Genomic DNA, 572,279 nt, shown 5'->3' on the forward strand with positions numbered 1-572,279 from the left:
CAACTTCGACCATCAATTTGAGCTCAAATTTTCACAGGTTTTATATTTTACTGCATATGCTGAGATACACCAAGTGAGTAGTTTGTTCTTTGCAGTTACCAATAGTGTCCAGTGTCTTTAAAAGTGGGTTTTAATATGATAAGCACATCAACAATAAATACAGTTTTGTTTAACTTTGTTTTTTGTTTTAAGAAGTTTATTTTTACATGATCAACCTCTCCAATAAACAATAAACATCACAAGAAACAATGTACAATGTTATTTTATATATTACGGAACTTGTTTTTTGTAAGTGTACGTCCACATGCCCATGACAAGTTTACTAAAATCTCACTCTCATTTGGCACAGTTTTTGAATCGTGCACAATTTTTTTTCTATTGGGCAACCCTTGGCTCTTGCTAAGCATGTTTTTTCTGGAATCCATCAAAATCAAACAGTGTAAAATCAACGCTAAAACCATATATAAATTTGTTGGTTTTTACCCAGACACTGATGTGTGTTAGCACTGTATACTCAGTACTTCCCCCGAGTCCTGTGAAAAAATATCACAGGCATGTTACTCGGGTGGGATTCGAACCCACGACCCTTGCAATTCTAGAGCTGTGTGTTAGCACTGTATACTCGTTGCGGTACCCGCTGCCAAAACATAGGATTCGAACTGCTTCCAGCTACCGGGCAACCTCGGTAGTATAGTTGGTAAGACACTACTCTAGAATTGCAAGGGTCGTGGGTTCGAACCGATTCGATGCCTGTGATATTTTTTCACAGGACTCGGGGGAAGTACTGAGGATACAGTGCGAACACACATCGGTGTATGGGTAAAAAAACAAAAAAATAATATTCTTTATCCCCGATGCAATATTAACATCTATTATAGCTAAAACCATAGTTTGATTTACATTCCAGGACTCCAGTTCACAAACCAAGGCATGATCAAATATTGATGTGAATCTAACAAATATCCGCCTACAAGTTAAATTTTGAAAACCTTAAAGGCAGTGGACAGTATTGGTAATTACTCAAAACAAATTATTATCATAAAACCTTTCTTGGTTACGAGTAATGGGGAGAGGTTGATGGTATAAAACATTGTGAGAATACGGCTCCCTCTGAAGTGCCATAGTTTTCGAGACAGAAGTAATTTTCCACGAATTTGATTTCAAGACCTCAGATTTAGAACTTGAGGTCTCGAAATCAACCATATAAACGCACACAACTTCGTGTGACAAGGTTTTTTTCTTCTTTCATTATCTCGCAAGTTTGATGACTGATTGAGCTCAAATTTTCACAGGTTTGTTATTTTGTGCATATGTTGACATACACCAACTGCGAAGGCTAGTCTTTGACAATTACCATCAGTGTCCAATGTCTTTAAACGATTTATCTTTCTTAAAGTGCCTTAAAGACTCTGGACACCTTTGGTAAATTGCCAAAGATCAGTATTCTCAATTGGTGCATCCCATGCGTAAAATAAACAACCTGTAAAATTTTGCACTCAATTGGTCATCGAAGTTGCAAGAGAATAATGGAAGAAAAAACTCCCATGTTGCACAAAACTTTGTGTGCTTTAAGATGAATAACAAAATTTCAAAAGACTTCGGGCCTGAACCCATTGATATTATGAGTGAGAAATTACCTCTTTCTTCAAAAACTATGTTACTTCAAAGGGAGCTGTTTCTCACAATGTTTTATACTATCAGCAGCTCTCCATTGCTCACTACTTAGCAAGTTTGTATGCTTATAGTTATTAGAGTAACTACCAATAGTGTCCAGTGCCTTTAATTTAAAAACAAACACAAATATTTTGTGCTAGAAGACATGACTCAGGTAATATCTGACCAACTTAAGTACAAACAAATTCTTGCACAATTTTCCAGCATCTTTTATAACTCTTTTTGTCAACTCAATACACACCCTGAATTACATAAAATGAATAAATTTAAATGAATTAACTTGAGATACCATACAGAGAAAAACAATGATTTAAAAATATTAAAATCACAATGAAATATTCATGAGGTACGGAGACAAAACTAACCAACCGCAAGAAAAATAACAACTGTAAACCGGTCACACTGCAGCAAAACGAAAACGATAACGATCACGACGCAAAAAGAACGCATTCTATTGGTTGAATTGCTCCACGCAGAATACGCACGTGCTCATTCATGTGCTCATTCATGAAGAAATCTGAGAAAGAATAATGCACTAACGGTTTTTTTCTTTTCCTAAAAAAAACTTTCAAAACCATATTCTTCAGAAAGAATCCTTTTTAACAGCTGCAGTACTTTTTACATGGTTTGTTTTTATGGGTTTTTTTAAAGCATATTTATTAATCTATGACCCAACCTTTCTAACAATTCCCAACTTACTCCAAACAATTCACCAACATTCTAGAAATATCTCTGGTCCAGTGAAAATTCTGAGTATTATCTTCTGTTTAATTAAATCTTCTTAAAACTCAGGCCCCGCCGTCACTTTATTGTGCTTTTGAGTATGACAGAAAAACCACTGCCATTTTGTTTTGACTTTTGCCCTATCTTCAAATCAAATATATCTGGAATATGAGTGAATCTTTTAAATACCTCAATATCTTTATTGGACTAAAATGTCACCTGCGAACAAAATAAATTGTGTAAACAAAACATTTTAACAAAATGAAGCGGTGTATAATCATGGTATATGCGCTGTGAAAATATTTGTAAAACTCCCTTAAACAAAAAACATGAAACAAACTGCCTGCAAAGGAGTGTGATTTAGACAAAAATGCCCCCAAATTGTATACGTTTCGGACATCTTATTTCATACTAAAAGGAACGTTACAGAATTGGTACGAAACAAAAATCGTGAAGATCACAGATTTACATCAAACTTACACAGTCAAAAGATGATGATAGTTGAAAACATCCCTTGAAATCTGTCTGAAATGACATATTTGGTGAGAAATAAATAATCAAATTTCGCATTTGGAGTTTATCGCTCAGTGAGCGTTTTATTAGTTTTTGTTTTGGCATCGATGCGATGCAAAATTTGTAATCTGTTTTTCACTATTCTTTCATGACCAAGATGTCCGACCGATCTCAAACTTCTACAGGTTTGTCAGTTTATGTATATGGTGGTTTACATTAAGTGCTTACACTGTCAGCAACCTTTTTGCTAGCAAAACCAATTCTGTAATGCTCCTTTAAACTTAATTATCTTGCTTACACATCAAAAAGTGGTGACAAAAATATGCTTGTGCGAATCTTTAGCTTTTCTTTGTGCATTTGAACACAAGTAATTTAAATGCTGTTTCGGTATCTATTAACCATGCAGTGTAATAGACCGTATCGAACATGACATTTCCATTCAAATACATGGCATCTTTAAAGGAACACGTTGCCTTGGATCGGTCGAGTTGGTTTTTGAAAATCGTTCTGTAACCGTTTGTTGTAAAATGTATATGGTTAGAAAGATATTGTAAAAGTAGAATACAATGATCTACACAAATGCGCCTCAAAATGGCGTGGTTTTCTTTTTACCCTGTCGACTAACACGGTCAGCCATTTATGGGAGTCAAAATTTTGACTCCCATAAATGGCCGACCGTGATGGTTCGCGACGTAAAAGGAAAACCGTGCAGTTTCGAGTGATACTTGTGTGGATCATTATATTCTACTTTTAAAACATCTTTCTAACCATATGCATTTCATAACAAACGGTTTCAAACGCTTTTAATAGACCAACTCGTCCGATCCAAGGCAACGTGTTCCTTTAAGCGTGTACGTATGCGCGCATGTTCCATAAAAATAACTTGGGAAAGCTGCATGCTTTATTGATGTACGCGTTTACACGCACAGACGGCCTGTCCTACAAGATGGCGACTTTCATAGTAACAAACATGTTATTCGATACGGTCTATTGATCAGGATATTTCAAAGCGTAGTATAATCTGTTACCAGCCAAATATAAATGTAAAGCTGTGTGTTTTAAACTGGTTCCCAGCAAAAAACTCTCCGCAGCAAATACACATTTTCTAAAGTGTAGACTTTTCTGAATACGGGGGCCCTTGTTAAATATGTACATAGAAATGCTATTCATCTGCTTTTGCATGGGCAGGTTCGGTTACCAGCCAAAATGTGAATTATAATGTCAGTTTGAACTAAAATGTTTATGTGCATGGTAAACTGGAACTTGTGTTCCGGATCATAAACCGCTAAGCCTGATAACAACGAATTACCAGCTAACTTGTGAAGCAGTACTATTTGCTTAAAGACAGTGGACACTATTGGTAATTGTCAAAGACCAGTCTTCTCACTTGATGTATCTAAACATATGCATAAAATAACAAACTTGTGAAAATTTGAGCCCAATCGGTCGTCGAAGTTGCGAGATAATAATGAAAGAAAAAACACCCTTGTCACACAAGGTTGTGTGCTTTCAGATTCTTGATTTCGAGACCTCAAATTCTAAATCCGAGGTCTCAATATCAAATTCGTGGAAAATTACTTCTTTCTTGAAAACTACGTCACTTCAGAGGGAGCTGTTTCTCACAATGTTTCATACTATCAACCTCTCCCCATTACACGTAACCAAGTAAAGTTTTATGCTAAAGATTATTTTGAGTAATTACCAATAGTATCCACTGCCTTTAACAGCTTTATAAGCTGGCACCCAGGGTCCTATTTCATGGCTCTATGCTCTCGCATTTACCATTCTCCGCAAGCGCCAGCATTGTAAGTTTTGAATGTGTAGTAACGTGGAGTACGCACGGGCACAAGCCAAAAATTCCCTTGAAAACCCATGAGATACACTTTAAGTCAAAGTCAGAATTCCCAGCTTCCGCAAGCACTTATTCTTTGTTTATGGCTTTAAGCAGAGCCATGAAATTCAACCCCTGGTCACCGAAGGTAAAACACACCCCCTTAAAAACTTTAAGAACAAGAGTTTTTAACCGGCTCAGTCCGAGTCATCACTCCCTCTTGATCTCTGTTGTTTGTTGCCGTTCCGCTCTCCGCTGCGACTTCGGGCGGAGCTGTTTGAGCGGCTTTCTGGGGTAGCGCTACGGCTGCGACGTGGTGTGCGACTACGCCTCGGTGATTTGCTGTTGTGCGGTGATCTGCTACGGCGTGGGCTGCGACTGCGTTTCAGGCTGTTTGAACGACTGCGACTCCTTCTGTAATTACAAAGTCATAAACAAATATTATAACAATGATTTCGAATAGCAAAGTGTTTGATATATTTGGTCGACGCCGCGCTTGTCATAATGTGTACTACATGAAGTTTACAGATTTTGGAAGACTTTAACTTTTGAAACAGAATGCTCTGGGGTCAACTTCTATGAAAACTGGGTTGTATTCAGTTCCAATTCCATCATTTACCGTTTTCCTTTGATGCTACGATCACGGCTACGGCTTCGTCGGCTCACGGGGCTACGGCTACGCCTCCGGGGCGGACTGCGGCTACGTCTCCGCGGGGGGCTGCGACTCCGCCTCCTGACTGGACTGCGACTTCTCGAGCGGTAGTTACTGCGGCGCCTATGAAACACAGCAAATAATAACAGACATGAAATAGCCGTGGCTTCCCCCTTCTTATATACAAAATTATCCTGCTGCTGTTCTATGTGCTGAAAAAAAAGGATGTAAACTCGTCATGTACATGTCGGGCTAATCCAGTTGAATTTTTCCAGCATTTTCAACTAAGGTGGAGGTGTTTTAGTTTGCCTAAGTGGTAATACTTCTCGGCTTGCAGTTCGATGGTTGTGGGTTCAATCCTGTGCCAGGAATGGAACTAATGTCTTGTTACTGGAATACATTTTCTTGTTGGTGATTTTTGTGGTAGTGGAAGCTCGCTCCCTACATGTAGATATTTGTAGGTTTGAAGCAAACTCAAACTATTGTCCGCAAACTGGACCTTTTCTCTGGCATCCGAGTATGTTTTCACACACCCTTCTTTATATTTCGTCTACATAAACCTCTTCTTGTAAATAAGCAGTTTCAGCTACGGACCAAACGTTTCTTCAAGTATCTAAAAACTTGTTACCTCCGATCTCTGGAACGAGAACGTGATCTCGAACGATATCTGCGGAAAAGAAAATTAAACAACCCGTGACACAGAATTCTTTAATGAAAATCATCTCTCCCCTTCCACCCTTTCATAAATAATAATAAAACAATACCAATAAGTGAAACTTAATTTGTCCAACTGCCTTTCAAAAAGCCCCCAAAACTCATTTAACTTTTCCTTAAAGACAGTGGACACTATTGGTAATTGTCAAAGACCAGTCTTCTCACTTGGTGTATCTCAACATATGCCTAAAATAACAAACCTGTGAAAATTTGTGCTCAATCGGTCATCAAAGTTGTCACACAGAGTTGTGTGCTTTCAGATGTATGATTTCGAGACCTCAAATTCTAAATCTGTGGTCTCAAAATCAAATTTGTGAAAAATTACTTCTTTCTCGAAAACTACGTCACTTCAGAGGGAGCAGTTTCTCACAATGTTTTATACCTCTCCCCATTACTTGTTACCAAGTAAGGTTTTGTGCTAATAATCATTTTGAGTAATTACCAATGACAAGTTTTAGATCAGAGTATTTTCTAGACTTCTTACCTTGAACGACCATATCCCCCAAATCCGCCACCTGGTGGGAAATAACAAACATAAAAGTTTAACTTTAGTGAATTTTCGAAAACAAAATCAAACCGAAGACCAAAAGGAAAGAGAGTCATACGCTATTTTACACAATGCCGTTTGAACATCACCCACTGTACTGTACGGCTGGCGTATTGCGTTTTTGCTAAAAACTACAGTAGACGATACTATTACATGTAGTAGGAGGGTTGACTGTGTACTGTGTAGATGCATTCACCCTATAAAATGTTCATGTTGCAGGCTGGTATAGTTTGTATATGGCAGACAGTAGGAGGGTTCAGGTTGACTGTGCTGAAGGTGCATTCGCCACATGATTGCATATTGCAGGCTGTCGTGGGTTATCATTGAAAGTCACTGTGGATATTGAATGGTCAGACAGTAGGAGGGTTGACTATGTCCATTCACCACATGATATCATGCTACAGGCAGCTGGACAAGTTCATAATTAAAAGTCACAGTGGGTGGTTGATATTGAATGGTCAGACAGTAGGAGGGTTAATTTCTGTTGGACTGTTTTGATGCATAATCAAGAAGATGGACACGACTTACGGTAACCTCTGGTGTCGCTGCGGCAAGCTCGGGCAAAGTGGCCTATCCCACCACACTTATAACACTCGTCATCGCTCTGTGTGGTCAAAAGCAACAACAAAATAAATAAACAAACAAACAAACAACTATTGCCATAGTGCTTTAAAATTATGGTGTTTTTTTGCTAATTTGCAGTAATTTCTAAAAGAGGGCAAAACTGTAATTTGTTTGTCGAACATGTTTACCGGTAGTCCTTTGAAAACATAGGAATAAGGCCGGACATACATATCGTCATTGTGACAAATGTGTCAAAGACATTAAAATTTATCGATAATGGATTTGTTTCAGAACCCAGTACGTAACATTGCGTAGTGAAATTACACTACTTTGAATAAACACAATATTTTTCTTTTGTTGTTACGAAGTGACAATTTAAATTTACCACTGATTGTGCATTGAAACTCATAGCACTAATGATACATGAACCATAGAGAAAGGACCACATGAACTTACCACGCCGCGTTTTGGTCCTCGTGCCCACTCAACCACGATGCTCTGCCCACAAATCTCCTGACGATCTTCAAACTTCTGGGCGTCCTGTCACATACGTCAAATACAAGAAATTGTATAAAACACACAAAAATGTTCTTAGAAATATGGAAAACAGACTAAGTTCTCTACCAATTATCCTTTAATAAACAACTTGTTTATGTATTGTTTACATAAAAAAAAATCGTAAATTAATTCATGATTCATTTGTTTGTTTACATGTATATTTTAAATTTTTGGTTTGTTTTGGGGGGCAGTCAAGTTGCAACATACTGAATAAACTCTGCCCCGTGCACAGTGACCAAGCACCCAAAAGCCTGTCACATTTTGAAGAATTTAAAAGTGGTTTAAGTTGAAATTCTTAAAGAAGACACTGATAAACCAAAGGAAACAAAAAATCTACCTAAGAAGGAGTTATTCCTCCAAAAACAAGAAAAATGTCACACACTAAACTATCGCCAAATCAAATAATAACCAAGATAAATTCTAACTTCAAATTTCCGTGGGAACTGGGGATGTCCTAAAAAGCAAGTCATAAAAAAAATCACTTAAAAATGTTCATCCTTTGTCTTAGGAACAGGCGGTATTTCATTTTTTTTTTTTTGGGGGGGGGGGGTCAGGGATGGTTTACCAGCCACACTGATGTGTATATAGACTATGTGACCTCTGACGTCACACAAAAACCATAACATGATTTGCGCACATACCGCCGGGCAAAATCTTTGTGTTTTGGCAGCCCTGTGAAACATGACGTTCTAAATCTGTGGTCTTGAAATCAAATTCGTGTAAAATTACTTCTTTCTTGAAAACTACGTCACTTCAGAGGGAGCCGTTTCTCACGATGTTTTATACTATCAACCTCTCCCAATTTCTCTTTACCAAGTAAGGTTTTATGCTTATAATTATTTTGAGTAATTACCAATAGTTTCCACTGCCTTTAAGTACACAGTTTAGCCTGTTGTTAATTTGTTTCTTTTTTTTCTGATAGGGGAGGGAAGGTGGTCGGGGGGTGGGGGCCGTTAGAAGTTATCTTGGCTATTGTATGTAAAGCATTCACTTCTCATTACGTACTCTAAAGAACAATATGTGCCGTCAATATGTGTTGAAAGGAGGTGGTCAGGTAGACATGAAAAGCCGCCCATGGTTGGACCCGGTTTCATTAGGCTCTGCAGCGGTCAGCGCTAGTGTTTCAATTCACACTAGCAAGTCACATGGCTTTATGACGGAGCTACTATATTTTGGTAGAGCGCCCTCTTGCAACCAGACATGTGGCTTGGTAGCTTGTCTTCGCCGCACGTCTGCTTTTGGTAGTGATTTGAGATCTTTGGTTTCAAAGTGTAAAGCGCCCTCTTGTGGCCCGGATATGGGGTATCTAGAACCTCCGAAAACTCGTCTAGCGCCCTCTTGTGGCCCGGATATGGGGTTTCTAGAGCCTCCGAGAACTCGTCTTTGAGTGGTCAGGAGGGGATTGTGGTTGACGGTAGGCTGAGGTGGGTTGGTAGCGACCCCCCGGCTAGGCTTCAATCTCTGGCGGTTATGGTAGTGTTTTAAGGCTCTAAGGTAGTGACAACCAACCAACGTCATTCATTCGGACTTGGCAGTGACCGAGAACTTTTTGGGTAGGCAAAGGAACTCTGTGTAAAATGCAATCATTCAAGAATTAAGTGTCAACAAGTAAATCAACAAAAAAGCATCCAAAAGTAAAAATTGAAAAATAAACTGAGAGCAGAAGTAAATTTGATTCAGGAATGAAGGTTCTGTTTTTCAAACTGCATAATAATCTAAATGCATTTTAAAGACACTGGACACTATTGGTAATTGTCAAAGACCAGTCTTCTCAACATATGCATGAAATATAAAACCTGTGAAAATTTGAGCTCAGTTGGTCATTGAAGTCGCGAGATAATAATGAAAGAAAAAACACCCTTGTAACACGAAGTTGTGTGCTGTCAGATGCTTGATTTCGAGACCTCAAATTCTAAATCTGAGGTCTCGAAATCAAACTCGTGGAAAATTACTTCTTTCTCAAACACAACGTCAGTTCAGAGGGAGATGTTCCACTATGCTTTATACTGTCTACCTCTCCCCATTACTCATTACCAAGTGAGGTTTTACCTTTAATAATTATTTTGATGAATTACCAATAGTGTCCACTGCCTTTAATCAATATTTACTTCAATTTGTCATAAGAAGTGAACACTCGCAAACCTAACTATGTAAAAACCCATGGCCCAATTTCATGGAGCTTCATAAGCACACAAATTAGCTAAGCTCCAAACAATTATGCTAACCAGACTAAGGTTACCGGTCATAGTACCATGTCACATGTAGAATTTATGACTGGTGTCTTGCTCCTTTTTGGTAAGCAGAAAATTGTTAAGCAATATTTCCTGCTTTAAAGCAGCTTGATGAAATTATATTCTTGCCAAGAATTTACATGTACTTTTTAAATCAATCACCCCCTTCAATCGAACTAATGTTTAAATTTGTTTTTGTTATCAGAATTATCATCGCAATTAAATTATGAAAATTATATCAAATGGTAAAGTACAGCATGTTAATTTGTTTAGTTTCTGCTGTATTTCTTGTGAAAAGAACAGGGGTCGATTTCACAAAGAGTTAAGACTAGTCTTATCTCGAGTTGGGAAGAGTTACTCGTCCTAACTTAGGACTAGCTATACGTTTTTGATATTAACTCATTGTGAAAATCGACCCCAGACTTTTTTTGCTGTTTTCTAAGCAAGTACATGTAGATACTGTTTTCAGACTTTCACAGGTAACTTTTCTTGGTATGACCCTACCTAAAAGAAGTGAGCCATTTTGAAGACCAATATTGCGTTAAATTTCAGATGAGTTACTCAAAGATGGTTCTCACTTGAATTGCAGAATTGGATCAAAATTACGGTATGTCTAATGCGTGTGAACCAATGCACTACTTGACCCGAATATATTTTTATCATTCATTATTTTATTATAAATATTTAGGGTCTTGGTCAATTTGCGCCTTTACTTACCTCCGCATCCCGGGGGTCTTCATAATCAATGAAGGCATAGGCTGTTGAGAAACATACAAATAAATTAATTAATGAAATAGTTGACAAAGGGAGATTTGTCAACACCTTTGGTACATGTAGTTGTCAAAGATCAGTATTCTCACTTGGTGTATCCCAAAATCGGTTAAAATTTTTACTCAATTGGTCATCGAATTTGCAAGAGATAGAAGAGAATAATTAAAGGCTTCAGAGCCTGAAGTCTTTTAATATTTGAGTGAGAAACTACCTCTTTCTCAAAAACTGCGTCACTTCTGAGGTTTTCTCACAATGTTTTATACAACAGCTCCCAATTTAACTTGTTACCAAGAAAGTTTTTATGCTAACAATTATTTTGAGTAATTACCAAAAGTGTCCAGTGCCTTTAAATTTGTCAGAACTTGGAGGTCTTTGAACTTTTTGCAACTATAATTTACTTTAAAGGTTAGCAAAGCAATGGAAGGGTCAAAATGAAAACCGCATTTGAAGAAATGGACAAATATTTATTATTACTCACCCATTCCAGTCCCTGAAGTTAAAACATCAGGATCCAAATCATTATTTCATCCAGGACCAAGAATCCAAGAGAGAAAAAGAAAAAGGACAAACAGGAAACACATATCGTATTATAAGATTGATTCTAATTATTGAATATTGTACCTTAAAAAATGAGCTATACATGTACCGTTTTGGGGGTGAAAATAATAAGGGAAAAAGTGGTGGAAAGGGAAAAATTTCTGTTAGTCTGTTAGTTCTTTAGTATGTCGATCAAAGTCAAATGTAAAATGTTGTGAATTTCACTGAAATTGAAGGGTGGCACTCACTGCCACTGGTGATAATGATACGCAATTCTTTCCCGTTTCATTTTGAAAGTACAAAGTGACATCGTAATAAACAGAGTATTATTTTTGATATTATAAATTGTAATTTAGTTACAAATTTACACCAACATTACAAATAAAATAGTTAATGTTTTAAATAATTATGTACTAGCAACTACTACTAGGCCTACTTAAAATAATATTTCCTTCAATTTTGATAGTTTTGTAAAATAATTTTGTAAAATAATTTTTGTAATAATTATAAAAATTAAAATCTTTATTTTTTATTATAGTTAAGCCTCATAGTCATGATATAGGCTATTATGAATATTAATAATATTGTTACTAATTTGTCCCTCCTCCTGCCTGTCATAATTCAAATTGTCAATAAAATTAAAATAGCAAATGGGACCATATATATAGGCCTTTTTAGATGGGAAGCCGGCCTTATTCTGGTGTGGTTAATAAACCGTGTAAACATTTTCGGAACAAAATTCAAGATCTCCCTTTTTAAAACCAATTGTATGAAGGTCGAGTAGTCTACAAATAGAAAACCAGAGGCTTTTTAAAAGGTCGACTCGTCTCAAAACACGAAAGAAACGCTTACCGTATTTCAGTTCGCATCTCTGCATCGGTCCGTACTTCATAAACACATCTTCGACATCTCTCTGTCGAGTCTGCTTACTCAACCTTCCAATGAAGAGCTGAGCAGACATTTTGGCAATCAACAAGAAATTAATTTGGTAATATTCTCTCGATTTTACTTCCCCGTTTGTCGTGTGGCGATCGTGTGTGACGTGTGTACAAAAAACAACAGTGTGCGTTGCTTCGTGTTCAAATTGTAATCTTTCGCTCGTCCCCTAATACGCTTTACTCACTGATGATAACCCTGCGGACGAGGTGATCAAAACTTAGTCAGTGTTCATTATTTCTCACCAAAACATGTATTGGCGCTTGGGTATCAGACTTTAATTTTCCCCAAAAATGTTTTTTCTTTCCCCGCAATTAATTTTATTAAAAGTAACTACTGGGTTGAATTTCAACAAAATTAACAATACTGCCTTGGAATTCGGTTCGCTAATACCCAAGCAACGATTTGTACCCAATATTTTTGGTTTAATGACTGTGTAAGACGGGTTTTAGTTTGCAAAGTTAATAAATAGTACAGGCACAGTAGTTGGTGTTGCCAGGCTGTTCTTTTACCAGATCTTATAATTTCGAGAAAAAAAAGTAGTGAAATAATTTTGTATTTTTGAAAGATGATAATTACAATAAAAACATAAATTCCCCAAGGTGAACTGTAATTTCTTAGAGCTTTTTTTATGGATCATTTCTGGTCGTTTTCACTTTTAGTTTTGTTTAATACTTACATTATTTGTAATTTTTTTATTTTAAAATAATACTTGTATTTGTAAAGTACTGTTTGTTATGTATTATATTCCGGTTATTTTAACTCATAGTTTTGTTTATGTATTTCATTCGAAATGTTACTTTTTATTTTTATGAAATTGTTCTAATTTGTTTGTTATTCGTCAACTTTTTTGTATGACTATTGTTTATTTTATCATGTATTGTATGTTTTAAATATTTGTGTTGTTACAGTGTGCGTACTTTATTTTTCTTGTCATCTCATGTATTTTATTTTATTTACATTTGGCTTTAATTTTTCTCCCAAAGATGTTTTACTTCAATATAATAGGGTAGGAGTGCTTTTCCAATAATATGTTTCATTTCCTAAAAATAACAAAGTAAATTAATATGTTAAATTTTTTTCTGGCCCAAATGGAAACAAGTTATTTTACTGATTTGGCTTACCCCGGGTAAATAAAGGAAATAATAATTATTAAATAAATAAATATGCAGTTTTCTCAGACCTTTTGGAAAAAGAACGGCAAAGCAATTCCCTTTGTCATGAAATACACGCTGGCAAAGAGTTATAGCCAGTGCATGACGTCATCGTTTAGCTGACACGTTGGATTTGAGCATAATGTATGTATTTCATGTATAGTATGAACATGAATGAGATGTACAGTGTGTACGGATTCTGTGTGTACATTGCACAAGAGTGACAACTTCTGCAACAACGAAAGGAACTTTTAGTTTTAACGTCAATGGCACGAAATTTACCTTAAAGTGTTGATATTTTGCTTATTTTTTTAGTAAATTGGGAAATTTGAAACCTGCTAGATCTGGTGTTTCCATCGAGACAGTATTTATTAAAAATGGGTAAGTTTTTCAGAGCAGACAGAGATTTTTGCAACTGTCCGTAAATTGGGCAAAACTCCAGTTTCGCCGGTGTCTGCTTCAAATAAACAAGTACCGTTTAGTAGTCCGCCCCAAACCAAATGCATAAACCAGGCATACAGCTGATCAGCTGATCAGCTGATTTCCTTGTACCTGTTGTCTCTGTTTTCTTATCTTTATCATGTTTATCGTAATTTAAATCATTCAATCAATCAATTTTCAATGTTGTATGTTATTATGATTGTATTGACTATAAATAGTATTGGAAAAGTTTCCGTATGGCGCCACCACTTTTTCATTCGAAATAAAATAATATAGTATCTATTTTACCTGATTGATATATCCCTTTTTGTAAAAATGAGTGAAAAAGTGGTGGCGCCATACGGAAAGTTATCCATAGTATTGATTGTAAATTTTAAAATTAAGTTTAATTGATTTAACTTTTTTTTTAAAGGCAGTGGGCACTATTGGTAATTGTCAAAGACTAGCCTTCACAATTGGTGTATCTCAACATACGCATAAAATAACTAACCTGTGAAAATTTGAGCTCAATCAGTCATCGAACTTGCGAGATAATAATGAAAGAAAAAAACACCCTTATCACACAAAGTTGTGTGCGTTTAGATGGTTGATTAATTCGTGGAAAATTACTTCTTTCTTGAAATCTACGTCACTTCAGAGGGAGCTGTTTCTCACAATGTTTTATACTATCAACCTCTCCCCATTACTCGTCACCAAGAAAGGTTTTATGTTAATAACTATTTTGAGTAATTACCAATAGTGTCCACTGCCTTTTATAAAATTAAAGTATCCATAAATTCTCAATTAATATTAATAAATAATAATATTATTAAAAAATTTATTATTAAAATATTATAAATGGTATATAGTTAAATATGTCATTGGAAATTGTACTAACAAACTGATAAAACATTATCTGATCATTCATTCATTACAAACATGACAAAAGTTTGATTCAGTGATTGGAAAGACCTTGCTCAAACAGATTTAGATAAAATAGCGATGTTATATTTATTTTCTTGTTTTTATTTTACTTGTATCCTAGCCAATCCCTTCACAAATATTAATTGTGTTTAATTAACTCCAAAACTCTTTAATTTTTTCAGGGGGATTTTTTACCAGAATGTTCTCCGGCCTGTTTGGCTCCAAAGAGCTAAGAATTCTAATCCTCGGCCTTGACGGTGCTGGCAAAACAACAATACTCTACCGCCTTCATGTTGGCGAAGTAGTTACCACAATACCAAGTAAGTAGATCGGAACAAGTACCTGGTTTTTGTTTTTCTTTTCATTTCACTGAAGTCTAATGGTTACATGACATTTTCCAACTTCTTTAAAGGCAGTGGACACTATTGGTAACTACTCAAAATAGTGGTTATCATAAAAACTTACTTGGTAACGAACAATATCAATGGAGAGCTGTTGATAGTATAAAACATTGTGAGAAACGGCTCCCTCTGAAGTAATGTAGTTTTCGAGAAAGTTTTCTCACTAAAATATTTGAATTTGATCTTGAGACCTCAGAATTTGATTTTGAGTTCTTCAAATCAAGCATCTGATGAAAACTGTTTTTCTTCCATTATTCTCTCGCAACTTTGACGACTAATTGAGCTCAAAAGTTCACAGGTTTGTCATTTTGTTCGTATTTTGAGATGCACCAAGTGGTCTTTTGACAATAACCAAAGGTGTCCAGTGTCTTTAAAGCCATTTATACACTTTCGGAACAGAAAAAAAAGAAAAAAATCACAGATTTACAAATAACTTACAGGGTTTACAGAAGGTAATGGTGAAAGTCTTCTTTTCACTTTTTGAGAAAACATTAAAACAATTATCAATTCTCGACATCAAGAATTACGGATTTATAGTAAACACATGTCATGACACGGCGAAACGTGCTGAAACAAGAGTGTGTTTTCTCGTTATTTTCTCCCGACTCCGATGACCGATTGATCCTAAATTTTCACAAGTTTGTTATTTTATATATAAGTTGTGATACACGAAGTCTGGGCCTTTGGACAATACTGTTTACAGAAATTGTCCAATGGCTTTAAGTCAAAAGTGAAGCTTTCTCAGCCATGTCCAGTCTAGATGAGAACAAGCTACAATCTCAGCACTGAGCTCTCAATAATAAGCCAGCTTGATATTAATTTTGTATCATATTATTTGTTTTCCTTCCTCTTCTTTTTCTCACAGCCATTGGTTTTAATGTAGAAACTGTCAAATACGGTAATATCAAATTTCAAGTATGGGATCTTGGAGGACAGACCAGCATAAGGTAATCATAACCCCCCCCCCCCTTAATAAAAGCCCATCCAATATTTGTTGACACATAAAGATAAATGCTATCCCTCAAACCTTCCCGAACTCATCAAAATGTGGCATCCTCTGTCTCTTGAAACAAATTACCACATACCATACGATCATCTCCAACAGTTGTTTCTTTCAAGCGCAACCTCAAAAGTTATGTATTCTAGTGTATTATAATTGCTATTGTTTTTGTGTGTGGAGCGCAATGATCATTTTTTGTTGTTGGAATTGCTATAGAAGAGCTAGCATTATTATTAACATCCTCCGTCCTCTCTACATGACCAAACCACCTGTGGCTCCTCAATCAGCCTGTCGATCCCCTCCACTTTGACTCTCCTCCTCGGCTCCTCGCTTGACAGTCTGTCGGCCAGAGACACCCCACACATCCACCTGATCATTCTAAATTTGTGATTGTTTACTCTTTCTGTTTTTGTTGACAGACCGTATTGGAGATGTTACTACTCCAACACTGATGCCATTATTTACGTTGTAGATAGCTCGGATAAAGAAAGGATGGGAATCTCAAAATCAGAACTTGTAGCAATGTTAGAAGTGAGTCAAAGTTTTTTCTTTTTAACAACAATAATAATAATATTGACCAGTTTTTATACAGCGCTTTTCACACCCCAGGGCTTCTAAAAGTGCTTCCGACATTATTACCCTGGTCATTGGGCCTTAAATCGTTCCTTAAAAACTATCTCAACTCCCTGGGGAATATACAGCCTGTGCCACTCGGCCAAACTAATCACAAGAACCATCTCTGCCCTCACTGGTACCCATTTACCCCGGGGTGGAGAGAAGTAATTATAGTTAAGTGTCTTGCTCAGGGACACAAGTGTCACGACCGGGATTCGAACCCACATTCTGCTGAACAGAAGCACCATACATTGTAGCTTGAGTTCAATGCTCTTATCCACTCGGCCACAACACCCTTTTTCAGCCAAAAACTCAACTAGCCTTCCCTGGTTTAGCCTGATTTTGATAGATTCAAAACTCCACAGCCAAACCAATCATTGAATAAGTCCAGGCGAACCTATCTTATCAGAGTCTGACAGCCCTGATACTTCCCGGAGGAACAAAGGCGATTGCCTCCATGCCCCCTTGCCATTGCCTTGGTGCCCTTGAAATGCTCCTGTAGAAACTTACAGTTTGCGTGGTGCCCTTTCCCTTTCAAAAACGAAGCATACAGGCGTGTAACCTTCCATTGTTTAGTCTGTGTTTGATGGATTCAGTACTGGACAAACAAACAAACCATGCTTAGCATAATTCCAGGCATACCAATCTTATCATAGTCTGAGTTTGATAGACCCAATGATGGACAGCCAAACCAACCATGCGTAGCATAATTCCAGGCACCCCAATCTTATCAGAGTCTGTGTTTGATGGATTCAGTACTGTGCAATGATTTATGACCTTTGACCTTTTCAGGAAGAGGAATTAAAGAATGCCATGTTACTTGTTATGGCCAACAAGCAAGACATGGAAAACGCTCTCACGAAAGCTCAAGTAGCGACGGAACTCGGCCTAGCCGCCCTGAGGCACCGAAAGTACCAAATCTTCAAGACATCCGCCATCAAAGGGGAGGGCCTCGAGGAGGCGATGCAATGGTAAGGACTGTCTAGTTCCCTGTATGTCATATCAGCCACGCACATTGATTCTTAGTAAGCAAAGGAGGGACCAGACTAAATAACCCTTCCGGCCTCAATATGATAATCATGTTCTGAGAAGGAGACCAGCAAAATGGCAGCACTGTAAAATAGAGCAGGCATTGAACATCGATCTTGAAGGGGCACAGCAACTTTTCTCTGGTAGGGGGGCACTTCTATGGGGGGGGGGGCACCGTAAGTTTGTATTGGAACCTTGAAGAGGGCACCACAGCAAAAGTGCAGGACATCAAAGCAATTGCTGTGAGTGTCGTGGGTTAACTCAAGGCCTACATGAATGCATTAAAAAGACATTGGACTAAGCTTGGGCGGTTCCAGAAATTTGGGGCTCGGTTCCGGTTCCGAAAAAAAGCTCGGTTCTGAGACATACCCGGTTCCAATTCAATATAAAACATAAGCCGCCCGTCCCGAGCTCACACACACACAATTGAGCCGATCTATTTTAACTGAAAATAACCAAGTTAATCAGACATCGGTTCCGAGCTCACACACACACAATTGGAGCCGATCTATTTTTAAAGAAAATACCAGAATACCCACCCCAATGATCAGACATCGTGCCACCGAGCACCTATTTTCCCTGCATTTAAACAAGTCTTTGATTTAGCCGGCAGTACGATCGTTGTGTAGCAGTACGTCCGTAGTGCAGTACATCCGTAGTACATGCCTGTACATACATACATACAGCACTGTGTGTTTTGTGCATGGGGCAAGCTTTTATGAATATGGATATATCGGCAGCCAATCACAACGTGCTGTCTATACATGTACATGTATATGCATGACATGTACATGCATACATGTGGTGGTTGTAGAAGATGCCTGTGTGTGCACTGTGTATGCAGCAGCCACATGTGATAGTTGATACTCATGTCGGCTTGAAGCCTTTGCACACTGTATCTGCGGTCACCGCTTTCAACATCAAGCCTCAATTTCTAGAGCCGGTTCGTCGCAGGATCGGCTTCACAGAGCCTTGTATAATTGGGACTCGGTCTTTTAAAATCGGAACCGACAAAAGCGGGTACCCGGTTCCACAGAAGAGTGGAACCGCAAGTCCGGTTTTCAATTTGGAACCGGGTAGAACCGGGTAACCGAAGGGACCGCCCAAGCTTACATTGGACACTATTGGTAATTGTCAAAGACCAGTCTTCTCACTTCGTGTATCTCAACATATGCATAAAATAAAAATCCTGTGAAAATTTGAGCTCAATTGGTCGTCTGAGTTGCGAGATAACTATGAAAGAAAAAACACCCTTGTCACACAAGGTTGTGTGCTTTCAGATGCTTGATTTCGAGACCTCAAATTCAAAACTTGAGGTCTCGAAATCAAGTTCGTGGAAAACTACTTCTTTCTCGAAAACTATGGCACTTCAGAGGGAGCTGTTTCTCACAATGTTTTATACCATCAACCTCTCCCTATTACTCGTCACCAAGAAAGGTTTTATACCAATAATTATTTCGAGTAATTACCAATAGTGTCCACTGCCTTTAAAGACATTGGACACTATTGGTAATTGTCAAAGACCAGTCTTCTCACTTCGTGTATCTCAACATATGCATAAAATAACAAACCTGTGAAAATTTGAGCTCGATTGGTCGTTGATTTCGAGACCTCAAATTCAAAACTTGATGTCTCGAAATCAAATTCGTGGAAAATTACTTCTTTCTCGAAAACTATGGCACTTCAGAGGGAGCTGTTTCTCACAATGTTTTGTACCATCAATCTCTCCCCATTACTCGTCACCAAGTAAGGTTTTATGTTAATTCAATTATTTTGAGTAATTACCAGTAGTGTCCACTGCCTTTAAACTGAACTTGATTTTTTTTCATGTTTCTTTCTTTCTCATTAGGCTGGTGAGTGAACTCAAAACGTCGCAGTAACGGAGAGACATTTGTAAATTCTTCCTTCATATTTCGTACAAAATCAATCGATATCATCAAACTGTTGGGGCCAATTGATTTTTCTGACAACAGAGGGCGCTACATACGCATTGCCGCTTTGGGACTGCATGCATCGTTGATCGTCATCGGGTTAGTTGGTAATCCAATAGGTTTTTGGACCCCCGTAAAAATGATGAGAAGTTGGGATTGCTTTGAAGGTGTTGCTTTGAGAGAAATACCACAGGCTTTGAAGAGATAGTCCACACTCTTGCAAAAGGTCATGAATGGTGAAGGGGGCGATGCTTTTGGAGGGGGCGGGGCATAGCAGCCCCTAAGGGAGGCTGCAGGTGGTAGTCATTAAATGATTGATCCATTAAAACCCACCCGCTTTTAATAATGTTTCTTGCATTGGTTGACAGATGTGCCACCATTCCTAGAATATCAAGCAACCCACAAAAAAACATGACGTGGCACTTTGAATTTAATTGATAGGGTGATTCTTTTTACTTGTTAAATTTGTACGCACAGTGATATGATAGGTCATTGAGGAGATTGGAATTCTTAAAAGTTTGTGACAGTAAAACATTTGTAAAACTATTGTATCAGACTTCTGTGACATTCCACATTATTTTGGACAGGAGTCAGGTTGATGAAGCTGTTAAAGACACTGGACACTATTGGTAATTGTCAAAGACTAGCCTTCACAGTTGTTGTATCTCAACATATGCATAAAATAACAAACCTGTGAACATTTGAGCTCAATCGGTCATCAAACTTGCGAGATAATAATGAAAGAAAAAACACCCTTGACACACGAAGTTGTGTACGTTAAGATGGTTGATTTTGAGACCTCAAGTTCTAAATCTGAGGTCTCTAAATCAAATTCGTGGAAAATTTCTTCTTTCTCGAAAACTATGGCACTTCAGAGGGAGCCGTTTATCACAATGTTTTATACCATCAACCTCTCCACATTACTCGTCACCAAGAAAGGTTTTATGCTAATAATTTGTTTGAGCAATTACCAATAGTGTCCACTGCCTTTAAGAAATACAAAATCTTGCTTGAAAAAAATATAACTGGGTACCAGTCACAAGGCCTTGAACTTTGTTCTTGTGAGGGTGCAGCAATGTTCCTGTGGTGCAAGAGGGTCTTTTTGAGGACAATTTTGGCACAAAGGGCACCTTTAGCAAAAGCACAGACCCCACGGCAGTTACTGTGGGTGCCTCATGGTATTTAGAGGCCTTAGTAAAAGAAAAAAATGAACGACATGGCAGACCTGTATGCTTCCTTAGGAAAGGGCATCAATGCATTTTCTCCTTGGTTAAAAGCAACCGTATAAGGAAATAGTAAATATCTACTGGAGCATTTTATGGGCACCAAGGCAATGACCGAGGGGGCATGGAGGCTGGAGGCAATCTCCTTCATTGCTTCCACGAAGTATCAGTCCTGGAGTGGATTTTACACGGAGTTTTAAAGGCAGTGGACACTATTGGTAATTACACGGAGTTTTAAAGGCAGTGGACACTATTGGTAATTACTCAAAATAATTATTATCATAAAACCTCATTTGGTAACGAGCAATGGGGAAATGTTGATAGTATAAAACATTGTGAGAAACGGTTCCCTCTGAAGTGACGTAGTTTTCAAAAAAGAAGTAATTTTCCACGAATTTGATTTCAAGACCTCAAGTTTAGAATTTGAGGTCTCGAAAGCGAGCATCTGATGCCACACAACTCCATATGACAAGGGTGTTTTTTTCTTTCATAGTTATCTCGCAACTCCGACGACCAATCAAGCTCAACCAAACTTTCACAGGTTTGTTATTTTATGCATATGTTGAGATACACCAAGTGAGAAGACTGGTCTTTGACAATTACCAATAGTGTCCACTGTCTTTATGACTAGTCTTATCTTGATTTAGGACAATAGGACTAGCCATGCATTTTCAATAACTCCTAGCCTAACTCTTTGTGAAATCGACCCAAGACTTGTTTTTTTGGCTTGTGTCATTGTTTTATAAAGCAAGGGTGTTTTTAGTGGTAGCCCTTAACCAGCTTGATGAAGTTGCTGTGTGGTTACAACGATCTCGGATTTCTATCGTTCTCCACCGTGATGACCTACAGAACAAAATATTTAATAAAATTTAATGTCCTTGTTTCTATTCCTTGTTCTGTCTGCCGTCACAACTGAATTCTACAACTCACATGGCTTTACTTCCCAAAGAGCCAATATTATCTTCTGAGGTAGACTTGACTCAAGTCCCATTCTCGTGAGAGTGGTCCCTATTTATAAAACGACACGTAGCATACAGTACAGTGCACGCTCGCCGTCAAAAGACGAGGTCGTTTCTTACTCTGGACGTTGTTATTGGAAAATCTCCCCAAATGGGGAGATGTACAAAACCAATGGGAGCATTATATTCATTATACTCTGTGACATCACAGTAGAAGACATTGTAAGGCACGCGTCTACACGTGTGAGAGGTCCCTAAGCTATTACCTCAACTTACTACATGAAACAACCCGTAGCATACAGTACAGTGCGCGCTCGCTGTCAAAATGTGGTCCAGAGAATGGGACTTGACGAGGTCGTTTCTTACTCTGCACGTTGTTATTGGAAAATCTCCCCAAATGGGGAGATGTACAAAACCAATGGGAGAGTTGAAGCGCTGCCCCGCCGGTAAAATATTCGTTATACTCTCAGGAATGATGCAGAGTAGTTTGCTGGGGATGACACAGGATTGGGACTTGAGTCAAGTCTACATCTGACGCTATTGGCATAGCTCTCAACCATAAAATTACGGGGGTTTTCTTTGGTGGAGTCTAAAAACCAATTGTTGAATAATTGTTTGTCGGTGCTTAGTGGTTGTGGGAGGGAGAAGTGTACATAAAATTAGGTGTTTGGGGATCTTAAGAAAGAGTTGTTTCATTTTTTCAAAGGCGATGTAGTCCACGGGGTTCGTTTGTATCAAATATGAAATTCTGGGCTTGTAATTCTTAACAAAGGTTTATTATAACTTATAATATGAAACAGGATTCTATGCTAATCGTTCAGTTTTCCCAAATCAAAAGTGGTGTCCAATGTACAATTAAAACGAAAAGAGGAAAAAAAATAGTTTTTTTAATGGGAAGGAGCTACTTTTTAGCCTTTTTTGTGACGAATTGGCTCAAGGGCTCAATTTAAAACAATTTGCCCAATTTAAAAAACAATTGCACAATTTATGAGCACATTTGTGCCAATTGTCGTTCTTTTGCCCATTTGAGAACCAACTGCCCAATTGACACTATTCTATTTTATGTTCAGAAGCAACTGTTGCTTTGGTCCATTTTAGAATTAGCTGCCCAAATGATGCTGTACTTTGTGGATTTTTTGTTCCTTTTGCATGTAAGTATTCTGTTGAGTAGGGAGTAGGAAAATGCCAGTGCGTTGGCTTTATTGACTAAACTTTAACTCCTTAAGAATATAACTGAGAAATGAACCCCTAATAATTATTATTAATGTAAATTTGTTACTACACTTCATTGAGAAAGAATGATTGCTTAAAAGTGGATAAATAATTTTGTTTAATTTCTTTGTATTTTGATTCATCTTTTTATTTATGTATTATAGGCTTACATAATAGACATGGATGAGAGGGGGGAAAAGTAAAGAAGTTTTGTAGTTTGATTCCAGAGTCAGTTTGTCAATTTATTGTGTTTGTAGTCATGTTTATATGGGAGGGGAGAACACTGCCATTTTGCAACCAAACCTTAAAGATGCTATGTCCGATTTTTGGCCCCAAACATTAAAAAATAGATTTTTTTGAGTGAATGGTATTTCAAAGAGTATCGCCCACTCTAACGAAAAAAAGTCCACCCCATACAAGATAGAAATACTGCACCAAATTATTGTATGGTTAGCCCAAAGCCAATTACTTAGACTTATTTCCATTTGGGGCCTTTTTTGAACACCTAGGCCCTACCTTACTCTATGGCCCTACCTAGAAATATTGAAGACCTAAGTCAAAAGCAAAAATAATTATTCATGGGAAACAAAGCAAGAGAACACACACAACAAATAGATAAATAAATAATTATATTATTAATTAAATTAAACCAATATTATAGTAAATGTTAAAAGAGCCCCCCCCCCCCTTTGTTGTCGCATTTCGGTGCCCCCCCCCCCCCACGTGGTAGGTAAAGTTTGGATGCGCGCGCTCACACAACCAACTCTTGCCACTTGGTGGCGCTATGTGTTATTTATTTATCTTTTTTCATAAACACAACGAGCGAGGTTATTTATTTTCTTCACATGCAGAAGTGATTTTCTTTCGTCCTTTTTTTTGAGGAAATTATTCAGCTTTATGGACACACGTCTCACGAAATGTCCACCCAAGGTAACTTAAATGTCCAGTCCTCTTTGGAATTATTATTTGTGTACTCCGGCGGCTGTTTTAAAGCATCTCTATTTGTAGATAATGTCTTGATTGAATGTAATGTGTTGCTGTTGTTCTTTTCTTTATAGTGGCCTGGCCCAGTTTCCGGACATTTAAATTGAAAAAGCAAAACAAGCTAACAATAAGTGGCGACGCCTTATAGACATTCCTGTTAGATGTAGAACACAATTAAACTACATTTCCAAGTCATCTTCAACAGTCTGTTGAAAATTAAAATGTATTTTCTTTTGTTTTTTTGTTGTTGTTTTTTTGTTTTTTTTTATAATTAATTATAATTGATTGTTGTTGAAAGTGGAATGTTTTAATGCCTGTAACAACCTTAAAATTGTCCTCTTGTTTTGGAGGTCATGACCCAGATGGCCAATCGATCTCAAACTTCTAATTCTATTATAATATAGGTTTGTCAGTTTATGTATGTATGGTGGATTATACATAAAAAGGCTTACATTACAGTACACGGAAAAAATTTACGACCTCGCCACCAACTTCCGGCCTTTTTTTTTCTCTCTTTTTTTTCTGGATGTATAATGCGGTAACCCTTCTTCTCAGGTAAGAAAAAAATTCAGTGGCTTTGGAGTTAATTAGCGGTGGATAAATTGGTGGCGACGTGCAGAAGATTATCCCAGTACACTCTGCCAGCAACTGTTTTGCTAGCAAGACCAATTCTGTAATGTTCCTTTAACAAAAAGTTGATGTGTTATTTTCGCTGTCTATATTTCACATTCAGATTTTAATTTTACAATAAAAATAACCAATAGTTGCTATGAAAATGTCTTTGTTTACATTCCACCAGATCGTAATCCTTCGCCTCCAGCGGATGACATAGATGAAGAAATCTTACACGCAGACAGCATCGGAGATACTCTATTCAGCAAACGATGGGTGTTCTCGACACTCATGAAACTACTCAAGGTAATTACTCTTCTCTAATCCACATACAAATGTACACCCGACAGGCGCTCCAAAATCTGATTTAAAGGCAGTGGACACTATTGGTAATTGTCAAAGACAAGTTTTCTTACATGCTGTATCTCAACAATGCATAAAATAACAAACCTGTGAAAATTTGAGATCATAATGAAAGAAAAAACACCCTTGTCACTCAAAGTTGTGTGCTTTAAGATGCTTGATTTCGAGACCTCAATTTCTTTAATCTGAGGTCTCGAAGTCAAATTTGTGGAAAGACGTTTTTATTAATTTCTCATTTGCTTGATTTTGTTTTCCCCATGAAGGAAGTCGAACAGGAGGCTGCTGGTAAAACAGCAGAGGAGCTTATAGCTGCAAAGGCTCATGGGATTGATATCGACGAGGAGCTAGAAACTGATATTTGTAAACTGTGGGACATGACTGCCAACCAGGTACGGGCCTAATGGGTCAATTGTAAGAGTGTCCATAAAAACTGTCTTGGATAGTTGCACAAATTATAAAGTTGACAATTAAAAACACATTACAATTAGTTTTAATCAATGTTTTTTTTTTATGGAAGGTTAAAAGATTTTATTCTTAAAGACAGTGGACACTAGTGGTAATTGTCAAAGACCAGTTTTTTTATCATTTGGTGTATATCAACATATGCATAAAATAACAAACCTGTGAAAATTTGAGCTTGATTGGTCGTCGGAGTTGCGAGATAACTATGAAAGAAGAAGAAAAAAAAAATCACACAAAGTTGTGTGCTTTTGGATGCTTGATTTCAAGACCTCAAATTCTAAACTTGAGGTCTCGAAATCAAATTCTTGGAAAAGTACTTTTTTCGCGAAAAACTACGTCACTTCAGAGGGAGCTGTTTCTCACAATGTTTTATACTATCAACCTCTCCCCATTACTCGTTACCAAGTGAGGTTTTATGCTGATAATTATTTTGAGTAATTACCAATAGTGTCCACTGCCTTTAAATCCTTGTACATCATTTCTTGTGCAATATTTGTGTTGCCTGTATGTAACTATTTTAACCTTTTTTGTGGTGCTTTTAAAACTTGTACGAGCAATTTGATATCTTATTTTTGTTGAGTAATAAAGTTTCTTATTTCTTCCAGGATGTCTCAAACTTCCTGCATGAGTGGAAATCTCTTGACATACTCATCAGCGTCGTTGAGCAAACAACTGCTCCGAGATTAACAGTGAGTTTGTTTACTCCTACCGTTAGAGTCCAATTAAAGGTTTTTGATGTATGTTTTTACCCGTTAATTGTTTATTTCTATTTTCTTAACTAATGCTTTTGTTTGTGTGTATTTGATGTGTGCTTTTACCCATTGATAATTAAGTTCCATTTTTTAACTATACTTTTGTGTGTATTTTATGCATGCTTTTATCCTTAATTGATAATTTCTATTTTATTAACTTTGCTTTTGTGTGTGTTTGTATTTGATATTTTCTTAACCATGCTTTTGTTTGTGTTCATTTGATGTATGCTTTTAACCTTTTATTATCAACTTATATTTTCTTAACTATGCATTTGATGTATGTGCATTTGATATATGCTTTTTCCCTGTAAATTGTTTATTTCTATTTTATTAACTTACGCTTTTGTTAGGCTTTTACCCATTGATTACTAATTTCCATTTTCTTAACTACGCTTTTTGTGTGTATTTTATGCACGCTTTACCCTTTAATTGTTAATTTCTATTTTTTAAGTACGCTTTTGTTTGTGTGCATTTAATGAAAGATTTTACCCTTTAGATTTCAAATTTTTACTTTTTTTACTATGCTTTTGTTTGTGTGTATTTGATGTATGCTTTTACCCATTGATTATTTATTTCCATTTTCTTAACTATGCTTTTGTGTATGTGTATTTTTTGCATGCTTTTATCCCCTTATCTTTGTACAAACGATTTATTATAAATATTGCCTTTGATAATTTCGCAGGAGATTTGCATGGGAATCGTAGCTAACATGGCGTGCAGTAAAGACATCACGGCGCACATCAGCAACAATCAGAGAATCAGGTGGGTCTAAAGAACCAATCAGAGAACAGTGACTGACTCAGGGACCAATCAGAAAATTCAAATTCTGGTGTTTCTGATCAGCAGAGTGTTGGTTCGAATCCCCAGCCATGACACTTGTGTCCAATGGTTGATCTTGTGTGTTCTATAAGGCATGTAAAAAAACAATTCAATGACTTAGTGATGCCTGTCCAATATTTTGACTCTGACTCAAGGATTTTATTATCAAACAACTGTTTTTTTCCTTCAGACTGTTAACGTTAGAATTACTCGGCAGCAGTGACACGCAAACGCTGATCCAGACTACAAGGCTGTTATCTACCTGTCTGTCGTCTAAGAAAGACGAAGTCACAACGGCGTGGCTTCAACAAATCAACACAGACTTCTGCCAGAAGGTTGCATTCATCCTACAAAGCTCAACAAATCGTAAGTTTATGTTTGGCATTGGGCGTTATGTTGTGGAAGGGGGGCATGGTTGGCTTGTGCGTAAAGTGCTTGCCTCTCACCACATTGACGCTGGTTCGATGCCCGGCCAGGGCCATATGTGAGTTGAGTTGTGCGTTGGTTCTCTTTTGGATTTTCCAGACCATCCGGTTTTCCTCCCTCGGGAAAAATCAAACACTTTCAATCTCTGGCTGTGCTCCGTTGTAATAATGGGTTGATGTGGCTGGCTGCCAAAGGCGCCCTTGCATGCCTGCTTCTCGAACACGTTGTAGCCGCGTCCTTCGCAATTCAGCTCTTAGCTGCGAGTAAGGATGATTAGCCCCCCAAATTATTACTATTTTAAGTGTTGGGCCGAGCGGTTAAGAGCACCAAATTCAAACTCTGGTGTTATTGATCAGCAAAATGTGGGTTTGAGTCCCAGTCATGACACTTGTGTCCTTAAACAAGACACTGACCATTGCTCTGGTATTCGGATGGGACTTAAGACCGTTGGTCCCGTGTGTCTTATAATGCGTTAAAAGAACTCAGTGCACTAATCGAAAAGAGAAGGGGCTCACCCCCGTGTTCCTGGTTTGATTGGCGGCATGTTGCGCCACAGCACCTTGTAAACCATTACAACGTAGTCCCACATTCTTGATGGAAAGTGCCTTGTAAAAGCGTCTCGAACATTGCCGAGTGCGCACTGATACAAGAAGCCACTACTACTACTATGTTTGTTAAAAGGGAATTTATACATTTGGTAATTACTCTTAAAGACACTGGACACTATTGGTAATTGTCAAAGACCAGTCTTCTCACTTGGTGTACCTCAACATATGCATAAAATAACAGACCTGTGAAAATTTGAGCTTGATTGGGCGTCGGAGTTGCGAGATAACTATGAAAGAAAAAAACACCCTTGTCACATGGAGTTGTGTGCTTTCAGATGCTTGATTTGAAGACCACAAATTCTAAACTTGAGGTCTTGAAGTCAAATTCGTGGAAAATTACTTCTTTCTAGAAAACTTTGTCACTTCAGAGGGAGACGTTTCGCACAATGTTTTATACTATCAACCTCTCCCCATTACTCGTTACCAAGTGAGGTTTTATGCTGATAATTATTTTGAGTAATTACCAATAGTGTCCACTGCCTTTAAAACAAATAAGAGATGTCAGAATTCATCCGACTGTCGTTACTGTTTTCTACAGATGAGCTTCTATACAACATGGGGTTCATTATACGAGCTTTGCTGGGATTGGACGAGGCATTGGTTCAAGACTGGACGGACACAGAGCAGATAGTCAGCCTCATTGAGGCACTCAAGCAAGTCAGGTATTGGTCTTATATGTATTCACATGTACATCTGATTTAACTGCGAATCTCCAGAACCATAAAGGCCATGTTAAAAGATGCGAGGTCAACGGTGATTAGGCATGTGGGCTCACGACAGATCTCTCAGATCACAAGTAAATAATGTTAGTGTCAAGGTAATGGTGTTATATGTATACACATGTAAGAAGGATTTAACTGCAAATCTCAAGAACCATGATGGACATGTTAAAAGATGCGAGGTCAAAGGTGATAAATGCGCAGTTTCAATGCACGGTGACGCATTGATCCTGCCATAGCTTTATCTGTAGTCAAGGTAGACTGGTCCCCATAAGGATTAGGTATTGGTGTTATATGTATACACATGTACACCAGATTTAACTGTGAATCTCCAGAACCATAAAGGCCATGTGAAATTATGCTAGGCCTAGGCCTGGGCGACTAGTGTTGTAGACAGGGTTATTGATTGCTTAGTCGAGTCGTGACTACTAAAAAAAATGGTGAACAAATTGTGTCGCTCAAGACTATTCTCGACAACATGGTTTACTTACGAAACACAATCAGACATCAGTGACACAATCCATCAATCCTTTCAGCTTGAATTTTAACTACATTGCGCCAGCGGCGAACACTATGGGATTTACATCTTGGGATTTGAAAATAAGACTAGCCTAGCCCTACCCACCATGCAATGCCTCAAATCTCATGCAAGAGTCTGTTTTAATCTTTCCTTATCAGCTCCGGAGGTAAATCAACGAGGGAACAGTCTCGGACGATCTCGTTGCTGTTGAGTTGTCTTGAAATCATCATCGCCGATGACGACGGAATGGAAAACCTCGGTAACTATGCTATAAATTATTTTCAGACAATGGCCCCTCATTATGGCATGTCACCCTATCAGTTAAGAGCACCAGACTCAAGCTCTGGTGTTTCTGATCAGCAGAGTGTGGGTTCAAGTCCCGGTCTTGACATGGTGTGTTGTGGCTGAGTGGTTTAGCACACGGGACTCAAGCTCTGGTGTTTTTGATCAGCAGAGTGTGGGTTCAAGTCCCGGTCTTGATATGGTGTGTTGTGGCTGAGTGGTTTAGCACACTGGACTCATGCTCTGGTGTTTCTGATCAGCAGAGTGTGGGTTTGAGTTCCGGTATTGACATGGTGTGTTGTGGCCAAGGGGTTTAGCACACTGGACTCAAGCTCTGGTGTTTCTGATCAGCAGAGTGTGGGTTTGAGTTCCGGTATTGACATGGTGTGTCATGGCCAAGGGGTTTAGCACACTGGACTCAAGCTCTGGTGTTTCTGATCAGCAGAGTGTGGGTTTGAGTTCCGGTATTGACATGGTGTGTCGTGGCCAAGGGGTTTAGCACACTGGACTCAAGCTCGTGTCCTTAAAAAAGGCACTGGACACCTTTTGTCCAAGACTAGTCAAGACTAGTCTTCTCACTTGGTGTATCCCATAAAATAACAAACCTGTGAAAATTTTGTTGGCTCAATTGGTCATCGAGGTTGCCAGAAAATAATGGAAGAATAAATGTCCGGGTTGCATTACTTTGTGTGCTTTCAGGTACATATAAAAGTCTTCAGCTGAAATCTTTTATTAATATTTGAGTGAGGAATTACCTCTTTTTAAAAAACTACGTTACTTCAGAGGGAGCCGTTTGTCACGATGTTTTAAACTATCAACAGCTCTCCATTGCTTGGCAAGTTAGTTTTTATGCTAACAATTATTTTGAGCATTTACCAATAGTGTCCAGTGCATTGACCAAATCGACAAACTGAAATTATCCTTTTTTTTTTAGTGTCGGCAAGTGACACCGTCTTGCCGCTGTTGGCGGATTTCCTCTGGAGTTTTTGCGTTGACGAGGTTGTGACAGTCTACGGCAGTGAGGGCAGTCTTGCATCTGCGATCTACATCATCGAGGTTGCCATGGCAAATATGGAAGGAGCCAATGACATCGTCGATACACTTTTGAAATGTAAGATTCTCGATAAATGACGACATCGTCGGGTAAAATGTAACAAGGTCGTGCGTTCGAATCCAACCCGAGTAACATGGCTGTGATTATTTTCACAGAGCTCAGGAAAGTATCGAGTATACAGTGCTAACAAACATCGATGTATATGGGTAAAAACCAAAGTTAATCAAATGTATCTGGTGGGATACACAAGGTAGTTTCATCGATTGGTGTTGTCTACGGACACCAACAATCAGATACCCCACTCATTTCTTGCTTAGCAAAGGAATTTGCTAAGCGTAATTTTCTGCTTATCAGCTGTGCAGGCCTGTGGCTTAACTTGAACTTTTGAACTGTCGTCCAGTTACTGCACTTGCTTGCCACGGAAAAATGATATTTTCTCTGCTTCTCTTTGTTAAACCAGATCCTAAGCTCCTGAAAGGTGCCGTTGAAATATTCATCTCTCTATACACTGAGAAAGCATCGACAAAGAACAACGACCCCGCCCCTAAACCCCAGGACCCTCCTGTAGAACAAAGCACCTCAACGAACAATGTAGCATCCTCATCCTTAACGTCGATATCCTCCATGACTACTGAAAACTTGAAATCAGCGTCAACAGTCAGCGATAACCAAACTCTCACGGAATCCAATTCCGATAGCAAGATCAAACACTCGGACAATGTCCCTTCGTCGTCGTCGTCATCATCGTCCAGTTCCCATAATGCATCTGATGGGAGGCAAGATAAAGGGGGCGGGGATGAGGAGGAGGTGGAGGACCGGGAGGAGGAGTGTAAAGAACTCTCCGAGAATCTCTCATCGTTTTTTATTTTCTTACTTCGAGAGGCAGGGGTAAGTTCTTTTAAATTTGTAACCCCAAACCCCTCCCCTTACGTTTTCTCAAAGGTATTTTTCAACTGACAGCAGATCTCAATGTAAACCCACAAGTCCTTGAACCTGCCACCAACAAGTTTCTCATTTCAAATTTCATGAACAATATTAATAATAATAACCAGTTTTTATATAGCGCTTTTTACATCTAAAGGCATCTCAAAGCGCTTCCAACATTAACCCTGGTCACTAGGCCTTAAATCATTCCTTAAACCATCTCAGCTCCCTGGGGAGTATACAACCTATGCAACAAATATGCCCTACTCGGCTAAATCAATCACAAGAACCACCTCTGCCCTCACTGGTACCCATTTACCCCTGGGTGGTGAGAAGCAATTATAGTTAAGTGTCTTGCTCAGGGGCACAAGTGTCATGAATGGGATTCACTCTGCTGATCAGAATCACAAGAGCTTGAGTTGGTGCTCTTATCCGCTCGGCCACAACACGTCATTAAATTCTTATAGATGCTTTAAAAGTTAAAATTCTTGAAAGTTTCACAGATGCTAGAAATTCTGTACTAATCATATTTTGTTTTTTTCCTCCTACCTTGATTTGCAGGGCAACGAGTCACAGTCTCATGTAGCCAGTTTACTGATGACAGCGTGCGGAGAGAAGAACCTCGCCATCCTCCATGACGGGATGGCCAAAGCCAAAGCCAGTCCTGAAATACTGCAACTACTTCAACAAGAGCTCATCGATAAATAACCGAGTAGCGAGTCGAGTTTTACTACTCAGACTCCACTAAAAGATGACACGACTCGCAGCATCGCATTGTGTTTATTTACCACACAGAGTCTGGACTTTTCTGCAGGCACAAAGTGTATACAAGTCAGCGAAAGAAAACGCCAAATCTGAATCTTTTTAAAAGATTTGGGGTTGAGCTAAGACAAATTGACTAGAACAGGATTTGAACCCACCAACTCCGGAATAATGTACCAGTGCTCTACCAACTGAGCTATCTGGCGATCTCCTTATTTTGCCAATATCTTTGTACCGAGTATGCCAGTCAGAAGTTGTACAACCGTTAACTGCGGTGTAGCCAGGGATCACGCCCTGAGTTTGTGTAATACTCTTTGGTTTATTAATCTTTTTAAGAGGGCAGAGATAAAATTGTCACAAACTTTTATAAATTCTGGTGTCATTTTTACAACACTTGACTTTTAGCGAACATTAAAGTCGAAATAATACTTCAATTTTAAACAACAATTAAATATCTTTACCTGCCAGTAAATGCTTTGAGGACGTAACTCTGTGTTAAAAACAGGATGAACCATCTCTGCCCTTACAGGTACCCTTTTACTCCTGGGTGGAGAGAAGCAATTATGGATATGTGTCTCACTCAAGGAAAGAAGTATCTTTATCGCTATTTAAATCTACAAATTTTTGCACCTCACTCGTCCCTGAAACACCAAGGTCAGCTTTAAGAGTCCAAATTATTCCTAAATTTGCCTTGCGATAATAACAAAAATACACAGTTTGTATATAGCGCCCTCTGGTGCTTTAGAATGTTTACTGTGTTTTTTTAGCACAGGGCTCAATTTCATGAAGCTGCTGAAGCACAGCGTAGCTAAGCACAACAAAATGAAAGCTACCAGCCCAATTCTACCCTGCTGCAAATTTAACATCCAGAAAATATTGCTTAAAGGCAGTGGACACTATTGGTGATTACTCAAAATAATTATTAGCATAAAACCTTTCTTGGTAACGAGTAATGGGGAGAGGTTGGTGGTATAAAACATTGTGAGAAACAGCTCCCTCTGAAGTGCCATATAGTATTCGAGAAAGAAGTAATTTTCCACGAATTTGATTTCGAGACCTCAAGTTTAGAATCTTAGGTCTCAAAATCAACCATCTATTCACACACAACTGCGTGTGACAAGGGTGTTTTTGCTTTTCATTATTATCTCGCAAGTCCGATGACCGATTGAGCTCAAATTTCACAGGTTAGTTATTTTATGCATATGTTGAGATACACCATACTGGTCTTTGACAATTACCAATAGTGTCCACTGCATTTTAGCTAAAAGAGAGCTTGGCAGAGCTAGGTAGTGATTATCAAATTTGTTGAGCGAATAACAAGGGAATCATTTTTGAAGTATGATTGTCATTTAACTGTGGCTGGTAACTTGGTTATAATTCTCTTCATATGCTTATTTTCAAGAAAATGTTTGGTTCATTTTTAATCATTGTGGTCGATTACTTAATGTTGATTCTGGAGGACTAGATTTAAATGCTACTCCTTTTTGTAATGAACTATTTTATTCAAAATTTGTAATAAATTACAATATTTAATATGAGTCAATTGATATTTTGGTTTAAAACTGTTTTCATTATGTGTCATTATACTCCAAGAAAGTTACAATATTTTCATAAAGCAACCGACTTAACCCACACCCCTCTTTCTTAATTAAAAAAGAAAATTGTTGTCACCATCATAATCACCATTATAATCTTGGAAACTTCGTCCAAGACCCCTCTCTAGTTAAAAATAAAAATTTGCAATTTCATAACACCCCAGGGTTTTTTTTTTGTGGGGGGGACTCTTTAGGTGTGCTTTTCACTCTTTGTAACCAACTCCTAATTATTGTTTTATTTTCTCGTTAGGACAGTTTACTGAAATGCATCTTGTTTATGTGATTTGTCTAGAAACAAAACCTCGAAATTGAGGCGTAAAAGTTGATCTTTTTAACAGAAAATATTCCTAAATTAATCGTCTTTTAACTTTTTTTCAACAACGAGGGCGCTGTCTTCAATTTATCTAATTATTTTTTTCAACCAAGAGGGCGCTGTCGTTAATTTATCGTATTAATTATTTTCTCCCCTAGAGGGCGCTATACTCAACAATAATTTTCCAACAAAGAGGGCGCTGTGTTCATTTAATGTGCTTTTTGTGTACAATCGGTGTTCCTCGCTCGCAATGTCGTCTGCTCACGATGGGATTATAAATCAACAACTTCGTCATAAAAAAATGGTAAGCAAGGATTTCTTTGCTTGGTTTGTCGATTAGTTAGTTTAAACATAGGTTGTAGACCACTTAGGTGTTGATCTAGATCTCGTGGGCACAGTTTTAGTACTTGTATTTTACATTTAAAATCTCCCTGTTTTGTTGTTATTGGACTGGTTGTTGCCGTTTGCGTTGATCATGATTGTTTATTGATTGAATTTTCAATCTCATGACTTTTTGGGTCGATTGGATTGTATGAAGTTCATCTTATATTCACCCTAAGAAGTGCAGACACACACTAGGTGCGGATCAGATGCATTGCCAGCTAAACCAGGGCAAACCCTTGTCCTTACAATACAATACTCATCATAGTGCTACTGCCAAGGCTAGCTAGAGTCAAGACAGTTAAATGCTGCAGGCTCCTGGGGTCCTTTAGTAGAGTTAGACTTTACCCAGTTACTGGGTCTAGCACAACTGTAACTCCACAGCTCCTCAGTGACAGTCTCACTACTCAGGTTGTATTCAAATTGGTGGCTATGGCGTACTCCTAGAGAACTATTTCGGTTTCGTCCGCTATCGTGTTATGGGAGACGATAGCAGACGAAACTGAAATAGTTCTAGCTGTGGCTAATGGCTAAAGCTGTTAATTAAACTAAGGGTGTTGCTTAGGTCAGGATGTCCTTGTAATCAGTCAGTAGACGATTAATAACAACACTAGGCCTACCTACAATGTCCTAGACTCCTAGAACTATGGAGTATGAGGTTTGTTCTGCTATCATCTCTGAGTCCATGTAGAGACAATAGCGGAACGAACCTCATACTTCTAGGAGTAGCAACACCCATGAACAACTCTCACTCTATGGGTCGGATGTATCCGAATTGGCGGCTATACGACTACAGCTGTATCACATGTTCATGATTGTTACTGAATTCAAAAGGTGTTGCTAAGTAAAGAATGTCTATACTCCAATGCTCGATGAGGCGGGTCCAGCCATGTCCGCCAATGTGGACATGGCCTAACTCTCAGCCAATGCTGACCTCAGCGAGGGCGCTGTTTTACCTTATAAAGTCACATGTATGCCCGGATATGATAAAGTGCAAAAGTGGAACTGTGTACAACATGCTTTCTTAGAATGTAATTTTCTTGTAAGAATTGGCGGCTACAACTAGGGCTACGAGTGTCGCTAAGGGTATTGAGAACATCAACGCACGATGATGCGCAAATCCAGATGTACTGTAGCCGCTTATTCAGAGAATTGTCTTAATTCAATAAAATTTATATTTTGAAAAGCTAGATGTTTAGAAAAAAAAGGTAACTTAAGATCAGAGGCTGACAAACAATTTCACGCTTTTTGGCGAAAGACATCTTCCTAATTTTTCACCTTTTTTTGTTTCTCTCTGTAGGACTCCTGGACATCATTTTTCTGAAATGAACTCAAAAGTAAAAGTTCAGACATCACTGAAGTCAGGACTACATGTAGGACAGTTTCAACCTTTTATTTTATACTGGTGAGTTCCAACTCAAGATATTTTGTCTGATTTTTTTCTTGCAATGTTGCTCATTGTCCCGTACCCCTCCCCTGCCAACCTCCCCTTCAACTGTATAAGCCTTTGCGTACAATGCATCCCAGCCTCCCCCTTTTCTATTTGACTTGAACCGCCCCCAAGATGTTAGGCTTGTACTTCCATCCCAACCTCCCCCTTTATTTTTCAATCTGGAACAGCCCCCAAGATGTTCCCGTGCTATTAGCCTCGTACAACCCATCCCATTCTCCCCTTTTCTTTCCATCTTGAACCGCCCCCAAGATACCTCTTCTACTATTAGCCTTGTACTTCCATCCCAACCTCCCCCTTTTCTTTCCATCTTGAACCGCCCCAAGATATACCCCATCAACTACTACTGTATAAGGCCAAATAAAAAATAAAACATGTTTTGCGTCCTGCCTTTTAAAAAAAAAGGAAGGACCTTCTTTTTTTAATAAATGGCCCCCCTGCACCTTTTAAAAGACAAACAACTTGGATCATAAAATGCATTACTTTTTTTCCTTAAAAAACCCTCAAACAAAACCAAAAAAGGACGCAGCCTCTAAAAAAGTAAATGGGTAGGGATGCTTTTCTAAACATGTTTTTTTTTTTTACTTAGCCTTGTACAATCCATCCCAACCTCCCCCTTTTCTTTCCATCTTGAACCGCCCCAAGATATACCCCTTCTACTATTAGCCTTGTACTTCCATCCCAACCTCCCCCTTTTTTTTCCATCTTGAACCGCCCCCAAGTATACCCCATCAACTACTTCTGTATAAGGCTAAATAAAAAATAAAACATGTTTTGCGTCCTGCCTTTTTGAAAAAAGGAAGGACCTTCTTTTTTAATAAATGCCCCCCTGCACCTTTTAAAAGACAAACAACTTGGATCATAAAATGCATTACTTTTTTTCCTTAAAAAACCCTCAAACAAAACCAAAAAAGGACGCAGCCTCTAAAAAAGTAAATGGGTAGGGATGCTTTTCTAAACATGTTTTTTTTTTTACTTAGCCTTGTACAATCCATCCCAACCTCCCCCTTTTCTTTCCATCTTGAACCGCCCCAAGATATACCCCTTCGACTATTAGCCTTGTACTTCCATCCCAACCTCCCCCTTTTTTTCCCATCTTGAACTGCCCCCAAGTATACCCCATCAACTACTTCTGTATAAGGCTAAATAAAAAATAAAACATGTTTTGCGTCCTGCCTTTTTGAAAAAAGGAAGGACCTTCTTTTTTAATAAATGCCCCCCTGCACCTTTTAAAAGACAAACAACTTGGATCATAAAATGCATTACTTTTTTTCCTTAAAAAAACCCTCAAACAAAACCAAAAAAGGACGCAGCCTCTAAAAAAGTAAATGGGTAGGGATGCTTTTCTAAACATGTTTTTTTTTTTTACTTAGCCTTGTACAATCCATCCCAACCTCCCCCTTTTCTTTCCATCTTGAACCGCCCCAAGATATACCCCTTCTACTATTAGCCTTGTACTTCCATCCCAACCTCCCCTTTTCTTTCCATCTTGAATCGCTCCCAAGAAGATGTACCCCATTCAATTACCAGCCTGGATGCCTATCAGTTCCACTAATTAATTGACAAAAGAAACAAATGAATATAATGTAACTCAGTTAGGTTTCTTCATAAATTCCATTTGAGTTTTATTTATTTACTTCAATAATCAAAAGTGCAACTGTCACAAAAGCAAAAACTTTAATCAAACAAATTTAAAAAGTACAAAAGTAAACACTTTACTTCAAGGGCATGGACACTATTGGTCATTTTTCAAAATGTTGTTTATAAATACTTACTTGGTAACGAGCAACAGAGAGCTATAACTTGGTAACGAGCAACAGAGAGCTATTGCATAGCTCTGCATTGCTTGTTACCAAGTAAGTATATTGATAATATAAAACATTGTGAGAAATGGCGCCCTCTGAAGTATACATAGTTTGATCCAAAATTTTCACAGGTTTGTTAATTTATGCATTATGTTGAGATACACCAAGTGAGAATACTGGCCTTTAAGAGACATTGAAAATTTTAAACAATTCTACTACAGAGACTATTGGTTGAAATTCAACTGCTCACTAATGGGATAGGAAATTGTTTATAAAATTGCTGACTTTTGATAGTTTAAATAGGCACACTATTGTTTGATACTAAGGTTAAAATTAAATACAGACTGTCACATTTGATCAATGGCTCTTTTAATTCAAACAATTCTTTATTCTTTGATTTCTGATCTGTTTACAGGTTCATTAAGATGATGAGGAGCAACAGTTTCCTCACAAGAGATGCATCAGGGCTTTGATGAGAACACTTGGCTTGTAGCTTCATCGTGACTTCAAACACTTTATCATCTCTCTACTACCTCAACTCTGTAAACTATTCAATACTAGGATATTAAGGTAGGTTTTTTTGTTTTGTTTCAAGAGTTGTAAAAAGGTCTGTTTACAAATAAACACTTTGACAAAGCTGCACTTTGACTTCATCATCAAGATACTTAAAGGGCCTGTCAGTCACACTAAATCAATTTATTGGCAACTTTGAGCAACTGCTGCAGTACACACAAACAAAAACACTTTGATATCAAAGTGCTTTTTCAAACATGGTCTCACTATTCCCCCAATAAGTAAACATTCAGAAAGCAATGTTTCTTCTTCTTGGGTATTTTATTTTAAAGTGGTTGGCAATAAATTGCCTCGTGGGACATGGACCTTTTGCACTTATTGTAGTCCAGTCCCCGGGGAAAGCCAGGGATGTACAAAAAACAAGTCCCCTTGCCCGGCATGGCAGTAGGGGGGCATGGCAGTAGGGGGGCATGGCTTGGACTATCACCCAGGGCCAGTTTTACTTTTTCCGATCCCTGGCCATGTTCTCTGCTAGTCCCGAGTCCCCCTACAAGACTCAAACACACTTCCTCTGAAATTTTTTTACAATCAAATAAAGTGTGCAAAAAAGCAATGCAGTTATATTGATGAAGTCTTACATTTTGTAAACAGACCTTTACTAATAATCAGTCCTTTGTTGCGACTGTTGATGTAATAAGGTACATATCGATTGGTGCTGGCAGAAGAATATTTAAAGTTACTTTTAAATGCCATTTTGCTGGCAAAGCTTATAGTACAACAATCAACTCATCAGCAGAAAGCACACAATGAATTGCAATGGCCACATTTGTTAAAGGCTACTAATGCTAAGCTGCAATATAAATGTGTTGATGGAATTACACTACCTCAGTCATGTGTCTTTTAATAATCCATTCTCTTGGAGAGTGTAACTTTCCTACAAGGACCAATCAATATTTGGGTTCGTCAAACTCTCCAGCTCAGCTTTTTCATAGCGGTGCCAAGTAAAGTTAATTGCCGAGGAGTTTCTGCCTGGAGTACTTCTCCTGAAGTCCTTCTGCCAGCACACATCTATAAAATAATAGAAAGACAATTAATCAGTACTTGCATACAATCATGAATCTATGTGATGCTTAAGTGGCTCACAGGTATGGGTGTGTGAAGTAGCTTTGTCAAAGATCACATCAAGTTTGTCTAGTTTAGATTAACACACCAACCCAGCTCAATCATTAAAATGTTCAACAAATTAAATTCAGTTCTAAGATTTTGTACTATTCATCATACTTTCATTTCAACGGCACTTCTAGGAAGAAAAGGTTGAATGTGAGGAACAATGGTATCAATTGGTGGTATTAAAATTGTGATTTTAGATTCTATCAAGTAGTAAACCACAAGGTGGACGGGCAGTGTAAATAATTGTAAATAATTTTGGGTTGAGCAAAAAGACGAACTGACTAGAGCAGGGTTTGAACCAAGTACCTACGGATTGAATTATGCCTGCGCACAACTGAGCTATGCAGGCCTATTTTGGTGGTCTCCCTATTTTGTCAATAAATATGTTTGCTTGGGGTGTCAGTTCTTGTTTCAACCCGAAATTATTTCAAATTATCACCAGTAAGCATACGGGATATCCTATCTGCATTGCCTATTCTGTAACTTAGTATAAGCAGAGACTGTGAATGTATTACTTAGTAATCGTATTTTAACTTTTAAACTGATTGATCACCAATGTCAAGTTGTTGTAACAACACTGGTTCTTTCCAGAACAAACTTGTTTTGGGCAATTCATTCACATCCTCCTGTTTCAGTAAACACATCAAACAACCGTGCTTGAATTTGAATGACCTAAAAATGCTTTAATATCGAGCTTATATTGATTGCGACAATCAATACACAAGCAAGAATGATCTACATGTATAACACGTGAACTTTCAAATTAAAATGCATCAGTTTTTGTTGTACGGTGTTGACACATTGTATCCGAGCGGATAAGAACACCGGACTCAAGCTCTGTCGCTGTTTCTGTTCAGCAGAGTGTGGGTTCGAGTCCCGGTGGAGACACTTGTGTTCTAAAGCAAGACACTTAACCAATATTGATCTGTAGCCAAATGGATAAGAACACCGAACTCAAGCTTTGTTGCTATTTCTATTTAGCAGTATGTGGTTCGAGTCCCGGTCAAGACACTTGTGTTCTAAAGCAAGACACTTAACCATTATTGATACGTATCCAAATGGATAAGAACACCGGACTCGAGCTCTGTCGCTGTTTCTATTGCCCCAAGATGGTGTAACTATAAAATGATATCTTTGACCCCACTTGCCACCCCCCCCCCTCCCTCCCCCATCTCTGGTTACTCCACAAACGTTGTAAACAACTTGGCTGCTTAATATTGTTATGAATCTTGTAAATTACTCACAGATAGAAATCCTTTGGTAGAGGTTTAGATGCTCAAAGATCGTGTAAAATGATGTCTTTGCCCCAAGATGGTGTAACTGTAAAATGATATCTTTGACCCCACTTGCCACCCTCCCCCCCTCCCTCCCCAATCTCTGGTTACTCCACAAACGTTGTAAACAACTTGGCTACTTAATATTGTTATGAATCTTGTAGATTACTCACAGTTAGAGATCCTTTGGTAGAGTTTTAGATGCTCAAAGATCGTGTACTTATTGTATCTCAATTGCTTAGGACATGTTGTTTATATGGCAACCGTCAATGTCTAGTTCCCAGTCTCTGAGAAGTGGTAATACAAGTAGTGATGGGTGTCTGACTATTTTTTCATTCAATATTTATTGGGAAAATGTACGTGAATAAGTGTTCATTTCCAGAGTTTTTTCGTTGAAAATGAGTTGTTTTTGAATCGCAATGTATGTAAACTGTTTTAATTGTCTTAGAATTGGTAAAAAAAGGTACAAGAATTGGAAATGATGTACGAAAAAAATGCGTTAGGTGTAGTAAATATATGTATTGTTATTGTAAGTTGAACTGTAAGCCTATACTATACACATTGTTAAAGCCAATTAAGATGCATTTAAAGGCCGTCTTTTGAGTTAAGTTGTACATTTTGGATGAATTTTGAAGAGGAAAAGGTTTGGATTGCTGTAATAGAACTGTGTAAGCAGTGTGAAGGTGTTTAAAAGTATTTTGGGGACGTTTTAGTGAGGTAAATCGTACAAAAATTATGAGTTTCACGACTTTTGCACTTAGAATTTTTTTTTTTTTCACCGATTTTCACCAAAATTAACGAGCGTACGTTTCAAGCGATTTTAAGAAAATGATTTTCCAAAAATGCGTAAAAAATGTAAGTTTTTGGTAAAAAAATATTTTCTAACAACTTTTTTCACCAAAATTAACGAGCGTGCGTTTCAGGCGATTTTAAAATTTCAATTCACCGTTAAAAAAAAAATTAACGGTGATTTTTTTTTTTTTTTTTCCAAAAAATGAAATTTTATTGAAAAAATCTTGCCTCCCTCTCCCCCTCTCTTCCCGGTGCCGCCTCCCCCTCTCTCTCTGGTCCCGGTGTCGTCCCCTCCTCGTGGTGCCGCCTCCGTGTTGCCTCCTGCTGCTGCTGCGTCTCCTGTCCGGGCGTCGGGTACCTATCATGTTCCTGTGGAAGAAACGTGGGTTATTTTCTTTATTTCGCTTACCTCATGGTCCGTGCCGGGGCTCGAACCTCTCATCTTGTCCTCGCGAAACTGTAACCTTAACCACTAGGCCACAACGATGACTGTACAGATCATACATTTTTTGGAGCGATGAATATTACACAACCACGTATGTATAGCATTGCGTTATATATTTACGGGAATAAATAATTAAATAGCCCCCTCTGTTGGTCAAAAATGTCCAGGTGTAATAAAATTGACTTTGTGTAATAAAAAAACTTGTTGCTGTTTTTAATGAAAAAAAAAAAAAAAAACGTTTGTGTCAATCAGTTATTTAGTGAGTCCAATTTAGTAATAATTTTTACCCTTTTATAGCCCAGCTATTTTAACCCACTATTTTAATATAATATTATTTAAAAACAAAGACGATTATTAAAAAAGAACACATGGCACACTTTTTTTATTAAATTCATTTCTCCACATTCTTTTATTGGAACATATATAAATAATTATATCTCTTTTTATAATAATAATAGACAAATTTTAACACAAGTTATTGGTCAAATTAACACTCATTGACAAATAAATTCAGAGTTAAAAACTCACAAATAAGTAGTACAGTAAGACAATATATTAAAGGGACACGTTGCCTTGGATGGGGCGAGTTGGTCTGTAAAAAGTTTTTTTAAGCGTTTGTTATGAAATGCATATATATGGTTAGAAAGATGATTTGAAGCAAAGGACAACGACCCACAAAAATATGCCGCGAAATTGCAAGGTTTTCCTTATAGGTCATAAACTAACAGAGCACGCCATTTTGTGGAGTCAAATTTTGACTTAAAATGGCCGACCGTGTTGGTTTACATAGTAAAAGGAAAACCATGCAATTTATTCTACTTTTAAATCATCTTTCTATCATGCATTTCATAACAAACGGTTGAAAACACTTTTTACATAGCAACACAACCTGTCCCTTTAAAAACACATCATTTCCCTTTAAACAAGGATGATAGCTCTATATAGAGGCCAGAGAGTTTTTTCATACATGGGTGATGAAAACTCACAATAAAGGTGAAATAAATAAAAGACCATCAATTTAGACAGATTGTTGATAATAATATTATCTATCCTCTCGGTAGAGTGTCTGCCTTTGAATCACAAGAACTTAAAAGATGCTATATCAGATTTTTGGCCGATTTGACCCAAAATTTTGGATTTAAAATTAAATAGGTATTTTGATGGGGGTCGAGAAATTTACAAGCTTTCATTTGAGCCATTGCTCGAAAAAGTCCGCCAATTATTAGTAGCAGTGAAATAAAGTGCTCAAAATTAGTTATCACGTGTGCCCAATTCTCATGTGTTTAATAAGAAACGTTTTCAATTTTTGTCATGGTTGCTGACCATTAAAAGTAAAAGTTGAACTTTCTTTCGTTAGAGCGGGTGATACTCATTGAAATACCATTCACTCAAAAAAAAATCTATTTTTTTATGTTTGGGGCCAAAAATCTGACATAGCATCTTTAAATACTCAGAATTTCTAATTACAATATTACATAAGTTTGGGTATTAAACATGATTGGTACCGGTAGAGCTAATAAAATAGTCCAAAACAGTTTTAACATTTAATGTGATCAGCCATTTGTTGGTTCTGGTGAAAATTTTGGCTAAATCTGCCTTGTGAGTCCTGAAAAAAACAGTTTCCAAACAAGTATAATTTATTTGGTTGTAACAACCAAAATCAGCTATGCAGACTTTTTCCAGATACTTTTCTGATAGATTTCTTCGAAATCAGTAAGCTTTCAAACAAAATTTTAAAATATATTTTTTTATCCTGCAACCCTGTATCATACATTCAAAGGCACTGGACACTATTGGTAATTGTCTCAAAGACCAGCCTTCTCACTTGGTGTATCTCAACATAATTATGCACAAATTAATAACAAACCTGAGAAAATTTGAACTCAATTAACTCATGGAAGTTGTGAGAGAATAATACAAGAAAAACACCCTTGTCGCCCAAGTTGTGTGCTTTCAGAGGCTTAATTGTGAGACCTCAGCTGAGGTCTCAAAATCAAATCAAATTTTTGAGTTGGAAATTACTTCTTTCTTAATTCCTGACTTCAGTTGGAGCCGTTTCTCATTATGTTTTATACTATCAACAGCTCTCCATTGCTCATAACCAAGTTTTTGTGTTCAAAATTATTTGAGGAATTACCAATAGGGTCCAGTGCCTTTAACGTTCAGCTTATTAAAAGATTAACAAGTTTTATAATACAATTTGTTTTTGGAGTAAAGTAATAACCATCATCCAGTTTTAAACAACCTCTAGGTTTTCAACACATAATTGGTGGTCACACTCGGGCCAAACAAAACCTAAGTCTTGTTTCTGTTAGTATGTACATTGAAATGAATGGGTAGGCAAAATGTTTTTATTTTTGAGAGTTTAAAATAAAGTTTCCCATTAGGACAAAATGGCTTAAAGATGCTATGTCAGATTTTTGGCCGATTTGACCCAAATATTTTGATTTAAAACTCAATAGGTATTTTGATTGGGGTCGAGAAAGTTACAAGCTTTTATTGGAGCCATTGCTCGAAAAAGTCCGCCAATTATTAGTACCAGTGAAATAAAGTGCTCAAAATTAGTTTTTGGTCGGGATCGTGACAATATATCACGTGACCAATTCTTATGTGTTTTATAAGAAATTTTTCAAATTTTTGTCATGGTTCCTGACCATTAAAAGTAAAGTTAAACTTTTTATGTTAGAGCGGGTGATACTCTTTGAAACACCATTCACTAAAAAAAAATCTGTTTTTTAATGTTTGGGGCCAAAAATTTGACATTGCATCTTCAATAGGTGGAATTTTTCCATCATTCTGAAAATGGGTAGGTAAGTGGATGGGCAGCATGTTTTTGGGGCCGAAAATCGGCACCAATGTTTCCTATCTATTACATTAATTGGTAGGTAGGCAATATTTTTTACTCTTTTGAAGGCCAAACAAAAAGATAGCCATGTTTCCTGTTCGCTGAAAAGCAAAAAGAGGGCCACTTAATTTTTGTTTATTTTCAGGTGGGGCATACCAAAATATAACCATGTTTCTTGTACCACTGAATTGGGTAACAGGTGGGCAACATTTGTCTGCGTAAATAGTATGGCCAAACTAAAGTTATGTTTCCCATTACACTACAAAGGGGCAAGTACACAGATGGACAACATCTGTTTAACCTTTTTTCTTCTTCAAAGTTTGGCCAAATAAAAAGATAGGAGTTGTCCATTCCTCTGACAAATAGGTTGGTAGTGGATGGGCAGCATTCATTTTTTCACAGTTGGACCAAACAATAAGAGGTAGCCTACGTCCCACATTACACTAATTTGATATCTGGGCAAAACAAAGAAAAAGTAATGTTTCCCATTACACCAAAGAAAAAAAAGGTCTGTGCCCACTTTTTTTTTAAGTTTGGCAAAAAAAAAAAAAAAATTCCTTTTGCTGAAAAAAGGAGGTAGGTAGGTGGTTGGCATCATGTTTTTTCCACAAAAACTTAATGGTACACCGAGTTCGGGTAAAATGTGGCCAATGTTTTTTTGATAAATGGGACATACAAAAATAAAGTTAGGTTTCCAATTACACTAAAAAAAGGTAATAATTGAAAAAAATAAACAGTAATTTTTTCCATTTTTCTGATAGTTACCCATACTGAAAACATGATTTTATTTTTGTTTGGCCGATAAATTCTTACTTAAAAATAGTATTCTTTTCCAAATTAGAAAGCAGGTTTCTTGTACTCAGCCTTAATTTCCACACCCTTGACAGCATCAGCAAAACCTGCACGGGTTGTCCACTCGATCAAACTTGGAGTAGTATTTCCCAAAGAAGATGTCACCGAGGATCCAAAGAGCGCACAGGGGTTTAGGGAAGTCCATTCTGATGAATCCACTCAGGCAAAGTGTCTCTCCCATCTCGGTTTCCTAAAATGTAAGAAGAGAAGAAGATTATAATACATTGTTATACTCCAGAAAATGGCCGAAGAGTTAAGGTCAAAGTACAAACTATCTCTATCTGTAGGATTTGAAACTTTGCATGGTGGAAATACGATATGGAAAGGTTTGCATTAACACCATGTAATGACTGTCTCTAATGAGTTGGGGTGGTTCTGAAAAGAACCGTTAGTTTCAACTCAGCGTTTCGATCAGTATGCTCTGATCGTCTTCTGGCCAAACAAAAATAAAGTCAGTCTTAGTGCCTCCAAAGTTAGAAAAAAAACATTTCTGTAATGTTCCTTTAATAATTCGGCCATACAAAAATAAAGTTATGTTTCCGATTACACTGGAAAAAAAAATAGGAAAGAGCTCAGGCGGGCAATATCTTCTTTCCAACTCTTTGGCCAAAAATAAAGTCATGTTTCCAATTACACTGAAAAATTGGTGGATGGGCGACATTCTTATTTGTTCCCCAGTTGGGCCGAGGTAGCCACTTATCCTATTTTATTAAATATTATTACAAAAGTAGTTGAATAGTACAGCAAAAAAAAAAAAAAGTATTGTGACATTCAATTTCCACCAAGGACGAGACCAGGGTAAACAGCAGGGGTCAATTTCATCTGCTAAGCACAAAAAATTTAGCTTACATTAAATTTCTTCTTTGATTAAAACAGGATTACCAACCAAATTTCCACGTGATTTTCAGGCTTATAAGCAAACAACAGCTGAATACCAGTATAAGGCAAAATGCAACAATTGGACGTTTTGGTTGGTAATCTTGTTTTTATCAGGGAAGAAATTTCATGCAGAGCTCCTTTTAGTGCTTAGCAGATAAAGCCTGTAAGCACAAAAATTTGCATACCATAAACCAAGATTACCAACCAAACTTTAATTTGTTCCCTGTTACTTGTTACTGGCATTCAGCTGTTGTTTGCTTATCCTGGAAATCACATGAATATTTGGTTGGAAATCCTATTTTTATTAAGGAAGAAATTTCATGCTAAGCAATTTTTTGTGCTAACAGGCTTTATGACATTGGGCCCTGCTGGCCTCTACGGCCATTGTGTTATTTCACTTTCTAGGCCTATACTAAAATATCTCATGCTTACCAGGTCCATCTTTCCCAAGTTTGGGTTTGGTGAGTCCATTGTATTCTCTCTGTCTTAGTCTCTCTGAAGCATTTCAAGTCAGATAAGCTCTGGATGGATCTGTAGATGCTCTCTCCATGGTCTTGTTAAAAGTTGGAGCAACCCCTTTAAATACAATTACATTATAAAACTGATTATATAATGAGTTGGGTAATAAAGTTTGAAAATTAATGAAATAAGTCAGTGTCCCATCATGTTCATGCCTCAAAACTTGTTCACAAAATGGGCCGAACAGAAATATAAATCCTTTTACACTGAATTGGGGTTAAAAAAAGATGGGCAACAAAAAACACTTCAGTATTAAATGTTCCTTTAATAATTGGGCCAAACAAAAATAAAGTTATGGGTCCCATTACACTGAAAAATAGGAAAGAGCTTAGGCAGGCAACATCTTCTTTCAAACTCTTTGACCAAATAAAACAAAAGTCATGTTTCCAATTACACTAAAAAAATAGGTGGATGGGCAACATGTTTTTTTTCCACAGTTGGGTCAAATAAAGAGGCAGCCACGTTTCCTACTTTTATTAAATATTGTTACAAAAGTAGTTGAAAAGTCCCCCCCCAAAAAAAAAAAAATAAAAAAATAAAAAAAATAAAAAAAAATAAAAAAGTGGGTGGCCTTTGTGTTATTTCACTTTCCAGGCCTATAAAAATGATCTCAAGCTTACCAGGTCCATCTTTCACAAGTTTAGGTTTGGTGAGTCCATTGTACTCTGTCAGTCTTAGACTCTCTGAAGCATTACAAGTCAGATAAGCTCTGGATGGATCTGTGCATAGATGCTCTCCTTGATCTTGTTGAAGGCCGGCGTAGCAACCCCTTTAAATTATAAAACACAACAAAATTATAAAAAATTTGATCAAACATTATTTTAATAATGTGCCACCTGCTGTGGAGCAGACCTGGTTCTTCAAGAATTTGTGGCTCTGTAAATCTTTACAAAGGAAAATAAAGAATTTTTTGTTAAAGGCCTGGACACTATTGGCAATTACTCAAAATAAATGTTCACATAGAAACTAACTTGGTAACGAGCAGTGGAGAGCTGCTGATGGTATAAAACTTTGAGAGAAACGGCTGCCTCTGAGTCTGAAGTAACATAGTTTTTGAGAAAGAGGTCATTTCTCACAAATGAATTGAATTAGAGACCTCAGCTGAGGTTTCAAATTCAAGCATCTGAAAGCACACAACTGGTGCAACACAAGGGTGTTATTTCTTCCATGATTCTCTCGCAACTTCGACGACCTAATTGAGTTCAAATTTTCACAGATTTTTTTTTTATGCAAATCTTAAGATACACCAAGTGAGAAGACTAGTCTTTTGACAATTACCAAAAGGTGTCAGGTGCCTTTAATGGGATATGTGACATGTCACTGTCATAGTTGCATAGAGCAAGATTCCTTGCTCTAAAGTCAAGCCAAAACAGTCATCGTGCATTGCGACAGACATTTTGACAGACATGGGCATGGCAGAAGACTAGTGCTAGTGTTGTTTTAACTTGCACTTGTTTTCTAAGCACAACTTTCCACTTGTTTCACGCACACCTATGTCTTCTCACCTCAGCTTTTACATCCAGAAGTAGACTTTGCTGAGTTATGTACCAGCGTAGATGTAGATTTAGATGTGTCTATCACTCAGTATCATTCAATTCAATTATTATAGTTAAATCAATCAGGACTAATCTCTTTGCGTAATGCGTTGGCGTTCATTTCAATTCATTCAAACAAAACTTACTCAAAATGCTGCATCCTGCCTCAAATTTGCACTCATCCTCCGGCTGGCTGTTCACTGTTATTTGATGTGAATTCCCATGGTGACATTCGCAATCGCAGACGACGATCGCCAAACGGAATACTTTAATAAGATCCCAATACATAACAACAACACAACAACAACAACAACAATGCAGCTTTTTCGTTGCAGAAGTCAATTTTCTTAGCAGTAGTCTAGTCCCCATTTCGAACTTGCTGCTCCCTGCTCATCTCTTAACACTAATTTCTTCGTAGTTTAGGGACCATACTAATTATGTAACTTTTCAAATGAGGGCGCTTTTTACATTATTTTTATTAATTTGTCGAAGGTTTTGGTCGGAAACCCACAATTCTGATAAACGATTGACTTTTTTAAAGAATTTTTTTTCTGGGTTGTTTTTTCTAGACCCACTCCGATAAAAAAGATTTCTTAAAAGAAGCGTTTTATCTGCGTTTTTAAATAATAAACAACACGCAAAAATCGGTGCGGCGTCCAAAATCAGAGCGGGCGAGGACGAGTAACATCTTATTTATTTTACTTGGCTACTATTGGAAACTTTGGTACGGAGCTCTGGAAGTGCCATCCGACATATGAAGATCCCGATATAATTATTATCAACGGGTGACGACACCCTAAACGCAAAAAAGGTCGACATCCCGAGATTGTGTCGGGTATGAACCCACTGTTTGTTTAAATTTATAATAATGGTAGGGGATAATACCATAATTATTTGTAACATGTGGACATTGCCCCTCAGTGTCCCAGTGATTAGACCGGTGCAGTTATCTTGAATTTCTCCCATTGTTATTAATGTTACCGCCAAAAAATAGTCTGGTTCCGATTTGCAAAGTGATTTTTAGCATCCATGTTTTTCGATACGAGAGGAACACCACTTCTGATTGAGACAGCATGATCATGATAACGGTCTATTCTGGCCGCCAAAGAGATCGGTCCCCCAATGGGAAATTAACATGGGTGGGAAGTTGGATAAGTTCGGAAGAAGTTTGTGCACAGTTTGCCCCCGGGGGCGGCACCGAATCCTGGGGGGGGGGTCGGCAGAATCTCATGCCACCTCCACTAGTTATAAGGAAGGAATTTCATGCTAAGCAAATTTTTGTGCTTACAAGTTTTATGAAATTGGGCCCAGACAATAAACAAAACCAACAACAGATTTGAACGGCACATCTGTTTTGGGTTTATCTTACATCTTTATAATACTATAAGACAATATCAATACATTTTGAGATAGCACCAACTTGAATAAAATTGCGGAAAATTCACGCGTCAAAAAAACAAGAGAAAAGTCTAGAGAATCAAGCTCATACCAAAATCTTCTATTTCAAAGTTGGGTCAAAGTTTTGGGATTTGCAAAACCAAGTCCGTTCAATTATTATTTTGTTGTGATGTGTGCGATAGAAAATAAAATACACCAAAAGTAACACAGACAGTTCCATTATTGCGTCAAATTTCAGGCTTAGAACCACTATCCATAATACCGAGAAAATTAAACTCCGATCAAAGATTTTGTGTAAAATGGTGGTGGTTTGCGGTTAAACACCATGTGTGTGTCTTCTTGCCTGGTTTTTTATTGGGTTCTTAAGAGAACTGTCATCCTATTAGTATTCTACTGGAGTAGATTTACGGGAGACTTCTCAGTTCTGAAATGAACTGTTTTGCTTTTAACGGTTAATTACTAGCTAGGCCTACCTGGGCGGAAAGTAGAAAATCGACTAGGACCACGCTTAAAGGGAATATACTTCACTCACGGTGTGAGTTGTTAATATTGGTCCAAACGTTTGTACTAGCTTGTTCTAGTCAGTCATCGTCAGAAGACTGAAGAGATACGAGAGAAGTTAGCTCAGAGATTTCAGTGAAGAGACAGTCAACGCTCTGATTGGTTCTCCTGAAAGGAGACGGGCTGTGGTTGGTTGGCTCAGGGCTATTGTGTGTGGGTTGCCCATTGTGCGAGAAAGCCCTTGTGTAGTGAGGCGTGTCATTGGACTATATGGGATGTCAGAGGATCGAGGAGGTGTAGTGCACTTAAAGACACGGGACAGTATGACTAATTGTCAAACACCAGTCTTCCCACTTGGTGTATTTCAACATATGCATAAAATAACCAACTTGTGAAAATTTGAGCTCAATTGGTTGTCGAAGTTGCGAGATATGAATGAAATAAAAACACCCTTGTCATAAGTGTGCTTTCAGATGCTTGATTTCGATACCTCAAATTCTAAGTCCTAGGTCTTGAAATCAAATCGTTACTTCGTTACTTCAGAGGGAGCCGTTTCTAACAATGTTTTATACTATCAACCTCTCCCCATTACCAAGTGAGGTTTTATGCTATAACAATTATTTCGAGTAGTCACCAGTAGTGTCTAGTACCTTTAATGCCATAAAGCGAAACTAAATTAGTAGTCCCGGCCGATTTTCAGCCCTTCACCTAGGTAGTAGTTAAAAGAAGTATTCATTCTTGGTGTATCCTAACCAAAAAGCATCAAATAACAAATCTATGGAAATTTTGGCTCTGTTTGTCATCGAAGTTTAAAGGCAGTGGATACTATTGGTAATTACTCAAAATATTTGTTAGCATAAAAACTTACTTGGTAACAAGCAATGGAGAGTTGTTGATAATATAACAAATTGTGACAAACGGCTCCCTCTGAAGTGCCATAGTTTTCGAGAAAGAAGTAATTTTCCACAAATTTGATTTCGAGACCTCAGATTTAGAACTTGAGGTCTCGAAACCAAACATCTAAACGCACACAACTTCGTGTGACAAGGGTGGTTTTTTTTTCTCTCATTATTATCTCGCAACTTCGATGACCGATTGAGCTCAAAGTTTCACAGGTTTGTTATTTTATGCATATGTTGAGATACACCAAGAGAGAAGACTGGTCTTTGACAATTACTAATAGTGTCCACTGTCTTTAAAGAGAATAATGAAAGAAAAATCACCCTTTAAAAGAAATAACAAGTAGGCTTTTGGATACAAATTTCTTTTTTCTGGGTCATTACCAAAGTATGACCGTACTTTTAATATCAATTGTAAATAAGAAAAACATTAGCAACAGCAAAGTATATTTTTCTCAAAATTAAAAAATAATCCACAACTAATTATTTACATACATTAGCGCGTCATTAAAATGAAATTAACCTTGTTCAGCAGCAGAACTTTAAAAAAAACTTCCCTGGAATCGAAGAAATAAATAAAGCATAACTTAAGTGAAAATAAATAATGACCGCCATAAAGTTGTACAAACAGTGTAACAAAATCGGCAGTGTGGCATGCGCCCTTCCTTATTTGAGAGTCCGTTTTTCCTTAAAAAAAAAAAAAATAAATAAAAAAAATAAAAAATTCTTTATTTTAGTCTAAAAGCTTGGCTAGTTAAATATTGACTATACATTTTGTGTAGTTATAATTTCTGTGAAATATTTCTCTCTGAAATGAAGTTATATTTTCTGAGAAAGCTATAAATGAAAACCTAAAAAACTTGTTGTTACAACCCAAATTAAAGGACATTATCTTGATTCCTGAGTTACATAACTTTTTTTAATTTATGATTTTGCGATTTTGAAAAATAGAACATTTTATAGATAGGTAGATTGTTCATAATGTGACATGGGTTATACACTTTTGGTAATTGTCAAAGAACGGTCTTCTCACTTGGTGTATCTCAACATATGCATGAAATAACAAACCTGTGAAAACTTGAGCACAATTGGTCGTCGAAGTTGCGAGATAATAATAAAAGTAAAAACACCCTGGTCACACAAAGTTGTGTGCTTTCAGATGCTTGATTTCGAGACCTAAAATTCTAAATCTGAGGTCTCGAAATCAAATTCGTGGAAAATTACTTCTTTCTCGAAAACTACGCCACTTCAGATGGAGCCGTTTCTCACAATGTTTTATACTATCAACCTCTCCCCATTACTCGTTACCAAGAAAGGTTTTATGCTAATAATTGTTTTGAGTAATTACCATTAGTGTCCACTGCCTTTAATCTTGTAAGTATCGTATTGTTGGGTTAGCTACTTGTTGTGCTTTATAAGCATCCCTCTGATTGAAATTGGGCCTTAGTATAGTACTGTTTCACCGTAACATAGAAAATCTTGTTTCTCATAAACAAACTCATCATTTATAAATAAAAAAGACTGTTAAAAGCATTCAAACTACATTAATTTCTACATCTCCGACTTCAATTTGGCTAACAGTATTAGATTGTAAGTAAAGAAAAACAGTTAAAATGTTATCCACTTTTTAAAATTTCAGTAAAATGGTTTATAGGGAGTTGCATCAGTGTAAAACCTTTAGTTAGTCAACCCTCCTACTATCTGACCATTTAATACCAATATTGTCCATTGTGTTGTTCGATGATATAAACTAAACCTTACAAGTCTGTATTATGATATTATGTAGTGAATGCATCTACCGGTACATAGTACACAGTCAACCCTCCTACTTTTTGACCATTCAATATCATCCACTGTGGTTTTGAATGATAAACAAACCATGCCAGCCTGCACTATGATATCATGTGGTGAATGCATCAACACAGTAAACAGTCAACCCTCCTACTATTTGACCACTCAATATCATCCACTGTGGTTTTGAATGATAAACAAACCATGCCAGCCTGCACTATGATATCATGTGGTGAATGCATCAACACAATATACAGTCAACCCTCCTACTATTTGACCATTCAATATCATCCATTGTGGTTTTGACTGATAGATTAGCCAGCCTGGAATGTGGTGAATGCCTTCCACAGTCTACAGTGTGCCTCCACACACAACCCATGAGGTTAAAGGATGCTAGATTGTTGGTTAACTTTACTGGCATATACCATGGAATGTATGAGGGGCAAGTTGGTTGGGCTGGGGGGGGGACTTCAGGCAGGCCTGGAATTTCACTGAGGCCACAGCTTCTGTTGCCCTGCTCTTGACCTTGGTGCCCCTAGTTTCCCATTGACTTTAAGATATCCCAATGGAAGTGCCCTTTGCATTAATGGCCTTGCCCTCTCAAAGATGAAAATCCAAGTCTATTCCAAGGTGATAAAATCAGTTTTTAGGGGGCAGGGTTGGCCAGGGTTGGCCAGGGTGGGCCAGGGTTGGGCAGGGTGGGCCAGGGTTGGGGCAAGGCGGGGGCAGGTTAGGTTAGGTGAGTAGGGGGGACACCGGGATTCTTTCCAGTACTCTTTTCCCAGCAGGTCAAATGAAGTTTACACTCCATCAAAATCTTCCACAACCAATCAATCAATTACCAACAACTGTTTAGATTGTCTTGACTGGCGAACTCGTACTTGAGTTTGGAAGTCTACCTCACCAATCCCTAGTCCATTAAAACAAGAACCACGGAGTCCGAAGTGTTGAGGAAATGTGGAAGTCCTCCATGTCATTTCTTGAGTTTATAAAGTCCGATGGCCATGGTCGCCATTGAAATAAGCACTAGTGTAGCCCAAGCAGGGGTCGATGATCCAAAGTATTCTGTTATAGCAGTCTGAAAAAAAAATGTAAGAATGAAGATTTTAAGTACTGCAGTAAGATTTGCGTCTTAAAAAAGGCTGATCTAACCTAAAGCTTTCTCAAAAGTAAATATCTAACCAACATTATCTTGATTCAAAGACAGTAAGCATACAAATGGCAGCAGTATTGCCAATGTTACCAATGCTGTACCTTATCTTGATTCAAAGACGGTACGGTAAGCATACCAGTAGCAGCATTTCTCTATAACACGGCAACGCTGGACCCTATCTTGACTCAATAGCAGTAAGCAAACAAAGGGACACAGCCAGGGGCCTATTATAGCGCTGCTTAAGGGTAAGCAAATTTTTTGTGCTAACTATAGCGGACAAATTTACTTATAATAGGCACTGTACACATTTGGTAATATTGTCAAAGACAAGTGTTCTCACCTGGTGTATCCCAACATATTTAAGTGAAAATTTGGGCTCAATCGGTCATCGAATTTGCAAGCAAATGATGAAAGAAAAACACCCTTGTTGGACGAATTTGTGTGCTTTCAGATGGGAATAAAAGACTTTCAACTGGAAGTCTTTTAATATTTTAGTGAGAAATGACCTCTTTCTCAAAAACTACGTTACTTCAGAGGAAGTCGTTTCCCACAATGTTTTATACTATCAACAACTCCCCAATGCTCATTACCAAGTCAGTTTTCAAGTTTATATTTGTTTGAGTAATTACCAAACGTCTACTACCTGTCCTTTAAGTGAAGCATATTTCACAAGTTAGTAAGACAATAAGCAGCTAGCTTACGCGTTCACCAAGAATTTACATTGATACATCATTCAATTTTATTCAGTAAGCAACGGAAGGTTACCATAAACTTTCGTGTGCTTCTGGTAGGCAGTGCTATGAACTGGAAATTGCAAAGTAAGCACAAAATCGGCCGCTAAGCAGCTCTATGAAATTGGGCCAAGATATCAAGAGTAAAAAAACTTACCCAGCCTCCGCGCCGAATTATCCAATCTGCGAAGCGTCTAACGAGAAATTTCACAATCTCACGTACTAGTTGGTTCACCCAACCAGGAAAGTTTGTACGTAAAATATTGTCCATGGCCTAAAGAAAAACAAAACCCCAAAATTTATTCACAAGTTTTCAAAAGCAGATAACAATTAGAGACATGGTGGCCTCTTCTACATGTATGTATGTTTAACATTTGGGGATGGAATTGTGGCCGAGTGGTTTAGCACACTGGACTCAAGCTCTGGTGTTTCTGATCAGCAGAGTGTGGGTTCAAGTCCTGGTCTTGACATGGTGTGTTGTGGCTGCGAGCGGTCAAGCACACTGGAATCAAGCTCTGGTGGTTTGTTTAGCAGAGTGTGGGTTCGAGTCCTGATCTTGACATGGTGTGTTGTGGCTGAGTGGTTTAGCACACCTGACTCAAGCTCTGGTGTTTTCGTTTAGCAGAGTGTGGGTTTGAATCACGGTCATGACACTTGTGTCCTTGAGCAAGACACTTAACCATTATTGCTGCATCCTTCGGGTGGGACGTATATAAGCTTGTCTCCACACAACTTAATGTTTTGCTAACATTCAGCTGTCTTTGCCAACCAGCATGGTTTGTTAATATTATCAATGGAAAGGTCTACAAGTTTAAATCAACATTACGTTGACCTATGACCCTATGACCTCAACTTACCCTGACACACATCCTGTAGGCAAAGTAGAAAAGTCCAATGATACGACCCCAGTGGATTTCCCCATCTCCAAAGATGACATGAGCTACTGCTATAATCGCCTCAATTGGCGAATCTGTCGGTACGGAGTTTATCATTCTGCAGAACAAGGACATTTTTAAGGAGAATTTATTTTCTAATCAGGAAATACTAAACTAAAAAGAAAAATAGTAGTAATAAAAAATCTTTAAAGGCACTGGACATCTTTGGTAATAGACCGATCCACTAAGCTCCGCCCCATTGCGTATTGACCAATCACAATGCAATGAAGGTCCGACAAATAAGGTCCGACATGCGTGCACATATCTTGGCGCGTGCGGCAGAGTTGTGCAGAAAGGCATTGAAGAGCCCCACGTGTTCTTGCTCACACATGCTTGGTAGGCGAAGCCTACTGGATCGGTCTATTGTCAAAGACCAATAGTCACACTTTTTGTATCCCAACATACATGACATTATGCATAAAAAAACAAACCTGTAAATAATTAGGCTCAGTTGCTAGAGAATGAAAGAAAATCACGCTTTTTGCACATATTTGTGTGCTTTCAGATAATAAAAGGCTTCAGGCCTGAAGTATTTTATTACTTGAGTGAGAAGTTACCTCTTTCTCAAAAACTGCACTACTTCAGAGGGAGCAGTTTCTCTTAATGTTTTATACTATCAACAGCTCTCCATTGCTTTTAGTGCGAACAATTATTTTGAGTAATTACCAACAGTCTCCAGTGCCTTTAAACTTATAAACTGTTGTAAACTTTACCTTTGAAGTTCTCGGTCTTGATCCAAGATGTCTCCAATCTCACGGAGGGTGGAGCCGACTTGTTGCCACACCTCCTCCTGTCCGGGCGTAGCCACGCCCAAGTCCTCCTGCCTCGGGGCATTCTCGATAGAGTCCCTCTCGAAGCGATCGATGATAAAATGACGGAGGAGAACGGCTGCTTGGTCTCCGACTTCTTGATGACTGAGCTGGCGTTGGAACTGTGGGATGCCTTCATCGACATCTGACGATAGAAGCAAACAACAACAAAATCTATATAATTTAGGAGGGCTCTACAAAAACTGTCTTAACGGGTGAAGAAAATCGAGTGCGGAGAGAAAACAATCTTACCATCTATTGGTGAATCCTCTCCACCTTCAGCCATATCGTTTTATCCCCGTAGTATTTTCCTTTGGTTCACTCTTTATTATTCGGTCGCTAGCTAGCAGGTACTGCATGAAACAAATAAATAATGAAATTTAGATCTTTTTCAAGGCAATCTTTTACTAAATATTGTTACCAAAAGTAATAACTACATAGAACTAATTACATATACAAACATTTGTCAACTATAAGTTTGAGGAAATAAGAATTAAAAAAATAAACTAGGCCTACATTATTTTCTTTCGTTACAACAAAACTAAAATCTGGTGGGCGGATTTTGAAACTTTTTCAATAAAAAAAAGTACAGAACAACCAATCCCCTCAGTAAAACTCAAAAGTAAATTACTGTTTAGCGTTGCGCGCAAACTTCAATCCAGTACAAACTTCAGCCTTCGCTGAGCGCAAACTTCTGGCACGATTTAAATTGTGCATCCACTCCAGGGAGCTGAGACTGAGAATGATTATTTATTGTTTTATATTATAATTTTTTATAAAGGATGTTTGAGTTATTTTTGGCCAATGATGACTCAGGGCACTAAAGCAGTTATTGTGAAATGCACCACAAGGATTTGTTTGTTGTTGTTGTGTCAAGTGTCAGACATAGTTTCATATTTCCATTATTTTATGCACTGCAGTTTTAATAAATTAATTAATCATTAATGTTGGTATTTTTTAGGAAATCCATTTTTTACCCTCAAAATCCTTACCTGTAAAAACGCCAAACTTGAAATAGCAGGGTAGAAGATATTCTGGGTTTCACGAGAAATTCCACCAAAACAAAGACAAATCTGTGGTATGGTTGTTGACACAATTATTTGGAAAACACCGAATGACTAATGTTTTGTGCAATAACTCTAGCAAATGTGTGGTCAAGAGCGCCCTCCATTGGCGATAAGAGTGAAGTATTCATAAACTTCCACTAGTCGTCAAAGCGCTCCCACCCGAAAACTTGGATGGCCTTGTCCTCAAGGCATATGTTGCCCCTTAAAAAAGACAATATTAATGAATAAGGGGCACGATACGATAATGCTGATGGAAACGAGGTTGACAAAGTGAAAAATTAACCCAAGGGAATGTATGAACATTCCTGAAACTTTTTAATTCAGATTTCATCTCATTTTTAATCACAGTAATTCACATACAAAAAATTATTTTCAACATTCACAACATTTTAAATAACACACTTTAAATACAAACTCTTCCTATCCTACACCACAGAAGTTACTTTATCAAAGAACATGGGAAGGGACGTAAAGCCGTTGGTCCCATGTGTTGTGTAACGCATGTAAAAGAACCTAGTGCACTTATCGAAAAGAGAAGGGGTTCGCCCCGGTGTTCCTAGTTATGGCTGCTTAATGCGCCGTAGCACCTTGTAAAACCTTTATAAGTGCTACATAATTGGTTCTCAGAATCCATCACTGCAATAACCTATCTTTCTGAAAAGTTGTATATTATACTCAGCGCCTTGAGTACCTTGTTTGGTAGATACGTGCGCTAAATAATATTACTATTATTACATAATAACAAACTGAAAAACTTCGGGCACACTTAATTTAAACACAACAATTAAATACAAACTTCTTCCTACCACAAATTTACCTAAAGTATCAAAGTACACTGTTACAAAAATTCTTTAGTACACACTTTATTTTTAAACTGTAAAACGTGTCAAATCTACAAACATCTTGCACATAGAGTGCCCCAATTGACACTTGACAATCAAACATTCTGTGCGGGTGGACAGCCTTGAACGCAGCAAAGCCAAATATCAGTTATCAAAAACGTTGACTTTGGAAACAATTTTCTTCTTTACTAACATTTAAATTTGTCAAAAGTGCCTCACTGGCAAAATGCAAACAAACATAGTTTTTTATTTACTTGTATAAAAACTTTGTTCAGCCTCTTCATTTGTGACAATATTTAACTCAAATGCCTTTATTTACGGCCCTGGGGCGAATTTCACAAGGAGTTAGGACTAGTCTTATCTCGAGTTAGGACTAGTTACTCGTCCTAACTTAGGACTATCCATGCAATTTGTATATCTCCTAGGACTAGTCCTAAATTAGGACTAGTCCTAACTCTTTGTGAAATCGACCCCTGGGTCCTCATATACCAGGAAAAAAAATCGTTATCAGAGGTGATCGAGACATTGTCCCAAACAACTTTTTTTAAGAAGTGATATTTGCAGATCCTCAAACTAAAAAGCAACAAAAAGATGTAAGCGCGTTTTTAGACTGTCGGCAACAGCTTCCCCTTAAAATGTAATTATCTTTCAGGTCTTAGGGATTGCAACATTAGGAATACCTATTGTACACAATTCATTATTAAAGTTGGACCACACACTCCGACAAAATTCACCCTTATAGACACTGGACACTATTGGTAACTGTCAAAGACCAGTCTTCTCACGTAGTGTATCCCAACATATGCATAAAATAACAAACCTGTGAAAATTTGAGCTCACTCGGTCGTCGAAATTGCGAGATAATAATGAAAGAAAAAAACACCCTTGTCACACGAAGTTGTGTGCTTTCAGATGCTTGATTTCGAGACCTTAAATTCTAAACCTGAGGTCTCGAAATCAAAGTCGTCAAATTACTTCTTCCTCGAAAATTACTCCACTTCAGAGGGAGCCGTTTCTCACAATGTTTTATACCATCAACCTCTCCCCATTACTCGTAACCAAGTAAGGTTTTATGCTAATAAATATTTTGAGTAATTACTAATAGTGTCCACTGCCTTCAAGACTCATTCATGATGTTATGCTAATGAGCTAAGTGTGTTCATGAGGACTGCTGTTGATTTGCCTAATGGCATCTTCAGTTACTTGACGTCCTTCGTCCAGAACTTCTTGGGGTATCAGAGAAGTTGCCGCCATCACCTGCAGAACACACACAAAGAAATAATGAACTCGAGATCAAGTATATACATGTAAGAGATGTTAAATTTGCATCTTTTTTTACCCATACACCGATGTGTGTTAAGCACTGTATACTCAGTACTTTCCCGAGTCCACTGAAAAAAACCCATAGGATTCGAACTGCCTCTAGCTACCGGGCAACCTTGGTAGTCTAGTTGGTAAGACACTGCTCTAGAATTGCAAGGGTCATGGGTTCGAATCCCAAGTGACCCATTCCATGAGCAGGGCACTGGGAGCTGACCCAAGTGAGCCCTTGGAATGCTGTCAAAGCTATTAGAACGTACCGGGGGCAGACCAGGGTCTGACCCAGGAAAGCAATATCGAACGCACCCATTATAAGCTTGCCTCAAACTATTTGACATAGCAACTGTCTCGATAGTCTGATGAATTCAAATTTAAGTGGTAAATTGTGATCAAGCATGTCATTGTACCAGACATTATTCAAATTGAATGATTGCATAGTTGGAGTGATGGGTTCATGTTTTACCTGCTCTTTTGGGGTCAGGATCTCAAAGTCTTTGGGCAACATTTCTTTTGTCACACTCCCTGCCTTCAGAATCTCCTCCAGCACATTCCTGCAAGATGACAAAGTAATTATCACATAAATAAATAATGACGATTTCAGGCTTTGAATAAGGGAATCAATGTGTGGTGAAGAGGTTTTCAACTAGTGGTTTAAAGCCATTATACACTTTCGGTAAACAGTTTTGTCCAAGTCCCATACTTCGTGTATCACAACTTATATATAAAATAACAAACCTGTGGAAATTTAGGCTCAATCGGACATCGGAGTCGGGAGAAAATAACGGGAAAACCCACTCCTGTTTTCGCGCGTTTCGCCGTGTCATGACATGTGTTTATAACAAATCCGTAATTCTCGCTAACGAGAATTTATATTGTTATACCGTTTTCTCAAAAAGTAAAGCATTTCATGGACTAATATTTCAAGAGAAGTCTTTCACCATTACCTTCTGTAAACCCTGTAAATTATTTGTAAATCTGTGAACTTTTTTTTTTTTTCTGTACCGAAAGGGTCCAATGGCTTTAATCCCAGCGAGGCCTGGTTTATGGTCAAAAAGTAAAATAAACGCAAAAATTATAATTTTTCAATGATTTCTTTCAACACAACACCCTACCAGCTATGAAATGGTAAGGCCCAGTCAAGGCCCTCGGGTAAACAACTCCTTATAAGGGAATGCTGTGCGTGTCGCGCATATTGCGTGATGTGGGACAACTGTCTCGGCCGTTACTCTTGACCAATAGGAATGAAGAAACTGCCTTATAAGCACAGGTGCAAACTCGGGTGTCACGCCCATGTTTCAACACTTTTTACTGGTCATAAACAAAGGTTTATACACACCCACGTGACGTGCTCTCCACCAATAGGGATAGCGAAACTGTCTGAGGTATTTATGAATTTCGTTTTTTGAAGGGGCACAGCAATTTTCACCTGGTAAGAGGACCTTTTTTGAGGAAAATGAAAGTTTGTATTGGAACTTTGCAGAGGGCACCACAGCAAAGAGGGGGGGGGGGCTACCCACCTATAGTTAGCCGTGTTCATAACTTGGCTGCTGACTGCTATTGTTTCCATGTCGTTGTACGCTTGGTGGAACCACCCGGTTGGTATTATGAGGAGCTCCCCGGGGTGCTGGGTGAAGGTGATGGCCCTCGCTTGGGCAAACATTGGGTAGGTCTGGAGATCCGGATCAAAGGCATCTATGGGGCTAAAAAAGGGAAACAGGATTAGAATTTGAAATAATATTATTCTCTCTATTTTTTTTGTATTTTTGTTATGCAAGTGGAAGTGTCGTGACCGAGCGGTTGAGAGCACCGAATTCAAACTCTGGTGTTTCTGATTGTGATTTCGAATCCCAAGCCGTGACACTTGTGTCCTTAAGCAAGACACTTAACCATTGCTTCGTCCTTCAGATGGGACGTAAAGCCGTTGGTCCCATGTGTTGTGTAACGCATGTAAAAGAACCCAGTGCACTTATCGAAAAGAAAAAGGGTTCACCCCGGTGTTCCTGGCTGTGAATGCTGTATGCGCAATAGCACGTTGTATACCCTTATAAGGTGCTACATAATTAGGTCTCATCGCTGCAGTAACCTATCTTTTTCAGAAAGTTTGTATATATATACTCAGCGCCTTGAGTACCTTTGTTGGTAGATATGTGTGCTATATAAGACTTTTGATATTATTAAAGACACTAGACACTATTCGTAACTGTCAAAGACCAGTCTTCTCACTTGGTGTATCTCAACATATGGATAAAATAAAGAACCCGTGAAAGTTTTAGCTTAATTGGTCGTCGAGGTTGCGAGATAATAATGAAAGAAAAAATACTCTTGTCACACGAAGTTGTGTGCATTTAGATGGTTGATTTCGAGACCTCAAATTCTAAATCTAAGGTCTGGAAATCAAAATCGTGGAAAATTACTCCTTTCTCGAAAACTATGGCACTTCAGAGGGAGCCGTTTCTCACAATGTTTTATACCATCAACCTCTCCCTACTACTAGTTACCAAGTAAGGTTTTATGCCAATAATTATTTTGAGTAATTACCAACAGTGTCCACTGCCTTTAAGTGTAGCTCCATGAAATTTGACTCGAGTCTGGCGCTCCAAACCACCAAACTACGACAGGCCATCCCTCTTACCTGTTGTATTTAAAACTTTTCAGTGGAAAACCAGAGAGGCGGTTGGGTAAGACGTACAGGAAGTCATCTTGGCCGGGTGGGTAGAGCTTCCATTTCTTCAGCCCTTTGAACACGGCGTTGGTCCCGGTCCAATTATATGGATCTGTAAAGATGAAAAAAGATGAAATACAGAAATACAGAAATGATGATTAAAAAAAGAAGAAAAAAAAAGAAAAAGGGAAATAAACCGAAACTTAACTAGAGATTGAGTGTGTGTGAAAACAAAACTAGCCCACTTATTGCAAGTACTGATTTGCTTGCGAAGATAACAAGGTTTTTTTGTATGGCTTTTATATTCATTAAAACAGATGTAAACAATTAAATGGAGAGCTAGTCATAGGAAAGGCTGGGGAGAGAAACAATAAAAAAAAAAGATTAAAAAAATTCTGACGTTAGTCAAGTTGGTCAAATCTAGTCATACGAGGGCGTGCCATAGACCTTATGCATTGACTTTATCCAGCCGCCATCTTAAAGGTAAAACGGTGACGAAACAAGGTGAGGGCGCCCTAATGAAATGACGTCATGTGCATAAGGTCTATTACGAATTACTACTGAGCGCACTGTATTATTATTATTATTATTATTTATTTGACCTCAACAAATACAAGTACATCAGTAAGCACAGCAAAAATTTAAAAAAACGAAAAGCAACGAACCAATCAAAACAATAACGAATACAATAAATAAACCAGCAATATATATACACAATCTGCTAACCACAACAAGCGTCTTGAGCAAAGACTACCATGCAGTAAGGAATGCTGTAGAACACTCACTTCATCTCAACACTACAACCATGCACACAAATACAACATCCAGCCAAAACAGAAAGCTTAGTGTACGCGTCGGTTTTTGTCAACTGTAACATTCCGAATAATAGGCGGAGCAAAGCCTATAAAGGCGATAGCTGAAACAATGGGGGACTGTTAAGGACACTAGGTGGCAGCAGAGCACTGGGTGAATCCATTGTTCCTGGAGGGGTGCACATGCTAAGACCTAAAACCTTTCAAGTGCAGGAATAACACAAATGCAGGAAGGTTGGCCACTCTTTGGGTGCATTCGATTAGCTTGACACTGCGTCGACCCCCCCGGTGCTCATTCGGGTGAGCCCCTGACAAGAGCTTATCGAACGATCACTCACCCTCTCGTGGTGAGCCCCTGGAATGACATTGAAGCTATTCGAACGAACCGGAGGCAGATCGGGGTAGACCCGGGGAAGCTACTCGAACTCTCCCTACACTAGCCTCCAAGCTCAGTTTTAGAGCTACATGTACATGCCTTGCAGGCCTTGTACCGGCCCTGTAGCCACAAAAAACACAGCAAAACACCAACTAATGTACATGTAGTTTACAGATACATGCAGCCGGGAGTATCTAGTTCTTAAACTAACCAATATGAAGGCTTGACCGTGAATACCTGATTCCCCAAAGGAACATGGCATTCCACAGTTGAATCTTCTTGGGGAATAACTTCAAGAAGTCCCCAGCCCTGTTACAATATAGCTACAGAAAACACAACAAAACACCAACTACAAAGCTTGATATAAAAACCATGCAACTTGGAGGAAAAGATTTTGGTTCTTAATAACTAACCAATATGAAGGCTTGACCGTGAATACCTGGTTCCCCAAAGGAACATGGCATTCCACGGTTGAATCTCCTTAGGGGATAACTTAAAGAAGTCCCCAGCCCTGTTACAGAAAACACAACTAAACACAAACTACAAAGCTTGATATTAAAACCATGCAATTTGGAGGAATAGTGTTTGTTTCTTAATAACTAACCAATATGAAGGCTTGACCGTGAAAACCTAGTTCCCCAAAGGAACATGGCATTCCACGGTTGAATCTCCTTGGGGAATAACTTAAAGAAGTCCTCTTCTAAGTATATCTGTTTGCGATCATGGAGGAACCGGGAACAGGATGGTAGCATGAATTAACTATTATTTATCAAAATAATTATAATGAATTTGTAGTTTCATTTATGAATTTACAGTATAAATTAATAACCAAGTTTTGTAGAGAAGATCAGGGGCCAATTTTATAGAGTCGCTTAAGCAGAAAGTATTGCTTAAGCAGAAATAAGCAGGATACCAGTCACAAATTGTATTTGTGATATGGTAGTTTGGCTGGTAACCTTATTCTGTTAAGTATATTTGCTTATGGTTAGCTCCTTTTTGTGCTTAAGCAGCTGTATGATATAGGGCCCTGGCCTAGAGTTTCATCTTTGAGAGGGCAAGGCCATTTTCATTTTGCAAAGGGCACTTCCATTAGAAACTCTTAGAGTTTATACGTGAAACGTTTGAAGGGGCACCAAGGCCAGAAGCAGAGCCTACAAATCTCCATGGCTGTTTTACACTCACTACACTCACTGAAAGTTAAATACATTTTGGTTACTTATTCAGTTTTAATCTAAATGATCTCTTTTATACTCACTACACCCACTGACATTTGAACATACTTCAGTTACTTATTCAATCCAACCTACAGGATCTCTTTCATATACTCACTACACTCACTGAAATTTGAACATACATGTACTTCAGTTACTTATTCAGTTCCAACACTCTCTTTTATACTAACTTCACTCACTGACATTTGAACCCAGTTACTTATTCAGTTTCCACCTACAAGAAGATCTCTTTGATCAGTCACTGACATTTGAACCCAGTTACTTATTCAGTTTCCAAGTACAAGATCTCTTTGATCAGTCACTGACATTTGAACCCAGTTACTTATTCAGTTTCCACGAACAAGATCTCTTTGATCAGTCACTGACATTTGAACCCAGTTACTGATTCAGTTCCAACCTACAGGATCTCTTTTATGATCAATACATTAATGGAATACTGTTTTTATACAGCGCTTTTCACACCCGGAGGGCTACTGAGTATACTTCAGTTCAACTCTATACAAAAAGAACAGGATGCATCCTGTCAATAAAAAAACCGAAGAAGGAATTCAAAACTTACCGAAGAACCGATATCATTCTGAAGGTCAGGTCTTTGCGGAATAAAAAGTTCATCTTCGACGTAGGTCCAGCTGCGAGGATTTCTTTCTTTAAGATGTTCAATGAAAGTTTTGAGGGGAATTGAATAACTCTCCGCCTGGTCCAATCTGCCCTGTTGTTAAAAAACAAATTATGTGAACAGGACACTATTGGTAATTGTCAAAGACTAGTCTTCTCACTGGCTGTATCTCAACATGCATACTGTGAAAATTTGAGCTCAATCGGTCATTAAAGTTGCAAGATAATAATGAAAGAAAAAACACCCTCGTCACGCGAAGTTGTGTGCTTTTAGGTGCTTGATTTCGAGACCTCAAATTCTAAATCTGAGGTCTCAAAAATCAAACTTGTGGAAAATTACTTCTTTCTCAAAAACTACATCACTTCAGAGGGAGCTGTTTCTCACAATGTTTTATACTATCAACCTCTCCCCATTACTTGTTACCAAGTAAGGTTTTATGCTAATAATTATTTTGAGAAATTACCAATAGTGTCCACTGCCTTTAAATCATTATCACAAGCAGGGAGCCGATCCTTACCTCAACGGCTTTCATAGCGACTCGTTCGTTGGGGTAGCTAGTTGCAAAGAAGTTCTTGTCCCATCCCATGGCTCCCCAGTGCTGAAGGACATCTTGTATGATTACAGGTCTTCGAAAAGAAAAAGTGAATGGAAACTATTTCATTACTTATAATAATTTGGGGGGCCAATCATCCTTACTTGCAGCTAAGAGCTGAATTGCGAAGGACGCAGCTACAACGTGTTCGAGAAGCAGGCATCCAAGGGCGCCTTTGGCTGCCAGCCATATCAACCCATTATGACCACACGGACCACCGCCAAGATCAAAATTGTTTGATTTTTCCCAAGGGAGGAGAACCAGATGGTCGTGAAAACCCTCGCGGCACAGCAGAGAACCAACGCACAACTTAACTCACATAATGGCCCTGGCCAGGAATCAAACCGCGGTTACCTTGGTGAGAGGCGAGCGCTTTAGGCACACGCCAACCATGTCACCCACTAATTTTACTTACTTACTTAGCTGTTTAGGACAGGGTTTTCCTTGGCCTCCTTGAGAAGACTGGTCTTTGACAATTACCGAAGGTGTCCAGTGACTTTTATCCTTTAGTAAGGAAGAGACTGGTGAAAGCGATGGCTGGTCTTTGACAATTACCAAATGTTTCCAGTGCTTTATAAAGGAGCACGTCACGTGGGGGTGTTAAACGGTTGATAACGACCAGCTGGAGCTGTTTATAACCGGCTGGCTTCCGCGTGTTGGGCGCGCAAGAATATCACGCAGAACGCAATTCATAGCTATTAGTAACAGCGCGTAATCTAAGCGCGCGCGCGTACACACAACCAACGCGCATCAAACAGATTCTTCACAAAGTTTTTGAAAAAAATATTTAAAACCATAAATTTTCAATTGTTAAAGTGTCTATATCTGTATTTTTTTAAATGTTTTTTAACAAAAGGGCATCTATAAATGGGAATAAAAGAGTAGTGACTCGTTACGTTTAAAACATTGCAGGGTCGTTGCCATTCGATAAAGGCCCTCACCTTCAGCTCGAGCCTTTCTCTCACGGCAACGACCCTGGCGGGTTTAAAGAGCCGTTTAAGAACTCGTTGCTACCCTTTTATTCCCTTATTTAAGTTTCAGTAAATGTCCCTTGTCTTGTTTACCTTTTACCATCATACAGTTGTCGGAATTCTTCCAGACTTAGATTACTCCGTCGCTCGATGACATCGTCAAAATACCACCCACTGGACCAAGAATGCTGAAACTGCAAAGGATGTATCATCTTGACATAATCATAGAACACTTGTACATCCCCATGCTTTAAGCCGGCGATCGTCAGAACAGCAACCAGGCCGATGAAAATCCAGTGGGGGTAGTACTGAGGTTGGAATGCATTGTTTATCCTTCTGGCGCGGGAATGGCTTGCTCTAGGTGGCGTTGGGTTGTCAGAGTTCGGTGTGTTGCTGGTGGCTCTGACTTGTTGGTAGGTAGAGGTTGGCGGCGGGGTTGTTGTTGTGACACCTGCTGCATTTGAGTTTTTATTTTTGCGTCTCTTTCCAGATGGCATGGTGGTTTTGATTTTGTTCATGAACTTAAGTGAACCATTAGTGTTCGGTAACTAGAAAGAAAAAACAAAAATAATTTCATATTGAAAGTTGAAACCTTCCAACATGACTAATAAATACAGTAGAATGATGGAATAAACTGCTGGCATTACTGTGATAAGACAGATGACGATGTGTAAAGAGAGAGAGCCATAACACTAACAGCCAAACAAGGTGGGATACACTGTAGTTGGGTGCATGGGTTTGTTTGTACTGGTATTACATGGAAACTAAAGACACTGGACACTATTGGTAATTGTCAAAGACCAGTCTTCTCACTTGGTGTATCTCAACTCAACATATGCATAAAATAATCCAACCTGTGAAAATTTGAGCTCAATTGGTCGTCAAAGTTGCGAGATAATAATGAAAGAAAAAAACACCCTTGTCACACGAAGTCGTGTGCATTTAGATGGTTGAGACCTCAAATTCTAAATTTGAGGTCTCGAAATCAAATTCGTGGAAAATTACTTCTTTCTCGAAAACTGCGTCACTTCAGAGGGAGCTGTTTCTGACAATGTTTTATACAAGGTTGTAGCTACCACGGTCGGAGCCGGTCGGCTATCACCGGCCCCAGCTTTTGCCGACCGGGATCCAACAAAAAATATCAAACTCCGACCGGCATAAATTTATGTAAAACTGTTTTAAATGCCATTGAAATAAGAGAAAAATAAAGAAAACAATCATGTAAAACTCCTAATTAGATGTGTATTTTATTTCTGTAAAAACAATCAAAACAATTTTCTCTCCAAAACCGCGATCTTCTCCGTGATTGTTGTTTAAAAATAAGCCGCTTGAATGCTGCGAGTTCATGAAGTACTAAAAAAAGCACGCACAATCTCCGGCGTGCGTGTAGTCCATGATGCACAAAACCACATGGTAATACTCACACGGTCACCCACTGGTTCATGCAGCATGCACAGCACATAACACACAGTCTTAACCAAGATTCCGCACGCTGTGATTGGCCATTGATGGCTGTTAATAAATCCATATTCATGATCTTCTTGGCTAGCCTTCTTCACAACACACGCTCACGAACGGAGAATTTGCGAAGAATTGGCGAACGTTGTGCATCACGCCTGCAGACTGTATGCACAATGCACAGCCTTGGAGGAATTCTAGTAACATGGAAAACTTCTGCCAACAGAGGGCGTTGCAGGCCAAAGTTCATTGAATTATTTCTCAATGTGTGTTGTTGACCGATCGTTGATTCACGAAGATTTTGTTGCAAACGGAGATCAGAACATGTTCAAAACAAACAATTCTCAAACAACAAGTTCATTCAAATGGTTGTTGATAATTTAGGGCATAAATTAAGAGATAAAGTCGTCCAATTTTAGGGACTTCACTTCCGTGTTTTTTTTAATATTTTTTTTTAGTTTCAATTTTTTTGTGGTACCATGCAGCAGGCTAGTGAAAAAACCTGCGGGCGATCAAGAATTTTGGTTGACTCGCCCGGCGGGCGGTTGAAAACAAAGTTATTCTGATGGGCGGACAATGTTGGTGGAGTCGTCGAAGTTGCATTAAATTTTTATTTAGAATTTTATTTAGGTGATTTTCCTGTCTATTAATACTTGTTGAAAAAAAAAAAAAATGAAATGACAAGAATCAATTTTTGAGTTTATTGAATGCACTTCGTTGAGAAATTGTCAATGAATACAGTGTTTCTCAGTGAAACATGGCTTGTCTATTTTACTAATGTGCTCCTTTTTGAAATGGAATAGTCTAGATTTTGCGGCAGTGATCGGACATGTGTCCCGTCATCCTGTGTTTCTCTCCACTCTGCATTGCCTTCTGATGAATATATGCAACTGCAAGCTTTTCAATTGATAAATTCAACACTCAAAAATTCTGCCTAGTAGTCTACCTACCCTATTTTGAGATGGGATTTAAATCGTAAACAGAATATTAATTTTATTTATTTTACCTTAACATTTTACTTTAAAACTTAATAAGTATTTATTTTCTATGGCTCCCTGAACATGTTTTTTCCTTTGACAATGGCTATGTCAAGGCACAAATAGGCAAGAGAGAGCCTGGAGAACCCATCAAAGCTTAAACAAAACCTAAAAATCTTCAGCTTCCAAAGACGCTGCCCCTGTTGATCCCACCGGGTTGTGAGGCGCTACGCTGCCCCTACATGTACACCCACCTTCTCGACCATGCTCTCGACAAAATTAGCCGGCATCCAATTTGCCCTAGCTACAACCTTGGTTTTATATATATATCAACCTCTCCCCATTACTGGTTAACAAGTGAAGTTTTCTGCTAATAATTATTTTGAGTAATTACCAATAGTGTCCACTGCCTTTAAGGCTACTGACATTGCAAACATCAATTGTTTTAAAATGTCATGAGTCTGTCATGAGATGAGTACAGAACCTTAGTTAATGTGTCTAATTTTCTTCCTCGTGGTCTAACTACATGATGTAGGCAGGCAATTACAAAAATCAGAGTCAGACTGCAAAGTACAGACAGACCATGGCCATGGAGGAACAAATTAGGAATAAATTTATTCCTCCATGGACAGACAGACATGATATGCTTAGTTTTATAATTTAGGGGCCTTTGTTTTTACTATTTAATAATAGAGTGATCAGGCTGGGAGTAGAGAGACATTCTTTATTAGGCCTACTCCTAAAATCCTATTAACAGAGGGAAGAGCATGAATGAAGAGACTGACTGAGAGTGCCGAGTGGAATTTCTCTGTTGTTAGTCAACTCAAAATCAAATACGGTATTTTATGTTCTCTATTTAAAATATTCCTTGGCCAAGGTCTAGCAATTCATGTAACACCAACATAAACTAAAAACTGTTTTTATATTACCTTTTTCCACCGTCAATCGGCAGAAAACATCTATCGAAACAGACGCACACCAACCCGAAATTCACATAATTACAGCGCCACCATTTGGTGAATCATGTCCAACTTTGACAACAATTTATTTTTTATCAACACTCATTGTTTTTTTAAAAACTAAATCAGCCTTGGTTTTACAAAATTACCGCCAAAAGTACATTGCTCCGAACGAAGTTTGATAAGATATAAAACTTTACATGGCTAGAAAAAAGAAGGATGAGTTTGCAAAATTTGTGAATAACATTATTGTTTGTTGAGCACTGATAAGCAAGTCTAATGTTATCATTTATAGGTCAACGTTTGAGAGCTGTGCGTGTTTAAAGAGGGTGCGGGACCCTAAAAATAATGTTGGTTCTCGAATTTTTTTTTTCTCTCGTCACGCGTCAACAACGGAAATGAGTGAGGCATATAATTGTTATTATGGATGGAGGAAAGGGGGGGGGTCAGCTTTCAAGACAACAATATTTACAGATCAAAGCACATGATGCATTCTAGTGGTTTTTTTTGCAGGAAATATAAATTGTAAATAAGTAACTGGGTTCAATTGTCAATGAGTGAAGTTTTGAACTATAATTATGATTCTGGAAGTTGGACAAACTTTTCACAGACAGAATGGAAGAGGAGAGGAGTACCCCTTTGAAAACCAATCAACGCATTGTTATATCATGGAGGATAAATATGGGGCGCCGTTTGTCCATTAATTGTTTGACACTTTTAAGGCATGTTTTTACCATGGTTTACAGCAATTAGATGTAAACCATAGAAACTGTTGCCAAATCCTGTTATGGTTTACATACCAGTAAAGTATTTGTTGTGTATAAGTTTATGGTTTACAAACCATGAACATACAAAAAACATTTACAAATCATGGTTCATAAACCAAGAAAATTTACGCATCTTAAAAACATGGTTTATAAACCATAAAAAATGAAGCATCAAATTCATGGTTTACAAACCATGAAAATTGAGACATCTAAAAAACATGGTTTATAAACCATGCAAATTGAAGAATAAAAATCGTGGTTTACAAATCATGGTTTATAAACCATAACAAATGAACCATAAAATCATGGTTTGTGACAATGGTTTATAAACCATGAAAATCGAGACTTCTTAAAAAACATGGTTTATAAACCATGAAAATCGAGACTTCTTAATAAACATGGTTTATAAACCATGAAAATTTACACATCTCAAAAACGTTGTTTGTAAACCATAAAAAAAAAGTGCACTTACAAATCATGGTTTACAAACCATAAAAATGTGCACTCAGAAATCATGGTTTACAAACCATAAAAAATGTGCACTCAGAAATCATGGTTTACAAACCATAAAAAATGTGCACTCAGAAATCATGGTTTACAAACCATAAAAACCTATATGATCGTCACAACTAAACCTCCTTCCCAATTCTGATCGGTCCCCATTTCCCCCATGCCACGTGCGAGCCAGCAATGATGCAATGCACCATCACGCTGTGATCAATGCACCTCGTGTGTTATGCTGCCAGCCATAGCAAGCATTCATAGAGCTATTATTGCAACAGCATTACACAACAGGTGCATTGATCACAGCTTGACACACATGGTGCATTGCATCATTGCTGGCTCGCACGTGGCCTGGGGGAAATGGGAACCGATCAGAATTGGGAAGGAGGTTTAATTGAGACGATCATATAGGTTTTTATGGTTTGTAAACCATGATTTCTGAGTGCACATTTTTTATGTTTTGTAAACCATGATTTCTGAATGCACATTTTTTATGGTTTGTAAACCATGATTTGAGAGTGCATATTTTTTATGGTTTGTAAACCATGATTTCTGAGGGCCCGTTTTTATGGTTTATAAACCATGATTTGTGAGTGCACATATTTATGGTTTATAAACCATGATTTCTGACTGCACATTTTTTATGGTTTGTAAACCATGATTTCTGAGCGCACATTTTTATGGTTTGTAAACCATGATTTGTAAGTGCACTTTTTTTATGGTTTACAAACAACGTTTTTGAGATGTGTAAATTTTCATTGTTTATAAACCATGTTTATTAAGAAGTCTCGATTTTCATGGTTTATAAACCATGTTTTTAAGAAGTCTCGATTTTCATGGTTTATAAACCATGTTTTTTAAGAAGTCTCGATTTTCATGGTTTATAAACCATTGTCACAAACCATGATTTTATGGTTCATTTGTTATGGTTTATAAACCATGATTTGTAAACCACGATCTTGACTCTTCAATTTTCATGGTTTATAAACCATGTTTTTAAGATGTCTCAATTTTCATGGTTTGTAAACCATGATTTGTAAACCATGAATTTGATGCTTCATTTTTTATGGTTTATAAACCATGTTTTTAAGATGCGTAAATTTTCTTGGTTTATGAACCATGATTTGTAAATGTTTTTTGTATGTTCATGGTTTATAAACCATAAACTTATACACAACAAATACTTTACTGGTATGTAAGGATTTGGCAACAGTTTCTATGGTTTACATCTAATTGCTGTAAACCATGGTAAAAACATGCCTTAAAAGTGTCAAACAATTAATGGACAAACGGCGCCCCATAGATAAAGGGGACAATGGAGGAGGTGCCCTTTTCAAACCACAGTCCACTTTGATAAGGGGAGAATCTGGGAGGGCCAATGCCTCTTTAAAACCATAGTCCACGTTGTTATATACGAGGATCTCACTAAAATTGACAATTTATTCTTGATAAAACTGAGCAGCCTACCACATGCGGATTCGATCAGTTCTCTGCTGTGCCGTAAATTCATTCCTCAAAATGCCGACCACCAAAGGAAAGAAATGGGTGCTGAAGCAACACTTCCAGGGCATGCCGAAGCGAAGCGACATGGACCTGGTGGAGTTCCATCTTCCAGCAGTCACAGACGGGAGTAAGTGCATGCTCTTTTCGCTGTGTGATTTTGGCATAGAGCAATGGTTTTGATAACGTGTGTGTGTGGTGGCCATTTGTACTCGTTTGTTATTTTTTCCTTCGTGGTTTTCTTCCATTGTTTTATAAAGTGTATGGCCCATGGTTGGGTGGGTGTGTGACCATGGATGGGTGACCATGGGTGTAGATCATGGAGGTAGAACCTCTGTTCGTAATTTTAGCAGGCTAGGTACCATGGCTAGTGGGCCCAGTCGATTCGATCGGTTGCACCCCTTCGTTGCACAATGGTTGCACCACCATTACATGAAGAAAGAATGTTTGCACGTTGCACCCGGACCCAATGACTGCCGAGAAGGGGGGGGGGGGCACAGTTAAAATTATAGGCCCAATGACTCTATCAAAACCATGACTATGCTCGAAGCGAAGGCGAAGCGAAGGCGAAACTGAGGGCATGGCCATGGTTTTCCATCAATATTTCTTTTTAAGCAGTCAAATATTTCCGTTTTATACCGCATAAAGATTCGTCTATATCATTCAACAACTACGGTGAAAGGTCGTCTGCGAACGAAGAGGTCGCGCCGTGACACGGGACGCTAGTTAATGATCCATTCGATCGTGTGTTAGTCTTTAGTCGAGGCGCTGTGCCTAACCATTGCCTAACCAAGAGCTTGTTCATCGTGCTGTACCAGTTGGCAGACGTCTGTAGCTAAGCCCCCTACTATTACTTATTATGTTTGGATAAATCTGACTGTTTACATCCAAACCAAACAGTACACTCCTATAATAAGGTCGATAGCCCTTTTCTGATTTTAACACAACTTAGTTGCCTGCTCATGACGTTTCTATCCCAGCTAAGTCTTGCCCGGAGGCCTTGAAAAGGCATGGGTGTATGAACACTCCATGGCGTGACTGACTTCTGCCTTGTCGAGAGGCTATGGGCTCGGGTCATCGTTTTATAAGCAGATTAACTTTTAAAGTATTTTTGTCAATATTATTTGTGTTACTCTTGTGTAGCTGGGATCACGCCCCCCAAAAATAACTTTTGTCATCGATATTTAAATACCCCCAAAATGCGTTCAAGGCACTGGACACGTTTGGTAATTGCCAAAAAGACCATGAATTATTGTATTTCACTTGGTGTATCCTAACATTATACAAACCTTTGGAAATTTGTGGTCAATTTGGTCATCGCAGTTGCAAAAAAAATAATGAAAGAAAAATTACCTTTGTGGTATGCCTTACAGTCAATTTCAGATGCATAAAATAGTTGGGTGAGAAATTACTTCTTTCTAAAAAAAAAATCTAACGTTACTTCAGAGGGAGCCGAAGTTCTCATGATACTATCAACAGCTCTCCATTGCTCGTTACCAACTAAGTTTTTATGCTAACAATTGTTTTGAGTAATTACAAATACATGTAGTGCCCATGCCTTTAATTAAGGCCTTTGTAAAACCACAGCCAAGTCTTGGCCCAGGCTTTAACGTTGCTTTTTCTGCGCACGTCCCAGTAAAAGCCAACACCGTGGACTCGAAAGAACCCAAACACAATCCCTTTATTTCGCCGCCATGCCACTGTGTGTGGCTTTTGTTCCCAGTCAATGCCCGTAAGTTTAAAGGAACTGTACCGCTCTACAAAATTGCTGGTTCTTATTAAATTATATTGCAATTGTTTAAAGAAAGTTTTTTTGCAGTCTATTCTTTAGTTGGTCATGCCATTTTCAGTGGTAAGTTAAAACTATTAAAATGTTGTGTTTTGAATAAAACAAAACTTACAAAATAATGATTTGACTCACAACACAGTGGTGGATCGTAAATTTTGCTGATATCCGTGTGACGTCAGTATGGGGGTGGGACTATATTTAACATTTGGTGTTTCTTAAATTGTGATTTTTTTATTTCACAGCCGTTTTGTTGGAAGCTGTGTACCTCAGTGTGGACCCTTATATGAGGTAAATAACACAAATATTTTCCTTCTGTGTTGGTTCAACGTAATAATATGCTACTAACTCAATTATTCAGTATGTCAATAGCTTAGTAACTCAGTTACTCAGTAACATTATAGTATAAACTCAGTAGCTCTGGTAACTCTGTAAATTAACCTTGTATACTCAGTAACTTGGTATTCAGTGTACTTCAGAGACTCATAACTCAGTCTCAGTAACTTTGTAACTCTTCCTATAAGTAAACTTAATTACTCAGGAATATACCACGGCAACTTGTTGTTCTGTAACTCAGTAACTCAATAACCTTATTTACTCAGTAACTCATTTACTCAGTTACTCAATAACCTTATTTACTCAGTAACTCATTTACTCAGTACTCAATAACCTTATTTACTCAGTAACTCATTTACTCAGTACTCAATAACCTTATTTACTCAGTAACTCAATAACCTTATTTACCCAGTAACTCATTTACTCAGTAACTCATTTACTCAGTACTCAATAACCTTATTAACTCAGTAATTCATTTACTCAGTACTCAATAACCTTATTTACTCAGTAACTCAATAACCTTATTTACTCAGTAACTCATTTACTCAGTACTCAATAACCTTATTTACACAGTAACTCATTTACTCAGTACTCAATAACCTTATTTACCCAGTAACTCATTTACTCAGTACTCAATAACCTTATTTACTCAGTACTCAATAACCTTATTTACTCAGTAACTCATTTACTCAGTACTCAATAACCTTATTTACTCAGGAACTCATTTACTCAGTAACTCAATAACCTGATTTACTCAGTAACTCATTTACTCAGTACTCAATAACCTTATTTACCCAGTAACTCATTTACTCAGTACTCAATTAACCTTATTTACTCAGTAACTCGTTTACTCAGTACTCAATAACTAAAGTAACTTAGTAACTTAGTATTTACTTAACAACTCAGTAACTCAGCAATTCAGCCACTCTGCAGATAAGAGTTACTCGGTATAAGTCAGTGGCCTAAAGTAACTCAGTAACACAGTAACACTGCAGTACTCAGTAGCTCATTAACATAGTAACTCAGTAACATGGTAACATAACAAGAGTTACTCAGTAATCCAATAACGTTTTTCCTCAACTGTTTTCCTTAGACCGTACACCGCAAGATTCCCAGTTGGAATTACCATGATCGGAGAGCAGATTGCAAGGTAAACAAAAACAACCAAATTATTTAGGTGTTGTTTTGTTCAGGTAAGATTTCCTTTAAAAACAGAATAAGAAGCCAGACGGAGAAGGGGAGGCGAGGGAACAGTTGACTCTATACCAATCGTCCCTTCGGAAGAGAGAGAAACAAAAAACTTTCTTAAGTTTGACAAAAAATGTATTTTATTCCTCGAACAAAAGATATTGAGAAAATAGGGACATCGCCAACATAGGGCTATATAGCTCAGTTGGTGGAGCGCCGGCACTTATGTATATGAGCTTTCAATTTTTGTTTAAAATAATACGTATAAATAGTCATTACAAAAATTTGTTAATCTGATTTGCCGCAGATCATTGTGATAACTTCCCCTTAGTTTATTGTTGTCATTATTACTGTTTTGTAAAGATTAGGCTAATAAGACTTTCTATTTGATAAAATTGTGTGTTCTGCTTCGTCTATTCAGGGTTATTGAAAGCAAGAATGACAAGTTCCCCGTTGGGACCAATGTTTGCACCCGTGCTGGCTGGGTTACACACTCTGTATCAGACGGGGAGGGGCTGATAAAGATCCCGCCCTACCCAGCCGGTGTCCCGCTCTCCCTCGCATTGGGTACCATCGGAATGCCTGGGTAAGTACTCAGCACCCCACACACCCCACCCCGATCCACCACACCCAACCCCACCCCATCTCCCGTTGGGACCAATGTTTGCACCCGTGCTGGCTGGGTTACACACTCTGTATCAGACGGGGAGGGGCTGATAAAGATCTCGCCCTATCCAGCAGGTGTCCACTCTCTGTCGCATTGGGTACCATCGGGTTAGTACTCGGCACCACACAACACCCCAGCCCATCCCACCTCACCCAACCACATCCCACACAACCCAACTCGAGTTGCTGGTACACATCAGATCTAGACGTGTTCCGTTGCGCGAGCGTTTAGGCGAACGAGTTGCCGGTGGGTGGTTTCAAATAGGCGGACAACTTAACTTAGGTAGACGATTTTCTTGTTATGAAAATAGTGTTTTCGGCGGTTTTTGGCATTTTGTAGGTGGAGTTGAAACATTAACTCATTAAGTCATTTCGTGATGTACAAACGAGAACTGAATTAAACCTCAACACAGCAAAAAACGTGCACAATTACGTCATTCCGTTTTTGTTTTTTATGTTTTACTTCTTTTTGTTTAATGTGAACCGAAAAGTTGTAAAAAAATCGTCTTCAAAATTTTGTTTCGAATACCATTTACAGCATTTTAATTATTGTTGTTGTTTATTTCTTCTTCAGGTTTACAGCTAATTATGGCCTTGTGGATATTTGCAATCCCAAGGCGGGTGAGGTTGTTGTAGTCAGCGGTGCGGCCGGCGCAGTCGGTTCCGTAGTCGGACAAATCGCTAAAATACTGGTAAGATTTTTGTTCTTCTTCAATGTGTTAAACTGAGAGGCGCTGTACGCTATTGTTTAATTGCCAAAGACCAGTATTTTCACTTGATGTATCCCAACATAAATAACAAATCTATGAATATCTGGGCTCAATTGGTCAATGATGTTGACAAAAAACGAAAGAAAAAATACCCTTCGCTGCCAAACTAATTCATGCCTGATGAAGTCTTTCTTGGATTAAAATATTTTTAAGCTATCAACAGATGCCAATATTTTGAGTAATTATACCAAACGTGTCCAGTGCCCTTAATACAAAATTCAAACCACATAAATTTAATTGGTTTATTTATGAACAATTCTCTCCGAATAGGGCTGCAAAGTGATTGGTTATGCCGGTTCTGACGCGAAGGTAGCTTGGCTGAAGGAACTTGGTTTCGATGAAGCATTTAACTACAAGACGGTGGACCTTGACGCAACATTAAAGTCGGCTGCACCAAATGGTGTGGACTGCTACTTCGATAACGTGAGTTTTAAATGCTTTAAAATCCCTTTTCAAATCTATTTATAGATTGGTGTTAGTATAGTACAATTTGAATGCACGAAGACTAGAGCAAGCTTCTGTTTTCCTCAACGCGTTTCTTGTGACAAGGAACAGCACGACAACAATAATCGTTAGTCGTGGTCTTGATTACAGCCGTTCATCTTGGTACTTGCTTCACATAACATGACCTCTATCTGGCTTACACCAAAAGGCACACCCGAGCTTTAATTTGAGAGTCTTGAGGACAAGGCTATCTAACTCATTTTCGTTTACATCTTATTGAGACAGGTCGGTGGGCAGTTTGCGACCACCGTTCTGAACAACATGGCTCGTTTTGGACGCATCGCATGCTGTGGCGCTATTTCCAGCTACAACGATACAGCTCCTGTGAAATGTACGTACATGTATATTAATAGATCATGTATATAATAGACCATGGCACTGCAGCCGATTTCACGAAACGCTATAAATATAGGAGTAATCCTATCTCGAGTTAAATACCTCTTTCTCAAAACTACGTTATTTCAGAGGTAGCCATTTCTCACAATGTTTACAATATCAACAGCTCTCCAATGCTCTTAACAACTAAGTTTTTATACTAAATAAAAGTTATGTTGAGTATTAATTACCAATTAAATTCCAGTTTGTGATAATTTGACTCAAAACTACGTTATTTCAGAGGTAGCCATTTCTCATAATGTTTATAACATCAACAGCTCTTCAATGCTCTTAACAAGTAAGTTTTTATACTAAATAAAAGTTATGTTGAGTATTAATTACCAATTAAATTCCAGTTTGTGATAATTTGACTCAAAACTACGTTATTTCAGAGGTAGCCATTTCTCATAATGTTTATAACATCAACAGCTCTTCAATGCTCTTAACAAGTAAGTTTTTATACTAAATAAAAGTTATGTTGAGTATTAATTACCAATTAAATTCCAGTTTGTGATAATTTGACTCAAAACTACGTTATTTCAGAGGTAGCCATTTCTCATAATGTTTATAACATCAACAGCTCTCCAATGCTCTTAACAAGTAAGTTTTTATACTAAATAAAAGTTATTTTGAGTATTAATTACCAATTAAGTTCCAGTTTGTGATAATTTGACTATTTTTTTCTTTCCAAAGTTCCGGCCGTCCATGGCACTATTGTATTTAAGGAACTGAAGCTGCAAGGCTTCATCATATCAACGTACGCAAACCGCTGGCCGGAGTGGATGAAGCAACATATCGGATGGGTTAAAGAGGTGAAAGACTGATGCAACTCTAGTACCTTTTTATACCATTATTTTGTGTTGTATAGAAATGCCATAGAAGGGGAACAAAACCCCATTGAAAAACACTAAACGGGCCAGTGGCAAAATTGATCTAGGGCTACATGTAGAGAAACCACAATTGCTTCCAGTGTATAATGATAATATAGACTGGTCCCCTGACCTTCCGTTATGATAAAAACAGTGCAGAAAATATTGCTTAAACATTTCTGCTGAGCAGAAATGAGCAGGATACCAATCACATGGTAGGCCTACATGGAGACTGCATGGTAGTTTGGCTTGTAACTTTATTCCGGTAAACATAACATTGTATTTTGATTAGCATCTGGGCCCAATTTCATAGAGCTGCTATGCACAACAATTTGCTTAGCATGAAACCTCTTCCTTGACATCACAAGGATTACCAACCAAATTTCCGATTTTTGCATAATTATTGCTTGGTACTGGTATTCAGCTGTCGTTTAGTTATCCTGAAAATCACAGTGAAATTTGGTTGGTAATCCTGTTTTTATCAAGGAAGAAATTTCATGCCAAGCAAGATTTTGTGCTTAGCAGCTCTTTGAAATTTGGCCCAGTTTATTACAAATCTTGCTTGAGAAGTTCTTTACCTTTTTGGTGTTCTATGAAATAAAATTTGTATCTTCATACTTTATTCTTTTATTTTAGGGGAAGCTGAAGTACAGTGAGCACGTGACTGATGGATTTGAGAACATGTTTGATGCCTTTATGGGTCTTTTTACTGGAGCAAACACCGGAAAAGCCGTCGTTAAAGTTTAATCTATTCTCGTGTGTTACTTTGAGAGTCCGTTGTAGTTTAAAAACACCGCCATGTTTGTGTTTGTAGCGCCCTCTGCTGGTGAAAGGTGTCAAGAATCATGCTTGTAGGTTTGACTATTGTCATTCAGATAATTAAGTAATCTCATTTTTCGATAAAAACAAAGTGTACTTTATCGATCAACTTTCATTAAAAACAACTTTAAAATGCTGCACTCTTTGGAACTTGGTAGTTCATTAACACTAAATTTAAATCTTATATTACGGCTCGAAAAGAGACGAAAGAATCTGGACGCTTGGTGACAACAGATTGCTGGGCGCTATCAACAGGATAAATCAGTTATAATATGCAAACTGTGCATTTCGGCTTTTTAGCCGCTGTATTGCAGTGTTTTCATAAACAAACCAAGAATAATAATCACAGACATGCTGCATGTGGTTATAATATATCTTTTAGAAAATACACATTGCGCAAGCGTTAACTGTTTTTGAGAAAGAGGTAACATCTCACTCAAAAAAGTCTTCAGACCTAAATTATTTTAAAGACAGTGGACACTATTGGTAATTGTCAAAGACTAGTCTTCTCACTTAGTGTATCTCAACATACAATAACAAACCCGATGTTGTTCGGTGAAAATTTGAGCTCAATTGGTCGGGAGTGGGAGAGAGTCATTCATTGTGCTGTGCCGTGGTGTGCTTTGTTCGTCTTGTGGGTATGGTGGGTTGTCCTAAAGAATGCTAGTCATCTCGCCACCTGACAAGCTCGCCACCAACAAAGTCGCCCCCTAGCAAAGTGGCCCCCAGACGTTGTTCGGAAAATAATTAAGGCTACAATAATTATGGTAAAAAATATAGTTAAAACATTTTCATAAATCCATCTAAAGTAATGTGCTTGTGGAAGATCTAACCCTAACCCTAACCCTAAGCCCTAACCCTAACCCTTCATTATTTTCTGGGGGCGACTTTGCTAGGGGGGCGACATTGTTTGGGGGCAACATTGTCAGGGGGCGACTTTGTAACAACTCGGGGCGAGCCGATTAGGGGGCGACTTTGCAGGGGGCGACTTTGTTGGTGGCGAGCTTGCTAGGTGGCGAAATGACCAGCCCCCGTCACCCCGTCCTAAAACTGCTATCAAAAAGTATCATCAATCAATATCAATTAAAAAATATCATGATCCCTTTTATTTTAAAATCTCTCTTAGATATACCTAAAACTTATATTATTATAAAAACCTTGTGGTGGGGGCTAAGCCCTAGCCCAAAATGTAATGTTTTTCATTACCAAACAAAATGCACGCATTAATGTAGCTCTTCCTCCCCTTCTTTAACGCCCAGACAGACGACAGACAGAGAGATGAGAGACACGTACATAGAACAGAGGAGAGCTCAGAGCTGAGTGAGTGAATTTCCCTGTTCTGCTGTTAGTGTCAGTAAACTCAAAATCAAAAACGGTATTATGTTCTCCAAGTTTTAAAATGTTCCTTGGCCAAGATCTAGCAATTCTTCTAACACCAACATAAACTAAAAACTGTTTTTATATTACCTTTTTCCACCGTAAATCAGCAGAAAACATCTATCGACAACGGCAACGCACACCAACCCGAAATTCACAGAGTGTGGGATTTTTAATAGCGCCACCGTTTGGTGAATCATGTCCAACTTTGACTTTGAAGAAAACAATTTTTGTCAACACTCATTATTTAAAAAAAAACTAAATCAGCCTCATTATCAAATCGCCAAAGAAAATTCTTTCTCGTGATTATTTTAAATGTTTTGGTTTTACAAAATCACCGCCAAAAGTACATTGCTCCGAAGTTTGATAAGATATAAAACTTTACATGACTAGAAAAAAGAAGAGGAATGAGTTTGCAAAATTTGTGAATAACATTTTTGTTTGTTGAGCACTGTTTTTTAGGTCAAGGTTTGAGCGCTGTGCGTGTTTAAAGAGGGTGCGGGGCACCCTAAAAATAATTTTGGTCCTCAAATCTTTTTTTTTCTCTCGTCACGCGTCACCAACGGAAATGGGTGAGGCATTGTTATTATGGGTGGAGGGAAGGGGGGGGTCAGCTTTCAAGACAACAATATTATTTTCAGATCAAAGCACATTATGATGCATTCTAGTGTTTTTTTGCAGGACCTATAAATTGTAATTTTTTGGTTGGACTATATGATTCTGGAAGTTGGACGACAGACTGGAAGAGGGGAGGAGTGCCCCTTTTAAAACCAATCAACGCATTGTTATATCATGGAGGATAAAGGGGACAAATTTGGAGGGGGTGCCCCGTTGAAACCACAGTCCAGTTTGTTAAGGGGAGATCGGAGAATCTGGGTGGGCAAATACCTCTTTAAACCATAGTCCACATTGGTATATAAGAGGATCTCACTAAAATTGTCAATTCATTCTGGATAAAGTTGAGCAGCCTACCACTTGCGGATTCGATCAGTTCTCTGCTGTGCCGTAAATTGATTCCTCAAAATGCCGACCACCAAAGGAAAGAAATGGGTGCTGAAGCAACACTTCCAGGGCATGCCGAAGCGAAGCGACATGGACCTGGTGGAGTTCGATCTTCCAGCAGTCACAGACGGGAGTAAGTGCATGCTTCTTGCTGTGTGATTTTAGCATAGAGAGCAATGGTTTTGGTAACGTGTGTACGTGTTGGGTCATGGAGGTAATTCTATGTGGACATTAATGTACTCATTTGTTATTTTTTCCTCCATGGTTTTCTTCCATGGTTTTATAAAGTGTATGCCCTACTGTCGTGGTGGTTGGGTGGGTGTGGACCATGGATGGGTGACCATGGGCCGGGTGAGACCCTCCATGGGTAGACCTCTGTTCGTAATTTTAGCAGGCTAGGTTCCATGGCTAGTGGGCCCAGCCGATTCGATTGGTTGCACCCCTTCGTTGCACAATGGTTGCACCACCAGTACATGGAGGAAGAATGTTTGCACGTTGCACCCGGACCCAATGACTGCCGAGAGGGGGGCGCAGTTAAAATTATAGGCACAATGACTCTATCAAAACCATGACTATGCTCGAAGCGAAACCATGGAGTAAGGATGTCCTTACTCTGTGGCGGAACTGAGGGCATGGCCATGGTTTTCCATCGACATTTATTTTTAAGCAGTCAAATATTTCCGTTATATACCGAATAAAGATTCTTCTATATCATTCAACAACTACGGTGAAAGGTCGTCTGCGAACAAAGAAAGGTCGCAACCAGACAGACTGATCTGAGACTTTGACAATATGGCACGCTAGCTCTGCCGTACATAGCCTTGTGTCAAGGCTTTCGGTTTGGACAGCTTTGTAGAGCCGCTATCCTAAGCGACTGGAGGAGGTTTAGCTTCAAGCTTCGTGTTGACGACCGACCCCGCGGTTTATGCTCGTATGTTAGTCTTTAGTCAAGGCGCTGTGCCTAACCCAGAGCTTACTCATTGGTTGTACTAGTTGGCAAACGTCTGCAGCTAAACCTAATCTGTATTTATTCATCAAACCAAACAGTAGGCCCACACTCCTATAGTAACCGCATATATAGGTCATAGCCTTTTATTCTAAAGCAAACACAACGTAAAGTTAGTTGTCTGCTCATGACGTTTCTATACCCGGTCCCAGCAAAAGTCTTTCTCTGAGGCTTTGAAAAGGCATGAATATATGAACACTCCATGGCGTGACTAACTTGCGCCTTGTCGAGAGGCTATGGGCTCGGGCCATCGTTTTATAAGCAGCTTAACTTTTATAGTATTTTTGTCTATATTATTTGTGTTATTCTTGTGTATAGCTGGGATCACAGCTAATTTAATAAAAATTACCTTTGTTGTATGTCTTACAGTCAATTTCAGATGCATAAAATAGTTGGGTGAGAAACTACTTCTTTCTAAAAAAGCCGAAGTTTTCATGATGTATTATACTATCAACAGCTCTCCATTGCTTGTTACCAACTAAGTTTTTATGTTAACAATTGTTTTTAGTAATTACAAATAGTGTTCAGTGCCTTTAATGCCTTTGTGAAACCAAAGCCAAGTATTGGCCCAGGCTTCAACGTTGTTTTTTCTGCGCACGTCCCAGCAAAAGCCAACACCGTGGACTCGAAAGAACCCAAACACAATCCCTTTATTTCGCCGCCATGCCGCTGGGTGTGGCTTTTGTTCCCAGTCAATGCCCGTAAGTTTGAAGGAACTGTACCGCTCTAAAAAACTGCTGGTTCTTAAATAATATTGCAATTGTTTAAAGAAAGGTTTTTTTGCAGTCTATTCTTTAGTTGGTCATGCCATGTTCTGTGGTAAGTTAAAATTATTAAAATATTGTGGTTTGAATAAAAAAAAACTTACAAAATAATGATTCGACTCACAACACAGTGGTGGATCGTAAATTTTGCTGATATCTGTTTGACGTCAGTATAGGGGTGGGGCTATATTTAACATTGGTGTTTTTTAAATTGTGATTTTTTATTTCACAGCCGTTTTGTTGGAAGCTGTGTACCTCAGCGTGGATCCTTATATGAGGTAATTAATCAACAAATTGTTTTCCTGCTGTGTTAGTTCAACGTAACATGTTATAATAACTTACGAGAACATAGAATTAGCTGTTACAAACAACTTACCAACCAAATGGACCAAATGAACCCTCTAGCCCTCGATAAAGACTCTGCTAGGGTCGAAACGTCAGACCATTAAAGGAACACGTTGCCTTGGATCGGTCGAGTTGGTATTTGAAAAGCGTGTGTAACCGTTTGTTATGCGCATGGGTAAACAGATGTTGTAAAAGTAGAATACAATGATCCACACAAACATGCCTCGAAATTGCACGGTTTTCCTTTTACCTCGTCGACTAACACGGTCGGCCATTTCCGACCGTGTTGGTTCGCACAGTAAAAGGCAAACCTCGCAATTTCGAGGCAAACTTGTGTGGATCATTGTATTCTACTTTTAAAACATCTTTCTAACCATATGATTTCATAAAAAATGGTTACAAACGCTTTTATTATAGACCAACTCGTCCGATCCAAGGCAACGTGTTCCTTTAACTATTTTTTGCAATAAGCTAGTAGCTCAGTAACCCAGTTACTCAGTAACATTAGTAACAACTAAGTTATTAATAACTCTGAATTGGTAACTCTGTAAATTAACCTTGTATAATCAGTAATTCAGTACCTCAGTAACTTGGTATTCCGCGTACTTCAGAGACTCTAAGCAATTCGGTAACTAGGTAACTCTTCCTCGGTAAACTTAATTACTCGGTAATTCAGTATACCTTAAAGACACTGGACACTATTGGTAATTGTCAAAGACCAGTCTTCTCACTTCCTGAATCTCAACATATGCATAAAATGACAAACCTGTGAAAATTTGAGCTCGACTGGTCGTTGGAGTTGCTAGATAACTATGAAAGAAAAAACACCCTTGTCACACGAAGCTTTCAGATGCTTGATTTCGAGACCTCAAGTTCTAAACTTGAGGTCTCGAAATCAATTTCGTGGAAAATTACTTCTTTCTCGAAAAGTACTCCACTTCAGAGGGAGCCGTTTCCCCACAATGTTTTATACTATCAACCTCTCCCCATAACTCGTTACCAAGTAAGGATTTATAATAGTAATTATTTTGAGTAAATACCAATAGTGTCCAACTCAGCAATTCAGCCACGCAGTAGAAGAGTTACTCAGTAGTAGTCAGTGGCCTAAAGTAACACTACAGTAACACTACAGTAACACTACAGTAACACTACAGTAACACTACAGTAACACTACAGTAACACTACAGTAACACTACAGTAACACTACAGTCACACTACCGTAACAGAGTAACTCAGGAACATAGTAACACAGTAAAAGAACAGTTACTCATCAGTAATTCAATAACTGTTTCCCCAACTATTTTTCTCAGACCGTACACCGCAAGACTCCCAGTTGGAATTACCATGATCGGAGAGCAGATTGCAAGGTAACAAAAAACCAAAACTATAATAAGATGTTATTTTATTCAGGTAAGATCCTTTAAAAACAGAATAAGAAGCCAGACGGAAAGGGGGGGGGGGGCAGTTGACTTTATACCAATCGTCCCGCCGCAGAGAGAGAAGACAGACTTTCTTTCGTTCGACAAAAATGTATTTTTTTATTTCCAGAACAAAAGATATTGACAAAATAGGGACATCGCCAACATATGGCTAGATAGCTCAGTTGGTAGAGCGCCGGCACGTTATGTATTAAGAGCTTTCAATTTTTGTTTGAAATAATACGTAGTCAATACAAAATATTGTTAACCTGATTTGCCGCAGATCATTGTGATAACTTCCCCCTAGTTTATTGTTGCCATTATTACTATTTTGTAAAGATTAGGCTAATAAGACCTTCCATTTGACAATTGTGTGTTCTGCTTCGTCTATTCAGGGTTATTGAAAGCAAGAATGACAAATTCCCCGTTGGGACCAATGTTTGCACCCGTGCTGGCTGGGTGACACACTCCGTCTCAGACGGGGAGGGGCTGATAAAGATCCCGTCTTACCCAGCCGGTGTCCCGCTCTCTCTTGCATTGGGTACCATCGGAATGCCTGGGTAAGTACTCAGCACCCCACCACACCACACCACACCACGATCCACCACACCACACCCCACAACCTACGTTTCTGAATGGCAGATATAGACTGGTTGCACTGGTCTTTACATGCCCAATGATTTCATTGGATAATCGTGTGGTGACGTAAGCTTTGAGTATCTGCATTATGATTGATCCGATGTGATGTAGTTTGTCAGCTTGCAGTTTTATTTACTATGTAATTTAATATGTTTCTTTTACGCGTGAATTGACTGCGAATATCCGTGTGAAATGTGTACTAAGGTCAAATGTACATCTGTCAGAATCCGGCCATGTGCTCAAGGCGTTATTAAAGAGCCTCGAAGTGTGACGTCAGATGTCCACCAGACAACGTCAGATCTTAACGTTAATATGATTTTCAAACAATATTGTATACGTGTAAGTTTTGAAGGAAAAGAAATCGTCTACAAGTTAAAACCAATATACGTTCTTTATCCCCAATTAACAAGTAGTGAGTAATATTAACAGCATTTTAATTATTGTTGTTGTTGCTCCTTCTTCAGGTTTTCAGCTAACTACGGCCTTGTGGATATTTGCAACCCCAAGGCGGGCGAGGTGGTTGTAGTCAGCGGTGCGGCCGGCGCAGTCGGTTCCGTAGTCGGACAAATCGCTAAAATACTGGTAAGATTTGTGTTCTTCTTCAATGGGTTAAACTTAATAGAGGCGCTGTACGCTTTTGTTTAATTGCCAAAGACCAGTATTCTCATTTGATGTCGTCGTCGTCGTCCTGTGAGTGGTGGCTGACCCTTTGTGACCCTGTTTATGACGTAGTTCCACTTCTGTCTATATCCAGTGTAGATGTATGCCAACAAAAATAACAAATCTATGAATATCTGGGCTCACTTGGTCAATGATGTTGACAAAAAACGAAAGAAAAAATACCCTTCGTTGCCAAACTAATTCATGCCTGATGAAGTCTTTCTTGGATAAAAATATTTTGAATGAGAAATTACTTCTTTTTTTTTTTTTAACTGCGTTACTTCAGAGGGAGATGTTTCTTACAATTTTTAAGCTATCAACTGATGCCAATATTTTGAGTAATTATACTAAACGTGTCCAGTGCCCTGAAAGCCATTGGACCCTTTCGGTACAGAAAAAAAAAAAAGTTCACAGATTTACAAACAATTTACAGGGTTTACAGAAGGTAATGGTGAAAGACTTCTCTTGAAATATTAGTCCATGAAATGTTTTACTTTTTGAGAAAACGGTTAAAACAATATAAATTCTCGTTAGCGAGAATTACGGATTTGTTATCAACACATGTCATGACACGGCGAAACGCGCGAAAACAGGAGTGGGTTTTCCCGTTATTTTCTCCTGACTCCGATGTCCGATTGAGCCTAAATTTCCACAGGATTGTTATTTTATACATAAGTTGTGATACACGAAGTGTGGGACTTGGACAATACTGTTTACCGAAAGTGTATAATGGCTTTAAAACAAAATTCAAACCACATAAATTTAGTTGGTCTATTTATGAACAATTCTCTCCGAATAGGGCTGCAAAGTGATTGGTTATGCCGGTTCTGACGCGAAAGTAGCTTGGCTGAAGGAAATTGGTTTCGATGAAGCATTTAACTACAAGACGGTGGACCTTGACGCAACATTAAAGTCGGCTGCACCAAATGGTGTGGACTGCTACTTCGATAACGTGAGTTTTAAATGCTTTAATATCCCTTTTCAAATCTATTTATAGATTGGTGTTAGTATAGTTCAATTTGAATGCACGAAGACTAGAGCAAGCTTCTGTTTTCCTCAACGCGTTTCTTGTGACAAGGAACAGCACGACAACAATAATCGTTAGTCGTGGTCTTGATTACAGCCGTTCATCTTGGTACTTGCTTCACATAACATGACCTCTATCTGGCTACACCAAAAGGCACACCCGAGCTTTATTTTGAGAGTCTTGAGGACAAGGCTATCTAACTCATTTTCGTTTACATTTAATTGAGACAGGTCGGTGGGCAGTTTGCGACCACCGTTCTGAACAACATGGCTCGTTTTGGACGCATCGCATGCTGTGGCGCTATTTCCAGCTACAACGATACAGCTCCTGTGAAATGTACGTACATGTATAGTAACGATCATGTATATTAATAGACCATGGCACTGCAGCCGATTTCACGGAACGCTAGGATTAATCCTATCTCGAATTAAATACCTCTTTCTCAAAACTACGTTTTTTCAGAGGTAGCCGTTTCTCACAATGTTTATAATATCAACAGCTCTCCAATGCTCTTAACGGAACACGTTGCCTTGGATCGGACGAGTTGGTCTATAAAAAGGGTTTGTAACCGGTTTTTTATACAATGCATATGGTTGGAAAGATGTTTTAAAAGTAGAATATAATGATCCACACAAGTTTGCCTCGAAATTGCGTGGTTTTCCTTTTACTGTGCGAACTAACACGGTCGGCCATTTATGGGAGTCAAATATTTGACTCCCATAAATGGCCGACCGTGTTAGTCGACGAGGTAAAAGGAAAACCACGCAATTTTGAGGCATGTTTGTGTGGATCACTGTATTCTACTTTTACAATATCTTTCTACCCATGTGCATTTTATACAAAACGGTTACAAACGCTTTTCAAAGACCAACTCGACCGATCCAAGGCAACGTGTTCCTTTAACAACTAAGTTTTTATACTAAATAAAAGTTATGTTGAGTATTAATTACCAATTAAATTCCAGTTTGTGATAACTTGACTCATAACTACGTTATTTCAGAGGTAGCCATTTCTCACAATGTTTATAATATCAACAGCTCTTCAATGCTCTTAACAAGTAAGTTTTTATACTAAATAAAAGTTATGTTGAGTATTAATTACCAATTAAGTTCCAGTTTGTGATAATTTGACTATTTTTTTCTGTCCAAAGTTCCGGCTGTCCATGGCACAATTGTATCCCAGGAACTGAAGATGCAAGGATTCACCGTACTTACGCACGCAAACCGCTGGCCGGAGTGGATGAAGCAACATATCGGATGGGTTGAAGAGGTGAAAGACTGATGCAACTCTAGTACCTTCTCATACCATTATTTTTTGTAGTATAGAAATGCCATTCTCAAAAGAATTCCGGATTCTTTTTTAAAGATTCCCTTTCATATCGATTTAGAAGGGGAACAAAACCCCATTGAAAAACACTATACGATAGTGGCAAAATTGATCTAGGGCTACATGTAGAGAAACCACAATTGCTTCCAGTGCATAATGATAATAATAGACTGGTCCCCTGACCATCCATTATGATAAAAACAGTGCAGAAAAATATTGCTTAAACATTTCTGCTGAGCAGAAATGAGCAGGATACCAATCACATGGTAGGCCTACATGGAGACTGCATGGTAGTTTGGCTCTTAACCTTATTCCGGTATTAAAACACAACATTGTATTGTGATTAGCATCTGGGCCCAATTTCATAGAGCTGCTAAGCACAACAATTTGCTTAGCATGAAACATCTTCCTTGATAACACAAGGATTACCAACCAAATTTCCGATATTTGCATATTGCTTCGTACTGGTATTCAGCTGTCGTTTGATTATCCTGAAAATCACGTTGAAATTTGGTTGGTAATCCTGTTTTTATCAAGGAAGAAATTTCATGCCAAGCAAGTTTTTGTGCTTAGCAGCTCTATGAAATTTGGCCCAGTTCATTACAAATCTTGCTTGAGAAGTTCTTTACCTTTTTAGTGTTCTATGAAATAAAAATTGTATCTTCATACTTTATTCTTTTATTTTAGGGGAAGCTGAAGTACAGTGAGCACGTGACTGATGGATTTGAGAACATGTTTGATGCCTTCATGGGTCTTTTTACCGGAGCAAACATCGGAAAAGCCGTCGTTAAAGTTTAATCTATTCTCGTGTGTTACTTTGAGAGTCCATTTTAGTTTAAAAACACCGCCATGTTTGTGTTTGTAGCGCCCTCTGCTGGTGAAAGGTGTCAAGAATCATGCTTGTAGTTTTGACTATTGTCATTCAGATAATTAAGTAATCTCATTTTTCGATAAAAACAAAGTGTACTTTATCGATCAACTTTCATTAAAAACAACTTAAAAATGCTGCACTCTTTGGAACTTGGTAATTCAATTAAAACTAAATTTAAATCCGATATTACGACTCGTAAAAGACGAAAGAATCTGGACGCTAGGTGACAACTGGGCGCTACCAACAGACTAAATCAATTATAATCACAGACATACTGCATGTGGTTATAATATTATATCTTTTAGAAAATACACATTGCGCAAGCGTTAACTGTTTTTGAGAAAGAGGTAACATCTCACTCAATTATTAAAAGGCTTCAGGCCTGAATTCTTTTAAAGACAGTGGACACTATTGGTAATTGTCAAAGACTAGTCTTCTCACTTAGTGGATCTCAACATATGTATAAAATAACAAACCGGTGAAAATTTGAGCTCAATATTGGTCGTCGAAGTTGTGAGATAACAATGAAAGAAAAAGCACCCTTGTCACATGAAGTTGTGTGCGTTTAGATGGTTGATTTGAGACCTCAAATTCTAAAATTGAGGTCTCGAAAACAAATTCGTGTAAAATAACTTCTTTCTCGAAAACTACGCCACTTGAGAAGGGCTGCCGTTTCTCACAATGTTTTATACTATCAACCTCTCCCCATTACTCATTACCAACTGAGGTTTTATGGTGATAATTATTTTGAGTAATTAACAATAGTGTCCACTGCCTTTAAATATTTTCTTTAGAACAAATATTTTTCTTTAGAACAAAGACCGAAGTATCTGTTCAGGTAACCATAATGTAACTAAAACTTCATCTATAGGTGTTTATCGTTGTGTGTAATATTGTAAAAGTATATCTGACGATGACTAGAGCAAGCCCTAGTCGAAACGTTGAGACCAATTCAGAACTGACTCTGCGGCAGTACAGTTATTACGATCCTATAAGCTAAAGTAGTAGTCCAGTCTAATTTCTATACCATCCGCCCTGGTAATAGTTATAAAAGCAGGACATTCTTTTCAGAACTGAGAAGTCTCCCGAACCTCCGATTATCTACTCCACGGCAGTAGAATAAAGCAAGACAGTTCCCTAAGAACAACTCTACCTGGCAAGTAGATACACACATGGTGTTACCGCAAACCAAATATTATATATATCGGATGAATAAAATGAAACACTGAAATTCTGTAAGACTTGCCCCCGAAACTTTTTAATAACAGAAATGAAATTATTTTATACCACTTAAACAGAAATGGTGGAGCTAATAAAATAGTCGCATACATCGTTAATTTTTGTGTGTCATCACCATACCTACTTGAATGACAATTTTTTTTATAAAGATTTAGGATTAATCCGTTGTGTGACTCGGGAGAAAATAGTGGAAACCACGCACAACTTTTAGCAAGTAAAATAATGGGTGCGTTCGTTTAGCTTCCCTGGGTCTACCCCGCGGTGCTCACTCGGGTGAGCCCCTGACAAGAGCTAAACGGACGATCATACTCGCCCTCTCGTGATCGTGGTGACGGCATGCACCTCAGGTCACCCCAAAGTGACCCACTCCACAAGCAGCTGACCAGGTGAGCCCCGTCAAAGCTATTCGAACGTACTGGGGCAGACTGGGGTCGACCCAGGGAAGCTAAACGAACGCACCCAACACAGGCCTATAAAGTCCTTGATTTTGCTTGACTACAGCCGAACACTGTGACCTCAATCCTCTTTTTTATATACCGAAATTGCTCGGCACTGTTACTGTTAGTAGATAGCCCTTAAAGGCACCTGGAAATAGGATTTTTTTTCTTTTAAACATAAGAGTATATGTTTATTAACAATAAAACAATTTTTTGAGTAATTGTTTGTCACGATTTATATGTTTAAAAAATTAATTAAGTGCTGGGGGGTTGACTCCGCCTACCCCTTTTGTGACGTAGGAAAAGGAAGACTTTGCCTCGATCAAACATAGACCCCCCTCGATGCGTAGATAAACACACGTGCAAAAGTACATGTAATTCTAAGACGTGAGTTTGTACGCTGCGAAAAAGTTTTTTTCTGGCATTTTTCCGGCAATGCCGACCAGGTGTATTGCTGCTGGATGCAGCAAAACAACTAAAGATGGGGTCAGTCTTCATCTGTTTCCTGCAGATCCCAAGTATAGGCGGTTGTAGGCTGCGAAAGTCAGATTAACTAGAGCAAAGTGGTCCGGTCCGACGTCTTTTTCAGCGCTGCAGCGAACACTTAGAGCCGTCGTGCTTCGAATCCGGGATACACAACTCATTTGACATGACGAGAAGAGCCATTCTTAAACACGACGCCGTCCCATAAATTTTTCTAGCTAGTGGGACGTCGAAGAAGGTATCTGAAAGACGTGACGAACTCAGAGGAGCATTTGCTAAACGTGAAAAAATTCGGGTAAGTTTGAACTTTGAGGGTATGTTTTTAGCTTTTGCCAAGTGACACGATTTTTTGTTGGTACCGCATGCGATTCACCGTGCGTGCAGGTCCTATGTGACCGTCCGCCCATTATACAGCAGCCATAGTGCGTGCGTGCAGTCTGCTCCGTGGCCGTATTTCTATAATAATACGTAGGCAGACCCACATCTTACAACCCATTTGGTCACTAAAAAGTCGCATAGTTAAATAAAAATAGCAGCAATAGCTTTTGTAAAAACCACTAGGCGTTCAACATGTTCAAGTTTCAATGCAATGTACGTATGTGTGTAAAATCGTGTCTAAATTTGTTTTGATGTGCCATGTTCCCAGACGTATTATGTACGGGGGCCCGACTACAAATTTTCTCTCCAAATATCGCGCCTTGAAATACGTCACGAACAGCGCCCTCTCGGGTCGGGGCCTACTCGTAAATTTGTAAATACAATCAAAACTAAGATTTTTAAACCTTAGTTAACTTTTTATTCACATTCCTCTCATAAAAACACACATTTTAGTGACAAAAGCTTTATTTAAAAAAAATACCACTTTCAGGTGACTTTAACTTGTGGACAAGTCGTTAAATCGGTCCCACGCGGTGAGAATCGGGGAGCCAGCAGTTCGCGCGAGAGCAGTGATCTCGCGAGAGCACCGCCACGACTCGACTGTCTCACCGCGTGTGACCGATTTAACGACTTGTCCACAAGTCTAAGATAGCCCCAGCGTAAACACTTTGCTTCTTCATGAGAAATGGTAGGTGTAGTGGTTCGAAAAAACAATCGCACACTATGGAGACAAAACATGAAAAGTGCGACTCGAAACAAGCCTATGGGTGTCTTCAATTAGTGCACAGTCTGGTGAGAAGAACGTATGGATAGGTTAAAACTAGACTTGATGACAAGTCGCTATAGGCGCTGCCTATTTGTCTGCTGTTCATGCATTTACAGTCACAGTGCGATTATACACATGCAACTCACACACCCATACTGAGATCGAGGGTGAGTGTACCGTCCCCGTAGCTGCACCGCGCTTAACAATTACCGTCTTGACTTCAAGACTAGTTAAAAACACGTGTACCGCACTAACACATCGTTTAAAAGGCTGGACATTAATTTTGTATTTACTCAACATAATATTGTTAGCATTGAAACTTTTCTTGGTAACGAGCAATATTGTGAGAAACGGCTCCCATCTGAAGTAGGTTTTGATAAGACTTTATGAAGCCTTATAAATGCATCCATGGAAGTGCACACTAACTTGTGCAACAAGGGTGTTCTTTCTTTAGTACTCTCTTGCAACTTTGATGCCCAATTGAGCCCACAGATTTAGTATTGTATGCATGTTGAGATACACCAATTGAGAATACTGCTGGTCTTTGACAATTACCAAATGTGGCCAGTTCCTTTAAGATCCTTTTCCGGGGACCTTGGGGGTCACTGTCAGCACACACACAGACGACACGTCAGCACTCTTCGGTACCAACTCGACCCAAAGTACTATACACACTGACAACAGGATGTTCAGCTGAGTGAATGTGATCGGAAGTCAAGGTCGTATTCATCGAGACAATTTTGTGCCTCAGTCAGACAATCAGACATAACCAAAACCTGCACAATCAAATTTGTAACAGAACATCAATCCATAATTGGTTTATTCGTCATAAAGATGCAGTTTAAACAGCTGCAGAAATTCACCAGTGGACGATCCAGTGATGTAAAAACCACAAGCATAGGTTCCTGCATAGAGGTATAGAAATACTGCGAGACTACTGTAAGAGAAAGTGACATAACACCAATTCATAACTTGTAGTAGTTTCCAGTGTGGACTAGCCCGTTCGTAAGCGTTTATGTCTACTAAATTTCACCATGTACAGTTTCTCAACGGAATGAGTAATAGTTTTAATAGCTGCAAAACTTCACCAGTGGACGATCGAGTGATGTAAAAACCAAGATGGCTTCGAGCATCGAGGTAGAAATGCTATGAGACTACATTGTGCACTGAACACTTGTAGAGGTTTCCCTTCGTTAACTACTAAAATTCACAAACTTCAGTTTGCTTGACGAAATAAGGGAACTTCATAGTAGCTCAAAAATGTTTTACGTCATCAGCAAAAAGAGTTCGGTCATCTTTACTGTTTTGATAACTTGCTTTCTTCTGTTGGGTGAGTGAATGTTTATATTATTAATAAATTATACAAAAAAGGAGAGAAGAACAAAAGCAAAAAAAAAAAGGGAATAAAAAGGGATATAGCGCCCTATCTTGTTAAAAATAATTTCAGATGTGATGCACTAAGACAACTCTAGCCTAAACATCTGACGTCACACTTCGAGGCTCGCAGTGAATTTGGCTTACACCACAGTACTGCCTCGAGCCTACGTCCGTAATCACCTTTGACCTCTTATTCATTCATAATGGCCTTCATGGTCCTGGAGATTCGCAGTGAAATCCGACGTACACTCGCTGACCAAATCAAAACACTGATGTGGAAACCGAAAACCGACGTCACTGCACGTTTATCCAATGACACCATTGTATCCAATGCAATGTACATGTGCATGCAGACGACCGAAAAAAGCTTAGTCAGCCTGCACCCACATCACATCGGACCAATCGAAACAGAGATAAAGCTTACGTCACTGCACGTTTATCCAATGGTATCCAATGAAATCACTGGTTCTGTAAAACCATTACCTGTCTTTATATCCATGCGGCCAAAGGCAGGGGACCAGTCTAGAACACTCCTTGTACTTTATTAGTTTGATTTGATGACGTATAGTCTGGTTCCCAGACCCAAAAATCTCCGACTAGGCTCTGTCGAATTTAGGGTCCGGTATCACCCAAAATCACGTGACCAAAAAGGAGGAATTCCTCCTCTTTCGAAGTTATCCGAAATGTTCCGAACGTGTTGTCGTTAACATTCGGACAGTATCGTTGATGTTCGGTACGCACTCGTAATGTCAGTCCTCTGTCGGCCGTAGATCCAGGAGTTTTTATGCCAGTTTATTGCCAATGCAGGCGTTGTGCCTAAATAAAGCGTTTCCAAAGCGATGCGACAAGTTCAAAATATATAAACCTGGGAGATCGCTCCGGGATCTGGTAAGTTTTTGTCCTTTTTCTTCAAAAATATTTTTTCAAAGGTGTTTTGACGTGTTCATTAGACATTGATTGAGGATTAAGTTTCATGATTTTTAAAAGTGGTAAAAATGGGGCAAAATCTGGTGACTAGCTGTCGAAATTATACGTGTTGAACCAGATTGTAATTAATTGACGATCAAAATAATCTCGTAACCCTCCTGCCTGGCGGCCTCTGGGAGGAGGGTTACGTTATCGCAACTAGTAGTACGTGCAGACATGGTTTCCCTGGAGATGACCCCCGACCCTGACAAGTTGCGTCATGCTCTATTTTTAACCGTGGGTGATACCTGACCTAAGATTTTTTTAACAAGAGACGTCAAGGAATCTTTGGTCAGGGAACCATACTAGATGACGTAGTGATTTGTTTTGACAGGTTACTTGACGTCTCAACATGACGTCAACGTGGATGACAGTAGGAGGAACCCTGGGATACATGGCGATGTAAAGAACTACCAAAAAGGTACATTCAAATTATGTTAACAAAAAAATTCTCTAAAAGGTAAATAATTAGAAGTCACAAGCGATTTTCTATACCTCTTTACCCCAAGATAAGCAGGACAGTTCTTTTCAGAACTGGGAAGTCTCCCGAAAAATCCGATAAATCTACTCCGCGGTAGTAGAATATTATATAGCAAGACAGTTCTATAAAGAACAAACTCTACCTGGCAAGTAGATACACACATGGCGTTACCCACACCATATTGATCTCCTCACCGCATGCAATACATCAAATCAAATTTGATATTCTAACATTATGAACAATGTGGCAATGTTCAAAATTGTACACTTAAAAATTGCAGTACACTACTCCTATATAGAACATTTTGTAATCATTAACTCAAAGTATTTATTGTGAGCTGAACTACAATCTGTTCCAATGACATAAGGGAACGTTGCAAAATTAGTGTCATTTTAAAAATGGCGGCGTCCAGGGTGGGCTACGTGACGTCACAACCAAAATAGACTTGTGCAGTTCTAACATCAATTACAAACATCTTTTAAAAAACCCACTTATTTTCCTCATACATGTTAAAAATTTATTTGTGTGTGTAGGGGTTTTAGCAAGGACGCCCACACCGCGTAGTGGGACCAGCGAAGAGCACCGTCAACCAGCCATTACGGCCGGTCCAGTGTCATACATTGCACCCGTGTTTGAATGCACCCGACCAGGGACTAACAAAAGCTGTGACACTATGGTCCTAACCACAACAAACGCCGGGTTCCTGGACATCACCGAAAATATGCTGGAGAGTATTAAGAGAATGGTGGTCTCTCCAAACATCACGATCATTGCTGAAGATGACAAATCCTACAAGATACTATCTCAAAGAGCAAAAACCCAACCCGGACTAAGCATCAAGAAAACCAACTCCGGAAAAACTACTTCAAGCCACTTGGAATTAAACTCCGAACCTTTTAATAATTTCGTCAACAAACGTCCCGATTACATACTCAAGTTTTTAGAGATGGGTTACAGAGTTCTTTTTGTCGACGCAGACTCATTCTGGATTCGGGATCCCTTTGTTGATTTAAGCGGGAAATATTTCGATGTTGCGTTCCGCAATGAGTTAAACCCACCCAAAGCCGAGTTCTGTGCCGGTTTTGCTTTGTATAGACCAACAGAGGGCGCCCTGCAGCTCGTCCGGTCGTGGGTGTTCTCACTTACAGTGAACGGGGGTAGAACCTCAGACCAGAGGCTTTTGAATCGCCTGATTGCAACCTCGGATATCCCCGGGTTGAGGGTGAGGACTTTGGACCCTCTTAAATACCCGGACGGGAAGAGATATAGTCAGGAGAAATGGAGGAGAAGGCATAGGGAGTCAGTGAATGTCTTACATTTGAGTTTTATCATAGGACATGAGAAAAAAGTAGCAGCATTGAAGAAGTTTGGTTTGTGGATAATATGACTTTTGATTCGCCTGATTGCAACCTCGGATATCCTCGGGTTGAGGGTGAGGACTTTGGACCCTCTTAAATACCCAGACGGGCAGAGATTCAGTCAGGAGGAATGGAGGAGAAGGCATAGGGAGTCAGTGAATGTCTTACATTTGAGTTTTATCATAGGACATGAGAAAAAAGTAGCAGCATTGAAGAAGTTTGGTTTGTGGATAATATGACTTTTGAATCGCCTGATTGCAACCTCTGCTATCCCCGGGCTGAGGGTGAGGACTTTGGACCCTCTTAAATACCCGACGGGAAGAGGGTTTCTCAGGATGAATGGAGAAGACAACATAGTCAGTAAATGTCCTACATTTCAGTTTTATCATTGGACATGAGAAAAAAGTAGAAGCATTGAAGAAGTTTGGTTTGTGGATAATATGAAGAGTGTTAAAACAAAATGGCTTCTTATTATTTTAGATGTCCGACATTGCTGTAATCTTTAAAGGCAGTGGCCTGTTGGTAATTACTCAAAATAATTATTAGCATAAAACCTTTCTTGGTGACGAGTAATGGGGAGAGGTTGATGGTACAAAACATTGTGAAAAACGGCTCCCTCTGAAGTGACGCAGTTTTCGAGAAAGAAGTAATTTTCCACGAATTTGATTTCGAGACCTCAAGTTTAGAATTTGAGGTCTCGATATCAAGCATCTGAAAGCACACAACTTCGTGTGACAAGGGTGTTTTTTCTTTCATTATTATCTCGCAACTTCGACGACCGATTGAGCCCAAATTTTCACAGGTTTGTTATTTTATTGACATGTTGAGATGCACCAACTGTGAAGGCTAGTCTTTGACAATTACCAATAGTGTCCACTGGCTTTAAGGAACATTACGTAATAATATTGGTCAGAAAAAAAACTCGTGTAAGATTACAGATTTACATAAAACTTACACGGCCTATAATGGTGATGCTGATAGTATAATACATCCCTCAAAATATTTATTTGGTCATTTTCTTTTGAATCGATGTCATGCAAAATGTGTCATACACTATTTTTACGTGACCCATCAGATGGCCGATCGATCTCAAACTTCTACATGTATAAACATATTGGTGGAATACATTATAAGCTGCAAATGTTTTGTGAGCGAAAATCAATTCTGTATAGTGTTCCTTTAACAGGTTTAACTGTTAAAGGCACTGGACACTATTTGTATTAATGTTTATTTAAAATAATTTTTAGCATAAAAACGTATTTGGTAACGAGCAATGGAGAGCTGTTGATAGTATTATAAAACATTGTGAGAAACGGCTCCCTCTGAATTAACGTAGTTTTTGAGAAAGAAGTAATTTCTCACTAAAATACTTGATTTGAATTTGAGACCTCAGCAGAGGTCTCTAATTCAAGCTTCCGAGCTCGAGAGCTGAAAGCACACAACTTCGTACGACAAGGACTTTTTTCTTTCATTAATATCTCGCAACTTCGACGACCAATTGAGCTCAAATTTTCACAGGTTTGTTATTTTATGAATTTTTTGAGATACACAAAGAGAGACTGATCTTTGAGAGTTGCCAATAGTGTCTGTGTCTTTAAAGGAACATTACAGAATTGGTTAGAAAAAAAAAATCGTCTAAAATCAAAGATTTACATTAAACTTATACGGTCTAATGATGATGGTAGTAGAAAACATCCCTCAAATTATGTCTGTCTGAAGTGTCATGTTAATTAATAAAATAACTCATATTCTTTTGAATCGATGCCATGCAAAATGTGTCATCGATTTTTCACTATTTTCTCGTGACCCAGAGGGCCGATCGTTCTCAAACTTCTACAGGTTTGTCAGTTGGTGTGTAAAAGAATGGTGGATAACATAAGTGCGTACACTGCCAGCAACTGTGCTGTTAGCAAAAATCAATTCTGTAATCATTATACACAAAATTTGTGATGATTTTTTTCTATTTACTGTTGATGTCGATTTACTGTTGATGGCGGTTACTGTATATTGGAGGTACTTTTGTGTCGAGTTGTTAACAGGTAAGGTACACCAGCTTTGAGTTTTTGCTTGTTTTTATCCTTATTAAAGCCATTGGACACTTTCGGTAAACAGTGTTGTCCAAGGCCCACACTTCGTGTATCACAACTTATAAATAAAATAACAAACCTGTGAAAATTTAGGCTCAAATTGGTCATCGAGACGGGAGAAAATTACGGGGAAACCCACCCTTGTTTCCGCACGTTTCGCCGTGTCATGACATGTGTTTAAAATAAATCCGTAACTCCCGAGAATTGATATTGGTTTAATGTTTTCTCAAAAAGTAAAGCATTTCGTTGAATAATATTTCAAGACAATTCTTTCACCACTATCTTCTGTAAACCCTGTATTTGTAAATCTGTGAACTTTTTTTTTTTCTGTTCAGAAAGTGTCCAATAAATGTAGATGTACACAGCAAAGCTTACATCTAAAAGTTTTACTTCAAGAGTGGTCGCATGTTTGAGAAATCGCCGAACATCTGGAGCGATTATTATATTCGTCGTCGTCGTCGTCGTCCTATGATGAGTCATGGCTGACCCTTTGTGACCCTGGTTATGATGTAGTTAAAGGAACACGTTGCCTTGGATCGGACGAGTTGGTCAAAACAAAAGCGTTTGTAACCGTTTTGTATATAATGCATATGGTTGGAAAGATGTTTTAAAAGTAGAATACAATGATCCACACAAGTTTGCCTCGAAATTGCGTGGTTTTCCTTCTACTGTGCGAACTAACACGGTCGGCCATTTACGGGAGTCAAAATTTTGACCCCCATAAATGGCCGACGTGTTAGTCGACGAGGTAAAAGGAAAACCACGCAATTTCAAGGCATGTTTGTGTGGATCATTGTATTTTACTTTTACAACATCTTTCTACCCATATGCATTTTATAAAAAACGGTTACAAACGCTTTTCAAAGACCAACTCGACCGATCCAAGGCAACGTGTTCCTTTAAGCAACGTTTATTGATAAGCCCGTGCGTTCTTTGATTCCGTCTGTCCAACGAAGTTTTTGACGGCCACTTCGGCGACTACCTGCATAAAGATCTTCTCAAGGTTGTCCCCCCCCCCCCCGTTGTTCACGCAGTGGGAAAATCCCATATAGGAATTACGCACTGAGAAGCGTTACGCGTCAGCGCTTATTACGTCACGATGACGTCAACAGGTTTTAAATTACAAGGCATTAAAGGTCAAAAAGTGACCATATAATGTGCCAATGACGGTATGTCTTTGAATTTCAAGCTATGGTATAAGGGCTGAATTTAATAGAGCAGGGGTGGATTTCACAAAGAGTTAGGACGTTATTAGTCTTATCTCGAGTTAGGGCCAGTTACTCGTCCTAAACTTACGACTATCCATGCAATTTGTATATCTCGTCCTAAGTTGGGACTAGTCCTAAGTTAGGACTAGTCCTAAATCTTTGTGAAATCCACCCCTGCTTACGCAACTTCGACGACTATTTGAGTTCAAATTTTTACAGGTTTGTTATTTTGTGCATATTTATATGTTGTGATACACCGATTGAGAAGACTATAGTCTTTGACAATGTGCCGATTTGCCGCAATAATTTTGCTGGAAAAAAAAATTGCGCATGTTTTTTGTTGTTGCTATTTTCTTCCGACTCGCACAACAGATTTAAAGGGAAGGTACACGTTTGGTAATTACTCATAACAAAATATTAACTTAAAAACTGACTAGGTAACAAGCATTGGAGAGCTGTTGATAGTAACTATAAAATAATATTGTGAGAAACGGCTTCCTCTGTTGTAGCATAGATTTTGAGAAAGATATATTTTCTCACTAAAATAATAAAAGACTTCTGGCCAGAAGTCTTTTATTCCTATCTGAAAGCACACAAGTTCTTCCAACAAGGGTAGTTTTTCTCTCATCATTTTCTCGCAACTTTGATGACCAAAATTGAGCCCCTTTAAGCCCCTAATGCATGGATGATTAAACAAAACATGCGCCGATTTGCCGATGCACACCGCAATATTTTTGCTGCATAAAATACAGTGTAAGTTGTTTTTTTGTGCTATTTCCTCCTGACTCGATCGCACAATAGAGCCGTTTTTTTTCGCAATATTTGACCCCAAACTATAGTATATAGGTATTGTTGGACACGTCATGCGGTTAGGGTATTCATGGGGTATTGTAAACGTCACGCCGGAATGGCTTTGCAACATACAGAAGATGAAAAAAATGGCTGCATGGATTTCATGAAGGTTTTTATAATTTAGTTTTTCATGCAGGCCGTACAAGCCAACAACGCACTGTCGTCATTCACAAGCACTTACAAGGTAGGAGCATATTTCATGTAATTCAGTAAGATAATTATAATCAGTCTCCTGACGATGACTAGAGCAAGCTATAGTCGAAACGTTGAGACCAATTTCAGAACTGACTCCGCGTTAGTACAGTTATTACGATCCTATAAGCTAAAGTAGTAGTCCAGTCTAATTTCTATACCATCCGCCCTGGTAAAAAAAAATTGCGCATGTTTTTTGTTGTTGCTATTTTCTTCCGACTCGCACAACAGATTTAAAGGGAAGGTACACGTTTGGTAATTACTCATAACAAAATATTAACTTAAAAACTGACTAGGTAACAAGCATTGGAGAGCTGTTGATAGTAACTATAAAATAATATTGTGAGAAACGGCTTCCTCTGTTGTAGCATAGATTTTGAGAAAGATATATTTTCTCACTAAAATAATAAAAGACTTCACGCCAGAAGTCTTTTATTCCTATCTGAAAGCACACAAGTTCTTCCAACAAGGGTAGTTTTTCTCTCATCATTTTCTCGCAACTTTGATGACCAAAATTGAGCCCCTTTAAGCCCCTAATGCATGGATGATTAAACAAAACATGCGCCGATTTGCCGATGCACACCGCAATATTTTTGCTGCATAAAATACAGTGTAAGTTTTTTTTTTTTTGCTATTTCCTCCTGACTCGATCGCACAATAGAGCCGTTTTTTTTCGCAATATTTGACCCCAAACTATAGTATATAGGTATTGTTGGACACGTCATGCGGTTAGGGTATTCATGGGGTATTGTAAACGTCACGCCGGAATGGCTTTGCAACATACAGAAGATGAAAAAAATGGCTGGATTTCATGAAGGTTTTTATAATTTAGTTTTTCATGCAGGCCGTACAAGCCAACAACGCACTGTCGTCATTCACAAGCACTTACAAGGTAGGAGCATATTTCATGTAATTCAGTAAGATAATTATAATCAGTCTCCTGACGATGACTAGAGCAAGCTATAGTCGAAACGTTGAGACCAATTTCAGAACTGACTCCGCGTTAGTACAGTTATTACGATCCTATAAGCTAAAGTAGTAGTCCAGTCTAATTTCTATACCATCCGCCCTGGTAATAGTTATAAAGCAGGACAGTTCTTTTCAGAACTGAGAAGTCTCCCGAACCTCTGATTATCTACTCCACGGCAGTAGAATAAAGACAGACAGTTCCCTATAAGAACAACTCTACCTGGCAAGTAGATACACACATGGTGTTACCGCAAACCATATACATAACTATAATCATTGACAAGATTTAATAATTATACAATTTTTTCAAAATTCTTGTGCCCGTATGGCTGACTGTATTATATTATTTCATTTAAAGGCACTGGACAATATTTGGTTATTATTACTCAAAATGATTGTTAGCATACATATTTACTTGGTAACGAGCAATGTGAGCTGTTGATAAAGCACTGTGAGAATGGCTCCCACAGATGTTAACTTGTAGTTTTTGAGAAAGAAGTAATTTCTCACTAAATATTCAAGGCAGTGGACACTATTGGTAATTACTCAACATAATTATTATCATAAAACCTCACTTGGTAACGAGTAATGGGGAGAGGTTGATAGTATAAAACGTTGTGAGAAACAGCTCCCTCTGAAGTAACGTAGTTTTCGAGAAAGAAGTATTTTCCCACGGGTTTGATTTCGAGACCTCAGATTTAGATATTGAGGTCTCGAAATCAAGCATCTGAAAGCACACAACTTCATGTGACAAGGGGTTTTTTTTTTATTAAACTTTGACGACCAATTGAGCTCAAATTTTCACAGGTTTGTTATTTTATGCATATGTTGAGATACACCACATGAGAAGACTGGTCTTTGACAATTACCAATAGTGTCCACTGTCTTTAAAGACTGCAAGTCTGAAGCATGTTATTAGGCATTTCTGAAAGCACACAAATAAATAATGTGCAACATAATGTGTTTTCCTTCTATATTCTCTTGCAACTTCGATTACCAATTGAGTCCAATTTCACAGAATTGTTGTTTCATGCATTTGTTGGGATACACCAAGTGAGAATACTGGTCTTTGACAATTACCAAAGGTGTCCAGTGCCTTTAAAATTGCAATTAAAGACCTTACTATTCCTACCACGACGACCGACGTTTTTTCATTTTTATAGGAGGATTGCCTTTTTATGTGTGTGCATAATTTCCAACAGCAAAACCATTAATTTTGGGTTAGCTTTTTACGTTGTTATTGGTCTAAACGCAGATGTTTACAAAAAGTACCCAAGGCCAAAGTTTGTAGAAGACCAGGGGCCAATTTCATAGAGCTGCTTAAGCAAAAAAATTGCTTAAGCACGAAAATAGCTCGCTTATTTTACACGTTACTGGCCAAAATGTCATGCCATATACATTGCTTATGACTAGTATTTAGCTTTTGTTTACTTAGCATAACAGTTGAGTGGAGTCTTGGCCGGTAATCTGATTTTACTAAGCAATTAATTTTTTGCTTAAGCAAAATTTTTTGCTTAAGGCTTAAGCAGCTCTATGAAATTGGGCCCAGTCTTCTCACTTGGTGTATCTCACAAATTCATTTGCGAGAGGATATTGTGTGCTTTCAGATGCTTGAATTCGATACCTCAGCTGAATTTGGACTCAATTGGTCGTCGAAGTTGCGAGAGAATAATGGAAGAAAAAACACCCTTGTCGCACAAGTTGTGTGCTTCAAGATGCCTTGAATTCGAGACCTCAGCTGAGGTCTCTTATTAAATTCAAATATTTTCCTTCTCGAAAATTACGTTACTTCAGAGGGAGCCGTTTCTCACAAAGTTTTATACTTTCAACAACTCTCCATCGGCTTGCTCCGTACCAAGTAAGTTGTTATGCTACAAATAATTTGAGTAATTACCAAACGTGTCCAGACAGTCTGTGAGAATTTTATTTTTTATATTCCATGAAAAATTTTTTTTCTTAAAGGCAGTGGACACTATTGGTAAATACTCAAAATTAGCATAAAACCTTTCTTGGTGACGAGTAATGGGGAGAGGTTGATGGTATAAAACAATGTGAGAAACGGCTCCCTCTAGAGTGCCATAGTTTTCGAGAAAGAAGTAATTTTCCACGAATTTGATTTCGAGACCTTGTATCACCCATAAATGTAATAAAAACATAAATGTAACTAGATATAGTGTTTGTAAAAACAAACACTAGGTGTTCGGCTATTGTTGGGTCAGTGTTTGAATCAATGAATAAACTGTTGTTGATAGCTCGTCAAATTGCAAAGAAATCAAAACCAAACAGTTTTCTCGATGTGAAATAGTTTAAAGGTAAAGCATCAAAAAGTGTCGTTTCAACCTAAAAGCCTTTGAATAATGCCTCTTCAAAGCATTTTACAGGCACTTCCGGTTTAAAAAGGTCAAAAGGTCAAGAGAAGGTCACCAACATACCCATTTTGTGAAGTACGTGAGGGCCTTTCATATGATGTAAAGATTGTCAAAGTAGCTTATGTGGTCGAGGAAATGTGAACTGATGAATAATGACGACTGGAGAAGAGACTAACTAACCGGAAGGGAAATGTTTGTTGAAAACGCCTTGAAAACAGACTACGTACGTACTTAAAGCCCTTTCATATGATGTATAGATTGTCAAAACAGCTTATGTGGTTGGAGCCTTATGCATAATGACGACTGAAGAAGAGACTAACTAACCGGAAAAGAAGTGTTGGTTGAAAACGCCTTGAAAATAGACTAAAAACGAAGCTATTTATAGGAGAAAAAAAATAATATACAATAAAATTGGTTTGAACCAGAAGACAAGGTCAAAAGGTTATCGCCTTGAACGAAGACTCAGAGGGGATTATGATCCGGCGAGATAATTCTCGTATCATGATTTTGCGAACATTGTCACTAAATATGAAGTGCAAACGCCTTTAACTATTAAGTAGGGTTGAAATGTAGTATTAGATGCCTTTAGGGGTTTTTGACGACGACGTTTTTTTGGAAGCTTTTTCGCGCTCCATAGATGATCACTGGAGCGTGACTCTCCCGCACAGCTAATACATTGCACGTTGTGTGTATGCCCAAGTGTAATGTTTATGCACATACCAACGGGGGATGTACATTGTTCTTTAGACGTGAATTTTAAAATTTTCAACCTCTCTTTTGAGCCAGAAGACAAGATCAAAATTGGGTCATGTCTGTGAGGCGTTTACAGAGTTTTTAATGCCCTTTCCGATGATGTATTGATTGTAAAAATCCCTCATGAATTTTAGAATTTTCAACCTCGATTTTGAACCAGAAGACAAGATCAAAAAGGGGTCATGTCTGCGAGGCGTTTACGGAGCTTTTGTTGACCTTTCCGATGTTGTATTGATTGTAAGAATCACTCATGTAGATCAAAAGTTATGATTTTTTGAAATAATAAACTTTGAGTTAGTGTATCTCGTCAACTGATGACGTCATCGTGACGTAACAACTTTTGCATCATCTACTGGTTATTGTCTACAGGTGTGCAAAGTTTCAACTTAATAATGCAAGCTTCGCATCTATGCTTTTTCTTGCGGACAATCGACAGCGAGAGGAAGAAGAAAAAACCCCAAAAAGAAAAAACCGAACAATAACAAAGAGTTGTTCAGGCTGTTACCCGAACACCTAAAAACTAAAAATCAATGCAAAACACATGTAGGGGATGGAGGGGCCCATAAAAAGCAAACCTTAACGAGTACGGACCCCCCTTTTTTTCTAACGAATAAAGCAATGTAAACAATCCTTTTTAGTGGGTGTAATCTTATGTAGCGGCAAAACAGTTCAAAATTACAGGAAGAACAAACACAAAAACAGTTAGCGTAAAATAAAACTTAACCATATATAACAGATAAACAAAATAGGCAAAATAAATACTAGAGAAATTGGGCCCCACAACTCTTGCTGGAAAAAACCCATGTCGAAATATACCATTGTTATCCATTAGAGACGTTTTGTAGTCACTTTGGTTGGGGAGCGAGGAATCTAGCACTAAACACACGAAAATCCCATGGCTGAGACATCAGCTAGTTTAAATACACCAGAAGATTTTAAAGTATAAAGGCTTATAGTTTGATGAATAATATGACGAAAACAAAGTTTTATTCTTTTGAACTGAATTCATGATTTATTGTCTCATTTTTCTCACGTAGCCGTTTAGTAGGGTGTAGTTGGAAGCAGTTTGCTAGCAGCCATTAACCCTTTTTTAATAAAATCAGTAAATTAATAGTTTTGCTTGTTACATAAAATAAAATTGAAGAGGATGCCTGAATTGACTAATACAATCGGAGTTGGATGAGGTGTAGACTTGATTCAAGTCTTAGATTATGGTTATTCTTCTTCATCCCAGGCACGAAAAACGCCCCCACATTATTAGCGATCACGCGGGCCCTAACTCGCAATCTCAATACGCACACGTTGCAACGTGTGCAGGCTGTGTATAAGTAAACTTCTTAATTAGTTACTGTAAGTCGACTTGGTGAGATAAATTATGTCAGTAAGTCGACTTACCATTTTATCTAAGTCGACTTGGTGAGATAAATTATGTTGTTAAGTCAACTGATTGTTTTGAGTAAGTCGACTTAGCAAAATAATATGTCGGCAAGTAACTGATTCCACGAAATAAGTCGTCTTGATGAGATATGTCGGATGGCACTCCTGGAGCTCCGTACCTTTTGCCAGTCAATGGAAAATCACGCCATGTGAAAATCACCTATGGAAAATCACGCACATATGGCACTGGCGTATAATGTGTAAACAAGTTTGAACAAGCTATAGACACGAGGGGTATGCTGCGTTAGGCATAAACTCTTAGGCCAAGAAAATATACAAATGCTTACTTTTGAACCGTAAGACAAGGTCAAAATGGGATTATGTCTGCGAGGCGTTTACGGAGTTTCGAATGATGATTCCGATGATGTATTGATTATAAGAATCCCCTGTGTAGATCAGAAGTAATGATTTTATATTAATAAACAACTTTGAATGACCATCATTCAAGAACGGTTGACGTCATCATGACGTAACTTAAACGGTTTCCTCTCCTTATGAATATCTAACTTTGTGTGAAGTTTCAAGTTCATACGAGTTTGGAAAAGGTGCTTTTGTTAGCGGACAAGGTATTGTTGAGTTGGCCGAACAAACTTAAAAATACACTAGACTCAAGTTTTTGTCATAACAAAAACAAGGTGTTCGGCTTCCGGGAGTACAAAAATACACCCTGGTGGACAATTATCAAAGGAAAAACCCATGAAAATAGGCCTTTTCAAAGCATTTTACATGCACTTCCGGTTTAGAAAGGTCAAAAGGTCAAGAGAAGGTCACCAACATATCCATTTTTGTGAAGTACGTAAACCCCTTTCATATGATGTATAGATTGTCAAAATAGCTTTTGTGGTTGAGGACATAGGAACTTATGAATGATGACGACTGGAGAAGAGACTAACTAAACGAAAGGGAAATGTTTATTGAAAACGCCTTGAAAACAGACTATAAACGAAGCTGATATAATATTTTAAAAAAGAAGTAAAAAAACAAACAAAAAAAACAAAAACAAACAAACAACAACATCAACAACTGGTTTAGCAGGTTTCCCATCAACGTACTGACCGGGCCCGATGTTGCTTAACTTCACTGATCGGACGAGAACCGGTGTGATCAACGCAGTACGGTAGTAGTCAAAACAAAAAATGTATTTTTGACGAAAATACACAAAAAATCTGATTTGAACCAGAAGACAAGGTAAAAATGGGGTCATGTCTGCGAGGCCTTTACGGAGTTTTTAACGACCTTTCCGATTATGTATCGATTGTAAGAATCCATCACGTGGATCAAAAATAATGATTTTTTGAAATAATAAACTTTGAATTTTTAAAACTCAAGAATGGAAGCCGTCATCATGACCTAACTAACACATTATTCCACTCCTAATGCATATCTAACTATGTGCGAAGTTTCAAGTTCATACGAGTTTGGGAAGTGTGCTTTTGTTCGAGGACAAGGGACGAAGAGAAGAAGAAGATGAAAATCTGGATTGTTTTATTTATTTGTTTGTACTAAAGTTTTCTTTAATCCGGCAGTTTATTTTAGCAAGACCACTCCTAATTGCTTGGGCCCCATACTTTAACCATTCTGTTTTCTTTGAATGTTTTGTATTGTAACATCCATGTCTGTGCATGGAGGTAGAAATAGATTAGTTTACGTAACGTCCTTTCCTACTAGAGAAAGTTTAAAAGGGCTTATGTTATTCCAGAGATTTTTTTTCTTCAAACTATTTAACTCAGAATAACTTGGATAGTTGTTTTAACAAATAATCAAAACAATTGATGATTATGCTAAGTTCAAAAAGTAATAGATATTGTAATACTGACGTGAATTCCGTGGGCCCAAAACGCCCTTCACCTGGGGGGAGTGGTCGATCGATGTAACGTCTCTATTCTTCTCGGTGTTTAACCAAAACATGACCAATGTTCGTCATTTTGTACTGTTGTTTTCTCACATAATTAAAAGTCCCATGAATCACTGAAGTAGGTGGCCATCTCAGCGAAACTTCGTCTTCAATTCCACATTGACCACTAAGCCATCAGAGGGGTAACATTTGAACAATTTGACGCCGAAGATTGAGAGGAAATCGTTTTCGCAGCGTTCTGCATAAATAGAGCTATACAGCTCTAAATAATAGAGCTATATAGCTCTATGCATATCACGCTATGGCACAGAGTACGATAAACTTGGCAGCATGCCACCAAATAAATGATGCCTAATACACTACACGTGTACGACACACGTGTTACGCACAACCAATGGGGAAATTTCGTAGTTCTTTATACATGAAATTATGAATTTTCAAACTCGATTTTGAACCAGAAGACGAGATCAAAATGGGATCATGTCTGCGAGGCATTTACGGAGTTTTTAACGAACTTTCCGATGATGTGTCGATTGTAATAACCCATCATGTAGATCAAAAGTTATGATTTTTTGAAATAATAAACTTTGAAAATTCATAACTCAAGAATTGATGACGTCATCGTGACGTAACTCAAACGGTTTCTTCTCCTGATAAATATATAACTATGTGTGAAGTTAGAAGTTCATACAGGTTTGGAAAGTGTGCTTTTGTTAGAGGGCAAGGGACGGAGATGTATTTTTGAAGAAAAATATACAATTGCAAACTTTGACCTTCCGGTACGAACGGAAGGAGGGGTCAGACGATTTTGACGTTAACTTTTCAAATGTAGTCCCAGTCTTGATCTATCAGATGCGTAATTATGAATATCATAACTGTAAAATTCGAAGACATATAGCAAAAAGCAAATGGTCACTTTTTGAACCTAAAAACCTTGTAATTCGACACCTGATGACGTCATCATGACGAAACTAAAACGGTTTCATCTACTAATAAATATCTAACTATGTGTGAAGCTTCAAGTTTATGTGAGTTTAGCAAGTATGTCTTTGTTAGCGGACAAAAACCACGGAGAAGAAGACGAAGTAAAAAAAAAAACAAAGAAAAAAAAAAAAAAAAAAATAGAAATTGAGAGTTTGTGTACAAACTCAGGGTGTTCGGGTGAATGGTCAAATGAGGTCACGTTGTGTACAACATTTGTAGAACATTACAAGAGGTTTCATGTAGTGAAAGAATCTTGTACGTAGCGTTTGTGGTTCTCAAGATATGAATTTTTCAATTATTTACCGTTTATTTAACGTAATGACGTCATCAATGACGTCATCATTCCAAAAAAGTTGCGGGTTCATCTACTCATGAAGGTTCATGTTTATGATAAGTTTCAAGTTCATAGTAGTTTAACATTTTGTTCAAAATCGCACGAAGAAAGATGAGGCGAATCCCAGCGTAGTGGAATTTGAATTACGCGCGCCTTCAACGGAGTCTGCATGTGTGTACACAACCCGTAATGCCCACAGCCACGCAGTGCTGTTTTGTCGTAGAGCATGGATACAATGTAGGCCTACATGAACTACACGCACACACACCCACACACCCACACACCCACAATACAATAGTAGCATTCACATACATGAATGGCGATACTATCTGGTTTCTACGCGTAATGAATGGAGGTCAACACAAACGCGCGCTTTTACGACCAGAAGGCAAAATTCAACTGACATTATGTTTGTGCAAAAGTTTGAGCAGGATAACTGATCTTCAAACTGATATTCAAATTTTGCGAATATGATATATAGTTCTTGAGATATGAACTTTTGAAATTTTGAACTTCCGGTTTCAACCGGAAGTAAAAGTCACATGAGGTCACGTTGTGCACGACTTTTGTAGCTAATTACAAGACCTTTTATATGCAACAAATATCTTGTGTGTGGCATTTGTAGTTCTCAAGATATGAACTCTCCAATTTTTAGCGTTTTTTTGAACGTAATGACGTCATCAATGACGTCATCATTCCAAAAATGTTGCTGTTTCGTCTACTCATTAAGATCAATATATATGGTAAGTTTCAGGTTCATACAAGCTTTAGTTTTTGCGAAAATCGCGCGAGAACGTTCGAGGAGAAGAACACGCAGAAACTAGATATAGTGTTTGTAGAAACAAACACTAGGTGTTCGGCTTTTGTTGGGTCATTGTTTGAATCAATGAAAAAAGTGTTGTTGATAGCTCGTCAAATTGCAAAGTAATCAAAATAATTTTATGGTAAAGCATCAAAAAGTGTACATTTCAACCTAAAAGCTTCGAAATAGTGCATTTTCAAAGCATTTACAGTCACATCCGGTTTTAAAAAGTCAAAAGGTCATGAGAAGGTCACTAACATACCCATTTTTGTGAAGTACGTAAGGCCCTTTCATATGATGTATAGATTGTCAAAATAGCTTTTGTGGTTGAGGATATGTGAACTGATGAATAATGACGACTGGAGGAAAGACTAACTAACCGGAAGGGAAATTTTTGTTGAAAACGCCTTGAAACAGACTACGCACTTAAAACCCTTTCATATGATGTATAGATTGTCAAAATAGCTTTTGTGTTTGAGGACCTTATGCATAATGACGACTGAAGAAGAGACTAACTAAACGGAAAGAAATGTTGGTTGAAAACGCCTTGAAAACAGACTAAAAACGAAGCTATTTAAAGGAGAAGAAAAAAAATAATGAAAAGAGTATTGTTACTATATCGTTAAATTGTAAAGAAATCAAAATTAAAACGTTTTCTCAATGTGTAATAAAGCATCAAAAAGTGTACATTTCAAACTAAAAGCCTTTGCAAAACATTTTAACTAATAGTTGCTAGCTCCTAACTGACAACAACAAAACATCCACACCGGCTGTTGGAACCCTTGATTACTTAATTATGCTCCAAACATGAATAATTCACCAGTACAAACTAAAGTGCACATTTTACCGTGTGACCTTTACTGATGTGGACTCCAGTTAAAATCTAGGGACGAAGCCTTGCATCGTGTAGATTGGTTGTTCAGACCCTACGTGATTGTTTTGGGGTTTCCCTCTACCAGGGTTGCGCACCACATCTTAAACTCATATTCATTTACTCTTTTTCTACAAAGGTATCTTCGGGTTTATGGTTCTTTCGACAAAAGACGAATAAAGAACAACAAACATGTTGCGTTTCTAAGCGACCATTGTATAATATTGACAAGCTGTATAGGGGACATGTCATCAGCGCAAAAAACTTATTTGATTTCTTGTTTTAAGTGCTGCTCAAACCTTGTATGAAGCGGCCGGTGTCAGATGCAATTGTGTCCGCCATGCAATACTGTCCGCTCAGGACACTTTTGCATATGCAATCGTGTCCGGGGCTATGCAAAAACTACCCGGTGGACATGTACATGACTAATGTGCGCGCGTAAGCGTGCGTGCATGCACTGAACCTACATACGAATAATATGCAGCAGAATCACGTATTTTATTATTGCAGCGAATACTCAACGGCCGAACATTTCCATTGTCATTCATGAGATGCACTTAGCTTTAAAAAAATGGCAAACGTGTTCCGTCGACCAAGGGCGTTTAATTTACTGAAGGAGGCGGACACAACTGCATATGCAAATGTGTCCGGGCGGACACAATTCCATTATGCAGCAGCGTCCGGGCGGACACGATTGCATTATGCAAAACCGTCCGGCTTACATTATTCTCCGGATATATTGCATTATAGAGGACACAATTGCATGCGACACCGGCGCATATTTCCAGCGATTTTCAACACTGAATAACAAAGTGGATGCATATCAGAAAACTGTTTCCAGAAATGTTCGAGGCATTGTTAGTAAGCATGGATAAGCTATAGTGCGTGCTTATCCCAAACGCTTTCAAAAAGCTGCTAAGTATGGACAACGGTGGGCGCTTTTCCGAGCCGATTCCAAAAGCTGTATGTATGAGAAATGATGGGTACATTCAAAGCCGTTTTCATGCGTTTTAAGTGAGGAAATAGCATGCAGTGGTGCACAATTCAGACCGTTTCGGGACTCCTTAGGTTTGAATTCGGTTGGTGTAATTAGGCTTGTCGAAATTTTCTTTGAACAAGATGTCGGCAAAACGTAAGGGATAAAGAAATAGCTTAGCTCTTGGCCCATATCGTAGGAATTTGTTTTTACTGAAACAGCAACTTTTGCACATGCAGGGAAAGTGTCCGACCAAAGAGCTACAAGAAAGAGCAAACATTACGACTCGATGACACATGGTGCAGGAGATAATCTTTGGTTACCTATAAGCATTGAATTCGCTTGACCTGACATCTAATGATGTCATGATGAAAATTATGAACGAAAATTATAATTAGGTCTCCGTTCTACAAACTGGAGTCAATTCAAATTTCATCTTGCACTGCTGTTTGACATAATTATTCCACTTACTGCAAGTAATGATTTGTACTTTTCAGATTGATATGCTTGCGAAGATAATATTAAAATTTTCACCTTAGTTTATATTTGTGAATTATTCATGTTGTGAGCATTATTAAGGTTCCAACAGCCGGTGTGGACGTTTTTTATTGTCATTTATGAGCTAGCAACTATTAGTGCAACTTTTGACATTGCAACAATGTTAGCTCACCATTTAACTGTTTACATCTGTTTTCATAAATATAAAAGTCATAAAAAAACTGATAAGTTTTTTTTAATGACTTTTATATTTAGGAAAACAGATGTAAACAGTATAATGGGGAGCTAACATTGTTTGTTATGTTAAAAGTTGCACTAATAGTTGCTAGCTAATAAATGACAAAAAACAATAATTCACGTGAACATTCTAGCATGTGAACTTTTAGTGCACCCCAGTTAAAATCTAGGGACAAAGGCTTGAATCGTGTAGATTGATTGTTGATTTTGGGGTTTCCCTCTTTAATGGTTGCCTATATCACATCTAAAACTGAAATTTCTTAACCACTACACGAGTATCTTCAGGTATATGGTTCTTTCGAAAAAGATTTATAAAGAAAAACTTTACATGTAGTGGTTGTATATTTACCATCACTAATTGTTCGGTGTACACATCTATTTTTTTCAATCAGAACTTAACCCCTTTAATCCTAACCCAATGTGTTTTATAAAATGGGTGGGATTCGAACCTACAAGGTTTGCACTGCTGGAGCAGATCTCCGGAATTACAAAGAATCAAAACCAAACAGTTTTCTTGATGTGTAATAATTTTATGGTAAAGCATCAAAAAGTGTACATTTCAACCTTAAAGCCTTTTAATAATGCCCTTTCAAAGCATTTTACAGGCACTTCCGGTTTAAAAAGGTCAAAAGGTCAAGAGAAAGTCACCAAAATACCCATTTTTGTGAAGTACGTGAGGCCCATTCATATGATGTATAGATTGTCAAAATAGCTTTTGTGGTTAAGGAAATGTGAACTGATGAATAATGACGACTGGAGAAGAGACTAACTAACCGGAAGGGAATTTTTTGTTGAAACGCCTTGAAAACAGACAACGTACGTAAAGCCCTTTCATAAGATGTATAGATTGTCAAAATAGCTTTTGTGGTTGAGGACATAGGAGCTTATGCATAATGACGACTGGAGAAGAGACTAACTAACCGGAAGAGAAATGTTGGTTGAAAACGCCTTGAAAACAGACTAAAAACGAAGCAATTTATAGGAAAAAAAAAAAATAATAATAATAATAATAATAAAACATTTAATCGCCAAATGGTCTCCCATCCAAGTACTGACCGGGCCCGACTTTGCTTAACTTCAGTGATCGGACGGGAACCGGTGTTATCAACGCAGTACGGTCGTAGATAAACCAACCATTTACTTTTGAAGAAAATATACAATAAATTCGATTTGAACCAGAAGACGAGGTCAATAAGGGGTCATGTCTGCGAGGCGTTTACGGAGTTTTTATTGACCTTTCCGATGTTGTATTGATTGTAAGAATCCCTCATGTAGATCAAAAGTTATGATTTTTTGAAATAATAAACTTTTAATTAGTGTATCTCGTCAACTGGTGACGTCATCGTGACGTAACAACTTTTGCATCATCTACTGGTTATTGTCTACCCGTGTGCAAAGTTTCAACTTAATGCAAGCTTCGCATCTATGCTTTTTCTTGCGGACAATCGACTCTGAGAGGAAGAAGAAAAACTAAAAAAAAAACTAGATATAGTGTTTGTAGAAACAAACACTAGGTGTTCGGCTATTGTTGGGTCAGTGTTTGAATCAATGAAAAAAGTGTTGTTGATAGCTCGTCAAATTGCAAAGAAATTAAACCAAACAGTTTTCTCGATGTGAAATAATTTTATGGTAAAGCATCAAAAAGTGTACATTTCAACCTAAAAGCCTTTAAATGATGCCTTTTGAAAGCATTTTACAGGCACTTCCGGTTTAGAAAGGTCAAAGGTCAAAAGAAGGTCACCAACATACCCATTTTTGTGAAGTACGTGAGGCCCTTTCATATGATGTATAGGTTGTCAAAATAGCTTTTGTGGTCAAGGAAATGTGAACTGATGATTAATGACGACTGGAGAAGAGACTTACTAACCGGAAGGGATTTTTTTGTGAAAACGCCTTGAAAACAGATTACGTACGTAAAGCCCTTTCGTAAGATGTATAAATAATTGTCAAAATAGCTTTTGTGGTTGAGGACATAGGAGCTTATGCATAATGACGACTGGAGAAGAGACTAACTAACCGGAAGAGAAATGTTTGCTTAAAGCGCCTTGAAAACAGACTAAAAACGAGGCAATTTATAGGAGAAGAAAAAAAAAATATATAATAATAATAAAACATTTGGCCGCTAAATGGTCTCCCATCCAAGTACTGACCGGGCCCGATTTTGCTTAACTTCAGTGATCGGACGGCAACCGGTATTATCAACGCAGTACGGTCGTAGATAAAGCAACAATTTACTTTTGAAAAAAATATACAGTAAATTCGATTTGAACCAGAAGACGAGGTCAATAAGGGGTCATGTCTGCGAGGCGTTTACGGAGTTTTTATTGACCTTTCCGATGTTGTATTGATTGTAAGAATCCCTTATGTAGATCAAAAGTTATGATTTTTTTTAAATAATAAACTTTTAATTAGTGTATCTCGTCAACTGATGACGTCATCGTGACGTAACAACTTTTGCATCATCTACTGGTTATTGTCTACCTGGGTGCAAAGTTTCAACTTAATGCAAGCTTCGCATCTATGCTTTATCTTGCGGACAATCGACTCTGAGAGGAAGAAGAAAAACTATAAAAAAAAAAAAACCGAACAATAACAAAGAGTTGTTCGGGCTGTTGCCCGAACACCTAAAAAACCGAACAATAACAAAGAGTTGTTCGGGCTGTTACCCGAACACCTAAAAAAAAAAACCGAACAAAACTAGAAATTGAGAGTTTGTGTACAAACTCAGGGTGTTCGGGTGAATGGTCAAATGAGGTCACGTTGTGTACAACATTTGTAGAACATTACAAGAGGTTTCATGTAGTGAAAGAATCTTGTACGTAGCATTTGTGGTTCTCAAGATATGAATTTTTCAATTATTTACCGTTTATTTAACGTAATGACGTCATCAATGACGTCATCATTCCAAAAAAGTTGCGGGTTCATCTACTCATGAAGGTTCATGCTTATGATAAGTTTCAAGTTCATAGTAGTTTAACTTTTTGTTCAAAATCGCACGAAGAAAGATGAGGCGAATCCCAGCGTAGTGGAATTTGAATTACGCGCGCCTTCAACGGAGTCTGCATGTGTATACACAACCCGTAATGCCCACAGCCACGCAGTGCTGTTTTGTCGTAGAGCATGGATACAATGTAGGCCTACATGAACTACACGCACACACACCCACACACCCACAATACAATAGTAGCATTCTCATACATGAATGGCGATACTTTTTGTTCAAAATCGCACGAAGAAAGATGAGGCGAATCCCAGCGTAGTGGAATTTGAATTACGCGCGCCTTCAACGGAGTCTGCATGTGTATACACAACCCGTAATGCCCACAGCCACGCAGTGCTGTTTTGTCGTAGAGCATGGATACAATGTAGGCCTACATGAACTACACGCACACACACCCACACACCCACAATACAATAGTAGCATTCTCATACATGAATGGTGATACTATCTGGTTTCTACGCGTAATGAATGGAGGTCAACACAAACGCGCGCTTTTACGACCAGAAGGCAAAATTCAACTGGCATTATGTTTGTGCAAAAGTTTGAGCAGGATAACTGATCTTCAAACTGATATTCAAATTTTGCGAATATGATATATAGTTCTTGAGATATGAACTTTTGAAATTTTGAACTTCCGGTTTCAACCGGAAGTAAAAGTCACATGAGGTCACGTTGTGCACGACTTTTGTAGCTAATTACAAGACCTTTTATATGCACCAAATATCTTGTTTGTGGCATTTGTAGTTCTCAAGATATGAACTCTCCAATTTTTAGCGTTTTTTTGAACGTAATGACGTCATCAATGACGTCATCATTCCAAAAATGTTGCTGTTTCGTCTACTCATTAAGATCAATATATATGGTAAGTTTCAGGTTCATACAAGCTTTAGTTTTTGCGAAAATCGCGCGAGAACGTTCGAGGAGAAGAACACGCAGAAAAAAAAAAAAAAAAAAAAAAACTAGAAATTGAGAGTTTGTGTACAAACTCAGGGTGTTCGGGTGAATGGTCAAATGAGGTCACGTTGTGTACAACATTTGTAGAACATTACAAGAGGTTTCATGTAGTGAAAGAATCTTGTACGTAGCGTTTGTGGTTCTCAAGATATGAATTTTTCAATTATTTACCGTTTATTTAACGTAATGACGTCATCGATGACGTCATCATTCCAAAGAAGTTGCGGGTTCATCTACTCATGAAGGTTCATGTTTATGATAAGTTTCAAGTTCATAGTAGTTTAACATTTTGTTCAAAATCGCACGAAGAAAGATGAGGCGAATCCCAGCGTAGTGGAATTTGAATTACGCGCGCCTTCAACGGAGTCTGCATGTGTATACACAACCCGTAATGCCCACAGCCACGCAGTGCTGTTTTGTCGTAGAGCATGGATACAATGTAGGCCTACATGAACTACACGCACACACACCCACCAATACTGACCATCCGTGTGCCTTTCAGCCCGTTTTAAAGCAAGCATGAGTGGTTTTTTTTGGCGCGGGTGATTAAAGCAATGACGTAACGACTCCCCAAACACCAAGTTATGCGTTGCTCCTCTTTCTAATAACATCATGTCTTACCAAAATGTTACCGACATTCCGAAAGAATACCTTGAACTAGTTACAACCGAGAAAATGCGTTTTGCCCCCTAGTAAATTTGTCGACATTATTTATGTCAGATATCAATGTCACCGGAATAATACGCATACATTATATTAAAAGGGTTCGCTGGGTGTGGGCGGTGTTCAGAGCGGTTAACAGGGGGCAGGGCGAGATTTACCCCTCATAATTTCACATGAGTACATCCATTTTAAAGAATGCGTATCGTTACACAATGTTATTACCACGTCATAAATACATTAAGTTAAACATAATGTACGTTATGCTGCCATAAGTTAGTGTTCTCTTTGTTTCATTCATCGATTAACCACAAGTCTAAGTAGAAGATATAATAATATATTTCTATTTACTAGTCGGGGTTAATCGTTCACGATTTATGATATTTACGAACGCTCTCAGTGAAGACTAAAAAATATAACCATTGTATTTGTTCTAGAGCATGGTGTCAGTTTCTCAACTGAAAAGTTGTAAAATAGTAGCGACACGCACATTTGCACAATAACATCATTTTATACACTGTTAACCGTCCGTGGTTTAGGTGGACTAGACCATGATTTGGTACGCGTTGGCAGTTAGCCAACTATTAAAACACGTGACAACATCACCAGGTGAGAAACACTGGTGGTAAGATGGGAGTTAACAGACATAACTAATTACCACAGGTGCACTTTCAATAGGCTACTGTACTTGCGCCTATATAACTAATAGTGAACGTGACGCTCATCGGGCATTTGCAGAACGGGCACCGGAGCACCACCATGGAAAGGACGATTTTACAGGGTTTGGGGGACCGTCAAGTCCGACAGGTATATTTAATAACCTACAGCCAGGCAGACGAGACGATCGTCCCGGACCGTCGGGCCTTTGCGGAGATGGTTCTTATCGCATTCAGTGCGCTGGGCAGCCCCGTGCCGGTGTGCTGGTCCTGTTGTCAGGAAAGTCACATAAATGGTGGAATTCACTATCACATGGCTATTAAACTTCAAGTTGTCAGGCGATGGTTACAAGTGAGAAATCGAATAGCCAATTTACACGGTGTGAGAGTGAACTTTTCGTCCAATCACACGAACTACTTCAGTGCATGGCAGTATGTAATGAAGGAGGATCGACTCGCAATAGAGTCACCTGGCCATCCCGATTTAGCTACCCCGCCTGCCACAGCCAAAGCTTCAAGTGTACGCCATACTCCCGCTACTCAGACGGCTGCCGAACGACCTGGTAAGAAAAGGCGACGTGTCCGCCTGTCGGCCTACCAAGTCAGCGAACTTATCATATCCAAAGGTATGAAGTCCCATTTGGAGGTGTTAGCCTTTGCTAAACAACAGAAAAGCATGGGGAAAACCGATCTAGCCGAGTTTATCATCAACAGAGGCGATAAAGTCGTCCGACAAGTACTAAAGGTATGTTTTTCATAATAATTGCCTGCTTTTTGTACTGTGCTCACCATTTCCAGCCATTTGTCTATGAACCTGAAGTTTCACAAACTTAACTGTAGTATGAGTGAAACATGTTTCTCTATAACATACGCACATAACAATGTGCTTAATATGAGACAATTGCTTTGTCCACAATTCGTCCTATTCATGCTCCTCTGCTCCGATGATAAGGTCACCAATGAAAATGTTATATATGTTTAAATTATCCAAAGGTCATTGAATGCAAACTGCATATAAGTGTACAAAAAGATATCCCAATCCTCAAACTAATGTATCTTTGGCAAACGAGTACTTTGAACATAACTTTGGATCAATAGACCCCAAATTACCAGGAGCTCCTCAATATGCAAATCAAACCCATAAAAATTGCACTAATGACCTTATAGTTCTGAGGAGACGATAACTCACAACTTATCCAGTGGTCATAAAAATGGGTCCATTTACTAAAACTCCAATTGACAACTGTTAGATGTTTCTCATTGAGACTGTTTTATTGTATTGTTCTTCTATAGGATGCATGGGAATTGGAAGATTCAGAAAAGCGTCTACAGAGAGCAGGACTTAGTCGCCTGGAGATACTAGAGAAGTCACATTTGGATGAATGCATCTGCAAGGGTGAATGGCTTGCATGTGCTGAAAATGTATTACTTAACAATGATTTGTGCAATAAGAGTTTTTCTAAAGCAGTAACAACTCTCCTGGACGAGGGTAGGGGAAAATATCGTAACATCATGATTACTGGGCCAGCAAATTGTGGGAAAACATTCCTTTTAAATCCATTAAATAAAATATACAATGTATTCACCAACCCAGCAACAACAACATTTGCTTGGGTTGGTGCTGAGCAATCTGAAATCATATTCCTGAATGACTTTCGGTGGACCTCGCAAATAATACCTTGGCAAGACTTGCTATTATTACTAGAAGGTCAACTCGTCCACCTCCCCGCCCCAAAATCGCATTTTGCACAAGATTTAATTTTAAATAAGGACACCCCCATTTTTTGCACTAGCAAAAATCCAATAGTTCTTGTCAAGGGTGGGTCTGTTGATGAAAGGGAAACAGAAATGATGGCCGTGCGCTGGAAAATATTGCCGTTTCACCACCAGATTCCTGAAGATGAACAGAAGTGTGTACCACCTTGTACGCGATGCTTTGCATCACTAATCTTAAATAAGGAATAGTTTGAAACAGTCTCATATAGGTCTATATAAAGGATTTTTGTATAAATCATTTTCATGGTGGTGTGAAATTTGATGCCCATTCTGCATTTGCCCCCCCCCCCCCCCCCTCAATCCATGAATCACAGCCTAAATTGTTCTAAGTGGCCATTTTTTAAGTAGGTTAAAGGAACACGTTGCCTTGGATCGGTCGAGTTGGTCTTTGAAAAGCGTTTGTTATAAAATGTATATAGGTAGAAAGATGCTGTCAAAGTAGAATACAATGATCCACACAAACATGCCTCGAAATTGAACGGTTTTCCTTTTACCTCGTCGACTAAAACAGTCGGCCATTTATGGGAGTCCAATTGTGGACTCCCATAAATGGCCGACCGTGTTAGTTCGCACAGTACAAGGAAAACCACGCAATTTCGAGGCAAACTTGTGTGGATCATTGTATGCTACTTTTCAAACATCTTTCCAACCATATGCTTTTTATAACAAACGGTTAAAAACGCTTTGTTATAGACCAACTCGTCCGATCCAAGGCAACGGGTTCCTTTAAAACCAACGTGTGAAATGTTCCTAAGACTTGGTGCTTTATAGAGAGTACAGCACAATGAAGTGGTTTATATAATATAATTCGGCACATAATTGTCAGAAATACACAAAATTGAAGTTCTCACTACCTGTTTATTATTATTCTTCTGATTATTAATAAATTATTTGGCAATTCTCAGAAAAATACAAAAATACCAATAATTTATACGTAAAGGATAAAACTTATGCTATCTATGTAGGCCGAACGACAGGTGTGCCCTGTACACACATTATAAATACATTAGAAATACATTAGGAACTACCTGGGAAGTTAACTGTAATAAAGTTTCACAAGTATGCAGACTTATTTTGACCATTTCATTTTTGTACCATTCCAAAGTAGAAATAATAGTCTGGTTGCTTTTTATGGTGAGTGATTTTGTATCATCAATGTCATTGGGTATACTGGGAACCACACCAAGATAGCCACAGTGTCATAATCATAGGTCTATAGTTTTGTATTATATCAACATGTTAACAGACAATTAATGATGATTTAGGACTTGTATACAAGTGATTGTCATTGTGGGCTTAAATTAAAAAAGGGTTGTAACTTTATGAACGAGTACCAGTGTGAAATTGTCACTCTTTTTTTAATGTTAACTATGTAGGCTCAACAATAGGTGTGCCCTGTCAATGTAAATCCATCACTATAAATACCTTCAGAACTACAGGGCAAGTTTACTTTTAGTCGGTGTCACAAGTATGCAGACTTGTTTGATTGGCTCTGTATCCCCTGCGTCCCGCCCCCCCCCCCCGGCCCCCCCTTTACAATGTTGTGGCTCCCGCGCAGTCTCACTTTTGCGCACTCGGCCCTCTACAACATTGAACAGGGGGGGCCGGGGGGGGGCCGGGGGGGGGCCGGGGGGGGCGGGGGGGGGGGCCGGGGGGGGCCGGGGGGGGGGGGGGGGTATCGGTTTTTGCATAATGTCTTAGAAAAACTTCGGGTCGCATCCTCCCACCTACCCACCAATACATGTGTACACTGCAGATTGAGGACATACTTTTCATACTATCCAATGGAGGACATTGCCAAAAGTCGAATGGTACCTATCGATGTGAGGACATAACACATGAATCCTTGTTCTTTCGGTTCACTAATGTCAATGTGTATACTGGCCTTCTAGGAAATGTTGTTGGGGGTGGTACATGTATTTTCTTGTTCCTGGGGGGGGGGGGGGGGGGGGGGCAGGCCAAAGGTCTAGACTAATAATTTGGCTGTGCCTACAGAGTCACTCTAGGTTATGACTGTACTTTGGTGGTGCATGAGACCTTAAATTTGTTGAAGTGTCATCGTGTTTCTACAAAAGTCCTTAATGTTTCTCCAAGTTCTGGTCTGCAATGCCACAGGACAGGACGATTCAATGTCACGTTTCCCTGGCATCTTCTTCAGCAAAAAGAATCTCTGCAAGCCCTCGGTGACGTCTTTCTTTTCCTGGGCAGTCCAGGGGCGTCGCTTGAATTGTCGACGCTTGACTTGTCGATCTTTTGGAGCTGGATCCGTTTGGGTTGGTGGCCTTCCTACAACACACAGGAAAGAAGAGGTAAATTAGTCAACATAATCAAATGGGGCGTATACATAACCTAAATATGTTCATGTTACCGATGTGACATTTACTCCTCGAGTAAATCAATACGCAACTGAGCACAAAAGAATGCGATAAAGGTACCTGCAGAAAATGCCTGACAAGAAGCAGCCATCTTGTTTCATGCTACCGTACAAAATGAGTTGCCGAGATGGGCTAATCACTCGGCTGTGCCTACAGAGTGACTTTAGGTTATGACTGTACTTTGGTGGTGCATGACACCTTAAATTTGTTGACAGCAAACGGAGTCTGGCATCTTATCGCATTTGGGTCTAGGGGGGTCGGTCAACAGGGAATAGGACCAGCATATGCAAGAGACCTACAAGAGATATAGGCAGTCACAAATATTACAAACTTACTGTCATCAACACTGTCCTCCAAAGCTGGGTCACACGAGTCACCGGAATCACTGCTGTCCTCATCGCTGCTGAAGCCTTCTGCAATAAAAAGAAAGAAAACTTCTACAGTTAGCTTTGATTGCTTTCTGGCACACAAATAAAAATGTGGGCCAATCCGTTGGGTTGGGTGTGTGGGGTTTGGGGTGTACAGTGAATGATGTTCAAAATGGGGGGGGGGGGGGGGGGGTTAGGTGATGACGGCCACAGGCCGAGTTATCATGCCCCAAAAACAAAGAGCAATTGTAACATTTAGGTATGCTTGCTTTTTGGCGCACACACCTAAACATGTTGGCCAATCCATTGGGGGGGGGGGGGGGATGGGGGGGGGGATGGGGGGGGGGAGGTTGTACAGTGAATGAATGTTATGGGGGGGGGGGGGGTAGTTACCACAGTTTGAATTAATTTGGAAAGACAAGTTAAAAACGGGTTTGTTTACCTCCAGTAACATGCAACTCCTCCAAAGATTTGCCATGTTGCGAAACCAAGTTGCCTCTCTCCAAGCTGAGGAAGAGTCTAGACAGTTTGGTAACCCTCTGGACAGTGTCTGGCAACCGGTAGTACTCACGATGGACCCGCAAATCATGACCCATGAAGTCTGCAAGTGTTTCAAGCTGATGTTCATTCAAGGCCAGAATTTGCGAAACAGTCGCTACATGTTTACGAAGCTTTGTAGACCGCATGCTATCAGCATTCTCAAGGCCCGCCTGATTTGCATATGCTCGTAGACAGTCGCTTCCTCGTATATGACCTGAGCCTCCGTAACAACTTCGTGCGAATAAGAATATATTGTCTTGTGCCACTCCAGCTGCATTTCTATTTGCGACCAGAGCCTTCAACCACGCCATCACATCAGTACCAAGAAGCACAGGAACAGTTCTGCCCCTCTTACCAACTATTTCAATGACTTTGAACATTTTACAGAGGTGCCGTTCAAGATCAGTCATCACGCAATCACCATTCACAATGGCTGCACTACTTCGCTTCTGAAAATCTTCAAGTTTCATTTTGGATACTTCCCCCTGTCGTCTGCGGTTGAAGATAATGAGATGGCACAGTGTGACTTCATTCAATTTCTTCCAAGCTGGTGTAATTTCATGGCCCTTAGCAGAGTGTAGGAGCTGCACTTCCCGGTTGCCAGTTTCATGAAGGAATGATGAGATTTTCACCACATCTGCATTTGTGGGGAGATCAGCAGGTTTGTTGCGCTTTCCTTGGTACAGTGTTCTGTGGGCGTGCGTTGACACAAGTTCTGGCCACTTTATTTCACATAACTGCCTAAACTGTTCGGCCTGTTCCGCTTTTTGCCTAAGATTAAACTCTAAAGCACTTGCTTGCAGTATGAGTGCACATCTCTTGATGGAATGTCCAATCTTGAGTGCTAGAGATGGAACGTGATACATCTGTTTTCCTTCACTGAAGCCGGCGACATCATGAACAGCCTTGACGATATCATTCAGATGGCGGGGATGCACGAATACTTCCAGTGATGCATTTGGTTGGTGGGTGTTTTGTCTCAGTTGTATAACAAGACGACCAAGTTCTCGTAGTTTGTTCCGAATGTAGCCATGTTGGGTAACATCGTGGCCAAGTCTAAGGTATTCACGTTTGGCAACTTCCAGAATCAAAGAATCATTCTTGACAATCAGACCAACATTGTCTCTCCTCATAGAACTAAGAACCTTGTTCAACTGGAAAGATACACCAGCAGGGGGTGGTTTTAACAAATCACTCTTGTTAGCTACTCGCCCCCTAACACGACCTCTCCTACTGCTACCATCAGTCTGTGCAGGGAGCGCAGGCTTAAGTGGGCACTGATGACGCCAAAGATCAAGACGCACGTAATAGCCATAACAATGTATGCATGGTCCATATGCGTGTGGAGATGCCTCATGATTTGGTCTGTATACTATAATAAGGACACCCTTTCCCTCTCTAAGGACTTGGCAATTGTGTCTGTGATTACCAATATTGCGGATGTATAACAGAAGTTTCTTGCGGGCACTAACGTCGGTCTCCGATGCTATCTCTACAACTTCCCTCTCCTCTTTGTGACGCGACTGAAGATGACGGGGTAACTTGGCCTGAGGCTCATCACAGTAAAAGCAATAGTGTTTTTTGTCCCATTTCCTTTGTCTACCGACATTATCGGTCTGCATGACTGTTACGGCACACTTCTCACTCGAATCATTTGTTTCACATCCTACAGCTTCATTGCTTTGGTGAAGCTCGCCAGTTTCTAACATAGCTTGTGGGTCATCGTCATCGCAGGCACTGGTGTTGGGGTTGACACAACTTGAAGGATCAGACTGAAAAATAGCTTGTGGGTCATCGTCATCCCAGGAACTGGTGTTGGGGTTGACAGACCTTGAAGGATCAGACTGAAAAATAGCTTGTGGGTCATCGTCATCCCTGCAATTGGTGTTGGGGTTGACACACCTTGAAGTATCAGACTGAAAACCTGATGTTTGATGGGCCAGCTAGCAAGGAAAAGATAAATGACATAATTAACACCACTGAGATATTATTAGGATTGTGACACAAATTAAATATATACGGTTGAGTGGATCAGCGTGCCCTTAAATTGATAGGCAAATAATACATAAGCACTAAGCTAGTCAGAACTTAAAGGAACACGTTGCCTTGGATCGGTCGAGTTGGTCTATGAACAGCGTTTGAAACCGTTTCTTATGAAATGCATGTGGTTAGAAAGATGTTTTACAAGTAGAATATAATGATCCACACAAGTATCACTCCAAATTGCACGGTTTTCATGTGACGTCGCGAACGAACACGGTCGGCCATTTATGGGAGTCCAAGTTTGGACTCCCATAAATGGCCGACCGTGTTTGTGGACGAGGTAAAACGAATACCACGCAATTGTGAGCCATATTTGTGTTGATCATTGTACTCAATGTGGCACGGATTGGTTATTATCCAGCTTTTACTATAAAGCGAGCCGGTTGCCGTAAACAGCAAGTGTTTTTGCACTCTGTTACATTTAGAGAGGACATTTGTTTGCCTCAACACGTCAACCTTGGAAAAACGTCTCAATTGTACAGAACATAAAATATTATGAAGACACATAGCATGTTATTAAATTAAGATCGATGGAATTAATACATGACATCATCATTTACTCACCTGGTGCTCAAATAAGGAGCGTGTGATGCCATCATCAGTGTAACGCACGCAGTACTTGATTAGTGACTTCCCTGAAAAATGAAAGGCAAACGGTTGATTAATTTTCATTTCATTTTGGGGGGTGGGGGGGGGGGTGGGGGAAACATACAACTTAGTGCCATCTTTAAAACGTGCTCTTCACGTAATGTGGATCACAATAAGGGTGTGGAACTGTCATTTCGTGTGTCCACAGTACAAAAGTAATGATACTTGTTTAAAGCCATTGTTTCGGTAAACAGTATTGTCCAAGTCCCACACTTCGTGTATCACAACGTATATCTAAAATAACAATCCTGTGGAAATTTAGGCTCAATCGAACGTCGGAGTCGGGAGAAAATAACGGGAAAACCCACTCCTGTTTTCGCGCGTTTCGCCGTGTCATGACATGTGTTTATAACAAATCCGTAATTCTCGTTAACGAGAATTTATATAGTTTTACCGTTGTCTCAAAAAGTTAAGCATTTCATGGACTCATATTTCAAGAGAAGTCTTTCACCATTACCTTCTGTAAACCCTGTAAATTATTTGTAAATCTGTGAACTGTTCCTTTTTTTTATGTACCGAAAGGGTGCAATGGCTTTAAATACCTTTGGTTATGGAGGTGATTACAGCTGGATACCATGACGAGTTTGGAGGCCACAGTGCCATGATGCTGTCCCCTTCTTCATACTAGAAAGAAGACATAAAAATGATGTCACATATACGTTATTCATCGAACAAAAGTCGATCGGTTTAGTGGAACATGTCATAAGGGTCGCACTAAATACCGACAACTCACGACCCCTCACGACAACAATATTTCAGTGCACTTTCACAGAACATTTTAACATAAGTCAAACATTCAATATATGCACAAGAGTCATATGCACCCAAATCACTTTAAAACTGTGGAAACAATTGTATTTGTAACTGTAGAAAAGGTGTTTGTGACCCAGAATTTAGTAACGAACGGCAATATCCGCCATGTTGTCTTTCAACGCACTTGGACGATTCTATGATACCGCAGGGGTGATACAATATGCAACATGAGTATTTACTCTTGTGAAAAATGTCTTTCATGGAGTTTAAAACTATATTATGTTTTAGTTTCCCCTTTTAACTCCGAATTCCAGAGTGGCGGCTTAGTTACTAACAAGAAAGAAACAATCATAAACATAAATTGGTCATGTCCTAAATCATTTAACTATGTGTTTGTTGACAAGTCTAAGGAATTGTTAACTGGTCAAACGACTGTATATAGTATAGTGATGTAGTCAGTACAGTAAGGATTTATTTAGGCCTACATCACATGGAAATTTATTTACACTCAGATCACTCACCATTTCTTGTCTTCTCTCGAGAGCTGCCATAGGTCGAATGGTTGACTCTAGGGTCCTGGTGGATGCAATGCACTCCATGTTTATGATGCGTCCCCATGACAGCAGCAACCGGCCACGCTACCCGACTCAAATCGAATAAGCTAACCGTCATGCATAAATGAGTTCAGATTTAGAAATGGCCGCCTCTACTACCTACAAGAAGGATACTTCATATCAACAGAGGGCGATGTAACCATCCAAGAGTGCTAACCCACCGCTCCGGCAACAGAATTGTGTTAACTCACACATGCTCCTCTCGTAAATGACGTAAACCGAGGATTAGTCCCAAAAGCTTAGATATCCCAGTGGCGTCCAAACTGGCTATAATGCTGCATTTATCACAATTTTTCAAAGCGAGGACGTCCTCGCTGTGCTAAAAGTCCTCGATTCGCGAGTGTGTATTCACACCGAAGAGCTCGGTTTGCAGCGATGACAAGTACACACACCCACAATACAATAGTAGCATTCACATACATGAATGGCGATACTATCTGGTTTCTACGCGTAATGAATGGAGGTCAACACAAACGCGCGCTTTTACGACCAGAAGGCAAAATTCAACTGGCATTATGTTTGTGCAAAAGTTTGAGCAGGATAACTGATCTTCAAACTGATATTCAAATTTTGCGAATATGATATATAGTTCTTGAGATATGAACTTTTGAAATTTTGAACTTCCGGTTTCAACCGGAAGTAAAACTCACATGAGGTCACGTTGTGCACGACTTTTGTAGCTAATTACAAGACCTTTTATATGCACCAAATATCTTGTGTGTGGCATTTGTAGTTCTCAAGATATGAACTCTCCAATTTTTAGCGTTTTTTTGAACGTAATGACGTCATCAATGACGTCATCATTCCAAAAATGTTGCTGTTTCGTCTACTCATTAAGATCAATATATATGGTAAGTTTCAGGTTCATACAAGCTTTAGTTTTTGCGAAAATCGCGCGAGAACGTTCGAGGAGAAGAACACGCAGAAAAAAAAAAAAAACTAGAAATTGAGAGTTTGTGTACAAACTCAGGGTGTTCGGGTGAATGGTCAAATGAGGTCACGTTGTGTACAACATTTGTAGAACATTACAAGAGGTTTCATGTAGTGAAAGAATCTTGTACGTAGCGTTTGTGGTTCTCAAGATATGAATTTTTCAATTATTTACCGTTTATTTAACTTAATGACGTCATCGATGATGTCATCATTCCAAAACAAGTTTTTGTTTCGTCTGCACACTAAGGTTTATGTTCATGGTAAGTTTCAAGTTCATACAAGCGTTAGTTTTGTTCAACAAGTTCATAGTAGTTTAACATTTTGTTCAAAATCGCACGAAGAAAGATGAGGCGAATCCCAGCGTAGTGGAATTTGAATTACGCGCGCCTTCAACGGAGTCTGCATATGTATACACAACCCGTAATGCCCACAGCCACGCAGTGCTGTTTTGTCGTAGAGCATGGATACAATGTAGGCCTACATGAACTACACGCACACACACCCACACACCCACAATACAATAGTAGCATTCACATACATGAATGGCGATACTATCTGGTTTCTACGCGTAATGAATGGAGGTCAACACAAACGCGCGCTTTTACGACCAGAAGGCAAAATTCAACTGGCATTATGTTTGTGCAAAAGTTTGAGCAGGATAACTGATCTTCAAACTGATATTCAAATTTTGCGAATATGATATATAGTTCTTGAGATATGAACTTTTGAAATTTTGAACTTCCTGTTTCAACCGGAAGTAAAAGTCACATGAGGTCACGTTGTGCACGACTTTTGTAGCTAATTACAAGACCTTTTATATGCACCAAATATCTTGTGTGTGGCATTTGTAGTTCTCAAGATATGAACTCTCCAATTTTTAGCGTTTTTTTGAACGTAATGACGTCATCAATGACGTCATCATTCCAAAAATGTTGCTGTTTCGTCTACTCATTAAGATCAATATATATGGTAAGTTTCAGGTTCATACAAGCTTTAGTTTTTGCGAAAATCGCGCGAGAACGTTCGAGGAGAAGAACACGCAGAAAAAAAAAAAAAAAAAAAAAAAAAAAAAAAAAAAAAAAAAACAGAACAATAACAATAGTTGTTCGGCTGGTGGCCGAACACCTAAAAAAAAAAAAAAAAACAGAACAATAACAATAGTTGTTCGGCTGGTGGCCGAACACCTAAAAAAAAAACAGAACAATAACAATAGTTGTTCGGCTGGTGGCCGAACACCTAAAAAAAAAAAAACAAAAAAAAAACAGAACAATAACAATAGTTGTTCGGCTGGTGGCCGAACACCTAAAAAACAGAACAATAACAATAGTTGTTCGGCTGGTGGCCGAACACCTAAAAAAAAAAAACTAGAAATTGAGAGTTTGTGTACAAACTCAGGGTGTTCGGGTGAATGGTCAAATGAGGTCACGTTGTGTACAACATTTGTAGAACATTACAAGAGGTTTCATGTAGTGAAAGAATCTTGTACGTAGCGTTTGTGGTTCTCAAGATATGAATTTTTCAATTATTTACCGTTTATTTAACGTAATAACGTCATCGATGACGTTATCATTCCAAAAAAGTTGCGAGTTCATCTACTCATGAAGGTTCATGTTTATGATAAGTTTCAAGTTCATAGTAGTTTAACATTTTGTTCAAAATCGCACGAAGAAAGATGAGGCGAATCCCAGCGTAGTGGAATTTGAATTACGCGCGCCTTCAACGGAGTCTGCATGTGTATACACAACCCGTAATGCCCACAGCCACGCAGTGCTGTTTTGTCGTAGAGCATGGATACAATGTAGGCCTACATGAACTACACGCACACACACCCACACACCCACAATACAATAGTAGCATTCACATACATGAATGGCGATACTATCTGGTTTCTACGCGTAATGAATGGAGGTCAACACAAACGCGCGCTTTTACGACCAGAAGGCAAAATTCAACTGACATTATGTTTGTGCAAAAGTTTGAGCAGGATAACTGATCTTCAAACTGATATTCAAATTTTGCGAATATGATATATAGTTCTTGAGATATGAACTTTTGAAATTTTGAACTTCCGGTTTCAACCGGAAGTAAAAGTCACATGAGGTCACGTTGTGCACGACTTTTGTAGCTACTTACAAGACCTTTTATATGCACCAAATATCTTGTGTGTGGCATTTGTAGTTCTCAAGATATGAACTCTCCAATTTTTAACGTTTTTTTGAACGTAATGACGTCATCAATGACGTCATCATTCCAAAAATGTTGCTGTTTCGTCTACTCATTAAGATCAATATATATGGTAAGTTTCAGGTTCATACAAGCTTTAGTTTTTGCGAAAATCGCGCGAGAACGTTCGAGGAGAAGAACACGCAGAAACTAGAAATTGAGAGTTTGTGTACAAACTCAGGGTGTTCGGGTGAATGGTCAAATGAGGTCACGTTGTGTACAACATTTGTAGAACATTACAAGAGGTTTCATGTAGTGAAAGAATCTTGTACGTAGCGTTTGTGGTTCTCAAGATATGAATTTTTCAATTATTTACCGTTTATTTAACTTAATGACGTCATCGATGATGTCATCATTCCAAAAAAAGTTTTGGTTTCGTCTGCACACTAAGGTTTATGTTCATGGTAAGTTTCAAGTTCATACAAGCGTTAGTTTTGTTCAACAAGTTCATAGTAGTTTAACATTTTGTTCAAAATCGCACGAAGAAAGATGAGGCGAATCCCAGCGTAGTGGAATTTGAATTACGCGCGCCTTCAACGGAGTCTGCATGTGTATACACAACCCGTAATGCCCACAGCCACGCAGTGCTGTTTTGTCGTAGAGCATGGATACAATGTAGGCCTACATGAACTACACGCACACACACCCACACACCCACAATACAATAGTAGCATTCACATACATGAATGGCGATACTATCTGGTTTCTACGCGTAATGAATGGAGGTCAACACAAACGCGCGCTTTTACGACCAGAAGGCAAAATTCAACTGGCATTATGTTAGTGCAAAAGTTTGAGCAGGATAACTGATCTTCAAACTGATATTCAAATTTTGCGAATATGATATATAGTTCTTGAGATATGAACTTTTGAAATTTTGAACTTCCTGTTTCAACCGGAAGTAAAAGTCACATGAGGTCACGTTGTGCACGACTTTTGTAGCTAATTACAAGACCTTTTATATGCACCAAATATCTTGTGTGTGGCATTTGTAGTTCTCAAGATATGAACTCTCCAATTTTTAGCGTTTTTTTGAACGTAATGACGTCATCAATGACGTCATCATTCCAAAAATGTTGCTGTTTCGTCTACTCATTAAGATCAATATATATGGTAAGTTTCAGGTTCATACAAGCTTTAGTTTTTGCGAAAATCGCGCGAGAACGTTCGAGGAGAAGAACACGCAGAAAAAAAAAAAAAAACTAGAAATTGAGAGTTTGTGTACAAACTCAGGGTGTTCGGGTGAATGGTCAAATGAGGTCACGTTGTGTACAACATTTGTAGAACATTACATGAGGTTTCATGTAGTGAAAGAATCTTGTACGTAGCGTTTGTGGTTCTCAAGATATGAATTTTTCAATTATTTACCGTTTATTTAACTTAATGACGTCATCGATGATGTCATCATTCCAAAAAAAGTTTTGGTTTCGTCTGCACACTAAGGTTTATGTTCATGGTAAGTTTCAAGTTCATACAAGCGTTAGTTTTGTTCAACAAGTTCATAGTAGTTTAACATTTTGTTCAAAATCGCACGAAGAAAGATGAGGCGAATCCCAGCGTAGTGGAATTTGAATTACGCGCGCCTTCAACGGAGTCTGCATGTGTATACACAACCCGTAATGCCCACAGCCACGCAGTGCTGTTTTGTCGTAGAGCATGGATACAATGTAGGCCTACATGAACTACACGCACACACACCCACCAATACATGTGTACACTGCAGATTGAGGACATACTTTTCATACTATCCAATGGAGGACATTGCCAAAAGTCGAATGGTACCTATCGATGTGAGGACATAACACATGAATCCTTGTTCTTGCGGTTCACTAATGTCAATGTGTATACTGGCCTTCTAGGAAATGTTGTTGGGGGTGGTACATGTATTTTCTTGTTCCTGGGGGGGGGGGGGGGGGCAGGCCAAAGGTCTAGACTAATAATTTGGCTGTGCCTACAGAGTCACTCTAGGTTATGACTGTACTTTGGTGGTGCATGAGACCTTAAATTTGTTGAAGTGTCATCGTGTTTCTACAAAAGTCCTTAATGTTTCTCCAAGTTCTGGTCTGCAATGCCACAGGACAGGACGATTCAATGTCACGTTTCCCTGGCATCTTCTTCAGCAAAAAGAATCTCTGCAAGCCCTCGGTGACGTCTTTCTTTTCCTGGGCAGTCCAGGGGCGTCGCTTGAATTGTCGACGCTTGACTTGTCGATCTTTTGGAGCTGGATCCGTTTGGGTTGGTGGCCTTCCTACAACACACAGGAAAGAAGAGGTAAATTAGTCAACATAATCAAATGGGGCGTATACATAACCTAAATATGTTCATGTTACCGATGTGACATTTACTCCTCGAGTAAATCAATACGCAACTGAGCACAAAAGAATGCGATAAAGGTACCTGCAGAAAATGCCTGACAAGAAGCAGCCATCTTGTTTCATGCTACCGTACAAAATGAGTTGCCGAGATGGGCTAATCACTCGGCTGTGCCTACAGAGTGACTTTAGGTTATGACTGTACTTTGGTGGTGCATGACACCTTAAATTTGTTGACAGCAAACGGAGTCTGGCATCTTATCGCATTTGGGTCTAGGGGGGTCGGTCAACAGGGAATAGGACCAGCATATGCAAGAGACCTACAAGAGATATAGGCAGTCACAAATATTACAAACTTACTGTCATCAACACTGTCCTCCAAAGCTGGGTCACACGAGTCACCGGAATCACTGCTGTCCTCATCGCTGCTGAAGCCTTCTGCAATAAAAAGAAAGAAAACTTCTACAGTTAGCTTTGATTGCTTTCTGGCACACAAATAAAAATGTGGGCCAATCCGTTGGGTTGGGTGTGTGGGGTTTGGGGTGTACAGTGAATGATGTTCAAAATGGGGGGGGGGGGGGGGGGGTTAGGTGATGACGGCCACAGGCCGAGTTATCATGCCCCAAAAACAAAGAGCAATTGTAACATTTAGGTATGCTTGCTTTTTGGCGCACACACCTAAACATGTTGGCCAATCCATTGGGGGGGGGGGGGGGGATGGGGGGGGGGATGGGGGGGGGGGAGGTTGTACAGTGAATGAATGTTATGGGGGGGGGGGGAGTTACCACAGTTTGAATTAATTTGGAAAGACAAGTTAAAAACGGGTTTGTTTACCTCCAGTAACATGCAACTCCTCCAAAGATTTGCCATGTTGCGAAACCAAGTTGCCTCTCTCCAAGCTGAGGAAGAGTCTAGACAGTTTGGTAACCCTCTGGACAGTGTCTGGCAACCGGTAGTACTCACGATGGACCCGCAAATCATGACCCATGAAGTCTGCAAGTGTTTCAAGCTGATGTTCATTCAAGGCCAGAATTTGCGAAACAGTCGCTACATGTTTACGAAGCTTTGTAGACCGCATGCTATCAGCATTCTCAAGGCCCGCCTGATTTGCATATGCTCGTAGACAGTCGCTTCCTCGTATATGACCTGAGCCTCCGTAACAACTTCGTGCGAATAAGAATATATTGTCTTGTGCCACTCCAGCTGCATTTCTATTTGCGACCAGAGCCTTCAACCACGCCATCACATCAGTACCAAGAAGCACAGGAACAGTTCTGCCCCTCTTACCAACTATTTCAATGACTTTGAACATTTTACAGAGGTGCCGTTCAAGATCAGTCATCACGCAATCACCATTCACAATGGCTGCACTACTTCGCTTCTGAAAATCTTCAAGTTTCATTTTGGATACTTCCCCCTGTCGTCTGCGGTTGAAGATAATGAGATGGCACAGTGTGACTTCATTCAATTTCTTCCAAGCTGGTGTAATTTCATGGCCCTTAGCAGAGTGTAGGAGCTGCACTTCCCGGTTGCCAGTTTCATGAAGGAATGATGAGATTTTCACCACATCTGCATTTGTGGGGAGATCAGCAGGTTTGTTGCGCTTTCCTTGGTACAGTGTTCTGTGGGCGTGCGTTGACACAAGTTCTGGCCACTTTATTTCACATAACTGCCTAAACTGTTCGGCCTGTTCCGCTTTTTGCCTAAGATTAAACTCTAAAGCACTTGCTTGCAGTATGAGTGCACATCTCTTGATGGAATGTCCAATCTTGAGTGCTAGAGATGGAACGTGATACATCTGTTTTCCTTCACTGAAGCCGGCGACATCATGAACAGCCTTGACGATATCATTCAGATGGCGGGGATGCACGAATACTTCCAGTGATGCATTTGGTTGGTGGGTGTTTTGTCTCAGTTGTATAACAAGACGACCAAGTTCTCGTAGTTTGTTCCGAATGTAGCCATGTTGGGTAACATCGTGGCCAAGTCTAAGGTATTCACGTTTGGCAACTTCCAGAATCAAAGAATCATTCTTGACAATCAGACCAACATTGTCTCTCCTCATAGAACTAAGAACCTTGTTCAACTGGAAAGATACACCAGCAGGGGGTGGTTTTAACAAATCACTCTTGTTAGCTACTCGCCCCCTAACACGACCTCTCCTACTGCTACCATCAGTCTGTGCAGGGAGCGCAGGCTTAAGTGGGCACTGATGACGCCAAAGATCAAGACGCACGTAATAGCCATAACAATGTATGCATGGTCCATATGCGTGTGGAGATGCCTCATGATTTGGTCTGTATACTATAATAAGGACACCCTTTCCCTCTCTAAGGACTTGGCAATTGTGTCTGTGATTACCAATATTGCGGATGTATAACAGAAGTTTCTTGCGGGCACTAACGTCGGTCTCCGATGCTATCTCTACAACTTCCCTCTCCTCTTTGTGACGCGACTGAAGATGACGGGGTAACTTGGCCTGAGGCTCATCACAGTAAAAGCAATAGTGTTTTTTGTCCCATTTCCTTTGTCTACCGACATTATCGGTCTGCATGACTGTTACGGCACACTTCTCACTCGAATCATTTGTTTCACATCCTACAGCTTCATTGCTTTGGTGAAGCTCGCCAGTTTCTAACATAGCTTGTGGGTCATCGTCATCGCAGGCACTGGTGTTGGGGTTGACACAACTTGAAGGATCAGACTGAAAAATAGCTTGTGGGTCATCGTCATCCCAGGAACTGGTGTTGGGGTTGACAGACCTTGAAGGATCAGACTGAAAAATAGCTTGTGGGTCATCGTCATCCCTGCAATTGGTGTTGGGGTTGACACACCTTGAAGTATCAGACTGAAAACCTGATGTTTGATGGGCCAGCTAGCAAGGAAAAGATAAATGACATAATTAACACCACTGAGATATTATTAGGATTGTGACACAAATTAAATATATACGGTTGAGTGGATCAGCGTGCCCTTAAATTGATAGGCAAATAATACATAAGCACTAAGCTAGTCAGAACTTAAAGGAACACGTTGCCTTGGATCGGTCGAGTTGGTCTATGAACAGCGTTTGAAACCGTTTCTTATGAAATGCATGTGGTTAGAAAGATGTTTTACAAGTAGAATATAATGATCCACACAAGTATCACTCCAAATTGCACGGTTTTCATGTGACGTCGCGAACGAACACGGTCGGCCATTTATGGGAGTCCAAGTTTTGACTCCCATAAATGGCCGACCGTGTTTGTGGACGAGGTAAAACGAATACCACGCAATTGTGAGCCATATTTGTGTTGATCATTGTACTCAATGTGGCACGGATTGGTTATTATCCAGCTTTTACTATAAAGCGAGCCGGTTGCCGTAAACAGCAAGTGTTTTTGCACTCTGTTACATTTAGAGAGGACATTTGTTTGCCTCAACACGTCAACCTTGGAAAAACGTCTCAATTGTACAGAACATAAAATATTATGAAGACACATAGCATGTTATTAAATTAAGATCGATGGAATTAATACATGACATCATCATTTACTCACCTGGTGCTCAAATAAGGAGCGTGTGATGCCATCATCAGTGTAACGCACGCAGTACTTGATTAGTGACTTCCCTGAAAAATGAAAGGCAAACGGTTGATTAATTTTCATTTCATTTTGGGGGGTGGGGGGGGGGGGGGTGGGGGAAACATACAACTTAGTGCCATCTTTAAAACGTGCTCTTCACGTAATGTGGATCACAATAAGGGTGTGGAACTGTCATTTCGTGTGTCCACAGTACAAAAGTAATGATACTTGTTTAAAGCCATTGTTTCGGTAAACAGTATTGTCCAAGTCCCACACTTCGTGTATCACAACGTATATCTAAAATAACAATCCTGTGGAAATTTAGGCTCAATCGAACGTCGGAGTCGGGAGAAAATAACGGGAAAACCCACTCCTGTTTTCGCGCGTTTCGCCGTGTCATGACATGTGTTTATAACAAATCCGTAGTTCTCGTTAACGAGAATTTATATAGTTTTACCGTTGTCTCAAAAAGTTAAGCATTTCATGGACTCATATTTCAAGAGAAGTCTTTCACCATTACCTTCTGTAAACCCTGTAAATTATTTGTAAATCTGTGAACTGTTCCTTTTTTTTATGTACCGAAAGGGTGCAATGGCTTTAAATACCTTTGGTTATGGAGGTGATTACAGCTGGATACCATGACGAGTTTGGAGGCCACAGTGCCATGACGCTGTCCCCTTCTTCATACTAGAAAGAAGACATAAAAATGATGTCACATATACGTTATTCATCGAACAAAAGTCGATCGGTTTAGTGGAACATGTCATAAGGGTCGCACTAAATACCGACAACTCACGACCCCTCACGACAACAATATTTCAGTGCACTTTCACAGAACATTTTAACATAAGTCAAACATTCAATATATGCACAAGAGTCATATGCACCCAAATCACTTTAAAACTGTGGAAACAATTGTATTTGTAACTGTAGAAAAGGTGTTTGTGACCCAGAATTTAGTAACGAACGGCAATATCCGCCATGTTGTCTTTCAACGCACTTGGACGATTCTATGATACCGCAGGGGTGATACAATATGCAACATGAGTATTTACTCTTGTGAAAAATGTCTTTCATGGAGTTTAAAACTATATTATGTTTTAGTTTCCCCTTTTAACTCCGAATTCCAGAGTGGCGGCTTAGTTACTAACAAGAAAGAAACAATCATAAACATAAATTGGTCATGTCCTAAATCATTTAACTATGTGTTTGTTGACAAGTGTAAGGAATTGTTAACTGGTCAAACGACTGTATATAGTATAGTGATGTAGTCAGTACAGTAAGGATTTATTTAGGCCTACATCACATGGAAATTTATTTACACTCAGATCACTCACCATTTCTTGTCTTCTCTCGAGAGCTGCCATGGGTCGAATGGTTGACTCTAGGGTCCTGGTGGATGCAATGCACTCCATGTTTATGATGCGTCCCCATGACAGCAGCAACCGGCCACGCTACCCGACTCAAATCGAATAAGCTAACCGTCATGCATAAATGAGTTCAGATTTAGAAATGGCCGCCTCTACTACCTACAAGAAGGATACTTCATATCAACAGAGGGCGATGTAACCATCCAAGAGTGCTAACCCACCGCTCCGGCAACAGAATTGTGTTAACTCACACATGCTCCTCTCGTAAATGACGTAAACCGAGGATTAGTCCCAAAAGCTTAGATATCCCAGTGGCGTCCAAACTGGCTATAATGCTGCATTTATCACAATTTTTCAAAGCGAGGACGTCCTCGCTGTGCTAAAAGTCCTCGATTCGCGAGTGTGTATTCACACCGAAGAGCTCGGTTTGCAGCGATGACAAGTACACCAATACTGACCATCCGTGAGCCTTTCAGCCCGTTTTAAAGCAAGCATGAGTGGTTTTTTTTGGCGCGGGTGATTAAAGCAATGACGTAACGACTCCCCAAACACCAAGTTATGCGTTGCTCCTCTTTCTAATAACATCATGTCTTACCAAAATGTTACCGACATTCCGAAAGAATACCTTGAACTAGTTACAACCGAGAAAATGCGTTTTGCCCCCTAGTAAATTTTTCGACATTATTTATGTCAGATATCAATGTCACCGGAATAATACGCATACATTATATTAAAAGGGTTCGCTGGGTGTGGGCGGTGTTCAGAGCGGTTAACAGGGGGCAGGGCGACATTTACCCCTCATAATTTCACATGAGTACATCCATTTTAAAGAATGCGTATCGTTACACAATGTTATTACCACGTCATAAATACATTAAGTTAAACATAATGTACGTTATGCTGCCATAAGTTAGTGTTCTCTTTGTTTCATTCATCGATTAACCACAAGTCTAAGTAGAAGATATAATAATATATTTCTATTTACTAGTCGGGGTTAATCGTTCACGATTTATGATATTTACGAACGCTCTCAGTGAAGACTAAAAAATATAACCATTGTATTTGTTCTAGAGCATGGTGTCAGTTTCTCAACTGAAAAGTTGTAAAATAGTAGCGACACGCACATTTGCTCAATAACATCATTTTATACACTGTTAACCGTCCGTGGTTTAGGTGGACTAGACCATGATTTGAAAATAAGGTACGCGTTGGCAGTTAGCCAACTATTAAAACACGTGACAACATCACCAGGTGAGAAACACTGGTGGTAAGATGGGAGTTAACAGACATAACTAATTACCACAGGTGCACTTTCAATAGGCTACTGTACTTGCGCCTATATAACTAATAGTGAACGTGACGCTCATCGGGCATTTGCAGAACGGGCACCGGAGCACCACCATGGAAAGGACGATTTTACAGGGTTTGGGGGACCGTCAAGTCCGACAGGTATATTTAATAACCTACAGCCAGGCAGACGAGACGATCGTCCCGGACCGTCGGGCCTTTGCGGAGATGGTTCTTATCGCATTCAGTGCGCTGGGCAGCCCCGTGCCGGTGTGCTGGTCCTGTTGTCAGGAAAGTCACATAAATGGTGGAATTCACTATCACATGGCTATTAAACTTCAAGTTGTCAGGCGATGGTTACAAGTGAGAAATCGAATAGCCAATTTACACGGTGTGAGAGTGAACTTTTCGTCCAATCACACGAACTACTTCAGTGCATGGCAGTATGTAATGAAGGAGGATCGACTCGCAATAGAGTCACCTGGCCATCCCGATTTAGCTACCCCGCCTGCCACAGCCAAAGCTTCAAGTGTACGCCATACTCCCGCTACTCAGACGGCTGCCGAACGACCTGGTAAGAAAAGGCGACGTGTCCGCCTGTCGGCCTACCAAGTCAGCGAACTTATCATATCCAAAGGTATGAAGTCCCATTTGGAGGTGTTAGCCTTTGCTAAACAACAGAAAAGCATGGGGAAAACCGATCTAGCCGAGTTTATCATCAACAGAGGCGATAAAGTCGTCCGACAAGTACTAAAGGTATGTTTTTCATAATAATTGCCTGCTTTTTGTACTGTGCTCACCATTTCCAGCCATTTGTCTATGAACCTGAAGTTTCACAAACTTAACTGTAGTATGAGTGAAACATGTTTCTCTATAACATACGCACATAACAATGTGCTTAATATGAGACAACTGCTTTGTCCACAATTCGTCCTATTCATGCTCCTCTGCTCCGATGATAAGGTCACCAATGAAAATGTTATATATTTTGAAATTATCCAAAGGTCATTGAATGCAAACTGCATATAAGTGTACAAAAAGATATCCCAATCCTCAAACTAATGTATCTTTGGCAAACGAGTACTTTGAACATAACTTTGGATCAATAGACCCCAAATTACCAGGAGCTCCTCAATATGCAAATCAAACCCATAAAAATTGCACTAATGACCTTATAGTTCTGAGGAGACGATAACTCACAACTTATCCAGTGGTCATAAAAATGGGTCCATTTACTAAAACTCCAATTGACAACTGTTATATGTTTCTCATTGAGACTGTTTTATTGTATTGTTCTTCTATAGGATGCATGGGAATTGGAAGATTCAGAAAAGCGTCTACAGAGAGCAGGACTTAGTCGCCTGGAGATACTAGAGAAGTCACATTTGGATGAATGCATCTGCAAGGGTGAATGGCTTGCATGTGCTGAAAATGTATTACTTAACAATGATTTGTGCAATAAGAGTTTTTCTAAAGCAGTAACAACTCTCCTGGACGAGGGTAGGGGAAAATATCGTAACATCATGATTACTGGGCCAGCAAATTGTGGGAAAACATTCCTTTTAAATCCATTAAATAAAATATACAATGTATTCACCAACCCAGCAACAACAACATTTGCTTGGGTTGGTGCTGAGCAATCTGAAATCATATTCCTGAATGACTTTCGGTGGACCTCGCAAATAATACCTTGGCAAGACTTGCTATTATTACTAGAAGGTCAACTCGTCCACCTCCCCGCCCCAAAATCGCATTTTGCACAAGATTTAATTTTAAATAAGGACACCCCCATTTTTTGCACTAGCAAAAATCCAATAGTTCTTGTCAAGGGTGGGTCTGTTGATGAAAGGGAAACAGAAATGATGGCCGTGCGCTGGAAAATATTGCCGTTTCACCACCAGATTCCTGAAGATGAACAGAAGTGTGTACCACCTTGTACGCGATGCTTTGCATCACTAATCTTAAATAAGGAATAGTTTGAAACAGTCTCATATAGGTCTATATAAAGGATTTTTGTATAAATCATTTTCATGGTGGTGTGAAATTTGATGCCCATTCTGCATTTGCCCCCCCCCCCCCCCCTCAATCCATGAATCACAGCCTAAATTGTTCTAAGTGGCCATTTTTTAAGTAGGTTAAAGGAACCCGTTGCCTTGGATCGGTCGAGTTGGTCTTTGAAAAGCGTTTGTTATAAAATGTATATAGGTAGAAAGATGCTGTCAAAGTAGAATACAATGATCCACACAAACATGCCTCGAAATTGAACGTTTTTCCTTTTACCTCGTCGACTAAAACAGTCGGCCATTTATGGGAGTCCAATTGTGGACTCCCATAAATGGCCGACCGTGTTAGTTCGCACAGTACAAGGAAAACCACGCAATTTCGAGGCAAACTTGTGTGGATCATTGTATGCTACTTTTCAAACATCTTTCCAACCATATGCTTTTTATAACAAACGGTTAAAAACGCTTTGTTATAGACCAACTCGTCCGATCCAAGGCAACGGGTTCCTTTAAAACCAACGTGTGAAATGTTCCTAAGACTTGGTGCTTTATAGAGAGTACAGCACAATGAAGTGGTTTATATAATATAATTCGGCACATAATTGTCAGAAATACACAAAATTGAAGTTCTCACTACCTGTTTATTATTATTCTTCTGATTATTAATAAATTATTTGGCAATTCTCAGAAAAATACAAAAATACCAATAATTTATACGTAAAGGATAAAACTTATGCTATCTATGTAGGCCGAACGACAGGTGTGCCCTGTACACACATTATAAATACATTAGAAATACATTAGGAACTACCTGGGAAGTTAACTGTAATAAAGTTTCACAAGTATGCAGACTTATTTTGACCATTTCATTTTTGTACCATTCCAAAGTAGAAATAATAGTCTGGTTGCTTTTTATGGTGAGTGATTTTGTATCATCAATGTCATTGGGTATACTGGGAACCACACCAAGATAGCCACAGTGTCATAATCATAGGTCTATAGTTTTGTATTATATCAACATGTTAACAGACAATTAATGATGATTTAGGACTTGTATACAAGTGATTGTCATTGTGGGCTTAAATTAAAAAAGGGTTGTAACTTTATGAACGAGTACCAGTGTGAAATTGTCACTCTTTTTTTAATGTTAACTATGTAGGCTCAACAATAGGTGTGCCCTGTCAATGTAAATCCATCACTATAAATACCTTCAGAACTACAGGGCAAGTTGACTTTTAGTCGGTGTCACAAGTATGCAGACTTGTTTGATTGGCTCTGTATCCCCTGCGTCCCGCCCCCCCCCCCCCCCCCCCCCCGGCCCCCCCTTTACAATGTTGTGGCTCCCGCGCAGTCTCACTTTTGCGCACTCGGCCCTCTACAACATTGAACAGGGGGGGCCGGGGGGGGGGGGGGGGGGGGGGGTATCGGTTTTTGCATAATGTCTTAGAAAAACTTCGGGTCGCATCCACCCACCTACCCACCAATACATGTGTACACTGCAGATTGAGGACATACTTTTCATACTATCCAATGGAGGACATTGCCAAAAGTCGAATGGTACCTATCGATGTGAGGACATAACACATGAATCCTTGTTCTTGCGGTTCACTAATGTCAATGTGTATACTGGCCTTCTAGGAAATGTTGTTGGGGGTGGTACATGTATTTTCTTGTTCCTGGGGGGGGGGGGGGGGGCAGGCCAAAGGTCTAGACTAATAATTTGGCTGTGCCTACAGAGTCACTCTAGGTTATGACTGTACTTTGGTGGTGCATGAGACCTTAAATTTGTTGAAGTGTCATCGTGTTTCTACAAAAGTCCTTAATGTTTCTCCAAGTTCTGGTCTGCAATGCCACAGGACAGGACGATTCAATGTCACGTTTCCCTGGCATCTTCTTCAGCAAAAAGAATCTCTGCAAGCCCTCGGTGACGTCTTTCTTTTCCTGGGCAGTCCAGGGGCGTCGCTTGAATTGTCGACGCTTGACTTGTCGATCTTTTGGAGCTGGATCCGTTTGGGTTGGTGGCCTTCCTACAACACACAGGAAAGAAGAGGTAAATTAGTCAACATAATCAAATGGGGCGTATACATAACCTAAATATGTTCATGTTACCGATGTGACATTTACTCCTCGAGTAAATCAATACGCAACTGAGCACAAAAGAATGCGATAAAGGTACCTGCAGAAAATGCCTGACAAGAAGCAGCCATCTTGTTTCATGCTACCGTACAAAATGAGTTGCCGAGATGGGCTAATCACTCGGCTGTGCCTACAGAGTGACTTTAGGTTATGACTGTACTTTGGTGGTGCATGACACCTTAAATTTGTTGACAGCAAACGGAGTCTGGCATCTTATCGCATTTGGGTCTAGGGGGGTCGGTCAACAGGGAATAGGACCAGCATATGCAAGAGACCTACAAGAGATATAGGCAGTCACAAATATTACAAACTTACTGTCATCAACACTGTCCTCCAAAGCTGGGTCACACGAGTCACCGGAATCACTGCTGTCCTCATCGCTGCTGAAGCCTTCTGCAATAAAAAGAAAGAAAACTTCTACAGTTAGCTTTGATTGCTTTCTGGCACACAAATAAAAATGTGGGCCAATCCGTTGGGTTGGGTGTGTGGGGTTTGGGGTGTACAGTGAATGATGTTCAAAATGGGGGGGGGGGGGGGGGGGTTAGGTGATGACGGCCACAGGCCGAGTTATCATGCCCCAAAAACAAAGAGCAATTGTAACATTTAGGTATGCTTGCTTTTTGGCGCACACACCTAAACATGTTGGCCAATCCATTGGGGGGGGGGGGGGGGATGGGGGGGGGGATGGGGGGGGGGGGAGGTTGTACAGTGAATGAATGTTATGGGGGGGGGGGGAGTTACCACAGTTTGAATTAATTTGGAAAGACAAGTTAAAAACGGGTTTGTTTACCTCCAGTAACATGCAACTCCTCCAAAGATTTGCCATGTTGCGAAACCAAGTTGCCTCTCTCCAAGCTGAGGAAGAGTCTAGACAGTTTGGTAACCCTCTGGACAGTGTCTGGCAACCGGTAGTACTCACGATGGACCCGCAAATCATGACCCATGAAGTCTGCAAGTGTTTCAAGCTGATGTTCATTCAAGGCCAGAATTTGCGAAACAGTCGCTACATGTTTACGAAGCTTTGTAGACCGCATGCTATCAGCATTCTCAAGGCCCGCCTGATTTGCATATGCTCGTAGACAGTCGCTTCCTCGTATATGACCTGAGCCTCCGTAACAACTTCGTGCGAATAAGAATATATTGTCTTGTGCCACTCCAGCTGCATTTCTATTTGCGACCAGAGCCTTCAACCACGCCATCACATCAGTACCAAGAAGCACAGGAACAGTTCTGCCCCTCTTACCAACTATTTCAATGACTTTGAACATTTTACAGAGGTGCCGTTCAAGATCAGTCATCACGCAATCACCATTCACAATGGCTGCACTACTTCGCTTCTGAAAATCTTCAAGTTTCATTTTGGATACTTCCCCCTGTCGTCTGCGGTTGAAGATAATGAGATGGCACAGTGTGACTTCATTCAATTTCTTCCAAGCTGGTGTAATTTCATGGCCCTTAGCAGAGTGTAGGAGCTGCACTTCCCGGTTGCCAGTTTCATGAAGGAATGATGAGATTTTCACCACATCTGCATTTGTGGGGAGATCAGCAGGTTTGTTGCGCTTTCCTTGGTACAGTGTTCTGTGGGCGTGCGTTGACACAAGTTCTGGCCACTTTATTTCACATAACTGCCTAAACTGTTCGGCCTGTTCCGCTTTTTGCCTAAGATTAAACTCTAAAGCACTTGCTTGCAGTATGAGTGCACATCTCTTGATGGAATGTCCAATCTTGAGTGCTAGAGATGGAACGTGATACATCTGTTTTCCTTCACTGAAGCCGGCGACATCATGAACAGCCTTGACGATATCATTCAGATGGCGGGGATGCACGAATACTTCCAGTGATGCATTTGGTTGGTGGGTGTTTTGTCTCAGTTGTATAACAAGACGACCAAGTTCTCGTAGTTTGTTCCGAATGTAGCCATGTTGGGTAACATCGTGGCCAAGTCTAAGGTATTCACGTTTGGCAACTTCCAGAATCAAAGAATCATTCTTGACAATCAGACCAACATTGTCTCTCCTCATAGAACTAAGAACCTTGTTCAACTGGAAAGATACACCAGCAGGGGGTGGTTTTAACAAATCACTCTTGTTAGCTACTCGCCCCCTAACACGACCTCTCCTACTGCTACCATCAGTCTGTGCAGGGAGCGCAGGCTTAAGTGGGCACTGATGACGCCAAAGATCAAGACGCACGTAATAGCCATAACAATGTATGCATGGTCCATATGCGTGTGGAGATGCCTCATGATTTGGTCTGTATACTATAATAAGGACACCCTTTCCCTCTCTAAGGACTTGGCAATTGTGTCTGTGATTACCAATATTGCGGATGTATAACAGAAGTTTCTTGCGGGCACTAACGTCGGTCTCCGATGCTATCTCTACAACTTCCCTCTCCTCTTTGTGACGCGACTGAAGATGACGGGGTAACTTGGCCTGAGGCTCATCACAGTAAAAGCAATAGTGTTTTTTGTCCCATTTCCTTTGTCTACCGACATTATCGGTCTGCATGACTGTTACGGCACACTTCTCACTCGAATCATTTGTTTCACATCCTACAGCTTCATTGCTTTGGTGAAGCTCGCCAGTTTCTAACATAGCTTGTGGGTCATCGTCATCGCAGGCACTGGTGTTGGGGTTGACACAACTTGAAGGATCAGACTGAAAAATAGCTTGTGGGTCATCGTCATCCCAGGAACTGGTGTTGGGGTTGACAGACCTTGAAGGATCAGACTGAAAAATAGCTTGTGGGTCATCGTCATCCCTGCAATTGGTGTTGGGGTTGACACACCTTGAAGTATCAGACTGAAAACCTGATGTTTGATGGGCCAGCTAGCAAGGAAAAGATAAATGACATAATTAACACCACTGAGATATTATTAGGATTGTGACACAAATTAAATATATACGGTTGAGTGGATCAGCGTGCCCTTAAATTGATAGGCAAATAATACATAAGCACTAAGCTAGTCAGAACTTAAAGGAACACGTTGCCTTGGATCGGTCGAGTTGGTCTATGAACAGCGTTTGAAACCGTTTCTTATGAAATGCATGTGGTTAGAAAGATGTTTTACAAGTAGAATATAATGATCCACACAAGTATCACTCCAAATTGCACGGTTTTCATGTGACGTCGCGAACGAACACGGTCGGCCATTTATGGGAGTCCAAGTTTTGACTCCCATAAATGGCCGACCGTGTTTGTGGACGAGGTAAAACGAATACCACGCAATTGTGAGCCATATTTGTGTTGATCATTGTACTCAATGTGGCACGGATTGGTTATTATCCAGCTTTTACTATAAAGCGAGCCGGTTGCCGTAAACAGCAAGTGTTTTTGCACTCTGTTACATTTAGAGAGGACATTTGTTTGCCTCAACACGTCAACCTTGGAAAAACGTCTCAATTGTACAGAACATAAAATATTATGAAGACACATAGCATGTTATTAAATTAAGATCGATGGAATTAATACATGACATCATCATTTACTCACCTGGTGCTCAAATAAGGAGCGTGTGATGCCATCATCAGTGTAACGCACGCAGTACTTGATTAGTGACTTCCCTGAAAAATGAAAGGCAAACGGTTGATTAATTTTCATTTCATTTTGGGGGGTGGGGGGGGGGGGGGGTGGGGGAAACATACAACTTAGTGCCATCTTTAAAACGTGCTCTTCACGTAATGTGGATCACAATAAGGGTGTGGAACTGTCATTTCGTGTGTCCACAGTACAAAAGTAATGATACTTGTTTAAAGCCATTGTTTCGGTAAACAGTATTGTCCAAGTCCCACACTTCGTGTATCACAACGTATATCTAAAATAACAATCCTGTGGAAATTTAGGCTCAATCGAACGTCGGAGTCGGGAGAAAATAACGGGAAAACCCACTCCTGTTTTCGCGCGTTTCGCCGTGTCATGACATGTGTTTATAACAAATCCGTAGTTCTCGTTAACGAGAATTTATATAGTTTTACCGTTGTCTCAAAAAGTTAAGCATTTCATGGACTCATATTTCAAGAGAAGTCTTTCACCATTACCTTCTGTAAACCCTGTAAATTATTTGTAAATCTGTGAACTGTTCCTTTTTTTTATGTACCGAAAGGGTGCAATGGCTTTAAATACCTTTGGTTATGGAGGTGATTACAGCTGGATACCATGACGAGTTTGGAGGCCACAGTGCCATGACGCTGTCCCCTTCTTCATACTAGAAAGAAGACATAAAAATGATGTCACATATACGTTATTCATCGAACAAAAGTCGATCGGTTTAGTGGAACATGTCATAAGGGTCGCACTAAATACCGACAACTCACGACCCCTCACGACAACAATATTTCAGTGCACTTTCACAGAACATTTTAACATAAGTCAAACATTCAATATATGCACAAGAGTCATATGCACCCAAATCACTTTAAAACTGTGGAAACAATTGTATTTGTAACTGTAGAAAAGGTGTTTGTGACCCAGAATTTAGTAACGAACGGCAATATCCGCCATGTTGTCTTTCAACGCACTTGGACGATTCTATGATACCGCAGGGGTGATACAATATGCAACATGAGTATTTACTCTTGTGAAAAATGTCTTTCATGGAGTTTAAAACTATATTATGTTTTAGTTTCCCCTTTTAACTCCGAATTCCAGAGTGGCGGCTTAGTTACTAACAAGAAAGAAACAATCATAAACATAAATTGGTCATGTCCTAAATCATTTAACTATGTGTTTGTTGACAAGTGTAAGGAATTGTTAACTGGTCAAACGACTGTATATAGTATAGTGATGTAGTCAGTACAGTAAGGATTTATTTAGGCCTACATCACATGGAAATTTATTTACACTCAGATCACTCACCATTTCTTGTCTTCTCTCGAGAGCTGCCATGGGTCGAATGGTTGACTCTAGGGTCCTGGTGGATGCAATGCACTCCATGTTTATGATGCGTCCCCATGACAGCAGCAACCGGCCACGCTACCCGACTCAAATCGAATAAGCTAACCGTCATGCATAAATGAGTTCAGATTTAGAAATGGCCGCCTCTACTACCTACAAGAAGGATACTTCATATCAACAGAGGGCGATGTAACCATCCAAGAGTGCTAACCCACCGCTCCGGCAACAGAATTGTGTTAACTCACACATGCTCCTCTCGTAAATGACGTAAACCGAGGATTAGTCCCAAAAGCTTAGATATCCCAGTGGCGTCCAAACTGGCTATAATGCTGCATTTATCACAATTTTTCAAAGCGAGGACGTCCTCGCTGTGCTAAAAGTCCTCGATTCGCGAGTGTGTATTCACACCGAAGAGCTCGGTTTGCAGCGATGACAAGTACACACACCCACAATACAATAGTAGCATTCACATACATGAATGGCGATACTATCTGGTTTCTACGCGTAATGAATGGAGGTCAACACAAACGCGCGCTTTTACGACCAGAAGGCAAAATTCAACTGGCATTATGTTTGTGCAAAAGTTTGAGCAGGATAACTGATCTTCAAACTGATATTCAAATTTTGCGAATATGATATATAGTTCTTGAGATATGAACTTTTGAAATTTTGAACTTCCTGTTTCAACCGGAAGTAAAAGTCACATGAGGTTACGTTGTGCACGACTTTTGTAGCTAATTACAAGACCTTTTATATGCACCAAATATCTTGTGTGTGGCATTTGTAGTTCTCAAGATATGAACTCTCCAATTTTTAGCGTTTTTTTGAACGTAATGACGTCATCAATGACGTCATCATTCCAAAAATGTTGCTGTTTCGTCTACTCATTAAGATCAATATATATGGTAAGTTTCAGGTTCATACAAGCTTTAGTTTTTGCGAAAATCGCGCGAGAACGTTCGAGGAGAAGAACACGCAGAAAAAAAAAAAACAACTAGAAATTGAGAGTTTGTGTACAAACTCAGGGTGTTCGGGTGAATGGTCAAATGAGGTCACATTGTGTACAACATTTGTAGAACATTACAAGAGGTTTCATGTAGTGAAAGAATCTTGTACGTAGCGTTTGTGGTTCTCAAGATATGAATTTTTCAATTATTTACCGTTTTTTTAACGTAATGACGTCATCAATGACGTCATCATTCCAAAAAAGTTGCGGGTTCATCTACTCATGAAGGTTCATGTTTATGATAAGTTTCAAGTTCATAGTAGTTTAACATTTTGTTCAAAATCGCACGAAGAAAGATGAGGCGAATCCCAGCGTAGTGGAATTTGAATTACGCGCGCCTTCAACGGAGTCTGCATGTGTATACACAACCCGTAATGCCCACAGCCACGCAGTGCTGTATTGTCGTAGAGCATGGATACAATGTAGGCCTACGTGAACTACACGCACACACACCCACACACCCACAATACAATAGTAGCATTCACATACATGAATGGCGATACTATCTGGTTTCTACGCGTAATGAATGGAGGTCAACACAAACGCGCGCTTTTACGACCAGAAGGCAAAATTCAACTGGCATTATGTTTGTGCAAAAGTTTGAGCAGGATAACTGATCTTCAAACTGATATTCAAATTTTGCGAATATGATATATAGTTCTTGAGATATGAACTTTTGAAATTTTTTACTTCCGGTTTCAACCGGAAGTAAAAGTCACATGAGGTCACGTTGTGCACGACTTTTGTAGCTAATTACAAGACCTTTTATATGCACCAAATATCTTGTGTGTGGCATTTGTAGTTCTCAAGATATGAACTCTCCAATTTTTAGCGTTTTTTTGAACGTAATGACGTCATCAATGACGTCATCATTCCAAAATGTTGCTGTTTCGTCTACTCATTAAGATCAATATATATGGTAAGTTTCAGGTTCATACAAGCTTTAGTTTTTGCGAAAATCGCGCGAGAACGTTCGAGGAGAAGAACACGCAGAAAAAAAAAAAAAAAAAAAAAAACAGAACAATAACAATAGTTGTTCGGCTTGTGGCCGAACACCTAAAAAAAAAAAACAGAACAAGAACAATAGTTGTTCGGCTGGTGGCCGAACACCTAAAAAAAAAAAAAAAAACAGAACAATAACTAGAAATTGAGAGTTTGTGTACAAACTCAGGGTGTTCGGGTGAATGGTCAAATGAGGTCACGTTGTGTACAACATTTGTAGAACATTACAAGAGGTTTCATGTAGTGAAAGAATCTTGTACGTAGCGTTTGTGGTTCTCAAGATATGAATTTTTCAATTATTTACCGTTTATTTAACTTAATGACGTCATCGATGATGTCATCATTCCAAAAAAAGTTTTGGTTTCGTCTGCACACTAAGGTTTATGTTCATGGTAAGTTTCAAGTTCATACAAGCGTTAGTTTTGTTCAACAAGTTCATAGTAGTTTAACATTTTGTTCAAAATCGCACGAAGAAAGATGAGGCGAATCCCAGCGTAGTGGAATTTGAATTACGCGCGCCTTCAACGGAGTCTGCATGGGTATACACAACCCGTAATGCCCACAGCCACGCAGTGCTAGTTTTGTCGTAGAGCATGGATACAATGTAGGCCTACATGAACTACACGCACACACACCCACACACCCACAATACAATAGTAGCATTCACATACATGAATGGCGATACTATCTGGTTTCTACGCGTAATGAATGGAGGTCAACACAAACGCGCGCTTTTACGACCAGAAGGCAAAATTCAACTGGCATTATGTTTGTGCAAAAGTTTGAGCAGGATAACTGATCTTCAAACTGATATTCAAATTTTGCGAATATGATATATAGTTCTTGAGATATGAACTTTTGAAATTTTGAACTTCCTGTTTCAACCGGAAGTAAAAGTCACATGAGGTCACGTTGTGCACGACTTTTGTAGCTAATTACAAGACCTTTTATATGCACCAAATATCTTGTGTGTGGCATTTGTAGTTCTCAAGATATGAACTCTCCAATTTTTAGCGTTTTTTTGAACGTAATGACGTCATCAATGACGTCATCATTCCAAAAATGTTGCTGTTTCGTCTACTCATTAAGATCAATATATATGGTAAGTTTCAGGTTCATACAAGCTTTAGTTTTTGCGAAAATCGCGCGAGAACGTTCGAGGAGAAGAACACGCAGAAAAAAAAAAAAAAAAACTAGAAATTGAGAGTTTGTGTACAAACTCAGGGTGTTCGGGTGAATGGTCAAATGAGGTCACGTTGTGTACAACATTTGTAGAACATTACAAGAGGTTTCATGTAGTGAAAGAATCTTGTACGTAGCGTTTGTGGTTCTCAAGATATGAATTTTTCAATTATTTACCGTTTATTTAACGTAATGACGTCATCGATGATGTCATCATTCCAAAAAAGTTGCGGGTTCATCTACTCATGAAGGTTCATGTTTATGATAAGTTTCAAGTTCATAGTAGTTTAACATTTTGTTCAAAATCGCACGAAGAAAGATGAGGCGAATCCCAGCGTAGTGGAATTTGAATTACGCGCGCCTTCAACGGAGTCTGCATGTGTGTACACAACCCGTAATGCCCACAGCCACGCAGTGCTGTTTTGTCGTAGAGCATGGATACAATGTAGGCCTACATGAACTACACGCACACACACCCACACACCCACAATACAAAAGTAGCATTCACATACATGAAAGGCGATACTATCTGGTTTCTACGCGTAATGAATGGAGGTCAACACAAACGCGCGCTTTTACGACCAGAAGGCAAAATTCAACTGGCATTATGTTTGTGCAAAAGTTTGAGCAGGATAACTGATCTTCAAACTGATATTCAAATTTTGCAAATATGGTATATAGTTCTTGAGATATGAACTTTTGAAATTTTGAACTTCCTGTTTCAACCGGAAGTAAAAGTCACATGAGGTCACGTTGTGCACAACTTTTGTAGCTAATTACAAGACCTTTTATATGCACCAAATATCTTGTGTGTGGCATTTGTAGTTCTCAAGATATGAACTCTCCAATTTTTAGCGTTTTTTTTGAACGTAATGACGTCATCAATGACGTCATCATTCCAAAAATGTTGCTGTTTCGTCTACTCATTAAGATCAATATATATGGTAAGTTTCAGATTCATACAAGCTTTAGTTTTTGCGAAAATCGCGCGAGAACGTTCGAGGAGAAGAACACGCAGAAAACTAGAAATTGAGTTTGTGTACAAACTCAGGGTGTTCGGGTGAATGGTCAAATGAGGTCACGTTGTGTACAACATTTGTAGAACATTACAAGAGGTTTCATGTAGTGAAAGAATCTTGTATGTAGCATTTGAGGTTCTCAAGATATGAATTTTCTAGTGTTTAACGTGTTTCTGAGCATAATGACGTCATCAATGACGTCATCATTCCAAAAAAGTTGCGGGTTCATCTACTCATGAAGGTTCATGTTTATGATAAGTTTCAAGTTCATAGTAGTTTAACATTTTGTTCAAAATCGCACGAAGAAAGATGAGGCGAATCCCAGCGTAGTGGAATTTGAATTACGCGCGCCTTCAACGGAGTCTGCATGTGTATACACAACCCGTAATGCCCACAGCCACGCAGTGCTGTTTTGTCGTAGAGCATGGATACAATGTAGGCCTACATGAACTACACGCACACAAACCCACACACCCACAATACAATAGTAGCATTCACATACATGAATGGCGATACTATCTGGTTTCTACGCGTAATGAATGGAGGTCAACACAAACGCGCGCTTTTACGACCAGAAGGCAAAATTCAACTGGCATTATGTTTGTGCAAAAGTTTGAGCAGGATAACTGATCTTCAAAGTGATATTCAAATTTTGCGAATATGATATATAGTTCTTGAGATATGAACTTTTGAAATTTTGAACTTCCGGTTTCAACCGGAAGTAAAAGTCACATGAGGTCAAGTTGTGCACGACATTTGTAGCTAATTACAAGACCTTTTATATGCACCAAATATCTTGTGTGTGGCATTTGTAGTTCTCAAGATATGAACTCTCCAATTTTTAGCGTTTTTTTGAACGTAATGACGTCATCAATGACGTCATCATTCTAAAAATGTTGCTGTTTCGTCTACTCATTAAGATCAATATATATGGTAAGTTTCAGGTTCATACAAGCTTTAGTTTTTGCGAAAATCGCGCGAGAACGTTCGAGGAGAAGAACACGCAGAAAAAAAAAAAAAAACTAGAAATTGAGAGTTTGTGTACAAACTCAGGGTGTTCGGGTGAATGGTCAAATGAGGTCACGTTGTGTACAACATTTGTAGAACATTACAAGAGGTTTCATGTAGTGAAAGAATCTTGTACGTAGCGTTTGTGGTTCTCAAGATATGAATTTTTCAATTATTTACCGTTTATTTAACTTAATGACGTCATCGATGATGTCATCATTCCAAAAAAAAATTTGGTTTCGTCTGCACACTAAGGTTTATGTTCATGGTAAGTTTCAAGTTCATACAAGCGTTAGTTTTGTTCAACAAGTTCATAGTAGTTTAACATTTTGTTCAAAATCGCACGAAGAAAGATGAGGCGAATCCCAGCGTAGTGGAATTTGAATTACGCGCGCCTTCAACGGAGTCTGCATGTGTATACACAACCCGTAATGCCCACAGCCACGCAGTGCTGTTTTGTCGTAGAGCATGGATACAATGTAGGCCTACATGAACTACACGCACACACACCCACACACCCACAATACAATAGTAGCATTCACATACATGAATGGCGATACTATCTGGTTTCTACGCGTAATGAATGGAGGTCAACACAAACGCGCGCTTTTACGACCAGAAGGCAAAATTCAACTGGCATTATGTTTGTGCAAAAGTTTGAGCAGGATAACTGATCTTCAAACTGATATTCAAATTTTGCGAATATGATATATAGTTCTTGAGATATGAACTTTTGAAATTTTTAACTTCCGGTTTCAACCGGAAGTAAAAGTCACATGAGGTCACGTTGTGCACGACTTTTGTAGCTAATTACAAGACCTTTTATATGCACCAAATATCTTGTGTGTGGCATTTGTAGTTCTCAAGATATGAACTCTCCAATTTTTAGCGTTTTTTTGAACGTAATGACGTCATCAATGACGTCATCATTCCAAAAATGTTGCTGTTTCGTCTACTCATTAAGATCAATATATATGGTAAGTTTCAGGTTCATACAAGCTTTAGTTTTTGCGAAAATCGCGCGAGAACGTTCGAGGAGAAGAACACGCAGAAAAAAAAAAAAAAAAAAAAAAACAGAACAATAACAATAGTTGTTCGGCTTGTGGCCGAACACCTAAAAAAAAAAACAGAACAATAACAATAGTTGTTCGGCTTGTGGCCGAACACCTAAAAAAAAAAAAACAGAACAATAACAATAGTTGTTCGGCTGGTGGCCGAACACCTAACAATAGTTGTTCGGCTGGTGGCCGAACACCTAAAAAACAAAAAACTAGAAATTGAGAGTTTGTGTACAAACTCAGGGTGTTCGGGTGAATGGTCAAATGAGGTCACGTTGTGTACAACATTTGTAGAACATTACAAGAGGTTTCATGTAGTGAAAGAATCTTGTACGTAGCGTTTGTGGTTCTCAAGATATGAATTTTTCAATTATTTACCGTTTATTTAACGTAATGACGTCATCAATGACGTCATCATTCCAAAAAAGTTGCGGGTTCATCTACTCATGAAGGTTCATGTTTATGATAAGTTTCAAGTTCATAGTAGTTTAACATTTTGTTCAAAATCGCACGAAGAAAGATGAGGCGAATCCCAGCGTAGTGGAATTTGAATTACGCGCGCCTTCAACGGAGTCTGCATGTGTATACACAACCCGTAATGCCCACAGCCACGCAGTGCTGTATTGTCGTAGAGCATGGATACAATGTAGGCCTACATGAACTACACGCACACACACCCACACACCCACAATACAATAGTAGCATTCACATACATGAATGGCGATACTATCTGGTTTCTACGCGTAATGAATGGAGGTCAACACAAACGCGCGCTTTTACGACCAGAAGGCAAAATTCAACTGGCATTATGTTTGTGCAAAAGTTTGAGCAGGATAACTGATCTTCAAACTGATATTCAAATTTTGCGAATATGATATATAGTTCTTGAGATATGAACTTTTGAAATTTTGAACTTCCGGTTTCAACCGGAAGTAAAACTCACATGAGGTCACGTTGTGCACGACTTTTGTAGCTAATTACAAGACCTTTTATATGCACCAAATATCTTGTGTGTGGCATTTGTAGTTCTCAAGATATGAACTCTCCAATTTTTAGCGTTTTTTTGAACGTAATGACGTCATCAATGACGTCATCATTCCAAAAATGTTGCTGTTTCGTCTACTCATTAAGATCAATATATATGGTAAGTTTCAGGTTCATACAAGCTTTAGTTTTTGCGAAAATCGCGCGAGAACGTTCGAGGAGAAGAACACGCAGAAAAAAAAAAAAAAAAAAAAAAACAAAAAAAACTAGAAATTGAGAGTTTGTGTACAAACTCAGGGTGTTCGGGTGAATGGTCAAATGAGGTCACGTTGTGTACAACATTTGTAGAACATTACAAGAGGTTTCATGTAGTGAAAGAATCTTGTACGTAGCGTTTGTGGTTCTCAAGATGTGAATTTTTCAATTATTTACCGTTTATTTAACGTAATGACGTCATCAATGACGTCATCATTCCAAAAAAGTTGCGGGTTCATCTACTCATGAAGGTTCATGTTTATGATAAGTTTCAAGTTCATAGTAGTTTAACATTTTGTTCAAAATCGCACGAAGAAAGATGAGGCGAATCCCAGCGTAGTGGAATTTGAATTACGCGCGCCTTCAACGGAGTCTGCATGTGTATACACAACCCGTAATGCCCACAGCCACGCAGTGCTGCTTTGTCGTAGAGCATGGATACAATGTAGGCCTATATGAACTACACGTACACACACCCACACACCCACAATACAATAGTAGCATTCACATACATGAATGGCGATACTATCTGGTTTCTACGCGTAATGAATGGAGGTCAACACAAACGCGCGCTTTTACGACCAGAAGGCAAAATTCAACTGGCATTATGTTTGTGCAAAAGTTTGAGCAGGATAACTGATCTTCAAACTGATATTCAAATTTTGCGAATATGATATATAGTTCTTGAGATATGAACTTTTGAAATTTTGAACTTCCGGTTTCAACCGGAAGTAAAAGTCACATGAGGTCACGTTGTGCACGACTTTTGTAGCTAATTACAAGACCTTTTATATGCACCAAATATCTTGTGTGTGGCATTTGTAGTTCTCAAGATATGAACTCTCCAATTTTTAGCGTTTTTTTTGAACGTAATGACGTCATCAATGACGTCATCATTCCAAAAATGTTGCTGTTTCGTCTACTCATTAAGATCAATATATATGGTAAGTTTCAGGTTCATACAAGCTTTAGTTTTTGCGAAAATCGCGCGAGAACGTTCGAGGAGAAGAACACGCAGAAATGAGAGTTTGTGTACAAACTCAGGGTGTTCGGGTGAATGGTCAAATGAGGTCACGTTGTGTACAACATTTGTAGAACATTACAAGAGGTTTCATGTAGTGAAAGAATCTTGTACGTAGCGTTTGTGGTTCTCAAGATATGAATTTTTCAATTATTTACCGTTTATTTAACGTAATGACGTCATCAATGACGTCATCATTCCAAAAAAGTTGCGGGTTCATCTACTCATGAAGGTTCATGTTTATGATAAGTTTCAAGTTCATAGTAGTTTAACATTTTGTTCAAAATCGCACGAAGAAAGATGAGGCGAATCCCAGCGTAGTGGAATTTGAATTACGCGCGCCTTCAACGGAGTCTGCATGTGTATACACAACCCGTAATGCCCACAGCCACGCAGTGCTGTTTTGTCGTAGAGCATGGATACAATGTAGGCCTACATGAACTACACGCACACACACCCACACACCCACAATACAATAGTAGCATTCACATACATGAATGGCGATACTATCTGGTTTCTACGCGTAATGAATGGAGGTCAACACAAACGCGCGCTTTTACGACCAGAAGGCAAAATTCAACTGGCATTATGTTTGTGCAAAAGTTTGAGCAGGATAACTGATCTTCAAACTGATATTCAAATTTTGCGAATATGATATATAGTTCTTGAGATATGAACTTTTGAAATTTTGAACTTCCTGTTTCAACCGGAAGTAAAAGTCACATGAGGTCACGTTGTGCACGACTTTTGTAGCTAATTACAAGACCTTTTATATGCACCAAATATCTTGTGTGTGGCATTTGTAGTTCTCAAGATATGAACTCTCCAATTTTTAGCGTTTTTTTGAACGTAATGACGTCATCAATGACGTCATCATTCCAAAAATGTTGCTGTTTCGTCTACTCATTAAGATCAATATATATGGTAAGTTTCAGGTTCATACAAGCTTTAGTTTTTGCGAAAATCGCGCGAGAACGTTCGAGGAGAAGAACACGCAGAAAAAAAAAAAAAACTAGAAATTGAGAGTTTGTGTACAAACTCAGGGTGTTCGGGTGAAAGGTCAAATGAGGTCACGTTGTGTACAACATTTGTAGAACATTACAAGAGGTTTCATGTAGTGAAAGAATCTTGTACGTAGCGTTTGTGGTTCTCAAGATATGAATTTTTCAATTGTTTACCGTTTATTTAACGTAATGACGTCATCGATGACGTCATCATTCCAAAAAAGTTGCGGGTTCATCTACTCATGAAGGTTCATGTTTATGATAAGTTTCAAGTTCATAGTAGTTTAACATTTTGTTCAAAATCGCACGAAGAAAGATGAGGCGAATCCTAGCGTAGTGGAATTTGAATTACGCGCGCCTTCAACGGAGTTTGCATGTGTATACACAACCCGTAATGCCCACAGCCACGCAGTGCTGTTTTGTCATAGAGCATGGATACAATGTAGGCCTACATGAACTACACGCACACACACCCACACACCCACAATACAATAGTAGCATTCACATACATGAATGGCGATACTATCTGGTTTCTACGCGTAATGAATGGAGGTCAACACAAACGCGCGCTTTTACGACCAGAAGGCAAAATTCAACTGGCATTATGTTTGTGCAACAGTTTGAGCAGGATAACTGATCTTCAAACTGATATTCAAATTTTGCGAATATGATATATAGTTCTTGAGATATGAACTTTTGAAATTTTGAACTTCCGATTTCAACCGGAAGTAAAAGTCACATGAGGTCACGTTGTGCACGACTTTTGTAGCTAATTACAAGACCTTTTATATGCACCAAATATCTTGTATGTGGCATTTGTAGTTCTCAAGATATGAACTCTCCAATTTTTAGCGTTTTTTTGAACGTAATGACGTCATCAATGACGTCATCATTCCAAAAATGTTGCTGTTTCGTCTACTCATTAAGATCAATATATATGGTAAGTTTCAGGTTCATACAAGCTTTAGTTTTTGCGAAAATCGCGCGAGAACGTTCGAGGAGAAGAACACGCAGAAAAAAAAAAAAAAAAAAAAACAGAACAATAACTAGAAATTGAGAGTTTGTGTACAAACTCAGGGTGTTCGGGTGAATGGTCAAATGAGGTCACGTTGTGTACAACATTTGTAGAACATTACAAGAGGTTTCATGTAGTGAAAGAATCTTGTACGTAGCGTTTGTGGTTCTCAAGATATGAATTTTTCAATTATTTACCGTTTATTTAACGTAATGACGTCATCGATGACGTCATCATTCCAAAAAAGTTGCGGGTTCATCTACTCATGAAGGTTCATGTTTATGATAAGTTTCAAGTTCATAGTAGTTTAACATTTTGTTCAAAATCGCACGAAGAAAGATGAGGCGAATCCCAGCGTAGTGGAATTTGAATTACGCGCGCCTTCAACGGAGTCTGCATGTGTATACACAACCCGTAATGCCCACAGCCACGCAGTGCTGTTTTGTCGTAGAGCATGGATACAATGTAGGCCTACATGAACTACACGCACACACACCCACACACCCACAATACAATAGTAGCATTCACATACATGAATGGCGATACTATCTGGTTTCTACGCGTAATGAATGGAGGTCAACACAAACGCGCGCTTTTACGACCAGAAGGCAAAATTCAACTGGCATTATGTTTGTGCAAAAGTTTGAGCAGGATAACTGATCTTCAAACTGATATTCAAATTTTGCGAATATGATATATAGTTCTTGAGATATGAACTTTTGAAATTTTGAACTTCCGGTTTCAACCGGAAGTAAAAGTCACATGAGGTCACGTTGTGCACGACTTTTGTAGCTAATTACAAGACCTTTTATATGCACCAAATATCTTGTGTGTGGCATTTGTAGTTCTCAAGATATGGACTCTCCAATTTCTAGCGTTTTTTTGAACGTAATGACGTCATCAATGACGTCATCATTCCAAAAATGTTGCTGTTTCGTCTACTCATTAAGATCAATATATATGGTAAGTTTCAGGTTCATACAAGCTTTAGTTTTTGCGAAAATCGCGCGAGAACGTTCGAGGAGAAGAACACGCAGAAAAAAAAAAAAAAACTAGAAATTGAGAGTTTGTGTACAAACTCAGGGTGTTCGGGTGAATGGTCAAATGAGGTCACGTTGTGTACAACATTTGTAGAACATTACAAGAGGTTTCATGTAGTGAAAGAATCTTGTACGTAGCGTTTGTGGTTCTCAAGATATGAATGTTTCAATTATTTACCGTTTATTTAACGTAATGACGTCATCAATGACGTCATCATTCCAAAAAAGTTGCGGGTTCATCTACTCATGAAGGTTCATGTTTATGATAAGTTTCAAGTTCATAGTAGTTTAACATTTTGTTCAAAATCGCACGAAGAAAGATGAGGCGAATCCCAGCGTAGTGGAATTTGAATTACGCGCGCCTTCAACGGAGTCTGCATGTGTATACACAACCCGTAATGCCCACAGCCACGCAGTGCTGTTTTGTCGTAGAGCATGGATACAATGTAGGCCTACATGAACTACACGCACACACACCCACACACCCACAATACAATAGTAGCATTCACATACATGAATGGCGATACTATCTGGTTTCTACGCGTAATGAATGGAGGTCAACACAAACGCGCGCTTTTACGACCAGAAGGCAAAATTCAACTGGCATTATGTTTGTGCAAAAGTTTGAGCAGGATAACTGATCTTCAAACTGATATTCAAATTTTGCGAATATGATATATAGTTCTTGAGATATGAACTTTTGAAATTTTGAACTTCCGGTTTCAACCGGAAGTAAAAGTCACATGAGGTCACGTTGTGCACGACTTTTGTAGCTAATTACAAGACCTTTTATATGCACCAAATATCTTGTGTGTGGCATTTGTAGTTCTCAAGATATGAACTCTCCAATTTTTAGCGTTTTTTTGAACGTAATGACGTCATCAATGACGTCATCATTCCAAAAATGTTGCTGTTTCGTCTACTCATTAAGATCAATATATATGGTAAGTTTCAGGTTCATACAAGCTTTAGTTTTTGCGAAAATCGCGCGAGAACGTTCGAGGAGAAGAACACGCAGAAAAAAAAAAAAAAAAAACAGAACAATAACAATAGTTGTTCGGCTTGTGGCCGAACACCTAACTAGAAATTGAGAGTTTGTGTACAAACTCAGGGTGTTCGGGTGAATGGTCAAATGAGGTCACGTTGTGTACAACATTTGTAGAACATTACAAGAGGTTTCATGTAGTGAAAGAATCTTGTACGTAGCGTTTGTGGTTCTCAAGATATGAATTTTTCAATTATTTACCGTTTATTTAACTTAATGACGTCATCGATGATGTCATCATTCCAAAAAAAGTTTTGGTTTCGTCTGCACACTAAGGTTTATGTTCATGGTAAGTTTCAAGTTCATACAAGCGTTAGTTTTGTTCAACAAGTTCATAGTAGTTTAACATTTTGTTTAAAATCGCACGAAGAAAGATGAGGCGAATCCCAGCGTAGTGGAATTTGAATTACGCGCGCCTTCAACGGAGTCTGCATGTGTATACACAACCCGTAATGCCCACAGCCACGCAGTGCTGTTTTGTCGTAGAGCATGGATACAATGTAGGCCTACATGAACTACACGCACACACACCCACACACCCACAATACAATAGTAGCATTCACATACATGAATGGCGATACTATCTGGTTTCTACGCGTAATGAATGGAGGTCAACACAAACGCGCGCTTTTACGACCAGAAGGCAAAATTCAACTGGCATTATGTTTGTGCAAAAGTTTGAGCAGGATAACTGATCTTCAAACTGATATTCAAATTTTGCGAATATGATATATAGTTCTTGAGATATGAACTTTTGAAATTTTGAACTTCCTGTTTCAACCGGAAGTAAAAGTCACATGAGGTCACGTTGTGCACGACTTTTGTAGCTAATTACAAGACCTTTTATATGCACCAAATATCTTGTGTGTGGCATTTGTAGTTCTCAAGATATGAACTCTCCAATTTTTAGCGTTTTTTTGAACGTAATGACGTCATCAATGACGTCATCATTCCAAAAATGTTGCTGTTTCGTCTACTCATTAAGATCAATATATATGGTAAGTTTCAGGTTCATACAAGCTTTAGTTTTTGCGAAAATCGCGCGAGAACGTTCGAGGAGAAGAACACGCAGAAAAAAAAAAAAAAAAAAAAAAAAAAAAAAAAAAAAAAAAAACAGAACAATAACAATAGTTGTTCGGCTGGTTGCCGAACACCTAACTAGAAATTGAGAGTTTGTGTACAAACTCAGGGTGTTCGGGTGAATGGTCAAATGAGGTCACGTTGTGTACAACATTTGTAGAACATTACAAGAGGTTTCATGTAGTGAAAGAATCTTGTACGTAGCGTTTGTGGTTCTCAAGATATGAATTTTTCAATTATTTACCGTTTATTTAACTTAATGACGTCATCGATGATGTCATCATTCCAAAAAAAGTTTTGGTTTCGTCTGCACACTAAGGTTTATGTTCATGGTAAGTTTCAAGTTCATACAAGCGTTAGTTTTGTTCAACAAGTTCATAGTAGTTTAACATTTTGTTCAAAATCGCACGAAGAAAGATGAGGCGAATCCCAGCGTAGTGGAATTTGAATTACGCGCGCCTTCAACGGAGTCTGCATGTGTATACACAACCCGTAATGCCCACAGCCACGCAGTGCTGTTTTGTCGTAGAGCGTGGATACAATGTAGGCCTACATGAACTACACGCACACACACCCACACACCCACAATACAATAGTAGCATTCACATACATGAATGGCGATACTATCTGGTTTCTACGCGTAATGAATGGAGGTCAACACAAACGCGCGCTTTTACGACCAGAAGGCAAAATTCAACTGGCATTATGTTTGTGCAAAAGTTTGAGCAGGATAACTGATCTTCAAACTGATATTCAAATTTTGCGAATATGATATATAGTTCTTGAGATATGAACTTTTGAAATTTTGAACTTCCTGTTTCAACCGGAAGTAAAAGTCACATGAGGTCACGTTGTGCACGACTTTTGTAGCTAATTACAAGACCTTTTATATGCACCAAATATCTTGTGTGTGGCATTTGTAGTTCTCAAGATATGAACTCTCCAATTTTTAGCGTTTTTATGAACGTAATGACGTCATCAATGACGTCATCATTCCAAAAATGTTGCTGTTTCGTCTACTCATTAAGATCAATATATATGGTAAGTTTCAGGTTCATACAAGCTTTAGTTTTTGCGAAAATCGCGCGAGAACGTTCGAGGAGAAGAACACGCAGAAAAAAAAAAAAAAAAAAAAAAAAACTAGAAATTGAGAGTTTGTGTACAAACTCAGGGTGTTCGGGTGAATGGTCAAATGAGGTCACGTTGTGTACAAAATTTGTAGAACATTACAAGAGGTTTCATGTAGTGAAAGAATCTTGTACGTAGCGTTTGTGGTTCTCAAGATATGAATTTTTCAATTATTTACCGTTTATTTAACGTAATGACGTCATCAATGACGTCATCATTCCAAAAAAGTTGCGGGTTCATCTACTCATGAAGGTTCATGTTTATGATAAGTTCCAAGTTCATAGTAGTTTAACATTTTGTTCAAAATCGCACGAAGAAAGATGAGGCGAATCCCAGCGTAGTGGAATTTGAATTACGCGCGCCTTCAACGGAGTCTGCATGTGTATACACAACCCGTAATGCCCACAGCCACGCAGTGCTGTTTTGTCGTAGAGCATGGATACAATGTAGGCCTACATGAACTACACGCACACACACCCACACACCCACAATACAATAGTAGCATTCACATACATGAATGGCGATACTATCTGGTTTCTACGCGTAATGAATGGAGGTCAACACAAACGCGCGCTTTTACGACCAGAAGGCAAGATTCAACTGCCATAATGTTTGTGCAAAAGTTTGAGCAGGATAACTGATCTTCAAACTGATATTCAAATTTTGCGAATATGATATATAGTTCTTGAGATATGAACTTTTGAAATTTTGTACTTCCGGTTTCAACCGGAAGTAAAAGTCACATGAGGTCACGTTGTGCACGACTTTTGTAGCTAATTACAAGACCTTTTATATGCACCAAATATCTTGTGTGTGGCATTTGTAGTTCTCAAGATATGAACTCTCCAATTTTTAGCGTTTTTTTGAACGTAATGACGTCATCAATGACGTCATCATTCCAAAAATGTTGCTGTTTCGTCTACTCATTAAGATCAATATATATGGTAAGTTTCAGGTTCATACAAGCTTTAGTTTTTGCGAAAATCGCGCGAGAACGTTCGAGGAGAAGAACACGCAGAAAAAAAAAAAAAAAAAAAAACAGAACAATAACAATAGTTGTTCGGCTTGTGGCCGAACACCTAAAAAAAAAAAAAAAAAAACAGAACAATAACAATAGTTGTTCGGCTGGTGGCCGAACACCTAACAATAGTTGTTCGGCTGGTGGCCGAACACCTAACAAAAACTAGAAATTGAGAGTTTGTGTACAAACTCAGGGTGTTCGGGTGAATGGTCAAATGAGGTCACGTTGTGTACAACATTTGTAGAACATTACAAGAGGTTTCATGTAGTGAAAGAATCTTGTACGTAGCGTTTGTGGTTCTCAAGATATGAATTTTTCAATTATTTACCGTTTATTTAACGTAATGACGTCATCAATGACGTCATCATTCCAAAAAAGTTGCGGGTTCATCTACTCATGAAGGTTCATGTTTATGATAAGTTTCAAGTTCATAGTAGTTTAACATTTTGTTCAAAATCGCACGAAGAAAGATGAGGCGAATCCCAGCGTAGTGGAATTTGAATTACGCGCGCCTTCAACGGAGTCTGCATGTGTATACACAACCCGTAATGCCCACAGCCACGCAGTGCTGTTTTGTCGTAGAGCATGGATACAATGTAGGCCTACATGAACTACACGCACACACACCCACACACCCACAATACAATAGTAGCATTCACATACATGAATGGCTATACTATCTGGTTTCTACGCGTAATGAATGGAGGTCAACACAAACGCGCGCTTTTACGACCAGAAGGCAAAATTCAACTGGCATTATGTTTGTGCAAAAGTTTGAGCAGGATGACTGATCTTCAAACTGATATTCAAATTTTGCGAATATGATATATAGTTCTTGAGATATGAACTTTTGAAATTTTGAACTTCCGGTTTCAACCGGAAGTAAAAGTCACATGAGGTCACGTTGTGCACGACTTTTGTAGCTAATTACAAGACCTTTTATATGCACCAAATATCTTGTGTGTGGCATTTGTAGTTCTCAAGATATGAACTCTCCAATTTTTAGCGGTTTTTTGAACGTAATGACGTCATCAATGACGTCATCATTCCAAAAATGTTGCTGTTTCGTCTACTCATTAAGATCAATATATATGGTAAGTTTCAGGTTCATACAAGCTTTAGTTTTTGCGAAAATCGCGCGAGAACGTTCGAGGAGAAGAACACGCAGAAAAAAAAAAAAAAAAAAAAAAAAACAGAACAATAACAATAGTTGTTCGGCTGGTGGCCGAACACCTAAAAAAACAGAACAATAACAATAGTTGTTCGGCTGGTGGCCGAACACCTAAAAAACAGAACAATAACAATAGTTGTTCGGCTGGTGGCCGAACACCTAAAAAAAAAAGAAAAACAGAACAATAACAATAGTTGTTCGGCTGGTGGCCGAACACCTAAAAAAAACAGAACAATAACAATAGTTGTTCGGCTTGTGGCCGAACACCTAAAAAAAAAAAAAAACAGAACAATAACAATAGTTGTTCGGCTGGTGGCCGAACACCTAAAAAAAAAACCGAACAAAAACAAGAGGTCTTCGGACTCGAGTCCGAACACCTAAAAAAAAAAAAAACAGAACAATAACAATAGTTGTTCGGCTGGTGGCCGAACACCTAAAAAAAAAACCGAACAAAAACAAGAGGTCTTCGGACTCGAGTCCGAACACCTAATAACAACCATAAATGTAGTAAAAATCAACCATAAATGTAAAAACCCATCAACCATAAATGTTATTAAAATCAACCATAAATGTAATAACCCAATCAACCATAAATGTAATAAAAATCAACCATAAATGTAATAAAAACCGTGACTCAAGTGAAACGAGTAAGACATTCCCTTCCTTAGCAAAACAATTTTTTTAATTTTTTTTATTGTACCAAAAGATAGGTATATGACCATAGCCTATGGACACCCCAATTCCCACACAGAGGTCTTGTAATCTCATTATAAAATAATTATAAGTGGTCCAGGCATGGTTAAATACCCTATGCCCGTTGGCCATCGATTACATACACTTGTTTGCTCCCCAGCCTCCTTTTGGCCGCCGCCAGAAATACTTTCAAATTTCCCGCACATGACAAGTTTACACAACAATAATTGGCCGGAGACTAAGAGCAACTATAAATATAAATATTAATAGTAAACTTGCGGGTACAACCATGGCCGGAGACTGTTTGAGCAAACCTGTGGCTTGGCAATAATTTACGCTATATGTACCCCCCCCCAGCTCCATTAAAACCCAACCATCCGACCTCCCAAGTCATAAAACAGATCGTTGCGTAAGAACTAATATAACGCCTTGCACTCCTCATACATATAACATACCGGCATTTAATTTTACGTAGTAATTACTATTACAGATATGACATCTCACACGTTATGAGAAAGTACAACAGCTTACTTGGAAGCACGTCATGGAAGACGTATGCTGTTCCTCACCACACTAAACGCATCTAAACGCATCGAAAACCATCTAAACGCACACAACTTCGTGTGACAAGGGTGTTTTTTCTTTCATTACTATCTCGCAAGTTCGATGACCGATTGAGCTCAAATTTTCACAGGTTTGTTATTTTATGGATATGTTGAGATACACCAACTGTGAAGGCTGGTCTTTGACAATTACCAATAGTGTCCAGTGTCTTAAAATTCCGTTTTCATTGTCTTATTATTAGGTTTGTTTACTACATTAAACTTATTTATGCAATGAGACAAGTTTGTATGCTTGAGAAGCCTACACCCAAGAGGTAAGATCGAAAAAAGGCGCATTAATCTCAAAAATGTTGTTGATGTAAAAAGTACATCCCGGGCGTGGCAGGACTACTTTGGTTTCTCTTTCCTGTTTGATATTTGGTGGAAGAGTTGTACTTCTGAAGTTACAATTACCAATAGTGTCCACTGCCCTAAAAACATATTTTTTTGTTATGTTCTAAACTTACTTGTGGTAGGTACACATTTCGAAGCCTTTATGGTGAGTGGCAATTAACATAGCCTTACTATTTCCGTGTTTTTATCTATTATTTCCTGTAGGTACTTAGTTTCAAGATGTCATCAAGGGTTACACTTATCTTCTTTCTCTTTGTAGCAGTTGCTTTTACAAGTAAGTTTCTTATAATATTATTAAAGGAACTAAATTATTTAATTTATTTATGGATCGGTCGAGTTGGTCTGTGAAAAGCGTTTTGTGACCGTTTATTATAAAATGCATATGGTTAGAAAGATGATGTAAAAGTAGAATACCATGATCTACACAAATCTGCCTCGAAGTTGCGTGGTTTTCTTTTTACCTCGTCCAATAACACGGTCGGCCATTTATGGGAGTCAAAATTTTGACTCCCATAAATGGCCGACCGTGATAGTTCGCGACGTAAAAAGAAAACCGTGCAATTTTGAGAGATACTTGTGTGGATCATTACATTCTACTTTTAAAACATCTTTCTAACCATATACATTTCATAACAAACGGTTTCAAACGCTTTTTATAGACCAACTCGTCCGATCCAAGGCAACGTGTTCCTTTAAGTATTGTAATTTCACTGTTTGCTCCTACACTGTTTATTATTGAGTGGAATATTTTGATGGATGTTCTGCTGACCCACCCCCCCCCCCCCAACCACCTATTTGATGGATTAGGTATCTGTACTCCACACTATACCTAGGCCCAAAGTTAAAAGAAAGTTTACAAAAACAAAGAAGTATCTGATAGAAATTTACTTGTTTTTGCAGGTTTGTTCTACTACTATTTCAAAATATCTCCAAATTTAGTCCTAGTTAACGAATGGGACATAACTGATCGTCAAATACTGAATAACACACGCAGTTCCACTATCGTCCGGACCACCGCATTCATCAAACACCGTCATCCACCCATCTACCCAGTGTCATACATTGCACCAGTGTTTGACAGTACCAAACCAGGGACTAACAAAAACTGTGACACTGTCGTCCTGACCACTACTAACGCTGGGTTCCTGGACATCGCAGAAAACATGCTGGAGAGCGCCCGGAGAGTTGGGGCGCAACCCAACATCACAATCATCACAGAAGATGACAAGTCTTACGAGGTATTATCTGAAAGAGCAAAAACCCAACCAGGGCTTCGCATCCAGAAAACCGACTCCGGCAAATCCGGCAGCGAGGCGATGAGACTCAACTCAGAAGTGTACAACCACCTCGTCAACAAACGTCCAGCGTACGTTCTTTCGTTCTTAGAGAACGGGAACCGAGTTCTGTTTATGGATGTTGATACTTTTTGGTTCCGTGATCCATTGAGGGACATGGATTGGGATTTTGATATTGCTTTGCATAATGAGTTTACCGCACCACGTGAGTGGTTCTGTGACGGGATCGTGTACTACAGTCCAACAAACAACACTATTAATTTAGTCAAAGAATGGGCTCACTTGTTGGCAACGACAGACAAGAACACGCCAGATCAACACGTCTTAAACAGGTTAATTGCAAAGAAGATCATCCCGGGGTTAAAAGTGAAAACCTTAAAGAACGAGCAGTTTCCTGATGGCTTACAGTACTTTAACAACAGTTGGAGAAAAAAGAACAATGACACAATTGTTTTGCATTTGAGTTACATTATTGGACATGATGTGAAGGTTGACAAACTCAAGAAATATAGTCTTTGGGTAATTTGAGGTCAGCTGATTGGCTATCCAATGGGGGACTTTTGGGGACGCTAGGTGGCAGCAGACTTTAAACAAGGTAACTCCATTGTTCTTGGTTATGTGTAGACTGGGCCCCTGAAAGGTACCTGCTACTCAGATCCAGTGATTCCATTGGATACAGTAATATCATTGGATAAACGTGCAGTAACGTAAGCTTTCCATAGATGCCCAAACAGTACACTGCTGTCACGTCCGCAATAGAAGTTGTCAGCGTATCTTTGGGTGCGTTCGTTTAGCTTCCCTGGGTCGACCCCGCCCCCGGTGTGTGACGGTTTTTTTTCCCAGGACGAACGTGTGCAGATAATTACCTACGTTCGTCCTGGAAGAAAAAAACCGCCACACACCGGGGTCGACCCAGGGAAGCTAAACGAAAACACCCACATGTGTATGATTGAGTGATAAATTACCTCTCTCGCTAGAGGGAGCCGTTTCTCCCAGGCTGTTTTGTACATAACTATTAACAACTTTTCATTTTTGTTTTTATGTATGGTAATGGGCTAATTATTTTGAGTAATTACCAACAGGGTCAAGTACCTTTAAACATGCATGGTGTTTCACCAAGGGCCATTAAAGGTTTTACACTTTCATCAATGGTGTGACGTCACAAAAAATTAATATCAGTGATGTTTGTTTTTTGTATACATTATACACAAAACGAGACACTGCCAAACACTTCAAAGTTTATTGCAGGTTTTCCTCTTTTTTTAAATAATTGTTCCAAGTCTAAACCGACTCGTAAAATTCAAACATTCTTTTTATTTTACATAATCAGTTGAAAGAATATTATAATTATTAAACTGGGTTGTTGTTATTTATTAAAAATTGATTACAATACAATTGATCATGGTATTTCATCACATTGTGGAAATTTACTAAATATTGTTATTGTTTATTATTTGTTTGTGAGTGAGGCTGAATGAAACATAAATCCTGACTCAAGACAAAAACAAATTGTTAAAATAATTTAAAAACAATTAAATGTCCGCTTTTAAAGGAAAATATACTTGGTACTTTGGAAGTTGTTATTTTTATAAGTTAATTTCAACATACTTAGGGAAATAAAAAAAATTCAGACGGGATTTTTTTGTATTCCCGTTTTCTGCAGTCTTTGAGTAGCTGTAGGAATACCAAATATCTGTTTTTAAAGTTGAATTCTTGGCTTAACAGTTCTAGGGCCGGTGTAAGGACATGTTGAAAATCAGTCCATGACATTTTATTTTACATTTTTACAATTTTGGAGCATCTCAACCAGATACTTATTAAGTACTCTACACCTTGTCTGATACCCTGACTACAATGGCAATACAGAATACTGATATTGAACACACCAAGATGGGACCAGACTAATTCCCCTCTCAGCCTCGGTGTGGTAGCATTGGTCTGAATGGGAGGGAAAATCAAAATGGCCGACAAACACCCAAAGTAACGATGCTTCGAGTGACTAATATTAACCAAAACAAAATCCGACTCTACTCTCCCAAAAGAGCATCACACCTTAAAGGCACTGGGGTGGATTTCACAAAGAGTTAAAGGGAAGGTACATGTTTGGTAATTGTCAAAGACCAGTCTTCTCACTCGGTACATCCCAACATTTAGCATTATATAACAAGGCTGTGAAAATTTGAGCTAATGATGAGAGAAAAAACACCCTTGTTGGACGAATTTGTGTGCTTTCAGATAGAAATAAAAGACTTCTAGCTAGAAGTCTTTTATTATTTTAGTGAGAAATTACTTCAATTCCAAAATTTATGCTACTTCAGAGGGATGCTACTTCAGAGGGAGCCATTTCTCACAATGTTTTATACTATCAACAGCTCTCAAATGCTCGTTACCAAGTCAGTTTTAAAGTTCATATTTGTTTTGAGTAATTACCAAATGTGTACCTTCCCTTTAAAGGAACTGGGTTGGATTTCATAAAGAATTAAGACTAGTCTTATCTCGAGTTAGGACGAGTTAAGGACGAGTTACTCGTCCTACCTTAGGACTAGCCATGTGCTTTTGATATCTCCTAGGACTAGCCATGTGCGGACTAGTCCTAACTCTTTGTGAAATCGACCCATGGACATAGTTTGGTAGTTGTCAAATAACAGAATCTCACTTGGTGTATCCAAACATATGCATACAATAAAAAAAAAAATCGGTGAAAATTTTGACTCAATTGGTCATCAAAAGTTGCGAGGGAATATTGAAATTTGTGTGCCTTTAGATGACTATCAAATCAATGCTATCAGAATTAAAGGAACACGTTGCCTTGGATCGGACGAGTTGGTCTATAAAAAGCGTTTGTAACCGTTTTTTATTAAATGCATATGGTTGGAAAGATGGTTTGAAAGTAGAATATAATTATCCACACAAGTATCATTCAAAATTGCACGGTTTTCATTATACGTCGCGAACTAACACGGTCGGCCATTTATGGGAGTCAAAAATTTGACTCCCATAAATGGCCGACCGTGTTAGTCGACGAGGTAAAAAGAAAACCACGCAATTTCGAGGCATATTTGTGTAGATCATGGTATTCTACTTTTTCAGTATCTTTCCAACCATGCCGATTGTATAACAAACTGTTGCAGATCGCTTTTCAAGTACCAAATCGACCGATCCAAGGCAACGTGTTCCTTTAAGCTGCAACAGTAGTCAGATCCCCTTTCTTGGTTATGACGAAGTGAACTATAGAGCCATTGCATATACAGGGGACTAGACAAAGGTGGCTACCATACAGTTTTACACATAGCGTGTTTGGTAAAAAATATTACGCAAGTTATGTACACATTAGTATTTTTTACCCAATAAAAAAAAAAAATCGAAATAAAACAGAAAAAAGAACAAAAAAACAAACAAAATAATATTGTGAAAGCTCTATATACTGTTGATGACGCCTTCGGACATATCTTTTGGAAACCAACATTCTTTAAACTTCAAAATAACAAAATTAATACAAAATTTAAATGGCCGTGCGAGGTCAAAGTTTATTAAATGAATGATTGTCAGGCCTTTTGCAGTTTTCAGTGTCAGCTGTTTCCCAACTAATTTTTTGAAAAATAGCAAATTTAGTTCTGATTTGTTGGATTTGTATTTGTTTATTTAGGGGGGGGGGGGGGTCATTGCATGCCAATTTCGAACTTCAGATATCCAAGTGCTAAACAAAAAGGCAAGTTATATGCGTAGATAATTTTGATATTCTCTTATCTAGGTGTTGGATATCGACACAAAGCCTTTTTGAAACCTCGAGTGTTGGATACCGTTGGAAAGCTCTTTCCGAACTGAATCCAGAAATGCCGACTTCCATTTAAAAAAAAAAAAAAAAAAAAATGACAAACATTATTTGTTGGGATGGTGTAAGGATGATATTTGCAACCCCAAGTGTTGGATACCGTTGGAAAGCTCTTTTCCTACTTTATCCAGAAACGCTGATTTTTATTTTGGGCGTGATGTCGGGATGATGTTTGAAACCCCAAGTGTATGATACCGTTTAAAAGCTCCTTTTCTACTGAATCTTAAACTGATGACCCCCATTTTGAACAAATATTAATGAAAATTACTTTTATTTGTTGGGAGGGGTGTCAGGGTGTAACTTGCAACCCAAAGTGTTGGACACCGTTGGAAAGCTCATTTCCTACTGAATCCAGAAATGCCAGCCTCTATTTTGAAATAAAACCACAAATATCAAAAAAAAAATATAACAAATTACTTGCACTTGTAAGGAGTTATGTCGGGACATTTGCCACCCAAAGTGTTGCATACCGCAAAGCTCATTCCTACTAAATCCAGACTATGCTTGTGCGACTTAGTTCGCATCTAACCAGCGATTAACGCCTGATTGGTTCCATTGCAACAAATAAAACAAAAAATTTAAAACAAAGTTGTGTATCCACAAGCAGTAAAGTAGAATAGGGCAAAAAGCAATGACAATTTTGTACAATTTATTTTCAATTTCCAAAAGCAGAATGAAAATTTTACAAGTTGTAGGCCTTCCCACCCCTCAAGAAACGACAAAAACATCAGCTGTAACTACCCCAGATCCTTACAAAGTTACCCTCGACTTTGATAAAGTTTAAACTGTACAGCGAATCAAACCATGCTTAAAACAGCAGCCAGACAAATTCATTTCCCTAAAAAAGCTTTTAACCCCCTAACTTTCCGCAACATTTTCCACCGAGTTTGTCAATCGAAACCACACAACTGCATGGGTTGGTGCACTGTGTACTGAGCTATCAGTACATGTTCTGTGTATTATGCATTCACCACTTATATCATATTGCAGGCTGGCAGACTTTATCTATCATTCAAAACCACAGTGGATGGTATTGAATGGTCAGACAGTAGGAGGGTTGACCGTGTACTGCAAATTGCAGGCTAGCATAGTTTATCTATCATTCAAAACCAAAGTTGATGATTTTGGATGGTCAGACATAAGAGGGTTGACTGTTCACCACATGATATCATAATGCAGGCTAGCATTGTTTATCTATCATTCAAAATAATGGTGGATGATATTGAATGGTCAGACAGTAGGAAGGTTGACCGTGTACTGCAAATTGCAGGTTGACATAGTTTATCTACAGTGTCTCATTCAAAACCCAAGGGGTGATATTGAATGGTGAGACAGTAGGAGGATTGACCGTGTACTGCAAGTTGCAGGTTGGCATAGTTTATCTACAGTGTATCATTCAAAACCCAGTGGGTAATATTGAATGGTGAGACAGTAGGAGGATTGACCATGTACTGCAAGTTGCAGGTTGGCATAGTTCATCTACAGTGTATCATTCAAAACCCAATGGGTGATATTGAATGGTGAGACAGTAGGAGGGTTGACCGTGTACTGCAAATTGCAGGTTGGCATAGTTCATCTACAGTGTATCATTCAAAACCCAGTGGGTGATATTGAATGGTGAGACAGTAGGATTGACCGTGTACTGCAAATTGCAGGTTGGCATAGTTCATCTACAGTGTATCATTCAAAACCCAGTGGGTGATATTGAATGGTCAGACTGTAGGAGGGTTGACCGTGTACTGCAAATTGCAGGTTGGCATAGTTTATCTATAGTGTATCATTCAAAACCCAATGGGTGATATTGAATGGTGAGACAGTAGGAGGGTTGACCGTGTACTGCAACTTGCAGGTTGGCATAGTTCATCTACAGTGTCTCATTCAAAACCCAAGGGGTGATATTGAATGGTCCGACAGTAGGAGGGTTGACTGAACTGTGTAGATGCATTCGCCACATGCATATTGCAGGTTGGCATAGTTTATCTATCATTCAAACCCAAGATATTAAACGGTCAGACAGTAGGAGGGCTAGAGCATCACTTGATTGGTTCTGAGAGGTTAAAGATGGCATAAGGCAAGCGGGTGACTGTTTTTCGAGTGGGGTTACTCCATTTTTTTTCTGAGGGGGGTGGGAAATAATGATGAGACGCCAAGTAATACTTTATACACCGACCTTGACATAATGTTAATTATTTTCTATCTATGATTATGACATTCCGCCAAAGTTGAAACTTGATGGGACGCTTGGAGCTTGGAATTTGTAACCGCCTTGCTTTTCGATTCTTCGGGATTCTAGAAAATAAAAAAATAAAAAATAATTAGTTAATACTATTCAGGTCTGGAATTTCATCTTTGAACATGTTGAAAGGGCAAGGCCATTTTCATTTTCCTTAGGGCACTGGAAAATCTTAAATTCAATGAGAAACATTGAAGGCGCACTTAGGCCAAGACCAGGGGCCAATTTCATAGAGCTGCTTAAGCAAAAAATTTGCTTAAGCAAGAAAATAGCTCGCTTATTTTACACATGTTACTGGCCAAAATTTCATGCCATATACATTGCTTGTGACTAGTATTTAGCTGTTGTTTACTTAGCATAACAATTAAGTGGAGTCTTGGCCGGTAATCTGATTTTACTTAGCAATGAATTTTTTGATTAAGCAAAATTTTCTGCTTAAGCAGCTCTATGAAATTGGGCCCAGGGGTAACGAAGACCATGGCCTTTGTGGCCTGTATGTAATTCCAGAGTCCAGCAGTCTCCTGAAGAGGATCAGAGCATACTGATCGAAATGCTGAGTAGTTAACCACTGGGTCTTTTCAGAACCAACACTGCTCAAAAAGAGACATCCAAACAGTGTTACTCCAAACCTCTCTTGGTTAAACTCCGTTTGTTCTTCCTGCAAATGCGAATGGGATTTGAATTTTGAGGTCACAAGACCGTTTTCGCAGCGAATGTTTCGCAACAGTTGAGCACAAATTGCGAATTATTCATTGATAAATTTGTGTCATCAACATTCGTATCGCATTCACATATGAACCGGGCTTTATACTTCCACCATGAAAAGTTTTTAAACCCTACAGATTACATATTGTTTGAGACCGGTTCCCAGCTAAATCTGCTAAGCATATAAAATCTTGCTTACCTGCGGCTGCATTCCTCTGGTCGGCCATCTTGGCAATCTCTTGCATGTCATTCTGTTGATCTGGAGAGAGATGCGCGGTGAGGGCGCTGTACCAAGACGGGTCATGAGCTTGAATATCTGCGGGAAATAAAAAAGGATAATTCTTATCATTCAAAACCAAAACAATAATAATAATATCATTTTTAATAGATAACAAATAGAATTGTAGCTTAGCTTTAAGCCTACATCAACTTAAAAAAAAAAATACTAAATGATAAATATTAATTGTTGAATATCTCGAGGGAAAAAAGGACCATCCTACTGTTAAAGACAGTGGACACTATTGGTAATTGCCAAAAAACCAGTCTTCTCACTTGGTGTGTCTCAACATATGCATAAAATAACAAAAACCTAAGAAAATTTGAACTCAATAGGTCACAGAAGTTGTGAGATAATAATGAAAGAAAAAACACCCTTGTCACACAAAGTTGTGTGCTTTCAAGTGCTTGATTTCGAGACCTTAAATTCTAAATCTGAGGTCTCGAAATTAAATTTGTGGAAAATTACTTCTTTCTCGAAAACTACTTTACTTCAGAGGGAGCCGTTTTTCACAATGTTTTATACTATTAACCTCTCCCCGTTATTTGTTACCAAGTGAGGTTTTATGCTAACAATTATTTTGAGTAATTACCAATAGTGTCCACTGCCTTTAAGAATTGAATAGCTTTAAGCCTACATAAAACGGAAACTCAAAATTAGATGATAAATAATAATTATTGATATTAATTTAATAATTAAAAAGGACAATCCTAAAGTTAGTGAGCAATTTTGCATAAGCCTGCTGAATAACCATTAATGTTTCATAATATTTTGTATTTTATGACCAAATTGCAATATTACTGTTCAGTTTTTAATCCTACAGGTAGAGTGTTTTTAAGAATTGTTTTAATTATTCAGTGTCTTTTTTTTTTATTTGTCCATACAGTTGTACCTACTTGGTGTCTGACTAGTGTCATTTGTTCAAGCGCTGTTTAAGTTTTGTTACTATTATTTTGTATTAAAGGAACACATTGCCTTGGATCGGACGAGTTGGTCTATGAAAAGCATTTGAAACCGTTTCTTATGAAATGCATATGGTTGGAAAGATGTTATAAAAGTAGAATATAATGATCCACACAAGTATCACTAAAAATTGCACAGTTTTCATTTTACGTCGCGAACTAACAGGATCGGCCATTTATGGGAGTCAAAAATGGCCGACCGTGATAGTCGACGAGGTAAAAAGAAAACCACACATTTTCAAGGCATATTTGTGTAGATCATTGTATTCTAGTTTTACAACATCTTTCTAACCATATTGATTTAATAACAAACGGTTACAGAAGGCTTTTCAAAGACCAACTCGACCGATCCAAGGCAACGTGTTCCTTTAACTCAAAACCAAATCAACAACAACAATAATAGCATATCTTTTTTTTAATAGATACTAATACATTGAGGATGAGAAACAAAATTGTAGCTTTAGCCTTATGCCTACATAGAACAAACAATCTAAATAAAATGATAAATAATAACCATTTTGAGTAAAAAGGTGAACACCACAGTAATATTACTTTAAACATTCAGTTGTAATAATCAAATCACTGATGAGTAAACGTCGGGCGTGGTACAAATAAAAGAACCAAACACAAGGTTGGAAAATAATCAGTGAGCAAAACAATTAAAGCAAGAACTGGACCAGCCAGTAATTAAAATTTAACACCACGTTTTGTTAAAGGGGTCTTAAATGGGAGGAAATAGTCAATAAAAATCAGGTATACAAAGCAGTTTCCTGAAAGATTTCATTTCATTTATTTAAAGTCAAGAACTCTCAGAAAAGTGAACTCAATCACTGTTCCAGCCAAGAACCATAATATGGAGAGAAGACAAGGAAAGAAGTTACAGTTTTGCATGAGGGAGAAAAACCCCAGAGAATTATTCCAGGGGAAAATATGACCAGTCAGTGTGAAACAAAGAACAAGGAAAGCAGCTGGTCAGCTGAAAAGTTAATTGTCTGTTAAATCCAACAAGAAAACAACAATAACACACATACATACAATGTAGGTATATCAATTTCATTTGATCACAATAACAATAGGATACAAAAATTTGCAACTATTGGTTTGCAACTTTGCAACTTTGTCTTGTAGCGACTGCCGCTTTTCAATTACTTGCTTAATCGCACCACCTTGACTACTGAAAATAGTTGCGTCTGAATACCCAGTACCTCCGGAGTTCTGTAAACAAAATCACAGTCATATCACTTGGGTGGGATTCAAACCCATGACCTTTTCAATTCTAGAGCCCCTCAACCCAGGCAGGCTAGGGCCCCGCCAGCCTTCTCGGTCCCGCCTCAACACAGGACGGCATTTGTCGTCCAGTCTCGTGGGAGACGGAGCTCCGCTGGCCCCCATGATGTTTTACAAACAAGACCAACGAGATTAGAAGTTATTGACTCACTTGTGAGGATATTTTTGAACAGCATGTACTCGTCGTCAAATGGTCCGTCCTCGTCGTCGAGGGGGGTGTTGTATCCCTCGAGGGCGGTCTCCTCATACATCTCTTCATCATCACTATCGTCATCTCGATCATTAGCCTGATGATAACATCATAATGACATCATAGGAATAAGAAAATATTTAGTTTTATATTTAAAATTTTAACACGGTCAGCCATTTTGTGGGGTCAAGTTTTCTACTCATTTCTCAAAAACTACGGCAATTTACTACAACATTCTAAAAGAAGCTTTCTACCATCTTCAAATTGTGTAAGGTAAATCTGTGGACATTGTGTTTTGTGTCCTACAACAAGTACCCAGATCCTTGTACGATATACTTTGTTTTGTTTGTTTGTTTGTTTGTTTGTTTGTTTGTTTGTTTGTTTTTTCCATTCATCTTTCATACATACAGATAAAAAATTATTAATGGTCAATACAAACGAGCTACTTCACTAAAAATTCAGGAGCTAAACTTACGATTCTTTCTAATCTCTCCAAGTATTCTGCTCCATCTTCGTCTATTTCATCTTCGTCACTCTCTAAGGCTGCCTCTTCATAATCGCTGTCTTCCTCTTCTTCATCTGAATCTTCCTCCTCCGCCGTAGCTCGACCTGAGGGGTGGCAAAAATTTGGCTTGACGTTAGATTAATCCCTGCAGGGCTATTTCAACCCACAAAGTTATGGGCACAGCCACAGTTTGTAGTAGGAGGTTGCTTTTTTTTGTTTAATTACACCGACCAATGAATGTCACCACAAATCAGTATTTGGCATGTTTAGGGGTCAACAAACACACTGCAAAAACCCATTACAAATTCAGCAGCTAAATTTGTTTAATCCTTAGAGGGCTATTTTTGTTAAAAAAAAAAAAAAAATCCATTTTGGCCAGTATGCTTAAAGCCATTGGACCCTTTCGGTACAGAAAAAAAAATAAAAGTTCACAGATTTACAAATAATTTACAGGGTTTATAGAAGGTACAGAAAACAAAATAAAAGTTCACAGATTTACAAATAATTTACAGGGTTTATAGAAGGTAATGGTGAAAGACTTCTCTTGAAATATTAGTCCATGAAATGCTTTACTTTTTGAGAAAACGGTAAAACAATATAAATTCTCGTTAACGAGAATTACGGATTTATTTTAAACACATGTCATGACACGGCGAAACGCGCGGAAACATGGGTGGGTTTTTCCGTTGTTTTCTCCCAACTCCGATGACCGATTGAGCCTAAACTTTCACAGGTTTGTTATTTGATATAGAAGTTGTGGTACACAAAGTGTGGGCCTTGGACAACACTGTTTACCGAAAGGGTCCAATGGCTTTAAGTGCTGTACACTGCCGATGGCTGCACCGATTTTGCTGGGTAACGACAGTGCGTTGTTTTTAACACCAATACATGGGAAAATCATTGTCTTTTTTAATCTTTATGTGAATTAGGTGTCCTGTCACAATTTCTGTGACAGGACCGCATGACTTAACACTGCAGTATAGAACACTGACTTGCTTATTTACTACTCGGGGATGCGACAGGCTGTTGAGAAGAAACTTGAAAACTCTGAGCGCAAAAGCAGGCGAGCTTGAAAAGTTGCAAGCATGAGCTTATTAACATTTATCTTTGGTTCTAAAAGCCCTACTCTGCTATCCGAGGCTTTATTATATGGGTTTATTTTCACAGGTTTGTTATTTGATGCATTTGTTGGGATACACCAAGTGGGAAGACTGGTCTTTGACAATTACCAAAGGTGTACAGTTCCTTTAAAACAAACTTACACTCGTACGCCCTCTTTAGTCCTCTGAACAGCATGATCAATGCGGGTATAAACTGCTGGGCGCACTCCAAGACAACGGGTGGCTTGCTGGGGATTGAGAGTAGGGTACAGATACCCAAGACACAGACCTTTCTGTCGTGTAACCTGAAATCAAAAAGGTAGCCATTAGCGAAAAGAAAGTTTTTGTTTAGCCATTTCCCCTTTGAACTTCTTCTTCCGCTACTACGCGGAAAGTTACTGGGTGCGTTCGTTTAGCTTCCCTGGGTCGACCCTGCAGTGCTTACTCGGGTGAGCCCCTGACAAGAGCTAATCGAACGATCACACTCGCCCTCTCGTGGTGACGGCATGCACCTCAGTTCACCCCCAAGTGACCCACTCCACAAGCAGGGCACTGGGGGCTGACCCGGGTGAGCCCCGTCAAAGCTATTCGAATGAACCGGGGCAGACCGGGGGTCGACCTAGGGAAGCTAAATGAACACACCCAGTATGACTGGCTTAGGTGTAATTCTACTGTGCGTTCCCAACTTCTGATTAAGAATAATTGAAATTAAATTGAGGAAACTGTTCCCAACAGATTGGGCCTGCTACTTCACAAAGGATTGCCCCGTTTCCCCTAATCTGGGCACTACTTGACCTAAAAAACTCTGGGGTTCTCCTCCCACATCTAAAACTGAAATTTCCGAGGGAGGTGCTGGGCAGGCCCTGCCCAGGACTCACAATTTCTGCCCAGCACTCCGAGCAAAACACGTTGTGCCGCCCAGCAATAAGGAGAGTATCATACCCCATACATATACGGTTTGGAAACCTGGCCCCAATTTTGTTAACCCACTCGCCCTTTGTGGACTTGGAGAAAAATGTCATAGACGATGTGAACTGTGACATCACATGTTTACAAAAGAACCACAGAGCCCGGACTTCCTGCAGGCATGATTTGTACACAGCTCAATTGAAGAAAATATAAAATCTTATATTTTATGGAGATTGCACTGTCTAATTTTTATCAACTTTTGATATGATGAAAGGCGAGCACATCTCAAAACTTGTCCAGCTTTTACTTTCATAACTCTTGGTTTTATGTGGAAATTATGACACAAAATGTCAACTTTCCCATAGGACCAATGCAGTATCTTGCCTGCCAAAATACTTAAAGAATGTACAAGGTCACACTTATTGTAAACAAAGGTCACATAGTCTATAAGCAAAAGACATAACCCTTACCCTAAGAAGCAGTCGGTGTCATGCAGCCACTGTTTAACAAACTGCGCCGTGACAGCCTCGTTGGTATTAGGTATCGTCATCTTCTCTAGTGTTTCCATCAGTAGCATGGGGTTATAGTACAAGGCGGCGACGACGACCTGAAGACACATCTGCCTTAACTCCGTCGTCTTAACCTCCCTCGTCAATCTGTTGAGGACGACCTCCACGAAAAGTGGCACACACTAAAAAAATATAACAAAATAACAATAATAAACAATTACAGTTTTAGTTTTAGTAGGGATGAGAAATATTGAAACAAGTGCCTAATTTCATAAGGCTGTTAAAGGCAGTGGACACTATTGGTAATTACTCAAAATAATTATTAGCATAAAACCTTACTTGGTAACGAGTAATGGGGAGCTGTTCATAGAATAAAACTGTGAGAAACGACTCCCTCTGAAGTAACACAGTTATCGAGAAAGAAGTATTTTTCCACGAATTTGATTTCGAGACCTCAAGTTTAGAATTTGAGGTCTCGAAATCAAGCATCTGAAAGCACACAACTTCGTGTGACCGATTGAGCTGGAAATTTTCACAGGCTTGTTACTTTACGAATATGTTGAGATACAGCAAGTGAGAACACTGGTCTTTGACAATTGCCAATAGTGTCCAGAGTCTTTAAGTAGAGATGAGAAATTTCAGAATATTATCTGAAATCAAATAATAAACCACAAGGGAAACTGACTGGGTAAGTTTTAATGATTTGGAGTTGAAAAAACAAATTGTTTTCTTTAAAAAAAAAATTAATATTCAATAATAATAATTTAGTAGGCCACGACATACCATAAATAATAATAATAGTAATAATATTGAAGTCTTATATAGCGCACGTAACTACCAAACAAGGTACTCAAGGCGCCGAGTATATACAAACTTTTAAAAAGATGGGTTATTGCAGTGATGAATTCTGAGACCCAATTATGTAGCACTTATAAGGGTTTACAAGGTGCTACGGCGCATTAAGCAGCCACAACCAGGAACACCGGGGCGAACCCCTTCTCTTTTTGATAAGTGCACTGGGTTCTTTTACATGCATTACACAACACATGGGACCAACTGCTTTACGAACCCACACTCTGCTGATCAGAAACACCAGAGTTTGAATTCTGTGCTCCAAACCGCTCGGCCACAACACTTCCACATAAATATCTTTACCTGATTGATTTCTCCTTTATATTGAAGGAGTATGACCTCAAGAAGTTTGGCTGCGTGGCTCTCGGGGTCATCACCAGCCTCTTCATCAAGTATCTACATGTAAACAACAACAACAACATCAACATCAACCAAAAATTTCACCAAAAACGTCAACAAAAATATAAAAAAATCTATCTACAAAAACATAACCAAATCCTACTTATCTTGGCTCTACGGGGAGCATAACCAATAACCAATAACATCAAACAAATATATGAAACGAAAAACATCGCTTGTCAACCCAGGTCATTTCTATCAATTTTTTTTATTAAAGGTTGAAAGTTTATTTGTTTCCAGAATAACAAATCCAATACAAGCAATAATATATACAATACATGTACCAAATAATATAGTTTAGCCAGGTAGAAATTTATACACTTTTATGATACTGCAGGGAGCTCACTAAGAAGCAAAGCTTATAAGCTTAAACCCCAAACACGAACGCTCATTGAGCCCTAACCAAAACCTCATGAAACTTACAAATTTTAAAGAAACTTCTATGCTGTTTAAAACCATATGTTGATTAGGCCTGGGCGAATTATTCGAATATCCGGTTAATGGCGAATAGGTTTTCCTATCCGTAACCGCGAATGCCTTTTTTTTCTTAACCGGATATCCGCATAGGGCGCGAATACCTATTTATAAACCGGATAGTCCTGTAATTACAACCGAGTAACCGGATATTCTTTAATATCCGAATATCCGCGGACGTCGGGCGACAACTGATATGAATTTTTTGTCTGAATCCTTATGAAACTTCTATTAAGACAGCATAAAACAGCATAAATTTAGTATTTAACTATGCTCACCTCCGTGAAGAGTTAAAACAATGACATTTCTGACGTAATTTGTTCAAAGATTACAAAAGTTTTCCTTCACGTAGAGTCAATCACGATCAAAAGAAAAAGCAAATCGCCATCTTTAAATTAGATCCGGTCATTTTTATGAATGAACCGAGTGACACTGTCTAAAACTAATATCAATCCGCCCATAAGATCTCATTCACAAACGAACAGCGCCCTCTAGTGGCCCCCCAAAAAATATTTTTAAAATATTTTTTTAATATTTTTTTTTTAAATAGCGCCCTCTAGCGGCGAAAAAACTATTCGAATATCCGGTTAATTTCGGATAGTTGGCCAGCGGTATCCGAATAACAAAATTTCACTATTCGCCCAGCACTAATGTTGATACCTTCTTTGGTTCACCAGTTGTAAAAGTAGAACGTCAAAAGATGCAAGAAAATAAAACAAGATGATCTCGGTAGTCTAGTTGGCAAGACACTGCTCTAGAACTGCACGGATCGTGGGTTCGAATCCTACCCGAGTATTTTTGTCTGTGATATTTTTTCACAGGACTCGGGTAAGCACCGAGTATACATTAATAACCCACATCGGTGTATGGGTAAAAACCAAAATTAATAAGATGTGTTGGAAAACGACTTCAGCGAGATATGAAAAATAGAAAAATTGACGAACCTTCTTGCACATGTTATAGATGATTTCAAGATGTCTAGGATTGGACAAGAAGGCTTGGGGATCAGTGGTGACGTAATTATGTAAGGCTGGCATCATTTCTGAAAAACATAACAAAATCAATAAGCAAAACATTTTTACACATTACTTTAATCGCCCAGTAGGAGTGGACCCGAGTCTGCATGAGGATAAGGTGTCAATCTGCCGTATTTTCAACTCCAAATTGCGTGGTTTTCATTTTACTTTGCGATCTAAGACAGTTGGCCATTTATCCATAAATGGCCGACCGTGTTCGTCATCAAGGTAAAAGGAAAACCGTGCAATTTCGAGGCGTGTTTGTGTGGATCATTGTATTCTACTTTTAAAACATCTTTCCAACCATACGTATTTTGCAACAAATGGTTACAAACGCATTTCAAAGACCAACTCGAATGATCCAAGGCAACGTGTTCCTTTATAGGGACGGACACCAAGGCATTTCCTAAAGGGCACCCAGTGATGAAATTGTAAATTTCTACTGGAGCATTTCAAAGGCACCAAGGCAATGACCAGTGTGCACGGATATCGCCTTGAAGTAACAGGCCTGGAATATACCCCCGGAAGTGATAACAATATTTGTTAGGGCGCCCTCAAAGAAGGATTTGAACTTACCAACGAAGTAGTCGTACCCGTCCTGCTCGAACGTGGCGTAGAGCATCTCAAAGACTTGCCATAGAGGGGGTGATATATGCGTACAGGTCATACTGAAGATTAACGACATCACCTCCTCATAAAAATCTAAAATATGCAAAAAATCAAGGAAACAAAAATTACACTCAAGTTTTTTCGACCACAAACCCACAACCAAAAGATGTCATGGTGTATAGGGCTCCTTAGCCAGGCATGATGTTTGATCCTCGGGGGGGTAAAAGGAGGAAAATTTCATCGAGTACAAGGCCGGACCTCATGTACATGTACACAAGCCGTAGGCCCCCACAAGATGTAGGCTCCAATAGACTTTTTAGGCCTCGTTAACAAAAACAGTTTTCCAGATTTTTCCAGAGGGCAAACAAATCGGAAAACACTACTATATCATGCCTACTCATCCCATTAGCAAATACACATAAGTTCATCGAACTGAACAGGGCAGGGAGATTCACCGATTTAACAAAATATTTGGTGAGATTATAGTTGTATGTATTTTTGAGCACTGAATTCAAGTTCTGGGGGTTTAGTTGGGTTAGGTTGGTCAAAACCCGGTCACGACACTTGAGCCATTGAGCGAGACACTTCACTTAAATTGCTTCTCTTCACCAAGGAGTATTTTTTAGCACTGAATTCAAGTTCTGGGGGTTTAGTCGGGTTAGGTTGGTCAAAACCCGGTCACGACACTCGAGCCATTGAGCGAGACACTTCACTTTAATTGCTTCTCTTCACCAAGGAGTATTTTTTAGCACTGAATTCAAGTTCTGGGGGTTTAGTCGGGTTAGGTTGGTCAAAACCCGGTCACGACACTCGAGCCATTGAGCGAGACACTTCACTTTAATTGCTTCTCTTCACCAAGGAGTATTTTTTAGCACTGAATTCAAGTTCTGGGGGTTTAGTTGGGTTAGGTTGGTCAAAACCCGGTCACGACACTTGAGACATTGAGAGAGACACTTCACTTTAATTGCTTCTCTGCACCAAGGAGTATAAATGGGTACATGGCATTGTGACTCACCTAGTACACTATTTTGTAAGACTACTGCAACCACATTCAACACGATGCCCTCAAGTTGTACAACTATCTGTTGATTTAAAAATAATCATTGAATGTAAAGATTTTTTTTTATGAGCTTGGGACATCTCTGCTGGGCCCAATTTCATGCAGGGCCGTATGTTGCGTTTTTGAAACGGCGGGGGCACCAAGGCATTTTTTCCTTGGTAAGGAATCATTGTGTTAAGGGCACCCTTTGTAAATTTCTACTGGAGCATTTTAAGGGCACCAAGGCAACGACCAGGGGCCATGGAGGCGGTCGCCTTCACTGCCTCTGTGAAGTATCAGGCATGTTCATGGCTTTGCTTACGCCTACAATCACCATTCTTCGCCTACTTTGCAAGTGCAAAATTTCTGTGCTAGCTTTGTGAGCTTAGAATTCCACGTAAGCAAAAATCACTCCTGTTTTGGTAAGTGCTGAATCTTTGCCCTTACGGTAAGCAGAGCCATGAATTAGGCCCTGGGCCCAATTTCATAGAGCTGCTTGGCACAAAAATTTGCTTAGCATGAAGTTTCTTCCTTGATAAAAATAGGATTACCAACCAAATTTCCATTTGTTGCATATTGCTTGTTACTGGTATTCAACTGTTGTTTGCTTATCCTGAAAATCACGTGGAAATTTGGTTGGTAATCCTGTTTTTATCAAGGAAGCAATTTCATGCTAAGCAAATTTTTATGCTAAGCAGCTCTATGAAATTGGGCCCTGATGGTGTCCACTGTTCAATCCACTACACTGTTGAAATTAATTTTGAGGAAACGGCAAATCGAAGTTTCTTGTTTAAAAATCAAATTCTTTGCGGACGTACCTCTTGCTTTTCTTCCACAACATTTAAGATGGTTTCTATTGTATTAAGAATACCCATGGCAGTCGCTGCTCGGTCGTCCATACTCTCCTCAGCGTCAATCACCTGAGAGAATGTGGTTGCCTAGACAACGAAAACAAACAAAGAATGATCATGTCAACATCATAAAAACATAGGGATAAAGGGAAGGTTTTGTAATCACTCTTATACTAAAATACGTGGCAGTGTCATGGCCGAGCGGTTAAGAGCACCGGATTCAAGCACTGGTGTTTGATCAGCAGGGTGTGGGTTCGGATCACAGTCGTGACACCTAAAATACAATGAAATTGGGGAGGTAGTGCCTTTAACTCTACTAGAGCGAATTCATGAAGGGGCGGTAACAGAAATCATCAAGCTAACCTCATCCAAAATTTATCGCTCTGAACTCACCAAGTGTTGAGTGATTTCCACAGCTATTGGGATGATCTCATTGCCGTAGGTAGTGATCAATCTCTGCATCACCTCCGTTAGATCATCGTTCTCCGTTTCTCTGATCACGATCAGTAGCGCTGGAGGGGAGAACAAAAAACACCAAGCACACATTGTTAACCCCGGACGCTTTGTTGTCACACAAGAATTTCCCAGTGAAATATCCAGGAAATAGACCCCTTGAATTACGAGGGCCAATTTCATAAAAACCTGCAAGCACACAAACTTTCTAAGCACAGGAAACAGAAACAGTTAACCAGCCAAAATAGCATTTACGCCATTATACACTTTCGGTACATAAAAAAAAAAGGTTCACAGATTTACAAATAACTTACATGGTTTAAAGACTTCTCTTGAAATATTATTCCATGAAATGCTTTACTTCTTGAGAAAACATTTATATAAAATCAATTCTTGATAGCGAGAATTACGAATTTATTTTAAACACATGTCATCACACGAGGAAACGTGCGGAGACCGATTGAGCTTAAATTTTCACAGGTTTGTTATTTTAAATAAAAGTTGTGATACCTGAAGTGTGGGCCTTGGACAATACTGTTTACCGAAGGTGTCCAATGGCTTTAAGTTTACACTGTTGTGGCTGGTGCCTGACTCAGTTTTAGCTTAGTAAAGAAATTTGTCAAGCAGTATTTTCTGCTTAACGGCTTTAAGAAATTTGGGCCTGATTTATGGTTTGTACCTTGTAAGATGTCTTTGACGAATGGTTGGATGTAGAGCTTGGCTTTCTCTTCGTGGCTGGTGATGAGTTCTTGGAGTGCTATGGCCGCCTCCACCTGCAAAGGTTTCAAAACAAAACAGGTTTGTTAAAAGGATGAATACAATGCCGTTAGAGGGAATGATCTAAAAATATGCCCGATGAACAGAGAAAATTTTGCAAAGCGCGTTCATCTATTTGTGACCCGCTACGTGAAAATGAGTCAGATGTCGCCCAATGCATTGTTAAGTTATGGACAGTTTACTTTTTAAGATCTTTATTTGCATGGTTAACCTTGAGAACACTTACCTTTAGGCTATAAAGCTATGAATACAACAATTTTGTGATCATGCTTATGTCTAACTTGTATCCTTACGCGCGAAATGGTAGTTTAAAACACCACTTTTCTTGTGATGTTTTGGCTAATTTTAAACGGGAGTAACTCAGCAACGCGACACACCCCAAAGCTTAGACATATACCAAATTACTGCTGCTGGTGTGTTCTTTCCAGCCACGCATACAGCTCAATTCTTGAAATTGTCAACATCTGACTCATTTTCACGTAGCGGGTCACATTTATAGATGTTAAATTTGAATCGGGAATAAAGAATATTCACATTGGTCACAGAACTTGGGAACGTACCGAGTGTACAGTGCCAGCACACATTGGTGTAAATAGGTAAAACCAATATTAAAATTCTTCATCCCGATGCAAATTTGACATCTATTAAGTCGATGTATTACCCACTGCTAAAACAAAGGATTCAAACTGCCTCTGTATGAAGCTACCGGGCAATCTCGGTAGTCCAGGGTTAGGGTTGTACACCTATGACACTGCTCTAGAATTGCAAAAAGTCGTTGGTTCCCAATCCCGCCCGATTCATATGCCTGAGCATACAGTGCTAACGCTTATCGGTGTATTATGGTTACAACCAAAATGAGTATGACTTGATCTAGCTTCAAGTGTGCTTTACACGGATTTTTAAAGACACTGGACACTATTGGTAATTGTCAAAGAATAGCCTTCACAGTTGGTGTATCTCAAAATATGAATAAAATAACTAACCTGTGAAAATTTGAGCTCGATCGGTCATCAAAGTTGCGAGATAATAATGAAAGAAGAAAACGCCCCTGTCACACGAAGTTGGGTGCGTTTAGATGGTTGATTTCCAGACCTCAAGTTCTAAACCTGAGGTCTCGAAATCAAATTCATGGAAAATTACTTCTTTCTCGAAAAAATATGGCACTTCAGAGGGAGCTGTTTCTCACAATGTTTTATACCACCAACCTCTCCCCATTACTCGTCACCAAGAAAGGTTTTATGCTAATAATTATTTCGAGTAGTTACCAATAGTGTCCACTGCCTTTAATGTCGTAAAATTACAGAAAACGGGCTGAACTATGGAATAAAACTGATAGATTTTGAAAGATTCAGACAGGAAAGATGACGTACCTTAACGGGCATTTCCTTATCGTGTATTAGACTGTTACGAGTGAGGTCTAAGGCCGTCTGTAAGTTCCGTTCATTCTTGAAAGGAGCTTCGCAGAAAGCGTGGACGACATAGTTGGCCTGTGGGGAATAACAGTTTATACAGCAAGATAAAATAACAGTTATTTATTACCAAAAAAGCCTGCCCTGTGCTGTATTGCACGGGGATAAGAGATGGAGTGAGAAATGGGTCCCCAATGGTTTGGGAGTGAGCAGTTTCAACGAGATCTTTCTTTTATTTTTATCAAAAGTTACTGAGGAATGAGTAGAAGGTTTATGGTGCCACTTCCTTGGAGCCCACTGACACAAACATCTAGAAAAACCCTCGCAGGTTTGTGCTTATACCATGAAGTATTAGAAAAAAGTGTTAAATGATTTTAAGAAGGTAATTTTTAATTATAATAATCGAGGGGGGGGGGGTTAATGGGAGAGTAAGGGGGGGGCGCTTACCCTTGCTCTCATGTAACCCATCTCACTGTTGAATTCTGGGAAGATATTATTAACGAGGACTTGTTCCATGCGCTCTTTGTACATTTTTTTCTGCAGAAAAAGGGTTAAAAAACAAAGAGTCAAACTTGAGAAATGTTATATTCGTTTAAACTAAGTTGAATTATTATTACAATGATTATTTAAAATATGAAGAAACTATGAATAAAAAATAAACTGCACCCCTTGTGACATGACCCCCATACCTTGAGTAGGATATCTGCCATGGTGCCGACCATGTGCATGACGCCATCTTTCTTCCTCGGCTCCATGCCTGGCTCGGTCATAACCTGCATACAGAACCCCATTGTCTTCTGTAGGACCTCCTTCCTCTTACCAGCGCAGGATCGGAGAACAGTCTGCGCGGCCGCAACAGGAGAGATGAAATCCTCAAACGCATCTGAAACAGTTTCAACAGATCGATTGGACGAGTATAATATAACTGTCATTAAAGGCAGTGGACACTATTGGTAATTACTCAAAATAATTGTTAGCATAAAACCTTACTTGGTAACGAGTAATGGGTAGAGGTTGATAGTATAAAACATTGTGAGAATTGGCTCCCTCTGAAGTGATGTAGTTTTTCGAGAAAGGAGTAATTTTCCGCGAATTTGATTTTGAGACCTCAGATTTAGAATTTGAGGTCTCGAAATCAAGCATCTGAAAGCACACAACTTCCTGTGACAAGGGTGTTTTTTTCTTTCATAGTTGTCTCGCAACTCCGACGACCAATGAAGCTCAAATTTTCACAGGTTTGTTATTTTATGCATATGTTGAAGTACCAGAGTAAAAAGACTGGTCTTTGACAATTACCAATAGTGTCCAGTGTCTTTAAGGTATACTAACCAAACTTGATGCGAATATACTCGTAGGGATCCTCGTTCCATAGTTCTTCATTCTCGTCTGTGTAGCACATCAGCGGGAAAAGAACTTCTTGAATGATGGGCTGCCGTAAAAAGAAAACACAAAAAAAGAGAGGTAAAGCCCGGTTCATACTTCCTGCGAACGCAATCGCATTCGCAGGAAGTATGAACTGGGCTGTAGTGAGGATTCAAAATGGTAAAAAAAAACGCCAGAGAAGACCGAAAAAAAAAAGCGCCAGAGAAGACCGGGGGAAAAATAAACAATGAATGCAGATAAAATATACATATCTAGAGTAATAAATGTGATATAAATGCAGTGGCAATTGATAAATATCAGAGGAATTGAAATGTCAATCACGACAATTCAAGAGAAACATGGAAATATATGCAAATTGAAGAGAGATGTAATACAGGAAAAAAGGTGTTGTCCACTCCTAAAGGAATAAAAAAACAAGTTGTATAGTGCAAGAGTAAAAAGGACATGTCTTGAAATTGTCAGCGAATGACAGAAAAAGAAGGTGCCACAAGGAAGTGGAAGTTAAAGAAAATAAGAAATACAAGTAGGCCTATTTTAAGGAATGCTATACACGAAAATACGTCTAGGCCTATATCAATGCATGCTACACAAGAAAATATATCGATGCATGTTACACAAGAAAATATATTGCAGTGGAAATATATTTTAAATAAAAAAAATAAAAAGTATATGGCAGTGGAAATTATTAATGAATGCTACACTAGAAGGTATATCGCAGTGGAAATATATTGATGAATAAAAAATTTTAAAAAGTATATTGCTGTGGAAATTATTAACGAATGCTGTTTAGAAAGTATATGGCAGTGGAAATTAATAATGAATTCTATACTAGGAGATATATTGCAGTGGAAATATGTCAATGAATGCTACGCAAGAAAAACCAACTAGGCCTATGTTAAGGAATGCTACAAAAGAAAATATATTGCAGTGGGATTATATCAATGAATGCAACACAAGAAAAAATATCGCACAAGAAATATCAATGTATGCCACAAAAGAAAGTATGTAGCACAAATAATATATCAATGTTGTATGCAACAAGAAAATATAATGCAGAAAAACACACATGTATATCAATGTCACACAAATATAATGCACAAAAAATATATTTCAATGTCACACAAATATAATGCACAAAAAATATATTTCAATGTCACACAAATATAATGCACAAAAAATATATATCAATGCAACACAAATATAATGCACAAAAAATATATATCAATGTCACACAAATATAATGCACAAAAAATATATATCAATGTCACACAAATATAATGCACAAAAAATATATCAATGTCACACAAATATAATGCACAAAAATAGATCAATGTCACAAAAATGTAATGCACAAAAAAATGTTTAAATGTATGTCACCAGAGAAGACAAAAAAAAGACAAAAAAGCCCCAAAGTTCCATTTCATACACTCACCTGAATATGTGGCTTGATAAATTTCCAGGCGAAGGCGTGGCTGACTCTGAAATGATATAAGAAAAGTAGAACTTAAAGGGTCTATGTAACTTTGGTAGGACAAAAAACACAATGTCCACAGATTTACACTAAACTTACACAGTTTGAAGATAATGATAGTAGAAAGCTTCCCTGAAAATATTACATGGTGAGGTGCTGTAGTTTTTGGGAAGTGAGTAAAACAATGTCATGAAAATAATTTTCGTCTCATGAGACAAAAATTATTTTAACCATTTACAAACGTACTTTCATGACATTGTTTTACCCATTTTTCAAAAACTACAGCACCTCAGTAAGTAATATTTGAAGGGAAGCTTTCCACTATCATTATCTTCAAACCCTGTAAGTTTAATGTAAAACTAACGGACATTTTGAAAAGGTACCCAAATCCTTTAAAGCCAGTGGACACTTTCGGTAAACAGTATTGTCCAAGGCCCACACTTCGAGTATCACAACTTATATATATAAAAAATAACAAACCTGTGAAAGTTTAGGCTCAATCTGTCATCGGAGTAGGGAAAACCCACCCTTGCTTCCACACGTTTCGCCGTGTCATGGTATGTGTTTACTATAAATCCGTAATTCTCAATGTCGAGAATTTACAATCGTTTTAATGTTTTCTCAAAAAGTAAAGCATTTCATGGACTAATATTTCAAGATAAGTCTTTTACCATTACTTTCTGTAAACCCGGTAAGTTATTTGTAAATCTGTGATTCTTTTTTCTTTTTTTCTGTTCTGAAAGTGTTTAATGGCTTTAAAGGTGGACACTATTGGTAATTACTCAAAATAATTATCATCAAAAAACCTTTCTTGATTACGAGTAATGGGGAGAGGTTGATGGTATAAAACACTGTGAGAAACAGCTCTCTCTCTGAAGTGATGTAGTTTTCAAGACAGAAGTAATTTTCCACGAATTTGATTTGAGACCTTAGAATTTGATTTTAAGGTCTCAAAATTAAGCATCTGAAAGCACACAACCTAGTGTGACAAGGATGTTTTTTCTTTCATTATTTTCTCGCAGCTTCAATGCAAATTTTCACAGGTTTGTTGCTTCATGCATATGTTGGGATACGCCAAGTGCTGGTCTTTGACAATTACTAAAGGTGTCCAGTGTCTTTTCATAGAGCTGCTAAGCACAAAAATTTGCTTAGCATGAAATTTCTTCCTTGATTAAAAACAGGGTTACCAACCAAGAAATTTCCATTTGTTGCATATTGCTTGTTACTGGTATTCAGCTGTTGTTCGCTCATCCCGAAAATCATGTGGAAATTTGGTTGGTAATCCTGTTTTTATAGAGGTAATTCCAAGCTAAGCAAGACTTTGTGCTTAGCAGCTCTATGAAATTGGGCCATTGTAATAGGAAGACCTAAATACCGACCCCGTGTTGACGTAGTTGAGAGCCTGTTGCAGAACCCTTGGTGCCACGTACCACTTCTGACGATACTGGTCTAGGACGACTAGAAGTACCCTCAGGGTTGATGCTGTAAAGGAGGAAAAAAAATCACAAAGTTTCAATATATTATTATTTTTTATTTATTCAGCGTAACAAGAACAATACAAAACACAGGAATAAAATAACAAAACAGCAAGGGAAATTGGCGCATGCCTGGAATTGGTGTTTGGAATAAAAATTTGCATCCCTGAGGTTGATCCTCTGGCTGCCACATCCGAGGTTGTTTGGTAAACTAAGGTGTGATCCCTGGCTATACAGCAGTGATACTCGCTGGTTGAACGGTTTCAGATTGGCACCCCTGACCAAAAACATTTAGGGGGACCAAAGAAATAGATCTGGGCCCAATTTCATGGCTCTGCTTACCGCCGAATTCTGCGCTTACGATTCCCCGCTTACGTGCAAGCGCCAAATTTCTGCGCTAGCCTTGTAACCCTAGAATGCCTAGTATCGTGGAGTACGCACGCGCAGAAGCCAAAATTCGCCGCTAACCCGTGAAATACGCTTGCCGTAAGCACAGAATTCCCTGCTTCCGTAAGCGCCGATTCTGTGCTTTTGGTAAGCAGAGCCATGAAATTGGGCCCTGGATAGTTCAATCAACAGAGAGCAGGGCAAGTTCAGAGTTCGACTTTCAGGAAAAATCCACAAAAGCAAAGACTGGGCCTGTGCTCAAAATACTTACTGGACCAATATTGTTCTAGTTACACCAGAAAAGTTTAACATGCATACTGTACTTCCTCTTTTGAAAAAGCACTAAGTAAGACATATGTTTGAAGAGAAGATTGTCCCGCAAACATTTCGCAAGAGCTCAACTCGTCTGAACCGTTCATTGTGAATTTTAAATGTCAATATTTCCTTCGCATTTTCTAGAATTGTGAAGAGGGCTTTACTCGGCCAAACACGCTAAAACATTTTTAGATGTACTCACCCGAAAACGTCTTCAAGAACCAGTCCGAGAATTTGACATACTCTTTGACGACATTTCCTGGGCTTCCATATCTGTATAATTTCAATTCAAAAATCAGGTCAGAAATATTTGATTAACAACTCATCAATGTCTACTTGTCAAAGTGGAACAGCCAAGACCTATGGGGGAACTAAAGTGCTAAACTGGGCCCTATAACATAGAGCTGCTAAGCACAGACAAATTTGCTTAGCATGAAACATTCTCTTGCAACCTTCAATAACCAATTGATCCCAAATGTCACTGAACTTCGACAATAACCAAAAGCATATGCCTTTAACATGGGGGCAATCCCACAGAAAATGATCAGATAAAAATGAACTTTGTATAAAAGGTTAGTTTTTAATTTAAACTGGAATACAGTCTATATTTGATGATCAAGTGAAGAAAGAAATTGCATCATTTCAACACTTTTTTCAGCTACTGAAAGAAAACAGTGGTCAAAAGTTGTAATGTCCAAAATGCTTCATATGTAATGTCCGCAACGTCATGTTTTGTGCTCTCGAGACTAAAATTGCAACAAATTCGGTCAAATGTACCTCTACATCTTTTACACAATAACTAATTGACTATTTGGTACCAAAACATGGATGGGAACCCAAAACTCACAAACTTTTGTACAAATGTAAAGGGTAGTCAACTATTATGTCCAAAAAAAATGTGATGGCCGTAACAGCAGCATTAATGAGTGATATCTAATAAATGATGAAGAGATACAGACTGAAATTCAAAGTGTATGCTGTCCATACGGACTTCTATGTTGTGGTAATGAAAGATTTTAGATAAACATTTGGAAGATGTGTTTGCTGAGCTGTTCTGAAAACTGTCTGAAATGTAATGGCCGTAACGCTGGAATTGCCCATGTGTGAAAAGCTTTTAAAAGCTCACCGTTCGAAGACTCTGGCTAGAATATGCAGCGCCCACTTCTTGACTTTCCAACATGGCAGCTCCGGTCTGTCATCAATATCCACTTGGAGGGAAGACTACAAAAATACAAAGAGTAAACAAAATATGATCAAGTCCTGCACCAGCAAAAAAAACAAAAAAAACAACTCTGAGCTCAAAATGCGAGCTTGAAAACTTGCTAACATGAAACCCAATTATTAACGTTTAGTTTTAAATCACTACTCTGCAATCTATTAATGGTTAAATCTATTTCCTTTAGAAATTGACCTAAAAAATAAAAATAAAAATAGAACGGCCCAAACCAGTATTAGAAAAGAAGGAAAGGATGTTGGCTGGCTGGGCGACGGCAATACCGCATTAAACTTCGAAGGCTTTGGCATACAAATTGTATGCCAACTGATGCTCAAATCTGCCCAAGGAACATGCACTGGTTGCTGGCTGGAGCAGAACCTCACACGTCCTCTTGCTCTCAGGTCTTGAGCTCAACTGACTTCACACAGCATTTGCACATGCTTTTATTTCTCGCTCACTTTCTTTGTCTTCAACCACACCCTTACAAGTCATTCCTGTTATTCTTCTACTATTTTATCCACCACTAAGCTGAAGATAAAGACACTTACAATCAGTTTTGTAGCTTGATTGCTTGCGCTACAAATTCATTGTGGCTTCTAAGATTTGTAGCCAATTGTTTGTGCTACAAATTCATTATGGCTTCTATGTGCTACATTAAGCCTAATTGAAATCTAGTAAGAGGCTTAAAGAAACATTCCACCATATGAACAAAGTAACAAATGGCACACCAAAAAGTACTATGTGTGTGCAACAAAGGCTGGTTTCAACAAAAGGAACTAGTTAAAAGGTTTAAAGAAACATTCCACCAATGAACAAAGTAGCAAATGGTACACCAAAAAATTCTGCATGTGCAACAAAGGTTGCTTCCAACAAAAGGAACATACCAGGGGCTCAACAGTGCACGCCCAAAACCACGGCCTGAGTACCTGGTGATCTAAACTAGTTGGAGTTATGCTAATAAGACTGTTCCATTAAGTTTGTAAAAAGGGTAAGTTAAAATAAGGACTGATCCATTTTCTCCGCAGGTAAGTAACAAAAATAAAGGTACCTGCAGCCGATTTCACGAAACGCTAGGATTAATCCTAACTCGACTTAGGACGAGTAACCCGTCCTAACTTAGGATGGGTTCAATGCGTCCTACAGATTTGGATACGGAACTGAACCCATCCTAAGTCATAAGATGAATCCTAAGTTAGGAAGAGTTTGGTGAAATCGACGGCTGGTGATCTAAACTAGTTTGAGTTATGCTAATAGGACTGTGCCAAGTTTGTAAAAAGGGTAAGTTAAAATAAGGACTGATCCATTTTCTCCACAGGTAAGTACAAAAATAATGGTACAATTTAATCTACATTGTGACAAACATTGAAGAACCATATATGTGATGGGCTATGTAAAAATGGGTCACAGGGGGGGGGGGATTAACTTACTGTTTTTTTTATACATGACTGAAAAGAACACAACAAGCTTCATTTTGACATATCTTACACACTTGTGTGATGTGTGGTTCAAAGAGTGAAGACATTTTGAAAAATAGATTGCGTCATAATCTGAAAATAACCCATAATGGGGAAACAGCCCGTTTAATAAAAACATCAACTATTGATGTCTAAGGATAGAACATAAAAGAACATGTTTTATTCATCTTTAGCGATCAAAAACAAAGTTTGTATTTCAGATGTAAAACAAAGACCCTAAGGACGCATAAAACCACATGAAAAAACCCCCAGCCCTGTACTGGAAAGTGGGTTGTGCGACACGCGACTCATTTTTAGAGAGCCCGTCACATACATGTGTGACGGTCAGAGAAATGGTACCCCAAATTTTATTTTGATTGCATTTATTTATTATGTAGCATTTCCTTACCCCTGTGTAAATTATTCAATTATTCAAGAGAAGCGCCCTCTTTTGACAAGCATTGTAAATTCGCGCGCTTCCCCCACCCTCATACTGAAAGTCGACCAATCAATCTTCACAGCTTGTTATCAAAGAATAACAAGAAAATGTGTTATAAGACCGGAATCAAAATGAGAAGAACACTTTCTACAGTTTCACATTGAAGCTTCTTTTGGAACGAGCACTTATCCTATCGGCATTCAACAGACGTGTGTATCAAGTACCAAAGTGAAATGGTTAAAATCAAAGTTCAAACTACATACCTCGGGAACGGGCCTGCCGACAATGGTCTGTAATATCTCCATCCATTGATCAAACTTGAACACTTCCTTGTTGACTAAATCTAACGGAAGATGGTACTACACAAACAGAAAGGACAAACAAATATAAAGAATTAAAACAAATAACTTTGCTGCCATGGTTTTAACCTGGATTTGAAATAATTTGCATGGCCTTTCGACTGTGTTCTTACTCTGTGACATTTGATACTCATTATCAATAGCTGTGTCTCAGATCAATGCACAGCCCCACAGTATCTTTGTGAACTCATCTTCACTAAGCACAGCAGTCGTGCTCTACGGTCTGCTGGATCTCACTTGCTGGTAGAGCCAAGGTCTAGAACAATTCGTTACGGAGACCGTGCTTTCGCCAAAGCTGCTCCTGCCCTTTGGAATAAGCTCCCAGTCTCACTTCACCAAACAACATCTCTCAACAACTTTAAGAGGGAACTGAAAACACACTTGTTCACTTAGACTTTCATTGGGTTTCATTATGTTTTGTTTATTCTTCATTTTCTATTGTGTAATGTTTTCATTTTGTGTAGGCGCCTTGATCGGTTTTCTGGAAAAGTGCGCATTATAAATCCATATTATTATTATTATTATTATTATATTTAGAAATATGTATTTTGCTGGGCATTGAGTCTTGGTAAGACCCCCCCCCCCCCACGCACTGCCAACTGGGCTACACCACTGGTCAATTGTCGATTAGAAAAGGGCACAAGTGTTACAGCTGGGATTCAAACCCACACTCTGCTAGTGGAAGTGTTCAAACACTGGTGTTTCGGATCAGCAGAGTGTAGGTTCGACTCCCCAGTCGTAACACTTAAGCAAGACACTTCACCACTGCTTCGTCCTTCGGATGAGACTTAAACCTGTTGGTCCAGTGTGTTGTGTAATGCATGTAAAAGAACACAGTGGGGTTTGCCTCGGTGTTCTTGGCTGGATTGGCAGCATGTTGCGCCACATCACCTTGTAAACCATTACATGGTGCTAAGGATTAGGTCTAAAAATTCAGACGTCGTCCCACTCACCTTGCAGTAAAAACTCAGCATTTTGTAACCTTTGGAAAAAGGCGCATTAAAAATTGTTTTGTTTTTTAATATTATTTACCACTAATACAAGAGCTTGCAAAACAATTTTCCTTTTTAGAGTACCTGAACCATTGCTTCGTCTTTCGGATGGGACATAAACCTGTTGGTCCTGTGTGTTGTGTAATGCATGTAAAAGAACCAAGTGGGGTTTGCCTCGGTGTTCTTGGCTGGATTGGCAGCATATTATGTCTAAAAATTCAGACTTTGTCCCAATCACCTCGCAGTAAATACTCGGCGTTTTGTAACTTAACAAAAAAAGGGCCTTATAAATAGTTTTCAATATTATTTATCAAAAAAGCTTGCATAAAGATGTTTTTTTAATTACCTGAATCATGGCGTAGACTATTTTCAGAATCTGCTTCTGCATGAGGAGGGACAAGTCCGAAGCGTCTGGGAGAAGCTGGACGCATCGGTGATGCATTATGGGTAATAGACGCATCATGGCTATGTTCAGAGGCTCACGGTCATCCGGTTTCTTGTACCTGAGAATTAAATGAAGACAGACAAATAGACATCAAGTTCATTTTGCTAACTCCACCTAACTGCATTCTGGTCCTTTATTTGCACTCTGTTTCAAGACGATTGCTAAAAAAAGATTGCGTTGGCGAAATGCATGCAATTGTGCATGTGTGTGTTGTGTTGTGTTGTATTTTACATGTAGCACTTGACAATTCACACTTAATGTAATTCTGGCTGGTAACCTAGTTCTGCTAAGCAATAATTTCTTTGCTGAGCTAGTTTTTGTGCTTATAGGCTTTGTGAAATTGGGCCCTGGGCTAAATGACAACACAACACAACACTATATGAATAGGTTTAAAGGCAGTGGACACTATTGGTAATTGTCAAAGACCAGTCTTCTCACTTAGTGTATCTCAACACATGCATAAAATAACAAACCTGTGAAAATTTGAGCTCAATCGGTCATCAAAATTGCGAGATAAAAATGAAAGAAGAAAACACCCTTGTCACACGAAGTTGTGTGCGTTTAGATGGTTGGTTTCCAGACCTCAAATTCTAAACTTGAGGTCTCGAAACCAAATTCGTGGAAAACTATGGCACTTCAGAGGGAGCCGTTTCTCACAATGTTCTCAACAACCTCTACCCATTACTCGTCACCAAGTAAGGTTTTATGCTAATAATTATTATTTTGAGTAATTACCAGTAGTGTCCACTGCCTTTAAGTGTAACATGAGCAGTCAAGTGGAAATACATGTACGTGAATAGAGAGAGAGAGAGTCAGAAAGCACACCGAAAAAAGCAAGGGGTAAACAGTGAATAGGGAGACAACGTAAGGGGGTGGTCAGAGGGGGGGGGGGTAGTGGTCAGAAGAGGCTGGTAACCAAAAACTTACTCGTAGTTTTTGACCAGTTGATACACAGAGATGAGAGCTCCGTGCAGGGTACCAGGATTATCCACCGTTAGGTAGTTAGACAGTGTGTCTAAGACGGTGTCCCATCGACCTGGATAGTCGTACTTCAGAACTACACTCAGACAAACGGCCAGTTGCACCCTGTGGAAGTAACGGAAGAAAACTATCGGTTTAGGTACGACTAAAAAGTTAAAGGTAGAGGTTAGGCCTATAGATTGGTCTTTATCAACATAATGGCTCTGCTTACTACGGAATTCTGAGCTTATGATCAGTGTTGAAGCCACGGTGGGCGGTGCCGGGCGGGCTTGCCCAGGACTCACAAATTTTGCCCAGCACTCTTAGCAAAATACACTGTGCTGCCCAGCACAGATTTCCCTCAGATTGCACTTCAGCAATGATGGCCCCCCATATCTAAACATGAACAATTTTGTTGAACCGCTAGCCGTTGGATTTTGAGCCCACCACAAAAGTTGGTCTAGCTACAACACTGCTTATGATCAAGATTCCCCGCTTATACGTGCAAGCGCCAACTTTCTGGGCACTAAATATTGTCATCTCTGCTTGGTTAAAGGAACACGTTGCCTTGGATCGGACGAGTTGGTCTATAAAAAGCGTTTGTAACCTTTTTTTATAAAATGCATATGGTTAGAAAGATGTTTTAAAAGTAGAATATAATAATCCACACAAGTTTGCCTCGAAATTGCATGGTTTTCCTTTTACTGTGCGAACTAATACGGTCGACCATTTATGGGAGTCAAAAATTTGACTCCCATAAATGGCCGCCCGTGTTAGTCGACGAGGTAAAAGGAAAACCGTGCAATTTCGAGGCATGTTTGTGTGGATCATTGTATTCTACTTTTACAACATCTTTCTACCCATATGCATTTTATAAAAAACGGTTACAAACGCTTTTCAAAGACCAACTCGACCGATCCAAGGCAACGTGTTCTTTTAAGTCACAGGTTACTGTGACAACAATGAATCCTTTAAAATACCACAAACTTCACCACCTTTTACCTGATGAGGTCTGGGCTGGTTATGATAGCTTCAATGATGTTACTCCTCACAACAACCTTGTCATCTTCATGAATGCTAAACGGGATGGGCTCTAGGGGGCTGTCCGGCTCCCGTAGATTCCAGAACTGGGTGACCATGTTCTTGAGGTAGATGACGCCCGCTTGACGGACAGGGAATGGGATAGTTTCGTCCATCAACACTCGTAAAAGTGTCGGGGAGAAACCGATGATCTTGTGTACCTGTTTGAAAAAAAAGAGGAATATTATCCACAATTTTAATTGTAAAAACTTTTTTATATTAAAAAGGAGTAGGCTATTCTGAATTCTTAGATTTATGGATTAACTTTTGTGAATATTTAATAACGAAAGTAGTATTATTGAAATAAAATAAAATAAATAGGCTTTTGTAAATGGGCCTATGTGTGGTTGTGCCAAATGAATTTAAAGAGTTTCTGTCACCAGTGGAGCTTGCAGTTTCGCTTGCGGTAAATGGAAATCAAAATTTGGGGTCGAACATATGTGAGAGTCAATAACAGAATATGATCCTGTCAAACATGATCATCTTGCCGTCGGACAACCACATCGTTCGGAAAACTCGACGGTTGAGACAGCTCGACCGTTTGGACAACTCAACGGTTGAGACAGCTCGACCGTTTGGACAACTCAACGGTTGAGACAGCTCGACCGTTTGGACAACTCGACGGTTCAGACAACTCGACTTTGTCCTTTGAGACAACTCAATGGATGGCCAAGACAAGTTTAAATCCTAACCCTACCCTAAGCCCCCTCCCCTTCCCGGCCCTGTGCACGACCCGTTCTGAGGCCCCCCCTCACGGCCATCCGTCAATTGTCATGTCGAGTTGTCTGACGTTGAAAAAAACGTCTGTTGAGTTGTCTGAACAGTTGAGCTGTCTCAACTGTCGAGTAGTCCGAACGATCGAGTTGTATGTAATCCTTCATTTTTGTTGAATGTGAGAATTTTTCTATTTACTCACTCACTCCAACTTAATTTTATGGAAAGTCAATAATCATGCAATTAATAAAACTAAAAGGTAAAAAAGGTTACTCTTCAAATCCAAATTCTTCTTTATTTTAAAATTTAATTTTCGAGTTCACTTTTAATTTTTATTTTAAATAAAAATTTTTTGATTTAACATTTATATTTTAGTTTTGATAATAAAAAAAATAAAAAATAAATAAAAAAGAATTGAAAAAAAAAAACTCAACACAGTACACAATCCCTTTCCTTTTTTTCATAATGTTACATACATTTTTCTACAAATAAATATATCTGACCTAATTAGTTTTCACTAATTAATTAAACATAACTTTGAAACGAATTGCAGATTGCGCAATACCGTCTACACAGCCCATGTATGCAGACAAGATAGAAAGATGCCATGCATACCGCCATGACGATGCCTCGAGAAAAAAACACATGTGTCAAATTTATCAGAAATTTCACCCAGCAATAATTACCTCATTTAACTGTTTCTCTGCTTCTTCCCGGGTATCAGGGTGTATCGAACCCTGTAAAATCTGCACCAGATTCTGCTGTTCCATGTTGGACACTCCTTCTTGGGTTATTTCGTTGATATTTTGCCGCAGTAAACTGTCGAAAAATCAACCTTTTCGTAGAACGTGTATTTATTGTGAATTGCGGCGCGCCACATGAATTGGTAATGCGCATGTGTGGAAGTTTTTTTGATTGATTGGCGGCACATGGTTGATAGAGGGCGTGCTCCATAGAGAACCGGGCTTTTCAACTTGAAAAAAAAAATAAGCGGCGGCGGGCCTACCTCAGCTTGGCTTTCTCTCACCAGGCGGCTCTAAGTCAGCTTACAAATTATCATACAAGAAACCTGGACTAGGGTCAATGCTTGAAACGGCTAAATAAAAAAAAGCTAAATGGGTATAGGGAACCAATCAATCAATCAATCAATCAAAAATAAAATCAAAAGTTTGCTAAAAAGGCTCTGAGGCATGACACAGAACAAATAAAAAGTGGTTGATGGTGGGCTTTCAGAAGTGCCTTGAATGTGTTGAATGATGTTGTGTACCTGATGTGATTATCAGAGTTTGGGTCCATAATTGATGTGAAACAGTCAGCAACAGTGATGTGACTTTGTTCTTGGCACTACAAAGTATATACCTTTAAAGTCACCTGGAAATAGAATTTGTTTTCTTTCAAACATAAGAGTATAATATGCTTACGAACAATAAAACAATTTTTTTGGTAATTGTTTGTCACGATTTATATGTTTAAAAAATATATAAAGTTGTTTGGGGGCTGACTCCGCCTACCCCTTTTGTGACGTCAATCGAGGCAGACTTTGTCTGCAATGCGTATAGTAAACACACGTGCAAAGTACATGTACGTCCAAGTCGTGAGTTGGTACATTTCAAAAAGTGTTTTTTTGCATTCAGCACCAAAACACCTGGTCGGCATTGCCGGAAAAAAAAGAATGTTTTTTTTTCAACTTATAAACTCACGACTTGGCCCGTACATGTACTTTGCAAGTGTGTTTACTTTACGCATTACAGGCAAAGTCTGCCTCGATTGAAGTCACAAACAGCGCCCTCTCGGGTCGGGGTCTACTCTTAAATTTGTAAATAACATAAGAACTGATTTTTTAAAACCTTAGTTAACTGTTTATTCACATTCCACTCATCAAAACACATATATTAGTGACAAAAGCATGATTTTGAAAAAAATAATACCACTTCCAGCTGACTTTAAAGGTATTGGTAATTACTCAAAATAATTGTTAGCATGAAACCTTACTTCGTAATGAGTAATGGCGCGCGGTGATAGTACACGACGTATCAAGAAAGCCGTGCATTTTTGGGCCATTGTGTGGGTCATTATATTCTACTTTTGAAACAACTTTCTAACCATTTCCTTTTTGTAGCAAACGGTTTTAAACGCTTTTCATAGACCAACTCGTTTGATCCAAGGCAACGTGTACCTTTAAGTCGTTGCGGTAGCTAGCCGCTGCTGACACGTCGGGCTGTTGAACTGCCTGTCTGGGCTAGCTCGGTGGATTATGTGGTAAGACATCTACTCTAGCAATGCAAAGGTAGTGGGTTCGAATCCCACCTCGCTGGTTGGGGAAACACCATTGCCATACCATGGGTCTTTGGTTATTATTTTACAAGGATAGCTTTCACACGACTGAAATGAATGGAAGCACCTTAGCAAGAGTCCTTGGTGATGGCACACAGTGATAATTAACACTATACTTAGCGTGGTGATTTTAACATTGCCATTTTGTTTACGAGGACTATCTGTTTCTCTGTTCAAGTTACCGAGGTTCCTTTGTTATTATTTAACAAGGATAGCTTTTACACGACTGAAATAATGGGAAACATGCCATTGTCATAGCAAGAGTCCTTGGTTATGGCACACAGTGATTAATGACACATTGTGGTGATTTTAATATTTCAGGCCATTTTTTTTACGAGGACTATCTGTTTCTCTGTTTAAAGGCAGTGGACATTATTGGTAATTACTCAAAATAATTATTAGCATAAAACCTTACTTGGTGACAAGTTATGGGGAGAGGTTGATGGTATAAAACAGTGTGAGAAACGGCTCCCTCTGAAGTGACATAGTTTTTGAGTAATTTTCCACGAATTTGATTTCGAGACCTCAAATTTAGAATTTGAGGTCTCGAAATCAAGCATCAGAAAGCACACAACTTCGTGCGACAAGGGTGTTTTTTTTCTTTCATTATTATCTCGCAAGTTCGACGATCAGTTGAGCTTAAATTTTCACAGGTTTGTTATTTTATGCATATGTTGAGATACACCAACTGTGAAGACTAGTCTTTGACAATTACCAATAGTGTCCACTGCCTTTAAGTTACCATGGGTCCTTGGTCGTTATTTAACGAGGATAGCTTTCACACGACTGAAATTTGCTATTTATTTTAAATCGATGTGGTTTTTAGTAACAGTCTCTAGTTAAAAGTTATCTTAGTGGAAAGAGGCCTTAGAACAAAGGAAATTATTCTTATAAAATTTTTTATGCTAAACGTATTGTTTTTTCTTTTATTATTTCAAACAAATTTTCAAATAAAGAGATATATTCCATTTTAAGTCCAATTTAAGTAATTAATTTTTTCAAAAGAAGTTGTGAGTGTAATTTAAAAACATCAAATATTTAAGAGGTGCATACCCACATGTTTTTTTTAGAGATACCCTGAGAAGTAACACCGTAAACAAATTACCCATCAAACACCTTTTTGTAAACGAAACAAAATCTGATATTTTATTATAGTTATAAAAAATATAAAGGTCAACTATCCATAATGTATCATAAAACCATAGTAAACCTTCAAATGTATTATTCAATCTGAGTTGTTTATATTTTGAAATATACTTTGTAAATTTAAAGACAAAATAAAACCATAGTAAACCTTCAAATGTATTATTCAATCTGAGTTGTTTATATTTTTGAAATATTATACTTTGTAAATTTAAAGACAAATGCACATCATTTAGGTTTCTCAAACTGCTACTCACTACATTAACTGTACAACAAAACACTAAACCCTAACCAATAAAATAAGAAACAGTTTTACTGAATAAAAAGAAACACTTTATCAAAATCTTGACAAAATTCTAAACAAAATTAACATGATATGGGTATAGTATTAATTCCAAACAAAATATGTCTTTTAATAGTATGTTGATTCACTGGCAGGGTAAAACAAGGAAAGCTAGGAGAAGGGTTTTCAGACAAAAAGACAAACAAAATGATACGGGAATAAAGTGTCTACAGTAATAGCTATAGACGACGTGACCTATGTTTACATTCAAACCGCCCTCTGTTGACAAAACATATACGTCATGTTTCGCCGGGCACTGAGTTGCGCAGTCATAGTAAGATTGCGTACACTTTCTAGCTGGCTGCCAAAACACCAAGGTTTTGCCCGACGGTATGCGCGCGAATCATGTTATGGTTTTCGTGTGAGGTCAGAGGTCACATCGTCTATAGAACACCATGTGTGTGTCTACTTGCAGGTAGAGTTTGCTCTTTAGAGAACTGTCTTTCTATTGTTACACTACCGCGTAGTAGATTTGTCGGATTGTTCGGGAGACTTCTCAATCCTAAAAAAAAGTTTTTAAACTATTAAATACCCGGGCGGAAGGTTTAGAAAATTGGCTGGGACTACTACTTTAGCTTTAATAACGATAAGCTAAAGTGGTAGTCTTAGCCAATTTCTTTTACCTTCAGCCCGGTAGCAGTTAAAACGCAGGCTGTTCATTGCAGAACTGAGAAGTCTTCCGAATTCCGAAAATCTACTCCGCGGTAGTAGAATAATAGAAAGACAGTTCGGTAAAGAACAAACTCTACCTGGCAAGTAGATACACACATGGCGTTACCGCAATACTAAAGTATGGGAGCTTAAAGCCATTGGACCCTTTCGGTACAGAAACAAAACGTTCACAGATTTATAAATAACTTACAGGGTTTACAGATGGTAATGGTGAAAGACTTCTCTTTAAATATTATTTCATGAAATGCTTTAGTTTTTGAGAAAAAAAAAACCAATATCAATTCTCGATATCGATAATTACGGATCACGGCGAAACGTGCGGATACAAGGGTGGTGTTTCCCGTTATTTTCTCCCGACTCCGATGACCGACTGAGCCTACATTTTCACAGGTTTGTTATTTTTATATATAAGTTGTGAAACACGAAGTGTGGGCCTTGGACAATTCTGTTTACCAAAGGGTACAATGGCTTTAAGGCACATTGCGAAAGCTATATCCAATGATAATCGCAATGGGAGACTTTTGGGACGCTTGGTGGCAGCAGACTTACCAGGTAAAATCCAATGTTTTCGGTCATGTGCGCACGCTCAGAACTACGTAAACAATGGAAATTTATCTGGTAAGTCTGCTGCCACCTAGCGTCTCAAAGTCTCCCATTACGGATCTTTGACAGTGTTACCGAACCTGTCCAGTGCCTTTAAAGGTGGCCTCATAGAATAAATGAGACTAAAGAGTGTCTTTGAGCAATAAAATCAGACTCAACGTTAAGATAGTCAAGGGCACTGAGATTTTGCCAACAGATGTGTGTTTGTCCCAAATACGGTAAACTAACATCTGAGAGAGGTTGAGTCAAAAGAGGGCGCTACCAGAGTGAGGAAACTGCGACACAACAAGCAGTATGGGTGGTGGTGTTGGGGGGGGGATTTCTGCAACACCGGCTAGAAGTCACCTTTCGACTACATTATTGTGTTCTCTTCATCAGGTTCGGTGGGAGGGTCAGACACAACACTTCCTTCGTCAGACCTGGAGGGGTAACTGGTCTTCTCCTCAGTGGTGTCTGGGTCAACCTCATCCCCAACCGGTTCCTCCAGAGCCCACGGAGACTTGCTAACCCAGTCTCCAGGAGGCGGTGGGAAGGTAACCTCCTCGTCCACAGAGTCAGCGTCATCCTCTGCAGGTCGAGTTGTCTCAGAGGGTCGAGTTGACCTATCAACGGAGGCATATTGCGGTGGGATCTCTTCTTCGTCACTGTCTGGTATTGGGCGTTTCTCCTGTAGGGACTCCGCCTCGTCGTCTTCTCCGCTGTCATGCAGATCAGGTTTGTGGTGGATCTCTGTGCTGAGGACAACAGCAGCTGGTGCCCGCATGTTCTCGTACACTCCTTCTTGGGGGCCAGACTTATTTACAGAATTGACGTGGTTTTTGATAGTGAGCTCGTAGTCGTTTTGAGGTGCGGTTCCCTTCTCAACACTCACTTCGGTCTTCTGATCTGGATTTCCCCTTTTGGATTTAAACTTATACCCCAAGGCAGCTCCAAAAACCATGACGATGACGCATAGCAAACCCACGCTTACAAAGATCATCGTACCGATTAAGGACTCAGCCTGAGCGGGGCTTAAGTCTAATCCGAGAGATTTACCTATGACGAGTTTCTCACCACACATCCCAGTTGGAGTTGGGTCCTTTTCATCGGTCGGTTCTGGGGTCCACTCGGCAGAGCTCGGGATTCTCTCCGTCGGTTCTTCGGTCGGGCAGAATTCTTTCGCTGCCTCGTTGAGCTCCGGTAGGTACTCGTTCCAGAAGAGGGCCTCCTCGCCTCGGTAGTCGCTGCCGATCTCCTCGGAGCTTAGTCGGACCTGAAGGTACTCCTTGGTTGTGCCGTATTCGGGCCAGATTGGTCCGCCGATAAGATTGGACGGTGGGTCGGTGGTGTCAGAGTTGGGGTTCCTGGAAAGAGTTGAAGAGAAGAAGTCATCCGATGAGCAAATGCATAATAAAGAAGACGTATCATTACTTGTAAAAAATGAACGGGTGGAATTTTATCACACATCCAGGGATGAACATTTTCCTGCAAGATGTGGAGTCAAACGTACGTTTTGAAGTATGAACAGTACAGCACCATGCAATGGTTTAAATTTATCACTTTTGGTTCAAATTTGTGTTCTGTGTATGTTTTCCTGTAACTCGACCCCCGGTCGCCATTTGAAAAAACTTGTTTAAAGAACAAACCATTAATGAATGAATGAAAGTAAGAGATTCATTATTAAATCAACACCGTTCGCCATTTTATTGAACCACAAAAAAAAAATGCGGACATGGTTAATATTCACGAAATAAAGACAAAGAAAATTAACCACACAAATTTTTGATATTTGCGTGGTTCAACATTATTATACTTTGAAAAACATCATTAATGATCTTTTCAATCAAATCAACGAACGCTTTACAGCCCATCGCCCAATCTAGCCCTTTCCCATATAAACGCATTTTACACCCCAAAGCGGCAACAAGTCCCCTGCAACCAGCTAATGCGATTCTCACCTTTTGGCAACTTGTGGAAAGAATGAATCACAAACTGTAAAGTATTGCTCGATCTTGCGTGAAAATTCACCGTGGGTTAACCATTATTCTTTGAATACCTTTGCAAAACCTATCGGGTGATTGATCACGCATTGTGGAGCCCAAATAATGCTGGAACTGAAATTTTGTCTATAAAATAGTTAGTAGCCGCACGTGAAAATATGTCAGCATTGAGGCGAACAAACAACAACAAATTATTTTTGTATGGAACCGGGGAATGACAGTGTGGTTTCCGTGTGCAAATAAGGAATTGTTTTGTGGATATTTCTACACCCCCCCCCCCCACACACTATAATGTTTTATATTTTTTTTTACTTAAAGGGTGTGGACACTATTGGTAATTACTCAAAATAATTATTAGCATAAAACCTCACTTGGTAACGAGTAATGGGGAGAGGTTGGTAGTATAAAACATTGTGAGAAACAGCTACCTCTGAAGTGACGTAGTTTTCGAGAAAGAAGTAATTTTCCACGAATTTGATTTCGAGACCTCAAGTTTAGAACTTGAGGTCTCGAAATCAAGCATCTGAAAGCACACAAGTTCGTGTGACAAGGGTGTTTTTTCTTTCATAGTAAGTTATCTCACAACTCCAACGACCAATCAAGCTCAAATTTTCACAGGTTTGTCATTTTATGCATATGTTGGAGATACAGCAAGTGGTAAGACTTGTCTTTGACAACTACCAATAGTGTCCAGTGTCTTTAAAGGCACTGGACAATACTGATAACTCAAGTTAATTGTTAACCTAAAAACTTACATTGAAGCGAGCTGATAAAACATGGTGAGAGAAAACACTCCCTTTGAAGTAACGTATATTTTTTGGAGGAGAGGTAATTTCTCACTCAAGTATAATACATCTGAAAGCACACAATTAATTTGTGCAAACAGGGTGTTTTTCCGGTCATTGTTCTCTTGCAAATTCGATGACCAATTGTGCAGGGTTGTTATTTTGTGCATGGGGTACACCAAGCGAGAAGACTGGTCTTTGACAATTACCAAAATGTGTCCAGTGTCTTTAAGCATTTTTATGGCAATGCTCCTCATAAGGGAATAGAGCAGCAACTAAAATGTTTCTCACGAGGCTTTTTTATCAAAAAATCTCTATTGCTCGTAATACCTAGTACGTTTCATGCTAACAATTATTTTAAGTAATGACAGTGTCCAGTACCTTTAACTGGAGACATTTTAAAGTAGAGTTTCAACACCCTCTATAACACTAAAATTGAAAATAAAAATTATGTGCTCACCCAGTTTTGGCGAAATTTGACCAGAACTCAATCATGCGTTGACTCAGAGCTTGCTCCTCGGAGGTGAATGGCATCCCGTTACCAGGCGCGATGAACGGCAGCCCCAAGATGTACGACATCTCCCCACCATGCGGTACGAGATCAATTTCTGGGTACTCCCAATCAACGGACGAACGATGATCAAAAACCATCATGAAGATCGAGGAGAGCATTTTATCCAGATCGTCAAGACGTTCTGAATTGTACCGGATGCTAGTCGTATCTAAGTGGATGTCGACGAGGGCTTGCATACGAGCAAAGTTCTCATCCGCGAAGTCGTTGGAGATGTATTGTTCTTCAATCGCAAGTTTAGACACCCCGGAGTCGTCTGTGTATGAACGCAACCATTCTCCGAATTGTTCCTTAGTGACCCCGGAGGTGAGGTTATAGTCTTCCCCGTCTGAATGGAGACTCTTCTTGAGTAGATCGAGACCAATAGAACCATCCCCGGTGTTGAAGACCGAGAGAAAATCATGCGTGATGCCGTCCTTTGACTTCGCACCGAAGAAATCATCGTTTAAGACGGGGCGCCAGACGTCGTAGCCACCCATCCCTGCGTCTAGAACCTCCTCCATGGATTTACTTCGGAGGCAGTCCAACAAGAGGCTAGTGTTATCACTTGAACAGCTAAGATAACCCGCAAGCCCTTCTACATTCGGCTCGTCACCCAATTCCGTATTCCAGTTAGGGCTATGAACAGCCATCCGACGAAACAGGGAGCGACTGTCATCCGCCATTAGATGCAATGGTATAGATTCAAGCACGTCCGATTGGCCAAAGAGTGTGACCTTCTCAGGGTCACCACCGAACGCCATGATGTTCTCCTTGACCCATTCTAAAGCCAGTCGCTGGTCCTTCAACCCGTAGTTCCCCTTAGCGCCGTCGTCCCCGGTGAACAGGAAACCAAACGGGCCAAGCCGGTAGTTTATTGTGACGACGACCACGCCCCCTTTTGTGGTGAGTACGGATACATCATAGGCGCTACCCTGGCCATGTTGGTAGCCCCCTCCATGTAGCCATACCATAACTGCTAACCCAGACTGAGTCATATTCCCCAGAGGAGTGTAAACGTTCAGAGTCAAGCAGTCTTCACCAATCTCCCATCCCCCGTCTGGAATCGTCACGACGTACTCCGGGTTAAAGCCATCCACGGCAGGCCTGGACTGCGGGCATGATGGCCCGAACGAGGTAGCGTTAAACACTTCTTCCCATGACGATTTGGGAACCGGGTCGCTGAATCGAAGCGGTCCAACGGGCGGCTCGGCGTACGGTATCCCCTTAAACACTCGATAAGCTTCCCCGTCTATCGCTCCTTCAGCCCCAACGACGTCTCCTGCAATCGTAGACACAGGTTCCGTATGACCGTTGTAGAATGCTGCTACGCAAAGCTGGACAAAACCAAGGAGGAAGTAAAAAACGGCAGCCATCTTGGACTGAACAGCACAACTTTTTGTACACGCAACACTCCCAACTCGGGGACAACACGAAAGTGGTTTTGACTAACCAAAAACTGCAAAATGAGGCCCCTTTTTGAAGCGGTTCAATGACGAACAATAATAGATATCCGTTGTGATTGAAATTGACCGCATGCATGACGACACATGAAGTGGGGGTTGCTTTACCTTTTCAACTGTGCTGAACCATATAAGGTGCCATTTGGGCTTCGAGAAATAGAAGTGCAGGGTTGTCTTCAAATATGTATACATTTCCAAACCTTCATAATTTACGAAAATTATACCATGGACATCCATATTGCTCAATACATAGGGATATACTCCACTGCGCATTACAAAAAGTAGCAAAAGAACAGGGGGAAACCCAGACTGTACTGTTGATAAACGTTAAAGAACTAATAGTAACAAAAGTTTTGTTGTATATTTGGTTTGCGGTAACACCATGTGTGTATCTACTTGCCAGGTAGAGTTGTTCTTAGGGAACTGTCTTGCTGAAAAGTTTTGTTGTTTAATTATTGTTCCGTAGTTTGGGAGCCGCTAACACAAAATTCCACAGCACCTTTGATAGCCTTTGATTAAAGAAACTGGACACTATTGGTAATTGTCAAAGGCCAGTCTTCTCACTTGGTGTATCTCAACATATGCATACAATAACAAACCTATGACAATTTGAGCTCAATTGGTCGTCGGAGTTGCGAGATAACTATGAACGGAAAAAACACCCTCGTCACACGAAGTTGTGGGCTTTCAGATGCTTGATTTCGAGACCTCAAATTCTAAACTTGAAGTCTCGAAGTCTCGTGGAAAATTACTTCCTACTTGATTCAGAGGGCGCCGTTACAATGTTTTTACCATCAACCTCTCCCCATTACTAGTTGCCAATTGAGGTTTTATGCTGATAATTGTTTTGAGTAATTATCAATAGTGTCCACTGCCTTTAAGTCAACAATGTGCAAAAACCGCTACATAGGACTTCAATATTGTTACTATTATTATTTTGAACTCCTAAAGACAGCGAGATGTTTGAGAGAGTGACGTCATGTGCTCATCGTTGAAGAACGAGGACAATACACAGAAAAGTGAAAGCAAAAGGTATTCGTTACGGAACTCTTAAGACTGGGAAGCTTCTCAAGAAAGTTTGGAATGGGTACAAAGTATGAACAGATAATTTAAGTAAAGGGACAAAGCAAAGAAGGCCTTGTGTCTTCACACGGGGATGCATTTTTCAGAATGAGTTTGTGTGGGCTCCATGATTTCGAAAAGACTCATGGACGAGATCGCTTCGAGTGTGCAAGGTTTTTGTATGATTGGAAAAAATAGAATAAGCAGTTGCAAACTTCTTATACCAACCAAAAAGACCTAGTATAAATGCAAACAAATTAATGGCCTGGCGTTTCGAAGGCTAACGACAACACAACAAACATGAACATGTTGTGTAAGATTGTTATAGCACCAACTTATCAAACACAAACTTCATACCAGCGACTACCACGTGTACTTTTTTGTGTTCGGAAAAACATGAACTGTTGACTGGTGTTCTGTCGAGCGGAAAACTCATGCAACAAATCCGTCAATCCAACACGAAAAACCACGATGTGCTAAGTATACGCATACGGCGCTATATTGGGTGCATTCGTTTAGCTTCCCTGGGTCTACCCCGGTGTGTGGCGGGTTTTTTTCCAGGACGAACGTGGGTAATTATCTGCACACGTTCGTCATGGAAAAAAAAAACCGCCACACACCGGGGTCGACCCAGGGAAGCTAAACGAACGCACCCATTGAATGTGCCATTTTAATTGTAGCCTGTGCATCTGACGTCACACTTCGAGGCTCGTGAATATTATTACACCAGGGAGTGGCAACCCCCGTCTGTTATACCTTTCACCTATAAAACTCATTGTACATGGGAAATTGAAAGTGTTGCTGCCAAATCACTTCGAACCAATCAAAACACATGGAAAGCTTACGTCATTCGGCGGACAATGGAGGTAGAAATTTCTACTTCCATGTTCGACATCCTTTTCTTCCTTCCTTCATGGTACAACCATGTGTAAATCTCTCTTTTTTGGGGGGCGGTGGCTCTGAAAACAGCCGGTGTGGTATCCCAACGTCTGAACAGTATACTCCACTCGTTATCAGGGGTTGAAATGGTTGAATGATTCGATTGGCGGAGGAGGGGGGGGGGGTAGTACTGTCCTCGGGAAACATCATCAAATATTCAGTATCGCAGAACCTTTGGGCCCGAAAACGAGGACCATTTCACGGCCATTGATTTCATTCACGCTCATGTGCGTTCCTAAAGCAACCCCGTCAATACTACAAGCAAAACGATGGTGTCCTTGCAGTTTGTTTGTAAAATTTATATCAAGCATGATTGACCCTTGATGATGTCATCATTGGGCAAAGACTTGCATGCGTGGCCGCCTTGTCCTCGAATGTGATGGGGTGCACTACTTAAAGGCAGTGGACACTATTGGTAATTACTCAAAATAATTATCATCATAAAACCTTACTTGGTAATGAGTAATGGGGAGAGATTGGTAGTTTAAAACATTGTGAGAAACGGCTCCCTCTGAAGTGACTCAGTTTTCGAGAAAGAAGTAATTTTCCACGATTTTGATTTCGAGACCTCAAGTTTAGAACTTGAGGTCTCGAAATCAACCATCTAAACGCACACAACTTCGTGTGATAAGGGTGTTTTTTCTTTCATTCTTATCTCGCAAGTTCGACGACCGATTGAGCTCAAATTTTCACAGGTTTGTTATTTTATGTATATGTTGAGATACACCAACTGTGAAGGCTAGTCTTTGACAATTACCAATAGTGTCCACTGCCTTTAAGGACCCCAAAGGAAATAAGCCTAAGATAATTGGCTTTATTGGGTTATCCATGGATATTTTTGTGCCGTATTTTGATCTTCTAATCTGTTCTGAATTTGGTTTTTGTTATCCCCATCGTCCTTTCTCCCGATGTTGTGCATGTAATTTTTTTTGACATGTTTTTATCCGAATCAATTCAAATCAAATCAAATCAAATCAATAAACTAAAATCTGTTAATTTCATGTCAGAAAGGCTTCATGTCTGAAGCCTTGCTCAGACTCGAAATTACCCCTTTCTCTAAAACTCCGTTACTTCATCAAAGGGTGTCCTTTCTAACAAAGTTTTGTGATGTCAACAGCTCTCCAGTGCTAGTTACCAAGTCAGTTTTTTAGTTAATATTTGTTTCGAGTAATTACCAAACGTGTACCTTCCCTTTAACAAGAATGAACAACGGAAAATTATCTTCTTACTTCACTTATTTTTCAGTTTATTTTTTAAATGTCCTTAGCCCGACAAGGTCATATTATTTTCCCCTTTTAAAAGTATTTAAAATATCTGGATATTTACGACCTTGCTTTGCGAAGGTATTTACAAAAAGTACACACTTCCAAACCTATATATCATAACTGCACGTTGTGAGCATTGTATGTTTTCATCGAAACCTAACATTTAATACATGACCTTGTTGGAATTATATTATTAATTTAATTGGCGAGTTGGGAACGCTAGGTGGCAGCAGATACCCAGACCTTTCTATAGTTTAAATAAAACTGAGCTTCTGTATACATCCAAGAACAAACATGTGTAAACAGGGGACACCTCTCTGATCTTCCATTGTTTTGACTCTTTTTTTCTTAGCAATATCCCTATGGATTTCTAGAATGAAAGTAAACTGAGGACTGCTCCCGTTAAGAAATTTTCCTTGATCTCTTTTGTTAAAGCACTCGTTTTGAAAAGGTAGAAATGTTATAACTGGATTTTTAACATCCAGAGTAATGGTAAATGTACAGTGTTTTGGCTGGTGACCTTTTTCGCTAAGCAAGATTTGCCTGTGCTTAGTAAGCTTTTGTACTCGCATGTTTAATGAAACTGGACCTTGGTTGGAGACGGTTAGACTAGACAGTGAATGAGAATGGTGAGTGCCTACACCGTTGCCCAAGGGACAACTCATTCCCAAATGAAACTCAATATTGTTCCCCGAGCAACTTTTCTTGTCAAAGTTTTCAGAATGCTCTTCAAGAACACAAAGCTCTCCCAAGACTGCCTTTTAACGTGTCATGACCTTTGACCTGCCCTCTTGGCCTGCCAGGCATTGAACTTAGAGTAAGCTGTGCTGAGCAACTCTTCCATGTGGATTGTTACCTAGAGAAGGAATAAGAAACAGAATGGTATTTTTGAAGAAAAAAATCTTAATAAATTTGTTGAAGACATTACTGAGATAGATCATTAGATATTTAAAAATGATTTGTTCAATTACTTTTATTTCATTTTGCAAACATTTAGAATTTGTCTATAATTTCAATTGTTTCAGCCTCAGGAACTTTTTAAAATTCTTGAATAGGTGTATGAAAAGACTTCTACCCAGTTACTGTGGTCAAGTGGTTTGAATGCATGGCTTGCTATCATAAGGTTGTGCGTTGGAATCCTACCAAGCTAACTGAAGCCAATTTCATAAAGCTGCTAAGCAGAAAATACTGCTTTTGTGCTATAGCAAAAACTCAGTGGGCACCAGTCGCAATCATGTAAAATCTTCAACCAGTTTTTAAAATTACAGGCTTTATGAAAATAGGCCCTGTTGATTATAACAGAGAGCTGCCTTTAACTAGCCCACGTCCAAAATCACCTTTGACCTTCCATTCATTTCACATGGCCTTCATGGTCCTGGGAATTTGCAGTTAAATCCGATGTGCATGTGTATACAAATCATAGAGTTATATATAAGAACTAGAGGGCGCACGAGTGAGATGACAAGCTTGTCATTCTGCAGGCGCGTTGAATATGAAATACACGTTTGAGTTTTTTTTATTGAACGCTCACGCGATGCTGTTTGTTCAACTTACAAAATGGCCGCACAAACACATGCTGTGAGATGCCAGTTTTGTCAACTTAGAAAATGGCCGCCTGTGCGCATGCCGGAGCGCGTATATAGGCCAGTGCGCCCTCTAGTTCTTATATATAACTCTATGATACAAATGAATCAATACATGTCCAAAGGGGACCAGTCTAGGCTATCAAAACAGACAGACACACAAACAACTCACATTTGCACCGATATGCTGCTTGGCCAGGGAGTCTTTGAACGGCTGGAGCTTCTTCGCCTGAAACTGCTCCAGCGTTCCCTTCATGCGGACCAACTTCTCCTCAATTGATTTATTAGCTACCGGGAAACACGACCAGAAATGGCGCAGGACCTCAGAGAGGGCGGCATACAGGTGTTTCAATTCCTCGTGGATTTCTTTGGTGTACAGAGCTATTTTAGGGGAGGGGTAAGGGGAGAGAGGAGATTTGGGGGGATTTCAAGAAGAAAGAAAGCATGAAGCAACTTATGCAAGCTGTTTGGGCCTACAACTAATAAAAATGATTGAAAATTGATTAAAGTAGAAAGAATATTTAAAAAGTCAAACTTACTGTGTAGAGGTTGTGCGGTGTTCCTTCCCATTAGAGCGCCCCCTGGTGTCAGCTCATTCGTAACTACACCCGCTGTCGTACTAGCCAACACCTGTCGTTCAAAAGTATGCTCAATTAAGTCAATTCTTAGCGCCTGCTTTGAGGAAGTACTTCAAACACATCAAACCAAATATGTATTGATGCCTCACCATGCAATGCCTCAAATCTTATATTGACCCCTTGCATGCGCGTCACACGCTGCGACTAGTGCCACGCTCACCATGTTGGTGGACAGGTTAGGTTTACGTGTATTAATGCAGTGCGCCTAAAATGCGCACTTCACTGCATAACGCACAGTTATATAGAGTTATATATAAAAACGCACAGTGAAATTGCCCACCAGTATGGCATTCAAGATTTTTCTGATGATGATGTCAGGTGAAATAACTACACTGGCTCTCTATCTCTTCAAGCTGATGCTCATTGTCCACAAAGCACTTAATGGCAAGTCTTTATTTCTGAACTTCTCCAAGTTTACACTCCATCAAGAAATCTTCGATCAAGTTCCATGCTTCTTCTCATTGAACCCAAGTCTCAACACTCATGGGGAGACAGGTCTTTTTCTTCAGCTGCGCCACGCATCTGGAACTCTCTACCACTTAATCTTAGATCTTGTCTTTGTACCACAACATTCAAATCTCTTCTCAAAACTTATCTTATGTCACAGGTTTTCAAGGACTAATTTTTGTTGTGTCTGTTTTTCTTTGTTGTTGGTTTTACTGCGCCTTGAACACCCAGCAGGGTGGATACGTGCGCATTACAAGTCTTATTATTATTATTATTATTAATACACTTCGTCGATAGTCGTACGATAGGCAAGGTTCTACACTACCTTTGTTAGGTTCGTCTGTGGCCCTGATAATTGTTGTTTAACGTGTTGCACTGCTTGCCGAACCTCACTGGAGGAGCTGTATTGTGATTGGTTGACTGGAGTTGGCCCATGGTAATATCTAAACAACAACAACAATGTTCAAAATTTGAATATTCCTATTTATCATGCCCTGACTGTACACAGTAAAAACAAATAACATTAATGAAAAATTATAAAGTGCACAGATTTCTTTCAATATTATCTTGCAACTTCGATGACTGATTGAGCTCAAATTTTCACAGGTTTGTTATTTTATGCATATGTTGAGATACACTAAGTAAGAAGACTGGTCTTTGACAATTACCAATAGTGTCTAGTGTCTTTAAAGGCTAAAATTAACACCCAATTCTTTATCTGATTATGCGCTCTGGGAAATGCATTCTGGGGCTACCTAGTCTCTAGCCTACCTGTCTGTTCTCTCCAGCTTCAGTACGACAGGCGTGGTACTCGTCGTTGGGATCAAGTCGTCAATCTCAATGGCCTCTTTTAGACGCTTCCTCTTAGTAGGGGGCGCTGTTTGACCGCTGGTGTCTTGATGGTTTTGTGCGTTTGCGGCAGCTGCAATGCTTGGTGGGAGACCGTTACTCGTTGTGGGGGCGCTGTTCGGGGGAGATCACATAAATGCAAGTTTAAGATCATACTCAGCTCTATTCATAATTAACATCCATGGGGGCCCACTTTCATAAAGCCTGTAAGTAACACAAAAACTAGCTAAGCACAGAATAGTTTTGCTTAGCAGAAAAAGGTTGCCAGCCGAAACAACATAAGGTTTACATTGTTGTGGCTGGTGCCCGACTCAATTTTTGCTTAGCAAAGAAATTTGTTAAGCAGTATCTTATGACACTTAGTTACCTGTTCACGTACATTGTTTTGTCATTTAGCCTTTGAGAAAGATTCTGCAATGGCCAAAACATCAGGTATTTAAGGTCCTTCTGGAAAAGCAGTTTGCAAAACTACTTTTATTTTCTCATTTATAATAATAGTAACTACTCACCCTTTTTGTTGTGACATGCTTAAGACTCTTGCGTTGTGGTGATTAAACCTCTTGATTATCGATGCGTTGATAAGATGGTTGGTGGCCTGAGACCTCGGCCCCTCTTTCTTAGACCCGTATCCCTAGAGTAGAAAAAACAAAAATGCCATACAGCGTCACAGGAACACATCTCAGGCCTGGAATTTCATCTTTGAGAGGGCAAAGCCATTTTCATTCACAACATTATAATAATAATAAGAATAACAGTAACCAGTTTTTACACAGCACTTTTCAAACCGGAAAGAAGTTTAAAGGCGCTTCCAACATTATTTCCCCTGGTCTCTGGGCCTTAATTCATTCCTTAAACCATCTCAGCTCCCTGAGGAGTATACAGCCTATGCAACAAAGATGTGCTACAAAGCTAAATCAATCACAAGGACTATCTCTGCCCTCACAGGTACCCATTTACCCCTGTGTGGAGAGAAGCAATTATAGTTAAGTGTATTTCTCAGGGACACAACCGGGACTCGAACCCACACTCTACTGAACAGAAACACCAGAGCTTGAGTTTGGTGCTCTTACCCACTCGGCCACGACACCCCACAATAACCCACCTGAATGTTTTGCTATTATTCGTCCGTCCATAACAATCAGCGCGTTGTTTACCAACAATGGAAAGGTCTATACAATAGTAGGCTGCCAATAATTCAGGGTACCAGTCTACTTACGTCATCTATTAAGGTATTGTCGGACAAACCCTCGATATTTAGCAGTGGGTCGCTTCTTGTCAAGTTGGCTTCTTCCTTCATCTCTGAAAGCACAAATAAAGAAAGAAAAATTTAATACGAAAATTAAATGACCAACCAAGTGAGACTGACTAACTTTAAATGATTCAGGACTGTATAGCCACTTTGTTGCAGCATGAAGCAAATTTCCACACATGACGTGAAAGTATTGTCATTGTGATGCACAACGGCAAATGTATTTCAAGTTTTTCAAAACCTTGAGGTTGGGGCCTAATTGTTGTATTGATAATTACGAAACATTTAGAAGTGTACAAATATCAAAATTACATTTAAATGATAAACAAACATATTAAAAACAACTTTAAATAGCATTCCCCCAAAACAAACTTTTACCAAGTACATGTAGCTGTCTAAAGATAGATTCTTCAAGCTCACAAAGAAAGCTTAGTGAGCAGTATTTCAACAAACCTTTTTCATCGTCGTTGGCACACTCGGTGAAGATGTCCTTCTGACTCCCGTGGATTCTGTCTCGATGGAAATACTGTGACTGGAAAAAGCGCGTCCAGAATTCCTTCTCGGCCATGTTCTGTGGGACATTCTCAGCGTGCTTCTTGCGCACTGCGAGAACAAGTAAGAAACAAAATAGTCTCAGTATTGTTTGAAGCTTTACATGGTGTGGATAAATAGGAAGAAACTATAAATAAATAGTAAACTTGCTGGTACAACCATGTGTAAATCTCTTAGGGTGAGTGTTGGCTCTGAAAAGAGCCGGTTGGGTCTCGACGTTTCGAACAGTATACTCTGCTCGGTCTCCGGGGAAACATTCACTGGCTCTTTTCAGAGCCAACACTCCCACAAAAGAGATTTTCACATGGTTGTACACGCAAGTTTCCTATTGATTTCTAGTTTCTTCTTAAATCAGTCTAAATTAAAATGAAGTATTTGTTACATGACGTGAATCACCAATGAAAAGCACATCCGAGTTTGCCTGTGAAAAACTTGGGGCGGTAGTCAGCAGTTTCGGAATGAGCAGTTTTAAACAGGATCTTACTTATCTGATCAAAAGATTTTGATACGCAATTAAATGGTTGACAAAAAAATTAGTTGAGACATTGTCATTGAGACATTACTCAATACTCAAAAACCAACAGCACCTCTGCTGGTAATATTTTAAGGAAAGCTTTCTACCATCATTACCTTCAAACCGTGTAAGTTTAATGTTAATCTGTGGACATGGTGTTTTGTGTCGTACAAAAAGTACCCAAACTTTTTAAGAGAAAATTCTACACCCAGTACCTGTTGGATATATTCTGAAGATTGCTTCAATAATATCTGCTGTTAGGTTATACTTGACACCATTGCAGCCATCGGTCTGTGGTTTAATATCGGATAAAAATGCTGCTGATACGCCTACGCCCTGCGGGACTGTTGAAGTATTGCTGCTTCCACTCGGCTCTTTTGGTGTGACCTAGGCAAAAGGGAAAGAAAAACACAATTTGCTTTTGGAGATAGACAAATCTAGAGCTAGCTGCTTTTCCCTTTAATGCTGTGGAAACCCATCGATGGAGCATGTTTGTTAAGATGATCTTCCCGTCAATCTAAGAAATTGTGATTCAGTATTACTAGGTGACAATACTTCTTCTCGGTATGATTCGAACCAACAACCTTGTGATTGCAAGTTTTGCAGTCTAACCACTGCACCACGGTGACTTCTGGAAGCTTGGAGCAGGGGCAGGAGGAGACTACCCTACCTCTATTAGTTGAAGAAGGTTGCAGCCCAACAAGACACTGCAGACCTACAATCTCATCTTTGAGAATGCAAGGCTATTTTCATTTGACAAAGGTCACTCTATGGGAAACCTTTGAAGGGGCAACTGAGGCCATCTTTTGTAGGGATTTTCTACTTGTGCAAGCATTGTAGTTTCTTCTTTTTAAAGAGGGAGATTAAAGTTGGTTTGTCTCATGTCCTTACTGAGGAATTGGAGAACACCTCTTACCATAGACTTGCGGTTGGCCCAAAACTCATCTGCCGTCATCACCTTGCTGATGACGAGATCTTTGTACAGCTGGAACAACTCGGGGTCATCCTGCAAGATCCGATTCTTCTCCTCCAGCTCCTTGTTGACCATGTGCCTGAACTTTGGCAGGAGCTGCTGAAGAAGCTCTTTGACCACAGCCCGGTCCCGCGTCTGAGCGGGAGGGCCTTCTCGGTTTGCGAAGTGGAACTTGCTGCTCTTGCCGTCGTGTAGAACGATCTGGAGCTGGACTTTAATGCTGGTTTCTTGGCTGATTTTTTGTTCTTCATGGAGGAAACAAAAGAAATCCAAAATAGTCTCACAGAAGGCAAACTTTACTTGGAACTTGGCATGCTTAAGACCAGGAATTTCATCTTTTAGGGGATGTCCTTTATCCAAACATATAATTGCTTGAATTTCCTTGAATCATGTACTCCCTTTGTACCATATCTATGGTACAACCATACAACCAAGCAGTAAACGGGTTAAAGTTTCATACTGTCAGCCTCATGCCTGCTTTGATAATGACCAGGGTTAAGTTTGTAGCTAGACCAATTTGCGTGGTGGGCAATAAATCAAGTATTTTAAAAGTCCAGGCATTTCAGGTTTCCAAACTGTTCATGTTATGGGGCCATGCAATAAGTTGAATGACCTTTCGACTGTGTTCTTTCTCTGTGACATTTGATACTCCTTATCATTAGCTCAGGCCTGATACTTCACGGAGGCAACGAATGCGATTGCCTCCGTTGCCCCATGTCATTGCCTTGGTGCCCTAGAAATGCTCCAGTAGAAATTTACAATTTCCTCATAGGGTGCCCTTTGCCAAAGAAAAATGCCTCGGTGCCCTTGCCCTTTCAAAAACGAAGCATACAGCCCTGTTAGCTATGTCTCAGACTAACCCACAGTGGATACCATTTTGAAATCTGTGCAGGGCAGCTCAATGTATACTGCTCAGTCAGAGTGCTGGGCAAAAATTGTGAGTCTTGGGTAGGGCCACCCAGCACCGACCACCGTTGCTTACAACACTGTTCATGACATGACAACTCCATTGTTTATAACTTACGTTTGACGTCTCTGTAGTGGTGACTCACAGCAAAGTAGTCTTTGTTGTCATCCTGCCAAGCAAGACGCTCGGCCATGAGATACAACGACCCATCACTCTTATGGAGACGAACCTGGTTGATGATGAGAAGCACCTCCTCTGAAGACGTCGCCATTTTACTACTTTGATAAAAAAAAGAAGGGGAAAAAGGTCACAAGTCAGTACTGCCATAGTTACATGTACAGTACTTAAAGGCAGTGAACACTATCGGTAATCACTCAAAAAAATTATTAGCACAAAACCTTACTTGGTAACGAGTAATGGGGAGAGGTTGATGGTATAAAACATTGTGAGAAACGGCTTCCTCTGAAGTGCCATAGTTTTCGAGAAAGAAGTAATTTTCCACGAATTTGATTTGGAGACCCTCAAGTGTAGAGTCTCGAAATCAATCATCTAAACGCACAAAACTTTGTGTTGCAAGGGTTGTTTTTCTTTCATTATTATCTCGCAAATTCGATGACCGATTGAGCTCAAATTTTCACAGGTTTGTTATTTTATGCATATGTTGAGATACAACAACTGTGAAGGCTAGTCTTTGACAATTACCAATAGTGTCCACTGTCTTTAAGTAGTACATAGTTTCATGGATCCCCTTTCTACTCTCTATAAATTCATTTAATTGGCACTGTATGGAGTGGACCTACTCCTGGAACGACCAAGGTCCGTTCCGCTAATATAGCGGAACGAACCTCATAGTTCTAGGAGAAGAGTGGACCAACGCTGCACATGCACATTATTTTGTTTCCTTGGCATTGTATTCTGCCTTACGGACATTGCCGAGTACCACATATGCCATGGAACAGATGAGAAGTAGAACTTAGAAGTGTCAAACGGGGCTTGAATTTGAATTTGATGGTGAAATCCATTTTATTTTTTTTTAGAGTTTAGCATGCATTTTTTGAACATGTTTTCATTCACATTGCGAAGTTATTTAGCTGACGATGTTTCCGACAGAAGATGCAAAAATAATAAAAAACATGCGTGTGTCACGAATTGACTAGCGCCCTCTCTTGGTAAGTATTGCTTAATGCACCAATGTTTAAGGAGGGGCGTGTCTGGGAGAGGCTTTGAGGGGGTGTTACCGACGGATTATTATTCACCAACCCACAACGAAACGAACTGAGGGGGACTAAAGGTTTTTTATTAGTAGTAATAATATAACATAGACCATATTTCGTATGATTAATTTAACATAACAAGCGTAATAACCACCGTAGACTTGTGGACAAGTCGTTAATATGGTCGCAAGGGTTGTTTTTCTTTCATTATTATCTCGCAAATTCGATGACCGATTGAGCTCAAATTTTCACAGGTTTGTTATTTTATGCATATGTTGAGATACAACAACTGTGAAGGCTAGTCTTTGACAATTACCAATAGTGTCCACTGTCTTTAAGTAGTACATAGTTTCATGGATCCCCTTTCTACTCTCTATAAATTCATTTAATTGGCACTGTATGGAGTGGACCTACTCCTGGAACGACCAAGGTCCGTTCCGCTAATATAGCGGAACGAACCTCATAGTTCTAGGAGAAGAGTGGACCAACGCTGCACATGCACATTATTTTGTTTCCTTGGCATTGTATTCTGCCTTACGGACATTGCCGAGTATTACATATGCCATGGAACAGATGAGAAGTAGAACTTAGAAGTGTCAAACGGGGCTTGAATTTGAATTTGATGGTGAAATCCATTTTATTTATTTTTAGAGTTTAGCATGCATTTTTTGTTTTACCTTTTGTATTTGAACAAGCACAATAATTAATAATAAAAACATCAGTCCTATTTATAACTATTTAAGGTCTATTGTCAATCGTTTGATTTCAAAAGGTGGCGCCCTACGCTAGGGCATGCTGGGATAGGCGCCACCTGTTGAAATTAAACGATCGACAATAGACCTTATTCCCTTTTTACAAAGACACTTTCGCCAATCCGCGTGGATGATTTTGCTGTTAGTTATGAAAATGAAGTGAATTCTGAATGAAGTGAATGGCCATCAAATTATAAAAAAGCGATTGTTGTTGGAATTGGATATAATACTAATAGGAAAATGGTACTTCTCCCCATGTCATATGTAAGGCCAAGTAAAATGAGTTCTTCCCGTTACCCTATTTTTGCATACTTCAGCTATATAGTAATAGTTATTAATTTTATTTATTAAACTTAGACTTACTTAGAGAGTTAATCATGGTATTTTGCCCAGTTTACGGACAATTAAAACTTCAGTGAATTTTTCCATACCCCGATTATCTTCATTATCTTTCGAGAATTGACCAAAACCAGCCATACAATATTACCTTCAGTGACCTATCTTTGTGACAGCAACCTTAGAACTCCCATAGAACATGTTTTCGTTCACATTGCGAAGTTATTTAGCTGACGATGTTTCCGACAGAAGATGCAAAAATAATAAAAAACATGCGTGTGTCATGAAATGACTAGCGCCCTCTCTTGGTAAGTATTGCTTAATGCACCAATGTTTAAGGAGGGGCGTGTCTGGGCGAGGCTTTGAGGGGGTGTTACCGACAGATTATTATTCACCAAACCCATCACGGAACGAATTCAAACTGAGGGGGACTAAAGGTTTTTTATTAGTAGTAATAATATAACATAGACGATATTATTTCGTATGATTAATTTAAAGGAACACGTTGCCTTGGATCGGACGAGTTGGTCAAAACAAAAGCGTTTGTAACCGTTTTTTATAAAATGCATATGGTTGAAAAGATGTTTTAAAAGTAGAATACAATGATCCACACAAGTTTGCCTCGAAATTGCGTGATTTTCCTTCTACTGTGCGAACTAACATGGTCGGCCATTTATGGGAGTCAAAATTTTGACCCCCATAAATGGCCGACGTGTTAGTCGATGAGGTAAAAGGAAAACCACGCAATTTCGAGGCATGTTTGTGTGGATCATTGTATTCTACTTTTACAACATCTTTCTACCCATATGCATTTTATAAAAAACGGTTACAAACGCTTTTCAAAGACCAACTCGACCGATCCAAGGCAACGTGTTCCTTTAATATTGCAAGCGTAATAACCACCGTAGACTCGTGGTAGTCGAGTTGCGGCGGTGCTATGGCAAGATCACTGCTCTCGCGCGGACTGCTGGTTGCCGACTTCTACTCCCCATTATTCCGTAGTCGTGACAGCAGTAGTAAAATACCGCGGGAATCGCGGGGAAAGTCGGAACGCTATCACCGCGACAGACATTTAACGACTTGTCCGCAAGTCTATAAGCACCGTGGCCCCTAATCCACCCCATCATTTTAAAACAAATCATCAATGGAAATGATTATTTCATTATTTTAAGAGTAATGTTTCGGTACATTTGAATTGTCCAAATTATATACCTTTACCCCAGAGTGCCGGCCAGTGCAAAATGACTGAGATGGCACTCAGAACCGAGTTGGGGGGGGGGGGAGGGTGTTCTACAGACAAACGCTCTGCGCAAACTGGAAACATTTCCAAGGCCTGGAGCTACTCACCACAAACAATAATTGCGGTAGGATTTGAAACTATGTACCAAATAATCTTTCCTTTTGCCAGAACCACCAGATATTTTCAGAACCATCACTTACTAAGAGAGATTTTCACATAGTGTTACCATTGTGAATTTTTTCTCTGTGGTAATGAAATTGATTTAGGACTTGTTTGAAACAAACAACCGTGTTTTTTGCAAAGACCATAAAACTTTCCGTCAAATGTGGTTCATGTTTCAATGGCAGACTATGAGTTATTGTTGACTGGTCGTTAGAAATGTGTTGTTCAGACATACACAAAACCCGATCCAGGCACTGCACACTAGTGGTAAAGACTCAAAATAGTTGTTAGCATAAGAACTGACTTGGTAACGAGTAATGGAGAGCTGTTGATAATAATATAACGTTGTGTCAGAAACGGCTCAATCTGAAGTAACGTAGTTTTCGAGAAAGAAGTTATTTTCCATGAATTTGATTTCGGGACCACTGAATGAGATTTTGAGGTCTCGTATTCAAGCATCTTAAAGCATACAACTTCGTGTAACAAGGGTGTTTTCTTCCATTTTCATCTCGCAACTTCGACGACCAATTTGAGCTCAAATTTTCACAGGTTTGTTATTTTTGTGCATCTTATGTTGAGATACACAAAGTGAGAAGACTTGTCTTTGACAATCACCAAAGGTGTCCAGTGTCTTTAAAGATCGTGATTGGTAGGATAACAAATAGTTTGACCATAGCAAAATTTCAGAATACAAATTTCTCCAAAGAAGGGGCTGGGACACAAACAGTATAAAGGAAAGTAGGATTTGAAACTTTGCATGGTGGAAATACCAATACGATATAGAAAGGTTTGCGGTAACACCATGTAATGACTTTCTCTAATGAGTTGGGGTGGTTCTGAAAAGAACCGTTGGTTTCAACTCGACGTTTCAATCAGTATGCTCTGATCGTCTTCTGGAAAAAGTATTAAGGGATATCAATATTTTTCCCCCATTTTGTTTTCTTTCCTTTTTACCCGTTTTCATTGCTTGGTTGTCTCCAATCAGCAGATGGGCCGAACATAATATGATTTAAACGACACAGCATGTTGTCTGTCGTTAACAGTACCTGATAGTTTAAAGGCAGTGGACACTATTGGTAATTATCAAAGACTAGCCTTGCATAAAATAACAAACCTGTGAAAATTTGAGCTCAATCGGTCATCGAAGTTGCGAGATAATAATGAAAGAAAAATAACCCCGTCACACGAAGTTGTGTTCGTTTAGATGGTTGATTTCGAGACCTCAAGTTCTAAACTTGAGGTCTCGAAATCAAATTCGTGGAAAATTACTTCTTTCTCGAAAACTATGGCACTTCAGAGGGAGCCGTTTCTCACAATGTTGTATACCATCAACCTCTCTCCATTACTCGTCACCAAGAAAGGTTTTATGGCAATAATTATTTAGAGTAATTACCAATAGTGTCCACTGCCTTTAAAGTATAAAGTATTATTTAATATAATTTATATTTCTGGCATGTTATACTCAACTGCTGTCGTCGTGATTTACGGCTCGAGTCCAAGTCTATCTTTTAATAGGGGAGACCTCAGCCACACTAGGGTGAGATTTAACGACAAAAGCTGTAATTTCAAACCTTTGTTTTAAAAATGTATAATAAACTACCAAAAATATTTATAGCGCGTCGACGTTTTAATGACGACAGCACCGTGCCATCATTGCCCTTTAAAACAATTGAACTCACAAACAATGTGTGTCATTAATGTCACCGATAACATTATTACCCGTTTTTAATTGGTGGAAAGCCATCATTGCGTCATTATCATTTGCATATGAGCGCGTAGCAGGACTCCACAATGTTGTGTGTCAATATAGCAAGCTGTCATTTTGTATCCGTTTCTATTGGTGGAAAGTCATTTTGTTATCACCTCATTTGCATACGAGCGCGTGGGAGGACCATCTGTTCTTCTATTGAACAGCCAATCACAAGAAGGAAGTGTTGAACAGTACACAAACAAAAGGTATAAATAGCAAGACTTCATGGTTTGAAATTATTTCATCTGCCGAAGTTACCAGTCGTGAATTGATAAGTTGTCTCAGCTCTGACATCGAGAAAAATGTAAGTAACATCTCTATTAGTTCATCCACTAAACCTCAGACTAGTAGTTAGTGAACACTTTCTCCAGCTTCAAAACTAACTTGAAATTTCCTTTGCTCAGTTTATGTTTTAAGTGTCATCGTTAGCTGAGTTTTGTTCTATGTAGGAATTCTTTCACCAATTATGGCAATGTAAAAAAAAATCATAATCATTATCATTGTTTGATTATTTATAAATTTGTATAGGCCTAATACCCACTAATTTTTCGTTTTTGTGTAATGATTTTACCAAAAATCACCCAAATTTTATCATCGTTCAAAATCATAACTAACGACAAAAACTTTAATTCTAAGCAAGACGATATGAGTCTTTGAGGAACGTGCGTAAAAGCCAAGTTCAATGCCTGAACCCTTGCATTTAATCTTTATAGGCATTTAATCTTTATTTTTCTCGATGTCAGAGCTGGACACGTTTGATTGTCAAAGCCCGAGTATCCAAACATTTTGCATACAATAACAAACCTGTGCAAATTGTTTGATCAATATTGGTCATAAGTTGCAAGAGAATAATGAAAGGGAAAACACTACCGCGTTACTTCAGAGGGAGTCGTTTCTCACAATGTTTTATCCTGTCACCAACTCTCCATTCATTGTTACCAAGTAAGTTGTTATGCTAACATTAATATTCGTAAAGCTTTGACGTCATTACAGTGGCTCACCCGGGTCAGTGGCTGGCCCGAGGTGCATGACGTCACCACGAGAGGGTGACGTGACTGATCGTTTAAAGGCAGGGACACTATTGGTAATAATTACTCAAAATATTTATTAGCATAAAAACTATCTTGGTGACGAGTAATGGGGAGAGGTTGATGGTATAAAACGTTGTGAGAAACGGCTCCTTCTGAAGTGCCATAGTTTTCGAGAAAGAAGTAATTTTCCACTAATTTGATTTCAAGACCTCAGGTTTAGAACTTGAGGTCTCGAAATCAACCATCTAAACGCACACACCTTCATGTGACAATGATGTTTTTTTCTTTCATTATTATCTCGCAAGTTTGAAGACCGATTGAGCTCAAATTTTCACAGGTTTGTTATTTTATACATAGTGTTGAGATACACCAACTGTGAAGGCTAGTTTTTTTTAAACTTACCAAAAGTGTCCACTGCCTTTAATAACTCTTGTCTCAGGGGCTCTCACCCGAATGAGCACCGCGTGGTCGACACGGGGAAGCTTGTCGAACGCACACAAAGTAATATTTCTCAATAAATTCACTTCCAGATCACCTCCATCATGAAAGTCTTTTGTGCCACCGCTACTCTACTCTTGCTTGTTGGTCTGTTTGCTGAAACCATCATGGAATCTGAAGCTTCAAGTAAGTATTGAAAGAGGGCGCCCTATACTGAAATTACATCGTATGCAAAGACCTTTTTCGCAAAATTAACTGTGGAATGAGGTGCATGTTGGTGGTCTCTACCAGCATGCACCTCATATCAGAGGGAGCCGTTTCTCACAATGTTTTCATAGCTCACAATGTTTTCATATTATTATCAACAGCTCTCCACTGCTAGCTAGAAAGTTAGTTTTTATGGTAACAAAACATTAATGAGCAATAACCAATAATTATAGACGATGTGACCTCTGACGTCACACGAAAACCATAACATGTTTCGCGCGCATACCGCCGGGCAAAACCTTTGTGTTTTGGCAGCCAGCTAGACAGTACCAGCTAGTACGCAATCTTACTGTGACTGCGCAACTCAGTGCCCGGCGAAACATGACGTATAGAGTGTTTTGTCAACAGAGGGCGGTTTGAATGTAAACATAGGTCACATCGTCTAAAGTGTCCATGCAGTGCCTTTAAAAATAATATGGGTACATTTTTCTTTGCAGATGTTTGCAGCCAAAAAATCGAAACAGGACCTTGCAGAGCGCGGGTTCCTAGCTGGGGATTCGCGCGTGGTACATGCGTGGAGTTTATCTACGGTGGCTGCGACGGTACGGAGAACCGATTCGACACCCAGGCCGATTGCGAAGCCGAGTGTGTCCACTAGGCGGCACAGCCATGATCTGAACACCACCTAGTCTTGGCCCAAGACGTCAGTGATCGATAGTGGATAGTTATTCGTTGTAAATCGCTACAGGGCACCTTTTTACGACGGGATTTAACCAACAAGCCAGTCAAAGTGGTTAGAGTCATACCATCAAGATTCCTTTATTCCTTTTATTATGCTCTCTTAACTTTTGACTTGCAATTGTCGTTAAAATAAAAGCACACAACCTTGTGTGCGAGGCTTGTGGGGTCCTACTATTAAATTGTTGTTTTATTGTCCCTTTTCTAGAACTTCTCTGGCTGTGGTTTAAGTTGAACAACGACAAACTTTATTTGGGTCTAGTGTTGCATTGTGCAAAAGACCAGACAAGAGTAATTCCTTAAGTCCACTAAGGTTTGTGGGGTACTGCTATTAAATGTTGTTTAATTATTTCCCTTTTCTGTAGAATTCCTCGGTGTGGGGCCAATGTAACTTTCCTGCAATGACTTATGAATGGCAGATAAAACAACCAAACTTTAAAATGATCAGTTTTCTTATGATTTGATTTGATTTAATTCACATAGTATTGCTATTACTTGATTGATTGGCAACTGACACAAAGACTTTGCCAATTTCTTTAGCTCCGACCTTTGCAACGAGGTATTCATAGTTTCTTTTCGTTCCTGTCGTTTTAAGATGCCTTTGGGTCTTTCAAAGAAGAAATGTTATTCCTCATTATAAGCAAAAAATCATGTTTGCCAATGAATTATTAGCAGTAAATTTTGACCACGAGAGGGCGTGTGTAAAACAAATTTTACGTGATGTCCAACACTAGTAAATCGAACTGTTTTGTTACAATTGTTGTTATTGTTGTATACTTTTTTTCTTTTTCTGGTCATCGATACCCCTAAAACAACATTATAAGCAGTCAAAACGAGACTAAACTGCAATATTGGGTGCGTTCGATAAGCTTCCCTGGGTCGACCCCGGTCTGCCCCCGATGTGTTCGACTTGCTTTGACGTCATTCCATGGCTTACCCAGGTCAGCCCCACGTGCCCTGCATGTGGAGTGGGTCATTTGGGGGCTGGCCCCATGTGCATGACGTCACTGCTATAGCGGTGAGTGATCATTCGTTTAATTCTTGTCAGGGGCTCACCCGAGTGAGCACCGCGGGGTAGACCCAGGGAAGCTAATCGAACGCAACCGTTGTTGTGTTGAAAACGCCCTCACGCGGTCAGAGTACTGAAGTCACTTCTGTCATGATTTTCTTTAAATAATTGTATTAATTAGCACTTCGCATGAAATTATGCTAATTACATTCACGCATGCCAACAGACACTATGGTTTGCAAACTACATAGACCATTATTTTTGTCAATAGTTATGTTTGACCAGGTATGAACAATAAATTAAAACAATTACTGTCTCTAATCATCATTATGCTTTTACCTTGTCGCTATTCAATAATTTGAGTTTGTTTGTTTGTTTGTTTGTTTGTTTCCAAATATCACAATCATAAAGTCTTAAAACATACCTGCATTAGGTACAAAGGGTGATGAAGTGGATGGCACCATGAATAAGCCTAGGCATACACCGAGTCAAAGGGTGAATTCCGCAAAGAGTTTACTCTCCACTGCCTTCAAAAAGGCAGTGGACACTATTGGTAATTGCCAAAGACCAGTTTTCCCGCTGTATCATGCATGAAATAACAAACCTGTGAAAATTTGAGCTCGATTGGTCGTCAAAGTTGCGAGATAACTATGAAAGAAAAGAAAAAACACCCTCTGTCACACGAAGTTGTGTGCTTTCAGATGCTTGATTTCGGGACCTTAATTCTAAATCTGAGGTCTCGAAATCAAACTCGTGGAAAATTACTTCTTTCTCGAAAACTACGTCACTTCAAAGGGAGCTGTTTTATACTATCAACCTCTCCCCATTACTCGTAATCAAGAAAGGTTTTATGTTAATAATTATTTTGAGTTATTACCAATAGTGTCCACTGTCTTTTAGACTGTTATAATAATATAGTCTAATTTCGACTTAGGACGAGTTACTCGTCCTAACTTAGGACTAGCTTTAAGTTTATAATAATCTAATAAGTTAGGACTAGTCCTAACTTTTTTTGAAATTGACCCTCACTTAAGTCTATACATTAACGGTTTTTAAGTTTATACCAATTTTAGTATTAATTGATTAATAATGAAAGTTCAATGAAAGGTATTATGTATATACAGCAAACATAGCACAATAAATTGTTTGTTTTAAAGACTCTGGACACTATTGGTAATTGTCAAAGACCAGTCTTCTCACTAGGTGTATCTCAACATATGCATAAAATAACAACCTGTGAAAATTTGGGCTCGATTGGTCGTCGGAGTTGCGAGATAACTATGAAAGAAAAAACACCCTTGTCACACGAAGTTTTGTGCTTTAGATGTTTGATTTCGAGACCTCAAATTCTAAACTTGAGGTCTCGAAATCAAATTCGTCGAAAATAACTTCTTTCTCGAAAACTACGTCACTTCAGAGGGAGCCGTTTCTCACAATGTTTTATACTATCAACCTCTCCCCATTACTCGTAGCCAAGAAAGGTTTTATGATAATAATTATTTTGAGTAATTACCAATAGTGTCCACTGCCTTTAATAAATGGGAATAAAACTCAGGCATCGGGCTGTTATTTGCAAAAAATAGTCGTGGTGCAGTTGACAACTTTGACCGAACAATTTTATAATTGACCCCTGGTTTTGTCCAAAAAGTTAAAGCCATTGGACACTTTCGGTAAACAGTATTGTCCAAAGGCCCACACTTCGTGTATCACAACTAATATATAAAATAACAAACCTGTGAAAATTTAGGCTCAATCGGTCATCAGAGTCGGGAGAAAATAACGGGAAAACCCACCCAATTTCCGCACGTATCGCCGTGTCATGACATGTGTTTAAAATAAATCCGTAATTCTCGATAACGAGAATTGATAATTGTTTTAATGTTTTCTCAAAAAGTAAAGCATTTCATGGAATAATATTTCAAGAGAAGTCTTTCACCATCACCTTGTGTAAACCCTGTAAATTATTTGTAAATCTGTGAACTTTTTTCTGTCCCGAAAGTGTATAACGGCTTTAACGAAACATGCACAACTATTAAAAAGGGCTGACAATTTCCTCTTTCCGTTCACCCGAGTTTGTACGATGTTCTGTTTAGAAAACAGAGTTAAAAAACAACATTTCGTAAAGAAGATCATTATTTTAATCTCACCTGTAACTACTTTATGTGATATCCATAAAAACCATCTGTGATGCAGAAACTAACACAATGAATCAATAATAATTCCCGAGTGAAACCTTTTATATACGGGTCGATTTTGTCACATCAGTTTAACCAACATGATTTATGTTTATATTGGTATCAATGCTTGTTTTTTTTTTTTTACACCAAGTTAGGTAAGTTGAAACCTTATTGGCCCAGAAAACACGTCATTTCTTGTGCCTTTCGTTTACATGTATAAACACTAGTAGTATTCTTATTTGATGTAGGGCCTATCCCAACATTATGTATAATACAAAATAAATCTGTGAACATTTTGCATGAAGTAACAAAATCTGTGAAAATGTTGACTCAATATTGACCATTTGCATAAGATTGGGTGGCAGGCCCACACTTTACACATGTAACTATCACTGATATCATTTACATACAAGCTTCTTATTGGTGGAAAGCCACATTACTGCGTCATATTATTTGCATAAGATCGTGTGAAAGTCCCACACTTAACACATGCCACTATCACTATAGAAAACACACTTCTATTTGGTGGAAAGCAACATGACTGCGTCATATAATTTACATAAGATCATGTGACAGGCCCGACACTATTAACACATGTCACTGATAACAAACACGCTTCTGATTGGTCGAATGAGTCATTACTGCGTCAAACTACTTGCATAAGATCGGGTGGCAGGCCCATGCTTTTAACAGTGTCACTGTCATTTATATCATTCACACGCTTTTGATTGGTTGAAGGGGCAATTTCTGCGTCAAATCATTTGCATACGAGCGCGTGACAGGACCACCTGTTCTGTTAATTGAGTCGGCAAAGTGGTGCTTACTTTGAAATGCAACCCGTCAACGAAAAGTATATAATAGTCATCTAAACTCTGGCTTGAAACAATTTCATCCAACGAAGCTGTCAATTGTATCGAGAAGTTTGCTCCGACATCGAGAAAAAGGTACAGTAAAATTTGTTTTTACGGTGTGGTGCACACTGTGCGGTGTGGCTGTCACGAGTACGGTCTAGTGCACGGGACTCGAGTTCTAGACCTGATTTCATAAAGCTTGTAAGCACATACACTTGCTAAGCACAAAACACTTTTGCTTAGCACTTGGTTATCAGCCAGAGCACCATACAACTACCGTTGCTACGACTGGTACCCACTTGCTTAGCCAATAAACTGTCTGGAACCAAGTGGCATGTCAGACAACACGACAATACATGGTCGTTCTTGACATTCATTCAAATGATTTACCAGAATAATCTCACGGACCCTGGAAATAGAGTCAACATGGCACATAGTTCATTTTAAAACATTACTAAATTTACCGCCAATTAATACGTAATGGCCCTCTTCAGAAATGGTCTGATTTTTGTATAGGCCCTTAGTGGAACAAATGAAAGTCCGCATGCTCAAAAAGATACAATTTTATTATCAATGATAAGCAATGAAAGTCTGCCACGCTCAACAAGTTGTTCAATATAAAGCCATGCAAGTCTGCACGCTCAACAAGTTGTACAATATAAAGCCATGCAAGTCTGCACGCTCAACAAGTTGTATATTTATTAAAACAATTAAATCAAGTAATAAGCAATTGCCATTATTTAAAAGTAATAATTATTGCAACTTACTGGAACGCCAATGAAATGATGCTAGGTGGTTTCGTCGGGCTGTGGCATAGGTGTCATAAGATTCATTAACGGTACATGAACATAAGTCAACTCAAAATTGCTAACCAAAATAACAGAAAGAACGAAGGACTCAAAACGCGTCTTGCCGCTGTCGCTTCTTGTGCAGGAATGATTTGAGTCAAGCGCTGCCAATGCAGGATAGCGATCTGCGCCACACCCTTAACGCCTCAGCGAACTGCAAGTATTCTTTATAGATTGAAGTTACTCTGAAAGTATGGGTAGTTAAGGACAGGAATTCGATGAATTAAAATAACTACCGAATCAAATGACTGGGTACTTCAAAGTCTGTTGGTTACACTGTCTATGCAGAATTTACAGCTGTATGAAATTGGACCAATTATTTTGGTTAAAACATCAGAGTGTGTGTTTGAATCCTGATCACGACACTTTCTGCTCTTGAGCAAGGCATAATGAACCACAATTGATTCTGTTAAACACAGGTTTATCAAAGCCTTTCACAACAGAGGGGGCTGCTGAGACAGTATTGTGTTGACAAAGTAAACAACATTTGATTACAAACACCCTGTTGACATTAGTCCGGTGTCTTCATATCTATGGGTGCGTTCGTTAACTTCCCTGGGTCGACCCCGCGGTGCTCACTCGGGTGAGCCCCTGACAAGAGCTAATCGAACGATCACTCACCCTCTCGTGGTGACGTCATGCACCTCGGGCCAGCCCCAATTGATCCGTTCCACAAGCAGGGCACTTGGGTACTGACCCGGGTGAGCCCCTGGAGTGACGTCAACGCTACCCGAACGAATCGGGGGCAGGACCGGGGTCAACCCAGGGAAGCTAATCGAACGCACCCATTGAAGGCAATACGAGGTTTTTAAATAGCGCTTTATCACACCCCGTTATGGGTGTATCAAAGCACTCGGTATTATTTCCTTGAAGGTATGTGGAGCTATGCCATGAAGTATGATAACTATTCCTTTATGGCATCAGTATTAGTGGTTTACAAGGTGCTGTGGCGCAATATGTTGCCACAACAGGAACACCGGGCGAACCCCTTTTCTTTTCGATATTTGCCTTTGCCTATACGTGCTTTATACAACACACGGGACCAACGGCTTTATGTCCCATCCGAAGGGTGCGGATGTTTGACAAAGACTTCTTGAAAATCTGCATGTTTGACATTAATTTAATTTTGTTTTACCATTAACTGCAGGAAAGGATAGCAAACAACATGAATACCTTATGTGCAACCCTTGCTATGTTCTTGGCCGTGGCTCTAGTCTCCGATGCAACGGAAACTGGTAAGTTCATACCAAAAAAAATAGTCAAACTGGTTAAAGGAACACGTTGCCTTGGATCGGACGAGTTGGTCTTTGAAAAGCGTTTGTAACCGTTTGTTATAAAATGCATATGATTAGAAAGATATTTTAAAAGTAGAATATAATGATCCACACAAGTATCACTCAAAATGGCGTGGTTTTCCTTTTACTTCGTCGACTAACACGGTCGGCCATTTATGGGCGTCACATTTTTGACTCCCATTTAATGGCCGACCGTGTTAGTTCGTTAGTTCGCAAAGTAAAAGGAAAACCACGCAATTTCGAGGCAAATTTGTATGGATCATTGTATTCTACTTTTAAGACATCTTTCTAACCATAAAAAAAAAAATGCATTTTAAAACAAACGGTTACAAACGCTTTTCAAAGACCAACTCGATCGATTAAAGGCAACGTGTTCATTTAAATACGCAACTAAATCAAAAGCTAAATGTAGACTGAATGCACAACTTTTATCATTAGTACTTTCCAGTCGAGTGCCAGTCGAAAAACATAAAAAACTATGTGCGGCCCAACGGCTGAGGTCCCAAACGAATTGACCTGGTTCGAGTCCCGTTGAGCATGACATAATTATTTCCGGGTCATGTGACCCAGATAATACTAGGAAAGTGATTTTGCCTCAGATTTGTTCATGTCAGTTTGAACCATTTATGGGTCATTTTGAAACAGATTCCCGGGTAAACTTGCCCCAAAATGGGCCAGGCCCAACTATTCCGGATCAGTTTTGACCCTGGAGTTTTTAAAGTGTACGTCACAGACCGTTTATACCTAACCTTTCTCGTTATGGGTTTTAGGAACTTGCGATCTGGAGTTAAAACAAGGGCCGTGCAGAGCTGGTTTTAAACGTTGGGGCTTCGCTGGCGGTAGATGCATCATGTTCACCTATGGTGGTTGCCAGGGAAACGCAAACAACTTTGCAACTGAACAGGATTGCCAGAATACATGTAAGGTTATTTAACTATATCCACAATATAATAATATAATTATACACAGATGAAGCGCCAAAATGCAGCTACATGAAACAAAATCGTCTGCTCAGATCTATGGGACACTATTACTCAAAATAATTATTAGCGTAAAACCTTTCTTGGTGATGAGTAATGGGGAGAGGTTGATGGTATAAAACATTGTGAGAAACGGCTCCCTCTGAAGTGCCATAGTTTTCGAGAAAGAAGTAATTTTCCACCAATTTGATTTCGAGACCTCAGATTTAGAACTTGAGGTCTCGAAATCAACCATCTAAACGCACACAACTTCGTGTAACGAGGGTGTTTTTTCTTTCATTATTATCTCGCAAGTTCGATGACCGATTGAGCTCAAATTTTCACAGGTTTGTTATTTTATGCGTATGTTGAGATACACTAACTGTGAAGGCTATTACCAATACTGCCACTACCTTTAATAACACATACGTAATGTTCAAAAGGTCCTTATGTTTAATTCGTTTACAGTTCAGAAAAAAATGTTCTACAAAAATGTGAATTGTGTCCGCCGGAGATTCAGTTCCCAAAATGGGAAACTAACATGGGCGGGAGAAAAATGATTCGAAAGAGGGCGCCATCAGAAGTAGTTAGCACACAGGGTGCGTTCGTTTTGCTTCCCTGGGTCAACCCGGTGTGTGACGGTTTTTTTTTTCTAGGACGAACGTGGGTTATTATCTGCACACGTTCGTCCTGGAGAAAAAACCCGCCACTCTCCGGAGTCGACCTTGGGAAGCTTAAAGGAACACGTTGCCTTGGATCGGTCGAGTTGGTCTTTGAAAAGCGTTTGTAACCGTTTTTTATAAAATGCATATGGGTAGAAAGATGTTGTAAAAGTAGAATACAATGATCCACACAAACATGCTTTAAAATTGCGTGGTTTTCCTTTTACCTCGTCGACTAACACGCCGGCCATTTATGGGGGTCAAAATTTTGACTCCCATAAATTGCCGACGGTGTTAGTTCGCACAGTAGAACGAAAACCAAGCAATTTCGAGGCAAACTTGTGTGGATCATTGTATTCTACTTTTAAAAGATCTTACCATATGCATTATATAAAAAACGGTTACAAACGCTTTTGTTTTGACCAACTCGTCCGATCCAAGGCAACGTGTTCCTTTAACTAACGCACCCATTGTTTGCCGTGTGGGGGACCGAATTTTCGGGGGGGGGGGGGGGGAGTTCGGGGGGCACCAGAATCTCCTGCATGCCAGACCGGCGTTGTCCTGGCAATAATAATTATGTGCATTATTTTATCAAACTACGTAAACAATGGAAACACCTTTTAAGAAGTCTACTGCCACCATTGATCTTTTTTTTAAATAGAATGGCTGCCACGTTGTAAGTTTGCTGCCACCTAGTCCTATATAGGACTCCTACTCTGTACACTTAGTAGCTTCCCTGGGTCGACCCGGTGTGTGGCGGTTTTTTTTCCCAGGACGAACGTGGGTAATTATCTGCACACGTTTGTCCTGGGAAAAAAAGCACGCCACACACCGGGGTCGACCCAGGGAAGCTAAACGAACGCACCCACTGTAGAACAATACGAAAGTGTAAGGCCGCCAGGGCTAGCTGCCACCTAGCGTTTCAAAGTCTCCTATTAATATTATTGTAACTTTCCTCCCATCTTTGGCAGGCGTCTGTGCTCAACCCAAAGATGAAGGTCCGTGCCGCATGGCCGAGGAACGATGGTATTTTGCTGATGGCGAATGCAGCACGTTCATATACGGTGGCTGTCAAGGCAACGCAAACAACTTTCATTCATTGAAAGACTGCCAGGGTACCTGCTACGGTAAGCAGATTGTGAAGTTTTATTGGTCCGTATTCCAATCACGTGATGTTATCGACGCATGTTCAGGCCTGTTTATTATGCTTCGTTTTTGAAAGGGCAAGGGCACCAAGGCATGTTCTCTTTGGTATAAAGGGCACCCTTTTGGAAAAATTTAAGGGCACGGCAATGACCAGGGCACAATGACCTTCGTTGCTTCCGTCGAGTATGACCTGCATAATAATAATATTACATGGCAAAGGCGGGATTCCATGTGTGCGTTGGAAAAATGCAAACACAACTTGTGTATACTGCTTTCCGTAAAAAGGGTAGACTTGTGGGCGGGAAAAGTCGTTAGTGGTCTGACGCACAGCGCACAATGAATTATGGGAAATACCAACAGACATAAATCACTTTAGATTAAAGGCACTGCGCTCTTTATGTCTGCGTGAGTATCTTGTAAGTCTGCTGCCACCTAGTGTTTGAAAGTCTCACATTAATTGTACTTTTCTTCCCATCTTTAACAGACACGTGCGACCAACCCGCCAAAGATGCAGGACCATGCCGCATGTCTAAGAAACGATGGTCTTTCTCAGAGGGCGTGTGCACCGAGTTCATATACGGCGGTTGCGGTGGCAACTCAAACAACTTTGAGAGTTTGGAAGATTGCCAGGATACCTGCTCTTAGCTTGAACATCTGACGTCACACTTCAAGGCTCGCGAATCATACGGCAGAGAGTGTGGCCTCCTCTATATAGCCTAAGTCAATTCCCCTTCATCTTCACCTTTCACCTAGATTCATATGCAGACGACCGCAAGTGCAGCTGCCAAACGCCTCGGACCAATCAAAACACAGATTTAGAAAGCTTACGTCACTTCTCGTTTATCCATGTTAAAATGATTATCCAATGAAATCACTGGTTCTGAAAAGCAAGTACCTGTCTTTAGGGGACCAGTCTATAACCTGCTCTTACAAACCAAAATGTGCTCTAATGACTTTACCGTCTCGTCCAGACAGTGCGGCGGGGACCAGACATCTTTCCAAGAAGCAGTCTAATAGTATACGACAAAACTCTGCTTAGTATGGTTTAAAAGTATACGTAGTTAATAGTCTCGACACGGTTTAAAGACTTGTTCTCCATCCTTCAACTGTGATAACTTGTAATGAATAGGCCTAAGTTTGTCCTGATGCGAAAATAAAAATAATAATGAGATTTCGAAATCACGGCTTGACTTCCTTGGGCTCCCCCCCCCCCCCCCCCGTTAAAAACTTCCAGAGGAGCCTTAAGATGGACCAAGCCCAAGCCGTGGTTTCGAAGGGATATTCCTGGGCCCTGACCCCCACCCCCACCTCTATAATGGAATGGTCCAGTTTGGGAAATCAATGACTCCCGTCTTCCTTGGAGTTCAGCCAAAATCCTTTTGGCTTTGATCATGCGCATTGGGACAAGCAATAGGCTTCCGATGACGTAATGACGGCTTCGGCATTACTACTTTGGCCAGATCATCAGTAGGACCCATATTGTTATTAGTGTGGCAGTCAACGGCCTTTTAGCCGTGTAGCGATCAAGTCATTCTTTATCAGACACATATAAGCTTTCACCCCACTACCAGAAGTAAGTCACCCTGTGACCCAGAAATGCATGAGTCCGGCCCCCTGAATCCACCGGGTAAATTCTGACCCAAAAGTTTTCCAGAGAGACGATAAATCGCCAACTGCTGTTTATGTCTTTTAGTTCTTATGTTAGTTTTATTCCTTTAGATATTTAGTTATTTAGTTATCTCACCCTTTCACAATGCAGCTTTAGTTGTCTATTTAGTCGAATAAATTTTAAGCAATCAAAACCAGAAGAATCTGTTGTCTGCTCTGTTGTTGTTGACTACTCAATATTATTTTTGCCTTTTACTTCAACTTTGTTTACCCAAACCCCTGCGGCAGTCTACCCGCTCAGTACTTTGATGTTTGGAGTGGGTACATCCGTTGGTGAGGTATTATGGTTTCTGGTAACACGTACCCTGATTCGCTGTGTAGATTTTGTTCTTTGATGAGAGCTAGTCTTGCTATTAAATTGTATGACAAACCCCCGCCTTAAAGTTTGTTTCAAGTTTTGTTATCTTTTTCGTCGCCAGCTACCTCCCCCCCCCCCCCCATCCCGATCCCCTCGAAAATATTGCGGTATTTTACAAGCCAACGCATGTACGTCGGATTTAACTTTGAATATCCAGGCCATGGAGGCCGTGTAATGATGTGAGGCCACATGTGATTATGGACGTGGGCTCAATCAACGGCAGCACGATGTGAGCCGTCAGATGTTCTGGCCCCTCGCCCCGCCCCCTTCCCCCCCCAAAAAAAAAAAAAAATTAAAAAAAATTAATCAACAGCGCCCTCTCTTAGATGCTTGAAAAGCCCTCTGTTGTTGAGGCATGTTAATTGACTGTTTTTGTTGTATTGTTTAATTAAAAAGAATACAAATTTCCTTGTTTAGTGTATACTTTCGTGTATACTTTAAACTTAAAGATACTAACATTTATAACACCAACAATAAAACCACATAAAAAGAGCCATGTCAGTGAGTTTTTGATGATATAACGGGCCCGGAATAAATGTTGTTGTTATGACAACCAGTCAACAGTGGACATCCAGCAGCAGGAGGCGCGCACAGTCAGTGCATTGTTTACGCTGTGGATTTTGTATGCAGAGCATGCATACAACGTCGTGTGAGTGTTTTTACGTGTGAGACAGATACAATCGTAAGTTCGTTTTTTGAAGGGGGTAGGTGCTTGCTGCTAATTAAACCACAAACAGATTTAGTTTACTGTTAAGTGATCAAGAAGACAGGAACATAATCAACATTGAGATATTACAGGTTCGACAATGACGACAACTCTGCCATCGTTGGACGGTAAGTTGAGATTTTTTAGAAGAGTAAAATTAGGTCAGGTTCAGTCAGGTCTTTCAACCGCTCAAAAAAAGGAGACCACTCAAATCAAAAAGGAGTTGAAAAACCTGAAGTTGATAAAGATATGGCCTCCTATTCCTAAAATAATTCACAATAAAAACCAGATAGCTGGACAGTCGTGAGTCGATCAATATTAGAATTTTAGAGATATATTGAAGACTTTCTCACTCTAATTCTCAATCAGTCAGACTCAGTCAAGAGACTCGAGTCAGTTCAGAATCGGATTCAAATTTTTTATTGACATCGTTACTAAAATAGTCTTCCTCTTTTCATGCTTTTTACTAATTTTATAAACTTAATTCATTTTATCATGGATGTTGGGGGCCTAAATTAAACTTTTATTTTAAGTTTAATAAGTCTAAAACCTACATTGTGAACTTCAATCAATTCAAAGGCTGGTGTCGTTTCTAGAAGAAAATTAACAAGTAAGCGAGTAATTACTAACTAAATGTATCCATGCTTCAAATTCGAAAGAAGAGCAGTTTATCCGCTAGTTTTGCAATGATCGTAATCCTACATTACAAATCGTCGGGAGGATGAAGGGAATACAGTCGTCGCAACTTATTTATATCCGCTTGTTTGAGCATGTATTTGTACTTCATTATTAATTTATGTCTTTGATTTGTTTTTTTAGCCCTCCTTGGAAAGGAGAAGAAGAGTAACGTCTCCTTCGGTACGACGAGAGACCGCCCTCTATTCCCAGGCAAGATTCCACAGAATCGCATGGGAGCAGGAATTGGTCTGGAGAGCGCCCCCCACAGAGCACCATGCAGCTACGATAATGATGAGGTATAAACGCAAACTGCCTAACACCCGTTTTAGACAGAAGAGCCAGAATCGCCCTCCACCAATTAGATTAGGAAGAGACTCTAGGTAGATTCAAATAAATTTTGGTTTCACACAGGCGAACTTAACATACCATTTAGGTTCGGCTCATGACAAGATCGCCATCAGAAACCAAGGCGCTCCAGAGTCAATCTTTTGACTTCTAACACATCCAGTTGTTCCTTACTGTTTTAGCCGTCAAACTTTTCATGTACTTCATTCAGAATTTGGTGTGCCTGTTGTTTGGATTTATTTCACCAGACTATTGAAGGAATCATCCTTAGTTTTGTTCCTGTACAACAAGATTAACCTAGTCTTGGTTGCAAGGCATTTGCATAGATTAGTTTCCAGCCTTACTACCATGAGCTGTATAGCCGGCTAGCTTTGCGTAGGTCTATTTTCACGACTATGGGCAGCACGCCGTTCTCACTACCATCATGGGCAGCGAACATATTGGCCGCTAGCTTTGCAGAAGTCTACTCTTGGTTTGATTATCAGCCTCTGTACTACAGCCAGTCATCAACCGAAATAAAATCAAGAAGAAAAGCCCGCCCTTCGTCGGGTTACGTATTAGACAGTGACGTCTTGGATCAAGACTACGATTAACCCAGTGTTTCTTTCCTTTATTTTGATTACAGAAAACCACCTTCCTTTACAACATAGACCGTCAAGTAACAAGCAAGAAGGGTTACACGATGGGAGCTCGGACAGGACCGAGATTCCGGAAAGAATTTGCTGTAAGTGTTGTTAGGAGGTTGTCAGTTGTGTGGTTACAGGCCCAGTGTTAAAGGAATACGTTACCTTGGATCGGACGAGTTGGTCTATAAAAGGCATTTGAAACTGTTTGTTATAAAATGCCTTATGCTTGGAATTTCAAAAAATTTGACTCCCACCCCCAATGACCGACCGTGTTAGTCGACGAGGTAAAAGGAAAACCGTGCAATTTCGAGGCATGTTTGTGTGGATCATTGTATTCTACTTTACCAACATCTTTCTAACCTTATGTATTTTATAACAAATGGTTACAAACGCTTTTCAAAGACGAACTCGACCGATCCAAGGCGACTTGTTCCTTTAAATTACAAGACTCTAGCCAGTAGTTAAATGGGTATTTTCAGCCTTGGTGTTTTATAATTGTATCTTTGATAGTAATTAAGTCAAGGGGCCCTCAAAAGTCCCCAGAACTGTGGCCTGGGCCCAATTTCTTGGCTAAGCTTATCGTCAAATTCTGGGCTTACGATCTAAATTCTCTGCTTACTGTGCAAGACACAAATTTCTGCGCTAGCTGTGTAAGCGAAGAATTCAGCGTCCAGTATGTAGACGCAGAAGCAAAAATTGCCTGCTTACCTGTGATATACGCTTGACATAAGCACGTAATTCCCTGTAAGCGACGATTCTTTGCTTACTAAGCCATAGCACCGGTACGAGATTCAAACCCGTTAAAAGAGGTGAAAGGCAGGCAAGAAACATAAACCCCAATGTACCTAGTTATCACAAAGTTAAAACTATGTATTTGTTTTCTATTTTAGACTGTCACACCATGCCCTTCCACCTACCAGACAAAACACACCGATGCCAAGACGTTTGTTCCGTCCAACAAGCCATTCCATGTTGGTGCTAACAGGTTCTACAGAAATACAGTTGATCCTGAACTCACACCAGGGTAGGTATACTAATCTTTTACAGGTCCTAGTAGGTGCTTTGACAGACTCTCAGTGTAAAGTTCCAACTAACTGGCACCCAAGGCCTTTAATTTGGTTCTTGAAGGGGCACAAACAACAAAATTCTAGTAAGGGGCACCTCTGTGAGGAAAATGTTAACTTGAGTTTGAACTTTACAAAGAGCACCACAGCAAAAGTGCAGGGCATCAAGGCGATTGCTGTGGGTGTTGTGGGTTTGTAATTCTAGGCCTGGCACCCAAGGCTTCTCCGTTCTTCCAGATCCATACACATGTACTTTAGCTATCCCCAAAGCCAATACTGTTTCTGATTCGCACAGCATGCACCCTTGTTTACAGGTTTCCTCAGGGTTCGGGGCAATGGTGGTTAATGCGCCAAAGCAAATAGATTAGGAGCGACTCAAGGTCAACCGAAGTAAATTTTTGCTTCAGACAGGCAAACTTAACCTAAGATGTACAATTGCTCGGCTCATGACAAGATCTAAAACCAAGAACCAGAGAAAGTCCAACCGACTGCAACAGTCGATCTTTCAACTTCTAGCACGTCCAGTCGCTCCTAAATGTTTCAGACATCAAACTTTTCATTGTACTTTTTTTCAGAAATTGGTTCGGCGTGACTCTGGAGCGCCTGTCTGATACAGGCGTTAGTTTCATAACCAGATGTTGCTCTGCATAATTATAATTCCTGTTGTCACTTTCTCTGATTGCAGGGCTGGAACCTATGAGCACAACGTCCCGCGGGATCGTAAAGTCGCCTTCCATGGGACCTTCGGAGGACCCCAGCTTCTTAAGGTCCAACCAGACGACTCGGTCCTCATGCCCGAAGACTGTAAAGGCACAACTACAAAGAGTCGTATGATGACATATAAGGACAAGAGGAAGTTTGCCATCCGTGAAGCGTATTTATCTCTTTACTATTAAACACGGATTTTGACTTTTCTTTAAAATATTATGGATTACTCCATTCTGCTCTCATTATAAAAAGTAAGCCTGTGCGACTAGTGAAATTAACTACTCGAAGTCGCGCCTCAAATAGTTGCGACTTCGACACTAGTCATGACAAATTTTTATTTCCAAGAAGCATTGGGCAGCATATTGTTTGCCGCAATATATTAGTTTGTGCTGAAAGAATTGAAGGATTGTGTCACTGATATCCGATTGTGAGTATATGTTATGGTGTCAAGAATAGTCATGAATGACACAATTGGTTCACAAAGCAGGAAGTCAAGACTATTTTTGTAGTAGTTGTGTTGGTAAGATTAACCGAGTAGCTGAATATGGTAGTCGCGACTCAACTAAAGCAATCAATAGTCGCGGCTTCAACACTGGTCACACTACTAGTCGCCCAGGCTTAATAAAAAGCACCGTTATAGAGAGGTTCTGCTTACTAAGAGTACATTCTGAAGTCCAAAATCTCATTTTCTACTTCAGGTTTCTTTGTTTTGCTGTCCTCTTATAACAACGATCCTGTTATAAAGAGGTATTAGTTATTTTTATTTCATATTTTGTACATAATGGATGGTTTAATGATTTCCTTTGCATTTTTGTTTATTAATAAAATGATGTAATATACCTACTGTAAATAGTATTGGAAACAATAAAACAATGACAAAGTTACATTTCTTGGTTTAAGTGTTTATTTGTTGACAATAGACTGTTTTTTCAACTTCATTTTACAGATGGGGGGTAGACCAAAGGAAAACAAAAATTACTCAATTTCACGGGCTCCAATGTTCGAATACGCGCTAGACTTGCGACAGTCTATACACTTCTCTCTTGTGATACCACAATACTTGACAATAGTATTGGGGGGGGGGGGGTCATTAACGTACAATAGTACTTTCAGTTTATTTCAAATATCGCTTATGATTCAATTGAAATATCCAGCAGAACATAAACACAAAATATAGATGTTTTGTTAAAAACAGGGTTTTGCCCAACTAAGCAATGTGATACTCGAGAATGGCAATTACATTTAGAGTATAACCAAAGAAGGGTCTAAAGCAGTACCATACCTGGAACTTTCGAGAGGGCAAGGCCATTTTCATATTGCAAAGGGTACTTTCATTGGAAAACATTACAGTGTTTTCTCCCAGGGAAATTATTAAAGGGGCACAAAGGCCAAGACCAGGGGCAACCGGCCATGGGGCAACAGAAGCTGTGGCCTCTGTGATGGGGGATATTTCTACAAATTAAAACAAACATTAAGTCTATGGGGCACCAAGGCCTGAGTCAAGCAGAGGCTGTGCCCTCAGTTTTGACCAAAGTCTACTTCTGTGTGTTTGTGACGAAAAACACAAAGGGGTCATTCACAAATACTGCCCTCTATTGACTATTTTTGACCAGTCATGCTTAGTCAGTGCAACAATGTCTACTCCAATCTGGGCCCAATTTCATAAAGCCTGTAAGCACAGTATTGCTTAACAAAACACCAGCCGAAATTACAATAGGTTAATATTGTTTGACTGGTGCCCCACTCAGTTTTAACTAAGCACAGAAAAGTATTGCTTAACAAAAACAGGTTACCACCAAATTGATAAAAAAATTTGCTTAGCAAAGAAATTTGTCAAGCAGTATTTGCTGCTATAACAGCTTTATGAAGTTGGGCCCTGAAATCCAAACAAGAAATAGGGGGAGGGGCTATATTTTTTCAAGGGAGGGGCGCAGGAACAATCTTCTCCATCCGTGATTGGACGAGGCTCAGGTTTTGTTGCCAGTTGGTCAGGTGTTCCCTCAACTGCTGCCATTGCTGTTTGCCGAAGGTGCGTAACAACACGTAGCTGTGGATGGAGGAAAAAAAAAAACGGAAATCTCTTAAAAAGAAAATTTAATCTTTAAAAATAATAATAATTAATAATGATGTATATTGCGCCTATTCCATAAAATGACAAAATTACGCTTACCAGAACAAGGTTACCAGCCAAACTACCATGTAACAAGTACAATTTGTGACTGGTATCCTTCTCATTTCTGCTTGGCAGAACAATGTTAAGCAATAAGCAATATGCCATGCTTTTTGACACGTAACTTACTTGATTGTGATCTTCTTCTGTAGCTGGTCAATGCGAGCTCGCACCATTTTGGTTTTTACAACTGCAAATACAAAACGTGAGGAAAAAAAAAAAAATTAGAAACACTATATCAGGGGTGCGTTTTGGCGGTAGTAACCAACAACAGTTTCGTTCACTCGCCAGTGGTTAACCAATGGCAAATTCAACCGAAACAGCTATTGGTTACGACCACCAAAACGCACCCAAGATAAACAAATTACAAACGTCCAATGACATGAAAGTGTCAGTCTCAATAGACATGAAACAGGCACATTGACAAACTTATAATCAGAGCGAATTATACACCTTCGGAACAGAAAGAAAAAAATACAGTTCACAGATTTACAAATAACTTACAGGTTTTACAGAAGGTAATGGTGAAAGAAGTTTTTTGAAATATTGTTCCATGTAATGCTTTACCTTTTGAGAAAACATTACCACAATAACAATTCTCGAACGCGAGAATTACGGATTTATTTTAAACACATGCTAAACGTGCGGAAACAAGGTATGGGTTTACCCGTATTTTCTCCCGATGACCGATTGAGCCTAAATTTTCACATGTTTGTTATTTTATATATATGTTGTGATACACGAAGTGTGGGCCTTTGGACAATACTGTTTACCGAAAGTGTACAATGGCTTTAAAGAAAAATCCATTGGAAAAAAAATTGCTTTAAAAAGGAAGAAATTAGCTTCGATATAATAAACAACACGCAACACTCACCCTCAATGATGAATCCCTCGACCTGCTCCGTCTCTATCTTGAGTTCGTTCTCGATCGTTGAGAATGGAATCTCCTTCTGATCGATGGCCATGCTCACAAACGATAAGATGCGCATTTTCTGCAAGTTCTGCTCGTGTGATAAACCTACATTCGCAAACCAACCACAACATTTTAAACGCAAACTACAATAAGTTATCGACCCAATTAATTTACATTTATGTTTACTGTTACTTGATGATACTTTTGGTTTACTCCACATAATACATCTACGTAATTGTTAATACTTTTAATGGAAGTATGAAAATAAATGTGTGTTTGAAAAAATAAAAAATAAAAACTTGTACAGTTTGTCATATGCAACGTGCTGTGTACATAACAAGTCACCGCTGGTATGCGTTGTTTCTTGCACTACGATTCACACAAATCATCCGATACGAGATACATTTTTAGTTATAGGCGCTATGAAAATAAAGAAGGCCAAAGTTGTCATGAATGTCTTACCCAGTGTCATGATGAAATCCTGGTTGTTCTTGAAGAAGGTCATGTAGTCCTCAAGTTTGCCCGAAACAAAAATGTTCAGAAGCTGTGTTTGGGAACAAAAATCGGAACAAACAAAATAAAGACTTAGGGCTGTTCAGAGTAATCAATGTTTAAAATCTTGAAACATCTTTCAATTGTGTTGAGTGTTGAAAAAATTAATGAGATAGTATTTAATTGCTGTACCCCTGCCAAGGATTCCAACTGCCTCTACCACAATAATAATAATAATAATAATAATAATAATAATAAAAATAATAATAATAATAATAATAATAATAATAATAATAATAATAAGACTTGTAATGCGCACATATCCACCCTGCTGGGTGTTCAAGGTAAAACCAAAAACAAAACAAAAACAAAACACAACACAAAGAAAAACAGACACAATAAAATTAGTCATTGAAAACCTGTGACATAAGATAAGTTTTGAGAAGAGACTTGAATTTTGAGGTACAAACACAAGAACGAAGATTAAGTGGTAGAGAGTTCCAGATGCGTGGCGCGGCTGAAGAAAAAGACCTGTCACCCCATGAGTGTTCAATGAGGAGAAGCATGGGTTCAATGAGGAGAAGCATGGAACTTGATCCAAGATTCCTTGATGGAGTGTAAACTTGAAGCAGTTCAGAAATATAGTGGGGAGCCTTGCCATTTAGAGCTTTGTGGACAATGAGCATCAGCTTGAAGATGATTCGTTGAGAGATAGGGAGCCAGTGTAGTTGTTTCAGAACAGGGGTGATAGAACAGGATTTTCTAGACAGTGTCACAATGCGGGCTAGCTCGATGGTCTAGTTGGTACGACATCTGCTCTTAATTTGAAAAAGGTCTTGGGTTCGATTCTAAGTTATGTCCTTTATAATTATAGTCATCTTACCTCATGGATCAGCTCGCCCTCCAGGAACTTGACCGGTCTGAGCGTGAGGAGGTGATCGAAGAGGAAGATCTTGGGGTCGGACAGGGAGTTAACGATGCACCTATGAGCTTCTTCCCGAGCCTGAGACGCGTTGTCCTCAGTATAGGTCCCCAACAGTTCCACCATAACCTTGTTGGACGATTCGCTACAAACAAAACCAAGTTATTATTATTACATTTATCATTTATTTGACCGAAGAAAAAAACAAACAAACAGAGTTACAACAAAAAAAAAACCAAGATTATAAACTGGATAAAAGGTTTGCCTGAGAGGCGTTATCCTCAGTATAGGTACCCAACAGGTCCACCATAACATTGATGGACAATTCGCTACAAACAAAACCAAGTTATTACTATTACATTTATCATTTATTTGACCGAAGAAAAAAACAAACAAACAGAGTTACAAAAAAAAAAAAACAAGAATATAAACTGGATAAAAGGTTTGCCTGAGAGGCGTTATCCTCAATGTAGGTACCCAACAGGTCAACCATTGCTTTGTTGGACAATTCGCTACAAACAAAACCAAGTTATTATTATTACATTTATCATTTATTTGACCGAAGAAAAAAACAAACAAACAGAGTTACAACAAAAAAAAACCAAGATTATAAACTGGATAAAAGGTTTGCCTGAGAGGCGTTATCCTCAGTATAGGTACCCAACAGGTCCACCATAACATTGATGGACAATTCGCTACAAACAAAACCAAGTTATTATTATTACATTATTATTTGATTACAAAATGTTACAAGTAATTTTCTCTTGGTTTATAAACAACCCCAAAGTAGTAGACATGGTAATGTAAGTCTCCCCTTTTGATTTGTTACTTGATATTTGCAATAAAAAGTCGCATCCGCTTCAGGTGATTCCTCTGTGGCCCCTTCCCAGGTAGTATCATAATTAAGCTTGGGCGATATCACGATATTATCGAATATCGCGATATTAATTTGGACACGATTTCGATGTCGGATGGATTTGGTTTCAATCGAAGTATCGATATATCGCGATAATCGCGATAATCGCGATAATTGCGATATATCGATTAAATATCGCGATGTATTTGCTAGCTGATACCCCATAGATTTGGAGTAAAACCAGAAGAATAGGTCATTAGAACACCTCTCTTATACTAGGACTGTCTCTTCTACAACTTTCACTTGGAGTTTTAAGACTGATGATGTCAAATTTCATTAATAGCGATTATATCGAATATGGCGATATATTGTCGGCGATATATCGTGAATAAAATAAGTCGATATCGCCCAAGCTTAATCATAATACCGAAGGATTTTACTGCTTTAATCCCTACTCTTGAGTGGTTATTCCCCGAGGTATGGCCACTTGCCGAGGCAAACAGCTGAGAGAGGACCGAGTAAAAGCGCTCATAGTGTGAAAAGGCTGGCTGTCAGTCCATGGGGGCAACCCTGGGAAATGGAGTAGTGTGAAAAGAGCTTATGTGTGAGTGATAAAACGAATACTGAATGCATTTCGCTCGTACATTGTCGCAGAATCTAACCATGAATAATAAAGTGGGTGGAGGGGTTGGGGGGAGTTTATAGGCAACTTACGTCTGTTTGCCTTCTTTAAGAGCTTCGTACAGCAGCCGTAAGATGGTCGTCGTCTGGTCACGGTTTAAGTCCCACTTCTTAATCCATTTCTTTACCTGAGAAGTAAAACAGAGAAGGAAAGTAATGGGCTATCTTGATAATTTTAGTGAGAAATTCTTTCTTTCTCAAAGCCTACATTACTTCAGCGGGAGCCCTTCCTCACAATGTTTTATACTATCAACAACTCTCCACTGCTCGTTACCATGTAAGTTTTTACGCTAACAACTATTTTGAGTAATTACCAATAGTGTTCAGTGCCTTTAAAGAACTGTATGATGTCTACAAAGATGGAGGTGTTCTTACCACTTCCAGCTCCGTCTCGACGTGATCTGCGTTTTTCCCTCGGGCGGCAACCTTCAACATACAGCAGTAGATGTGATGGCAAAGTAAGTTCTCTACTCCGACGCCGTAAAATAAGTTACTGAGTCTGCAGGGCGTGATCATAACATTTGATATTATAAATATTTCATTGAAGTAAACTTAATATGAACAGGCATGATATTTGGTTCAAGGAAAAGAAGTAGAACCATCTGATTTAGTACAAGGACTAACTTACATGTACTTGTTGACATGGTGTAGGCTTTAAAGGAACATGTTGCCTTGGATCGGACGAGTTGGTCTATTAAAAGCGTTTGAAACCGTTTGTTATGAAATGCTTATGGTTAGAAAGATGTTTTAAAAGTAGAATACAATGATCCACACAAACACGCCTCGAAATTGCACGGTTTTCCCTTTACCTTGTCGACGAACACGGTCGGCCATTTATGGGAGTCAAATTTTTGACTCCCATAAATGGCCGACCGTGTTAGTTCGCAAAGTTAAATGAAAACCACGCAATTTCGAGGCAAATTTGTGTGGATCATTGTATTCTACTTTTAAAACATCTTTCCAACCATATACAATTTATAACAAACGGTTATAAACGCTTTTTATAGACCAAGTCGTCCGATCCAAAGCAAGGTGTTCCTTTAACATTAACAGGCATGATATTTGGTTCATGGAAAAGAAGAAGGAACATCTGATTTAGTAAAAGGACAGACTTACATGTACGAGTTCACATGGTGCAGGCTTTAGTATGTTTTACAATACAATACAATAATTACATCTATAGAGCGCTCTTACTCATCAAAGATAGATACACAGAGTCTAGAAAACACTAACCAAAATAACACAGTTAAACATGAGGTAAATGTTCAAATAAATGAGTTTACACAGCCTTCTTAATAGAATCCGAGAAAGAGGAGCACTGGATGCATTGTGTATGAAAGTCCATTCCAGAGTCAGGGTGCATGGAGTAGTCTTTAACAGCTCTCCAATGCTCGTTACCAAGCAAGTTTTTATGCTAACAATTATTTTGAGTAATTACAAGCAAAATTATAATTACATTCTTAATTTAGCCTCTGCATATTCCTCTCCGGCCGAGACTAAATGGTCGCTGAGAAGTTTCCCGAGCTGGTTGAGACACTCCGGGGGTTGGTAGATCAGTAACGATAAGATACTGTTGAAGACGCCTTCAATCTCTGACAACAGCAAAAGAAAAAAAGTTAAAAAAATTAAGAAACCTTTTTTCTCTCCATATTTCACATTATTGAAACCTTATTCTGTTTAAAGGTCAAAATGGGGGGCAAATATTTACCTGCGGAATCGGTCAATTTCCAGATGACATCAGCGGATTGGATGATCTTTTCTAAATCATCTTCAATCGTTTGTTCTGTTGGGTCTTCTGATATATCGGCGCCTTGAGACTTCAGGAAGGACCTCAGCTCCATTGCCTGAGTTAATGAAAATTAGGGCGGAGTTTAAAGGATTCTGGTACTTTTTCAAAATGTCCATAGATTTACATTCAACTTACAGGGTTTGAAGATAATGATAGTGGAAAGCTTCCCTTCAAATATTACTTACTGAGGTGCTGTAGTTCTTGAGAAATGAGTAAAACAGTGTCATGAAAGTACTTTGTAAATGCCTAAAATAACTTTGATCTCATGAGACGAAAATTATTTTCATGACATTGTTTACCCATTTCCCCAAAACTACAGCACCTCAGCACGTAATATTTTCAGGGAAGCTTTCTACTATCATTATCTTCAAACTGTGTAAGTTTAGTGTAAATCTATGGACATTGTGTTTTTTTGTCCTACAAAAAGTACATACACCCTTTAAAAACAATGGAAGAAAACAAAAGATAACGAAAAACAAAGCCACTCAATTTTAAGTTTTATCTATTTTCTATAATCTAGCGTAGGGCTCTCTCAGGATTTTTCAAAACTGTTGCCTGGTGGGTGGGCATTCATATGGAACCATAACTTGAGAAAACAAAAATGATTATTTGAAATTATTGAAAATTTTCCGTATCCTGCCACCACACTTTTTCACTAATTTAAAAAAAAAGTAATTTATCATTAATGGTTAGATAGGCTAATATTTTATTTCACCATAACATATTAATATAAATGAAAAAAAATAGATCTACGATATACAGACATTTTTTTCTGAAATAAAAAGTGGAGTAAAAACAGGATAACTTTCCGTATCACGTCACCACTTTTTCACTCATTTTTACAAAAAGGGATCTCTATAATAAGACTAAGAGGTAAATTAGATATTGTAGTTGTACTATATTGTTTCATATCAAATGAAAAAGTGGTGGCGTGACACGGACACTTTTCCAAAAAATAAATAATAAATGGGATGGGAATGGGATGATGATGATGATGCAGCATGCAGCCGTTCCAGAATGTTGAATCAGCAGCCAGCGCTCGACTCATGATCAGCTAATTGCGATCAAAGCGACCGCATACAGATACATTACAATATACATGTAAAAATTCATTGCATCAATTACGTGAGAATTTTTTTTTCCAATAAATTAAACCGGATTTTCTCAATCATACAGAAAGGTTGGGGTTATTTTGATTACACAATTTGATTCAATTCACATTAAATACCGACCTGTTCCTGTTCAGCGACATCGATAAAAGCCGGGAGACTCATTTTTAAGCCACAATCTTGGACGAAAATGTAATGAAACAAAAACCCACACACGAGGATTTCGACACATGAAGCGCGCCCTCTCGCAAAACTAGCCGCTAACGGAGTCTGGCGCCCTCGTTGGATCAAAAGAAGTAATAAATCGCGCGCAGTTGGCGCACGCGTCAGGCAGGAACAGTGATGTCATAGAAGACTTTTTGAAATCTATGACAACTTAAAAACAAAACATTATCAAACAAACAAAACAACCGCTCAACAGTTTTGTATACAAACATAGGGAGTTATGATCATTCCATTCAACAGCATAGAGAGAAGAAGGACACCAACTCTTAAAAACGTGAGTAGACCCATACAACTCTTTGATGATTATGCTAAAATTGTATAGGTGTGCTTTATTTATTCACATCATCTACTTCGATACCATGCATGACATAGTCCTTCAGTCAGGATGTAAACACCAAGGATAGTTGCTAATATGCGGTGCCAAGTGTTGCAGGTGCTTTTTTTTGTACAAGGTGCAAGTACAAGGTTGGGAGGTAGCTAAACAGTGTTTGCTCCAACCAACCGCCCCCTTCAAGACCCGATGGATGAGAGCTTGAGGATCTGGCTTGGGAGGGCATTCCAACATGCTTGGCATTACACGGCCAGAGAGGCTTACTAGCTCTGGGGTGGATTTCACAAAGGTAGTCCTAACTTAGGACTAGTCCTAGGCAATGCTAAGAGATAGGACCAGTCCTAAGTTAGGATAAGTTACTGGTCCTACCTTAGGACCAGTCTTATCTCTTAGCATTGCTTCATAGGACTGGTCCCAAGTTAGGACTACCTTTGTGAAATCCAGCCCCGGTTTTCCTTATTTCCCTTGTCACAAAGTACCATAAACGGTGTCGTGCCAAGTGTGGTTAAAACAAAAGAACATCGGGGCCTTAAGTTTCCGATTTGCGTTTGGATTAAATTTTGCAAAAATGATGGTAAACAGTGTGAATGATTGAAGAAAGCACATTAACTCTGCTGCCACTTTTTGCTCTTTCTAATATTTGTTTATACTATAGACGATGTGACCTCTGACGTCACTCGAAAACCATAACATGATTCGCGCGCATACCGCCGGGCAAAACCTTTGTGTTTTGGCAGCCAGCTAGAAAGTGTATGCAATCTTACCATGACTACGTGTCTTTTTGCCCGGCGAAACATGACGTATACAGAGTTTTTCAACAGAGGGCGGTTTAAATGTAAACATAGGTCACATTGTCTATACAGAGGAAAGGCAGAGCTATCGAACAAACAAAATAACTTGAAGACTTTCCTGAAGACGAGCTGAGTATAGGCTTATACTGTTCGAAACGTCGAGACCAAACCGGCTCTTCTCAGAGCCAACACAAAATATATTTTACACATGGTTGGTTATACCCGGAAGTTGACTATTTATTTAGTTTTCTTCACAAAAAAACTTTTACCCGTTTTTATTGAACTTCCATCAGACGGCCAACAATGCCCAACAGTTCTGCAAACTACAATCTTGTTGCCATTGGAGACGATGGAGTCTGGATGAAACTTGGACGTGAAATCTCAAAGATTGATAGATGCCGTCTGCTCAGAGTAAGGACATAGATCAACATCCTTAGCGTCCATTGTGTGCGTTCGAGGTGCTCAGCAGAGCGGCAACGGACAGAAGAAGTATTTTTAGATGTGCAAGTCTCGCGCCATTGTTCGGCATTAGCCTTTTCGAAGGATGGCGGACACTACATGAATGCACTCTTTGGTTTGGGTGTATACAATACCCAAACCAAAAAAATAGTGTCAAAATTATGTATGGCCGGGTTCACTCATGGAGAATGGTTCAGCATACCTCAAAATAGCTTGTTCCAAACGTCCATCGCTTTTTTATAAGGCGTTGCGTAGAAAACAAACTGGGCCAGTCTAAAGTAACGGGACTCACGATCTGAATACGCTCGTATTCTTTTGTCAAGACCTTGGTAGCTTGGAGAGCCCGCGATCAAAAGTGAGAGACGTTCTAGTCTATATGGATCGCGCCTCTCTCAAGCCGCAAAGGTCTTGACAAAAGGCTAACAAGCTCAAGACTTATGTCTACTATATTTTGCGTACATGGATGGGACATCAGACTGGAACTACTTTCATGAGTGCACAATGGACTCTGAAATGTTATTGTATTCGGAGAATGCCACGTGCGACAAAGCCCTATTAAGCTGTGTTTGTGGTGTCTTGAAATGTTTCAGATACCCAACTCTTTAAACCCATACTCCATTTGCGACAAGTACCAGTCTAGAGCCATCTTTCTCTTGCCGGACGCCATTAAAGTATACCAAGGAGCGTGCAGCACTTGGGTTCAAAGGCTCAGGTAAAGTTACTGTCTCTTGTTCACAGGAGAATGAGAATATTATTGGGATAGGTCCCCCATCTCAGCAAGTTAAAAAAAAAAAAAAAAAAAAAAAAAAAAAACTCTAACGACGACGCAACGACGACAGCGGCGGCGACGACGACAACAACAACAACAACAACCAGCACAATAAAATCAAACTATTAAATGATGTTTACATAATAAGAAAACTATCAATAAACAATCATGATGTAGCCTCTACCCTTAAAAAGGACATGTAGAAAGGACATAAAGTTTTTCACAAAAATTACGTTATTTTAAAATAAAATTAAAAAAACAAGATTGATAACACACTAACTATCATTGATTTGATTGAATACCTGACCAGATTTGGACCCAATGTGAACACACCTATTATAGCCATCGTGGACGATTCTACAAGGAATAACGGTGAATAATAAGCAAGACTTTTTATGTTTACTCTAAATTGGACGCAAGCCCAAAATCGGCATTGGCGACCAATGTAGCCGAAAGTAGCTTGAATCCAAACAACAATATTTAGCAGTCACAAATGGTACCACAAGACTAATATTGATCATTCTTGCGGGATATTTTGACCTTTGGACATGTTCCATCGAGGAATGTACTTTTTGCTAGCCTTTTGTCAAGGCTTTTGTGGCTTGGAGATCCGCGGGGACGGGAGACCACGAATCGAGTGGCGAATCCTCGTGCAATGCTTCGCCACTCGCGTGCGTGATCTCCCGTTCCATTCTCTTGGGACCGTAGACTTGATTCAAGTCCCGTTCTCGTGCTAGAGGTCCCTAAGCATGCCCACAGTCAAAATGCAGTTACCGTGCACCCTAGAATGCGTGCGGAACAGGTTGGGGAATGCAGAGCATCACAAAACAATAGTTTTCTGGCGATGGCACGGGATTGGGACTTGAGTCAAGTCTATTGGGATCGCGGCTCTCCAAGCCACGCTTGGCATTGGCAAAAGGCTAACCTTTTGCATAATGACGCCCCCTTAGTCCAAAATGTTAATGAAAATCGTATACCATTGGCTGGGAACCGTGTGTGCAGCGTGTTTCCCATGTGGACGTTTCCATTGTTTGACGTCAAAATGGCGGCCAATGAACGACCCATCATGTTACAAAACTATTGGGTGCGTTCGTTTAGCTTCCCTGGGTCATCCTAGCCTTGCTCAAGGCAGTCGAATTGTTCACTCCGAAAAAAGACCGCCGCTGTTTAAAAACCCACCCGTATTCACTGTGCGTAAAACCCACCCGTATTCACTGTGCGTAACATCGCACGACACGATGCCCCCGTACACTATCCGCATGCGGAGGCCGTCAGGCCGACAGCCTTGTAGGATCTGTGTTGAAGCCACTGACCTCATTACTATAATAAGCGAAGAGTTCCCACGGTCAGCTCATTACCATAATGCCCGCGAAAGACGAGACATGTTTACCTCACACACCACCACCACGGACGCATGATAGGGTCCAAAGGTCGTGATAAGGGAAGTGCGTGATTGGACGTCAAAATGAATAATTCATTTGCCTCGCATCCTGTGTTGTCTGATAGGTCTGACGAACGATATACATATTCATGAGCTGCATACTAGCATATCCTCGAGCCCCCCCAATTTCGTCCACTATTGGAATTTTTTCAATACAACACATTAAAACGGGAAGATACAGATCCGACAAGGCTGTCGGCCTGACGGCCTCCGCATGCGGTTAGTGGTGTACGAGTGCGATGACTTGTGTGAACAGTATTCGTGCGATGTGACAGTGTGTATACGGGTTGGTCATTCGGTGTGATCGCACACACCATGCACAGGGTATACGGCGGGTGGGTTTACAGCTGCGTCTTTTCGGAGCGAATAATGCGACTGCCTTGAGCAAGGCTAGGGTCATCCCCGGTCTGCCCCGGTGCATTCGAATAGCTTTTGACGTTATTCCAGGGGCTCACCCAGGTCAGCCCCCAGTGCCCTGCTTGTGGAGGCTGGCCCCAGGTAAACGACGTCACTACGAGAGCGGGGAGTGGTCGTTCGTTTAGCTCTTGCCAGGGGCTCACCCGAGTGAGCACCGCGGGGTAGACCCAGGGAAGCTAAACGGACGCACCCAAAGTTTGCCATAGTTATAAACCTAGTTTTCTGTTCACCTTCCATTGTGCTTCAACTCTTACTCATCATCTGCCGTATTTTTTTATTTTTTTTATTTCGTCAACACCCGGACCGTAAAACAGAGGAGGAAATAAAACAATTGATGCAACTCAACGTCATCAACTGGATCATGACGTCACAGGAGCTACAAGCCGTGCGCATCGTACGGGTTTTGTACCGATGTGAGACAGTGATCCGGCGGTGTCTTGAGACTTCGGCCGGAATGATCGTTCGGCACGGAACCCGAAGGATTGCTTATCTCCGGAACGCCGGAAGAACCAGCAATACTGGCACTTCGTATCCGATGGTAGAGCAGTCAGAAGGTATGGCTGAATAGAAAACAGGGCCCAATTTCAATGTCTCTGCTTTTTACCGTAGGCAAAGATTCAGGGCATTTTTTGAGGAGACAGATTAATTTAACAACGTCAAAAAAAGATTTTTTTTACATAGCCTTATTAAACACACTGGACACTAATGGTAATTGTCAAAGACCAGTCTTCTCACTTGTTGTATCTCAACATAATAATGCGTAAAATAACAAACCTGTGAAAATTTGAGCTCGATTGGTCGTCGGAGATGCGATATAATAATGAAAAAAAAAACGAAGTTTAGTGCTTTCAGATGCTTGATTTAGAGACCTAAAAAAAAATTAATTCTAAATGTATGAGGTCTCGAAATCAAATTCTTGAAAAATTACCTCTTTCTCGAAAACTATGGCACTTCAGAGGGAGCCGTTTCTTACAATGTTTTACATTTTTTACCAACCTCTCCCCATTACGGAGAGTTGGGACTGGTCCTATCTTAGGACTAGTCCTAGGAGATATACAAATTGCATGGATAGTCCCGAGGTGGGACTAGTATCTCGTCCTAACTCGAGATAGGACTTGTCCCAGCTCTTTGTGAAATCCACCCCAGCATTTCTAACTTAGTTAGTCTTGTAACAGTGGCATTGATTGTTGTATAGATATTTATTGTACTTTATTCTGTTTTGTATTTGTATAGTGAGGGCACTATTATTATTATTGTTATTTATTATTACTCGTTGCCAAGTAAGGTTTTATGATGATAATTATTTTGAGTAATTACCAATAGTGTCCACTGCCTTTAATTGATTCTGCCATCGCACACAGAGGAAAGGCTGAGTGCAAAATGGCGCAATTGTGTGTTAATAGTGTTATAGGCAAAAACAAAATGAACGATAATAATGATGGTTAGTGGTTGTTTTTTTGACAGCAGAACAAACGGGAGAATTATTCCGTGGCAAACGAAGCCATCATGTAACTGATCAGACTGAACATCATCCGAAGAGAAGCAAACTTGAAGGTATGATTACTGGAATCTCAACATTATTATTTTACTGTTGTCTATTTTTTAACCTATTACAAAAGTTGTACGAAGTAAGAAAATATACTCTATGGTAGAAAATGACACATTGTTAAATTAATTCGCAAGATTTGGTTTTCAAAAGAAAGGCACAAAGGTGCATGCAATTATTTTTTTTATGGACTTCTATAGCTTGATCTGATGTAGTGATGCATAGTGATGACGACGTCACTATAAAGCCTGCTTTCTCACTGACATTGGCCTTTTTCGAAACCACGGCTTCGGCTTTTGATTCGGCTTCAGGCTTCGTTCTCTCGTCTGAAGCCTCGAGCATGTAAAGCACACGCAGTTAAAACAACCGCAGGGGCCTTACCTAGCTAGACTTGATTCAAGTCCCATTCTCGTGTGAGAGGCCCCTAAGCATTGTACACCCAAACTTACTATAAAACAACCCGTAGCATACACAGTACGTGCTGCGCGCTCGCCGTCAAAATGCAGAACAGGTTTTAGAATGCAGAGCATCACAAAACAGTATTTTCCTGGGGATGGCACGGAATTGGGACTTAAAGACACTGGACACTATTGGTAATTGTCAAAGACCAGTCTACCCACTTGCTGTATCTCAACATATGCATAAAATACCAAACCTGTGAAAATTTGAGCTCAATTGTGCGTCAAGGTTGCGAGATAAAACACCATTGTCACACGTGTGCTTTCAGATGCTTGATTTCGAGACCTCAAGTTCTAAATCTGAGGTCTCGAAAACAAACTCGTGGAAAATTACTTCTTTCTCGAAAATTACTCCACTTCAGAGGGAGCCGTTTCCCACAATGTTTAACCTATACCCATTACCCGTTACCAAGTAGGTTTTGTGCTAATAATTATTTTGAGTAATTACCAATAGTGTCCACTGCCTTTTAGTCAAGTCTAGGGCCTAGCTAGCCTGAGGGGCCGAATCTGGAGCCGACGCCGGATTCGAATATGGCCAATGAGCAACACCTTGCAGTATTTTCATGTTTAGCTATTAATTGTTGTACTTTTTGTTATTATCTGCTGCATAGGCGAAACCGATGAACAACATTCATCAATGGCGCCGTCGGAAACAAGTTCACTCCAGTCGACACTGGAACCATTGTCGACACTAGAACCAAACTCGACACTGACACCAATCTCGACATCGGAACAAGAGTATACTAAGTCGACTTCAACACTAAACTCATCGAAGTCGACGGTGGGACGCAGCTCGACATTCTCGATACCGGAACTAGTTTCATCACTGTCGACATCATCAAATGAATCACGTGCTCAAGTGACGTCATTTCCGACTGTCGGTCATACTGCGCATGTGCAAAGAGGTCCCAGCGACAAAATGCTGAAGAACCGTCAGCACAATTTTATCAATACCGTTACTGAGCAGGCGCAGTCGGAAAATGCCGGAACAAATCTCACGTATGTATTATTGTCTCAATGTACTAGACACTATTGGTAATAACTCAAAATAGTTGTTAGCAAAAAACTTACTTGGTAACGAGCAATGGAGAGCAGTTGATATGAGGAATGGCTCCCTCTGAAGTAATAATTATATTTTTATTTGAAAGAAATAAATTCTCAGTCAAATAATATTGAAAGACTTCAGACCTGAAGCATTTTTTCGGCATCTCCCGAAAGCACACACAATGGTGTGCAAAGTGGGTGTTTTTTCTTAGATTATTCGCAGTCATGCAATTTCAACAACCAATTGAGTCAGCATTTTCACAGATTTGTTAGGATACACCAATTGCTTTGAACTAGTCTGACTATTTTTCGCTCTTTTAGATATTATTGTCCGACCTTCAATAAACACTGATTTTTGTTTTTTCATCCACTATTATAGGAACACACCTTTATCGGGACGATCAAAGAGAGCTAGTCTCCAGAGGAGAACCGACGAGCTTAATAACAAACTAGACACCGCAGTGATGTATCTATCACGTAGAGAAAGGGAGGAAAAACAGCAAACGTTTGAAGACACAATGTGCCTATATAGTTATAGGCTAGGTTGGATTTAGTGTTTCAAAAAAATTGTTTCGTGCATTAAAGCCATTATACACTTTCGGTACAGAAAAGAAGAAAACAAAAGTTCACAGGATTTACAAATAATTTACAGGGTTTACAGAAGGTAATGGTGAAAGACTTCTCTTGAAATTTTATTCAATGAAATGCTTTGCTTTTTGAGAAAACATTAAAACAATATCAAATCTCGATAGCGAGAATTACGGGAAACACACGTCACGACACCGGGGAAACGTGCGGAAACAAGAGTGGGTTTTCCCGTTGTTTTCTCCCGACTCCAATGACCGATTGAGCCTAAAATAATTTTCACAGGTTTGTTCTTTTATAAGTTGTGATACACGAAGTGTGGGACTTGGACAATACTGATTACCGAAAGTGTATAATGGCTTTAAAAAAATACTCCCAGACCTGTGAATTAATTATCGCACCATCTTATTTCAACCTCCAGGACACGTGTCTTTAGACATGCATAATATTATACGTAACTTTTACACTGGTTTTGGCCATTATGCTGCTGAGAGGCTGGGGTCTCCTGCAAATGTAGTTTTGTTTTGTACAAAAAGGACTTAAATTCCTACGTTACAAAACCTTTTCTACGTGTCGCTCCTATTTGTAACGCTTGAATCACCACGGTATAAGCACGCCCTCTGCTGGCCAACGCCCTTCATTTCAGGCTCATATGCACAACACTGATGCTGTTTCGCTGTTCACACTCGTGTTGCTCGTATACTATAATAACCGAAATTTTCAAAACTATGTCAACCGATGAGACCAGACACATTGATACTGCTTGAGTATAAGAAAAATTTAAACATTACTATGATGATCGCTTCGACGCTATTTCCATCCCGAAACCGGAATCGACCTCCATTAAAGAACTCAGAAACAAACTAGAGGCCAAGGAGTTTGAGAAGCCAGGCAATATTGAACAGTTTGAGTTCTGCGGGAAGATAGAAATAACCTTGGAGAAGGCTAAGCTGGCCGTGATCAACAAGGCTGAGGAACTTGAGGACAAGCGCTTCTGGATGCCGAGGAGCTAGTCGCCGAGGAGCCGGAGAACAGAAAACGAAAGAGACGCAATCCAAATGTTTATACTGAGACTACTCCTGCTGACCGGCGTCTTTTTCGAGGTACACGTATCTTTGGCATTCAGCTTGCATCCCCGTGCATGCAAGCCTACACCCCATGCTGTCTGAATAAATAAATAATTAATCGATTTAATATATCAGAATATTATTGTACCTTGTGTCATTAATTTCGTGTCTTTTGCGTATTAAACCAAACTGTTTTTCATGCGTATGAGCGCAGCGAAGTAGCATGAAAAAGCAAGTCTACTCTCGACGACCATTAATTTGAAATAGCGCCCTCAGTTGCCACTGGTGAGCCACTTTCTGACGTCATCCCTTTTCATCGTTTTAGGCTCAAATACAGAGAAAGGGCGACATTGGATAATAAAAACGGAAACTTTTGCTGTGATAAATATTACATGCCTACAGATTAGAATCATAATTGACCCATAGAACTAATTGATAGATCTATAAAAGTATCATTCTTATTTTGTATGCACATTGGGATGGTCACTTTTTAGCAGACGATAATTCCGCCATATTTATTGCCACATCACACAGGCATTGGTTAGTATTCTTCCGCTTCAAAGAAAATACATTTACTTTAAATAAACGTGAAAGTAATACACAACTTTAAAATTATGAGAATAAACGATAAAATAAACTGGTGTGTCTGAAAAAAGGGGGTTCGTTTCGTTCTTTTGGTTCAAAATAAGTTAAAATTCTATACGCGGATTGATATTAAAGTTTTGAATGACCCCGGTTGACCTTTTTTATTTTTCACTCGGCGGCCGTCAGTGATTATTTTTCTTGAGAGAGTGTCACGTCAACTTGTGTTTCCGTTCGTTCCTTCCGTCGTGTAACGTTGGTGAGTTGAATTCCATTAATTTGTTAACTAATACATAGGATTTTGGATAAGGTCGTACTGTGTTTGGGTGTTTTGTGGACATTATTTTGTATCCATTTTGGTGACATTTTACGAGCTTATCGTTTGTTGCATGCCGTACCGTTCAACTAGCATGACTACTCGGGCGAGTTGGTCGAGTGAGTTGAGTTGGGAGACAACTCGCCCCAACCATGCCAACGAACTTTTTGGATAACTTTCCGTATGGCGCCACCACCTTTTCACTCATTTTTACAAAAAGGGATATCTCATTGAGGTAAATTAGATACTATAATATTATTACACATCGAATGAAAAAGTGGTGGCGCCATACGGAAACTTTTCCGGGTGGGCCTTTTTTTAAACAATATTTTCGGGGAATATTCCATAGCATAGGCTTAGGTAATTCATTTCATTTTAAAAAAACTTATTTGGAACTTTTTGTTTAAGTCTTTATAACGTATGGACAAGAGTTTATTCAAGCCAGATTTCAAAGGAAGAGATTTAATTGTGGTACAAAACTAGTGCACATATAGAAAACAGAGATACTACTCTTGTTAATTTCAATCCAACCCTGGACCTTTTTTCATGATTGAAGGTAGGTCTACTAACTCCCCTAATATTAATAAAGACATTTGAAACAAACGGGAAAAACTGTTTTCAATAATTTTTTTTTTTTTAGAAATTAGAATTTATAGAAAGGCCTAAAAAGGCTAAGGTATAATAATAAATAATAATAACAGATAAGAACAGATTAATTTAAGGTCTACGTACAAAATGTAGTCGTCTAAAAACTAGTCATAATTATAGTACAACTAAAACTAAAAGAGAAGGGAATCGCTTGTTTTAATGTAGGTTCTTAAAACAGGGTGATATAGGACTAAAAATTAGCTAGGCATACCTAATTATTTCATTTAAAATGTTACATTTTCATAATCAATTAGACCTAAGCCTACTTAATTAAATTGGTTAACCTGCAACCCTACTCTAACATTTTTCTCCAACCTTGCATTTAGTCGTGAAATCGACCTAACAATAATAGTTTACGCAAGTGTCACATATTTGTTTCTTCTAACTAAGTATAACAAATGTTACTTCTATTTATAAATAAGACTTAATGACAAGTCGTTAAATGTCTGTTGCGGTGATAGCGTTCCAACTCTCCTCGTGATTCCCGCGACAATGGCGATGTTCTCGCCATACTGCTGTCCCCTGCAAGTCTACTGCTCTTGCACTGTGCAGTCTCATAGTCGAGAGCAGTATTCGATCGCGGAGACCTGAATCATTACGCCAACACCACGGCTCAACTATCACTGCAACAAACATTACGACTTGACCACAAGTCTACTTAAATAAAAATGCCTTTTAAATCTTCAAAAACTGTTTATCTCAAAGCTTTGAGTAGCCCTCACCCACAGCACAATGCCGAGAGCTTCCACATCAGCCAAGAAAAAGCCAGCCGCTCCAACAACTCAAAAGGAAAGGATCAACCAAGTCTTAGACAAGTTTGATTTTGACGATAATGACGATGACGAAACAAATGAAGACATAGCTGGAAGCAGTAGAGGTAATACCAGGGTCCAGTTAAGCAAGAGCAGTCTTCTGTATAAAGTTGTTCATAATTTGGCCCCAGTATATCTCCAAGACCTTGTAGCCCTTTGTTCATCTTCACTATTATAAGCTACTGGACGCCTTCACTCTTCTTCCATCCCTCATTTCCAGCTTTCCCTGGGAACCTCGCATTATGAATCGCTATATGGCGATCATGCTTTTTCAGTCATAACTCCAGCACTTTGGAAGATCCATGTCGGTAGCTTGTTCCAAATTGGAACAAGTTACCCACATATGTATTTAGCGCTCTATAAATGCTGTAATTATCAGTATCATTAATGACCAGTGGCAGGCGTGAAGTATCAAGCCCCAATCAGTCACTATCTGTTCCTATAATTGTAATTGTAGAAGATGAAACTCCAGCCGTATCTAAAACCAAGACTGGTAAGAAACGCTTCTACCCGGAAGATGATGATATGGGAGAAGTACCTCAAACCAACACAAACTTTGAGTAAGTCAAAGAAACATTAAAGACACTGGACACTTTTGGTAATTGTCAAAGACCAGTCTTCTCACTTGGTGTATCTCAACATATGCATCAAATAACAAACCTGTGAAAATTTGAGCTAAATCGATCGTCGAGTTTGCGAGATAATAATGAAAGAAAAAACACCCTTGTCACATGAAGTTGTGTGCTTTCTGATGCTTGATTTTGAGACCTCAAAATTCTAAATTTGAGGTCTCGAAATCAAATTCGTGAAAAGTTACTTTTTTCTCGAAAACTACGTCACTTCAGAGGGAGCCGTTTCTCACATTGTGTTATACCATCAAAAACCTCTCCCCATTACTCGTAATCAAGAAAGGTTTTATGATGATAATTATTTTGAGTAATTACCAATAGTGTCCACTGCCTTTAATTACCAGCCGATCAATTCAGGTTTCCATTTATTGAGAACAGTAGTAATAGTAAGAAAAACTAATAATTAACAGTAAACTGGCGGGGGTGAAACAACCATATTATATCTCTTTTGAGGGAGTGTTGGCTCTGTAAAAAAAACGATTTGGTCTCAAAGTTTCGAACAGTTTACTCTGCTCGTCTTTAGGAGAAATAACAGTAGTATTTATGTACACACAAATTTTTGTCATTTGAGTGGTAAACAATGCGTCATGTGTCATCCTTTATTTAAAGAAAAATATAGAAGTCAATTTTATGGATGATTATAGAACCATTTTGCGGTAATGACGCTACAAAGATTTTGTCGTATAGGTGAGGATGTTTCTGAACTTTTGGTAAATTTGTTAAATTTTTATCTTATTTTTTTTTGCAGTGGCGAGATGCAGACTATGCTGGAATCATTTGGAGGTAAATTTAATCAGGTTCAATTTCTAGGAAAATCTACTCAGTGGTAATAGAATATAAAGCAAGAAAAATTTTCCCAAAAGAACATAATCTACCTGGCAAGTAGATGGTGTTATCGCAAACCATATATATATCTTATCACATTTACTTTTAAAGGAACATTACAGAATTGGTTTTGCTACCAAAAAAGTTGCTGGCAGTGTAAGCACTTTATGTAATCCACCATATACATAAACTGACACACAGTAGAAGTTTGAGATCGATCGGCCATCAGAGTCACGAGAGAACAGTGAAAAAACGATTACAAGTTTTGCATTGCATCAACGCCAACACAAAAATGAATAAAATGCTCTCTGAGCGATAAACTCCAAACACGAAATTAGATTATATATTTCTCATCAAATATGAAATTTCAGACAGAAATATTTCAAGGGATGTTTTCCACTATCATCATCATCAGACTGTGTAAGTTTTATGTAAATCTGTGATCTTCATGATTTTTGTTTCTTACCAATTCTGTAACGTTCCTTTAACAATATTAACTACCTTTCTGAAACAAACAGCCGATATGAGGAAGTCGCTCGTATCTAAGAAGAAGCGGTTAGAGACATTCACTCAGCAGAGCTTGAAGTCCGCTAACTGTAAGGTGGACAAAATCTGGAAGATGCAGCAGACAGAAAGGTAAAAATCTGATTTTATTATTAACCAAAGCAGCATACTGATCATGCTAATTAATTCAGCCCAATTTGCCGACTGTTTTGTTTTGTTTTCAGTTTTTTTATGAGAAATTGACAAACATCTAACATCACAAAGCGAAGGACGGCCACTTTAAGATGAGGGCTACACACAAATTAACCTGCTGCCAGGGGGCACAATTCCTTCTAATCCTGGGGCTGAAACAGGGTTACCCTCTTCGCAGTCTGTAAAAAGGATGTACATTTAGGCATGGGTATCATCTACAAGGAGCCTGTGGAGAGAAAAATGCACTACCTCCCAAAACTTTAGTGAAGCTCAACGGCACACAAGTGTCTAGACCGGGATTCGAACCCACACTCTGCTACTGACAACATCGAGCCATGGATCTGGTGAATTAGACCACTCTGCGATAACACGCCACCAGTGTTAATGGATTGATGTACTTGCCAAGAAAAGAAGTATGAAATCTGAAGTAGAAATTTTAGCACATAATTTTAATTAATTTTGATTCACAGGAATCGTTTGCAAGATGAGTACACCAAACAACTTGCCAATGTTCTCGACCAGTGGGAAACCGATGTCAATAAAGTGAAAGAACAAGAAGAAAAAATGCAGGTAAAACTTCTGAATCACTGGTGAAGTAAACCAAAAAAGTCATTGGGTTTTTGTATTTTGTTGAATCGAAAGCAGAATATTCATCAGTTTTCAATTCAACCAACCTGTTGAAATTTCTTTGATTCTGAACAAAGGAAAAATTGACTATAGTGGGAGTTGCGACTCCAGATTATTATGCCTAGATGCTGTGCTAACTAAATAACAATTCTATATGCAGAAACTCATTCACAATAATGTACAAATAATCGCAAGACTTCTATTGTTGTTTGACCACTAAAGATTTCTCTAATTTTGAACCAACTTTAATACCTCACTGTGTGCAAATATCTCCTCTCGCTGATTTATAGGTAGTCTTTCGTCAACAGCAGAAACTGTTCCAGCAATCACGAATCACAATGTCACAACGGCTCAAAACCATCAGGCAGCTGTTTGACCAGTACTCCAAGGTAATAAGACCTAACCAAATTGGCGTATACACATACGGCTATGGCTACGGCTGTTGTGAAGGGTGTAAGGACGTCTTATACCTAAATGCATGATGATGCTGCAATTAAATTGTAGCCCTAGCTGTAGTGCCAATATAAATCCCCACAAGTAGCCCAGAACAATATTTTTTTATTTGTTCACAAGATTGAAATTTTTCCTTTTCTATGTTTTTCTTTGAGTTGAACAAAGGAGAATGTGACTAGAACCTGTGTCCTGCAGATGAGCGTGCCAGCGCTCTTGCCCTATTTTGGTGGTCTCCCTATTATATCAGAATCTTTGTTTGCGTGTATAGTCAGATCAAGCCATTAACCTTTATTTTTGAACATGTAGAAAGGGCAAGGCCATTATCATTATGCAAAAGGGCACTTCCATTGGAAAATTCAAAAGTCAATGAAACTTATGAAGGGCACCAACACCAAGGCCCAGACCAGTAGGGCAACGTAGGCCGACGATGTAATCTAAACATTTGGTTACCGATGCCAAAACATTATGATTCGAACTGCCTCTAGCTACGGTAGTCTAGTTGGTTAGACACTGCTCTAGAATTGCAAGGGTCATTGGTTCGAATCCCACCCGAGTAACATACCTGTGATATTTTTTTCACAGGACTCGGGAAATTATAGTATACAGTGCTAACTGCTAACACACATCGGTGTATGGGTAACGAACCAAAATTAATATTTGTTTCCACATTGACTCCACAGACAATGACCGATTTGGACCAGTGTCATACTGACCAGCAGACTCATGTCCAGGGGGAGCTGCGTAAAGAGATGAGCATGTTACAGAAGAAGATACTCATGGATACGGTAAGACATTCATCACGTGTAACTATTTAGTGAAGATTGTTGTTCAATGATGGCAGCAGACTATAGACTTTTAACATGGTGCAGTCATCTTGATTTTACTCCATTTCAACTCAAACTCACTCAGTCGACCCAAGTTGTCGCCTTGCTGCATGTTTGAGTTGGGCGCTATCTCTGACATGCCACACAACTCTATCCTGCATACACCTGATTAGCTCCTCCTTGTTGTTTACTCCTGCGTCTTCAACTCATTGTAACCAAACTGAGGCTGGACAAAATAATAGTCTGGTGCCATGTGAAATGAATGAATGTTAGCATTCATTACTGTTATTGAAAATAGGGAACATGACCTATATCGAGGAGAATTCCAATATCTTTCCAATACAAAATTGCACTGGAACTTTTTAAAGGACATCATCATGACAATGCCCATTTAAAAAAGTATGGATGCCTAACTGGGACCCCACTCACTGTCATCTTATTATTCAGAGACCTACCAAATCAGGTATTCCAACTGTAGTTGGGCAAATTGTCTTGATGCCCTTTGGGAAACTTTTGAAGGAGCACCAAACGCCAATACGAGGGGCAATAAATGCGTTGACCTTTGGGCACCTGTCTGATTCCAGGCCTGCACTCAATTTGGGACAGATCCCCACTAAAATTTGGACATTTGTGAAGTCAGGAGAAAACATGTACCTAAATCTAATGCTGCATAAACTTTACCTAGCAGTTTTCAAGTCCCACTCAACTCCAACTGTAAAGCTGATGTAGCGCCCTCTATGGTGTAGAAAACTTGCCTTTTTTGACTGTGTCCTTTTATTTGTTTATTTTTTTAGAGACTATAGAACAACCCCGGCTCTTCAGACATTCAACAAAGTCCTCTTACTAGGCCTTTTTTTTTGGGGGGGGGGGAGATTGGTGTTGCACCAAAATGCACAACTTGGTGCAATTTTTGATTGCAAAATAATTTTCATCTAAAATTTTCCCGTTTAAAATAAAACAAAAGAGGGGAATTAATGTTGAAGACATGGCAAAGATTATTTTGTTCCTTTTCCTTTGTGTGTGTGTGTAAAAGTTGTTTACTGATTGAATGTCTGATTGAGTGAAATTGTAAAGTTGTTTGTAACTTCTCTCCATTTTTGAATTTAGCAAGCCCATGAAATGGCCAATGTTCGAAAATCCCTCCAAAAGATGTTATTCTAGACAACCATCTCCTTCAACAACTAGAAGGTAAACGATTAATCCTTTCTGTCTTTCTCTAATAACTTATCTTTGATGATTTAAATTTTTGCCATTTAAAACAAAAATGCAGTTTAGTTGTTTGAGTCTTGTTTGCATTGTCTCATTTGCTGACAACTTTGACAAGAAAAGAGCAGGGTATTTATGCTTCATTCTTGAGGGTAAGGGCACCAAGGCATTTTCTTTTCTTTCAGGAAAAGGCGCCTTTGAGAGTTGTTTAAATGTCTATCGGAACATTACAAGCGGCACTATAGGAGAAATACACAACCTGAGAATCGTTATTCTGTTAATTAAAGCCATTGAACCCTTTCGGTAAACAGTGTTCTTCAAGGCCCACACTTTGTGTACTACAACTTCTATATCAAATAACAAACCTTTGAAAATTTAGGCTCAATCGGTCATCGGAGTCGAGAGAAAATAACTGAAAAACCCACCCTTGTTTTTGCGCGTTTCGCCGTGTCATGACGTGTGTTTAAAAGAAATCTGTAATTCTCGTTAACGAGAATTTCTGTTGTTTTGCTGTTTTCTCAAAAAGTAAAGCATTTCATGGAAAAATATTTCAAGAGAAGTCTTTCACCATTGCCTTCTGTAAACCCTTTAAGTTATTTGTAAATCTGTGAACTTTTATTTTTTTTTCTGAACCGAAAGGGTCCAATGGCTTTAAACTGAGGGATAATTAAAAAGTGATTTTCTTTTTACCGTAATCGAAGCTTAGAAGTGCAATATTTTTTAATGCATTATATTATAAGCTGCTGGACTTGTTACCACAAAAGGTTTTTTTTTCCAAATTTTCATTACCAACCGACAGACTAAGCTTGGACGATATCAATTTATTTTATTCACGATACATCGCCGACAATATATCGCAATATTCGATATAATCGCAATTAATGAAATTTGACATCATCAGTCTTCAAACTCCAAGTGAAAGTTGTAGAAGAGAAAGTCATAGCATAAGAGAGGTGTTCTTATGACCTATTCTTCTGGTTTTACTCCAAACACATGGGGTGCAAGATGTCTCAGCTAGCAAATACATCGCGATATATCGGTATTTCGATTAAAACCAAATCCATCAGATATCGAAATCTTTTCCAAATTAATATCGCGATATTCGATAATATCGTGATATCGCCCAAGCTTACGACAGACCCTTTTACACATGACTCTTTACTTTTACCTCCTCTGTGTCATATATCACTTCCAAACTCTGACACTGAGTTTGTTTACTACTCGAGTCATCAAAATCTGCCGATCATGTTTATCTCCTTGGTGAAAACAACAACAACAAAACATTTGATGATGTAATTTGGCGCATATTTCACCTACTTCGGGACAACAACAACAACAAACCTTATGATGTAATTAGACGCATCTTTAAATTTACACCAGTGATCTGTGAACTGTTTTGACTTTTCTGTCCTGTTGTCATCCTCAAACCACTTCCTACATCCGTCCAATTGCAAACAAACTTGTCCAAGTTTTACTTGCCATTGTACGTTACGGTCATTGTTTTGATCGAAATGAAAGTAGTTAATAGTTTAATGAATTGCAGATTAAGAATTCTGACTTAAAAAAGTCGCAGATAAGGTTACATTCGTAGTATCCCGCTTCCACCCACCCAACCCACTCACCATAAAAACAGCAGTAATTGTTCAATGTAATTTTAAAAATAAACAGAGAATGACATCATGAAAAACAAATTTAGCTGAGTAATAAGAAAGAATACAATTGACGAAAAATACATTATTAGATTTAAATCAAAGCAGTTAGGCATATTGGGGAAAGTCCCCTTTTTTGTTCCTTTGTTATAATTTAGCTGATTCATGGAACTGGTGGGATCTTTGATGGCCTCCTAATCTGCTCATTGAACCAATATTGCATTGGGTAATAGTCTATGACTAATAATGATAATCACAATGTCAGTTCTTATTTTATCGCCCATACCCGATCCTATAGTAGCATGGTTCTGCCCAGGATTTCTTTAGTGCCGGAAAATGTTTTCCATAAATCATAATTTAAAAATAAACTCAAACAAAAGGAGTACTCACAAATTTATGGCTTTGGATACTTTTTTTCTATTGGTAAATTATTAAATTTTACATTTTTGTTTAAAACCTTTGAAAAGAAATTTCAAATTCAATGTATAACTTTGGAAAATGTGTGGTGATCGAAAACGGGGAAAATTATTTAAGTGCTGGTTGGGGAATCCTGAGTGCAGTAGTACTCTACTACAAGTACTACACTACTATTGTGGCCTCAGGGTTGTTTTTGTCGACAATGCTGAGCACATTTTGCTACTGTGGTTTCCTGTTCTGGATATTATGACCTGTTTCTACAACTGACTAAAGAAGTTTTGACATTTTAAGCATATTGGGGAAAGTCCCCTTTTTAGTTCCTTTGTTATAATTAAGCTGATTCATGGAACTGGTGGGATCTTTGATGGCCTCCTTAAATCTGCTCATTGAACAATACTGCATTGGGTAATAGTCAATGACTAATAATGATAATCGCAATGTCAGTTCTTATTTCATCGCCCATACCCGATCCTATCGTAGCATGGTTGAAATTTATGGCTTTGGACACTTTTTTCTATTGGTAAATTATTAAATTTTACATTTTTGTTTGAAACCTTTGAAAAGAAATTTCAAATTCAATTTGTAACTTTGGAAAATGTGTGGTGGTCGAAAAAGGGGAAAATTATTTAAGTGTTGGTTGGGGAATCCTGAGTGCAGGGCAGGGTACCTTGAGATCAAGGTGCTTTATCCCCTAATCATCAGACAGTCTTAAAACATTCCTTAAAGCCATTGGACACTTTCGGTAAACAGAATTGTCCAAAGGCCCACACTTCTTGTATCACAACTAATATAAAAACAAACCTGTAAAAATTTAGGCTCAATCGGTTATCGGAGTCGGGAGAAAATAACGAGGAAAACCCACCCTTGTTTCCGCACGTTTCGCCGTGTCATGACATGTGTTTAAAATAAAACCGTAATTCTCGACAACGAGAATTGATAGTTGTTTTAATGTTTTCTGGAAATGTAAAGCATTTTATGGAATAATGTTTCAAGAGAAGTCTTTCACCATTACCTTCTGTAAACCCTGTCACTTAATTGTAAATCTGTGAACTATTTTTTTTTTTTGTGCCGAAAGTGTAATGGCTTTAAACTTGTCAATTCCCATGAACCTAAAGCGGCTTGTTACAGCTAAGTCTTATATGGCAGTAGACTGGGCCCCTGTCTTTATCCGCAAGGATATAGACGGATCCCTGCTCCTTAGATTCAGTGATTCCATTGGATACAATGATGAATATACACGCCGGTCTTGAGGCAGGTCTCTGGCGTTATTCACAAGCCTCGAGGTGTGACGTCAGATGTTCGGGCTTATATTGCAGCTGAAACAAGGTTTATCCGACGACGCCTTCAAAGTTATATATTTTCCCTCACTCCCCCCCCCCTCCCCAATGTCTGGTTACACCACTGATAATAACAATAGTGGCCTCTTATAGAGCGCTCAGGTCCATCAACCATGACGCTCATGGCGCCGTACAAGCAAAATTTATACAAATCCAAAACAAAATTGATTATCTGACTCAGGTTCTGGCTTTGTGGAGTGTGGGTTCGAGTCTAATCCTTTGGGTGGGACATACTTTTATAATTATTTATAGAAATTACCTGGGGCACATATTGATTTCACATTCATGTAGCCAGTACAATTCTGACTTTGCTTTTATATTGTATTCATATGACTAATGCTTAAATGGAGTGTAAGTAAAGTTATTTTGACAGAAAGCTATTGTGTCTACCAAATTTCCAGGGCCGCATATTCCTAAGGAAAACTTAGTATAAATGTCTTTGAGAATTATTTCAAACAAGAGAAAATAATATACAGACTTTTTTTCCGAACACAGTTAAATTGGGCCAAAGTGTTTACAGTAGATACTATAGCTTTGAAAATCAGTTTTAAAAAAATGGTTATTACACTAACAAAGGACAAGAAATTTAGTTAACAATTCTTGCTTCTGCTTTTTGTTTTTATTATCAATACATATTTATTAAATAAATAATCTGTTTTTTAATTTACAACGATAAAAAAAGAGTTACTACATTTAGAAATATATAAAACACTAAAAATCATATAAATTAGCACTTGGTTTCATGTATAAATCATTAGAAATTTTCTTACCAATCAAAGTAAAAATCAAAAACAAATGCTAGCTAGATGAATGGCACTTTTGCTTTAAACAAAATAAGCAGGTTCAATTATAATTGTGTCTATTGCAAAAAACACCATTGATAGTCATGCTTATTTACAGGCTATATTATATGCTAATATTAACCAAAACATACAATTAAGTTATTACTTAATAACTGAAAATTAAGTAATAACTTAAAAATGGTAAAAAAAATAAATTTAAAGTACAAATAATGAAAAACGTTAATGAAACAGAAGATTATATTTCATAGTATCAAAACAAATCTCCCAGGTTTCGTTTGTGTAAAGAGGATGAAATGTAGAGGGAGAAAACCTTGTTTACAAATGGATGTTGACCTGCTTTATAGACCATGTGACCTTTGTTTACAATAAGTGTGACCTTGTACATTCTTTGGTATTTCTGGCAGGCAAGATACTGCACTGGTCATATGGGAAAGTTGACATTTTGTGTCATAACTTATTCCACATAAGTCCAAGAGTTATGAAAGTAAAAGCTGGAAATGTTTTGAGATGTGCCCCCTTTTTCTTATCAAAAGATGATAAGAATTAGACAGAGTAATCTCCATAAAATATAATTTTTTAATTTTTGTTTTATTGAGCTGTGTACAAAAAGGCTCTGTGGCTCTTTTGCTACTATGTGATGTCACAGGTCACATCATCTAGATAAGATAGTCAATAGTAATAGTAATACATAGTTCTTGTTACCGCAAACATTAACAAAATATGGGTTACTCAGATGGGATTTGAACCCACAAACTTCCTCACTATTACAGGTAATTACAATATACTTAAGAAAAATCTAAGTGGTCTGTGTTTGCTGTAATACCATCTTGTCTTTTTATACAAATTACTCTGTGACAACCTACTGATTCTAAACACTCCAACAATCAAAATGTCAAGCAATGGAAAACGTTGCAAAATTATTAATTAGTTTCATAACAAAACGATCTCAAACCTAGGACACACTATTTGGCAGTACCGTAAGAGACAGTTAAAGCAACTTACTGTTGCAATATGGTGTTCATAGAACATACACCGATGACGCAACTTACTGTTGCAATATGGTGAAACACTTGTTTCCAGTTTTTGGTTTTCAAGAATGCTTCATAGCTTCGCTGATGACCTTTTTAAATAAATTATTTTCTTATTTTATATACACGTAGAAAAAAGTTTTCCAAAAAATTGCCTATTATACTAAGCACACTTTGTCCATAAAAATACTGTTAACAGTGTTAATTTCTGTAACATGGATAGTGTGGTGTACATGTAAAGCAAATTGTTCAGCTAACTGGTCGTTATTTTGATATAAAAAGATAATTTAAATTTTGAAAAATAAATAGCTTATAAATTATGTAAGGTGTAAGGCAAAAGTGTCAGCTCGTGAAGCGATTCCAACTTGGGTTTAAATTCTAACATGGGTGGACAAACTGGTAAACTAGTCGTTGTGCGATTTCTGTTTTCTTCATGATACCTTTCTTGTAGTACTGCCTAATAGAGCGACTCAATTTGTCGTAGTTCATTGCTGGTCGGTTCTTACGGAGCCCCCAAAGGCGGGCAACTTCGACTGAATCTTCAATCTTGAAAATACCTGAAGAAAAATGAATAAGAAAAGAAAATTTCATTAGCATACAGCCTAGTATGAAAAATTGGTACAATACGAATACCGTCCATTTGTAAATGGTAACTTATGTAAAACCAATGTTCTTCTGGAATCCTTGAAGGTTATAGGCCTATGGGCTTCAGTAGTGTATTCACTTTATTTTGAAATACAAGGTCACACTTTTGTGTTCTTTGTGTTTTGCCTGTGATCCTCTGCTTCTGTGATTCTACTTCTGTGTTGTACAATAATAGTTTTCTGTGCTACGTTTTGTTACAGATTGACTGTGTAAGTCCAGTCTGTATTCAAATACTGGTCCCAAATGTTTGAAATATGCAGGAGACTTGCACAGTATCGGTCGAAAGTATTTTGTAAGGGCAGCTGTGTGCATTATAGGGCATCTTTAGATCTTTGCTTTGGTGGGATCCAACAAAGAAAGTTATTGCTTTGGTGAGATCCAACAAATAAAGTTATTTGCTTTGGGATCCAAAACATCAAGTTCTTTGCTTTGGTTGGATTTAACAAAGTTCTTGTTTTGGTGGGATCCAACAAATCATGTTTTGTGGGATCAAACAAATAACGTTCTTTGCTTTGGGAGTCAACAAATCTTTTTTTTGTGGGATCCAACAAATGAGTAATCATACCTTGGGGTCTGTCCAACCACCTGATGCAGTAGCCGTAAGAATCTGGCTGTACAAGTAAATCCTTCAAGAACTGCCACAAGTGAATTCCGCCGGTGTGGTTAGGGGTCATGAAAGTGTTGGGGCCTGATGTTGGACCAGGAGAAGGGATAGATGCCTCATCTGTTGGGATAGAACAAAATAGCAAGAAAATAAATGGTTTGAAAACGTTTTTCGTTGGAACATCATGTTTGCTTGTTCATTTTGATACAGTTTGACTGTGCAAGTTTGGTGTGTATTTTAACACTGGGGCTTGTTAAAGTGCAGGAGTTTGTTTCCTTCATTTGCAAAGATGTTTGATAAGCTTAAATAAGATGCTTACCGTCACTGTTTGACATTGAGCTTGATGTCTCATACCCTCCCAATGAACTGAGATCCATATAACTACACTGTTCATTGCCAACAAACACTTGAGGGGCTGGAAGATGTGGGGAGAAGATGTCATCAGCTACATTAATTCTGCCAGCAGCTGTTAAAGATGAAACAAGAAAGAAGTTGTTATTTATTGTATACAGAAACAAGATGCTCGGTCAACAATCGATAGGAGATCAGGGTCTAGGAATGTGAAAATATCAAACTTTTAGAGAGAGTTTTTTTATTTTGTTTCTGAAAACCTCATGGCCAGTGTGAAGCTAGACCAATTTTATTGGTGGGCTCCAACTCCTGAATTTAGTCCACCAGGGGCGAAGGTTCAACTAAGTTAATCATGCTTAGATATGGGACCATCATTGTTGAAGCCGATCGGGGGAAATCTATACAGTGTATTTTGCTCAGGGTGCTGGGCTAAATTTGTTTATTCTGGGCAGGCCCCGCCCGGCATTGCCCACTGTGGCTTTAACCCTGCTTATGGCAACATGATTGGTTAACAAAAAGATAAATTCTTATCCATCCTTACCATTCTTCCAGATATCGAGATGAGCGTATAAGATATCGCCGGACTTGGGTGAGAGTTGACGGAACTGCTCGTCTGTAAGATTGCACAAGCTCAAACCATCCATTGAGAAGAAGCCAACTTCAATCTCAGGTAGGCGATATTGATGTCTCGTCCACTCCACCCACTTCTTAACTTGTTCTGAGTTCCATCTGCAAGGATCTGTAGGAAGAAACAAAAAAGAAGGATCCAGTTAAACAATTGACTTTTATACACAGGTGGGAACACAGCGTGGTTATTTTCTGTGACCGCGAAGAAGCAGCTCGAGATATGAGGATATTTTGTATTTGATAAACTTTCTTTCAATTTAGATGACATTTTTTTGTGGAGTTCCAGAATGTTTATCTACAAAAAGAATTGATTTACTGTTTCAAAAGTTGACATTTAGTGTTAATTTGTTCATATTATAGTCTCTAATTATGTACATATTATTTGTTCAATTGACTTATCTTTGATGTATATTAAGGTCAGGTATTTAGTATTATGCAATGCGAACAATGCAATGTTTCTGTACATACTTTAATATAAGGTTAATGCCCCATTTTGTTTGTTGGCATAATATTGTGCAGTGTTGGTTAATTATACCAGAGAATGTTGTGTTTGCTTAAGTTGGATGTTTGTTTGTTTGTTTGTTTGTTTGTTTGTTTGTTTGTTTGTTTTTTTGTAGGGGTGTTTGTTTGTTTGTTTGTTTGTTTGTTTCTTATGGGTACTCATACTTCTGCACATAATGCAGAAACTTGTGTGGAATTGTACTATTGTAATGTATACTATTGTAATGTATACTATTGTAATGTATACTATTGTAATGTATACTATTACAATAATCAGAAATGTGCTCATTGTCTATCTAAATAGACACTCCTGTAACATGCATGGTAAACAACATAATACAGTACTGTAGAAAATATAGTATAGTACTACTGTAACATGTAGAAAGTATAGTACAGTACTGTAAATGCATCAAGAAAATATAGTACTGTACAGTACTTGGATCCCAATCAACTCAAGTGACTCTTGAGTGACCTCGAGATTGATGACCTTCTCATTTTACGATTGTAAATTAAGTAGATTGACACCATTCCATTTCCAGGATATCGATAAACTTTGCGGTCCTTTCACAACATCCTTCCTGTTTTGTGATGTCATATCCTTCGCGATTTCTTGTGAAATTTATTGGTCATGGTCAAAAAGTTTGACACTGATTTAAGTGGACTTGAATACTTTGCAATCTGCCCCAAATTCGTGGTGAATTATCCAAGTAGTTGATTCGAGGACCATGAATAACCTTTTTAAGTTGTATCTTGTCAACTGTGAACATTGGTGGAAATGAAAACAGTGACATAGAATTTCCTTGTTATTTTATATGTTGCTTGTAACATGTGTTTAAGATTGGATTTGAGATTAAAGTGCGTATTTAGGAAACGCAATGTTATTATCATGTTTTCTTTTTTGTTCCTTACAAAAACTTCAGACTTATTTACTTTCTTTTTTCATTGTCCTTGACTGTAAGCATTTGTCTTGAGGTCAATGTTAGAGGCTTATTTTGTTGAGTTCCCTGTATGCTGGTATGAAATTATGAACACATTCAAGAAAGGGTATCTGTCTAATTGTCTGTCAGCCGCTGCGGAGCCTCAGTTTTGTAATGTGATTGGTCAATCCAATTGTAGGGAGCCCAAGTGCGCCCTCAGTGTTCAAGTTTCGTAATGTGATTGGTCAATCCCAATGTACCTTATCGCAAATACTCAGTACATGCGCCTTAGGTTTTGAATGAAGTGCATGCTGGTCCAGCTAGCATTTAAGTTTGATCTCTAGCTAGACCAGCATGCAGGGCAGGCCTCATACAACAGTGAGCACTTGCGCAATGGGTATTGGCGAAAAAGGTCTATGGAGGAAGTGCCCCCTCAGTGTTCAAGTTTACACACCTGTTGGGATGTTGATGAGCTCGCAGGCTGTAACGATATCACCCATGACTTCTCGTACAATCAACTGTTGCACCTGATCCATATCGGCATCATACTGGCTCTGATGATGAAGGGGCGCAACATTCACTGACCCCAACTCCTCAATCTTAATGGGTGACTGGGTGGGCAACATCTCGTTGAATGACCCCTCCATCGACTCGACCGGTTGGAGGAGACCCCCTTGTGTGTCTGTCGGGGCTGTGTCGAAGAAGCCATCGATTTGAGCTTGGGTGATGAAATCAAAGTTGATGAAGTCACCTGATAGGTTCAAGTCGAAGGCCTTCACTTCCTGAAAAAAATTAGAACAAAAAAAAACATTGACCCTTAACTTGTTTACTTGATATTTTACAACAACATCCTAAAGGCAATACTTCTTCAAAAGACATATTTCCTTAGAAACCAGAAAGTATACTGCAAGTCCTCCAAGTGGAGATTGGATTGTGGTTTTGGTGTTTGTTGATGATGTGGTTTCAAATGACCTTATCATCCCACGGTTATTAGCAACTCGCACCACTGTACCTCAAACATGGAGGGAACAATAATAATCAGGCTTATATAGCATGCAACCTATCAGCTGATTTCCCCTTTTTTTCAAAACAGAGCAATAGAAAACTGAAAAACAGTATACAAAAGTTAAGTGTGATCGGACATTCCTCTTTTTGTTCAATAAGAAAGTTGCATGTCTGAATAATATTATACAACAGCATGCTTTAATATTGGTTGGAGTTCCATAGGGTTTTATTGAAAGAGGACTTTGGACCATCGATGTTGTAATTATGACAGGTTTATGTTGCAATGCCTCCGATTCTAAACGTGACCAAATATGGCTCCATTCTTGTGTGATATCTTAATTTTGGACCATGTTTCTACAGTTCATCAACTTATATAGGGCAAGACCTAGATCTGATAAATTCTAAACTCTTTCGAAACATCCGACTTTCGTGGAACCCTTCCTTCCTAACGACTTAATTCGTGTTCCAGTCATCCGGTACCTCCCCGCATCAAGAACTCTCCTCTGTCACCCGAGGATATATTATTCGCTAGCTCTAATGAAACACGTGTTATTTAATACACCTGGATGTTACACACAATAGTAACCAGGCGAAGAACTGGCTCGAACCGCACGTAGCTGGAATGCCAAAGCATTCCTGTCAACATGTCTGAACTGGGACTTCGTAATAATATTGGCAACAGGCCAGATTTAAAGTAACCATGGAGGATTCCTCCATGAAGTAACATAACTCTCACGTGGCAAATCATTAAGTCTCAACAACCTTGCCCTTGACACTGCACCCTCGAGAATGTTCCCCAAACCCCGTTTATTGCCGCGTAGCACTTCTCAGAACCCCTTGCGGTTGACGTCTGTAAACCGACTATCGTTGTATGTTTACTATGAAAACAACTTAAAACAGCCGTAGGTGTTTTTCTCATCCTACTAGACTCGCACGTGCATCAATTTACATAATGATTTCTTTCCATAGAGGTGACGTTGAATTCAATTCAATGCACATTTTTTCCATACTGTCTAAAACCATGGAGGAATAAATTTATTCCTCCATGCTAAAACACAGCATTAAAGAATGCATACAATGTAAAAAGCGAACAGATATCGGGTTTATACAGTCAAAGAGAAGGAACAATATTATAGTCCGTTAAATAGTGATTTCAAGTTTGGGGTTTTATGAAAACTCAATACTTGTGTACTATATGGAGCCATGTGACTACAGTAACTTTTCGAGTGTTTTTATTTTTAAAGTATTATGTCATTCCAGTGTATTGAACTTCAACCAGTTGGTTGTGCTTGACACGAGCGGCGGATACTGGATAATAGTCTCAAAGTCCGTGTGTTGAATCGCTTAGCCAAAAGAAAAGAAAATGACGTCAGTGACATATCAACCAATGTGGGTCATCGATTCAAAATCCGCTTGACAATGGACCAATAATAATTGCTGTACCATAAGTGCGCCTGCCCATTTCCGTTCTGGGTGTTCAATTGTTACGACATCCTCATTGACTGGGGGTCAGTGTGTGGCTTATCAGCCAGCGATGACGTATCCAGCTGTGGTGAACAGCCCGGGAAGAAAAGGGGAAACCCCGACTGCCAGGTTTCTACGAAGCTACACACTCGTATCAGTCGGAGGGGTGACCTTTAGGGTGCATGGAACCGCGTAACCGCCCCAGCTGGTTACTGCGTTGTCATTGGAGTCAACTACCTTTTTGAATTCAACTTGTTACTTCAACCATGCTTCAACCATAAAGCAGGGACTATTGCTCCATGCTTGAACCACTTAATCTCATATGGAGGATTGGTTTTAGAGTTTAAACACACAAACAAATGTTGTACCTTTTTAAACACGTTTAAATGATTAACATATTTATCATCATTGTAGCATTTAAACCCACACAAGAATCTAAACAAAACATGTTTAAGGTTTAAATCATATGAAAAAAGTGGGTATACAAAACTTGTGCTTAGAAATGTGTTGACAAAATAAACACTGTTTTCAGAGTGTAGATTGTGAAAATTAAAATCTAAAATGTTCACCCACTAGATCTTCCGGAAAACCTACATACAAAAATCAGTTGTATCGTGACTGGGTGACATAAAAAAAACTACGGGCCGTCAGCAGCGAATGCACACGGGGTTTACTGAGCCAAAGTCGGTACATTACTGCGTCGTGATGTTGGGAAAGCCTAGCGCTAAGCCCGATGATTTCATTGCCGTTTTTGTATGCAGCCTAATTCTTACCGCAACCAATTATTTCCAGACGTTTATTTGTATACAATGGACGATTTTCTTTTTTAATTATTGTGATGAGTTTCCTCATGCACAGCCTACCAATCCCGGCTTCATTTCTTTTTACAGTTTTGTTTTTCAATTGTGATTTTTTTTATTTTTTTTATTATTATTATTCAAGAACATTTTGATGACTTATTTTGTAATTAATAAGTAGCCTATTCGATTTTGGATGTGGGTATACTACATTATTAATCATAGTGGTACATCAGACACAGCATTTAATTACTGTTACCGCTAGAACTCGTGCGTGTCGCTCTACATACGACGTAAAAACATTTATTTAATAACAAGTGACTGAATTCATTAATTGGTTCTGTAAGGAAATGCTCGTGCGCTAAATTAATGCACATTATATTATTTCACATTTTCACGCCCACTTAATTCAGTTAATATTCTATTCCTCCATGGTTGAACGGTAAACGAGAGTTTGCAGATACCATAATTTGAAAAATAAATAATAATAATCTGGCCACGTGTGCTATTATGAGGTAGATCCAATTTCCCTGTAAAACTTGTTCATTCATAAAAAGTGTTTACAATAGACATTACCTACACTAACTTTTCCCATATGTTTTCCCTGTAAATAATATCACTCATCGTACTTCCTTGTTCTTATTGTCTAGTTTAACAGGTGTTTTAACTCAATTAACGGAGGACAACTTCCTCAAAAGAGTTGCCACTGTTTAACCAGTGGGAGGAAGTCGCTGGTTCAAGTCCGACTCTAGTCAATATGAATATTTGTTTAATGTTCATCCTCCTACACATGTACTTACACAATAGTACGCAATTCGGATTTTGCTTATTGCAAAACTTAAAAGGTTAATTTACCAAAACTTGATATAGTGTCATATGAATGTGTTCATCATATCTCAAAATGGCTTATCGCAGTACCACAAGTTAATTTAAAAATTAATTATTATTTATGCTAATTACCTGTCCGAACCCGCTAAATGGAGTTGGGTTGATAGTGCACGTTTCTGCCATTGTGTACATGCTTTTAGTTTCTGCAGTAACTAAGACTTGAGTATTGGTATCTGTGGTGAAGAGACAGAATAAATAAATAAGTATACATGACAGCTTTATCAAATTTCAGTTGAAAATCGAAATGCTTTCCGGACCATCCGAAAGGTCCAGCTCATAAAAGCTGTGTTTCAGCTCACCCGTCCAACTGAATATAAACACCCATGTGAAGTGTCATGCCCAGTTTGCACTTTCTTTCGCTGTATTTCAATTTGTGAATAACATGTCAGCCAGCATAGTGAAAGAATACTACACGGTAAATCGGAAACTATTGACCCAATATCATTGGTTTCAATTGACAATCAGTCGTGACTTTCATTCTCAAAATCCTGACACAGTTTACATGGGATACCATGCAAGCATGTCTTTAGAGCAACAAAATAATACAATGGTAGTACTGCACACTTCGGTTACGGCCTCGCACATCCCTTGGTGTCGGGGGAGAGTACACAAAATACATTTGAACAATCAATATTTTCAAATCAAAAGTATTAATTTTAAGAGACAGTAACAGTAAAACGAACTCGCACATTTGAAAATCAATATTTTGTTGGCCTGGTGTACAAAATATAGAAAATCTATGCATGTTTGAAATTGTAATCTGAAATTGTTACACACTGTTAAACGAACAGATGACAATATTTTGCTTATTTCATAAAATATACAATTGACAATGACATAAAAACTAATTCTGCATCACCTGTAAAAGAAAAATAGTTATATTGGTTAGATAGACCATTATAATAATAATAATGACAGTAAAGAGATCAGCTTATTTCCAAACAAGCACGTATTAAAACAATACAGCTGAATAATTTAGTTTGAAACTTACTTATTGTTGTTTTTATTAACTGAATTCTGTAGATGTGATATAGAACTGCAGGGTAGATGGGCAAACTGTACTATTGAACATCAGACGCGTGTTGCTCTCAGTCTTGTCAAAACGATTATGAATTTTACCCTTTATACTGTGTTTATATACCACATACGAAATCCCCCATAACCACGTGTGGTAAAGCCCTACAGCATAACCCTTGCACTGTTTACTACCAACATTGCATCGTCACCGCCTGTGAGAACAGTAAATGTACCATGACGTAGTGTAGGAGCGATTTGATTGGCTGGTAGACTAAAGTCACTGTTGCGTGGACGTGTGTGCCGTGCCCATCGTGTACGTACGGCGGACGCATGAGTTGGGTTTACCATGATATGGACTGATACATGGGGGTACTTTTGTAATGTGTGCATGTGGGTACACCGTGTACCAGACGGTGTACTTGTACATGTACATACATAATATGAATTTGTATGTATACATGTGAAATGCACGTGCGTGTGTACGTACATGAAAATGTCTTGTCGGTGTTCTTCCTCCATGGTGTTGGTGACCATGACCACGCACGCAATCGATCTTTAGTGGGAATTGCCGCAGTTAATTACCAGACATGCTAACACATTTTTCTGTGGGTTGCTTTACCAAATGGTTTTAACTATGCCAGGCCCATTCCTTCCTCCGTAACGTTGAGTAGATTACGAAACTTCGGTTACTCTGTTAACTGTGGGGTCAATTTGTGGCCCGCGCCTTATGACGTATTTTGTGATGGGCTAATCGTTTGAGTGCAATCTCCAATTATATATTTCTATCGTTGGCAGGGGTTTGATTCCCTTTTTATAGCTCCATGGTTTTACACACCTCTATAGATGACAGTGCTTTTTATACTTTTTGTCTTGACAGCCCCTGTCCAACTTTTTAAGTTATTGTGTATGTCTAAAGATTAATCATAAAAAAATAATAGGTATTTAATTATTATACATTATTATGAGGCGAAAGACGCACGTACAACTTAAATCTGCGTTTCCTTGTTTTCGTCATGGGTTAACCCATTGAGCAACTCTCTATCTAAGATGGCGGCTTGATGACGACGTCAATGCCTATAAGGGCTACACAACGCTAATAATATATTTTAACTATTTACTCAATTTCTTTACTCCAGTGTGCAAAACACTTTCGAAATGTTCGGGTTAATACCAAAAGTAATTGTTTTATAATACATGAAACCTCAGTGGAGTATTACTAAAGGCTACAACAATTTGGAAGATCTCGTGTGTTTTTTCCCTCGTAAATTATGCGGAAACAAAATCGCGTTCTTGAACGGGTTTAGATTGAAATACGCGCAAGTTTGTACGCTTTGGATGGTCTAGCCTGAAGTCTTTTAGTTGCGAGATGTAATGATGAAAGAAAGAAACACCATTGACACGCGAAGTTGTGTGCTTTCAGATGGTTGTTTTTAAAACCTCACGCGTGAGGTCTCGAAATCAGTTCAAATATTTTACTAAGAAACTAAAATTTACGTTACTCCAGAAGGAGCCGTTTCTCCCAATGTTTTATATTATCAACAGCTATCAATTACACGTTACCAAGTAGGTTTTTACGCTAACACTTACTTTGAGTAATTACCAAAAGTGTCCAGTGCCTTTAAAGGAGGTACGCGTTTCGGGTAATTGTCAAAGACCAGTCTTCTCACTTGGTGACTCCCATCATAAGCATACAAAAACGAGCCTGTGAAAATTTGGGCTCAATCGGTCATCGAAGTTGCGAGAAAATGATGACAGAAAAAACATCCTTTTGGGACGAATTTTGTGTGTTTTCAGATAGGAATAAAAGACTTCTGGCTAGAAGTGTTTATTATTTTAGTGAGAAATTACCTCTTTCTCAAAAACTACGTTGCTTCAGAGGGAGTTGTTTCACACAATGTTTTATACTATCAACAACTCTCCAATGCTCGTTACCAAGTCAGTGTTTAAGTTAATATTTGTTTTGAGTAATTACCAAACGTGTACCTTCCCTTTAAGCAATTTAGCAAGAAGTGAAACTTTTTGAGAGAAAGAATGGAGTTGTAATGCATTGTTGTATACTTGACTGTAGACTCGTGCACAAGTCCTTTGTTTGTCACGGTGATAGCGAAACCGTGACGACCATTTATTTAATTGAATGTTGGCAATACCATTGCTATTGCACGGACTGTATAAAGTGATTTCGGTTTTACTTTTCTTTTCGTTTGAAACGAAAACGTCTTGAGTATTCCTTGTGTGATGCTATAAGCGAACCGAAATGCCATTAAACATTTATTTGTTTATCTGTTTGAGGAAAGGTATGGCATTCTGTTAACTTGTAATTTGTTAACTTTTATATTATGGACTAACAGGCATGGACGTTCATTTTTGAGATGGAATTTGTGAAAGGATGCCTACCCTCATATTATGATTTGAGGCGTTGCATGGTGGTATCAATATATATTTAGCCTTTTTTCTTTCCAAATTATAATGAGAAACTGAATTTTCCCAAAGTGGATTTTCCCCCAAAAACTTATTTCTAGTCCTGTGCCGATTTCACACAGATAGCTCAGATCGATCTTAACTGTGTATCAATCTTAATTGCTAAGCCAAGTGTGATGTCGTCACAAATAAAAAAAAAACACCATACTAGAAACATTGACATTTCTTCTAAAATCTCTCAGTGCTCGTGAAATCATGTCCTGCGTACTCCCAAAATGAGTAACTCTGAGTCGTTGAATTGGGTCAAACAAACTTCACAGCATAGGCGTTGCCACTGTGTAAGTTTTTTGGTAGGAGAATTGTGTGCATGTTCTTTTACAGAGCTTCAATCGAACAAAAAAGTGGCAATTTGGGGGTCTGAAAAAAATACACTTATAAGAACAACCCAAGATATTGTTACTCGCCGAAAATAGAACATTTAAGTTACACAGATATAGGAACACTGCCCAACAAAACGTGAAATTCCTGCGTAATGTTGTTTCACATATTGTACCCTCATTAAAATTCCTCAGCCATTGTCCCGTCCTGCTATATACAAAAGTTTTAAGTTTTTACACACTCTCTTATTTTCAGGTAAGTTTTAGGGGGTTTCAACCGCCAACGCTTCAATCGAACAAAAAAGCATTGTGGTAATTTGGGGGTCTGAAAAAGTACACTTATAAGAAAAACCCAAGCTATTGTTACTCGCCGAAAATAGAACATTTAAGTTCCACAGATATAGGAACACTGCCCAACAGAATATTGTACCTTCATTATTAAACATTCCTCAGCCATTGTGCCGTCCTGCTATATACAAAAGGTGCACAAAAGTGTTTTTACACACACTCTTATTTTCAGGTAAATTTTAGGGGGTTTCCCCACCAATGCTTCCCTATTCAAATGCTTTCAGCATTCCAAGAATAACCGGCGGTGCTGAGATTTGTAAACTTTCATTTCATTTCTAGAAGGTGCTTTTTACCGACCGAACAAAAGGAAATAAATAAAAAAATAAGCAAACGGTTAAACACCGCAAAAGATAGGAACAATTTTTCTGTAATTGGGTTATGCTGTTTTGTCATAGTTTTTTTTGTCATTTTTTTTTTGTTAAGCGCATTGGTATTTCTTTCAGTTATGAAATGCGCTATATAAGTATTAGCTATTATTATTATTAGCTATTATAGTAAGGGCCTACCTTTTTTTCATTTCATTTCAAGTTGCTTTTTACCGACCAGACAAAAGGAAGTAAAAAAAAAAAAAAAAAGAAGGAAAACGAACAAACAAACAAACAACTAAACAAAAGAACAGCGATTGTTTTCTGAAATTTTGTTACTGTTTTGTCATAGTATAAACATGGAGGTATAAACGGGCTACACAGATGTCGCATGTTGCAAAATCACTGATGTATGAAAAGTGTAAATTTTCATAATACCCGGCACTTGCCAAAGTTCCGGGAAACAACAAACCCACAAGCTCTCTCTGTGGGATTCGAACCCACGACCCTAGTATTCCAGAGCTGCAAAACGCTCCCTAGTTTTGCAGAGTGTTCTCTGAAAATGTTCAACATCCTTTTCTAGTTTGTGGACCGATTTGAAAATCCCCCTGACTGTATGATAACTTTTCCCACACTCGGGCATATGTTCCTTGATTGTTGTACAACATCTGATAATACTGGTCTTTAACAATTATTATACATAATATTATACATAAAATCATAAACAGCCAGACAATCATTGTAGGAACATGTGTGGTTTCAGATGCTTCTTGAAATTATGAAGTGAATCAACAGAGCGTAGATGGGGAGACTATTCCAAAGTTTAGGGGCGGCAACGGAATTACCAAAGGTCATAGTGCCCATACAGTGCATTTAAATGCAGTGGACACTAGTTGTAACTACCCAAAATAATTATTAGCACAAAACCTTACTTGGCAACGAGTAATTGGGAGAGGTTGATAGTATAAAACATTGTGAGAAACGGCTCCCTCTGAAATAATGTAACTTTCGGGAAAGAAGTAATTTTCCACGAATTTGATATCGAGACCTCAGATTTAAGGTCCCGAAATCAAGCATCGGAAAGCACACAATTTCGTGTGACAGGGGTGGTTTTTTTGTCATTATCTCGCAACTTCGACGACCGATTGAGCTCAAATTTTCACAGGTTTGTTATTTTATGCATATTATGTTGAGATACACCAACTGTGAAGACAAGTCTTTGACAAATACCAATAGTATCAAGTGTCTTTGTAGTTAAAGGTGTACACTTATACCTTTAAATGCTTTAACAACGTAAGTTAGCTCTTGAAGGTTAGATCACCTCCATGGTTTTATAGAGCATGAGCTTTTATTGCATTATTGCCCATAATCTGACTAGAAATAATCCTAGCACAAAGTCCACTACTTAAACATATCACCACAAAGGGCTAAACATATCACCACATTGATAAGGGTGACTTTAGACTCATGGGAATTTCCCTTCTTGCAAAAATAATTGGAGGTCACCTCATCACCCATGGCCATTTCTTCAACGGTATGGGCATTCAGTGTCCAACGTTATACTCCGTAGATTATTAAAATAGTACCTCTGATCGGAAAACAAATATTGCAAAAGTGGTCACATTCCGATGTATTATTTGGGGCCCGCCAAACCATCTTTTGTTTTTAAAGTGTAGTGCGAGTGCGGGGAGTATTGCTCCAAAAAAATAATAACCATAGAAACTCGCTTGGTAACGAGCACTGGAGATATATTGATAGTATTCATCATTGTCAAGCGACACCATCAGTAATATAATTTGAATATGAGAATGTCTTCTGGCATGAAGCCTTTTTCAGGCATCTGTGTAAGGCGGGGGGGGGGGGGGGGGTCTCGTCGAAAAAATGAGATAGACAAAGGTTGTTGTTAAGTGGGGGGGGGGTAGACAGAAAAAAAAGGTAAAACATAAAAACGATTAACAAGAACACGACTTAAAGGAACACGTTGCCTTGGATCGGACGAGTTGGTCTTTGAAAAGCATTTGTAACTGCTTTTTATAAAATGCACATGGGTAGAAAGATGTTGTAAAAGTAGAATACAATGATCCACACAAACATGCCTCGAAATTGCACGGTTTTCCTTTTACCTCGTCGACTAACACGGGCGGCCATTTATGGGAGTCAAATTTTTGACCCCCATGAATGGCCGACCGTGTAAGTTCGCGCTGTAAAAGGAAAACCACGCAATTTCGAGACAAACTTGTGTGGATAATTGTATTCTACTTTTAAAACATCTATCCAACCATATGCATTTTATAAAAAACGGTTACAAACGCTCAGTTATCGACCAACTCGTCCGATTCAAGGCAACGTGTTCCTTTAATTATGATTAACACACAGACGGAAAACAAACAAACGAACACAACAACGGTGCTTTTTTCTGTAATGACCAAGTGTGCAAACATTTTCACATGACTTGTTATTTGTTGCACTAAATAACAAACCTGTAAATTTTAACTCAACTGGTCGTCGAAGTTGCGAGATAATAATGGAAGAAGAAACGCCCTTGCAATTGTCACACGAAGTTGTGTGCTTTCAGATGCTTGATTCAGAGACCTCATCCAGCGCGAGGTTTCGAAATCAATTCAAAGATTTTATTAAGAAATTACTTCTTTCTCAAAAACTATACGTTACTTCAGAGTGAGCCGTTTTCACAATGTTGTATATACTGTCAACAGCTCTCCATTGCTCGTTACTATTACCAAGTAAGTTTTTATTCTAAAAAATATTTTGAGTTATTACAAATAGGGTGCAGTGCCTGGACCTGGTTTTGTGTGTGTCTGAAGAACACATTTCTAACGACCAGTCAACAATAACTCATAGTCTGCCAAGTTCGAGTACATACTGTAAACTGGATGTGGTCTTCTACAGTTAAAAACCCCTCTCCCCTTTCTGACCAAGAGTTCCCCTTCCTCTGCAAAGGTCAACGTGATCAACAGAGGGACAGACAGGGAATTCCCCCTTGTTCTTATGAATAATTATGTCATCCAACGTTGTAGTTAATCCAACGGTTCTTTTCAGAACCACCCCAACTCATTTAGAGATTGTTATTACACGGTGTTACCACAAACTCTTCTATATCTCATTTCCACCATGCAAAGTTTCAAATCCTACTTTGGGAGACTTTTTGAAAGTTCTGCCACTAGAGGGCCACTAGAGGGTAGCAGACCTACCAGGTAAGGGTGCACAACTCCTTTAGCAAACAATGGTAAATGCTAAAAATTCAAAAATACTCAAAAAATATTTAGAAGTCTCTCAGCCTCTTGAAAATTAAATCAGATACATTGTCATACAACTAAACTTCAGATTTCTTCTCAATTTTTGGTAGGTCAGCATTTTGGAATTTTTGCTAATTACCCTAGAAGAAACACTCCCAAAAACTCATGCACACCGCTTGTTATCCTTGGGGAACTCGTGTCCAGTACGTCCTGTTCCAGAACAGTTTGGTTTATGCTGGCAATGTGTTATGAAAAACAAAATACAGTTTGGCTAAATCTAAAATACAAAATCAAAAACACGCAAAACACAAGGTATTTGCTGTCAGTGACCGTCACTCATGCTTACCTGGTGAAGATCGCCCTCTCTTGGTGATTGGCAGATAGTCTAAAGTTTCCCATTATGTCATTGCTTGACTATCTAGACTTTGTAATTGGATGAGGTTGTAATCAGTGTTTGTACAAGGGCGAGCAGATCAACGCAAATATTCATGGGATATGGGCCATCATTGCTGAAGTGCGCAATCCGGGGGGGGGGAACTGTGCTGCGAAATATGTGCTGGGCAGTACAGACTTCAGAATACTTGGCGAAAATGGGCTGGCCCGCCCGGCACCGCCCACCGTGGCTCTGACGCTGGTATACCTATTGTCCCCGGCCCCCTTTTCACATTATACTCTTATCCACCGACATTGCCCCGGGAACGGTCGGCCTTTTCACGCTTTGATCGTTTTACCCCTGGTCTGCCCCCGGTCTGCTCCGGCAAATGGGAATACCCCAGGGAAAAGCCACCCCTGTTAGGGGTAAACGGTAAAACCCCGGGGTACTTGAATACGTGCATTAACGGACGCCCCCTGTAATATGGGACGTGGTGTGAAAGTGCACCGTGGTGTTACAAAAGCCTCCCCCCGGATCCCCTGGTCTGTATTTCAGGGGGATAAGAGGAACACGTTTTTGCATGCACGGGGGATCGGAGAGATAGTGTGAAAGGTCTTTCCCTGCCTGGAACGGTTTCTGAAGGTCATTATACAATGACCAGAACAGGGACCGAGAGGGAATTTCCCTGTTCATTACGTAATGGTCTGAGCATGTTGGCCATCGCCAGTCCAATGACCATGCACAACAGGTATGGGGCGCCGTCTGGACGGTGAGGAACTTCCCCCTTGCATTATGGTCTGAGCTAATTGACCATCACAAATGACCATGCAGAAGAGGGGAACATAAGGAATTGCATCTTGCATTGCGATGGTCTGAGCAATTATTGACCACCATCAATGACCAAGCAGAACGGGAAAAATTCCCCATTGATTGTTGATGCTCCTTTCTATTGTGTATTAATTGTGTCCTTTGAATGTATAGGAAGTTGAATGGTGGTGTTACCTACCTCAGTACAAAGCAAAACAAGTAGGCCGGTAGTAGGTATACACATTTAAAAGAGGACAATGAAGTCCTCAGTATGGGAAAGGTCCACAGTTTTAAAACGTGTACACAACCAATGGGAATAGAGGGAAAATAGAAAGTCCAGGTTGCAAGCGTGTGTGTCTGTGTGTGGGTTGTTAAAGTTCAATATTGTCAAAGTAAAAGTAACACACGAACACGGTATTTTATCGAAAAGTGCTAACATAATAATAGAAAACATCCGTAACAGGATAGTAATGTATATATGTAAACCACGAGGGAAACTGACTGGGTACATTTAAAAGTTTTTTTTTTTTTGAGGATGAACAAAGAATTGACTATAGTGGGATTCGAACCAACAACTTCCGGATTAACGTTCCGGCGCTCTACCAACTGAGCTATCTTGCCCTGTGTTTGCGGTGTATACCTTTTTTGTCAATATTTTTGTTCGGGTGCAGGTACAACCGTCCACGTAACAAACGATGAGGATATTAATGTACCAAGCGATGAGGCTAAAAACCAAACCCTCAAACTATTATATAAAGAGCTCTAAAAACAAAAGAAGAGGCAGATTGGAAACTGGCTGCAAACTGGGCTTATTCCTCTCTTTTTTTTTTGGGGGGGGGGGGTTGGGGGCGGGGGTAGCTTTGTAACCTGAAAGTTTAAACTTCAGAAGGGGAAACCCCTCAGCAACCCTTATAATTTTAGAGGGCATAGAAACAATGACCCCCATAACACACACACGTGATGCACCGTACCCTGGCAGACTATTTAAAGACACTGGACACTATTGGTAATTGTCAAAGACTAGTCTTCACAGTTGGTGTATCTCAACATATACATAAAATAACAAACCTGTGAAAATTTGAGCTCAATCGGTCATCAAACTTGCGAGATAATAATGAAAGAAAAAACACCCTTGTCACACGAAGTTGTGTGCGTTTAGATGGTTGATTTCGAGACCTCAAGTTCTAAACTTGAGGTCTCGAAATCAAATTCGTGGAAAATTACTTCTTTCTCGAAAACTACGTCACTTCAGAGGGAGCCGTTTCTTACAATGTTTTATACTATCAACCTCTCCCCATTACTCGTTACCAAGTGAGGTTTTATACTGATCATTATTTTGAGTAATTACCAATATTGTCCACTGCCTTTAAGTGTTGGTGGATTTCTTGTAGACGTTTTATAAAGGCAGTGGACACTATTGGTAATTACTCAAAATAATGTTTAGCATAAAAACTTACTTGATAACGAGTAATGGGGAGAGGTTGGTAGTAGTAAAACATTACGACACATAATGGCATGGTTTCTATACGTAATGCTTTCAGTGTTTCCGCGTGATGAAACCTATTGATATCCGCTCAATTGTTTTACTTCATTTCGAACATTGTCTTTTATTATAAAGCTTTATTTTCGGTACACTTCAGGGTTTTTTGGGAACATTGATTTCACCATAATGCCATGAATGCGTACGTCACACGACTCCTTTATGCTACGTCAGAATAAAGCCGTTTGTGAGTTACATTTGAATAAAGTCTGGTATACAATGACGTGCTTAGTCACAAGCTCCCACTTAAATTTAAATTCCTAAACTAGACATGCTTATCACATGATTCGGGCAAGCTTTTGCGCACAACACTTTGGCCTGTCCCAGTGATGTTGTTATTTGCCAAAACTGCGCCCGCCCCCTCCTCCTAGTGTACAAATATCTGCCATGCCATGGTCTCTGACTACCCAAGAACAAAAGTGCAACTGAATTCAGGCATGTAAGCTTCGTTTTTGAGAGGGCAAGGGCACTACGGCATGTTCTCCTTGATAAATGGCACCATATGAGGACATATTTCTACTAGAGCATTTCAAGGGCACCAAGGCAGGCCCGTATGCTTCATCGTTGAGAGGGCAGGGGTACCAATGCATTTTCTCCTTGGTAAAGGGCACCATATGAGGAAAGATTTCTACTAGAGCATTTTAAGGGCACCAAGGCAGGCCTGTATGCTTCGTTTATGAGAGGGCAGGGGCACTAAGGCATTTTCTCCTTTGTTAAGGGTAAATTGCTAATATTTACTGGACCATTATAGGGCATTGAGGCATTGACGGGGGGGGGGGGGGCATGACATTTCTTTTCTTTTTTTTTGGTCCCTTGCCAAGACACTTTAGAAAACCGTCTTTTCGATCTTCTGGAAATAACGGATACATCTGTTTGTAATACACTTATCATTCATTGAAGGGCACCAAGGCAGGCCTGTATGCTTCGTTTATGAGTGGGCAGGGGCACTAAGGCATTTTCTTCTTGGTAAAGGGCACCATATGAGGAAAGATTTCTACTGGAGCATTTCAAGGGCACCAAGGCAGGCCTGTATGCTTCGTTTATGAGAGGGCAGGGGCACTAAGGCATTTTCTCCTTTGTTAAGGGCACCATATGAGGAAAGATTTCTACTGGAGCATTTCAAGGGCACCAAGGCAGGCCTGTATGCTCCGTTTTTGAGAGGGCAGGGGCACTAAGGCATTTTCTCCTTGGTAAAGGGCACCATATGAGGAAAGATTTCTACTGGAGCATTTCAAGGGCACCAAGGCAGGCCCGTATGCTTCATCGTTTAGAGGACAGGGGTACCAAGGCATTTTCTCCTTGTGGCACCATATGAGGACAGATTTGTACTATAAGAGCATTTCAAGGGTACCAAGGCAAGCCCGTATGCTTCATCGTTGAGAGGGCAGGGGTACCAAGGCATTTTCTCCTTGGTAAAGGGCACCATATGAAGAAAGATTTCTACTAGAGCATTTCAAGGGCACCAAGGCAGGCCTGTTTGCTTCGTTTATGAGAGGGCAGGGGCACTAAGGCATTTTCTCCTTTGTTAAGGGGAAATTGCTAATATTTACTGGACCTTTCTAGGGCATCAAGGCACTGACAGGGGGGGGGGGCATGACATTTCTTTTCTTTTTTTGGTCCCTTGCCAAGACACTTTAGAGAACCGTCTTTTCGCTCTTCTGGAAATAACGGATGCATTTGTTTGTAATACACTTATCATTCATTGAAGTGGAAATCTGTTTATTTTAATTGTTATGAAACTGTTTTCTCTGGTTGGTACGCAGCTCAAATCGTAAACAAACTTGATCAATTGTTGCTCTTTTCTTATTAACTTTTTCTCGGAATATTACATTCGCATCACAAAACAGAACATGTTTTGACTGGCAAGCCATATATTGTTCAATACAAAAGTTTTGACCCAAAATTTTTTACCTTTCAGAAACTGACACGCCTGTTTGGTTTATAAACGTTTGTACGCACCAACTTCACAAAGCTTTACTCCTAAAGGGGTTTTCCCTTTTCTGTCCCGTTTATTAATCGCTCGCGTGATCAATGCGCCGTGTGCTTGGGAATGTATGTTGCATTCACACAATTCCGTGCGTTGTGTGCCTACAGTGTTTAAGTGTGTGGACACCTTTGTTGTCTAAAATATCAGTACTCACACTTGGTGTATTGTGTATTCCATGATAGTTATACATAAAATAACAAACCTGTGGAAATTTGAGCTCAACCCAAATGACAACAGTGTGCGCTTTCATTTGCATAATAAAAGGCTTCAGTTCTGAAGTCTTGTAAAACTATTGAGTGAGAAATTACCTCTTTTTCAAAAAAAAAACTTCAGAGGGAGCCGTTTCTCACAATGTTTTATACTATCAGCAGCTCTTCATTGCTTTATAACTAAGTAAGTTTCTATGCTAACAATTATTTTGAGTAATTACCATTTGAGTGTCTCCATGCCTTTACTAGTTACGTCATAAAGTTTGCAGCGCCACATTGAGCTGAGTGGTTATATCTAATGTGTGGTTTTGTCTAACACGTTGCGTGTTAAACGATATTTTACCACTTCCAGGAAATGGGCAATGCTGTGGGGGGGACGTTGACCTGATAAACGGTCGGTCCAAAGTCAAGTGTTGCGCAATCTGTCTTTCAAAAAAAAAAATCGGTTTGTATAGCGTTTTATACACCATGTCTCAAAGCGCTTCCAACATTATTTCCCCTGATCACTGGCCTTAAACCATTTCAGCTCCCCAGCGAGTTTACATCCTGTGATATGTAGCGCATTTAAGCTAAATCAATCATAAGAACCATCTCTGCCCTCACATGTACCCCAAAACCAGGTGGAGAGAAGGGTCTCGCTCAGGGACACAAGATTGTCCAACACTTACATGAGTTCTGTGAGTGACTACACTTTGAAAATTTTGAATCCAGCATTTTTTATGTTAAATCAAGTATTTTAAAGTATTATGTCAACAGTATTATGCCAGTTTAAAGTTTAAAAGGCTCATCCAACAATTCAAAGGAATTTTGTTGAGAAATGTTGAAATAACACTTAAATTGTTGAATTAACCCTTTTTGCTTTGGATCAAAATTTTTAAATGCTAGATTTAACAAACAAAACGCTGGATTCAACACTTTCAACTCACCGAACTCATGCAAGTGTTGGATTCAACTCTTTTTAGTTTTTAAAGTGTATGAACTTTAGAATCGGTGGGCTTAAGGGTGAGTTTTTGAATTTGACTCATGGAAAGTAAATGTCAGTAGTGCTGAGTAATTAATTTCTTAAAACACATTTGTGTATAATGGTAGCAATCAAATAATATTCTTTAAATTATCCCAGATTCAAACTTTATAGCATCTTTTAAAAGTTTTATACTGGTATGAACTTTATAATCAGTGATCTTGAGGTTCGGTTGCAACGTATCCCGTCGTGATAGATGTCTTTAAAAATTGGCAAACTGCCTAAAAAGAATTGTCAAGACCAAGACCAACGCCGGGAAAATGTGGCGAACGTATGAAGGAAGAAGTGGTTTGAATTCCAAGGTTGCGTCAACAATTGGAACGACAAGTTGAACCACATCGGAAACTATCACAACCAATTCCCAAGCACACGTTATAATGTTGTGCAGCTATAACACATGTGACCGGATTCAAACTCTGGTGTTTCTGATGAGCAGAATATGGGTTCGAATTCCCAGTCTTGACACTTGTATTCTTAAGCAAGACTTGACCATTGCATGGTCCGTCCTTTGGATGGAACGTAAAGCCGTTGGTCCCGTGTGCTGTGTAAAGGCCCTGTCAAACCATGGCGTATCGCCTGAACGTATGCCAACGTATGCACCAAGTAGTTCGAAAATTGTCAAAGTCCAAGAACGTCGAACTTCCCAACGAATTGCATCGAATAAGTCGACATCGGTGTTGGAAAGGACGTATCCATAGCGTATCCATAGCGTATTGAACGTATACATAGCGTATGACTAACGCATTGATAGCGTTTCACTAACTAATAACAAAGTTATGACAGCGTATCGCAGCGTATGGAAGCGTATGAGTAACGTCACGCCTAACGCCAAAGCAGTGAGATATAATCGAAATATTGTTTGTGGATTTTGTAAGTGGTAATACCTTACAGTAGAAATAGTCACCGACGTACATTAACGTATACCAACCTACGAGTAACGTTCTTCTAACGTATGCCAGCGTATGTCAACGTATGTTAACGTATGTCTAACGTACCATGAACTTACGGGGAACTTATGCAGAACGTATAAAGCACACGTTCAGTACGCCGAGAAATTTTGAACATGCTCAAAAGAAATTCGCGGGCTCGACGTGTTCAAAATTTGACCAGCGTATCACAGCGTGCTCTTAACGTAAACGACGTATCCCCAACTTACCCCAAACTTATATCAGCGTACACCAACGTATTTTCGATATTTCGCATACGTTGGCGTACGTTCAGGCGATACGCCATGGTGTGACAGGGCCTTAACGCACGTAATTGAACCCAGTGCACTTGTCAAAAAGAGAAGGAGTTCACCCACTGTTCCTGGCCGCCTTTTAGGTGCGCCTGGAAAGCGAAATCTAGGTGTCAATTGTAGATACGAAATGTAGGTGCGCCAACGGGAGCGAAATCCAAAACACCATGTTTTGATCAGCTTTCATTGAAGAAAGTGCATTAAGTTCGCCCGTATAGATTATAAAACCGTCAAGCGAAATTATAATCGCGGTATGGACATTTATTGTTTTGTGTTTTTTTAACATTTCGAGAAAACAAGTACGATTATACCTCTCACCATCGAAGGTAAACCACAACAAAAAGCCGTCGAGATTAACTAATTTTCTAGACAAGTAGACCAACGATCTGAAAATGTTATTTGGCAAGTTGCCTATACAAGGGATATCTGACTCCCATATTTGGAGGTACGCCCAACGATATGCAAATTAGCTTTGAATCCGCTTTTCCTCGAATAAATATTGTACACATCATAGGTCCATTAACTAATGAGCATTGATGCCGATAATGTACAACGCCCTCTATAGCTTGAAGATGACTCAGTGAGAACCAACGGAACTTAATGGGCGGGGGTCGAACTAGCCTGAACGTCTGACGTCATTCTTCGAGGCTCGTGAATAACGCCAAAGACCGGCGTGTAGATTCACCTTTGACCTCAGTCATTTCACATAGAGATACGCAGTCAAATTTTATTGCGGACTTGACATTAGTGTACTGTTTGGGCATAATATTAGGTTCACGTTTATCCAATATCATTGTATCTAATGGAATCACTGGATCTAGCGGCAGGGACCTGTCTTCATCCTTGCGGATAAAGAGAAGGGACCAATATCAAGTATAGGCCCTTCTTCCAAAAGCAACAATTCGTCCAATTTAAAGGGAACAACGTACATTTAAAAAAAAAAATAATATACACAAAAACAAACCCGAACATACAAAGCGAATAATTTAATTCTCAATGCAATATATAAAATTTTAGAAACACAAAATTATAAGGAATTGAAAAACTTAGACCATATGGTAAAATGTTCTTTACTAAAGGCATATAGAGTAAGAACATATAGACTCTAGGCTAAAAGTGAAAGGTCGTGTATGATGCTCGAGTTCAACCCGCTTTGATTTGTTTCCCTTTTTGTTTTTCCAAACACAACGCTTCGTTGGAGAAAATCATTCTATTATTCTTTCATTTAGGCATATTGTTGTTGGGTTTTGAGTTTGTTTGATATACACATTTAAAGGCAGTGGACACTATTGGTAATTGTCAAGACTAGCCTTCGCAGTTGGTGTATCTCAACATATGCATAAAATAACAAACCTGTGAAAATTTGAGCTCAATCGGTCATCGAAGTTGCAAGATAATAATGAAAGAAAAAACACCTTGTAACACGAAGTTGTGTGCGTTTGGTTGATTTCGAGACCTCAAGTTCTAAATCTGAGGTCTCGAAATCAAATTCGTGGAAAATTACTTCTTTCTCGAAAACTATGGCACTTCAGAGGGAGCCGTTTCTCACAATGTTTTATACTCTCAACCTCTCCCGATTACTTGTTACCAATTAAGGTTTTATTGTAATAATTATTTTGAGTAATTACCAATAGTGTCCACTGCCTTTAAAACTACTTATTTAGTAATTATTTTTATAAAAACCTCGTTGTTATCTTAGAGCAGGATTTGACCAGTTGGGCTGTGCGCTCGAATACATCACAAAGCACGAATGACGTAGGTGCATACTTTGTGAACAATAATAATATTATTATAAATTGTGACCTTACTATTATAAAAAGGGGCCATTCCGACCACTGTTGACCATGACGGAGGTGTACGTAAATGGACAAGACCAAAATGCATACCAATCATTAAAGGCAGTGGACACTATTGGTAATTGTCAAAGACTAATCTTCTCACTTGGCGTTTATCAACATATGCATAAAATAACAAACCTGTGACAATTTTAACTCAATCGGTCATCGAACTTGCGAGATAATAATGAAAGAAAAAACATCCTTGTCACACGAAGTTGTGTGCGTTTAGATGTTTGATTTCGAGACCTCTAGTTCTAAATCATTCTGAGGTCTCGAAATAAAATTCGTGGAAAATTACTTCTTTCTCGAAAACTACGTCACTTTAGAGGGAGCCGTTTCTCTCAATGTTTTATACTATCAACCTCTCCCGATTACTTGTTACCAATTAAAGGAACACGTTGCCTTGGGTTGGTCGAGTTGGTCTTTGAAAAGCGTTTGTAACCGTTTTTTTATAAAATGCATATGATTAGAAAGATGTTATAAAAGTAGAATACAATGATCCACACAAACATAGGTACGTAGGTGCCGTAGGTGACGTAGGTGACGTAGGTGCATACTTTGTGAACAATGATAATATTATTATAAATTGTGACCTTACTATTATAAAAAGGGGCCATTCCGACCACTATTGACCATGACGGAGGTGTACGTAAATGGACAAGACCAAAATGCATACCAATCATTAAACAATAAAGTTAAAGGCACTGAACACTATTGGTAATTACTCAAAATAATTATTATCATAAAACCTTTCTTGATTACAAGTAATGGGGAGAGGTTGATAGTATAAAACATTGTGAGAAACGGCTCCCTCTGAAGTAATGTATTTTTCGAGAAAGGAGTAATTTTCCACGAATTTGATTTAAAGACCTCATGTTTAGAATTTGAGGTCTCGAAATTAACCATCCAAAAGCACACAACTTCGTGTGACAAGGGTGTTTTTTTCTTTCACATTTAATCTCGCAACTCCGACGACCAATCGAGCTCAAATTTTCACAGGTTTGTTACAGGTTTATTATTTTATGCATATGCTGAGATACACCAAGTGAGAAGACTGGTCTTTGACAATTACCAAAAGTGTCCTCTGCCTTTAAAGGCACTGAACACTATTGGTAATTTCTCAATTTAGCATAAAAAACTAATTTTGTAACGAGCAATAAAAAGCTGATGATTGTTTAAAACATTGTCTGAAACGGCTCCCTCTGGAGTAGCGTGGTTTTTTAACAAGTAGTTTTGATTGAATTTGAATTTCTTTCGAGACCCCAGAATAACAATTTGGTCCCGAAATCAAGCATCTGAAAGCACACAACGTCGTGCGAGGGCGTTTGTTCTTCCATTATTCTCTAGCAACTTCGACGACAAATTGAGCTCAAATTTTCACACAGGTTTTGTATTTTATGCATATATGTTGAGATGCAACTTGACCGATACCAAGCATGTGTTACTATTTCCCCAGGATTGTAGCAATTTAAGTGTAAGGTCAATGCAGCATTCCAAATGGGAATGACGTCTAGAAAGATATTGGGTTCGAGAGGGGGGGGGGGAGGGGGGGTTAGTCATAATGTTTGTGTTTGTATTTTTCCCACCCTGGCCTTACAAAATAACCATAGAGCAAGGACCAACCAATTCTCAACAGATTGTCTACTACAAATTTCAGGTATTATATGCATTAAATAAGGCCATGTTAAAGGAACACGTTGCCTTGGATCGGTCGAGTTGGTCTTTGAAAAGCGTTCTGTAACCGTTTCTTATAAAATCGGTATGGTTAGAAAGATGTTGTAAAAGTAGAATACAATAATCTACACAAATATGCCTTGAAATTGCGTGGTTTTCGTTTTACCCTGTCGACTAACACGGTCGGCCATTTATGGGAGTCAAACATTTGACTCCCATAAATGGCCGACCGTGTTAGTTCGCGACGTATAATGAAAACCGTACAATTTTGAGTGATAATTGTGTGGATCATTATATTCTACTTTTAAAACATCTTTCTAACCATATGCATTTTATAACAAACGGTTTCAAACGCTTTTCATAGACCAACTCGTCCGATCCAAGGCAACGTGTTCCTTTAAGTGATATCGGCAGGGTCGAATACACATTTCCGCGAAACGTTCATTCACTGCATTCGCGTAATCCCCTGTGTGATTTCCGGAGTGAAAAGACCTTTTTTGACCCGCGCTGCAGTGTGGCGGCCGGACGGACTGGGTAATCTCGAGTTAGGACGAGTAGCTAACTGTTATTACTAATCTTAGGATGGGTTCAGTGCGTGCTAACGTCTGAATACGGAACTTAACTCGTCTTAAGTCATAATATCATAAGTTGGGACGACACTTATTACTATCTTAGGATGGGTGTAGTGCGTCCTAACGTCTGAATACGGAACTTAACTCGTCTTAAGTCATAATATCCTAAGTTGGGACGACACTTATTACTATCTTAGGATGGGTTCAGTGCGTCAGATCCCAAGTTGGGAAGAGTTTGGTGAAATCGTTAGCACTGGACTCTTTAGGTAATTATTGTCATATACCAGTATACTCAATTTGTGTATCCCAACATGCAAATAATAATGTGACAATTTGGGCATAAATTGACCATCGAAGTTGCAAGAAAACGATGCAAGAAAAGGGACCCTTGTGCACGAATAAGTAGAAGGTGCATGCCACGAACGGGACTCGAACCCACCCTCCCGCTAGAACTGACACACAAGAGCTTAACCCGGCTCGAAGCGACACGTCACAACTTCTTCTTCGGATGCTTCCGGTTTTGCGAAATACTTCCCGTTTTAAACCCACAATTTAATTTGGTTGACGAGCTTGTATTACAGACTGATCCTAAATGTATTTACCAATGATTCCGAATAAAAATAAAAATGGAAATTGAAATGATCAATTAGTTCCTTTATGAAAACGAATCACCTGAAGAGGAAAATTGCTTGATCTGAAACGAAACCTTCTATGCCGTGCGTTCATTCCAGACTGCCGAACTATATACCTAACTAAACCCCAAGGGTCCGTGTTGTTCTCAACAGCATACGTAAACAATCAACAAGTGAAGTAGTCACCACTACTTGTTTGGCTATACAAAGGAGCTAACCGCAACAACTCACAACATAATTCTAAGCAAAAATATGATTTTATAAGTTCAGGGTTGGTAAAGACGTCACATTGACGTCACTGCTGCCTTATGTGGGCGTTAAGCCAATACCAATATAATTACTCATTTTAGGGTCGTGTTTTTCTACCAACACCAATATATTATAGTTAGGCCTACTCTAGGGTTTTGTTTTTCTACCAACACGTAGTGAACTAATTATAGAGCATGCCCCGCACACACTGTTGTCATAATGGTCCCTTTAAAAACTACCCGATAGAAATTAGTGGTCCCTAGAATTTAGGCTTAAAGGCAGTGGACACTAATGGTAATTACTCAAATAATTGTCAGCATATCTCACTTGGTAACGAGTAATGGGGAGAGGTTGATAGAATAAAACATTGTGAGAAACGGCTCCCTCTGAAGTGACATAGTTTTCGAGAAAGAAGTAATTTTCCACGAATTTGATTTCGAGACCTCAAGTTTAGAACTTGAGGTTTCGAAATCAACCATCTAAACGCACACAACTTCGTGAGACAAGGGTGTTTTTTCTTTCATTATTATCTCGCAACTTCGACGACCAAATGAGCTCAAATTTTCACAGGTTTGTTATTTCATGCATATGTTGAGATACACCGAGTGAGAAGACTGGTCTTTGACAATTACCAATAGTGTCCACTGTCTTTAAGCATGAGTTGTTGCTTGAAACTTTCTGCTAAGCAACACTAGCAGAATACATCTTACAATTGTATAACGTGAAGTTGTATGTTGGCTAGTAACCTGAAAGGATTTTGTTTTAGGGGTGGGTGTGTCAAGTATTTAGCGCTTACATGCAAGCCTTGTGATCCTGGAGCCGATTTCACGAAACGCTACGACTAATCCTATCTCGAGTTAGGACGAGTGACCCGTCCTAACTTAGGATGGGTTCAATGCGTCCCACACCTTTGGAGACAGAACTTAACTCGTACTTAGGTCCCAAGATTATTCTAAGTTAGGAAGAGTTTAGTGAAATCGATGGCTGGGCAAATCATGCTAAGAAGTTATTTTAGCAAATCATGCTAAGAAGTTAACTATGACAATAATAACAACTCATTTGAGTCTTAAGGCCTTTTCACACGAAGAAAATAAGCAGGGGGTCCTTGGTCTTAAGAACACAACGTTGTTTAATCCACAACGTGTGAAAGGTACCTTGTGAAATCGGCTCCTGCTTTACTTTGGCAAATAACGAGCCCCATTATTGCTGGATGACGAATTTGTTCCAAAATACCTTCGTCGTATCAATGATGGTGTCGCTCTTAAGTTTTGTGTGCGTCTGTAAACCTCTCTCGGAATTTCCAACACAAAAAGTTAAATTATAAGTAGTTTTGTAATTTGGTCATCTGTCAACGGTCGATGGTTTTTATTAACGTACTGCTGACGCAAAGCTATCCAGGAAGGTAAAGTGAAAGTCACCAATGGAAACTTTTATTGTTGAGAAAGAAACAAAAACTGTCACTGTATTTTAACCCCCCCCCCACGTGTTTTAGCAGGTAACTGCGTCTGCAGTCGTCGTATATGAGGGCAGCATTCGAACAAAATAAAAAAACACCATTGCTTCTGAAGTGTGTCCCTTAAAGATGCTTTGAAAAGCTTCAGGCGTGACTACCTCTTTCTCAAAAACTACGTTACTTTTATGGGGAGCCGTTTCTCACAATGTTCCTATCAACAGTTCTCCAAAAAGTCTTCCAAGTCAGTTTTTGATGATATGCAAAGTTAAAGTGAAAGCACCAATGTAATATTTAGTTTAATACCGTGTCTACACAAACAAAAACCTGTAACGATATTTTGAATCCTCCCAAGGTTTTTTTTTACCGGAGGGGGACGGTGCTCATTCCTGGCAGGTACCAACTACCTCCATGCAGGTACCAACCGCATCAGATTCTCCGGTCGTTAAGGTCAGCACTTCAAACCACAACCAAAAGTGACCTTCTAAAGTGATTGAAATCTTTCCACAAACTTTTGTTGATTTCTTTCATAACGGGCACTTCAGAAGAAATGATTGTGGAGGGTGCTTACTAGATGGGCTTTCTGATTATAAATTACACCATTTCTTTTCGGGTCATTGCCAAAAAGTATGACCTTAATACCAATAAGCTTTCAGAACAAAAGTGTGTTCGATTATCACTATTTAGTGGTCAGAATCCTTCACAAAAAAAAAATAGCCTTGTCAGACCACCATGGAGGTAGAATTATTCCTTCATGGTCAGACACTCATATTGTCGAGTATGCAGTTGGAGCTATTTTGCTATTTTGCAGCACTTACGTAAAAAAGGCCAACAAGCTTGTATACCACATAATTATTGTCAAACCAGTATTCTCAATCTCTCTCAAATACTACGTTACTTCAGAGAGAGCCGTTTCTCACAATGCGTTATACTATCAACAGCTCTCCATTGCTCGTTACCAAGTACTAAGTTTGTGTGCTAACAAATATTTGAGTAATTACCAATAGTGGCCAGTGCTTTTAGCTATATCACTTTTTTAGGAAACCGAGTTTAGAGTTTTAGTTTCGTTTTGTCATGTTAAGGAAATCTATACTTTCTAGTCCGTGGAACTGGACTAGGCGTTTATCAACGATAATACAAATCCAATTTGGGGTTTTCGGAGTGGGTGTGAGGTGGTACCGCGGTTGAACTGATGACAAGAGGGCGCTCTTTACAATTGACGTACAATTGGCTGATTCGTAATTATAGTCGATGTTAAGACTTTGCTGCCGTGAAAAGAAAACGATTTCTTGTGGAAGCTATAGCAAAAGATTGTCCTTATTTTTCTTCTTCTTTATGTGGTCTTTCATTTAGTATGCACAAATACCCCAGTTGCTATTGTTGTTTCTGTATGTTGCTGTTGTTGTTGTTATTGCTGTTGTTGTTTCTTTTTTTCTTTACTCGCTTGTCACGGTTTTGTTTATTGTTGTTTGCAAAGTCTTATTAAGGGATCTGTTGGAAGAATGGCTCGCAATGCGCATGGGTCGATTTCACAAAGATAGTCATAAATTTAGTAAGACCCAGGACTCTTTAGGGGAGTTATGAAAGGAATATTACAGAATTGATTCTGCTAGCAAACAAATTGCTGGCAGTGTAAGCACTTTATGTAATCCACCATATACATAAACTGACAAACTTGTAAAAGTTTGAGATCGATCGGCCATCTGGGTCACAAGAGAATAGTGAAAAACCGATTACAAATTTTGCATTGCATCGATGCCAAAACAAAAGCGAAATTAGATTATTTATTTCTCATAAAATATGAAATTTCAGAAAGAAATATTTCAAGGGATGTTTTCTACTATCATCATCATAGACTGGTGTAAGTTTTATGTAAATCTGTGATCTTCACGATTTTTGTTTCTCACCAATTCTGTAACGTTCCTTAAAAAAAAAAGCTGGACTAATTGAGATAAGACTAGTCTTAACTCTTGATGGGTGCGTTCGATAAGCTTCCCTGGGTCGACCCCGCAGTGCTCACTCGGGTGAGCCCCTGACAAGAGCTAAACGAACGACCACTCACCGCTCTCGTACTGACGTCGTTTACCTAGGGCCAGCTCCCAAGTGACCCACTCCACAAGCAGGGCACTGGGGGCTGACCCGGGCGAGCCCCGTCAAAGCTATTCGAACGTACCGGGGCAGACCGGGGTCGACCCAGGGAAGCTAAACTAACGCACCCATTGAAATACACCACTGGACTCCCTCCATACAAGTGTTGTATGTATTATTTAGCTTTCACTCGAAGTCTATTGTCAACAGAGGGCGTTTTTGTTTGCCACACTAGCGCTCACAGATGAATGGTTTCCTGAAGTTTGGGCGTGCGCCGGGTGCGACATCCATGCTGTGAATGCACTTTAATTGCAGGGGCTGTGTTTACAATAAATGTTGGTTTGACCATGGAGGTATTCTACCTCGTCGATGGTTTGACTCGTGTCGTTCTGGCTTCAAACTGTCAGTTCCTATTAGCGTCATCGTAAACACTCATTAGAAAAGAAAAGTCGCTGGCATTATTTACTTTTTTGTTATAATAGGAGCCTCGCGGACCAAAATACCGATTGGGTGTGCGGTGGTGGAACCGGTAATAACAGTTGAGGGCGCACTTCATAATTGACGGACTGCTCCGTGTGTGTGTGTGTGTGTGTACACATTCAAACCATGGACCTATAAAACAAATTAAAAAGGGCAATACACCCAGTACACTTTATCGAAAAGAGAAGGGGTTCCCCCAGGTGTTCCTGGTGTGATTGGCTGCATATTGTGCCACAGCACCTTGTAAACCATTACATGATGCTATGTAAAAAGGAGTAGCCTGGTATCGTAATTCCAACGTATATAGTCCCACGTGGGAAAACACAGCATTGAAAACACAGCACCGAGAGACAGAAGCGCTATATAAGAAGCCACTTTTATTATTATAAATAATTACAAGTTATTAACAATACTAGAAGGCACACGTACCTGAATCACTGGTGTGCACAAATCTCGGGCATCGTATGTTGCCCAATGCTTGCAAATGGTGACGGGCGCGGCCATGTCCTTGGCCCACCGATGACGTAGCAGCTCTGGCAGATGACGTCATTTGCTGAGATGCAACGAGGTTTGCGCTGCGACTCGAGGGATACCGTGGTACCGAAGACTGGATCCTGGGATACGAAACTGCAACCGAATAAAACCGAAATCGGATTACAATTTCAAAATAAGAATAATTTAGGTTTGATTTTTATTTAATGGCAATGGAGAGCTAACAATGGAGAGCTGTTGATGGTAAAACATTGTGAGAAACGGCTCCCTCTGAAGTAATACAGTTTTTGAGAAAGCGGTAATGTCTCACTCAAATAATAAAACACTTCAACTGCACCTTTAGATATATGTATAGAAGCACACAAACTACCTGTGCAACAAGGGTGTTTTTTCTTTCATTATTCTCTTGCAACTTCGGTGGCCATTGAGTCCAAAACATTCAATCGTGTGAACATACGTTTTGACAGAAAGCAACTTGTTTTGCAAACTTTCAATTAAATGAAAATATCTCTCTCATGATTTGTTGCTTTTGTTTCAAGCAAATTCAACACTTTTTTTAGTAGTTGTGTGACATTACAAATTGTGACCATCTGGTTTTTGTTTTGCATTTATGGTTTTCCATAGTTTTTCCAACCGCGGTTGGCAACAACTCGAGCTGTGACATTGCGATATATAGGTCTATTATTATTTATTTTATGATGACGTGGATCATTTGGCACACAGCCCTCAGTAGTCTTGTGGACAAGTCGTTAAATGGTCTGTTGTGGTAAAAGTCGAGTCGTAGTGGTGGTGTAATGATTCAGGTTTCCGCGATCGAATATAGCTCTCGCGAGATCACTGATCTCGCGCGAAGCTGCTTGCTGCCGAGTACTACTCCCCTTAAACTGGGACCGTAGTCGTCAGAGCAGTCTCGCGGAGGTCATCAGCAGTCTCGCGATATCGCCGGTGTGGCGGTTTCAGTCTTCCGCCGTGTTCAGTTTTCTGGGACTCAGTACGGCACTAACATTTGACTACTTTCGCTTGATGTGCGCAGGTGTCGCTTGACGTAATCTTACCGTATTTGGTCGTTCGGAAAACTGAACACGGCGGAAAGTTGAAACCGCAACACCAGTTTGTGGCAGGAGTTCAGAACACGGTTCTGTCCCCCGGAGATTCGGTCCCCCGATAGGGCGAGCTGTGTGCAAACTTCTTCTGATAGCGCCCTCTTTTGATTCATCCTCATAACCCACGTTAATTTCCCCCGAGTGGGCAGAAGCTCCTGAGGACAAAATTCCCTGGGGCTGGGACACCGGAATCACGGAGAGAGTTAGAACGCTATCACCGCGACAGACATTAATTAACGACTTGTCCACGCGTCTACACCCACGGCCGACAAAAGATACTTCCTGTAAGAGTCAATCGGGGAAATCCCGGGGATCCCCGAGCAGGTCAACCAGTGCGTGTGGGCGGCTTGTGACCCCGCCATGCGTGCCGGCTTTTAAGGTCACCGTAGTCCCAACGCTGAATGTTGGGAATGGGGGAGGAGGCGGCTTGTTTACTTAAAACATTGGTCTAAAAAGTCATATTTCGCCTGAGAATTGCTTGTGTGTGGGTGTGAGTATAGATACACATTATTTTTTTGTTTCCAAATATCACAATAAATAATCATAAAACATACAAGAAAAAAAGAACAAAGGGTGATAAGAGGAGGGCACCAGGAAAAAGCCTATGCTTATACAGAGCCTGGACCCTTTAAAATATAAATTAATTGGTTTTAGTTTATAACAATAACAATGTTGATTGATGAAATGAAAGTACAGTGAAAGGCTTAATGCATACAGCAAAAATAGCACAAAACAATGTTTGTTTGTAATTAAACTGTTTTTAACAATTTGTTTGCTATGCAACCGGGGACCTAACAAAAGAGGACAACCAACCATAAGGGTGGACACAATACTACGACACGATTACTATTAGGTTTGTGTAAGTCTTAATATAAATATGACAAGATTTTGAAAGGAATTTAGTAGTCAGCAAACATTACAAGAGGTAATTTTTTTCACAGCACAACGCCGGGCGTTTTTATTAGGGCAATGTTCAACACCATTGTATTGAGGCTATTTTGTTTATTTAAAGTGCGCAGCTTTTCGCGGAATTTGACGTTTTGTTTGTTTGAACACTTCTCCGCTGTATGGAATTATAGTCTTTGGAATACAACAACCATTAAAGGAACACGTTGCCTTGGATCGGTCGAGTTGGTCTTTGAAAACCGTTTGTTGTAAAATGTATATGGTTAGAAAGATATTGTAAAAGTAGAATACAATGATCTACACAAATATGCCTCGAAATTGCGTGGTTTTCTTTTTACCCTGTCGACGAACACGATCGGCCATTTATGGGAGTCAAAATTTTTGACTCCCATAAATGGCCGACCGTGATAGTTCGCGACGTAAAAGGAAAACCGTGCAGTTTCGAGTGATACTTGTGTGGATCATTATATTCTACTTTTAAAACATCTTTCTAACCATATGCATTTCATAACAAACGGTTTCAAACGCTTTTAATAGACCAACTCGTCCGATCCAAGGCAACGTGTTCCTTTAACTTAAAGCCATTGGACCCTTTCGGAAAAAGAGCACCAAATTCAAGCCATGTGATTCTGTTGAGCAGAGTGTGGGTTCAAATCCCGGTCGTGACACTTGTGTCCCTGAGCAAGACTTCACTATAATTGCTTCTCTCCACCCAGGGGTAAATGGGTACCTGTGAGGGCAGAGATGGTTCTTGTGATTGATATTGCCGAGTAGCGCTTTTGTTGCACAAGGCTGTATACTCCCCAGGGAGCTGAGATGGTTTAAGGAATGATTTAAGGCCCAGTGACCAGGGGTAATAATGTTGGAAGCGCCATGAGCGCCACTGCGTGACGGACCTGAGTGCTATATAAGCCATTTGTATTGGTTTTCTCGGTCAAATTCGGCAAATGAGCAGTCAATTTCATTTTCATGCGTTCGAATTAAAGCTGTTTTGCCTCACCAGTTGTTTAGAGTCGAGTCAAATTCCTTTAGCACTCTGTTCAATTTAGCGTACCATCATTCTTTTTCGTGACACACACGCCTCAAGAAGCGTCTGCGAATTTGAATGCTGCTTTGATGAATTTTAAATAGAATGATTATTTTGTTAAATCGAATGACGCAACATTACATTTGACTAATCATAAAACGAAATCGAATGACCATTTTCAGTAGCATTCGAATTCGCGCGAAGTAGAATAGCTTGGTGGTTAAATTGGCTGCTCATTTGCCGAAATTGACCGAGAAAACCTATATTATTAATATTATTATAATTAAGCAAAAGTAGTATACTCCCCAGAAATTTACAATAATAAGCAAAAAGCAATAAACATTCCTTTTTGCAGAACTGAGAAGTCTCCCGCATTCCAAACTCAACTTCGAGGCATTAGAATACATAGCAAGACATGTTCTCAAAGAACAAAACATACACAGAAAAGTAAATACACATGTTATTACCGCAAAATCCATAAACAAATAATAATAATAATCAAAATAGACAAATCAGTGACTAGACTTGGCAACAAGTCGTCAGGCGCTGCCTATTTGTTACTAACACACACATTCTGCCATTCGTGCAACAGTCACAGTGCTATTACACACATGGAACGGTCGTAGGTAGCGTGTGGCAGCTATAACTGCCACTGACTCACACACACATACTGGGATCGAGGATGAGTGTACACTGTACCGTCCCCTTGACCACACCACGCTTAACAATTACCGACTTGAGTTCAAGACTAATCAGTGACACTCGGACGTCTCTCACTGGTCAGCCTTTCTTTTTTTGGTGTCCAAAATTAAAAGTACATAATAAGTTACCCTTTTTTGCTCGTTTAAAAGTGCACGCGTACACCCATACAAACATGAAAAAGATAATATAATATCATGACTTCCTGACTCGAACATTTTCACCAACGCGACCGGCCTTGAAGAGCTGAGTGCGTGGGGGTAGAACGGGGGTTTTGCCCGGGTGCAATTTGCCCGGGGGGGCCACACGTGCACGGCGTACGACCAACTTAAGCGTGGGTAGTGGCAATTTTTACAGAAACTGACACACGTACATGTGCTGTTGTTGATGTTGTTGTTGTTAAAATAATTCTCAGAATGGAAGCTCAAGGGTGGATTTTTTTCTTTACAAAGGTGTTTTATATTTTCTTTGTCAAGCCGCGAAACAAATCCTTGGAATCTTAAACTCTATCGGTTACCATCACTTCAACGTACTTTAAGACGTAGTCATAACTTAGCACTAGTCCTTGGAGATATTAAAAACTTGTCTTAAGTTAGGACGAGTATACTCGTCCTAACTCGAGATAATAAGACTATATCTTTACTTTGTGTTACTCGTAATGACATCCACCCCTGGATCCCAACCATTGTTAACACATAAACAGGCTCTTTTTGTTTGGGTATGAGCATAATTCAAACTCTGGTGTTTCTGATCAGCAGAGTGTGGGTTCGAATCCCCAGCCGTGACACTTGTGTCCTTAAGCAAGACACTTCACCATTGCTTCGTCCTTCGGATGGGACGTAAAGCCGTTGGTCCCATGTGATGTGTAACGCATGTAAAAGAACCCAGTGCACTTTTCGAAAAGAAAAGGGATTCGCCCCGGTGTTCCCGGCTGTGGCTGCTGTATGCGCCGTAGCACCTTATAAACCCTTAGGTGCTAAATAATTGGGTCTCAAAATGCATCACTGCAATAACCTATCTTTCTGAAAGTTTGTATATTATACTCAGCGCCTTGAGTACCTTGTTTGGTAGATACGTGCGCTATATAAGACTTCGACATTATTATTTATAATACAAGTCCTATGTTGACCGATTAACCGATCAGAGCCCAATTTCCTATAGCTGCTTATTAACAGAAAATATCGCTTAAGTAATTTGCTGCTTAGCAAATATTAGCAGGGTACCAGTCACAGTTGGTATAGTTGTATTTTGGCTGGTAACCTTTATTACTGTATTGCTAGCCTTATTCTGGTTGTGCTTAGCTACCTTTTCTCTAGGAGCAGCTCTTTTACCCCCAGCAATTTCTACGTATAAAATACTGCGCAAGTCTAAAGCGTATACTCAAACATGTTTCCTCCACTTTAGTCCCACGTATACATTGTGAAAGAGATCCACTCGCGCACTTAAAGGAACACGTTGCCCTGGATTGGACGAGTTGGTCTATAAAAAGTGTTTGTAACCGTTTGTTATAAAATGTATATGATTGGAAAGAGTTTTCAAAAGTAGAATACAATGATCCACACAAATTTGCTTCGAAATTGCGTAGTTTTCCTTTTACTGTGCGAACTAACACGGTCGGCCATTTATGTGACTCAAATATTTGACTCCCATAAATGGCCGCCCGTGTACGTCGACGAGGTAAAAGGAAAACCGTGCAATTTCGAGGCATGTTTGTGTGGATCATTGTATTCGACTTACAAAATCTTTCTAACCATATGCATTTTATAACAAACGGTTTCAAACGCTTGTTATGGACCAACTCGTCCGATCCAAGGCAACGTGTTCCTTTAACTACACTCGCTATGTTTCAAAACGCGCGAGACTTGCTTAGTATACCCCTACGGCGTATAGTGAACAGACTAAAATTTGGTAATTACTCAAAATATTTACTAGATCAGCATAAACCTTACTTGGTAACGAGTAATGGGGGGGGGGGGGGGGTTGATTGTATAAAACATTGTGAGAAACGGCTCCCTCTGAAGTGGAGTAGTCCTCGAGAAAGAAGAAATTGTCCACGAATTTAATTTCGAGACCTCAGATTTAGAATTTGAGGTCTCGAAATCGAGCATCTGAAAGCACACAGCTTCGTGTGACAAGGGTGCTTTTTTCTTTCATTGTTATCTCGCAACTTCGACGACCAATTGAACTCAAATTTTCACAGGTTTGTTATTTTGTGCATATGTTGAGATACACCAAGTGAGAAGACTGGTCTTTGACAATTACCAATAGTGTCAACTGGCTTTAACTGTGCTTGTGTCCTCAGCTTACTAGATTACATTTTTCATTCCACTTTCCCTGCGTACCAGAAACATGAATTTGAAATGTGAAACCTTCTTGGCGACCTGCCGATTAACAAGAACATACGACCCCGTGATTTTGTTATGTAAAAGTATCATGTACCGCAAGGAATACGCCAGGGTGCTGGGACGAGTCTGTGTGTTTGCGAGATGGGGGATTCCCCCTGCTGTCGTACGACGACACACAATCCCCCCTCGCAATGTGAACATTTCCTTTTCATGACTATGTTAAAGGCAGTGGACACTATTGGTGATTGTCAAAGACCAGTCTTCTCACTTGTTGTATCTCACCATATGCATAAAATAACAAACCTGTGAAAATTTGAGCTCAATCGGTCATCTAACTTCTGAGATAATAATGAGTGTATTTTCTCTTTCGAAAAGAAGACGTTCGAAATACTTTTTGGAAAAAAAAAGTAAAGAAAAAAAACGGTTTTTCGAAAAGAAGACGTATTATTTGAAAAACAACACTTTCAATAGTCGTTTTTCGAAAACAAGACTTTCGAAAACAGTATTTGTTTCGAAAAACAATATCGGCTAATAAATGTGTCTTGTTAAACCCAAAGACGTGTGCCTTTAAGGTTTGTTGAATACAATGAAATTGGCGACTAACCAAACACTTCCGATATGGTACCAAGTTCTCCTCCCCTTTTCAGTTGAACTTTCAAATGGTGTCAATGTTCTTGTTAGAAAGTTGGAACCTTTCCAGACACAATAAATAGGCAATACAAAACTGACGATAATTTTTACCGCACGTCTTCCAATAACAGCTTTTGATCAATAAACATGCGGTTGTTCTTTACGCAAGCACCGGCGCGCCCGCTCTCCCGACCCCCCAGCGTTGGACCACGAACTGGCACGGTATGGGTATTTTGATTTAACGTACTTGATACCGTGGGGGTCGAAGTGTGGTATTTCGATTTCGGCTTTTTTTGTACGAGGTTGAAAAACCTCGGAAAACCATGCTTCGGCCCACAGTATCAAGTACTGTATATGATATACCGAGTACCGTGCTAGTTCATGTATCTGTGCAGTTCGTCGTCCAACACAGAGCAGGCCGGTGCTTGCGTAAAGAGACTTGGACAAGGTTTCAATCCCGGCCAAAATGCTTGGGCCACCCATTCCTAACGTTATATAAAACCATTCCCTATTGTAATGATGAGTCACGTGATGGTGTTTAAAGGCAGTGGACACTATTGGTAAATGTCAAAGACTAGTCTTCACAGTTGGTGTATCTCAACATATGCATAAAATAACAAGCCTCTGAAAATTTGAGCTCAATCGGTCATCAAAGTTGCGAGATAATAATGAAAGAAAAAAACACCCTTGTCACACGAAGTTGTGTGCGTTTAGATGGTTGATTTCGAGACCTCAAGTTCTAAATCTGAGGTCTCGAAATCAAATTCGTGGAAAATTACTTCTTTCTCGAAAACTATGGCACTTCAGAGGGAGCCGTTTCTCACGATGTTTTATACCATCAACCTCTCCCCATTACTCGTCACCAAGAAAGGTTTTTTGCTAATAATTATTTTGAGTAATTACCAATAGTGTCCACTGCCTTTGATACGTTGTGGGAATTCAAAATGGACGCCGTATCCGGCGGTAAACTATGATTTGTTTATTCTTTCTTTTTCAGCCCGTATATTGAAGGTGTGTTAATTTGTTTTATGATTTCGGCGAAAAGGGGATTTACTTCCCTGTGCAGTAAATCATTATGAACATTATTTTCGCACTCTTTGTTATCTCGATTCAGATGTGCCGTACTATGAAACAATGTCATATCCGGTTTCGCTTCGAGATTCCAATATCTCCAGAAATTACTTTGTTCCTCTCTTTCCGTGAACATTGGCAAAACCTCCCTTCGGAAAACAGTCAAGTAACATGCAACACTCTAAAGCCACTGGACACCGGTAATTGTCAAAGACCTGTATTCTCACTTGGTGTATCTCAACATTATGCACAAAATAACGAACCTGTGAAAATTTTAGCTCAATATTGGTCGTCGAAGTTGCATGAGAATAGTGGAAGAAAAAACACCCTTGTCACGCAAGTTGTGTAATCTGATGCTTGAATTCGAGACCTCAGCTGATGTCTCGAATTCAATCCAAATATTTTAGTGAGAAATATTATACTTCATTCTCAAAAACTACTCTACTTCAAACAGAGCCGTTTCTCACAATTTTGTATACTATCAAAGCTCTCTATTGCTCATTACCAAGTAAGTTTGTATACTAACAATTATTTTGAATAATTAACAGTAGTGTCCAGTGTCCAAAAAAAAATACCGGTCATTTCATTGTGTGTGTTCACTTCCAATGGTGGTCAACAGGACCTCAGTTTAATACCCCATCCGAACAGGGTCCAATTTCATAGAGCTGCTTAAGCAAAACATGTGCTTAAGCACGAATATAGCTCGTATATTTTACACATGTTACTGGCCAAAATCTCATGCCATATACATTGCTTGTGACTGGTACTTAGCTATTGTTTACTAAGCATAACAATTGAGTGTAGTCTTGGCCGGTAATCTGATTTTACTAAGCAAGGATTTTTTCGCTTAAGCAAAATTTTGTGCTTAAGCAGCTCTATGAAATTGGGCCCAGGACTAGAACCCACACTATGCTTATCAGAAACACCATGGCCAAATAAATCATGTGAACACAAAACACCTTGCTAAGCACAATAACAACAAGTGCTAAAAAGAAACGAGTGACCAGCCAAAATTCATTAAGTTGACATAGTTGTGACTGGTGTCCCACTAGTTTTTTTGCTTATATCAAAGAAATTTGTCAAGCAATATTTTCTGCTTTTTAAGGCAGTGGACACTATTGGTAATTACTCAACTTGATTACGAGTAATGGGGAGAGGTTGATAGTATAAAACATTGTGAGAAACAGCTCCCTCTGAAGTGAAGTAGTTTTCGAGAAAGAAGTAATTTTCCACGAATTTGATTTCGCGAATTCAGATTTAGAATTTGAGGTCTCGAAATCAAGCATCTGAAAGCACACAACTTCGTGTGACCATGGTGCGACAAGGGTGTTTTTTCTTTCATTTATATCTCGCAACTTCGACGACAGATTGAGCTCAAATTTTCACAGGTTTGTTATGTTATGCATAATGTTGAGATACACCAACTGTGAAGACTAATCTTTGACAATTACCAATAGTGTCCGTGTCTTTAAGCTTTTCCTTTAATAAGGTCACTGCTGGATACTGTTGATAATTACTCAAAATGAATATTAGCATACAAACTTTTATAACGAGCAATGGTGAGCTGTTGATAGTATAAACATTGTGAGAAACAGCTCCCTCTGAAGTAACGTAGTTTTTAAGAAAGAGGTAATTTTTCACTCAAAATATTAAAAGGCCTGGAGTCTATTATTGGCATCTGAAAGCACACAACATTGTGCAACAATGGTGTTTTTTTCTTTCATTGGTCCAAATATTCACAGATTCGTTATTTTATGCATGTGTTGGGATACACCAAGATCATGACAAAAATAATACTAACGAATTTTCAAGAGAATGACAGAAAAACACCCTTGTTTCATTACTTTGTGTGCTTTCAGATGCCTAATAAAAGGCTTTAGCTGAAGTATTATATTATTTGGGTGAGAATTTACTTCGCTCTCAAAAACTACGTTACTTCAGAGGGAGCCGTTTCTCAATGTATTATACCATCAACATCTCTCATTGCTTCGGACAAAGTAACTTTTTATGCTAACAATTATTTTGAGTAGTTACCAATAGTGTCACGTACCTATAAACATGGGTTGAGTTTGATGGGAAATAAATAGTAAAACCTACCATGGTACGCACGGTCGCCTTGTTGCCTTGGTCGATGTGGCTGGTGCCCGCCTGCCATCACACCTTGCCCAAATCTCGGCCGTACCCCGGGCACGCGAGACCCGGGTTGCCAGTTGCCCGTAGGCGTCCGCTCGGTCGCCTGATGATGGTCCAACCTCGGGGGTTCTTCGTCGTGGGGCATGTTCAGCGAGTTCTCCTCACCACTTTCCTTGTTCATCGTTTCTACTTGAATGTTGCCTCTGTGACGTGAATTTGTTTGATCCAGATGCGGAAATGGAGCACCAGGCAGCGCGCCAGAAGAGTGCTGATTAAAGTACTGGCTTTGCATAGCGTTGCATGTGCGTGGTGGTGGATTTAATAATGACATCATCGCTGTGTCCTGGCTTGGGGAATCCCCTTCTTCATAACCGTCGCTCCTATTCGCTGGGTCATGATGTGGGTGCTGTCCCTTTTTGAAGCCTTGAAACGCAGAGTCACTTCCGGAGGTTTTCCAAACGCATGACGTGGGTGCTCCGAAGATGGAACTTGGGTGCCCTGATGTCTGAGCTTCGTTTGTCGTGTAAGAAATTGTATCCATGTCACAAGTTGTTATAGTGTGACAGTTAATGTCTTCAAGGAGTCCTAGGTAAGATTGGGAAAGTGGTTTGGTTTCACTGAACAATGGGATCGCGGTCTTTGTAGAGATTTGGAAGAGCGTGTTTTGCGGTTGTGGGCCGCCGGGTCTGCACTGCGTGGCCAGGGGGGTCGGTAGCGGGGCGCGGTCGGTAGCGTCTGGCGGGTCTGTGTGAGCTTGGTGCCCCATGGACGTGAAGTGCGACCGTGGCAATTCATCGTGTCGGCGTGAGTTAGATAAGTCTGACCGGGGGTTGTGCCGTGGGTGTTGCTTTTGGTTTGGTTCTGGCCCTTCCGTATCCAACACCCATTCGTTCCGTTCGCCCGTGTTAGTTTGGGAAGTTTCCAACGTTGTTCCGTGGAGAAGCACACATGGCCGAAGGGAGGCATACCGGCAATCGCTTCGTTGAACCGGGCCCTTCTGGCTCTGTGGGCTGGTGGTCAAATTACAGTTCGGATTAAAATAGGATTTGTAGGGATTAGCCAATGTCTGATGGAAAGAGGGTTGTTCTTGATGTTGTCTTGTGTCAAGATTCCGTATTGGATTAAGATTGGGATTAGTTATAAGATGATCTGGATGAATCTGATTTGATAAAGGCTGGTGGAGAAATTCTTGGTTGTAATACGGATGTAACTCCGGACGTTCAATCTGGTTTGGCGGAGGGCTCGCGTGAACGTCGCCGTCTGAGGTTGTTATTCTCGGGCGGCCTAGACACTCCTGATGCCCTTGTCGCTTGGACTGCAAGAAACAAAGCATTTCTCCTGTTCCCAATTTGATGGTCAAAGATGAATCAATCAGTCAGAGGTCATAAAGCGCCAAAATCAACAGTTTGCTCTAAGACGATGGGGCACCGTCCCAATTTTGTGCTGCAAAGAGACCACCTTACTCAAGACTGAATGCACAGTTGATTGGTCAGAAAGCCTGCTGTATGAGTGAACTTTAAGGAGTGTCTTGAAGGAAATGAATGAGCTAGCGAGTCCTCCTCATTTGAATGAAGCGAGCAACGATTCGTAAAAACTCTTGAAACCACGACGAACCAAAAGTGGCTACTTTGTCCCAAAATGTTGCCCTGCAAACTGACGCCCGATGTCGGCCTGGCGTAGGAGGGCTGCGATTGTCGAAAAGCTCCCGGAAAAAAAGGTGAAGATTTTAAACTCGCAGCTGAATGAAGTTGGAGTTATCTCTTTTTTAAAAACTCCTTAAACTACAAGAAGCAAAGCATTTCTCTTGTTCCCAGTTTGATGGCGGTCCAAGATCAGACTAAAACACCTAAAGATGCGGGCAATAGTTTTGTCGAAAACCACGACGAACAAAATGTGGCTACGTTGGCAAACTGACGCCTAATGTCGGCCTGGCGTAGAAGGAGGGCTGCGGTGGAAGAAAAGCTCCTGGAAAAAAAAATGAAGACTTCTAACTCGCATCTCTAGAATATTGGGGTATTTTTCTTTTCGAAGTTGTGGTTCTGTAGAGTTGAACGTTTGCTTTATATACCGCACACCCTCTCTTTGTTGAAGAAGACGCGGCTAAATTGTACTTCTGTGGGGGGTTTTTCGCGCCTAAATTTATGCGGGTTAACATCGGTCATGTTAAAATTTAACTTATATGAAGATGATCCAACAATGAATACGAAGCTTGTTTTGCGTCTGTTCTTCTCTTTTGATGCCTTTGGGACGGCCTTCATAAAGAAACCTCTTTGGTTTTATTCAGAAATTCTCCAATCGCAGGTGCTTGTTATTCGCTGTTGTGCGTGATTTTTTGTTGTTGTTTAGATCTACCTCGAAACAACACTTGGCACTGATTGTTCGTTTTTTTTCCTTTCTTCAAAACAATATATACATATATATCAATGTATATTTAAGTTCCAGCTGTCAATTTGCCATCTTGATTGGTGTGTGAACATTGGTTCTTCTGAATTTCCTGTGGGCGTCGTACATTATTTACTTCTCCCGCTGAAGTAAAATCCCAAATGTCATGACCAGCATGCTTGCCCGTTTGATCTTTAAACAAACGACCTCTCCTATTGTTCACAGAGTCCACATCCGCCTTTTAGAAACCGGGAAAAAAAAAAAAAAAACAAGAACGCAGCAGCCAATTAGCGCCTTTCCCGCCTTCGCATAACCAACGAGTCCGTTGGTTAGCCAATCAGAAGCTCGTGAGAGGCACGTTAGCCAATCAGAAGCTCGGGACATGTAGGTGGGTTAGCCAATGAGAAGCTTTGAAACGGCACGTGGGTATGTTGTGCTCTGAAATCTTGTTCATAGTAACCTGGAGGGCTGAGGGTAAACTCAGAAACAAAGACAACACTATAATCGGGGTTTGGGGGGTTCTTTTTTCATGAACTTTCTTTTAAGTTGCCGGCTTTTCGACTGGCTTGAAAAGTTTTGCAGCTGCAGCCATAATCACTTAAAGTCACTGGACACTATTGGTAATTACCCAAAAAATTGTTCGCATAAAAACTCACTTGGTAACGAGCAATGGAGAGCTGTTGATGGTTATAAACAATTGTAAGAAACGGCTCCCTCTGAGACAACGTGTTTTTTAGAAAGAGGTAATTCGTCACTCAAATAATTTGAAACTGAGAAAGACTTCAGGTCTGACGCCTTTTTAGGTACTTAAAAGCAAACAAATTTGTCGAACAACGGTGTTTTTTCTTTCATTATTCTCTAGCAACTTCGATGACAAATTGAGCCCAAATTTTCACAGGTTTGTTATCGTATGCATGTGTTGAGATACACCAAGTGAGAATACTGGTCTTTGATATTTACCAAAGGTGTCCAGTGCCTTTACTGTGTTACTGAAAACGCTGGGCGTGTGTTAAGATGATAAAGTGAATGCGTTGTAGGAGAAGAACTTTAGGAAAGATAACAATCAGTAAAAGGATTAAAAACAACTTCAGTTTGTTTAGGGTATCAATCAGAGTTATAAAACATTGTTCAAAACGACACACTTTATTAAAGGCAGTGGACACTTTTGCTAATTGTCAAAGACTAGCCTTCACAGTTGGTGTATCACAACATATGCATAAAATAACAAACCTGTGAAAATTTGAGCTCAATCGGTCATCGAAAGCAAAAGACACCCTTGTCACACAAAGTTGTGTGCGTTTAGATGGTTGATTTCGAGACCTCAAGTTCTAAATCTGAGGTCTCGAAATCAAATTCATGGAAAATTACTTCTTTCTCGCAAACTATGGCACTTCAGAGGGAGCCGTTTCTCACAATGTTTTATACCATCAACCTCTCCCCAATACTCGTCACCAAGAAAGGTTTCATGCTAATAATTATTTTGAGTAATTACCAATAGCGTACACTGCCTTTAATGTAGTTTTAGAGAAAGGGGTAATTTTTTAAAACCCCTAAATGTGAATCTGTGAAAGGCTTTAGACATGAAACCTATTCGGGCATCTGCTGAAAGAACACAAAAAGAAGGCCTTAAAAAATGAGAATGTGTTCAATGAACATTTGTTGCTTTCAGAGTAGGGCAAAAAAATGTATAAATATATAAACGAAAAGGGGGAGGGGTGGCGGGGGGGGGGCACAGCGAGATATTTTTTTATTGACCACAATTCCACCGGTCTTCTGTTGTTTCACCGGTCTTTTTTGGTAATTATCAAAGACCAGTCTTCTCACTAGGTGTATCTCAACATATGCACAACATAACAAACCTGTGAAAATATGAGTAAGTTTTTATGCTAACAATTATTTGAGTAATCACCAATAACGTACAGTGCCTATTAGCCCTATATAGGACTCTTTCTCTGTAATACAACACCAAAGTGTAAGGCCGCCAGGGCTAAGTGCCTATAAAAGAGCATTTGACCAGCCGACCACTGTTTAGTATTGCGAGAGTGGCGTTAATACAGCGAAATTTGGTCACGTGCAGAAACTTTACAGCAGGTAACTTGGTCCAAAATGTCAACAACAAATTCTTTCGGTAGCTTCCAATATTTACATTTTACATCCTGATCCGTAACGGACTCCTTTTGACGTAAGAGCAAGCTAGTCGAAACGTTGATACGAAATAAGAACTCAATCCGCGTAATGAAGGTAATAATGGTCCACTAAAAAGCTACTAATTATAGTAGTTAAAAAGCAGGACAGTTCTTTTCAGAAATGAGAAGTCTCCCTAATTCCGAAAGTCTACTATGCTGTAGTAAACAAAACAATCTCTCTATTAAATGCACTAATTGGTTATTACTCCAAATAATTGTTAGCATAAAAACTTACTTGGTAACGAGCAATGGAGAGCTGTTGATAGTATAAAACATTGCGAGAAGCGGCTCCCTCTGAAGTAACGTAGTTTTTGAGAAAGTAGTAATTTCTCACTAAAATATTTGAATTCAATTCGAGATCTCAGCTGAGGTGTCGAATTCAGGGCATCTGTAAGCATATAACTTATGCGACAAGGGTGTTCTTTCTTCCATTATTCTCTCGAACGACGACCAGTTGAGCCCAAATTTTCACAGGTTTGTTATTAAAATGCATTATGTTGAGATGCATAAGGTGAAAAGACTGGTCTTTGACAGCTACGGAAAGTGTCTAGGGGTGGATTTCACAAAGGTAGTCCTAACTTAGGACTAGTCCTAGGCAATGCTAAGAGATAGAACCAGTCCTAAGTTAGGATCAGTCCTAGGCAATGCTAAGAGATAGAACCAGTCCTAAGTTAGGACCAACTGGTCCTAACTTAGGACTGTCTCTTAGCATTGCCTAGGACTAGTCCTAAGTTAGGACTACCTTTGTGAAATCCACCCCAGTGTCTTTAAGCGAGAACGGTGTCAATAGTTAACACAGCGACAATGGGTCGTATTGATTCCTCAATATAAGAACAAGTGTGTACCAATCGTTTGCAGTTTTTAGGGAGAGGGGGGAGGGGGTAATGGGTAATGTTAGTACCCCCTCCAAATTCCTTGAAGGGGGGGGGGGGCAGGTGTCGTCATAATGACACCACGTAGCTATTTTTGGTTGGCCATCAGCCGTTTCTGTTTCTAAAAGAAAACTGTTCCTGCCTGGTCTGCACCTGCTCTGAGGAACACCAGAGCTTTTCCATATCCGGACTTTTAAAGGTTACGTTTTATTCTCAAGTAGGTGGAGAAGACAAAACCAGCCTTCAAAAATAAAGCACCGAAAAGTGTGATTAGTGTAATCTTACTTTTTGTTCAATCAACCTACCGTGTATAGGCGTGGGCGTTGTGTACCAAGATAACAACGCATCTATACCAGCGCACAATAAACCGCAGTCTTTATATCCAATTGATGTTGTGGTGTTGTGTTCTCTATTAATTTTTTGTTCCCCTCTCTTTTTGGGAGACAAAGGTTTGTCAAAAATTAGACGAAGGCAAGCAACAAGCGTAACCACCTCGAACCTCGAAAGTGTAAAATTTAATATCGACGTAACAAAAACTGCATTTTTTTGAGACGTTTTTTTCTGATTTCGAACTACAAGAACCCATGACTTATAGAAGCCTTTTAGAAAATTTGGCTTCCAGTTGGTATCGCAGTTGCAGGTACTAAAAAAAAAACACCCTTGTTGCATGTGGGCTTTCAGATGCATAACAAAAGGCTTCAGCTGAAGTCTTTTACTATTTGAGTGTACACCTAATCTATTTTGATTCATTGTCTCTTTATGTATCGTCTTGTATATTTATATTTGTATGCCAGTGGAAAGTCTAATAAAACTAAAACAGAAACTACATTACTTCAGAGGAGGGCGCTATTTCTTACAATGTATTATACTACTATTACACAATAACCAGTTTTTTATATAAATTATAGCGCTTTTTACACCGAGGGCTATTCAAAGTGCTTTCAACATTATTACGTGGGTGGATTTCACAAAGAGTTAGGACTAGTCTTATCTCGAGTTAGGACCAGTTACTCGTCCTAACTTAGGACTATCCATGCAATCTGTATATCTCCTAGGACTAGTCCTAAGTTAGGACTGGTCCTAACTCTTTGTGAAGTCGACCCCTGGTCACTGGGCCTTAAATCATTCCTTAAACTATCTTAGCTCCCTGGGGAGTACACAGCCTGTGCAACAAATATGCGCTACTCGGCTAAACCAATCACAAGAACCATCTCTGCCCTCTCAGGTACCCATTTACCCCTGGGTGGAGAGAAGCAATTATAGTTAAGTGTCTTGTTGCTAAAGGACACAAGTGTCATGACTGGGATTCGAACCCACACTCTGATGAACAGAAGCACTAGAGCTTGAGTTCGGTGCTCGTTTAGGGTAAGTTCGTTTAGCTTCCCTGGGTTGACCCCGGTCAGCCCCGGTGCGTTCGAATAGCTTTGACGTCATTCCAGGGGCTCACCCGGGTCAGCCCCCAGTGCCCTGCTTGTGGAGTGGGTCTTGGGGGTGACCCGAGGTGCATGACGTTACCACGAGAGGGCGAGTGTGATCGTTCGATTAGCTCTTGTCAGGGGCTCACACGAGTGAGCACCGCGGGGTCGACCCAAGGAAGCTAATCGAACGCACCCATAATATCAACAGCTCTCCGTTGTTCTTTGCCATATCACTTTTACCAAACGTGTCAAGTGTCTTTAAGATAGACTTCAATGTGTAGTTTCCGGGTAGAGATGTCACGGTGAGGCCACCGTACTTCCACCTCTACCGACCGGCCAACGCTAGATTGTGACGGGAGGAAATTAGGGGAATCCCCGCTGCTGGAAAGTTGTGCATCCAAATATTTAACTTCATAACTCCATGATGTTATTATTGGCAAAAGGGGATTGGGTCTGGAATGACATCACAATACATTCATTATTGACAAAAGGAAATACTTCTATAATATGACGTGAAAACCAGCTGTTCATGTTTTTTTTTCTATCGAAATAACGTCAGAAAGTGTTGTTTTTGTGTTTGTGGAGGGGGGGGTGACAGCTCTTTTGTTAGTTTGTTCATGTACGAAATATGGGTACTGTCTCTCTAGATTTAGTTTGCAAAACGAAAGTGAAAGGCTGCTCGAGTGCTAATCGTGACTACATGGATTGTAGCTCAGATTTGTTCCTGGTGGACCAGTACTTCGTTTACATGACCAGTGGCTGATTTCATAGAGCTGTTAAAAGACACTGGGGTGCATTTCACAAAGGTAGTCCTAACTTGGGACTAGTCCTAGGCAATGCTAAGAGATAGGACTGGTCCTAAGTTAGGATGAGTTACTGGTCCTAACTTAGGACTGGTCCTATCTCTTAGCATTGCCTAGGACTAGTCCTAAGTTAGGACTACCTTTGTGAAATCCACCCCTGGACACTATTGGTAATTGTCAAAGACAATAGTCTTCACAGTTGGTGTATCTCAACATATACATAAAACAACAAACCTGTGAAAATTTGAAATCAATCGGTCATCGAAGTTGCGAGACATTATAATCAAAGAAAAAGTATCCTATGTCGCACCATGGTCACACGAAGTTGTGTGCTTTCAGATGCTTGATTTCGAGGCCTCAAATCTAAGGTCTCGAAATCAAATTCGTGCGAAATTGCTTCTTTCTTGAAAACTACTCCACTTCAGAGGGAGCCGTTACCCATTCGTACATTATACTATCAACCTTTCCCCTTTACTCGTTACCGGCCAAGTAAGGGTTTTTGCTAATAATTGAGTAATTACTAAAAGTGTCCACTGCCTTAAGCAGAAAATATTGCTAAACACTTTTCTGCTTAGAATCAGAATACCAGTCTTTGTACACATGGCATTGTAGTTTAGCTGGTAACCTTATTATGTGAGCAAACTTTTGTGCTTAGTTACTTCCTCTGCTTAGGCAGGCAGCTCTAGCTCTAAAATTGGGCCCAGAATCAAATTAAGAAAACACATGAGAAGATGCAGTTTAAACATTCGAACCTTTTTCTTGTTCATGGGAAAGATAATGATAGAAAGCCTCCCTTAAAATATTACTTGCTGAGGGTTCTTCTGTCGTCTTGAAACAAGACTAGAGCCGAGAAAACGCTTCGCGCGCTCTACGAAACGCGCCACCAAAAATCCTGAGCGCAGACAAAATTAGCATATAAGATGCATGTGCGCGCTACCGATCATTGCGCGCTTTTGTTAATGCGCGCATCGAAGTTTTTGTTGATGTACATGGTTCGAAAAAAATCCTTCTGTCTTTTTGTCGGTGTGATAATTTACCATACAAATCAAGATTCGTTTTTAAGGGAAAAAGGGATGAAAATGCGATTTTAAAATGGCCGACGGAAGAGAAGGAGCCTCGTTCTGGGATATCGGCGAACCAAGGAAGGTTTTGGAGCGGATAGAGAATGGGAACAGGTCAGTAAAACTTTTAGTTTTAGATAAGTTTACAATTTTAATAATGTGTTAAAGGCAGTGGACACTATTGTATTGGTAATTACTCAAAATAATTATCAGCATAAAACCTCACTTGGTAACGAGTAATGGGGAGAGGTTGATAGTATAAAACACTGTGAGAAACGGCTCCCTCTGAAGTGACGTAGTTTTCGAGAAAGAGGTAAATTTCCACGAATTTGATTTCGAGACCTCAAGTTTAGAATTTGTGGTCTCGAAATCAAGCATCTGAAAGCACAAAACTTCGTGTGACAAGGGTGTTTTTTATTTCGTTCATATCTCGCAACTTCGACGACCGATTGAGCTCAAATTTTCACAGGTTTGTTATTTTATGCATTATGTTTATATAGATACACCAAGTGAGAAGACTGTCCACTGTCTTTAAAGGGAAGGTACACGTTTGGTAAATTACTCCAAAAAATATTAATTTTAAAACTGACTTGGTATACGAGCATTGGAGAGCTGTTGATATAAAACATTGTGGTAAACGACTCCCTCTGAAGTAACACAATTGTTTAGAAAGGTAATTGCATGCTCACTAAAATAATAAAAGACTTCTTTTATTCCTATCTGAAAGCACACAAATTTGTCCAATAAGGGTGTTTTTCTCATCATTTTCTCGCAACTTCGATGACCGATTGAGCCCAAATGTTCACAGGCTTGTTATTTTGTGCTTATGATGGGATACACCAAGTGAGAAGACTGGTCTTTGACAATAATCAATAGTGTCCAGTGTCTTTAATGGGGCATTTCATTTGCTTTAGATCACTGAACATGGGCCTAGAATTTCGTAGAGCTACATAAAAGTAGCTAAACACAGCAAACTTATGCTTACCAGAATAACGTAACCAGGCAAACTGTACCATGCCAAAATGTACAATTTGTAACTGGTAATGGTATCCTGTTCATTTATAATTTCTGCTAAAGCTGGCAATCTATTAATTAGACCTCTTATCTGTGTCGGAAGCTACGCTGGACTCTGGAACTTGATCAAATAATACTGTATTAAATAGCGCATTTTCCTTAAAGGATTCAGGTACTTTTTCAAATGTCCACAGATTTACATTAACCTTACAGGGTTTGAAGATAATGATAGTGGAAAGCTTCCCTTCAAATATTACTTACTGAGGTGCTGTATAGTTTTTGAGAAATGAGTAAAACAATGTCATGAAAATACGTTTGTAAACGATTAAAATAATGTTCGTCTCATGAGACGAAAATTATTTTCATGACATTGTTTTGATCATTTCCCCCAAACCACAGCACCTCAGCACGTAATATTTTCAGGGAAGCTTTCTACTATCATTATCTTCAAACTGTGTAAGTTTAGTGTAGATCTGTGGACATTGTGTTTTTTGTCCTACAAAAGTTACATAGACCCTTTAAATAGCGTATTTTCCATAATACAATGTTCAAAATTTGAACATTGTATTATTTAATGTGCTTGACAGTGCATTGTGAACAAAACATGTGCGTTTTGAGCAGTGTTTTGAACATTGACAGATGTTGATTGCGAAGAGATATTGGTAGTTTATCCCACAGTTTGGGAGCGGCAGTATTGAATGCTCACTTATCACAGTGTGGGGGAGCATCTTGGGAGATCTTGGGTGGTTCAGCGTGATGCCTTGAGAGAAGCGAGTAGCGGGATGGTTGCATGATAACTCTAAGTTAGCGATTTCCCATAGCAATCTCCCATATAGGTTGCAGGTGTGTGGTGTTGGGGACTCAAATTAAAGGACCCTCTTCATTGACCTCAGTAATAAGGGGACTGTTTTGTCACTTTGTGCTTATGGGACGTCTATATAACGCACGTACCAATCCAACCTAGACATTTTAACTACTCATAAAAACTGATTATAAAACCCATTGTGATGAAGTTACTAAATACGAATGCAAAACACTTTTCTAAAGCAATTAAACATTTCCCCAGAATCACTTGCACCTGCCTGACTTCCTCGTATGATTTTCACAGCTTTTTTTATGACAAACAAAAAAATGTCAATATTTACAATTATTCACTACTACTAATCTACAATTATTTAAAGGGAAGGTACACTATTGGTAATTGTCAAAGACCATTGTTCTCACTTGGTGTATCTCAATATAGGCATAAAATAACAAACCTCTGAAAAATTGGGCTCGATTGGTCATCGTAGTTGGGAGAAAACTATGAAAGAAATAACACCCCTGTTGGAAGAATTTGTGTGCTTTAAAAGACTTCTATAGCTAAAGCAGTCTTTTATTTTTTGTGTGAGAAATTACCTCTTTCTCAAAATCTATGCTACTTTAGAGGGTGCTGTTTCTCACAATGTTTTATACCATCAACAGCTCTGCAATGCTCCTTACATAGTCAGTTTTCAAGTTAGTATTTGTTTTGAGTAATTACCAAACGTGTACCTTCCCTTTAAAAGTGTTCACAACGCGAAGGGCGCGCAAACAGTGTAATAAAACATTCACAATCTATGGTAGGCCTACCCCGTATTTTCATTTGAAATTGGTTTATTTTATTGCTTTTTAAAGTTCCATTCAATAAGTGCTTAATGTTAAGTTTATTACCATAGTAGTTTTCAAACTTGATGCCTCAAAAACTAATACGTTGTGACACTTCACTCTATACACACTCGCCAGGGCAAGTGCCGAATTTCTGCGCTAGATGTGTTAGCAAAGAATGCCTATTAAAGTTGGACTACCCATGCACACAAAGCAAACATTCCCTGCTAAGTTGTGAAATAAGCTTGACGTAAGCACCGATGCTCATGGTAAGCAAAGCAATGAAAAGCTGTTGAGCGGAAAAAATACTTCCTAAATTTCTTTGCTAAGCGAACATTGTATCGGGAACCTGTCACAACAATGTCAACTATTGGAGTGTTGGCTGGTAAATGTTTTTGCTAGGAAAGGGAAGATTTTCCTGCGCTTAGCAAGTTTTTGTGTTTCTGGCTTTATACAATATAATTTGGGCCCTGGTTAACCGGGAAATTCGCTTAACGTACAAGCACAGAACTCTATCTGTAAGTGCCGATTCTTTGCTTACGGTATGTAACGTAGATCCATGAAATTTGGCCGAGGGTGTGTGGTTTTTCCCCGCTGAATATTGTATGGGTTTCGGGTATCTAAACAGGGATGAGATTGTTCAGACTTTTGGCTGAATTCAGACTTACTATGTCGGCATGGTGAAGAAAATCAGACAATGTTTGTTTCCACAAAATAAAGAAATCCTGCTCATTGGTCTACTTCTCTAGTGCTTTGGATACTGTTACCAAAAGCTCCTTGGAATCTATAACCCCCAGGGGTTACCAAACAGTAGAAATGGCATCATTTCAACATACCTTTGAATTTGTATCCAAGTTTCAGACTTTTTTGTTAGTAATGATTTCCACCCCTGATCTAAGTGATTGAGTTCGCTTCTCTGAATGTCTTTTGCTTCCCAACCTGATGGTGCAATTTCATAGAAAGCTTCTTAAGCAAAAAAAAGTTGCTTAATAATTGTTTGCTTAGCAGAAATGAGCAGGATACCAGTCACTAATTTTACATGTGACATAGTAGTTTGGCTGGTAACCTTATTCTTAGGGTGGTTGGAATAATTTTGTTGTTGTGCTTAGCTACTTCTTGCAAAGCATGCAGCTCTTGAACCCAGAATGTATAAATTAATTGGTATTAGAATAAACATGACTTTTTACTTTAAGATCGTGTGAAGATTTGATGAGCATGATCCAGGAGCGTGCTGATGTGGAGTTCAGATACGCGAAGAACTTAAGACAGTGGGCTCAGAGATGGGACGAGGCGCTGATGAAAGGTAAAGTCTCAATCGGAAGCTAAATCTGAATTTCGCTCGTCCCCAGCGCCTTGCTTTAACCAAAGGCGCTGGGATGGGCAAACGCATCATGCAACGCTCATTGGTTTAATAATGCGCAGGCCCATCATGCATCACACTCACACTGCACCATATTTCTATACACTGCATACGTGACGTACTTCCTGAACAAGAATCTGTTCAAGCGATTAGCCCATCCCAGCGGTCCTGGATAGATTGGCCGCTGGGGCCGAGCGAAAATCTGAATGGGAGACTTTTTGGACGCTTGGTGGCAGCAGACTTACCAGGTAAAATCCATTGTTCTCGGTAATGTGCGCATGCTCAGAACTACGTAAACAATGGAAATTTACTTGGTAAGTCTGATGCCTCATGCAATCACAAGGTCGTGGGTTTGAATCCTCCCAAGCTAACCACTGATTTCACAATGACTAAAGTATGAGCCTATGTCGTTTATACTGAATCGAAATGTATTTGTTTTTGCAATTCGTGACCATACGAAGTTCTCTTCCTTCCTCCATGGTTAAACCAATGAGACTTAACTTCTGTCGTATGCCCTGACGTCTTTTAGGATCCGATTATGGGTCCGTGCTGACTGTCTGGCGTGCCGTGCTGCACGAGGCTTCGGCAGTGGCGAAGATTCACGAAAACTGCCGAATACGCCTGACGGGTGATGAAGGGCCGTTTTACAACATGTACAAGTAAGTCACCCCCCCGCAATACCCACCTCCGCAGCCCCCCCCCCCCCCTTAACACACCACCTCCGACTTCTCCCCCACCCCTACACATATTCAGATGAAATTTCGTGAGGAGGGACAGAGCTTTTGTACTCATTGAAAGTGCATTCTTGGTTTTATGACATCATCGGAGTACAAATTTAGCCCTTTTTACAAATTGCAATTTGTGTGATTTAAGGACATCAATGTTTTTGGACTGTCTAAAGGTCCCTAGCGAAATCTTTTCAAATTTTCTGTCCCTCATGGACAGTAATAAACAGTGTTGCTCTTTCACACGAGAGTGTTAGTTAGCAACCATGCGAAAAATAAGCAAGGGACCCTAGTTATTATTGCTGTTGTCTGAAATGGACTCTCTACGTCACTGTGCTGTTAAAGGCACTGGACACTATTGATAATTGTCAAAGACCAGTCCTCTCACTTGGTGTATCTCAACATATGCATAAAATAACAAACCTGTGAAAACTGGAGCTCAATTGGCCGTCGAAGTTGCGAGATAATAATTAAAGAAAAAACACCCTTTGCGCACCATGGTCACACGAAATTGTGTGCTTTCAGATGCTTGACTTCGAGACCTCAAATTCTAAATCTGAGGTCTCGAAATCAAATACGATCTGAGGTCTCGAAATCAAATTCGTGAAAAATTACATCTTTCTCGAAAACTACGACACTTCAGAGGGAGCTGTTTCTCACAATGTTTTATACTATCAACCTCATTACTCGTAATCAAGAAAGGTTTTATGATAATACTTATTTTGAGTAATTACCAATAGTGTCCACTGCCTTTAATTCACGCCTACTGCAAGTTAGTCTTACCACAATTGACCAGAAACATTATCAGAGTGTAGGCCAAAACTTATACACTCAGTATTCTACCGCCATGGTTACCACAAGAAGATTTTGACACAATTTTACAATGTTAATAACTAAATAATGAGCTGAATTACATTACCAATTTTATGATTTCAACTTTAAAACTGTTTGATTTTGATTTGTGTTTAAGATGGAAGAACGATCATTTTCATCGGGGAAGTTTTGGCGGGCTTCGGGAGACGAGAGAAGCCGTTGAGCAGTTTGCGGCTGCGCAGAAGGAATACGCAAAGCTGCTGATGAAAGTTCAAAGGGCCAAAAAAGTAAATATTAACTAAATGTCATTATTTTAGATTTTTTTTTTTGTAATTTTAAATGCATAAGTTTTTCTGCTTTGGTGAAAAGCAAGTGTTTAAAAGGAAAAAATCTGTGCATCGGCCGGGAATCGAACCCGGGCCTCCCGCGTGGCAGGCGAGAATTCTACCACTGAACCACCGATGCGTGTTGAATTATGTTGAATATTTATCATATTGTAAACTATTTGATACTTTTCACAAACAGAGTAACGGTTAGACACCCATACGTTATATATCAATGTCGCTATTTTACCATAGATAAGATTACTTTTATCTGTCTTTATTAAAGTTTTTGTTCTTTCACCAAAAGGGCAGTATGAGACCTTAGTTTATAAAACTATTGGAATTTAACTTGTTATTGGCCGTTTGGCATTTAGGTTTAATAATCATCCAATAAAAGACTTTAGCTGAAGTCTTTTATTATGCATCTGAAAGCACACAAAATTGTGGAACAATGGTTTCCTTTCTTTATTTTCTAAATAATAATAATGATAACCTATTTTCTGGCACTCCTTCAATGCCCATTTGGTCTTACTCACAGGTTTGTTATTTTGTACATAAACACCAAATGGGAACACTGGTCTTTGATAATTACCAAACGTGTCCGATGCCTTTAATCTTGTGTCACATCTGTTCATTCCCATGGTTTTTTTTTTAATCTATGAAACTTTGATCTGATAAAAGAAAATCGACAAAACAAATAATGTTTCATTGTTTTTCATACCCTTCACTTATTTTAATTAAAAGAAGAGAACAATCGCAATTAATTATGGTACCTTTATCTCACATCCTAAAAGTTTGCCGTTAATAATTGTAATGACAAAACGGTGTTTTTGTTTTCAAAATTCTTGCATCGGCCGGGAATTGAACCCGGGTCTCCCGCGTGGCAGGCGAGAATTCTACCACTGAACCACCGATGCTTACATGTAAATATTTGCCCAGGGCAGTATTTTGTTGATAATAGTTGACCCACATAACAGGTGACGGCGCCACATGGTGCAAAATTGCTGACCGGGCATTTTTGGTTTCATGTTGTAGCTCTATGCTGGTGTGTATATCATTCCACACTGAACCAAGTTTCACGCACTTGTATAAAAAAAAAAACACAGAAGCCCTAACGAAGCTTTAAAAAGCACAAAAGTAGCTAACACAGAAGCAAAAACTACCAACGTAAGTTAAACAGAAAATACCAGTCCGATGAGGTACCATTATTGATCCACATTTAAAGGGATTCGGCAAATTGGGGTATTTTGTTAGGGAAATAAAACTTAAACTATATGATCCAACATTTGTTCCATATACTTTTATGTTTTAGTGGGGGGGGGGGGGCGGGGGGGGGTAGTTTTTACACCTTTCTTCTAAAGTAAGAAAAATGTGAAAAAAAAGAAAAACAATATGCATCGGCCGGGAATCGAACCCGGGCCTCCCGCGTGGCAGGCGAGAATTCTACCACTGAACCACCGATGCGTGTTGATTACCTTTGAATATCCATGAATTCATCAGTTAACATGCTAGGTAAAAACTACCTGGACAAAGTTACCAGTAAATACCATATCACATTGATGGACAAGTTGCATTGGATTGGGCGATTTTGGTTAATTTAAAAGGAAAGAGGTTAGTCCAAACATCAAAATGTTAAAATTTAAGAATCATATAAATTTTGTCCGTATTTCTTTTTTCTTTTTTTACCCAGGCGTACTTTACAGCGAGCGTGGATGCCTACAGATCGCGGCGTTTTGCCGACGACGAAGCCTCGAATGAGGCTGTCAGTCCCGAAGCGAGATGGAGGCTCAGAGAGCGCGCAGACGGGCTGGTGTTTGAGAGAGAAAGGCTCAAGCAGGTTTATTTACGGAGAGTCTTGCTGTGCAACGCTGCAGCAAAAGAGAGATATGTCGAGGTAATATAAAAATCGTCACCAATTTCACGAAGGGCCGAAAAGTCCATTTCAGCCAAAACTGTTCAGAGAAAACTGCGTCTGAAGTGATGCTAATTTTGAAATTACTATTCGCTATTTATTGTATCCTACCAGGGCCCATATAAAAGCTTGTAAGCATAAGAACTTCTTAAGCACAAAAACTTCGTAAGCACAAGCACATGTTAAGCAAGGAAAAGCATGCTTCACAGAAACACGTTAGCAGCTAAAATCACAATAAGTTCGCATTGTTGTGACCGTCCGGTGCCCCTCAATTTTTGCTTAGCAAAGACATGTTTTTAAGCAGTAATTTCCGCTAAGCAGCTTTATTAAACTGGCCCCATGTCAGCAAATGTTAACCGTTGCGTTAAAGTTTACAATTTTTCTATTTTTAGAACATGACTTCAGCCTTTGGGAGATGGCAGGGGTTTGAGAGGTCACGTGTGGAACACCTCAAGTCGCAGCTTCTGCTGTTCGTCCGAAATATCAGCATCCACTCGACCACCGGGTAAATAAAGTCAAAATGAGATAATTGAGTATTATGGCAAATGTAAATATACCCCTTGTATTGGCCGCCATCTTTGACGAAACGTGCACGCGTCAGAAGAGCTACCATTGGTTGAGAGTTGTGCGCAGCGCGTACACGAGTAAGTTCCGTTGTCTGTCATCAAAGATGGCAGTCAATGACGTCATATGCCATCCATCTATAATTAAAGGCACTGGTCATTATGGTACTCAAAATAATTGTTAGCATAAAATCTACTTGGTAACGAACAATGGAGAGCTGTTGATGTATTGTGAGAAATAGCTCCATCTGAGGTAACACATTTTGAGAAAGGGATCGGGACTAGCTTCTCACTAAAATATTCAGACTTCGGGCCAGAAGCCTTTAAGTAGGCCTCTGAAAGGCTAGCTCATACTTTATGCAACAAGGGATTTTTCTTTCATTATTCTCTTGCATGCAACTTCGATGACCAATTGAGCTCAAATGTTCAGCGATGTGTTCTTCCTCCATGGTTTATGTGAGAATACTGGTCTTTGACAATTGCCAAAGGTGTCCAGTGTCTTTGAAGTAGCTGTATGAATTTTCTACCTCCATGATGAAACATAGGCCAAGCTGTGTTTGACTTATAATTATATACACGCTTCAGCAGTTTGCATGTATGCTTCACTGATTTGCGGAATGCAATGGTTCGATTGGTCTCAATATGGTTAACACCTTAACAAACGCTGCAGACACCTCGAGAAGCCATTTTGAATTTGTTTTTATTTGTTTTACTATTGGTTTATTAAAACACATTCAAACATCGCAGCTACAAGCTAAATTGAGTTTTAAAATACAGAGATTCCTTAAAAAATTGAACTAATTATTTAAAAATTACAAAAAACATTAAGAATTACAATTTGTTTTTATACATTAAAAGGGCAAACTGGCTAGTGCCAGTAATAAATTAGATAAAACAAAACAATTGCACAGCAAGTCACATTAAAGGAACAAGGCGAAGGTTTGGGGACAAAAGGCAAGCCAGCTGAGTGAACAAAAAGCAAGAGCTATTGTTGAGTGCTTGGACAAGGGATGGAATGCAACTATTTTTGTAACGACCAGTCCTACATTTTGGGGGGCACATTTTGTTGGCATTCCGCAAGTTGTTGTTTTTGTTTGGTGGAAGCCAGTGCTTGTAGTTTTCAGATTCAAGCAAGGTCTTACCAAAATTGACAAACAAATGTCTCAGTCTATCAGTGATTGTAGGTAAACTGAACTATTGGCATATTTCCACATATGATGTTCTATAACCATGCTATAACACTATTTGGTTTGTGTAAGATGTCTGTTTACACCCAAACCAAACAGCGCACACCTATAGTGGTCACCATACCTCAAAAAGGTGATGGTTCTTTCACTTTTAGGCTGTGTTCGAAACGGCGACTTCGGCTAAAGCTACGGCTAGATCAGTGCGTCTTTCAGTGTTGAAGAAATATGCAGAATCTAGCCGTAGCTGTAGCCGAAGTCGCAGTTTCGAACACGGTCACTACAAATTTGGCCTGAATCTTTTGGTCCACAGATTGGGTGCAGTGTACCAGCACATCACCGAGCAGATACGCGGTGCAGAGCCGGTTGCCGACGTGGAGGAATGGGGCCGGAAACACGGCACGGGATGTCAAGCAGCCTGGCCCAAGTACGAGGTAAGATTTCGTTCTCTGAGGATGTTGTTGGAAATTGGGTTATGTGGTTTGGACTTTGAACGACCCCTTTTCTGTGTACACTTTGCAATTACTGTTAGTGGCAAGCGAAATATTTATAAACACCAACTATAAGACCTTTGGTCGTGCACTTTTAAAGGCAGTAGACACTATTGGTAATATTACTCAAAATAATTATCAGCACAAAACCTTACTTGGTGATGAGTAATGGGGAGAGGTTGATGGTATAAAACATTGTGAGAAACGGCACCCTCTGAAATGCCATAGTTTTCGAGATAGAAGTAATTTTCCACGAGTTTGATTTCGAGACCTCAGATTTAGAACTTGAGGTCTCGAAGTCAACCATCTAAACGCACACAACTTCGTGTGACAAGGGTGTTTTCTTCTTTCATTATTATCTCGCAAGTTCGATGACCGATTGAGCTCAAGTTTTCACAGGTTTGTTATTTTATGCATATGTTGAGATACACCAACTGTGAAGCCTAGTCTTTGACAATTACCAATAGTGTCCACTGCCTTTAACGAGTGTCAGCATTCAAAGGCGGTGTTTGTTTCTTTGCTTGTTTTGTTGGTTGATTTCTCTTTTCGTTTTATTTGTCGATAGAAAACTCCAAAAAATTTGATCAAAATAATGTTTAAAAAATTGCGTAGTTATAGATTAAATTAAAGGAAGTCAAAGGTAGACTCTCCGTATCTTACTGTCACTTTTTCATTCATTATAAAAACAAAATTAATAAATATCTTATTTCAATTGGTAACATTAATGATTGAAAAAACAGTCGTCCGATTAAAAAATTCGCCAATTTGTGTATCCTTCATCCCAGGAGATCGACCCCCGCACGTACCGGGAACCGGCAGAGGAGTTTCTCCATCACCAACACCGGGGGATGGTACAACCTGGCCACACTACGGACGATTTTACAGATGAGTAAGTTGAAATTAAAGTTTCCTCTTTTTCTAAGCCATGCCGATATAAAGGTTCAAAGTTCAAAGTTCAAAGTTTATTTTAAAGGAACACGTTGCCTTGGATCGGTCGAGTTGGTCTTTGAAAATCGTTCTGTAACCGTTTGTTGTAAAATGTATATGGTTAGAAAGATACTGTAAAAGTAGAATACAATGATCTACACAAATATGCCTCGAAATTGCGTGGTTTTCTTTTTACCCTGTCGACTAACACGGTCGGCCATTTATGGGAGTCAAAATTTTGACTCCCATAAATGGCCGACCGTGATGGTTCGCGACGTAAAAGGAAAACCGTGCAGTTTCGAGTGATACTTGTGTGGATCATTATATTCTACCTACTTTTAAAACATCTTTCTAACCATATGCATTTCATAACAAACGGTTTCAAACGCTTTTAATAGACCAACTCGTCCGATCCAAGACAATGGTTCCTTTAACACAGTACCCCAAAAAACCATTATCAATCACTCTAAAGAGATTAGGGCTTAATTCCGTGAAGTTGAATATACGGCGTTGCAAATTTCGTTGCTTAAGCAAAACATGAGTGAGACACTATAGTTGCAACATTGTAACCTTTACGGAGTTTTGATTGTTAACCAAGGTCCAATTTCATACAGCTGCTAAGCACAAAAATTTGCTTAGCATGAAATTTCTTCCTTGTAAAAACAGGATTACCAACCAAATTTCAACGTGATTTTCAGGATAAGCAAACAACAGCTGAATACCAGTAACAAGGAATATGCAACAAATTAAAATTTGGTTGGTAATCCTGTTTTTACCAAGGAAGAAATTTCATGCTTAGCAAATTTTTGTGCTTAGCAGCTCTATGAAATTGGCCATAGTTTCAAAAAATGTCTGTGCTTAGCAAATTTATTTTTCTCACAGGCTTTATGTATTGGGCCCTGTGTTCAGTTGCATGACTCTGCTTACAACCGAACTCTACACCTACGATCAACATTCTCCGCATGCTGTGCCAAATGCGCTGGGCCCAATTTCATAGAGCTGCTTAAGCACAAAATTTTGCTTAAGCGAAAAAATCCTTGCTTAGTAAAATCAGATTACCGGCCAAGACTCCACTTAATTGTTATACTAAGTAAACAACAGCTAAATACCAGTCACAAGCATTGTATATGGCATGAAATTTTGGCCAGTAACATGTGTAAAATAAGCGAGCTATATTCGCGCTTAAGCAAATTTTTTGCTTAAGCAGCTCTATGAAAATGGCCCCTGGCTGTGTGAATATGTGTGTAACATTTCTACATGTTTTATGTTTTTGATTTGTATTGATGGCTTTCCATAGTTTTCCAACCTTGCCTGCCAAAAACTCGGGGCTGTGACGTTGAAATAGAAGTCCTTTTAGTAGAGTTCAATGGGATTGACGAACGTGTATGAACAAGGGTGTTTTCACTTGTAACTTGCCGCACCGTTTATCGTCAAACGTGTGCAGTGCTCCCGACGTTTCCTAATCCCAACGCAAGTCCACACAATGTTCCCATACGCACTGTCTCTAACGACACAGCTATAATTTTAGATAAGTATGTTTTCAATTCAGTCGACCGTGAAATAAATTCAGCGTTATATCTACAAAAAAAATATATAAAAAAATAAAAACATAAGACAGCGACAAAAATCAACCGTGGGCCGGGTAGGTCAAAACACAACGCCCTGACGCCGATGTGTGTGAACTATAATTCTTTGTGACATGATTAGACAATAGTAAACCATACTTAACAAAATAATAATGCTGTGGTTTTTTAATGCTTTATGACATTGATCCTTTGAGGGTGGGTCTGCGCGAAGCGGGTTTTTTTTTTCTTCAGAAAATATTAATCCCTTTGGTTTTCGGTTGTGATTGCTACTTTTGTTCCCCTCATAAAGACCGCGCCTTTAGAAGTCCGTTACGAGTCATTAGGTTTTCGTAAACATCATGCTGAGAATGGCCGTTTTTCAAAAAACCCGGTACTAGGGCGTGAATGTGGAGTTACTGCGACTCTAAAACGGACAGTGGCCTAATTTTGTAATAAAAAGGTGCTATCCCCCCAGTCCCCAACACACCAACAACAAAAACCACACACACAAAACAACACCTCCCCATTATTATACTTCATCAAGTTCGTTTCCGAGTCATTGGTTTCTCGTAAACATCATGCTGAGATTTGTGTATCGTTGTTCAATTTCTAAAACCCGGTACTAAACTAGCTAGGGCCGTGAAAGTGGAGTTTCTGGGACTCTCAAACGGACGGTGGCCTATTTTTGGAATCCGAAAGTTCTAACCCCCCCCCCAAACACCGCGCCCCTAATTTTCATAAAGTTCGTTTTCGAGTCATTAGGTTTTCCTTAACATCATGCTGTGGTTTGTGTATGGTTGGTCGTTTTTTTTCTAAAACGTACTGGCCTATTTTTGGAATCCGAAAGTTCTACTGCGCCCGTAACACCGCGCTCCTAAACTTCACAAAGTCCGTTTTCAAACCATTAGGTTTTCATAAACATCATGCTGAGATTTGTGTATGGTTGGTCGTTTTTTTCTAAAAACCCGGTACTAGGGCCGTGAATGTAACGTTACAAATGCATGGCCTATTTTGGAATCACAACGTGTCGACGGCACAAGCCAAACTAATTATACCCAGTCATGCATTTTCAGCTACATATTCAGAAACATATTTTCTTTTTAGGCTTCGAGAACATTTTGCTATGGTCGAAAAGTTAGGGCATTTACTACTTTTTGCACATTATTTCCATACTTTTATGAAATAATAACAACAAGTAGAGCCTAAGCAAAAAGGCGAAAATAACAATAACCAGGTGTTAGCAGGTTAAAATAACGGATAAAATTAATAACAAACTTGTGAGAATTTGGTCATCGTAGTTGCGAGATAATAATGGAAGGAAAAAAACACCCTCGTCACTCGAAGTTGTATGTTTTCAGATGCTTGTTTTCGGGACCTCAAAATTTAATTCTGGGGTCTCGAAATCAAATTCGTGAAAAATTACTTCTTTCTCTTAAACTACGTTACTTCAGAGGGAGCCGTTTCTCACAAAGTTTTATACTATCAACAGCTCTCCATTGCTTGTTACCAAGTTAATAAGTATTTATTCGAACAATTATTTTGAGTGGTATGAACAATAGTGCCATGTGCCTCTAAATGACATAAAGAGAGTATGAGTCTGTTCATGGGCAGATCCATGGGGGGGCCTACGGGGTCACGCCCCCCCCCCCCCCAAAAGAAAAACAAGTTTATGCTAACAATTAATTTAAAGGCAGTGGACACTATTGATAATTACTCAAAACAATTATTAGCATAAAACCTATCTTGGTGACGAGTAATGGGGAGACGTTGATGGTATAAAACAATGTGAGAAACGGCTCCCTCTGAAGTGCCATAGTTTTCGAGAAAGAAGCAATTTTCCACGAATTTGATTTCGAGACCTCAAGTTTAAAACTTGAGGTTTCGAAATCAACCATCTAAACGTGTGACAAGTGTGATTTTTTTCTTTCATTATTATTTCGCATCTTTGATGACCGATTGAGCTCAAATTTTCACAGGTTAGTTATTTTATGCATATGTTGAGATACACCAACTGTGAAGACTAGTCTTTGACAATTACCAATAGTGTCCACTGCCTTTAAGTAATAACCAATAGTTTCCATTGCTCTATATAACTATACAATGTGTTTATTATGGATTTCAAATAAGTAGACAAGTCAAAGGGATGCTATTATAGACGTACTTGGCGCCGTCTCAAAACCGCAACCTCAACATTGGTCCATCTCTCCTCATCTTTTCAAAAAAAACAGCCCCACATTTTTAAGAGCCAGGGTTTTTTCAGCTGCATGCAGCGTCCACCAAAAAATCGGAAGCGCAGTGTCCTTGAAAATTCCATGCAACCGTTTCATCAATTACTCAAAACTAGGCCGAAGAAATTTAATTTCCATATCTCCATAGATATTAATTAATTCTGCCCTCAGTACTGTGGAATTATGGTTTTAGAAAGTCGTTTTGCGCTTTTAATGTTGTATTATTATAACCTCATTTCTATTTCTGTCATCTGTAATTACGCAAAATTGACTAATCATCTTTGTGTGGCCATCTTGACTGTCAAGACTGGCAGGAGAAATAATAGCCGAGTTCCTTTTTACATAATGAATGTTTGGGATACAAGGAACATCGTGATCGCATGATAACGTTTTAAAGATGCATTTAACAATTTGGTATAAACATGTTTGTGGCTAAGTTCGAAGTTTGTGGCCAAATGTGTTTTATAAAGGTTTTAGTCAAGCAAATGTTTTAGATATAAAGGTGCACAAAGTTAGCCCGGTTTTATAGACGATAGAGATTTTGCTAAGGAAAAGTTGCGGAAATTAACACAGGTGTAATCATCGTTAATCTATTGTCAGTAGAAATATTCGGGGTCATTGGAAAATACATTGATTAATTGTAATTATCTAAGACCAGTATTTTCACTTGCTGTATCTCAACGTCGAAGTTGTCAGATAATAGTGAAAGAAAAAAACACCATTGTCCCTCGAAGTTGTGTGCTTTCAGATGCTTGATTTCCAGACCTCAAGTTCTAAACCTGAGGTCTCGAAATCAATTCGTGGAAAATTACTTCTCTCTCGAAAACTACGTCACTTCAGAGGGAGCCGTTTCTCACAATGTTGTATACCATGAACCTCTCCCCATTACTTGTTACCAAGTAAGGTTTTATGCTTCAAGCTTGCCTGGTGGTAAAGCAGAAGGGTTGTTTTTTCCTGAAACGCAATAAGTCATGTTGTTGATATACATGCTCCTACAAGCTCCAGCTATACAGGGTTATACAAAATATGGAAATTTCATCATTTCATTGTGTCAAAATGTTATCATCATCCAAAGATCTAGATCCCAGTTTCATATTTTTTTTGTCAGCAAAACTCTCTCTCACCTTGTACAATAATTTATTACAGAACGAAAGTTTGTACTTATAGCCGCTCCCCAATGCACGTGCACTTGTAAAAAAGTTTCACTAGAGGGCGGCATTTAACTTTTATTGTGTCATCAACTGCAGTGATTTTGTTAACTTTTCGAGTGTGGGCTGAATAATTACGATCAGTCTGACCTACTTTTGCGGGTGTTTATCGGGGCCGTGTGAATGCTGGGAAAGCACAGTGTTGTTGTTTCCCAACGAATTAATTAATATCTGGGTTCCTTTAAACGTGAGCAGCTGAACTACAGACGCTGCTACCTACCAGTTTTTTTTTTGGTTGCTTGCTGTTTAGAAGTTGCAGCAAAAGGCATGAGGCGTGCTTTCGCGCGTCTACCAAGCCAGACAAGCTGGTCGGTATTTTCAAAGCTACAATTGCTTATGAATAAAGGATGTTTTGTTTTCCTAAAAACCCAGACGCTTTTATTCCGTCTACAGCAGGAGAAAGACCCACAGAAAAAAAGCAGATGTTGTTTGGAGTTCAAGCTACTTTGCATTCAGCACACGGGAAACTTTGGCGAAAACAGTTTTTACGGGAGTTGTTCTCTCAGCGCTAACATTAATAGTAAACAATATCATACTGTTTTTATAACATGCATAAATCCTTGTCAAAAGGTATTGAATTATTTTAAATGGACCCACGCCCTGCCGATTATGAGTCACACCTGGCAAGATTGTTAGCCGAGAAAGTTTGAACATGAACAATAAAATTAATGATGATTCTATGTTATGTTTTGAAGCTAGCTATAATGTGTCTAATCACCCCCATGATCATGTTTTGAGTTCACTGAAAGGGTACAGAGAAATTATCCAAAATAATTTTATGATATTGCACTTTTGAATTGTGCTCCACCCTCTAAATGTAAAGGAGTGAAAGAGCACTCTTTGAAGAGCCATAAACGGACAACTCTTTTTCGAGAGGTCTTCCACTCTTTAAGATTGAAGTTTGCATCTTTTTGAGTGATTTTTCACTCTGTCCTGGAGTGAAACCCCTCTAAAAGAGTGAAATGACCAACACTCTTTTTAAAGAGCTATTAATTAAGGGACAACTCGAAATGTAGTGTTTTTTTTCACTCTTTTACATTTAGAGAGCAGACCTGTATAAAAATTATTTTAAAGTTTTGTAGATATACATTTGCTGGTTGGCTTGTGTGGCGACCTTCATAGTAATTTTTTTCTAGGTTTCAGGCTTGGAAAATTCATGCGACGAAAAAGACGACAACTTATGACACTAGCGACACCTACCATTTCCACAGCCTAAATAATAAAACTTTGTTGCTAGAGAAATAGTTGAGTTTTTATGTTTTGCTCAAAACTAAAACAGAATCCCCTTATCCACAGAGAACCCTAGTCGTGGTCCGAGACGTAACGTAACCAACGTAACTTAAAGCTAGCGGGCGATACAGCGCGCTGCCCATGGTAGCGAGGTTGGGAAACAATCCGGCCATGCAAAGGTCTTGAAACAAAGACTACACAGAACCCATTCCCCTCTCCTCACCTATAGTATTGGTGCTTTTCATGGTTTTAAACTTCACCCTTTTCAGATTCACAACCACTGATGATTTCGACTCAGAACTGGACAGCACAAAGCACCACGCCCAGCACCATGCCCCAGCACACAAACCCCATCGCCTCCACCAGTACCAAGCCCAACAATATCGTCACCACCACCATCGACCCCCTGGTCTCCGCTACTCACAAAACGAAGATCTGAGTGAGAGGTGGCTGAAAGATCACCACAGACAGGACGGTTGGCAAGGTCATGACGTTGGGGGCGTTGAGCGAGGTTGGTATGATGAGGATAATAAGAGGCATCCTCAACATCATAACGAGGATGACCTCCAAGGTCACAACGCACGCGCTGTACACGATGTCTACGATGACCACATAGATGATTTGCATAAAGGTCAAAGGTCACATCACATGACAGGGCCTCGCTCCCCGCATACTCATGATGAAAAACCTCATCACTACGAAGAGCGTATTGACTCCTCATATCCAGGTCATGTCCTCAGTCATGACCCAGGTCATGACCCGAGTTACAACCAAGGCCGTGAACTCAGTAACGACCTTTCTCGCGGCCAAACAAACAGCTTTTCTGAAACACTCGCTGTGATGCCACCAAGTCAGGAGTTCCGTAACCATGGTAATCACACGTCATCTGCACACTTGAAGAATACGCTGCATGATGTCGGTTGCTATGGTAGCTATGATTCCCGTGACGTCAGCAGTGAGGAGAACATTGCAACTGGCAAGTCTTCTGCTACAAATGAAGGTAAATAATAACTCGACAATTTTAATCTCAATGGGAGACTTTTGGACGCTAGGTGGCAGCAGACCTACCAGGTAAATTTCAATTGTTTACGTAGTTCTGAGCGTGCGCACATGACCGAGAACAATGGATTTTACCTGGTAGGTCTGCTGCCACCAAGCGTCCCAAAAGTCTCCCATTCAAGTCAACTTTTATTTCATACACTCTTAAGGAAATAATAAGCACAGAAGATGGAGCGGGGCTGTAATTGGACCAAAATAGCGTACGAAGCTTTCATAAGCCAAAACTACCAAAATGGAGACGAGACAGACATTTAGCTCACAACAAAACAATAAACAGTGTGAGGATGATGTTGATTGGCTAGAAGAGAGCATGGGGGCGCCAAGAATACATGCACTTTGACTGAAAACACAAACCATGGCTTTATTGTAGCAATATTTATGATACAAAAACATATTTTTTTATTTCATGTTATTCTTATTTTCATCACAATAGAAAAAAATAACAAACAGCAAGCAGAGGACAAACACACGGACGACAAACCAGGACAGCCCATCCCACAGACAGCCAATCAACCCACAGACAAACAACATGAAAACAACTTGGCCCATCATGAAGCTCCCGGTGGCAAAACGCAGCATACCCCGGCACCCCAGGCGCAACAGCATCAGGCACCTACGGGGAAAACCCCTACCAGAGCCCCGGTGGTAGACACACCCACCACGGTGACCGCTAAGGTGCGGACATACAAAGACAGGCTGGACGCTCCCGAGGGAAAAAGGGCGGCCCGTTTAGAACACGCACGTCAGACGCTGAAACCAAAAGAAGGGGAGCGACTCGTGAGGGCGCTTTACGATTTCAAACCGGCCACGCGGGATGAGATGGCACTGAAACAAGGTAAGGGATTATGTTGGCCTCATGTTTTACCCTGAAAATCTGACGTCATATTTCAAAGCTCGCGATACGTCAGAGATCCCCGCGTCAAAGCTTATTTTAACATGGAGATTTGCAGTAAAATCCTACGTATGTACTCAAATGAAAAAAAAAAAAAAAAAAAAAAGTGTACGCTGATGCCAGAGGACCGAAAGTGAAGCTTGCCAAACATCGCATCAGACCACTCAAAACACAGATAAATCCGTAATTCTCGCTATCGAGAATTGATATTGCTTTACCGTTTTCTCAAAAAGTAAAGTATTTCATGGACTAATATTTCAAGAGAAGTCTTTCGATCACCATTACCTTCTGTAAACCCTGTAAATTATTTGTAAATCTGTGATTTTTTTTTTCTGAACCGAAAGAGTATAATGGCTTTAAATCACGGGTTCTGTTAAACCAGTGCCTGTCGGCTAAAGACACTGGGGACCACTGTAACTTAGTGTATGGTTGGATATGCCTTTATTTCCCCCGCTCTCTGCGGACTTGAAATTAAAGAAATGAGGCTTGAAGCTTGGAAGAAAGGAAAACTCAGTCTAGACTATTAAAAAACATCCTAACACCCGTCACCTGTTTTGGGTGCGACTGTTATGATGGAAACGGGGAAGGCTTTAAAAACGCCCCTGGCGTTCCCGGATGCTGATTGCCGATGGTGGCGTGACATCTTCTGTTGTGTTTTGATGGGGTGTGTTTTTATGTCAATCCGTCATTCTGTTTTGGTTTGTTTGCGTTTTTGAAATTGTGCTAAGCGGCAGTGACGCAGCTGTATATAGTTATGTACCGACCAAACAGTAACCGGGTTTAGAGTCGGGTTTTAGAGGCTTGGACACGTTTGGTAAATAATGATCAAAGACCCGTATTCTCACTTAAAAGTGTATCCCAACGACTAACGAACCTGTCACCTGTGAAAATTTGGACTCAATATTAGTCATCGAAGTTGCGAGAAAATATTGTAAGAAAGAACACCCTTGTTGTACAAACTGTGTGTGCTTTCAGCAGATCTGCGAAAGGCTTCAGGCCCGGAAGTCATATAGATTCAAAAATTGAATTACCTCTCTCTCAAAAAAGTACGTTACTCTGAGGGAGCCGTTTCTCACAATGTTTTATACTATTAACAACTCTCCATTGCTCGTTACCAAGTAAGTTAATGCTATGCGTACCAACCCATTCCATGAATGTGGATACAAGAATATCAAGGCATGTACTTTCTTTCGGGTAATTAAAATGGTTCGGTTGTTTTAATTTCATACAATCAAACTTACCTGCGACAATTTCATTTCAAAAAGTGGTAACGTTTTTGAGACATCGCAGAAAAAAAATATTAACTTCAAATCAAGTTTGTGCTTCTTCTTTTGGGACAGGTGAAATTGTCGTGCAGATCGGGCACCACCTTAGCAACGGATGGGCGTACGGTCGAAATAAGGCAAATGTCAGAGGTCACTTTCCCGCGAGCTACGTCCAGTGATGGTACCGTTAGAAAGTCAACCTAGACCGTACGGGGGATTGGGGGTTGGGACGGTGGTCGTCGGCAGAGCTTGGCTACATTGCAACCCAAGTTCAACGAGCTTTTTAAAAGTTGTGGGTGGGTTTAGGTTGAAAAGAAGGGCATAGGGGTTGGTACTGTATTAAGGTTGTAAATAGTTTAAACCAAGTTGGACCAGCTCTGGAATGGAGGGAAAGCGTGATGAGAGGATTGGGTGTAGGGATGGTATGACGTAGGGTTATGATTATGGTTAGCACTAGGACTAGTTCACACTTCCTGCGAATGCGATTGCGATACTTATTTTAACGTCACGGCTCCGTTTTCGCTGACAATATTTCGCAACTCTTCCGATTTTTTTTTTTTTTACAGAAGTTTGCATTTGCAGGAAGAATGAACAGGCTTTATAGGGTGAGGGTTGGGATCCGGTATTTTCTCGTCTGTTTATTTTTAAAGTGAGTTTCAGAAAAGCTTGTATAAAAAGTGTATAAATAAAGACACTGGACACTATTGGTAATTGTCAAAGACAAGTCTTCTCACTTGGTGTCTTCTCACTTGGTGTATCTCAACATATGCATCAAATAACAAACCTGTGAAAATTTGAGCTCAATATTGGTCGTTGAAGTTGCGAGAATAATAATGAAAGAAAAACACCCTTGTCACAACAAATTGTGTGCTTTCAGATGCTTGATTTCGATACCTCAAATTCTAAATCTGAGGTCTCGAAATCAAAGTCGAAAATTACTTCTTTCTCGAAAACCACAATACTTCAGAGGGAGCCGTTTCTCATGTTTTATACTATCAACCTCTCCCCGTCACTCGTTACCAAGAAATGTTTTATGCCAATAATTATTTTGAGTAATTACCATTAGTGTCCACTGCCTTTAATCCTATGTAGATGTGGAAGAAAATAAAACAAAAATTCCGTTTTGAATCCGATATACGACGAAACAATCTGAGAGGCGTTACCGCCGTAATGCTTCTCAGATTCAAATTTGTGTGCATGAAAACTGATATCTACAAAACCACATTACACTACCGAATACTGCTGTAGGCTTCCGACCAATCGTTTTTAGTGCCATTAATGTTTAAAGCCAGTTTCGGTAAATTATTAAAGACATTGGACACTATTGGTAATTGTCAAAGACCAGTCTTCACACTTGCTGTATGTCAACATATGCATAAAATAACAAACCTGTGAAAATTTGAGCTCGATTGGTCGTCAAAGTTGCGAGATAATATTGAAAGAAAAAAAAACACTCGTTACACGAAGTTGTGTGCGTTCAGATGCTTGATTTCGAGACCTCAAATTCTAAACTTGAGGTTTTGAAATCAAAATCGTGGAAAACTACTTCTTTCTCGAAAACTACTCCACTTCAGAGGGAGCCGTTTCTCACAATGTTTTATACTATCATCCTCTCCCCATTACTCGTTACAAAGTAAGGTTTTATGCTGATAAATATTTTGATTAATTACCAATAGTGTCCACTGCCTTTAAAAGTGATTACCAAATGTATACCTTCCGTTAACTAAAGATCAAAAGGATAGATACTCACAAAATGGACAACAAAACTGCACATTTTTCTGAGAAACATTTATTTTATTTATACATGGCTTTCCAGCATGGTAGCACTGGGGTCGATTTCACAAAGAGTTAGGACTAGTCCTAACTTAGGACTAGTCCTAGGAGATATACAAATTGCATGGATAGTCCTAAATTAGGACGAGTAACTGGTCCTAACTCGAGATAAGACTAGTCCAAACTCTTGTGAAATCCACCCCTGGTTACTGACAAGTCAAGGTGTGTCTGTTTGAAATCTACCAGGGTTGATACTTTAATTTTATTTTATTCATTCTAAATGAAGTAATAAACGGACAGGGGAATCTGAATTGGAAATCTCAAAATATACTTGGGTTCAAATTAATTGTTTGCTTCAACCCGAGAAGACAGACATTTCTTATGTCTGTTTTTTGTTGTGTTTTTTTTTTGAGATGCAAAGGCGATTTAATCAAAACGGTGTCTTTTGTTTTCACTTGTTTTTTTACAGGGCCCAATTTCAGTAAGCAAATTTTGTGCCTACTGTAGCAGGAAAATTTGCCTGAGCTTTGTAATTAACCTATGCAATACAAATAAGAGTATTTAATTTGTTTTTGTTTATTTATTTGATTCCTTAATAGGAATGTTTATTTATATTATGATGACTTCATAATTTTATAAACTCGTCTGAAAAGAGGCAAACAAAATATCTGACAATGCATCTTCACTTTCTGAACAATTTGTGAGTACAAAGTAACCTTGACTGTTAATCAAACCTGTTCATCTTTCAAAATCACTGGCATACTTTACAGTGTGCTTGGAAGGACATATCGAAAAGTTACCAAAGAGAGCAATTATTGCGTAGAAATGCGTTTCAAGAAGACTGAGTGTGAAAAAGAATAAAAATTTACACCATATGTGGTGTTAAAATAACAAAAAATTCAGCCAACATAATTACATTGGTGTTACTTTATCACGATGTTAATTTTTAATCTGTCATGGGTATCTATACATGACAGACAATAGACCGATCCATTAAGCTCCGCCGCATTGCGTACTGACCAATCACAGCGCAACGAAGGTCCGACAAATAAGGTCCGACATGCGTGCGCGTATCTTGGCGCGCGCGACAGAATTGTGCAGAAAGGCATTGGAGAGCCCCACGTGCTCTTGCTCACACGTGCGTTGTGGGCGGAGCCTACTGGATTGGTCTATTATAACACCCAAATTTTTGAAGTGTTACACAGTTCTGTTTCATTGCTTCGACTTTCTGTAACTGCAAAAGAAATACACCCTTCTACCTGGCACAGGACTTAACTTTTCTTTTTGGAAAAATTCTGCAGGATATTATGACATGGCATTGAGTTTTAGTACGAGCACACTGTTATTGCTTAACGAGTTGAACATGTTTTGTAATCTGCCATAAACATTGCGCACTTGGTAAAAACCCAATTTTACAAAGCTGCTTAAGCACAAACAAATTCTGCTGAGAAAGATGAGCCGGACACCAGTCACAAGTTGTACACGTGACATGGTATTTCGGCTGGTTACCTAAATCTGGTGTGCATAAGCAGCTTTGTAAAATTAGGCTCTGGTTTTAAACAGTAAAGTTGAGTACTGCATCAAGGAGAAATGCAAAATTTAACGTGTGGCATTAACTTGAAGTTGAACCCGGAGTTACCATATGTTTAAATTTGCATTCCTTATTCAATCAATAATTAAACAAATAATTATGTACAATATTGTGTTTTGATGTTTGATTTCCAACTCGTATAAATTTCTTGCTGATAAATTTCCCAACATGGGATAAACACAGAGAGAATTTCAGTGAGCTGAAAAGCACTCAAATTTGTTAAGCATAGACAAATTTGCTTAGCAGAAGTTGCAGGTTACCAGCCAAAACACCATGTATTTCAATATTGCTTGAAAGTGGTTCCCACAAAGGAACAAATGTAATTTTTAACTAAAACACGCATGTTATGAAACTGGCGTGCAAACATTTGGTTTTGCTTTACGCATTGTGCAAGAAGATACCCATACCAAAGTATGCATTTAAAGGAACACGTTGCCTAGGATCGGACGAGTTGGTCAAAACAAAAGCGTTTGTAACCGTTTTTTATATAATGCATATGGTTGGAAAGATGTTTTAAAAGTAGCATACAATGATCCACACAAGTTTGCCTCGAAATTGCGTGGTTTTCCTTCTACTGTGCGAGCTAACACCGTCGGCCATTTATGGGAGTCAAAATTTTGACCCCCATAAATGGCCGACGTGTTAGTCAACGAGGTAAAAGGAAAACCACGCAATTTCGAGGCAAGTTTGTGTGGATCATTGTATTCTACTTTTACAACATCTTTCTACCCATATGCATTTTATAAAAAAACGGTTACAAACGCTTTTCAAAGACCAACTCGACCGATCCAAGGCAACGTGTTCCTTTAACCTACAAATGACTTTAACCTAACCTGTGCCAATCATTTTGTTAAGCAAATAGCTGAGAACCAGTGAAATTCAATATACATGTGACCATAGAGACTTACATGACATACATGACCAGGTATTTTGGTTGGCGACCTACTTCTGCTTAGCAAAACTTGTCGGATTAAGCAGAAGCTTTAAGAACATCGCCATTGGTTTTCAAAAAGAATTGTACAAAAATTACCTGAATGCGCTTTTCTGCAGAGCATTAGACGTCGTTACTAACCTGGCATCTACTGTACGCAGTAAACCACAACGCAAATAAACAAAAACAGTTACAAAAAAATATTTTTACTTTAAGAGCTGGCGTTTGATTTCCTCTTGAGCCTTTCTCTCCAGTCACCTTGAATCATCTCAAAATTGGCGTTCTTCGTCGACAACCCTCTGAAAGTAAAGAAACAATAAGCGCGAACAGAAATGAGTACGAGCACAAATCCAGAAATAACACACAATTGCTTCGTCCTTCGGATGGGACGTAAAGCCATAGGTTCTGTGTGTTGGGTAATACACATAAAAGAACCCAGTGCTCTTACCAAAGGCATCTCGGACAACAGATTTGAAGCAAGTTGGTGTACAAAAGGTGAGTATATCACAAATTGATCTTAGTCTACTGTAACAACCCAAAAGATGAACGATTGACATTAATGGTTGTTACACTCAATTTCTGTGTAGAGTTCTAAACATCCATTGGCGGGACCATATTACAAAGAAGGGGGTATATGGCAATCGCCCGCTATCAAAAACGTCTACAGTTTGCTGATCACTGTTTGCGTACAGCTGGTCAAGCCGTATCGTACCTGTTCTCTGGAATCCTCCTGGCGGACATCCAAACCGCAGCAGGAGGAAAATGAGCTACCCAGACACCATCACCAAAGGCACAAATCTCAATCCAAACAAGACCCAACAACTCACGAGGGATAAAGCAACCTTGCACCATTTCATCAAAGCTGCTTCTACTATTCCGTCGAAGGAATCTGCCCGCGGCCAGGCCAGGTTTCTCAGTAATGTGCCAGTGTTTTCACATATTTGTATTCTTTTTACAACCATTGTATTGCTTTTACTTGTGCAATTTTTTAATACGTGTATACATGTGTTTTTTTCATGTTTGCTGGCAAAATAAAAGGAAATGAAATGAAAAAGGACGAAGGATGATGATGATGACTGTCACGGTGATAAAATTATACGAGACATGCAAGGCAAGATGGAGCCCAAAATAGGGAACAATTTTCAAATTTGTTCATCCGCAAATGGAAAGATTAGTTTATTTTCATAAAACTTTCGGGAGACTCAGGGAGAGTTGGCAACTTTACTTACACAGCCATCTGCTCTTTCTTCCACTGGGCGATCCTCTTCTGTGCGACGACATTTGGGTCGTCTTCTTCATCCTCCTCCTCATCGTTGGCCTTCTCTTCTCGCTCAACCTCCTCCTTGATCTGCTGCCACTTCTGCACTAACACCAGGGGTAGCTTGTTCTTTTTACTTGTGGACTTCTTGGTCTTTGGGATGGAGGAAAAACAAGAAAAAAGGGATTCCATAAAAGAGTATGTCAAGTCAAAAAGTTGAGAATTTTGAGTTTTGATATTTTTTTCGTAGATCCAAGTTTTTGGCCATGACATGAATCCTTACTCACTGTGAATGAAGATGTATGTAATATATAAAAATCACAGAGCAATTGTTTTAAGATAGTCGCAGAAATCCGTTTTACATGCTAAAGTAATTTTTGTGAAAGTGTTCCAATTTGTCATAGTTATATTTTTAGGGAATAGAACAGTTTGTGTCTGTGAACATTCCTGACAGGGGCCCAATTTCATAAAGCCTGTAAGCACACAAATTTGCTTAGCATGAAATGTCTTCCTTGATAAAAAAAGGATAACCAACCAAATTTCCATGTAATTTTCAGGATGAGCAAACAACAGCTGAATGCCAGTATCAAGCAATATGCAACAAATAGAAATTTGATGGGTAATCTTTTTATCAAGGAAGAAATTTCATGCTAAGCATTTTTTTGTGCTTACAGGCGTTATGAAATTGGGCCAAGGTCTTGCGACCATTCGACTCCTCGGATTCACAACCAGAACCAAAAGATGAGAATGAAATAATTGAAATATCTTCAATACCTTTTCTTTCTTCTTTTTTGTCTTGCCCGTCACCGGCTGTGCACCTGCTGTTGGCAATCCTGATAACGAGACGCCCTGGGGAGGGGCAGCAACTGATGGAAGAGCACTGTACAACACTGGGGCTGAGTAGTTCGAATCTGCCATGGTAGCACTTCCACTGTACAGGAGCTGAGGTTTACCGATGACGGTTGAGCTGGAGGGCGTGGCGGAAGAGGATGGAATGTCCATTCCTTCGTTGATCATCTCGGGGTGGTGTATGGGTACGGGCGGAGGAGTCATCGTCCTGGTGCTATCGCAGGCGCCCTCGTCATCTTCCTCAGGGGGAGGCGGAGGGGGCGGGCTGGGTGGAAGAGGGGGCAACTCTGGTCCCGAGCCGGAGGGAAGGGGCGGGGGCGGGGAGTCGGGTAAGGGTGGGAACAACTCGGTACCAGGGGGTGGCGGAGGGGGTTTATGGTAAGAAGACGGGAGGGGAGGGTTGGGAAGGGATGGGGCGGGTAGGGATGGAGGGGGCACTGGGTCGGGAAGGGGTGGGGCGGGTAGGGGCGGGGCAGGGGTCTTTGGTGGAGCTGGTGCTGGAGTTGGAGGGATGTATGGAGTGGTGTACTCCATAGCTTGGGGTTCGGGGATTGAGGATGAGGCGATATAGGTACTATAGGCTGTGAAATAATACCAATAATTGATAAAAACTATTTAATGACAGTTCGACACTAGCAGAGCCTTTCTCAAAGAATTTAGCCTTCGTGAAAGACTCTGCCCGGGTCGAACTTGTCAGGCCATTTACCTTTCTGGCATTACACCATGTTGGTTCTTTTTGTTGGTAAGCAGTTTGCAACAAGTCTATTTTCTAATAATAATTGACAATCAGCTTTGCAATAAACTCCTAGCTCACTGTTTACCAACATTGTATTTTCACAGGTTTGCAAGAAACATTTGTCTGTGTGTGTGCCTCACAATACTTTAAAAGCTTTATTTGCTAACAGAGCTAATAGAAGTGCTGCTAACTCAAGCCAAGAATGGTGACCGTAAACAAGATTCCGTGCTATTAAAGGTAAGAATTGGTTCTTGGCTCAAAACTGATCAACAACTCCGCAATAACAAAAGATGCAAAGGTACTCGGTTCTTATTTAGCCATTTAGTAAGCCCCGAGGGTGTCTTAACTAAAGCATTGATTATATGCATCATGTTTACTTTATCCTACAGGTATGCGAAGCTTTATCTTCAAGTACGCGCTAATCCTCCAATCAGATTGGCAGAATGGAGTGGTGATAAAAACCTATATTGCACGGCTAATATCACTACCATGCGTATTGTGTGTTCTATGTCACGCGCCAAGTTTGCTTGAAGATAAATACGTTATCACACGCGCCCTGTGGAAATACGGAAAATATAGCGCGTCTGTGTCCCATATCCAACTCTGCCTTCGGCCTCCTTGGATATGGGACGCAGAAGCGCTATATTTTTCCGTATTCCACTCGCGCTTGTGTGATAACTTATAATGTTCAAATTATGAGAATGTTTATTAACATGGCACCATGCAGCGGTTTAGTAGGTGCTGTGGTGCAATCTACAGCCATCCAACACAGGCAGTACCAGAACGAACCCCTTCTCTCTAACGGTAAGTTAATTGTTTTATGCATTTTACATCCCACTCCAAACTATATAGACCCCCACCCCCCTCCCAACAACGAATCTAAAACCATTACCCCAAATCTCGTACCTTGGCTTTGACTGGTATCCTGCACCACAGGGACCAGTGGTGCCGACTGCACGTACTGCCCATGCTCCGTTCCTTGTGTCAGCGACGCTTGGTTGAACAACGACTGGGACGCCGTCTGGGCAGAGTTGGTCGATACCGGTGTCTCCTCTCCCTTGTTCTCACTTAGCGTCACGGCATCCATCGGAAAGTCCCACTGCGATGTTCCTGTCTGGTTGTCCGTGTAGTAATATTGCTTGTGCTCTCTGTATCGAATCAGGAGAAGGAAATCCAAAGCGTTAACGCCTAAAAAACACAGAGATGCTTCTTTGATCGAAAAATACCTTGCAAATTTTTTTTTTTCAATCAAAAAACATCTTGCAATTTTTTTTTCATTGATCAAAAAACACTGTGCAAGTTTTTTGTTTTCATCGATCAAGAAATACATTGCAATTTTTTTTTTGTCTGACCTGCTTACTCTTACGCAATAGGGAGAGAGAAAAACAATTACTGAATTTATTAATAACATTATTTGAATGAATTGAAGAGAGACTTTTGAAAATTAAAGTCAAGACTCAAGAGTATAGGGTTCTTGTGAATTGAGTCCAAGTCACTCACTTTGGCCGTCAACTCTTAAACCAAATTTTGTTTAAAGCCACCAGGCATAATTGGATAGTTCAGGGAGGCACCAAAGGCGATTGCCTCCATGCTCCCTGGTCATTGCCTCGGTGCCCTTAAAATGCTTAATTAAAATTTACAATTTCCTCATGGTGTGCTCTTTACTGAGGAGAAAATGCCTTGGTGCCCTTGCCCTTTCAAAAACTAAGCATACAAGCCTGAGCGACAACTGTAAAATGCTTATGTTCGTAACACTTTGTATTTGTACAGAAAACATTTTATTGACCCGATTCCTCTGCAGTTGATCACCACAATAAAATCTTGGTTGCCCCATTTTGGGGAGTCAATGGCACTTGTGTGTCATACCAGATACTGCGCATTTGAAGTGTTGAACCCTACAATGGCCAGCATGACAGCAGTAGCAGCTTGTGACACTGGCGCACAGGGTTGCCGGTAATACATGAAAGGCCAAATACATGCACAGTGTATGTATACACCATACAAAACCATTTAGCAAAACTTCTATTCTGGCATTGGATGAAATCAAAACGACACATTGAATTCCTTCATTTTTGGATTGAACCAACGTCCTCAGCTTAACATGCGGGCGCTCTACCAACTGAGCTATCCAGCCAAACGTTTGTGGTTTCCCTTTTTTGTCAATATCTTTGTTCAGGGGTTGCGGAAACCACTGTAATGCTAATTTATAGGCAACATTATTGAGAAAGATGAAAATTCCAGTTGAATACAATCGCTATAAAACTTTCATAGACGATATTTTCCAAATGAATGTAGAAGGTTATTTCGTTTGCAAGAATTAAAATGAAATTTTTCTCGCTCTTGATTTGTGCTCAGTTCTGTCTGATTTAACAAAAACTGGCCACACCAACCAAGAAAGAAAAAAAGAAGGAAAAAAAATCAACACCAAATTTACATCCACAATGAATACAAAATGAAAAGATCTTACTCAAAATGAAGTTTAAAGAGATTTCACTGACCGGTACCGAATCCACTTGGCATCCGAAGGCGTGGCGTCAAAGGCTTTCCGTTCCGTTGGCTGGCTCCTTACGACGCTCCATTGAACTTCATTCTCACAGAGGGGGGCTAATTTTCTTTTTTCAGTTTTTTTTTTTCAATTATTGGATTTTTGTTTGCCTATTCTCTTGGTCATTTTTGATTATTAACAAGCATTCCCAGGTCCAAATGTGCTTACAAATTTGTGCAAAAACCTACGAGATAAAACAAAATAAACATTCTTTGTTTCTCCAACCAACCCAACCCGAAAATTTCCACATAAAATTGAAATAAAAACACTGTTTATCATTGCCTCAATGTCCCTATACTTAAAAATTATTTCTTTGGGAATTTTCTGCGTGATAATATGACCATGTTTCGTAACTAATTCCTTAGATTAAAAGGTTCACAAGTTTTTAGAGTTCGTAATAGTGAGAGTGGGGGCGTCGTCGTTTGACTCCAGTCAAAATTCGTCCACCGGTGAAAAGTTCAAGCCAAGCGGTCGTCGCAGCAAATTCGTAGCTCCTCGTTGTTTTCACTGTTGGTAAGACTTCACTGTTCACAGTACACACACACATATCCACACCAAATATATCTTTCAGGTTTTGTTTAAGTGCGACAGTGGGGTCGGATTTTAGTCTGACCCCAAATCGTTGCCATCTCGACCGTGACATCATGTCAAGAAGTAGGTGCAAAGTTTTGTTTGGCAATTACTTTTTGTGATTTTGTTTTTGGTTTTTGGAGGAAAGTAGAAGAGAGTTGCTTCGTACCTGTCCCACGTGCAGGACCAACCGGAGGGTGTCGCTTCCATCTCGTAACGTTGGAGCTCCCAGTCGGACGACTTGAGGTGACGTAGAAGGTGCTTGGAATCCAAGAGACCCTCCCGCCAATCACGCACTCGCACCTAGCGACAAAATGGACGAAAACAAATTATGTTAAGTCGTCGCAAAAGTAAGTGGAAGCACTGTCAATTTCTTATTCAAGAAAATGTGGTATATCATTTTGAATCCTGTATAATTATTCATTTAATATTCATTTAGTTTTTGCTTTGTACACATCCCCCTAGTGTTGAAGTTGCGACTTTTGATTCCTTAGTCGAGTCACGACAATCATTATTTAACTAAACGGTTAATCCTGTCGCCCAACTACTACAAAATAGTCGCGACTTTCTGCTTGGTAAACTAATTGTGTCGCTCACATCTATTCACAAAAGCATAATTTACTTACGAAACTTACAATCTGACATAAGTGACACGAACCTTCAATCCTTCAGCCTGAATTTTACTATTTTATGCATGCGGCAAACAATTTGCTGCAATGCATCTTGGGAATTAAAAATTGGCTCGCAACTAAGTGCTGAAGTCGCAACTATTTGAGGAGTGACTGGTCGGTTGGTAAATTTCACTAGTCGCCCAGGCTTAGGTCATAGGTTAGATTGTAATCAGTACAAACAATTGATGGGAAGTCCCTTTTTTCGCTTAATCGTTTAGGAAAACATAAACAGTAGATGCACAACCACAAAAAATACAAACAAAATTGAACTTCTTGCAAAATCATACATAATTCTTACCTCTTTTTCCACCAGCATTATCTGAAACTTGGTCAACTCTGCCGTTGTGATCCCCAGAAAAGCCAACTTGTTGCTAAGATCCAACGACAGTTCAGCAATCTCTTTCTGAAAGTTGAACATCGACGAAATATTAAAAAGGTATCAATTTCATAGGAGATAAGAGTAACTATGAATATAAATATGAATAGTAGACCATGTGTGAAATCTATTTTGAGGGAGTGTTGGCTCTGAAAAGAGCCGCCTTGGTATTGACGTTTTGAACAGTATACTCTGCTCGGCGTCAGGAGAAGATAAACAATATTTTTAAACTGGGCACAGAGCTGGAGTCCAGTGCACTTGACCACTCTCAGGCCTGTATGCTTCGTTTTTGTAAGGGCAAGGGCACCAAGGCATTTTCTCCTTTGTAAAGGGCATTGTATGAGGAAATTTTTCTACTGTCAGCATTTCAAGGGCATGAAGCATTGACCAGGGGGCATGGAGGCAATCGCCTTCATTGCCTCCGTGAAGTATCAGGCCTAAGTTAAGTCAAACACTACTAATGAGTGAAACTTTTAAAAGTTTTGTTATTCACGGGACTCTGTTTTTAATAACCCACAGATTTTACATCCAGTTGCCATGGGGACGCAATCTGTACCTTCATCTCCGCTTCCTCTTTGATCTTCTGCTTAGCAGCGAGGTCATCTAGCTCGGCGTCGCACTGAGTTCCGATGTCGTTTGTCTCCACTGTTGACTTGCTTTTGAGATTCTCGATTCGTTTCTTCTTGATGGCGAGAAGATTCACTTCTCCCTTTTCATCTGTTGGCGATCACAACAAAGGTAGGGTCAACATAGGCATAAAATAACAAGCTTGTGAACATTTGGGCTGGCTTTTCTTTCGACTGAAAACTTGGTCTCAACAAAATTATCAAGAAAGATAAAGATGCAATTCACATGTGAAAGTTTAAGCTGAAAACAGCGTCTGCTTGCTGAGTAAACAGAAGAATCCCACCCGAGTAACATGCCTGTGATATTTTTTCACAGGACTCGGGAAAGTACTGAGTATACAGTGCTAACACACATCGGTGTATGGGTAAAAACCAAAATTAATATTCTTTATCCCCGATGCAAATTTAACATCTGATAGATCGTTGCGGTACCCGCTGCCAAAACATAGGATTCGAACTGCCTCTAGCTGCCGGGCAACCTCGGTAGTCTAGTTGGTAAGACACTGCTCTAGAATTGCAAGGGTCGTGGGTTCGAATCCCACCCGAGTAACATGCCTGTGATATTTTTTCACAGGACTCGGGAAAGTACTGAGTATACAGTGCTAACACACATCGGTGTATGGGTAAAAACCAAAATTAATAAACAGAAGAAAAAAAACCTGTCGTGGTAAATTATACAGGCCTTGAAATAACCATAAGAACACGCAGCAATTGCTGTGGTGCCCTCCGTAAGGTTCCAAAGATAATTTTTTTCCATAGAAGTGCCCCCTTACCAGAGAAAAATTGCTGTGCCATTTTATGCAGCTCAATTTTTTTAACGTGGATTTTTTTACGGTGGATTTCGATTTTATGAAAAGCGGACAAATAGATCCACGGAAGAGTTGCATGCCTAATATCCACTGTGGAAGAAGTTAAATCGCTTCACACCTACTTAGCAAACTCAAATCAACATGTATGAAACTTAATTACCGTATAACTCTAGAGTTTCCGACGCTTTGCGTTTCTTGTCCACTGAGCACGGACTAGAGGCTCCGTCATCGAACTCCAACTCCTTCAACTCGGCCTGCACAGAAAAACAATTATGTTATCAATAAGAATAATAATAGTGGCTTCTTATAGCGCTTAATATATCTGTCACTTAGTGACGTTCAAGGCACTTCAACATTCAGAATTGTCCTGCAAGATATGTGGGACTCGTTTGAATTATGTACAAGATGCTGTGTTGCAATATGCTGCCAATCACAACAGAAATACCGCGGCGAACCCCTTCTCTTTTCGCTAAGTGCACTGGGTTATTTCACATGTGTTACACAACACGCTGGACCAACGGCTTTACATCCTATCCGAAGGATGAACCATCATGGTTAAGCGTCTTGTTTTAGAAAACATGTGTCAGAACTGGGGCTCGAACCCACTGACCAGAAACACCGAAGTTTCAGCTACGACATGCCACAAATTTTCATTCTTATTCAAAGTTATGGTCTCATTCAACAAACATACCTTCCGCTTCTCAAGGGCCATTTCCAACTGCTCGTCAATATCCATATCATCGTCCTCCGGTCTGCTTTCCCCATTCCCATTGGTCGGTTCTGCCTCCTCCTCCATAAGCACTGGTTTAATCTGACCAATCGTGGAGCTGCTCTCATCTGAAACAGCCTCCGCCTCTTTGATATCTGCTACGATGCTTTCAGTTCCTGGAAGACTGTCCCCTTTCACAAACATCGGGTATTTTTTCGCTTCTGGCTTTTGCAGCTCGAACTCCTCCTCTTCAATTTCGGGCTCCGGCGAAACGTCGTACGCTACCGCGCCCAGTCCATAAACAGGCAGTTTCTTCACTTCTTTCTCAATGATTCGGTCATTAATCTCAGGTAACTTCTCCATTATTGTGTCCTCCTTTGTTAACTCCTCCTCTTGTTGCTTAGCAACGCTTTCGGTTAGCACAACAGGTTCAACGACCTCTGGTTCCTGTGCTGTTGTCCCATTGGCTAATGGGTGGTCATATGACTGTCCTGCTAGCTGCTGATTGGCTGCTTGAAGGGCAGCCGGTATCTCCCAAGTGACTTCACTGGTAACCGTGTTCCAGTAGTAGACACAGTTTGTTGCTTCGTCTAGGAGTTCTTGCCATTCGCCCAATTCCCCTGCCATATAAAAAAAAAGAAAACTTTCAATTTTGCTTCACAAATTATCTCCTAAGCCAAAAATAGGCAGGATTGTCTGCCGAGCCAAAAACATTTTGTCTGCCTTTGTCTGCCAAGCCAAAACCAGGCAGGAAACCAATCACAGATGGACGGCAAACATTCGTTGGGCTCTGGAACTCTTTGCACTTACGAAGTTCTTTGTTATCGAGCCCTTGGCTTAATTTTATAAACTGAAGCAAAAAGAAATCTGCTTGACAAATGTCTTCGCAAAGCAATTTCTGTAATTGAGTGGGGCACCAGTCATAACTATGCAAACTTAAAGTAAGTTTCTGTTAAGCAATACTTTTCTGTGCTTAGCAAGTTTTTTGTGCTTAATATCTTTATGTAATTGGGCCCAAACCTCCGTGGCTGCCTCTTAGTTTCAGAACCGGCGCTTACCTGCTTCATTATTTGTTGAATCTGCCACGCCTTGTTCTGGATCTGCATATTCACTAGGCGTTGATGTCACATCGCTGGTAGTTGACTCCACAGCTTGGCTGAGCGCTGAATCGAGGTGCGTGTTGTTCTGAGGCGGGGCATCTGACGTTTGTTTGGGCAGGGCTTCGGAAGTCTCCCCCGAGGGCACCGGGGAATCAATACCATCAAGGGCATCGATCTCCTAGAAGTAGAGACAAAAAACTTATAGCAATTAGTGGCGTCTTACAAAGCGCTCATATCCGTCACTCAGTGAAGCTCAAGGTGCTTCAACATTTTGTATTTTTACAAGCAAGGTATGTGGGGGCTATGTTTGAAGCATGAGACCAACTCCTTTAAAGGCAGTGGACACTATTGGCAATTACTCAAAATAATTATTAGCATGAAACCTTACTTGGTGACGAGTAATGGGGAGAGGTTGATAGTAAAAAACCATTGTGAGAAACGGCTCCCTCTGAAGTACCATAGTTTTCGAGAAAGAAGTAATTTTCCACAAATTTGATTTCAAGACCTCAGATGTAGAATTTGAGGTCTGAAAATCAACTATCTACACACACACACCTGTTCGTGTGACAAGGGTGTTTTTTTCTTTCATTGTTATCTCGCAACTTCGACGACCAATTGAGCTCAAATTTTCAAAAGTTTGTAATTTTATGCATATGTTGAGATACACCAGAAGAGAAGACTGGTCTTTGACAATTACCAATAGTGTCCATTGTCTTTAACATTACACCATCAGAATCAAGGATTCAAGCCTATTTACAGATAAAGACAGATATTTTTGAGCACCTGACTGACGGTCAGCATTAGACCATTAGAAGTGGTTTGATAGATTGAAAGACTTATTTTGGTTCGACTTACCGCCAGAAAGTCAGCTACTTTTGCATCGATCTCATTCTTTGGTTTAATGGCTTCTTCTATAAAAGAAAAATATTTTACAATCTATAAATCCTCTTCAAAAATCTAAAACAAATCATTTGTATTTATTTGCAAAAAGGCACTTGAGTGGCCATCTTGATTTCTTCCATTCAAATCAATGTAATCAAACTGAGACTGAAAAAAATAGACTGGTTCCCTTTTTTATGCTGAATATTAGCATCCATTAATATTTGTTAGATACAGGAAACATGACCAAAGTGGCAGCAGCATGATGAAAAGATGGATGCAATTGTTATCAATGTAACCAAACTGAGGCTGGAAAGAAAAATAATCTGGTTCCCTTTTTTTATGCTGTATATTAGCATCGTATAATGTTATTGGATACAGGGAACATGACCAAGATGGCGGAGCTGTACCTGTGTCTCTTTGAGGGTTATCTTGACTATCTTCGTCGTCGCTGTCGCCATACTGGGCAAGAAGGCCACTCAGAGGGTTGTGATCTGAAAGGAAATTAGAAAATAGTATAAGCCGTTGCAAACTGCTTACCAACCAAACAGTGCTGAGTATAGACCATGTGAACTTTGTTTACAATAAGTGTGACCTTGTACATTATTTGGGTATTCTGGCAGGCAAGATACTGCACTGGTCATATGGAAAAGTTGACATTTTGTGTCATAACTTCCACATAAATCCAAGAGTTATAAAAGTAAAAGCTGGACAAGTGTTGAGATGTGCCCCCTTTCATCATATCAAAAGTTGATAAGAATTAGACAGTGCAATCTCCATAAAATATAAGATTTTATGTTTTCTTCCATTAGGCTGTGTACAAATCGTGCCAGCAGGAAGTCCATGCTCTATAGCTCTTTAGTAAACATGTGATGTCACAGGCCCAATAGATTTGGGCCCAGTTTCATAGAGCTGCTTAATGGCCGATTCTGTGGTTACTGCGAGATTTCTATTTATGTATTTCATACTGCTGCTCTTTGTAAGCACAAAAAAGGTGTGCTTACTGCAAATCAATAACATCACAATGCAAATCCATGGTGAAAACTGCTGACCTGTGAAATACGCTTGCACCTTAGCAAATTTTGTTGCTACAGTAAAAAATAAACAAGAAAATTTGTTTTTCAAGCAGCGCTATGAAATCGAGTACGTACCACTTTGAGATCTAGATGCTTCTTGGAAAGTTGCTCCAAACACTCCTAGAGGAAACAACAACCAGGGTAAGATAAGATGCTTTATGTTGATGTAATATGTAGTTTCAATAGCAGAAAGGAAATTTTATGAGAGTCAGTGATGACATTAAAATGTGAAACTGGGATTCAGATCTTAGGAGGTACATTGAAACGATGACATTTCCACCTTTTGATCCTGACATGCTTTATTGGGGGAAAAACAGAATTTTCTTAACTTAACTAAACAAAGTTAACTGTTACAAAGCCTGCTTCTGGAGGAGGGTTTGTTTGGGTTTTTTGTGGTTCTAGAAACCAAATGGTCAGCCATTTTGAAAGTGACTTTCTGTCACTATTGGCTTTTTCTTTTGCTTCTATTCTAATGGTTTTAGTGTACCGACCCCACTGGAGGTTTTTTCCTTCATGTGTCTGACCGCCTAGCCGGGTACCTCAGTACTTTGCTGGGCGCTTGTTTATTGTTGTATTCTGCTTTAAACTATTGTATTGTTTGTTTTTTGTAGATCCTATGATTTGTAATTGTTCAATGTTTTTTATTAATGTTTTCAGCCCTCCAAACCAAACAATAAAACACCCCAAATATAAATAAAAGTATAAAGTGACCCGTCTCCTTGGGTGCAGGGTGCAACTTACCTGCCCCTCCTCCATCTTTCTTTGTCGACGACGACGCGGCACCAATCTGAAGCTTAGTGCGTCTTTTGGGGCCACTTTCAAAGGGCCGCTCTCGTTTCTTTCCCATGCTGTACCTTTGCAGCAAACCTTCGATTGTCCGCTCAGAACTTGTTGTAGCCGTTTGCTATTCCGTTAACTTTGTTGTGAACATCAATTTTCTTGTGTTAATAGGCCTAACGAATGTGTTGTCCTGAAAATAAACACAAATACGAATTTTGTAACAATTTTAAAGATTACATTTTACTGGTGACCGTAAAATAATCCAACCGCTGTTTTGCCATACCGCATATTCAGAATTGATTACCCTTTAAAATAATCCTCCAAAGTCACACTTCAGAAAAATAACTGTCAGTGTTTATTTACTTAGACAAAAGGAGATAAAGTCTAAAATCGTGTTTAAAAAAATCATTATTTCAGTAAAACCTTTTTTCAGAAAAATATCCGTAACCTGCCACCACTTTATTTACTATTTACTAATAAAATACTAGGGCCTAGTAAGTATAAACTCTAATTTAGTTAATTAGGCCCCCTATCTATTCTACCCTAAATAATATTATAAATGACATAGTCTTAGTAGTAATAATTAAATTGTTAATAAATTAGTGGCAGTGCAACTGCAGGCAACAACAACTTATTATTTACAAGATTCAAGAACTTAAGAAGGGAAATAAAACAGGGCCATGACTTTAGAAGGGTCAAGCATTGCACATGATACTATACAAAATTAATTTCCAATGTAAGAAGAAAAGATTTGACTGCAGCAGCATTTAGCTTGCAATGCATATTACACAAGTGGAGGTTTCGGAATGGTGTAGCCCATCACACCCGACAGGCACAGTTTGAGTTTGTTCAGATTTACACACATGAAACCTCAGCCAAAATGGTGCGTACGGACTGATTAACTACTAAAAATACTACGACCAATAAACGCATATTAAAAGGGATTATAAACTAACAAATCTTAACGTTAGATCTTTCTTACATCAAATATCAGACACATTTTACTTACGTTTCAATTACGACTTTATTTTCGCTGCCATTCCGCAGCCGCCATTGTTCAATATGAAGTAATGAAGTAACTGTGTTAATAATCCAACCACTCTTATAACGAGTCGTTTCATTGGATCAACTGGCCTTCCGTCCGATTATTTGCCCAATCAGACTTGTCGTACTGCTATGCTTATCAATCAGCAAAGCTTCCAGGTAAACGTCTTACCATTGGTCAGAATATCATACCCAGGTCCCTTTAGTCCAATCAGCGACGCGTTGTTATAGTTTGCCGCACCACCGCAGTGTGGGATGGGGAGCAGCAGTGTTTTGACTCATTTTTGTTGAGAGGAGTAAAATTGATGAAGTCCAGAGACGAACAATGCATTTGTGTTTGTAAAATCGTAAGTAATATTCAGAATATATATTTAATTGCAGGGTAGTTGCAGGATTATCTTAACCTTTTCTTAACTTCTAAAGAAATAGAACAATCTGGGGCTGGAAACGACTTGCTCTGTCGTCTGTAGCTCAATCAATTCAAGAAAAACTCAATCAATCAACACACTCACAAGGTGGGCTACACACTCTCACCTCTCACCATCCATGCTCACAAACTCAGAACTGACTAGCCCACCTTGTTGAGCTGTTAATGGCTCTGCTTTTAACATCGGTCTCATCACTGTGGCCATTACATGAGACAGTGATGAGACCGATGTTAAAAGCCGAGCCATTAACAGCTCAACAAGGTGGGCTAAGAACTGACGTTGAGTTTTGTTTGGGAATGACACTCACACTGACACTACACTGTGACAGTGACTTTGACACTGACAGTAAATGAATCCTCTGACACTGACAGTGACACAGACACAACTGCACAGTGATGACGATAACCTTTTGTAATTAACGTCACCATAGCTTGTAAAAAGATACGTAAAGTGTAAATTGAACTGAAATTTATGTCGTTAAACTCATAGTCATAAAAAAAATCAAAATAATGAAAATGTCATGATTTATTAGGCATGTTTATATTATATTGTTAGGCAATATGTAATTTTTACATTTAATAATGTGCTCTCTGTCTCTCTAGTTTCCGTCATTTTTCCAAGCGTTACAATTATTGTAACTAGTGATAACCGTTGTTACCCTCCATCCTCCCGACTTAATGAGATTTTTAATTTCTTCACTTTATTTTGTTCTTGGATTGCAGGTATCTGGCAGAGCTGACAATTACATTAAACTGTTGTTCTTCAGGGAAAAAACCTTAACTTCAATCACAGTAACACCGTAAAGTCTCTTTGACGTTGTGCGTTTTCTCTCCAGTGCATGTGAATTTTCATGCGACTTGAATTGGAAGACAGAACGCAATGGAGGCTCTTATAGTTTCAATGATTCCTGCATTCGATGCCAGAAATGAAGCTGACATTTGCAATAAACTGCAAGAATTTAACAAAGAGGTAAGTCCAGGTTGGGGATTTCGAAACTTTATTGATCAGACTCAACTTCTGGGGCAAATTTCATGGCACTAACACCGAAGAATAATGCACTACAATACCCAGTTACAGGCCTGAAATTTAACCTCTGATGTTAAGATGTTGAAAGGGCAAGGCCACTTTCTTTTTGCAAAGGGCATTTCCTTTGGAAAATCTTAAAGTCATTAGGAAACTCTTGAAGAGCACCATGGCCAAGACCAGGGGCAAATGAGGTTAAGGCTTCCGTGGTCTGCTTGTAACTTCTACTGTTTGACATTCAACATTATCCACAGTTGTGGTTACATGAATGACAGATGCAAATATTCCATCCTGCATTATGATATTATGTGGTGCATGCATTACATGTGTTTAGTTACTTAACCTTCCTACTGTCGGACCGTTCAATATCATTCACTGTGGTTTTATGATGTGATAATTAAATCTGTTTCGTCATTTTCAGAACGCTCAGACTTTTACTTTTCCGGAACTTGGAAGTGAAACTAAAAAGGTAATTTGAGCAACATTCAAGTTTGCCCTATGTTTTCAGGAACTGGTTAAAGACACTGGACACTATTGGTAAATGTCAAAGACTGGTCTTCACAGTTGGTGTATCTCAACATATGATAATAATTATTTTGAGTAATTACCAATAGTGTCCACTGCCTTTAAGAGCACTGAATTCAAGTTTTACGGTTGCCAAAATTTTATACTCCCCAGGGAGCTGAGAAAGATTTAAAAAAGGAATGTTATTTGCCCAATGACCAGCCGTCCATTAAACCAAACTCTAGGACTTAGGGTGAGGTAAGTTCCGCAACCATAGACGCAAGGAGGCATTGAACCCATCCTAGTTGGGACGATTTGTACTCTTAGCGTTTTGTGGACTCCGCTGCAGGGCACTAAATTTAAAGCGCATGAAGACGTTCTCGTGAAATGGGCTTTATAAAAACTATAATTATAATAATTTGGGGGGCTAATCATCCTTACTCGCAGCTAAGAGCTGAATTGCGACAGGCGCGGCTATAACGTGTTCGAGAAGCAGGCATGCAAGGGCGCCTCTGGCTGCCAGCCACATCAACCCATTATGACCACGGAGCACAGCCAAGATCGAATGTGTTTGATTTTTCCCGAGGGAGGAAAACCGGATGGTCTGGAAAACCCTTGTGGCACAGCAGAGAACCAACGCACAACTCAACTCACATATGGCCTCGGCCGGGAATCGAACCGGGGTCACCTTGGTGAGAGGCGAGCGCTTTACGCACAAGCCAACCGTGCCAACTAGTTATTATGATTACTATTATTATTATTTCATCAGACTTTTTCCAGGATCCTTGCTGTTCCAAAAAGTGCCACCTTCTGCAAAAGACTTATCCTCACATCTGTCCCTATTTCGTCTAGATGTTTCCCCAGTGCTTATCCAGTTACAAAACTTACTTTCCTGTTCTAGAAATTCATTGGAGACGTCCTGCAATCCTTGGAGGCTGCCTATAACACAGAATGTTACTGTCTCTGCCTAGAAGCCTTAAGGATCATGAGTAGAGAGAAGCACCATTTATATCAGCTAGCCCAGAAAGAAGGCATACTCCTCTTACTCAAGCTGGCTGGGCTGGAGGAAAAACCCAACGCCAATCAGAATGATCAAGGTAGAAGCACAGGCATTATATTTTCCTATCTTACAGGCTGTGTACACTATTGGTAATTGTCAAAGACCAGTCTTCTCACTTGGTGTATCTCAACATATATGCATAACATAACAAACCTGTGAAAATTTGAGCTCAATTGGTCGTCGAAGTTGCGAGATAATAAAAAAGAAAAAACACCCTTGTCACAAGAAGTTTTGTGCGTTTAGATGGTTGATTTCGAGACCTCAAATTTTAAACTTGAGGTCTCGAAATCAAATTCTCTGAAAATTACTTCTTTCACAAAAACTATGTCACTTCAGAGGGAGCAGTTTCTCACAATGTTTTATACTATCAACCTCTCCCCATTACTTGTCACCAAGTAAGGTTTTATGCTAATAATTATTTTGAGTAATTACCAATAGTGTCCACTGCCTTTAGGGCACTGGGGTCGATTTCAAAAAGTGTTCCTGAGAGATATTATAAACGTATGGCTAGTCCTAAGTAAGGACGAGACTCGTCAACTCGAGATAAGACTAGTCTTAACTCTTTGTGGATTTCACAAAGAGTTAAGACTAGGATCTCGAGCTACAAAAAGTAGGACTAGTCCTAACTCTTTGTGAAATCGACCCCTGGACACCTTTGGTAATTTTCAAAGACCAATCTTCTCACTTGGTGTATCCCAACACATGCATAAATTATCAAATCTGTGAACATTTGTACTCAATTGGTCATCGAAGTTGCAAGGGAATAATGAAAGAAAGAAACAACCTTGTTGCACAATGTAATAAAAGGCAGTCTTTTAAAGCCATTGGACCCTTTTGGTAAACAGTGTTGTCCATTACAAGGCCCACACTTTGTGTACCACAACTTCTATATCAAACAACAAACCTGTGAAAATTTAGGCTCAATCGGTCATCGGAGTCGGGAGAAAACAAAGGAAAAACCCACCCTTGTTTCTGCGCGTTTCGCCGTGTCATGACATGTGTTTAAAATGAATCCATAATTCTTGTTAACGAGAATTTATATTGTTTTGCTGTTTTCTAAAAAAGTAAAGCATTTCATGGAATAATATTTCAAGAGAAGTCTTTCACCATTGCCTTCTGTAAACCCTGTAAGTTATTTGTAAATCTGTGAACTTTTAGGTTTTTTTTTTAACCGAAAGGGTCCAATGGCTTTAATATTTGAGTAAGAATTTACCTCTTTCTCAAAACTATGTTACTTCAGAGGGAGCTTTTTCTCACAATGTTTTATACTATCAACAGCTCTCCATTGCCTGTTACCAAGTAAGTTTTTTTTTTCAACAATAAATCTGTCACAGGGACTGCAGTATAAGAGGGGGGGGGCAGATGCTTTGCCTTGCCAGTATTTTTTCCCATTGTGCATTCGTCTACTGCAATGCTCCAGGTGATGTTGCATTGTTCAGAACCTGATATTTAGAGTGTTGCGGCCGAGTGGTTAAAGGAACACGTTGCCTTGGATCGGACGAGTTGGTCAAAACAAAAGCGTTTGTAACCGTTTTTTATAAAGGCAAATGGTAAGAAAGATGTTTTAAAAGTAGAATACAATGATCCACACAAGTTTGCCTCGAAATTGCGTGGTTTTCCTTCTACTAAGCGAACTAACATGGTCGGCCATTTATGGGAGTCAAAATTTTGACCCCCATAAATGGCCGACGTGTTAGTTGAAAGTTAAAAGGAAAACCACGCAATTTCGAGGCATGTTTGTGTGGATCATTGTATTCTACTTTTACAACATCTTTCTACCCATATGCATTTTATAAAAAACGGTTACAAACGCTTTTCAAAGACCAACTCGACCGATCCAAGGCAACGTGTTCCTTTAAGAGCATCAAATTCAAGTTCTGGTGCTAATTCACCGGAGTGTGGGTTCGAATCCCGGTCGTGACGCTTGTGTCCTTGAGCAAGATACTTTACTATAATTGCTTCTCTTCACCCAGGGGTATAAATGGGTACCTGCGAGGGTAGAGGTTGATATTGTGAATGAAAAGCTTTCGGAGCGCCACGGCAGCTCGGGGCTGTATACTCCCTAATGGGAGCTGAGAAAGATTAAAGGGATGTTTATTGGCCCAATGAGCAGGGGACTAATGTAAAGCGCATTGATACGGTTTATTGTGAAATGCGCTATATAAGAATTTGTTATTATTATATTATTATTATATTTGGTACCTGATTGCACAAATTATTTGTCAACATCTTGTTTTTTTTTAATGTTGACAGTTATCATAGAAGCGGAGAAGTGCTTGTGCAATTTAGTGTTCAACAGTACGGCAGTCCAACAAATATGTTTGTAAGTACCTGAGTTCTTTCTAGCCTTCATTTCACTGTACTTCAGGATGAAAGCCTCTTCACCAAATTCCCTTTTTGACACTACACAAGGAGTTAAAGGGACACATTGTTGGTTAATGGGTGGAGGGGTTGATGTGTCAAAAATTGTAACAGATAAAATGAAAAATAATTTGGGTTTGATCAAAGAAAAATTGACTTGAACCAAAGACCTCTGGTTTAAGTACCGACCTGCGTTGTTGGCAATCTCCCTGTTTGTCAATATCTTTTTAGGGGGTGCCAGTCTGAAGCCATACAACTTCCGTCTGGCTAGGGATCATACCCAAGTTTATGATACAACCTGGGAAGTGGCAGCCAGGGGATCACCTAATAAGGGAAGCAATTTTTTAATATTAAATATCAAGCAGCAACCACAAGGGAAGCTTACGTGGTAATTTTTACAAATAGTTTGGCTTTGTTAAAAGCCAAAATAGTTTAACAACTTACACATTCAGTTTACCTTCTTTTCTTTTTTTTGCTAGATAGGTAACAATGTTCTCCAGTTCTTTGATTTAATGGTTTTAAAAAAAAAATAACCTGCACTCTTGATTTCTTTCTTAAATCATCATTTGTTACCCTGAGCCTATAATGTTACCCCTACCATTCATCTCTTTTTTTTAATTGGCCACAAATTTAATATTACTTATTCAATATTTATTTTCTTGCTACAGAGAATGTGACTGCGTTCGATTTGTCATGGACAGGGTAAAGTTGTACACCACTAGAGATCCACAAATACCTATGGAAATAAAGGTAAAAATGTTGAACACGTTGCTTTGGATCGTACGATTTGAAAAGCATTTGGAACCGTTCGTACTGAAATGCATATGGTTAGATAGAACATTCAAAAATAGAATTTAATGATCCACACAAATTTGCCTCGAAATTGCATGGTTTTCCTTTTACTTTGCAAAATAACATGGTCAGGCATTTATGGGAGTCTAAAATTTGACTCCCATAAATGGCCGACCACGCAATATAAAGGAAAACCACGCAATTTCGTGGCATATTTGTGTAGTTCATTGTATTCTACTTTTACAACATCTTTCTAACCATATACATTTTACATCAAATGGTTACAAGCACTTTTTATAGACCAACTCATCCGATCCAAGGCAACGTGTTCCTTTAAGTTTGTCGGAGCATGTTAGCCACAACTTTCATTTATGAACGATTGAAGGTTAGGCCATATATCTGTATTGGCATTTACAGCTACGGCTACAGTTGTTACAAAGGGTGTTGCTGAGGACGTCCTATACCTCAGCGCATGATGACAGTCTAGCCATAGCCGTAGCTGTAGCTGCAATTTCGGACACGGCCTACATGTAATTCTCTTGGAGTTAGAAAATATACATGTGTTTCTACAAATCAATCTTTCCTTAACAGACCTTTTTGTCTCTTTTTCTTTCCTCCAGTTCTTTGATATGAGATTACTGTTTTTGATGACTGCACTCTGTTCGAGCACAAGGTGAGTTCCATTATATCAGGTCTCAAATTTTCTAATTGGAGTATGGCATTTGAGCTGTCTGGTGTGTACGATGTGGTTAAGACAATTTGAGGGTTTTATGAGATGGCCTTCAAATTAAAAAGTCATGACTTTGACACTAGTCGGGACTAATTTTTAATCCCCAAGATGCATTGCGGCATAATGTTTCAAGACACTTTTAACCTTGCAATTATTTTGAGTAATTACCAATAGTGTCCACTGTTTTTAAGAAGGCCAAACAGTCAAGTTCACACTGAAAGGATTGACAAGAGGTAGATTGTAGGCACTCTGCCGTAATCGGCAATTTCATCTACCTTTTTACTGCCTACTGATCAGATCACAGGTTAGAAATGATCACAATGGCATTGAGCTGCTGACGGGAATCCTCGAGCGCGACGTCCTTGCCAACGCCACGCCCATACCACACCCACCAACGGAACCCTCTTCGAATGGAACTACAGACCTAGGAGCCACAGGGGGAGCAACGGGCGGAGAAGAAACAGCAATGGAGGGGTTGATAGCGGCGATGAATGCCGTGTCAACGGCTGACACGATCAAGATCACAGAAGAGGAGGCCAATCTTGCATGCGAGGTGTACAAAGCCTTATTCAATACAGTCATACACAGTAAACTCAAGGAAATCGAACAGGTGAGGTTTTACAGAAAAAGTTGCTAAGCACAATAAAATTATTCTTACCAGAAAAAAATACCGTCTGTCATATACCATCTGTGACGGGTCTCCTGCTAATATTTGCTGAGAAGCAAATTAAAAGCAAGGTTTTCATCTTTAAAAGCGGCTGTATGATGGCCCAATTTGATAGAGCTGCTTAAGATTAAAAAGTAGCCAAGCATAGTAAAATTACGCTTACTAAAATTTGATAGAGCTGCTTAAGATTAAAAAGTAGCCAAGCATAGTAAAATTACGCTTACTAAAATAAGGTTATTATTATAAGACTATTATTATTACTAAGGTTATTATTATAAGACTATTATTATTACAAGTACAATTTGTGACTGTTATCCTGCTCATTTCTGCTTAGCAGCTCTATGAAGCGTCCTCACTTGCCCAGAAATCAGCGGTAAGCAGAGCGATGAAATCGGAATGGTAATCCTGCGCCGTGGTTATTCTATGCTGTTCTTACGAGTATTAGTTGTAAACCTGTAACCAATGCTGAACTTTTATTGTGCGTTACAAAGGAAGAAGAATCCGGAGTGTTGAAGCGTCTGGGTCAAGCTTGCTACAAGATGCTACTGACTGAAACAACATCTCCAGCTAAGACGGAGGAATGCCACAGGTAAGCTGAAGACATTTCCCTAAATACAACTCTTACTTTAGTATTCTTTATCCCTGATGCAAATTTGACATCTATTATATCGATGCGGTACCCGCTGCCAAAACATAGGATTCGAACTGCCTCTAGCTACTGGGTAATCTCGATAGTCTAGTTGTTAAGACACTGCTCTAGAATTGAGTTCGAATACCTCCCGAGTAATATGCCTGTGATATTTTTTCACTGGACTTGGGGAAAGTACTGAGTATACAGTGCTAACACACATCGGTGTATGGGTAAAAACCAAAATTAATATAAAACTCTTACTTTCTACTTATGATTGATGGGAGAATTTATTCAGGCTTCCGCCTTTGCGACCCCATATCCGATCATGTTCTTCTTCAAGCTCTTTTTTTAAACTTTGACACTGTCGTGGCATTTACTATTTGTTGTGGGAGGCTGTGGGAAAAGAAGTTACATCTCCTCCCTCTGTTCTTGTTAAGAGTAGGTTTATACAGCTTAAAGGAATGTCCCCTCATCCTGGTATTCCTGTCCATTTTGAAGAATATTTATGCTATCGACTTTTTCTCGCCCCTTGACCAGTTTAAAGGTTTCAGTCAGGTCACCTCTTAGTCGTCTTTGTTCTAGTGTGTATAAGTTCAGGGCTTGAAGTCTTTCTGTGTAGGGGAGGCTTTTTAACTGTGGCACCAACGTGGTAGCACTCCTCAGTACTTTTTCGAAATGAGAATGGCCCGAAATTGGACTGGTGTAAGCTTGTTTGGTACCCGTGCTTTATCCTTCACTTTATTATTGGTTGTTTCCCCCTGCAGCCAGACTATTAATCTCTTGACCTGTGCCCTCCCGTTGTCCTGCGTCGAAGAGCTGACCCCTGAACCCGGCGTTGGAAGCGTTGCAAGGGCCGGGTTAGTGTACCGTGGGCGCAACATGGAAGCAGTCTCGAGCATCATGAGGTTCTTGGAGATGCGAGTTGACAGGGTGAGTTTTCTTTTTGTCAGACAAATTTTGCCATCTGAGGTCTTGGTTTCTTATCATCCTAAAATTTGTTTTATGATGAGTTTTAATGAATCAATAACTTCACTCGTACTAAGTCCTAAGATTAATTCTTAGTTAGGAAGAGTTTGGGCCTTTGGATGGAATGGTTCCTCTAGGTTCCGCATGTTGTAAAGAACCCAAAACACTTATCGCTAAAGGCAGGGGACACTATTGGTAGTTACTCAAAATAATTGTTAGCATAAAACCTTACTTGGTAACGAGCGATGGAGACTGTTGATAGTATAAAACAGTGTGAGAAACAGCTCCCTCTGAAGTAACGTAGTTTTTGAGGAAGAAGTAATTTTCCATGAATTTGATTTTGAGAACTCAGAATTAGATTTTGAGGTCTCAAAGTCAAGATCTGAGAGCACACAACTTCGTGTGATTGAGCTCAAATTTTCACAGGTTTGTTATTTTATGCATATGTTGAGATACACCAAGTGAGAACACTGGTCTTTGACATTAATTAGTAAAAAGTATGACCACATCCCATTTTAAACCCTTACACGGTGCTTAATAAATAGTACTCATTTATTTTAACATAGCTCTGCATACCTGCAATGTGCATGTCATTAAAATGACAAGCACTTTAATTTTTTTTTTCTTTTTTATCAGGCTGCAGCCGCTAAGAAGTTACGTGTCGTCGAGCAGCTTAACCCTGTTCTGAGCGCCCTCTGTGTCCTATGCAGACGAAGCACGCACATACGCAGATTGTTAAAAGACACGGTAAGTATTAGTCTGACGCCTTTCTCCCCCTTTAGCCCAAAACTCTGAATTCTACACACCAGTTTCATCCTTACTCTTGAAAACTGTTACCAGTAAAGTATTTGTTAGAAAAGCACTGCACCCTGTCACCAAGGCCCTTCTCTCTTCTCCAAGGCCTGGGTTCAAGTCCCTGTCGTGACACCTGTGTCCTTAAGCAAGACACTTAACCATGAATGCTCCCTCCTTTGCATGGGACGTAAAGCAGTTGGTCCTGTGTGTTGTGTACCGCATGTTAAAGAACCCAGTGCACTTGTCCAAAAGAGAAGGGTTTTGCCCCAGTGTTCCTGGTTTGATTGGCTGCATAATGCGCCACAGCACTTTGTAAACCATTACATGATGCTATTTAAAAGGAGTAGGTCTCATACTTCAACTGTAGTCCCACTTATATACCTTGCAGAAAAATACAGAATGTTGAAGTGCCTTGAGCGTCACTGAGTGACGGATACGAGCGCTATCTAAGAAGCCACTATAACTTCTCTTTTTTTGTAACGGTTTCAAATTCTTTATATAACAGGTCCTGCCGCCTCTTAAGAAAGACGAAGCCTGCCACTTGCCAGAAGAAGGATGCAGAATCCGTAATAAGTTGGTTCGACTCATGACCAACCACTCCACCGATATAAAAGAAGTTGTCGCCGATTTCCTCTTCATACTGTGCAAAGAGTCAGGTAAGAACAATTGTTGTTAATCAAAGCAATGGTTGGTGCTCGCACGACCCCCACCGGTGTTACAAGACTGCTGGGATTGGCTGATGAGCTTGTTAGCTCAATCCCCTTGGCAAAATTTCATGGCTCTGCTTACCGTAAGCAAAGAATCCAGCAGTAAGCAGAACCATGAAACTCGGCCGTGATCTCGGCCATGATCTCATCCAAGACTGCTGGGATGGGTTATTTTAAGTACCATGAGAAAGAATGACCGTACAACCTCCTTTCTTCAATTGCAGTGACAAAGCTCATCAAGTACACAGGTTATGGTAACGCGGCAGGGATGTTGGCAAGGCGTGGTCTACTGGCTGGTGGTCATGGCAACACGGACTACAGCCCCGATGAAGAGGATAGCGATACAGAAGAGTATAAGGACGTCAGGAATGAGTAAGTGTGACTAGAGCCCAATTTCAAAGCGCTGCTTAACGATAAGCATTTTTCCGTGCTTACTGAGACAGACAAATTTGAGTACTAGAGAGGAGCGAGAGCATGAGGCTGTTAGAGTAAAGCCGGGTTCGTACTTTCTGCAAAATGTGTAAATCTCTTGCGAAACATTCACAGCACAAACAGGGCTGTGACGTTGAAATTCGTATCGCATTTGCAGGAAGTATGAACACACAAAATGTATGCACACAAAATGGGCCAATTTAACCCTGACCTTTTTTTTGTTCTGTGTGTGTAGAGTGAATCCAGTGACTGGCCGTGTCGAGTCTGAACGACCCAACCCAATGGAAGGCATGACGGACGAGCAGAAGGAGGTAGCCGCTGTGGAGCTGGCTAATATGATCCATAGAATCACAAGGTAACATAATACTAACATAGCATCTAGTAGTCTGGGACCCAGACTAGAAGGTCAAAGGTCATATCTTGGTAATATGATCCACAGAATAGACTGTTCCATTAGGCTCCGCCCACGACGCACATGTTAACAACAACACGTGAGCCTCTCCAATGCCTTTCTGTACAACTCTGCCGCGCGCGCAAAGCAAACGCGCACGCATGTCGGACCTTCGATGCGTTGTGATTGGTCAATACGTATAGGGGCGGAGCTTAATGGATCGGTCTTTTACCAGGTAACATCACTGAGTGAGGGATATGAGCGCTAATAAAAAGCTACTACTATTATTGTACTATCATAATACCTAGTAGGTCTTGGAACATTTAAGACCGACAAGTCCAAACGACACGTAAAATGCCCTCTATGACCACCAAGAGAGGATACAAAAGCAGTTGGGCATTGGCCATGGCCCCGGGCCTAATATCACAAAGCCTGTAAGCACACAAAATTGCTGAGCACAGAAAAGTATTGCTTAGAAGAAAGAGGTAACCAGCCAAATTTACATTAAGTTTATACTGTCATGACTGGTGCTCCACTTAATTTTTGCTTAGCACAACAATTCGTCAAGCAGTATTTTCTGCTTTATAACAGTTTTATGAAATTAATTGGTCATGATCACTAGTCTGAAGAAGCTTCTAGCTTAGGAGTGCAATGTTAGTAAAATGTTACGTAGGTAACATCAACATTATTTTTGTATTAAAAATCGCAAACATCAAATTTGAAACTCATATTTTTGTCTTCTTGGGTTTTTTTTTCTCGTTTTTTTTTTCCCGGAGCAGGGAAGGCGTGATTCAACCAATGTCAGTGTCTGATGATGGCAAACTTATTCCGATGATGGACATCGTTCAGAAGGCTGCGATGCAACCCTTGAGAGAAGAGGCTTCAGATGATGATGACGCTATTGCTTAAAGGAGCACTCCGAAAGGATTAATAAATAATGCAGTAGACTCTTGTTATATCAATATCGCTGGGACTGGCCAAATTAATACCTCTTTATAACAGGAACGTTGTTATAAGAGGACAGTAAAACAAAGAAACACAAATCAGAAATTAGAGTCAAGAATTCAAAATGTACCCTTTACAAGCAGAACCTCTTGATAACAGTGCTCTGTTTTACTAGGGTTGACAGCCTTTAGACTCTTGATATAACAAGGTCATGGGGCTGGTCAATTAGTTACCTCTTTATAACAGGAATGTTAAAGGAACACGTTGCCTTGGATCGGTCGAGTTGGTCTTTGAAAAGCGTTTGTAACCGTTTTTTATAAAATGCATATGGGTAGAAAGATGTTGTAAAAGTAGAATACAATGATCCACACAAACATGCCTCGAAATTGCGTGGTTTTCCTTTTACCTCGTCGACTAACACGTCGGCCATTTATGGGGGTCAAAATTTTGACTCCCATAAATGGCCGACCATGTTAGTTCGCACAGTAGAAGGAAAACCACGCAATTTCGAGACAAACTTGTGTGGATCATTGTATTCTACTTTTAAAACATCTTTCCAACCATATGCATTTTATAAAAAACGGTTACAAACGCTTTTGTTTTGACCAACTCGTCCGATCCAAGGCAACGTGTTCCTTTAAAGACAGTGGACACCATTGGTAATTGTCTAAGACCAGTCTTCTCACTCGGTGTATCCCAACATATGCATAAAATAACAAACCTGTGAAAATTTTAACTCAATCAGTCGTCGAAGTTGCACAAGAAAAGTGGAAGAACAGATACCCTTGTCGCACAAGTTGTGTGCTTTCAGTCGCTTGAATTTCGAGACCTCGGCTTCGGCTAGAAATGTGGTTTGTACCCGCTAAATGCTCATAAAAACCCTATGAGAAAACTGTAAATTTCTACTGGAGCATTTTAAGGGCAACAAGGCAATGACCAGGGCCCAATTTCATAGAGGTGCTTAAGCAAAAAATTCTGCTTAAGCAAAAAATTTCCTTGCTTAGTAAAATCAGATTATCGGCAAAGACCCCACTTAATTGTTATGCTAAGTAAACAACAGCTAAATACCAGTCACAAGCAATGTTCATGGCATGAAATTTTTGCCAGTAACATGTGTAAAATAAGCCAGCTATTTTCGTGCTTAAGCAAATTTTGTGCTTAAGCAGCTCTATGAAATTGGGCCCAGGGGGCATGGGGGCAATTGCGTCTGTTGCCTCCGTGAGGTGTTGCCATGGAGTACCCTGTCATGTGTTTTTGTGATCATGAAAACTAACACTGAGCGCTAGGGAAACAACTCTCTTGCCCACTTTTCAAAAAGAAAGCATTCAGAAAAGATATAATTCAATTACATTATTTTTATTGATTGCAATCAATTACACATGTAAAAGCACCTGTTGAATGCTTTGAAAATGCTTAATCAAAATCATGTACACACCACACATTCTATCATCAGTACATTTTGTAAAGTTCATGTAATATTTTTTGCACTTGAGAAAAAAAGATAATTCATTGTACTACATGTAAGTGATGTTTGAAGCTTTGAGTTCATCGTTTATTTTTTAATTATCAGCTAGGTCTTTTATAAGAAGTTCAACTCATTACCGTTCCTACTGTCTATTCGGTTCAATACCATCGATTATTTGTGAAAGATATTTTGCAAGTCATGACATGTCTTGAATGCATCTGGACAGTACATAGTCAACCCTCCTACTGTCTGACCGTTCACTGCAATACACTGGTTTTGAATGATATTTTGCAACATGTCTTGTGTTTAATGCATCTACACAGTACACAGTTAACCCTCCTACTGTCTGACCATTTATGAGCATCCTCTAGCTTATTAAAGATAAACTATGCTAGCCTGCAATTATAAATAGTTATTTTGTGTGTCTATTAGTTGGTGAATGCATACACAGTACGCATAAACACAATACACAGTTTACTTCTGGGTGAAGTTGTGCCACCATACAATTTACTGGAAATTGTGTCCGGAGGGCTGTTTTGAGCTTTAACCTTCATGTGGCAGCTCTTTTTCAGTTTGTTTTCGTGACTATTTATTTATTCTTTTATCTGTAAAAGTAAGATATAATACATGTGTGTACATGTAATGCAATGTGACCGTTGAACAATAAATGTATACAAACCATCATCTTTGTTGTATTAATTTGGTTTAAAGTTTTGTGTATTTCATTATCCCAGCTTGCTGCAAATGTCAGTTAAAATATAAAATCTTACAAAATGTTGTGGGTTTGTTTTTGTCTGTTTGCCGATTTCAGTAGGGCCTACATTTAAAAAAATATTGATTTTGATTTTAAACCTTCGAGAAAGACTGCTAGGGTCGAAACGTCGGGCCATTATCTATTTTTTGCGTTTATCCAATCGTATGTCCTTTTGGTTGCTAAGCAGTTTACAACAGCTAATTATATTTGTTTCAAATACTATTGGCGAATCATGAGCCAAAGGCATGCTTTTGAAAAAAATGAGCGCAAAAACCTCCTGCATATGACGTCACCAGCTAAAAATATTGCACTCGCTGGGGTTGAGAGGCCCAGCCAGCCACTGGATTGGCGTTTAGCTACTATTTCCACCTCCATGGCTAGACTTATTGGTCTCTATCGTTATCCGCAAGGCTTTCATGTTTATGGAGATTCACAGTCAAATCCGACGTACATAAAAAAAAACAATGCCTGTCGTTCCAATGTAAGAATCTAAGGGATCTCGTGTTGGTTTGCAGTCTAGAACATTCACTCGGCCCCAGCGGCCATCAAGGACCGCGGGGATGGGCTAATCGTTGCACAGATTCTTGTTCAGGAAGTACGTCATGCGTACAGTGCATATGAATATGGTGCTGTGTGAGTGTGATGCATGATGGGTTGCGCACTATAAAGCAATGACAGTGCATAATACGTTTGCCCATCCCAGCGCCTTTGGCAAGGCGCTGGGGACGAGCGAATCTAGAACACTGCGTAATAGAAATGCGCCCTCAAGTGTTGACATGTTGAGCCACGTTTCCTCCTGGCGTTTTTTCAAAGACCGCGCTCTGATCGACCTCAAAGTTTTGCCAGAAAGTGACAGTAGCAAATTGGTGTTCAGTTTGTGGATGTGAAAAGTAAGTAACCTTTCCATGTTTCCATGTTTTATTGCTGAAGATTACCCGTGTTACAGAACTTTAGTGTGTAAAATCGTTGCTTTTTGCCACCACGTGTTCTTGGCCTTCAACCAGTCTGGTGCCTTGTGCGTGCACGTTTAGCTAAACCCGTGCGCATTCAGGTTACCGCTCGTGTACGTTATAGGTCGAGTTGAATTTTGTTCTGTTCTAGATCGGACACAGTCAAGTATTGTATTTCATCTGTTTGTAATAATACGGCCAGTGTTCTAGGACCGTATTCTAACTTGGTGTGTTTGCACACACAAAAAATAACCAATCTGTGAAAATTTTGACTCATGGACGTCGAAGTTGCAAGAGAATAATGAAAGAAAAACAGCCTTAGTTGCACATTAATTTGTGTGCTTTCAGATGCATATTTGAAGTTTTTAGACCAGAAGTTGAGATTACCTTATTCAAATACTTTAGAGGGTGCCGTTTCTCACAGTTTTATAATACCAACAGCTCTTCATTGCTCGTTACCAGAAGTGATGCAAATAATATTCATTTTTAGTAATTACCAACAGTGTCCATCGTCAGTGCTTAGTACAAGGTTGAATACGCAAGGAGCATTAATTTCTCAATGCAATAGTAACCATCTTAAAGGAACACGTTGCCTTGGATTGGACGAGTTGGTCTTTGAAAGGCGTTTGTAACCGTTTTTTATGAACTGCATATGGGTATAGAAAGATGTTGTAAAAGTAGAATACAATAATCCACACAAACATGCCTCGAAATTGCACGGTTTTCCTTTTACCTCGTCGACTAACACGGTCGGCCATTTATGCGAGTCAAAATTTTGACTCCCATAAATGGCCAACCGTGTTAGTTCACACAGTAACAGGAAAACCAGGCAATTTCGAGGCAAACTTGTGTGGATTATTGTATTCTACTTTTAAAACATCTTTCCAACCATAATATATGCAATTGATAAAAAACGGTTACAAACGCTTTTTATCGACCAACTTGTCCGATCCAAGGCAGCGTGTTCCTTTAAACACAATTTAAAATCGATACCTCCTACACTGAAGGTTCCACTAATTTTGTATTGACGGTTGTTGGGTAAAAGGCATTGGACATAAGACTTTTATAATTAGACATCTGAAAGCACACAAATTAATTTGTGCAACAAGGTGTTTTTCTTAATTATTCTCACTATTTTGAATAACACATCTTATGCGTTGCAAAAATCATACATGATCCAGGACGCTGGCGGGAAAAACGATGAAATGCCGACGTAATTGACGGTCACATTGAGGTGTTCATCACGCCATTCCATTATCGGGGAAATCTCTCCCCATTTGCCCACCTGTATGTCACCCAAGTTGTAGCTCAGCCAGAACCGACGGTACTCAAACTCGCTCAGTATGCCATATGAAGGAACCGAGTTGTAGATGGGGCTGCGGCCTTCGCAGCTTCCACAACTGATAGTTGTTGCATTGTTACTCCATGCCCCAATAACTGATTGTGGGATAAAACAATATAAAAACACATCATAATTAACCAAATACAAATTATTTTGTACTTATCAAACAGACAAATGTTTACCTCTATGGTGTGATCAACTTATCCTAGAAATCACACCGAAAATGAAAAACACTTCGCACGGCAACCAATTCAAAAATGTTAACACTAGTCTTGGTCCAAGACGTTGCTGGTAGCGAGGCTGGGAATCAGACCTGTGTGAAGGTCTTGAAACCAAGACTACGTTGACACTTAAACCATCTTATTTAACAATGGTTATTGTTATAATGTCGTAATGTCTTGGCAGAAGAGTTATGCAGAAGGTTGTTGCCAAAGTGTCCGGACAGAGGGCCTTTGGGTGTTTTTTTATAGACCTTTTTGCAAATACTGGGGCGCGCGCGTAAAGCTTGGAATTAGATGCATTGTGGTCTAGCTGGTATCCAAGTTTGATCCATATGTATCCCACAGTGCACCTCATTCAACAGTCTGCGCTTGCGCATTGGTATTTGCGAAAAGGTCTTTGACATGAGACAATGCGACACTTCCTGGTATGGACTTACCGAGAATAAAATCAATTTGAGAAATGTGTATAATACTCACTTATCAGATGGAAATTATCCTCGTTGACTGACTCAGAAAGAGACATCATTGCAGCATGTTTTCCTTTAATGGCGAAGTCGATTCTGAATGTGTCACTAGACTTCATTGGATAATACTTGAAGTTGAGAACTCTTGAAACAGATCGCGTGACTGCAACACACTCTGCTGTAAAACACAAACAGAACTGATCATTTGAAACTAACTTGTCAGATTAAGTTGTGCGAATTTAGTTTGCAACTGTGGGCAAACATGTGCGTTCGGAAAAGGTTTTGGGGAAAGTGTGTCTTTTCAATTTGGAAGTTGAGGATACAACTATGATTGCTTGAAATCTGGAGATAGACCATCTAAAGTAAGGGGGCTTCGAAATTACATCCACATCATTTATAAGCGTGCTTGTTGTGTGATACTTAAGTATACACATCTTAAGATTTTTTTACTTTGTGTAAATTGAGGGGTTCAACTATAAGGCGAAAATACCCAGATTGTTTTATAAAACGTTCACATTGGGTTTTGTTCGTAGGTCCGTTTCATTACCTTTGTGATATTCTTCGTCAAAATAAAGGCAGCCACTGGAAGGCTGCAGATCAGACTTGTCAGTGGCGAACACATCGGAGTTCAACTCGCAGAGCTTGACACCCGGGCAGTAGTTGAACGACCGACAACCTACGTCTTGCAGACAGAAGGTCGCACAGGTCACGTGCGACCGACGCGTTGCGTTGCGGTACGCTCTCCCATGCAGAATGTGATCGCGTATCGGGCCAGAATAAAATGTATGTGCTTCTCGAGCTCGTAGTTTCGGTGTGGTGAAACTTGGGTTACATTGTGAATGAAATGTCGCCCAAGCGATGGCTACAATGGCGACCTTGAAGATGATAACTGCTTGTAGACGAGCCATGCTAGTTCCTCTGTGGATTTTTGAAACCAATAGGTAAAAAAATGAGACAAATTTTTATTTTTAATTGATAAGTCCCTTTCAACATGTGTTGTGCCGCCAAGTTGTGCCGACGAATTGTGCCGTCGAATTGTGCCGCTGAGTTGTGCCCTTGTACTGTGCCGTCGAGTTGTGCCATCGAGTTGTGCCGTCGGGTTGTGACGTCGGGTTGTGCCGTCGAGTTGTGCCGTCGGGTTGTGCCGTCAGGTTGTGCCGTCGGGTTGTGCCGTCAGGTTGTGCCGTCGGGTTGTGCCGTCGGGTTGTGACGTCGGGTTGTGCCGTCGGGTTGTGCCGTCGGGTTGTGCCGTCGGGTTGTGCCGTCAGGTTGTGCCGTCAAGTTGTGCCGTCGGGTTGTGCCGTCGAGTTGTGCCGTCGAGTTGTGCCGTCGAGTTGTGCTGGCGAGAGTTGCCGTCGAGTTGTGCCTTCGGAATGTGCCGTCGAGTTGTGCCGTCGGATTGTGCCGTCGATTATTTATTTAAAGTAATAAGCATAACAATGTACAATGCCTTCAGATAATAACATTGTAGATTTAAAATTTGACTGTTGATTTGTAGCTTATCCATGAAACAAATATATACGTACCTTTATGAAGATTATTATCGAAGAGCTAAAGAGACTTTCAGTGTGGACCGTTGTATGCTTTGAAGAATAATACAATTAGTCAGTGTTTCTTCTAACCAACAACATCAAAACCAATTAGTGGAACCTTCAATCGATTTTAATTTAACAAAAGAGGTTGCCCTTAAGTGGTCACGACGAATACTATTGAATTGAAAAATCAATGTTCCTTGTCTTCAACCTTGTAATAAAGGAACTGGGATCGGTTTCACAAAGAGTTAGGACTAGTCCTAACCTAGGAGATATGAAAAACGTATTGCTAGTCCTAAAGTTAGGAATAGTAACTCGTCCTAACTCGAGATAAGACTAGTCTTAACTCATTGTGAAATCCACCCCTGGACACTTTTGGTAATTACTCAAAGTAATTGTTAGCATAGAAGCTTACTTGGTAACGCGCAATGGGGAGCTGTTAGTTAAAATATTGAGAAAAGGCTCCCCTTGAAGTAAGCATTTGAGAAGAGGGCGTTTCTCGCTCATAGAACATAGACTTTTTCGCAAATACTGGGGCGTGCGCGTAAAGGTTGACATTAGGTGCATTGTGGTCTAGCTGGTATCAAAATTTGATTCATATCTATCCCACAATGCACCTCATTCAACTGTCTGCGCTTGCGCATTGGTATTTGCGATAAGGTCTATAAACTTGCCATGCGCCAGATCCACCCTACTGGGTGTTCAAGGCGCAGTAACATTTACACATCACCCAAATATTGGGGTGTTTGTGCTACTCTTGGAAACAGTTGTAAATAAAGTACATGTAAGTGAAGAAAGAACTTTTTTAGAAAACTGTACAATAAACTTGTGTTTTCAATTTTTTTTTTAATAGATGTATTTACATACAAGTTACAGTTCAACATAAAACGGCAGTGCTGAATATTTTCTCTGCAAAGAATAATGTGGAACAACAAATCTATACTAAAAAATTAACATTGAAACTTTTCGCTGTTTCATGTGTTTCTTTTAAAACCAGATGTTCTTCATAAACAAGTTACAGTCAAACATTAAACGGCAGTACAGAATATTTTTCTCAAACAAATGTATGGGACAAGAAATCTTAACTAACAATTTAACATTAAAAGTTGTCGCTGTTTCATGTTTTGCTTTTAAAAAACATATGTTCTTCAGAAAAAAAATTGTAAATTGGCTGGGGCAAACAAGTAATTTTTTATGGTCAAAATTAAAGTAAATTGTTCTTTTTCTTGATTAAAAACAATAACTTAAAGCTTTGTTATGTAAACGTTTACAAATCATACAATACTCGAACTTCATCTCAGAAGTTACCAGGTGAACAAGTAAAAAGGAAAACAAATCAGTAGTCAAGGTTTGAAATTTTGGGTAACATACCAAAAGATCGCAGGGCTGGTCACTAAATTTATTTTTAATTTGACCAGGGGCCGATTACACAAAGAGTTATGATTGGTCTTAACTGCAAATCAATCGTAGTTGCTAAGTTAAGTGTAATGTCGCATTACAAATCACTGTAGTAATACTAACAATTTGTCTCCCTGTGAATTAATTGCTTTGTGAAATCGGCCTCAGAATAGACTTTCTACAAAGTTTACAATATTTAACCAAATTCAAAATCAATGCATCAAGTGCATTGTTTAATTGTCACTGACTAACTGACCTATGTAAATGCAAATTAATAATTACATACCATTAACTTTACTCTGTTTCGTTTCAAAATGCAACCATATCAAGATATTATCAAAAGAAAATTTGGAATAACTTTACAAAATAAAACAAAGTGTGTTTTGACTAAAAATTACCTCTTAAAAGCAAATTAACAGTTACTTTACAATAACGTTACTTTTTTTCAAATTGCAACAAAACCTAGATAAATATGAAAAGTACATTAAATTTAAAATAAATTTACAAGGTGTGGTTTGATGCAGTACTTGGTAAACAATTTTTTCTTACAAACTCAACAATAGGAACAGTATGTACAGCTGGAGGTTGTTGTTGTTGTTGTTGTTGTTGTTGTTTGTTGCATCTAAGGACCAAGCTTTGGACAGTCGGGGTTCAGGAAGTTTCTTGGCTGCACTACACCACTTTGCTTGTCTCTGTATCAGTAAGAAACAAAAAGGAAAATATTAAGTAACACATTATTTTAGTATTTACAATGATTCACCAGTTCTGGTACTACACCAGTAGCCGATTTCACAAAACTCTAGGATTAAACCTATCTTGAGTTAGGACGAGTAACCCGTCCTAACTTAGGATGAGTTCAATATGTCCTAAAACCTATGGATAGCGAACTTAAGATTAATCTTTAGTATAGGAAGAGTTTGGTGAAATTTACGGCTGTACTTGTAACTACGTCACCTCAGCTAGTAATATTTTAAAGGAAGCTTTCTACTATCATTTTTCTTCAAACCGTGTAAGCTGAAAATAAATCTCTGGATATTGTGTTTTGTGTCCCACAAAAAGCTCACAAATCCTTTCACAGAAACCTGGTAATTACGCGACTTTCCGGAAAACGCTCTGTGATTTTCACCTTTTTCTCAACTGGACAACTAATGAAGCTGAAACTTCTACAGGTAAATTATAATGTACATACATCTTCATTCACAGTGAGTATGAATTCAAGTCATGGTTAAAAAACGTGATCTACAAATGTACAAAAACCAACCATTAAAGTAAGATTTTTCTGTGCTTAGCATTTTTTGTATGCTTACAGGGTTTATGCTTTTAGGACCAGGGTCTTAATCAAACTTACACATGGTACTGAAGGTACGTGAATACACTTTCAATCTGCTCTTCCGAGATCTCTCCGTCGATCTGTGCTAGGTAGGTGTACAGTTCCTTGAAGAGGTCAAAGGGTATTCTAGCTGCCCCGCCCTCGGGGTCACGGGTCAGGATCTCACAGATGACCTTCATGGCAGATGTGATGTTCTGAAGAAGGGAAAATGTAATTACTGTTAAGGGCATTGGACACCTCTGATTGTCAAATAACAGTATTCTCACTTCGTGTATTGACCATGTGAACTCTGTTTACAAAAAGTGTGACCTTGTGCATTCTTTGGGTATTCTGGCTGGCAAGATACTACACAGGTCCTATGGAAAAGTTGACATTTTGTGTCATAATTTCCACCTTAATCCAAGAATTAGAGTTTTGAGATGTCCCCCCTTTCATCAAATCAAAAGTTGATAAGATTTAGACAGTGCAATCTCCATAAAATATAAGATTTTATATTTTCTTCCATTAGGCTGTGTATAAATCGTGCCTGCAGGAAGTGCATGCTCTGTGGCTCTGAATAATGCAAGAAATAACACCCCTTGTTGCAAATATTAATTGTGTACTTTCAGGTGACTAATTAAAGGCTTCAGGTCAAAAGTATTTTTTTATTCGAGTGAGACATTACTTCTTTCTTGAAAACTACGTTACTTCAGAGGGAGCGGTTTCTCACAATGTTTTATACTTTTATACTATCAACAGCTCTCCAATGCTCGTTACCAAGCTAGTTTTTATGCTAACCATTAGTTTGAGTAATAAAACCAATAGTGTCCAGTGCCTTTAAAACAAGGCTGAACACACGAGCATGGATTTCTCAATTAAATACATGTAGTAACTATCAACCACTTAAGGACAACCATTTTTGTTAAAATAACTTGTTACCTCCTACACAATTGGGTTTGACGTTGTTGGGTAACAGAAACACAGTTTTTAACTAATTGCGTCATTCTTCAGAGTCTACAGCGAACAACACCAACACTCTATTAGCTCTTCCGTTAAAAACTCTTTGTAAGGTATGTACAGTACATGTATCTTTTTTAATGGAAAAGCTACAAAACATCTATTACCGATTTTTTTTTTCTTTTTTTTTTTTTTTGGACTTTGATTGTCTTTTGCTGTTAAATTATTTGTCAACATCCCCCACCACCTGCGCATTCAAAAATTAAACAAATGCCCTGCAAATGTGAAGTTTTGATCATTTAAATACCTCAATTATCTAACAGTTTGTTGAGGTCTGTCCAAAATGCTGATGTCAGGGACTCAAAATCTTCTACCTTGATTTATTTGAAAGGCCTGGGCTGTCAAAATTGTGTATAATATCTTGCTAGGTACCTCTTAGTTTATTACAATGTATAAATAAACAAAATAGCTTTCACTTATGAAAATATCAGGGTCCGAATTTCAGACTTACAAATGGTCCACATAACAAAGAAAATGCCATAGGAACAACACACATGACCCATGGCCTTATATCCAAACCAAAGGACAAAGCAATTGTAGTTAATTGTCTTGCTCAAGGATTCAAGTGCAACGACCTCAGGCCGATCTCATCTTATCTGTTCATCGATCTTTAATTGCTAAGTAACGTGTGAACACAAATCACCATGACGATAGTGACCATCATCTTTTTATGATTCGTAGTGCTTTGTGTAGCAGCACTTACCAAATAATAAATTAATAATACACAAGATTTACGGCTGTTTCTAAGTTCACATACAGTATTTTCCTGCAAGGTAAGGGGGGACTCTGTTTGGATTATGAGATCTACTCCTCTTACACAGCACCATGTAATGGTTTACAAGGTCCTTGAGGGCAATATGCAGCCAATCAATTAAGGAACACCGGGGCGAACCCCTTCTCTTTTCGCTAAGTGCACTGGGTTCTTTTACGTGTTTTAAAGCCTCCTTCGAAAGAGTCGATTTCTCACAGTTTGTAACATAGCTTTTTTTCCATTGACTGCTTTACCAGGTATTTCATCATTTTGTTCTTTTTCATATCATGTTGGTATTTTAATTAAATAAGCATTGTTGTTGATTGTGTTCCTCTGTTTGCTCGACTCTGTCTGTCCACAGGCCGATTACTACAAACCTCGGCTTATCAAATTGGCATCCATACTGTTTATTTTCTTAGATTGTAAAAACCTTTAACTACTCTGTCCGCTATTACATTTCTTTGAAGCATTCTGTAATGCTGTGTAAAAGTTTGACAGTATGGAAACAAATGTGAAACAAAAGGTGTCACGACTAGGCCTGGGCGAATTATTTGAATATCCGGTTAATGGCGAATAGGTTTTCCTATCCGTAACCGCGAATGCCTATTTTTTCTTAACCGGATATCCGCATAGGGCGCGAATACCTATTTACAAACCGGATAATTCTGTAATTACAACCGAGTAACCGGATATTCTTTAATATCCGAATATCCGCGGACGTCGGGCGACAACTGATATGAATATTTTGTCTGAATCCTTATGAAACTTCTATTAAGACAGCATAAAACAGCATATATTAAGTATTTAACTATGCTCGACTCCGTGAAGAGTTAAAACAATGACATTTCTGACGTAATTTGTTCAAAGATTACAAAAGTTTTCCTTCACGTAGAGTCAATCACGATCAAAAGAAAAAGCAAATCGCCATCTTTAAATTAGATCCGGTCATTTTTATGAATGAACCGAGTGACACTGTCTAAAACTAATATCAATCCGCCCATAAGATCTCATTCACAAACGAACAGCGCCCTCTAGCGGCAAAAAAAAAATATTTTTAATTTTTTTTTAATTTTATTTTTTTTAAATAGCGCCCTCTAGCGGAAAAAAAAACTATTCGAATATCCGGTTAATTTCGGATAGTTGGCCAGCGGTATCCGAATAACAAAAATTCACTATTCGCCCAGCACTAGTCACGACTTGGAAGAGATAATCTTAACTGAACTTACCCCAGACAATGCTGAGCATGCCAATGAAAAGAACTTGAGCCACTCGATGTCATCTCCGAAGCTTCCCAGTTGAATGAGACTGTACAGTCGCTCATTGGGGAGACAGTTGTCTCTCCATTTCTGCTCCAACTCGGAAAGTTTCAGTGTCTTTTTGGGAGCCAACTGAAAGTGAAAATAATAATAATAAAAAACAGTTTTTATATAGCACTTTTCACACCCGAAGGGCGTCTTAAGGGCTTTAACATGTTTCTTAAGGTATTGTGGAGCTTGAAGTATGAGACCAATTCCTTTACGTAGCACCATGTAATGGTTTACAAGGTGCTGTGTCACACCAATCATACCAGCAGCACCAGGAGGAACTTCTTCTCTTTTTGATAAGTGCACTGAGGTTCTTTTAAAAGCCTTAAACACGGAACCTCAGTAATATTTTAAGGGGGAAGCCCTCTCCTATCATTATCTTCAAACTGTGTGAGTTTAATGTAAATCTGTGGATATTGTGTTTTGCGTTACAAAAAGTACCCAAATTCTTTAATGACGATGGGCGTCCAAAACATACCTGTCTATTGAGGACTGACAGGATACCAGGCGTCAGACCGGTGTCCGTCTTCTGTGTAGCTATGGGCATTTCTAAGCGCTCTTTTACAGGAGGCGTTTCACCTTTGGCAAGAGCGTGGAAGTATCTGAAAATAAAACAACAAAAACAGAAATTTATTCTACACTTCTCTTTTCAACGTCTCTAAAAATCTTACTTTTCCCGGTAACGTTTTGTTAAAGACACTGGTCAACTGGACACTCTAGGTAACTGTCAAAGACTAGGGTTCTCACTTGGTGTGTCTCAACATATGCATACAAAAACAAACCTGTGAAAATTTGAACTCAATTGGTCAATGAAGTTGCGAGATAATAATGGAAGAAAAAACACCATTGTCACATGAAGTCGTGTGCTTTCAGATCAGAGCTTGATTTCGAGACCTCAAATTCTAATTCTGAGAAATCAAATTCGTGGAAAATTACTTCTTTCTCGAAAACTACGTTACTTCAGTGGATTCAAACCCACAACCTTGTGATTGAAATTCCCGCAGTCTAACCATCGGACCAGTTTAGGTGATTATACTTACGCTGAGGACCACTGTAACACATCATTGGGTTGTGTTCGGATAGCTGCTTTTGTGAACTGCTTAAGAATGTCTGGAAGATCAGGGGGGATGTTAATCTGCTGGGAGCAGTACATCGGGACGTCATCTCCAACGGCCGGCATTGTCTCACCTGTAGTTAATCATTGAAAAATGTTTTAACATTTTGTACACTCACATCTGCACAACGGGATAACTTTCCATATGGCACCACCGCTTTTCACTAATTTTTACAAAAAGAGACATCTCATTGAGATAAATTAGATACTATATTATTTCATATCGAATGAAAAAGTTGTGGCGCCATACAGAAACTTTTCTTTTTAATATTCTTTGCAAACCTTGATGTTTGCGAGAATTGGAATTTTACTTGATTGCCACGTCGCTCCAGTTTACAAACAAAAGAATGCCCGGGGCAAGGCACTGGACATTTGGCGTTGTCTCTTTTTAACAATAAACTAAGTAGGCCGAATTAATAGGTAACTTTTTTACCGTCACTTTTTGAATTTGCGTTTTTAAGCAGTTTCAAATTCAGTCTTGTTTTTGAGTGATTCATTCAACAACTTCCACCAGGTTGAATGGGGCCCATTACGGTTTATCTTGAATATCGAAATATCAAGAAGAGAGACAAGGGTGCTGTTGAACCCACACAAAGATAGACCATGCGTAGTTCAGTTTCACCAGAGAGTAAGGACAGACATGACACACAGTCCACATGCAGTGCACAGGTGCATCACCAGCCCAATTATTATTATTATATAAACACTTAAATTTTACGTTTTACACTAAGTTATACATTTTAAAACACAGACAGTAACTAAACATACTCGTTTTACTCACCTTGAATAGCTAAATTTACAAGTTAATCAATTTTTAGCAAGCGTTTTACACCGATTATTCTGGGACATCGACAGAAACTTTGGACAATCCAATTTTGCTTTGGTCTGGTTGGTAAGGGCAACCTACGTGCGCAACTGTGCGCATGCTCACCTCAAGTGACACACGTTTTTATTTGATACATACACTTCATGATTTGTCAAACTACCATCCCAATCAAAGAAATCTGGAAATATATTTATAATTTTTAATTATAAATGGTGTTTTTGATCACCTATTCTGTTTTAAGTTTGATTTAAGCAATAATAATGATGGAATTCTGTGTACGACATTGGTATACAAACAACACCATATGCACTGCAAAAAATGCACATCAGATATTTCTTGTCAGATGTAAAAACTCTTGAGGGCGCTGTTTAAGAACTACGTTTTCAATTTTGTTCGTCTGCTTTTTGATGTTGCGCACGTGTGTCTATCGCGGAAACTGCTCACACTTCACACCAGTGTTGTGATAAAAAATGCCACCGAGAAAAAGACAGAAAACAGGTGACACACAATATGATGGTTTTTCTTTATTAATATTAAGGCCTATTTACAAAAAACCTCACAATTTTTTGGTAAAAACTGTATTGTGTGAGGACCCTAATATTAAGACGATCGTCTGTTTTTGATAGGTGAGGGTGGGGGGCGGAGTCCGTGAAATTAACGTTTGCTAAAAATGGTACGGGTGTAAATCAACAACGGTGAAAGGGGCACCTAATACAATTTTCAAACTGCTCTTTATTATCAATGATCTTTCTCTTTGGGACCAGCCAGCCAGCTGGAGAGTTTCTTTTTTTAGGAATTTTTTCGGGCTCCAGCTGTTTCTTCCTCCTTACTGTATTTGTATTGGTCATTGCTGTATTTAAAGAAAAAAATTACCCAATTAATGTGCCTTAAATTGTATTTTAATCTGCCCAAGAAATGAAATAAACATAATCTCTTTTATTTTTTACTACCGTTTGTAACTTTTGGGTTTAACAATTTTCTCCTTATAGATGATTCTAGTGATGAGAAGCAGACTGCAAGAAAGGTGAAACAGAAAAAGAGCAAAAATGTGGTTGTGAAAAACAGCAAGAGTAATAAGACAGCATCCAAAAGTTCTACTCCTAGTAGCAGTGGAGCAAGTAGTGGTGCAGCCACATACACCAGATGGCTGATGAAATCAGAACCGGAGAGCCGCATTGAGAAGGGCGTGGATGTCAAAGTATGGGAAGAAATAGGTCAAATCTTTAAGCCTGGTTCATTCTTCAGTATACGCAAGTTGCTAGGCGAATATTTAAAGTGAGGAAGCAGAATTGCACCACAATTGTACTGGACTAGTCTTATCTCAAGGAGGACTAGCCTTCCGTTTTTAATAACTCTTTCGACTAGTCTTAAGTTAGAACTATCTTTGTGAAATGGGCGCCAGGGCTAAACACATTGGAATTGTATGTAATCAAATAGTATGGCTTTGTCTTTTGTTTTTTCTGGAGTGGCTAAGGCCAGGATGTCAAAGTCCTATTCTCCCTAGCCAGCCTTTGTGCCCTCGATCATCCTTGGGGCTGGCAGCCAGTCTTCGTGCCCCTGGCTAGCCTTAGTGCCCCTACATGGTCATACGTGGTGCCCTCCAACACCCTTGGTGCACACCGGCCAGCCTTGGTGCTGGCTGCCAGCCTCGATGCCCCCCAGTCATCTGCGCCTGTTTGCTTAGAATTTGTTACTGGTCAAGAATTGTTTTTACAAGACCAATAAGATAATTCTGAATGAATTTCTAAACAACACTTTTTCTAGTCTGGGGAATCCAAATCGAATGTTCACTTGTAAACAACCAAGTCACCTAACAGGACAATAATCAAAATCTAACTTGCAAATGGCCTAATTAATTGGTAAGCTCTTGTCTTCTTTCTCAAGTTTGGACTCGAAGACCTGAAGAAGGAGCCCAATCAGACGGCATGTTGGGATGGAGTCAGGAATTATCAAGCCCGGAACTTCCTTCGTGATCAGATGAAAGTCGGGCACCAGGCTTTTTTCTATCACAGTAATACCAAAGTACCAGGGATTGCCGGTATTGTAGAGGTAAATATTATAATAATACGCAAGTTCTTAAATAGCGCAGTTCACAATAACAGTATCAATGCGCTTTACATCAGTGCTCTGGTCATTGGGCCAATAACATTCCTATTATCTTCAATTCTCAGCTCCCTGGGGAGTATACAGCCCTGAGCTGCCGTGGCACTCCAGTGGCTTTTTCATACACAACATCAACCTCTACCCTCGCAGGTACCCATTTATACCGCTATGTGAAGAGAAACAATTATAGTAAAGTATCTTGCTCAAGGACACAAGTGTCATGACCGGGATTCAAACCCACACTCTGATGACTTAACCACCAGAACTTGAATTGAATTTGATACTCTAAAAATAGTTATAATAAACAGTAACTTTTTTTCCCAAAAGTTTTGATCAACATTTTGTTTGATTTGATCACAGATCACACAAGACGGTTACGTGGACCACACCCAGTTCGATAAGAAGGACCCACACTATGACAGGTAAATCAATCAATCAATCAACCAATTAACCAATCAATCAATAAATTTTAACCAATCAATCATTCTCTGATCAATCAATCATTCATTCAAGTTATAGGATGCCATTCATCAGTCATCACTAACTCTGGGATCAAATTTGATGGAAATATCCATATATAGGTGTGTCACGGCCTAGCACTTGAGATTAAGCTCTGGTGTTTCTGATCAGCAGTGGCAGACTGGGTTTGAGTCCTAGTCGTGACGCTTGTGTCCTTAAGCAAGACACTTAACCATGATTGCTTGGTATTAACGTTGGGGAGATAGTGCTTTCCGCTCTGCCAACCAGGCTCTTATGATACCCAAGCCTACATCCGTATGGACTGTATAGGTGGTAACCCTGTTTCAGCCCCAGGAGTAAGTGGCAACAGCCTCTTGAACAATAATTGATTGTAGCCCACACCTTGAAGTGGCTTTCAGGCCTATGTGACTGTCTGGCGACTTGCATACAAAGACAGAATACAAAATTTAAAAAGCAGACTAGGGCTTAAGCAAATTTTAATTTTTAAGTTGTATCCAGGTCCAGCTTTACGAAATTGACACCCAAGCCATTCTCTTCTTTGTTTCAGCTCAAGCAAAAAAGACAACCCTCGCTGGTTCATGGTGGATGTCAAATATGTACGTGACACGAAACGCTACATCTCACTGGCAGAACTCAAGGGACTGTATCAGAAACATTCAAAAAGCCAAGGACCCTTGAGAAATCTAGCTCTGTTCACACGAGCAAGACTGTCAGTACAGCCACTTACAGAAGGTAATTCTTCAATAAACATTGTTTGTTTGTTTGTTTGTTTGTTTGTTTGTTTGTTGGGATAGTGGTTTGTTTGTTTGTTTGTTTGTTTGTTGTGGGTGTTTGTTTGTTCATTTGTCTCTCCCCGAACCCTCTCGAAATATATTTTCAGTTGATCAAAGACAAATTTACAAATGTGGGTTTCGAACCTGTGACTTTTGGATTCACGAGCTGCCACTCGCGACCAACTGAACAATCTAGCTCAAATGTTGGCAGTTTCCCTATTTTGTCTATGTTTAGGGGAGCCAGACAAGTTAAACAACTAGCCACGTTGATGGTGGGCAGGCGTTTTAATCCAGAGGTTGCGGCTTCAAGTCCCGCTCCTGTCAATATTTTTTGTTTAAAGACACCGGACACCTTTGGTAATTGTCAAAGACTAGCCTTCTCACTTGGTGTATCTCAACATACATGACATATGCATAAAATAACAAATCTGTGAAAATTTGAACTCAAATGGTCGTCAAAGTTGCGAGAGAATAATGGAAGAAAAAACACCCGTGTCGCACAAGTTGTGTGCTTTTAGATGCTTGATTTCGGTACCTCAGCTGAGGTATCGAATTCATTTCAAATATTAGTGAGAAAATACTTCTTTTTCAAAAACTACGTTACTTCAGAAGGAGCCGTTTCTCACAATGTTTTATACTATCAACAGCTTTTCATTGCTCGTTACCAAGTAAGTTTTTATGCTAACAATTATTTTGAGTAATTACCAGTGGTGTTCATCAGTGCCCTTAAACCTAATTTTTTGTTGTTTTATTATTGTAGAGGAGTTTGACTTCATCCTAAGCCTTGAGGAAGAGCCTGGACCATGAATGCGACCTTACTGATTGAGTGACTAATGAATGACACGCCCTCGCCAAAATCAGGTACTTCTTTGTGAAATGGCATAAAAGTGAAGTCATCTGAAACAATTTATGTTGAGATATACTTATGTTTTAAATACAATCTAACTTTTTGGAAGCTCATTTGATAGTTTATCCCGCCAAATGACAGAGATCTATTTTTGGATGTTATATAAAATAAATATTATGTGCGATGGAGAAATTATCTTCATTTGATCGTTAAAGACCAATGTGGATGCAATCAAAAGTTCAGACAGTAGGAGGGTTGACTTTGTACTGTGTAGACCATTTAAGATGGATGTAGATCTTGAATCACACTGATCATGGCATTGGTTATTCCAAGGATTTGTCTTTAATTAGCCTTTTTTTTTATAAAAGTTATGATTTTTTGTCTTTACTTCCTGCCAAACCAAAGAAGTTTACAAACACTGTATATTTTGTATACAACAACTTCAATAAAAACACTTTTGTACGAATAACGTGTAAAATCTTGTTATTTTATTACATCCTTTTTCATAGCAGTAGGATACAAAAACCCATTGCACGTATCAGTAAATTGCATTTGTTTTACAGGAATTAGAAATTCCAGACTTTTTCAAATCCACCAAAATACTCCACTCTATGGTAACTCAACATCCAAATGTTTGGACTCTGGTAAGATTGGTTTGCCTGGCCTCATATCAGAATTTCTGCAACCCTCTTTAGTTCCACTAGGCATCCATCTTTGCCTAGCCACTTTCCCTCCAAGGTGCAGGGGAGAAACTGTTGGGAAACAGCAAGCAAACTTTTGAGTGACATGATCACCCCTAGCCATCATTCCTCTTTCAATGTTGAGGTGTAGGGAAGCAATTATGTTTCAAGTCACTTTTCTCATGGTGGACTCATCATTGTCACCATTTTGTCCTGGCAAGGCTTTCAGGCGTCTGGCTTTCGACTCGCACACATGTTCAATGTCATTAACTCATCACAATATGTCTGGCTTAGTCTGGCTTCGGCAACTCTCCCACGTCTCAATTGCTTCGTTGACGAGCACCTCAGCACTGTCTGGTGGAACCTTGATAAGAAAACAAAAATATTAAATTCATTAGACTACCATTTTGTTTTAAGAAACTTCAATAAAAATAGGCCCTATCCCTGGGGCTCAAATTTTACACTAGACCACCAGCCCAAGGCCAGTGATTTCAGTGTTGGACCAGTAAACTCAAGACAAGAGAAGTCTGGTGGTCGTTTTTTTCTTTTCAATTCTTTGTCTGAAAAGAATGATGTTCAAATGTCGAGTTTGAGTCTCACAAATATATCTAAAAAACGGAAGAGATCAATTTTCTCTTTTGGTCATTTTGATTCTAGTCGCTTTTCATTTTGATTGTGGTCTTGTACATAAAATCCCAGTCCAGTAAAGTTTCTGAGCTACAAATCCTGTGATCTTATGGACTTTTCCCCGAAATTTGAGCCCTGATCCCAAACCAATCTTACCTTAAGGAGAAACTGCACAATGGCGTCATACTTTGTCATCCCGAGAAGTTGGCGTCTGTAAGTTAAGACAAAGACTTGAGCTACGTAGACTGTGATGAGAGGCGCACCACCAATCAATCGGTCCATAACCCTGTGATGGAAAGTCATATTAAAATAGTGAATGATTTCAAAGGGCCTGGTACTAAATAAGCATTGGGCGACTAATTAATTTTACTACTCGACTAGTCATGCCTTAAATAGTCGCGACTTAGACACTAGTCAAGACTAATTTTTAAGACCCAAGATGCATTGCGGCATGTGAGGCATGTGAGTGGGTCATGGGGGAAAAAGCGGGAAACTTGTCCATTTTTTTTAAGCCAGGGCTACAGTCTGTACTTGTGCTGTAGCGTAAACAAAACATCAACAGAAACATAAGCCACAATTCTTACATCGAACAATGTGTTGTTCGACCTAATTTTCAAGATGTTGTTTTGGTATTCCTTAGACAGGTCTTCAAAGACTGCCATGTTTATACGTTCCTTGTCGCGTAAATCGTTGCAACGTGTAATAATAATAATACATTTTTATATAGTTCTTTTATCACAGCCGGAAGGGCGTCCTAAAACGCTTCTGACATTGTTACCCCTGGTCACTGGGCCATATTATATTTGGTTCCTTTAACCATCTCGGCTCCCTGGGGAGTATACAGCCAGTGCTGTGAGTTATCGCGCTCCAAGCTAATCATATTAAATAGAGCTCAAATGCCCACACACCACACACAAACGGGTGTCGAGTGAAAGACATGTGCGCCTCCCCTGGTCTTGGCTCAAGGTGATGGCTGTTTAATACAGTTTTTAGTAAAGTGCCTACTAAAATTCTACTAACTCGTACCTCCCTAATGGACCTGGTGGTATAACACCAGCAAACATCCCTCCAAACCACGCCTTGTAGACCAGACCCATTCGGCTGAGGACACCTGTCGTCTCTAGGTGCTTAAGGAGTTGAGAATCCTCCTTCTGCAGTTGGGTCACAAAGCGCTGAGACTGGAGAAATGAAAGTAAATTATTGGATATTATTTGGCTTTACCCTTTGAACACTGATATGGGTTAGCACTGTATACTCAGTACTTTCCCGAGTACCAAAAAAAACATAGAGCTGCTTAAGCAGTAAAGTGCTGAACAATTTTCTGCTTTATAGCAGAAATGAGCAGGATACCAGTCATAAATTGTTCACGTGACATGGTAGTTTGGCTGGTTTGCCTAATTCTGGTAAGCATAACTTTGTTGTGCTTAGCTACTTTTTGTGCTTTAAAGCAGCTGTGTGAGATTGGATGGAAATGAGGAGAAAACAAATAATGCGAATAATGCAAAGTTTGTTGACTGACAGATACTGAAATTTCTCACCAGTTGTAAGACGGAATCTTTGTCAATGAGGTTCCTGCGGATTGTAGCTGTAATCCAGTAGGCGTCTACCTCGTTGTCAAACAACTCGATGACTGTCTCCGCCAGCGAGATAAAACATTCCTCTTCCTGACACTAAGATCAAAGAATAACAAAAAGTGTTTATTGTCATTTACTCTCTGGTTCATAACATGGTATGGTTAAAGGCAATGGACACTATCGGTAATTGTCAAAGAACCAGTCTTCTCACTTGGTGTATCTCAACATATGCATAAAATAACAAATCTGTGAAAAATTTGACTCAATTTGTCATCAAAGTTGCAAGAGAACAATAACAGAAAAAATCACTCTTGTTGCACAACTACATAATTTAAACCATTAATTGCTTCCCTGCAGCCAGAAATATTTTTAAACTTACCTAAGTGGCTAGTTAGTTTGTTGGCAAGAGGTAACTTCTCCTCCAGTAAGGAATACATGTACATAATTTTGTGCACCACTACACACTTTTTTAAGCCATACTTTTCTTCCCCGCAGCCAGAAATGTTTGCCAGTGCACTTTAGTGGCTACTAGTTTGTTGGCAAGAGAAAACCTTTTCTCCGTTAAGATATTTTTTAAGGTCAATGGAAGTAAGAACTGTTGGGTACCACTACCGCTTTAAACCATAGTTTCTTCCCTGCAGCCAGAAGTATTTGTCAATGTTCTTAGTGGCTAGTAGTTTGTCCGCCAGAGGTAACATCTCGCCCAAAAAGACATTTCATACAGGTTAATGGAACTAGGAAATGGGAAGTGTTGGGTACCTCTACACTAAAAACCATAGTTTCTTCCCTGCAGCCAGAAATATTTGTCAATGTACCTCAATGGCTAGTTGTTCGTCCTCAAGCGGTAACCTTCTCTCCTCCAGAAGGAACATCTTGAGGAATTCACTGCTCAAGGCGGTAGTGTGATCGATGTGTCCCATAACTCGTAGTGCATTGCGGAGGTCGTTAAATTGCTCACTGCGTTGTTGCATGACAAAGTCATGGGTGGAGGGATGGGGCGGGACTATGCCTGAAACAAATAGAGGGGAACAAATTCTAAAAAGAGACCTTTAGAACATTTCATCACAGGGTAAGAGATTAATGTGCAATGATGAACCTAATGTTACAGGCATGATGAACCTAATGTTACAGGCATGACAAGCCTGCCAGCCGATTTCAAGAAACGCTAGGATTAATCCTATCTCGAGTTAGGACGAGTAACCCGTTCTAACTTAGGATGGGTTCAACATGTCCTACGCCTTTGGATATGGAACTTAACTCATCCTAAGTCCTACGATTAATCCAAAGTTAGGAAGAGTTTGGTGAAATTGAAGGCTGGAGCTTTAGCTTTGGAGCTCAAAGTAGCCCCACTTGTGTAGCCAAGGATTGGCCACACAAGTGGGGCTAAACTTTATGAAGGCACTGCCAATTTCATTTCTCACAGGGTACTTCCATTTGAGAACCTTATCATGGCAATGGGATGTGCATGTTGGAAGGGGCAACAAGGCCATCCCAGGGGCAATAGGGGCCATGGCTGTTGTGTGATTCCAAGCCTTAATAATAATACGGGATGATTCTAGTCGTTTGCACTTGGGCCATGTCCGAAACGGCGACTTCCGCTTCCGCTACGGCTAGATCGCGTGCGTCCTGCGTAATCTTCAACACTGGCCGACTTGCTGATCTAGCCGTAGCTGTAGCCGAAGACGCTGCTTTGGACACGGCCTGAATACTTACCTAGGATAACTTTCCACACTAGTGGTCTGAACATCGCTGAGAGCGGAAAGCGTAGACAAAACATTGATAACTTCCCAATGTCTGCATGTAATGAAAGATATCAACAATTAATATTACCGCAGCCCGCAGAGAAATGAAAAAGGATGGTGCTGCAAGCCTCAAGTGTAGTGAAGGGAAGCCTCATAGTAATACGGTAAGGTACTAAAGAAATGGATCATTTATTTGGAACCATAATCGGGTGTAATTCGTGGTAAAAATATATTAAAAGTTACAAAATACATCACATAACAAAATAGTTCATCTATTTTACTAGTTGAAATTAAGGTTAAAAAAGTAAACGCAATTATTATTAAAAAATGGGCAGCTAAATTGTATCGATACAAGAAAACTGTTACTTACTGAACGTCAATCTAAAACAAAAAAAATCGCTGGTTATAAACGGTGTTTTGGATTGATTTAACAAAGAAAGTGAACATGAAAGAACCAAAATTGAACGTGAACATTACCTAAAGGATCTTCCTTCAGCAGAATCTGCAAAGATTTCTTCTCCTCCACACCTCGGAACCCAACTTTTTCATAATAATGAGATCGGAAATTCCTGCCGTCCGTCATCTTTTAATTCTTACAGAATTTCACGAACTAGACCATCCGATGAGGGCGCTGTTTCAAAGAATGATTAGAAACAAAATGTTACAAGTTTTTATTTCTACCAATTTCACTTAACTAAATCAGTCTTATATGCACCCATGACATCTAGATAAACACCAGAGAATCTATACAAATAATACTAGACGAACTAGTCGAAAAACTCAGTAAACAAAGCACAACTTACCGATGTTTTGGGATAAAACATTTTTTGTAAGCAGACGACAAGTTTACATTGTGCAGGAGATAGCGCCCTCTTGGGACGAAATAATTTAATTAATTTAAACAGCGCCCTCATAGTCGACAAATAGTTTGGTTCATTGCAAAGGGCGCCCTCTAAAAGAAAACAATTTCGATTAATTTGAAAGGGCGCCCTCTAAATAAAACAATATTTCGATTTATTGGAAAGGGCGCCCTCTCAGTACATCAAATAATCCCAATAAACCATAAACAGCGCCATCATCGCCCACTTGACAGGTTGCAGAGATAGTATGATACCCAAACCAGTTTTGTTACTTGGTGATTAATGTACATGAAAAAGCAAATGGGAACGGGTACCAGACCGCTGTATAAAAACATGATTATGCAACGGAAAAAATGAATGCCGGTTTCAGGAAGATATTTACCAAAAATCAGATTGCCGCCGTCCGTCGTCTGCAATTAATTGGAAACAACATCAATTTACAGCGAACATCCAGCCGCAGAATGAGTGCAAATTCCAGGCAGACCGCAGGCATTTTGAGTAAGGTTTGTGTTGTGTAGTGTACTGTAAATAAACAAGGACGAGGTGTGTGCACCCACTCAGCTCTACTCTACACTGTTTTATCAGCCCCCCACACACACTGCATGACTGTGCACCAACTGCAGCACTGACCATGCTGACTGCACAAACTGCTTAGGGCACAGGCAGGCACTGGTGGTGCCAGGTTTTCCAACAAAATAATGATGAGATGTGATTGAATTGAATTGAACAGCTAGTCAGCAGATTTGCTTCATTTTTACCACTTTTTTGAAAATCATGACACAAATTCTAGTAAGTAGGGGGGCCTACTAGTAGGAACACTAACTTGATCCTCAATGTCTAATGAATCGTACAATATCACTCAAAACACCATTTAAAAAAAAAAATTGAAGAAAAAAGACAAAAAAATTACCAGATCCCCGAGCGAAAGAGTAAAAATGTCCCAGGTTGAAAATTTGAATCTGAGGGGGGCTGTGTGTGCAAGCACCGGGGTCAACGACTCAGCACTGCGTGTGGTGCATTTGTGTATCCCGGTAACTGTGCAGCCGTAGTCTTGGTTCCAAGACCATTGATATTGCGCGGTCACTGTTGAAACCAGCCACAGCAGAAAAGTAAAACCTTGTCTTCAAATCAAGGGCCTTGGGCTTATGTTGGCTCAGTAATAAATTGAAAGCCAGTCATGGTAACTTTCCCTGTGCGTGGCAGCAGCGGAAGAATAAGTCCAAAGGGGTCACAGCTTAAAAATAAGTTTATGTAGTCCTAAGTGGTTTGGTCTCAAGTCAAGATAAGGCCACATAAAAATATAAAAATTGTTGATCGTCCCCGCTCGACCGTACAAAACCCCCCGACCCCTTTTTTATTTTTTTTTATTTTATTTTTTTTTTTTTATCTTTATCATAAAAATTATGTCTGAATATCTCTTTATACTTTTACTGCCCAGATTTTTCAGCTGAAATTTTTTTTCAAAATGTACAGGTTTTAAAAGATGTTTAAATTAAAGAAGGTTTTTATTCATGTTGGTAAAGCAAGAACAATTCTTCAAATATTATTTGGGCTACACTGTGCTTAATTGTTTGAAAAAGTTTACAGAAAATGTCATCTAGGAGTTAAATTTGTTTGACAAAACTATTGAAAACATCAAAAACACACAAACTCTCTGTTTTACAGTGATTGCGATGATTTCTTTATTCTTGATTTCATATTTGTTTGGCATGTCAACAAAACCTTTTTTTTTAAACAAAAAAACAAAACAAACTCCCCCTCCCCCATCCGCAAAAAAAAGGGCGATCACAATTTTTTTTTTTATGTGGCCTTATGAGTGAAAAACTGGAATTGGATTCATCACCTTTACCCACTGGTAAAATTTTGTTTATCTTTGTTTTATTTTTTAAAGTTATCGGAGATGAGATTCTGAAGGGCCACACACAGGATACTAACTCCCACTTCCTGTGCAAGGAGCTCTATGACCTAGGGGTCAAAGTTGAAAGGGTGAGTATGTTTGTTAAAACCACTTGTGTCAACGGTTTGAAGTTTGAAAGACTTACTTGCTCATGGTTATTTTTTATACAAACATGGGAAGTAGATTTGGGCTTCTTCCTGATTCATATCCCAGATTTTGCTTTTAAGGCAGGGGACACTATTAGTAATTGCTCAAAATAATTATTGGAATAAAACCTTTCTTGGTGAGAAACAACAGAAAAGTCCTTCGTCGTCGTCCTAGGAGTCATGGCTAACCCTTTGTGACCCTGGTTATGATGGAGTTCCACTTCTGTCCATTCAGTGCAGATCGATATGCAACGTTTATTGATAAGCCTGTGAGTTCTATGATTCCGTCTGTCCAACAAAGTTTTTGGCGGCCACCTGCACAACTACCTGAAACACATCCTTCTACAAAGATCTTTTTGAGGTTGTCCCCCTCTCTTTATTGTATTTTTTTCCCGATCTTGTATTTTAAAGGTCTTAGTGATTGCTGATGACTTGGAAACAATCGCTACAGAGGTTGCGAGATTCTCCTCATCGTACACACACGTTGTTACGTCAGGTGGAATTGGACCAACTCATGATGACATCACATTTGAGGGTACGATAAGTATAAAGAACGGCCAGGCGGGGATTCGAACCAAGCTCATAATTTTAAAACTGATTTTAAAATTAAAAAGAATGCTGTGTCATGGCCTAGTAGTTTTTAGCTCCGGACTCAAGCTCTGATGTTTCTGAGCATAAGAGTGTTGGTTCAAGTCCTAGTCGTGACACTTGTGTCCTTGCTGGTCAGTGGTCAATCAGGGGTCGACTTATTCACACTTCAACTTGCTCAGGTTTTGCCCTTAAAGACACTGGATACTAATTGTCAAAGACCAGTCTTATCACTTGGTGTATCTCAACATACGCATAAAATAACAAACCTGGGAAAATTTGAGCTCAATCGGTCATCGACATTGGGAGATAATAATGAAAGGGGTCCAGCAGGATTACAAGCTGATACTACTTTTGTTTATTTTGTTTGTAGGGGTTGCTATGGCATTCAACGAGAGTATCATCGCGCATCCAGAGTTGGTCCGACTCTGTAAGCAATATTTCGGAGACAGTGACGATTCACCGAGCCTCAAGATGGCCCATGTAAGCTTAGAATTTGTTTTTGTCCTCCTCATTTTTGCCAACTCCACATAACTAAGCCTGGGCGACTAGTGCTGAAGGTGCGACTATCGATTGCCAAGTTGAGTCGTGTCTACCGTTATTCAACTACTCAGTTTTGTGCTGCCACGACTACATATACTACAAAAGTAGTCGCAACTTCCTGCTTAGTGAACTAATTGTGTCGCTCACTGCTCCTCATGACAACATAATTTACTTAGTCCCAGTCGTGACTCATTTGTCCTTAAGCAAGACACTTAAACATGATGCTTCGTCCTTCGGATAAGACAGGAAGCATAGTTACATGGTGCTATGTAAAATGAGTACGTCTCATAATTCAATCGTAGTCCTACATTCTTTGCAGGAAAATAATTAATGTTAAAGCGCTTCATAAGAAGCAACTGTTACGTATGGGTGGCACGGTTGGCTTGTGCGTAAAGCGCTCGCCTCTCACCAAGGTGACCCCGGTTCGATTCCCGGTCGGGGCCATATGTGAGTTGAGTTGTGCGTTGGTTCTCTGCTGTGCCACGAGGGTTTTCCAGACTATCCGGTTTTCCTCCCTCAGGAAAAAATCAAACACTTTCGATCTTGGCTGTGCTCCGTGGTCATAATGGGTTGATGTGGCTGGTAGCTAATCCGCCCTTGCATGCCTGCTTCTTGAATACGTTGTAGCCGCGTCCTTCGCAATTCAGCTCTTAGCTGCGATTAAGGACGATTAGCCCCCCAAATTATTATTATTATTATTATTATTTATTATTATTTTCTTGCTTCTAGGTTCCCCAGTCAACGAGGCTTGTTTACGGGTTAGATCACAAGACTGGTAAGCAGCGTCCGTACCCATTAATCTGTGTGCGGAATGTCTACATCTTCCCTGGTATACCGCAACTCCTGACAAGTTCTTTCCTGTCCCTCAAGGTTCGTAGAGACTCATCACTCCTACTGTGTGACCATTTAATATCACCAATGCTCTGTGCTGGCATTCAGTATGATATCATGTGCCAGATGCATCAGCAAAGCACACAGTCAACTCTCCTACTGTCTGACCATTCAATATTGTTAATGCTGTTTTTCAGTATGATATTTTGTCCTTGTGCAATTTCTTTTACATTTTTTTCTTCTCTTAATTTTTGCTTATTTTGTATTTTTAAATAATTTAACTTTTAAATATTGTTGTTGTTGTTGGTGTATCACATGATTTTGTATATCTTTTTGAAATTCCTGTATGAAATTCTTTAAAAAACGTGAATATTTTGCATATGTTTTGTATATATCCGCAATTTTGCTTTTTTGGTCTGCAATTTTATTAGACCAATACTGAATAATAATCACTTGTTTTCTTCCCTTATTTCTTGTGTATCATGTATTTTTAAATATTTGAATTTGGTGAACGTTTCTGTTGTCTAATAATAACTGTTTTCCTCCCATTATTTCTTGCTTATAAAATGTATATATTTTACAATTTGTATGTATCCGCCAATTGGTTTTTTGGTCAAGCGTTGTTTGCAATTTTTCAACACCAATGTGTAAATAACTTTTATATTTTTTCATTCCTTGCTTATCTTGTATTTGGTTAAAATAATTTCATTTGTTTATGTCTATATAGTTTGTATATCTTTTGCATGAAATATTCTCTATAAAGTTCCTTCCAACTAACTTTTTAAAACTGCTTTTTGAAATGTTTTTTTCAATTTGTAGTCCACAATTTGGCTTTTTGGTCAACCTAAGGCATTGCTACTTCTTGACCAATACTGGTTTCAATTTTTGTATTTTCTCATTATTCCCTTAGAATAAACTCTTCACGAAGTCTGCCACGGCATACCACATGCGGGAGATCTATTTGAACTGCACAGAAACACCTATCGCTGGTATCTTAAATGAATTCAACGCACTTCACAAGAGCTCAGTTGTCCTTGGTTCATATCCCGACGTGGCAAACAGGTACTGAGGACATTTATGTTTATCTTAATAATAAAAATCTCAACTTTCCTACAAAACTGACACACCGACAATAATAATAATAATATCAAAGTCTTATTTAGCGCACGTATCTACCAAACAAGGTACTCAAGGCGCTGAGATATACAAACTTTCAGAAAGATAGGTTATTGCAGAGATGAATTCTGAGACCTACAATATGTAGAACAGTAAAAGGGTTTACAAGTTGCTACGGCGCATGCAGCATCCACAGCCAGGAACACCGGGGCGAACCCCTTCTCTTTATGATAAGTGCACTGGGTTCTTTTACATGCGTTACACAACACATAGAATCAACAGCTTTACATCCCATCCGAAGGACGAAGCAATGGTTAAGTGTCTTGCTCAAGGACAATGATGATTTCACAGAATAATGACTAGAATAAGTATTGTCGTCTAGTTACTGGATCACAATTTCTTGATTTGTGCAATTCATAATCGTAGTCGCTAAACCAATGTTTGTAAGAGAGATTGGCTGGTGCCAACTTGGTGTTCATACTCCCTTGTGGGAGTTTGCCGAGTTCCCTTGCTTAAATTTTATAAATTTTTGTTGTATGATATTAATTTTCCCCCCCCTTATTTCTGACCCATTATGTATTTTTAAATAATTAAATTTTGTGAATATTTTTGTTGTAAAATAATAAATTGTTTTCCTCCCTAATTTCTTGCTTATCATGTATTTTTAAATAATTAAGTTTTGTGAATAATTTTGTTGTATAATAATACATTTTTGTGAATATTTATGTCGTATAATAATACATGTTTTCTTCCCTTATTTAGTGCTTATTTTGACAATTTTATGATTGTTTTTATACATGCACTTGGTGTTTATAAATTCCCTTGTGGGAGTTTGCCGAGTTCCCTTGATGGGAAGATCATCTAAACAAATGAATTTTAATAAAACTATATTTTCTTTAATTTTTGTTACAGCTATTTTAAGGTCAAACTGACTTTAGAAACCAACAGTAAGGAATCAGTGGATAAGGCACACAGTGAGCTGCTGAGGTTACTTCCTCAAGGTAAGATTAAGACTGTACACAGTCAACCCTCCCACTGTCTGACCATTTAATATTACTGATACGTTATGCATAATAAATGTTGTGTATTTATTTATTTATCTCACAGATAAAGTAGTTGATTATGAAAAGGATCCTGTCGGTAACTCAGTCAGGAGATTAGAAAATCTACTCGCTGCCCCGGAATCAGAGCTTGCGTCTTTTGTCGCTCCCTCTGTGAAGATAATCGAAGAAGCCTTGGACAGATATCCGTTATCGTCGATGTGTCTTGCTTTCAATGGAGGCAAAGATTGCACTGCCCTGTTACACCTAGTTTATGCAATAATGAAAAGGTAAATATTCACTCTAAACCAATCTTGAAAAAATCAAAAGTGTTCTTTGTAAATATTTTTGTTGTAGGCGTACCTACATAAAATTGTTTAAAATTCCTTCCAACTTACTTAAAAAATTACCATGTTTTTACTATTTGTATGTGTCCGCATTTCGGCTGTTTTGGTCAAGCCATGTTTACAATTTGAATAGACCAATTATGAATAATAATAATTTTTCTCCTGCTTGTGTATTGCTTATCTTGTTCATGTACTTGTTAAATGATTTCATTATTAAAATAATTTTGTTGTATAATAAAACTAGTTTTCTTCCCTTATTTCTTGCTTATCATGTCTTTGAAATAATTTAATTTTATGAATGTTTTTGTTGTATAATAATAACGTCTTTTCCCCATATTTATTGCTGATCTTGTATTCGTTAAATTATTTAATTTTGTGACTATTTTTGTTGTTAAATAATAACTGTATTTCTCACTAATTTCTTGCTTATCGTGTATTTATAAATTACTTGATTTTGTGAATAATTTTTTGTTGTATAATAACAACTGTTTTCTTCCCCTATTTCTTGCTTATTTTTTAAAATATTTAATTTTGTGAATATTTGTTTTGTATAATAACAACTGCTTTCTTCCCTTATTTCTTGCTGACATGTGTTTTCAAATAATTTAATTTTGTGAATATTTTTGTTGTATAATAACAACTTTTTTTCTCCCTTATTTCTTGCTTATCGTGTATCTTTATTAAAATATTTTAGTTTTGTGATGTTTTTGTTGTTTAATAATAACTTTCTTTTCTTCATTTATTTCTTGCTTATTTAGACAATTTTATAATTGTTTTTATACATGCACTTGTGTTTTCATGCCGGTCTCACGAAATTAAATCATTTTATTTTCGTCAATTATTATAGGAAGTTTCCAGATCGGGCTGAGCCTCTTCAAGTTTTATACATCGATACGAAACGCTCCTTTCCAGAACTTGATACATTTCTGCATGAATCCGTGCAAAGGTATTTTTATCAACTGTTTCTATCAATATTTTTTTATAAAAAGTCAGTAAAATGTCTCCATTATATTGTATTCAAGCTTGAAACTTCTTTTTTTGTTCTTAAAAATTCCTTACAAATATATATATTTCTTCAATTTTAATGTTTTTACTATTTGTATGTATCCATATGTTACCTCTCTTTTTAAATTTGTTTTCTGAATTCCTTTTAACTAACGTTTTTAATATGAAAGTATTTACTATTTGTATGTATCCACAATTCTGCTTTTTGATCGAGCCATGTTTGCTATTGTATGAGACCATTTATGAAAATAATAACTTTTCTCTTGTTTATCCCTTTCTTACATGTGTCTTGTATTTCTTAAATAATTTCATTTTGTTAATTTTTTTTTTGTAAATGTGATGTGCGTACATCATGATTTGTATATTTATGAAATGTCCCTTTTTAAATTTCTTCCAAATAATTTTGTAAAATTTGAATGTTTTTTACTATTGTATTTATCCGCAATTCATGATGAACTATGGCGATCGTACTTTCTCAGTCGTAACTCAAGAACTTTTGAAACAGCTTACTACCCATATTCAAGCAGCTCCTTCATTGGAAACCTTTAAATCTCTGCTTAAAACCCATCTGTGATGCCAATCTGGTTATAGCACTTCAGAACATACGTACTCAGCGCTCTATAAATGTGCAGTTAATTACGATCCTATAAGCTAAAGTAGAAGTCCTGGCCAATTTTCTATACCTTTCGCTCGGGTAGTAGTTAAAAAGCAGGACAGTTCTTTTCAGAAAGGAGAAGTCTTCTGAACATCAGATGGATTACTCCGCGTTAGTAGAATAAAGAAAGACAGTTCTCTAAGAACAAACTCTACCTGGCAAGTAGATACACACATGGTGTTACCACAAACCAAATATACATCTATAAATGTTGTTGTTATTATTATTATTTATTATATTGATTTCCAGGTATAATTTGAAGCTACTGAGGGTCACAGGTCGTATTAAGAGCGCCTTGGGAGTCTTGCAAGATCAGCATCCAGAGATTAAAGCTGTCTTGATGGGGACCAGAATGTCTGACCCTTACACAGGTAAGAGTATTCAAAATCAAGTTTTGTAATAACACAATATTGTGAAATTCAGTGAGCACCAACGCAAACGTTGTTGGTCGTGATAGTGACTTGTGATGGCCGGGTAGTCTACTCAATATGTTAATTGGATGGCGATGTCGAACGGGTTGGTATTTGTTCGTGAATGGTTGCCCCTGGTTGTTGGTCATTGTGTAATAGTGACCTGTCATGGCCGGGTAGTCTACTCGATATGTTGGTTGGATGGCTATGGATGGGACGTTAAGCCGTTGGTCCCATGTGTTGTGTACGGCATGTAAAAGAACCCAGTGCACTTATCGAAAAGAGAAGGGGTTCGCCCCAGTGTTCCTGGCTGTGGCTGCTGAATGCGTCGTAGCACCTTGTAAAACCCTTATTGGGTCTCAGAATTCATCACTGTAATAACCTATCTTTCTTAAAGTTTGTATATACTCAGTGCCTTGAGTACCTTGTTTTGTAGATACGTGCGCTATATAAGACTTCGATATTATTATTATGTCCAAGGGGTTGGTGTTTGTTCGTGAACGGTTGCCCCTAGTCTTGGCCTTGGTGCCCCCTCAGAAGAATTCTCATAGACTTGGAAGTTTCTTCCAATGGAAGTGCCCTTTGCACAAATATGATAATGGCCTTGCCCTATCAAAGATGAAATTCCAGGCTTGGTAGTTTCAAGAAGGTTTTGTTTAAAAAAAATAATGGTCAGACGTTTCGACCCTATACTAGCAGAGTCTTTCTAAAAGGCCATAAAAAGTTTTTAATTGCAACTTGTCAATTGGTTTTGTTTACAGATAACTTAAGTGCCTTCACGATGACAGACAGCGACTGGCCACAGTTTATGAGAATTAACCCCATGCTGCATTGGACGTACCATGACGTCTGGGTGTTTATCAGGTCCATGTATGTGCCTTATTGCAGACTCTATGATAAAGGGTAAGTCAGTCAGCTCAAGTTAGGGGGCCATTCACAATTATCAACATTTTCACAAGTGTACACACTGTACATTTTTGCACAAAAAACCTCTGAGGTCTAACTTGGCGTGTCATGGCCTAGTGGTTAAGAGCACCAGACTCGATCGAGCTTTGGTTTCTTTTATATCATCAGAGCGTGGGTTCTACTCCCGTTTTTTGACTCATGGGCCCATACACACATACTGTGCATCAGCTCTCAAATCGTCAGTTAAATTTGCGTTCTGGATGGCGCCCTCGAGTGACAATTACCTCACAATGTAAACATCCTGTAAATTCTAAAACCTTCATCTCCAGAGACTAAAGGCCCGGTCCCACTGCAGCGATAACGAAAACGATATCGATAACAACGCAAAGAGAACGCATTCTATTGGTTGAATGAGCGTGTGCGTATTCTGCGTGGAGCAAATCAACCAATACAATGCGTTCTCTTTGCGTCGTGATCGTTATCATTCTCGTTATCGCTGCAGTGTGACTCGGCCTTTAGAGGAACGTGACTAGTAGTGACAAGGTTTGGGGATCATTTTTTTTTTTTTTTTTTTTTTAACACAGGCATATATATGCTCTAGATTGGCTCGAGATCTGTTCTAGATTGACAAATGCCGTGGGTTTGAATCCCAACCAAGTAATTAAACAAATACACACATAATGTACAATAGATCTACCGGTAATCTCAAATGCCAGTTGAATTTGCGTTCTGGATGGCGCCCTAGAGTGACAGTTTCCTCACAATGTTAACAACCTGTAAATTCTATAACCTTCATCTCCATATACCAAGAGGAATTAGCGACAAAGTTTTTGTTTTTTTGTTTTTTTATATAACGCCTGGTTTTATTTTGTTTTAATCCCACAGTTACACCTCCATGGGTAGCAAAGAGGGTACAGACCCTAACCCGGCACTCCGCTACATCAGCAGTAGAGGGGAGGTGTGTTACCATCCAGCCTATATGCTACAGGACGGGACGGACGAGAGGACGGGGCGGAAACGCTCAACTAGTCGAACAATCTCGGAATAAATATATGATTTGGCTAGTTTAAAGGCCTGCAGCCGATTTCACGAAACGCTAGGATTAATCCCAACTCGAGTTAGGACGAGTAACCCATCCTAACCTAGGATGGGTTCAATGTGTCCTACGTATTTGGATAGGGGACTAAACCCGTCCTATGTCCTAAGATTGATCCTAAGTTCGGAAGAGTTTGGTGAAATCGACGGCTGGTCACACAGGCCCCGATACTGAGAATGAAAACGAGAATTTTAAAATTGCACACCCTTGATTGGTTGATTAAGCTAGGGCGTATTCTGTGTGGAGCAATACAACCAATAGAATGTGTTCTCTTTGCAACGTTATTTTCATTTTGGTTTTTACGCATACACCGATAAGTGTAAGCACTGTATACTCAGTACTTTCCCGAGTCCTGTGAAAAAATATCACGGGCATGTTATACTCGGGTGGGATTCGAACCCACGACCCTTGCAATTGCAAGCGCTATCGTTTTCGTTATCGCTGCAGTGTGACTTGGCCTTAAGGGGACCCAAAAGTACCCACTTCCATTGACCTGTAGGAAATGTCTTACTTGGGGAAGAGGTTACCTCTTGGAACAAGCTAGTAGCCACAAATACTTCTGGATGCAGGGAAGAAACTATGGTTAAAAGGCACTGGACACTACTGGTGATTACTCAATGGAGAGCTCTTGATAGTATAAAACATTGTGAGAAATGGCTGTCTCTGAAGTAACATATTTTTTTCGGTAATTTCTCACTTAAATAATAAAAGACTTCTGACCTGAAGCCTTTTATTATTTCATCTGAAAGCACACAAAGTAATGCAACAAGGGGTGTTTTTTTTTTTTTTTTTTCTCTTGCAAGTTCGATGACTAATTGAGCCCAAATTTTCAGAGGTGTTTTTTTTTATGCATTTGTTTTTTTCTTTTATTATTATCTCGCAACTACGACCAATTGAACTCAAATATACACAGGTTTGTTATTTTATGCATATGGTGAGATACACTAAGTGAGAAGACTGGTCTTTGACAATAACCAATAGTGTCCAGTGTCTTTAAGGCTGGTCCTAAGTTAAGGCAACTAACTCGTTCTAACTCTCGAGATTAGACTATTCTTCACTCCTTGTGAAATCCACCCTTGCAGTTACAAATTGTACACAGATCAAATTTAGGTGGTATAACCCACAAGACCACAGTGCATGTAGCTCAAAGTATTCTATTATAAATTAATATTCTTCAATACTTGGCAGAATAATATTGAATTTATTATTGCCCGAGGGTGTGACAGTTATTTCATCGATGTTGTGATAACTATTTGAATAATGATGTATTATACTTAAATTTATTTTCTTATAAGTGTTGTTTTATGGCAGGAGATATAACTATTTTTTATGTATAAATGAAGATATTATGAACAAAAGCTGTCATTGGAATTTTGTAATAAACCATAGACATGAATTTAATTGTTTATTTATTTTTGAAGCCTTATTGTTTTCCTTTTTCAATAAGTAAAAATTGTATTTCATTTTCACACAAAAGTTACTTAGTTTGAGAATAATTTGTCTGAATTACTTCATTTCTCTACATTTGGGTATGCCCAACTTTATTCATTGTGCACCACTGCATAGTAAGAACAATTTTGGGGGTTTTCAACAATGGGTGCAATCTTAAGAAAAGTCAATTAACAAAAAGTAAATGTTATTTTGGTGTGGAATTACAAAACCCAAATGTCGTCTCAACATTCATTCATGGTATTATTTTGTTAAAAGTATAAAACTAAAGTTAAAGAACTGTAAGTAAGTACACTGATCATTTTTTTCTGGGGCAGCCAGGGTAATGAGCTAAAAAAAAATATTTCATCAAATTAAACATTTTTTGGAGTGAAATTTTCTTTAAATTTTAACTCTTAATATAATAAGTCAGAAACTATGACATTAATCAACTCCATAAGAAAAGTGATTGGAATTGGTCCGACACCCCTTTTTTCCGGCCCCGCCCCTACGGCTACCTCCCCGGCCCGACCTGTACAAGGCCCTTTCCGAAACTACGGTATTTTGTGTTCTCCGGCTTAGACAGTATTTTGAAAACCAATAGAAACGGAGCCCAAAGCCTGATAGTTCACAGCGTAAGCCATGGTTTCGAAAAGGGCGTGATAATAATAATAAATTGTGTTCATTTCAAGAGGGCGCTGTGGTTCTGCGCATGTGCATTCAGTGCCGCACACAACACAATTTTCGTAAACATGTCGTCTGCTCACACGAAGGTTTCAAGTCAAGATGTTTTCATCACAAAGCATCGGTAAGTAATGATTTGTTTGTATAGTTTGATAGATTAGTTGTTTGGAAATAGCTCGTAGATTCTTTGTGTGTATCTAGATGCCGTGGGATACAGTTTTAGTACCGTTTTTATCGTGAGATTAAAAACAAAACTTGTTGTTTGTTAAAAAACTCAAATGGTTGTAAACCATGTAAACTGAATGCCTTTGCCCACTGCAGTTTACTTTAGTATTCCTAACTATGACGTTGTTAGTAATTCGAGCAAATTATCTTTGGACGGGCTACAGCCTAATAATGTGTTAGAAGTCACTAACAATTATAACAGTTAGCCTCAGGCCCAGGGTGGGGGGGGGGGGGGCAGAACCAGCAGAAGGTTCATGAGTTGATGACAACTTGTTGGCTCAGCAGAGCAGGGGATCGGTGGTTTCGCTCCCAGCCTTTTCATCTCAGGCAGGGGCAGGCTCTGACCTCCTGTGCCCTGTGGTCCCAGGTTTGATTCCTGGACCAACACCTTGCATGTGGATTGGGTTTTTTTAGTCCCTACCTGACTGCAGGGGTTTAGTGGGGTTTTCCCCTTTCGTCCAAAGGCAAAACTTAATTTTCTTCTTCTTTAAAGTTAAACAAAAAGTTGGTGTGATGTTTCCAATCTATTGGATGCTTTGCCGACTGCATAATTCAGTTTCAGTATCTTAGTATGGTGAAGCGTTACTGAGTCACTGATCACACAAAAATGTATTCCCACTGGTTGGACTAATAAAAATGTTACAACTATATGATCTGAATGACAATTGATTGTTATTGACTTTGACTGAGCTGAGTAACAAGGGTGTTTAGTATAGAGAGCAAGTTTTTGTGATTCTGAAGACCGATTAGTAGTACTTCGAGAAAAAAAATATGCAAATAGTCCATAAACCTCCAAGTCTCTAGAAGTAAAGTTTGTACTCAGCCCCTACTCGACTCCTAAAACTTATCAAGGTTTGTTCGTGGCACAAACCTGAATACAGTTCTAGGAGAACGCAGCACGTACCTTCAACGTGTGTATCAGTTCAATCACAGGAGGAAGGGAAAGTTGTGAAGAAGTTTCAAATAAAAGATCCAAAAAGAAATAACCACTTTTTCACTCAAATTGTTGTTATGTTTTGTTTCCCATTTTTAGGAATCCTTGAAGTAACTTTGGTTTGTGTTCATCGTTATTGGTTACGGACGCAACAGACAGGGTTTTAGCCATCACCAAACATCACCACGTGAGGAGTCATCAGCAGATGACAGAACTGTTCCAACTTGAAAATGCAAATAAATACTGGTGAGTTATGACTTATTTTGCATATTTTTCTCGTCATCAGTTTTTGTTTTCAGCCAGTGTGTGCACTTTTACAACCAGCATTTACTTTAATCCCATCCTCCCCCTTTCTGTCAATCTTGAACCGCCCCCAAGATTTTACCCATTTTACAACCAGCCTGTACTTCAATCCCTACCCCCCCCCACTTTCTTTCAATCTTGAACCGCCCCCAAGATGTCACCCTTCTACTACACCAGCTTGTACTTTCCCAACCTCCTCCCCTTTCTTTCAATCTTGAACCACCCCAAGATTTAACCCCTTTTACAACCTGCCTGTACTTCAATCCCAACCTCCCATTTTCTTTCGGTCTTGAACCTCTCCCAAGATGTAACCCCTTCTACTACCAGCCTCTACTTCAATCTTGAACCACCCCTAAGATGTAACCCCAATACTACCAGCCTATATACTTCAATCCCCCACTTTTTTAAAATCTTTAACCGCCCCCAAGATGTAACCCCTTCTACTACCAGCCTGTACTTCAATCCCTCCCCCACTTTCTCTCAATCTGGAACCGCCCCAAGATGCAACCTCTTAATTACTACCAGCCTGTGCCAATTTCATAAAGCTATTAAGCAGAAAACACCAGCAAAATTTCTTTGCTAAGCAAAAAATGATTGGGGCACCAGTTGCAACAATGTAAACTTTAAGAAATTCTGGCTTGTAATAAGTTTCTGTTTAGCAAGATTTTATTTCTGCTTAGCAAGTTTTATGCTCACAGGCTTGATGAAATTGGGCACTGTACTTAAATACCAAACGTGCACCCTTCTTTTCTGTAAATCTGGACCGCCCCCAACCTGGAACCCCCCTCTGATACCAGCCAACAGAACTTTAACCCCAAAAAGGCACTCCATTGCACTTTGTATGCTGAACTACCCCTGTCTCACTTACAAGACTACAGAATTTATAATGTAATAAAACAAATCAAAACTGAAATTGGTTTTCATTTCATCCCATCATGGTTTTTTATTGCATTACTTTATACAAATAAAAACTTAAAGGCAGAAAATACATGTATGACATATACAATAATTTTACAAAAGAATATAGATTTTCAAATTGACATTCCAAAAGAGGTGCCCTTTTAAAACAAAATAAATAAGTCTGCCATGGCCTAAATCTGTCGTGTACAAAGTTTTTGTCCAGTCATTTTGTTATTCAATAAAAATTATATAAAAATAATCTTTTTCAAGGCACTGTTACACCAAAGCCCCTACACTTCTAATAATCTTTTAAATAAAAATGTGATACAGACTGTCAAAGTTGGATCAGTGGCTCTTATAATTTTGTATTAATTATTCTTTATTCTTGTACTTTTGTTTACAGGTTCAATTAACAGATGAGGAGCAGCAGTTTCATCACAAGAGATGCACCAGGTCTTTGATTGAGAACACTTGGCTTGAAGCTTCATCACAACTTCAAACAATTCATCATCTCTCTACTACAAGCTTCTATTATACATCAACTTTATAAACTAATGCTAGGATATTAAGGTAGGTTTTTTGTTTTGTTTATGAATTGTAAAAAGGCCTGTTTACATACACTTTGACTTCATCATCAAGATACTTAAAGGGCCTGTCAGTCACACTAAGTCAATTTATTGGCAACTTTTAGGCAACTGCTGCAGTGCACACAAACAAAACACTTTGATATCAAAGTGCTCTTATAATCATGGTCTCACTACCTCTAAGAAATTTATGTAAAAATTCTGTTGGCAATATCATTCCTTTTCTTGGGTACTGTCTTTAAGTGGCTGGCTATAAACTGCCTCTTGGGACAAGGACTTTTTGCACGTATTGTAGTCAATGCCCCAGGGATAGCCAGGGATATACAAAACAGTACCCCGCCCGGTGAGGCAGTAGCGGGGCGTGGAAGGAGTTAAAACCCACGGCTATTTTCACATCCCTGGCCATGTTCCCATTAGTCCAGGGTCTGTTATAACTGTGCACTAGACTTGAACACACTTCCTCTGAAAATGTTTTACCCTCCAATACATTATGCCAAAAAAAACGATGAGGTAAATTTGATGAAGTCTTCCGTTATGTAAACAGACCTTTACTAATAATCAGTCCAGATATTGCAACTGTTGATGTAAGGTATACAGATTGGTGCTGGCAGAAGAATGTGTATACAAATCTTCTGACTGCTGGTATTATACATTACAACAACCATCTCAGCAAAAAGCACCCAATGCATTGCAATGTCCACTTTTGTACTATCTGACTATTTGACTTATGCTAAACTGCAATTATAATGTGTTGCTATAGAATTACTTTTAAACTAAGTTAAAGGCAGTGGAAACTATTGGTAATTGTCAAAGTCTAGCCTTTACAGTTGGTGTATCTCAACATATGCATAAAATAACAAACCTGTGAAAAGAAAAAAACACTTTTGTCACACGAAGTTGCGTGCGTTTAGATGGTTGATTTCGAGTCCTCAAGTTCTAAATCTGAGGTCTCGAAATCAAATTCGTGGAAAATCACCTCTTTCTCAAAAACTATGGCACTTCAGAGGGAGCCGTTTCTCACAATGTTTTATACCATCAAGTTCTCCCCATTACTCGTCACCAAGAAAGGTTTTATGCTAATAACTATTTTGAGTAATTACCAATAGTGTCCACTTCCTTTAAAGTAATTCTAGCAACACATTTTAATTACAGTTTAGCATTAGTAGCTAAGTCATGCAAATCATTCATTCTTTGGGGGAATGTAACTTTCCTACAAAGACCTATGTTTGGGTTTATGAAACTTTCCAGATCAGCTTTGCAAAGTGTTGCCAATTAAAATAAATTGCTCAGAACTTGCCGGGCATACATCTGCTGAAGTCCTTCTGCCAGCACACATCTATAAAATAATGGAAAAACAATTAATTAGTGTAGTGTAGTATACAATAATGAATCTATGTGATGCTTACGTTGCTCACACGTATGGGGGTGTGACATAACTTTGTCAAAGATCACATCAATTGTGTCTAGTTCTGATTTACACACCAACTCACTCAATCGTTAAAATGTCAACAAATTTGTAAACACTGAGTATATGTATTTTCAGTTCTAAATTTGTGTACAATTTTAACAGCGCTTCTAGAAAGAAGAAGTTGAATGTGAGGAACAACAGTATAAATTGGTAGTATCAGGTTTTGATTTTAGACCGGACTCAAGCTCTGTCGCTGTTTCTATTCAGCAGCGTGTGGATTCGAGTTCCACTCAAGACACTTTTGTTCTCAAGCAAAACACTTAACCATTATTGATACGTAGTCGAAAGGGTTAGAACACCAGACTCAAGCTCTGTCGCTGTTTCTATTCAGCAGAGTGTGGGTTCGAGTCCTGGTCAAGACACTTGTGTCCTAAAGCAAGACACTTAACCATTATTGATACGTAGCCAAATGGATAAGAACACCGGACTCAAGCTCTGTCGCTGTTTCTATTCAGCAGTGTGTTGGTTCGAGTCCCGGTCAAGACACTTGTGTCCTAAAGCAAGACACTTAACCATTATTGATACGTAGCCAAATGGATTAGAACACCGGACTCAAGCTCTGTCGCTGTTTCTATTCAGCAGTGTGTTGGTTCGAGTCCCGGTCAAGACACTTGTGTCCTAAAGCAAGACACTTAACCATTATTGATACGTAGTCAAATAGATAAGAACACCGGACTCGAGCTCTGTCACTGTTTTTATTCAGCAGTGTGTTGGTTCGAGTCCCGGTCAAGACACTTGAGTTCTAAAGCACTACACATAACCATTATTGATAAGTTGAATGGATATGAGCTATATAATAAGTGGCCACTACTGTTATTGATTGTTACCATTTTAAAAAACTTAGGGTGCCCTTTTAATTGTGTGTGTTTGCCTTCATATAGATGAAAAGTTACAATTATTTTCTCATAGTCAACAATTAGTGGCGTAACCAGAGGGGCCTTACTTCCCCCAACATGAGACAAACTCAGGCACAAGTCGTTAAAATATCGGTTGCGGTAATAGTGAAACAGCTCTCGTGTAACCATCTTGCAATCTGCTTTACGGGTGACTTCTGCTCCCATCACTACCGCTTGTTTAATGACAAGTAAAAATGAAATATTCTCCGAAATGACGTTTTTGCCCCCATTTTGCCACTCCTCCCCACTCCCTCCCCAATCTCTGGTTACACCACAAACGTTGTAAACAACTTGGCTACTCAATATTGTTATGAATCATGTAAATTACTAACAGATAGAAGTCCTTTGGTAGAGTTTTAGATGCTCAAAGATCGTGTAAAATGATATCTTTTCCTCAAAATGGTGTAACTGTAAAATTATGTTTTTGCCTCCACTTGCCACCCCTCCCCCCTCCCTCCCCAATCTCTGGTTACACCACAAACGTTGTAAACAACTTGGCTACTCAATGTTGTTATGAATCTTGTAAATTACTCACAGATAGAAGTCCTTTGGTAGAGTTTTAGATGCTCAAAGATCGTGTACTTATTGTATTTCAATGCTCAGGACATGTTGTTTATATGGCAACCGTCTATGTCTAGTTCCCAGTCTCTAAGAATAGGTAATACAGTAGTGGATGGGTGTCTGACTATTTTTTCCTTTAATATTTATTGAGAAAATGTACGTGAATAAGTGTTCGTTTTCAGAGTTTATTCGTTGAAAATGAGTTGTTTTTGAATCGCAATGTATGTGAACTGTTTTAATTGTCTTAGAATTGGTAAAAAAGGTACAATAATTGGAAATACCGATGTACGAAAATGCGTTAGGTGTAGTATGTATTGTTATTGTAAGTTGAACCGTGGGCCTATGTATGTGTATACACATTGTTAAAGCCAATTAAGATGCATTTAAAGGCCGTTTTTTTAGTTAAGTTGTACATTTTGGATGAATTTTGAAGAGGAAATGTTTGGATTGATGTAATACAACGGTGTAAGCAGTGTGAAGGTGTTTAGAAGTATTTTGGGGACGTTTTGGTGATGTAAATCGTAAAGAAATTATGAGTTTCACGACTTTTGCACTTAAAATTATTTTTTTTTTCACCGATTTTGACCAAAATTAACGAGCGTACGTTTCAAGCGATTTTAAGAAAATGATTTTCAAAAAATGCGTAAAAAATGCAAGTTTTTGGTAAAAAAATCTTTTCTACCAACTTTTTTCACCAAAATTAACGAGCGTGCGTTTCAGGCGATTTTAAAATTTTGAATCACCGTTAAAAAAAAATTTAACGGTGATTTTTTTTTTTTTTTGCCCAAAAATGAAATTTTATTGAAAAATTCTTGCCTCCCCCTCACCCTCTCTTCCCGGTGCCGCCTCCCCCTCTCTCTCTGGTCCCGGTGTCGTCCCCTCCTCGTGGTTCCGCCGCCGTGTTGCCTCCTGCTGCTGCGTCTCCCTCTCCATGCGTCAAGACCTGTACATGTACCTGTGGAAGAAACGTGGGTTATTTCTTTATTTCGCTTACCTCATGGTCCGTGCCGGGGCTCGAACCTCTCATCTTGTCCTCGCGAAACTGTAACCTTATCCACTGGGCCACAACGATGACTGTACAGATCATACATTTTTTGGAGTGATGAATATTACACAATCACGTATGTATAGCACAGCGATATTTATTTACGGGTATAAATAATTAAATAGCCCCCTCTGTTGATCAAAGAAAAAATAAATAGCCCCCTCTGTTGGTCAAAATTGTCCAGTGTGTAATAAAAAAACTTGTTGCTGTGTTTAATGAGATAAGAAAAACGTTTTTGCCAATCAGTTATTTGAGTCCGATTTTGTATATTTAAGGTTTACGCTTTCTTAGGTCTATAATTAAACCCAAACATTTTAACCCACCATTTTAAAATAAAATATTTTAAAACAAAGACGATAACTCAAAAAGAACACATGGAACACTTTATTTTATTAAATCATTTCATGTTTTATTGGAACATAATTTTATATAAATGATAATAATAATATATTTTAGTAATAATAATAATTACAAAAATTAACACAAATTATTTTTTCAAAGTAACACTCAAATAAATTAAGAGATAAAATTCGCAAAAAAAGTACTACAGCAGGACAATCTAATTAAACAAGGATGGTGTGGTGTTTTTTTCAACACTGATGATGGAAACTCACAATAAAAGTGAAATAAATACCATAAATTTAGATAGATTTATGATAGTACAATCTATCCTCTCGATAGCGTGTCCTGCCTTCATATTACAAAACTAAGGTTTCTAATTCGAACATTACAGAATTTTTTTTTTCTAGAAACTAAGTTTCTAAAAATAAGCATAATTTTCAGCATGTAAACACATTAACTTAATTTTAGGGGTAACAACCAAAATCAGCTATGCAGACCTTTCCAGATATTTTCAGACATGTTTCTTAAAAATCAGTGTTTTCAAACTAAATTTAAAAGATGATATTTTTTATCCTGCAATCCTGTATCATTCCTTTAAAGACACCGGACACGTTTGGTAAGTGTCAACGACCAGTCTTCTCACTTGATGTACCTCAACTTATAAATGCATAAAATAACAAACCTGAAAATCTGAGCTCAATTGGTCGTTGAAGTTGCGAGAGAATAATGATGCTTGATTTGGGATCTCAAAATATAATTCTGAGGTCTCTAAATCAGATTCAAATATTTAAGTGGAAAATGACTTCTTTCTTGAAAACTATGTACTTCTGAGGGAGCCTAACAATTATTTGGGGTAATTACCAATAAAGTCCATTGCCTTTAACTTTCAGTTTATTGAAAGATAAATTTTATCAAAGGGTAGTTTTCAGTTGGGCCACACAGAAATGTAATCACGTTTCCTTTCACTGAATTTAGGTAAAATTTGGGCAACATTTGTCTTAACATTTTGGCTAAACAGAAATTAAGTCATGTTTTCTTTTCCCATTACAATGACAAATTTGTAGGCAGGTAGTCTTGGCCAAACAAAAATATAGTCATGTTTCCACTCAAAAAGGGTGAGTACACAGGTGGGCAATGCTTTTAGAAGTTTTATCCTGTAACACTGAAGACAAGGCGAGTACAACAACTTGCTAGGTGTTGCTAAAGTGGTCAACAAGTAGGGTATTCAGTATTCAGTATTACACTGAATTTACGTAACAGGTGGGCAACATCTCTTTTATTTTTAAGTAGTTAGGCCAAACCAAAATAAAGTTGTGTTTCCCATTACTTGTCAAGTTTAGCAAAATAAAAAGATAGTATTGTTGCAAAACCTGCCACCAATTTTTAGTGGTATAGGAAACATGGTTATATTTTTGTTTTGCCCATCAATCTTTACCACAAAAATATAATATTCCTTCCAAATAACAAAGCAGGTTCAAATATTCAGCCTTGATTTCTACACCATTGTCAGTGGATCATTATTCTTAAAAAGTAAGTAAGTTTTTCACAGTTTGACCAAATAAAGAGATAGCCTAGCTCCTTTTGTTACTACACTAGTTGGGCCGAACAAAACTATAATAATGTTACACTGAATTTGGGTAATAGGTGGGCAATTGTGTAATAGTTGAGCTAAACAAAAATAAAGTTATGTTTCCCATTACAGTGGAAAAAGAGGTAGTACACAGGTGGCCAACATTTTTTTTTTCTTTCAAAGTTTGGCTAAATCAAAAGATGTCGGGTTTGTCACTTTTTTTTTTTTTGGGGGGGGGCGTCTTGTGAAAATGTGTCATTCAAATGTAGGCGTGTGATATTTGCCAAACCTGCTACCAATTTTTAGTGTTATAGGAAACATGGTTATTTTATTTTTGTCCGCCCATCACCCCAAAAATTTAATATTCCATCCAAATTATAAAGCAGGTTCAAATACTCAGCCTTGATTTCTACACCCTTGACAGCATCAGCGAAACCTCCACTGTTGTCCACGCGATCAAACTCAGAGAAGGTTTTGGCAATTTAGATGTCACTGAGGATCCAAAGGGTGCCCAGGGGTTAAGGGGTGTCCATTCTGATGAATCCACTCAGGCAAAGTGTCTCTTCCATCACGGTTTCCTAAAATGCAAGACAAGGAGAAGATTGTTTACAACAGTTATACAGGCCTACTCCAGAAATTGACACAAGAATAATGGTCAAAGTACAATAAAACAATCTGACTTGAACTTAAAGGGGGAAAAATAAGCTATTTTATAGGGGCCATTCAAAATAGTCAATGTTGAAAACTTTGACAATGTTGTAACCATTGGCCCAAACAAAAATAAGGTTATGTTTCCCAATACAACTAAAAAAATGGGTACATTCACAGGTGCGCAATATTTTTTATTTTATTTTTCCAAATAAAAAGATAGTAATGTTTTCAAATACACTGACAAATTAATGGGTAGATAGGTGGGTGACGTGTTGTTTTTTCCACAGTTGGGCAAAACAAGAGGTAACATACCAATAATATGTTTCCTATAATTTTATAAAATATTATACTGTTGTTGAATAGTTTGGCAAAAGAAAAAAAAAGTATTCCATTTACAGTCACCAAGGGTTCAATGACAAGGCCAAAACCAGAGCCAGTAAACTGCAGGTGGCGTCTGTAAGTGTAACCTATTTTGCTTGGGACTGTCCCCACCCCCACCTCCCTGGTTAAAAGCCCCTAGGCCTGGTGTGTGTGCATACTACCCCTGTGTTTGAAGGAAGTCAGATCAAGAGCTAGGCCTAGGGCACTATTTTATATACGATCACTGCGAAATGTCCACACAATTCACCATGTGGACTTGGGCAAGGCACAATCTGCACAAACATTTCACTTTCAGTGATTCACACAGTGTTGCTACACAGGCACTCTGCATGCTGTGCTGGCACCCATCCAATCCCACGCCAAGTCCAGTTGCGGTGGTAACAACAGTGTAAATATGACTCATGAGTGGTACTGTGGAAATGTATGCTAAAATTTGAGCACATGAACAATAATAAGGGATTCCAGAATAAGAAGAACATAATTGCAGTCGAGTGACTGACAGTGACACTGCCTGCACTGTACTGTGACTGTAGCAGGTAGTCATGGTAGTGCCGCTGTCGCGTCGGTCTGCAGAGTTTGACAGGTCTCTTCTAAGCTTGGTCGGTGTTCATTCATAATCATACAAAACTTACTCAAATTGCCCATTATCTGCCATTAATTTGCACCCATTCTCCGGCTGGCTGTTCCCTGTTATTCTATGTGAATTCCAATGGTGACATTCGCATTCTCAGACGGCAGATAGCAATCGGAATACTGAGTGAAAAACGATCTTCCAAATCAAAACAACAACGCAGCATTTTCGTTGCAGAAGTCAAATTTCGCGTTGTTGTCTGGTCCCCATTCGTACTGCTGTTTCGTGCACATTTCTTTATACCAAGTTCTACGTAACAAATTTAGTTAATGGACCATACTATTTCTGTAACTTCTCAAATGAGGGCGCTGTTTACATTTTGTTTTCGTGTCAATCCTGTTGGCAATAATTATTGCCTGCACATTATTATTCCTATGAGAGAAAAATAGTCATGCTTTTGAAAAAAATGGCACAAACCTATGAATTCATCATAAACAAAACTAAGCCTTACCGGTCTATCCCTATTTGGTTTGGAAATATTATATTAGTAATTTATCCGAAGCAATGTTTGCTTAAACAAATAAGGCAATACTATTATTTTAAATTAAGCCGAACATTTTTGTTAAAAAAATCAGAAATTCATGGGTTTTTATCAAAAATTGAAATAATAATTATTATTTACGTATTATTAAGCCAAAACATTTTTGATAATTTCATGTTTTTTATTAAAAATTAATGTTCATCATAATGATAGGGGAACAGAAACATTTTTTATCAAAATAATTTTCAGCATAATTTTTGAGAAAATATTATTTTTTTAGTAATTTTGCCCGAAATATTTTCTTATAATTTTTTTTATCAATTATTATTGATAATATTTTTCAGAAATTCATGGGTAACTTAATAAGGAAATATTATTTTAGTAAGTTTAACCGAAACATTTTTTTATTAAAAGTCTTGTTAATTAATGATTTTTTTTATTTAAATTCAGAAATTCGTAGATTTTTAACAATTTTAATGTTCATTGTATTAATAAGGAAATATCATTTAAGTAACTGTATCCGAAACACTTTTGCTTAAAACTTTTGTTTTTTAAGATTTTCATAAATTCATGTTTTTTTTTATCAAAATCTGTTCATTAACCGATGAGGAAAATAATAAAAAAACATTGATAAAAAATTGATATTTTTAATAATTCTTTTCAGAATTCATGGGTTTTTATCAAAAATTTGTTCATAAAACTTAATGAGGAAATTTTTTAGTAAGCTTAACCGAAACATTTTTTTTTTTGAAAATCTTGTTAATTAATTAATTTAAAATAATAAAAAAACATAAGTTCGTAGATTTGTATCAAATTTTAATGTTCATTGTAATAATAAGGAAATATTATTTAATAACTGATTCGAAACACGTTTGATTAATATTTTTGTTTTTTAAGATTTTCAGAAATTCATGGTTTTTTTTTCAAAAAATGTTCATCAAAACTGATGAGGAAATAAAAAAAAATATTAAAAAATTGATATTTTTAATAATTTTTTTCAGAAAATCAGGGGTTTTTATCTTAAATTTGTTCATCAAATTAATGAGAAAATATTATTATTTAAGTTATTGAGCCGAAACATTTTTTGATAATTTTGATAACATTTATTTTATAATTTTGTCCCAGAAATTCTTGGTTTTATCAAAAAAATGCTTGTTGTAATAGAAAAGGAAATAATAGTAAGTAAAGTGGAAAATATTTTTCAAAAAAAAAATCCATCAGTTGATACTTTGTTTTCAGAAATTCAGGGTTTTTTATCAAAAAAATTCATAATAATTAATGAGGAAATATTATTTTAGTAAGTTAAGCCAAAACATTTGCTTATTAAAAATTTTGTTAAACTAATTTTTTTCCCGAAATTCATAGGTTTTTATCAAAACCATTTATTAGGGAATTAATATTATTTTAGTAAATGTATTCAAACAATTTTTTTTAAATGAAAATTTTGAAAATATTTTCACAAAATCATACTAATGAGGAAATTAACATTGATTAAAAAAATTGAGATTTCAGAAATTCATGGATTTTTTTCCAAAAAAAATTCATTATAATAAATGACGAGGAAATATAATTTTCTCAAGTAAGTTTAGCCGAAACAAATTTTTTTTATAAAAAAACATATTCTGATAATTTATTTCAGAAATTCAGGGGGTTTCTCAAAAAATGATGTTCATCATAATTAATGAGGTAATATTATTTTAGTAATTCAGAAATTTTGTTTTTTTTACCGAAAACATTATTTTTAGGAATTATTTTAATCAAAACATTTTTTGATAGAAAAAAACATTTTTTTCCCAGAAATTCATGGGTTTAAAAAAAAAATGATCATAATTTGTTTCTGAGGAAATGTTATAATGATGAAAAAAGTCGAAGCACTTTTTAAACAAAAATTTAAATTTTGATACAAAAATTGCAAAAAGTCGCAGTTTTCTATCAAAACAAGAATTTATCATAATTAATGAGAGTTGGGATCTCAGGGGAGTGTAAAACATAAACAAAAACGTTTTTTTTTTAACCAAACTGACAAAATCACTTAAAACCCCCTAAAATTGATAAGATTATATAAGACTTGTGTAACACGTAGTTTTGGGTTCCCAGTTTTATAAACATTTGATCTACTTCTGCTCCAACCGATATGGTCACGTTATGACCTGACAGTCTCAATGTTGCCCATATTTACAGTCGAGTCCTATATACCTACAAAAACTTTTTAATTGAATTGAAAACTTTTAATTGAAAAATAAAAGTATTAAATGGCGCCCTCTGTTGATTGAAAGTGTCTTGGCCCAAACTGCATAAAATTGTGTTTGCTGTTTGCAGTTAGACAACAAACAATTTAGATTTTGTGGTTTTTTTTTTAAGAGATAAAAAAGTTTGATTCACGGACTAGCTGTGTAATAAGTTAATAATTTATGTGGTGTATAATTTGAAGGGAACATTACCAAAACATAAGTTTTTGCTGACAAGGCAGTTTGTGGCAGTGTGATCACTTTATGTAATCCACCATATAATTATAGCATATAAAACTATTTAAACAAACATGTAGAGGTTTGAGATCGATCGGCCATCCCGCTCACGAGAAAATAGTGACAACCGATTACACATTTTGCATGACATCGATTTAAAAACATTATTACTAAAACGGGAAATTAGTCTTTTTATTTATTTCTCATAAAATATGACATTTCAGACAGAAATATTTCAACACATGTTTTCCATTGTCATCATCATTAGACCGGTGAAACTAAACGTACGTTCCTTTAAAATCATCTCCGTCCATTTTGACAATTGATCCAAATTTACAACTAAAACAGAACACACATTTTAACAAGTTTATTTCAATCATACTTTCACATTGTTTTATTGACACATCTTCATAATAATACTGCCCATAACTTGACTAAGATTTAAAAACTCAGCAAGACAAGATTGAAAAGCTGATATTAATGAAGAAATATTAACTTCAATGCTTCATAAATGTTACTTAGTAAATGAAAAAAAGCGAAGCACTTTGTATGTGTATATTTTTTGAAAAGCAAATTGACAGTAACACAAGGACATTCACAGGCAACCACAAGATAATCTTTAAGCAATGAAAGTGATTATGTTTTAACTGTCTCATAATAAAAACAATAACCAGTTTTTATCGAGCGCTTTTCACACCCGTATGGTGTCGCAAAGCATCCAGGTCACTGGGCCATTTAATTCATTCCATAAACCATGTCAGCTCCCTAGGGAGTATACAGCCTGTGCAACAAATAATGCCAAGCTAAATCAATCACAAGAACCATCTCTGCCCTCACAGGTACCCATTTACCCCTAGGTGGTGAGAAGCAATTATAGTAAAGTGTCTTGCTCAGGGGCACAAGTGTCACGACCAGGATTCGAACCCACAATCTGCTGAACAGAAACGTCACAGCTTGAGTTCAGTGCTCTTTTTATCAACTCGGCTAAAACACCATACAATTCTAATATTCGGTAATGCCTCTTATTGCTCACATGTAATTACTTAGTTGGTTGCCTGTGAGAAAAGCAGCAAAAAAGGTTTGAAGAGAAATGGGTTGGACACATTTATGGCTTAACAAATTTGTGAAAAATTAAAGGCACTGAACACTCATGGTAATTACTCAAAATAATGTTTACCTTAAAAAAATTACTTAGTAACGAGCAATGGAGAGCTGTTGATGGTATGAAACATTGTGAGAACCTTTACTTCTGAAATAACGTAATTTTTTAGAAAGAGGAAAGTTCACACTCAAATATTAAAAGAGTTTAGCCCTGACCCCTTGTATAAGGCATCTGAATGCACGCAGATTTGTGCAACAAGGGTGTTTTATTTCTTTCATTATTCTCTTGCAACTTCGACGACCAATTGAGTCCTAGTTTTTACAGGTTTGTTGTTTTGCGCTTATGTTGAGATACACCAAGTTAGAAGACTGGTGTAAGACAATTACCAAAGGTGGCCAGTGCCTTTCACTTGATTTTTAAAATAAACACCATGACCTTTAGCAAGTCTGACTTAAAATCAATAAATATGACATAATTTATGTCAAACACCATCCTCTATATTTTTTGATCAACTTATGACAGAAACTGTAGGACTTACCAGTATTAGCGTTTGTTTACCATATTTTCATGGTTTTTGTACAAAAACTTTCAGGGCATACCCCTTACACTTTTTGATAATTTTAATGAACTTGTGCTTTAAAATACTTCTTGATAAATTTAGACAAAAATATGCTATAGGATAAATTTTGGGGAAGAAAAGAAAAATATGTATGGGAAAAAAAGCGTCAGACATATTTTGCATTCTTAGGCAGGCAGTACCAGAAAATACTCATAGGGAATTATCAGGTTTGTGTTTCTTGCAAGTTTTTGGGTTCCTATAAAGTGCTTAAAGGCAGTGGACACTATTGGTAATTACTCAAAACAATTATTAGCATAAAACCTTTCTTGGTGACGAGTAATGGGGAGAGTTTGATGGTATAAAACATTGTGAGAAACAGCTCCCTCTGAAGTGCCATAGTTTTCGAGAAAGAAGTAATTTCCACGAATTTGATTTCGAGACCTCAGGTTTAGAACTTGAGGTCACGAAATCAACCATCTCAACGCACACACCTTCGTGTGACAAGGGTGTTTTTTTCTTTCATTCATATCTCGCAAGTTCGATTACCGATTGAGCTCAAATTTTCACAGGTTTGTTATTTATGTATATGTTGAGATACACCAACTATGAAGGCTAGTCTTTGACAATTACCAATAGTGTCCACTGCCTTTAAGCCTTTAGAATTTTTTAAGTACTACAAAGTGGGTTTGAATCCCACTTGTGGTGCCTTGTGATGGCCTTGCCCAGGCGTGATATGGAGGGCAATTGCCTCCATGCCCCCCGGTCATTGCCTTGTTGTTCTTGAAATGCTCAACACAGTAAAAATTTACAATTTCCTCATAGGGTACCCATTACCAAGGAGAATATGCCTTGGTGCCCTTGCCCTTTCAAAAATTAAGCATACAGGGCGTGGACAATGCTTATTGTTTAAGTCCTCAAACGATCAACGTTATAATATTTTCGGCTTCTTATATAGCGCACATATCATAAAAGCAAGATCAAAAAGCTTCACACATCCCTGTTGAGGGAACATCCTTAAGCTGCTTAAAATAAGTGCTAAGGAGTTTTATCCAACATGAAACCAACTCTGCCTCCACAGGTTCCCATTTATACACCCTAGTTAAGCGAGGCATTTGATGGTGAAATGTCTGGCTCTATGGTCATAAAGCTGTTTAGCAGAAAATTCTGCCGAAAGGAATTCTTTGCTAGGCAAAATTTGAGTGGTGCACCAGTCGCTTGGCTGGTTACCTGTTTTTGGTAAGCACAAATTTGTGCTTACACGTTTTTGTGCTTTATGAAATAGGGCCCAGGAGTAGGATGCCCCTTGAAACTAACTTTTCCTTGGGTTGATTTCACAAAGAGTTAGGAGGAAATATTAAAAACTTAAGGCTAGTCCTCGCTCGCGTGGCCATTAAAAACTTTGTTTGACAGACGGAATCAAAGAACTCACAGGCTTATCAATAAATGATGCATATCGATCTGCACTGGATAGATAGATATGGAACTCCATCATAATCGGGGTCACAAAGGATCAACCATGACTCATAGGATGACGACGAGTCATCCTAAATTTAAGACGAGAAAGACTACATGTAGTCTTAACTCTTTGTGAAATTCACCCCCGGACTAGTCAAAGGAGTTGTTAAAAACTTAAGGCTAGTCCTAAGATAAGATAAGTACCTCATCCTATCTGGAGATAAGACTAGTCTTTTAAGACTGACTAGTTAAAACTCTTTGTCAAATCCAACCCAGATTCAAGACTTACATTGTTTATGTACTATTAGTGCTACGGCCTATTAAACATAAAATTATGTTTCTCATTGATTAGAAGCAGTATTTGATTCTGATCCAGCATTTTTCAAATACTCGCTGTAGAGTTTTTCCTGCGTCTGGAAGAGCTTGGCAAGTTTCTTGAGCAGTTTCCCGCTCAACTCTTTCCCTTCAGCATCGTGGGTAGGCATTCCCTTGAAAAAGAAAAGAATTTTGTTTTATTAAAACTAAGACCTCCCACTGCTAAATTAAAGGATTCAAACTGCCTCTAGCTAGGGCAATCTTAGTGGTCTAGTTGGTAAGACACTGTTCTAGAATTTCAAAGGTGGATTTTCCACAAATTTTATTTTGAGACCTCAGATTTAGAATTTGAGGTCTCAAAATCAAGACTCTGAAAGTACACAACTTCGTGTGACCATGTTGCGGCAATGGTGTTTTTTTTTCCATTAATACCTCGCAACTTCAACAACCGATTGAGCTCATATTTTCACAGGTTTGTTATTTTATGAATATGTTGAGATACACCAACTGTGAAGACTAGTCTTTGACAATGACCAATAGTGTCCAGTGTCTTTAAAGGAAAAACAGATAGATTGAAAGCACAATTCACTCAAAATTTCATAAGAACAATGCAAAAATAAAACAGTTGTACTATAATGCAAGTAAGGAAATACACTATTAAAAGGCAATAAAATGAGTACACTTGTCAAAAGGGGGAGAAAGATACTTTTAAAACGATCAAAGGGAAAAAAGATAGGCAGACATCAATTCAGTTAAAAATGCATAATTACAACAATAAAACAACATAAAGCAATTAAGGGAATACACTGATCAGGAACTCTGAAAAAATACAAAGCTAACCCCATGAGGAAATTGGAAATTTCTATCGGAGCATTTCAAGGGCACCAAGTCAACAGGGGCATGAAGGCAATCGCCTTCTTAAAGAATTAGACCAGAGTTAAAAAAAAGTCTGGTTCCCTTTCACTCTAATGAGCATCAGCAGTTATATTATGTGATTTTAAAAGAACGTTACAGAATTGGTAAGAGACCAAAATCGTGAAGATCACAGATTTACATAAACTTAAACAGTCTAATGATGATGATAGTTGAAAACATCCTATGAAATATTTCAGTCTGAAATGTCATATTTGATGAGAAATAAATAATCTAACTTCGCGTTTGGAATTTATCACCCAGTGAGCGTTTGATTCATTTTTATTTTGGCATCGATGCAATGCAAAATTTGTAATCGTTTTTTTCACTATTCTCTCGTGACCCAGATGGCCGATCGGTCTCAAACTTCTACAGGTTTATCAGCTAATGTACATGGTGGAATACATAAAATGCTTACACTGCCAGCAACTGCTTTGTTAGTAAAAACCTATTCAATAATGTTCCTTTATGTACCTTGTCATCGAATGCAGAGTATTTGGAAGTTTCTTGTAGGAACATCTGAGATGGAGGAATACGTCTCTGAGCTTCTTTTGCCGCTTGCTTCTCCAATTCCTTCCTCTTTGCTTCTTCTTTCTTTTTCCGTTTCTCCTCCGCTTGCTTAAAAAGAAAAAAAAGAGAAAACAAAGTCCAATGTCATCAAGTTGTTTTTCAGTAAAGCCATGGTCCCATTGGCCTTTTGGGGGGTTAGAGTTCAGTGACTTTTCTGTAACATGACAAAATTAAATCCAATGGCACGTTTTTGATAAAGAGGTAATTTCTTACTCAAATATTATAAGACTTTAGGCCTGAAGCCTTTTAATAGGCATCTGAAAGCACACAAATTTGTGCAACAGGTATGTTTTTTCATTCATTATTCTCTTGCAACTTTGATGACCAATTGAGTCAAAATTTGCACAATTTTGTTATTTTATGCATTGTTTGGATACACCAAGTGTAAATACTGGTCTTTGACAATTACCAAAGATGTCCAGATCATTTAAGGGTCAAGGGTTAAGGGTCAAGTATACTGACCTGCTTAGCCAATTCTCTCTCTCGTAGAATAGTCTCTTTGTCAACAAGTTTGACCACGGCTGCCCCTTCATCTCTATCTTCAAGTCTGACGCCTAAATCTGGTAAGATTTCATCTCGCAGTGCGTCACACAACTTCAAGATGTCGACCGCTGCAAAAATAAAATGCAAAAAATAGTTAGTGGCTTGCCTAGCAGAGTCTTTCTCGAAAGCAAAATGACGACACATTAAATATGAACAGAGTGTAACATAAGTGAAGTGGAAATACATGAATGGAGAGAGAGCCAGAAAGCATGTAGAAAAAAGCAAGTAGTAAACAACGAATAGGGAGACAAAGAGGGGGCGGGTCAGGGGAATAAATGGTCAAATGTTTGTTTTAAAGTACACACAATTATTAGTTTTAATTTAAACAATTCAATACAAAACAAGAAAACATGTAAACATTACAAACGCACTGTTAAAAGGTACTATACTAAATACACTTGTCAAAAAGGGAGAAATGATTATTAAGAGCAATACAGGGGAAAGAAAGATAGATAGATAAACATTATATCAATTAAAAATTCATTAGAACAAAAGAAATCCACAAAAACTTGAACAATACAAAAGCAATCAAGCAATCAAAAGGCAATAAAATGAGAAAACTTGTCAAAAAAGGGAGAAAGAGACATTCAAATGTGATCAAAGGGAAATGCTGATAGATAAACAGTAATTCAGTAAAAAATGCATAAGAACGATACAACACAAACAAAATTAGAACAATATAAAGCGATTAAGGAAAAACACTGTTAATATCAAATATTGACTGAATATTGTCAAACAAAGGGAGAAAGTGACCTTAAGGGTAAACAAAGGGAAAAATGGGTGTAAAAAGCCATGACACAATTAAAAACATGTTTGATCATCACCTAATCTCATGAAATATTTTCTAGACATACCTTTTTGCTGCCGAGCAGTTTGACGAACTTGCTCTCTAAACTCCGACAGGACTTGTAGGTAAGGCATCACAGTCTCTTCAACCTACAGAAACAGGGAGAAAACCACAAAATTAAGTGTCAATTTGCTTTATTGACCCATTTCACCTGACGTCATCATCAGAAAAATATTGAATGCGCCATACTGGTGGGCAATTTCACTGTGCGTTTTCATATATAACTCTATGCATAGAGTATGCTGGCGTTATGCAGTGAAGTGCGCATTTTAGGCGACGCGGCGTTAATACACGTAAACCTAACTGCCCACCAACATGGTGAGCGTGGCATCAGTCGCCGCGTGTGACGCGCGTGCAAGGGGTCAATAGAGGCACTGAACACTTTTGTTAATTACTGAAAATATATATTGGCACAAAAACATATCGGTAACGAGCAATGCAGAGCTGTTAAAAGTATAACACATTGTGAGAAACGGCTCCCTCTGAAGTAACACAGTTTTTGAGAAAGAAGTAATTTCTCACTAAAATATTTGAATTGAATTTGAGACCTCAGCTGATGTCTCAAACTCAAGGCATCTGAAAGCACACAACTTGTGCATCAAGGGCGTTTTTCTTCCATTATTCCCTTGTAACATTGACAACTAATTGAGCTCAAAATTTCACAGGGGTTGTTATTTTATGCATATGTTGAGATACACCAAGTGAGAAGACTGGTCTTTGACAATTACCAAAGGTGTCCAGTGACTCTATGCAGTTTTATGAAATTGGACTTTGGTTTGGGCAGTGGAACTTACATTGCTGTTCTTTCCAGCTCCATTCATCGGGAAACCAATTGGTTCATCACCTTCTATTGCACCAAAAATCTGAAGGATAATATTAATATAAAAATGTTATTGTTTTTAATGGTTTATTCATTCGCATACAAAAAACCAAAAGGTTCACACCATTCAAATTTACAACATTTCTACAAAGTTAAGAAAATAAAAATTAACAATAATAAAGAGTAAAAGCATGGATCAAATGCACATACAAAAAAAGCATCATTAGAAAGTAGATTAATTTACAATTAATTGATATCAATACATTTATTTCAATGTTGCCATTTGTGTACATCATTAAAGTTAATATACATGATAATGAATAAATAATGGCATACCACAGATGTAGTAAGACAATAACAATTTTTACGGAAGTGTAAAGGGTAAAAGGTTAAAAGCATACATCAAATACACACACACAAAAGCATAGTTAAGAAAATATAATTTATATATAAACGGGAAAAATTACACATCAAATACACTAACAAAAAAGCATTGTTAAGAAAATAAAAGTTAAAAATTAAAGAAAAGCATACATCAAATACACACTCAATGCATAGTTAAGAAAGAGATGTTGTTTAAAAAAAAAAAATGCAAATTTAAAAAAAAAAAAAAAAAAAAAAAAAAGAGAAATCAAAGTCTTGTACCCTGAGCATCTTTGTGACGAATGCTGCTGTGTTCTGCAGCAGCATGCGGTTAGGCGCCACCTTAGCTGAGCGTCTTTCTTGCATATAGATATTGCACTGGCCAATAAGGACACGCATACCCTCTAACGACGCTTTGGTGTCGATGGAATCGCAAAGTGCCTCGTTCACTCTGGCTCTGCAGTTTTGGAATCTGACCAAACAAAAGAGAACACGGAAAAGAAGGTCAGGAAGGTTTCGGGAATGAACAAAGAGAAATTGACTTGAGGGGGATTGTTCACATGCTGACGCTCTACCAACTGAACCATCTAACCATAGAGTTATATATGAAGAACTAGAGGGCGCACTGGTGATGCTTCGTGCACAAACGCAATGGGCACAAGAAGACACGCACGCCATTCTGCACGCGCGTTGAATATGAAGTACACGTTGGAGTTGTGTTTATTGAACGCTGACGCGATGCTGTTTTGTCAACTTACAAAATGGCAGCACAAACACACACTGTGAGATGCCTGTTTTGTCAACTTAGAAAATGGCCGCCTGCGCGCACGCCGGGGCGCGTATATAGGCCAGTATGCCCTCTAGTTTTTATATATACCTCTATGCATCTAACCCTATGTTGGCAGTTTTCCCTATTTTGTCAATATCTTTGTTCGAGGGTGCCAGTCAGAAGCCATACAACTGCTACCTGCCATGTAGCAATGGATCCCAACTTATTTTTGTTAAATATCAAGATAAAAACGACATGGGAGACTGACTGGCTAAATAGTAATTAATTTGCGGTTGAACAAAGAAAGATTTACTCGAGCAAGATTGACCCAAGGACCCTGCGACCTTGTTAAGTGCCGACGCTCTAACAACCGATGTATCTAATAATAATAATAATAACAATGACGTCTTCTAAAGCGCCGGTATTCACAGAAAGTGCTCATGGCGCTTGCTCCAATAAAAATATTCCCCCTTGGTTGTTCTCTAGCAGTGCAAAAAACAAGAACAAATTCCAATGTCTAGTGAATTTTACTGAAATGTCTTTGAAAAAGATGGGTCTTGAAAGTGTTTATTGTCTGGATGGCTCTGATGGAATGTGGTAGACCGTTCCACACCTTCCCTGCACACCTGGAAAGAACGGGGTCCCCATGAATTATTTCCCGCATGTTGTATCAATATGATTATTTCATAGAGCTGTTTAACTGTAAGCAAATTTTTGTGCTGACTATAGCAGACAAATTTGCTAAGGTGTAAGCATATTTCACAGGTTAGCAAGAAAATTAGGGAGCCGTATCGCGCATTCACCATGAATTTGCATTGTGACGTCATTTGTTTTTGTGCAGTAAGCATCGGAAGGTTAGCATGCTTTTTCATGTGCTTGCGGTTAGCAACACCATTAAATGAAAATTGTTAGCACAAAATCGGCCTCTAAGCAGCTCTATAAAATTGGGCTGGGACATTGTTTTGTTGCACTCTAATGCAGACTCACGCATTTTCTGAAAAATCTCACGCATAGCTGGCCTCTGGACTTGGCATCTCTGCAAATGAAAGTGTAACATCAGGACTTACTGTTCGTTTAATTTCAGTTCTGGCTCATTCCACTTCTCAAAGGCTTCAATCCCGCTTGAGGGGGTACTGCGGAGAACAGCTTTCACATTCAGAAAAAATTCCTGACAAATAAAATTTGTAAACAATATTAATTGTCAGTATCTTCTTTAATCTGTTTTAAAAAGAAACCACACAAATAATTATATTATATTGAATGGTCAGACAGTGGGAGGGTTGTTAGTGTAATTTGTTGATGCATTTACTACATGATATCTCATATTCCAGGCTGGCGAAACCTAAGAAACACTACCACGGAGCAATGTTTTCAGGAGAGTCGAGTAAATCCGTTTTACGTGCTAAAATAATTTCCTGAAATTGTTTGACTCATTTCTCAAAAAATACAGCACCTCAGCAAGTAATATTTCCAGGGAATCTTTCTACCATCATCATAATTAAAACCATTTAAGTTTAATGTAAATCTGTGGACATTGTGTTTTGTGTCCTACAAACAGTACCCAAACCCTTAAATGGTCAAGTAAAAAAAAAAAAAAAAAAAAAAGGCCTTAAAGGCAGTGGACACTATTGGTAATTGTCAAAGACTAGTAGCCTTCACAGTTGGTGTATCTCAACATATGCATAAAATTACAAACCTGTGAAAATATGAGCTCAATCAGTCATCGAACTTGCGAGATAATAATGGAAGAAAAAATACCCTTGTCACACGAATTTGTGTGCGTTTAGATTTTGAGACCTCAATTACTTCTTTCTTGAAAACTATGTTACTTCAGAGGGAGCCGTTTCTCACAATGTTTTATACAACCAACCTCTCCCCATTACTCGTCAACAAGAAAGGTTTACTCTAATATCTATTTTGAGTAATTACCAATAGTGTCCACTGCCTTTAAAATATGAATTTTAAGTTGTTCTCCACTTACGCTGACAGTCTTCTCATACTGTAGAGCAATCTCCATGGTGTCTTTGGAGTAGTCCAACGTATCCTTCCAGGAATGAAGTAAAAACACAAGACGAATCTGACGAGATGTGTACTGCTTCAAAGCGTCTTTTATCGTGACAAAGTTCTTAAGGGACTTGGACATCTTGCAGCCTGCAATGGTCAGATGGCCGGAGTGGAGAAAGTATCGGACCCAGTTGTCGTTGGAGTAGTGGGCCTGGCAGAGAAAATCAAAACGAGATAAATGTTTGAGTGGGAAGTTAATTTGAGGTAGCTAAGAACTGGGTCAAATTTCATAGGGCTACTTAAGCACAAAATACTAGTCACCTGTACAACTTCTGACTGGTATCCTGCTGAATTCTGCTAAGCAGAAAATTGTTCAGCAATAGTTTCTGCTTAAAAGCAGCTCTATGAAGTCAGACCCTGGTCCTGTCCTATTTGATAATGGTTTTGGGAGAGTTTATAGTGTGGGGGGAAAAAAACACTTTTCTTTGTAATCTTTTAGAGGGCGGGTGTATTGAAAATGTGTACAGTTTATACGCTTGTAAAATGTTGATAACTTTGAACGACCCCTAAATCAAATAGTTTCAACTATGACTTTCCAGCAATAATTTAAACTCAAACTCTGCTAAAATTTGTATGCCTACCCCTATGCTTTGCATGACTTAGTTTGCTGTTAATTACGGAATCAGACTCAGATAAAGATAAAACCAGAAAACAGAATATTCAAAACTGACCTCAGCTTGGGCTAGTTCATTATCGTGATGGGGGAATCGTAGATCAACACCCCCAGTGTGGATGTCCATGGATTCTCCAAGTATACTGCTCGCCATTACGGAACACTCTATATGCCAACCTGGACGACCCTGTGCCAACGAGAAGTTAAACAAGGTAACAGTAAGTAGGATTTGAAACCTTGCATGGTGGAAATACGATATAGAAAGGTTTGCGGTAACACCATGTAATGACTATCTCTAATGAGTTGGGGTGGTTCTGAAAAGAACCGTTGGTTTCAGCTTGACGTTTCGATAAGTATGCTCTGATCGTCTTCTGGAGAATTCTCCAGAAGACAATCAGAGCATACTTATACTTATGGGACACTGGGTTTGTGACAGTTGGAGAAATATCTACATGCATGAGGGACAGGGGATTTGGGGACCACTCAGCTGCAACATCATTGACTGAGAACACCACTCAAAATAGAAGAGTGAGTTTATAGTTGGTCTCTTAAAGGCAGTGGACACTATTGGTAATTGTCAAAGACTAGCCTCCACAGTTGGTGTATCTCAACATACGTATAAAATAACAAACCTGTGAAAATTTAAGCTCAATCCGTCCTCGAACTTGCGAGATAATAATGAAAGAAAAAAACACCCTTGTCACACCAAGTTGTGTGCGTTTAGATGGTTGATTTTGAGACCTCAAGTTCTAAATCTGAGGTCTCGAAATATAATTTGTGGAAAATTACTTCTTTCTCAAAAACTAAGGCACTTCAGAGGGAGACGTTTCTCACAATGTTTTATACCATCAACCTCTCCCAATAACTCGTGACCAAGAAAGGTTTTATGCTAATAATTATTTTGAGTAATTACCAATAGTGTCCACTGCCTTTAAAAGGTCCTATGAAAAAGGAATGCAAAACCATTTTTCTTTCAGACTCTTCACCCCTTACCTGACCCCACGGTGAATCCCAAGCAGGCTCTCCGGGCTTTGACGCCTTCCACAAAGCAAAGTCGTTATCGGACCTCTTCTCGCTCAGCCGATCTTTTGATATGCAGAGGTCCCCTTCTCCTTCCTGGAGGGCTGCCTGGTCCCCGAAGGCCTCGGGTACCAGCTTGGCATAGTGGTGATTGGGGTCGCTGTCGAACTTGGAGGTCGTGAAGTACACGGAACTGTTTGATTCATATCTAGAAATCCAACAACAGTTTTCATTATACTCGATTAAAGCCATTATACACTTTCGGTAAACAGTATTGTCCAATTCCCACAGTTCGTGTATCACAACTTATATATAAAATAACAAACCTGTGAAAATTTAGGCTCAATCTGTCATCGGAGTCAGGAGAAAATAGCGGGAAAACCCACTCTTGTTTCCGCATGTTTCGCCGTGTCATGACATGTGTTTAAAATAAATCCGTAATTCTCGCTATCGAGAATTGATATTGTTTTAATGTTTTCTCAAAAAGTAAAGCATTTCATGGAACAATATTTCAAGAGAAGTCTTTCAACATTACCTTCTGTAAACGCTGTAAACTATTTGTAAATCTGTGAACTTTTTTTTGTTTTCTGAACCGAAAGTGTATAATAGATTTAAAGGGTTTTGATACCTTTTGTAGATCAAGTGTATGGCCATGACATGAATCCTTACAGAATGTGAATGAAGATATATGTAATATAATTTACCTGTATAATATAATTTATCTTGATAAGTCGTCAAAAGAGTGAAAAGTACAGAGCAATATTTTCAGGAAAGTCGCATAAATACGTGGCACATGCTTAAAAATAATTATTTTTGTCACATTGTTTTACTTGTTTGTCAAACACTACAGCACTTTAGCAAGTAGGGAAGCTTAAGATTCTGTGGCGCACTCTACAGCCAATCACACCAAAAAACACTGGGCAAACTAATTCTCTTGAAGACAAGTGTACTGGGTTCTTTTTGAGACACACGGGACCGATGGCTTTACGGCAATAATGTTAATTGTCTTTCTTAAAGCACACAAGTTTCAAAACTGGGACTTGAACCCACACTCTGCTGGTCAGAAACAATAGACCAAATTGAATATGACGTCACCGTTCAAATATCTGGCCTACAAGATGGGGTCTGTATGCATGTGGGTAGGTATCCACATCCATACCGGGGACCTATAACAAAAGGGACAATAGGTCCACGGTTGCTATCACAAAGGAAATCATTGTGGTTTCCAGTTGCTATCACAAAGAGTTGAACAAAGGAGGTTCCCTGATTGCAGGTGTTTACACACTTGTGTGAGTGTGTGTGTGCGCGGAAATCAAACCGGTAATGTTGCGTGCTGCGTGCTACGATGATGTACACGTTTGGACGCCCATATGGTTTGCAGTACACGATGGCGACTTTTCATAGCAAAAAGGGGTTATTCAATACGGTCTATAGGGTTTGAATCCGGTGCACTTGACTGCTCGGCCTCGAAATGCCATAGAAGGCCAAAATCGTAATAAAACTCACCCAAAACCGTTTTCAATAATCCTTTGGGTGAAGGCGATAACTTCAGGTACGTATTCACTCACTCTGGTGAGAACGTCAGCTGGCAAGACCTGTGAAAACAAATAAAAAACAAGAATGGTGTGTTGACGAAAACAAATGCTCCACTGTGATTAATCTCATTCTTGTGTTATCACATAGATAACATTTCTTTCTTTTAAAAGGCAATGGACACTATTGGTAATTACTCAAAATAATTATCATCATAAAACCTCACTTGGTAACAAGTAACGGGAAGAGGTTGATGGTATAAAACATTGTGAAAAACGATTCCCTCTAAAGTGACGTAGTTTTCGAGAAAGAAGTATTTTTCCACGAATGTGATTTCGAGACCTCAATTCTACCTCATATTTGGAGGTAATATGCCAAGTCTTTCTTGACTTATCACTCGAACAAGTTCTTTTGTTTGAGCGACGGGGCAAAATAAATCTTTCTTTCTTACATTCAAAGCCTCCATATCTTCATGGTACTCTCTCTCCCAGTGCTGCGTGAGTTTAAAGAAGATCGACTTGTCCTTGACCTCTGACCCATGTTGAGCATCCAGCCAATCACAGAGAGGGTCTCTTGCTGCATCCAGTAGCGCCTACAGTGAAGGAATCAAACAGGGGATGCCATTGGACAGCAAACACAATTTATTTTCTGTAGCGACCCAGAAAATGGTAAAGTCAGTAATTAATTGGCACTGATGATGTGTTTTAATGAAATCATGGTGTGCTTTCCACTTACACAAACATATCGCAACCATTCACGCCAATGTTTTTTATCCTTGGAACAATTTGGAGCGAACTTTGTGATGTCAATATAGCAGCACGTTGTAATGAGGATGGCGACACGGCACATTCTTGGGGGTAACGTTTCTTTTGCTGTATTGTAGGTGTTTTGTAGTTTTTTGGTTTTTTTTACATCCGACTGCGTTATCAACCAACATCTTGACAAGAAACAACACCAACATCAACACAACTGGAATGCACCCCTGGTTTAATCTAACTGAACAGACCTTGCTGAATTGCTCTTTCTCACTCTCTCCTTGTGGACTCTTGAGGGCGCTTTGTAGCGTATCAATCGCTTTGGTTGTTGCATCGGATATACCAGCATACATCTGTTGTTTATCAGGATTTGTTTCCTTGGCTTTCTTAGAATCAAACAACTGTAAAAAAAATAAGAGGAAGAACAATTTTTTGTATTAAATAAGTCATAGAAATTATATAAATATTATAGCAATATGGTGGAAAATGGAGGAGTAAGGAGTGGTAAGATGGTAGAGAAAGATGGTGGAGTACAGAGGAGAAAGATGATGGAGTATGCACATGGAGAAAGATGATGGAGAAAGATTGTGGAGTGTATGGGATGAAGATTGTAGAGTTTCGAGAAGTAAGATGGTCGAATATGGAGGAGTGGCATGATGGTAGAGCAAGATGGTGGAGTAGAGAGGACAAAGATAGTGGAGAATAGAGGAGAAAGATTGTACAGTACGGTGGGATGAAGATTGTGGAGTTAAGAGTAATAAGATGGTTGAATATGGAGGAGGAAGGAGTGGTAAGATGGTAGAAAAAGATGGTGGAATATGTGGGATGAAGTTTAGAGTAGTAAGATGGTAGAATACGGAGGAGTAAGAAGTGGCAAGAGTAGAGAAAGATGGTGGAGTAAAGAGAAGTAAGATGCTGGAGTAGCCAAACTTCAAAATCAAATGTTTACCCTCATTGCCTCTTGGACATCACTCAGTCGCCTCTCAACGCTCAATGCCTCACCGAGGTATCGTTCAAATAAAAAGTTAGTTCGCCCTCGCTTGATGATCTTGTCATCGATATCCGTGATGTTCATAACATAAAGGATGTCGTAGTCAAAGTAATACGTCAAGACGCGACGTAAGATGTCAAAGGATATGTAGGATCTGAAACACACAAATTTTGAACAAGTTTTCTTTCATTACAAATTTTGCTCCACAAAGATTATGCAGAAGAAAAATGTAGAAGTTACATAATTGAAGTTTAAATGTTTTTCATTGTGGAAAGAAGTTTTATGCGTTATTTGATTTTCAATGATGAAACTGATTTATGTACGTACAGACAAGCAGTGTGCATGTATCCACCCCCCCCCCCAATTATGCTAGCTCATGGGGAGCAGGGTTCTGGTCTGCCCAGGATTTCTTTAGTGGTGGAAAAATGTTTCTCTATTGTGAGGTGAATCAGTTACGCAGTATATCATATAAATAGACTCAAATCAAAGAAGTGCTCAAATTTATGGCTTTGGATGCCATTTTTACTGGTAAATACCCAACTTTTCCTTTTGAAAGGAAATTGCATGTGTAATTTAAAAATGTTTAAAATGTGTGGTGGTTCGAAACAGAGAAAATTCTTTCAGCGGTGGTTGGGGAATCCCGAGTGCCTGGCAAGTTTTCTGGCACCAACTACTGTGGGAAGAAACCTGGGGAAGAACCCAGTTTAAGACAGTGGACACTATTGGTAATTGTCAAAGACTAGTCTTCACAGTTGGTGTATCTAAACATATGCATAAAATAACAAACCTGTGAAAATTTGAGCTCAATCAGTCAGCGAAGTTGCGAGATAATAATGAAAGAAAAAACACCCTTGTCACACGAATTTGTGTGCTTTCTGATGCTTGATTTCGAGACCTCAAATTCTAAACTTGAGGAATGAGGTCTCGAAATCAAATTCGCAGAAAATTACTTCTTTCTCGAAAACTACATCACTTCAGAGGGAGCTGTTTCTCACAATGTTTTATACTATTAACCTCTCCCCATTACTTGTAATCAAGAAAGGTTTTATGATGATAACTATTTTGAGTAATTACCAATAGTGTCCACTGCCTTTAATGTATTTCATACCTAGCATGTCCCATGTGTGAAGCATCGTACACCGTCGGTCCGCAGCTATACCAAGAGACTTTTTTCCCATCCTGTGGCACAAATGGTTCCTTCCGCCTTGTCAAACTGTTGTACAGATGCAGCTTTGGTTGGCCTGTTCCACTGGGACTCTCCCAGGGGGGTTGTGTCCTCTTTTTAGCTGAGGGGAAAGGATTCATCCATTAATACAAAAAAAAATAGCTAGTGCCCTCTAGAGCGCAGTTGTAGAGCACTGTTAATTTCATTGTAGCCATTGAAGTCATTGGGCCTGTAAGACCAATGCCGTTTCAATCCTTGCTCCTTGCAAATATAGGGTTAGGGTTAGGGGTTGGGTTGGGGTAGGGGTTGGGTTGGGTTGGGGTAGGGGTTGGGTTGGGGTAGGGGTAAGCTACCCTTACCCGGTAAGGGTAGGGGTAGGGTTAGGGTTAGGGTTAGGGTTAGGATTGTGGGTGAGGGAAGGTTGGGTTACGGTGGTGGTAAAAATGGGGCAAATCTGGTGACTAGTTGTCAAAATTATACGTGTGGGACCAGATTGTCATTTGCCGCTCAAAAGAATCTCGTAACTCTCCGGCCTGGCGGCCGTCGGGAGGAGGGTTACGTTATTGCAACTAATTCAGTGTATATTCACTGGTCCGTAAGGTTTTAGTCACAATCCATATTCATTCATTTATTCTGTTTAGTTTTTGTTGTAGTTGTGATCTGTAGTACGTAATTAGGTTTTAACTTTAAAAAAAAAAGATCCTCAGAAAAAGAAAAAAAACCTTTGAATTCACTAATTTTTAGAAAAAATAAAAAGAGATATAACTAAGTTTTTAGTAAATAAAATACTATATTAATTTGCGAGTGAATAAAAAAGTGGTAACTTTTCAGTTATAAATATTATTATTATAGATTGATTTCCAAAATAATGTGTACATAATTTGCAACATTGAACTAGTTGAACTACAAAGTACAATACAAAACAATTCAATAATTATAAATAAGACAAGTAATTCAATTGCAACAGTCAACAATTACAAATGTACACACTGTACTGAAGGCTAGCCAGCCGGATGATGAAATGTAATGAAATGTCTGCGAGTGTGAATTGTCACTTGTTCCTGTTCTGTCACTGTCTCACCATTGTCTCACTCAGTTCAGTTCAGAATCAGAGGAGTCAGAGTGGAGTGGTAATGTTTGGCGCAATCTGGCCGCCCGCGCAATCTTGAAGCTTGCGTGGAATATCTGGTGCGCAGGCTTAGCCATACGTGCACAAATAAAAATAGGGCCATCAAGTTTGCGCGCTCAGCGAAGGCTGAAGTTTGCGCGAGGATTGAACTTTGCGCCCAACAACGAACAGAGTCGCATGACCATCCACGAACCACGATGACATCTCCCTGACCAGTGTCAGTTCTGTGTTAAACTAAAGACCTATCTACAACATCATGTTAGTTTGGGTTTTATAAACGAATACAAAAACTTAACAAACAATAAAACAGTGAGCTACACCGATAAGAACTTGCTTACCATCTGTGGGCGCCGCCATGTTTTTTTACGTGGGAGCAATTATGAGTGAGTACGTGTAGTTTATGTCAATAGTGTCAGTTTGAGGATAATGGGTGATAAGTTTAACACTAACTACAAGTACGTATATATTTTTGGTGAATGATGAAATCACGAAATCGTGATTTCATCATTCACCAAAACCGTATACGTACGTGTATTTGGTGTTTAACTTATCACCCATTATCCTCAAACTGACACTATTGACATAAACTACACGGTCCGACTTTTCTGTAGTAAGTGTTGACAATGATAAACGCGAACCATATATTTTGCTACAAAAATAATGCTTACAAGAAGTAATGTTACCGGCCAAATTGAAACTACCATGTCATCGTAGTAAGCGTACGATCTGTGTATTTTGCTGAGCAGAAAGTCCTGACGTAATATAAGTACCTGATGAAAAGTTTGGCCAAACCGCGGTGTCAGATGCAATTGTGTCCGCCAGGCAATACTGTCCGCTCCGGACACTTTAGCATATGCAATCGTGTCCGGGGCTATGCAAAAACAGTCACGACTGTAAAATGTACGTGCGCGCGTAAGCGAGCGTGCAAATGCGCTGGGGCAGAGCCTACGTGTATGTAGCATGAATATTCACGTAAATGATTGCAGCGAATATTATACCCAACGGCCGAACATTTCCAATGTCATTCATGACATGCACTTAGCTTGTAAAAAAAATGGCGAACGTGTTCCGTCGACCAAGGGCGTTTACTGCAAGGACACAACTGCATCAGGCGGACACAATTGCATTAGCAGCGTCCGGACGGACACGATTGCATAATGCAAAAGGGTCCAGCGGACATTACTGCATATGCAATTAGTATTGCATAAAGGACATAATTGCATGCGACACCGGTACCATTATTGCCAAGAACTGAAATTGTATTATAACTTTAACCATTCATGCAGCAGCAGCAAAATCAAATAAAGTATTGCATAATTTGCTTACACTATAACAATAATTACCGACGTGACACAGGGTATTTTATGGAGGACCACCAGCCAAGCACATCAGTGTTTGCACGGCTGTTTAATAAACCGGCTCTAAAACATATTTTTATTTATATGCTGGTAAAACAAACCCAATTAAATAACAATGTGTGCAAAAAGTACCAGTATAATCATGGAGGAATAACTTATTTATTCCTCCATGGTACAATGGTCTTAATTTCTTCCTGCTGATCATTGGAGAGGTCATTTAACTTGGACTTATATAGTTCTTACTCAAATAGTTCTTACTCAATGACTCTGAGCACGGACGTCAATTCAATTATTTTCTATTCTTCAGGAACACAGTATAAACATTAATTTATTTCATAGACAAGTCAGATTATTTACAAGTATAGACAGTGGACACTATTGGTAATTACTCAAAATAATTATTAGCATAAAACCGTTCTTGGTGACGAGTAATGGGGAGAGGTTGATGGTATAAAACATTGTGAGAAACGGCTCCCTCTGAAGTGCCATAGTTTTCGAGAAAGAAGTAATTTTTCATTAATTTGATTTCGAGACCTCAGGTTTAGAACTTGAGGTCTCGAAATCAACCATCTAAACGCACACAACAATTCGTGTGACAATGGTGTTTTTTTCTTTCATTATTATCTCGCAAGTTCGATGACAAATAATTGAGCTCAAATTTTCACAGGTTTGTTGTTATGCATTATGTTGAGATAGACCAACTGGTGAAGGCTAGTCTTTGATAATTACCAATAGTGTACAGTGGCTTTAACTGTGCTTGTGTCCCTTACTGTGCTTGTGTTACATTATAAACAAATTGCAACAAAAACATGTTTTTCGAAATAATTATTGTTACACTCAATCGTAGCCAGAAGGCCATTGCACAACTTGTTACATGGTCACAGTTTGTAATAGCCAGCATGTGTGTTTGCTGAGCCGTATCTTCCTTATTCTTTACTTTCCCCCACTGTTTTTTTTTATAACGACGCACTTATTTCCTTTCAAGACGTGGTCGTGCTTAAGTTGAGAAATTATGTGGTATAAAAGGTAATGCATGCCATAGCCGCACCCTCTTTCGATTCTGGGAAGCTCTCGGGACGGGATGCAGACCGGTGCAAACCTCGGGGATGTGCTGGTCTGACGGCTCTATTGACTGGGCGTGGTACTGAGGGTCTTGGAATACCTTAACTGTGATACTTTTGTTGATCCTGGCCATCACTTTAGGGTTGTTTTGTAATGTCCTGTGCTCTTACTGTTTGTCTTACTTTTGTATTTATATTATTTATTTTACATACTGTCTGCATGTAATGAAGAATAAGAATAAGAATGGCTGTCTTATTCGTATTTCTGGGGAGTGGTGACTGCTCACCTATAAGCAGCAACGAGTCTTTTTTACTTGCACCTTGTGGAGGAATAAATTGGTACAACGCACCCCTGTACCGCTTATGACAAGAAGTCCCTTGGCTTTACGTCCTGCCCTTATGGACCCTACCGAGTATACAAGTAGAAGTAGAAGAAGTCTGAGCCAAATCCAAAGCTGAAGCCGTCGTTTCGAAAAGGGCATAAGTTTTATAGGAGCGCCCTCTATTGCTTTACCAGAAAGGGTAAACATTTGCAAGTCTTTTATTTACCAACTTTCACTAATTATGTAGTTAAACATTTATCAGTAATTTTTTATAATAAATTATTTAATTAATATAAATGTTTCCTGTGGTAATTTATATCTTTACAAATTACAATTTTAAGAATATTCATTTATCTACGTTAACTTTGTACAATTTTTCACAACACCTTTGATGTAATGGCGGACTTGAATAAGTTTATTGTCTCCATGCATTGCGTACATGTGTGCATTTTTTATATTATGTACCTGCAGCTCGTTACAACCTCGCCTGACGTACCATCAATTACTACAGTAAACGACCTTTCGGCGATTCCATTTCCTCCCCAAAAAATCCTTCAAAAACCTTAAAGTAATAAATATTTAATTGATCCAGAAAATGTTGCGGGCAGCAGGTCTCGGGTCTCGATCAAGTCTAGCAAGCTTAGCTGAGGTAAATATTTCCACTCTTTCCCTTTGTATTTTAAATAAAAATTTCATTCACTTATTTTTATGGCGTTACGACTTTACTTACGTCACGGCTTACGTTGTATTTGTTTGTATAAACATGATGGTAAACTAAACTATATAAATAATGTCTATTTTCTATACCAGCATTATAAAAATACCGGCATTTATCTCCTCATTTATATTCACACTTCTCTCTGTCTGTTATTTAATAAATTAATAAACTGCGCCAATAAAGTATCTAAACACTTACAAATGGTCAGATTTATCGGAACCTGAAATAGTATACAAAAAAATAATTATTCATTTCTATTCACCGTTAACTTCTGCACATTTTGACACATCTTGTGTTGCGCTACGATGTTGTTGTGTGGATTTATGGGCACTTGAGTGGCTTAAGGTCGAATTTCAAAAGTTGCAAAAGCCCCTATTCACCCCAATTCCAGAAGGGAACTCACACAAGCACCACACACAGACAAAATCAAAAGACACAAACTCGTTTCGTTTACTTGACCATGAAATTTATTGCCGTATCTTTAACTTTAAAACTGCTGATATCCTGTCCTCAGTTCTTAGTGTGTCCTCCATCACTGTCCTGTACGCCAAGGAGTCGTCTTCTCATACTCCTAATGAGACCTCTGATCTGTACCTGGTCAATCCCCTGCCATTTCCTGATCAGGATGCGTCGCAATCCCTCAAGAGTGGTGTCAGGCTTTATGGGCTTGTTCACTTTCTTCTGCTGCAGAAGTCACCCTCGGATGGCCACTCCTTGACAGGTCGTCCCCATTTCCCTGAGCTTGGTACACTGTAGCCATTTCATCATTTACTGACCGTCGCTGGTGACGTTGTAAACATGAGCTGCAGCTCGCATCGACGTACCGGCTTCTATCAAACCAACGATCCGTCCTCTTTCCTGTTTGGTCATTTGAGCCATCTTTCCTGTTATCTTGAACCACCTTTCCCTGTCTCATCATAATCAGGGATTCTGGCTCTTAACCCATATTTTTGTATGCCGCCCATCTTTGACCCCTTTGCTTGGTTACTGACAATTATTGCTGATGTTCATCACAACCGATTTATCAAACAAGCGACCAAAAAAATCGTTTATAAAAGGTGGGCAAAAGAAACGCTGATCTTATTCGTCACTATACAATGATTTAGCTTGAATAGGGGCTTTTACAACTTTTGAAATTCGACCTTAAGCCACTCAAGTGCCCATAAATCCACTAAACAACATCAGAGCGCAACACAAGATGTGTCAAAATGTGCAGAAATTAACGGTGACTTGAAATGAATAATAATTTTTTTGCATACTATTTCAGGTTCCGATATATCTGACAATTTGCAAGTGTTTAGATACTTTATTGGTGCAGTTTAGTATTAGTATTACATCGCATTTGGATTTTGCTCATTTTATTTAACTAATATTATTATATGATATAATAAAATGAAGAAGAATTGCCCAGCACACAGCACAGGCTAGCCTAATATAATGCATAACTTTTTATTATTTTAATCTCTATTATGTTTTTTTTTGTTGGGGGGGGGGCTACTTTATGTAATATATAATATTTTTATCCATCCTGTTTTTGGCACTTGCGCTGTCTGATTTGGCTGAAATAAAAAAAAAAAAAAAAAAAATTGTTACTTTTTAAACTTCAGTTTCCATGGCAACCGAACATTGTGCGCTGCTATGGTACTCCAGCAATGAAGAAGCCAGATGTCCCAGTCATCAAGATCAACTCCAACCTCTCGCTACAGAGAGCGAACTCGGCTGGCACCAAATCCCCTAAAGACCGCCCTCTTGTGTTACTGCTGAGCTGGCTTGCTGCGAAGCAACGCCATCTTGATAACTTTGCTGCGTTCTACTTGAGCAGAGGCTGCGACGTTTTGACGGTTAAACTTCGTCCAATGCAGGTGAGGGTCTAGCCACAGACCTAAAGTAAAACTCAGGCTATTTCTGAATTAGAGTAAGTTCTAGTGTGCACCATGGTTAACTAAAGGTTGACCACTTTGACTCGAACCCAGGCTGGTCGACCATTGGTTGACTACAGGAGTGCATTTTGGCGACCCCAACCAAGCCCAACCGAATCAATAAGTCGGTTACTGGTTGGTCTGAACAGCATCATCACCGCGCCTCAACCGAACACGCAAAAATGCTCAACCAATGACCAATTTTTCTGGTTGGGGTCACCAAACCGCACTCCTGTGGTCGACCATTCACTCGTACCAATAGCCTGTTCCATGGCATCATGTGTGTAAAGCAAATAAGGGAGATGGAGTGCTCTCAAATGTCATGCTACCAATGGTACTGATGATACCACGAGCATTGGATGGTATTGGATTGAACCAGCTTCGCCAAGCCACACAACATGCCCCAAAACGAAAACAAACAATTAACTAAACAAGCAAATTGTAGCCACTTAGCAAGGCCTGTGCGCTGCATGTGCTACATGCACAGAGACGTGACCATGATGATGTTTTGAAGAACTTGCTATTGACCCATTGCATGCACATCACGTTTGACTGTGCAACGCATGTGCTACATGCACAGAGACGTGACCATGATGATGTTTTGAAGAACTTGCTATTGACCCATTGCATGCACATCACGTTTGACTGTGCAACGCATGTGCTACATGCACAGAGACGTGACCATGATGATGTTTTGAAGAACTTGCTATTGACCCATTGCATGCACATCACGTTTGACTGTGCAACGCTTACCTATTCGGTGGGCACAAAGGTTTACGCGTGGGCGCTGCATCGCCTAAAATACGCCCTTCACTGAATATGGTGCGTCCAAGATAATTATAATAATGTCGTCAGGTAAATTGGGTCAATGTGGAAGTGTAGTGACAGAGTGGTTCAGAGCACTGATATTCAAACTCTGGTGTTTCTGATCAGCAGACTGTGAGTTTGAGTCCCCAGCTGTGACACTTGTGTCCATAAGCAAGACACTTTACCATTGCTTCGTCCTTCGGATGGGACGTAAAGTCATTGGTCCCATGTGTTGTGTAACACATGTTAACCAACCCAGTGCACTTGTCGAAAAGAGAAGGGGTTCGCCCCGGTATTCCTAGTTGTGGCTGCTTAACGCACCTTGTAAACCCTTATAAGTGTTACATAATTGGGTCTCAGAATCCATCACTGCAGTAACCTATCTTTCTGAAAGTTTGTATATACTCAGCGCCTTGAGTACCTTGTTTGGTAGATACGTGCGCTATATAAGACTTCGATATTATTATTATTAACATGGTTCCTAATCAATTTTTGTCCCTGTATGTTGATTTTCAGCTTCTGCTGCCGACAGTTGGCACTCAAGTGATCGCTAGAGATGTCGTTAGCTTTCTTCAGAGTAAGGAGCAGCGAGACCGCCAAATCCTAGTACACGGGTTCTCCGTCGGCGGTTATCTCTACGGAGAGATCATCCAGAAGATGCTGGCCTCGCAGACAGAGTCGCACGAAATCACCCGCCGCATCATCGGCCAGATCTACGATAGCCCCGTCGATCTTCAGAATATTCCTGTCGGGATTTCCAAGGTGCGAGAATAATAATAATACTAGATTCCTATAGAACTTTTTATAACACCCCTTGCAAGTATTCTGCCTGCTCATTGGTTTAGAGCGCGTCACATGACATGTCTTAGTTTTGCCAGACGACGGCCGTGTGATAGTGCGTTGGTTTGCCATGCGCTAGTCCGACAGACTAGCACACGGCGTGCAGTACCCAGACGTCCGTTGCGTGTACGAGGATGATAAATTAATAGTCTGTAACCACTTCGGATTGCACGACACTTAATGCAACACAGTAAGTAAAAGTGTATGCAATCTGTATTCGCGTCGCCCGTGGATTGTAGCATTCAGGTCTGTAACGTAATAAGAACAGTACAGTCATTAGAAATGTTTGGGGTGTTATAAAACAAATATTGACTGCTTTTACTCGTGCAATGGTTAAAAACTATGACTCCCTCGGTGAAGCGTTCTATTTTCCCTCGGCTACGCTCCGGAGATCACCTCGGGAGTCTTAGTTTTAACCATAGCACTCGAAGCAGTCAATATTTGTATAATATAGCACTTCATCACACCGAGACGGTTGTATGAAAGCACTCATTATTTAGGTCTGCAAGGTATGTGGAGCTACCTATATAGTATAAGACCTATTCTTAAGAGCGCTCAAATGCAACCTTAGGAAAAGGCGCTTACAATTTTGTGTTATCATTATTATTTTTTTTAAGCACCATGTAATGGATTACATGGGGCTGTGGCACAAAATTCTGCTGATTGATCCAGGAACACTGGGGCAAAACCCTTCTCCTTTGAATAATTTTCACAGACTTTGTTATTTTACGCGAATACTGACCTAGTACTTTTACTAAAAGTGTTGTGTCCCTTTAAGGAAATTAAAGCTAAACATAGCCGTCTGCCAAATCTAAAAAGAACCTAGCAAAGGGAGAATTTCTCTAAAATATTGTTTTAATTTTGTTTTATAGGCCTTAACCAAGAACCCCCTTGCCCAGCGCAGCATGCAGACAAGTTTACAGATGTACCTGAGAGTGATGAACTCCGCAGCCACAAAGCACTACCACAAGAGCTCCTACACATTCCACCACAACCCAGTCTCTGCCCCCTCCCTCTTCTTCTATTCCCACACGGACCCGGTCGGCACGGCCGAGTCTAACGAGAGAGTAATGTCGAGTTTGAAGACCAACATGGGTTACGAGAACGTTTACAGCAAGGCGTTTGAGGATTCCCCACACGTGAGTCACATGTATAAACACCAGAATGAGTACATGAGTACCTTGAAGGGCTTCTTGAGTCAGATCGAGTATTTTCGCGAGGCGCTCGTCGAGAACAAAGAGTTGGCTGATTTCGTCGGAGAGGAAGGTAGGGATGATGAGGTAGAGGTAAAGAAATGAATCAAAGATGATAATTATTATGGCTCGTTTCGGTAAAATATTACATAAACACCATGCTCAAGTGTAGTTTGTTTGGTAAGCATTGCTCAGATTCATGTACTCCAAAATCCTTCCGCAAGGTATTGTTTGAGTTAAATTGATTCGGTGCTGCAGACTACATTAAATCCATGCTTGCATGGGGTTAAGAATATTGCCACAGACTTTCTTAAAGTTTACTACAAGCTGTTTGGTCCCTGTTTGGTCACACATTTAGATTGTAGTCTTTTTGGTCTTAATGTTAAAGAGAAGGCTTTATGGGTCGTAATAAATTTATTAAAATTAGTTGGGTCGGGAAGGAACCTTGGCATGAAGTTCAGCCAGTATTACCAAAATGCCAAGAAAAATATTTATGTCTGAAATACAGACCAGTGATTATGTAAAGAAAAAAATACATTGCTTATTTTGATTTTTAATATCGAAATAAGCCTAATGTGGAGGCACACAAAATCCATGATAAAAAACTAAACTTGCGCTCAAATTTCAAGAAACTATTAGAGGTTGTGTGAAATGGGTAGGTTATGATATACATAGGCTCAAACAGTTGCGAGCTATCTTCATGTTGGGTGTTGAGCTTTGCATAAAGTTCAATATTTGTTAAGGCAGTGGACACTGTTGGTAATTGTCAAAGACTAGCCTTCAAAGTTGGTGTATCTCAACATATGCATAAAATAACAAACCTGTGAAAAAATTTGAGCTCAATCGGTCTTCGAAGTTGCGAGATAATAATGAAAGTAAAATAACTATTGTCACACGAAGTTGTGTGCAATAAGATGGTTGATTTCGAGACCTCAAGTTCTAAATCTGAGGTCTCGAAATCAAATTCACGGAAAACTACTTCTTTCTCAAAAACTATGGCACTTCAGAGGGAGCCGTTTCTCACAATGTTTTATACCATCAACCTCTCACCATTACTCGTCACCAAGAAAGGTTTTATGCCAATAATTATTTTGAGTACATACCAATAGTGTCCACTGCCTTTAAGGTTGTGTCTTTACCCCGCAAAAGTTGTGTGTACTTGTATGGCTTATTAGTTGTATTAAGTATAAAACTTATCTACAAAGACAGAAACTCAATGGTTCGAATCCCACCCGAGTGATATCCCTGTAATTTTGTTCACAGAACTCTGGAAAGTATTGAGTATAAAACAGTGCTAACACATATCAGAGTATGTTATTGGTAAAAACCAAAATGAATATTCTTTATACCTGAGGCAAAATTAACTTAGATCTCGGTAGTCTAGTTGGTATGACACTGCTCTAGAATTGCAAAGGTTGTGGGTTCGAATCCCACCGGAGTGATATGCCTGTGATTTTTTTTTCACAGAGCTCTGGAAAGTACATAGTGCTAACACATATCAGTGTATAATGGGTACATGTAATACCGAAATGAATATTCTTTATCCTCGATGCAAACTTATCATCTAAGAATAATTAACTCTAAGATTAGATTGATCATTGTTAAAAATAGATGAATTATTGTCGTGGGTTAGTTTTATGGTTCCACATCGGAAGTAAAGTGATGTATTTATATTGAATAAGATTTATGTCTTAACAAAATCTGTTTATTAAATTGCATTATATTGTGTTGCTCAAAGCGCTACAAAATTATTAGCACCAGTCCATTGTGTTGTACATGTATACATAAAAAATATGTGCATTAATAGTATGAGTATCTGTTACTTAAAGGAACATTACAGAATTGGTTTTGCGGACAAAATAGTTGCTGGTAGTGTAAGCACTTTATGTAATCCATCAGATATATAAACTAACAAACTTGTAGAAGTTTGATATCGATCGGCCGTCTGGGTCACGAGAAAATAGTGAAAAGCCATTTCCCATTTTTGCATGACATCGATGCAAAAAGAAAAATGAATAAAACGCTCACTGAGCGTTAAACTCCAAACACGAAATAAGATTATTTATTTCTCAACAAATGTGACATTTAAGACAATAATATGTCATGGGATGTTTTCTACTATCATCATCATTAGACCGTGTAAGTTTTATGTTATTCTGTGATCTTCACGATTTTTGTTTCCTACCAACTATGTAACGTTCCTTTTAAGTAAAAATCAGTCGGAGTACTTTTTGTTTTCAATAATGTGTTAAAAATACAAAATTATAATGTATTATACAACTCAATGAGTAATGCATTTTTTTTCCAAAGAACAATTGCAATATAATTGTGACTAAAAGGATTTGGGATTTTACTCGTTTCTCAAATACTACAGCACGACAGCAAGTAATATTTTAATGGAAGCTTGCTACCATTATTATCTTCAAACTGTGTAAGTTTAATGTAAATCTGTGGACATTGTGTTTTCTGTCATAGAAAAAGTACCCAGACCTTATAAAGTCTGGTCAGTTAATGATGTGTCAAACTAATGTTGTGTGCTGTCAGTTAATAATTTTCATGTTTTTTAAATAATTGTTGAACGGTAGGGTAAGCTAGTCAAAACGTTGACACCAATTCAAGAACTGACTCGGCGGTAGTGTAGTTATTAATTACGACCCTATAAGCTAAAGTAGTAGTCCCAGCCAGTTTTTCTATACCTTCCGCCCGGGAAGTATAGTTAAATTGCAGGAATGTTCTTTTCAGAACTGAGAAGTCTCTCGAACTTTCGATTATCTACTCCGCGGCAGTAGAATAAAGAAAGACATATCTCTAAGAGCAAACTCTACCTGGCAAGTAGATACACACATGGCGTTACCGCAAACCAAATTATATATATATATATATATAACAGAAACTTTGATTGGCTGTTATTTTCCCGCTTCTTTCTGGATCCTTTTCTTAATCCCTTTCCCCCTCTCTTTTTCTATAAATGGATATGTATTTGTTTGTACTTGTTTTATGCCTCTGAAGAAGGTCTGGATTGGATCGAAAGCTAAGGCCATCTACCCTATTCATTATATATATATATTGGGTCATAGATTGTTAAAGACACTGGACACTATTGGTAATTGCCAATCAAAGAACAGTCTCCTCACTTGGAGTATCTCAACCAGAACAAACCTGTGAAAATTTAAGCTCAATTGGTCGTCGAAGTCTCGAGAGAATAATGAAAGAAAAAACACTGTTTCATCTCACGAAGTTGTGTGCTTTCAGATATCAAATTCGTGAAAAATTACTCCTTTCTCGAAAACTACACTACTTCAGAGGGAGCCGTTTCTCACAATGTTTTATAAAATCAACCTCTCCCAACTACTCGAATACCAAGTAAGGTTTTATGCTAATAATTATTTTTAGTAATTACCAATAGTGTCCACTGCCTTTGAAACAAATTAATTGCAACAAATACTGACGTAGCATGATGCACTGCAGCTGATTTTGAGAAAGGATTCCCTTTGAAGCAGACACCGAATTCAGCTGATACTTTGACATTGTATAATTTATAATTTTGCCTAAAAATCAGTATTAAATTGACAAATATTTACTGCCTGTCAGTACTGGAGTAGACAGTAACTAAATTAGTTTATAATACTGGTTAACTAGACTTGCTAAGTTTCTCTTAACTAGGTCACTTGTAGGTCACCAGACTAGTATAGCTATACTTAACTCAATCAAGTTAAAATAATCGTCTCAAATTTTAATGCCATAAAATGGAGCCTCCGTTTGCCATTGTGTTTTTTATCATTTCAATTTTACAACTGAAATTGTGGATCTGAAAAGCTTGCCATAAATGAATAATTTGTAAAACTAAATTGTCTCTCTTAAAAGTGTTTAATTACTGTGGAGACCTAACTTTGCAAAAATCTGGGCTGTGATGTCACCAAGGAAATATCATATTATTTATAATAATAGCAATAACGGCTTCTAAAGCATTTCAAACTCGACGCTCCATATTATTATCTCTGATAACAGCGCTATTTGTTTAACTTCTTAAAACATCTCAGCCCCCTGGAGTAGATTTGAGAGTAGCTTTACAATGTAAACAATGGTGTTAAAGTAGAAATTCAAATAATTGTCACAAGTTTTAATGCCATTAAAAAATAAAGCCTACTTAGGAGTAAAATTTTCTGTGGTTCTTAATTTGTGTTGTGTACCAAACTAATTCAATCACAAGAACAAGCTAAAAGTCAACCACAAGAACTATCTTTGCCCTCAAATGTATACCCGTTTATCTCTGAGTGAAGAGTTGAGGTGTCTTGTTCAAGAACACAGGCGTCTATACGAAGTAGCCTTTAATCCAGGCGCATGCGGTGGCGGCACCCCCATGCAGATATCACGCACGAAAAAAGACCAGCGCTCCGCCGCTTGCGCTGGTCTTTTTTCGTGCGTGACATCTGGGGGTGCCGCGTTCAAGCCTCAGAGATCTTCTCCAGAAGACGATCAGAGCATACTGATCGAAACGTCGAGTTGAAACCAACGGTTCTTTTCAGAACCACCCCAACTCATTATAGGTAGTCATTACATGGTGTTACCGCAAACTTTTTTATATCGTATTTCCACCATGCAAAGTTTTATCTGCTATGGCTGGAAACATGGCGGAACTTAAAGGAACACGTTGCCTTGGATCGGACGAGTTGGTCTATAAAATGCGTTTGTACCCTTTTGTATAATACGCATACGGTTGGAAAGATGTTTAAAAAGAAGAATACAATGATCCACACAAGTTTGACTCGAAATTGCGTGGTTATCCTTTTACTGTTCCAACTAACATGGTCCGCCATTTATGGGAGTCTTGACTCCCATAAATGGCCGGACCGTGTTTGTCGACGAGGTAAAACGAAAACCACGCAATTTCGAGGCATATTTGTGTAGATCATTGTATTCTACTTTTACATCTTTCTAACCATACCGATTTTATAACAAACGGTTACAGAACGCTTTTCAAAGACCAACTCGACCGATCCAAGGCAACGTGTTCCTTTAAATTCTCAAAAACTCATGGTCGTTCAGTCTCTTGAAAATCAGATATTATATTCAGACCACTAAACTTCTGATTTCTTTTTAATTATTTTGGCAGGTCAGCCGTTTGGTATTTTTGCTTGTTAGCCCCGAGTCCATTTGTGTTTTTGTTTTTCTGGGCGGGCCTATATTCTGTTTATGCACCTCATTTCCAATTCTCCTTGCTATTTTTGTGATTTGGTTTGCGGTAACATCATGTGTGTATCTACTTGCCAGGTAGAGTTTGTTCTTTAGAGAACTGTCTTTCTTTATTCTACTACCGCAGATGTTCGGGAGACTTCGGGCCTTCTCAGTTTTGAAAAGAACTGTCCTGGAACAAACTCTACATGGCAAGTAGATAGGCCTACACACATGGTGTTACCGCAAACCAAATTATGGCCTTTTAGTTATTGTTATTTTGGAATGGAAATAAATGTCTTGAATTGAAATGAAAAGGTGCATGCACCATAACAACTTATACCAGCATAACTATGTTCTCTGCTGCAGCGGACAAGCTAAGTGCAAAATCAGATATAGGCAAAACAATAGGCGATCGTAAAAATTTACGATCAGCTGAAAATATACCAGCACTTTTGGGGCAATCTGCCTTTAAGTACAAGTAATTCTCGTGACTATATAGATATAGGCAAACGTTCAAACGGAAGTTACATCAGATCCGACAGAAGCAAGACCAAGACCACACGCGCACCCAACATGTCTGTGAGGTAAGGATCCCGGCATTCAATGTATGGGTTTTCCCAGCAAATTAATCTGTTTTAAATGCGCTGTACACTATTGGTAATTACTCAAAATAACTGTTAGCATAAAAACGTACTTGGTAACGAGTAATGGGGAGAGGCTGATAGTATAAAACATTGTGGGAAACCGCTCCCTCCCTCTGAAGTAACGCAGTTTTTGAGAAAGAAGTAATTACTCAGTAAAATATTTCTCAGTAAAATATTTGAATTGGTTTCGAGACCTCGCGCGGGGAAACTGTTGCATCTTTCCAGTATATTGGTTGAGGACATCAGATCTCTTCTGGAAGACAAACAAGTACTCTCTTAATGTAAACGAGTGAAAAAAACACTATTTGAAGAGCCGTATGAAGGACAACTCTTTTTCGAGTGGTCTTCCACTCTTTTAGATTGAATTTTGCATCTTTTTGAGTGATTATTCACTCTGTCCTGGAGTGAAACCCCTCTCAAAGAGTGAAATAACCACCACTCTTTTTGAAGAACCGTATGGAGGACAGCTCGAAATGTAAAGAGTGGTGTTTTTCACTCTTTTACATTTAGAGAGTATGGCACAGGCCTCATTAATGATTAAAGGCAGTGGACACTATTGGTAATTACTCAAAATAATTATTAGCCTAAAACCTCACTTGGTAACGAGTAATGGGGAGAGGTTGATGGTATAAAACATTGTGAGAAACGGCTCCCTCTGAAGTGACATAGTTTTCGAGAAAGAAGTAGTTTTTCACGAATTTGATTTCGAGACCTCAAGTTTAGAACTTGAGGTCTCAAAATCAAGCATGTGAAAGCACACAACTTCGTGTGATCAGGGTGTTTTTTTCTTCTCGCAACTTCGATGACCAATTGAGCTCAAGTTTTCACAGGTTTGTTATTTTATGCATGTGTTGAGATACACCAAGTGAGAAGACTTGTCTTTGACAATTACCAACAGTGTCCACTGTCGTTAATTAATTTGGGTTTGAGCCAACACCATGCGGTTTAAACGTGCCGGGGCTCTATAAAGCTGTCCCACTGCACACGACCATACATCTCTTATGTCATAAGGTATTCCCATCCTTAGTGCGCCGACAATGTGACAATACAACAGGGCTACACAGGTGAACATGAGCATGGTCGTGATGGTGCGCCCTTCCGATCACCTTTCGGACAATACAGATTTGCATACGTGCCGGTAATCTGGTGTAAGAATATCGCGGGTGACCAGTTAATAGTTACACGGTAGTGTCTTTCAACCTCGTACGCGTGGCTCAAGTGCTTTTAAAGTACTCTAGCGGAATTCGGTGGGGACTCGGATTATCGCAGGGCGGTCGTGGCCGGCTGGAGCGCCTTGAACAAGGATACGTGTGACTCATGGCCCTAGACTCCCTCATCGTCAGTGGCGTAACTTGGGTGTTTTGTAGCTGGTGGTAAAATCTACGTGTGATCGAAAAAGAACAAGATTTCAAACCGCTCAGGGCCCAATTTCATGGCTCTGCTTACCTTGAGCACAGAATCGGCGCTTACGGAAGCAGGGAATTCTGTGCTTACGGCAAGCATATTTCACGGGTTAGCGGCGAATTTGGGCTTCTGCGCGTGCGTACTTCACGTTACTAGGCATTCTACGCTTACAAGGCTAGCGCAGAAATTCGGCGCTGGTTGAATAGGACTTTTATTTACTAGGGTGCACCTATAAACGACTAAAAACCACGACCACGGACTCGGAACCAAGTCTTTTATGAAATTGGACTATTGCATATTATAACACCCCTTGCAAGTATTCTGCCTGCTCATTGGTTTAGATCGCGTCGCATGACATGTCTTAGTTTTGCTAGACGACGGCCGTGTGATAGTGCGTTGGTTTGCCATGCGCTAGTCCGACAGACTAGCACACGGCGTGCAGTACCCAGACGTCCGTTGCGTGTACGAGGATGATAAATTAATAGTCTGTAACCATTTCGGATTGCACGACACTACATGCAACACAGTAAGTAAAAGTGTTTGCAATCTGTATTCGCGTCGTCCGTGGATTGTAGCATTCAGGTCTGTAACTTAATAATAATAGTACAGTATTTAGAAATGTTTGGGGTGTTATAAAACAAATATCGACTGCTTTTACTCGTGCAATGGTTAAAAACTATTACTCCCTCGGTGATCCCCGGAGCGTTCTATTTTCCCTCGGCTTCGCCTCGGGAAAATAGAACGCTCCGGGGATCACCTCGGGAGTCATAGTTTTAACCATAGCACTCGAAGCAGGCAATATTTGTATAATGGACACGCGCTAGCAAGTACGTGCCACGCCCACACACAACTCTCAACCAATGACAGGTCTTCTTTAGTTTCGCTCGTCCCCAGCGCCTTGCTTAAACCAAAGGCGCTGGGATGGGCAAACGCATCATGCACGCTCATCGTTTTAATAATGCACAGTCCCATCATGCATCACACTGCCCCATATTTCTATGCAATGCATACATGACGTACTTCCTGAACAAGAATCTGTTCAAGCGATTAGCCCATCCCAGCGGTCCTGGATAGACTGGCCGCTGGGGCCGAGCGAATTCTTTAGTGTGATGTCAGATGTCCCGACCTTTTGCATTATTGTCAATAGAGGGCGATATTTCTAGTATCATTTTGTTTACAAAAAGTAAAAATTAACACAGATATTTTTTGAAAGTTTTTTTGAAAGTGTTGTTGATAAACAATAAAGTTTTTTTGTTGAGTAAAAATTGCACTCGTCAAGTTACGATTCAGAGAAGACCCAGAAACTGGGACCTGGGCATGCTGGGCGCAGTCCCTTTTTCCCGAAATAGTGTAATTAAAATCGGTAAAGTAGTAGCTACTACTACTAGGAGAACTAATACTGACTAGTAGTAGTTACTTACCAAAATGAGATTCCTAAAAAAATTGTGAAAAAGGGTGGCAAGATTATACTGAAAGTTTTCAAATTTATCAGTAATTTGCATTATGTGTTTTCTTGTGTGAAGAGACATTATATTTGTATAGACTTCCTTAGAGATAAGTTAGACATTACCCAACAACAATCATGCCCAACCCATGGGGTGCTGTATTTTTTTTCTTTTAATAATTATTTTCATTCTCGTAGCACAATCGTGAATGACAAAATTCAGAAAAAAGGAGTACAGTTGTAATTTCTAAGTCACTTGGCATTTTAACAGAATGTTTTTTTTTTATGACAACAGCATTAATAATGGCAGTGACTCGACGGCGCTTCCGAGTACATTCCGGAAGCTGGTTTGCACCAAGCTGTCAAAGAATTTCCGCGAGGCTGCTGTTTTGAAAACTGTCCCGATGTTGAAACCTGGGCCTAGGGATATAGTTATACGCAACAGGTATACAGCTATATGAAGTTTGTTTTGTACGTTTGTTTATAATTGTCATAATATCATGTTCGAATCCCCCAGCTAACCGCTGATTTCACAATGACTAGAATAAATACTGTCGTCTAGCTAATGAATCACAATTTCTTGATTTGTGTAATTCATAATCATAGATGTTAAACCAATGTTTGTAAGAGAGAGATTGGCTGTTGCCAGCTTGCTGTTTATATCCCTTTGTGGGAGTTTGCCGAGTTCCCTTGATGGGAAGATCATTCAAACAAACAAACAAAACAAAATCAAAGGAACTTGGTCAAAAGGCTGCAAGCGTCTTCTAGTCGTTGTGAAATCATTGACTAGCTTAGTAGGATTCGAACCCACAACCTTGTGATTGCAAGTCATGTTGTCTAACCACTGGACCACTCAAGCTCTGGTGTTTCTTTTCAGCATGATTGAGTCCAAGCTGACGAGACATTAAAACTACAATTGCTTCTCTCCACCCATTAGTAAAATTGGGTACTGTGAGGGCAGATATGGTTCTTGTGATTGATTTAGCTTAGAAGTGCATAATTGTTCCCGACTATGGGTGCGCTCGATAAGCTTCCTTTGGTCGACCCCGGTCTGCCCCCCCCCCCCTCCGGTACGTTCGAATAGCTTCGACGCCATCCAGGGGCTCACCCGGGTCAGCCCCAAGTGCCCTGCTTGAGGAACGGATCACTTGGGGCTGGCCCGATGTGCATGACATCACCACGAGAGGGTGAGTGATCGTTCGATTAGCTCCTTGTCAGGGGCCACCCGAATGAGCACCGCCGGGTCGACAAACTCACACAGGTGCACCCATTGTTTTGCATTAAATTGGCCCTGTCACCAGGGGAAGCTCTCTGAGACGCCATAATGTTTTTTTTATTTTTCCTACCAGGTTTGTTGGGATAAATTCAACGGATATACACAGAACTGCAGGGTCCTATAGTATGGGGGTAGTCACTCCCCCATATGATCTGGGGTTTGAGGTAGGTGCTCGAATTTGGCATCATTATTGTATGGTGGCCCTGAAGGGACATCGCATAACGCAAACGTGTGCGCACACGTATGCAATGTCGTGAAACATATCGCAAATATATGCGCACACGTATACAATATCGTGAAACAATTCGCGAATATGTGCGCACACGTATGCAATGTCGTGAAACAATTCGCGAATATGTGCGCACACGTATGCAATGTCGTGAAACAAATCGCGAATATGTGCGCACACATATGCAATCTCGTGAACCAAATCGTGAATATGTGCGCACACGTATGCAATTTCGTGAACCAAATCGTGAATATGTGCGCACACGAGTGCGATTTGTTTTGCAATGTCGTGAATTTTATTGCATACCATGTTGCATACCATTAGGATGATGTCATAGTTGTGGATAATTTGTTACCGATCTAGGGAGTACTGTGGCGCTACAGCAGGCTCCCTCTGTAAAGCATGTGTATAACCAGGAACTTGGCACCAGGCCAAGGACGACCACACGCCTCGCTTGCCTCACAACAAAGACTACTGCTGCAATGACTACCGCTTATCTCACTGTTGGAAAGAAACCCCCCAGATCATTAGACATTTTATTCAAAGGTATGCAACATGGTATGCAATAAAATTCACGACATCGCAAATAATATTCGCAGACGTGTGCGCACATATTCGCGAATTGTTTCACGACATTGCATACGTGTGCGCACATATTCGCGAATTGTTTCACGACATTGCATACGTGTGCGCACATATTTGCGAATTGTTTCACGACATTGCATACGTGTGCGCACATATTCGCGAATTGTTTCACGACATTGCATTCGTGTGCGCACATATTTGCGAATTGTTTCACGACATTGCATACGTATGCGCACACGTTTGCGATATGCGATGTCCCTTCAGGGCCACCATATTATTGACAAAATTTGAAAGGGAAATGTACAAACTTTATCAATGTCGGCACTTCAATGTAGTCACACTAGTCGCCCAGGCTTATTAGCAGATATTCATTTTTGCGTTTGACCTTGTGTGTTTTGTTTGTTTCGGACCTTTAGGGCGTCGGAGAGGTCGTTGACCTTGGCAAAGATGTCACACATATAAAGATTGGCGACAGTATAGCTTTCATGTGCCTTACAGCTTTTGGTGAATACGTGGTAAGTCACACCACACTGGTCCTGTTTTACACTATAAATAAAACAAGAGTTTTAAAGGAACTTTACAGATATAAGATAACATTTTGTCAAAGATCACAGATTTACATAAAACTTGCGAGGTCTATGATGATGATAGTTGAAAACATCACTTGAAATATTTCTGTCTGGCCTTTAAATCAACATTAAGATGACAACAAATTATGATCCTACAAAATGTACCTTTATTTAAGACTAGGCTGAATTGTTGTGTATTGTTGTAACTTACAAGCAATGGAGAGCTGTTGATAGTATAAAACATTGTGAGAAACGGCTCCCTCTGAAGTATCTTAGTTTTTGAGAAAGAAGTAACTTCTCACTAAAATAATTGAATTGAATTCGAGGCCTCAGCTGAGTTTGAATTTATGTGAATTATTTCCTTTTGGACAGATGATTGACAAAGTACAGGCATTTCCAATTGCAAGTGTGAAGCCAGAGTATGTACCATTAATGGTCAGCGGATTGACTGCAGATTTAGCCCTCAGGAATGTGAGTATAGAATTTAATTTAATTCAATGCGCCGTATTTGTTACTACTATAATATTTTAGAAAACTTAGATGTAGTATAGCGCCGGTATCTGCCTAAAGAAGGCGCTCATTGCGCTTGAGGAGAGAAAGACAAATTAGGACTGAGGATTGTAATGTTGTGATGGATGGAGATGATTTGACAGTCAGTGGGAGTTAGTTCCACTAATCCACTCCCGGACTGATGATAAAGAAAAATACTCACGCCCCAAAGAGTGGAAGTCCTGGGGTCGATTTCACAAAGAGGTGTATGGGTGGATGAAGTTGATGAGGTTATCTGGGGCATTGTTGTGAACGTGCTCTCAAACAATCACTTCCACTGGGTATAATTCATACACCTAATTTTCCTAACAAAGTCCACAGATTTACACTAAACTTACACAATGTGAAGATCATGATAAGTCGAAAGCTTCCCTGACAATATTACTTGCTGAGGTAATGTAGGTATTGAGAAATGAGTAAAACAAATAATTTTCGTCTCACTTTCGCATGTAAAACGTATTAACCAGCTATGCTATGGTTTTGGTATATCATAACTGGTTAATGAGATTTTACATGTTAACATAATTTTCGTCTTCCTGGGTTCTATTTCTATGGTTACAACACACCTGTAAACGTTTTTCTCACTATGAGAACAGCTATTGCCAATATTGCCTCCTTTTGGCTTTGAGTTCATCCAAATGGATAAAACCTTCATGAGACTTTTTGTGAATAACATTGCCCAAAAAACAAAAAAATTATTAAAATATATGTATTTTTTTAATAGGCTGGCAGAATAAAGAAAGGAGAAACAGTGTTGGTTACAGGTGAGTAGAACTAAACTATTATTTGTTTTCCTTGAAGACCCTAGGGTCGATTTCACACAAAGTTTGGACTAGTCCTAACTTAGTACTAGTCCTGGGAGATATTAAAAACCTAGTCTTAAGTTAGGACGAGTAAATCATCCTAACTCAAGATAAGACTGGTCTTAACTCTTTGTGAAAACCCACCCCTGGACAATATTGGTAATTACTAAAAATTATTATTTTCATCAAACCTTACTTTGTAACTAGTAATGGGGAGAGGTTGATAGTATAAAACATTGTGACAAACGGCTCCCTCTGAAGTGACATAGTTTTCGAGAAAGTAATTTTCTGAGAATTTGATTTCTCGACCTCAGATTTAGAATTTGAGGTCTCAAAATCAACCATCTGAAGGCACACAACTCTGTGTGACAAGGTGTTTTTTCTTTCATTATTATCTCGCAACTTTGATGATCAATTGAGGTCAAATTTTCACAGGTTTTTATTTTATGTATATGTTGAGATACACCAAGAAGTGAGAAGACTGGTCTTTGACAATTACCAATACTGTCCAGTAAGAATAGTGTCCAGGATATCTTTTTAACCACTCATAATTGGTATTTAAAAAAATTGTCTTGCCGTCTCCGATAAGAAATAACCATAAGTTGGCCTACTCATGGTTATTTGTTTTAAATTATTGGAGCTTGACATCCCAGAGTATACTGACATGCCTTACTACAGGGCATTCTCACACAATGGGCAACCTGCATTCAAGATTTTACGCGTACAAGTGTATGTAGCACAGAGTCAAGCTCCAGTGCTCGTCCCTTGAGCGCGCTACGTAGCTTAGTATCCAGCTTAGTGTATATTCTGTGTTCGAGGCATTTTCAACAAACATTTCCCTTTCGGTTAGTTAGTCTCTTCTACACTCCTCAATATTTCATAAGTTCATAATTATTTCCTCAACCACAAGCTGTTTTGACAATCTACAATGTATACATGATATGGAAGTGCTCTATGTACTTCACAAGAAGTTATATGTTGGTGACCTTCTCTTGACCTTTTGACCTGTCTAAACCGGAAGTGTCTGTAAAATGCTTTTGAAAAAAAAAATGTATTTGTGGCTTTTTAGGTTGAAATTTATCCTTTTAGATGCTTTACCTTATAGTACAGCAATTAACTTTTGTGCTTGGAACAAAAACTTATATCTAGTTTTAAAAGTATTTTATATGTATTTTCTGTTTCAATTGTGGTTTTACAGCTGCTGCTGGTGGGACTGGCTCACTTGCGGTGAGTATGAACTAAATCCTCATCAGTAGCCAGACTTTAAATGCCTGAAAAATGCTTTGAAAAATTGTGGCTTTTAGGTTGAAATTTATATTTACGATGCTTTACCTTATAATACACAAGTTGATTTTTTGAAGTTTCATCTGAACTAAATAAACTTCACGTCTTAACCACCCACCCTCATGTAATGGTCTACGAAATTCAAGAGCATCGGGGCATTACCCCTTCTCTTTTCAATAAGTGCACTGGGTTCTTAAACGTGTGTTACACAACATCAAGACCAACGGCTTAAGTCCCATCTGAAGGATGATGCAAAATGGTCAAGTCTTGTCTAAGGTCACAAGTGTCACGACTGGTGGGACTTGACCCCACACTCTACTGAACCAGGGTTTGAACGCAGTGCTCTTAACCGCTCGGCCACGATACTTCCATGAATATTTACACCAATCTTTTCACACAGGTTCAATTTGCCAAACTGGCAGGCTGTCACGTCATCGGCACCTGCTCTTCAGAGTCGAAAGCAGAATATCTTAAGGTAATTTTCTTTCTCTATCTAGTCTTGATTCATGATGCTAATTACCTTACAAAGGTAACGCTTGAAAGCCAACAACGGCCTAAATAGCTCTTTTGTAGAGTGTTGGCCCCTTAATCCAGAGGTCGTTTACAAATCACTCTAGTAAATTCTTCTTTGTACAAACTAAAATCATTTAAATGCCCTGTACACGTTTGGTAATTGTCAAAGACTAGTGTTCTCACTTGGTGTATCCTATCTTAAGCATAAAATAACAAGCCTGTGAAAATTTGAGCTCAATCGGTCGTAGCAGTTGTGAGATAATAATGAAAGAAAAAATACCCTAAAATAAAAGACTTCTTTTATTATTTTAAGTGAAAAATTACCTCTTTCTCAAAAACTATGTTACTTATTAAAGAGGAAGTCGTTTCCCACACTGTTTTATACTATCAACAGCTCTCCAATGCTCATTACAAAGTCAGTTTTTAAGTTAATATTTGTTTTGAGTAATTACCAAACGTGTACCTTCCGTTTAAACTTTTTTTTTTCAATGTTCCCACTACTCAGAGTATTGGCTGTGACAGGCCGATCATTTACACCAAGGAAAACGTAGGAGATGTTCTGAGGAAGGAGTACCCAGTAAGTATAAGAGATAATATTAGTTTTGGTTTTACCCGTATACACCGATGTGTGGGTACGGCATGAGATATTTTCTTCCAAGGTAAAAGACACAACCCCCCCCCCCCGCCTCAATTGGAAGCATTCTGCACCATAGCACCTTGTAAACCACGACATGGTGCTACATGCTATATAAAAGGAGTAGATCTCATAACTCAAACGTAATCCTACATAAGCTTGGGCGATATCACGATATTATCGCATATCGCGATACTTATTTGGAAACGATTTCAATATCGGATCGATTTGGTTTTAATCGAAATATCATGATTAATTGCAATTAATTCATGATTAAGTATCACAATGTATTTCTCGGCTGAGACATCTGGCACCCCATAGGTTTGGAGTAAAACCAGAAGAACAGGTAATTAGAACGCCTCTCTTATGCTATGACTGTCTCTTCTACAACTTTCACTTGGAGTTTTTAGACTGATGATGTCAAATTTAATTAATCGCGATTATATCGAATATCGCGATATATTGTCGGCGATATATCGTGAATAAAATAAATCGATATCGCCAAAGCTTAGTCCTACATACATGTACCTTTCAGAACTCTGTATGTTAAAGGGACACATTGCCTTGGATCGGTCGAGTTGGTCTTTGAAAAGCGTTTGTAACCGTTTTTTATAAAATGCATATGGGTAGAAAGATGTTGTAAAAGTAGAATACAATGATCCACACAAACATGCCTCAAAATTGCGTGGTTTTCCTTTTACCTCGACGACTAACACGTCGGCCATTTATGGGGGTCAAAATTTTGACTCCCATAAATGGCTGACCGTGTTAGTTCGCACAGTAGAAGAAAAACCACGCAATTTCGAGGCAAACTTGTGTGGATCATTGTATTCTACTTTTAAAACATCTTTCCAACCATATGCATTATATAAAAAACGGTTACAAACGCTTTTGTTTTGACCAACTCGTCCATTCCAAGGCAACGTGTTCCTTTAACGCCTCACTTTGTTATAATTGAATACTGAAGTTAACACTACCGTCAAAGATTTATTGACAATTTTTAATGCTTGTTTTTTTCCCCCAGAAAAAAATAGATGTTGTTTATGAATGCATTGGCGGGGAGATGTTTTCAACAAGCTTTGACTGGTAAGAATCATGAATTCTGGATGCTTTGAATGAATAATTTCCCCATGAAAAAGAAGAATACAGGTACTCTGTATGGATTCCATTCATAAAGTTGTTAAAGCCATTGGACCCTTTTGGTTCAGGAGTTACAAATAACTTACAGGGTTTACAGAAGGCAATGGTGAAAGACTTCTCTTGAAATATTATTCCATTAAATGCTTTTTGAGAAAACAGCAAAACAATATCAATTCTCGTTATCGAGAATTACAGATTTATTTTAAACACATGTCCTGACACAGCGAAACGCGCGGAAACAAGGGTGGGTTTTTACGTTTTTTTCTCCCGACTCCAATGACCGATTGAGCCTAAATTTTCACAGGTTTGTTATTTGATATAGAAGTTGTGGGCCTTGGACAATACTGTTTACCGAAAGGGTCCAATGGCTTTAAGCAGCACTATGACATTGGGCCCTTTCAAGCTGTGCCCAATGTCATAGAGCTGCTTATATGCGGAAATAAATGCTTACCAATTTCCTGCTTAGCAGAAATGAGCAGGATACCAAAAATTGTACACAATGCGGCATGAAAACTTGGCTGGTAACCTTATTTTGGTTATAGCATAATTTTGTGTGTACTGAGCTACGTTATGTGCTATTTGGCTCCTAAGTTGGTTAGCATATACCTTACAGGTTAGCTTATTACATAGTTGATTAAAGGGACACACCGGCCGAATTGGGCTATTTGGGCTAAAAAATAGACTAAGATATGACTTCAATGGTCTTCCAGGAATCAAGAAGAACAGTCCTTAATGAAAAATCATCAAATTTAGCCGTTTTTGAGCACTTTAAGACAAAAACGCAGGTCGCGTGATTGTTCTAACCAAAAAGTGGTACAAACAATCACGTGACCTTCCGGGCTAGTTTGACTTTCAGCCATCAAAAAGTAACTTACTTGGCACTTGTGTCTTTTTGCACGCCACTTAACCATTGCTTCTCACCACCCAGGGGTAAAATGGGTACCTGTGAGGGCTGAGATGGTTTATGTGAATGATAAGCTCGGAGCGCAGTTACTTGCAGGCCCTGCTGTATACTCCCCAGGGAGCTGAGATGGTCTAAGGAATGATTTAAGGCCCAGTGACCTGGGGTAATAATGCTGGAAGCACTTTGAGCCGCCCTTCGGGCTGTGATAAAGCGCTATATAAAAATCGATTACCTAAAAATTATATTTTTATGTATATTCCACTCCCCCTTTTGTGACAACTTGTTCTCTTTTTGTCTACTTTTTCTCTGGGTTAGCCTGGCACATTTGGGGCGCATGGTCATCATCGGATTTGTCTCGGGATACGCCGAAGGCACTAATGCTGAAGGATTTAATGCTGCTACTCCACATTTGAGTAAACAGCAAACGATGATTGTAAGTAGTTATAGGAAGATTGATAAAGACCAGATTGGTAAATGTTACACATGTTTAATTTTAAGGCACTGGACACGTTTGGTAATAAGCCATGTTTGCTTTACTGTAAGGTGCTTTGAAACAGTGTTGAAGCGCTTTATAAATGCAATTAAGACACTATTGGTAATTACTCAAAATAATTATTAGCATAAAACCTCACTTGGTAATGAGTAATGGGGAGAGGTTGATGGTATAAAACATTGTGAGAAACGGCTCCCTCTGAAGTGCCATTGTTTTCGAGAAAGAAGTAATTTTCCACGAATTTGATTTCAAGACCTCAGGTTTAGAACTTGAGGTCTCAATTTCAACCATCTAAACGTACAGAACTTTATGTGACAAGGGTGTTTTTTTCTTTCATTATTATCTCGCAACTTCGATGACCAATTGAACTCAAATTTTCACAGGTTAGTAACTGTATGCGTATGTTAAGATACATCAGCTGTGAAGGCTAGTCTATGACAATTACCAATTGTGTCCACTGCCTGAAAGTTAGTTAAGTTACGAGATAGATTTGGATAGTGTCTGATACAATGACTTGCTTAGTCACATTGTACCGCTTATAGTTGAATTCCTCAGACTTAAGAGACCGCCGATATGTCAAATGGTTCGGGCAAGCATTTACATAGCAACCTCCAGATTAGCAAAGGTACCATACACATCCATTCAGAATTGTAATGGGTGTTCACTGTCTCTGTAAACCACAGGCATGAGAATGGGCGATGATGAAAAAACAGGAAATCTATTTTGTACCCAAACAAATCTGAAAAATTGAACGCTAAAAATGCAAGTCCATGAGGTGATAGCAGTTTAGATAGCGATTAGGTTTTCCTGACTACACAACAACTGGAACTTCTTGGAACCAAGACTGTATACCCCCTACAAAACACCCCCAAATTTTATATCAAATTCACACTGAACTCAAAGACGACAAATTTGAAAAGCAAAAAAAAACCTGGAATTCCTGTTTAAACAGGAAGATTCTCATGCCTGAAACCATTGAATGGTGCTATGCAATAGGACAAATCTCATATCAAACCTAGGCCCACATACCTTGCAGGAAAAAACTGTATACGATAAGCTTGGGCGATATCTATTTATTTTATTCACCATAGATATGGCCGACAATATATCGCAATTTCGATATATTCGCGATTAATTAAATTTGACATCACCATTCTTCAAACTCCAAGTGAAAGTTGTAGAAGAGACAGTCATAGCATAAGAGAGGTGTTCTACTGGTCTTCTGGTTTTACTCCAAACCTATGGGGTGCAACATGTCTCGGCTAGGAAATACTTTGTGATATTGCGATCTTTAATCGATATCGCGGTATATCGCGATGAATCGATTCAAACCAAATCAATCCGATATCGTTTCCAAATTAATATCACGATATTCGATAATATCGTGATATCGCCCAAGCTTAGTATACGAGCGCCACTCAGTGACAGATATGCGCTATATAAGAATTTACTGTTATTTGACCTACATGTACTAACCCAAATTATTGTTGCTTCTATATGGCAGCTTCTAACCCGCTCACTCAGTGTAAGTGGATTTTATTTATACAGTCACAACCCCGATTGGAACGAGTCTTTCGCCAGACAAGTAAAGCTTTTTGAGGAAGGGTCACTGCAGAGCAATATTGATAATGGAAAGAACTGCGAGAAAGGGCCGTTTAAAGGCATCGAGGCAATCGCAGATGCAATTGAGGTAAGTCTTTCAAACTTTTAATGGTGGGAGTAGAATTGGTTAAAGACAGTGGACACTATAGGTAATTGTCAAAGACCAGTCTTCTCACGTCGCGCATCTCAACTTTATGCACAAAATAACAAACTTGTGAGAAGTTGAGCCCAATCAGTCGTTGAAGTTGCGAGATAATAATGAAAGAAAAAACATCATTGTCACACAAATTGTCCGATTCAGATGCTTGATTTCCATACCTCAAAAACTAATTCTGAGGTCTTGAAATCAAATTTGTGGAAAATTACTTCTTTCTCAAAAACAATGTTACTTCAGAGGGAGCCATTTCTTACGTTTTATACTATCAACAGCTCTCTATTACTCGTTTCCAAGTAAGTTTTTATGCTAGTTTTTAAGACTAGCCTCCACAGTTGGTGTATCTCAACAAATGCATAAATAATAAACCTGTGAAAATTTGAGCTCAATCGGTCATCGAAGTTGCGAGATAATAATGAAAGAAAAAACACCCTTGTCACACGAACTTGTGTGCTTTCAGATGCTTGATTTCGAGACCTCAAACTCTAAATCTGAGGTCTCTAAATCAATATCGTGGGAAATTACTTCTTTCTCGAAAACTACATTACTTCAGAAGGAGCACTTTCTCACAATGTTTTATACCATCAACCTCTCCCCATTACTTGTTACAAAGAAAGGTTTTATGCTAATAATTATTTTAAGTTAGAACCAATAGTGTCCACTGCCTCTAAAAATATTATGGGCTGGGGTGCTTTAGTTATTGAGAAATGAGTATAACAATTTCACAGAAATATTTAATTATTTACAAAGGATTTATGCGACTCTCTTGAAAACAGAAACTGTGGTTTTACTTTTTCTCAAAAACTTGACTTACATGTATGAGGCTTTAACTTCTACAGGTAAATTATATTATGTATCTTCATTCACAGTGAGTAGGAATTCATGTCATGGGCAGAAACTTGATCTACGAAAGTTATCAAAATCCACTTTTTCTTGTTCTTTTCTCCCCAGTTTCTCTACACCAAGAAGAGCCAAGGCAAAGTCGTGGTTGAGATTCAATAAGATTTGTGATTGGTTAAATCAAGACAGAGGCACTCTGATTGGTCAAGGCCCAATTTCATAAAGCTGAAAGCAGACAGTACTGCGCGACAAATTTCTTTAGAGCTTTATTGTTCAGTTTGAACAAGGACAGTGATTTTTCCACAACATTATGACACAGGGTCCATGATTGGTCAATAGTATTAAGAAACAAAGGTTATGATTGGTCAGTGGCATCAAGACACAGTAACTGTGATTGGTAGAGAATTCCCTGCTTCTGTAAGCGTGAATTCTTAACTTATTTTTTATTTATTTTTTTTTATTTCAAAACGGTTTATTGTAAAAAGCCGAGCTGTGAAATAATACCCGGATCAGCATCTTCTTCATTAATAGCTACACAGAAAGTTGAAAAGCACTGTGCAGAGTTGGTGAAAGAAGTTGGCAAATCCCTCCTTTTTCTTTAGCAATTAAAGAGCGACTTGCTCATTAATTTTGTTTATGTGATCACATTTCATTATTGATAAAAGCACGCAAAGATGAATTAGTCACATGTCTCATCCTTTTCTGATTTTGCAGCTGCAAAAAGTAATAATTGCTAAGTGAAGCCTATTCTCCAAAGCTTAAAAGCAATTAAGTAGTCTATTGATCGTGACCCATTTCACCTGACATCATCATCAGAAAAATCTTGAATGCGCCATACTGGTGGGCAATTTCACTGTGCGTTTTTATATACAACTCTATGCAGTGAAGTGTGCATTGTAGGCGACGCGATGCTAATACACCTAAACCTAACTTGCCCACCAACATGGCGAGCGTGGCATCAGTCGCCGCATGTGTGTTGCGCGTGCAAGGGGTCAATAAAGTAAGAGTGCAATCTCCAAGATGTCAAGGTCTGTTTTATTTGTGGATTTTGATTTTTTTTGTTTTATCAGGGTGAAAGGTAGAAATTGTAATTAGTTATTTCGGAAACAATTATTTCTTAAAAACCATCAAATCTTGCTAGCTCTTTGCCAAATTTGTGTACACTATAGTATAAAGCATAGTCTTGAGGTAAGACATGCTATTTTAAGTACGATCACCATTCTCTGCTTACTGTGCAAGCGCCAAAATTCTGTGTAAGCGATGCCTAGTAGTACACAATGTATTTGATGGGTTTCAAGAGTCGTGTAAATATAAGTAGTTTAATATTTAGCATTAGTTGCTAATGCTTGGGTATTTTGTTTAGTGCACTTTTTTTATGTGGTGGGTGATGAATTTTCAGTTCCCAACAGCGCCCTCTATTATGTGATAGTAATGTAATGCACTAAGACTACATCAAGCACTTTTGGGGATCATTCTCTTTAGCACATCTTTTATAAGTCGTGTGGGTTTGGTGAAATTGAAGCATAAAATTTGCAACATTTTGTAATTTTGGTTTTACACAGAGTTTTCTGCTGTGATTTGTCGATTTTAACTTTAACTTTTAACTTAATTGCATTTATACAGCGCTTTAACACTGTTGCAAAGCACTTGATACACTTTAGATTAAAAACTGTGGAACTTCTCAAACTTTTCCCAAAGATTATTCCAAAGATTATATAACAGAATGTTTTAAAAAACGGGTAGTAAATAATTTATTCTTTCGGGAAATAAAGTGGAGATATTGCGGTTAACAAGTTTGCTTTGTGAGCATTTCTTATGTTGTTAGATCTTCCCCTTAACCCTTTAGCCCGCATACCGCCCCGCGGCGCCCTGCGTATTACCACGCATACCCCCCGCACAGTTTGACATGGTGTACTTTGAGTTATAACCATGCGATTAAAAAGCAGCAAACAGCCGTAGATAGAGCGCAATCTCAAGATGACAACAGTCTAAAAGTAGCACATGGTCCACATAAGAAAAAATTACATAAGGTTCAAAGGTCGAAAGTCATTTCACAATCAAACAACCCATGTGTGAGTGGGTGTTTTTCTCCGAGTTGAGCCGTACATTATCTGTGTGGCAGGACCGTATAGGGGATGTACCACTTACAACATGTACGCGCGCATGTACACAGTAATGGCAGTCTCCCGCTTGCTTCGCAAAAAAACTTTCTGGTTTCCGCAAGCTTTCAGTTTTCCGCTCGAAGTTCAGGTTTTTTTTTTTCAACAGCCTATAACAACCATGAGTATAAGAATACAAACCAAAAGATCAACACATTTGAACCAAAGATTTTGTTCCCTTCCAGTGGTTTTGTTTTATTCATAAAATCACAAAACTTGAGAACATTTTCACTAACAATATCGACAGCTATTGAAGTGTCTTACTTGTGATTCTCGCTTTACTGTACATCAGTATCTTGTGCTTGTCCATATGGTACTGGTAGCCGTGCAACACGAGCATAATCAGTTTTTCCATTTTGACGTTTACAAAGCTTGTGATGTCACGTCTCCTGTATCTGTTATCCATGACTTTGTGTTTCTATTGCCCATCCCAAGGGAGTCCGCTGGAAGGGAACGTCCTGTCTATATGATGTCAACAGAGGGCCTAGAAGTTCAGCTTTGTTCTTCTCCAGTGACGCCTCTTAGCGTTGTATCTGCAAGAATGGAAGCCGAGTAAACTATATGAAATTTTTGCCTAATGGACCCTATGCCTAATGTGCAGGGCAAATAAATTCACGCATTGAAACTAGGCCTACTTAAAACCATCACTAATAATATAATAATGAGTTAACTATTCATACTGCTAAAAATCAAAGACAATTTTGTTCAAATGCGATGTACACTAAAATATTAATACAAAATTACAAGAAAATACCTTATAAAATAAGGAAACAGCAAGAAACATTACATTTAGAGCTACAATTAATGCGCCTGACGTGAATATTTAAGGAAATGAACAAACTGTTTACTGGGTGCACCCCAGTAAATAGCGACTGAATGCTTGAACCAAACCTCACTTATAATTTCAGCCATTTCTGTAAATGACAACCAGGCAACTCTAGGTTTAACCTGACCCCCCCCCCCCCCAACACTGCTGCCCCCAGAAAGTTTGAGTAGCCCTCATTTTAAGCATAAATATTGCCATAATTAAACCTGATGCATTATTATTGTGACAATCACAAAAAATAAAGTTGCACTCAAAACCCTCAAAAATAAATTAACACATTTACAAAATGTATTACTCACATCTGAATGGAAGAAATATGAGCATTTTAAACAAGTAGGTTGCACAGTTTTTAGTTGCCCACAGGGCAAGTTGAGGGGTGTGTTTACTACCCAGGGCAGTTTTCACTAGACAATGTACGCCAGGCGAAGGGCGAGCCCTAGAAACCATAATAACAATTTATTGAATTTATGATGCGCTCTCGCCAGGACCAGCTTGTTCAAAGCACATAACAACACCATAATAAAGTTACACATAAACAAATCTAAGAAAAAGTACACCAGTAAAAATATGCAAAATAGAAATTCAAGTCTTATTGACAAGAAAACATTCAACAGTAAAACAACAATGCAAGTTAGGTACATAAAGCATAATTACAAAGTTCACAATAAAATATAAGTTCAAAAACCGACAGATACAGAATTCATTGCACATCATGAATTGCACCAAACCATAAAACATACACCAGTGAAAAACTTTCAGCTTAGTGAAAAGGGAGATCATTGGATGTGACAAAAGTTACAATGTAAGCTGTGGAGAGAGCATCCAGGTACAATACATGTACTTCATAGGGGGAACACACAAGCAATTGCCTCCATGCCCCCTGGTCATTGCCTTGGTGCCCTTGCAATGCTACAGTAGGGATCTGCAATTTCTTGATAGGGTGCCCTTCACCAAGGAGAAAATGCCTTGGTAACTTTGCCCATTCAAAAATGACGCATACAGGCCCGAGCATGTTCCCAATCTCGGTCTTACAGCAGGCCTTACATGGGGCACAGTAATTTTCCTCCTGTAAAGGGCACTTCTAGGAGGAAAATTTGTAATTGTATAAGAACTTTGCAGAGGGCACCAGCAGCAATGTTTGTGGGTGCTGTGGGTTATATCAAGGCCTGGAAAGGGAACTATAAAACACGGACCAGAGACAAATTGCTGGTCTTCTGAAATAATGAGCAAGATCTGGAAGTGAAAAGAAAAAACCTTAGTAAGCTGTGGAGAATAGAATTCCCAATCTCAGCAAAAGTTCTAGAATGTGGATTAAGGATGGTTTCTTTCTTCGTACCTGATTTTGTTTCCAGTCCTCATGCGTACCCATTGTGGAATGGGACGATTCTGCTTCTGCTTCTTAGCAAGCTTCTGCTTGATCTTGAACGACTTGTGGGCCGGCTGTAGGTGGGATTAAAAGACAACACATAAGTGGCGTTAAATATAAAGTTTGTTTTATTTTAACTACACTTCCTTCAGACATGTCTGATCTGTATACATCAACCCTCGTTATAAAGAGCTTTATTCAATAGACCTTTCCATTGATGATTTAAACTGCGCTGTTGGCATGGCCAGCCGAATGTTAGCAAATCAATCAATTGCGTTGAAAACAAATTGTGACCAAATTCATTATGTTCTGTAAAGATGCATAAAATATCTCTTATAATATGATTTGTTGATTTCTTTTCAACAATCTCAACTTATTTTAGAATATTTGGGTAACGTTTCTACTAACTATTGCTATCTGTTCTTGACTTGCACTTGTGACTTTCCATAGTTTTCCAACCTCCATTGGCAAAAACTCGCGCTGTAAAGCAAGTTGCAATAGCAATGTCTAGAGGTTGTGCTTTCTGAAGTCCTCTCATTTTTGTTTTGTAAGCATGTTTCTTTTCGTCTTAATAAGGTTTATCGCGAATAGCAAAATATCACGAGAGGGCGCTGTTGAACCAACACAAAGGTATAGGCGTTGCGTGTGGGAGTCGTAGAAACTGCATGGAAACTGCCCCATATTCCTTCCCAAAATGCATTGCGTTTCTGAATCGCGATAAACCTTATATTACGTTGAACTGTTAATGAAGCAATTTAGCCAGTTCCATTGATCTTGTCCCAGTGACAGTCCCACTCCGAGATTTTCTCCCCAGTTGGCGCTTGCTTCAGTGAAACAAATTTCAGCTGCCAATTGCTCAATAAATATCATCAGCGCCATGTTTTACTGATGCGCATGTGGTGATTTGATGCGCTGGAACAGCCGTCTTACTTATTTATAGTGTCGCTGTGGCGGCCTGTTTTATGCTGCGGACTCATGATCTGGTTGGGGTAGAGAATATTGCTTTTAAGTTTATACAATGGAAAAGTTTCTGTGTGGCGCCACCACTTTTTCATTCGATATGAAATAATATAGTATCTAATTTACCTCAATGAGATAATCCCTTTTTGTAAAAATGAGTGAAAAGGTGGTGGCGCCATACGGAAAGTTATCCTATACAACTCGGGTAAGCTTATTTATCAGCAGACATGGCACTGACTGACTGACATGTTTTTAGAGCGAATGCAAGCTCAGAAATTTTCATAAAATCACACAAAAACGGTAGCACACTTTTTGGAGTTTGGTTCTCTCCACAAATGATGAAGGGTGGGGGGGGGGGGGAATCCTTGCATAAACGTGGGTTTTTATTGGAAATGTTATTTCCCAGCGTAGTTTACAGCCGTACTGCCGTAGAGACAGCATAAGTTATACTATACAAATTAGACCCAGTAACTGGGGCGCTGTACTCCTTTTCAACAATTTTTGACTTTATCTGTCGTACTAGCGCCCCAGGGAATGGCACAGAATTTTAACGAATACCCAGTTTTTCGCGACACCCAGCCACAAAAAACGCCTCAAAATGACAAAAAGACCAAACAAACTAGCTCAAAAATCGCCTACTCTATTCTCGATACGTCTAGGATGTAACATCAGGCATTTAATTGTACTCACGATCATTTTTTAAACTCCAAATCGATGATTTTTAACTCCGCATCGTGGAGCGATTGACAAGTCTGCGATTTTCGGATGTGTATGGTAACGAAACATGGCGTCGCGTTGTGGGTGGATGTCCATCAACGGCTGTTTAATGCTACACTTGTTACAGGCGTTGCAGCGAATGCTATACATTGTACACGGGGATGGGTACAGGCGCTGCAGCTAGCGAGTGCCCACGTGCGTTCAATCATGGGCAACGTAACTTACACGGTGCCGGGTTGTTGGAAAATTATCAGAAAGGGGGTGAAAGTTTCTCAGAAAGGGAATATCGTCTGAAAGAGGGGATTTTTCTGGTCATCGCCCCCCCCCCCCCCCCCAAAAAAAAAGGGGGAAAATATGATAAATAAATAAAAACCGCTGAACTTCATCTAGGCCTACGATTTTTGTGCATGGTTAAATTGCTTCTTATAATGTTAAGTGCTGCCAGTGTCACTGTAGAATTTTTTTTTATTTATTTATCATCTTTTTTCCCCTTTTTTTCGTTTTTTCCTTTTTTTTGGGGGGGGGGGGGCGATGACCAGAAAAATCCAGACCAGCAGACTTCATCCAGAACCATCCAGCTTCATCCAGCAGACTTCAGACCAGAAAAATCCCCTCTTTCAGACAATAATCCCTTTCTGAGAACCTTTCACCCCCTTTCTGATAATTTTCCAACAACCCGGCACCGTGTAAGTTACGTTGACCATGATTGAACGCACGTGGGCACTCGCTAGCTGCAGCGCCTGTACCCATCCCCGTGTACAATGTATAGCATTCGCTGCAACGCCTGTAACAAGTGTAGCATTAAACAGCCGTTGATGGACATCCACCCACAACGCGACGCCATGTTTCGTTACCATACACATCCGAAAATCGCAGACTTGTCAATCGCTCCACGATGCGGAGTTAAAAATCATCGATTTGGAGTTTAAAAAATGATCGTGAGTACAATTAAATGCCTGATGTTACATCCTAGACGTATCGAGAATAGAGTAGGCGATTTTTGAGCTAGTTTGTTTGGTCTTTTTGTCATTTTGAGGCATTTTTTGTGGCTGGGTGTCGCGAAAAACTGGGTATTCGTTAAAATTCTGTGCCATTCCCTGGGGCGCTAGTACGACAGATAAAGTCAAAAATTGTTGAAAAGGAGTACAGCGCCCCAGTTACTGGGTCTATATACAAATAGTCTTTTGATCATTCCTTCGTTTGCTTCGGAAGAAGACAGTACAAATTCAAATTGTCAAAAGTTACGAACGTCAATCGGACTAACTCGTCAGCCGAATAGACTAGCTAGACTCACTCGGCTCAGCTGACACCGTGACGGTACGAAGTAACCAACTTTGTTAAGTACATTGAGTGACTTAAAAGGTACGAAGCGACCAAGGTTAAAAAATGACCGACATTTATAGCTCGTAATAATGCATCACCAGAATTCCATTTCAACGACCACCCATACATTACATCCAGCATTAGGCCTACGTGATCTTCAACAACGATAAATTACATTTCTTCAATCCAGTAAAATCACATTATGGGAAAATCAATCCAATCAAATAAACCAACACAATGCATTCTATGTAAACCAATATACATTTATTGACAAACATTTTCTATATTAATTGACAGTATTTACGACATTTGGTACGTATTTCCCTCACCATTTTGAGAATTCTCCACCAAATTGATGGCCAAATTAGAAAGAGGACAAATGAGGGCGCTGTTCAAAATGTCGCCAAAAGCCCCCAAAATTGAACAGCCGTAAAAAAAAAACAGCCGTCTGTTTAACCTATGTCTGTTCTATTTTCAAAAAGGGGGGTAACAAACAGATTTCAAATAGTTCAAGCAAATATTTAAACGGAATATCATGAGCAACATTATAAAGCAAAATGTAAATATCTGAAATATGAGAGTTACTTATAATATATCAACATACATGCATATTCGTTAAAAAAAAATTGCATTTTGCAATTAAAACCAAACAGGAGAAAGGTACAGAATTATTGACTATTCCAAATTAAGTGACAATAATATTACTACGCATTTTTAACCTAAATAATATAGACCATAGACACAAAAATACATGCCATTAAATTAACTGAGAATCAAGTTTAAAATAAACAATTAGTATAAAGCTTCTTTCAAACCTTTTGTAATTTCAATGATGTTTTTAAAAGTTTCAATACACATTATTTTAAGAACTGGGTCGTGGGTTATTTTTTGGGGCGGATGTGTGGTTGACATGTGTGTTGCCACAGTCAACAGTTGTTGAATGGTGGCGCTACAACTAAATGTCTTCAAAATGTGGCGTAACTGCAGAACATTTTGGTCACCAAAATAGCCATGACAATACTTGTATGACTTCTGTACAGCAAAATGTGGCCTCCACATCAATTTATACCAGAAATTTGCTGTAAAAAGGGCTGTGGATAATTATAGACTGTAAATTTCCTAAGGTTGTTCGCCCACCAGCTCGCACTCACGCACTGCAGTTCAGAGTTGCACTTGCTTTGCACACCACCGGGTTGAGCACCGCTCGCGACCCGGCCAAGTCAACCCCACACCGAAGGAAAGGACTTTTTTGTACGGCAAGTGGTCCATCGTGTAAACCAAGTTACTGTCCAAAACATTGTAAAACACAGACGTATCAAAATGTACGGAGGCAGTAAGCAAGACTATGTGTTTGATTTTGACTTGGTAAGTATGGGTTATGATGGGGGAAATGTCCCCCTTTTCAGCTACGGTTGTTGACGGTTTGGGGGAAAGAAGAAAGTAAAGTTGTAATAAAAAGTGAAAGTTTTAGATTTTTATTTTATTTTTTTTTCTTAACTCAAATCCCTAGATTCATAATTTTGGGAACTTGTGCACAATTTATTTTTATTTGTTTAAATAAATAGGCCTAACTAAAGTAATAATAATAATATAATTTTTTCTAAAAAGGCAGTATACTCAAATCTAGACCAGCCAGGGCCAGGCAGGTCAAGAATCTTGACGTAAGATGTTGACATCTTCAGGTGACGCTGTCTTCTTCCCCCTCCCCCCCCCAAAAAAAAATAAAATCATTTTTAATCGTCCGACCGAAGACATCAAAAATTTTGTTAAAAAGGAGTAATTTCAGCACAAGGCAAAAATGACAATAATAACATTTGCAATAGATTTATTTAGATATAACATGAACAAAAATACATTGTTTATTGATTGTCGATCATCTGTCTAAACGGGAAGATATAACATTTATTTTGTTGATGGGAATAGTCAACAATGTGCGCTACACACGTCAAGCTCATTTTGATGATGCACTGTGACCGATCAAATCGATAATAACCTTCTATTTTACAAGTAGGGTGCTGCTTGAGTTTGTGAATTCATATACTTACAAGGAGTCTTATGAAGATCCTACATTTTGAGAAAATTGATGTAGCTGTTGCAAACAACTTGCCAACCAAAAGGACCGATGGTATAAATGCCAAAAAAGGTTAAAGACATTGGACACTATAGTATTAGTAATTGTCAAAGACCAGTCTTCTCACTTGGTGTATCTCATGCAGAAAATAACAAACCTGTGAAAATTTGAGCTCAATCGGTTGTTGAAGTCAAAGAAAAAGCACCCTTGTAACACCGAGTTGTGTGCTTTGAGATGCTTGATTTGGAGACCTTAAATTCTAAATCTGAGGTCTCGAAATCAAATTCGTGGGAAATAACTTCTTTCTCGAAAACTACGTCACTTCAGAGGGAGCTGTTTCTCACAATGTTTTATACTTTCAACCTTTCCCCATTACTCGTTCCCAAGAAAGGTTTTATGCTAATAATTATTGCGAGTATTTACCAACAGTGCCCACTGCCTTAATGCCTGATGTTTCGAACCTATGTAGCAGTGTCTTTCTCGAAGGCTAAAGAGAGACTCTGCTAGGGTCAAAACGTCAGTCCATTAACTATATTGAAGTTCCCATTAGGCCTATGTATTAAAATTTAAATATTTAATTATGTTTCTTCTTTTTTATCCTTAGAATCCATATGAGAGTTTCATGCGGAATCATCTGAAGCATTATGGATACTATACAGGTAAAACAATATCACTTTCCAAGTGTACACATCAACTCTAATGGCCTTGATTAAAAGCAGAAATGTTTGCTCACTGGGCACACAAACAAAACATTTTGTGAGGCACAATTTTATAGAAAGGTTTGCGTTAACACCATGTAATGACTATCTTTTATAAGTTGGGGTGGTTCTGAAAAAAAAATGTTGCTTTCTCCAGAAGACGATCAGAGCATACTGATCGACACGTCTAGTTGAAACCAACGGTTCTTTTCAGAACCACCACAACTCATTAGAGATAGTCATTACATGGTGTTACCGCAAACCTGTCTATATCGTATTTCCACCATGCAAAGTTTCAACGCCTACTTTAGGCACAATTTTGTACTGGCAAGTACTGGCAAGGTTTGCTGTAAAATAATGTATTGGCAGTTATAGTTTGGAAAAGAAGCTGTGGTATAACAATCCGGAACTTCCATTCAGTAATTTGGTTATATCCAGGAGAAAACAATAAAATTGTACTGATTGAAGTGACCTTTGTAATTTATGAATCATTTCTGGTTGTGAAGCCAAGGATTTTACGAAAAGGGACCTGTAATCACTGTACTAGCCAAGAACACAATGAGTTGAAAACAAAAAAGGAAGTTTCAGTTTTAGACAAAAACCAATGAATTATTCTGGGGAAAACACATGCAATAAATAGGGCAGGGACAGAAAACCCAACTCACAAGGCAACATAAGCCATAACAAAAACTTAACACAAACTTGATCAAGCCGTTACCCAGTTTTCGACCAAGTGCATTTTGTAATCAAAAACCTAAACATGATAAAAGATCTTTTGTGCCTTGGAGTAGGTGAACGTGACACTACGTCTGTTTGTAAACAATGATACCACGACTGTGGAAGAAAAAAGTTCAAAGGTCATTGTAAACAAAATGGAGAGCTCTGCTACCATAAATCAAAGTTTGTGTCATGTGTTTAACTGACTTAAAGCCATTATACACTTTCGGCACAGAAAAAAAAAAAGTTCACAGATTTAAAAATAACTTATGGGGTTTACAGAAGGTAATGGTAAAACGCTTTATTTTACTATTTGAGCAGTAAAGCAATATCAATTCTCAATAGCGAGAATTAGTGATTTATTTTAAACACATGTCATGACACGGCGAAACGTGCGGATACAAGGGTGGGTTTTCCCGTTATTTTCTCCCGACTCCAATGACCGATTGAGCCTAAATTTTCACAGGTTTGTTATTTGATATAGAAGTTGTGATACACGAAGTGTGGACCTTGGACAATACTGTTTACCAAAAGGGTCCAATGGCTTTAATGGCTCACTTTTTAGACATAATTTTTTTTTTAATATCTCACATTGTCCGTTGTCAAACACATTTCCTTGCAATGGCAGGCTATTATCTGACATGTCTGAAGTTTGATAATTTGATACTGTGTAGGCCTACCGTGTATATTTTTCCAATTTTGCTGGAAATGTAAATTTTCGTTGGGGACTTTCATTTTGGTTAGAGTAAATTCAGGCCGGACACTCATTGAGGCAACAAGGCGATGGCATCCCCCCCCCCCGGTCATTGCCTTGGTGCCCTTGAAATGCTCCAGTTTTAAGGAGGTTGCCTCTGTAGGCCTAAAGTATCAGACATGCTTGTGAATAACTATTCCCTCCCCCCCCCCCCCAAATAAAAAAATAAAATTTATAATAATAATAACTCAAGCCTAAGCTTGGGCGATATCGACTTACTGTATTTTATTCACAATATATTGCGATATTCGATATTATCGTGATTGATAAAATTTGACATCACAAGTCTTTAAACTCCCAGTGAAAGTTGTAGAAGAGACAGTCATAGCATTAGAGAGGTGTTCTAATGACCTATTTATGTGGTTTTACTCCAAACTTATGGGGTGCAAGATGTCTCAGCTAGGAAATACGTCGCGATATTGCGATACTTAATCGATATCGCGATGTATCACGATATATCGCAATATATCGATATTTCGATTAAATCCAAATCAATCCGATATCGAAATTGTTTCCAAATTAGTATCGCGATATTCGATAATATCGTGGTATCGCCCAAGCTTATTCAAGCCCGTATCCACTTTCCCCTAACTTAAACCAACATGTCTTTATGATTGTACCATAAAGTTTTTCTGGCTTGGCGCCCTCTTGTGGTCAAGCTTGTTAAATTTATGTTGCTGCTACGTAGTTGCAAAAACACATGGTACTGCAGTGGTTATGTTGAGGATTGTAGGGCCTATAGAATTCAACACATAAAGCCATGTTAGTTCATTGTTTAATTTCCCACGGCTGATTCAAACAGTGGTGTCCGTTTAAGTCTAAATTGATTTAGAGCAGAGAAATCAATATCTGTGTGCAGGGGGAACAATGCATCCTCATGTTTGTTGATTATTGTTAGAAATGACATGTCCCATCTAAGCACGCAAACCATGGTTTGTTTGAGCAGCCACATTCCGGAGTGGAGAATAGATTCACAGTCACACTGACAGTAGCAATTGTCTAATAGATTTTCATTTTGCATCAGGGCTAAAGTAAATAGTAATGTAAATATATTTTTTTAAGCTGTGGGCCGGGGGGAAAGGTCAAACAAAGTAATTTAAAATTGCAACCAAATTCTTTATTAAAATTTTTTTAAGAAATACAACTATCCAAAAAAAGGGAAAAAAAGCACAGCTAGCCAAGATCACAATTGAATTCCTGATGAACCTACAAAGTTGTATGTTAAAAAGCCAGAAAAATCCATTGAAATGTATTTACATAAAAAAGGATTTGTTTGTGTCACATTGGCCAAAACGTGTAAGCTATGTGTGTATTGGAGGGGGGGGGGGACCCTGAAGTTGTTTCTCTAGTTCATGGGAAGACAGTTAGTGTTACCTCTTTTTAGGTTTTTACATTTTTGTAAAGATGATTTAGGCCTATTTTGTGACTTTATTTATTTTTATTTTTTTTCAGGGCGCAATGAGAGTTTTCGTAATGGCAACAAAACCTTTGACGAATGGGACTGTAACCATAGTTACGCCCTCAGTGACCAGGGCTCGGACACCGATTATGAAAACCAAGCTCTCAAAGAAGACAAAGACTCGGGTAAAATTCATCATTTTTGATCTGTTTGTTTTCCTGTTGACAAAAAAATTGCTTGAAACTTTCAAGCAATTAAAAATTCTGCTGCTGTGTTGTTTGATGCGATTTAAAGCCTCGCCAAATAGAGTGAAAATAAGCTGCTGTGTTGTTTAAATTAATGCGCTTAAATGCCTCACAAAACAGAGTGAAAATAAGCTGCTTAGTTGTTTGATGCGATTGAAAGCCTCACCAAGTAGAGTGAAAATTAGATGCCGCTTCAATTGTTTATAAAATGTAAAATTTTACCAATAAAACCATGCAAGTCTCATAAATGTGTATTCAAACATTTTTGGAACCTCATTGTTCATGTAGATTGAAAGAAACAAACTTGTATTGTCTTTGTATTTTCATTTTAGATACATCATTTATGTATTAAATAAATTTGTACAAAAGAATAACTCTTTGTAAACAATTTTCAGCACCCAGCTCCCCATATGCCTCTCTACATTCATTGTGGGATTCTGTTATTATTCACTGTAAGTTGTTCAAAGCCATTAATTAAAACTGCATCATATTGCACGTACATGACGTATGTCAAACCAGGCAAATGCATGAAGTGTATGCTGAAACAACTTTGCAGTAGATCCAGCCATATGATGTACATTGTAAGTGTAGCAGGCATGGCAGGGGTCGAAATTGCCACTAGCCCGCTAGCCCGGGACTACCAGATTTACAGCCGGGCTACTGATTTTTCCAGTTTGATAGCCCGACGGGCTAGTGGAAAAATAATGCAAAAATCATCATCACAAACAATAAAGAACTATGTTATTGGTGTATTGTAAAGTTTGAGCCGTGACGCGAGGCATAATGTGTCTTTCGGGCTACCAAAATCTAATCGGGGCTACTAAAAATTATTGGTCACTAGCCCTGCTGACTACCATGGAAATACACTTTATTTCGACCCCTGTGTAGCCATCAACTAACACAGCCTCAATAAGTTTTGTGGTGAGCACCCATTTTCATCATACATTGTAGCTCCGAGTTCAGGCCTGGAAGGCCAATTGTATTTTGAAAAGAGCACTTCCATTTTAATATCTTAAAAGTCTATGGGATACTTTTGCAGGGGCACCAAGGCCAAGACCAGGGCAATGGATGCCTGCTAGTGACATATTTTGCATGATCAATCATCAGCCTCCTTTAAAAGAAAAATTTCCACATTCTGTTGTGAGTGGTCGCTTACATACAGTGTAGTATTCATACGTTTCCATCAGCCTGCACAATCAAAAATTAGCAGCTTGTGTGATTGCTCACCTAGTAGCCCTCATAAATATTCATCAGCTTGCACTATGAATATTCAGTGTTTATCAGCCTACAACCAAAACTCAGCAGCTTGTGTGATTGCACAGCTACATGTAGTAGCCCTCATAAATATTCATCAGCTTGCATTATGAATATTCAGTGTTTGTTATTATCTAGCATGTATGAATGTTTATAAATCAACCAGCGTTTCAGCATACATGTTAGTAGCTCACGTTATTGAGACTATTCAAACTTCACCTCACTAAATGGAATACATAGTCCAGATTTCACCTAGTGAAAACTTGGCTATATTCTGCGACAATGCACTCAAGCATCCAATATTTGAGTTTCCTAGGTATTTAGGTATATATATCTAGGTACATGCGTGCGCGTGTGCTTTGCGCGCGTGGCAGACTTGTGCAGAAAGGCATTGGAGAGCCCCATGTGTTCTTGCTCACGCGTGCGTCGTCGTCATGGTCGTGGGCAGAACCTACTGGATCGGTCTATTGTGAACGGGAAGTGAATTTTGACTTCATAGCCCTGTTTTCGCTGCGAATGTTTCGTAGGAGTTGGACACAACTCAACCGTTGCGAATTATTCGTTGTGAATATCTGACGTCAACATTCGTATCGCATTCGCATTCGCATAATGAAGTACAATGTATGAACCGGGCTTTACCCAGTCTGTAAAGTGCCATCTCGTTCTTGGAATTTGTAATGATTGTTGGTCAGTGTCTAATTATCGTACATGGATGCCTTAATTACTAAACAAACACAATCAGTGTTGGGTTGACCATGCTATAAGCTCGTTAGCCATGGACACTAATTAAAAATCTGCAAATGGACGTAGTATAAATTTCTTTGCTGTGCATGCGGCTTTTGTTATTGCATGCATGTCATACCATTGTTTGTAGTTACATCTATGCAGTTGGTTGTCAAGCTACTAATTGTCTATAGCATTCATTTGAGTACCATTAAGAGTCACACTATTCTACACAGGGAGTAATATAATTTTTTCCATTTGCTCTCCCTCAGATAATCGGCAAGAGGAGAAAAGAACAACTCAGCTTACTTTCAAGTATCAAGCAGGAAAGATGGTAAGTAGAAAAAAACAAATTGCAGAGTAAATTAGGTAAAATTATTAAATGAATATTGTCGCTTAAATGCAAAGTTGGTTTATGGAACCGTGTGGTTGTTTTGAATTCTATAAAAATGTACAAGAAAATCAACCTGTGAAAATTTTATTGCAACTTTAACTTATTTTTTTACAAATGTTTTTAACAGGTGCCAAGACTCAGGGAACCCAGACACTTATACGCACTGTCCAAAGAGGGCGGGTCACAACAAGCTCCAAGATGGTAAGCCTTGAGCCTGGACCCAATTTCATAGAGCTGCTAAGCACAAAAATGTGCTTAGCATGAAATTTCTTCCTTGATAAAAATAGGATACCAACCGAATTTCCATATGTTGCATATTGCTTGTTACTGGTATTCAACTGTTGTTTGCTTTTCCTGAAAATCACGTGAAAATTTGGTTGGTAATTCTATTTTTATCAAGGAAGAATTTTAATGCTAAGCAAATTTTTGTGCTTAGCAGCTCTATGAATTTGGGCCATGGCATAAGGTGCTATATAAAGACTCTTTTATTATTATTATTATTATTATTATTAAGCCACTAGTATTATTTACTAACTAGTGTTCTTTGAGAAATTTAAACATTTTTATTCTATACCCATGAAATCTTTTGCATAATGATTGAAACAAAACATTTTTTTTTAACTTCTTTTTTTTTCAAATTTTTCTTATTTTTCTCTCTTCCTTAGGCCAGCGGATGTTGAGGTCTTATCTAACCGTGTGTACCACAAACCCTATGTGCCATCAGAACCAGAAAGGTTCTACGAGCCAAGTGAGTTGTCTTAGTGAATTGTGAGCTACAGATTGTAAAATCCCCCCCCCTCCCATCACACCAAAAACTCATTCCTATGATCGAAAAAAATTGTTATGGAAGCAGCTTAAAGGGAAGGTCCACTATTGGTTATTGTCAAAGACCAGTGTTCTCACTTGGTGTATCCCAATTATATTAGCATAAAATAACAAACATGTGAAAATTTTAGCTCAATTGGTCATCCGAGTTGGGAGAAAATGATGAAAGAAAAAACACCCTTTTTGGACGAATTTGTTTGCTTTCAGAATAAAAATACTTCTAGCTAGTAGAAGTCTTTTATTATTTTAGTGAGAAATTACCTCTATTCCAAAATCTATGCTGCTTCGGAGGGAGCCGTTTCTCACAACGTTCTCCAATGCTCTTTACCTAGTCAGGTTTTAAGTTCATATTTGTTTTGAGTAATTACCAAACGTGTACCTTCCCTTTAAACTGTGTCACTGAAAGTTGTAGTAGCAACTTTTTATGGTCTGTTTATGATTAATAACAAAATTTCATTTATTTCTTTTGTAGGTGGGTATGAGAAGATGCCCCAACCAGTTTCGGAGGGAGAGGGGAGAGTTGTTTATTATTGCCCGCCAACAAAAGAGGCCTACGTGAGTCAATTTGAATATTTTTAAAATTTAGTAAACATATAAGGGGCCACTCAGAATAGTCAATGTAAAAAAAAATATTAAAAAATTCTGAAAAAGTTTAGTCAGAAATGATGACAGTCTTGCCAGGTTGGCCAGCTGGGTATTTTGTCGATCTCGATTGTTAATATTGAAAAGCATGCTGGAAGAAAAAGGCGTGGCAAGATCAATTCCCGCTGGAAATGAGGTTGAAGGCCCGGTCACACAGGCCCCGATAACAAGAACGAAAACGAGATTGATAAAAATGCACGCCCCCGATTGGTTGAATGAGTGTGGGCGTATTCTGCGTGGAGCAATTCAACCAATAGAATGCGTTCTCTTTGCGTCGTTATCATTTTCGTTATTGGTGCAGTGTGACATGGCCTTAAGTCATGTTAGTCTCAACTTAGGCAGCTACAGCTAGGGCTAAAGCTAGATTTCCGCGTCATCATAAATGCATTGAGTTATAGGCTGATAGGACATTCTCAGCAACACCCTTAACAACAGCCGTAGCCAGAGCTGTAAGCGCCAACTCGGATACAGCCTAAGGTTGATTATTTTTGTCTTTCTTGTTCAGTTCTTGAGGTCAAGGGTCGGAGGCAGCAGGAGCGGATGTGCAATGAGAGCGGTTAAGATCAAGACAGAGGCAGACACGACACTCATCTTCGAATCTCGGTTTGAGAGCGGTAACCTCATGAAGGCACTCAAAGTGTGAGTCACTTCTGCATTAATAATAAAAATAGAACTAGGTTCTGATATAGCGCTTTGTCCTACCCTTAGGCATGTTGGTGGCATATCAAAGCGCAGTAAACGCGCAGGGTATGTGGACATAGTTGAGCTCTGTTTTGAAGTATAGGAGACATTTTCCTTTGTAGCACCATGTACAATGCTTTACAAGATGCGGTGGCGCACCATGCTGCCATTCAACTCCCTGCGAAACATTCGCTGCGAAAAAAACCCCTGCTTCCCCTTTCATTCGCCGGAAGTATGAAGAACCAGGTATTAGGGTTTCAAGTGATGTTGTGTTTTGTTTAGCTATCGACTCACATGAATATAAGTCTGTTATCCACAAACATAATTCTACATTAGTTTGCTATTTTTTGCCTACTTCCCTTCTGTTATGGTTCATTAGAGGTCTTGGTGCAGTATTCTTGAATTTTTGTATTTAAAAGTAATTCTATAGATTTTATAATTGTATTTTATATTTTCTATGTGATTTTAAACTTTTTATGACTTGTTTTTCTTTTGTACTTTCATGTGCCTTTGTAGGTTGTTTTTGTCTGGATCGCCTTTAGAAAGTGATTATTTTTGCTTTTTTGTTATCCGCAGGATTGTTCTTTCAAAGTCTTATTTTTAGTGTTATTTCTCTGTATTTACTGTTGAAATAAATTAATAAATTAATCAGACTGCTCTTTCCCTTTAAGGTCTGAGAATGAACTCGTCTAACAGCTGTGTTTTTCCTGAGTGATATTGTATTTTATTAAAAATACACTTTTTTATTATTAAAAAACGCTTTTTCTTGTCCAGGTCCGAGTACGAGTATGAGTTGCATCTCCGATATGACCTTTACACCGAGAAACACACCCAGTGGTTCTACTTCAGAATACAGAACATGAGAAAAGGCATCAAGTATCGCTTCACTATCACAAACCTGATGAAGGTATGTCCAGAGCTGCCACCATCTTGGTCATGTTCCCTGTATCCGGTAACAGTACAGGATGCTTATAGTCATTGTACAAAAAGGAACCAGACTATTTGCCCTTCTGGCCTCGGTTTGATTACATTGAGTTGAATGGGAGAAATTCAGGATGGCCACTCTACAGTATGTTAAAGGTTTATTGTCAGCCCTATATGTATCGCTTCACTATAACCAACCTGATGAAGGTAAGTGCGAAGCTGCCAATCGCAAAAACCATCTCTGCCTTTACAGGTACCCATTTGCCCCTGGGTGGAGAGAAGCAATTATTAAAGTAAAGTGTCATGACTGGGATTCAAACCCACACCCTGATGACTTAGCCACCAGGACTTCAATTTGATGCTCTTAACCACTCATCAGTAACAGAATCTTCAGTAGTATTTTCTTTAATTTCTGTTCTTATTTCTAGCCGGGCAGTTTGTACAATGATGGGATGAGGCCACTGCTCTACTCAGAAATTGAAGCACAGAAGAAAAACATCGGCTGGAGACGATCGGGAGATGACATCAAATACTTCAAGAACTACCTCAAGTAAGTCGGAAAAAAATGTTGATCAGTTGTCAAAGGCAATGCACACTATTGGCAAGTACTCAAAATAATTAAGAGCATATAATCTTACTTGGTAACAAGCAATGGAGAGCCGTTGTGCAACAAGGGTGTTTTTTTCTTTTAGTATTCTCTTGCAATTTCGATGACCAATTGATCCCCCAAAATTTTCACAGGTTTGTTATTTTATGCTTATGTTGGGATACACCAAGAGAGAAGACTGGTCCTTGACAACTATTAAAGGTGCCCAGTGCCTCTAAGCAAACAAAATGTGCTTAACAATAATTAAGTGTGCTTAGCAAACAGGATACCAGTTACAGATGGTACACGTAATTTGTTTTTCCTTTGAACTGTCTCCAGGAGATCTGACGGCAAAGGGGACAAGAATTACTACTCGTTAACGTGGACTTGCATTTTCCCTCACGACAACGACGTTTGCTACTTTGCTCACTGCTATCCGTATACATACTCAGATTTACAAGTAAGTTCTGATTTTTTTTTCACCAAGCATCTTGGTCATGTTCCCCGTATACAGTGCCAGTCAAATACTGGTCAAACAGGACAGAAGCCAGACTATTTTGTTTGTGTGGTGTCATGGCCTAGGGATTAAGAGCACCGGACTCGGGCTCTGGTGTTTCTGATCAGCAGAGTGTAGGTTCGAGTCCCAGTCCTGACACCTGTGTCTTTAAGCAAGACACTTAACCATGATGCTTCGATGGGATGTAAAGCTGTTGGTCCCATGTGTTGTGCAATGCACGTAAAAGAACCCAGAGTAACAACCCCTTCTCTTTATGAAACGTCAGGTCACTAACTATTTTGTTTGCATTAAAACGCTCAAAGAATTACTCTATTTTTTTTTCACTTGGAGTGAAAATTTCTAGATTACTTGGGTTGATTTTTGTTTTAAATGACTATCTTTCAGGACTATCTTCAGAATTTAACCAACGACCCAGTCTGCAGTAAGTTCTGCAAGCAGAGAATCTTGTGTCGTTCCTTAGCAGGGAACATCGTCAACATTTTAACAATCACTTCGCCGGCCAAGAATCCAGAAGATGCCAAGGTATTCAATTCAATTCAATTTAAATTCACTAAAACTAAACTCAATTTATTTCCATATTGGTGAAAAACAGAATAATAAAACAAATTAGGTAAAATATTGTAAGTCAAAGACAGTGCAAAAATGGTCGAAAAAAATAATTAATGAAAACAAAATATTGATAATAATATGAAAACATGTTACATTGATCAAATAAAGTCAAAAACACAGAGCATTGTTTTCAGGAGAATTACGTTCATGTGTAAGTCTGTTGTACATGCTAAAATAATAATTGTGTACACTAAGACGAAAACTGTTTCTTTTGTTGAAATGTCATTTCTCAAACACTCAACACCTCAGCAAGTAATATTGAAGGGTAGTTTTCTACCACCATTATCTTTAAACTGTAAGTTTTATGTAAATCTGTGGACGTTATGTTTGGCATCTTACAAAAAATACTCAAACCAAAGAAAGATTCCATGATTATGAATAACTATTATATATATATTTTTTCAGATGAAGAAGGCCATTGTTTTAACAGCCAGGGTCCATCCTGGAGAGACCAACTCAAGCTGGATGATGAAAGGGTTTCTAGACTTCCTCACTAGCTCATCAGGTGATGCCAAGGTTAGTCTGGTAGCCTTTGACCCTTGACCCCCCTATCCCACACCCCTTTGATGTAGGCTCTAAAGCTTTTTATTATTTTTTTAATTATATTTTGTAAGCAAGTCGTCAGACACACAAGGTCCGAAGGCCACTTCAAGTTGTGGGCTACAATTATTTTTTTCCAGAGGCCATTGCCACCTACTCCTAGGGCTGAAACATGGTTACCCCTTTTACAGTGCATACGGATGTAGGCTTGGGTATTATCAATCATGCAACAACAACTTGGCTAAAATGCTGGAATCGTCTTCCTCAATACCATGAGCTCAATTAAAAACCCAGCTCTTTCCTAAAGTTGCACTAATTTTTATTATTGTTCATTGCATTGTTATTATAAGAGATGTTAAGTTTTCATCGGGGATAAAGAATATTAATTTTTGGTTTTTGTACCCATACACTGATGTGTGTTAGCACTGTATACTCAGTACTTTCCCGAGTCCTGTGAAAAAAATATCACAGGCATGTTACTCGGGTGGGATTCAAACCCACATTGCATTTTTTTTTGTGTGAAATGTGTAGTTTTGTACTAAATTTTTTGTTTGTTTGCTTTTGTGTTTCTTTATTTGTATATATTTTTGTTATATTATTTCATAACTAAGATCAAATTCGTAAGAAAATGAAGATAAAACTTTATGGAACACCCCGGATAGCAGAGTAGGGCTTTCAAAACCAAAGATAAATGTATGTAAGCAGGCTTCACACTCGGAAGCTTTCGCGCTCCGGGCTATCCAGTTTGCCCTATCCAGTTTGCGCTCAAAGCTCAGCCTATCACTTCCTTGGAATGGAAATAAAACAAACATAATGAAATACCTTTTTTGCTTTGTCTTGTTTCCAGCTTCTAAGAGACACGTTTGTCTTCAAGATCGTCCCGATGTTGAATCCGGACGGTGTCATCGTTGGTAACTATCGTTGCTCACTCGCTGGAAGAGATCTCAACCGTAACTACAAGAGTGTACTCAAAGACTCCTTCCCTTCCGTCGCTCACACCAAACTCATGATCAAAAAGTGAGTCACTCAAAGTTTTGCTTATGCCTCAACCTGTTTGCGCTCTTACTGTTGGTTAAAAAAGCATTCAGTGTCTTACTAACCATTTGATACCAGTCAACTGCATACAGTTGTGTATGGTGGCATGAATGTGCACAGAACTAACTGTGCATATTGTAGATGCATTCTCCACATGATATCATATTTTAGGCTGATAGTGCATCATGCAAAATCATAGTAAATGGCGTTAAAGGGTCAGATAGTAGGAGGGTCGACTGTGTACTGTTTAGATGCATTCACCATGATATCATATCAAACAACGTATTTATTCTGAAAGGCTAACAGTGTTTGACCCTTGATTGACCTTTAACCTTAAGGTTGATTGAGGAGCGAGAGGTCGCCATCTACTGTGACCTTCACGGCCACAGCAGGAAACAGAACGTCTTCATCTATGGATGCGATAACAAAAACAACCCCAACAGACGGCTACGAGAACGAGTATTCCCCGTTATCCTAGGAAGAAATGCTAAGGACAAGGTAAGAACCCCTTACCATACTAGGAAAAATAGTGGCTTTGTGATTGGCAACAATGCCAGGGCCCATTTTCATAGAGCTCCTTAAGCACAACAAGTAGCTAAGCATAAACAAATTACGCTTACCCAAATAAGGTTACTGGGCAACATACCATGTCACAAGTAAAATTTGTGACTGGTATCCGCTGCTCATTGGTACATGACCTTTTGACCCTCGTATGCGATTGTCTCTCCATTTTAGTTCTCTTACGACATCTGTAAGTTCAAAGTTCAGAAGAGCAAGGAAGGGACGGGTCGAGTTGTCGTCTGGCAGATGGGCATCATGAACAGCTACACCATGGAGGTAAGAATTTAATAAATACATCCTATTCATCTGGCAACTCACACCTGTTATCTCCATGTCAATCCTTGTCGAAACAGTCGTTTTATATATTCCTCGAACCACCAGAAAATCAGGAGACGGAGCATTTTCAGTTGCAGGCCCTAGGATGTGGAATTCCCTTCCAAACTCATCCAAAAGGTCTAGCTCTGTTAATTTTTTTTCAATCAGTCAATCTCACCTTGCTTGGCCTGCAGTTCTAGTCAAAGAGAGACTGGCTTTTCGCTGGACTTTCTTGGCTAAATGCTGCAGGCTAGTCATGGTTTTCCTCTTGGTTTTTGTTTGCATTCCCTTTGTTGTTTTTTCCTGTCATTCTCTGAGCGTCATGTAACCTTAGGGAAAGGCGCTATATAAATGGTATTATTATTATTATTATTATTATTATTATTATTATTATTATTATTAATAATAATAATACATCCTTTTCATCTGGCAACTCACACCTGTTATCTCCATGTAATTCCTTGTCTAAACAGTCGTAAGACAGTTGTTTTCTTAGCCTCATGGGAAACAACAAAACACACTTGTTGTATGTCTTTGTTTGCTTTCCGATGCGTAATAAAAGGCTTCAGCTGAGGTCTTTTATGATTTGAGTGAGAAATTACCTCTTTCTCAAAAACTACGTTACTTCAGAGGGAGTTGCTTCTCACAATGTATTATACTATCAACAGCTCTTCATTTCTCGTTACCAAGTATGTTTTGATGCTAACAATTATTTTGAGTAATTACCAACAGTGTCTACTGCCTTTAACACTGTTTTCCATTCACCCTTTTACAGGCGACATTTTGTGGGTCGACATTGGCCGATGGCAGTCACTCACATTTCTCTACGGCTGGCTACGAGGCAATGGGGTACCACTTCTGCGACACCATTCTAGACTACTTTGACCCAAACGAATCCAAAGTAAGATTTAAATTTTACTTTTATTTTCAAAATAGTTTAGAACTTACATTTATTTTCTTTAAAGCCATTGGACCCTTTCGGTACAGAAAAATAAAAAAAAGTTCACAGATTTACAAATAACTTACAGGGTTTACAGAAGGTAATGGTGAAAGACTTCTCTTGAAATACTATTCCATGAAATGCTTTACTATTTGAGAAAACAGTAAAACAATATCAATTCTCATTAACGAGAATTACGGATTTATTGTAAACACATGTCATGACACGACGATACGCGCGGATACAAGGGTGGGTTTTCCCGTTATTTTCTCCCGACTCCGATGACCGATTAAGCCCAAATTTTCACAGGTTTGTTATTTGATATAGAAGTTGTGATACACGAAGTGTGGGCCTTGGACAATACTGTTTACCGAAAGGGTCCAATGGCTTTAAGGCAGAGTATACCTTTGGTGTGAGCATTAACTGTTTGATTGGCGCCTTATAAATTAAATGATTGATTGATTGATTTATTGACTGATTGCTTTAGTCAACAAACTAAACTTCAGGTATGACAGTTTTCGATGTATTAACCCAATTTGTAAACACAACACAACATTTTTTGTTTCATGCTATTTCTGTTGACATACTTACCGGCAAAGTTTGATTCAAGAAATGAACGGTGTTGGCAATGTCTTGGCGTTTTGTGATGATTAAACAGAAATGAATGGTCTCTAAGGCCTGGAATTACCCTAACCCTAACCCTAACCCTGGAATTACACAAATGCCACTGGGGCTATGGCCTCCGTTGCCCATAGACTTTAAGATATTCAGATGGGAGCGCCCTTGGCAAAATGGAAATGGCCTTGCCCTCTCAAAAAAGAGATTCCAGGCCTGGTGTCTAAAGCATTAAAGCACTGGACGCTATTGGTCAAAGACCAGTCTTCTCACTTGGTGTATTTCAACATATGCATTTCGAAGATAACAGACCCATGAAAATTTGAACTTAAACGGTCGTCAAAGTTTTGTCATAATTTTGCAAGAAAAAAAACACCCTTGTCACACGAGACCTCAAATTCTAAATCTGAGGTCTTAAAATCAAATTCATGGAAAATTACTTCTTTCTCGAAAACTACGTTACTTCAGTTGGAGCCATTTCTCACAACGTTTTATACTATCAACAGCTCTCCATTTCTCGTTACCAAGTTAGGTTTTATGCTAATAAGTTTTTTAAGTAATTACCAATAGTGTTCATCTCCTTTAAATGTACGAAGACAGTTTTTCGGAGGTAAAAGACAGTGCCAGAAGATGCAAAAAGGAATGTGATGTTTTTAAAGAAGTTATTAACATTAATACTTTGCTTTCTCCAATCTTATCGCTCTCTGCAATATTGTATTCCAACGGTAACTTGAACATGTTTTGAGTGTTTTTTTAAATGTAAATGTGTACTTTACGATGTCAAATGTGGCATGATTGAAATTGTTGTTTGTAAGTTGTCTACTGCTGATGTCTGTGAATTTTCTCTGTATTTTTAAAGTATTTTTTCAGTGTTATGGTTATGTACATGTATGTATTAACTTCTGTTTAATTTTTATTTAAGAATTTGTCAAACATTGAATGTATCCACAATTGCATATATTTTAAATGTATTTCATTCATTTATAAATATGTGTTACAACTGAGTATTGTTTTCAAACTTCTGTTGATTTTTTATAAATTTATTTGGGAACCATTATATATGTTATGGTTAGATGTATGTAAGATTAGATAATTACAAAAAAAATAATCAACATCAGCATGGTAGTGCCAAGATTTCAACATTTTGCAAAGTTAAGTTTGTTAAGTAAAAAAGATTGTTTTTAACCATTTGTTTTACAATTTTAGTGTGAACAAATCCTGTCTGATCTGGAGGAGAAACTCCGGCAACAAATCCTCCGTCATCTTGAGCACTCTGGAACACCCCTACCTGCCAATGGTATCGTCGACCTCAGTGATGATTATTCATCAGCGCTAGAATCAAGGTAAAGGGTATGACCCTGGAGGTTGATCCATTTTTTGCTTTAATAGGGGTGTCATTTAGCAACTCTCAAAGTGGTTTGAATTTGTAACTTTGCGAAGGATAAAGGATTTTCCCCTTGATGCATTGAGACCTACTGCATGTACTGCCTCTTAACCACAGAATCATTACATAGCATAGGGTGCATTCGTTTAGCTTCCCTGGGTCATTCCCGGTCTGCCCCGGTGTGCTCGAATAGCTTTTGACGTCATTCCAGGGGCTCACCCAGGTCAGCCCCCAGTTCCCTGCTTGTGGAGTGGGTCACATGGGGGCTGGCTCCAGGTTCACGACGTCACTAGAGAGCAGTGAGTGGTCGTTCGTTTAGCTCTTGTCAGGGGCTCAACCGAGTGAGCACCGCGGGGTAGACCCATGGAAGCTTAACGAACGCACCCTATAAAAAGTACCCTAATGTTTATCGTTTTGTTAGCCAACTGATTGAGTGGAAATAAACTGAACTTATACCTCTAAGATGTGGGCTTGATGACATCAATGCAAAGGTTTAGTAAACTTTGAATATGGCTCGTCTCTTTTCAGCACAACTGGTTCAGATAGCTCCGTGGATGATGGCCTTCCTGTCCACTTACTGGCGCTCGCACCAAAGGTAGCTCAGAAATACTATTCTCTGTCGAGATTTTCTTTTTAGGCCTTAATAATAACACTAGTTCTTATATAGCCCATTTTACAATAACCATGTGAATTGGGAAAGTACTGAGTATGCAGTGCTAACGCACGTCGGTGTAAGAGTAAAACAAAACATTAATAAGCTTTATTCCTGGTGCCAATTTTGCATCTATTATGCATAATAAATAGGTCATCCCTTTTTTTTCCAAGGACCCACAATTCATACTAGACAGAACTTTGTGAGATTTTTATTACGGAACAAAAAGTGTTTGATTAGGCCTCTGTCTGTCTTCTTGTGCTTGCAGGGTAAACATTTTGAGCTGATTTTTATGTAAGAACTGATCTCGTAGGTTGATTTTAACAGTTTTCCACTTAAGGTTCATTCTTCGATGTCGCCTTGTAAAATTTTCTTATCTTGTATATTTTATAATTGCCTCTTTTCTGTCGTTGTTAGCTGAGTAAAAAGAAGAAGTTAAAGACAAGGAAGGAACGAGACAAGAAGAGGAGTAGTCTTGAGAAGGCAAAGGAGAAGGAGGTTGTAGAAGAAAAGAAACCACCAACACCAAAGAAGGTATGAGAAACAAGTTTGCAATTTCATACAGCCACTTAAAGGCACTGGACACCATTGGTAATTACTCAAAATAATTGATGGCATAAAAACTTACTTGGTAACGTAGCTCCACATACCTTGCAGGAAATAATACTGGTCGCTTGGATACGCCCCTAGGGTTGTGATAAAGCACTTCATAAGAACCGAGTATAATTATTATTTATACACACACATGTAGTGTTACTGCAAACCAAATAATATGTATACATCTCTCACACTTCTACCTCAATCAAAAGATACAAGTATTCTCTACATAATTTGTTGTTGTTTATTGAAAGTTTACTTAATGTTAACTAACTAGGACCAACGGATGAAGTATCGTCACACCGATCGGTCAACGCTACACTCGGCCAGTAGAACAAGACCCAACGTCAACAAGACCGGTGACGGCATGCCCGTATTCGCACAAGAGAGATGTGACGATAAAAACTTGAAGAAGGTATGAAAGCCAGAGACAATATTACCCTTCCCCTGAGGGTAATAGACCGATCCATTAAGCTTCGCCCCATTGCGTATTGACCAATCACAACGCAACGAAGGTCCGACAAATAAGGTCCAACATGCGTGGGCGTATCTTGGCGCGCGCGGTAGAGTTGTGCAGAAAGGCATTGGAGAGCCCCACGTGTTCTTGCTCACACGTGTGTCATGGACGGAGCCTAATGGATCGGTCTATTGTGATGCGATTCAAGCTTTGAGTCAACTGTCAGAAATATCAGTATGGAGAAATAAGCCAAATAGACCAACAGGAATTTGTTTTTGTAAATTTAAGTGTAAAGGTATATTTTGTTTTATACTGTCAACTTCCTACCTCATAAATAACATCAAAAGGGAGTAAACATAGCATTGGAATAAAATGTGCTGACGTATTTTCAATAATAACTCAACTTTAAACTCCTTTAAAAAAATGTAAATCTCTCAAATTTCTAAAATTCTTGGTGTTTCTACTTTTCCAACTTTTGAACCAAAGTCAAGGAACGGATGTACTGTTGCTCTCTCATTCATTTTGCAGTGAAATTTTACGTACCTGGTACACATTTTCGCATAAAGTTCATTATATGGTTGTGCATGTACTTGACTGTGTACGTTGTATCCAATGATATAGCTGGTTCTGTAAACCAATTCCTGTCCTTATCCATTCGGATAAGAACAGGGGACCAGTCTAGTCATCATGGGAAAAATCCTACATTCGTCACAAATATTTTTTTGCCATTTTCCAGGCGGATTACTTGGAAGCTCTGACCAATGCATATTTGATGAGTGGGGTACTGAAGCCTGCAACTCAAGGTAGGTCTAGTAAGGCCATTAAAGACATGGGCCCAATTTAATAAAGTTGTTTAGCAGACAATTCTGCTTTGCAAATTTCTTTGCTTAGCAAAAAATGAGCATGGTACCAGTCACAGCAATGGTAAATGTACAGAATTTCGGCTGGTAGCCTTTTACTAAGCTTGCGTTTCTCCTCTGCACTGTCACCTTGTTTCTTATTTTTTACAAAACCCCTGCAACTATTGTTTATAAATATCAAGAAAGTTCCCTCACCTCAATCCACAAAAATTCTATAATTTTTAAATCCACATCACAAAAACCCAATAATTCTCATTTCTTTCCCCGAAAAAACCCCCGCCCTTCACTGATCCCGCACCGTGCCTGCACCACATCCTCACCGCACTTCACTGGTACCCACCCGTTGGGCATGACAGAGATCCCCTCGTTCCGCTATTCCGCAGGAAACGCTTCGCTGACGGCATCGGGGATTCCCATGGCTCATGTTGATGGGTTATGTCCGCACCATGAGAAGGCACTAGCCGAGCAGTACGTGGCAAACCAGCTCGCAGGACTCTCATTCTCAGGTAAGACTACTGTTTAACCCTGTTTGTCTCGGTAAAATGATCGAGAACCAGGCCTTACTGTTTTTAAAAAAAAACTAGTTGAAAACCTCTTCACCACACTTTGATTCCGTTAATCAAAACCACATGCTCTGACAGTAGTGGCTTGTTTTTTTGGAGCAGATAAGAGCACTAGACTTAAGCTCTGATGGTTCTGTCCAGCAGAATGTGGGTTCGAGGCCCAGTCGTGAGACTTGTGTCCTTAAGCAAGACACTAAACTATCATTGCTTCTCTCCACCCAGGGTTAAATGGGTACCTGTGAGGGCAGAGATGGTTCTTGTGATTGATTTAGCTTTTAGTAGCACATGTTTGTTGCACAGGCTGTATACTCCCCAGGGAGCTGAGATGGTTTCAGGAATGAATTAAATGACCCAGTGACCAGGGGTAATAATGTTTGAAGCTCTTTTAGAGGCGCTTCTAAAAAACCTAAACAGTCGAGACAGTAGGACGGTTAAAGCCATTGGACCCTTTCGGTAAACACTGTTGTCCAAGGCCCACACTTCGTGTATCACAACTTCTATATCAAATAACAAACCTGTGAAAATTTAGGCTCAATCGGTCATCGGAGTCTGGAGAAATAAATCCGTAATACTCGCTAACGAGAATTGATATTGTTTTACTGTTTTCTCAAAAAGTAAAGCATTTCATGGAATAGTATTTCAAGGGAAGTCTTTCACCACTACCTTCTGTAAACCCTGTAAGTTATTCGTAAATCTGTAAAGTTTTTGTTTTTTTCTGTACCGAAAGGGTCCAATGGCTTTAAGAGAGGTAAATCCCTTAATGAATATTCATTTGTAATTTTCATCCCTAGATAACTGGAATGGCGAGTCCCAAACCACCGTCGAGAGAGTGACCCAACCAGCCTTCTCCCCTTACCAACACAGAAACTTCAACAGCCACATGGTTACTATGAACGCTTTACAGCAGCAGCAACGACCCCTCAACGAGTACATCAGACAGGCTGCGCAACATATCAGAACCAGGTACGTGATATTAAGACTCACGAGGGCGCTAACACGCTTTTCATAATTTGTTTACAACTCGTTGAAAAGTCATTTAAAATTTACCCAGTCAGTTTCCCTTGTGGTTTATAACATTTGATATCTGAAATAAAAAGTCGCATCCCCTGAAGGTGATCCCCTGGCTGCCGCTTCCCAGGTTGTATCGTAATTTGGGTGTGAGTCCTGGCTACACGGCAGTTAACGGTTGTATGGCTTCTGACTGGCACCTCCAGAATAACGAGCTGGCGCTTTACCAACTGAGCTATCATATTGGCGATCACCCTATTTTGTAAATATCTTTGTTGTTAAAGTGCCAGCACTTTATTGTGGAGGTCGATGGTTCGAGTCCCACTCTTGTAAAAACAAATTCTAGTGATTTTGTTGGAACATGTCCTAATCGTTGTTTCATTTCTAACCTTTAAAAATTATTTTTGTCCGTGAACAGACCCCAGACGGGTAAGAAGGCAAGAGCAGGCTCAGCTAGTCCTATCAAAACCCACCCGTCACCGTTTGACGAGCAATCGGAAGGATCTCTCGGCCAACAGAGCTACTCTGACTTTGTGAGAAGAGGTAAGGGCCAGTTTCATCGGGATTTGATACCTTTTGATGATTAAGTTTTTTTTTGCCCATTACATGAATCCTAACCTCTGGTGCTCACTACATGCAAATGAAGTACGTCACAATGCAAATTTGAATTTTTTTTTTCTTTTAATGTTGTGATATTTTGGTTTGAATACAGGGATCTCAAGCAAATCCTTGGACAGTAGTAAAGGGTGTAAAAGTCCCTCAGCTACAAGTTTCGGAGTCTATGACGGGTGAGTTTGGGTGTTTGTTTAAATGGTTGGTTAGTTAGATTTTTTTCGTAGACACATTACAGGCATGCAACTCTTCCGCGTTTCCGCGGATTTCAGCGTTTTAAAAAAAAAGATCGGCGCTAAAATAGTAAAAAATCGTAAAATGAACTACAATAATGTAATAAATGGGCAGTTGCATTCCTGACATTAGTAAACATAATTGCTTCCCTGCACCCAGGAGCAAAATGGTTACCTGCAAGTTCTTCCAAAGGAGTTGATATGGTCGCAGACATTTCTTTGGCTGGACGAACAACTAGAAGGCGCTTAGCTCATGAATTTTTTTAACGGTGTAGAAAAATAAATTTGATTTAATTATTTTTTTTCTTCAGAAATTCATATGGAAGTCTTCTTGGCCACGACAGGTCCGCCTCGAGACACAGCGCTCATGGTGAGCTATTTTATTCTGTTAACTTTTGCACGGTTGAATGGTTTGCTGCACCGGTATGAATCTAAATGCATGATTTCAGATTTCTGCTGCAGATCAATGTGTCAATATAGTCATGTTCCCCGTGTGCGACAGCAATAATAGATACTGAGCTGCAATTTACAGTAGAGGGGCCTGACTATTTTCTCTCCTCCAGCCACAGTTTGGTTGCAATAATGAGGATGGGGGAAAACAAGATGGCACTCCATGACAAACAATTTTAACTATTTTGTTCCGGGGGGGGGGGGGGGGGAACAGATTTGTTTTATCCTTTCCTACAATACATGAATGTAGCCAAAACGAGGTTGGAAGGGAGAGTATTTTATATAAGGCTAAGTCCAAATTGGTGGTTACATCTTGGGCTAGGGCTGGATCGCTGCACCATCCTTTGCAACAGTCAACACCCTTAGCAACAGTCGTAGTCAGAGCCGCCATGCATTTGGGAAGCTAAAAATTGTGACACTTTCAATGTTTAAACCACTGTGGAACCTTATGCACCTTGTGCTGCATGCCAATCACAGCATACAATGGGTGCGTTCGATTAGCTTCCCCGTGTCAACCCCGGTCTGGCCCCGGTACATTCCAGGGGCTCACCTAGGTCAGCCCCAAGTGCCCTGCTTGTGGAGTGGGTCACTTGGGGCTGGCCCTAGGTGCATGACGTCACCGCGAGAGGGTGAGTGATTGTTCGATTAGCTCTTGTCAGGGGCTCACCCGAGTCGACCCAAGAAAGCTAATCGCACGCACCCATTATGCTCATCATAGTACAATCGATTGATCAAGATTTGTTTTCTCTCGTTAATTTTTGAATATTTTTCGCTCATGGAATTGTAGCAGGATCAAAAGACTCACTAAACCGTGATAATAGACCAGGTTTGTAGGTTGCATAACTCAAGTTAACATAACTAGTAAACTGCACGCTTGCAATCCGCGTTATGAGCACAGTAGCGTGGGTTTTGGTTTAAGGTTTGGGTATAGGGTTCTGATTCTATGCAGTGTTGGCTTTGTTTTTGTATTTATCTGCCTCAACCATGGACAATAGAGGGCGGCAGACCTAAACCTATGTTGGCAGTCTTCCTTTTTTTGTAAATATCTTTGTTTGGGGGTGCCAGAAAGAAGCCATACAACTGTTAACTGCCGTGTAGCCAGGGATCACACCCAGATTACGATACATTTAAAAATTAACCCAGTCGTTTCCCTTGTGGTATATATTTATAAATTAAAGAATGTAACAAATTTAAACTATACGACATCATAATCATATCATTGTTTAAAGCAACTTCCATTTATGACTTCAAAATGTATTTCGCACTTCCAAATCTCATGTCAGAAGTATGATCAAGATTATATTAGAACCCATCTTTTACCATTCCCCACCCATCATTACGACAGGCACACTGGACGGCGCTGTAGATCCCACCCCTCAGAATGCCGTCTCCTCCAGCGCCTCTAGTCTCCTCTCGGAGACGGGTAGAGGGTCTAGGTAATGATCATGTGACACGTCATGTGATAACATCATGTGACACCTAACATCAAACACACAACTTCACCTGTAATCTTGTTTCAGTTCCCTCATTACACATTCATAAACTCAGTCACAAATCAGAGGTTTTGCTCCGCCTACTAATTTGCATGACCCCTCCCACCATCACCAAATATGGATTCTGTGCATGTGTAGTAGTTAGCATGAGTTTGAAGTTGATGCAAAACTCATTCATAAATCCCTGCTTTGTGATCCGCCTACTAATTTGCATGACCCCTCCCACCATCACCATATATGGATTCTGTGCATGTGTAGTAGTTAGCATGAGTTTGAAGTTGATGCAAACACTTTCATAAATCTGAGATTGTTTTTGCCTTTCCTACTAATTTGCTTGATCCCAACCCACTCTTCACCAAATACTAAACAGCATGGTGTTGTTGATGCAGATTCGGAGTTCTTTGTTATTTGATTAAACACAAAGTTATGTAGAAGGACGAAGCAATGGTGAAGTGTCTTGCTACAGGACACTGTCACGGCTTGGGATTCGAACCAACACTCTGCTGATCAGAAGCACCAGAGTTTGAATTTGGTGCTCTTAACCGCTCGGCCACGACACTTCTACTACGCATTAGTCGCCCAGGCTTACTGAGAACTTGATTTGTTGCAATTTGTATTTTGACTTTTGTGTTTCTTTCGAGTTCCCATTTTATTCAGCCTGAGCTGTCTTTGGTTTTTATTCTCTTTGTTTGATTTGTTTAATCCTCTTTCTGTTTGAATTTAATCATTTCTTTTGTTTTTGATTTTTAACCGTTTTGCAGTTACTAACAATCAGATTATTAATTTTTTTTTTACCCATATACACTGATGTGTGTAAGCACTGTTTTCTCAGTACTTTTCCAAGTTCAGTGACAAAAAATCACATTACTCGAGTGGGACCTTTGCAATTCTAGAGCAGTGTCTTACCAATTACACCAATCAGATTGCCTGTCACAACAATAGCACTCCCAAAACACCCTTAAGAAAATAATAGTTTTTGTTCATTTAAGACACTGGACACTATTGGTAATTGTCAAAGACCAGTCTTCTCACTTGGTGTATCTCAACATATGCATAAAATAACAAACCTGTGAAAATATGAGCTCAATCGGTCGTCGAAGTTGCAAGATAATAATGAAAGAAAAAATACCCTTGTCACACAAAGTTGTGTGCTTTCAGATGCTTGATTTCGAGACCTAAAATTCTAAATCTGAGGTCTCAAAATCAATTTCGTTTAGAAGAAAAAAATGCTCTGCAAATTCATTTGCTTAGCAAGAAATGGTTGTGATACCAGACACTGCGATGGTAAATGTACGTTATTCCGACTCTGTAATCTGTTTTTGCTAAGCAAGAGTTTTCTGTGTTTAGCAAGTATTTGTGCTTAGCAAGTATTTGTGCTTACAGGCTTTTCAGAATAACTGAGGCTGTTTTTGTTGTTGTTTGTTTTCCCTTGGTATAGTGTTTACTCTCCCCAAGGCAACTCTGAGAACGCAGTACCCGGCGAAGACAACGCAGTGGCAATCAAAGATGTAAACAAAGGGTCAAAGGTCAGATTCTTACACATGTTCTCTGCAATTAAGTTGACGATTACGTTTTTAAACATCAAGATTGTCTTAAAGACATTCGTGTCTCTTACACCCAGTTCAGACAGGAGCGACTCTAGATCGACCCAAATAAATGTTTGATTAGACAGGCAAACTTAACATAACATTATACATTAGGTTCGACTGCAGCAGTCGATCGTTCGTCTTCTCGCGCGTCCAGTTTTTTTCTTTGAACTTTTCATGTACAGAATTTGGTTCAGCGCGACTCTGGAGCGCCTGTCTGAGGCTGAAGAAAGAAAAATGAAATATTGTTTAAAGGTTTAAAACTGCTGTATGCTTCTAACCAAAATTTTTTATAGCCATTAAAGATGCTATGTTGGATTTTTGGCCGATTTGACCCCAAAATTTTGATTTAAAATTCAATAGGTATTTTGATGGGGGTTGCGAAAGTTACAAGCTTTCATTTGAGCCATTGCTCGAAAAAGTCCGCCAATTATTAGTAGCAGTGAAATAAAGTGCTCAAAATTAGTTTTTGTCGGGATCCCGACAATTTATCCCTTGACCAGTTCTTATGTGTTTTATAAGAAACATTCTAAATTTTTGTCATGGTTTCTGACCATTGAAAGTAAAAGTTAAACTTTTTTTCGTTAGAGCGGCTGATACTCTTTGAAATACCATTCACTCAAAAAAAATTTATTTTTTAATGTTTGGGGCCAAAAATCTGACATAGCATCTTTAATTTAAGAGTGATTACCAAGACATTTTATTTATGTACTCTACTCTTTCTTTGTTATTAATTTAGGGCGAAAAGGAGGCTCGGCAGTACTACGTCCCGACACCAGTTTCCTCACTACAGTCTAAACCAGATGAAAGGAAACACATAACCTCGCAATCGAAACCCCATCGTTGTTCAACAGAAGCCACACCGATAACGGACACTTCGCTCCAGCAGCGTAACACCAAGAGCTCCCACCACTTCAAGAAGGCTCAGAACTTTTACTCAAAGTCTGTTGTTACCAGCAAGGCGGAACATGGGAAGGGCGTGTCCCAATCGCCATCAAAGGGCGGGGTCAAGACGAAGAGGGCGGAGTCGCCAGCGGAGCTTCAGACGGACTTCAGAATGAGCGTCGCCAGTTTAAAGAAAGCCGGTTTGATCGGTCAAACCCAGGCTTCGAATAGTAACAACAATGCAGAGATGATGTCAGATGAGAACAAGGTTGATGGGGAGGAGGGTGTTGAAGGGTCGGGAGGTCACGGTGCAATATCTCCAGTTGTTGCGGAAAAGGGTGATTTGTTGTCCGCGCATCGCCTTAAGAATGGAACCAGTGAAACGGATACCGATTCAGAACTTTGGAAGGAAATTCGGAAGCCGAAAACGTCAAGGGGAACTCCGACAGAAGACGTTGGGTCGTTGAGAATGAGACGCCATTCCCACGAGCAGAAGAGACAAGTAGAAAGAGGTCAAGGGTCAAACAGGGTAAAGTCAGCAGGTCAGCGGAGTGTCACGTCGATTAGTTCCGCGCCACCTCACGGAGAAGGGCGTACATCTCGCTCCAGTTTGAGCAATAGTCAACAGTTTAGCCGGTCCCCGTCTCGGCCGGGATCCTCTGAGAACAATGCTCGGTATAAAGTGTTATCCCCCAACAATAATAGTTCCCGCCATGCTGCAGACAGCATGCAGAAATACCAATCCACGAAGACGGACGAGACCGTGTACACAACGGTCAATCCATTCCCCAACAGACCACAAACTCCAGGCAGGGTTACCATATCTGCAGGGAACCAGGCAATGAAAGGCCAGCAGCTGCGACGGAACAGCTCCAAGCAGACCAGCCAATCTCGCAGCCCGAAAAATAATCTCTACGACGACGACCTGTACTCAGATCGGGTCATCTCGCCCCAGAGCACCAATAAGTTCGTCCAGGTGCAGCAGCTCGCGCTTCAGATGCGGGGGTTTGGTATAGCACCCTCTAGTGACAATCTTGAGGCGATCGGTGAGGAGAGGCCGAGGACTTGTGATGGTGGCAGTGGATACCAGATTATAATGGAGAGGGCGGAGCCCAATGGCCACGGAACCGAGAAGACTGGACGAAAAATTCATGAGGTTTGTGTTATAACTTTTTGAAATTATATTTGAAATAACAAAATTTGTGCACAGTGACAGTTTTTACAACTTTTGTGTGATATTTGTTCACAGCCAAGTGGTCGTCGCTCCGCAAAGGGCATCCGCTCACCCACAATGCAAGAGTCCAAGCCCTCTGCTGATGTTGTCACCGAGCCACAAATCGTTGAGTTCCAGGGCGGCTTCCAGGGGCATCCCAAATCCCACGCTATGATGAGGTTTGCAAAGAAGAAGTAGACTATCAGGCCCAAACAGCACTCACAGCAATTGCTCTGGGCCCAATTTCATAAAGCCTGTAAGCTTAGAAACTTGCTTAGCACAGAAAAATCTTGCACACTAGAAACTGGTTATCAGTCAAAATTCCATAAAGTTTACATTATTCCAACTGGTGCCCCACTCATTTTGACGGTTAGCAAAGAAATTTGCCAAGCAGTATTTTCTGCCTAACAGCATTATGAAGTTGGATCCTGCAGGTGTTTTTGCTGAGGTGCCGTTTGCAAAGTTAACAATACAGTTTTACATTTTCCCCCATGGAAGTGCTCCTTTACCAGAGAGAAATTGCGCTATCCTTTTAAGACAATGTCTTTCATGGTTTATCCGTCCTTAAAAATTTGCAAGCATTTTTTGTTAGGTTGTAAAGAAAATAACATCGTTTTGAGTTGCTGTGATTGTGAATACTTATTGTTTGAAATATTTTATGATATACAAAGAGAAATTTATTAGGAGTTTATATTATTTTAAAGTTTGACTTATTCAATCCTTTGTTTGGAAGGCTTTGAAGAAATTCAGTCCAGGTTTTGTTCGGGCTTTTCTTTTGAAATATTAGCCCTGCCTGAATGAATCGTCATTTTTATTCCAGCCTTTCGAATATATCGGTCCTTTTTTAAGCGGGAAGTGAAATAAAGAGAAGCTGAGAACTTTAAATGAAAATCTGTTAAATTTGTGATTGTTTTACTTTTTCCACATTTTGTTTAAAGGCAGTGGACACTATTGGTTATTACTCAAAATAATTATTAGCATAAAACCCTACTTGGTAACGAGTATTGGGGAGAGGTTAATAGTATAAAACATTGTGAGAAACGGCTCCCTCTGAAGTGACGTAGTTTTCGAGAAATTGTATTTGAGAAATCAAGCATTAAAAGCACACAACTTCGTGCGACAAGGGTGTTTTTCTTCCTTTATTATCTCGCAACTTCCGAGGACCATTTGAAGTCAAATTTTCACAGGTTTGTTATTTTGTGCATATGTTGAGATGAGAAGATTGGTCTTTGACAATTACCAATAGTGTCCAGTATCTTTAAGTCATCAGGTCACATTCCCTAAGAAGTGGTGTATAGGGACCCCCTTCCCCTCAGAATTTGTGTCATTGAGCAAAACACTTGACAAAATTGGTTATTTGCTTCGTACTGTAGACATATAAAGCCATGGGTCGTGCGTGTGTAACATGTGTAATGTGTAGGTTTGAGAATCCGGTACACTTTGTATATATAGACAATGTGACCCATGTTTACATTCAAACAGCCCTCTGTTGACAAAACACTGTACATATACGTCATGTTTCGTCGGGCAAAAAGACGCGTAGTCATGGTAAGATTGCAAACACTTTCTAGCTGGCTGCCAACACACAAAGGTTTTGCCCGGTGGTATGCGTGCGAATCACGTTATGGTTTTCGAGTGACGTCAGAGGTCGCATCGTTTATAAGGTTTGCCTTCAAGTGTTTTTGGCAGTGGCTGCTTCTATGAGTTGCATGGTACTATCAAGGGTAGTCTTGAAATTAAGTCGGTAATTGTTAAGCGGGGTGTAGTTACGGGGACGGTACACTCGCCTTCGTTTCGAGTATGTGTGCGAGTCAGTCGTTATAGAGCTGCTGACGGACATTGCCATGTGCTACCTACGTCCGTTGCATATACGTTAATCCCACTGTGACTGTTGCATGAACAGCAGGATGTGCTAACGACTTGTCGCATTGTTCTGACCAATTTCTAATTACCCGTCGTAGAAACGAGTAATTTTTTTCCGGAGTGATAAAGATCTTTCTTTTCATTTATAGGGACTATCAAAAGTTGTCAACATGGTTTAGGTTGTAATGAGAGTACATGTACTAACTTTTGTTAGCTTTGTTCATCTGTTTAGAACTCGGTGGTTGCTAGTCACGTGTAAAAGAGTTTAGCACGTAAAAATATAAAAATCAAACAAGAAACCAACTCGGTAAAGTTCAAACGTAAACGCTTCTCTTTTTGACACTTCAATAGGACATTTATTTTCAGGCACTTCATATTTACAGGAGGACGGAATCTTAAAAATAATTTGACAAATTTTACAGGCACTTCAGAATTGTACTTTACACTCTTTAAAGGGAAGGTACACGTTTGGTAATTGTCAAAGACCAGTCTTCTCACTTGATGTGTTCCAACATAAGCATAAAATAACAAGCCTGTGAAAATTTGAGCTCAATCGGTCATCGAAGTTGTGAGAAAATGATGAAAGAAAAAACACCCTTGTTGGACGAATTTGTGTGCTTTCAGATAGGAATAAAAGACTTCTAGCTAGAAGTCTTTTATTATTTTAGTGAGAAATAACCTCTTTCTCAAAAACTACGTTACTTCAGAGGGAGTCGTTTCCCACAATGTTTTATACTATCAAGAGCTCTCCAATGCAAGTCAGTTTTTAAGTTAATATTTGTTTTTAGATTACCAAACAGGTACCTTCTCTTTAAAGGAATGATTATGTGTACAGTTTGGACGCAATATTTCCTCAAGCACAATTTTTCTATGCTACAAAATTTACTTGCAAAACAATACTAACCATGACCGGGCATCAATTGTATAAGTTGAATGTCACATGTATTCTTGTCTTCAGAATTCTTTCAATATAATATGTACTTCAATTCACATGGCCCTCCATTACAGTAATAAATAGTAATTTTATTACATGACATTTCATTTATTATATACAAATATTCGTATGTAAACATGGATGGTAAAAAAAGAACAAACAAAAGCAACACCCTTTTGTCCAAACACACATGTCTTTATACTTAAAGTGAAAAAAAGTACACCAAAGAATATTGCTTTATTTGATTCGCCATAAGGACGGAAAATGTCATAGAATGTTCTCTGGAAACAATACAACTTTTCTTTTTTGGACGGATTTCATGGAAGCTAGAAATTTTCCTTATTTTGTAACATGCAATGGACGGTGTGTTTATTGGTAATAGCTGCTAGATAAAGCAAGACCCAATTGCATGGAGCTGCTTAAGCTGCTTCAAGTAGCTAAGCATACAAAAGTATGCTTACAAGAGTAAGGTTACCAGCCAAACTACAATGTCACAAGTACAATTTATGACTGGTATCCTGCTCATTTCTGCTAAGCAGGAATTTGTTCAGCAATATTTTCTGTTTGGGCTTAGACTATTATTTTAAATGACCATTAATTTCATCAAAAAGTTCATCAAAATAAAAACAGTGAACCCTTCACAATAATCTAAGCTAAATAGGATGGATGACTTAAGATTTTCAGATGTAATTGATCATAAATATTTAGAACATTATGTCATATGTAGGTTTTCATTCATAACCAGGTTGACCTTACAACCAGGTTTACACTCATAACTAATCTGACCTTAAAACCAGGTTTCCATTTGTAACTCTATTGTCCTTAATAATTTTGCTTTTACCCTTAAACCGATGTGTGTTAGCACTGTATACTCAGTACTTTCCCCGAGTTCTGTGAACAAAAATCACAAGCATATTATTACTCGGGATTCGAACCCCTGACCTTTGCAATTCTAGAGCAGTGTCTTACCAACTAGACCACCAAGATTGCCCGGTATCTAGAGGCAGTTTGAATCCTTACAATAAGGTTTTACATTCATAACCAGGTTGACCTTACAACCAGGTTTACATTCATAACCAGATTGACCTTACAATCAGGTTTTCATTCATAAAAAGATTTACACCAAACCTGCTGTCTACTTTTAAATAAGATTTTGTTTTCTCCAGCACTCATGATGAATAATCGTAAGAATTGAACCTGGGTTCTCTCCGGGGTAACACTAGAGGGCGCTGTACCTGCATGGCAGCTTTCGCAGTGGACGGCCTCGCGAGCCGTGAGAGACGCTGGGCGAGGTTCGGGGGCGTGTTGATTGATGAACGGATGATTGGCTGGTGACGGTCGATGATCTTTGGTTCTGCCTTGTCGCTTTGTGCACTGAGTCTGTAACGAGCAAATGACAAAAAGTTTAAGAATTTATTTGTAGTAAGTGGTTAGACTGGAAGACTTGCAATCACATGGTTGTGGGTTCGAATGTCGAATCGAAACAATGAGAACAATTAAGAACTCACTCCGCGGTAGTGAAGTTAATAACGATCCTCTATAAGCTACAGTAGAAGTCCCAGCTGATTTTCTACCTTCTGCCCTGGTAGTTAAAAAGCAGGACAGCTCTCAGAAATCCCAATATCTACTCCGCGGTAGTAGAATATAAAGCAAGACAGTTTTCTTAAGAACAAAATCTACCTGGCAAGTAGACACACACATGGTGTTACCGCAAACCAAATATATATTGACAACTCACCATGCAATGCCTCAAATCCCATATAAATAAGATAATTGTTGGGAATTTCTCTGAAAATTTTCAAGAAAAGTTTTTGTACATACTTGAACTTTCTGCTTCCAATGACTGGACCAGAAAATGGTCTGGTGTCCATGGAGAGCACTGGGGGTGGGGAGTATGGCGTGGTAGCTGGACTCGTCTGTCCTGAATCACTAAAATCCATCATATCATCATCTTGAGATAGACTCGGCTGGTGGAGACGTTGCTCCATGCCGACCGATTCCTCAAAGGATTGGGCTCGGACTTTCCTTGATCGAAAATCATCTAGAAAATATAGAGAGAGTTTTTGGGTTGAGCAAACACAAAAATTGACTTGAACCTGCAACCTCCAATTAATTAACATCATTCTACAGTCACAAAGCGGAATTTCAAAATTGGTGCTGAACAATTTTCTGCTAAGATGAGCAGGATACCATTTACAGATGATACATGTAGAATGCTATTTTGGCTGGTAACCTTATTCTGGTAAGCATAATTTCGTTGTGCTTAGCTACTTTTTTTAACCTAAGCACCTCTCTGAAATTGGGCACTGATCTACATTATCTAGCCCTATGTTGGCGGTCTCCCTATTTTGTCAATTTGTTTGCTCAGGGAGTGCCAGCCAGAAGTTCATGTTAAAAATCTGTGTAGTATTTTCTGCTTAACAGCATTTTGAAATTGGGTCTTGGAAAACTGAAACAAATGACTTACTGGCAGTCCTAGGCCTCGATGCGCCTTTACTTCTGGGCGCTTTGGGCATCTTCGGTGACGCCGATCTTGGCGGAGTCGGCTGACGATCGAAACCTCCTGACGCCAACGACTCAGGATAGTCCGACGTGGGCGAGGGCGTTGTTTCGATCCCGTAGTCTTCATCGTACGGGTTGTTGTTGATGAGATAATCTCTGTATCCGCTTGCCTCATCATCTTCTTCCATGTCTTCATGATGAATCTTCAGAACTTGAGGCTCGGCATCTTTCAACCGAGTGCTGATTTTTCTTTAGACAGGGATGAGAAATTTCTGATTTATTTATCTGAAGTTAAGACTTTCCACATCTTGTCCTGCCTCTTGAAAAAATGTAGCTGTTTTTTCCTTCGTAAATCAAAAAAGCCCTGCACTTATATTACCAACTTATTTTTTGGTGAGCATACTGTTTTCAAAAGCTCCATGGAATCTTTAACGCCAAGGAATTACTGAAATGTTTTTCATGGTCACACTATGGACCAATCTCATGACTTGATGACACGGCTACATGTATGATGTCACTCTTTCCTCTTCAAAGCTAGTGGACACTATTGGTAATTGTCAAAGACCAGTCTTCTCACTTGGTGTATCTCAACATATGCATAAAATAACAAACCTGTGAAAATTTGAGCTCAATCGGTTGTAGAAGTTGCGAGATATAAAAAGAAAAAAACACCATTGTCACACGAAGTTGTGTGCTTTCTTATGCTTGATTTTGAGACCTCAAGTTCTAAACACAGCTTTTAGAACACCTAGATCGATGCTTGTGCGCGTGCGTACTACACATCACTAAGCAGTCTACGCTTACACAGCTAGCGCAGAAATTTGCTTGCACAGTAAGCGGCGAATGTTGATCGTTAGCGCAGAATTTGTTGGTAAGCAGCGTGATTAAGTTGGGCACAGAGTTGAGTTTGATGCTCTAAACCATTCGGCAATGACAACTAAACACAGCTCTTTAGGTGGATTTAAAATGCAGTCTGTACATTAGTCTGGCCCCTTTTCTGTGTTTAAAACATTATTACTTGGGATCACTACTTTGCATAGGCCTACAGGGCACAAGACTTACTCTTCATGCTGTTTCTTCCACTCTAAGAGCTCAGCGAAGATGTCCTCTTTACTCATCCCGTCATCGTCATCCTCCGTGGCGTACGTATGCTCCGGCTGATGCTTGAACATTGAGAATAAACTTGGGGCTTGGTTTGGGATAATAACCTCCTACAAAATCAAAGGATACATTTAAATATACTGTTCAAAAACAAACAGTGGCTTGAATATAACATCCTTTTCATCTGACAACTAACACCTGTTATTTCCATGTAATTTCTTTTCTAGTGGACTTCGTTGGATCATGCACAAATCAGAAGGGCTGCTGTCTACCCCAGGCAGATTAACTGCTTTATCGGTCCAAAGGCAATGATTTGGGTCATTCAAATGTTGGTGATGAGGTCATGTAGATTGTTAGGGGTCATACCTTGGTATTTTTCCGTCTGTTTCTCAGAGCTCGGACTGGATTGCCACATATCACTCCACCGGATCCATGAGTTAAATCACTGGAATCTTCCTGCGTCGGGTGTATATCCGAACCTTAAAAGAAATACATTACAGTATTTATTTTTGTCGATCCCTTGGCTGGCGATTCCCAGGTTGAAACAGTAAAAATTAAAAGTCCCAAAGAAAAAAAATTCATATTTTTTTTTTTTTTAAATAAATAAAAATATCCAATATCTGAGTAATTTTAATTACTCAGATATTAGTGAGACAACATAAGTTGATATAACTTGATAAATCTTACCTCCCGTATCAGGTCGCTCAGCCATTGCTGTGCCTGGTCTCCTGCCTGACGAGGTACCGGGCCTGTTCCCCATGCTACTCCCTGGCCGCCCCCCTGCCCTAGAGGAGCCGGGGCGAGCAGAGCCTGGACGTCGGCCAGACGCTGACGAGGGTCTCCCTGTGCTTGGCCTAGCATCTATAAAAAAATTACAAACAAAAAATTGCTTATTACAAAATGTCTCCTTTGTTGTACAGGATCAGAGCATAAATGCCATAATGACCAATTTATGGCTGAATTCTGAGCTTGCCATCACCATTCTATGCTTGCAGTGCAAGCGTCAAATTTGAGCGCTAGCTGTGTAAGCTAAGACTGCTTATTAACAGAGAGTTCGCACGCGCACAAGCAAAAAAAAACCTGCTTACCGGTACCCGTGAAATACGTTTGATGTAAGAGCGGATATCTCTAGACAAATTTGTTTGTCACAACAATGTAAGCTTGATAATAATAATAATAATAATAATAAACCGTTTTTATATAGCGCTTTTCACGCCCGAGGGGTGTCTCAAAGCACTTCCGACATTATTACCCCTGGTCACTGGGCCTTAAATCATTCCTTAAACCATCTCAGCTCCCTGGGGAGTATACAGCCTGTGCGCAATGTATGCGCTACCCGGCTAAACCAATCACAAGAACCATCTCTGCCCTCACAGGTACCCATTTACCCCTGGGTGGAGAGAAGCAATTATAGTTGTCTTGCTCAGGGACACAAGTGTCACGACCGGGATTCAAACTCACACTCTGCTGAACAGAAGCATCAGAGCTTGAGTTCGGTGCTCTTATCCACTCGGCCACGACACCCCACAATGTAATTTTGGCTGGTAAGCTGTTTCTGCTAAGCAATACATTGCTGTGCTTACCTGGTTTTATGAAATTGGACCCAGATGGTTAACTAACAACATTCATGACCTCTTACCTTCGACCTCTAAACTTTCCGTTGATCCCTGATCCTTGATAGCCTCATTCACCAGCAGCCATTCCATACTGAGGTTAGGGAAGGCGCCACCGAGGCTGGACGGTACAACAGACAACGGTTCATCATCTAGAATCTTGAGCTGGGGAATCGCTTTTGAAGTTGTCGCTCTGTAATCAAACAATCCTTCTTTCTCCTAAAGAAAAGAAATATTCACAAATATTCATGTTTCAAAACAGGTTCATAATAGATGGAAATTTGAATCAGGGATAAAGAACTTTTGTTTGTTATTTTAACCCATATACACCAATGCGTGTTAGCACTGTATACTCAAAACAACTACAGACATATTACTCAGGTGGGATCGATTGTTCGGGGGTGATTCTATTTTGTCTAAAATGTTTAAATCCATCTTATTAAAATAATTGTGTTATGATAACTAGCCTGACCTTATCGTAGCCAACAGAGGGCGCTAGACACACAGGGTTTCCCTCCAGCGTCAGTGTATTCAGCTTAGGACACAGGCTTAAGAATTCAACTTGTGACATGTCGTCTATGTTGTTTCTGCAGAGGTAAAAACAAAGAGAAAATCTTTAGGGACAGGCTCAAAAGTTGGAACAGTAGGAGCATTTGAGATGGATTGGGTGAATATTCCTGGGCCTTGATTGAGCCAGACTTAGACTTATGAGATGCTCCCTTAATCATGTTAATAGCTTTATTACACGCACTGCATCTCTTTGGAGCTCCTTGCCTGGTGCATGTTTCCCTCCATCCTACAAGCTAGACTGTTTTAAGAGAAATGTCAAAACTTTCCACTTTAAATAATTTGTATTCTTGTAGCCCCCCAATACCCAAGAGTGTCTTAAGCCTTGTTTGGGGCGAACTTCGTACAAAAAAAATATTAAAAAATAAAATTAAAAAAATCGATCCAGAGGAGATTACCATTGGTTCTTTGAAAAAAAAGGTCAAATTAATAATTTATCAAAAATATACAACTACTGATTTAACATTTTAAGGTTTTTCGTTGTTTTACTTTTGAAACAATTTCACTGGTTAATCAATTAATTGTGCTACTCAAAACAAACAGTAAACTGTTAAGGTGGATTTCAACACCCGATTCCCATCAAGCCTGAGTTTGTTTATATGTAGACAGTTGACAAAAAGAACCGAATGGCAACCTCTTGATACAGGTCTAGAAACAGACTCACCCCTCAATGTCCAGTAACTGCAAGTTCTCCAGCATACTGCACGGACTAAGGTCTGAAATGTCATTATATGCTAGGTACAGCTCCTAAACATGGGGGAAAAGAAAACTTTAGGTTAAAATTCTGTGGAGTCAAAGTGCTTACCAATGAACATATCGGTAGTGAATTTTGTACTTCTTGTTAGTACATCAACAGGTTTTGTTGTAATCATTTAAGAGCTGGCTACTTCAGTCAACCTCATACAAGGCCAAAATCCTGGGTGGGATTCGAACCACCTGTTTATGCATCGTGAACTTTTGACAAATTGAAAACTGCTCGTTCCCAAACCAGTGAGTACCAAACTTGGGCCTGCTTTTAATGGGTGATTCATGTAATGTACAAGATGCCATCTTGAATTTTTCCCATTCAAATCAATGTAACCAAACCGAGACTGGAAGGAAACAATAGTCTGGTTCCTTTTTGTACCATGAATATTAACATCCATTACTGTAGTTTGATACAGGGAACAAAACCAAGATGGAGGCAGCTTTACCTGTAAGGAGGACATTGACCCCATGCCATCCAGGTCACACAAACAGCATCTGGATAACCATAGAACTCGTAGGTTCTCTAACGACGTCCCTAGATCACGAACTGTAGCAATTATACTGTTGCTTAGCTTTAGGTGCTTCAAGTTGGGCACCATTGTACCTGTAGGTGTTACGCATAGTTGTTGTGATTGGATATCGATTATAGGTTGAACATAAATTGATTACTATTTGTAAAGACATTCTACACTCCACTCTCAATATTTCCCATACAATTTCAATGTTGGGTAGGAATATGTTAATTGTTCCCTTTTGCAATACAGACAGATACAAACATTCCACAATACTTGCTAGAACGAAACTCATAATGCCTGGTGGGGCCTGGTTGTGGTCTACTACAATAACCATCTTGCTTGCTCCTCGTTTGTATCTTTCTTGTCTCAAGTTTGACTTATTTTTCAATTTGCTGTGTATTGCTAAAGCCACTTGGATCTTGTGTTATTGTATTTTTGTAATTCTAAACCAGGGCGTCCAAATACACACAGACAAACTTCTTCTTAATACTTGTTGGAAAGTTAAAACTAAAAAATCAAACAAACAACAAACAAAGAAACAAACTACTCACCAAAATTACCCAGACTCGTTTCCGTGGTGTCGACCCTCATTTCTAAGAATTTGACCTCATCGAGTTCATCCACACCAGTCATTTCCTTCTGTAATTCAAGACAAAAAATACAAATAAATTCACTGAGAGGGTATTGATCTGATTTGACAGTAAGGGTAGCCTGAATAATCTGACATCACACTCTGAGGCTTGTAAAAAAAGCCAGATACCGGCCTTGAGCGCAAACAATTGTTAAGCAATGTTATCTGCTTAAAGGAACACATTGCCTGGGATCGGTCGAGTTGGTCTTTGGAAAGTGTTTGTAACCGTTTTTTATAAAATGCATATGGCTGGAAAGATGTTGTAAAAGTAGAATACAATGATGCACACAAACATGCCTCGAAATTGCACGGTTTTCCTTTTACCTCGTCGACTAACACGTCGGCCATTTATGGGGGTCAAAATTTTGACTCCCATAAATGGCTGACCGTGTTAGTTCGCACAGGAGAAGGAAAACCACGCAATTTCGAGGCAAACTTGTGTGGATCATTGTAATCTACTTTTAAAACATCTTTCCAACCATATGCATTATATAAAAAACGGTTACAAACGCTTTTGTTTTGACCAACTCGTCCGATCCAAGGCAACGTGTTCCTTTAAAGGAGCACAACCGGTATTGTAGAGGTCATAGCCGAGTTGTGAAGAGCATCGAATTCAAGTCCTGGTCGTCATTAGTAATCGAAGTGTGTCCTTAAGCAAGATAACTTTTAATTGCTTCTCTTTACCCTGGGGTATAAATGGGTACATGCGAGGGCATTGTGTATGAAAAAGCATTTGGAGCGCAATGGTAGCCTAGGGTGTATACTGGAGCTGAGGAAGATTAAAGGAATGTTATTTGCCAAATGACCAGCCGTCGATTTCACCAAACTCATCCCAACTTAGGATTAATCTTAGGACTTAGGACGAGTTAAGTTTTCTATCTGAAGGTGTACGACTCATTGAACCCATCCTTTTAGTTACATGACTATTGTAAAGCCCATTGAGATGGTTATTGTGAAATGCGCTCTATAAGAACTAGTTATTAGTGCTATGAAATTGGGTTCTGGATCTTCAAGTTACCATTTTAGCTGCTGACAAGTAATCCTCCAGAAGGAACTCTGTATCCTCTACCGGAATGGGCTCAGGGTTGACATCCACGCTGCCGAAATTAGTGATGTGTACAGAAGCCATGGTGGACCTCAAGGCTGGCTGAATGTACTAAACATTTTTTTTTAAAATGAAAACGAAAACGCTTTAAAATCTGATTATGTCAAGGTGTTTCAAAGTTCAATTTACTAGGTAACATGTAGATGATTTGAATTGTAATAAAAATAGGTTTTAGTGATTTGTTGACTTTTATGCTGTTTATTATATTTACACTCTGTTTTGTTGACTTGTATTTTGGGGTTGGTTGGTTTGGCTAAAAAACTTAATTTATATCAACTTTACAAAAGTACCAAACTTTCTCACTGGCTGAAATGCTGCCAGATAAAATAACGAGAACAATTGTTCCCAATACTCAATTTCTGGATGACCCTAAAAAACACCCTTAATTGTTGCACAAATTTGTGTGCTTTCAGATGCCTAATAAAAGGCTTGATTGAGAAATTACCTCTTTAAAGAACCAATTCTCACAATGTTTTACACATTGTACACAAGTTTTTATGCAAACAATTATTTTGAGTAATTACCAATAGTGTCCAGTGCTTTTGTCACAGCTAGGCCCATGAAAGTTGATTGAAACTGTTATTTTATATTTTTGTCTTTGTCCACTAAACTGAAGAAGGGCCATGACTTGCTACTGTAACTAGTAATGCAAGTTTCTACTGCTGGGAGTTGCTACTGTGCAATATCTACTGCAAGCGCTACTGTGCAGCAACTGCTTTGTTGTGAATAGTTTTTGCAGTTGACCAAGTGCTACTGTGCAGCAGTTACTTTTCTGTACATAGTTTTGACAGGTGTGCAAGTGCTTCTGTGCAGCAGTAGTACTTGTAATATAAGTACAAAGGCGTTGTTGGGGTCCAGCTTTCTTGTTCTGTGGGGCGTTGTCCCTCAGAAATGTCTTGGGATTGTCACTGGTGTACATGAGTGAACAGAGTGGTAGTATGGGATATGAAGGGGAGAAAGTGAAACTAGGTGCAGAGTACCAGTTTTTGAAGTCGGTGGGGTGAGGTGTGTTCAGTATAGATATAGGCACATGGCAGCCAGAGTACACCCTTGCATACTGTGGCACAGGCGTATTTGATATGGTGAGGCACGGAGGAGAGCTGAGCTCAGGCAAATTGTAAGTTCTTGCAATGTTTATGGAGCAACCCTTTGGATTGTTGTAGTGTGCTTCATTACATATAAAGGAACTAAAAGCATTTTTAGTTATAAAAATAAAAAATTGGTTGATACAAAAGCAGAGATAATAAATGCAGTTTGAAAATTTTTCCTTAATTTATTGGAAAGCATGCCAATAATTTGTAGCTTAATTTTGAAGACCTTCCTCTTGTACAGTTTGGTAATAGATGGCCCTACAATAGAAATGTATTACTTATTGATTAATTAAAGTTAATTGGAATCAGCAAATCACTAAATTGAGATTTTATTTTATTTAATACTTCTCTGTTGCAACCAGAGCCCCATGTACAATAGGTTGGTTGCGACAGCATTTAAATGAGACTGATTCGCAATTAAGAATAATCTCAGCTCTTTGGCTTAAAGTCAAGCCGTGTTATTGAGCTAGCAATCGGGACGATATGTGTGAAATGCCATGAATGCAGGCAGATACGCGCATCGTGCAGGTCGATACGCATGAATTGGGGGGTGATACGCACGAATTGCGGGCCCATATGCGCAAGTCGTGGCAGATAAGGAAAAACAAAACAGACATGAGCTTCGTTTTTGAAAGGGCAAGGCATCTTCTCCTTCATAAAGGGCACACTATGAAATTGTAAATTTCTACTGGGGCATTTTCAAGGGCACCAAGGCAACGACCAGGGGGGCCTTCGTTGCCTCCATGAAGTATCAGGCCTGGAAAATAATAAACTTTTGTATAAATTTGGTTGCATCTTTACCTCAATCTATGTGACAAAATTACTGACAGCCATCCGTCGGTGGAAATATATTCATACTTCTCCCTTGAGAAAAGACTAGTTCCCATATCTTCTTGGCTGGTTACTACATGACTCTGGTCTTGTGTCAAGTCTGCATAAATCTGAATTGGATTAAAATGTTGTCCCGACACTTGGACTTGGATAATGATCTGCAAAGAAAGTTAATAGTAAAATATTAATATTATTGTTTTTAGTGGTAAACTATAATTTCATGTGGCTTGCCGACGATTAAAAGCACCGGACTCAAGCTCTGCTAATTCGCTGCATATTGACCCATTTCACCTGACGTCATCATCAGAATAATCTTGGATGCGCCATTTTGGTGGTCAATGTCAACATGTGTTATTAAGTGAATTGCGCATTTTTATTTTAGGTGACGCAGTGTTTATCCGTAAGCCTAATTACCACCAACATGGTGAGCGTGGCATCAGTTGCCGCGTGTGGTGACTCGCGTGCAAGGGGTCAATATGTTAATATTTATAAATGCAGACAATTAGTTTTTGGAATTTCAAGTTTACAACAGTCAACACAATTATTATTTTTTGTTAAATTCTAAATGAATGGAATTTCAATTACATTTACAAATACTACCCTAAAAAGGGCATTTATAATTTATGACTTTTAGTGCATCTTAATAATCTTTTTGATATTTTAAACATCGTGAGAAAACTTGCTTTGTAAAAATTTAATTAAATCAAGGCAGCCAAGGGGAATGCTTTTTATTTTTATTATTTTTATTTATTTTTTATTAAATTTCAAAACTAAATTATAAAACAATTGCCTCTCCTCAGCCTTTGGTATGGAATGAACTTTAACTTGAAGGAGTTTTAAAAAGCAATTCTAACTTAAAGCGATTTCTAAAACAATGCAGCACGATTTGCAAAACAGATCTTATTCTAATCTAGGTTTTTCGGATGTTCGTTGACACTACACTATAAATAATATAAAAAAAAGCGTTGCCAAGAACGCTTTCCGACAACTGGACTTCAACTTCTGAAGAAAACACATTCGATGAAAGTCAAATACAAAGTTTAACAGCTATTGCAAGATACAGAAACGATTAAAACATATTCTAGAACATAATTTTTTATTACAACTTACCTTGAAATGTTTTTAGAAGTGATAAATTTGACGTTTTTGTAGCTGACTGTTTTCATAAAATCGCCAGTATGTGAGTGGCTGGATGGTTTATGATGATTGAGGGCGCTGTTTATTTTCTAAGTGGGGAAAAGACTCGTCCACAGTCCTTTCATTTCTAGGATCTAACGCATAAAGCAGGTTCAAAGTTCAGCAGCGCCGACACATGCGTAAAAAAAACAAGACATCTTTCTGGAAGATTCTGACTAACTCCTACTCCATTTAAAGCCCTCGTCATGATTTCTTTCCTCTCTACTGGTAACTGAAGAAAGTGTTACTTATTACTGACAGTTTTTGGATTCGGCAGATATTTTGAAATAGAAGGTGAGTGGTTAACTTATTATATTATATTATTATTAATATTTTTAATATTTGTTAATTATAGTAATACATTTCATTTCATACAACAATACAATTTATTTAACATGTTTGATTGTGAATGAAAAATACATGCACTAACCTAAAGTATGGTAAAGTTGTTTGTTATTACTATTTTACTATCACTATGATAAAACTTTAAATTAGAATTAAAGTAGAGTTTTTAGAAATAATGAATTGTATACCCAGTCACAACGTCCAACAGATGAACAGTAAAATGTGGTGTTAATTACGTCACAAACCAGTATTAATTTTTATGTTGAACTTGATTGAACGTGGGCATGCGCATGTGTTAATATACACTCTGTAATTGGAAAACTAAGCAGAAGTTATTTCACCCGGTAAGTGGGGCCAATGTGTGCATTTAATTTGTATATATAACTAAAAATAAAATTAATTAATGTTTTATTTACAATTATATTAAATTAGCCTAAAAACGAATTGTACTTATCTTGTAATAAACAGCTTAATTCTTGATTAATAAACATTAACTATTATTTAGTCATTTATTATTTTAGTTATTTTACTTAAAAATAACTTATTAATTTAAATTAGTTTTGACAGCTTTCATTGTACGTAAAACAACCGAACGAAGATATAATATTTTTAAAAGGAGTAGTGTACACAAACTGCACTGCGCCACCCAAATCTCCTAATTTTATGGTACAAAGCGGAAATTTTGTCTGAACTCTCCACATTTTCTATTCATTCAAGAAACAGGAAATGGCAAGCTCAGGTGAAAACAAGGATGGTAGTTCATCGTCGACTCAACGTAGATACCCAAATTCCATGGAAGGCGTCTTGCAAATGGCCATCGCCAACACGCCCACCGAGGAGGCAGCGAGTGGAGACTCACAAAGAACAGAACCAACCCCTCTCGATCCGGAGGTAACAAATCTTTACGTTCATGGGTGCAGCTGTCGATTTCACCAAACTCTTCCTTACTTAGGATTAATCTTAGGAGTTAAGACGAGTCCCAGCCTTGCACTGTAACATGTAAACCTTAAGATTAACTCTAAGTTAGGACAAGTTACTGGTCTTAACTCGAGATAGGATTAATCCTAGCATTTCATAATATGGACACAGGATGTGTCGTGTACTTTGCATGGGGCACTAGCATGACTAGTGTCATAGTCGCGACTACTGATTGCTTAGTCGAGTCTCGCCTACTGTTCTTCAACTACTGAGTTAATAGTGTCGCCACGACTACTACAAACATAGTTGTGACTACTAAAAATTGGTGTGACCTGTTGGTGAACAAATTGTGTCACTCATGAGTATTCACAACAGCACAATCTACTTCTGAAACAAAATCAGACATCCTTCAATCATTTTAGCTTGAATTTTACTATAATATTACGTCTGCGACAAACATTTATTTATTTACTTACTTATTTATTTAGTTCTTTATTTATTCCATCTAATGATAAGTATTGTTTGAAGCTTTGCATGGTGTGGAGAAATAAGAAGAAACTAGAACTTGCGGGTACTACCATGTGTAAATCTCTTAGGGTGAGTGTTGGCTCTAAAAAGAGCCGGTTGGGTCTTGATGTTTCGATCAGTATACGCTGCTCGTCATCACTATTTATTTATAGTTTCTTCTTACAGCTCGATTGGATTGCTCTCTCTTCTTTTTTTTTCAAGAAGTTTTTCAATTCCTACTTAGGGTAGCCATTGCTCAACAATTTTAATTTGTGATTCTTGATTATCCTCCAGAGGAAGGAGTTTCTTGAGAAGGTGTTCGCCGAAATGTACAAAGATGAGGTCAAAGAGATGAAATCGCTTTTGGAGGTGGTGAGACTCAAGATGGACTCGGAACTTGAGGAGGATGAGGAGAACGTAGAAGAGGCTCTGGAGAACCTTAAAGACCTCAGCGATACAATCGATAATGCACAAGGTTAGAATTTCCATTATTCTCAATTGGAGATTTTCAGACACTAGGGGGCAGTAGACAATGTTTTTTGGACACTAGGAGCAAGTTTAGTGCGCACATTTAGTTGACTACTGACCAACAACGTTCATACGCAGTGACCCACTCACTCGAACAACTCATAGGTACCATGGTATTCAACTCTCCATTGCCTTTTCCCTTTTTAGTGTCACTGGTTCCCCTTTGCGCTTTACACATGTTACCATGGAACAGACTATCGGGGACACACAAGGACACCATGGTCATGAGGCTGGTTTCAATTGGTCGACCACAGTAGTTAACAAATGGTCAACCAGCCTGGGTTTGAGTCAAAACGGTCAACCTTTAGTTAACCATGGTGCGCACTGGAAATTGGTAGCATCTGCGTAAATGTGACCCGCTCTGTCGTAATGAGTAAATTTCTTTTTTGAGTTTATCATCATAATCCCAACAATCAAATCTCAACATTTTAAATAAAATAAAAATCAAGATCATACGACCTTCCTGTCTGTAAGACTGCTGTGTCAGGTCGGGTCCTTTTCATGGCTCTGCTTACCATAGATAAGCAAAGAATCGATCTTCAGAAGCAGGGAACTTCATGCTTACGCCAAGCGTAATTCACGGGTTAGCAGGGAATTTTTGCTTTAATACATAGCTACATGTAGTGCAGAAATGTGGCGCTTGCTCACTGAGGGGAGAATGGTGATCATAAGCGCAGAATTCGCGGTAAGCAGAGCCATGAAATCAGGCCCTGATGATTTGGTACTTGTTCTTGTCGGCCCCCCTCCCCAAGTGAGAATAAAAACATTTGAAAAAAATCTCTTCTGTCTTTTTCACAGACTTCCACAAAGTCGGTGGCACACAACTCCTCCCCCAGCTAATGGACCATCCCAGGTCAGAGGTCAGATCGAGAACGTTTGACTTGATAGCCAACCTGGTCCAGAATGTTCCACTCAACCAAAAGGTGATGCTGGAAATGGGAGGGATTGAGAAAATGCTGGCTGCGGTGGACAAAGACTCCTCTCCTACTGTAAGGGTGAAGGCCCTTTATGCTTTATCATGTAAGAGTTTATAATTACATTGTTTTTGCAAAAAGCTAGTAAGAATTTTGTCTAAGTTTTACCATTAAAGTTGTTTTTGTTTCCTCGAGCACTGGACTCAAGCACTGGGCCCATTTTCATAAAGCTGTACCGGTAAGCCAATTTGTTTGCTTACTGTAGCAGAAAAATGTGCATAAACATGTTTCACCATGATTTTTAAGTAAGCAGAACATTTCTAGGCTTGCGTGCACATTCACAATAGATTTACTTTGTTACATCGCCACTCGTGCATTTACCATTGCTCACGGTATACAGCTTTATGAAATAGAAATTCTGCTAAGGGACGCTCCGTAAGCACAAAACGCTGCTTACATGTTTTATGAAATTTGGCCCTGGTGTTTTTGATCAGCAAAGTGTTGGTTGAAGTCTCAAAGTCCCATTCGGGACTTATGCGTCTTTAAGCAAGACACTTAACCATGATGCTTCGTCCTTCGGATGTTACGAAAAAGCCATTGGTCCCCTGTGTTGTGAAAAAGAACTCAGTCCACTTATCGAAACGAGAAGGGGTTTGCCCCAGTGTTCCTGGTTTGATAGCTGCATATTGCGCCACAGCACCTTGTCATGGTGCTATGTAAAAGGAGTAGGTCTCATAAGTTAAACTTAGTCCCTTGCAAGAAATACTGAATGTTGAAGTGCCTTGAGCGTCACTGAGTGATGGAAATGAGCGCCTTATAAGTTATTATTATAATATCATTATTATAAAAAACACTATTATTATTGTTATTTCTTTATTAGGTTTAGCCAGGGATCACGAAGACTGTCAGAGGGTTTTCGTTGAGAAGGACGGCTTCTCCGTTTTAATGCGTGCCATGCAGAGCGACGTGGAGAAACTACAAATCAAGTCGGCATTTATGCTCCAAGCTTTCTTCCAAATGCCGACAGATTTCAAAGGTAGGAAAAAAAATTATTAGTCTGATTAGAGTTTGAAACAAAAGAACCCCCCCCCCCCCCCCCCCCGGGGTGGGTTTCACAAAGAGTTAAGACTAGATTGGGCCTACCGTCCCTAATCCCCCACTGTCCCCCTTTCAGTTGCCTACTATTCATCTAATAAATGGCTTAAAGGCAGTGGACACTATTGGTATTTGTCAAAGACTAGCTTTCACAGTTGATGTATCTCAACATATGCATAAAATAACAAACCTGTGAAAATTTGAGCTCAATCGGTCATCAAACTTGCGAGATATAAATGAAAGAAAAAAACACTCTTGTCACACAAAGTTGTGTGCTTTTAGATGGTTGATTTCGAAACCTCAAGTTCTAAATCTGAGGTCTTGAAATAAAATTTGTGGAAAATTACTTCTTTCTCGCAAAACTATGGCACTTCAGAGGGAGCCGTTTCTCACGATGTTTAATACTATCAACCTCTCCCCATTACTCGTCAACAAGTAAGGTTTTATGGTAATAATTATTTTGAGTAATTACCAATAGTGTCCACTGCCTTTAATATACACTGTAGTATCAAGAGGCGATTCCCTGTAGTCTTTGTTCAATTCGCAAAATAATTACCTTCGTTCATCGACATAGTGATTCCCCTTACTTTTTTTTCAAGTCATTCTTCCAGTGCCTTCGTTATTCAACTCATTGGCTTAAATTAAATTCCCTTATTTTTTTCTCAAGTCACAATACTTTTGCCTCCTTTTGTCAGCTCAATGAATTCCTCTAGTCTTGTTTCAAGTTACTTACTAATTGCTTTCATTTGTCAGCTCAGTGGCTTCCTCTAGTCTTGTTTCAAGCCACTTACTAAATGCCTTCATTTGTCAGCTCAGTGGCTTCCTCTAGTCTTGTTTCAAGCCACTTACTAATTGCCTTCATTTGTCAGCTCAGTGGCTTCCTCTAGTCTTGTTTCAAGCCACTTACTAAATGCCTTCATTTGTCAGCTCAGTGGCTTCCTCTAGTCTTGTTTCAAGCCACTTACTAATTGCCTTCATTTGTCAGCTCAGTGGCTTCCTCTAGTCTTGCTTCAAGCCACTTACTAATTTGCCTTCACTAGTTTCTTCTCAAGTCACTTACTGGTTGCCCTTTCTTTTTTTTTTAGCTCAGTGGTTTTTCAAGCCTTTTCTCAAGTCACTATACTTAATTGCTTCTCTTGTCAGCTCAGTGGTTTCCTGTAGTCTTTTTTCAAGTCACTTATCCCTCTCCTCTATGTTGTCATTGCAGAAACTTTGTTTAAAATGGGGATGGTGCACCAGCTCATTGGTTTGCTCCAGTTGGAGCACTCGCCAACTCACGAGTTCTTCATGTCAGCCTTGCTCAACCTCGTTATGGACCACCAAGGCTGTATCAACGACTGCAAACAGCCAGACCTCGGCTTCAAGGAATTTCTAACGGCTAGGGAAGAATTACTGAAAGGGAAACCCGAATACGAGGTTAGATTTTATTTTTTTTCAAATTAATTGTCATGATGCACCGACTTAAAACTTAAAGACACTGGACACTGTTGGCAATTGTCAAAGACCAGTCTTCCTACTTGGTGTATCTCAACATATGCACAAAATAACAAACCTGTGAAAATTTGAGCTCAATTAAAATTTGAGTTATTGAAGTTGCATGACAGAAAAAATGCCTTTGTTGCACAAGTTGTGTGCTTTCAGATGCTTGATTTCGAGACCTAATTCTGAGGTCTCAAAATCAACTTGAAGTATTTCAGTGAGAAGTTGCTGCTTTCTCAAATACTTGTTACTTTAGAGGGGTCCTTTCTCACAATGTTTAATAATATCAACAGCTCTCCGTTACTCGTTACCAAGTAAGGTTTTATGCTAATAATTATTGTGAGTATACTGATAGTGTCCATTGCCTTTAAAGAAAACATGATCTTGCTATGACTTGCATTTACACTTTGATGTTTTTGACAAACGGCAGGTTGATTTATTTTCCTCTTTATTTCCTCTTTTTGTTTAACAGGAGGAACACTCATACTGTCAGCAGCTAATGAAAGTGTGTTTCAATGGTAACCATGGCAGCCAAACTACTATTGACAGATGACAGTTGACAACTCAAAGAAAAAATACCAGTACTTTGAGTGAAATGTGGGAAATATTAAATGATCCCATATGAAACAACTATGTTTTTTAATGTTTTTTATTTTTTTATTTTGAGGATCTTTGCTGATTATTAATTATTTTTTAGGAGGAATTTAACCATTCTCTGAAACTTCCTATTGCAACATTTGTGCAAAGTTGTGTTTGCAGGAAAAGATGATGTTAGAAAAACAATGTAAAAGTTACTTATATTAAGTACACAGTCAACCCTCATACTGTGTGACCATTCAATACCACCCACTATGGTTTTGTATGATAGATGAACCATAACTTGCTCTATGGGTGAACTATGCCAGCCTGGAATAATGATATCGTGTGGTGAATGCAACAACACAGCACACAGTCAACCTTCCTACTGTGTGACCATTTAATATCACCCACTGTGGTTTTGAATGAGAGATGAACTATACCAGCCTCTAACATGGTACCATGTGGGTGAATGCGTCTACACAGTACACAGTTAACCTTCCTACTGTGTGACCATTTAAAATCACCCACTGAGGTTTATTATGATAGATGAACTATGCTAGCCTGTAAAATGATATCATGTGGGTTAATGCGTCTACACAGTACACAGTCAATGTGTTAAACTTTTACATCTAGGCTTGATTTTTATTTCGAGAAAATAATTTCTTATGTAAACTCATTTATTGTTGGACAAAAGTTTAAGATTGGAGGGTGTCATTGTTGTACAGTTGAATTTACGAAAATAAAGAAAACTTTTAAAGATACTTCAAAATTTGTGTTTTGTTACTTATTTGAATGCTAAGGTTTTTTTGTAAACGGGTTAAATATAGAATTTTCAGCCACGAAAATATCTCGATTTGGGGATGATTTTAATTAGCATAAAATAGCCGTCGCAAACCAGATATTTTTGCATAAAATAGTCTTTGAGTGAAGCATGTCTCTCGGCAGTAAATAGCCGTCGATATATACAAGTTGTATGCAGAAAACAGCCATCGAAAATCATGAGAAGAACAGATCTGGGACAGCTGTATTGTCACAGCTGATCATGTTGCCATATTTGTTAAGGGACCGGGAAACAAGACTTTAGTCATGTCTAGCCTACACTAGGTCAGATGATGTCAGATCTGGGCTCGGTGAGGCCAGAAATCCAAACGACAAATCTATGCTGAGGCTCATAGACCGTGATACAGGCAAAAATGCATTTGATAGGCGGCAATTTTGAAATTCTAAAAGGCGGCCTTAACTTATTGATGCAATATTGTTTTTATTGGTCTTATATATATTAATTATATTAATGCTAGCTTGTATAGCTTGATAGTCATTGCGAATGTTACTTTAGTCACCCAAAACAAGATTTTACAACAACATTGCCAAAGTTATAGAAACAAATACATAAAAAGGCGGCCATTTTTAATTCCAAGATGGCCGCCATCTGAAACAATTCAGTTGTACCTTTTATGTAATTCTAGTCACAAAAAACACCGTTTTATGACATTCACAGCCAAACATGAAGGAAAAATATAACTTCAATGGTGGCCATTTTGAAATCCAACATGGCCGCCATCTGCCAGATTTTCAATTTTGGCAACATGTTTTTTCTTGTTTTGTAAAACCTAAAGAAGGTATCTAGCTAGGTGGCATCTTCTAATCATTTATTTTCTACGGCAATGTTGTTGTAAAATCCTGTTTTGGGTGACTAAAATAACATTCGCAATGACTATCAAGCTATACAAGCTAGCATTAATATAATTAATATATATAAGACCAATAGAAACAATATTGCATCAAGCTCCTGGACTAAAAGCGGCTTTACAAACTGGAGCTAACAACCACGACGTTTTGAGAGTGGTTACGTAACGGGGCTTTTCGCAAATCTATCAAAAAAGTGCTGAAGACTCTTCAGGATGGTGTCACATGATCACATTTCTTAGCACATACTACCAGACGAGCTGCCCACAAGATTACTTGTCTTTTCCTTTTCCAAACAACCACCTCCCACCATCCCCCTTGTCGCCGGATTTGGTTTCGAATTTCCCGCTCCAGAATTATTTTGGCCTTAGTACTTTCTGCATGGATAGTGTCGGTCTCCCTCTTCCTCGCACTTTCTATCTCATCCAAACCCCACACCCCTCTACCAACACCAGCTGTTCTACCTTGCCCCCTCCCTAAAAAGAACTTTATACAGTACATTAACGCCTCATACGGTTTTTAAAAGCTTGGATTCCAATACATCTCTCCATGTAATGAGGAATAATTATAAAATAATTAACCTCTAGCCTTTTGAACGTGTTGAGTGCGTCCCGGTTTTACTATTATATACTGTGCTTGCCCCCCCCCCCCCCCCAAAAAAAAAAAAAAAAAAAACATTCATAGAAGCACATAATGTTTTCTTCCTTAAAAACGGATGTTTTTGTGGTCATAATGTTCTCATCTCCGGGTCTCATTACACGGGGCTACATGTATGATTTCGCTTTTCCCTTTACACACGGAATAGTAATCCGCCCGGGCGAAATAGTAAACCGCCCGGGCGAAAAAGTAATCCGCCCGGACGAAATAGTAATCCGCCCGGGCGAAATAGTAATCCGCCCGGGCGAAATAGTAATCCGCCCGGGCGAAATAGAGGAGCCCAATTGTTTTATCGGTATGTCCTATATAAGCTTCCGTAGTTTTGTCAACCGAATTGGCTATAAAATAAAGAATAACTGGAGAGAAAAATTGGAGTCTTTTGCGGTCAGCCATTTTGTCTTCAAGGAAAGGTCAACGCCCCGCCGAAAAAATCCCGCGCTCATCAAAGTAGCCCTGACGTCACACTGCGAGGATCATTAATGATAAAGACAGGGGACCAGTCTAATATCGAAGGAGCGAGCCAACGTGACTAGTTTGCATATCTCCATTGAGAAGGGCAAAGCACATTAATTTTTAAAGGAAATACTTTTCTTGCGATAGAGGAGGGGACGATCCCAAATATGATACAAATATGGATAAACGGTTAAATTATAGCATTGTGATAAAACATGTCGTTGCTTTGAAGACTTTTGGAAACATGTGTGGAATGTACGGTGAAGAATTAGCTGTAAGGAAAAACCAACCCTTCGTGAACACCCCCATTAAAGAATGGAGACAAGTTCCCCTTATTTTCTAGATAACTATCGATAAATCTTTGGGCAAAAAGAATTTCCCTTGTTTGACAACCAGCCCACCCCAGGCCCTTTTTTGCTTCTGCTAGAGCAAAATAAAGCAGGATGGGGATGTACCAGTCAAGTCGTACTTGTGAGATGGTATTTTGGCTGGTAACGCAACAAATATAGGTGCTTTTGATTAGCTCGATCCCTGACGGGATCCCAACAAATATAGGTGCGTTCGATTAGCTCGATCCCTGACTGGATCGCAACAAATATAGGTGCGTTCGATTAGCTCGTACCTGCCGTAATGCGGTGCGCATTCGGGTGAAGAGCCCCTGAGAAGAGCTCCCGAACGATCACTCGCTATCGATCTCTTGGTGACGTCATGCACCTCGGGCCAGTCCCAAGTGATCCAAGTGATCTCGAAGAAGGGCACTCGGAGCCGACCCGGGCCCAACTTGCTGCTAAGCACAGAAATTTGCTTAGCATGAAAAATTTGCACTGATACAAATCGGATTTCCCAACCAAGCTTTTATTTCATTGTCAAGATAGGCAAACAACAGTAAAAAAAAAAAGCAAATGCAACAAATGGAAATTTGGTTGGTAATCCTGTTGTAATCGAGGGAGAAATTTCATGCTAAGCAAATGTTCATGCTTAGCAGCTCTATGAAATTGGAAATTGGGTGAGCCCCTGGAATGACGTCAAGGCTATTCGAACGTACCTGGGGAAGACCGGGGTCGCACCGGGGAAGCTAATCGAACGCACTCATTGCTTATAAAAGTTTGAGAAACTAGTAAACTGCAAACTGCTTAACAACCGAAAGGACCTGTTATAATTGGAAAGCATCTTTAGTGACCTGACATTTCGATCCATCAGACTCTTTCTCGAAGGCTAAATGACAACAAAACAAATAGTGACATGTTCATGTTTGTTGCTTCGTCATTAACCCTCGACCCTCGAGAAAGACTCTGCCATACGGTCTAAAAGTCCGGCAACTTACTATTCTTACTGTGCTTGGTTGTGCACTGATGGACACTTTTACACCATGCATCGAGTTTTAACAATTTTTTTAAAGACACTGGACACTATTGGTAATTGTCAAAGACCAGTCTTCTCACTCGGTGTATCTCAACATGCATAGAATAACAAACGTGTGAAAATTTGAGCTCGATTGGTCGTCGGAGTTGCGAGATAACTAGGAAAGAAAAAACACCCTTGTCACACAGAGATGTGTGCTTTGATCCTTGATTTCGAGACCTCAAATTAAAAATCTAATTTACAGGTTTCTTAAATGGAAGGTACACGTTTGGTAATTACTCAAAACAAAAAATAACTTAAAAACTGACTTGGTAACGAGCATTGGAGAGCTGTTGATAGTGTAAAACATTATGGGAAACGACTTCCTCTGACATAACGTAGTTTTTGAGAAAGAGGTAATTTCTCACTAAAATAATAAAGTACTTCTAGCTAGAAGTCTTTTATTCCTATCTCAAAGCACAAAAAATCGTCCAACAAGGGTGTTTTTTCTTTCATCATTATCTCGTAACTTCGATGACCGATTGAACCCAAATGTTCACAGGCTTGTTATTGTATGCTTATGATGGGATACAATGCCTTTAATCAAATTCGTGGACAATTAATTCTTTCTTGAAAACTACGTTACTTTTGAGGGAGCTGTTTCTTACATTGTGTTATACTATCAACCTCTCCCCATAACTCATTACCAAGAAAGGTTTTATGCTAATAATTTATTTTGAGTAGTTACCAACAGTGTGCATTGCCTTTAATTTCAGCACTTTTAACGAGTTCTTAATTTTGTCCCCACCCAAAGGTTACAAACAGGTACAATTATTACATTTCATTCATGTCTATATTTGTTCATTTACTTTCCCGATAACTTTTGACGAGTTGTGCTCATCTTGATTAAACAGAGTATGCTTGAAATGTTTCAGGTCATTCACACAAAGGCGTGTCATTCCACAAGGGGCCATAACGCATCTCCACACAAGACTCTTTTACCGCCATTTTTCTCTTGGCTCATACGCCAGTTGGGAGTGGTCTGCCAAGGCGTGACAAACTCTAACAGTATACTGTTCAGCTTCATCAAAGGTCTTAGCATCCGTCACAAGAAGGTAGCAATGATCACCAAAACGTGTCTATGGACTGATGCAGAACATGCATGGATATACGATCAGGAAATGCGTCTGAAGGAGAGCTGAAACGGTGAAGTTTGCCGCCATTTTGAGCGCCGAGTGATAGCGTCTGAACACGGCAGGACGTGTCTAACTCAGCAAGTGGTAAGCTGTTGTAAGACGTACCCCCGCCTGTCTATACTCTAAGTCAACTGTTTTTAAATGTATTTTATTTTATTCCGAAACGGGGAGGGTAACATTGTAATAATAAATAACAATTAGTGAAGAAGTCATAAGGAAAGGAGTGTGAAAGGAACATGTTGCCTTGGATCGGTCGAGTTGGTCTTTGAAAAGCGTGTGTAACAGTTTGTTATAAAATGCAAATGGTTTAGAAAGATGTTTTAAAAGTAGAATACAATGATCCACACACATTTGCCACAAAATTGCGTGGTTTTTCTATTACTTGACGAACTAACACGGTCGGCCATTTATGGAAGCAAAATATTTTGACTCCCAAAAATGGCCGGCCGTGTTTGTCGACAAGTTATAAAAGGAAAACCACGCAATGAGTGGTTACTTAGAGTGATACTTGTGTGGATCATTATGTTCTACTTTTAAAATATATTTCTAATCATATGTATTTTATAAAAAACGTTTACAAACGCTTTTTAAAGACCAACTCGACTGATCCAAGGCAACGTGTTCCTTTAACTAAATAACAAAAACATACATTAGTAAAGCCTTGTTCACACAGTTTGATTTTTTTAAACGGTAAATAATAAAAAAAAATACTTTGCAACGCAATGAATTATAGCTTCATCAGGAGTGTCCATAAAAAAACTTACATCTATCTTCCCTACCAAGAATTTAAAAGTCTTTGTTTTATCAATAACATAAACCAACATAATATTCATAAGGTCGTTGGGATAACTTTCCTATGGCGCCACCACTTTTTCACTCATTTTTACAAAAAGGGATCTCATTGAGGTAAATTAGATACTATATCATTTCATTTCGAATTAATAAGTGGTGGCGCCATACGGAAACTTTCCAAATTCTTTGGCTTGACTCTAACCCAATAAACCACCCTATAGTTCAATAAGTAGCTTGTGTGAAGAGCATCTGAATTGGGCCAAAGAATGGCGATGTTATAATTAACACAACGTAAACATAACTCAAACTCAAACTGGGTTTGAAGATACGGTATGTCCTGAGCTTATTCCTTTGGCCAGAACTAGTTCTACAGCCATTAAGCAACCTATTGTACCACTTAGAGTTAAACACTTAACATTTCACATTCCTTTGGCTATATAGACGGCACAGTTCCTTTTAAGAATGAGAAATACCGATGTTTTGTGGCCAAGCCCTTGTGTTTGATCACAGAGAATGTACAGCATCGTTATCACTCCATTTCAACCAGTAACTTAGCATATGTACAAAGGAGAATGACAAAATTCGTCCCGGAATAAATCGGGTGTACGTACGGCTAACCGATGACGCGGAAAACTTGTAGAGATTGGGCATTATAGTCTGGAGTCGAAATGACCTTAACAAATCTGGGGTGGATTTCACAAAGAGTTAGGACTAGTCTTATCTCGAGTTAGGACCAGTTACATTTAGGGACATGCCAGGATGACGCAAAAACAAACTGCGTCTCTCTATCGGTTTTAGTTCCAGAATGATTCAAAAGCATAGCTGAAAGTTTTTATAAGTCCGGGCTTTTTTTTCAACGCATATATTTGTTTTCTCCAATAATCACCACATGCCGTGTCTATCATGCATTAAATGTCCCAAATTTATGGGGTGTGTCGGGTCTACTCCCTGGCCTCTAGCGTCGCTTTGAAAATCCCCATAGCATTAATATTTGTACGAAGGAAAGCCCTTGAAATTGTCCATCCAACGGTGCTAAACTTGTTTAGATTCGGCAATGATTTTGAGTGAAATTGACCCGTTGTACTTTTGATTTTCTCTGTGCACAAAAATCCCGTAGGGAGGCTTGTTGAGTTCGTTTCGGAACACAGCCGCCTACTTTTAATTTTCGGTATCAAGAAGTCTGGAAGCCGCTCTAAAACTTTGAAATTTGAATTTAGGGAAATGCCAGGATGACGCAGGAAAAAACTGCGTCCCTCTATCGGTTTTAGTTCCAAAATGATTCAAAAGCATAGCTGAAAGTTTTTATAAGTCCGGGCTTTTTGTTCAACGCATATATTTGTTTTCTCCAATAATCACCACATGCCGTGTCTATCATGCATTAAATGTCCCAAATTTATGGGGTGTGTCGGGTCTACTCCCTGGCCTCTAGCGTCGCTTTATAAATCCCAATAGAACTAATTTTTGTACGAGAGGAAAGCCCTTGAAATTGTCCATCCCATGGTGCTAAACTCGTTTAGATTTGGCAATGATTTTGGGTGAAATTGACCCGCTGTACTTTTGATTTTCTCTGTGCACAAAAATCCCGTAGGGAGGCTTGTTGAGTTCGTTTCGGAGCACAGCCGCCTACTTTTAATTTTCGGTATCAAGAAGTCTGGAAGCCGCTCTAAAACTTTGAAATTTGAATTTAGGGACATGCCAGGAAGACGCAGGAACAAACTGCGTCTCTCTATCGGTTTTAGTTCCAGAATTATTCAAAAGCGTAGCTGAAAGTTTTTATAAGTCCGGGCTTTTTGTTCAACGCATATATTTGTTTTCTCCAATAATCACCACATGCCGTGTCTGTCATGCATTAAATGTCCCAAATTTATGGGGTGTGTCGGGTCTACTCCCTGGCCTCTAGCGTCGCTTTATAAATCCCCATAGAACTAATTTTTGTACGAGAGGAAAGCCCTTGAAATTGTTCATCCAATGGTGCTAAACTCGTTTAGATTTGGCAATGATTTTAGGTGAAATTGACCCGCTGTACTTTTGATTTTCTCTGTGCACAAAAATCCCGTAGGGAGGCTTGTTGAGTTCGTTTCGGAGCACAGCCGCCTACTTTTAATTTTCGGTATCAAGAAGTCTGGAAGCCGCTCTAAAACTTTGAAATTTGAATTTAGGGAAATGCCAGGATGACGCAGGAAAAAACTGCGTCCCTCTATCGGTTTTAGTTCCAGAATGATTCAAAAGCATAGCTGAAAGTTTTTATAAGTCCGGGCTTTTTGTTCAACGCATATATTTGTTTTCTCCAATAATCACCACATGCCGTGTCTATCATGCATTAAATGTCCCAAATTTATGGGGTGTGTCGGGTCTACTCACTGGCCTCTAGCGTCGCTTTGAAAATCCCCATAGAGCTAATTTTTGTACGAGAGGAAAGCCCTTGAAATTGTCCCTCCAATGGTGCTAAACTTGTTTAGATTTGGCAATGATTTCGGGTGAAATTGACCCGCTGTACTTTTGATTTTCTCTGTGCACAAAAATCCCGTAGGGAGGCTTGTTGAGTTCGTTTCGGAGCACAGCCGCCTACATTTAATTTTCGGTATAAAGAAGTCTGGAAGCCGCTCTAAAACTTTGAAATTTGAATTTAGGGACATGCCAGTATGTCGCAGGAACAAACTGCGTCTCTCTATCGGTTTTAGTTCCAGAATTATTCAAAAGCGTAGCTGAAAGTTTTTATAAGTCCGGGCTTTTTGTTCAACGCATATATTTGTTTTCTCCAATAATCACCACATGCCGTGTCTATCATGCATTAAATGTCCCAAATTTATGGGGTGTGTCGGGTCTACTCCGTGGCCTTTAGCGTCGCTTTGAAAATCCCCATAGCACTAATTTTTGTACGAGAGGAAAGCCCTTGAAATTGTCCATCCAATGGTGCTAAACTCGTTTAGATTTGGCAATGATTTTAGGTGAAATTGACCCGCTGTACTTTTGATTTTCTCTGTGCACAAAAATCCCGTAGGGAGGCTTGTTGAGTTCGTTTCGGAGCACAGCCGCCTACTTTTAATTTTCGGTATCAAGAAGTCTGGAAGCCGCTCTAAAACTTTGAAATTTGAATTTAGGGAAATGCCAGGATGACGCAGGAAAAAACTGCGTCCCTCTATCGGTTTTAGTTCCAGAATGATTCAAAAGCATAGCTGAAAGTTTTTATAAGTCCGGGCTTTTTGTTCAACGCATATATTTGTTTTCTCCAATAATCACCACATGCCGTGTCTATCATGCATTAAATGTCCCAAATTTATGGGGTGTGTCGGGTCTACTCACTGGCCTCTAGCGTCGCTTTGAAAATCCCCATAGAGCTAATTTTTGTACGAGAGGAAAGCCCTTGAAATTGTCCCTCCAATGGTGCTAAACTTGTTTAGATTTGGCAATGATTTCGGGTGAAATTGACCCGCTGTACTTTTGATTTTCTCTGTGCACAAAAATCCCGTAGGGAGGCTTGTTGAGTTCGTTTCGGAGCACAGCCGCCTACATTTAATTTTCGGTATAAAGAAGTCTGGAAGCCGCTCTAAAACTTTGAAATTTGAATTTAGGGACATGCCAGTATGTCGCAGGAACAAACTGCGTCTCTCTATCGGTTTTAGTTCCAGAATTATTCAAAAGCGTAGCTGAAAGTTTTTATAAGTCCGGGCTTTTTGTTCAACGCATATATTTGTTTTCTCCAATAATCACCACATGCCGTGTCTATCATGCATTAAATGTCCCAAATTTATGGGGTGTGTCGGGTCTACTCCGTGGCCTTTAGCGTCGCTTTGAAAATCCCCATAGCACTAATTTTTGTACGAGAGGAAAGCCCTTGAAATTGTCCATCCAATGGTGCTAAACTTGTTTAGATTTGGCAATGATTTTGGGTGAAATTGACCCGTTGTACTTTTGATTTTCTCTGTGCACAAAAATCCCGTAGGGAGGCTTGTTGAGTTCGATTCGGAGCACAGCCGCTTACTTTTAATTTTCGGTATCAAGAAGTCTGGAAGCCGCTCTAAAACTTTGAATTTGAATTTATGGACATGCCAGGATGACGCAGGAACAAACTGCGTCTCTCTATCGGTTTTAGTTCCAGATTTATTCAAAAGCGTAGCTGAAAGTTTTTATAAGTCCGGGCTTTTTGTTCAACGCATATATTTGTTTTCTCCAATAATCACCACATGCCGTGTCTATCATGCATTAAATGTCCCAAATTTATGGGGTGTGTCGGGTCTACTCACTGGCCTCTAGCGTCGCTTTGAAAATCCCCATAGAGCTAATTTTTGTACGAGAGGAAAGCCCTTGAAATTGTCCACCCAATGGTGTTAAACTTGTTTAGATTTGGCAATGATTTCGGGTGAAATTGACCCGCTGTACTTTTGATTTTCTCTGTGCACAAAAATCCCGTAGGGAGGCTTGTTGAGTTCGATTCGGAGCACAGCCGCTTACTTTTAATTTTCGGTATAAAGAAGTCTGGAAGCCGCTCTAAAACTTTCAAATTTGAATTGAGGGACATGCCAGTATGACGCAGGAACAAACTGCGTCTCTCTATCGGTTTTAGTTCCAGAATTATTCAAAAGCGTAGCTGAAAGTTTTTATAAGTCCGGGCTTTTTGTTCAACGCATATATTTGTTTTCTCCAATAATCACCACATGCCGTGTCTATCATGCATTAAATGTCCCAAATTAATAGGGGTGTGTCGGGTCTACTCCCTGGCCTCTAGCGTCGCTTTATAAATCCCCATAGAACTAATTTTTGTACGAGAGGAAAGCCCTTGACATTGTCCATCCAATGGTGCTAAACTTGTTTAAATTTGGCAATGATTTCGAAGGAAATTGACCCGTTGTACTTTTGATTTTCTCTGTGCACAAAAATCCCGTAGGGAGGCTTGTTGAGTTCGTTTCGGAGCACAGCCGCCTACTTTTAATTTTCGGTATCAAGAAGTCTGGAAGCCGCTCTAAAACTTTGAAATTTGAATTTAGGGACATGCCAGGATGACGCAGGAACAAACTGCGTCTCTCTATCGGTTTTAGTTCCAGAATTATTCAAAAGCGTAGCTGAAAGTTTTTATAAGTCCGGGCTTTTTGTTCAACGCATATATTTGTTTTCTCCAATAATCACAACATGCCGTGTCTATCATGCATTAAATGTCCCAAATTGATGGGGTGTGTCGGGTCTACTCCCTGGCCTCTAGCGTCGCTTTATAAATCCCCATAGAACTAATTTTTGTACGAGAGGAAAGCCCTTGAAATTGTCCATCCAATGGTGCTAAACTTGTTTAAATTTGGCAATGATTTCGAAGGAAATTGACCCGTTGTACTTTTGATTTTCTCTGTGCACAAAAATCCCGTAGGGAGGCTTGTTGAGTTCGTTTCGGAGCACAGCCGCCTACATTTAATTTTCGGTATCAAGAAGACTGGAAGCCGCTTTAAAACTTTGAAATTTGAATTTAGGGACATACCAGGATGACGCAGGAACAAACTGCGTCTCTCTATCGGTTTTGGTTCCAGAATTATTCAAAAGCGTAGCTGAAAGTTTTTATAAGTCCGGGCTTTTTGTTCGTCGCATAGATTTGTTTTCTCCAATAATCACCACGTGCCGTGTCTATCATGCATAAAATGTCCCAAATTTATGGGGTGTGTCGGGTCTACTCCCTGGCCTCTAGCGTCGCTTTATAAATCCCCATAGAACTAATTTTTGTACGAGAGGAAAGCCCTTGAAATTGTCCTTCCATTGGTGCTAAGCTTGTTTAGATTTGGCAATGATTTCGGGTGAAATAGACCCGCTGTACTTTTGATTTTCTCTGTGCACAAAAATCCCGTAGGGAGGCTTGTTGAGTTCGTTTCGGAGCACAGCCGCCTACATTTGATTTTCGGTATAAAGAAGTCTGGAAGCCGCTCTAAAACTTTGAAATTTGAATTTAGGGACATGCCAGTATGACGCAGAAACAAACTGCGTCTCTCTATCGGTTTTAGTTCCAGAATTATTCAAAAGCGTAGCTGAAAGTTTTTATAAGTCCGGGCTTTTCGTTCAACGCATATATTTGTTTTCTCCAATAATCACCACATGCCGTGTCTATCATGCATTAAATGTCCCAAATTTATGGGGTGTGTCGGGTCTACTCACTCTGGCCTCTAGCGTCGCTTTATAAATCCCCATAGAACTAATTTTTGTACGAGAGGAAAGCCCTTGACATTGTCCATCCAATGGTGCTAAACTTGTGTAAATTTGGCAATGATTTTGGGTGAAATTGACCGGTTGTACTTTTGATTTTCTCTGTGCACAAAAATCCCGTAGGGAGGCTTGTTGAGTTCGTTTCGGAGCACAGCCGCTTACTTTTAATTTTCGGTATCAAGAAGTCTGGAAGCCGCTCTAAAACTTTGAATTTGAATTTAGGGACATGCCAGGATGACGCAGGAACAAACTGCGTCTCTCTATCGGTTTTATTTCCAGAATTATTCAAAAGCGTAGCTGAAAGTTTTTATAAGTCCGGGCTTTTTGTTCAACGCATATATTTGTTTTCTCCAATAATCACCACATGCCGTGTCTATCATGCATTAAATGTCCCAAATTTATGGGGTGTGTCGGGTCTACTCCCTGGCCTCTAGCGTCGCTTTATAAATCCCCATAGAGCTAATTTTTGTACGAGAGGAAAGCCCTTGAAATTGTCCTTCCAATGGTGCTAAACTTGTTTAGATTTGGCAATGATTTTGGGTGAAATTGACCCGCTGTACTTTTGATTTTCTCTGTGCACAAAAATCCCGTAGGGAGGCTTGTTGAGTTCGTTTCGGAGCACAGCCGCCTATATTTAATTTTCGGTATAAAGAAGTCTGGAAGCCGCTCTAAAACTTTGAAATTTGAATTTAGGGACATGCCAGTATGACGCAGGAACAAACTGCGTCTCTCTATCGGTTTTAGTTCCAGAAGTATTCAAAAGCGTAGCTGAAAGTTTTTATAAGTCCGGGCTTTTTGTTCAACGCATATATTTGTTTTCTCCAATAATCACCACATGCCGTGTCTATCATGCATTAAATGTCCCAAATTTATGGGGTGTGTCGGGTCTACTCACTGGCCTCTAGCGTCGCTTTGAAAATCCCCATAGAGCTAATTTTTGTACGAGAGGAAAGCCCTTGAAATTGTCCATCCAATGGTGCTAAACTTGTTTAGATTTGGCAATGATTTTGGGTGAAATTGACCCGCTGTACTTTTGATTTTCTCTGTGCACAAAAATCCCGTAGGGAGGCTTGTTGAGTTCGATTTGGAGCACAGCCGCTTACTTTTAATTTTCGGTATCAAGAAGTCTGGAAGCCGCTCTAAAACTTTGAATTTGAATTTAGGGACATGCCAGGATGACGCAGGAACAAACTGCGTCTCTCTATCGGTTTTAGTTCCAGAATTATTCAAAAGCGTAGCTGAAAGTTTTTATAAGTCCGGGCTTTTTGTTCAACGCATATATTTGTTTTCTCCAATAATCACCACATGCCGTGTCTATCATGCATTAAAAGTCCCAAATTTATGGGGTGTGTCGGGTCTACTCACTGGCCTCTAGCGTCGCTTTGAAAATCCCCATAGAACTAATTTTTGTACGAGAGGAAAGCCCTTGAAATTGTCCTTCCAATGGTGCTAAACTTGTTTAGATTTGGCAATGATTTCGGGTGAAATTGACCCGCTGTACTTATGATTTTCTCAATGCACAAAAATCCCGTAGGGAGGCTTGTTGAGTTCGTTTCGGAGCACAGCCGCCTACATTTAATTTTCGGTATAAAGAAGTCTGGAAGCCGCTCTAAAACTTTGAAATTTGAATTTAGGGACATGCCAGTATGACGCAGGAACAAACTGCGTCTCTCTATCGGTTTTAGTTCCAGAATTATTCAAAAGCGTAGCTGAAAGTTTTTATAAGTCCGGGCTTTTTGTTCAACGCATATATTTGTTTTCTCCAATAATCACCACATGCCGTGTCTATCATGCATTAAATGTCCCAAATTTATGAGGTGTGTCGGGTCTACTCCGTGGCCTTTAGCGTCGCTTTGAAAATCCCCATTTTACTAATTTTTGTACGAGAGGAAAGCCCTTGAAATTGTCCATCCAATGGTGCTAAACTTGTTTAGATTTGGCAATGATTTTGGGTGAAATTGACCCGTTGTACTTTTTATTTTCTCTGTGCACAAAAATCCCGTAGGGAGGCTTGTTGAGTTCGATTCGGAGCACAGCCGCTTACTTTTAATTTTCGGTATCAAGAAGTCTGGAAGCCGCTCTAAAACTTTGAATTTGAATTTAGGGACATGCCAGGATGACGCAGGAACAAACTGCGTCTCTCTATCGGTTTTAGTTCCAGATTTATTCAAAAGCGTAGCTGAAAGTTTTTATAAGTCCGGGCTTTTTGTTCAACGCATATATTTGTTTTCTCCAATAATCACCACATGCCGTGTCTATCATGCATTAAATGTCCCAAATTTATGGGGTGTGTCGGGTCTACTCCCTGGCCTCTAGCGTCGCTTTATAAATCCCCATAGAACTAATTGTTGTACGAGAGGAAAGCCCTTGAAATTGTCCATCCAATGGTGCTAAACTTGTTTAAATTTGGCAATGATTTTGGGTGAAATTGACCGGTTGTACTTTTGATTTTCTCTGTGCACAAAAATCCCGTAGGGAGGCTTGTTGAGTTCGATTCGGAGCACAGCCGCTTACTTTTAATTTTCGGTATCAAGAAGTCTGGAAGCCGCTCTAAAACTTTGAATTTGAATTTAGGGACATGCCAGGATGACGCAGGAACAAACTGCGTCTCTCTATCGGTTTTAGTTCCAGAATTATTCAAAAGCGTAGCTGAAAGTTTTTATAAGTCCGGGCTTTTTGTTCAACGCATATATTTGTTTTCTCCAATAATCACCACATGCCGTGTCTATCATGCATTAAATGTCCCAAATTTATGGGGTGTGTCGGGTCTACTCACTGGCCTCTAGCGTCGCTTTGAAAATCCCCATAGAGCTAATTTTTGTACGAGAGGAAAGCCCTTGAAATTGTCCTTCCAATGGTGCTAAACTTGTTTAGATTTGGCAATGATTTTGGGTGAAATTGACCCGCTGTACTTTTGATTTTCTCTGTGCACAAAAATCCCGTAGGGAGGCTTGTTGAGTTCGTTTCGGAGCACAGCCGCTTACTTTTAATTTTCGGTATAAAGAAGTCTGGAAGCCGCTCTAAAACTTTGAAATTTGAATTTAGGGACATGCCAGTATGACGCAGGAACAAACTGCGTCTCTCTATCGGTTTTAGTTCCAGAATTATTCAAAAGCGTAGCTGAAAGTTTTTATAAGTCCGGGCTTTTTGTTCAACGCATATATTTGTTTTCTCCAATAATCACCACATGCCGTGTCTATCATGCATTAAATGTCCCAAATTTATGGGGTGTGTCGGGTCTACTCACTGGCCTCTAGCGTCGCTTTGAAAATCCCCATAGAGCTAATTTTTGTACGAGAGGAAAGCCCTTGAAATTGTCCTTCCAATGGTGCTAAACTTGTTTAGATTTGGCAATGATTTTGGGTGAAATTGACCCGCTGTACTTTTGATTTTCTCTGTGCACAAAAATCCCGTAGGGAGGCTTGTTGAGTTCGTTTCGGAGCACAGGGCCTACATTTAATTTTCGGTATAAAGAAGTCTGGAAGCCGCTCTAAAACTTTGAAATTTGAATTTAGGGACATGCCAGTATGACGCAGGAACAAACTGCGTCTCTCTATCGGTTTTAGTTCCAGAATTATTCAAAAGCGTAGCTGAAAGTTTTTATAAGTCCGGGCTTTTTGTTCAACGCATATATTTGTTTTCTCCAATAATCACCACATGCCGTGTCTATCATGCATTAAATGTCCCAAATTTATGGGGTGTGTCGGGTCTACTCCCTGGCCTCTAGCGTCGCTTTATAAATCCCCATAGAACTAATTTTTGTACGAGAGGAAAGCCCTTGACATTGTCCATCCAATGGTGCTAAACTTGTTTAGATTTGGCAATGATTTTGGGTGAAATTGACCCGTTGTACTTTTTATTTTCTCTGTGCACAAAAATCCCGTAGGGAGGCTTGTTGAGTTCGATTCGGAGCACAGCCGCTTACTTTTAATTTTCGGTATCAAGAAGTCTGGAAGCCGCTCTAAAACTTTGAATTTGAATTTAGGGACATGCCAGGATGACGCAGGAACAAACTGCGTCTCTCTATCGGTTTTAGTTCCAGAATTATTCAAAAGCGTAGCTGAAAGTTTTTATAAGTCCGGGCTTTTTGTTCAACGCATATATTTGTTTTCTCCAATAATCACCACATGCCGTGTCTATCATGCATTAAATGTCCCAAATTTATGGGGTGTGTCGGGTCTACTCACTGGCCTCTAGCGTCGCTTTGAAAATCCCCATAGAGCTAATTTTTGTACGAGAGGAAAGCCCTTGAAATTGTCCTTCCAATGGTGCTAAACTTGTTTAGATTTGGCAATGATTTTGGGTGAAATTGACCCGCTGTACTTTTGATTTTCTCTGTGCACAAAAATCCCGTAGGGAGGCTTGTTGAGTTCGTTTCGGAGCACAGCCGCTTACTTTTAATTTTCGGTATAAAGAAGTCTGGAAGCCGCTCTAAAACTTTGAAATTTGAATTTAGGGACATGCCAGTATGACGCAGGAACAAACTGCGTCTCTCTATCGGTTTTAGTTCCAGAATTATTCAAAAGCGTAGCTGAAAGTTTTTATAAGTCCGGGCTTTTTGTTCAACGCATATATTTGTTTTCTCCAATAATCACCACATGCCGTGTCTATCATGCATTAAATGTCCCAAATTTATGGGGTGTGTCGGGTCTACTCACTGGCCTCTAGCGTCGCTTTGAAAATCCCCATAGAGCTAATTTTTGTACGAGAGGAAAGCCCTTGAAATTGTCCTTCCAATGGTGCTAAACTTGTTTAGATTTGGCAATGATTTTGGGTGAAATTGACCCGCTGTACTTTTGATTTTCTCTGTGCACAAAAATCCCGTAGGGAGGCTTGTTGAGTTCGTTTCGGAGCACAGGGCCTACATTTAATTTTCGGTATAAAGAAGTCTGGAAGCCGCTCTAAAACTTTGAAATTTGAATTTAGGGACATGCCAGTATGACGCAGGAACAAACTGCGTCTCTCTATCGGTTTTAGTTCCAGAATTATTCAAAAGCGTAGCTGAAAGTTTTTATAAGTCCGGGCTTTTTGTTCAACGCATATATTTGTTTTCTCCAATAATCACCACATGCCGTGTCTATCATGCATTAAATGTCCCAAATTTATGGGGTGTGTCGGGTCTACTCCCTGGCCTCTAGCGTCGCTTTATAAATCCCCATAGAACTAATTTTTGTACGAGAGGAAAGCCCTTGACATTGTCCATCCAATGGTGCTAAACTTGTGTAAATTTGGCAATGATTTTGGGTGAAATTGACCGGTTGTACTTTTGATTTTCTCTGTGCACAAAAATCCCGTAGGGAGGCTTGTTGAGTTCGTTTCGGAGCACAGCCGCTTACTTTTAATTTTCGGTATCAAGAAGTCTGGAAGCCGCTCTAAAACTTTGAATTTGAATTTAGGGACATGCCAGGATGACGCAGGAACAAACTGCGTCTCTCTATCGGTTTTATTTCCAGAATTATTCAAAAGCGTAGCTGAAAGTTTTTATAAGTCCGGGCTTTTTGTTCAACGCATATATTTGTTTTCTCCAATAATCACCACATGCCGTGTCTATCATGCATTAAATGTCCCAAATTTATGGGGTGTGTCGGGTCTACTCCCTGGCCTCTAGCGTCGCTTTATAAATCCCCATAGAGCTAATTTTTGTACGAGAGGAAAGCCCTTGAAATTGTCCTTCCAATGGTGCTAAACTTGTTTAGATTTGGCAATGATTTTGGGTGAAATTGACCCGCTGTACTTTTGATTTTCTCTGTGCACAAAAATCCCGTAGGGAGGCTTGTTGAGTTCGTTTCGGAGCACAGCCGCCTATATTTAATTTTCGGTATAAAGAAGTCTGGAAGCCGCTCTAAAACTTTGAAATTTGAATTTAGGGACATGCCAGTATGACGCAGGAACAAACTGCGTCTCTCTATCGGTTTTAGTTCCAGAAGTATTCAAAAGCGTAGCTGAAAGTTTTTATAAGTCCGGGCTTTTTGTTCAACGCATATATTTGTTTTCTCCAATAATCACCACATGCCGTGTCTATCATGCATTAAATGTCCCAAATTTATGGGGTGTGTCGGGTCTACTCACTGGCCTCTAGCGTCGCTTTGAAAATCCCCATAGAGCTAATTTTTGTACGAGAGGAAAGCCCTTGAAATTGTCCATCCAATGGTGCTAAACTTGTTTAGATTTGGCAATGATTTTGGGTGAAATTGACCCGCTGTACTTTTGATTTTCTCTGTGCACAAAAATCCCGTAGGGAGGCTTGTTGAGTTCGATTTGGAGCACAGCCGCTTACTTTTAATTTTCGGTATCAAGAAGTCTGGAAGCCGCTCTAAAACTTTGAATTTGAATTTAGGGACATGCCAGGATGACGCAGGAACAAACTGCGTCTCTCTATCGGTTTTAGTTCCAGAATTATTCAAAAGCGTAGCTGAAAGTTTTTATAAGTCCGGGCTTTTTGTTCAACGCATATATTTGTTTTCTCCAATAATCACCACATGCCGTGTCTATCATGCATTAAATGTCCCAAATTTATGGGGTGTGTCGGGTCTACTCACTGGCCTCTAGCGTCGCTTTGAAAATCCCCATAGAACTAATTTTTGTACGAGAGGAAAGCCCATGAAATTGTCCTTCCAATGGTGCTAAACTTGTTTAGATTTGGCAATGATTTCGGGTGAAATTGACCCGCTGTACTTATGATTTTCTCAATGCACAAAAATCCCGTAGGGAGGCTTGTTGAGTTCGTTTCGGAGCACAGCCGCCTACATTTAATTTTCGGTATAAAGAAGTCTGGAAGCCGCTCTAAAACTTTGAAATTTGAATTTAGGGACATGCCAGTATGACGCAGGAACAAACTGCGTCTCTCTATCGGTTTTAGTTCCAGAATTATTCAAAAGCGTAGCTGAAAGTTTTTATAAGTCCGGGCTTTTTGTTCAACGCATATATTTGTTTTCTCCAATAATCACCACATGCCGTGTCTATCATGCATTAAATGTCCCAAATTTATGAGGTGTGTCGGGTCTACTCCGTGGCCTTTAGCGTCGCTTTGAAAATCCCCATTTTACTAATTTTTGTACGAGAGGAAAGCCCTTGAAATTGTCCATCCAATGGTGCTAAACTTGTTTAGATTTGGCAATGATTTTGGGTGAAATTGACCCGTTGTACTTTTTATTTTCTCTGTGCACAAAAATCCCGTAGGGAGGCTTGTTGAGTTCGATTCGGAGCACAGCCGCTTACTTTTAATTTTCGGTATCAAGAAGTCTGGAAGCCGCTCTAAAACTTTGAATTTGAATTTAGGGACATGCCAGGATGACGCAGGAACAAACTGCGTCTCTCTATCGGTTTTAGTTCCAGATTTATTCAAAAGCGTAGCTGAAAGTTTTTATAAGTCCGGGCTTTTTGTTCAACGCATATATTTGTTTTCTCCAATAATCACCACATGCCGTGTCTATCATGCATTAAATGTCCCAAATTTATGGGGTGTGTCGGGTCTACTCCCTGGCCTCTAGCGTCGCTTTATAAATCCCCATAGAACTAATTGTTGTACGAGAGGAAAGCCCTTGAAATTGTCCATCCAATGGTGCTAAACTTGTTTAAATTTGGCAATGATTTTGGGTGAAATTGACCGGTTGTACTTTTGATTTTCTCTGTGCACAAAAATCCCGTAGGGAGGCTTGTTGAGTTCGATTCGGAGCACAGCCGCTTACTTTTAATTTTCGGTATCAAGAAGTCTGGAAGCCGCTCTAAAACTTTGAATTTGAATTTAGGGACATGCCAGGATGACGCAGGAACAAACTGCGTCTCTCTATCGGTTTTAGTTCCAGAATTATTCAAAAGCGTAGCTGAAAGTTTTTATAAGTCCGGGCTTTTTGTTCAACGCATATATTTGTTTTCTCCAATAATCACCACATGCCGTGTCTATCATGCATTAAATGTCCCAAATTTATGGGGTGTGTCGGGTCTACTCCCTGGCCTCTAGCGTCGCTTTATAAATCCCCATAGAACTAATGTTTGTACGAGAGGAAAGCCCTTGACATTGTCCATCCAATGGTGCTAAACTTGTGTAAATTTGGCAATGATTTTGGGTGAAATTGACCGGTTGTACTTTTGATTTTCTCTGTGCACAAAAATCCCGTAGGGAGGCTTGTTGAGTTCGTTTCGGAGCACAGCCGCTTACTTTTAATTTTCGGTATCAAGAAGTCTGGAAGCCGCTCTAAAACTTTGAATTTGAATTTAGGGACATGCCAGGATGACGCAGGAACAAACTGCGTCTCTCTATCGGTTTTAGTTCCAGAATTATTCAAAAGCGTAGCTGAAAGTTTTTATAAGTCCGGGCTTTTTGTTCAACGCATATATTTGTTTTCTCCAATAATCACCACATGCCGTGTCTATCATGCATTAAATGTCCCAAATTTATGAGGTGTGTCGGGTCTACTCACTGGCCTCTAGCGTCGCTTTGAAAATCCCCATAGAGCTAATTTTTGTACGAGAGGAAAGCCCTTGAAATTGTCCTTCCAATGGTGCTAAACTTGTTTAGATTTGGCAATGATTTTGGGTGAAATTGACCCGCTGTACTTTTGATTTTCTCTGTGCACAAAAATCCCGTAGGGAGGCTTGTTGAGTTCGATTTGGAGCACAGCCGCTTACTTTTAATTTTCGGTATCAAGAAGTCTGGAAGCCGCTCTAAAACTTTGAATTTGAATTTAGGGACATGCCAGGATGACGCAGGAACAAACTGCGTCTCTCTATCGGTTTTAGTTCCAGAATTATTCAAAAGCGTAGCTGAAAGTTTTTATAAGTCCGGGCTTTTTGTTCAACGCATATATTTGTTTTCTCCAATAATCACCACATGCCGTGTCTATCATGCATTAAATGTCCCAAATTTATGGGGTGTGTCGGGTCTACTCCCTGGCCTCTAGCGTCGCTTTATAAATCCCCATAGAACTAATTTTTGTACGAGAGGAAAGCCCTTGACATTGTCCATCCAATGGTGCTAAACTTGTGTAAATTTGGCAATGATTTTGGGTGAAATTGACCCGCTGTACTTTTGATTTTCTCTGTGCACAAAAATCCCGTAGGGAGGCTTGTTGAGTTCGTTTCGGAGCACAGCCGCTTACTTTTAATTTTCGGTATCAAGAAGTCTGGAAGCCGCTCTAAAACTTTGAATTTGAATTTAGGGACATGCCAGGATGACGCAGGAACAAACTGCGTCTCTCTATCGGTTTTAGTTCCAGAATTATTCAAAAGCGTAGCTGAAAGTTTTTATAAGTCCGGGCTTTTTGTTCAACGCATATATTTGTTTTCTCCAATAATCACCACATGCCGTGTCTATCATGCATTAAATGTCCCAAATTTATGAGGTGTGTCGGGTCTACTCACTGGCCTCTAGCGTCGCTTTGAAAATCCCCATAGAGCTAATTTTTGTACGAGAGGAAAGCCCTTGAAATTGTCCTTCCAATGGTGCTAAACTTGTTTAGATTTGGCAATGATTTCGGGTGAAATTGACCCGCTGTACTTTTGATTTTCTCTGTGCACAAAAATCCCGTAGGGAGGCTTGTTGAGTTCGTTTCGGAGCACAGGGCCTACATTTAATTTTCGGTATAAAGAAGTCTGGAAGCCGCTCTAAAACTTTGAAATTTGAATTTAGGGACATGCCAGTATGACGCAGGAACAAACTGCGTCTCTCTATCGGTTTTAGTTCCAGAATTATTCAAAAGCGTAGCTGAAAGTTTTTATAAGTCCGGGCTTTTTGTTCAACGCATATATTTGTTTTCTCCAATAATCACCACATGCCGTGTCTATCATGCATTAAATGTCCCAAATTTATGGGGTGTGTCGGGTCTACTCCCTGGCCTCTAGCGTCGCTTTATAAATCCCCATAGAACTAATTTTTGTACGAGAGGAAAGCCCTTGACATTGTCCATCCAATGGTGCTAAACTTGTGTAAATTTGGCAATGATTTTGGGTGAAATTGACCGGTTGTACTTTTGATTTTCTCTGTGCACAAAAATCCCGTAGGGAGGCTTGTTGAGTTCGTTTCGGAGCACAGCCGCTTACTTTTAATTTTCGGTATCAAGAAGTCTGGAAGCCGCTCTAAAACTTTGAATTTGAATTTAGGGACATGCCAGGATGACGCAGGAACAAACTGCGTCTCTCTATCGGTTTTAGTTCCAGAATTATTCAAAAGCGTAGCTGAAAGTTTTTATAAGTCCGGGCTTTTTGTTCAACGCATATATTTGTTTTCTCCAATAATCACCACATGCCGTGTCTATCATGCATTAAATGTCCCAAATTTATGGGGTGTGTCGGGTCTACTCCCTGGCCTCTAGCGTCGCTTTATAAATCCCCATAGAACTAATTTTTGTACGAGAGGAAAGCCCTTGACATTGTCCATCCAATGGTGCTAAACTTGTGTAAATTTGGCAATGATTTTGGGTGAAATTGACCCGCTGTACTTTTGATTTTCTCTGTGCACAAAAATCCCGTAGGGAGGCTTGTTGAGTTCGTTTCGGAGCACAGCCGCTTACTTTTAATTTTCGGTATCAAGAAGTCTGGAAGCCGCTCTAAAACTTTGAAATTTGAATTTAGGGACATGCCAGTATGACGCAGGAACAAACTGCGTCTCTCTATCGGTTTTAGTTCCAGAATTATTCAAAAGCGTAGCTGAAAGTTTTTATAAGTCCGGGCTTTTTGTTCAACGCATATATTTGTTTTCTCCAATAATCACCACATGCCGTGTCTATCATGCATTAAATGTCCCAAATTTATGGGGTGTGTCGGGTCTACTCACTGGCCTCTAGCGTCGCTTTGAAAATCCCCATAGAGCTAATTTTTGTACGAGAGGAAAGCCCTTGAAATTGTCCTTCCAATGGTGCTAAACTTGTTTAGATTTGGCAATGATTTCGGGTGAAATTGACCCGCTGTACTTTTGATTTTCTCTGTGCACAAAAATCCCGTAGGGAGGCTTGTTGAGTTCGTTTCGGAGCACAGGGCCTACATTTAATTTTCGGTATAAAGAAGTCTGGAAGCCGCTCTAAAACTTTGAAATTTGAATTTAGGGACATGCCAGTATGACGCAGGAACAAACTGCGTCTCTCTATCGGTTTTAGTTCCAGAATTATTCAAAAGCGTAGCTGAAAGTTTTTATAAGTCCGGGCTTTTTGTTCAACGCATATATTTGTTTTCTCCAATAATCACCACATGCCGTGTCTATCATGCATTAAATGTCCCAAATTTATGGGGTGTGTCGGGTCTACTCCCTGGCCTCTAGCGTCGCTTTATAAATCCCCATAGAACTAATTTTTGTACGAGAGGAAAGCCCTTGACATTGTCCATCCAATGGTGCTAAACTTGTGTAAATTTGGCAATGATTTTGGGTGAAATTGACCGGTTGTACTTTTGATTTTCTCTGTGCACAAAAATCCCGTAGGGAGGCTTGTTGAGTTCGTTTCGGAGCACAGCCGCTTACTTTTAATTTTCGGTATCAAGAAGTCTGGAAGCCGCTCTAAAACTTTGAATTTGAATTTAGGGACATGCCAGGATGACGCAGGAACAAACTGCGTCTCTCTATCGGTTTTAGTTCCAGAATTATTCAAAAGCGTAGCTGAAAGTTTTTATAAGTCCGGGCTTTTTGTTCAACGCATATATTTGTTTTCTCCAATAATCACCACATGCCGTGTCTATCATGCATTAAATGTCCCAAATTTATGGGGTGTGTCGGGTCTACTCCCTGGCCTCTAGCGTCGCTTTATAAATCCCCATAGAACTAATTTTTGTACGAGAGGAAAGCCCTTGACATTGTCCATCCAATGGTGCTAAACTTGTGTAAATTTGGCAATGATTTTGGGTGAAATTGACCCGCTGTACTTTTGATTTTCTCTGTGCACAAAAATCCCGTAGGGAGGCTTGTTGAGTTCGTTTCGGAGCACAGCCGCTTACTTTTAATTTTCGGTATCAAGAAGTCTGGAAGCCGCTCTAAAACTTTGAATTTGAATTTAGGGACATGCCAGGATGACGCAGGAACAAACTGCGTCTCTCTATCGGTTTTAGTTCCAGAATTATTCAAAAGCGTAGCTGAAAGTTTTTATAAGTCCGGGCTTTTTGTTCAACGCATATATTTGTTTTCTCCAATAATCACCACATGCCGTGTCTATCATGCATTAAATGTCCCAAATTTATGAGGTGTGTCGGGTCTACTCACTGGCCTCTAGCGTCGCTTTGAAAATCCCCATAGAGCTAATTTTTGTACGAGAGGAAAGCCCTTGAAATTGTCCTTCCAATGGTGCTAAACTTGTTTAGATTTGGCAATGATTTCGGGTGAAATTGACCCGCTGTACTTTTGATTTTCTCTGTGCACAAAAATCCCGTAGGGAGGCTTGTTGAGTTCGTTTCGGAGCACAGGGCCTACATTTAATTTTCGGTATAAAGAAGTCTGGAAGCCGCTCTAAAACTTTGAAATTTGAATTTAGGGACATGCCAGTATGACGCAGGAACAAACTGCGTCTCTCTATCGGTTTTAGTTCCAGAATTATTCAAAAGCGTAGCTGAAAGTTTTTATAAGTCCGGGCTTTTTGTTCAACGCATATATTTGTTTTCTCCAATAATCACCACATGCCGTGTCTATCATGCATTAAATGTCCCAAATTTATGGGGTGTGTCGGGTCTACTCCCTGGCCTCTAGCGTCGCTTTATAAATCCCCATAGAACTAATTTTTGTACGAGAGGAAAGCCCTTGACATTGTCCATCCAATGGTGCTAAACTTGTGTAAATTTGGCAATGATTTTGGGTGAAATTGACCGGTTGTACTTTTGATTTTCTCTGTGCACAAAAATCCCGTAGGGAGGCTTGTTGAGTTCGTTTCGGAGCACAGCCGCTTACTTTTAATTTTCGGTATCAAGAAGTCTGGAAGCCGCTCTAAAACTTTGAATTTGAATTTAGGGACATGCCAGGATGACGCAGGAACAAACTGCGTCTCTCTATCGGTTTTAGTTCCAGAATTATTCAAAAGCGTAGCTGAAAGTTTTTATAAGTCCGGGCTTTTTGTTCAACGCATATATTTGTTTTCTCCAATAATCACCACATGCCGTGTCTATCATGCATTAAATGTCCCAAATTTATGAGGTGTGTCGGGTCTACTCACTGGCCTCTAGCGTCGCTTTGAAAATCCCCATAGAGCTAATTTTTGTACGAGAGGAAAGCCCTTGAAATTGTCCTTCCAATGGTGCTAAACTTGTTTAGATTTGGCAATGATTTCGGGTGAAATTGACCCGCTGTACTTTTTATTTTCTCTGTGCACAAAAATCCCGTAGGGAGGCTTGTTGAGTTCGTTGCGGAGCACAGCCGCCTACATTTAATTTTCGGTATAAAGAAGTCTGGAAGCCGCTCTAAAACTTTGAAATTTGAATTTAGGGACATGCCAGTATGACGCAGGAACAAACTGCGTCTCTCTATCGGTTTTAGTTCCAGAATTATTCAAAAGCGTAGCTGAAAGTTTTTATAAGTCCGGGCTTTTTGTTCAACGCATATATTTGTTTTCTCCAATAATCACCACATGCCGTGTCTATCATGCATTAAATGTCCCAAATTTATGGGGTGTGTCGGGTCTACTCCCTGGCCTCTAGCGTCGCTTTATAAATCCCCATAGAACTAATTTTTGTACGAGAGGAAAGCCCTTGACATTGTCCATCCAATGGTGCTAAACTTGTGTAAATTTGGCAATGATTTTGGGTGAAATTGACCGGTTGTACTTTTGATTTTCTCTGTGCACAAAAATCCCGTAGGGAGGCTTGTTGAGTTCGATTTGGAGCACAGCCGCTTACTTTTAATTTTCGGTATCAAGAAGTCTGGAAGCCGCTCTAAAACTTTGAATTTGAATTTAGGGACATGCCAGGATGACGCAGGAACAAACTGCGTCTCTCTATCGGTTTTAGTTCCAGATTTATTCAAAAGCGTAGCTGAAAGTTTTTATAAGTCCGGGCTTTTTGTTCAACGCATATATTTGTTTTCTCCAATAATCACCACATGCCGTGTCTATCATGCATTAAATGTCCCAAATTTATGGGGTGTGTCGGGTCTACTCCGTGGCCTTTAGCGTCGCTTTGAAAATCCCCATAGCACTAATTTTTGTACGAGAGGAAAGCCCTTGAAATTGTCCATCCAATGGTGCTAAACTTGTTTAGATTTGGCAATGATTTTGGGTGAAATTGACCCGTTGTACTTTTGATTTTCTCTGTGCACAAAATTCCCGTAGGGAGGCTTGTTGCGTTCGATTCGGAGCACAGCCGCTTACTTTTAATTTTCGGTATCAAGAAGTCTGGAAGCCGCTCTAAAACTTTGAATTTGAATTTAGGGACATGCCAGGATGACGCAGGAACAAACTGCGTCTCTCTATCGGTTTTAGTTCCAGATTTATTCAAAAGCGTAGCTGAAAGTTTTTATAAGTCCGGGCTTTTTGTTCAACGCATATATTTGTTTTCTCCAATAATCACCACATGCCGTGTCTATCATGCATTAAATGTCCCAAATTTATGGGGTGTGTCGGGTCTACTCACTGGCCTCTAGCGTCGCTTTGAAAATCCCCATAGAACTAATTTTTGTACGAGAGGAAAGCCCTTGAAATTGTCCTTCCAATGGTGCTAAGCTTGTTTAGATTTGGCAATGATTTCGGGTGAAATAGACCCGCTGTACTTTTGATTTTCTCTGTGCACAAAAATCCCGTAGGGAGGCTTGTTGAGTTCGTTTCGGAGCACAGCCGCCTACATTTAATTTTCGGTATAAAGAAGTCTGGAAGCCGCTCTAAAACTTTGAAATTTGAATTTAGGGACATGCAATGATGACGCAGGAACAAACTGCGTCTCTCTATCGGTTTTAGTTCCAGAATTATTCAAAAGCGTAGCTGAAAGTTTTTATAAGTCCGGGCTTTTTGTTCAACGCATATATTTGTTTTCTCCAATAATCACCACATGCCGTGTCTATCATGCATTAAATGTCCCAAATTTATGAGGTGTGTCGGGTCTACTCACTGGCCTCTAGCGTCGCTTTGAAAATCCCCATAGAGCTAATTTTTGTACGAGAGGAAAGCCCTTGGAATTGTCCTTCCAATGGTGCTAAACTTGTTTAGATTTGGCAATGATTTCGGGTGAAATTGACCCGCTGTACTTTTTATTTTCTCTGTGCACAAAAATCCCGTAGGGAGGCTTGTTGAGTTCGTTGCGGAGCACAGCCGCCTACATTTAATTTTCGGTATAAAGAAGTCTGGAAGCCGCTCTAAAACTTTGAAATTTGAATTGAGGGACATGCCAGTATGACGCAGGAACAAACTGCGTCTCTCTATCGGTTTTAGTTCCAGAAGTATTCAAAAGCGTAGCTGAAAGTTTTTATAAGTCCGGGCTTTTTGTTCAACGCATATATTTGTTTTCTCCAATAATCACCACATGCCGTGTCTATCATGCATTAAATGTCCAAAATTTATGGGGTGTGTCGGGTCTACTCACTGGCCTCTAGCGTCGCTTTGAAAATCCCCATAGAACTAATTTTTGTACGAGAGGAAAGCCCTTGAAATTGTCCTTCCAATGGTGCTAAGCTTGTTTAGATTTGGCAATGATTTTGGGTGAAATTGACCCGCTGTACTTTTGATTTTCTCTGTGCACAAAAATCCCGTAGGGAGGCTTGTTGAGTTCGATTTGGAGCACAGCCGCTTACTTTTAATTTTCGGTATCAAGAAGTCTGGAAGCCGCTCTAAAACTTTGAATTTGAATTTAGGGACATGCCAGGATGACGCAGGAACAAACTGCGTCTCTCTATCGGTTTTAGTTCCAGATTTATTCAAAAGCGTAGCTGAAAGTTTTTATAAGTCCGGGCTTTTTGTTCAACGCATATATTTGTTTTCTCCAATAATCACCACATGCCGTGTCTATCATGCATTAAATGTCCCAAATTTATGGGGTGTGTCGGGTCTACTCCGTGGCCTTTAGCGTCGCTTTGAAAATCCCCATAGCACTAATTTTTGTACGAGAGGAAAGCCCTTGAAATTGTCCATCCAATGGTGCTAAACTTGTTTAGATTTGGCAATGATTTTGGGTGAAATTGACCCGTTGTACTTTTGATTTTCTCTGTGCACAAAATTCCCGTAGGGAGGCTTGTTGAGTTCGATTCGGAGCACAGCCGCTTACTTTTAATTTTCGGTATCAAGAAGTCTGGAAGCCGCTCTAAAACTTTGAATTTGAATTTAGGGACATGCCAGGATGACGCAGGAACAAACTGCGTCTCTCTATCGGTTTTAGTTCCAGATTTATTCAAAAGCGTAGCTGAAAGTTTTTATAAGTCCGGGCTTTTTGTTCAACGCATATATTTGTTTTCTCCAATAATCACCACATGCCGTGTCTATCATGCATTAAATGTCCCAAATTTATGGGGTGTGTCGGGTCTACTCACTGGCCTCTAGCGTCGCTTTGAAAATCCCCATAGAACTAATTTTTGTACGAGAGGAAAGCCCTTGAAATTGTCCTTCCAATGGTGCTAAGCTTGTTTAGATTTGGCAATGATTTCGGGTGAAATAGACCCGCTGTACTTTTGATTTTCTCTGTGCACAAAAATCCCGTAGGGAGGCTTGTTGAGTTCGTTTCGGAGCACAGCCGCCTACATTTAATTTTCGGTATCAAGAAGTCTGGAAGCCGCTCTAAAACTTTGAAATTTGAATTGAGGGACATGCCAGTATGACGCAGGAACAAACTGCGTCTCTCTATCGGTTTTAGTTCCAGAATTATTCAAAAGCGTAGCTGAAAGTTTTTATAAGTCCGGGCTTTTTGTTCAACGCATATATTTGTTTTCTCCAATAATCACCACATGCCGTGTCTATCATGCATTAAATGTCCCAAATTTATGGGGTGTGTCGGGTCTACTCACTGGCCTCTAGCGTCGCTTTGAAAATCCCCATAGAGCTAATTTTTGTACGAGAGGAAAGCCCTTGAAATTGTCCTTCCAATGGTGCTAAACTTGTTTAGATTTGGCAATGATTTCGGGTGAAATTGACCCGCTGTACTTTTGATTTTCTCTGTGCACAAAAATCCCGTAGGGAGGCTTGTTGAGTTCGTTTCGGAGCACAGCCGCCTACATTTAATTTTCGGTATAAAGAAGTCTGGAAGCCGCTCTAAAACTTTGAAATTTGAATTTAGGGACATGCCAGTATGACGCAGAAACAAACTGCGTCTCTCTATCGGTTTTAGTTCCAGAATTATTCAAAAGCGTAGCTGAAAGTTTTTATAAGTCCGGGCTTTTTGTTCAACGCATATATTTGTTTTCTCCAATAATCACCACATGCCGTGTCTATCATGCATTAAATGTCCCAAATTTATGGGGTGTGTCGGCTCTACTCTCTGGCCTCTAGCGTCGCTTTATAAATCCCCATAGAACTAATTTTTGTACGAGAGGAAAGCCCTTGAAATTGTCCATCCAATGGTGCTAAACTTGTTTAGATTTGGCAATGATTTTGGGTGAAATTGACCCGTTGTACTTTTGATTTTCTCTGTGCACAAAAATCCCGTAGGGAGGCTTGTTGAGTTCGATTTGGAGCACAGCCGCTTACTTTTAATTTTCGGTATCAAGAAGTCTGGAAGCCGCTCTAAAACTTTGATTTGAATTTAGGGACATGCCAGGATGACGCAGGAACAAACTGCGTCTCTCTATCGGTTTTAGTTCCAGAATTATTCAAAAGCGTAGCTGAAAGTTTTTATAAGTCCGGGCTTTTTGTTCAACGCATATATTTGTTTTCTCCAATAATCACATGCCGTGTCTATCATGCATTAAATGTCCCAAATTTATGGGGTGTGTCGGGTCTACTCCCTGGCCTCTAGCGTCGCTTTATAAATCCCCATAGAACTAATTTTTGTACGAGAGGAAAGCCCTTGACATTGTCCATCCAATGGTGCTAAACTTGTTTAAAATTTGGCAATGATTTTGGGTGAAATTGACCCGCTGTACTTTTGATTTTCTCTGTGCACAAAAATCCCGTAGGGAGGCTTGTTGAGTTCGTTTCGGAGCACAGCCGCCTACATTTAATTTTCGGTATAAAGAAGTCTGGAAGCCGCTCTAAAACTTTGAATTTGAATTTAGGGACATGCCAGGATGACGCAGGAACAAACTGCGTCTCTCTATCGGTTTTAGTTCCACAATTATTCAAAAGCGTAGCTGAAAGTTTTTATAAGTCCGGGCTTTTTGTTCAACGCATATATTTGTTTTCTCCAATAATCACCACATGCCGTGTCTATCATGCATTAAATGTCCCAAATTTATGGGGTGTGTCGGGTCTACTCCCTGGCCTCTAGCGTCGCTTTATAAATCCCCATAGAACTAATTTTTGTACGAGAGGAAAGCCCTTCACATTGTCCATCCAATGGTGCTAAACTTGTTTAAATTTGGCAATGATTTTGGGTGAAATTGACCCGCTGTACTTTTGATTTTCTCTGTGCACAAAAATCCCGTAGGGAGGCTTGTTGAGTTCGTTTCGGAGCACAGCCGCCTACATTTAATTTTCGGTATAAAGAAGTCTGGAAGCCGCTCTAAAACTTTGAAATTTGAATTTAGGGACATGCCAGTATGACGCAGAAACAAACTGCGTCTCTCTATCGGTTTTAGTTCCAGAATTATTCAAAAGCGTAGCTGAAAGTTTTTATAAGTCCGGGCTTTTTGTTCAACGCATATATTTGTTTTCTCCAATAATCACCACATGCCGTGTCTATCATGCATTAAATGTCCCAAATTTATGAGGTGTGTCGGGTCTACTCCCTGGCCTCTAGCGTCGCTTTATAAATCCCCATAGAACTAATTTGTGTACGAGAGGAAAGCCCTTGAAATTGTCCATCCAATGGTGCTAAACTTGTTTAAATTTGGCAATGATTTCGAAGGAAATTGACCCGTTGTACTTTTGATTTTCTCTGTGCACAAAAATCCCGTAGGGAGGCTTGTTGAGTTCGTTTCGGAGCACAGCCGCCTACTTTTAATTTTCGGTATCAAGAAGTCTGGAAGCCGCTCTAAAACTTTGAAATTTGAATTTAGGGACATGCCAGGATGACGCAGGAACAAACTGCTTCTCTCTATCGGTTTTAGTTCCAGAATTATTCAAAAGCGTAGCTGAAAGTTTTTATAAGTCCGGGCTTTTTGTTCAACGCATATATTTGTTTTCTCCAATAATCACCACATGCCGTGTCTATCATGCATTAAATGTCCCAAATTTATGGGGTGTGTCGGGTCTGCTCTCTGGCCTCTAGCGTCGCTTTTTAAATCCCCATAGCACTAATTTTTGTACGAGAGGAAAGCCCTTGAAATTGTCCATCCAATGGTGCTAAACTTGTTTAGATTTGGCAATGATTTTGGGTGAAATTGACCCGTTGTACTTTTGATTTTCTCTGTGCACAAAAATCCCGTAGGGAGGCTTGTTGAGTTCGTTTCGGAGCACAGCCGCCTACCTTTAATTTTCGGTATCAAGAAGTCTAGAAGCCTCTCTAAAACTTTGAAATTTGAATTTAGGGACATGCCTGGATGACGCAGGAACAAACTGCGTCTCTCTATCGGTTTTAGTTCCAGAATTATTCAAAAGCGTAGCTGAAAGTTTTTATAAGTCCGGGCTTTTTGTTCAACGCATATATTTGTTTTCTCAATGGGAAACTACACAACCATACACAAGTCAATGGGAAACTATAACAACCATACACAAGTCAATGGGAAACTAAACAACCGTACACAACTCAATGGGATCTACACAACCATACACAAGTCAATGGGAAACTACACAACCATACACAATGCAATGAGAAACTACACAACCATACACAAGGTAATGGGAAACTACACAACCATACACAAGTCAATGGGAACTACATAACCATACACAATGCAATGGGAAACAAAAATCCCGTAGGGAGGCTTGTTGAGTTCGTTTCGGAGCACAGCCGCCTACTTTTAATTTTCGGTATCAAGAAGTCTGTAAGCCGCTCTAAAACTTTGAAATTTGAATTTAGGCACATGTCAGGATGACGCAGGAACAAACTGCGTCTCTCTATCGGTTTTAGTTCCAGAATTATTCAAAAGCGTAGCTGAAAGTTTTTATAAGTCCGGGCTTTTTGTTCAACGCATATATTTGTTTTCTCCAATAATCACCACATGCCGTGCCTATCATGCATTAAATGTCCCAAATTAATAGTGGTGTGTCGGCTCTACTCCCTGGCCTCTAGCGTCGCTTTGAAAATCCCCATAGAACTAATTTTTGTACGAGAGGAAAGCCCTTGAAATTGTCCATCCAATGGTGCTAAACTTGTTTAGATTTTGGAAATGAGTTTGGGTGATCCCGTTGTACTTTTGATTTTCTCTGTGCACAAAAATCCCGTAGGGAGGCTTGTTGAGTTCGTTTCGGAGCACAGCCGCCTACCTTTAATTTTCGGTATCAAGAAGTCTGGAAGCCGCTCTAAAACTTTGAAATTTGAATTTAGGGACATGCCAGGATGACGCAGGAACAAACTGCGTCTCTCTATCGGTTTTACTTCCAGAATTATTCAAAAGCGTAGCTGAAAGTTTTTATAAGTCCGGGCTTTTTGTTCAACGCATATATTTGTTTTCTCAATGGGAAACTACACAACCATACACAAGTCAATGGGAAACTAAACAACCGTACACAACTCAATGGGAGCTACACAACCATACACAAGTCAATGGGAAACTACACAACCATACACAATGCAATGAGAAACTACACAACCATACACAAGGTAATGGGAAACTACACAACCATACACAAGTCAATGGGAACTACACAACCATACACAATGCAATGGGAAACAAAAATCCCGTAGGGAGGCTTGTTGAGTTCGTTTCGGAGCACAGCCGCCTACTTTTAATTTTCGGTATCAAGAAGTCTGTAAGCCGCTCTAAAACTTTGAAATTTGAATTTAGGCACATGTCAGGATGACGCAGGAACAAACTGCGTCTCTCTATCGGTTTTAGTTCCAGAATTATTCAAAAGCGTAGCTGAAAGTTTTTATAAGTCCGGGCTTTTTGTTCAACGCATATATTTGTTTTCTCCAATAATCACCACATGCCGTGCCTATCATGCATTAAATGTCCCAAATTAATAGTGGTGTGTCGGCTCTACTCCCTGGCCTCTAGCGTCGCTTTGAAAATCCCCATAGAACTAATTTTTGTACGAGAGGAAAGCCCTTGAAATTGTCCATCCAATGGTGCTAAACTCGTTTAGATTTGGCAATGATTTTAGGTGAAATTCACCCGCTGTACTTTTGATTTTCTCTGTGCACAAAAATCCCGTAGGGAGGCTTGTTGAGTTCGTTTCGGAGCACAGCCGCCTACTTTTAATTTTCGGTATCAAGAAGTCTGGAAGCCGCTCTAAAACTTTGAAATTTGAATTTGCCAGGATGACGCAGGAACAAACTGCGTCTCTCTATCGGTTTTAGTTCCAGAATTATTCAAAAGCGTAGCTGAAAGTTTTTATAAGTCCGGGCGTTTTGTTCAACGCATATTTTTGTTTTCTCAATGGGAAACTACACAACCATACACAAGTCAATGGGAAACTACACAACCATACACAAGTCGATGGGAAACTAAACAACCGTACACAACTCAATGGGAACTACACAACCATACACAAGTCAATGGGAAACTACACAACCATACACAATGCAATGAGAAACTACACAACCATACACAAGGTAATGGGAAACTACACAACCATACACAAGTCAATGGGAACTAAACAACCATACACAATGCAATGGGAAACAAAAATCCCGTAGGGAGGCTTGTTGAGTTCGTTTCGGAGCACAGCCGCCTACTTTTAATTTTCGGTATCAAGAAGTCTGTAAGCCGCTCTAAAACTTTGAAATTTGAATTTAGGGACATGTCAGGATGACGCAGGAACAAACTGCGTCTCTCTATCGGTTTTAGTTCCAGAATTAATCAAAAGCGTAGCTGAAAGTTTTTATAAGTCCGGGCTTTTTGTTCAACGCATATATTTGTTTTCTCCAATAATCACCACATGCCGTGCCTATCATGCATTAAATGTCCCAAATGTATGGGGTGTGTCGGGTCTACTCCCTGGCTTCTAGCGTCGTTTTATAAATCCCCATAGAACTAATTTTTGTACGAGAGGAAAGCCCTTGACATTGTCCATCCAATGGTGCTCAACTTGTTTAAATTTGGCAATGATTTCGAGTGAAATTGACCCGTTGTACTTTTGATTTTCTCTGTGCACAAAAATCCCGTAGGGAGGCTTGTTGAGTTCGTTTCGGAGCACAGCCGCCTACTTTTAATTTTCGGTATCAAGAAGTCTGGAAGCCGCTCTAAAACTTTGAAATTTGAATTTAGGGACATGCCAGTATGACGCAGGAACAAACTGCGTCTCTCTATCGGTTTTAGTTCCAGAATTATTCAAAAGCGTAGCTGAAAGTTTTTATGAGTCCGGGCTTTTTGTTCAACGCATATATTTGTTTTCTCCAATAATCACCACATGCCGTGTCTATCATGCATTAAATGTCCCAAATTTATGGGGTGTGTCGGGTCTACTCCCTGGCCTCTAGCGTCGCTTTATAAATCCCCATAGAACTAATTTTTGTACGAGATGAAAGCCCGTGAAATTGTCCATCCAATGGTGCTAAACTTGTTTAGATTTTGGAAATGATTTGGGGTGAAATTGACCCGTTGTACTTTTGATTTTCTCTGTGCACAAAAATCCCGTAGGGAGGCTTGTTGAGTTCGTTTCGGAGCACAGCCGCCAACTTTTAATTTTCGGTATCAAGAAGTCTGGAAGCCGCTCTAAAACTTTGAAATTTGAATTTGCCAGGATGACGCAGGAACAAACTGCGTCTCTCTATCGGTTTTAGTTCCAGAATTATTCAAAAGCGTAGCTGAAAGTTTTTATAAGTCCGGGCGTTTTGTTCAACGCATATATTTGTTTTCTCAATGGGAAACTACACAACCATACACAAGTCAATTGGAACTACACAACCATACACAAGTCGATGGGAAACTAAACAACCGTACACAACTCAATGGGAACTACACAACCATACACAAGTCAATGGGAAACTACACAACCATACACAATGCAATGAGAAACTACACAACCATACACAAGGTAATGGGAAACTACACAACCATACACAAGTCAATGGGAACTACACAACCATACACAATGCAATGGGAAACAAAAATCCCGTAGGGAGGCTTGTTGAGTTCGTTTCGGAGCACAGCCGCCTACTTTTAATTTTCGGTATCAAGAAGTCTGTAAGCCGCTCTAAAACTTTGAAATTTGAATTTAGGGACATGTCAGGATGACGCAGGAACAAACTGCGTCTCTCTATCGGTTTTAGTTCCAGAATTAATCAAAAGCGTAGCTGAAAGTTTTTATAAGTCCGGGCTTTTTGTTCAACGCATATATTTGTTTTCTCCAATAATCACCACATGCCGTGCCTATCATGCATTAAATGTCCCAAATGTATGGGGTGTGTCGGGTCTACTCCCTGGCTTCTAGCGTCGTTTTATAAATCCCCATAGAACTAATTTTTGTACGAGAGGAAAGCCCTTGAAATTGTCCATCCAATGGTGCTAAACTTGTTTAGATTCGGCAATGATTTTGGGTAAAATTGACCCGTTGTACTTTTGATTTTCTCTGTGCACAAAAATCCCGTAGGGAGGCTTGTTGAGTTCGTTTCGGAGCACAGCCGCCAACTTTAAATTTTCGGTATCAAGAAGTCTGGAAGCCGCTCTAAAACTTTGAAATTTGAATTTAGGGACATGCAAGGATGACGCAGGAACAAACTGCGTCTCTCTATCGGTTTTAGTTCCAGAATTATTCAAAAGCGTAGCTGAAAGTTTTTATGAGTCCGGGCTTTTTGTTCAACGCATATATTTGTTTTCTCCAATAATCACCACATGCCGTGTCTATCATGCATTAAATGTCCCAAATTTATGGGGTGTGTCGGCTCTACTCCCTGGCCTCTAGCGTCGCTTTATAAATCCCCATAGAACTAATTTTTGTACGAGAGGAAAGCCCGTGAAGTTGTCCATCCAATGGTGCTAAACTTGTTTAGATTTTGGAAATGATTTTGGGTGAAATTGACCCGTTGTACTTTTGATTTTCTCTGTGCACAAAAATCCCGTAGGGAGGCTTGTTGAGTTCGTTTCGGAGCACAGCCGCCAACTTTTAATTTTCGGTATCAAGAAGTCTGGAAGCCGCTCTAAAACTTTGAAATTTGAATTTGCCAGGATGACGCAGGAACAAACTGCGTCTCTCTATCGGTTTTAGTTCCAGAATTATTCAAAAGCGTAGCTGAAAGTTTTTATAAGTCCGGGCGTTTTGTTCAACGCATATATTTGTTTTCTCAATGGGAAACTACACAACCATACACAAGTCAAAGGGAAACTACACAACCATACACAAGTCGATGGGAAACTAAACAACCGTACACAACTCAATGGGAACTACACAACCATACACAAGTCAATGGGAAACTACACAACCATACACAATGCAATGAGAAACTACACAACCATACACAAGGTAATGGGAAACTACACAACCATACACAAGTCAATGGGAACTACACAACCATACACAATGCAATGGGAAACAAAAATCCCGTAGGGAGGCTTGTTGAGTTCGTTTCGGAGCACAGCCGCCAACTTTTAATTTTCGGTATCAAGAAGTCTGGAAGCCGCTCTAAAACTTTGAAATTTGAATTTGCCAGGATGACGCAGGAACAAACTGCGTCTCTCTATCGGTTTTAGTTCCAGAATTATTCAAAAGCGTAGCTGAAAGTTTTTATAAGTCCGGGCGTTTTGTTCAACGCATATATTTGTTTTCTCAATGGGAAACTACACAACCATACACAAGTCAATGGGAAACTACACAACCATACACAAGTCGATGGGAAACTAAACAACCGTACACAACTCAATGGGAACTACACAACCATACACAAGTCAATGGGAAACTACACAACCATACACAATGCAATGAGAAACTACACAACCATACACAAGGTAATGGGAAACTACACAACCATACACAAGTCAATGGGAACTACACAACCATACACAATGCAATGGGAAACAAAAATCCCGTAGGGAGGCTTGTTGAGTTCGTTTCGGAGCACAGCCGCCTACTTTTAATTTTCGGTATCAAGAAGTCTGTAAGCCGCTCTAAAACTTTGAAATTTGAATTTAGGGACATGTCAGGATGACGCAGGAACAAACTGCGTCTCTCTATCGGTTTTAGTTCCAGAATTATTCAAAAGCGTAGCTGAAAGTTTTTATAAGTCCGGGCTTTTTGTTCAACGCATATATTTGTTTTCTCCAATAATCACCACATGCCGTGCCTATCATGCATTAAATGTCCCAAATGTATGGGGTGTGTCGGGTCTACTCCCTGGCTTCTAGCGTCGTGTTATAAATCCCCATAGAACTAATTTTTGTACGAGAGGAAAGCCCTTGAAATTGTCCATCCAATGGTGCTAAACTTGTTAAGATTCGGCAATGATTTTGGGTAAAATTGACCCGTTGTACTTTTGATTTTCTCTGTGCACAAAAATCCCGTAGGGAGGCTTGTTGAGTTCGTTTCGGAGCACAGCCGCCAACTTTTAATTTTCGGTATCAAGAAGTCTGGAAGCCGCTCTAAAACTTTGAAATTTGAATTTAGGGACATGCAATGATGACGCAGGAACAAACTGCGTCTCTCTATCGGTTTTAGTTCCAGAATTATTCAAAAGCGTAGCTGAAAGTTTTTATGAGTCCGGGCTTTTTGTTCAACGCATATATTTGTTTTCTCCAATAATCACCACATGCCGTGTCTATCATGCATTAAATGTCCCAAATTTATGGGGTGTGTCGGCTCTACTCCCTGGCCTCTAGCGTCGCTTTATAAATCCCCATAGAACTAATTTTTGTACGAGAGGAAAGCCCGTGAAATTGTCCATCCAATGGTGCTAAACTTGTTTAGATTTTGGAAATGATTTGGGGTGAAATTGACCCGTTGTACTTTTGATTTTCTCTGTGCACAAAAATCCCGTAGGGAGGCTTGTTGAGTTCGTTTCGGAGCACAGCCGCCAACTTTTAATTTTCGGTATCAAGAAGTCTGGAAGCCGCTCTAAAACTTTGAAATTTGAA

At 39.2% G+C, this 572,279-nt stretch overlaps 37 protein-coding genes, 2 long non-coding RNA genes and 3 other non-coding genes across 55 annotated transcripts; 23 read left to right on the forward strand and 19 right to left on the reverse strand.

Moving 5' to 3' along the window:
* Positions 1-210: 210 nt before the first annotated feature.
* LOC139953687 (uncharacterized) lies at positions 211-12,686 on the reverse strand. 2 transcript variants are annotated; one of them, XM_071953198.1, is made up of 9 exons: positions 12,168-12,686; positions 11,257-11,268; positions 10,725-10,765; positions 7,675-7,758; positions 7,183-7,258; positions 6,592-6,622; positions 6,022-6,060; positions 5,361-5,516; positions 211-5,155 (listed from the first exon to the last, which is right to left on the reverse strand). In XM_071953198.1, exons 1-9 carry the CDS (start codon positions 12,274-12,276, stop codon positions 4,939-4,941), a joined length of 765 nt encoding a protein of 254 aa, XP_071809299.1. In that variant the 5' UTR covers positions 12,277-12,686; the 3' UTR covers positions 211-4,938. The 2 variants fall into 2 exon arrangements, with proteins under 2 accessions (XP_071809299.1, XP_071809300.1); XM_071953199.1 differs by lacking the exon at positions 6,022-6,060.
* A 941-nt stretch (positions 12,687-13,627) lies between these two features.
* On the forward strand, positions 13,628-23,340 carry LOC139953824 (ADP-ribosylation factor-like protein 1). Of its 2 annotated transcripts, XR_011788014.1 has the most exons (7): positions 13,628-13,786; positions 14,932-15,069; positions 16,016-16,097; positions 16,570-16,681; positions 17,558-17,736; positions 19,644-21,150; positions 21,189-23,340. XR_011788014.1 is itself a non-coding variant. In XM_071953395.1 (6 exons), the coding sequence occupies exons 1-6, from the start codon at positions 13,783-13,785 to the stop codon at positions 19,672-19,674; spliced, it is 546 nt and encodes a 181-aa protein (XP_071809496.1). In that variant the 5' UTR covers positions 13,628-13,782; the 3' UTR covers positions 19,675-23,340. The 2 variants fall into 2 exon arrangements, 1 of the variants encoding a protein (XP_071809496.1); XM_071953395.1 differs by having other exon boundaries at positions 19,644-23,340.
* Positions 23,341-23,930: 590 nt separating this feature from the next.
* On the forward strand, positions 23,931-33,923 carry LOC139953964 (protein saal1-like). Its single transcript, XM_071953580.1, has 11 exons — positions 23,931-24,049; positions 24,903-25,021; positions 25,342-25,467; positions 26,146-26,229; positions 26,975-27,054; positions 27,302-27,477; positions 28,684-28,807; positions 29,543-29,643; positions 30,601-30,777; positions 31,181-31,608; positions 32,206-33,923. The coding sequence occupies exons 1-11, from the start codon at positions 24,037-24,039 to the stop codon at positions 32,350-32,352; spliced, it is 1,575 nt and encodes a 524-aa protein (XP_071809681.1). The 5' UTR covers positions 23,931-24,036; the 3' UTR covers positions 32,353-33,923.
* A 620-nt stretch (positions 33,924-34,543) lies between these two features.
* On the forward strand, positions 34,544-38,477 carry LOC139953781 (uncharacterized). The gene is made up of 3 exons (XR_011788010.1): positions 34,544-34,618; positions 35,996-36,100; positions 38,366-38,477. It is a non-coding gene; the product is annotated as an uncharacterized lncRNA (long non-coding RNA).
* Positions 38,478-52,278: 13,801 nt separating this feature from the next.
* LOC139953981 (apoptosis regulator BAX-like) lies at positions 52,279-58,125 on the reverse strand. Its single transcript, XM_071953602.1, has 6 exons — positions 57,984-58,125; positions 57,244-57,344; positions 56,896-57,136; positions 56,105-56,240; positions 55,405-55,521; positions 52,279-54,441 (listed from the first exon to the last, which is right to left on the reverse strand). Exons 2-6 carry the CDS (start codon positions 57,275-57,277, stop codon positions 54,337-54,339), a joined length of 633 nt encoding a protein of 210 aa, XP_071809703.1. The 5' UTR covers positions 57,278-57,344; positions 57,984-58,125; the 3' UTR covers positions 52,279-54,336.
* A 227-nt stretch (positions 58,126-58,352) lies between these two features.
* Positions 58,353-83,353, reverse strand: LOC139953508 (uncharacterized). Of its 2 annotated transcripts, none has more exons than XM_071952940.1 (9): positions 82,427-83,353; positions 67,575-68,029; positions 66,436-66,544; positions 65,862-66,011; positions 64,675-64,780; positions 62,853-62,994; positions 61,738-61,920; positions 60,684-60,771; positions 58,353-60,157 (listed from the first exon to the last, which is right to left on the reverse strand). In XM_071952940.1, the coding sequence occupies exons 1-9, from the start codon at positions 82,454-82,456 to the stop codon at positions 60,050-60,052; spliced, it is 1,371 nt and encodes a 456-aa protein (XP_071809041.1). In that variant the 5' UTR covers positions 82,457-83,353; the 3' UTR covers positions 58,353-60,049. The 2 variants fall into 2 exon arrangements, with proteins under 2 accessions (XP_071809041.1, XP_071809042.1); XM_071952941.1 differs by lacking the exon at positions 82,427-83,353 and adding an exon at positions 70,846-70,927.
* Positions 73,526-93,241, forward strand: LOC139953509 (prostaglandin reductase 1-like). 2 transcript variants are annotated; one of them, XR_011787982.1, is made up of 10 exons: positions 73,526-73,776; positions 75,678-75,723; positions 76,862-76,918; positions 77,378-77,542; positions 78,197-78,314; positions 78,663-78,815; positions 79,122-79,227; positions 79,965-80,083; positions 80,777-81,183; positions 91,618-93,241. XR_011787982.1 is itself a non-coding variant. In XM_071952943.1 (9 exons), the coding sequence occupies exons 1-9, from the start codon at positions 73,617-73,619 to the stop codon at positions 80,885-80,887; spliced, it is 1,035 nt and encodes a 344-aa protein (XP_071809044.1). In that variant the 5' UTR covers positions 73,526-73,616; the 3' UTR covers positions 80,888-81,532. The 2 variants fall into 2 exon arrangements, 1 of the variants encoding a protein (XP_071809044.1); XM_071952943.1 differs by lacking the exon at positions 91,618-93,241 and having other exon boundaries at positions 80,777-81,532.
* On the forward strand, positions 83,327-91,618 carry LOC139953510 (prostaglandin reductase 1-like). Its single transcript, XM_071952944.1, has 9 exons — positions 83,327-83,471; positions 85,341-85,386; positions 86,764-86,820; positions 87,267-87,431; positions 87,975-88,092; positions 88,970-89,122; positions 89,428-89,533; positions 90,348-90,466; positions 91,211-91,618. Exons 1-9 carry the CDS (start codon positions 83,360-83,362, stop codon positions 91,319-91,321), a joined length of 987 nt encoding a protein of 328 aa, XP_071809045.1. The 5' UTR covers positions 83,327-83,359; the 3' UTR covers positions 91,322-91,618.
* Positions 93,242-95,396: 2,155 nt separating the features above from the next.
* On the forward strand, positions 95,397-103,367 carry LOC139953700 (uncharacterized). 3 transcript variants are annotated; one of them, XR_011788003.1, is made up of 4 exons: positions 95,397-96,027; positions 97,375-97,461; positions 98,055-100,918; positions 103,151-103,367. XR_011788003.1 is itself a non-coding variant. In XM_071953218.1 (3 exons), exons 1-3 carry the CDS (start codon positions 95,958-95,960, stop codon positions 98,906-98,908), a joined length of 1,011 nt encoding a protein of 336 aa, XP_071809319.1. In that variant the 5' UTR covers positions 95,397-95,957; the 3' UTR covers positions 98,909-101,330. The 3 variants fall into 3 exon arrangements, 1 of the variants encoding a protein (XP_071809319.1); XR_011788004.1 differs by having other exon boundaries at positions 98,055-99,239; XM_071953218.1 differs by lacking the exon at positions 103,151-103,367 and having other exon boundaries at positions 98,055-101,330.
* A 329-nt stretch (positions 103,368-103,696) lies between these two features.
* Positions 103,697-173,660, forward strand: LOC139953606 (uncharacterized). Of its 2 annotated transcripts, XM_071953077.1 has the most exons (4): positions 103,697-104,110; positions 169,307-169,376; positions 170,003-173,200; positions 173,590-173,660. In XM_071953077.1, exons 1-3 carry the CDS (start codon positions 104,057-104,059, stop codon positions 170,923-170,925), a joined length of 1,047 nt encoding a protein of 348 aa, XP_071809178.1. In that variant the 5' UTR covers positions 103,697-104,056; the 3' UTR covers positions 170,926-173,200; positions 173,590-173,660. The 2 variants fall into 2 exon arrangements, with proteins under 2 accessions (XP_071809178.1, XP_071809179.1); XM_071953078.1 differs by lacking the exons at positions 103,697-104,110; positions 173,590-173,660 and adding an exon at positions 168,700-168,840 and having other exon boundaries at positions 170,003-171,495.
* On the forward strand, positions 119,523-122,617 carry LOC139953841 (uncharacterized). Its single transcript, XM_071953416.1, has 2 exons — positions 119,523-121,319; positions 121,868-122,617. The coding sequence occupies exons 1-2, from the start codon at positions 120,678-120,680 to the stop codon at positions 122,537-122,539; spliced, it is 1,314 nt and encodes a 437-aa protein (XP_071809517.1). The 5' UTR covers positions 119,523-120,677; the 3' UTR covers positions 122,540-122,617.
* LOC139953973 (uncharacterized) lies at positions 124,302-130,282 on the reverse strand. Its single transcript, XM_071953590.1, has 6 exons — positions 129,599-130,282; positions 128,867-128,948; positions 128,241-128,311; positions 125,536-127,576; positions 125,061-125,138; positions 124,302-124,636 (listed from the first exon to the last, which is right to left on the reverse strand). Exons 1-6 carry the CDS (start codon positions 129,674-129,676, stop codon positions 124,389-124,391), a joined length of 2,598 nt encoding a protein of 865 aa, XP_071809691.1. The 5' UTR covers positions 129,677-130,282; the 3' UTR covers positions 124,302-124,388.
* On the reverse strand, positions 134,224-140,507 carry LOC139953921 (uncharacterized). Its single transcript, XM_071953528.1, has 6 exons — positions 140,060-140,507; positions 139,328-139,409; positions 138,699-138,769; positions 135,994-138,034; positions 135,520-135,597; positions 134,224-135,095 (listed from the first exon to the last, which is right to left on the reverse strand). Exons 1-6 carry the CDS (start codon positions 140,135-140,137, stop codon positions 134,848-134,850), a joined length of 2,598 nt encoding a protein of 865 aa, XP_071809629.1. The 5' UTR covers positions 140,138-140,507; the 3' UTR covers positions 134,224-134,847.
* On the forward strand, positions 141,209-143,433 carry LOC139953891 (uncharacterized). Its single transcript, XM_071953491.1, has 2 exons — positions 141,209-142,135; positions 142,684-143,433. Exons 1-2 carry the CDS (start codon positions 141,494-141,496, stop codon positions 143,353-143,355), a joined length of 1,314 nt encoding a protein of 437 aa, XP_071809592.1. The 5' UTR covers positions 141,209-141,493; the 3' UTR covers positions 143,356-143,433.
* On the reverse strand, positions 144,812-151,064 carry LOC139953963 (uncharacterized). The gene is made up of 6 exons (XM_071953579.1): positions 150,376-151,064; positions 149,644-149,725; positions 149,014-149,084; positions 146,309-148,349; positions 145,834-145,911; positions 144,812-145,409 (listed from the first exon to the last, which is right to left on the reverse strand). The coding sequence occupies exons 1-6, from the start codon at positions 150,451-150,453 to the stop codon at positions 145,162-145,164; spliced, it is 2,598 nt and encodes an 865-aa protein (XP_071809680.1). The 5' UTR covers positions 150,454-151,064; the 3' UTR covers positions 144,812-145,161.
* A 383-nt stretch (positions 173,661-174,043) lies between the features above and the next one.
* Positions 174,044-204,358, reverse strand: LOC139953605 (importin-7-like). The gene is made up of 26 exons (XM_071953076.1): positions 204,162-204,358; positions 202,684-202,922; positions 201,649-201,807; positions 200,623-200,779; positions 199,189-199,284; positions 196,943-197,037; positions 196,019-196,089; positions 195,019-195,121; positions 193,601-193,646; positions 192,115-192,214; positions 191,475-191,668; positions 191,233-191,322; positions 190,747-190,863; positions 189,279-189,372; positions 188,540-188,658; positions 188,114-188,233; positions 187,272-187,338; positions 186,224-186,349; positions 185,576-185,673; positions 184,062-184,154; positions 182,868-183,088; positions 181,651-181,793; positions 180,359-180,492; positions 179,845-179,980; positions 177,367-177,483; positions 174,044-176,518 (listed from the first exon to the last, which is right to left on the reverse strand). Exons 1-26 carry the CDS (start codon positions 204,243-204,245, stop codon positions 176,433-176,435), a joined length of 3,105 nt encoding a protein of 1,034 aa, XP_071809177.1. The 5' UTR covers positions 204,246-204,358; the 3' UTR covers positions 174,044-176,432.
* Positions 204,359-206,723: 2,365 nt separating this feature from the next.
* LOC139953949 (carboxylesterase 1E-like) lies at positions 206,724-213,305 on the reverse strand. Its single transcript, XM_071953560.1, has 2 exons — positions 211,795-213,305; positions 206,724-209,913 (listed from the first exon to the last, which is right to left on the reverse strand). The coding sequence occupies exons 1-2, from the start codon at positions 213,258-213,260 to the stop codon at positions 208,923-208,925; spliced, it is 2,457 nt and encodes an 818-aa protein (XP_071809661.1). The 5' UTR covers positions 213,261-213,305; the 3' UTR covers positions 206,724-208,922.
* Positions 213,306-216,582: 3,277 nt separating this feature from the next.
* Positions 216,583-226,906, reverse strand: LOC139953677 (general transcription factor IIH subunit 1-like). 2 transcript variants are annotated; one of them, XM_071953186.1, is made up of 12 exons: positions 226,779-226,906; positions 224,443-224,600; positions 223,362-223,663; positions 222,661-222,832; positions 221,833-221,982; positions 221,347-221,429; positions 220,640-220,761; positions 220,053-220,244; positions 219,607-219,724; positions 218,736-218,826; positions 218,369-218,577; positions 216,583-217,469 (listed from the first exon to the last, which is right to left on the reverse strand). In XM_071953186.1, the coding sequence occupies exons 2-12, from the start codon at positions 224,594-224,596 to the stop codon at positions 217,383-217,385; spliced, it is 1,680 nt and encodes a 559-aa protein (XP_071809287.1). In that variant the 5' UTR covers positions 224,597-224,600; positions 226,779-226,906; the 3' UTR covers positions 216,583-217,382. The 2 variants fall into 2 exon arrangements, with proteins under 2 accessions (XP_071809287.1, XP_071809286.1); XM_071953185.1 differs by having other exon boundaries at positions 224,443-224,603; positions 226,779-226,905.
* Positions 226,907-230,015: 3,109 nt separating this feature from the next.
* LOC139953679 (kunitz-type serine protease inhibitor cvp2-like) lies at positions 230,016-233,539 on the forward strand. The gene is made up of 3 exons (XM_071953187.1): positions 230,016-230,083; positions 231,341-231,434; positions 231,953-233,539. Exons 2-3 carry the CDS (start codon positions 231,353-231,355, stop codon positions 232,111-232,113), a joined length of 243 nt encoding a protein of 80 aa, XP_071809288.1. The 5' UTR covers positions 230,016-230,083; positions 231,341-231,352; the 3' UTR covers positions 232,114-233,539.
* A 2,713-nt stretch (positions 233,540-236,252) lies between these two features.
* LOC139953680 (boophilin-G2-like) lies at positions 236,253-242,951 on the forward strand. The gene is made up of 5 exons (XM_071953188.1): positions 236,253-236,323; positions 238,226-238,313; positions 239,144-239,293; positions 240,966-241,121; positions 241,625-242,951. The coding sequence occupies exons 2-5, from the start codon at positions 238,244-238,246 to the stop codon at positions 241,783-241,785; spliced, it is 537 nt and encodes a 178-aa protein (XP_071809289.1). The 5' UTR covers positions 236,253-236,323; positions 238,226-238,243; the 3' UTR covers positions 241,786-242,951.
* An 824-nt stretch (positions 242,952-243,775) lies between these two features.
* LOC139953711 (ciliary microtubule-associated protein 3-like) lies at positions 243,776-248,168 on the forward strand. The gene is made up of 5 exons (XM_071953234.1): positions 243,776-244,000; positions 244,692-244,846; positions 245,521-245,619; positions 246,412-246,545; positions 247,271-248,168. The coding sequence occupies exons 1-5, from the start codon at positions 243,973-243,975 to the stop codon at positions 247,479-247,481; spliced, it is 627 nt and encodes a 208-aa protein (XP_071809335.1). The 5' UTR covers positions 243,776-243,972; the 3' UTR covers positions 247,482-248,168.
* Positions 248,169-248,179: 11 nt separating this feature from the next.
* LOC139953712 (eukaryotic translation initiation factor 3 subunit M-like) lies at positions 248,180-256,462 on the reverse strand. Its single transcript, XM_071953235.1, has 10 exons — positions 256,349-256,462; positions 255,036-255,171; positions 254,784-254,919; positions 253,703-253,826; positions 253,361-253,455; positions 251,752-251,935; positions 250,839-250,920; positions 250,338-250,481; positions 249,593-249,653; positions 248,180-249,340 (listed from the first exon to the last, which is right to left on the reverse strand). Exons 1-10 carry the CDS (start codon positions 256,388-256,390, stop codon positions 249,211-249,213), a joined length of 1,134 nt encoding a protein of 377 aa, XP_071809336.1. The 5' UTR covers positions 256,391-256,462; the 3' UTR covers positions 248,180-249,210.
* Positions 256,463-256,583: 121 nt separating this feature from the next.
* On the forward strand, positions 256,584-265,304 carry LOC139954080 (uncharacterized). Its single transcript, XM_071953741.1, has 9 exons — positions 256,584-256,724; positions 257,866-257,983; positions 258,622-258,743; positions 259,111-259,172; positions 260,973-261,212; positions 262,123-262,212; positions 263,274-263,661; positions 264,086-264,249; positions 265,141-265,304. Exons 2-9 carry the CDS (start codon positions 257,876-257,878, stop codon positions 265,302-265,304), a joined length of 1,338 nt encoding a protein of 445 aa, XP_071809842.1. The 5' UTR covers positions 256,584-256,724; positions 257,866-257,875.
* A 777-nt stretch (positions 265,305-266,081) lies between these two features.
* Positions 266,082-281,819, forward strand: LOC139953671 (synaptonemal complex protein 3-like). Its single transcript, XM_071953175.1, has 10 exons — positions 266,082-266,199; positions 267,610-267,781; positions 268,174-268,276; positions 269,094-269,128; positions 269,689-269,806; positions 270,337-270,436; positions 270,784-270,882; positions 271,627-271,731; positions 272,878-272,958; positions 280,363-281,819. Exons 2-9 carry the CDS (start codon positions 267,637-267,639, stop codon positions 272,929-272,931), a joined length of 759 nt encoding a protein of 252 aa, XP_071809276.1. The 5' UTR covers positions 266,082-266,199; positions 267,610-267,636; the 3' UTR covers positions 272,932-272,958; positions 280,363-281,819.
* LOC139953670 (SAM pointed domain-containing Ets transcription factor-like) lies at positions 276,879-287,113 on the reverse strand. Its single transcript, XM_071953174.1, has 7 exons — positions 287,001-287,113; positions 286,082-286,182; positions 282,310-282,637; positions 280,352-280,549; positions 279,779-279,925; positions 279,421-279,579; positions 276,879-278,767 (listed from the first exon to the last, which is right to left on the reverse strand). Exons 2-7 carry the CDS (start codon positions 286,139-286,141, stop codon positions 278,589-278,591), a joined length of 1,071 nt encoding a protein of 356 aa, XP_071809275.1. The 5' UTR covers positions 286,142-286,182; positions 287,001-287,113; the 3' UTR covers positions 276,879-278,588.
* Positions 287,114-328,943: 41,830 nt separating this feature from the next.
* On the forward strand, positions 328,944-349,958 carry LOC139953790 (uncharacterized). The gene is made up of 11 exons (XM_071953358.1): positions 328,944-329,127; positions 332,847-332,956; positions 333,543-333,672; positions 334,709-334,838; positions 336,565-336,768; positions 337,179-337,291; positions 338,847-338,967; positions 339,810-339,913; positions 346,452-347,182; positions 347,675-348,076; positions 349,474-349,958. Exons 1-11 carry the CDS (start codon positions 329,045-329,047, stop codon positions 349,575-349,577), a joined length of 2,232 nt encoding a protein of 743 aa, XP_071809459.1. The 5' UTR covers positions 328,944-329,044; the 3' UTR covers positions 349,578-349,958.
* On the reverse strand, positions 334,946-335,016 carry Trnag-gcc (transfer RNA glycine (anticodon GCC)). The gene has a single exon. It is a non-coding gene; the product is annotated as a tRNA-Gly (tRNA).
* Trnag-gcc (transfer RNA glycine (anticodon GCC)) lies at positions 335,721-335,791 on the reverse strand. The gene has a single exon. It is a non-coding gene; the product is annotated as a tRNA-Gly (tRNA).
* Trnag-gcc (transfer RNA glycine (anticodon GCC)) lies at positions 336,268-336,338 on the reverse strand. Its single transcript has one exon. It is a non-coding gene; the product is annotated as a tRNA-Gly (tRNA).
* A 3,470-nt stretch (positions 349,959-353,428) lies between the features above and the next one.
* Positions 353,429-367,751, reverse strand: LOC139953810 (formin-binding protein 4-like). The gene is made up of 15 exons (XM_071953377.1): positions 367,687-367,751; positions 366,639-366,867; positions 365,973-366,017; positions 365,232-365,315; positions 364,798-364,853; positions 363,901-364,120; positions 362,825-363,462; positions 362,294-362,387; positions 361,255-361,415; positions 360,621-360,725; positions 359,821-359,954; positions 357,443-357,684; positions 355,726-356,381; positions 354,923-355,104; positions 353,429-353,992 (listed from the first exon to the last, which is right to left on the reverse strand). The coding sequence occupies exons 2-15, from the start codon at positions 366,742-366,744 to the stop codon at positions 353,905-353,907; spliced, it is 2,811 nt and encodes a 936-aa protein (XP_071809478.1). The 5' UTR covers positions 366,745-366,867; positions 367,687-367,751; the 3' UTR covers positions 353,429-353,904.
* Positions 367,752-367,971: 220 nt separating this feature from the next.
* On the forward strand, positions 367,972-380,491 carry LOC139953922 (chaperone Ric-8A-like). The gene is made up of 15 exons (XM_071953530.1): positions 367,972-368,068; positions 368,872-369,118; positions 369,594-369,641; positions 370,578-370,773; positions 372,990-373,059; positions 373,766-373,847; positions 374,510-374,562; positions 374,917-375,229; positions 375,778-375,875; positions 376,682-376,847; positions 377,520-377,630; positions 378,184-378,334; positions 378,610-378,757; positions 379,053-379,172; positions 379,988-380,491. The coding sequence occupies exons 2-15, from the start codon at positions 369,029-369,031 to the stop codon at positions 380,115-380,117; spliced, it is 1,776 nt and encodes a 591-aa protein (XP_071809631.1). The 5' UTR covers positions 367,972-368,068; positions 368,872-369,028; the 3' UTR covers positions 380,118-380,491.
* Positions 380,492-388,315: 7,824 nt separating this feature from the next.
* Positions 388,316-394,689, reverse strand: LOC139953950 (ropporin-1-like protein). Its single transcript, XM_071953561.1, has 6 exons — positions 394,556-394,689; positions 393,701-393,848; positions 393,139-393,262; positions 392,583-392,744; positions 389,628-389,803; positions 388,316-388,971 (listed from the first exon to the last, which is right to left on the reverse strand). The coding sequence occupies exons 2-6, from the start codon at positions 393,838-393,840 to the stop codon at positions 388,902-388,904; spliced, it is 672 nt and encodes a 223-aa protein (XP_071809662.1). The 5' UTR covers positions 393,841-393,848; positions 394,556-394,689; the 3' UTR covers positions 388,316-388,901.
* Positions 394,690-395,014: 325 nt separating this feature from the next.
* On the forward strand, positions 395,015-399,250 carry LOC139953800 (thymocyte nuclear protein 1-like). The gene is made up of 6 exons (XM_071953366.1): positions 395,015-395,098; positions 395,590-395,798; positions 396,485-396,649; positions 397,064-397,125; positions 397,731-397,915; positions 398,717-399,250. Exons 1-6 carry the CDS (start codon positions 395,071-395,073, stop codon positions 398,761-398,763), a joined length of 696 nt encoding a protein of 231 aa, XP_071809467.1. The 5' UTR covers positions 395,015-395,070; the 3' UTR covers positions 398,764-399,250.
* Positions 399,251-399,295: 45 nt separating this feature from the next.
* LOC139953802 (TBC1 domain family member 7-like) lies at positions 399,296-404,297 on the reverse strand. The gene is made up of 8 exons (XM_071953368.1): positions 404,230-404,297; positions 403,904-404,057; positions 403,398-403,478; positions 402,500-402,693; positions 401,649-401,780; positions 401,137-401,288; positions 400,267-400,396; positions 399,296-399,847 (listed from the first exon to the last, which is right to left on the reverse strand). Exons 2-8 carry the CDS (start codon positions 404,007-404,009, stop codon positions 399,758-399,760), a joined length of 885 nt encoding a protein of 294 aa, XP_071809469.1. The 5' UTR covers positions 404,010-404,057; positions 404,230-404,297; the 3' UTR covers positions 399,296-399,757.
* Positions 404,298-404,550: 253 nt separating this feature from the next.
* LOC139953673 (FAD synthase-like) lies at positions 404,551-416,203 on the forward strand. The gene is made up of 12 exons (XM_071953178.1): positions 404,551-404,784; positions 406,178-406,272; positions 406,741-406,864; positions 407,291-407,400; positions 408,190-408,330; positions 409,202-409,353; positions 410,320-410,408; positions 410,515-410,737; positions 411,642-411,740; positions 412,704-412,825; positions 413,626-413,767; positions 414,656-416,203. Exons 1-12 carry the CDS (start codon positions 404,640-404,642, stop codon positions 414,816-414,818), a joined length of 1,605 nt encoding a protein of 534 aa, XP_071809279.1. The 5' UTR covers positions 404,551-404,639; the 3' UTR covers positions 414,819-416,203.
* Positions 416,204-417,030: 827 nt separating this feature from the next.
* Positions 417,031-424,048, forward strand: LOC139954006 (uncharacterized). The gene is made up of 3 exons (XR_011788040.1): positions 417,031-417,102; positions 418,237-418,383; positions 419,744-424,048. It is a non-coding gene; the product is annotated as an uncharacterized lncRNA (long non-coding RNA).
* Positions 424,049-430,839: 6,791 nt separating this feature from the next.
* LOC139953805 (cysteine--tRNA ligase, cytoplasmic-like) lies at positions 430,840-448,362 on the reverse strand. The gene is made up of 16 exons (XM_071953371.1): positions 448,279-448,362; positions 446,755-446,932; positions 445,605-445,800; positions 444,907-445,056; positions 444,352-444,492; positions 443,874-443,962; positions 442,341-442,575; positions 441,406-441,534; positions 440,652-440,885; positions 439,738-439,838; positions 438,184-438,373; positions 437,513-437,581; positions 436,726-436,807; positions 435,791-435,939; positions 435,233-435,376; positions 430,840-434,019 (listed from the first exon to the last, which is right to left on the reverse strand). The coding sequence occupies exons 1-16, from the start codon at positions 448,295-448,297 to the stop codon at positions 433,873-433,875; spliced, it is 2,253 nt and encodes a 750-aa protein (XP_071809472.1). The 5' UTR covers positions 448,298-448,362; the 3' UTR covers positions 430,840-433,872.
* Positions 448,363-450,988: 2,626 nt separating this feature from the next.
* LOC139953838 (transmembrane protein 53-like) lies at positions 450,989-460,328 on the forward strand. Its single transcript, XM_071953411.1, has 4 exons — positions 450,989-451,331; positions 453,008-453,262; positions 454,643-454,888; positions 455,839-460,328. Exons 1-4 carry the CDS (start codon positions 451,278-451,280, stop codon positions 456,262-456,264), a joined length of 981 nt encoding a protein of 326 aa, XP_071809512.1. The 5' UTR covers positions 450,989-451,277; the 3' UTR covers positions 456,265-460,328.
* A 725-nt stretch (positions 460,329-461,053) lies between these two features.
* LOC139953765 (prostaglandin reductase-3-like) lies at positions 461,054-478,947 on the forward strand. The gene is made up of 13 exons (XM_071953324.1): positions 461,054-461,918; positions 465,122-465,271; positions 466,176-466,266; positions 467,333-467,431; positions 467,858-467,956; positions 468,759-468,798; positions 470,036-470,064; positions 470,522-470,596; positions 471,140-471,211; positions 472,293-472,354; positions 473,628-473,745; positions 475,310-475,495; positions 476,513-478,947. Exons 1-13 carry the CDS (start codon positions 461,908-461,910, stop codon positions 476,561-476,563), a joined length of 1,083 nt encoding a protein of 360 aa, XP_071809425.1. The 5' UTR covers positions 461,054-461,907; the 3' UTR covers positions 476,564-478,947.
* A 5,748-nt stretch (positions 478,948-484,695) lies between these two features.
* LOC139953756 (uncharacterized) lies at positions 484,696-513,675 on the forward strand. Of its 5 annotated transcripts, none has more exons than XM_071953308.1 (32): positions 484,696-485,117; positions 486,428-486,482; positions 489,445-489,576; positions 491,886-491,947; positions 492,135-492,208; positions 492,673-492,755; positions 493,305-493,387; positions 493,980-494,113; positions 494,930-495,062; positions 495,508-495,629; positions 496,005-496,125; positions 496,567-496,704; positions 497,197-497,307; positions 498,179-498,348; positions 498,705-498,864; positions 499,102-499,203; positions 500,018-500,143; positions 502,004-502,140; positions 502,710-502,776; positions 503,251-503,367; positions 503,708-503,845; positions 504,624-504,690; positions 505,104-505,253; positions 506,102-506,273; positions 506,737-506,861; positions 507,031-507,106; positions 507,475-507,533; positions 508,401-508,439; positions 508,959-509,049; positions 510,545-510,632; positions 511,432-512,733; positions 512,827-513,675. In XM_071953308.1, exons 1-32 carry the CDS (start codon positions 485,073-485,075, stop codon positions 512,986-512,988), a joined length of 4,641 nt encoding a protein of 1,546 aa, XP_071809409.1. In that variant the 5' UTR covers positions 484,696-485,072; the 3' UTR covers positions 512,989-513,675. The 5 variants fall into 5 exon arrangements, with proteins under 5 accessions (XP_071809409.1, XP_071809410.1, XP_071809411.1 ...); XM_071953309.1 differs by having other exon boundaries at positions 505,131-505,253; XM_071953310.1 differs by lacking the exon at positions 508,401-508,439.
* Positions 513,676-514,997: 1,322 nt separating this feature from the next.
* On the reverse strand, positions 514,998-527,481 carry LOC139953925 (uncharacterized). The gene is made up of 14 exons (XM_071953533.1): positions 527,401-527,481; positions 526,261-526,448; positions 524,282-524,419; positions 523,184-523,271; positions 522,564-522,721; positions 522,035-522,117; positions 521,276-521,390; positions 520,830-521,022; positions 519,878-520,051; positions 519,557-519,669; positions 519,152-519,300; positions 518,055-518,338; positions 517,409-517,628; positions 514,998-516,967 (listed from the first exon to the last, which is right to left on the reverse strand). Exons 3-14 carry the CDS (start codon positions 524,390-524,392, stop codon positions 516,757-516,759), a joined length of 1,899 nt encoding a protein of 632 aa, XP_071809634.1. The 5' UTR covers positions 524,393-524,419; positions 526,261-526,448; positions 527,401-527,481; the 3' UTR covers positions 514,998-516,756.
* An 86-nt stretch (positions 527,482-527,567) lies between these two features.
* On the forward strand, positions 527,568-534,351 carry LOC139953699 (hsp70-binding protein 1-like). Of its 2 annotated transcripts, none has more exons than XM_071953216.1 (7): positions 527,568-527,760; positions 528,529-528,702; positions 529,531-529,711; positions 530,563-530,784; positions 531,559-531,714; positions 532,981-533,189; positions 533,725-534,351. In XM_071953216.1, exons 2-7 carry the CDS (start codon positions 528,538-528,540, stop codon positions 533,803-533,805), a joined length of 1,014 nt encoding a protein of 337 aa, XP_071809317.1. In that variant the 5' UTR covers positions 527,568-527,760; positions 528,529-528,537; the 3' UTR covers positions 533,806-534,351. The 2 variants fall into 2 exon arrangements, with proteins under 2 accessions (XP_071809317.1, XP_071809318.1); XM_071953217.1 differs by having other exon boundaries at positions 528,535-528,702.
* Positions 534,352-572,279: the final 37,928 nt, after the last annotated feature.

This window comes from Asterias amurensis, chromosome 22, assembly GCF_032118995.1.
Source record: "Asterias amurensis chromosome 22, ASM3211899v1".
Lineage (NCBI taxonomy): Eukaryota > Metazoa > Echinodermata > Asteroidea > Forcipulatida > Asteriidae > Asterias > Asterias amurensis.

Excerpts from the sequence above, each read along its gene's own strand:
- LOC139953687 (XM_071953198.1), bottom strand. The coding sequence starts at position 12,276 with ATGTCTGCTCAGCTCTTCATTGGAAGGTTGAGTAAGCAGACTCGACAG. Across the intron at positions 7,759-10,724 it reads AAGACCCCCGGGATGCGGAG|GACGCCCAGAAGTTTGAAGA; the intron begins GTAAGTAAAGGC and ends CGTATGTGACAG. Across the intron at positions 5,517-6,021 it reads TCTCGTTCCAGAGATCGGAG|GCGCCGCAGTAACTACCGCT; the intron begins GTAACAAGTTTT and ends TGTGTTTCATAG.
- LOC139953824 (XM_071953395.1), top strand. Across the intron at positions 15,070-16,015 it reads AGTAGTTACCACAATACCAA|CCATTGGTTTTAATGTAGAA; the intron begins GTAAGTAGATCG and ends TTTTTCTCACAG. Across the intron at positions 16,682-17,557 it reads AACTTGTAGCAATGTTAGAA|GAAGAGGAATTAAAGAATGC; the intron begins GTGAGTCAAAGT and ends TGACCTTTTCAG.
- LOC139953964 (XM_071953580.1), top strand. Across the intron at positions 27,478-28,683 it reads CCTACAAAGCTCAACAAATC|ATGAGCTTCTATACAACATG; the intron begins GTAAGTTTATGT and ends TGTTTTCTACAG. Across the intron at positions 30,778-31,180 it reads CGTCGATACACTTTTGAAAT|ATCCTAAGCTCCTGAAAGGT; the intron begins GTAAGATTCTCG and ends TTGTTAAACCAG.
- LOC139953981 (XM_071953602.1), bottom strand. The coding sequence starts at position 57,277 with ATGGCTGAAGGTGGAGAGGATTCACCAATAGATG. Across the intron at positions 57,137-57,243 it reads AGAGGATTCACCAATAGATG|ATGTCGATGAAGGCATCCCA; the intron begins GTAAGATTGTTT and ends TTCTATCGTCAG. Across the intron at positions 55,522-56,104 it reads CCTACAGGATGTGTGTCAGG|GCCATGGACAATATTTTACG; the intron begins GTAAGTTGAGGT and ends GTTTTTCTTTAG.
- LOC139953509 (XM_071952943.1), top strand. The coding sequence starts at position 73,617 with ATGCGGATTCGATCAGTTCTCTGCTGTGCCGTAAATTCATTCCTCAAA. Across the intron at positions 76,919-77,377 it reads ATCGGAGAGCAGATTGCAAG|GGTTATTGAAAGCAAGAATG; the intron begins GTAAACAAAAAC and ends TCGTCTATTCAG. Across the intron at positions 80,084-80,776 it reads ATATCGGATGGGTTAAAGAG|GGGAAGCTGAAGTACAGTGA; the intron begins GTGAAAGACTGA and ends CTTTTATTTTAG.
- LOC139953508 (XM_071952940.1), bottom strand. The coding sequence starts at position 82,456 with ATGTTTTCTGCTGATTTACGGTGGAAAAAG. Across the intron at positions 64,781-65,861 it reads AGAATGATATCGGTTCTTCG|ATATACTTAGAAGAGGACTT; the intron begins GTAAGTTTTGAA and ends GATCGCAAACAG. Across the intron at positions 62,995-64,674 it reads ACGGTCAAGCCTTCATATTG|ATCCATATAATTGGACCGGG; the intron begins GTTAGTTATTAA and ends TCATCTTTACAG.
- LOC139953510 (XM_071952944.1), top strand. The coding sequence starts at position 83,360 with ATGCCGACCACCAAAGGAAAGAAATGGGTGCTGAAGCAACACTTCCAG. Across the intron at positions 86,821-87,266 it reads ATCGGAGAGCAGATTGCAAG|GGTTATTGAAAGCAAGAATG; the intron begins GTAACAAAAAAC and ends TCGTCTATTCAG. Across the intron at positions 87,432-87,974 it reads GGTACCATCGGAATGCCTGG|GTTTTCAGCTAACTACGGCC; the intron begins GTAAGTACTCAG and ends CTCCTTCTTCAG.
- LOC139953700 (XM_071953218.1), top strand. The coding sequence starts at position 95,958 with ATGTTTTACGTCATCAGCAAAAAGAGTTCGGTCATCTTTACTGTTTTG. Across the intron at positions 96,028-97,374 it reads AACTTGCTTTCTTCTGTTGG|GTTACTTGACGTCTCAACAT; the intron begins GTGAGTGAATGT and ends TTGTTTTGACAG. Across the intron at positions 97,462-98,054 it reads TGTAAAGAACTACCAAAAAG|GGGTTTTAGCAAGGACGCCC; the intron begins GTACATTCAAAT and ends TTGTGTGTGTAG.
- LOC139953606 (XM_071953077.1), top strand. The coding sequence starts at position 104,057 with ATGCAGGCCGTACAAGCCAACAACGCACTGTCGTCATTCACAAGCACT. Across the intron at positions 104,111-169,306 it reads CATTCACAAGCACTTACAAG|GTACTTAGTTTCAAGATGTC; the intron begins GTAGGAGCATAT and ends TATTTCCTGTAG. Across the intron at positions 169,377-170,002 it reads TGTAGCAGTTGCTTTTACAA|GTTTGTTCTACTACTATTTC; the intron begins GTAAGTTTCTTA and ends TTGTTTTTGCAG.
- LOC139953841 (XM_071953416.1), top strand. The coding sequence starts at position 120,678 with ATGGAAAGGACGATTTTACAGGGTTTGGGGGACCGTCAAGTCCGACAG. Across the intron at positions 121,320-121,867 it reads TCGTCCGACAAGTACTAAAG|GATGCATGGGAATTGGAAGA; the intron begins GTATGTTTTTCA and ends GTTCTTCTATAG.
- LOC139953973 (XM_071953590.1), bottom strand. The coding sequence starts at position 129,676 with ATGGAGTGCATTGCATCCACCAGGACCCTAGAGTCAACCATTCGACCT. Across the intron at positions 128,312-128,866 it reads AATCACCTCCATAACCAAAG|GGAAGTCACTAATCAAGTAC; the intron begins GTATTTAAAGCC and ends TTCATTTTTCAG. Across the intron at positions 127,577-128,240 it reads GCTCCTTATTTGAGCACCAG|CTGGCCCATCAAACATCAGG; the intron begins GTGAGTAAATGA and ends TTTCCTTGCTAG.
- LOC139953921 (XM_071953528.1), bottom strand. The coding sequence starts at position 140,137 with ATGGAGTGCATTGCATCCACCAGGACCCTAGAGTCAACCATTCGACCC. Across the intron at positions 138,770-139,327 it reads AATCACCTCCATAACCAAAG|GGAAGTCACTAATCAAGTAC; the intron begins GTATTTAAAGCC and ends TTCATTTTTCAG. Across the intron at positions 135,598-135,993 it reads GGAGTTGCATGTTACTGGAG|AAGGCTTCAGCAGCGATGAG; the intron begins GTAAACAAACCC and ends TTTTTATTGCAG.
- LOC139953891 (XM_071953491.1), top strand. The coding sequence starts at position 141,494 with ATGGAAAGGACGATTTTACAGGGTTTGGGGGACCGTCAAGTCCGACAG. Across the intron at positions 142,136-142,683 it reads TCGTCCGACAAGTACTAAAG|GATGCATGGGAATTGGAAGA; the intron begins GTATGTTTTTCA and ends GTTCTTCTATAG.
- LOC139953963 (XM_071953579.1), bottom strand. The coding sequence starts at position 150,453 with ATGGAGTGCATTGCATCCACCAGGACCCTAGAGTCAACCATTCGACCC. Across the intron at positions 149,085-149,643 it reads AATCACCTCCATAACCAAAG|GGAAGTCACTAATCAAGTAC; the intron begins GTATTTAAAGCC and ends TTCATTTTTCAG. Across the intron at positions 145,410-145,833 it reads GGAGGACAGTGTTGATGACA|GAAGGCCACCAACCCAAACG; the intron begins GTAAGTTTGTAA and ends TGTGTGTTGTAG.
- LOC139953605 (XM_071953076.1), bottom strand. The coding sequence starts at position 204,245 with ATGGAACAGCAGAATCTGGTGCAGATTTTACAGGGTTCGATACACCCT. Across the intron at positions 196,090-196,942 it reads CTAGCCAGAGTCTTCGAACG|ATATGGAAGCCCAGGAAATG; the intron begins GTGAGCTTTTAA and ends GAAATTATACAG. Across the intron at positions 185,674-186,223 it reads CGGGTACGACTACTTCGTTG|AAATGATGCCAGCCTTACAT; the intron begins GTAAGTTCAAAT and ends TATGTTTTTCAG.
- LOC139953949 (XM_071953560.1), bottom strand. The coding sequence starts at position 213,260 with ATGGCTGCCGTTTTTTACTTCCTCCTTGGTTTTGTCCAGCTTTGCGTA. Across the intron at positions 209,914-211,794 it reads TCAAATTTCGCCAAAACTGG|GAACCCCAACTCTGACACCA; the intron begins GTGAGCACATAA and ends AACTCTTTCCAG.
- LOC139953677 (XM_071953186.1), bottom strand. The coding sequence starts at position 224,596 with ATGGCGACGTCTTCAGAGGAGGTGCTTCTCATCATCAACCAGGTTCGT. Across the intron at positions 218,578-218,735 it reads CACCGCACAACCTCTACACA|CTCTGTACACCAAAGAAATC; the intron begins GTAAGTTTGACT and ends CCCCTAAAATAG. Across the intron at positions 217,470-218,368 it reads AGCAGCATATCGGTGCAAAT|GTAACAATCCACATGGAAGA; the intron begins GTGAGTTGTTTG and ends TTCCTTCTCTAG.
- LOC139953679 (XM_071953187.1), top strand. The coding sequence starts at position 231,353 with ATGAAAGTCTTTTGTGCCACCGCTACTCTACTCTTGCTTGTTGGTCTG. Across the intron at positions 231,435-231,952 it reads CATGGAATCTGAAGCTTCAA|ATGTTTGCAGCCAAAAAATC; the intron begins GTAAGTATTGAA and ends TTTTCTTTGCAG.
- LOC139953680 (XM_071953188.1), top strand. The coding sequence starts at position 238,244 with ATGAATACCTTATGTGCAACCCTTGCTATGTTCTTGGCCGTGGCTCTA. Across the intron at positions 238,314-239,143 it reads CTCCGATGCAACGGAAACTG|GAACTTGCGATCTGGAGTTA; the intron begins GTAAGTTCATAC and ends TATGGGTTTTAG. Across the intron at positions 239,294-240,965 it reads ACAGGATTGCCAGAATACAT|GCGTCTGTGCTCAACCCAAA; the intron begins GTAAGGTTATTT and ends CATCTTTGGCAG.
- LOC139953711 (XM_071953234.1), top strand. The coding sequence starts at position 243,973 with ATGACGACAACTCTGCCATCGTTGGACG. Across the intron at positions 244,847-245,520 it reads GCAGCTACGATAATGATGAG|AAAACCACCTTCCTTTACAA; the intron begins GTATAAACGCAA and ends TTTTGATTACAG. Across the intron at positions 245,620-246,411 it reads GATTCCGGAAAGAATTTGCT|ACTGTCACACCATGCCCTTC; the intron begins GTAAGTGTTGTT and ends TTTCTATTTTAG.
- LOC139953712 (XM_071953235.1), bottom strand. The coding sequence starts at position 256,390 with ATGAGTCTCCCGGCTTTTATCGATGTCGCTGAACAGGAACAG. Across the intron at positions 253,827-254,783 it reads GCAGAGGCTAAATTAAGAAT|ACTCAGTAACTTATTTTACG; the intron begins GTAATTATAATT and ends CACGCCCTGCAG. Across the intron at positions 250,482-250,838 it reads GGATTTCATCATGACACTGG|GTTTATCACACGAGCAGAAC; the intron begins GTAAGACATTCA and ends TTGCGAATGTAG.
- LOC139954080 (XM_071953741.1), top strand. The coding sequence starts at position 257,876 with ATGCCCAACAGTTCTGCAAACTACAATCTTGTTGCCATTGGAGACGAT. Across the intron at positions 257,984-258,621 it reads ATAGATGCCGTCTGCTCAGA|ATACCCAACTCTTTAAACCC; the intron begins GTAAGGACATAG and ends GAAATGTTTCAG. Across the intron at positions 259,173-260,972 it reads CGATTCTACAAGGAATAACG|AGGAGGAAATAAAACAATTG; the intron begins GTGAATAATAAG and ends ACCGTAAAACAG.
- LOC139953671 (XM_071953175.1), top strand. The coding sequence starts at position 267,637 with ATGCCGAGAGCTTCCACATCAGCCAAGAAAAAGCCAGCCGCTCCAACA. Across the intron at positions 269,129-269,688 it reads TATGCTGGAATCATTTGGAG|CCGATATGAGGAAGTCGCTC; the intron begins GTAAATTTAATC and ends TGAAACAAACAG. Across the intron at positions 270,883-271,626 it reads TGTTTGACCAGTACTCCAAG|ACAATGACCGATTTGGACCA; the intron begins GTAATAAGACCT and ends TTGACTCCACAG.
- LOC139953670 (XM_071953174.1), bottom strand. The coding sequence starts at position 286,141 with ATGTACACAATGGCAGAAACGTGCACTATCAACCCAACTCCATTTAGC. Across the intron at positions 279,926-280,351 it reads TCTCGATATCTGGAAGAATG|CTGCTGGCAGAATTAATGTA; the intron begins GTAAGGATGGAT and ends CATCTTTAACAG. Across the intron at positions 279,580-279,778 it reads CTCAATGTCAAACAGTGACG|ATGAGGCATCTATCCCTTCT; the intron begins GTAAGCATCTTA and ends CTATCCCAACAG.
- LOC139953790 (XM_071953358.1), top strand. The coding sequence starts at position 329,045 with ATGGCCGACGGAAGAGAAGGAGCCTCGTTCTGGGATATCGGCGAACCA. Across the intron at positions 336,769-337,178 it reads CAAAAGAGAGATATGTCGAG|AACATGACTTCAGCCTTTGG; the intron begins GTAATATAAAAA and ends TTCTATTTTTAG. Across the intron at positions 347,183-347,674 it reads GTCTTCTGCTACAAATGAAG|AAAAAAATAACAAACAGCAA; the intron begins GTAAATAATAAC and ends TCATCACAATAG.
- LOC139953810 (XM_071953377.1), bottom strand. The coding sequence starts at position 366,744 with ATGGGAAAGAAACGAGAGCGGCCCTTTGAAAGTGGCCCCAAAAGACGC. Across the intron at positions 363,463-363,900 it reads TTCAACAAATAATGAAGCAG|GGGAATTGGGCGAATGGCAA; the intron begins GTAAGCGCCGGT and ends TTTATATGGCAG. Across the intron at positions 355,105-355,725 it reads CAAAAAAGAAGAAAGAAAAG|ACCAAGAAGTCCACAAGTAA; the intron begins GTATTGAAGATA and ends TCCATCCCAAAG.
- LOC139953922 (XM_071953530.1), top strand. The coding sequence starts at position 369,029 with ATGGAGGCTCTTATAGTTTCAATGATTCCTGCATTCGATGCCAGAAAT. Across the intron at positions 370,774-372,989 it reads CGCCAATCAGAATGATCAAG|TTATCATAGAAGCGGAGAAG; the intron begins GTAGAAGCACAG and ends TAATGTTGACAG. Across the intron at positions 379,173-379,987 it reads ATGATCCATAGAATCACAAG|GGAAGGCGTGATTCAACCAA; the intron begins GTAACATAATAC and ends TTCCCGGAGCAG.
- LOC139953950 (XM_071953561.1), bottom strand. The coding sequence starts at position 393,840 with ATGCCGGCCGTTGGAGATGACGTCCCGATGTACTGCTCCCAGCAGATT. Across the intron at positions 389,804-392,582 it reads CATGCTCAGCATTGTCTGGG|AACATCACATCTGCCATGAA; the intron begins GTAAGTTCAGTT and ends TCCCTTCTTCAG. Across the intron at positions 388,972-389,627 it reads ACGTACCTTCAGTACCATGT|AGACAAGCAAAGTGGTGTAG; the intron begins GTAAGTTTGATT and ends TTACTGATACAG.
- LOC139953800 (XM_071953366.1), top strand. The coding sequence starts at position 395,071 with ATGCCACCGAGAAAAAGACAGAAAACAG. Across the intron at positions 395,099-395,589 it reads GAGAAAAAGACAGAAAACAG|ATGATTCTAGTGATGAGAAG; the intron begins GTGACACACAAT and ends TTCTCCTTATAG. Across the intron at positions 397,126-397,730 it reads AAGGACCCACACTATGACAG|CTCAAGCAAAAAAGACAACC; the intron begins GTAAATCAATCA and ends TCTTTGTTTCAG.
- LOC139953802 (XM_071953368.1), bottom strand. The coding sequence starts at position 404,009 with ATGACGGACGGCAGGAATTTCCGATCTCATTATTATGAAAAAGTTGGG. Across the intron at positions 402,694-403,397 it reads AGTGTGGAAAGTTATCCTAG|GCATAGTCCCGCCCCATCCC; the intron begins GTAAGTATTCAG and ends TATTTGTTTCAG. Across the intron at positions 401,289-401,648 it reads AAGATTCCGTCTTACAACTG|TCTCAGCGCTTTGTGACCCA; the intron begins GTGAGAAATTTC and ends TCATTTCTCCAG.
- LOC139953673 (XM_071953178.1), top strand. The coding sequence starts at position 404,640 with ATGAATGCCGGTTTCAGGAAGATATTTACCAAAAATCAGATTGCCGCC. Across the intron at positions 404,785-406,177 it reads GCAGACCGCAGGCATTTTGA|TTATCGGAGATGAGATTCTG; the intron begins GTAAGGTTTGTG and ends TATTTTTTAAAG. Across the intron at positions 412,826-413,625 it reads AATGTCTGACCCTTACACAG|ATAACTTAAGTGCCTTCACG; the intron begins GTAAGAGTATTC and ends TTTTGTTTACAG.
- LOC139953805 (XM_071953371.1), bottom strand. Across the intron at positions 439,839-440,651 it reads AGTATGAGAAGACTGTCAGC|GAATTTTTTCTGAATGTGAA; the intron begins GTAAGTGGAGAA and ends TTTATTTGTCAG. Across the intron at positions 435,377-435,790 it reads AGAGAGAATTGGCTAAGCAG|CAAGCGGAGGAGAAACGGAA; the intron begins GTCAGTATACTT and ends TTTCTTTTTAAG.
- LOC139953838 (XM_071953411.1), top strand. The coding sequence starts at position 451,278 with ATGTTGCGGGCAGCAGGTCTCGGGTCTCGATCAAGTCTAGCAAGCTTA. Across the intron at positions 451,332-453,007 it reads GTCTAGCAAGCTTAGCTGAG|TTTCCATGGCAACCGAACAT; the intron begins GTAAATATTTCC and ends TTTAAACTTCAG. Across the intron at positions 453,263-454,642 it reads TTAAACTTCGTCCAATGCAG|CTTCTGCTGCCGACAGTTGG; the intron begins GTGAGGGTCTAG and ends GTTGATTTTCAG.
- LOC139953765 (XM_071953324.1), top strand. Across the intron at positions 470,597-471,139 it reads CGAAAGCAGAATATCTTAAG|AGTATTGGCTGTGACAGGCC; the intron begins GTAATTTTCTTT and ends CCCACTACTCAG. Across the intron at positions 475,496-476,512 it reads CAATCGCAGATGCAATTGAG|TTTCTCTACACCAAGAAGAG; the intron begins GTAAGTCTTTCA and ends TTTTCTCCCCAG.
- LOC139953756 (XM_071953308.1), top strand. The coding sequence starts at position 485,073 with ATGTACGGAGGCAGTAAGCAAGACTATGTGTTTGATTTTGACTTG. Across the intron at positions 486,483-489,444 it reads GCATTATGGATACTATACAG|GGCGCAATGAGAGTTTTCGT; the intron begins GTAAAACAATAT and ends ATTTTTTTTCAG. Across the intron at positions 492,209-492,672 it reads TCACAACAAGCTCCAAGATG|GCCAGCGGATGTTGAGGTCT; the intron begins GTAAGCCTTGAG and ends TCTCTTCCTTAG.
- LOC139953925 (XM_071953533.1), bottom strand. The coding sequence starts at position 524,392 with ATGGCTTCTGTACACATCACTAATTTCGGCAGCGTGGATGTCAACCCT. Across the intron at positions 522,118-522,563 it reads GGTCAATGTCCTCCTTACAG|GAGCTGTACCTAGCATATAA; the intron begins GTAAAGCTGCCT and ends CCCCATGTTTAG. Across the intron at positions 521,023-521,275 it reads CCTCTGTTGGCTACGATAAG|GAGAAAGAAGGATTGTTTGA; the intron begins GTCAGGCTAGTT and ends TCTTTTCTTTAG.
- LOC139953699 (XM_071953216.1), top strand. The coding sequence starts at position 528,538 with ATGGCAAGCTCAGGTGAAAACAAGGATGGTAGTTCATCGTCGACTCAA. Across the intron at positions 530,785-531,558 it reads GGCCCTTTATGCTTTATCAT|GTTTAGCCAGGGATCACGAA; the intron begins GTAAGAGTTTAT and ends TTTCTTTATTAG. Across the intron at positions 531,715-532,980 it reads AATGCCGACAGATTTCAAAG|AAACTTTGTTTAAAATGGGG; the intron begins GTAGGAAAAAAA and ends TTGTCATTGCAG.